The sequence below is a fragment of the Pipra filicauda genome, unplaced genomic scaffold (genome assembly GCF_003945595.2).
Source record: "Pipra filicauda isolate LSUMZ 115617 unplaced genomic scaffold, ASM394559v2 scaffold19_size4547281_pilon, whole genome shotgun sequence".
Lineage (NCBI taxonomy): Eukaryota > Metazoa > Chordata > Aves > Passeriformes > Pipridae > Pipra > Pipra filicauda.
In genome coordinates, this window is record NW_024104309.1 from 1,160,632 (window position 1) to 1,687,591 (window position 526,960).

Sequence of the window (526,960 nt, forward strand, 5' to 3'; positions counted from 1 at the left end):
GAGTCACAAATTGCGTGCTCTCCTCATTACTTCAGATCTCCCACTGAGGGATTTCATTATGGCCACACTGATGTGGTCATCTCCGCTTAATTGTATTAGAATGAGCGAAACAAGAATGAAGTATGCTAAAGGTGGGCACCTCCCTTCGCAGGAACCGTTCACCTTTTCTACTGCCTAAGCACCTGCGTCTGATCAGGAACTGCCAATGTTTTACAAGCTATCAGGGGCTGTGTTTGTCACTCCACTTGCACAGGGCTGTTGAGAAAGCAGTTCACCGTCTTTAATTAACACTGCAGCCTTGTTCATACAGTCAGGATTAACAGTATTTCAGTAATCATATTATGAAAAGTTTTTTTTCAGGAGTAACTTGAATCTAACATCACAGCATAATTAACGTGATTCTATGTGGAATGTTATTTAAAAAAAAAAACAACTTAAAAATCAAGCAGTAATTTTACATAAACCAATGTAATAGAGATTTTCAGTTTCAAAGCCTGAAATGCCATTGACTTCAGAAGTGGGCTGCCATTTAAAAATGCACCTGTGCCTTTAACAAAAATTTTGCAAGTCATTAGTCAGCAGTGTCACTAATGCGTTTGCATCATGTGAAGAGGAGAAGAGCTAATTATTGAGCTATTTCACCAGCAGCTTATAGAGTATTAACAATTTATTCAAGCCTTTTCAAACAATTTTTTAGCATGAGAAATGTAGTGCATGTTTGTGTTGGCTACATCAATGTGATAGATTACAATAATTGCTTAAAGCAATTGAGGTATTTATAATACATTAGGTCAAATTTCTCTTTCTTAAATGTGCCAAAACACAGATTCATAAAGCTGCTACAATTCCTGGCCTCATTCTTCTCTTTCCTAAATTAGTTTATTAGTTTAAATTGGACGTGGCTCCAAAGACAGTAATGAAGCTATTTGGTATGAAACAGGTGTGAGTGTGCAGAGCATCAGTCACAGCAATGATCTGTTATGATTCCTATCAGAATTTTGTTTCATTAAAAAACCCCAAACAAACAAGTATTTTGGCCTGACTGCCTCTCACGGGAAACAACACTAATGAGCTTTTTCTGAGTGAGCTGCTCTGGTGATACCTGACCAGCAGCAATTCCAACGGCCTTCACTGACCACCCATCCTAGGGGCTACTTGTAGCCTAGTACCATCTTGTGGACATATGTGTCTGCAAGGAATTGCAGAGGCAAGAAGGAAAAGAGACAGTAAATTAGGCAAGGTAAACCATTTGGTATGAAAGAGAAGTGAAATCTCATCCATTATGTTCCAATAGTTAAGGCAATTAATTTACCTCCCAAGGTACGTCTCTTCCAGGAGCTCACCCCTTGAGTGAGAAACTGGAACAGGAACTTATGCTCCTTTTATCCAGACTGGAAATCTGTAAAGCAACAGCACAGACAGGTTTTGGCTGAACAGTAAAATGGCCGAAAAGCTGTTTCTCCAACAGCTAAAATACTACAATTAGTAACCATCATAACAAAATACATTTTAATGTACTGCATTTGCTACTTGGCAACTGAGTTTGCTCACAGATTTGTCACACATAAACCAGGCTGTCTCCTGATGTCCAGGCTGGTTATGGTAGGTGAGACCAGGGGTCTCCAGCTCATTCTGACCCACACTGCAGCTGAGAGCAGGTTTCTTTGCTGACTGTTACAGATAGTTTTTATTAGGAATTAGGCTCAGGCTGCTGTGTCAACTGCTTTTACTCCTCGTCTGAGTGACTGGTATGTTCTACCTCTATCTATGAACTAAACATTCAAAGTGACCCTAAAAGTTCAGGCAAACCAACCATCCCTGGGGCAGCCTCAGCCCCAGGGCACAAAGAAGAGGAGAGCAGGAGGCTCTCAGGCCCAGTCAACGTGCTTTGAAGGAAGGGACAGTTCAATAACTGCTGTATGTGTAACCTGCTCATTGGTCACACCCTGCTGCACATTAAACAACACAAACTAACACAGATCAGCCACCCACTAATAGTGCAGGGAGTACATCTAAACAGTGACATGCTATTTCTACAGAGGTCTGTCAGCTAGCTCTGTGTTGTTTGTCATCCATACCATTTCTCTCATCTATTTCACAAAAGATTTTTAGAGATGGATCTTTTTTCCTAACACAGAACCCAGATCTTTTTTCCATACTTATGTTTTTCATCAGCTGGTCACTTAGATCTATATATATCTCATATAGCTACAGCTTATACATCAGAGAAGTCTCTCTAGTGTCAGGATGAATAACTGACACCCTGCACACAGGATTTTCTGCAGGCTTGTGTTAGTACACCAGGTTCTTCTGTTGGTTAGTCCCCTGGGTGTGCATATACACACCCTCCTAATCACAGATTGGGAACTGAATTAAGAAAATCATTCAGAAGCGTGTCAAAAGCAAGGCACCAAACTTATTTTAGTCAAAGTTCCTCTGCTGTTTCCAGCTTTTGTCCACTGTATGTATGCTTTCCTCTGTTTTCCAGAACACTCCTACACAGGTTCAGACCAGAAGCCCATCTTGAACACCATGCTCCAAGCATTTCCACCTGGTATGCAACGCCCAGGAGCATTTCAGAATTCACCACATCCCAGCTGAAGAGGCCACAGACCAGCTGTGCAAGACAAGGTGACCAACTCCATCCACACAGAGGCAGGCAACAGATTTCCCCTGGTTTACCAGTGAGAGCCCGGCTGTGATGGTGCCCTTAGAGCACTGTCAGACCTACCCGGCTTTTTTACTGCCACTCAGGAATGTCAAGAAGCTGAGCACCTCCCTGCCCTGTGACCCCTGCTGGAGAGCAGCCCCAGCCAGAGAGAGCTCTCTCAGGAATGGAAGAATGGTGGGTGCTTCGTACATTTGTCAATAAAATCTTTGCTAAATGTAAAAAATAGGATAATGGCAGACTGTCAGGGAAGAGAAACAACAGGACTGGTGTACGTAAGGCTTCCTCTGGGAAGTCTCCAGTCTACGTGATGAAACTCTTCCAGCCATGGAGACCAAATTTCCTGAGCTATTTGTACTAATGCCCCTCTTGTCACCATTCCCCCTCAAACAATTTAATGTCCTTCTACAATATATTTCTTTCTTTCAAATGGACATTTAAAAAACTATTCTCCTCTATTTGTATAATAACCTTTGAAAATATCCCCTGTCCATTAGGCTGACTTTTTCAGTCTTGTCTTTCAACTAGACAAATCTAATTCCTTCACTCCCGTCACGGCTTTTAGATATGCTAATGTAATATGTTTTGCAAAAGGATATTTAAATGAAACCTTTTAATTAAAGTTGGTTGAACCAATGCACTAGCAGCCACACCCCTTAAACTGCCGAATGATATGTCAATGCCTACAATATTATTTACATTTTAAAATAAAATTCTCTTGCCAAAACTACTGAGTTTCCAGCTATACATAGTATTGTATATTACACTGAAAAATAAAATTAATTTTCTGCTGCTTCTACTAAGTGAGGCACAAAACAAGCCACAAACCCAGCAAAGCATAAATACAGGTTCATTTCTGAACAGGACTTGTCCTTCAAATTCTTACATAGCTCCTGGTGTTTACCTGCTGTGTTCAAAATGACTAACTTTTCACAACCTTTCTTCCTACTTTTGGGATTACCAAACCTACTTTCTTTAATTCTCTGGTTTAGAATGTTTTACTTACTGTTTTTATCCGTTAAGATACTTTAATCTTTCAGTTTTGATAAATTTCTTCAAAATCTGCCCATTTTAAACTGCACAGAGAGTTTCTTCTACTTCCCCTCTTTTCATAGTTTCCCTAGACGAATTTCCAATTTTCCTGTACTAATTTCCTTAAATACTTTGACTCCTGCCCATGTGGCTGTAGAGTTTCCCTTAATTCATGTGTTTGGCTGCTGCTACTTTAGCATCAATGTTCATTAACATTTTACCCTCCAGCCCGCTGTCCATCCTCCTCTGTCCCTTTGTAAGGGCACTTTAATGACAGGTGATATAACTTTTCATTTGCACAAATCCTCTTTTTTTCTGTGAAAGCAAGTTAAGGCTCTAATTCTTTAGGGTTTTTTTTTCCCAATTCATATTTTTATTTGTATCTGACTAAATGCTGTCTCTTTGATCTCCTTTTTCTATGCTTTTATTTTTGGAACTTTTATTGTTTAAAAATGCTTTGTTCAATGTCTTCTATAATCTCTTTTGTTTCTTAGCTTAATTTTATTCTCTTTTAACTTCAACTTCTTTACAGAGAACTCCAATCCACTAAGTCAGCTGTTTGCTGTTTTGCTTTTCATATTTCTTATTACAATCCATGCTCTGTACTACTTTGCCTGTTGGATACACCTTTCCTTTTCACATATTGGGGACCTTTCACAGCCATCAGGACTTTCCTTTTGCTTGTTTCATGTCCAAAAGGCCAATTTAACCCTCTTAGCATGCTCCACATCTTCTAATGATGTCCTTATTTTTAGTTAGTTCATGGCCTAGTAAGGAAAGGAGGACATCACACAATCAGATTTAAATCAAAATGATTTAAATCAGAGGAAAGGTAAGAGATGCTTTGAAGTCCACTGGCAAAGTTTTTATTCAGCAGGGAGGAGTTAACACAGAAGGCTTCTGCCCGTCTTTCCCACCCCAGGGCTGAACACCCTGCCATGGCAGCACCCCTGGACAATGGAGCTCGGAGTGCAACCAAACCTACCATCACCATAGGGACCTTTGCCATTAATTTTAATGAGTATAAGAATGAAGGGACTGAGGAGGGAAAAAAGTGAGGATTAGGTGTCTGGCAAGATCTCTTGCATGCTAGAGGAGCAGGGCTCTAGACTGATCTGCTCTTTGCTGCTGTACAGTGACTAATCACTGTGAAAGCGAACAAAAATGCAGACTTGAGGCCACAGTTAGTAACAAGTACAGTGGGATTTTTCCAAGATGTTTCACTTCGAACTCTTCATCCTATTACTGCTAACAAAGGGATCATGAATTGGAGCAAAACTGAAGTTGACAGTGCCTCGTGTAGCTCTACAGTGACCATATACTGGTGCTGTACAGCAGCAGATTAGTACCACAGGCTGCTGTTTGCTCTATGGCTCCCAAAGGGCTTAGACACAAACAGGGAACCGAGGAGCAGCACCCAGCCTGCATTAGATTTTTTTCCTTTCTAAAAACCCTGTTAGCTAGATGCTTGCTCTGTTTTTCTCCCACACCTTATTTGTTTAGGCTCCAATGCTGCAAAGTGGTCTATTGTGTGTGGATGGCAGAAGCAGAGACAAGGTCTGCCTCTAGGAGGTGCAAAATTCCCTCAGCTCCCAGCAGCCCTCTGGAAAGCTCTAAGCATCTTGAAGGCTCACAGACAAATTATTTTAGCATTAATTACAACATCAATGAGAAAATAATACCCAAATGGGAATTTAGGATGATGCCTGCACGGAATGTTTCTCATTATTTTGGTATGGATTTCTTATGACAGCAGAACACTTTAAAACCCATCTTGCTTTCACGCTCGTGCTGGATCTATTGCTTCATGCTAAAGTGGCAGGCACAGCTGAAGTCATGCAATTTGTAAATTCTTATAGCTACTTGACAAGGACGTCTTTCTTTATGAAGGAATATGAACCCAACATTTCTTTTCCTTTTTAAAGTTAAAACTCATTAAAAACAAATTTTTCAAGGTCAGATTCGAAATGTTTTTTTCTTCCTTTCTCTTCCAGTCTGTCTTCAGTAATTTTTTATAGCTATCCCATTAGATATTGCCATCTCATCACTTTCAGTTCTTAAATGACAAGAGAATAAATGGAGTTTTGAGCATAATGAAAAGATTTGAGCTTGGTCAGAGTGGAATTACTTGTTTTTCAAAGCAGATACAAATGAAATTAGTTTCTAAAATCTCCCCCAAAAGAGGAAGGGGGAGGGGAAGAAAAGGGAAACACTGGGAGATCTTTTTTCCAGAACTGAAAACTAATTCAATTATCATCTTGCAAATGTAGGCCCAATGTTCAAATACCTCCTCACTTTGCACAGTGTTTTGGTTGGTCAATGATAAAATTCTTCTGGGTGTCTCAAAGTAGAGATACATTAGAGATACCTTAGAGTCACACAAATAAGTCCTCATTCAAATATGTTTGAGAAGAGTGTTCAGTGCAACTGAACTGTGAAAAATGAGTTTTGCTGAAGTTGAGAAACTTTTTCTCATGAATTTTAGGACAGAGCTCACACCATGTGTAGAATCCATACGTGTGCGAGTTATAGACATTCACACTCCAGAGCTACAGTTCTTTCAAAGTTTCAGAAAACATGTCCTTTCAGATATCCTGCCTGCTATACCATGTTGAAACAACAGCAGTTGATGGATCAGCCCCTGTGGCATTTTGTCATATCACATAAAGCATCTGGTGATAGATGCACTTCAGAATTACATGTCCTAGAGATACAGCTTCTAGAAGCACAAAACAGCTCTCCCCCACCCTTTCCTGTACACCCTTCAAAATATTGCCCCATCCCCAATTCTTTCTTCAAAAGCAAGGGTTTCTCTCAGGTCCACAGATGTTAAGTTCTAACCAAGATGGATCAAGACAGAGATGATACAAGTATGTAGAAACTTGCAGTCTAAACCAATCTAAACCAGCTCCTACTAATTCAGCTAGTTCTTGACTGCTGCACTTCTTGTGCTTCAGTCCTGCCTTCTCCTATGGCTCTGATAAAGCACAGAATCGATACATTTGTGTGTCTGCTCAGCATCTGCCAGACTTGTACAGTTTGAACTTTCACAAGCACTTTCCACAACACTTGGTCAAGCACTTTAGTGTTTCTTTACAAGGCTCCTGCTATTGCCTCAGAAAGACCTGGTCTACCTTTCATTCCTGCTTTAGAAAGCTTTAACATGTCCAAACTAATCTCAGAGCTTCTATTTTTTTTAAATAACTTTTCTATTCCAATACAACCTGTGCCTGTTGTAGGATTGCTGGATACTTGTTGCCCACTAGTCATGAAAGGCTTGAACTGGTACTTGTGAGGGAGCCCACGATGCCCAGGAGGATAGAAGGGCAACACCAGGCCAACACAAAATGCTCAAAGAGAGCACTGAAGGGCTGCAGGCAACAGGTCACAGCCCTGCACAGCTGGGAATTCCTTTCCCCTGGAAAATAATACATCCTGTGGCCAGAGTAGGTTAAGGCAGGTGGTTTAGAGGGCTGGTACACTCTCCTGCTGAGGGCACAGCCATCAAGGACTAACATGGGCTCCCAAAGATCACAACAAGTTCGTGTAGTTCACCCGAAACTTGATTTGGAAAGTGGATCGTTTCTCTTACCATTGCAAAGCAGGCATTGCAGAAATTCATATTCCCACCCAAATGGTTGGGATCTATTTTGATTTAATACAAGCCAACTCTGTGGGTCCCACAAATGTGGCATAGTGTTTGTATCTCATAATTCAGTGTAGAGTAACACCTGCTTTCAGTCCGAAAGTGAAGCTTCAATTCAGCAAATTACCCAGGCATCACAAAGGCACAGGGGGAAGTAGAGGCCACCTCCCTTTGTACAGGTTCACAGTCTTATCTTTGCCTTGCCAAAACAAAATCAATAGAACAAAACACCAAGGTTTGGGCCTTTTGTTAATCATTTGACACCCAAACTCTATAAATTCATTTCACCATTTCATTCCTTTATTTATCCTGCTGCTCTGAGAGTCCTGAAAGGACAATGAAAACTGGCCTGACTCTGGCTGTCTCAGTCAAATGGAGCTGGCATGGCCATGGAGTTACACTTTAGCCACCCACCCACACAATTTGAGCTTCCCAGCCATCAAAGCACAATCAAAACTGCATTTTCCTGACTGTCAGTTCTCTATGCGTTTTTTAGAGTGCAGATGTAATAGGTTTTACAGGGAGTCCCTTTGATTCGTGCCAGCCTTGCACATTCTCATTCTGCCCCTAATCTCTCCTTTGTGGCACACGGGCTCGGAGCGGTGGGCATGGATCCCAGCGGACACTGATTACCATCCAAATTCCCTTTTGGAAACGGGCCCATCTGGCAACTGCAGAACCCAAGGCTTCGACCCTCGGCCATTGTTCTTCTCCAAAATGAGCAGATTCAACTTTATTACAGATTAAACATTTGCTGTATTTTATGTTCAAAGCTAATTCCAAGTTCTGTGTCAAAACACAGGAGCTTTCTCTGCTGACCCTCCTGTAGGGTTTTTTATTTTAAGGTCGAATAAAAATTAAGCAGCCCAAGTAATTATTTTTTTTCAGAATACGTACAAAGAATTGTTCCCCAAGCTTAAATTTTACGTGTCAAGTTTCATCTGGGAGCAGATTCGTTTTTACAGCTCAGTTATCAGCTGTGCAAACAGGTTATTATTCATGTTCATCTAGGGTCTGACAGCATTATTGGCCTCTCAAAAATTTGCCAGGCCAGGAAAATTTATGCAGGAGAGAGGGAAGAAAAATGAGGCAGAGCCGACCAGGCCCACGGAAGACAACCAAGAGCCTTGTACCTCTTCCCCACAGAGCTGAGGGCACTGTGGGTATGTCCCATTGCACTCTCCCCACGGTGAGGTGCTGTCGGATCCACAGGCAGCTCTGCACTGTGACCTCTCTCCCCATCCATGCTCACGTGGGCAGGGTGCAGATGGTTACACAGCTCTGCGATCGACTGTGGAGGAGACACAGTTGGAATGCAGGCCATGGCACTGCCTTGCAACTAAGGAGTGTACAAGTAGGAGGGCCCTGCATGCCCAAACCCCCACCAAAAGCCCTATTCCCCATCAACTGAGCTGCTCTTCTTACCACCCAACCCTTCTAGCAGATCTGATGCATGGGTGATGGTAGGCCTCCATTCACAACTCAACTCCCCCCCAAAGTGCACAAACCTAACCTTGAGAGAAAGTGTCCATCATACTTCTTGCAGTACTTATACACATAAATGTTTCATGGATAACACAGCTTTTCTTAAGCAAGGATAATCTGTAAAGCTAGACTGTACAAATAAAACACATATTTCTGTACCTTATCTGCCAGTGTTATGATCTATTGATCCTATGGATCCTATATGTCTATTGATCATAACACATATCTTACAGCTGCAAATGAAATTTGTACTGATGGCAGCAGTAATCTTTTCATGTACATTATATTCGTAAGAGTTTAGTAACCTGAGGTTATTTATCTTTCTGAAACACTAAAAAAATTCTGGTAATATAAAATAAAATTCTTCCCTTAACAAACAGAAATCCAATAGAGTTAAGTTCTTTTTCTTTCTGGTTTTACCTGCAGTGAGAGGTGGTATTTTCATGGATTTTATTACATCAGGTTTCCAAAATATGAAAATTAAGTCCAAACCAATTTTAAGGACCTGAAAGCATTGTATAATGAGTCTGCAAATCAAAAGTAATCTTTTGACTTCTATGAAGAAACACTAATGAGTATTTCATGATGGTCTTTTAAGACCAGCTGTCCTGGTGTCTTTACCATTAACATCTGAATTGGCTGCAGTCCTGCTGTGAGAGTTTATCTTTCAAGGAAGCTTAAGTGACTCTTTTGTCAGTTGCTTTATTAAAAATGCAGAAATGTAGTATCATCCCTTATCAAAAATTAAACCAGCTTGGTTGGCACCCTTATAAAATTTTTAAATTGTCATTGTTCTCATGTTAAGTTAAATCTCCCTCATTTGCTTTAGACATCTCTGGAATTCATCCATCTCCAAAGGAAGCTCAAAGGGCAGGACAGTGTTCCTGTGATTAAATGCAAGAGTAAACAATTAACATAGTACAATAGGGTGGTTTGAGGTTTTTTTTAGCCAAGTGCACAAAGATGTAAAAGAAGAAGAGAATTTATCTTCAGGTGAGTCAGTGTCTGAGTCCTGCATGCCAGAATAGGAATTTGTCAGTGGATAAAAACTGATGATTACCCCTAAAAAAGACTGAAAAGCAAAATTTAAGTTGAATTGTAGCCTTTCTTCAGCTATTGCTGTGGGCAGAGGAGCTTATTACTCAAAGACCCAGAGGCTGCTCATGGCTTTCATCAAATCCCAAATTCTCTGTCTGCTGCCGTGTGGGAAGTCAGACTCCCCACCATCTGCTGACACCTTCCTGTGTCATCAACGGATGTCTGAGCTCCTGACCAGTACTTTCCATGATGGAATTCTGTTCCAACTTAAATATTAAAATTCATCATGTGAAATACCTGCACCAGGCTGACTCTTTATTTCTTTCTTAGTTTCAGACAAAATAGTTACATTTCAGAGAACTAAAGCAGGGAGAATGAATTGTTCCTCCACATGAAAGAACAGAAGAACTCTAGAACTATTTAACTGAAAAGGCTTCAGAGCCTTCACATCTTGAAATAGGGACTTCAAATGAGTTAAAAACCATGTAGCTTATTTATTGCACACAAAAACTATGCAATGCTTACGTTATAAAGGCTGCTAATCAAGCACATAAAATGGTGTGGTTGCCTGTGAAACAGTAATTCATGTGCTTCGTGCACAGGCACCACCATAGCACTGTAAATGACACTGTCACATGTGCTGCTTTCCATAAGGCCCCTGCCTCATTCAGTGTGCAGAATGAACAATGTTCAACTAATGTGTAGCTTTCAATAGTTTATTTTCCCTTCATTATTCACCCTCACCAGGCATTATTTATTGCCCACTATTCAGATTCTGCTTTGAAAACAGAATTATTCATTTCTTCATAGGCTTTTCTGTGGTGCTTATCAGAACAGTATGAATGCTCAGACATCAATGCTTTCATTTTTATAAACCTTCTGGGATGTCAAGGTTATAGTTCTTGCCATTTTTATGGAACATGAACTGAGTAAGAAGTACCAGCTAAAACTGGGTGCCTAACACAAGCTGCTTAAAACCTGAGTTTCAGACTATTATACAGTACTTCATAAATTCAAGATTAAGATCCCAGTGGCCTCAGCTGGAACTGTGATTGCTCAACAATTACATAGTTTACAACCCTGGAATCTTAGCTGTGTGCCACAAAACCAGACAAACTCACAAGTAGAAAACAGCCTTGAAAAATTCTGTTTGATGCGAGTAGATGCTCCAAATCAAGAGATGTGTCTGGTGCATATGGAGATAAAATCCATTTCTCTGCTATTCACTTGCCACAAGAAAAAGCCATCACAAAACCATCATTTTCCCTTCTCCAGATTCTTGCATCACTGGCTGTGTGCTTTTCACTTCCTGCAGCAGGAAAGGCTTTGGTGCTCGTTTCCTACAGGCTATTAATTCATCTCTAGAACACACCTCACTGCACCAGCTTTTCAATGAAGCAAAGGACCCAAAGTAAAAAATATAGTGTGGAATCCCATAATTAGAGATTAACGACATTCGAGTGTGTGAAATAGCAAAATAAATGCTGCAGAGGAAGCATAGGAAAGCTCAACTTTTGTGAATTTAACTCTGTCATTTTAACACTCCTTTGTCATAGGTTTTACAGACATAGGTATGTAAAGTCTGTGCCCTTTACTAGCACAAACCACACACCAGCTGTTGCCTCTGCAGACTCTCAGTCAGGCACCTTGCCTTTGCAGCTGTTGGGCTGTAAGAAGAGGGGGGATGAGTGTCCAGCCTGACTTAAACTACTGCATGATTGCCATGAAACCCTGCTCAGCCAGAGCAGACCCTGCTCACTGCACACACTCATGGGAGGTTTCAACAGTGATGCTCTGGCAAGACTTTCTGGACCCAATCCATAGGGACATTGGATTATCAGCCTGCAGATGGAAAAGTCAAACACATAAAAGTAACATTCTGGGCAGACTTTAAATGATGATAGCAATGTGCTGGTCCCTCAATGTCTTACAGCTCACAGCTATCTCCCATCCTCTCTGTTCCTGGGCTGAAAGCAGAAACAGAGTAGTTGAGTAACAAGATCGATGTGTTTTCTTATGTTGAGTTCTAAGATTGATTTTTTGTGTGTTTGTAAATCAAATCATTCTTCAGCATAACTGAGTTTTCTTATCCTACAGTCCCTCTTAATATCCAGCCACAGGGAAGTTTGTGGACCATATAAATGGCAGATGTGGCTTGGTTATGTTGGCTGAGAGCTCATTTTAATGAGGAGGAGATGAGACTGAGGCAACAAACAGCAAGATAAATCCTCATTGTGGGAGATTATCTGAGGAGCTGAATAACTGTTACAGAAAAGGTTCAGCTGGGTGCACAGAGAACTTGGATCTGCTCTTGTAAGCATTTGCAACTGTCTAACTCTGTCACAAACACGTATCTTGAGAAGTTCCCTACATTTCTGGAGAGAAAAGTTTCCAATTAAGCTTGTATTATACACCCACCACCAGCTCCTCAAACATGTTCATTGTAAAGTAGCACATGGGCAACCAAAAGAACAGCTCAGAAAAGCCAGATAATTTCCTCTTTGCACATACATTGGAGGGCTCCTGTTGTGAAACACAACAGCAGCTTTGAGCTTGCTCCAAATAACCCTTGTTGAGCGATATCAAAACAGAAGAAGAGGGTTAAGAAACCCAAACCCATCAATACCACTTCCCTATATGGCAAATGAGTCATTTAAACTAATCACACCAGCAAAGCTCAGACTTCAAAGCCTGGAGGATTCTCATCACTTCACTAGTTACTCTTTCTGAAATACCTTTCATGTTATATGAGCAAGAAAATGAATTCTGGATGCATCCTTCTGCACAGCACAGATACAGGCAGTGGTGTATATGAGCACAAGATAAAGGGATAGGGAGCACCAGGAAATCACACTTATATTAATGGAAGCATTTCTGTGCAGTGATGTGATATTCCTGGCTGGTAGCTGGCATGAAGCACAAACAGGGAACACTCAGCAGGGCACCTTATTAGACAGGTTGGTGTTGTTGCTTGAGAGCAGAGGAGTGGGTGTTCAGAGAACAAGGTGAGAGGCAGAAAACCTGCTCACTGTGCTCTGCCTGTGGAGTGAAGGCAAACAGGACCTGTGTCCCAGCAGCACAGAGCCCGTCATGGCCAAGGGGAACTTGGTCACATCTTCAGCCAAGGGCAGCCAGAGAAAAGGGGCTTTGAAGTACCACAGCACGAGCAGCAACATCCAGGTCTGGGCATCCTTAAGCTGCTGCTCATGCTCCTCCCAGTGAGTGTGATTTTGTCCTGACTGAGCTTACTCCAAAACAGCAATGATTTCAGGGGAGGCTGTGAACAATCAGACCCTGTACCCAAAACTCTGTGGAGTTTAACATACTCTGCCAAGTGGTATTTACAGTATGTGCTTCCCTGGGACAATATGTGACTGTACAGACGTTGACCTGCTTGTTCAAATAAGAACTCATTTAGATCCAATGATTTTTTTTTCCCACACAAGGATTAGTTTCTCTGGGTGTAGAATTAGTTAAAAATCAATTATGTGGTGTGAAAGTACTCAGTGATGCTTACTCCTTCTCCTAGCTGAATGGATTCAGTCATCTCTCTATTTCCTCACTTTTCACATATTGTATTTCTTATTATTGGCTCTGAAAAATCACCTTTTTTTCCCTATAATATTACTGCTTTCTTGCTGTAAAATGTTGATCTTTTCCACACATCTTCCACTCTCCAGGGGTATTTCCTTTTGCTACTCTTTTTACTGTTTTGACTGAACTGAATATAGTCATCATTAACACAACTAAAGAACTGTGTGTTACAGTCGTGGAACATGGAGCATTTAAAAAATAAATTGCTGGCTCAAATTAATTTAGGTCATTTGAAACAGCAAGTTACCCTGAGTAGGCAGCTGATTTGAGGACATCTCTTCTGCACTGGGCCACACAAGAATCCACAGAGCACAGAATCCTCCTTCCATCAGTGGTCAGCAGCAGATGTTTGGGGAAAGAGCATATTCCATGCAATCCACAGGCTTCAGAGAAACAGCACTTCAGGGAGTTCACGGTATATAGATTTTCTCTAGACCATTATAATTACTACACCAGTGGATTTACTTTCAAGTAGAACTGTTAATTTACATAGTGTTAGATACAAGGCCTTGTATGGCAGGATTGAATGTTCCCACCGATAGTAGAAAAGCACCCAAACTGTAGAAACTCTTTGGCCCCTGGTTGGTATTAACATTATTTTTGGAAGACTGTGGACTTCTGTGCACAAGGTTGTGAGGAATATCCATCATCACTGTCCACGCTATCTTTGTTTAATAAGGAAAGGATGTACAGCTTCCAAAACTACCCAGTACCATTCACGAACAGAACACATGCCTACAGAGAGATTTATCAAATCAAAAAAGATTTATTTATTTTGTTGTCATAAAAGTCCCCAGAAGTCACAGTGAAGGATAAAGTTGGGTGAATGCAGGAGGCTTAGAGCAAGAACTGAAACAGATGCTGCTGCTACACGACACATTTGATATGCTGTGCAGAAAGCATTGTGGCTGCTATGCAAAGCTTAGAGCTCAAGTGCAGGAAAATAAGGACACAACTAAAGCAGGATGGATTATTTAGATAGCAACAGAAAAGGGAAACATAACATCTCAGGTATTATTATTTCCTTTCAGGCTGCAGTGTTGACATCCCAGAAATTCAGTGTAAATTCATGCCACTGAAGCACATCTGACCTCCAAATAACTTGCTGTTCCAGACCTGCTAAGAAACAGCAGTGCACAATTTACTGGAGTTATTTCAGTTCAAGCCCACAGAGCTCTGTGTTGCACACATCAAGATTTAGCTGAGTTTGAATGATTCAACAGGTAGCAGGTACTTTCCCAAAATCACAACAGCGAAAACACCTTTCTCTACTTCCAAGTACATTATCTCCAGATGTTCATGTAGCACAACATTTGTCTGGCTTCAGATACTGCAGACACCAGCAGGGTGTGGGCACCCTCCTCGCTGGGTGCAGCGGGCCAGCCTTACTGAAGCTCTGAAAGAGATGCTCCTCCTCTGCCAGCTACACTGTGTAACCAAGCCAGTGGCTTCAGGTTAAAAAATGATGGGAGGTTTGTTTATTTGTTTGAACTAAAGTGGAGCACTGACTTGTAACCAGACATCTGAATGACAAATTAACACCTTAAAAACAATTATTTATGAAACTGAAAGTGTGGTTGTTCAGAAACACAGATGCTCCCTATCAGTACATCTCTGATAACACTGCAGCAAGCTGTTTCAGATTAGCCCTTCCTTCCCTGCTTTATCATCCTTTCTATTTAATAGTGGCCTAGATCTCATTTATATGGGGTGGGCATGCCTAGAGACTTTACTGCATTAAATTAGAATCTGTATTTCCATATTATCTGTGACATTCACATGCACCTCTATTGATATTTTTCCTTCGTTAATTAAGCACTGACTTGAGTATTAGCTCACATCCTGGCCTTCCTCTCAGAGGTGATAGTAAGCTCTCCATTCTCTCTGGAGCTAATATACATCATAATATACATCAGCTCTGATAATAAGCGTGCAAATTCTCTTTGTTACACCTTTTGCAGAGTCTGTCTTCTGTCCTGTATTCGCATACCTACATTTAATATTTCCATGACATCACATAATCTGCACCAAATATTTGTTCTCTGAGGAATCACAGAATAGCTGAGGTGGGAAGGAACCTCTGGACGTGTCTATTCAGCTGTGGGCTGTGTCCAGTCAGGTTCTGAGAACCTCAAGGGATGGAGACACTGTAGCCTCCCTGGGTGACCTGTTCCAGTGTTAAACCAACTCATAATGTAAAAGGTTTGACATTCATATGGAATTTCCTGCCTTTAAACTTGTGTTCATTGTCTCTTTCGATGTCACTGGGGACCAGTGAGACGAGTCTGCTTCTGCCCTCCTTACATAATATTTTCATTCTGTCATAAAAAGCATCTTTGATGATGTGACTCACTCCTGGGTACCTTTGCATCTAACTTTGAACTTCTGAGTATCACATGCATTTCTGTGCTTTAAAACACAAAGCCTGGTTGGGTATCAGGAGGTCAGGTAAAGTTCAATATGTCAGTACTCAGGGTTCTGACATTTCCTAGTGTTATACTACAGAGGAGAGCTGGAAATGCCTTTGTTTCATTAGTAAAATGACATAATCTCCAGAAAGTACCTTCCACAGAATTAGCAATATATTCTAGTGCTTTTTAAGGGGGAACCAACCCAGGAACATTGAGAGAAGAGCCACTGTGCATAAAATAATATGTTGTTTTCCTGAAGAGCTGAAGAAACAGATATCTGTCACCATTTCCCCAGGTGCCAGCTGGCATCAGAAGTTAACTAAAGCCACAGGCAGCAATACCAGCTCTTACATCTCCTGGGGGGATGCAAGTACACAGCTGCCCCTCAGACTTGCTGAGGTACCTGGCATTAGACTCATCTACCTGTCACGGTGTTTTGGAGGGTATTAAAGCAATTATGGAAATGGAGGGCAACTTTATGTACCAAACCTTGGCTGAGTCACTTTTCCTACGGCACCATTTAGCTGTGCTGGAATCACAGGACAGGACTGTTCAGCGATGGGTGTCTTTAACACTCATATTTATAGGACTAAAGCTGAAGTTCTTAGCAGTGTTTTGGGCAGATGGAAATGCTCAATATGTGTATGAGGAGGCCTGTGAGGGCAGGCAGTGTGCACTGGCTCAGGTCCCTAGACTTTGCTGTTCAGGCCAGCAGTAACAGGAAAAGTGGAATTTGGGAGTCCTTGTTTTTTCATCCAAGAACACTAAACAGAGTATGATCGACCCACCTGCCATTTAGTATCTCAACTTGCTCTTAAGAATTCCTATAAACAGGCATAAGGTGTTATTAATAATGTTTTCCTAATATAACAATGAGCAAAACCTGAACACATTACAGCATTAATGCTTTCTGATTTCCCTGGCACTCAGTGAGGCCATTACTGCACTGAGAAGCTGATCTCTGTTGGACCCTGGAGGGGGTTGTGTCGAGATGGCAGCAGTGGAATGACCATGCAAGTGGCCTGGCTGTACAAGTTTTGTTTTTTTCACGAGTCAGTGAAGCATAGAGTGACTGTCATCACCCTTTGTTGGAAAACAGCAGCAATGGAGCAGATTACATTTGCAGCTTCACAAGGCATTAAATAGTTGCTTGCACCATTTAATTAGTGCCTATTATTTAATGGTTTTGATGAAGTATTCAATGGAATTAAAGCCTGAGCATCACTTTCAACCATTGTTACCCAATTTGGCTTTAGCAAAATTGCATAAACAAGTACACAATCTCAACATACTTCAGCACAATTTATGGCTACAGGGATGTAAGTTCCAGGAACAATTTAATAGAAAATGAACATGATTATTAATAGAAGTGATAAAGGAGTGGGATGATAAAGCAATGTGACTATCACACAAAATACCTCATGGAATAATAAACTATCCATTCTTTTCACCCAGCTACTTGGTTTTAAAGTCTCTTTTTGTCTTCTGTATGAATAACCAGTTTGCCTGCATCCTCCTTTTGAATGGGACTTCAAAAAACATTGCTCATGTTTTTCCCTTTTACAAAAGGTTACAGAGGTTACACGGGAGGCTGTAGAACATAAATTTACAGTGATGATATAAGCAAAGGAAAGGAGGAGACAGAAAGAAAGGAGGTAGGAGCTACCATATAACATATTAAGGAGCAATAATGTAAAAGCAAACAGTCCAGAATAGAGCACCCACTGCTCCTACTGTCAAACCTACTGATAAACTGAAAAATTAAATTGTTCTGAAGGAGGAAAAGCATTAGATTGTATGACTGGTAAGCTCTTAACAGGGATTATAAATATGCAGCTCTCCCTGATGAGATATTCAGCAGTGAATGTGCTTGAAATTATGACTTTAATGGGACTGAACTGGAAAAAAAATAATAATGCTAATAAAACACACAAAGGAGAGTTGGAGATAATGTTTATCTGTCCTATGAAAAGTGATAGAAAAACTGCTCAATACATGAGGTTGTAGAGTTTAAAACTGCATGAAGTATGCACCATCATCAATCATGCACAAAATTGCTGTGGTCTATTTTTTATGACTTTATAGAAAGACATCTCAGAAAAGCTGACAAACTACAAAGAAATGACTACATCTGTCAGTCCAGTAAATTGGAAATTTATCCCTCCTCCTCCCTCTCCTCCCCATCACTTTCCCAAGCAAAAGAGAGAACTCATTTTTCCATTCAGAACCACCTGGCACAAACAGAAAAGTAGCTGGAGAATTGTTCCCTGCCATGACCTGGTCAATAAAATCTGAGGGAATCATCAGTGATGAAGACATGGCTTCAGCATGGGAGGCACAGAGGGCTGCAGAAGTAGCAGCACAGAAAACTGCACAGATTTAAGGTTGCCCTTCAAAATTCTTGGAAGGGTCTTTATCCTTTGAGCATGGGATGCATAGTCATTAGAACTGAGCACTACTAGCAGTTTGTTGCATTTATCCACCTATAGTTTTACCAAAATGGTATCTTTACCTCCCAGTGCTCCCATCTGTGTGTATAACCCATGGCCCAAGTGCAGGAGCCCCTGCCAGGGTGCAGCAACCCAGGTCTGCAAAGCAGTTCATCAACGTTTCCATGTCCTGCTCCTCACACAGCCCTAACTGGTAACCTCACACTGGGATGTCACTCTCCCATCTGCTGTCTCACTTTAAAAAACACAAATGCTGAGGTTTTCTGGGATTTCTTGGGGCTTTAGGTGCTAGTCCCACATTAGTACTGGTCAGTGCCCACCATCATCTGCCACAATTGCTCATTCCCAGCACAGGTTGGGTGAGAGCTGGTTATGTCCTGGAGATCACACAGTTTCCTTCACATTTGTCCTCAGAACCATGACTAAACTTTTCTTCTCTTTCTTCTTCCTTCTTCTTTCTTTTTTCTTCTTCCTTGTTTTTCCTCTTCCTTTTTTTTCCTCCTTTTTTTCTTCTTAGTGTGTAATGTACATTCTCTAGTTTTATTTGAATATCCTTAAAAGAACCACCATTCTTTTAAATATAATAATTTTAATTACAACTATGTGCTTTTGTTTAAGAGTCATCACAGCAGTAATTTTAAAGGAATTTAAGTCAGAAATAAACTAGTTACATTTTTCTGGCTTTGGCTGTTACCTGACAAGTGACACATCCCTTCCTCAGTCTTTTGCTGTCACTGACCATAATGACACACACTACACAAATTCTGTTTTAGTACTGCATCCTTCCACACCACCCTGCTGAGCTCTTCACACATATAGAGCAGGTATGGTTTCACTTGGTCCAGCTCTTCAGGTGGACACCAGCTATGGGTTTCAGCACAGCTCCTGGTTGCCAGGCATCTGCCCCTGCATATCCTTGGAAGCTTTTCAGGATTCAAACAGAGCTCTTGTTAGCCAGGCCCACTCTGAAATGGCATATGAATTGATGCTCCAACAGGGCATCAGGCCAGGGAATTCAAGATGCTTTTCCTTTTATACCAGTCTAGAAAATTAAGATTTCCTTAGTTCAAGCCACCAGACAGCCCTAACAGAAGGTAGGAGACAATACCAGGATCCTTTATGTCAATCTTCCATTTGGAATATGTTCAGAGGCAGAATTTTTCTTTTCCCTTTTGTCTTTTCCTTTAAAGACCATTTTTTTCCATCCTTTCATCTGTCCCTTTTTTCTTTGGTTCCCAGTACTTTGGGCTAATAAAGTAGGATATTAGTCTCCCACAGAAAATGCCACTAATTAGTTTATTTATGTGTTCACTGCCAGATTATTCTTGCAGGGTGCAACTCAGCTATCAGGCTATTTGGAAGAAATTCTGCTCACCTCCATTTCTGCAACATGTTGGTACCAATCTGTCTTGTATTTTCTTAAGGATTTGTAAAAATAAAATATGAAGGCAGACTTTTCTCCTCCTGTGATTTATCTAAAGATCAGATTTTGCCATCCTTCCTCTTACTGAATGGTCACTTATGACATATATTCTTTAATTGATTTCAGTGGGACTTCTCATGTGGTGTGCATGGTAAAATCTGGCTTCATAAGCATAAATAAATGCCCTTTCTCCCCCAAGCAAGGAAGGGCTTCAAAAGAAAGATTCTTTATGCTCAGAAAAAGACCCTTATTAATTCCAGAAAATTAATACAGCAGCACTAGCAGGACTGCAGCTTCTGACACACCGAACCAAGAGGTCAGTTCTATTTTCCAGTGTAAGAACTAGAAGGATTTAATGCCACTATTACATCTAGTTCAGTGCCTGCCATCCTCACTTGGCTCAATTCACTTGTGTGTTCTGATCCAGTTTACTTACACGGTTCTGCCACTTCCCTCTATTTTCATTAAAAGTTTAAATCCCTCTTCAATCTCATGGACATCTGAGCCTTTTGAAAGCAAAAGATTGCTTTAAAGTGTCATTGATGCTTAACCTACCCACCAAATATCAGGAAATATGGTAGGACCTACATTATAGTCTCACTGTCAGTTGATAGCTTTTGTGATCCAATAATAATACATACTTGCTACACAGATTCCTAAAAAATAGATATCTTCAAACAGAATCCAGGCCCAAAGAACCACAGGGAACCATTATCTGAACCTCAAACAGCAAAAAAAAAAAAAAATTCCTAATGGTTTTTGGCTTCTGTCCCTTTACCAGAAGCAGCCTGGGGTTATGAGAGCAGCTGGCCCTGTGGCCACCTTTTGCAGCAGCTTTGGCATTCTGGCCCCCTTTAGATCGAAGCTGAGATTGGAATTTATTGCCACCATGGCTTTGCCCAAATAAAAGCTCTTCAGGCAAGCAAGAGCTGCAGACTGTACACCTCCAGTAAAAAAGGGAAAGGCTTTCCTACTATAAAACCTCAGTTACTTTCACCAGTTTCCAGTTCTGTTTATCAGTTACACAAAAGATGTAAATCAGGCTGAGATGTGGCTGGAGAGACAATGAAAAATGTTGATGGCTGAAGCAGCAGGGTGACATTCTTATCTCCCTGCTTTGGCATGCTCCAGAATCCCACCTCTGAGCAACAGGAATGACGATGCCCAGTCCACAGGACACAGCATTACTTAGAGGTCAAACTGCTGCTTTAGTCAGCTGATGTACAGAGATAGGAACTGCTGCAGACTGGGGCCTCTCCAGCCCAAGGCTACAGATAAGCACATTTGTATTGACTGCAAACCAGTGCATTCGAGATTTCAGTTCTGAAAGAGTTTTCTTCCAAGGAAAACTAAAATCCAAGAAATCCCTTCAGTCCAAATGAGGGAGGAGGGAGCTGTTAGTGACACTGAATTGCACACAGGGTGGGTCAGACCGTGCCCACAGCACCCGTAGCAGCGCGCAGGTTCAGCTGAGGTTTGGTTTCACACGACCCTGCTCAGCACCACACCCTGAGCTCTCCTGCCAAAGCCCACCACAGAGGCAGCTGCACCAAGGCCTGGCAGCCAGGCAGGGAAGGCCACCTCTGGATCCTGAGCAGATGAGCAGCCCAGGGGCCTATGGGTGCTGGCATCTCCACGGGATGAAGGGAGTCAGGGGTTGGATGCATGGAGGTAAGTCTCTGGAAAAGCAGCTGCAGGTGCACTGGCACATCTGTGCTGTGCCCTCCTGAGCAAAGAGCTGCCCGGAGGCAACATCAGCCTAAATGCCAGCCTGGATTATCCTCTGCTCTTGGACTCACAAGACAGGATAAAGAAAAAAGCGCTGAGCTTGCTGTGGAATATCTGGATCCAGGTTCCTGCCAAATCCCAAACATCTTGCAGAAACACACGTAAGAGTTGGGGAAAGGACAATTCACTGTCAGTTGGGTTTCTGTATCTCCACAGTAAGGTGCCACAGAGAAGGCAGAAAGCAGCAACCGAAACAAAAAGGTAAATCTTATTCCCAGAGGTCAGTACAGTGTGTGTGCACCACCACTTGCACAGAGGCAGCCAGAGAGCACGTGCTGGCACAGGCACTTCTGAGACACTTTACAGCATATTGAGGCTCCCCAACAATGCAAAAATACTCCGTAAATTGTTTCCAATCATTCTGCCTTCCCATTCTCAACGGAAATAGAGGATTTGGCTCCAAAAATGTCAGTTACACAAAGGGGCTGAGATAAATACTAGGCTAACAAGCTCAGTTTTGTTAAAACCTGTGAAGTAGATGAAGAATAGTCATGTAAAGACTGTAACAGATTTAAAGAATTAGAAATTAATTAGGTCAAAGTAATGTCAGTCAAGATTTTGCATAAAATAGCAATAATTTTTAGAAGAGTTATGGTCATCATGTTAGAACAAAACTTAAAAAAAATAAAAATAAAAGACTAATTCATGACACCTCAAAAATTTTTTAAAGGATGGTCACTCAGTGTTTTGCTAAATCGTATGATTTTTGCAGACTTGCATTTCATGCACCCAGATTAATCTCACAAGGCATTTGGAAGACTTTTGGAGAGGTCTTTGGAACAATTCTGAATGAGCAGAGAGCTGAAAAATTTAACCAAAATGGAAAAAAAAAATAGTACAGACACATTTCAATAACCTTGATCAAGTTTAGCTCCTCTCTTCTTCTCAGCAGTGTTTTGTGTCTCCCCCATCACACTATACCAAAAAGAGAAGGGCCAATATGCAGCGAGTAGATAAATCATGGGGAAAAAAAATCAGGAAAAAATATTAAAATTTTCCCAAGAAGCTTCTTGAGACACTCCTGGACAAATTCTTCAAGACTTCAATGGTGTGCTAATTTTGCCTGGGATAGGGTTAATTTTCTCCATGGGAGCTGGTACAGGACTATAGTTTGGATTTGTGCTGGAGACAGTTGATAACACAGGGGTGTTTTTGTAATTACTGAGCAGGGCTTACACAGAGCAAAGGCCTTTTCTGCTCCTCACTCCACCCCACCAACAGGCTGGAGTGCACGAGGAGCTGGGAGGGGACACAGCTGGGACAGCTGACCCCAAGTGACCCGGGGATATCCCAGACAGATATTGTCATGCTCAGCATGTAAAGCTGGGGAACAAGAAGGAAGAGGGGATGTTTGGAGTGATGGCGTTGGACTTCCCAAGGCACCGTTAGGCTTTCCTGGCATGGCTGAACACCTGCCTGCCCGTGGGAAGTGCTGAATGAATTCCTTGCTTTGCTTTGTTTGTGTGCTTCTGCTTTGCCCATTAAACTGTCTTTATCTCAAGCCAGGAGTGTTCTCACTTTCACTCTTGGATTCTCTCCCCCATCCCACAGGCAGGGAGGGAGTGAGTGGCTGTGTGGGGCTGAGCTGCTGCTGAGGTTAAACCGTGACAGATGGTTATCTCCAAACTCAGAAAGGCTTCCCCAAACCTGCAGCTATGTCTTTTTACAAATGTGTATCATGAAAATACTTTCATTAGTATTTTTTATTATTTATTTCTTCACCACCACATACATAATTCATCCGATGCACAGAACAACGAACAAGGTAACACAAACTCTTGCTACTTGCTGGTGATAATAAGAGGTTTTTGTCTCTCTAGACTAATTTTTATTTCATGCTTCTGAGTTTTGAGCCTTACCATGAGGTTTGAGCTTCAAAGCAGCACAGCACGGAACAGGACATGTTTGCCACACCAGAGGCAGCTGCTTCTATTGTCTACTGGCTAGACCCCGTTATACAACACATGGTACAAAGAGCAAAATAGATTAAAACATTTCATATGGGAGACAGCATATAGTGATGGATGACAAAATATTAATTAGATATGGCAAGCTATCCAGGGGAATAAAAGACAAAGAACAGGCAAAACCTGTTCGTCCTTACTGGCTTTGAACTAATGACACATCAAGCAGGAGCTTATTGCATTCAGAGCCAAAGTCACGAATAATTTGACACTTCTCAGAGGACTGTTGATTTTACCAGACATTGAAGGGCAGTAAAAAGTTTTCCCTAGTGACAGAAGTGGCAAAACTGCCACTGATACTATAATTCAGGCTTGAAGTCCTGGAATCAAATGATTTGAAAGTCTTTTCATTTATAGCTTTTTTCTCCTGCCTAAGCAATTATTGAACACCCCCCGCCACAATATTTCTTTTATATTTTAAAAATATTTTATATTTATACTTCTTTTATGTATTTCTTCCCTGCCTACTCCTCCTTTGCAGAAAGTGGCAAAAGATGAGCCTTTCATGAAAAAAGCCTGCAAGTTACTAAGATTAGTATCATTATTTGTTGATCTTTTTTTCTCAGCAAATCTGCAAACTGCACAGTAAATATAACAAATTCAAACAAGCAAGAGAGGTGCATTAAAGAACTAAATAATTTTAATCAGTGTGACTAGATTAAACAGCTTCTTAAATATTTCAATGTGGCAATCCTTTAGGAAGTGTTTATGACAAGCTTATAACAGCGCCAGGCAAAAGACAAAGTGGAATCTATCCAGGCTCATCCATATTTAAATGTGTGTGCTCAGTGCAAACATGGCTTAGGGAACAGCGATGACATCTCCAAACTTACGATAGGTGGCAGCAGGAATGTTGGCAGAGCAACCAGGAGAGAGATACAGGAGAAAAATAGGGAAGCTGGCAGCAAGAAACGATTTGAAGGTGTAAATGAGCTCAGGCAAGAGAAATACGAAGAGAATGCAAGTCCTGCAGGCCAGGATAGGTTGCCAGACCATACCAAACTTTTTACTTTGAAATATTGTGAGAAGCTGAGTGAAGAAAAGACCCTAGCTATAAAACAATTTGCTTATCAAAATTGTGAACGAACTATTCAAGAAATAAGAAGGAGGAGGGGGATCTTAGATGCAAGAAGATGGTCAAATATTTCAGATACATAAAGACCTTTAAGCTGCCAGGAATGAGAAGAAAAGAGTGGGCATGGATCAAGCCCTCATGGACAGCAGCCTAAGTGAAAAAGAAATAGGTAAAGGAAACATTTCCAACATTTTTTTCTTTCTGAACTATTCCAGGTGCCATGGGTGCAGCCTGACTTTTCGAGGTGGAAACCTCTCCATCTGCAGTTCAGCATGCCCTGCCTGCATGGCACATATGACTTCAGCAGTTATTGCAGGGAAGGAGGTGTCCCCAAATCGCTGGAGGCTCGGGGATACACGTGCCAGCCCTCCCGCCTTTCATTTCAGCCCATGGAAAAAAAGTACAGCTCATATTTTCTGCCAACTCAATTTATTCTCTCCATCTGGAACATGGTCCAGCACTACAATACAGGATTAGCCTTTTCCAAGACACCCATCTGCGGAACATAAGCCATCCAAAGGTGAAGTTCCATTCTGTCTCCAGCTCCTTCCTCTTCTAAATACTGACAAAACCTCAAATTTTCCACTGTATCACTCTGGAACTAGACAGGAAAACACACATACTTTTCCTTCCCAATAAGACCACTGCTTAGTTTGAGTCTCAGAGGGTCCCTCTGGGATATCAAGAGATATCAAATGTCTGGAAGTAGATAGAGCAATGTAACAGAGTATGTCTGAATGTGGAATTAGCAGACTTTCTTTGGGGGAGAGAGTCACTGACAGTCCAAGATGAGGAAACAGTTGCCATCACAAGTTCTACTCCAAAAGCCACATCTGAAGTCACAGTGATATTCTACCGATAAATGGAATTAGCTTAAAGGAAATTTAAAATGCAGCCAAACACCGGGACAAAGGGATGAACCTCTCAGCAAAGCACTGTAACAGTGCGAGCACTAAGGAGGAGAACCACCACAAAAACACTGACCACACATGCCAGCAGCTGGCCTAAAACAGTGAGATCACACACACTACCATGATCCACCATGTGTTTTGATCAATGCCAAAGAAAAAACACCAGCTACTGCCCAGGTAAAGAAAATCCCTCTCCAAGTTAGTGGGTCCACTCTGTAAGTGCTACCTGTGTACCTGATGTGCAGCATGGAGTTTGCAACACACGCAACAGCACATGAGATGAAGATATGCCTCAAAAAACAAGGGAAGAGGCCAAGCAAACAGAACAGGAAAGGAGACCAAAAAAAAAAAAAAGAGGATTACCAAATCTGCCTGTATTTCTACTCCTGCATATTTCCTTACTGACAGTATCTTGCACAAATATTCTGCAATTATAACATAAAGCCAGAGGCCTCACAATCCAGAGAGAAAACTATAAATATGTCAACAGTGGTATTTTCCATAAACTTTTAGAAATTAAAAAAACCAACCAAAACAACCTTCTGAATTTCCCTGACCTCTAGTTTTTGGGTTTCTTTTTTTTTTAGTAAACACAATTAAGGTTTTAGGTCACCAATCTCAGAATGCTCAGTATTTAATTAGCATCAGGCACACGACCAGACACTGTTGTATCTAACTTGTGGTTTGGGACTTAGAATTGTAGGTTTTCCACTGGCAGCACATGGGGACAGTCACCCTCAGGAATTACATTTTCACTGGTATGAAAACCCTCTCTGTAAATTGTTGTGTAATCCTAATTCTGTTTTTAAAACATTGAATGCAATATTGTTCCTCACGGCACTGCTACCTTAAAAACAGATTAGTTTTAATATATGTAGACACTGATGCTTTCTTTTGTAACACCTTGTGCACAAAAAACTTTTCCTGTTCCTGCCAATATCCCAATTTGCATGCTTTCTGTCACATCAAATGAAACTGCTCATTGGAAATTGGGACATAAGCTACCACTTGCATTCATGAATATGTGCTGCCCACTTTCATTTAGCACTTGACATTCTAATGTGCTCTTGAGCAGTTCTGCAGGTGAAAAGGCCAGGCATTATCAGCAACCGAGGGAGATAAGAAATATATGGGAAAAGCTTATCTGAATCCAAAGGATTTCGGCTTTAGCAAGTTTTTCACACTATTCAGTCCTTAAAAATAAACATGGAGGAAGCTTTTCTCCCTCTCTGCTGCTGGAGAGGCATCTCTGCATATTCACAGCAACCTCCACAAAGGATTTCTGTGCTGCACATCCACTGTTCCCTGCAGTGCACTTCACAGGGTAAGCAGTGAGATGGTGACTCTCCCACAGCAACTGCAAGGGGCTGCAACCCCCCTCAGATGTCTCAGTGCAAAGAGACTCAGAGAAGCATGTGGGTGTCTCTTCTCAACTGCTCCACAACAGCATTAAATACTCTGAACTGTCAGTCTAACAATAAAAATAAAACCACTCAAGTGACCCATTGAAATAATTTGTGCAGTTTAACATCATAATTAATTCGTTCACTTTCCCCTTCCTGGTTGAAATGTATCTCCTCTCATAACTGCAGGTTTCAGGGAAACAGCCTCGTTACAAGTCAGTGGAAATGGAGAAGGTTCCCCAGAAGATGGGTCATGTCGGCTCTGCTCACAGGATGAACACAGAGCTGGGTTCTATCCACCACACTGCCTGTCACATGTGTCTGATCAACTGAGAGCTCTGCAGGGTCATATTGTATTTAGCTTGATCAATTGACTCAACCAACTGAAAGGACTCTGTACAGACTGAGAAGTTACCCGGCAAGAAACGCGTACCCATTTTCACATGAGATGCCGCTCCCATGGAAGACAGGCAAAACTCCCACTGACTTCAGAGAATTCAAAGTGAACCTACCAGCAATTTAGCCAAAGGGAATTTAATCTTATTTTTAAGTTAGGAGATTCAATTTTGCCTCCAATTTTTTAAGTTTTTCCTTTCTTCTCCTCAGCACTTTATTCTTTTGTCATTTTTCCTGCCTGGCATTGGTTTTCCAAGGAAACCCATTCATCTCAGTATTTGTGAGACTGACAGAGCTCATCACCAGCTCACAGAAACGATGGAGATAAACATGCAGTTTATTTAGATTAATGGGTGTGATGACACTGAGCTCATGGAGGAGCAAACAAAAGGCCTTTACACGGTAATGACTTTACAAGGCAATTGCTCTGGTGAGGTGTGAGCAATTTTTACACAGTGGAAACTGGCAAGAGAAAGATTCAGTACCTGCTAAAGGCATCTATCATTAATAAACCTTCCTAAAGAAAACAGGGGATTTTGAAGGCAAGTTGTCAGCCACAACTCCTTTATCTGGGGTGCTCAAGGAAGTGGTTCTGCCAACAGAGTAACTCAGTCTGCAGCAGAGGACAGCTTTCAAAAAAAGGAAAGCTGCTTGAGGAGTAAGACTTAGCCTGCAGCTTGCCAAAAAACCTCACCACAGTAGTGCACTTGCTAATCAGAATTCATTACGACAAAACCAAGCAACATAAGTTACTGTAATGATGACTGCCTGCTAAGGTAAAAGTTAGATGACATACTATCCCCAAAATGCCACCAATAACTAACATGGTGCTAGAAACTCCGGTATCTTCGGAAAAGCCAAGCATAAGATAATCCTGGAAGGAAAACTCATGCTCCAAGTCCTGCATAGCTGCGAAAAGCCCATGTACAAGGCAATGACAGAGTTATCAGCTCTGGTAAACACTTGTTGAGACACATTTGAAACCAGCTCCTGAGGAATGAGGAAGGCATGTTCTCTGCACTGAGACACAAAGGGTTCTGTCCTTCCATGGGTTAAATTCAGTGGAGTGGCCCATGGATCACTGGATCAATGGATGGGTGGATCTGAACTTACATCTGTTTATATCTGTCCAAATTGGCTTCAGCAAATGAACCCACAGCAAGATGGCTCATCATGCTGAATGTCTTTTCTTCTATGAGAGACACTTCAGCAAGCCATGGAATGTAAGAGATGGCAATTCTTTAATAAAATGTTCTTAGTCGTTCTCATCATTAATCACATATTTATCTCCTCCCACCAACCCAACAGTCCAAAGCATTTATTATGAGTGTCCTCACAGGTGCTTCTGGAGTTCTCCAGCCCAGGCAAACAAGCACAGCACACAGAATTTATCAGAGTAATCCAGGAATGCAGGACCAAACTCTGATGTTTTAAGATGCGACGCTCATTTCACCTGTTCATAAAATTGCAAGATAGGTAAACAATTTGGAGTCAAGTATTTGAAAGCTGAGCATTTCAGGATTTCATATTCTGATGGAGAGAATCTTATTTAAAATGCAATGGCACTTCAGGTTTGCTGTGAATAAATATAAATACATATGATATGAACAACTGAGAAGTGATTTTACACGGCCATAGCTCTACAATACATTGATGGTGGCTACTGTAAGGGCTGAGTTCAAGTAGATTGCTTTGGACTTGTATCACTGTATTCTACTCTGATTTGAACTGGTATAATTCTGGAGTACTTCGATTAACAATAGTGGGATTACTCCAGATTTGTGTTGAAGGCAGGTTGGCTTTGAACTGCATCATATGAGCAGTATGAATTAGGACACTGGCTACTCAAACACATGGCACTCAGATAGAAGCCTTTCTACAGTGTTCAGGTAAGGCAACAATGAGGACAAAGAAACCTACACAAATAACCAACACAAATAAAGACAAGATTAGGTTATTTACAGGAACTTTCCGGATTCACAAGAATTATAAATATGCCTATGAAAACTATACTTTTTCTTTTTGTTTCTGAAATCGTTGATCATGGTGCTGAGTATGAAAACAATCATTTAGACGCAGCTGGAAAAATAACTTATCCACAGCTGAACTGGAACTGACTCCTTAGAAATCAGTAAATGAGCAAATTTTTAATCATTACTAAGTGCAAAATTATGCAGAAGTGCTCAGGGTTCCCAGGCTGCACTCTCTCCAGCTGTCTTTAGCAAACAGGCTGGGAAAAGTAGGAACGCGTTTTCACTGCAGCTATTGCTGTCTGTGCATCTCTCTCTTATCCAGTACATCATGATCCTTTACTTCATCCAGAATATGGAAGGATACTCCAATACATCGTTTTCAACCGTCCAGGTGTAGAAGCAGACTGTGTGCCCATGTGGAGATGTTCTTCCCTATTGTGATGGGTTTGCATGGGAAGGTTTTGGGGGGAGGGGGATACAGGGGTGGCCTCTGTGAGAAGCTTTCCCTATGTCCAATAAAGCCAATGCCAGCTGGCTCCAAGACAGACACACTGCTGGCCAAGGCTGTGCCCATCAGCAAGGGTGGTGGTGGCTCTGGGATAATGAATTTGAGAAAGATGGGGGTAAAAAAGTAAAAAAAGAATAGCAGCAGAGAGAGGAGTGAGAATATGGGGGAGCAACAGCCCTGCAGAGCCCAAGGTCTGTGCAGAAGGAGGGGCAGGATGTGCTCCAGGCACTGGTGCAGAGACTCCCCTGCAGTCCATGGTGCAGCCTATGATGAGGCCGCTGTGCCCCTGCAGCCCAGGGAGATCCATGGCAGAGCAGGGACCCATCTGTAGCCCATGGAGGAGCCCACACTGGAGCAGAGGGATGCCTGACCTAGCCTGTGATCCTGTGGGAAGCCCACACTGGAGCAGGTTTGCTGGCAGGACTTGTGACCCTGTAGGGGACCCACACTGGAACAGTTCATGAGGAACTGAAGCCTGTGGCAAGGATCCATGCTGGAGAAGTTTGTGGAGCACTGTGTCCCATGGGAGGGACCCTATGCTGGAGCAGGGAAAGAGTGTGAGGAGTCTTCCCCCTGAGGAGGAAGGAGCAGCAGAGACAATGTGTGATGAACTGACCACAGCCCCCATACCCTGTCCCCCTGAGCCGCTGGTGGGAAGGAGGGAGAGAGATTTGGGAGTGAAGTTGGGCCCAGAAAGAAGGGAGGGGTGGGGGGAAGGTGTTTAAAGATTTGGTTTTCTTTCTTATTACCCTATTCTGATTTTGACTGGTAGTAAATTAATTTAATTTTCCCAGGTTGAGTCAGTTTTGCCCATGCCAGTAACTGATGAGTGATCTCTCCCTGTCCTTATCCCAACCCACCAGCTGAGCGGAGCGAGAGAGCAGCATCCATCCTCTAGTCAGGGTCAACCCACCTCATTTAGTATTCTCAAAAAAACCTTCAACACTTGTGTGCTTGACAGCAGCCAGCAAACTTGGAATGCCCAGTGGAGATCTCAGGCACTGGCTCAAACAAGCACACAGGTTTGACAAAAGCTGCAGCAGAGACTCTCTGTCCCCATTACAGAGGAGGGAGGAGATGTGATCAGTCCAGCCTGTTAGTACAGCAGGCAGCTCTTGCCCTGTGGCTGCTTGATCTTACTACACAAGCATCTAAGGGCTCCTTCCTGTGAATAAGACAGCAAGATTATATTTCATGATCAACCCAAATATAGTTTGAGAGGAATGTTGCTTTTATTCATAAAACACAGCCATGAATCAATGGTATAGTAAAACAACTCCTGAAAATGAAGATCATTTTCCTTTAAAATAACAAACCAAACTGAAGTATAATTCTATGATTCTAAATTTTCTTTGAAATGTAACTTACTTGTACCATGCCAAAGTATGTATTAGATATTAAGTTAGCAAAATACACTTCTAAAGTATTAACTTGAACTCTACAGTAGCCCACTGATGGAAAGCTTCATACTTTTAAGGACAGCAGCCTATCCATAAGACACAGCTAGCAGCAGATTTGTTTTGGATCTTTCACAAACACTGTTTGTTTGCTAAAGCACAACAAATTGATATGTTGCTCCCTGTGCTGTATACTCAGGATTTCACAAAGTGAATAACAAATCAGACCATGTTTAATGTCGGAGAGCACCATTAAAATACCTCGCAAATGTCCGTGTCACAGGTGTTTTGCTGCAGATTCTACCCCGATGAACACACAGCTGGTTATCTTCGTACAAGGTAGAGTTCAGATAAAAGGAAGATGCGACGTGTTGGTTAATCAGGGAGAAGAAAAAAAGAAAAAAATTATGCTTCTGTCTCTGTGTTTTCTGCATCAGTGAGCGCTGAGACACAATGTCATTTATTTCAGCCATATAAACCATGACCGCATATTTGCGGATGCAATTACTTCAACTTTATACTCACTAGCTTGGAAACGAGCCCCATTTGTCTCATTGCTCAAGGAAAATAGGAGCCATAATGCAGAAGTGGAGAATAGAGATGTCACATCCATTCAATTCACCCTCACAGCTCCCTTCCTGTACCGATCCCTGTTCCCGAGTTACAGGGGACAGGTTCGAATACACCTTAGGGGAACTGAGCTGCAGCAGGATTAGCTTTGTGGGATACAGATAGGAGGAAACAGGGAAAGATGAAAAGGTATCAGAGTGGACAAGCATCCTCAATCTGAATTCAGAGCTTCCTTAGGAGCATCTCAGAGGTGAGCAACACTATTCCTATGCTGTGGGATGGCTAAAAGCCTGTTGAAGGACATTTTACTTATTCAAACTTACCCATAATAGAAAGCAGCAGTTAACTACTTAGGAGTAGAATAATTCAAAACAGGTTTTTGTGCATCTTTTCAGTCCTTAGCAACAACACTATAAGGCTCTCTTTAGACAAATAGCAAATTTATGCAGCACTGAAGTCCCTAAAAATACCAGAGCATGTTCTCGAGGAAGAATAGAAGAATTAGCAATTGCTCATGTCCAATTTCCAGCCTCACTGAGCTACAGGGAGGCAAAGTCTGATGTCAAGATCTAGATTCATTTTGTGCTTGAAGATTAGTAAGTCAGTGAGTAAAATGAAAGACTAACACAGGGAAAGGTCAAACCAAAACACAAGAAAAGAAAAGAATAATTTTTCTGAGGAGAATGTCAGGGCAAAGACTCATTGTGTAAATGTGGCATGAAAGGTACCAAGGCAGAGCAGTGCAATGAAGCTGGATACCTGCAATCCATAATAGTCCTGGGACAGGGACAGGCATTTATTTTAGTATCTTTGCTGCACAGACACATTCTTAAGACATTCATACTTCAAGGGCTAAAATATTAATAAAAACACACACACAGGGCATTAGCATTGTATGTGTATGTTGAAATGCATTTTCACATGGTCATGCTGATAAAAGCAGATTATCCAATTAATGAGATAAATAATTACAGATGCACTTCATGGAAGAGCATGTTATTCCAGGAAAATTGCTGTAATTACTGGAGGTGCCCTGCAAAGTATTATCCATTCCTAGCTGGCTGAATCTTAAAACTTTGAGTCACCTCTAAATAAAATATCCTAACAAGACATGTTAGCTATGCCCCCAGTAAATAACCTTGAAAATAAATGACTGGTTTATCAATGAAGGGCACTGTCCATCTTTGTGTTAAGTCAACTCTATATACCCTGGACACAAATCCAGTGCCCATCAGACAAAGAGAAGGCAGCTAAATTAATTGCTGGAGGAATACCTGTAACATCAGTGACAAAAACAAGGAAAAGGAAAATCACTAATGCCCTAGTGGGTGTGGATTCCAGAATGATCTAAGCAGTACCATAAAATAAATGGTAAAAATAAATATGAAATGCTAAGAGGTCACATACTAACAACATTAATAATTTTCCTGTTCCTCCTGAGCTAGATACTTGAAAGTAAGTATGGGAAATCTGTTTTATTAGAGGCAGCTAAATACAAAGTCTAATTCCAACTTTGCTATTTCCATCACAGAGTCAGTAATTTTTACTGAATTTAAACTTTAAAGCCATACTGGGTAACAATAAACAGCAATATTTGAATTATTACTGTCAAACTGGCCTAGAAAAATGGGCCCTGTTTGACATCTCCTATCTATTTAGCTGAGAAAACTGATAGAAATATTTTTATACTGTAGATAAGCAAAAAAAGCTAAATGCTGCTGTCTAGAGATATTTCCTTAGAAGTCCAATGATAACAGAACATTACTGACAGAACACAGATATAAGAAAGAAGATTCTTTTTACTATATGGCAATTTGTTTTCTCTCTTCCCCACCCCCATCAGCCCTGACATCCTTGAACTATCCCAATTTATTCAGTCTTTCCTCAAAGCCATGATTTTTTAGACCTGTGATCCTTCTGGCTACCATCATCGAGGACTAGTTGGTCGAAATCTTTCTGAAGTGCAATGTGCCACACGGATCAAATCATTCCAGCAGAGGAGAGGGAAGCCTGGAGCATTTATGTGCCTCACCTGCTGGGCTTCAGTTTGGACAGCTCTGATGGTGTTTGTTATTTGCACAACAGTCAACACTGTTGACTGAGGTCCAATTCACGATCTGCTGAAGTTCTCCAGACTCTTCCTGCACAACTCTTTGGCCACTCCACTGTGCTGCTGCAGGGATCATTCCTACCTCTGTTGTCCTTGTCCTTATCAAGTTGTCTTCACATTTTTTCAGTTCATTTCCCTAATTACAAACGTTGCTTTGAATACTAATCCTATCCTCCAAAATGCTTGCAGCTCTTCAATCCTGGTGTTAATCTGCAAATTTAATCACCACATTCTCTAATACCTCACTGAACCAGTAATGGAGTTATTAAACATTTGCAGCTTGAGTAGCCCTGTCTGACATAGGGATGTGGCTCCACATATGGCAAATTTAAGCTTCCTGATAATAGGGTTTTAAACTACCTTTTCTGATCTCCCAAGTTGAAGCATATCCCACAGGAAATAGTGCAGGATTCCTAATTCAGAGCACTGTTATCAACCCATCTGTGCATCCATTTTTTTCTGATGAAGAGGCAGGTAATAGTGTCTTCTTTTCAGCCTCCAGAGTCTTCCTATAGTGGAACCACCAATGCAATTCCATGAATTTGTGATCAAATAGGCAGGGAATAGACAATGAAAGACTCAAAATATTTTTATGCCAGTTAGATAACTGATAAGAACACAAACATTTCTCTTGCCTTCTGTCTGGGAAGTTCTATGTTGAACTGGTGTGTCAGTTCCTTATGTTTTAATTGTTGGTGGTAAGTTGCACATACCTTGAGACTACAGTAAATATATTTTTTTGAACAGAAAATAAAATATCCAGAAATCACCAAGTTTTATACATCACATTAGTGAAAGAAGATAAAAGCAAAGGACCTACTATGCAGCAAAATGATGAATTGCACAGCTGGTTATTTCTGCTAATTACAGGATCTGTGATAGCCAAAAAAACAAGAAGCTGAAAATGTACAGTACACCCTCCAACTCTGTGTCTTTCTGTCCATGACTCCCTGCATTTTTATGGGTCCTGTAAGAAGGTTGTGCAAGTTCTTTCTGTTTCAAAAGATCTTTCCATTTTTTTGTCCAGTTGCCACTTCACATAAACTGAGCTATAAATGCCCTGATATGTGCATATGCACTTCCTGAATAAAGGGCCTTACGAATTTTATTTGCAAATTTTGGAGTTGCTCCATATCAATCCTTAAGTCCATGTCCACTCCCACTTGTCTCTTCAGAGACTGCTCATGTGAAGGTCTCTGTAAGGCTGGCACTGACAAGCACTGCCAATGGTGGGCAGATGACACGCTTCTCTTAAGGGAAGAACGGCTACAGTCTCAATTGATACATTTATTTTTCTCTTTCCAATATGCCACCTCTCAAGGACTAGCCATGACAAACCCTATTTTATAAGACTTTTACATTGGTATGCCTCTGGTGCAGCAGCATTTAGGGCATATCCACAACGTGCTGCATGCAAATGGCTCTCCCAGGAGATTTTCTAAGAAACCCTTATGCCAGCGGCACATGAAGACAAGTTCCAGTAGTTCTGTGACAGGTGAAAACCACTTTTGCTCTGTGGTGATAAAAGGATGAATAAATGCATATTATGGCAGGAAGTAAGACTCTGTCTTTGGGTCTGTATCAGCAGTGAAAAGGTTTCAGTGTAAGAACTGTGTTGTTTTGCCTGCATCTGCACCAGCAGAAGCTGGTCCTTTATTTACAAGTATGAATTACCTGCTGTTACAGCTCACTGCTACTATTAAGAATCACTTTGGCCAGCGTGATGAGGGGAGAAAGTCTATGAATGGAAAACTGTCTTGACTCCAAGCAGGTGTGAAGTCTGAAAGATGCAGATGACAGTTTTGATCAGGCATCTTCCTTCAGGCTGGGTGCTTCAGTGTAATGGAACAGACCTGCTCCATGGACAACTTCTAATGCTGCTAAAGGGTTATTTACAGCCACACAAATAGCTGGAGCTCTTGAAAATAATGAACATAAACATGAGAGTTCTTTTTATAGGACCCCCTATTCTATTCCTCATACATGGGCTACAATTAAGACTTTGTAATCACTGTATCTTATCCCTGAAAAAGTAGAGAAAAAAAAGGAAATCAGTCAGTGACACCAGTTAGCTGTAGCAAGAATTCACTTTGACTTCCAAAATGTGTCTGATGTTTTGGGATGCCTCTCTTTTTGAACATTCAGCTTGAAAGACAGGAGGGGGACTTAGCCCTCTGAAAGTGCTGAGCGTGCACTGTCTGTAAATCATACCCTCTCTGAGTTACTGCATGTCAGACAGAAGACAGCTGTATTTGAAAATTTGAGATCAAAGTTTTACTGACCTGCTTTAAAATATCACTTTGTGATAAGTTACTGCTGCAATAGAAAAGCAAAACCTGTAACTAAATTTTCCTAGAACTTCCAAATACGTCAATGTACAGATTCAAACAGAAATAAATCTAGGAACAAGGATGGCTAATTATCTTTTGCAAAGTCTCCCTCAGATGGCATTAATATATTGAATCTTGACTTGGCAGTTCACTGGGTGCTTTTTTTGCAAATGACTCAGTCCCTGCACCTTAAAGAATTACACTTTAAGGCCAACATACGACTCTAACCACACTAAAATAGGTATTTTGTAGGTAGAAATTTTGCGATGTATGAATTAGAGAAGGGAATATTTTTGGTGAATAAGACTATTTAAGAAAAACAAACAGAGAAATTAGAGAATAACTTTTGTCATTAACTGCGTTTGTTTCAATTTTTCTGTCTCTGTGAAGGGGGAAATAAGATTCCAATACTTGTAAAAAGCAGGGTGAAACCTCTGGAGAAAGGAGCTATACTACTGAAAAAAAAAAAAAAGCAACCAAAAAACAACAAAAAATTGAAGATATCAAGGCATTTTTGAGAATATAATTTAAAGAAAGGACTGATGCTTATTTGTTCATTCTCTTCCTCTTCCCTACCTGCTCTCTTCCTACACATTCTCACACATACTTGCATGAAGCCAACACTGGAGAAAGAAGAGCCCTAACCAGGCAAGACCTCAGTAACTGTACTCTTAGAGCAATGAAGAGACACATCAGATCTACTTCTCAAATATGGAATTGGAGTTCCACACGTGACTAAAGACAGAATTTACAGTGGAAGAAAATCTCATGAAAATATGTAAGACTTTTGAAGGTGCTGGCTGATAGGAAACCAATTGTGACCCAGAGTGGGCACAGAATGTTTCTTTGTCGTCCTTCACTGGCTGGGTGTGATCCATCCCCACACTCTTAAGTGATTCCACTCTGCCAGAAGGCATCTTTCCAGTTTGCTTTGAGGGATGGCATATTTGGTAGCAGTAGACTTTAGTGACATGGAAAACTCAATTTGTAAGCATTTCTTAAAGTGCTGTGTTTAAGGGGCATCCTCAGGGCAGTTTTCACGTTTGTACATGGCAGTGATCGTTGCTTTGTTCCACTGAGCTGTTTCTGCTTATGATTTTATGCATCACAAAGTTCATTCTTGTTTTGACATTCTCAAAAATAGGTGTGAGATATGATATGGTATTAAAGTACACAACATTAGTAACTAACTTTATCATTTATATGAATTAAAGAAAAAACAAAATATGCTTCTGTACATTTACCATTGTCAGTTTTGATTTAAAGAGATGGGGATACGAATACAAAAATCCACTGAGCAGTTTCATCAAGTTATCCATCACTGGCAGAAGTCTAGGTCCCCATTCCTAATTTTCCATTTTGTACCTCAAGTCAAACTTCTCTTTATGCCCACATCAAAAATACAAGCTATTTTCTACAAATATTGCAAAAAAGATTCAGTTAACAGGAGTGTCACAGGAGCAAGGAGTAGTTCTGATGCCCAGACAGAAACAAAAGATGGCTGTGATCAGTGAGTTGAGTTGGTGAATTATAAATTAGAATCAAAGTAAGTGAAGAACTCATTTATTCCCACTGGCAAGGCCAATACTGTACCCAAGGGATATGGAAATAGTGCACAGGTCTTTGCAGAGAAGGGAAGTTTGCTCTAAGTGAATAGATGCTGACTCACTGGAGAGAGTAAACCCACTATTTCACTGGTTTTCAGATTTCCATCCAAGCAACTTTGGAAAGAAGTGTGACTTTGCTCTGTGCATGAACATTTCTGTGACCTGTGTCGTTATTCAGTCTGCACCTTCACTCTTGCACTGCGGGGAAGAGAAGGGAAGGGGCTTGAAAACAGGATCAGGCATTTAGCCATCAACTTAATAATATGAGAGGTGACACTACTACAGTCTTATATTCTGAGAATGCCGCCTTAGACAGATGTAAGCCAAGAGAAAAATGTGAGCAATGGATTTCTTGTTGTCTGCAAATGAAATGAAGCAAAGGAAATGTGTGGTAGTCAGCAAGACCTGCATCTTATCAATAAAACATTAACTATGACAGCTGCAGGTGGAAATGCCATTCCACTGAAGTGTTGTTAGTTTTCTCCAAACCTTCTCTTCTTAAATATGCTTACTGATTGTATAGATATTATCATTATTAGAGAAAAATGCCCATAGAAATATATATCAGATCCTGTGCTAGGGCTAGAACAAAGTGTCTGCAATGCTTCCTCATTTTCAATAGGATTTGTGCTTTTAAGTACTTGTCTCTTCGAGGGATGATTTTCATCCACTCAAAATAATTTATCTATTGAAAGGCTGCTGATTTCACTTATAACCACACACTCCAACTAGAAAGAGGAAATATATTGTCATAAAATATTGGGAAATTAAATATCACAAAGACCAGATACTCAGCATCAGAACTCAGTCCCATTGGTTGTAGAACTCTTATAGAGAAAAAAAATGTGTTTAACTGCTGCTTGTTAAATCCTCAGGTTTAAGATCAATATTGGAAACTGTCTCTTTGGCCTGACATCATCTTCATTTTATCCCCACCACAGCAAGTGACAGACTGGGACCCTGACTGGGATCCAACCTTCTGCCCTGACTCCCAGTGCAAACTTGGCACCCGAGACTCCTCCTTATTTCATCAGTGTAAGTGGAGCAACTCCACTGGAACCGATGAAATTAGGTGATTGCAAAGGTTGTGGAGGATTAGAAGTGGTTTGAGAGCACTGCAAAAAACAAAAAGCAGGTCTTCCATAACCTGATACACCTGCCTAGCCTCATATCCTGCTGTATATTAATGTGTAGGTCTGCCTTTCAATCAAGACTGTTATGTGGAGGTAATTTCCAAGTCTTTTTTAAATGACCTGAAAGTGAACTTTCAAAGGTATTAATTCTGTTTCATGACAGAGAGTCTTACTACTGGCATGAACTGGACTTCAAATAAGACTTTACCTGAGACTCTGGGGATTTAACAAGCTGCAGTATTCTCTCAGGCTCCAAAAAGCATTGGCACAAGATGATCTGTGAAATAGAGCCACTATCTTTGTGGTCAAACTGTAAGTGTAGCTACTTCAAATATTTGTAGTGCAGCTTACCTGGAAGTGTAGTAGGCCTGGTGCACAGCTCTGACCTGCTGCTGTACAGTCTGGGGTGGGTACAAGCTGGGCTCCTCAGAAATCACTGTGGCTTTCTAATATTTTCCCATTTCAGAATCACAGAGGATGTTGAGCATCCACAGAAGTTCAGGATGGGAACACAAACACCAACAAACCAACAGCTTTAGTTATCATGACAGTGTTAGATACAGCCGTGGATCTGCTGAAGACAACCCTCTTTGTTTTCAGCTGTATTCCATATTCCACCCTGAGAGAAGGGGGAATGGATGCACTTTCATGCTCCATTGGTTCCACTTTCCTCTTACACTGCATGTTATTGTTGTCACCTACTTGTGTTCCCTCTGATTTCCTCCAGACTCCCTGGGGCCCCAGTATATTGTTTGGTGTTCCCATGTGGTGCCATATGTGCTGCCACAGGCTGGCACTGCACATGGAGCAAGTGTGGTTTGTATTTTGGTACCTCTAATGTGCTCCTGGTTTAGCATTTAACTGTGAAATTACAGCAAAAGAAAAGCTTCTCAGTTTGGTCGGCTCAGAAATTTAGTTGTATAGATATAATCAATAAAAACAATCAATCAATGCCTGACAACTGTCTATCCACAATTTTGACGAGACAAATATTTTTGACCTGTGTGGAGAAGAGTGAAATTAGTGTTCTTTTATGTACCTTTGACTGTTCTCCCAAATCATCTTTATCAGATTTCTGAATAGCTGTCCTTTCACAGATAGTGGCTCAATTTCACAGCTGCATCTTGTACCATTGTTATCTTAGAGACTGAGATAATACTCCACCAGTAATGCACCACCTTCTGAACTTCTGTTCCCCACTGATTTTGAATTTTAGACATGCTTTCCCATTATTTCTTTTACTACTCATTGTATTCTTTTTTTGCACAATTAAAGCAGAACTATTTGATGTGTTAAATATAGACTGGCTTAAGATGAACAGAAAGTTAATCAAATATTTACATCATGGTGATTTGAACATGTGCAGTACTAACACACTGTGTGCTTCTCACTGGTTGAATTAAAAGCTTCTGTTAGAGAGGTAGTTAATTAAAGAGGTTTGCTAGATGAGGATTGATAAAGCAAAACAAATAGATTACTGGTGTCTCCCTCTGTGAGGTTCTGTACTGACTGTATGAAGGGCTGCTCACAGGGTTACAGCTGACAACCCAAAGGGAAGGTGCATTTCAGCTCCTGTGCAAAGGCAATTGAGGAAAGAATTATGTTGGTTTTTCTGCATCTCTGATGACGGGAATTCTCTCTTCTTCTTTAATGTTGGGGGAAGATGAAAATGTCTGATGGTTTAATGGTTTTCACAGAGCTGCCATACCAAGCAAGTTGTAAAGACAAAGCCCTCACAAGTGGTAGCTGGAACAAGATACAGTGAATTCTTTCTTTGTTTAGGGGGTTTTGTTTGTTTGGGATAGTCAATTTATTTGAGAATTTATTCCCTGAGCAGAAAGGTATTGCACAGATAAGCATTTTTATATCCTATCTGCCATATCTCAACAAGATCTAAAGATTTAAAAGCTTCACATGCATGATAAAAGTCTTGCTTATGCCTAGGCAATTATTTTTCAAATTTAAATGTCTCTGTTAATAATGTGTTTTTTACATTCCCTAAAGGGCTTTAGCTAGCCTGAAGAACCAACTAACATCAGATTTCCCTTTTTAAAATGGAAGACAACTATAAATTTAAAATGCAGTATTTACTTGGCTTCATTTAACTGAAATTTGATGTATTTAGAAGCCTCCTAATTTATATTCAGGATCACCATTTCAATACCAATGATCAAAATTTCATACATATTTGTGCTCAGCAGCTACCGTGTGCATACTGATGAGCCCTTCCCAAGGCACTCCTGTGGCACTAACATTTGCAAATCATGTGCTGGCATGGTGGTCTTCCAGGTAAAGAACTGAACACAGACACACTGTCCCCAGACCATTCCAGTGATACTGTCAGTCCAAACCTAATATAAAGCAGTGAAAAGGGGATGCAAAATGAAGGAGGGGACACAGAAACCCTGGAAAATCCTGTGCTTGCAAGTCTGTATCAGTAAAAACAGCCTCTTCTCTTTTTCTGGAAACTGAAGTCCTGGCAGTTTTTGCAGCAGCTTGTTACACACATGATTGAGAAGTCTGTATTCTGTTAAACAGGCTTCTCCTGAGAAGGGAAAAATCAAGGCTTCTTCCCAAAGGGAAGTAAGTTCCTGTCACCACTTGCCTCTGATCTGTATCACGTACATTTAAGGAAAGTACTGAATGTCACCCCTGCCTTGGGATGAAACAAGGTCAGCCCATTCCCACAGACGCTCCCCAAAGCTGGTGGCTACAAATTTCATTCTGAGTGACACATCAAGCTCCTGCTGAGATCAGGGCCTGCCATGGGCAGTGAAGTGTGGAGACACCGTGACTGCTGCACCTCTGAGGACTCCTCAGGTGAGGCACAGAGGAGTAATTCCTCCAGCAGGAATTACTACAGCCAGGCAGAGAAGGGTTTCTCAGAACAACCTGCCATGGCTTTATGAAGTTCACACCCGAAATCAGCAGAGAAGGCCACTGAATTAAAAGCTGTATGATTGTAAGCCATTTGTGCCTTTGCCACATGAACTGTCTGTAAAATCTTTCTTCCCCAGGCCCCACACGACCAAAGGATCTCTTCCTTTCACAGGATACTGCTTGTTAGAATTCACATCAGAATGTTTAATGACTACCTAACACAGGTAATAGCCGTAGGTAAGTACACAAGTTTTTTGACTGTTTCAGGCTCTCCTGTGCAGAACACAACCAAATCTACTCTCTAATAATGTAATTTCAGCTGCACTGTAGCATTAACAGCTTTGCACATCTGTGGTTCTAGAAGCTCTTCGTGGACTGATTTATCAGTTTATCATTGTATCACAACTGGAACGTTTTTTCAATTATTCTCTCTCTTTCACTAGTGTCTATATTCTACACAAAGAACTTAATAAAGGACATTAAGCTGTTTAGGTGGCAAAAAAAAAATAGTCAAGATTCTGCCTTTTAATTTTGAGAAAACAGTATTTCCTCAGCCACACAAATTTGTAATATAGAGTTAGGCTGACTACCTGTCATTTTTATTTTCTTTAAAAGAAAGGTTGGTGAAAAGAGGCCAGTACTAGGAACTGCAATCCCACGAGTTCACCCTTACAGTAAGAGTGCATATTTCCCAGGGGATGACCGGCTAAGAAACCCATGCTGGGGATTTCTGCAGCGACTGCCTCCCTGTCACTCACTGTCTCTTCTCATAGGCAGGGCCACGGATGCCCTGAGATGGCTCTGCCCCAGGACTGCTGCTGTGCCAGAGCAGAGCAACATTAAATGTGCAAGTGGAGCTCCAGGTGTTCTGCAATCCCACCTGGCTGACTATAACCACAGTGACAGGACCCTTTAGGAGCTGCTGTACAACATTGCAATTTTTTGGTTTGTATTTGTTGCTCTGTTTTGCAGAGGACTGCCCTGGTGCAGTCCTTTACTTGCACACTTGCTGCTAAAAACTATTTATTACTTTCATGAGACACCTAAAAATTGACTACTAACATTGCCTGTGAACTATATGCCCTCCTTAATAAAAGTATTTCTCCATTTGAAAAAACTCAGGCATCATGTTTGTCTTTAACAGCTCCCTCTAACAGGAACTGTCCTGGGCCGGAGCAAGAAAGCGTGTTCTGGTTTTACTAAAGGTCTTCGACCAATGACAAAGCCTCTCCATGCAAGCTCATGAGTCCTTTCTTGGCAAAGATTCTGGATCTGTGGATTTGTTCACTGTGGATCTTTTACAGGAAAATAGAATGATCTGTATGTGGGATAAGATAGAGGATATGGGGACCCATAGTGCTCATCAAAAAAAATCCTTATTTTAGCAATGTATTGGTATTCTTCCAGATTTTCTTTCAGTCCTGTGTAACTGCCAGTATGTACCAGTACTGTTTATAAACTGGGAAACCGGTAAAAAGAAGCTCTATTGATGCTAACCCAAGAAATGGAGTTTTAAAAGACCACTAAACACAAGGGAGAAGTACAAATTAATAAGCTCTGGATTGCAGCCTTAACAAGAGTCATGCTTGCATTTCCTTATATACCTCACATCACTATCACCCCACTCAGCTTTATTTTCACTAACTCTGCCTTTTCCTAGCATTTTGTACAGTCCCTTCTCTTTTTCCCATTGTACAGCTGTTCTGAATTCTGCAGGAGCCCTAAATCATGTCCCAGAGGAAATAACAATATTCCTGTTAGATTCAGCAGAGGAACCCTATCAGGTAGAGGAGGGTTTGTGAGTACAAATCAACACAAATTCAGTTTTTCCCTCACAGCTGCTGTACCTGCAGTGGTAGGGATGATCATACACCTGCCTGCCTGCTTCAGCCCTTTTGACAGGCTGAGATAGGAAAAGTCAGCCCTCAAAACACCTGATCATTCAGTCCTGGGTTTAGAGGTGCTATTCTGAATCTAAATCCAATTATTCTGCATCTGCATGTTAGCCAGGCAAAATATCTTATTGTCTTTGTTTCATATTTCTCCTCTCATATGAAGTTCTGCCCTTGTCCTTCTGAGCTTTTGCTTCACTGGGAGATGCCAATGTAATAGAGAGATTTTGTGATGGGATATGAATCCAGCTGTCAAATACAAGGATCAAAGCCTGGACACCTGCTTTCATCCTCCAGTTCCATGAAATGAGCACTCAATCTCTCCCCATGGCACTTAGCCAATAAGATCATCCATGGGTCATTCCAATGCCAGCACCTGAGTGTGCAGAGCTGTGTATTAGCACAGCTCAGCAGGTCTCTCCTTTGCAATATTAGATTTTGGGGGAAATGCAGCTTTGAGAGGACATCAGTGCAAAGCTATCAACGTGCAAATGCATCAATGCAAACACTAATGTAGTTTGGAGTGCTGGGAAATAGCAATTACTAGCATGTGCTGGGAATGATACTCCACTGGCTGAAACGTGCAGAGATGTGGGGGCATGTTTTCCCTCTCTGATTTCCCTGGCTGCTTTTTCAGTGGCAGTGCCTTAGTTTTTTAGCACTGCATAGGGAAAACTGTCTAGTAACAGTTGTATTCCTCACCCTTGGTTCCATTCATATGTTAGTTTTGTATGGCATGGTTTTGCTGCAAAATCTTTGCATTTCCTTTGATTGATACCTGGAGGATCTGCAAAATCATCCACATGCTCTTCCCTGAGCACCAGAACTCCTGTTCTCTCCCTTGCATTCTGTCTAAGCCTGCTACCATATAACAAACTGAAGAAGAAACCACATGGAACAGATTTTCCTTTGCAATACAAAGCAGCCTCATCAGAGACAGGAACCTACTCATGCCAAGAAATCTCTAGATGCTTCAGGAAAGATGAACAGTTCTTTAATAAGGAGTTGCAGTGCTGAGCTCACAGCCGAAAAAGCTCAAATATGCTACACCTTATAGGGCATAATAAGGAAGCAAAATCCCAGACATCTCCACTTCCTTTGGCCACTTTACTAATCAACTTGTATTAACTTATATTTCATGAGTCCAGCCTGGGAGCTGCAGTGTTTAGAACAGTGTGAGCTAAACAAAACAAGGATGAGACCTTCAAAACCATTTCACAACACAGAGATATGCATCTAGTGCCATGCTTTTCCAAGTAGGAAAGACCTAGAATCACAGAATCACAGAATGGGTCAGGCTGGAAGGGACCACAGTGGGTCATCTGGTCCAACCTCCTTGCTCAAGCAGGGCCATCCCAGAGCAGAGGGCACAGAATTCTGTCCAGACCATTCTTAAATATCTCCAGTGAGGGAGACTCCACCACCTGTCTGGGCAATTTGTTCCAGGGTCCTGCCTGACTTCCATTGGACCTAAGTATCTCCTTTCCCTACGCCTGGAAATATTTTTAAATCTACCTAGTAGCAGCTTCCAGTATCTGAATCCCACTGCAGATCTTGCCCATTCTACAGATGATTCAGACCAATGCTTACCTGGACTGACACTTCCCTCAAGAATGGATAGATCAGGGAACTGGAATCTGTCAGGATTTTCTGTCCAGCACTGTGCATTTCCTAGTTGTCTTTTCTTTTGCTGGAAAGCACTGACTGACTTACCTCTACCTGGAGGCTCAGTGTGCCCCTCTCACACAAGCTTGTCTGGATTGCCAAGCACATTTTCCACTCAAAAAGATAAAGCCTGTGGGGATGAGTGGGTTGTTACAGCAGAACTGTGCTGCAGGGTCTCCTGTGTTCTTCCAAGTGTTCTGTGGTGGGTGTTTGTTTTTACTTCTTTCAGAATCCATAATGACTCCATCCTTTCTGCTTTTCCCCAGCGCTACCCGCTGCACATGAAAGCAAAGTCAACAAGATCAGTGGAACTAATATCATACTGACTTCCTGGGGATAAGTAATCAGAATTCAAGCCATCAGGAAACAGCCTAGAAAATAAGATGCTCCAAAATATCTGGCAACAAAAAGCCTTCACATGCATAAACAAATAGCTTTTTTTTCCCTTCTGTTTTGCACACATTCTTTTTAATCTTTAGAGGATCAAGATATAAACCCAGTTATCTTTGGGGAGAAACCTGGACTGATTAATGGTCTGATGTCAATTAAGTCCTAATATTAAGATGCTGCTAGGATGACTCTTCTCTAACTGAAGTGAAATGGCTTCCCTGCTTATATCAGGAGAGAACCATTGTGAAAGATTTTTACTGATTTTCCTGAAAAATGCTATTTATTAAAATAGTAGTTCACTGTTTGAAGTCTGATGCAGAGGTTGGACTTTATCCTGATTCTGAACTATTTGAATACTTTTGCTTTAGGATTTCCTCTGTATTTTCTCTTTGCCAGGATGGAGAGGATTTAATTTAAACTCAGGCAGTGAAGATTTTAATGCAGAGTTCAGCCCTGGTAAAAAAAGCTGCCTGGAGTAGACCCATGTGGCTGTGATGAAAGAAGAGGGTTACAAAGCCTTGTCTTCTATTAGTGGATGAGTTTATGTTTCCCAGCCATTTTCAGATTTTACTGATAGGACTTCACCCTTTCCAGACCTTCCAGCTGAATTAAGTTGGCCAAATCTCTCTCTGGTGGAGGGCCATTAAAATCTGTGGTATCAGCATTCTGTGACTGACATGCTGCAAAATCAGATTAGGCACCAATTTCTCCAATAGTCCATCTCACTAACTCTCATGCTGCCATCCAGACTTAAAATTCCCTGCTCTCTTCCCTGCAGGATTCCATTTTAGAGAGGTCCCATGAATCAGATAGTTTGGCTTTTTACTGGAATGAGCAGAACATAAGCTATTTTTCTCTTCAAAATTGATTTAATTTGTACAGTACATTCATTATCTATAGCATAGCTGCATACAAAATGCTTAATTGGTCTTTGGGACGTAGGCAGCAAAACACTGCCCAGTTAGAATACAGCTTGAAAGACATTTTCCTGATTAGGAATGTAACTGAATCATGGTTAATTACCAGATCTCTATCTGGACAGGGAATCTGGAGAGGTAGTTTCTAAATTACGGGGTTTCTATTAATGATGTCTAGCCAAACAGCCTGGCTGTATCTCTGTACACGTTATCTCAATCTCTGACAGAACAAACCTATTGACAAGGTATCTCTTAGTAATTACTCTGCAGAGCGAGAGCTGAGGTCTTCTGCTTTTTTCTCCCTACAATTTTCTAGTGAAAATGGTATCATTTTACTTAATCTCTTGTACTGCAAAGTGGGATGGAGTTTTTGATCAGCCTTTTTATGACACTTTCTTGAAAATGAACAGCTATGTTGCTTTTTTTTTATTGTTCCAAACTGTTTTGAATCTTTGACAGATGAATTTATTTCCCATTCACTATGCCTCTCCTGTAGATTAGTACTTGTCACAGTTTCTGTCCTCTTCGCCACAAGAACTGGGTCTGTCCTTACCTCTCCCCAAGAAATGGAGTGGAGGGATACATTACCCAATTATGCTTTCACAGGATTCAATCAGTCGAACTATGCTGATTTACACTCGTTGAGGTCTTGGATGACTATCTCTGAAATAAGCTGTCTCCCTGGTCAGAGAGATTTCAGGCATATTATTTTACATGGGTGGTTTCTCCAGTAAATGAGCCCAGCCTGTCTATCTTTGAAGTTTTAGTCTGAAGTGGATCATTTCCTGAATCATTCACTGTATTATCAATGCTATTTCCATTAAAAAAAACCTTCCTATGACTCTAACTCTTATCAGACCATTAACACTTGCCTTGAAATTCCAGCTAAAGCTTAGACCAGCATGCAGTTTATGAGAGGAGCTGGAATTCTGTTGCTAGATTTGTTTCCTTATTACTTTGCTCTTCCCTAATTCCTTTTGAAACCTTTCCAGGGAAAGATTGCAGTCCTAAAGGATGACAAATGAAGGCTCCAGGATTCCCAGGCAGAGGCTGCAGAAAGGCAAAGCATTAGAGGGAGTGACAGTTCTTTTTTGTGCTTCAGCCCTTCCCCTCTCTTGCCCCCTGGCCAGAGAGCATTCCATGCCTGGGGATCCTGCTGAAAGGGTGTAAAATAAAGGATATGGTATATAGTGTCATTTTTCCTTCTATCAGTAGCATGTGGGTCCCTCCCCTAAGCCTTTCCCTCCTGGTGCTGCTAGACTTTGGCTCAGTACTAGATTTTTTACTCATGTTAACAAACATATGAGAGCAAGCTCCCTGAAACTTCAGTGTCTGCAAGCAAACTGTTCCTACTCAAGAAAAACTAAATAAGCTGTAGCTGGTTTTAACACTTTTGCCTGGGACTGCATGTTTAAAATTCTGGACGGGTTTGGCCTTGGGGCAGGTGGTGCAATGAAAAAAATGAACACTCAGTGTCTCTCCAGGGGAACTTCTCCTAAAGCACTGCTTACAATGAGTGCTTGCTACTCTGCTGGTTTACACCGAGTGGAAAGGGAAATGTCAGAGACTCCTGATTTATTCTATATTTCCTTTTTACCTGTGAAACTCCTTGATATCATTCTTATTCAGCTTACTTCTCCACTTCATGCAACCAGAGACAACTTGAAGGAGCTAAATGTTTTCATCATGGCTGGGCTTCACGAATGAAGATTTGGGAAAGGCTCTATCCACAGTTGTTACAAGCACGCTGGTGGCTAATAAGGCCAATAAATGTTTTAAATAGAAAGCATTTCACTATCTAGTTTTCTCCCTGCAGGTGCTGTTCAGCAGGTACGGGGAGACCGAACTGGCTCTGATCATGGGAGTTCACAGTCAAATTCACCTGTGCTGGCTTAAGAATTCAAGTTGTGTTCCATAGCCCTTTCTTACCAAAATCATAAAACTTCTCTGCTTAAACTTCATCATATATGTGTCTGTCCTTTCTTTCAAAAAATCCCAAAGGATTTAAAAAGATGGACATTTCACCGTTAATGCATTTCAGATATCAGTTTAACTGACAAGCTATACTTCTTTGCTCTCATCTTACAATGTTTACCTTAATAATTAAAAATAACAATCATCACTGACAGTATTTCCAAGGGTTGACAACCACCTGTGAGACTGGATCACTGAAGGCAAGACCGAGAGCTATTTGCTTCTGCAAGCTTCTCCCCAGCCAGTGCTCTCTGATGAGGTTTCTATTGCTATTTTAACCTCTTTTTTAAAAAAAAAAAAAGAAATCCAATATACATGCTTTGTGTTATTCCCAACAGAGCCATCTCTCCTCCAAGGCATAATGGAAGAATGGGTTTTAATAGCAAAGCTGGACTGCAGCAGAAAACATTGCTAAAAAAATCAGCCACAGTTCTGATTAAAGTTGCTGCTCTGAGTACCAAGGGTTACAGTTATATGGAATTGAATTTTCAAACAGTAGAAGGTGTTTTGCTTTTTCTGCCCAATTAATTTCCTTTTTTTAAAAGGCTTCCCCTTTGAGGTCTTTTTATTTTTGGATTCTCAAGAATTTTGGTGGAAGTTAACTGTGAGTGGCATCAATGGAAATTCTGCGTGCAGATCTCTTGGGAATTTACAAAGCCTCGCAAGCTCAGCCAAACATTTTCATGAATATTGCAGGGAGGTTGCAGCAGGTGAGCTCTGCAGAACCTCAGAGAAAATTTCCACTGCAAAACTCCAGCAAGCACAGCTTATGCTCAGCTCGTTATAGGCACCAGCTCTGCAGCATCCCAAGATCAGTGGAAGTGGGGAGCTGGTCCCCTAAACCACAGCCATTTTGCAGCAGAGACTCATAGGATGACACACATCTGCATTTTCCTGCTGGCCTGCAGCAGGGCCTGCAGCATGGTGGGGCAGGGAGTGAAGTAAGGGGTTCTGTCCTCCACATCTCTGCACTGTTCCCACAGGATGAAACATTATCTCAACTTTCACTGACAGCTGTGCACTCTAATGAATGACCTTTCCAAGAAATATTCACAATAAATCAGTGTCCGAACGTTTTCACTGTCAATCTGCTCTTCTCACAACACTGGGTTTCATTCCTTCAAAGGTACAGGGAAGGTAAACTGCAGTGTGAGGTGCAGCCTTGGGAATACCACCAGAAGGAATCTAAGTGAAGATGGAAACAGGTCCCCAAGGTGTGTGATTCATCATCTCAACAATTAGTGTTGCTAGGATTCACAATGCTGGATTCCTGCCTGGAGTTTACTATCCCTCTATCTGAGTGGAGGGAACAAGCAGGAAATCTTCCCTGTTGCTGCCAAAGTTCAAAGCACAGCCTATTAGCTCACATCACCATAAATTTCATTTTACATTAATATATAATATTGCTAATGCTTCTCTGTGGATTTCTCACATGTCAGAAGAAGCAAATACATGTTTAGTTAACTAACAGGATTCAGACAGAATCTAAAGAAATTATTACAGAGGAACCTTGGCTTCACTGGTACCTCGTGAAGTTATCAGGGAGTCAAGACAAAACCAGCAGCACTTCCCATCTCACGTTGTGAACAACAGGACATTAATTCAGACTTAATCCAGGGTTCCTATAAGAGTCAATCCTTATCTTGTCTTTCATCTCCAAAACACCAGGCCTATTCTCACAACCTCCTAATTCTCCCCAATTTCACCTACCTGAAAAGAAGCTACATGGAGATCTTCTTGCTCTGTTCTAATTAGTTTATATCTCTCTGACAATTATTTTACCAAAGCTTAAATTATCATAAAACAAATTGTCATTCCTGTCATATCCTCAATTTATTAATAACTTTAAGGCCAATATTTTTGTGCTGTGACAGTTTATCTTCTACTGCTGTCACAATAAAAATATTGTTGGAAAACAATTAGCAAATACGTGAATGGTAGAGGTCAAAGACAATTTGAATAACAATGAAAAGTACACCAAAGTAGAGGGTCAGATTTTTGAACAATTATTATAGCACTAAATATAGACCATAATTTGGGAGACCAAGGACCAAAATGGTAAAGTGGGAAAACCACTTGTTCATATTATATCGGAAAAATGCAGTGAATTTAAGAGGGCAAAAAACAAAGCACATTATCATATACAGGTTTCTATAAACTGGATTTCTACAGGCAGCTGAAGAAAAAGCACTGAAGCCATGAGTACATGCATGACTTAGGCTATCATTCAGTCTCCTGAACACTTGGAAGGACACCAGAGAGATCTGGCAGAGAGGCACAGAATTAATTTTATTTTTCTCTCTAAAAAACCTCTATATACGTGTGATAAGATTTTAGGAATAAGAAGTATAAATCCCAAGTGATTATTTCAGGATATCATTTAGCCTTGTAATTACTGTCGTCTCTTAACAGCTGCATGTTTAATTGGTTGCAATGCTTCAGGGGTGGAACGGTTTATCTTGGAGCTCCATCTACTGATGGGAAGGCGGCACGACTTTATTGAGAACCATCCCACAGCCTTCAGACAGAGCTGAGGAAAGCGCTGCACAGGCTGAGCACATTGGAACTGAATTAATATCTGTCACATACTTTCAGGCTTCTCTAGACAACAAATACAAATAGATCTTCTCTCTGGAGAAAGCCAAGATTGCATAAGATTTTACTCACAGAGCTCCACCTTCACTTCAGTAGGACTAAATGGGATGTATCAGAGTAAAGTAATTGTTCTTCAGTCCATTATCGTTTTTATAAAAGATATTCAGCACTCTGTCTTAGAAAATAGAAATCACTCAAGCCTTTGTCTTTGGTATTCAGCGCGAAAAACACTCAAAATAGGTTTAATGCCAGCTCTCTTTAAAAAGAACTAAATTGTTTTGTCAAATAAGCTATACCAGATTGTTACAGAGAGATCAAGGAAAATCAGACCTGTCTGAAGAATGACAGGGCACTTGGAAACAGACCACATCTGAAAATCCAAACACTGGAAACAAGGCAGAAAGAACAAACGCTTTCTCTGAAATTAACTGTGCAGAGACAAAGCAGTGACTGCATAGAGAGATTTAGAGATAATTTTTGCCTACTGTCTCCCTATTCTTGGGAAAGGATGGATGTGATGTGACTTGTACCTCCCTGATGGGGCATCTTGCATTGATTAGAGAAGTTCTAAGAGCTGCTTCATTTTGCAATTCAGTTGCTTGCACCCCTATAAGTTTACACGAAGCAAAGCGCCCAAATGAACTGCGTTATTTGCAGTCTTGAACACAGCTCACGATGTGAAGAGTGGTTCCCAGAAAGGAATATGTATCACTGCAGAACACAACGAGGAGACAGCAGCACCACATCTCTCCATAGCCTGGGGTGCCCTGCTGGACTGAGTTTTAGGAGGGATTCACTGCAGGAAAATCTCTGGAAATGCTCTGGCTGTGCTAGCGCTGCACACAGCCTGCTGGCAACAGAGAGAAAAGGGGATGTGTGGGATCAAAAATGTAACATTTTTCTAACAAAGAGGAAGAATGCTACAGGCAAGTGCAGTTACACCTGACAGCAAAATGACCCAGCCAGTCATCATGTGCACCAACCTCTGTCCAGATTGGATTCTACTCAGAGGAATAAGAATATTCAAAGAGAAAAACTAGGACATTAAAATTCTCCTTTGGAGATTTGTTCATATAATGAAGCACAACAGAGATCTTTTTGTAGGATTCTATTTCTATCCTGAGGTCTTTACTGGCTATTAATTAAAATTGTATTGTCTGTTTATATAGACAAAGAGATTCAGAGGCTCAAGTAAAAGATAAAAAGTAGACTCCATATAATTAAAAAGAATTCTGAAAAATGTTTAATTATGTGTTTTATCCCCTCTGAAAAGCAATTTAAGTACATCTCCTTCGCTATCAATAATGACATTAACTAGACGATTTTCGGCCGTCTCAAGGACCCAGTAAACCAAGGGCCCCTCGGGCACATGTGCTGTGCTCTGAAATCCAGGGCCATGTACACGGACTGTGCATGCACAAAGCAGCAACTTCTTTTGGACATGGCTGTGCTTCCTGAAACAGTGCTTTCAGCTCCATTCTTTCCAAATGTATTGTACATTTACATCTTTCTTTATTACTATGCCCAACGCACCATAAACATTAAAAGCTCTGTTGATTTTACAGGTCACTAAGAACTCAACCAGCAATACAGCAAAGTCATCACTGCAGCCTTTTCTTTCTCCTCATGAGTTTTGCTTTGGTTCTACCCTTGCACAGGGAACACCTACCTAATCCATAATATTCTGCTAATTATTCTTTGTGAAGAATGCTTTTATCCATATGAAACTTCCACCTGCCACTGTGACAAAGCATAAACGCCTGGCATAAAGGAATAAGATCTAGCAGAAGCCCGTAACATTTTCTTGACAGAGCTGTCTAGTTTAGTTTGAATTTCTAGAAACAGCACTCTGTCGAGAAAGCACACCCCTCCTCCCAACCCCATTCCATGAATTCTTTATCCAGATCCATCAGCAACACAGCAAAATTTTGTCACGAGTTTTCAGAGACAGCAAGTGGCAGCACATCAGCTCCCACTGGGGCGGGCCCTGGCTGGCAAACAAAAGCTGGCAATGCCATGGATGAAGCTGTGGGTGTGGGGCTCCTGAGCAGGGCTGATGATGCCAGGACTGTTAGTCCTTGCTGCCCTCCTGCCCCTGCCCTTCCACCCTCACAGAGTGTATAACCACAGCACAGAACAACTCTGCAGTGCTGAGGAGGCTAAAGCACCCTCCTGGCCAAAGAAAGGGCTGCAGAGCAGAGGGCTTCGGGATGCATATATTTTGAGAGACTGTAACCCCCCAGCTTTAACCCACCCCTCTCATTTTTGCCCCTGAGTTGTGGTCAAATGAGCCACAGCAGCCACCAGCTGCTGCCTCAACCCCAGGTAGTACAAAACCAGCAGGTGCCATGACAGTGCCAGGTTCTTTGCTGTAGCCAAGACCTTCTCAATGGCAGAAAAGCCTCAGACAACCCCTCCTTAGTTAAAAAAACTAACCTTTTCCTCAGCGGCTTCTTCCCCTGAGGGTTGGGATCCTCCCAGCCTGTGCCAGCTCCTCCTGGGCACTGCTGCCTTTCACCATCTGCCAGGCTGGTGAGAGCGCTTCTCTCGCTGGGGTGGCCATGTTGTGCTCCCCCTGAGGCAGCACCTCCAGGAAGGATGGGTTCATGTCCTGTGTGGAAGGAATGCAACGCCCACTTTAGCCACTGCATATTCTGTGTCTGTTTTCTACTTCTTCCTCTCTTCCTGGGCACTTTTCACTTCCAGGGATGCCACACAGCTATTCTCTCCAGCTGCAGCACTGGGCTCCATGTTCCCTCTGAGGTGACCCTGTTCTTCTTCCCACCTCAGCCTCTTCTCTGAGGTGCAGGGAGGGTCCTGCCAAAGCACCTGGGCTGGCAGGTCTGCAGGGACCCCCCAGCACCCCCAACCTGCCCATGAGCAAGAAAGCTTCATGAAAACATCCCTCGCCTTGCCCTGAGACACAGACTAGCCCTTAGACACCAGAGAGACTCAGCTGAGGGCCATGAGGGGAGTGCTCTGTCATCACACCTCCTCCTGCACAGCAAAATGGCTGCAGGGCAGGAAGGAGCACCATGAGGGAGACCGAGGGCACGGGCAGCAGGCAGAGCTTTCTGCTGCTACAGCACTGTTGTCTTTAAATGGAAATACTACAATTGTTTAATCTGTGCTTTCATAGATCGGACACAGAGAGCAGTGAATAGTGCGGGCACCCAGGCAGCAAAGCTGCAACATGAACAGCAGGAGCTCTGCTTGCCCCAGGTAATTTTGAGGGGCTGAATTTGAGGAGACAACTACCCTTGTGGTTTCCTCCACAGCATTTTGACTAAAATTTCCAGATAATCTGTGCCGCCGTTCCATGTTTCCATAGAAAGAGGCTTGTCTTTCAGAAACTGCCACAGTCCAGGATGTTTCCTGTCTTTAGAGTCAGGTCACTCTCATACCTGAAAAGATTTAGTGGAGCACCAAAGTTCGGAAAAAAATAACTGAGTATATACTGAAACTCTCCTTTTCAGTGTTCTCGGAAATCCAATTATGGTTTTAACAGTCACTATTTATGCCTGAGTATCTGTCTGTACATATATTATATGTATTACATGCCATCTGCCTGCACAGGAACATCTGTGAGACAGATTCTGCCCTGCTGGAAATACACACTTGTATGATTATTTCATGAGTTTTTCTTTGCTCTTGACAGTACTGATACCAATGTAGTGCCATTTCTTTAAAATAAGAAGAGCCTTTTTTTTTTTTACACTATTGGAAAGTCAGAGCAGAGTCTTCTGCATTATGTCAGTCTAAAATGATCACACATAAGGTCAGATCCTGTCTTTAATAATTTTTCTTTCTAAGAGTCTTCACTGAAAAGAGATGGATATCAACCAGTTTCTCCTTGCTTCTGCTTGGTTTAACACTGCCCAAATTGTATGTATAAGTATCAACAGCACCAGGACTGTTAAAAAGCATTCCAATGCTGATTGCCAGCTGTAGAGGGGAGTTCTTTGTGAGCAACAAGTCTATTGTTTCCATTTTTTACTTACTTTTATGTATTTCATTAACAATGCATTCCTATAATCTGGAAGTCTTACTATAAGCATAAAGAAATTGAAAATATAAATTCGCTCCTCCTTCAGGTCTTCACATAAATTTTATTTTTCTATTAATCATCTACTGTAGAACTGATCTAAATCAGGCTGAAAACCCTGAGCACAATATCTCTCATTTTCACTTAATTCTGTATATCTAACCTCCATTCTTTTTTCTCCTCCTACATATACTCATTCCCTCTCTTTCATTTTTTCCCAGATGCATACTTTCTTTCTAAATTATTCCTCATTTACTCCATGTCTGTCTTTCTTCACCACATGCTCTGTTCTTCACCTTTTTGTTCTCATCCTTTTCTCCCTGTGAACCTCACTGTCATAATGGAACCCAGTGTAAAAGGGAGACTTTGTTTCATCATTTTTTATAAACAAGTGCACAGAGTTCAAACTGAGGAAATTATTAAGAACTTTTCTCTTTAATATAATTTCTTTAAATGTTACTTTGAGACTTACGTGTAATTTTCTGCAATGTACACAGTCTTGCAGTTTTTCCTTTTTTCCTCTTTGCTAGTTACAAAAATTTTGTGCATTCCATTAAAGCTACTCAATAATTTGCACCCAGAAAATCACATACAGGCACAATTTGAGAAAAAGCAAATCAAGATCTCCTTATAAGGTCTGTATTTAATCTTTTCTCTATGTAAGGTTCTTTACAGCAGGTTCTCTGATAACCCAAGGCTGGTGGAGCAGCCTTTTGCCCTCACCCACTTTGGAGGTATCCAGAGCTAGTGCACAGGTAGCTCAAGGTGGAAGCCAATCATCATATGACAAATACAGAAGAAACAGGCTGTTTGTCAATTCTGTTTTACAGGACAAATTGCTGCCCTCATCACAGCAATAGTCCAGTGACTATTAAGAATCTTACCCTACCCTGGGAAATGCCTCACTTTAGCCCAGGAGAAGCTGCCCACAATCCCAAAACTCTAGTCTGTGAAGTTTTATAACTCCCAAAAATCCTAACTCTGTCCTGTGGAGCTCAGAGGGATGCAATGGAAGCTCCTGAATTAAATACTCTTATACCAGACTGAAATCCCTAGTTATGCAAGTCATCTAATTGCAGTTTTCAGTTCTGCCATTTGCTCTTCATAAATCTGGTTATTTTCAGCTCTGTTTGTATTCTCAACAGTGTATGGTGTAACTGGTTCTTTCCTTTACTGTGAAGTTTATATGTAGAATTGGTTGTAAAAACCTCCACAGACCCCAAAATTATGGGTTTTTTACTTATTGTGGCAAAGCCTAATAATTCACATAGAACTGTGACTTATCAAAGGACCTTTATTATGAAAATAAATCCTAATAAGAATTGCTTTGTCAGGCACTTTGCAATTAAGATAAAACTACCCAGAAAAAAAAATGTAACATGTAAACGGAATGAGGATATAGAAATGGAAATTATCATATGTGAGGTAGGAAAAAAAACTCAAAGAGCTTAAAGCACTGAAATTGGAAGGACAGGATAATCTCTGTCCCTGGGTTCTGAAAGAACTGGCACATGAAATTGCATGTCCAGCAGCAAGGATTTTTAATAAAGCTGCTGACTGGTAGCAAAGCACTACTGACAAGCAAACCTCTTGCCAGGATTTCAGAAAGGGGAAAAAAGGATAACCAGAAAACATTAGAGTGACCTCAACAATATTCAAGGCTTTAGGAGTTGTTTTTTTTAAGAAAAACATCTATGTAAGTAGAAAAATGTGGAAAAGGGGACAAAATGCAAGCTAACTTTACCAAAGGTGAAGCGGGTTGAGTGAATCTATTTCTGTTGATTAATACCACTGTTTTAATCAGTAGAAAGTGATGCAGATAATATCTAGTAGGCTTCTGTAAAGGAAGTTGTGAATAAAATGCTAAAGCAGGAAAAACCTTTGGCTGTGCTGGAAGAGGAAGGCTGCCTGAAGGGAGGGTATTATTATAATTCTTAAAGAATCAATATTGGAATCACTCTTATTTAATGCTTGCAGTAATGTGACACAAAAAGAGTATGCTAATGAAATTTTGCTGAAAGCAAACACTGAGATATGTTACTAACACAGGAGAGGATTAAAGGCTCATACAGGAAATAGATACTGTGACAACTGGAATAACAGAAATGGAATGAAATTTAACAGCATATAATGTATGTATGAAAAACCAACATCAGGAGCTCAGCACCTGGAAAACAAACATGGAAGAGAGACATTAGCTGAACATAAGCTACCTATGAGTCACTCCTGTGAAGACATCTGTGGGAAAGCTGAACACAATCCTAAAATGTTCTAGGTTTGGTATTGCTAATAGACATGAAAATATTCATACAATTGTACAAGGCATTCCTGAAATCTCATGTCAAATATTTATTTTCCTTCTCCATGTGTGAGTACCAGGACAGGTGGAAGAGCACTATAAAAGCAGGAAAGCTTATCTTACTGAGATAATGAAGATAGTTCATCTTCTTTCCCCAGGCTTATTATCAAGTCACTAGCAATCCATAATATTCACCAGTTCACCATTTTGAACCACAAGACTGCAGGATGGATCAATGTCACGATAATGTGGCCAATAAATCAAGACTAAAATGTGTAATTTTGCAAGGATGGTTGCCTAATTATTGGCCCTGTGTAATCACCCATAAATCACACTTTATTTATGACCTCAAGACAAATATTCATGATAATCTCTAATTTTTTACAGTAATGGAAACCCATTTAGATAAGATTTCCTACAGATAACTGTAACACTTAACAAATAACACTTCAGAAAAGAGATTAAGATCTGTTTACTGACTGAGACTTGTCTGATTTAAGAATATACACAAATATTTGAGTTATGATGTTATCTTGTTCCTTTATCAAAGAAAATTAATTACATTGTTTATAACTTGTACTTTTTGTAAGAGACAGATATTGTGTCTAATTGGTGAATATGTTATATCTACTCTTCTATCCCAGCTTAATAATTTAAAATACGGTCCAGATTTGTACAGTACAGACATGTACAGATTTTCTATTAAAGACCAGGAAACCTTTGGATGCCTGCCAGTAAATATTCTGTGAACGTTTCTGCCAACTGCAAATAACAGTAACTATCATTAACGCTTCTACCTTAAGAACACAGTGTGCTCAAAAATATCAAACTTGTTTGGTTTTGTATGAGTTATGAGGTAAAGAATGCTAAAATCAAATATAAATATCGTAAATGTGCAATTTCATTAAACTTTGTAGACACACACTTTAGTCAGGAATGCTTATCATTATGTGAATGTGTTAATTCATTTCAGTATGTGTAGTCATGTTAGTGTTTTCATTCATCAAATGTTAGAAGATAGATCTTATATTAAATATATGAGAATTTACTATAGTATTGGAATACAGCATGTTCCAGGTCAATATTAGCAGAGTCACTGCCCATGGAAAACACGAATAGTATCTTAAGGGACTGGAATCCTAATAAACCTCAAGACAACAGTCCTGTTGTGTGTGAACTGATTACAGTGTGAAATCTGTGGGCTCAATCTACTTAGAAAGCAAACTCTTTTTCAGGTATAAAGACATTTCTGGGAGTAAGGGCCAAGGTTGGCCAAGGCAGAGCTCAGCTGACAGCACGTTATGCCCAGAGGGGCCCCTGTGCCTGAAACAGCCTCCTCGTGCTGGGGTTATGGCACTGAAATGCCAGAGCTGGTGTACTGCACCTCCTGCCAGAAATACAACTCCTGCCCTCAGTCTAGACATGCAATTTCTGTGAGACTTCAACTCTCCAGTATTCATTTTAAATAAAAATGTGTGTGTTTGCTGGTGCTGTTATTTTAAAGATGATCATACACATGTAGAAAGACAGAGGACTGCTGTTGTCCAGCCACTACTAGGGATCATTCCCAGGGATCAGTGCTCATCATAGCCATCAGGTTGCAATGACCCCCCACCACTGCTGACCTTGTATTTCCTTTTATTCCATATGTGTGTAACAGGCACGGGAAGCACAAGTCCGGAAGGTTCCAAGCAGCTTCCTCACAGCGGTGTGTGGATGGGTGAAGGCTGCCTGCCCTGCTCCTGGGCATGTGGCTGCCCTTTCCTTCCGTCCTGCTGCTGTTGGGAGTTGATGGTGCCTCGGAGAGGCGGCTCTCGGAGCAGAGCAGCCACCCAGAGAAACAGCCAGCTGAGGAAAGAGCTAAAGAAGGGACTGCCCCGAGCAGCCGCTGCTGTGTAGGTCAATCTTTCCAAGAGCACAACCCTGCAGCTAAAGGCAACCTTTTGTGACAGTTGGGTCCCACAGCTGCAGGGAAATTGAAGAGATGATTTGGTGTCTTTTTCTATTTGTTTTCTGGAGTTGATCAAACTAAACTTTCCTGACTTAAAATCAGTTTTGGTTTAGATTCAAAGGAAATACTGCTAACGACCTATTGTCTGATTTTGTTATTTCTTTGCTTCATAATAACTTATCTTGCAAATATTTCTATTTATTGTGATGAAAGACAATCTGATGACAAAGTGTGTAATGTCAAGAAAACGTGCCTCTTTGGCTTCCCTCTTGCTTCCGCAGGGAAAAACTTTACTATAGATTCACACCAGCATCCTCTTCTCGTTGTACTTGTCAAAGCTGCTGGCCAGTTGTCTGCTACTTTCATGTCTTCTTTGTCCATAATCCCTGCTGCCACAGGTGATTTGCCATCCACTGTTGAATAAGTGGACTCCTTTTCTAATTTGTTGCATCAAGGATGTAAAAGAGAACGACGTCCTATCAATGCATTAATTTTATTTTGTATTCCACTTTTTACTTTCTACATTGTGCTGGTGGACTTTGAAGTTCCAGGAGCCAGCTGAGGTAGCTCATCAACATGTTTCATGTTGGACAGAGAGAAATGCAACTTGTCTTAACACAGTAAGAAAGTCTGTCAGGGCAGGAGAGCTTTATTTTCTCAGTTTGGAGACAGGCAGGCATTATTTCAACTTGTCTTTTTATGTTCATATTTGCAGAAGTCCTCTCCTGTGAAAATATACCTCAAATATATGTACATTTACATATACTATATATATAATGTAGAAGGTTCAACTAAATTGGAAATATTCTGTTGTCATTGTTCACAGAGAAATTTTATGGAAATAACATAGAAGAGAAGGAATGTTTCTGAACAGCGTCCCTCAGTACACCTGGCTGGAATCAACTAAAGCAAATTCATCACTGCTGGTGCTTGTATTCTCTCCCCCACTACAAACCACAGTTTGTCTCTGACATATGGGATTAAGGAGCCAGCAAGAAGCTTTATCATCTCACTGGGAGTCTATCAATTCCCAGAATCATCCTCAAAAAGCAGATGATGTTCTCTTGGTGTGAATACCAGAAACCAATTCTATCGTGCATGCCAGAGGTTAATCATCACTATTCTTGTCTGTTCTCTCTCCAAGGTAAACATTCATGCTATGCTGATAAGTAACTACTATTTGGTCATTTAATTTTTATTTGCTTCACTGAAGTATCTGTGAAGGGTCCAGCCCAAAGAAGAAGAAATTATGGCAAACAGCTGGTTTTATTTATTTTGCATTGTTTAAGTGACTTCAGATATTCTGAAATCTAATTCAGATGTGAGGTGGAGAAATGCAGTTACAAAATGTGGGATATGTACCCGTGTTGACAATCACAAATGGAATCCTGCCCACAGCAAGTACACTTGATGTTTGTAGTGGTCTTTCAGCTGTCTGCTGCCTTATCCATCTATTAGCATTGCTTTAGGCTTGCTGACAAGGTAATGTGACAATTTCAGCACTAAATAGGTGCTAAGCAAAGATGACTCTAAACGGGCCACCTACTTACTGTGGGGAGCGTGACTGTTTCTGCATGAAATCCTTTTTTTGCTGTTTGGGAGAATTCAAATGTGATTTTCTGTTCTTTGTGTCTAAGATAATATGACAAGAACTATAGCTGAGGGGAAGGAGAATGAGGACTCTGGATTAGAAATGTGTTTATTTCTCTAGGCAGAGGAGTGATTGACAAGCCTGGTGGTATCCAGGATAAAACCCGCTAAATTTGGGAGCCTACTGAAGTAAAATGGTGCTGTAACTAAGGCACCCCTGCAGCTGCCATAGCACTACCACAGTGGACTGTTCTTTGGGTTTTCAGTTCCTCTTTTTTCTGTTAATGCCCACAAAGGTGACCTTCTAAAGAAACAAATGATTTCTTTTGAAGGGATAATTATTAAGTTTCTTAGACATGGAAATATAAGCAAATTGTCAGACTTTGATGATACAGTGATCTTTATTTATTGCAAGCTGACCAAACAACTCCCACAGGAGGTTGGGACCATGGATCTATTTTTTCCAGATAGGGACCTTTAAACACTCTATCTCTTATTTGAGGAAAGGATCTCTGTGTGTGTATATTTATGTCTGTCTCATTCTTTTCCCCTTAATGCATTTTATTTCCTGCTTATATGAGAGGTATGTTAATACAGAATAAAAACTGGTACATGGTTTATTTCCTTGCTGGAGCTGATTTCTCTCCTGGTCCACCTTACCCTCCTGGTACTCGTAAAATAACCAGATCACAGAGTTTCCAGTTTAATGACTATTGCTTTGCTCTTAAAGAAAGATCTTGTTACAATGAACGAACAGCAGTGTTACTAATAAAGTCTCTGCTGTTCATATTTAAGAACTGATTTCCTGTTATATATTAAAAAGATCCTCATTTTAAGTATATTTTAAGTACTTGAGCTTTTAGTTGTGTTTGTTAAAAAAAGAGAAGTGCTTTATATAACTTTTGTAAATTCTTAAGACTTTAAATATGCATAAACTCCATCCAGTTTTCTCTGATCACAGCATAGAGTTTCACCTTTTTGATATATCAGATGAAAGTCAACATCTAATTGTGCTCTTTTTAAAACTTGTGTAAAAACAACAACAAAAAAACACTAGTGGAATTCCTGTTTGGATTACTGAAGACAACATTTTAAAATAAAGGAATTGATGACGAAAGAGAATTGAAGAGGTAAATCTGTTTATATCAATTAAAACAACTTAACTGCAACCGGGTTTAAAATTTGTGTAACCCAAACACATTTCAGCCATTTCAAATTTTAAGGTAGATACAGTCTAATCATATTGAATTGCTTCTATGCTGCACTTTTCCTCACATTTTAAGAAAAATGTTTACTACAGTACAATTTCACACTGATTAGAAGGGTGGAAAATACAGTCTCCAGAAGTGACTCAAAGAAGTTTATTCATTGTCATGTGGGCTTGCTTTGGGCAGATCAGACAAGCTCATAGGCATGTCAGCAGAGCTGAGCCCTGCACTTCTGTGACAGCACTGATGGATGGGTGCTGGTGTCAGCTCAACAGCAAAAGGGGGATTTTCTAATGCAGGTCAGTCAGGGGATGTTTGAAATACTTTAATATTTTTAATAAGGAGCTTCTAAATATGCTACTTATGCTAAACAGGCTACTTATTAAAATGATATTCTGGGCCAGGTGAAGGTGAGAGTCCTCCTTGGGCAGTTCTGCTTCTGCAGGTAAATCTTTTGTCAATTCTACCCTCACTGATGGCCATAAACAACCTACCAAGCAGTTATAATGCAGAAGAGCTGATAATGCTATCACTATATTAATTTTTATATAATGACTTATGGCAGTACATAATGGACACTTCCAAACTACAAAGATCATTTTTGAACAGAGGATTTCATCTTCATATAGAATGCCTTAAAAATTCAAAAGATACTCTTGATTTCTATGCATAAGAAAACATGTATTTTGAATCAAGTTTGGAAATATTTCTAATGGAGATCTCAGACTGAACAAATTTCTTGATTATGTCACTGTTGCTCTGTGAAATGTCAGATCTAAGCAGAACAATTTCCTTGCCAAAAAACATTTACTGTATAAAATGTTAGCTGGAAAATCTGAGAAGAAGGAAAAAACAAAACCCAATTTTCTGCTATTCATTTTTAAGGCCATCTTTTGATCTGTTCCCTTTTAGCTAAGTCATTGTTTTTCCTCGCTGTTTCATGTACAAAGCAAACTGCATACCAAAACCACACACTTTATGAGTCAGAAATTGGAAATGAGTAGAGATGTTATTGCTATTGCTTTTAGTAACATGAAGTAAACAGGTTGCCTTCCTTTCATTTTGGCAGGATGATAATTTTTATAAATGCTATTTTAATACACAACTCTGTACACACTTTATGTTACACTCCCACCATATGTTACATAAATTGCTAAACTAAGTTTTAAAGAAAAGAGTCTTTATTGTGCCTCATTTTCTTTCAAATACGAGCAAAGAAGAAAATTATAATAGACACGAAGCTGTATCCATGTGCAAGTCTACATCTCACTCCAAAAATGTATTTTGAAATTGTTCTGTCTTCTCTTTGTGATGGTCTTGCTTATGGTGTGTGATTAAGCTAATTCAAATATATATACAAACACATAACGGGATTGGAAGAGCAGAGTTCTTTGAACTGTTTGCAGAAATAAGTCTCCAGAAATAAGGATTTACCTCACAAACAAAGTAAAATGTTCACTTTTCTATAAAAAGCAAGTCTAGTTACGTTTGAAACAAACTATATGTAGAGTATAATAAATCCCGAATGTTTGGGTGAAAGATGGTCAAAAGAAAAATGCACATGAGTTTGAAAGTTGTGGTTTAATTGATAAACTGTTACAGCCCATGGCTGGTATACCTTTTTAAAGAGAGAAGAGATAAATTTCAGTATATTTGAGTAAATGTATCAAATAATAGTAGTATGTGACTCAGAATAGAAAATTACTGGGGAAGATGTACCTTTCTCCCCCACTGCTCAAGTATCCAAATGAACACAGATTGGGTATCTATGAAAAGATATAATTACAGTTTTTTAAATCATGTCATCCATCCTCTTTCATTCTACAGCTAAATTATCACATTCTCAGGATAGAGTAAAAATATGGAGCATAAAATTAGGACTATTTTATCTGTCTATATTTAATACAGAGTCAATGTTTAGAATGAGCACGGGAACATCAAGGCCCTGGCACAAGCGAGCAGCATTTCAAGACTGCATTTAAGAGGAGCTTCTATTGAAGGCACATCAACCAAGTGCCTTTCTGAAGGAGGAATAAATGGTAAGGGACACATGGCCGTGCACATGAAGGTTTTTAGACTGCCTGCAAGTGAGGGCAGGGAGCTGATTCCACTGACACGTATGCCTTGCTGCCTCCTGCTCCCAGAAGAAGCTGCTGTGCCTGCAATCCCTCGCCCATCTCCTACAGAACACGAACGTGACCTGCCCTGTGCTCGGGCAGGTTTGGCCCTGCTGTTGCACAGGATCCCTGACTGCCTGGCTGCAAAGGCATGGCTGAGAGCCCCCTCAAAGAAGCAGCTACCTAAGACTCATCTGCAACTGGGATAGTAAAATCTGCAGGCTGGGACTGGAGCTGTGCCAAGTGGTCCAGGGATTGTGTGCATTTAGGATTTGGGTATGAATTGCTTTCAAGAGCAAGTCCAGGCTTGTCTGCCGGTATTACACTTACAAAAACATCTCCCCGGGAGGCAAAATCCTACTGGAAACCTGCAGGGTTTAGGTGCAAAGTCCTACTGGGTCTTTTGCAAAGTGAGAAGTCTGAGCTTTGGTGGCTTGCAAGGGCACAGGGGCTTGGCTGCTCTCTGCAAACGAGACTGTTGCCAACCCAGACTGTTGCCAAATCTGTAAAGGGCCTGCTACTGCAGGGGCCTTATGCCCCAAGGTGTTGAAGGGTGCACCCAGCTCTTGCAGGATTATTTGCTCCAAGGGAAGGACTTCTGCTCGACTTCGAAACACACTCCTTTGCATGTTAGAATTGTTTCAGAGCAAGCAGATGTTACCTGGTTCTCTTGAAACTTAGTAGAAAGCTTCACAACTGCTTGGTGGTTAATTGTTGTGGTGTTCTTTTTAAGGTAGAAGCAGCTAGGATTTTAAAACACAGCTATTGTATAGGCGAGAAAAATCAGCAGTGTTTACATTGCAAAGTGAGACGTTTTCTTCTGAAATGGGTTACTGTGTAAACCATGGGTTTGCAGCTACCAGGGGGAACAAATAACAAGTGCTTTCTAAGCAATACTAGAACTGGAGCATTCCTGTATTTCTAATTGTAAGACTGCCTTTGTTTCCAGAGAATAAGGAATTCTGAGAAAAGGAGACGGGTCTTTCAAATGACATATGCTTTCCACCTTCATGTTAGTACCTTCTTTTGAAAAACAGAATGATGAAAGTGGTTCTTTTCTGCTGAGGCAGCCACTCCTCCTGATCAAGAGAAGCACGCTGCAAATTGGAAACAAAACGGGACTGAAAACCTGTGCACATTAAAAGTGAACGCATGAGGGGTATGAAAGTGGCTGCAGATTGTTAAAGTGCCAAAAGTGAAAACTATCTCTTAGGGCAATAAGGGACACTGCATTTCTCTCCATGCTCACCCAAAACTCCCCCTCCCTGCATGCACCAGCACAGGACATGTACCCCAGCACAGGATATGTACTCAAACGTGCCGCATGCCCCCCGCTCCTGCAGGCTCGGCCCCCCAAGCTGAGCTTTGGCTCCAGGCTGCACCAATGGGCCTCAGGGGGACCCCAGGGGAGCCCTGCCTGGCCGAGGGACGGGAGGCCGGGGGGCCAAGGGCGTTCACCACCCGCTGCCCCACGGGCCCGGGTTGCTACATGTGGGGGCAGCACCCCTATAAGAGCCCTGCGGCCCTGCCCCCGGCCCGAGGGCGGGAAAATTGGCAGTCTGGGCCATGGAGGCTGCCGAGGCCACGGCGAAGGCGGCCCTGCGAGCACCCAAATGCTCCCGCTGCCGCAACCACGGCTTCGTGGTGCCGGTGAAGGGCCACGCCGGGCACTGCCGCTGGAAGCTGTGCCTGTGCGACAAGTGCTCGCTCATCACCGAGCGGCAGAAGATCATGGCAGCGCAGAAGGCGCTCAGGCAGCAGGAGCCCGACCCGCCGGCCCGGGCGGGCGCGGACCCCGCTCCCTCGGGCGAGGCTTCGGCGGCGGCGGCCGAGGACGGTGCCCCCGAGCACTGCGGCCTCGAGGGGAAGAAGGGCGCTCAGCCCGACGGCGGCAGCTGCAAAGGCGCGGTGTCCTGGGGGCCACCGCCACCTCCCTTCAGGGACCTCGGTAAGGACCTGGCCCCAGAGCCGCTTCTCCTGTCCAGCATCTTGTGTGTTCACCTCCTCTTTCCCTTTATCAAACCCTGCCGCTTGTGCAGTTCGCACCTGCTGATTCCTCACGCTCTACCCCCTCCCCGAGAGCCATTCCTGCTGTCTGTCCCGCTTTCCTTCCCCAGTGGGCTCAGCCGGCATGTGGAATGCCCGGCCCGCACTGACGTTCCCTTCGCAGCGCGGGGCAGGAGCAGCGTGCTCGGCCTCGCCGCTCCTTGCGAGGCTGAAGCCTGAGCAAGTGGCTTTCCTCTTGAGAGGGAAGTTAGTGTGGGAGGGCGAACAAACTGGGATCTGCTTTACATATTTCTCCCAGTACTTGGTTCCCTGTTTATAAATTCACAGGCACAAGCCTCCAGCAGCAAAAAACTCAGCGATGGCAGGTGAATGGGGAAGGTGCTGCTGCAGTGTCTGAAGCAAGCATTTTATGATAGCCCTGTAAAATAAAGAGACCTTTTGGCCTTAATTCCTGTAGCAAAAACTAAACTTGGCTGGCGTCACTTGGTGTAAAAGTGCCTTTAGTATTTTAGAGGAGGGCCTAGATTTTGCAGGTGGAGCAGTTGTGTGGTCTGTCACCTCTTAAATTGCTTCCTTTAATAGAGTCTTTCATGTGACTTATTATTTATTATAGTAATTGCATTCTATTACTATTTAATAATTTTACAGAAATCGTTGCTGACTGCAATAGTCATTAGTCTGAGCTCCAGAGAGCTAGCAGACTGCAAGACAAAATGTTGTTCTGAGAAGCCCAGAGGAAAGACTTGTTTCAGACGTCTCTGATCTCCACAGATTACTGTCAATAACTTCCTTTTTTTAGTTTTGTTTCCAAAGAAAATTATGTTTATGGATGATGCCAGCTGTACAGTTGCTTGTCAGTCCTTCCCTTAATAACATTTTTAACAGCCTGACCAACTTCAAAAAAGGTTAGGCACAAATAATGTAATTGTACTACTCCAGAAGTCATCCTACTCTGATGTAAATTCTTCACCTTATCCACAAACAGGAGGATGGGCAGACAAGAGAGACCCTTTTCATATTCAAATAACCACTCTCTTTTTTTTTTAAGACTTCAGAGAGGTCATGTAAGATTGAAGATGCAAGATAAAAACTGAAATAACTGATTTCTGCATCTGAAGTTGCCTATGTGTGACCCTAAAACTGAGCCCGTCTGTAAATTAACTTAAGAAGTGACAGATAGGAGTCTATCATTAGAACTCTAAAGTTAGAGCTCGTGTTATTTCTGTGGAATTTTGTTTTAAGTACTGCTAGAGTAGTTAAAAGTCCTAAGGTAGGTTGTTTGGCTGTTGCTGATGTTCTGAAAGAGATTTACAGCTAGTGCATCACTGAGGACAAGCTTCACAGTGCCCAAGGCAGAAAAGAATGCAAAATAACTGCGTTACAGGTGTCACCTGCTGTACCTTTCCTTAGTTCCAAAAAAATCACAAAATAAATTCACGCGGAGCTAAGCAGGAAACCAATTCTCCTGTCTGAGAGTGGAATTTGTCCCTGCAGCTACTTTTACAGAACTCCACAGAATTACATGGATATTTTTATTTGTTCTTTTCTCATTGTTTCCTAGTTCACCGGGCTTTTCCTCCAGAATACACTGTCAACCCAGAATACCTGGAGAGAGAGGCCTCGAAAGTGTACCCTGGGTGTTCTGGGGTGTATCCTTATCACCCATTTCCCATGGGATTTGCCATCAGTGAGTCAAGCAGTGGGGAAGCACCACCTCCAGGGATACCACTTCAGAGAGGCTTCCGACACATTCCTAGCAACTATGGGCCAGGGAATGCAGCTTCTGTATCAGTATGTAGCTGGCTTTTAATTATCTCTGTTAATACTGCTGCCTTTCCTTTTAGCTGCCTTTCTGTTGAAGTACCCATGAAAAGTCATCAAGTTTACCAGTTACTTCACAGCATTTTGATATATTACGTTGAAGAAAACAACAGCAAAGGGTGATGTTAATAGTCTGACCTGAACCCACAACAGCAAACCCATACACTTCCAAGTGGACAGAATTTGTGAAGCGTTTTGGGGCATTTATATCCTGCTAAATTCTGCAGCAGCCTTTTGGAATGATGGCAGTTGGACACTTGCACCTGGTCATGTTGTGCCAGTGTAGATGGCACAGATATGCATTGGGAGATTTCTCTTTTTCCGTGCAGGACAAATCTAATGGTAGGAAAAGCATCAGGGCTTAGCCAGGGTACCACAACCACAGAGAAAGAGCGTGGCTGCTCCTGGTTTAAACCAGCTGCTCCAATGAGATCCAGAACAGGTGATGAGCACTTAGGCCAGTTTTGCTGAAACATGGTCTGAGAAGCTGCTGCTTCCCAGTTCCAGCATGTTACACTGTGCACAGGTTTTGCACCTGTCAATACGTGCGTGGACGTGGCACCATACGGATAAAAAAATGTAATACAGATAAAAATTGAAACATATTTGTTTGATACTGGAGATGTATCTGGAGAGAGTCTTTAGATGGAAGATGATTTGCTTCATGTGTTTCCACAGGTTCCAGATGGAGGTGGAGATTTCCATCAAGGATACTACACTCCTCTGCCTCCGTTCATCCCACCAAGTTTTCTGACAGGGATTCATTACATTCCAACTGCCGTTTCACTGAACATCTTGGCTGAAACATCCAAGGAAGCACATGGTAAGGAAGTATGAGATGGGTCCTGGGAGATCCACCATTAACCTGGTTTCAGTATCTAACCACAGAGATGGAAACCCCAAGAGACCCTGATCCCAACTAGTTGTGAGGGGTTCCCAGAGTCCTGAGCTGGAGCCAGGACTGAAGTCCTGAAGTCCTGGGACAGATTGCCAGCTGGCACAGCTCTGGGAGGGGCTGACCTAAGGGAAGCAGCCTGGCATGCTTGGGCTTTCTAGCTGATAAAGCATGTCAGTCTTAGGCAGACATTGAAGGCTGCAAGACTCAGCTATTCAGAAAATGATCTGCTGATGTTCTCAAAATGAAAATATTTTCTACATAGCTAGTTTGCAGGGCATATTTTAGAAATTATTTGGCTCTGTTGCAATTTAGATAAGTTGTTAAAAAATAATGTGGACTAACCCTTATCATGAATAATATGAAATTTCTTGCTCATCTGAAAATCCTACTTTTTAATTGCTGCAAAAGAAAGATTTAATCTTCAAAATCTTGAGTTGATTCTCTCAAGAATTTTAATTTCTGGCATAGATTAAGTCTTTGTGCCCCTCTACTTTGTGTCTGTTTCATGTATTGTGCCTACATGTGAACGTATTTGTGATTATATTCACAAGTTTTTCATTTGGCTGCAGCAAGCTGTGACCACAAGAGGGTAGAGCTGCTCAGAGAATTAGCACTAGTACTGGATGAGCAAATATCCAGTTTTATTTTAAATTTATTTTTTATTTTATTTTTTTTTAATTTAAATTTTTGAAAATACAGATAAATAAATACAACTTTATTTCTCTCCTGAGTTAGAGGGGAAGAGAGGAAAACAAGTGCTAGCACATAAACCAGAAAGTGTATGTAGGGATTAATGGGTTTGGTGATTGGAGATCTGGGGAATGCTGCAGTGGCAGAGAATGTGTAGGGAGCTGCAGCTTTTCTGTTGGACTCCATGGGAATGGGAAGGAACTGGGAGTAGCACACAAACATGGCAGACATGGAGTGAGTCATAGTATTGCGTGAGGGGAACAAGAGATCCAGTCCTGTACTGGTAGAGTGAAATTGTACTGGCCAAAAATGATGAAAACAGGATAGAGACACCAAGAGAGCAGCCTCCCCTTGAGAGCAAAATGCCATCTGATGACCTCAGCCTAGGCACAAAGCCATAGGAAACAATGCATCATGGACTGTGCTGCTCAGAGAACAATTCAATTTTCTTAGTACTATGGAGAAAGTAGAAATTAATTCTACTGCATTGCATCTGTGCTCCAGGGTATGTAGGAATTTGCAGTTGTAACCCAGTGAGGGGGATAATTCTGCATGAGGTCATACAAAACAGCCTGGCAGCAGAAAATGCAGATGCAGAGGGAAGAGTAAAACTAATAAATCCTTTGATACTGGAATTCAAGATGCTTGAAAAAGAGAAAAGCTGTAACATGTAGTGCATAGAGATGTGTTAGGATTGCATAATGTCTTTTTTTCTTCCAAAACCAAACTGACTCCAACCTGCAGTTAGACTTGGGAATATCCTTCCCCCAGAGACCTCCAGAACTGAGGTGAAATGGGCTTCCTGGTAAAACTGTTGCAGGAAAATGGATATAAAAACTCTAGCAGGGTTTTTATATGGTGAGGAAAGGTATTTGTGATCTCTGCCCCAAAGGAAATCTGAGATGAAGACAAATAAACCCAAGTCCTACGTGAGAAAGGTGTTCTTAGACTAGTATCTGTTACCAGAAAGATTTGAGTCAGTATGAGGCCAGTTTGGTTTACAGTGGTGATGTGAAGTAGGCCATGTTGTTACTTAATTTCATGCAGTATGAACTAGTAGTGTTATGGAGATTTGACAAATTAAACACAAGGTATGTCCAGTAGAACAGACAGTACAGCTTTTGAGGGTAGACTCTGCTTGCAGATTGTTGCCTTTCTAAAGGAGCAAGCCACAGAAAAAAAAAAACCACCTTGCCTGTGAGGAAATGAGGAAGCTTTTCATGCAAATTGGCAAGGAAATACTTCATAAAATGAAAATCCCTTGTTGGATTTGAAGAAGGGTTTGTTAATTGGTCGGTCCAGGTCTTTGAGAATTCACAGGAGTGTTAAAAAGGCAGGGCATAGGTTCACTGTGGGTATGTGGGTAAAAGCATCTACCTCATACTTCTATTCCAGTGCAGCTTCAAATGTGGAAATGTGATTGGTACCAGGTGTAAAGAGAACTGAAACACAGGGTTTGGGGGTTTGGCTTGTCTGTGTTTAACTCTGACATTTTTCTGTTCTTCATTTTAGCTACTGAAGTTGACAATGAGGATTCAAGGGTGGTTCATGAACCTGGACAACCACCTTCTTCCCCAGAAGAAACAAGCAGAGACCAACTTGTACACTCTAAACAGTAAATGGGCTGGAGAAGAGCTGAGAGCAGGCAGCACTATTTTCCTTTCTGAGGAGAGTGTTAGTTAATGAGGGCTGAGTGACACTTAGTCACCGAGCAGCTGAACACAACACTAGATGCTAGAAGGGGCTTAGTCCCCTGCCTCTCTTTATGATCATGTTAGAGCTACCAGGCTCACAGCTCTGCCTCCCGAGCACTGTAAAGCCCACGTTCCTAGAATAGGTTTTCCAGTGGAAGCAGCAAATGATTATGACTCTGAATTTGTTCCTTTGCTGAGGTTACATGGCTCCCTGACCTTGGAGTGAGGTCTCTGAGCTGTGTGCATTCTGCAGCATTTTCATGTTCATGACAGAAGTCAAAAAGGTGTTGTTTGTATCTCTTTGCTTTAAAGGAAATCTGGTTATGAATGTTATGGAAGAGTTAAGTGATGTGGAGCCTGAGGACTGAGGGAAAGAGGATGGGAAGACAGCCTGCCTTGCTGATGAACTTGGCTGCCTAAGAAGATGATTGACTGGATTCAGCAGGGTAAGGGAACAGTAGGTGCTGGTCCAGAAAGGCACGGCAAGAACGTGTGGAAAGGCCTGGTGCCCCCACACTGTTTTATGGGTGAACTGCCTTTAAGGTGTTCAGGCTGGGGACAAACTCGATTTGGAATCACCTCTTGTCACACAGGCTTCACATCTGACATTTGGAATGTCCTTGATGATTTATACATGATTTCAATGTTGTTGAACTTGTGACAGCTGAAACTAAACAGTGCTGTTTGTTTCTGAGGGGCTCCTGTAGACAGCTTTATCCATGTGTATTGGGAGAGCACTGTGGCGTATCAAAGGTGTGGAGAGATTGCCCAGGAAACTGGGACAGAACACCATTTAGAATAATAATTACTCAAATCCATACATACTATGATTTTCAGCGATGACCTTTAATTAAAAATGAATTAATTAAACATTCCTCTGCTGTTTTGCCTAGAGGAGTTGGTTTTGTACTAAGTGCATCAGTTGTTAATGTTTGAATAATTAGGGTGGGACTTTTGTATAATTAAAATGATACATTAAATTGTTGTTACAGTTTGATGTGTGTGTGCATGTATTTTTTCCTAGTCAAATGTCAGATGTTGCCCTGAACAGCTCTGTGTAAAAAACTTGTCTGGAGAGAGATTTAGGCCTCAGTATTTTTCTTCTATAATGTCTGTCTGCTGCTGTAGAGGTGAGCACAGTAAAATAAACAGACTTTTCTGCTACTTGTATTAATAATCCCTTGCTCAATGCAAGAAGTAAAGAAACTATACTAAGCTGAACATTTATCTTTTTGTTTAATGTAGTAGATGATCTGCTGGAATGCTTTGCAGCACACAGTGTTTTGGGGCTGAAGTGAAAGTGGCAAATTTAGAACTGCCCAGAGGAAAACCAGAAAAATGAATATATCCATAGCAAAGAATCTAATGTACAGCTTGTTATGTAGTAGATTTACAACAGGATCTTTGCTCCCAGCAGTGTCCCAAACCTGCTCTTAAAACTGCTGTCTGCTTGGGAAAATCTGGATACTTTTCAAAATAAAATAATCTGCAAATAGAAATACCAGCAGCGCCCACAAAGCAGGTTCCTCTGCAGATGGTTTGTTTTTTATAATATAATGATTTAAGAAAATAATAATGTACAGTATGAATAGTTGAACAGTCTCCTTCCCAGATATTTTTCTAAAGTCATATTCAGTGTTGTATTACTCCTTAAATCTCAAAGCAAGGTGGAGTCCAGCCCATTCCACCGACTGTTGCACAGTGATTGTAGATACGCTGCATATACAGCACTGTTTGCTCTCTGTTTTACTGGGCCAGTGACTGCTTCCAGATTGCCAACCCAAACTCCTTATTTTCCTTGTCCTCCATCTTTCTGAACTGTTGGGGATGAACCAGAAGGCTCTACTTTGCCTGTTGGAAGGATGGGATGGCACTCCAGGAGGGTCTCTCTCACTGCACTGCTGCAAAATGAGTGGGAATCTCCAGAGGGATGTAGCAAGTTTAAGGAAGAGCCAGTGAAACTGGCAACTAAACTGAACAAGGAGATGGAGGAGTTGATTACCAGGGGAGTCTAAAAACAGAGTCTTCAGTTTGGGGAAGAGAAAGTTGAGGGGGGATATGACTTGGTTTTAGAACATCATGTTGGCTGTGGCAAAGTAGCTGTAAAACCAGTGCCAAACCTTGGTACTCCCCTACAGCTGAAGGACGAGGGGAAGCAGGGGCACAGGGGGGAAGGATGTCTGAGCAGCCTGGTTGTCTTCTGCAAGGAAAGGATGGACTTCTAGCCCAGACTAAAGTCTTAACAGTTACAGCTGGTTTTCCTACAGCATTGAAGTGAGGCCAATCCTGTTTAATATGCATAATCATATCATCAGTCAAATTTTGGTGTAATTTCAGACTTCCACATTTTAGGAAATTAGTCCCTGAGTTCTTGCACCTATCCCTGCGTGGGAAAGTAAAGGATTTGGTAAGAGAATTAAAGTGGGTAACTCTGCAGCTGACAGGATGAATTATCTTATGTGGATTATTCAAGGTTTCATTCTTCCATTTTGTGCTCAGATTGTCCTTTTTAACCAAGGAAAAAGTGTTCCTTGACAACTGGTATTGTCATACTGTGCATTTAAGGACTTCAAAGTGAATAATTTTAATTCCAAACTTAGTGCCAACCAGTGTTTCCAATAATTAAACTCTCTGATCTCTTCTGACTCCATTTATTTAAATAAATGACTTAAGGGTAATGAAATCAATTTGGATTGAAATGGAATGATTTGGATTAGTCAAGTCACTCAGAGGTTGTTCCAGCCTAAATCATCCCAGAATTTTATTGGTTTTTGTTAAGGCTGAAGCCACATAGTCTTTGGTCAAATTAATAAAACTTGGGAAGGAAAAGGAAAGGATGCCCGCTTCTGAAATCTTTCTGCATGCAAACTGCTACTGGTTGCAGTAGGAAATCTACATCTAGCACTTGTCACCATTATAATTTTCAGATTTCTGAGGACTCACTCCCTTGCTGCACAGGTCAGAACTTCTGTAGATGTGAGTCCTAACACCTGACATTTCTGGCAATCCTCTGTCCTCACTGCAAGTCCCTGGGTCATCGTAGAGCCAGAAGCTCTTGTTTGTTCCCTGAAGGGGAAAACGTGGAATTAGGAGCCAGCTCCTTAATGTCTACTCACACCACTAATTTCATTTCTTCAGTGGAATTACTTGTGAGGGTGCAGAGTGGACAGCGTTAGTTAAGTATGCAAGTTTTCATCCGAATTTATCCAGAGGTGTCTGTGACACTGTCCAAAACCTTATTGTGGATTTGCATTTTCTGTAGGAGCTTTGGAAAAACGAAAACAAACCCAAGAGATTCTAGAAGGATCATGTAATATGTCCTTTTTGCAAACATATGTAGGATTCATCTGTCATTCCCCTGCAGCAGACTGCTCTATGTTAACACTTGTGGTATCGGCTTCTACATCTGGACTGAAGCAGGTTTTCATATGACAGTAATTATAATACTCTTTCTAGGTTTTTTTTTTCTTATTGGAATTAGATGCACCCGGTTGGAAACCTCTGAATCCACAGCAAGACTATAGCTGCTTTTTCCACATTAATGAGTAATTAATTTTGAACAGCAATCCAAAGAAATATTTAATTGCTTACCAATAAAGTCAGCTTGCTGCAAAGAAAAATTTCCCTCCCCTTAAAAAAATAGTTTTTATGACAGAAGAATTCTTTATGATGTGAAACATACCTATTTTGGAACAGTGAAAACTTCAATTAAATCATTCTTTCGGGCAAGTGGGTCTGGTTTTCCCATCTTTTGCCTAATATTTTACTACTGCAACATTAGCATTAGTCACAGAGTTATGTCTCTGCTTAGCTTGCCAGAACGTAAGGGTGAAATTCAAATGCAAAGAAAGACTTTGTGGAAACTATTCCTGAAATCAGAGAGGGACTGCGTGTTTTATTGTAGCCCAGGCCACTGAGAGAGCTCCAGATGCCACACGGATGCCCAGGCAGTGATGTGTCCATACACACACCTTTGAGTTTTACTTTCCTGTATCCTTATGGGTACAACGAGTAGGCTTGGCTTGGACAGTTCTGAAAGAGCCCTCACCCAAACCAGAAGACTTACTTTGGCTTTACTTTGGTATTACTTTTTTTTACAGTGGGTAACATTTTCCTCTTGTTTCTTCTTGCTGGCCTTTCCCACTGGCTGTTGGATATTGTCCTCAGCCAGGCAACGTTAGTGGGAAACTTGCTCCTTATCCCATGGGGTGATCCCCTATGCATCTATTTGTGATCTCACGCTGTTTTCGCTTTATTTTATGCAACCACCTTTAGTGGAAGCATTTCTGGTTTTATTTACTAATTACTGTCAGGGTTTTATAGTCTTACTGGTACAATCTACTCGAAAGAGCCCATAAGCTACAGCAAATACAAAACATTTCTTTTTACAAAACATTTTTTTTTTTCACAAAATGTGGTTTAAATAACAGTCGTAGGCATAGTTCCCTGGGAGAACCTTCCAATTTTTTCATGACAGGCTCTGTTTCCTATTAAGAAACGTGTTCTTTTGATCAAGGTGCAAATCGACTGTTTCTCATGCTCTTCCAACACTAAATATACACTTATTTCAAGACATTCAGAAGCTTCATGTACCTGCAGATGGCTGATTTTTTACATCCCCTTCCTCATGGACTACCTCACGTTGTGAAATGGCTTCTTTAGTTCTTGATGTTCCTCAGTCCTGGGAATACAAATTCTTCCTGCCCATCTCCAAAGGCACACACAAAAGGCTGGTGATCTCATATCCCAGAGCTGCCCCGATTTGTGGGAGCCCACACCTGCTTGGTTCACCTTCCTTATTGTCTGTCCCAGGCTGCAGCTGTGCTTTGTTTTCCCTCATAACACTTGGCAGTGGTTTTTTATGGCCAGTGTGCAACGATGGCATACAAATGAATCAGAGAGCCAAACCTCCAAAGAAAATTAAGAGAAACAACAAATCGCACCTAAAGAAGCAAAGCACCTGGGGTACTCAAAAGAGAATACTATGGAGGAAGATGAGCTCTTGTTTCCTTGGAGCGTCGGGAGGGATTTACAGAGGAGAAGGAGCGGGGAGGAGAAGGAGCGGGGCCGGCCCTGCACTGGGGGCGCTGCTGAGGCCGCGGTGATGGCGGCGCTCCCGCCTCGTGAGGCACCGGACCCTCAGCTCTGGCGGGTCCTGTCCAGGCTCCTTGTGGGCGCCGGTCCCCCCCCCTTTCCATGGGGAAAGGAAATGTTCGTTCACGCCACAGATCAAACAGGTAAAGGCTCTGGTTTTGAGGGAGTGATTCCCTTGAAATTCCCCAGCGTGTCGCGCGGGCGGAGGTTCGAGCAGAGCGCATTATATGGGGCTGCTGGATTGCCCCATATAATGCACCTGCCTTACTGCAGCCCTGGCGGTGCTGAGGGGAAAACCTGCATGGAGAAGGTCATCCTGTATTACGCTGGTGTTTGTTCACCGGTGCAGAGCAAAACCTCACCCACAACGCTCCCAAGAAAGGGGTTCGCCTGTGCCAGGAGGGGGGTGGTGGCAGGAGGGGAGTTCGCCACAGCTCTTGTACAGCAGGGCTTGGGAGTTCCCGGAACGCTTCGATCTGCTTGTGCCCGGAGAGGCCGAGGGAGCTTTGTGTGTGTTGGCTCAGTCATGTTGCACATTTCTGTGTAGTAGCTTAACTTAAACGTGTAACTTTCATCAGTGGCTATATCTAAGTCCTTACTGAAAAGGCCAAGTTCAGGCTAAAGGCTTACATAGTAAGTAATAACTACAATTTAAAATCAAGTTTTGGAAGGCATATATGGCACTGGCTTTCACAGTATAAACCAGGCCTGTAAACATGTTACCCATACTTAATGCACCTTTATACTTGATATCCATTTTAAAAGTTCTTGCTTTCAGACTATTTTTACCATTTGAGAAGTCAAAAAGAAAAAAAAACCACCAAAACCCAAACCCAACAAAAAACCCATGTAACTTAAAAACAGGAAACATTTAAGACTTAAGCCAAAATACCTTTATTTTTTTAAGTAATTGAACACAGTTATTCGTGGCTTTGGGTTCCTTGGACCTAAATTTAGCTATGATGGATTTTTGGCCCTAATGTCAGCCCTGTGAGACTTGTGCTTATTCATGCTGAACTTCTTCAGTCTGAGACGATGCAAGGTCAAATGAAATCTGACTCTTTCGGACCAATTTATGTCTTTACCGTGCTTCTTACTGGCTAAACTAATTTGGTTTGTTTACACCAGCTTCCAAGTTCAAAAGTGAAACTTTAGAAGAAGACAGTTAACCAGTGGAACAGATTGCCAGCAGTGTGGTGTGAATTTTCCATTACTCTCAGTCTAAAACAAGCAAGTTTCTCTAGAAAAAATGCAGGTGGGTTGTGTTGAAGAAATTCCAGTGAAATGTCTGTTTGTGCAATAGATAGTCCAAATTGCTCTCGGAGCCACAGAATAGACTGGAGCTCAGGAAGGCACTTGCCTTCTAGGGTAACCAACTCTCAATCTGTCTGGTGAAAGGACCTAATATTGTAAGAAAGGTCACTGTAGGCAAGAGATCGTTGTGCTGTGAGGACTGTCCATTTGTTTCAGTATGATTGTGTTACCTTCAGTTTAAGGCTCTGTTTTTGAGGACCTCTCTGCATGAGAGTTACAGGTATTTATATAGTAATATAAAGAAATTAACTTCTTTGTGTAACTGTAGGAAAAGGATCGGTCAAAGATATTTTTATACCAAGTTTCTAGATTTCCCCTTCTAATCTCAAGCTTGTCAAATTGATTAGTGAGTATTACAGTGTTTAAATCATGCAGATTCTAAGTAGACATTAAATAAGCTAGCTCTTAGTGGGTGATTCATGGGACAGGGTGCTGTAGCAGTTGAAGCTGAGTCAGGAAGGCTTTGTTCAATACCTGACCTTGGGCCCACTGAGTAAACTCAAGCAGTTAATTCTCTTCTTGCCCCGGTTTTGTCAAATCAGTGGTTTTACAGACCTTTTTTGGACTTGAAATGTTTGCAAAATGATGTCTGAGAGCTGTTTGAATTATAATCCCGTGGAAGTACAGCCTGTGTACAGATCTGGTTTGCATGATGTCTCCAGTGCTAGTGTTCTAGAGCAGCATGTTATAACTACGGCAGTTCTAAAGTGTGGGGTTTTTTCTCTTGAAGGTATAAACCTCCTTGCTAGAAAAAGGGCGTTTTGTTTTCAGACTTCAGTGAGAGAATGAAGACATGAAGAACCTTTGCAGAAAAAGAGCTAGAATGTATCACAGTGGAGTGGGATCTCCAGCATGGAGACCTAGAGGAAATGGCAGTAGCTCAGAGCTTAGGAAGACCCAGTGGGGAACTTGTAGCAGACACACAGACTTACTTAGGATTGGTCATAATTCAGTTTTCACTTAATGTATTTCAAATGTGATTTCCTACATTTTGTCTTCTGATACATTCAAGCACAGCAGTTCTACAAGATTCACTTTGTCCATACCAGACTTTGTACCCTTAAATATAAATCTTCTACATCTGACTAATAGAGAGCCTCAGTTGAGAGAAATAAATTTGATGGAAAAACTAGAAAGTTGCAAAGAAAATGACTGTGGTTGGAAGGCTAGTGTTTCACCCAGTTGATTTAGTTCCTTTTGGAAAGATGTGCAGTGAGAGGCAACAAAAACACAGGCTAGCTCCCAAAAATGCAGTGAAATTGTACATTGAACTGTGATTGGAATTCAGAGTCAGAACCTTGCAGGATGTTCATTCCGTGGAAGAAAAGCAACATGTGATCCCAAAAGCAAAACCGTGAGTATCTCTGGCAAAGGACAGTGTGTGATGTTTAGCTAGAATATCCCAGCAGTGCCACTCTGGAATGAAAATTCAAAAAAACTTATCATTTTCAATAGGATCCTTGTTAAAAGCATAAAACACTCATGATGATGTTGAAGGAGCAGTTTCTCAGTAGGAGCAGGAATGAGTCACTGTTTGGAAAACACATGCAGAACTGATGCAGTCAGAAGTACCTGACTTGGGTATAAGTGAGCTACATCTTGTCACAGAATCACGAAATAGTTCAAGTTGGAAGGGATCCTTTAAAGGTCATGTAGTCCAACCCTCCTGCCATGGGCAGGGGCATCTTCCACTAGAGCAGGTTGCTCAGCAAGTAGAATAATCAAACTGTGTTGAGAGGGGATAATCTGTAGGTTTTGAGTGACTGGTGATAAAATTGTTCAGCCTGAGCAGTGACTGAAATGAAGAGGTCAGACTGACATCTTTCTCTAGGGATAATTTCTGGATCATCAGAAGTTAATTTTTAATTCTCCACAAAGTGCTGTACCCTCAGGTAATACTACCTGTGTGAATAGGTACTGCGTGTATTAACATAACCAAGCTCATGTTTGAGAGGCTGGTTTTAGTATCCTGATTGGGAAAATAAGATCTTTTCCGATAGCATTTTTCATGGATGTGTGAGCAAGATCAAATAGCAAACAACCTGCTAAAGGAAGTAAATTCAAAGCTGTAATTTGTAGTTTATAGATACATTTTTTTTTAGCCTGTCCCTTCTACTTACCCCTTTGTAATAAGTGAGGCTACAAGGGAGGATGCAGGAAAATGCATTCAGAAGTTTGGAGTTTAACCTGTTTGGGATTGCTAACAGATTCACATTTGACTGCAGAGAAGCCAAACCTTTAATTTTGCCTTTTTTTTGTTTGTTTGTTTTGCTTGAATGTGATGAAACCTGAAAACCCATATGGAAAATATGGGTTCCTCTGAAGGGAATGTACAGAAATATTACTGATGTGTCCCTCAGCACTCTTTCTCTGCCCTCCACTCCTCTTACACGTGCATGTTGCTTATTCTCTTAAACAGGTGAGGACTTGGCAGTTTCACGAGCCTGACAAAAATTCCACAGTTAAATTAATAATAAAAGCCAATTTCTTCAATAATTAATCACAAGAAACACTGGCATTTCTCTGAGAAGACTTTTTCTCAGCTAAAGAGAAATGTGTAACGCAGATTTCCCAAATGCAGAACGAATTTTCATTGCAATGTGCTTCTATTTTAAATTTTGGACATTTGTCCATGACCCTCTTGTCAATTGAACACTCTGGAATATTTTGTCAGGTTTTCCAGCATTGTTGAACTGAGTTAAAATGTAATTGACTAAAAACAAATAGAACAAGCCCCTCATCTAATAAATGTCAGTTCATGCTGACTGGAAAGAAAACACCTTGTTCCTGCCCTGTGACCCCGGTGCTTGTGTTAAAGCACAAAGTCTCCAATCATACAAGTGGAACATAAAACCTTTCACTGTTCACTTTCTCCGTGTAACCAAGCAGGTATGTGGGAGTGTGGGCAATATAAGAGGCTGGCTTTCTGTTTATGTAGGAATTTGATAGTGCATCTCACAGAGTAGCCTGGTAAAGGCTCAGCCAAAGATAAGGCTCGTTACTGATGAGCACATGGATCAGATCCTATAGAGTACCTGAAGTTAAAGACTGGTCTGGACTTGGGCATTCTGTGTGGAGCACAGGGCAGACATCCCTCTGCTGATGGTGGCCAGCGCTGTGGCTCCTGAGCTGGCAGAATTCTGCCTGACTCGGTGTGCAGCCCTGCCCTGCTTGTCAGCCCTGCTCAGAGACCTGCACCTTCCTGCAGAGCACTCCTGAACTCCTCGTGCAGCACTGGAGTGGTCCTGTTCTTCAGGAGACATCCTGGAAGATGATGGCCATGATAACGATATGGTGATAGATGAGCCGTGACTGGCATTGCTGTGGAGACCCTCTCCCTTCCAGGGAACTTTGTGCTCTGCCATACATTGGCACAGCAGTGCCTGTTCCTGCCTCTTGTCTCTTCTTCTTTGGAAGTCTATGTAAGTAAGTGTTCACGCCCTCTTTTAGTTTATAGTCGGTCTTTGGAGACCAAGTGGTTGCAAAGAAATCCAGAAAGAGGGGCTGGTTACAGCTGTATTGAAGCACTTCAGGAGCATACTGATGAGCAGAGGATGAAACCCCAGATTTGTAAGTGAGGATTAAACAAATTAAACTTTCACTGTGAGTATCTTCTGTTCTTGGGTTCAGCGTCCCTCTCCAGAATCCTTGGTGTCGCAGCGTAGTGGCAGGCAGGTTAGTTTGCCCTCTTGCTGGCAGCAGGGGATGTGTCAGTCCCGTAGGTATCCTGCTGCTTGCTTTTCCAGTTTCCCTCTCAGTGTAACTCACTGCTTCCAAGCACAAGCTCCCGACCTTCCCTTGTGCACCCTGCCTTGTTGCGCGCTTTCTCCTGTGCTTTGCACTTTCTGTTTAGACAATAAAAGGACCGAAGGGAAAACAATGTTTCTTTATGTTAGAAGTGCGGCAGCCTCACATGTCAATATTTCTTTTCCCCCTATGCACTCTGACTTCGTTTATTTTTTTAAACACTTTGGCTTCTTTTGAGGAGATTCGAGTTCCAGAGCAAACCAGTTTGCACAATGTGCTCAGCTTCGTGTTACACTGAACTGATCGCATTTGTTATGTCTACCAGCTGATAGAGTTTTCTGAAAATATTTAGCCTGTAATGTAACCCTCCCTGGTCTTCTGTTTTTATTGCAAACATGCAATTAATCACCCTAATTGTTCCAATTACCCAGAGGCCCAAGTGATTATGATTAAAAAAAAATAAATAAATAAAGATAATGATGGCATGGTGTGGCTGTAGGACCGAGATGAACACTCAGCACAGCCCAGGAATCTTCTGCTGGTTCTTTTATGTCTGGGGCGATGTCCTGGATGTGGCTTGATGCACGTGCTGGCTGTCACATAATCCAGCCTGGATAATCCATGCCTTTCTCCCTCCAAAACATTTCCCCATTTGGCACTACCAAAAAGTGTAAACTGACAAATGACTGCATGGGAAAAAGCTGAGGAAATAAGTGCACATTGGCCAAGAAAATTATGTTTAAGAAACATTAGAGCTGTCACTTGCATCAAAAAGAACCAGCATCATTTAGAGGTCACATATATATATATATATGAATAATTCTAATTCCTGAATATATCTGCAACCAAAATAAAAACCAAAATGCTGTTTCTGTTTTTTGTAAATTAAAACCAGTGCAGATTTTCTCCCCTCCAAATAATTCTCATGCTAGGAGTTTGAGTCTGTAATAAGTTTCGCTTGTTTGGCATATCCTCTGGCCCACTTAGAAAATCCTTGGAAATGGTTCTAAAAGTAATGTCCAAACACAAACCTATGAGCAGTGATCCTGGTTGGTGTGCCAGGGATTGCTCTGTGCTTCCAAGACTTCTGGAAATCTCCACAACTACTCTGACCAGCTCTGGGGAAAATAAAGCCAGCCATGGTCTGAACTTCTTCTCTTTAGAAGGAAATGGTGTTTTAATGTTCCAGAAAAGTGCAAACTGTGTGCTCTGATTTTGCTACCGAGAGGCTGTTTGAGGAGTTTGCAGTGTTCTCTAAGAAATGTATATGTTTTATTTTTTTATATCTATAAATTGATGTATGTATATATAGATAGGAGGATGTAATTCTTATTTCATATTAGCATTACATCACTGTTTTATCTATTGTAAATCTGGGTCACTCCTGAACTGCATTGCTGTGGATGCAGATGGAGCTGGGACTACAACACTGGTCTGAAATGCTGTTTTCTAATAGGATTAGTGAGTCATTTGTGTCCAGATGTGGATTTGTTTGGGGGAAGGGAACCAGGGTGGGGCAGGGAGATGGTATCCTGAATTCAGATCCCTGCAGCATCCTTGGGAATTTTCAGCACTTTGTTGCCCATCTTTGCAACTCTTCCTCAAGCACAGGGAGCTGCAGCTGGAGCTGGAGAGAGCCAGGGCAACTCCTGGGAATGAGCCACTCTTCCTCTCTGTGGCTTGAGGCCGACCCAGAGGTAGCCGATGTTAAGAGAGGTGTTTCCATGCTTGGAGAGATGAGGCTGGTTAGGATTTGGGTCCTCAGAGATGTGGGAATGGAGGTGACAGAGGTTCACAGAACCCTGATCACCAGGGAGCCAGCAAATGCAAAATAAACTCAGTCGAAAAAAAGTAAGGAGACCCCAGGGTACAGGTGGCAGAATGCTACCAAGACCAAAAAGACTAAGTTATTCCACTAGGAATTGGACAAAACCATGAGGAGAGGCCCACAAGAGCTGTTACACGCCACTATCCAGGGCATGAGAACAGGGCATTGAATAGGAGGTTTAATTGGTGTGAACCCAGACTTCCTGCTGACAGTACTTCTCCCTGGAGCAGTAGTGCCTTGGAAGTCTTTCAGCTGGGCAACTATGGGCTGGCTATTAAGCTCTGTAATTTCAATAGTTTCAATGAGGTTGGCAGAAGTCAAAGGGTACAATAATCTTTATATATAGGTTTGTCTTTGCTTGCACTCTAAAGGCATCCCTTGCAATCCGCTCTGGCTGTACACAGCTAGCCCATCATCTGACAGAAAAAAAGTAATTATAGCATTACAAATGTGGATGTGTATATTTTATGGGAAAAATTAGTATGCCACCCTGGTTAGTAAATATTTAGAAAGATCTGTAGCCTAGACAATGCTGAGGGACAAAACAAATGCCAGTTAATTCTGTATACTTTGCATCAGATTTCAGCTACAGTCAATGCCAATTATAAAACTGAATGAAGTGACACAGTGTATTAAGGAACATATAATTTGTCATACAGTGTCAACATTGCTGGCATTTTATATTTCTTGAGGTAGGACTTTTTAGCCAAGTCTTGTTAAGTGTCCCCGAATCTTATTTAGCATGTCAAAAAGTATATTCATTGTTAATTCTCTGAGTAGTGGAGAAGCAGACCTTGTGATAGACAGGTTTTGACAATCATAGCTGGGCTAAACCTCTTCAATGGTGGGATTTATCCTGTTACAAGTGTGCCGTGTTTGAAACCAGCCCTGCTAGAAAAAGCTGTTCACTGCAGCTGAGTGAGTGAAATAGCATTTACTTGGAATAGTGTGTGGGTATCTTCAGACTCTGACCTGCTGTATTCATCACTTCATCTTTAAAAAAACCAAACAAAACAGAACAAATCACATCCAAACGGGCAGAAATTCATCTTTTCTAAGAACAGATGCAAAACCATAAACTAAAATTATTCTTTATTCAGTGGCTACTAGACTTGGAGTCTGACAGTCCCAAACACATCCTGTTTATTTTATGCCACTTCTCTGCCCCGTGTCACAAATAGCTGGGACACTTTTAGCACGAAGTGTAAGAAGGCAAAGCAGTTTGACAGCTGAGGTGGCTTTGTCACCTAAAGCTGGGCAGTTCTGGGGGTTGTGAGAGTACAGACCGGCTGAGGCCCCTCTTTTTGGGCTGCAGGTGGTGCAGAAAGGCCCAAGTCAGCTCCCCAGCTCCAGCAGTGCTCAGCAGTGGGAGGGGATGGCAGACATGAGGACGCTGCACGCTCCTCCAGGCACTCTGGGAGTGTGGAATGCTGTTTGTTTTCCGGGAAAATTTGAGATTTTATATTTTTGAGATGATGATTTATTTTGAGACTTTGTGACGTGTGAGACAGCATCAGTTGGCACCAGTGAGCATCAGGGCTGTCCCTTCCATACGCTTTCGCTCCTGCCTCTTTTAATTCACTGCTGCTGCAACATGATTTCAAGAACTCAGAATATATTTGTCCTACACAAGCGTAGTGAAATCAGAAACCTTTTTTTTAATTAAAAAGATGAAGTTGTTTTGGCTGCAGTAAAATCTAAGAACAGTGTTTTACAATGAGGGAGAGATGTATGACATGCAGGCCTTTTTGCAGTACACTGTTCTTACACAACTCATTAGAGGGCCTAAAAGCCCTTTATTTTCTGGGCTGAGCCTGATTGCTATGTTTCTCCTATATAATATTTTATAAATTCCCATAAAAGAAAGAAACACTAGACTAAATTAACGTTTTGAAGTATTAGGACTTTGCAAATGAGGAATAGGACTTTGATTACTGCCTAAAAATTGCAGTCTAAAATGTTATTTTACATGCTATCCTGAGTCAAGGCTTATTTTAAAAACAATCTTTTGACAGCAAAAGTAAATTCACAAGACTATCTGCATAAGGCTGGATACATTTTGTGATGATGGTTTAAATTACCATCATCTTTTCAGCACCTCCTGATGCCATGAAAGGAAGCTTTCTTCACTGCTTTTCAATGCAGTGAGTCTGGCATGCTGAAATATCAGCCACACTTCCTAGGAAGATTTTCCTGCAAAGCAGATACCTGTAAGTGTAACCAATATCTGAAAGCTTTGGGTCTGATTCTGTCACCTACATGTTCTGGCTGTGCAAATTCTTCCATTGACGCCAGCATGGTTTTTTGCATAAAATAACTTTGTAAGCCACAGGATGAAGTTCTCTAAGTTACTACTCTGACTGTGTTTTGTGCTCTCTACTTGTGCTTCAAATAGGAAAGATAGTTAAAAATTAACACAAAAGAATAGACCTCATGACTTGCATTAACTTTTATTTCATTTTTGAAACTTTTTAACAACCTGCTGAATGACAGTGAGCAGGAGTCTTCCTTGACATATGCTCTTTGAAATCACAACTGAATGTGGTCCCTGGTTTAAGGAATTTTTACTGAGTTTTCATTACTTTTTTAATTACTCTGTTACTTTTCTGCTTGGCTGAAAGGAAAAAGCTGGTTCTAGTCAAAACACTGTAATTAAATGTACTGTGATGCAAACTCTTGCACAGTGGGAAGACCTGGCAAGTGGTGAGACACTTCACAGCTCAGTGTTTGCACTTGACTGTCTGCTCGTGTAACAGCTGTACCCAGGCACTGAACGAGCCCAGGCTCGGATACTGAATGTGCTGAAGCTTCTTTGAGCTTCTGACTTCACTTATGTTACTGTGCAGCCCAGCCTTTGTGCACGTCCTGCTTAGTGCCCAGCTCTCCATCAGGTACAGTAAAAACTCTACAAAACAGAAAACAAAACCCCTTTCACATGGTCAAAAGTGGAGTTAGTTGTGGGCTTGCTGGAGATTGCCCCTCTGGGATATTGAAAGCAAGGCAATTGCATCACTCACTGTTATCAGATGCTATTTAGAAATCTGGAAGCCTGAAAATGGAGGTTTGCACCTCATCTTTGGCCAGAGATGGATCATCCATAAGACACTTGTATATCATTATCACAAATAATTTTTTGTGTTACAGCAGTGTGTGGGGAGTGCAAATTCCAGACAGTTAAGCCACAGCTGCAACACCACCATCCTTTTGCTCTGAAAAATATGTAGGCAAAATGAACAAAACCAGCAGAAGACTGAAGAAAGGAACTGGAACTAGACTCAAATGAGAGCAGGTTGGTGAGAGCCAAGGCAGCTCATTGCCAGCCTGGATATCACCTCGAGGTTTGTTCTGCATCTGGTTCTGTGGAGTCTTGTTTGGGAAGAAGGAGCTAAGGCTTCCTGAGTGTTGTTCATCACTTTATTGTTTTTAATGAAAAATAGTTCATTTGCTCCTTTTGGCAGCATGCACACAGTAACCTGTTGCCAGCCTTGGTAGAGAACTGACACTGCATTTCCTTGTGTTTTGGATTCATCCCTTTGGATTTTCCCTCTGTGAGGCTGCTCTGTCTCTTTTCCCACCTTTCCCCCCGAGCTTTTGCACAGCATTGCAGCCATCTCTGGGGCTTCTGTTTGTGTTCCTGCTTTTCCCTGGCTCCAAACACCAATGCTGCTGTTCCAGCAAGGAAGCTACCCTGCTGAGAGTTTTCTCTTTGGCTTTCAGATACATCCCTTTTTCTTCTGTCCTTCTCAGTTCTCAGCCTGTTACCAGCATTGTCATCACCCAGTGCCTCTGCTGGAGCTGCTGGTGTCTGTGCAGCCTTAAGCCTGGTTTATCCAGTTTGTTAAACCAGTTTTGCAGCTGATTCATTTCACTTTAGAGGCCCAAAACTGCTGAGCATGGGGCAAATTGCTGCCAGCCGTGGGGAGGGGAGCATCCCTGCCAGCCAGGGTCTGGCTGCTCTCCCCTCCTGACACATCCAACAGCCCAGGAGAAATCACTTCTGCTGAAACTTTTGGTGAGGCAGAACGCAAGCTGGCCAAGACCTTGGGGTTAAAAGTCTTGTTTCTTTCTTTCTTTTAAAGTATCATGATGTAATCGCTTAAAAATAAATTTTAAGATTTTGGTTGTATTTCTTAAAAGAAAGATTGCCTTTCCAGCAGCTCAATTTCCCCAGCACCAAACTGGGAGTTAGTTCAACACAAACACAGGAGGAGAGTGTCATGTTCTGAAAAACTGTCTGCAGAACCTGCCTTTTCTTTTCTGGAGGGTTCTGGTGTTGGGTGCATTTTGTGCACGTACTGAACAAACTTCAGGAAACTTGTGTCTAAAGAAACTTTGAAAAACCCCAGTCTTAGATCACAGCCCTCTGTTGCAGGCTGCCTGGGAAGCAATGATCAGTCATTCTGGATGGCTCTTCAGATGCCCACTTTGTAGGAGTATCTTTCTTGCTGCTAAGCTGGCTCTTGCACTTACAATAATGCACAGTACGGTTCAGTGTCAGTTCTGTTACCTTCAGGTTTTGGACAATTCCCACTCAGACCCTGCATTTCTGCTTGTTCTGGCTACTTCCAATTGCTACAATTTATTTTACAGCTCACCTTCCTGCATCAGGAAGGCCACTTTCCCTGCCTTTGATGAGCAGCTCCTCGCTAGGACGACTCCTCTGGCATGTCCCGCTCCTTCCAGCCCCTCTATGTCCTGCACTGTCTGTTCCTTTCCCAATAAATCACTGGTGCTCAGCAGCCTCTGCAGTTTTATCTCAGCCAAATCTGCCCACTGGGTTTTCAGGGAGGAGCTTTGCTTTTCTGTTTTGGTCTTTAAAAACTATTTACCTTCAGGGGCAGCAGAGCGCCAGTTAAAATAATAAAGGCACTAATTAATTGACAAGATGTTTTCACTCCAATTTAATCTGCCAGAATTTAACTCTGCCTGGAAGCCATAAACTGTCTTCCCTTTCCTTTTGGTTTCCATACCTTTCAGCTTTAGCACTTGTAAGGCTTTACTTAATCTAGTGCTTATTGCTGAGGTAGTTTGAGAAGCCAGTGTGAAAACAGACACAAGTATCAAATGCATCTGTCACCTTCTTCAGGTTGTGTCTTTTTTTTTCCTGTTTGAAGGAGCATTTCTAAGCTGCCATATTGTACTGCTGACTGTTTCAAAGACTCTCCACTGAGGAGAAACTTAGAAGAGTATCACGGCACTAAAACATTTTCAGCAATGTTGTTAATCTTTCCCATCGTCTCTGGAAACTTTCTTGAATCATTGCTTTGGCCTTAAATTAATATTAACTTGCTAGACTGGAAGCAATTCATTTTAGGATAATTTTGACATACAGCTATTATTAAGTTGTGTTTAAATGTTGTCTAGTAATATATTCATCAAAGAAAACTGTTAGTAGACATCACAAACTCCCACATATCAGTTCCTGGCTTCCTTCCACATGTCCGTAATCCTTTTTCCTCCATCTCTCTTGCATTACCTGTAATTGCCTCTTGTATTACCCCCAGTGCCAATCTTGTCTCTTCTCAGATGAGCATTCAAAATTTGCTGGTTTTGATATTTTGAATAGTTAGTGACTTTAACTGTTATTTTTAAGTAGTTGTTTGAAGACGTGACCAGGTAATCTGAAGTAATGGGTAAAGTGATGCTTGAGAGTGTTTGTACATATGAAGAGAAATAATTATAATCAGGTAAATATTACAGCTCTGCTCCAGCAGTGTTTTAATGCATTACTGTGTCTTTCCCTTGCTGAATGTGTAGTGAGTGAGAAAGGTGGGATACCAGAAGCTCATGCAGCTGCACAACCCTGGGGAACACCTTATAAATTGGCTTCTGACCCCCAGCCAGCAAAGTGGGAATTGCCCAGTGTTCGTGGGACCACTGACCTGCAGCTCCTGCCCGTGGCATCAGGAGAGTGCCAAAATCCCTACAGGGCCAATGGCAAAGAACTGCAGAGGTACTTTTTTAATTTTCAAAGTATTCATTATGGTAATAATTATTGTCTGTACTACTACTACTAATTTGCATGTGGAAAAACAATCTGTGCAAGTGTTACCCATTTTTCACTAAACCCCACACAAATCTGCTGCTGTAGAGGAGGAGGTTTATTCACATTACGAGTGTTTAGCCTTCCAAAAGGTCACCTCTGCTTCAGGTATGGGCCACATGAATATTAAATGCAATGAAAGTGAAGTAAATGTAGTATATTGTACGGGATAAGCAAAGGCTGTAGTGTACACCATGAATGTAATGTGGTTTTCATTAGCAAAATATCTAAAAGGGAATTGGAAAATAACATTTAACAACTATTGCCCTGAAATCAGTCATCAGTTTAATTAAATAAACATAAGCAGGAAGTTGAAAATGAGGTCTGAAATCTTTAGTAAGGAGCACCATAACCGGTAAGATGCCACATCAGTGTTGGTAATTCATTAACGATGCTGGGAGAGATCACATAAAAATGACAGTTTCTGTTTCAGAAAGAAGTTGACGAAATGTTGGAAAATATGTGCTGCTGAAAGAGGGGGGATGTGGCCCCCTGTGACAGCACAGTGACTTGAGAGGAAGCTTTTTCAGAGACCCAGATTAAAACTGAATCCCTGCTTGGGGCTGTGCCTTGGGCGCTCTATCCAAACCCCTGTCCCCCATACGCTTGTCCTGGTATGCTGAGCCCTGGATTTGGGAACCAGCCCTCCTCTGGCCCCTGGTCTGCTGTTCTTTGCCCCCAGGCAAGGCAGATGTCTCACTGACTGCATTCATGACAAGATCCAGTAGGGAGAACAAACCCTCCCAAAAATTCAAATGAGTTTTTTTTGGTTGTTAATTAGTGTCCCTAAGTAGGACATCCAGGTATCTCCAGGTGACAGGTACCCTTCACTCTGGCAGAGATGGGCTGTGAGCATTTTGGTTTCTGTTCACTGTGACACTGTCCCTCTGGCACAGTGAACCTTACAAGTGCTAATGAGAAAACTCATGCTCCTACTAAAAGGCATTTTTAGACTCTCTGAACTCTTCAGAGAGCAACACTTGCTGCTGACCTAGAGCTTAAACCACCAGCACGTTGAGAGCAGAAAATGCCCAGAAGGTGAAGCAATATTAGGAACCTGAAGGGGAAAGGCAAAAAAAAAAATGCAAGGAAAAGAGGAGATAAAAGACAGAATAACTGTAGGAAGCCATCTGACTGTGTACAGCATACAAAAATGCCAAAAATGCCAGGGGAAGTACCTGCAGTTTATAAATTTAACTATCTCTTGCTTTTTAAAGAAGAGAAAAGCTTAGGGCTGAAGTAAAGTACATGTGAAAGTGAAACCTTATTTAGTTGGCATTGAACAGTGTCCTGGTGCCCTACTCCTCCATCAGACTGTGAGTGGGATTTTGTGCCAGGAGCTCATTCGGTGCCTTGAACTGTTCAGCCTGGGATGTCCTGGGAAAGGGGAAGATTATCACACTGTCCCCCAGATTGCAGAGCCAGTGCAGGATGGTGCCCAGCAGGACTGACTTCCAAACAGCTCACAGACACTTTGGGAGCAAATCCCCAGAGCTGAGAAATGCTTTTGTCCGGGCACGTTGTCCTTGCTCTCCTGGGACATGATCCCTAAAGGATCAGCGAGGAGGTCTGGGGAAGCACTGGGAGATCTGCTAAACTGCATTAGCTGGAAAATCCCATAGATAGAGGGAAAGAGGTTTAATTTTGTGTGTGTTTCCCTCAGTTTAGCCAGTGCAGAACAGCAGGCTCTCCTGATTAACCCGTTTCCCCTGACACAAACCAAATGGCTTACAGCTTGAGTAACTGTCTGTTGAGTCCCACGTTTATTATAAATTCAGTAGATGAAAAAATTATTTCAGTTTCTATGTTCTTTACAGCATTTCCCACCAGAGAACGCTCACACTTGTAAAACAATAAATGCTATAGTATAACATAGCAAAACTAGTAAAATGCTCAACAGTAGATAAAATTATTTACAAAGGACCATTATGGTTTCTTTTGGAGAAATAATGCAGCATTTAATTTTAAGGTACATGTGCCAGGCATAACTTTTAGATGGTACAAAAAGGAACATAAATATAGAAGTGCACGTGTGCAGTAAGGTACATTCATGATCTTAATTACTTCTCTCACTAAAAATAATTTGCCTCTGTGTTTCGTTTCATCTCTGCACCACCAGTTTCTGAAAAGCAAATTACTTTGCTGAGCAGTTCAAGGGAAAAACTTCAGCATCAAAACTCCTGTGTCCCACTTGGGCTGGTTTTAAAACAAGGTTTCATGGGAGGACTGGGTATGCAAAGGATCAGAGAGAAAGTTGTGTTGTTTTGGGGCAGTGAATGGATCAGGGACATTTCTTCAGTTAAACTAATTTGTTCCCTGATGAGGTTTTTTCCATTCTTGCTGTAATACTGAATTCCAGTGCAAATGTTGCCTGCTGCTGTCACAGGATGGTGGTTGGAAGGGAAATGCTTGGCACTGCCTCCCGTTACTCATTGTGCAGTCAAGTCAGAGCCAGCTTACAAGATGGGAAACTGCACATTAGCATAAAGAAATTTAGTCCTGGCAGCAAAAGATGCAAATCCATCACCTACCTGACCATTTCAGCCTCTTCTCCTTCTTAATGGAATAATGAAGGCCAGTGGCTTTAATGGCAGAGTGGTCGCTGTGTTTCAAGGGGCACTTGAACTCCTCAACCAGCTTTTTCTATTGATGTTCCCCACAGATGAATTTCCACCTCTGGAAAAGCAAAAAACGGAGACCCAGCACAGGAGGCTCTGCCACGTACAAAGTCCACAGGGGTGGCCAGGCAGGTTTGTGTGTTTGCTGTTTGCTCCTGGGGAGCAGTTGTTTTCTCCACTGTGATCCTTAAGTAAAGATTGTTCGAGGGACTTTCAGCCATACTAGAAAATCATTTCCCTAAAATTTAAAATTGGGAGGGGAATAAAGTGACTCAGTAAGAGCTGCAGAACTCAGAACTTTTTTTTTTTTTTTCTTTTCCCCAAAGGGAGCTCTACCCTTGTTTATATACTTTGATTTTCTATAACTGCTAGAACCACTTTGGCAAAAAGTTCAGTATTTTTTATTTAGATGTTGACATGTGTTTTTTATATTCTTAAGTTTAGGGAAATGGTGAATTCCTTCTTTTGGATTTTTTCAAATGTTTAAGTTGTAACTGTTGGAATCTGCTGGGTGTTTAAAATGGATCTGAGAAAGGAAGTAAGGCATTAGTTTTATTGGGAAAAAAAGAAAAAATATTTTGGAAGTTTCTTTAAACCAATGTTTTCCTGACATAATATAGAAGAATGTAGTTATATTGATTATAGTGTTTGAAACTGTCTAATATAAATGCCAATTCAGCAATAATTGCTGCAGTGAAATATTTTGTATTTATTGTATAATAAATGTTTCATAGAAATAACATAAAATATTTAGAGAAAATAAAATAGGATTAGAGGGAATCTATTGCATGGCTAAAGGTTTTATGTGGTGCTAATAGTATTTAAAAAAACATTTTGTATTAAATAGACTGTACTTCATTTGTATTTGCCATAGACTGTGAACAAAATGGATATTTCTAAAGGCAGACTTTTATCATTGTCTGAGGAAACCTTTAGCTAGCACCAGTCATATTCCCTCTTGCAGTTAATCAGAGTCTTAATTAAACAAAGCTGAGCTGAATAGGGAAGTCAGTGAGATAATTTTAGACCCTTAATCCGTGGATATAAAATCCTTAATCCACGGATATAAAATCATTTTCTAAAATTGGGAGCGAGCATGTTAACATGCTTTACGTGGAGGGGAACTGAGGCAGAGCAAGACTGCACATTGCTTGGGGCTGTGCTGAGAAGGGAAGGCAGGGAGGTGCCCAGGAACCCGGACACAGCCTGGGTGACTCCGGGTGCCTGGGACCGGCACTGCTGCCCTGCCCAGCCTGCAAACCTGCTGGAGCCTCTGTGCCAGCAGGCGAGCAGCAGCCTTTGAGCAACTTGTTTTAATTATGTGAGGAGCATGCTAGCTTTCCACAGTCGCCTTTTAATCTTTTTTATATTCCTGTTCACACTCTGTCACAGATCTGTGCTGCATTTAATTACTCCGGCTCAGCTCCGAGTGCAGGGGATGAACACGGGGCTGGGAGGTGGCTCCTCGATGCTGTGCAGACCCCACGCAGCCTTCAGGCCTTCTTTACCTCAGGCTTAGACAAATACAAAGGTCTTTGGGTTGCTGATCATGGAAGATCCTTGCAGATCTATATTTTTGAGACAGAGCTGTCGTTTACAGTAAATCAGACGGATTTTCAGCCTGGACCCACTTTGCCCAGTTGTTGGGGCCTCATCCAGTGAGATTCCGGGGCTCCAGGCCTTGAGCTGCACGACCCTTTTCCTGTCACTGCTGCCTGAGGTTTGTGAGTGGCACTTGCTCCTGTCTGGGTCACATGTGGGGCCCATCATGGTTTGGTTTCCCTAAAAAACAGGAGTCTCCAGCACATTCCTCTGCCCCTGCCCCAGAGGAGCCCTGTCCACCTGGTACCAGCCCGGGAATACGTCTGGATTACTGGAAATACTACAGACAGCATTGTGATAGCAGAGCTTCATGCTTCATCCAAAACCTCGTGGGTTTGGATCTGTAAATAATCCTGGGGTCAGCAGAGGGAGCCCAAGGACACACAGTCTCGGTGTTGGATTTTGGACCAGCTCAGTTTTCTGGGTGCTGAAGTGTTCTTGACATAAACTCTCTGCCTTTGAGTGTTGCAATAACTTATTTTGAAGCCCCCAAACTGTGCAGCGGCTGTGTGGGGCCACCTGGGTTGTGCTGGAAGGAGGAGAGCTGAGAGGGAGAGCTGTTACTAGTAGAAAACCCTTCAGGAGGGGACTTTTTTCTTAATATTTTGAATAATGAGATCAGCACAGAAATCCAAGGTGTGCCCACACGATCCTCTGGTGACGCCAGTTTGGCCAAGAGTCTGGGTAGGAGGCAGGATTGGACTTGGATAGAGAGAGGGGTTAAACAAAAGTCTGTGCAAAATACTACTTTAGCTGGGATTTGCTGTGGGGTCTTTGCATCAGAAAGATACTGATAATGGACATTACAAAGATTATTGGTATTCTTGTTGTCTAATTCCATTTTATTACTTCTGAATGATCAGATGTCGTTGCTCAGCCATAATGCCCATCTGATTTTTGAGGGGACAAAAGTTATGAGACAATCACTATTCTCCCTGGCACTGCTCAAAACCATTGAATTCGCCGGGAAAATTCTGGGAAATTGATAACAACGGCAACTTTTTTGATCATTGAAATTCACGTTGATTTTCAAGGTCTTGTTGATGTGTTTGGTTTTTTTTAACTGCAAACGGAGCCCTGTAAGCCTGACCTCGAACAAGAGATGGGCGTTTTCAGAGGCAGCAGAGAAGCAGGGTCCGGGCAGGACGTTTCCATACCGTTATTCCAGAGCCGGAGCTCCCTCTTGTGAGAAAGAGAAATAGCAGAAAAGTCCAGGACTGTCAGCGTGCAGGGAAGGTGGTGTTCAATAGGCAAGCGATTTCCAGTAGCTTTTCCTGTAAATCTGCACACACCTCCGTCTACTGGGACAAGAAAACATGGGATTTGAAGCTACGGTCTTGCAAAATTTGGAAGTGGCACCGTAATTTGTAACAGGTCACTGTAACTGTGATCTGTCGCAGTTCTGATGCTTGATAAAAATACAGAAGTGTTTCTCAATGGAAATAATTCCCCTGTTCCCCCCTCCACCCCTCAGCCCAGTGATTTTTGTCTCTGGCAAAAAGAGCCTGGCTTTGTCAGCTAATAAAAAGCAGAAAATAGAGGAATCTGTCAGAAGTGATAAATACTGTTTGCATTTTTGTGCTTGCTGTGCTCAGTGTCAGCCGTGATGAATTGGTGACTCTTCTGCCATCCTCAGCAAGGAGCACCAGAGCTGGGCTTTCTCATGTCTGTGCCAAGACCATCTCCCTTTGGCAAGGGGGGTCTCCAGCCATGCACTGGGTGCTCAGGGTGTAATGGGATACGTTATCCCCTCGCCAGACGTGTGGAGGTGACTTCAGGTGTATTTTAGCTTGGGAACATTTATGGAAAATACTTGGTATTTTGTGAGATCTGGTGCACTTCAAAAGGAAAAAAAAAAGTGTTTCAGAAGTATTTTTATGAGCCCTGGGATTAAGTTCTTTCTGGCAAGTGTGGCTTAGTGGCAGCCAAAGGGGTGACTGTCACCAGCAGCAGCACTGCCCCGACCCTGTGCGAGTTCAGCTGTGGGGCTGTGGCAGGGCCTGGGCATTTGGGGGTCCTCCACCTACTGGGGTCAGACCCTGTCCAGTGCCTGCTGCCAAGCACAAGCTGCTCCTTGCAGAGAGGAAACAAGTGTCTCAGGAGTCTTGTGGCTGGGTTTATTTTGCTGTTGGTAAATAACCAGAGCTCCCAGGTTTGCCATCGGTGCAGCTGCCATGGCAGTAACACCAAAGGCAGAGTATCTGGGTTGCTTCCCCCCAACCCATCCCCACCAGGACCTGTCACCTCTGTCCCTTTTTCACCAGGGAAAGGACAACTCTTGCATCTTGTTGACCATCCCCCAAAACCAGGGTGCACCCAGGTGGTGGTGGCATCTCCAGGGACTGACACTTTTTGGATGTAGTTTATTAAATCAACCTCTTTCCCCTCTGCATGGCAAGAGTTAATTGTGCTGGTATAAGAATATTATTCCAAGGGATTATTATTTAAAAAAAAAAATAGCGTTTTTCTTACAGCAGGGAACGTGTCCAATAATTGATGTGGGAATATTAATGCAATATGTATGTTATCAATTTAGAAAAGCAGAAGACATATTTCCTTAAGCTTCTAATCATTTGTACATATGACCTTCATTTATATAGCAGAAGGGCTCTTCCAGAGAGCTACAATTTGCTTCAGATGTTTAGCTTGGGTATTTTGCTTTACCTTCCAACTGCCAAGTTTGGGATTATTTAGCAGTAAAATTAGAAATGTGGATTTGAGTATGTACCAAAGTCCTGACAGGTGTTAATGGAACTCAAGTTGAATATTTTATTCTTTAAATAGTAAAATGTAAACCTGCATTTGTTTAGCTTTGCCTTCCTGCCAACTATATCAGGTATCTTGTGTGACTAGAATCACTGTTTTCTGTTCATGGTCTTCATGGCAGTTTCCAGTGCCTGTTCCCAGCTCAGCCTGTATTTATAATCCTAACAGATTTCAGCTCCACAGAGAATTCCTTAGGCAAATGTGTGGTTCTCAACTGAAAGAGATAGGAGAGAAAACTCATTATGCAATATAGCCCAGATTTGCAGAATGTGCCTGAAGATGCAAATAGGCACCTAAGAGGATTTCTCAGAAGGAAATGAAACCCTGGAGTTGAAATTAAAGCAATTTAAGGCAGTTGTGAAACAAACAAACAAACAAAACCCACTTAATGCCCTTTTTCATTTTTGTGTGTTCAGACGCCTTTAAAAATCTCTCTCTCAGCCCATTGCAATTCAGCAGTTTGGGTTATATTCAGGGCAAACGGTTCAGAGGGATTTCTTTGGTACCAGGTTTGCTCAGGTTGCTGGGGGAGGTCATGCCCTGTTTCAGAAAAGAGCCCTGGCTGTTTAGGAACGATGTAAGACACTGGCACAGCGCAGGCTCAGCCTTCCTTGTCCCAGGAGATGTCCTGGGAGGGATTTACGTTGTCTGAATTTTGATGTCCATTTGTGCCTCCTCAGTTCCATCCTGGGACATGCTGCCTCCTCCTTCGGAGGCATCTTTCCCTTCCCAGTGCCAGAGAGGAAGCTGACAACTCATGGGCACCTGGAATACGGTGAAAGGAAGCCTTTCCTTAGTTATTGAAGAGGAAGACCCAGAATCTGCTGTCTGAACACGCTGAGCTCAGATGCTGGGAGGAGAAGAGCTGCTCTGGGACTCTCTTGTTGCCATTGCCCCAGGGAGGGGGGGATTTCCTTCCAGAATGAAGGAAACCTTAAAGCATGGAAAAACAGGTCTAATCCTACAATAAACCATTTAATGCACTCCCTTCCTAGCCTAGTCCCTGGCCAGTGTCTCCACATGCCCTCCCATGTCTCTGTATCATCCAGCAGCTCATTCTAGCCCAGTGCCTGCCCCATGGGCTCACTTTGGGGGTTCAGAGTCACAGCCTCTCAGAAAGGAGGGTGAAACTCTTTGGAAAAATCAAAAAGGCTGAAACTTGCTAAAGTTTTGAAAACTAACACCATGCTTTTCTTGGTGTTTTTAATTAATTGAGGAGAACTTCTATATAACACAGGTCCAGAAATGCACTTTTAAAATTGAGTCACTTGGTTTTGAATGAGAGTTACTGGCTCTGGCCAGAAAATCTGTGTTTGCACAGAAGAATTATTTCATTTTCTTCTGGCTTCACCACCACTACAAAAATCTTTTTTGCCAAAGGAATGGGCAAATTTCATCTCAGTAGGAATCCAGTAGAAAGCTTGGTCTTGTAAGGGCTGTGACTGGATTGGGACTTTCTATAGTTGAGATGGTTTAAAGAAAAATGTCTGTCATGGCTTGACAGGTTTTGCAGCTCTGAGAGGCTGACACATGGCCTTGCAAGGCTTTGACAGTCTAGATGGCTACAGCTCTCCTGCTGACTCTGGGCTGTGGACTCCAAATCACTTTGGGATTTTGCAGTTTGCTTTGAAATTTAAGCAGAGAGGAGCTTTTAGTGTAACTCTGCAGATCTCAGAAGGGCTTATCTCAGGAGGGAATATTCCAATGGCTTTGTGCTGTCAATGAATTAAATGATACAGGCTGGCTATTTTTTCATCTTCTGTTGCACTGATCTAATTTAATACAAATACATTACTGGAGAGCTGAACTAAAATCATGTACCTTTTAATAAGATCATAACACAAACCCCATTGAAATATTTGACTCTTATGCAATTTAAATTCAATTTACAGTCACTGTTTATTTTCACATACTTGGTGGTTGTTTTAAGCACTGGGGTTTTTTTGCACTGCTTGCATAACAGCTATTGCAGTATCCAACCGGTGCTCTTGATGTGCTCTGGAATTTGGTTTTTTGGGCTTCACCATTTAGAAAATGTATCCAGTTGAAAGGACAATCTGAGGAGCAGGGAAGCCTTTCCACGAGCAGCAACTGTTCCTGCTGTTTGGTGTGAACATAAGTAGAAAGTACAGTCTGAGAACGTACTCACCGCCTGTATTCCTTCCGTGGGAGCACATCCCATCCCTGCCACAGGCTACAGCCATTCCTGCAGCACACCTGAGCCTCTGGGCTTGCACATTCCTGGGCCGTGGTGCCACATTGGAATGAGGTCATTAAAAGTGTTGTCCACATGCTGGACTTGATGGTCTTGGTGGTCTTTCCCAGCCTAAACAATTCTGTGACTGTGTGCACATCTCAGCTCACCTGCAAAGGCACCTCTGATGGTCACTTCTGTAGCTTGTGAGGTGCTGCAGCACTGAACAGGAACAGAACAAGCATTTTGGTTTTCCATTAAATGAAAAGCTCGGGCTTGATCACATTAAAAGCTCCGAAGTCCTGCTGAAAGTTTGGCTCACAGCCCGGCTGGTGGAGAGCCCAAAGAACGGCCTTAGTGCTTCACTGTCAACTTCAAATTCATTTTCTCTCTCCCAGCTGGATCAGCCACTGAAGGTCATCTTATTTCAGTCGTCCCTACAGCGTCCTGCGTGCACACAGAGTACATACACGGGGTAAATGGGGTTTTCAGTCACTGGGGAAATGATTTGTAGCTATTTATAAAGCAGTGTTGTAATTTATTAGTTGAATTCTGTTGCTTAGATTGAAAAAGTATCTGACAGTCAACTGGAACCAGCAGTTCCATTTTAATTCCACAGGGTAATAATTTTCTACATTATATATAAAGCCTTACCCCAGTTATTATAAGTATTAGTTGGTGGGGTTTTTACAGCACCACAATGAGAAACTTGCCAAGCAATAAATTCCATTGAAAGGTTTCTTTGTGTCTTTAGGAAAAGCTTACATGAGATACTTCCCTACTTACATGTAATAAAAGGCAATAATGAAGTACACAGCACACAAGTAACCATTAACTTGGGCTATTGTGTATTTTAATGGTTTTATTATGGATAACTTTCCAAACCATACAGACTCAAACGAGTGCCTTTGCATTTCTCTGAATCTATCCTTTTAATTTACAGAAAACCTGATTCACACAGATTGTGGAATTAAATCATCACTCCAGCTGCTACGCTTTAAGTTTCCCAAACCTTTGTGAATCATTGTGTGGTTTTGAACAGCCTGGTTGTTGTGACATAAATATTTTTGTAATTGATCAAATATGTTTAGGTTTGGTTGGTTTATATTTTTAACTAAAAAAAAAATGTCATTTTTAGAAGAATTTATTTAATTTTTAGGAAATTGAATTAATCTTGTTTTTAAGACACGATTTCCTTTTTGTGTTTCCAACTAACTGAAGCACAGGAATTATTTAGATTTTTGTCTCAGACATTACAGCGTTGTTGGGCTTTGGATATGTTTTTTCTAAGTCTTCCTTCAAAAGCTCTAGAGTTTTTCCTGCTTGGCAGTTGTTAAGCTACCTGCCTCCTCCTTGTTTAATGTCCTAGGAATGAGTTCTGCCCACTTATGTTTGAGACCGAAAAAAACTCAAACTCTGATGCATCAGAATAAACAAACAACAGGACAGAAAGCCAAATGTGGCAGTGATCAGAAGCAAAGCCACGTGTGTAGGCTTAAGGCACAATTTGGAGCCTTTATGGATTTTAATTCTGGGAGAGGAGTGATGAGTCAGTGCTGCCAGGGGCTGCTGGGGCCAGGCCAGGCTGCCACAATTAACGGGTTTGCAGCTGGGCCTGGGTGTCCTTGAGAGCCAGAGATCTTGAGGAACCCTGTATGGAAGAGGGGGGGGTCACATAACCCCATGAACCTTGTTCTGCAGTGACTAACTGTAAAACTTCCTGGATGCCTGAGTTTCATTCAAAGTTCTTGAGGACAGAAAGCTAAATTGGATACAGAGGCCCCTTCACGTGCACTGACAAGGTGCAACCAGGCCCTGGAGAAACAAGCGCATCCATGTCGGCTTTGTGGTCAGCCTGGATCAGCCTCAGTGCAGGGCTGCTGTGGTGGAACAGCATCCAGGGGGTTTCCCACGTTTGCAGAGGCTGCAGGAGCGGCGCAGTGGCACTGGGGATGGGGATGGTCTTGCAGGAGCAGATCCTGGGCTGCAGAGTTCTGGGACTGGGACACAGGTGTCATGTTGGACCCGAGCTGTTTCCCATTTCTGGAGGGATGAAAAAAGGGGAACTCCCACCCTCAGTCACTGACTGGTTTCAACCCAGTTCAGCTTTTCAGTGGTGCCCTGTGGCAGCCTGGGTAACTCTGGGCTGTAAATGAACAGGCACGGATTGATGCTCAGCCTGGACATCCCTTATTAGGCCCAACTTACGGGGGGTTTGGAAATGGGAACAATTTTTTACATTTTTAAGTTAGTTTTTCCTTACTGTTCTCACAGACCTCCATGGGACACTTTCAGAAGCTCAGGTCTAACGTGCCTGCTCGGCACAGCTTGGGAGCCCCTGGAGGATACCCGGAATCCCAGGGATCACCACTAGGCTGGGAAATGCAGCCACAGTGACAGGGAGCCAAACTGCCGCAGGTGACGCCTGTGCTGCTGGAAGCCCTTGGTTTTCATCGTGTTCACTTGGGCTGCTTTAATGTCACAGTGACTGAAATGTCACTGCTTTGTTAAAATCATTCAGGAATTTAAATAATGTAATATCAGGATTTATCAGGGAGACAGACTGTGTTAAGGAACGACAGTACACTTGTTTCCAGTTTTTAATGCTTTCTTGTAAAACTGAAAATACAAAACCAGCCGAGCAAATGTAGATCTTTATATACATGAGGTCTGTGATTAAAAAAAGTCCTTTTAGTAAAAAAAAAAAGAAAAAAAGAGAAGAACTGACCAACAAGTTAAATGAAAACTGATTAAAGGGAACAACATTCTCAAATGGAAACATACTTTCCAAGATGAAAAAGCTCTTCTTTACAAGTTTATTATATAATTTACATTTACACTTTACTGAGAGAACTTACAAAACAAGCTGCTTAAAATGCTCCTCATTCCCTTAAAGCATGAATTTCAAAGTGCCACAGCAAAGGAACAGGTTTCCAATATTATCTTATACAGACTATTCATGTATAAAATGGTTTGGTAAATGTGAGGTGTTCATTTAAATGAGCACATACAAGGATACAGACTAAATAAAAGTACTTGAACAAACCCTTTGTTATTACATACACAGTTATAGGTATAATAAAGGAAACAAGGCCAGCACTGCTTTAGGTATCTGTGTAGATGGAAGGAATGTGATTCAAGCAGTGATCAAAGGCGCCGTTTTGGAAGAACCCATTTTCATCCGTTCCGCTGGAGACCAAGTCTTCGGACACACACTGTGCTTCAGGGATTGTGTCATAGCCTGGAATGGGACAAGGGGGATGGACACGAGTTAGTGCCACAGTACAGGTGAGGAAGGCCTGGGATCACACAGGACAGCACAGCATTAATGACGAGACCGGGGTTTACCATTACAGCCTCCCCCAGAGATGCACACACGGACTGATCTCCAGGGTTTGTGTTCACAGCTGAAGTGCCCATCCTGTGGAGAGCCAGGCACTTGCCAGTGAAGGGCAAGGACCAGAGTGTGGCTCCCTGGGGACTGCACAGTCATCATCATCTGAATAGGGTGTCAAAACAATGATTGGGAAAGATCCTACGGAGTGTGCACCCAAAGTGATGCACTCCTCTTGTTTTGTGATTTTCCTTTTTTAATAGCACTTGGGAAAAATGCTCCATGTGTCTCCCAGCTGCTCTTAAGACCCAGAAGAAATCCGGATCCTACATTTAGTGGCTCCCTACATAGTGCAAGTCTGAGGAAGAGTGGCTGGGGCAGGTCTGGCTCACAGAAGGAGTGGAAGGAGCTGAGCACCTCAGCCCACCAAAGCCCACTGGCTCCTCCCCGGGTTGGGCTGGCTGCTGCTTGCCAGGCTGACACTGGGGAGGGGGAGAATTTCTCTGTCCTCCTCCTTTTATAATGCCAAACTTTCACAGCTGTGGGAAACCTCCTGTGCAAACCTCCTGAGCTGCACATCCCTGTGGGAAGGAGCAGGTTTGTCTCCTACCCTTTCTCTTGTCTTTCCCACCTGCCCACACCTGTGCAGGCACCACCCGCCAGGGACAGATCCTGCATCTTACACAGCCAGTCCTGGATACACAGAGACCTGTCAGCTTAATTATGGGTATTTTCCCAGTAGGTACATTTTTATTTTTTGAGACCAACTCTCTACTTATTTACATTTCTGCATTTTCCTATGACGTATGAATTTCCTGCTAGTTCTCCGGTCAGATTGTGCTGTCTGCAGAGATCTGGCACACAGTGAATGTCCAAAGGTTCTGGAGGATGAACTCGGCCTGTTGATCTGCCCCGTGCTCTGTCAGCCAAGCAGAGTGACCAGTATTTTGGTAAGTTTTGCAACTGTTTATGTTATGCTAATTTCTGTTTGATGGGCCTGTATACAGGGTGGATACACAACCACAGATGGACAAAACCCAAGATAAGCATACACCCCAGAAATCATTATTAGATTGCAGATAGAGTAAACTATCCAACGTCCTGAACAGAAAATAAAAATTTATTGACTGTTAATGTGATTCATGGAACAGCTGTTTGCCAGTCACATTTGGCATTCCTGCGAGATGAGATCTCATTTAATATTAATGGTGCTATAAAAGCCTGAAAAAAGTTAATGTGTAGCCTTGATGAATCTTGCAAACCTGAATGGTTCTATTTTACACGCTAAAAGATGAGATGAGATTTATATGTTTCATATATGTTTATGTTTCAGCCTTTTAAGTATTTGCATGCCTCAATAACCACTCTAAAAACAAAAATATTAAACAGAAACATTTCATGATAGTTTAGGCCCAGACAGAAAAATCAACTGTTGTTGAAGTTGGTGTCTTGCCACAGTATTATTCTTTGCTGCTACAATTTCTTTTGGAAAGTTTATTTAGTCTGTTCTTTAAATATTGCAGGCTGTCAATCTATACTTGAAATTTGATGTTAACATGGAAAAAAAAAGCTATGTTTCAGCAACATCAAACTTATGAATAACACCAAAGAATTCAAAGTTGAAGCTGAAACATCATCTTAAATGTTTCCCTTGTGTTGGTTACTGATCACACACTTTCCAGAATGGAGCAGCAGACAAATGCGTGCACGCTCCCTCTGAACAGTCTCCTTTAATACAAAACAAACAGGAAAGTCAACTCTAATTTTGTGGTCTGACTCAGGCCCATTTCAAAAAGCATTTAAACATATGTTTCCAGTATCGTCCTTAACCGAGATGCCCTTTTGAGTACAGACATGGAGAAAACTTCCTTGGAGATACATCAGTAAAGACTGTGGCAAATGGTTGTGTTTCATGGCAATACTCACTTTTTGTGAGTAATTCTGTCAGTAATTCTGACCATTCTTAATTGTGGTTTTAAAAGTAGAAAAAGAAAAGGATATTAAAATATTGAAGCATTATAGTAATCTAGCAATTATAACTTTGACCTGATTATAAAAACCTGCCTGAGCACACCTGAGATGTGCAGTGAACAGCCCACACAATAAATGGGAGAAGTGCCTTGTTTGCCAAGCTCTCCTGAAGGTGTGTGTTGCCTATGACATCCATCAGAAGAAGACTTTGTCCATCAGTCAAATAGAGCAGGATTAAAATAAAAAAAAAACTGCTTTCCTTCTGGGATATTTACAGATGCAAATGAATTTCAAGTTTTTTATACAAACATATTTTTGTAATAACACTGACTGTAAAAATGTCTTCTTTCCCCTTCCTGCTGAAAATATCATATGGATAATTCTTTACTGGTGGAATAAATTACCTGTTGAAGCTAAAGGTGCATTGAGTATGTGATAGCCATTCTGCCTCAGAGGGTTGAAGCAATGGGATTCCCCTGTGAGCACATCACTGGTGACAGACTGGTCCATTGTTCTGTAGCAGTCTCCATAGTGGAAACAGTTTTGTATGGAGTGAAAGCTGCCTTGGTAACCTGAAAGCAGATATTGCACACACATTTTAACCCTGCTGCAGTGGTACTGGCTCCATTTCTGTCACAGTATTCCATTACTGTTGGGGGAGGTTTAGTTCCTCAGTTTTAACTGTGGAAAGATGATTGTGCTGCTCTATAAAGTGTAATAACAGAAGAGCTGCATCAGACTCAGTCCCACAAGGTGCTGTGGACTGTGATCCCCATCAAGCAGAAATCTCAAGGATGTGCTTCATTTCAAGCAACAGATCAGCTGAACACAGTCAACAGCCCACTTGGTTCAAAGCAAAGTAAGTGCTCCCCTGGATCAGATCCAGGATAATCAGATCCTAAGGAACTGTCTCTGTAACGAGTTACTGTTAATTTAAATGCAATAATGCAATATTTAAATGAATAGCACTGCTTTGTTTTCAGTTGGTGAAGTCTTTTCCCATCCAGTGTGTGTTCTGCACTGCTGGAGACACACTGTTATCTGAAATACCTTTATGGGTACCTTAAACCTCTCTCAGATGCTCTTGATTCAAATGAAACCCTTTTCACTGAACACAGGGGCCACAGTCTGTGGGTAAAATTGAACCAGAGGTGCGGGACTGACTCCAGATGGATGTCAGGTGAAGACTGAGTTCAGCCAGAGGCTGTTCTGCTTCTGGAAGTGTTGAGACAGATCTGCCTTGGTCTTTCTGCTTTTGGGGCACGTTTGAACTTCTGTTCCCCACACACCCAACATTTCTGATATCCTGCTTTGTTTTAAAAGTGTTGCATTACCAAAACCCAGCAGTTTGGGCTTTGCCATCAGAAGCTGTGAATGAGTTTTAGACAACAAAAGAAGATATTTAACAGTAAAGGACAAATGAATTGCTGAGGCAAGAATTTTACAACTTACAAGTTGTGCCACATCCTAAAAAGAAGTTCTTATTTGCTCCCATAAGGATGATCCCAGTGCATGCCACAAGATTCATACAAGCCATGGCCTGATTTAATTCTCTTCCTTCCTCCTGCCTCAATAACCCCTTCCTGATTCCAGGTGCATCACACACACTCGTATTAACTACCAGGCAAAGCTCAGGGTCTGTTCACTCTGGTCATGCTTCTTAAGGTGTAATAAATAAGGCCAAGTGAGGCAATTCTTGAGTAGAAATGCAATGAACTCACTGAGTGGTGAAAGATTTGTATTTAAGTTTCACAGTTTAATATGTGCTTTGGCAGAATCTGCAAGGATTAGATGATTAATTTTTTGAGAGCGTGAGATCCCCCACAAAATACCTGAAATGTTGATTCCATGATTGGTGAAGTACTAGTGGATGACTTTATTAGATAAAGACTCTACACACACTGTACCAAGGCTGGTCCTATTTGCTGCTATGTTGGAGAAGGCCCAGAAATTTGGAAAGCTGAGTATTAAATGATGCATGTCCTTCCCTGGAATAAATAGACAGCCACCTCTGTTTACAGCCTGGAGAGTCTGGTTCAAAGAACCAAAGAGCTCTTATGAGAGGGAGCAAAGCCATTTTTGATGTGGGTTTAGGTACAGTGCTTTATTGATTGGCTTTGATAATTATCCTGACCTTTCTGTTTACAAGGCACAAACTCCTTGCTGTAAGCCTTCTAAAAATACATCTTTTCAAGATGAGCAGTGAAAAAAAAAAGAGACACTTGGCTTCAGAGGAGGTACAACTGGTTGCAGAGAGCACTCAGATGTATTTCTAGAAAAAAAAATGAACTTTTCCCAGAACATCTGCTATTGACATCACTCCTAGGGAAGGCATGATGTGTATTTTCTCTGTCCTATCCGATGAGGAGACACGGTGTAGGAAAATGCCAGTGTTATTGCACTGCTGTGTTCACCAGGACTGGATTCCTGCTAAGTGCTTCCCAAACAAAATAGAGAGAAGTGCACCTTCCCTGCTTTAACATGCCTAGCAGGTGTGATAAATGCAGGAGGCAAACTCAAAAAAAACATGGAATGAGGAAAGTTGCAGCAGGAACAGGGGTCAGATAAAACAAACCACGACACTATGAATGGAACTTCTAACCCTTTGGGTTTGTGCCATTAGTTGTGGTTCCTTTAGATTTCTTGAAATGCTTCACACAGAAAATACTAATAATTAAGATATGATTCAAATCCCATAGCCAAAGGTCGAATTAACAACCACATATGGTTGATTAGAGTAAACTAAGCAGGGAGCATTTTTTATAAGTTCTTAAAAAAGACTCCCTCTGGGGGTTAAAATACAAAGTAGGCAAGAAGGCTGGTCTGGTGCAGACATCCCTGCTCCTTCTAGGAGAGCAAATCTGGAGTACCAACTCGGCAGTAAGTGTTTCAGCAATATTTTTTTTGCCACATGGATTTCAGGTTTTCCTTCAGTTTTGATTTAAATCAAGAATTTTCTGAGGTTAATTTTCAAGTGAATAATTTACTAAATGCCCTGTCAGTTTAAAGGATCACTATTAAATGTTTTATGTACAGTAGATGTAGAAATATAACAGTTCATAAAGGAATAAACTGAGTTCCAAACATAACATTTAGTTAAAATTTTGCTCTGAAATAATTTGTGACAGAAAAGCTGCATTTAGCCACTTCACACGGTGCACTGGCTGCCTCTGCTTCTCTAAGGCACAGCCTAGAAAACTTCAAGCAGCTTTAAAAGGAATGATGTAATGAGCAAATAATTGGAATATGGCTATTAAATGCCATCTTGTTATGTCATGTCATTTACACGTATTTGCAAATAAATCTCAGCTTTTCAAATTCCATAAAATTTCTGACAAGAAATCATGTCAGGTATAAATAACTACAGGATTCCATTGCCTGCCAAATTCTTTCAGCATGTAATAATTTCCATGTGATCTTACTACATCTAGGTTTGAACATATAAATAATGTCAGCTTATTCTTTCATTATCAATATTTCTGCTGCCAGCCTGACGAAACTTGCCATCCCCTAAAAACTCCACAGCCACAATGTTTATGTGCTTCTGTACAGATGCCTCGTTCTACACTAGGCTTATATGGTGCTCCTTTTTTTGGCAAAAGCTCAAAACTCCCGAATTATTACAGATTCCATTAGAAAAATGTGCTATTAATGAACTGAGATGCAAAAGAAAAAACCCAAGATGTAGAGCGAGTACAGCTAAGTACAGGTTACAGATAATTGGTTTCAAAGGCTGCTAATCAAAATTGATTTTGGAATGACCACTTCCATAATGAATTTATAATAATACTTCAACATTTGGCCAAAGTGGAAAATTATTGCTTTTTCAAAACCACATGACACAACACTTAGAAAGCAACAATTCATTCAAAAGGAAATGTGGTTTTCTTAAGGAATAAAGTCAATTTATTTAAGTGGTTCAAAACTTGTTCTGTCTATGCATTTGTTTCTGCCGTAGTAATGAGCTGCTAAACTTTCCTCTTGTGGCTTGTAGTTATTTAGCTCATTATAGCAACATAATCATATATCATTACGTGCTATCATAAATCTGCCACTTTTCCCTTACAGAGTTAATCCTTTTAAATTGAATAATCTGTTGAGCATCAGGTTGAGTTAGTTTTTCCTTCAGCGCAAATCATTAAATATAATACACTTTAACTTCTCAGACTAAGCCTGTCCAACCAAGGAGCAAAAACACTCCTCAGAGAACGAGGGGCAGAGGGAACTGCTGGGATACCCAACCCCACCACAGCTGGGAGCTGCCCATGGCTTTGTGTTCAGGATCTGGGCTTCAGCTCCACCCAGAGCACGTGAGAGAAAGCAAAACCTCCTATTTTACTCACTTGGTAAACTGATCACATGTGATACTTCAGCAGCCAAAAATGACCTTATAGAAATGACAATACAGCTGTGAAACAAGTCCTGAAGAGCTGCTTATCTGCCTGGATAAACCTATCTGCTAGGTTATCCCTGCAGCCAGACAGATGTCCGGCACGCTTCTTTATTGGGAATATTTACCACACTTAAGCAGCTCACCCCATCTGGATTGTATAACATGTTTCTTAAATATGCAAGCTCCTGTGACTGGAAGAATCTGTGATAATAACATCTCTTGCTAATTTATGCCTCAAAAATTGCAGGAACATTAATTAGTTCCCTCAGCAGAACTCCAGAATAGGTATATAAGCTCCCAATTAAAAAGGCTGAGTAATTCAGAACAAAAAATGTTTTAAATTAAGCAGTGGGACAGCTGCTGAGCTGCTCCCATTCCTGTCCTCAAATCCCACAGGCACTCTACAGTTGTTCAGAGTGCATTTGCATATTACTATATAAAATAATACACATGATAAACTTCCAAGTAGTAAATGGGAAAATATTTTTTCTTGGTCCAGTCTCATGTCTAGTGCTTCACTGTGAGTGGGCTGAACAGGACACTGCCAAGGTGTGCCTCAGCCCATGTCCTTTGGGACTATGTGGTTCTTGCAGGGTCACTCTCCAGGCTGGATGACCAGTCAGGAGAAGGGCATGGCCATCACCATCTACTGCAAAACCTGAATAAATGCAATAAATCTGCTGTTGTGACAGTTTTCCCCTTGATGATGACATGTTGCAGCATGAACCTGCCTGAAAAATTTGATCTGTATGTACATCAATCCAGTTTAAAAACTGGAGTTCCCACTGAAATGCCGACGGTCCCTTAATAAGACAGTATTGGCCGAGCATGAAAAAGTGAAATAAATCCTTTCTCCCCAGGTAGGAATTAGAAGAGTTGAAAGAAAAAAAAAGAAAAACAAAGAGGGAAGAGTTACCTTGAGCTCCCTGCTGTACTGACTGGTTTTGAAACGGAGCGTAAGGTGTATTTGGAATTCCAGAAAACTGCTGCCCGTTTGGTGACTGGCTGTGGGACGATGGAGAGCCGTGTTTCTGCAGGAGGGACGGTGGAACTAACGCTTTCAGGGGGCTGACAAGTGGAGAGATTATGTTGGGAGCAAGCCTAGAAAAAGAAAATACAGGAAAACTTCCTATATCACATCACAGTATGGGGAAAGGAATACTCCAATGGCATTATCTCCATAATGGTCACATGACAGGTACAAATTATATTGTAAAAAAAAAGGACAACAATGCAATGCTACTTCCAGGTATTCGCTAGGAGGAAAAGGGACTTAGAAAAGGAATTCTGTTCCTTTACACTGATTTCCTGTACCAGCCATAATGGCAGGCTCAAAATGACACCACTCCTCAGTAAGCAACTTAAACACAGCTCAGGTTGAATTTAAAATTTCATGAACTGAGATACACATCCAGAAAAGGAAGTGGAAGATGTAGGTAAAAAAAAAAGGCATTTCTTTGAGCAGCTCCAGAACCTTCAGATGCTGGAAAAATCCACCTCCCCAAGAGCCACCCTGTGGAAACTTCACAGCTACAGGTCCCAAGGCATAGAAATAAAACAACCTCTGGAGGTTATAATACGTGTCACCAAGCTGGAAAAAAGAATTACTGAGCACAAACCATTGCAGGCATACAAATAATCAACTAAAACAAAACTACCTCTCTCACTGGTGTCTTCCTCTGCCATTGCACAGGCCACTCAAACACCATCAACCATCATCTCACACGACTGCTTCTTGGAGCAGCTGGGAATGGCCCTGGGGAGGGAGTGAGGCTGTGCCTGACTTAGGGTTAAGCACTACACGGGAGTGTGCAAGAGGTAAATAGAGGGGAACTGTGAATTAATGGTGACAACAGCTTAATCAAATTTACCATGAGAGGCAGAGGAACACTGCCAAAAGCTGTCACAGCAACACTCTATTAAAAGGAGCTTAAATAAATCAACCAGTCCAAGCCCATCTGATGCTGAAATAATTCCATCTCCCGAAGCAGGAAAACAAGACATATAATATAAACCATGGAGAGTCTGAATATCCCCAAACTGAACTGAAGAATTAAATTAGGATTGTTAAATGAGTGAATGCAAGGATATTTTCGAGTCAAATATGTAAGAACTGGAAAACAGGGGGTTTTGTGAGGAAGACACCCCCACTCCCAATAAGCACTGACCAGCAATATGTAAAATAAAGAGGAGTTAAGTCCAATTTTAAGAGGCAACATGCAATTAAAAAGGATTATCTTATTTGTTCTCTGCTTTGGTAAAGGCCTGGGGCTGCAGAGGTGCCAAAAAGGGACCAGGGGGTGCAGGGGCCACCTGTGCCCTCCTCGGGGCAGAGACCAAACGCTGTCCGGAGCCGGGGCTGGCTCGCAGCGGATGCTCCGGGGGAAATGCCGAGTTCATCGCTGAGCAGCCGCCGGACGCCAAGGGCAGGTCCCGCGGCCGCAGCTTCTCCTCCAGGGTCTCGGCGGCGCAGCAGTTCAGCCCCAGCGAGCTGCGAGTCGGGTCCCGAGCAAAGGCCCTGCACTGCTGCCTGTGCTGAACTGCTGCTCCCCGGCAGGGCTGACACGATCTGCTGGCACCCACACACAGCCTTTGCTCCGGTCTCTTCCCGAGCGCCGGCACAGGAGCATGGGGAATTACAGCCCGGTCACCAGCCCCCTCCTACGGCGCTCATGGAGACATTGTGCTCCACGCGCCAGGAATGCCGCGAGAAGCCTGGAAATGCTTCTATCTGAAAGGAGATTAAAAAGACTGCAGTTGTTTTCATTGGAAAGATAATAGCTAAGAGAGCTCATGATAGTGACATTTATATGGATAATGACCACACACACATTTGAAAGAGAAACAAAAGATGTACTAAAAACTCCAAGGCCGGGATGAGCCAGAAACCACTCTGAATAGGGGAGGGAAATGCTTCTGGGGAGAGTCCGCTGCAACTGCCTGTGTTGGGTTTCCTCTGCCTGCTCTTGAAATGTCTTGTCCTGGCTACTGCTGGGAAATGCAGCACCCCGTGGAGACCTGCTGGGCTGCTCCGAGAGCTTTGCTGGGATGGGGGAGCCATTGTGGTTTTAAATTCTATGCAATCATGATGCCTGTCGAACAAAAATGGTACACTTAGGTATCCAGCTGTGGGAATACTGAAAATCCCAGCTTCCCTACCCATTTTAACTACTCCCACAGGCTACTTAAATCTTAAACCATGGGAGAAGAATTTAACAGTTTTTATTGTTATTTTTAAAGCAGCGCTTGTCCCCACTCACTCTCCTGCATTCCTGTTTTTCCCGTGTGTGAGCTCGACAGTTGTGACAGAGCTTGTGCTTTTCAGTGGGCTGGTTGAGGGAGGTGAGATCCCCCTGCGAGGCCGGAGGGGTGCAGGCCCTGCTCCAGCTGGGAATGCTGAGCGGAGTGCGGAGCTGCCAGCTCGCTGCTCCCACTGGGCACGGCTGCCCTGGAGCTGGAGCTCAGCAAACATAGCTGGCTGTGGGCAGCAGTATCCTAGGAGCAGGAACCTGAGCTGAAACCCTGAAAGCTCCGTGGAACACTTGACCATGGCTGCCTCCTCTGCAGCAAGGGTTTCACAGCATCAGCAGGTCACAGCAAAAATCCACCACGTTCTGCTCGCTCTCTCCCAAACAGGGAATTTAACGTGTTTCCTGTAAGTTAAGGCACAGTTTTTAACTAGGAAAGGGCTTTGCTCAGCAGGAAAATCTGCCTATATTAGAAAAAGCGGTCAGCATGGGGATTTGTCTCCTTAAAATATTCATCACAACCCCTGCAGCTCAAGCTGGTCCCTAAAATGTTGCTGTGTGTGTGTGTGCTGTGTGAATGTGCTCTGGCACGCTTGAAGGGAGTTTTTCATCAGCTAAACTGTCCAGCTCCCAGTGCTGTGGTTTTAGTTCTCTACTGAATATCTGCCTACTAATTAGGTTGCTGTGATACTCAGACTGTTAAAAGAGAGGAGGAATCATTCCTGATAGAAATTAAACAGATAATGCACTAGCAACAAAAAAGAGCCTAAAAGGAGATGTTTTCTGTGTGGAAGATGAAACACTGAACGACTTACACCAGGAACTCAGCTGGATGCACTAAAAATTCCCAGGCAGTAGCTCAGGCATGTATGTTTCAATAACTAATAGCCTGCACATTTCCTGTTAATACTGTACTACAACCACAGTTTGCTTTGCTTTGGATAGTAATAATAAATATATACCATATATTTTACCTTAATTGTAATTTGTATAATTCTGTAAATTTGCAGGTCCTTTGGGGGCTTTTTAATATATATCTGTGCCTATATATAGCTATATAGAGAGACATATAAATACTCTCACAGGCATGTAAAAAAATCCTTAACCTTCCTTAATTCATTACATTTGAGGGCTCCTGGCTATATGGAATATTTCTGTTCAGGACCATACCAGGGTGAGTGGAGGACCAGCCTCCTCTCTCCACCCTGCCCAAAACATGGGAGCACCATGGAGAGAAGCAGGTTGCTGAGAACAAAAGGAACATTTTGCTCACACAGCATGCCCTGGCCTGTGCCATTCATAGCCACAGGAGCCACAGAGTCAAACAAAATACCTAGTTTTTTAAAAAGGGACTGAATAATTTAATGGCCAAAACCAACATTTCCATGCTAAGCGAGGGGTAATCAAATCTTGTGGTTCAGGATGTAAAGTGATCGCCCAAGGAGGCCCAACTTTGGATGAGTGACCAGGTATTGTGGGTTTTTTCAAATTCCCTTTGAAGCCTCACATGTAGGATGGTGCTGAAGACACAACACCCATCCTGAGGGACCTGTGATTTCAGGCAGGCTTGCACAGCTCATGTGTCCCTCTCTGAGGATGCATCAGCAGGCACTCGAGTAAAAGGACTAATCAGAAAAATCCTGTTTATGTGATACCTTCATCCACACAATGCAGAAAACTATGGGAAGAACTGCCCCTGACTCCTTAACACACCCAGTCTGTGGTCCTGGGCACGTTCCTGCACCGTGCTCAGCACTGCCTGAAAATAACTGGCTCCACGGCCCTTCCAGTGAGAGCTCCTGCAGTCAGGTGGGATTCTACCCACAAGGGGTCAATAAAACAAGTGTCAGACACAGACAATGAGGCAGTTCCTCAGCTCTGCTGCAAAGCATTTACCACATCAATGAGGACACTCAGAAATCTTGGTCTAAACAGGAAGATTTAAAAAAAAAAAAGAAAATTAGAAGTCATAATAGAGAAGATACTCATCTGGCCTCCTCTCACTTTATAAGTGCATAACTTTAGGAATGTCAAACAGAAATCCCAATAAGACTTCTATATAAATTTTCTTAGGATCATGTTTTAACAATTTATTTTGGATGGTGAAAGTTTATATTAACTTGCAAGTAAGGCCTATGTGAGGGAACTACTAAGGTATATCACGAGCTAGCAGTGATCTATAGAAAAGACACCTAAAGGCTACAAGTATCATTACTTTGCTTTAGAATTATTTATCCTCTCTCCACTCTCAGCCTCCCCAAGCAGGCACTGGTGTTAAGGATTTGTGTATTTTCACAATGCAGACCAAATGTCCTGTTCCAGTATCAGAACCAAAAATTAAATACATATCAATATTGACTGTTCTTTCTTTCTATCACAGTGTCTGGATGTATGTTTTCTATATTCACCCACAGTGCTTAGTCTGAGTAAGAAACAGATTTACACTTTGCTTTAGCCAGTCCTTGTTCAATACCAGTTCCAGGACAAATTAACACAGAGTAAGAAATTGCAAAGCTATTTTAAGGTAAGAGAATCTGACTAGACCTTGACTGCCAAAAGCTACACGCAGTATATACTTGGTAAATACTGAGTGGAATTGAAAATTTAAAAATAATGAAAATAAATTCAAACTAGAATTTTGGAATCATAAATAGGAACGAATTGTAACTGCAAATGGAAATATCTAAGGGATGTTTCCAATATGAAAACTGTCTGGGTTTGTTTTTTTTTACTGACGTGATGGCTTGATTGGCAGATTCCTCAGCTAAACAAAGAACCTCAACCCATATCCCATTGAGTTCAGTGGAAACTGGACCAAATCCAGGCTGAAAAACATCTGTCCTTTATCTCACCATTTTTTGTGTATTTGGGTTATAAGACCGTTCTGTAACAAAGTTTCATGCACAGCATATCACCATATCGAACAATCTTGACTTTGAGGATTATGTTTAACTCATATTAATATGAAGAAAAGTACCCAGTAGAGCACCAGAGTAAGAAGCACAAAGCAAAGCAGTTCCATGTTTTACCTGAAGTGACTTGTGCAGTACTGGAGCCAGTCACAGGACTGAGAGTTTCCATGAGACGAGGTCCTACCATAAAATCCAGCACACCAACCAGCTCATTCATGAAACCTCTCCCCCAAGCATTACAGTTACTGATACTGTGAGAAAGCCCAATTCAGTTCCAGGACCAGGAGATTTTTTTTTTTAATGGAAAAAAAAAAGTTAACACCGATTTTCATCTCTTCCTTTAATATTAAAAATGATGTGTAAAGCTCTGCTAATCAGGTCTCTGGATAGTGCCCAATCTCTTGCCACGTGTTTCTGTTCTGGGTCCTGCCCTACGGGAATTTCTGTCAGCACATGCTCAGGAAACAGTTACACCGTTCACTCTTTCTGGACTTTTTTTTTAAGACAGACTCTATCTGAAGTTTGGTGAACCTTTGCACTAATCACTGCCAGGTGCCTCTGGCTACATTTCTGGAATGCAAGGAATCTTTTCCTTCTTTCCCTCTTTCTTCCTTTCTGCTCTTCCCCCCCTCTCCCTGCTATGTAATAAATCCTTCAATGCACATCACCTTGCTGGGCATCACTGCATTTCTCACCCTTCTCCATGAGCAGTAAGCACCCCAGTGCCAGGGCTGTGACCAGGGTTGTGACTGCAGGACAGGACCCTGTGCTCCTGGTTCTCCCTTCTCGGGCTGTGCCCCTGCCCAGCGTGGGGAGGCGGCTGCCAGGGGAGACTCAGGCTCTATCCCTGGCTCTGCTGCTGGTGACACACCTGTGTGTGACATCTTTAAAGCAGAGCTGAGGCAATGTCAGCCTTTTTCTGGATTTTAGATAAACACAAGATACTATTTTTCAGTCAGAATGTTGCCTTGGATTATTTGGATCCAGTTCTGCACCATCACTCACCCACGCTCTGAGCAGGGTCCACACGTGCCTGCAATGAGTGCAGGAGCTTCTCAGCTGTGAGGAGGAAGAGGGGCTTCATAATCATCATGGAGGACACTATCCACGGGGTCTTTAATGTGACTGAAGAGTCTTGGGTCATTTAATTGCTTTAGAGTATTTTTAATAATACCAACAACAGTGATGCTAAACCAATTTAATGTTCAAAATTACAGAGGAGCCAAAGGAGTCCTCTCCTGGTGCACTCAGAGGATTTCTGTGTGGGCCTTCTCTTTGGCTACAGAGGGACTTCCCGAAACACTGTCTTTTCTAACAAATACACGTCTGAGTTGGGTGTAAAACATAACTCGGTATCTGTCACGCACTTCATCATCCACACAAACTCACACAGACACACAAACATGTTTTTTCTATGTTAAGTGAGTATCTCTATAATTGTTCTGACCTGAGACGAGCAATTTCTGCAGAGCAATTAATCACAGTGACCATAATGGGAACTGTGCCAATCTAAAAGATGTTTTTATTTGTAAGGGTTTGTTCAAAAACCTTTGAAATGAAGTTGAGGAACTGCTACAGTGGAAGCTGCTACACTGACTTGTGTATTCTGTTGTAAATGAAGAGTATGGAAGGGAAATTTGAAAACTTATTCTTGCTAACAATCCAGCAGGAAAATGTATTTCAAAGTGAAAGAAAATCCTTATTAATGTGGTCAAAGAAACATCCAAATGTATTTAAATAAAAAGTGCTGCCTTAGGTTTAAGTGATTGCCAGGAAGTCAATTACCAAGACATGTAATCAAACACAGAGACTGTGTGCTCAGTGTTACCCAGCATGTGCTGCATGCTTGACTGACCTATCTGATTTCAGTCATTTAAGGTCATTATTCTCTGGCAAGAACGCAGCAAGATGCTTCCAAGGTGCAGGTAGATTCTGTACAGGTAGCTGATGTCTGCTTTCTTCAAGTTTGCCATCTGAAAAGTGCTGCCCCTATAGTAGGAGGTGTTCGAGTAACTCCATCACTTGTTACACCACTCTACACTATTGTGTTTGGTGTGTAAGGTTTACAGAAGTTTCGCTTCAAAAGCAAAACAAAGTTTGAAAAAAAAAAATCAGCTTTAAAGGTGTTAAGTATAAACTTAAATACAAGTAAGACCAGTAATGGCTAAAATCATTAAGTAATGCAGAAGACCTCTGGTTGAATGCAGCTTAAATACCTTCTGAGTTAGACCAACTCCTTTAACTCCCCACCTTCTCCTGTAACTCTCTTATTTCTGACTCTAAGACAGTTTTCTACAGTGTCTCCTCTGGGCAGGCAATGTGGCCCTTCCTTTGAGATGCACTACTGAAGGCCCTCTCACGAGTGTCATTCCAGCCCTCTCAGAAACACAAATTAAATACATGCCCACCTCTTTCTGCCGATGGACAAACAGTATTTACCCCTGATCTGGCACTGAGTGCTCCTTAACCACGTAATCACTGAAATGAGCCTGTGCTAAGGCTAATTTTGCTTTAAGGTGGGGAGGGGGGAAACCTGTATAAGCCTGTCTGGACATGATTATAAATGAATTCTGATCACATTTTCTACAGTGAGATAAATGACTTGGGATTGGAAAGCAGATGCTTTTAATCACTGCTGTTCTTTGTTACACGAGCCCAGTGCCCACCTGTACATTGTTCCTTCTCTGGACAGATGTACTGATGCCCCTTTTGCGTGCTCAGATCCATAACACCGAGATAAATTATGATGGGTTCTTGGCTTCCTCCACTGAAAATGTTTTCAGCTGTCAGAGATATCTGTTTCTTGTTATTGGTTTTAGTGCTTTTGAAAGAAAGACTAAAACACTGACTTGTGTATGCTGTTATAAATGAAGAGTATTCTCCAGTGGAATGAAGTGAATGAGGGATGTATCTCCCTGCTCTGTTACAAAGTCTGGGTAGGTATTTAGTTCTCTGAAGTACTTCTAGAGAGCAAAGATTTGTTTCTTACGAAGGCTCTAACAACATGCTAGTTCCTAGTCAATTGATTTATATGAACTCACAAACTTAATTAACGTGATTAATAAATAAACAAGATTAATAAAAATTAGACAGAAGTAGCTAAGACACCTAATTGTCGCTTAAAGTAATGAGAATTAGGAACACAGATGTATTTTCCTACCTGGTCTGAACCCTGGCAGCTCAAGGGGACAGCACAGCATATTGAAAAAAATCTCCCCATGTAACACACAAGATTTTATCCTTTGTGTTTCAATCTTAAAGATATCAGGGATTTCAAATCTGGTTTTCCTGGGTTGGGCAGAAGGAAGGCTCTGTGTACCTTGTGTTACTTTATGTAAGAAGAAACGAAGGACTAAATTTTTAACAGAGAACTCTTTACATTTCAATATTTCTGTGATATTTGAAATAACAGGTGCTAAGAAGCAAGCAAACAAAAATTCTGATGTTTAAGCTGCCTGATTAAAATGTCTCTTTTCACTTCATAGTTCTAGAGTCCCGTTTCTTGTGATTATTTGTATGGGTCAGTGTCACTTCAGGGGGGTCTGGCCTGTGGTCTGGGCTGGTTGCAGTCGGCTGGTGAGAAGCGCAGGCAACAGAGAGTTGTGTGAGCACCTTCCTCTAACCTTGGCTTACTTAGTCCTTTATGTTAAAGGCTCACGAGTTTGGGTTCAGAGTCCTCATTAATCACCACCTACGGACATCACAGATGCCTTAATCCCACTAGTTCTTTGTTTACTGTTGTGTTTACAGAGCAGAAATGAACTAATTTACCACAGGAATATAAAAAAATAGTTTCCCTTTCCTTTCCCTTGGAGACTCATCACTTCCCCAATACAGTCATTATTTGCCAGTGCCCAGGTTCTGTTGGGAGCAGAAGTGCTGCTTGTCAGGGGCAGCACAAGTGACAGAGAGCCCCAGTCACACACACAGAGACTGTGTTCGGGGCCTACAAAGTGACTTTGTTGGGTCATGACACCAAATTGGTGCAAATCCCAAACCTGGTGCCACCACTCGAACTCACTTAACTTCACTCATATCAGTTTCACTTAAGCTGATAATTTATCTCACTGAATATTCTAAACTGGAATATACAGGGATAGTCTACAAACGAAACTAAGTACACTTTTAGATGGCTTGGATAACAACAGCTAAAAAAACAGCAGAAAGGAAGCCAAGTGCAACATTCTCCCAAGATTTAATACTAAAAGCTGTTTTTCTGTCTTCATTCTGCTACAAATCAAAATAGACTATTTCTGCAATGGGCAAAATGAAACCCAGTCAGACATGGTAAATGCTACAAGAAATACTGAAATAAACCTTTGCTACCTGAAATAAAAAATAAAGATATATTTAAGCCCGAATCATGCCAAGCCCACTTTCTGCATGCCAAAGTATTTCTCAGTCACCCACTTTCAGCTTAATTAATATCAGTGTAAGTAAATTTTTTTTGGTGTAGCATACACTTCATACCAGAATTTGAAAAAATGCCCTCCATATTGAATAAAGCCAGAATAAATACATTTGGTAATGAAGTCAGATTTTGTTAAAACGTTTTCAAGTGAATTAGATAATTTCGTCAAACTATTTAAATGTCTCAGCAAACCATCTGGGAAAATTGACTGCTGCACTTGGTATTGACTTTGGCAAAGGATGGTCTAACATGGGGCTTTTTTGTAAAAAAAAAAATGAAAAAGCCTTTAAATCAAACTCTGAATCTCATGTCAAACTCGAGCAGACTATTTGTACTCCGCCTCGTGTCGTTTTTGGCGTCTTGCATATTTGATGACTCAGTAATTAGATTTTTTGATAGTAATCACTTGGTTCATTCCAGAGCCTCAGACTCTGCGATCCAGCCTTGTCATCGTTTGATTCAGAGGGCAGGAATCCTCTGCATTGACTGGAACAGGAACGCTGAGACAGCTGACAAATGAGGCCAAACATTCCGTGTGTGCCAGAAAGCTGGAGCAGTTCACATGGAGAAAGGCAGTGTTGGGTGTTTCTTTCCCGTTGTGAACCATATGTATGTTATATGAGTAACAGCAAAGGGGGAACAGTCCTGGAACCCAGTGGCTCCAAGCACTGGATTATTAAGTGATTTTACCCAGTTAAATGGATGAATGCTTTGAACAAAACTGTGCTAAATGAAACTCGAGGACTATTAGTTCACACCAAGTTTCTGTACTTGCAATTAAGATGTCATGCACGGGCTGTATTTCAGCAGTCATTAATAATGTAGGCATAAACCATTAAATACAGTACAAGGATCTTGGACTGGGTATGACAACACTGAATGCAGACTGAGTTTAGAAAATGGTGTTTGAGATCCTGAAAAATTCCAAGTAATTATGTCATGAAACCAGATGCCCTGTTTTAAAATCACTGCTCAGAAATACATTCCACTCTCCGTTCCCTGATGTTTGGCTCACAATTAGAAACCTGTTACAATCTCATTCCCATATTTTGTCACAGAATATTAACTACAGTGTTGGGCAAAGACTTTACTTAGGTCTATGAGCACCGAAACAATAAATCAGCCCTGTTGTCTCCTCCAAGAACTGCACTAGAACTGAGATCAGCAGAGACAATTCTGATGTAAACTTTAGCCTATGCTAATGATCAAAATGTCTGCAGCAGGAGCTCAGTGAGGCTCAGCTCACTCGGCGTGGTGTTCCTGCTGAAAGGGAAGTGCTGTGCTCTGGAATGGAGACACGAGAGGCAGGAATGAGAATTCACCTGGGAGCTTCCGACCCCTCAATCTGGAGAACTGTCTGCTGCCCTCACTCTGGTCAAGTCTTTGCTTTCCTTTCCTATTAGCAGTTACAGAACACAAAGTGCTTTAGAAACAAATCCACCTTCCTGACAGCCCATTAAATCCTTCCCATAGCATATCCTTACTTTATTTCACTCTTGGTTGGGATTTTTTGCATTAACTCCCCTAGGAACCAACTCAAAGAGGAAACAGCAGCACACTGGGGAGCAGTCAGAGGGAGGGATCCCACCCCCCAGGCTCAAGCAGTCCCATTCTCCATGGATGACTAGGTCATGGATGACCTTCCCTGTGGACTGTCTGTCTCCATTCCTCCTATTTGCATCACTGTTTTCTCTGCTACAGAAAACTTCCTATTATCTGGTGTAACTTCCAATGCCTCCTGTTGGCCACAGGAGGCTCTGCCATGGGCATGAAGTCTGCCAACACAGGAAATACAAGGTCAGGAATGTGGCAGGGCAGGGAAGGAGAAGGGTTTGGCACAGGTATTTTATAGGACAGGGACAGGATAAGTCTGTTCCTATGATGGGCAGATGCATCACATGATGGGAGGGGACACTGGTACCTGCCACTGGCCAAGGTCAGAAGAGGTGGCTGAAGGAGGAGCAGGGTATAGAAGCTCAGCTTGCTGCAGTATTCATTTCCCAATTAGGAAAAATAAAAGCAGTAACTGGTTCCTAATTGAATTTCCTCAATGAGATTGTTCTCCAACTACTCCAGGTGTAATTTTCCTTCCTGTGCCCCTTCCATGCCACACACACTCTGCCTTCTGCCCCTTGCTTAAAAACCTTCTGGGCTTTCCTTCCCCCACATAAAAGATGACAAAGGTCAGTCACTGGACTAGGATGGGAAAACTCTACATTCAATTGCTGTATTTGCTAAAGAACCCAAACATGTTCTTAGGGAAAAAGAATCCCTTAAATCTCTCTGTATCCCAAGTTCCCATCAGTAAAGCAAAATCAGAGTTCCCTCCCCATCCAAAGTGCTAAGTTTGATGTTTAATTTGTATGAGGTCAAGCACAAAAAAAAAAATCTGAGTAAAAAGATTAGAGCAGAATTTTGTGGCTTACAGAGATTCTTTACTGTTGAGAAGATGTTATGAGATCCTTGAGCAAATGGTGCTTTAGAAATATCCCAGACTGTAGCCATGCAATGCAATCTGTACTGTAGCAGTGCAATCCATACAATCAATGGGATTAAACACTTCCCTGATTAGGATCTCAGTGGTTCAAGCCTGCTGCTGAGAGATGGATTACAGAAAACCTTATCGGAGAGCAAGGAAGTGAGAAAGCCTGTGGCTCTGACACTGAGTCTTACTAAAGCAAACACTGCCTGATTCCGAGTGACTCATAGTTTTTACCCTTTGAGAGATTTCTCATTTTAGCTGAGAAAAGTTCTCTGTGCTTACCCAAACCTACAAGAATTCATCCAGGAAGAATTAAAAAACAAAATCTAAATGTGATTGCATGCTATGGAGAAAAAAATCCCAGTGTGTTCTGTTGAAGACAAGGACAAGGCCCTGAACAACCTGATATTAAGTCTGCCTTGCTTTGCACAGGGGATGGATGAGATGACCTTCTGAGGTCTCTTCAAAACTAAATTATTCTGTGACTCTAAACCAAACAAAATCGCTTAGTTTGGACCAGTGTTTTCTTCTGAACAGCATCCACACAAAATAAAATAGTTAATCATTCTTTATCATGCCAGACAGAGGCCAGGAGTGTTTGACATACCCTTCCCTGGCACTGTCCAACGGCGACTGCTGGTGATGTGGGCTGGGAAGGGCAGAGTCGAGCGGAAGGTGCCTTGAAGGGATGTCATGAGGGGACGGCAGCACACCTGGGGAGGGGCCGTTGTGGCTGCTGCTGGAACCACTGTACATGCCTGGGAACACACAGCACATGGCAAAATAAAATTAACAGGGCAGCACCCAAGTAAATCCTGTAGAGTCCCCAACTCCCTCCCCATTCCCCCAGCCGTCCCTGAGACACAAGCCCTCAGCAGAGTGTCCTGTCAGCAGATGCAGCTGTGCCTGAACAGCACCCAGAGCTGGGCTGTGGTATTTTGACACGTGTCCTCTTTCCAACCCTCTTCAGGAGCCCACCTTTTCCTTGCTGTGACTGCAGAGCTGTAGGACTCCTCCTGACAGCCAGCAGGGCTTGGCAGGACTCTCATCCTGCCTTTCCCACAGTTGTGAGTGGGAACCCCCAGTGGTGAGGTGTTTGCAGCACGATGGAGCTCACACAGAGAGCAGAGTGGGCTGTGGTACCTTGTCAGCACCACATTGGACACTGAACTGTGTGTGCACAAGGGGAACCAGGACCTGGGGATTTGTTCTTGTTCATTTCAAACTTTGTAATTTGGCTTTCCATTAGTATGCTGATGGACACCCCAGACCATTTAAAAATATCACATATTAATACAAATGAAACCCCAATAAATTAAGCGCAGAGAGGAGCGAAGAGACATTTTTAATGAGACCATGAGAAGGTTTACTAGTTCACAGAGGCACTGAAGGGGTGTGGATGTGCCATTTTCTAGGGACTCTGACCACTCTCCTGGACCACGCCAGTCAGGCACCATCTGCCCTCTCCCACTCTGTGTGTGCAGAGCAGCACGTTCAGGATGACAGAGCCGTGTGCCAGCCGTGCTTGGTCGTGTCCCGTGTCACTGACAGGGCTCTGGACTGCCCTCCTCCCAAACCCTCCCAGGGACATGGAACAAGCAGAAGGCAACATGAAAATCTGGAGAGTGGAGAATGTGTGACACCCTCGGGGCGGAGAAGCCACGGTTGAATGTCAGCATCTGTTTCTGTGTGAGACTGAAGAGCAGAACCACTAAGGCAAGATTCCAGCCACCTTTGTCAGGGACTTCAGATGAGTCAAAAACCCCTGTTAAACAATGAGTCCTCAGCTGCTGACAGATCTAAAGCAACAAAAATGAACCACATCATCTCTGTCTCCCACTAGACAGAACATTTGTCAACCAGCCAGTGAAACCAACTTGCTTTCTGCACTGCACGCCAGACAGAAGGGCTTTAAGAAGTCAGATGTTCCCAGGTGATGTGAGGATTTATTTGTCAAAGCTTCTTCTGATAACAGTAAGTCAGTAGCTGGGATGCTGCATTGTGAAAATGTTGTTTTTCTACTGGTGGCTTCAGTCCATTTCATAATGCAACACTTTCCACTTCCCCCACATCCTCACTGGTCATACGTTCATTATCGGGCTCAGAAGATGAGCCAAATACCAATTTGACCTTGACTGTTCAGTGTCATTTCACACTTCAGCTGTATTTCCTACACCACCAGTTCAGGTATATTGGCAGCACAGCCTGGAGGAAACTGCTGAACCTAAAACGAGCTGTTCATGCTCTCCGAGTCTCCCAGAGTGCTGCTGGGCTGTCAGTAATTCACACAAAAAGCTCAAAAGCCCTCAAAAAGTAGTTTTAGCAGTGTGGTGGCCAGAAACATATTCAACATTTTATCTTTCAATCCCACCCCTGAACAGTTCACGAATGTTTAAGATGTCTCTCTTGGTCTGTTCCTTACTGTCCCAGCTACTGAGGATAGTTCAGTTCTTTGCTTGAGGTGATGAGAAAGACAGAGTAGCTGAGTATCTACCAGCAGCATAACCCTCTAGAGAAGCAAGACAATGTAAAAAACCCACCCCACAACTCTGTATGTCCAGCAACCGAGCCCTGCATGTGTCCCAGCTGAGCCCTGCCCGCCTCTCCTGCAGTGGGAACACTAATTTTGGGTGTCACTCTCTGGTATCCAGCTGCCAGGATTCCCAGAATGTGTCAGAACACAATTATCTTTGAGGTGTTTGTCAAATGTGTTTGAGCTTGGCCAATGGATTAAAAAAATACTGTGGGGAAGGGGACTGACACATGTGGACAGAGAGGCCAGAGAAAGGATTATGTAAGCCTTGCTTCCAGAGGAAATGGGCCTAAACCCAGATCCTGCTTTGCACAGTGCACATCCCATGGACACGGGGCTGGTGTGGCATGGTGGAGCTGCAAGGCTGCTCCGGCATCAGACACAGCCATGGTGCTCCTGGGGCTTGGAGTGAGGCTGAGCTGCACAGCCTGCCCTGGGGATGGGGGCTGCATCCACCCCTGAAGCTCCTGGATAGGGGGGAAGCCAAAACATGAGCCAGCACAGTCAAAGAATCAACCCAACTGTTCACTTACTGAACTTGCATGAGGTGTCTGCCTGTCATTCCGGAGCACTTCCAGGGCCATGTGGCACACACAGTGGAAGATGGGATTTACTGTGGATTCTGCGAGTGTCTGCAAGGACACATTACTCACTTCTGTTGGGTCATGGAGAACTAAAGTGGTACTTATTTAAAGTTCAAAGTTACTTATCTTACACAGTGCAGAACAAGGGCACTCCAACAGAATATTCACTTTACTGCCTTCAAGGGACAGACTTTCCTCTGGCCATGGGCCCTGTGAATCCATCAGCTATCAGCCAGTTATGCTGCTACTGGAATCCAGTTTGACATGTTTCTATTCTAGACTTAATGCACTCAAAGTTTGGAGCTGCTGTCACTTTGATCCCATGACTCCTTAATGGTATGTTCATGGCTGTTAAGCCCAAAGATGGTGCTTTTGAAGAAAATATTGGCAGTGATGTTTATCAGAAAAGAGAGTGAACTGTCTTGTTCAGGGAAGCAGGAGGCATCTGCTGATATGGGGTGTACAAAGTCCTTCCCACTGCCAAACCTAAGAGAAATGAAGAGTTGTTTGAGTGGAGAGAAATGCTGTTTTTATTGCCTGGATCCCCCTTTCCAGGAAACCAGGTGCCCCTACAATGGAAGAAGTCAAGGGGAGAAGTGCAATTGCTAATCCAGTCTCAGTATTATTATCAAGACTTCCAAAATTTCATTTCTTTTACAGTTTTTCTTCCTTTTTTTTTCAGTGCTGAGTTCTAATATTCTGAGTCCCTGCAGTCACATAGAAGCCTTTGGAAGCTCTTATGAGGGACTCCTGCAAGTGCAGCCCACGCCAGGCCTGTGCACCTTGGGCCTCTTCACACATTGACCACCTCAGCTTGTAAATATATGTCATCAATCAGTATTTTAAATGGCTTGGCCTTTAACCTCAACATCTGTGGCCAGAACAGAACTCTGAGCATCTGTGACTAGCAGCCTTTTCCCCCCCCCTTAATTTTATAATAATAAAACACGCCCAAGGAAAATGCCTACGCAGAGACACTTCCTTTGCAGGGAGAGTGATATGAGGATTCAGGCACAGCCAGAGTTCAATGTGTGCAGCCATGAAGCATCTTAGTTATGGGGAGAGAAAAGGTGGAAGATCTCAGCAAACAATGGGTTTCTCTGACTGCAGAAACATTCTTCTGCTCACTGTCTTACCCAGTCCTAAGCACAAACCTGCTTTGAAGTCGGACACGAGGGATGGGAGCTTTTTCAATATTTCATTTTTTTCTGTGATGGGCTTTCATCCCTGACATATTTAAAATGTGCTTTAACTTGGAGAAAGGCAAAACTGAAATTCTCCAGGAATCCAAATGATCCCTAAAGCCCAGAGCTCTGCACGTTAATAATGTGGTTTCTTCGAAAAAAACCAACACCACAAAAACCAAACTCAAAACAAAAACCCAAACCACGAACGTTTTCATGGTGGAATCACGGGGACATCATATACTGTATTTATCCATATCGACCCTATATACAGTATTACAGCTGATTTCTCCAAAGTCTCTCTGCTTATTTGAAAGAGCACATGTGCAATCACTGCAGACTATAGGTGGCAGCAGGAATGTCCTTATGCTTTAATTCTGTAAGGATCAGCACTTTGGCTTATGTGCCCTAAATAATGACAGATGAACAGTTTTGCCTGTGGAACTGTGCTACACATACTATGAAGCAACTTCTGTTCCACCATAAAACAGCCTTTCAAATCTTGATTTATTTTCCCTGGCACTTCTTCATAGTGTGCACGTGATGGGGTCTTATATGCAGTGACCCAGTGAAGTATCAGGGAAGATTTACAGGTTTTTTAAAACATCCTGGTGATGGATTGATATAATCAGCACAGAAATCATATCAGAGAAAGCCAGAGTTACGGATAGATAAAATCCTTAATTTCACAAGAGGTTCTTAGAAATGACACTGGTCTGTTTATCTGTAAGCTAATAACTTTTTTCCTGTTTTATTGTTGTCACTTGGAAACTGAGGTTATTTCTGAGGATCCTAAAGTGCAGGCTGTTCTCAGGGAAATGTCACTGTTCTCTCCTGCCCTGCCTGGAATCCAGAGGCCAAGTCATGATTCAGCTACACCGGACTCTCAAGGGGAGAGCAGAGGTCAGTGCTGCCCTCACAAACCTTCACAGTGCAGGTGACACAGGCAGAGAATGGAAATAATCCCCCTACGTCCCTGCAGCTTTCTCCCACTTTTTGAGGAGCCACTGTGAGTGCAGACTCCCAGGGGAACCATGTCAGAATCAGGGGGTATTTCCCTTTCTACTCCATTCTGTTCAGCAGTTATATTCCAACATTTTAGTGCAACCTGAGGAGATGTCAATCAGGATGCATTTTTTATTTTTAAGATTTGGAGTAAGAAACAAAAAAAAAGGCAGGAGATTCTTGCCTAAGTAAGGCAGGTTACAATTACAGTGCTGGTTAAACACAGAACCTGAGATGGCACATCCCTGATCCTCTGCTGGGGTTCAAATATTGTGAATCTAGACCTTGTTTTCCACAGAAGGGAATGGAAGCATCCTTTTCTCTTCCTATAAAAAGTATAGAGCAGTCTGAAGTCCCTGAAAGGGGCCGGCTCTTGTTCAAACCACAACAAAGAGAGGAGGACTGAAAGAAAGATTGAAAACTAGGAAAGATAATTAAAACAAGGTTTGACATTTCCAATTCAAGTTTTCTCTCCATTCACACATCACCATATCATCTGTTACAATCACACAGTGCATGGTAACACACAGCCTCATCAACCTTCCTGCAGCTCCCGAAGAAAACCCTCCTGCTGTGTGGAGCACTCGCTTGGCATTAGCACAGCTCGTGCACCTGCACTCTGCCAAGGCCAAGGCCAACTTTCAGAAGAGCACAAATGGATGGAGACACCCTTTCAGCAGGGCTGCTGCCCCCTTCACGTGACATTAATAGGAGCTACTTGGCTGCTTATGCTGAAAAAAAAAAGTCAGGCCTTAGTAAACAACTCACAACATTATTTCATCTTATTTGTTGGTCTGGGGTTTTTTTCATCTTCCACAGTGACAAATCAGACCCATAAGCTTTTCTTTAAGTCCTCTGTTATATGACATATTAAGCACCACGCTTATTACGAGTATTCTTACCTGTAATTAAATCATGAGGACCTACAGTTCTACCACACTTCCCATCCAGAATGTGCTGTGAAGATGTGTGGAGTTGTTGCATAGCTAAGCATTCACTCAGTACGTCTTGTTCGATATCAGTACAGGACTTTAGCTATGAGAGGAGGATAAAAGAAACATTTTATTTCAAAGTAAAATCAAATTATTTCTAATTAAATCCATATGTCTCCTTAAAGATTATATATAGACGGGATTAATGTCATTCTTAGAAACTCAGTGTAATTAAGGATGTATCTAGTACTTGGTATTTTTAATTAGAGATAACTTTGGTTTTCTGAAGTGCAGAAGCTAAGTGTGCTAATCTTAAATCAACAACACTTTGCTTCATAAAATAATGTACCCTGTGTTTCTTCAAACCTTCCCGAGTAATTGAACTGCACATTTTCAGGCTTTCTGTAGTTTCCTGGGTTCTGTGGCAAAAGGACTGCATCACCTTCTAACTGTGACACTTGGGAAGACATTTGATAGGGAAGGAAAAGCGTCTGTTCTTATCAGATTAGAACTGGTGGAATAAGGGGCTGTCAGTGATGTGTGAGAGGTACCACCGATGTCTCAGCTGCGCTCCCTGTAAATTAAAGCTCTGGCAAAAGTGTCTGAAGCAAACTCTTGAAAACCACAATGTCGATCATATTAAAAACAGCAGGAGAGGAGAATTAAGAAAGAAAAGCATTTCTAATTCTCTTTCAAACATGCTGATGCTGCCAAGCTTTTGTCATAACACAGTGCTCGCATTACACAAACAGCCATCATGTTCTACAGCCATTAATAAATAGTTATTGTCCTTACGGGTACAGCCTCACATACCGATCTCCCCTGGGCTTGGTTATTCTAAATAAAGGGCCCAGGCAAACCTATTTACAATTCTGCTCTACAGCCATTTGTGGGTTCGAGATAAACATCTGACATTTGGATCACAAAGTGCATCTGCAGCCAATTAAACTACTACTAAATTAACAGCTAACTTTCTCCTGTTTTGTTCTTGTAAAGCCTTTCAGAACAACCAAATATCACCACTGCAGTAATCCCCTCAGCTATGAACCAAATACTCAGGATTCCTTTGATACAACTCTAAGCTCAGGCATTTTGTTTTATATCAGAGATGGCACATTTTGGTAGCATATCTCAACCAAGACATGCTGGCAGAACAGCCTGTTAAGTTTTCTTTCTTGGCTAAGTGATGTCCACTCAGAACTCCTGGGAAGGTGATACCAACAGACAACTGCCTTTGCTGAGGTACAACCAAAAACGAGCAAGTGAACATAAACAGTCTTTCCACCATTTTTCCTAAATCCAAAATCCAAAGCAGACTGTCACCATTTCAGTAACACTGACATTTGCTTAGTTGTGGAAGGTGGTGGGGTTTTTTCCCATAATACATTTAAGTGAAATATTTTGGGTGTTCTTATTTCTTTATGAGCCAGATTTGCTTTGATCCCTTTTAAGAGAGCCTGACCAAAAGGCAGTTTAAATCTGCTGCTTTTTCAGGTGCTTTTTAATTTTGAGGACAAAAGACATGGGATCAAGTATTCATAAAGTTATCATGGATAAATGAGACAGGAAATCTGAAGATGATTTCAAGCCACTGGCGGAGTGCAGACTTAGACTGGTCTACTAAATAAGGTGTGGGAGGCAAGGGAGTAATGTAATTTTAAGATAGATTTGATAAGTCTATAGGAGGGTATGTGTATGCACACAGGAAAATTCCTCAAGACAGGAGATTAAGTGATAAGAATCCCTAGATATTCTGACGTCTTGGTACATCCAACCAGCCTAAGTCTGCAGTTGATGTGCACCAAATTTGTCCTGTATTGATTCTGTGCTTAAGAGCTCCTGCTGCTGATGCAGGAAGTACTTTGTGCCCCTCAATGCAAAGTCTGGATTTAGGTTTATTTTTTTCCACCTTCCTCCACAGAACTGGAACAAGGCCTCAGCAGGTGGCAGGGTGTGACAGTGGGGACTGTCCCTTTGACCAGGTGTAAAGGGTGGTAACACATTAATGCATTCAGCCCAGTACACAGAGCCGAACAAATGATATCCAGGTTTGCTATCAGGAAATATTCCTCCTTGTCCCCCTGGAAGTATGCCAGCAACCACAGGAAGGAAAAATGAGAAGTTCTCTTCTTTGAAATAGGGAGCACAGTTGCTTTCCACAATCTGATGAGAATTTCATGTATCAAAATCTTCCTGTCACAAAGATCTTGCTATTGCAAAAGACTCTGGTGCCAGAGTCAACTTCCTTCTGTGGCCAATTACTGCTATGGCTTTCTGACTTTTACTCTCATTACGTGGACTTAATTACATAGAATTAATCAATTACTGCCATGGCATTCTGACTCTTACTCTCATTATGACCTAAAGGTTAATCTAGGGAAGTGTTGGGAATTTTGTGACCTGTGGTGTGGGATGTATGTGCACAGCACACCCTGTGGAACCTTCTGATAATACAAAATTGGGATGGAAAACTAAGCAGTTTTTCCAGTCCTGCCAGGCTAAATAAAAGTTCTGACTGGAGCAGAGACAAGACTTGGTTCCACCTGGATGGTGCTGGGATGAACAGTGTTACTCCCAGGCACAAAGCTCAGCATGCAAGGAGTGTTTCTTTAGTATCTGAGAGAGTGTGCACAGCTCCGGACACTGATCCCCAGGAACTGTTACTCAGCTGCACACATCTGACAAAGAGGAGGGTTACAGGGAGAATTAGGGCACAAACAGCTGTCCTGGGAAAGGGGACCCTAAGTTCCAACTGGTGGAAACTGTAAGAGGAGCAGCAGAAGGAAGGGGCATAACGTAGGGGCACGGTGGAAACAAGGACAGATCTGTATGATCTCACCACAGTTGTATTCAAGCAGGTGAATTAGGGCTTTTTCAGATCCTTCTCCCTCCTCCATGGCTCACTCCAGATTCTTAAGCTCACGTCACCTGTGTTCTCCTATTGTCTCTTCTCTCCACATTCCTCTTTTTGCTCTCCAGTACTTCCACTTCTTCCCTCTGGCATTTTTCTAAACTAGCTGCTCCCTGGCTCTATCCTGCCAGGTTATCTTTCTGCTCTGCCCTCCCTCCTTTAACCATGCCTTGCTGTGATGCTCTTGGCAGTGCTGAGGCAGCTGGGGGAAGACATCAGTGCTGCTTATTGAACTAATTGTAGTTGCTCTCCAAGGCCAGCGTTCCCTTCCACTCCTGGGCCTGGAGTGTACCCGCGGTCTGCGCTGCCATGGACCAGCTCCGTGGGGTCCCAGACATCATTTTACAAACTGTGTATACAAATGTGTAATAAACCAGTCTCTGAACCTTGGCTGGTGCCCACAAGCATCCCCATTTAATAATGAGTTCGGGATTTAGCCCACAAAAACACTTATTTGAATCCAACAGTACTGAAAACATAACTAGCAGTTTGGGTTTGGAGTGATTTATAAATGCATTTAAAATATAGATGTGGTGGGAAAAGTGTGGGGTTTTCATCCTCATCTATTACAAGTGTTTCTTTTCTACATTTCCACTGTATCCTGGCTTAGTTTCATTTCTGCTTTAGGATGATCAGCCAACATGTATTTTAGTAAATACAACCAGCTAGTGCTGATTGCAGAGACTCAATGCGTGGACATTTTATGTGAATGACAGCAGAATTTGTGTATGAAACACGAACAGGAAAGAAATTTTTGGAGAGAAAGCATGGGGTAAACTGAAAATGCAAAAATGTAAGGTGGTCTGGTTAACAACAGTGATTAAAAACCAACAGGAAAATTAACTCCGCTAAAGTTTTCTTCTAGCGATACCGTAGGAAAACTCTGATCTGAAAATATGTAAGTTTAAGGTAAATTAAAAATAACTCTATGGAGGAGGTCTGGAGATGTGTCCCTTGTTGCCTGGCAGGTCTTACCTTCTTACGCACCTGTTGCTCTTTGGCCGAGTGAGCCTTCACGTGCTTGCGCAGGGAGCTGGGGTCGGTGTAGCGCTTGGAGCAGCCGGGGATCTGGCAGGCGTAGGGTTTCTGTGCATGGGAGGGAAGAGGAGAGAGGTCATGTCCCTTTGCATGCCCACAGCCAGCTCAGGGTGCTCAAGGACGGCCGGTTCGGGGACACAGAGTGTTTGCCAGCCCTGACGCTGCACCCCCTGCAAGCACCGAGAGCACCTGACACACCTGGAGTGTTGGATGTACATCACTGGGCTGAGGTAAATGCTAGTGAGGTGTAACTGGATAGGTTTTGAGAGCATTATTTTTTTTCCCCTAGCCTTTATAGTACACAAAATTATGAGATCACCCAGTATAATTATAGAGATGGAAGCTCAGGGTTTGAGTTCTGATTTACACAGTTTTTACAACTGCTGGGCACTGGTGAGACACCGTGAATCCCAAGCTCAGTTCTGGGCCCCTGTGAGAACCCACCCTTATATGCCTCCTTAAGGTAAAGAAGCCCTTAAGGGTGGGTCGTCACAGCCCTCACTGCAAGAATGACATTGAGGTGCTAGGGCCAGTCCAGAGAAGGGCAGTGGAGCTGGGGAAGGGTCTGGAGCACAAGTGGGATGAGGAGCGGCTGAGGGAGCTGGGGGGGCTCAGCCTGGAGAAAAGGAGGCTCTGGGGGACTGTCTCACTCCTTACAACTCCCTGACAGGAGGGTGGAGCCAGGTGGGGATCGGGCTCTGCTCCTTTGTTACAAGCCAACAGGAAACTTTCTCAAGTTGCACCAGAGGAGGTTTAGATTGGAGATAAGGAACAATTTCTTCATCAAAAGGGTGGTCAGGCACTGGAACAGGCTGCTCAGGGAAATGGTGGCATCACCATCCCTGGAGTGTTCAAAAGCTGCGTGGATGTGGCACTAGGGGACATGGTTTAGTGGTGGACACAGTGGTGCTGGGGTAACCACTTGACTCAAAGATCTTAGAGGCCTTTTCCAATCTCAGTGATTCTGTGGTTATATGATATGCAGCAGAACAAAACTTGGGGCACAGCACATGTTTGGTTTCATTCATACTTTGTTTCTCTTTTGAATAACAACAGAAATGTCTTTCCTTTTGTAACTCCTAACCAAACAACCTGCATCAAACATTAACATGTGAGCAAATCAATACAGAAAGAAAAATCCACTCTTGCTGATTTTGTTGGGAGGACCTTTCCATCTTGTTTTGGTATGTGGCAGAGCTTGTCACTTTTATGTGGCACAGTATCAGCACTATCTCCTGGGAAAACCACCTGAGTCTGAACAGGCAGTTCCAGTCCTCTCTTCTCGTAGGAAAATAAAATAAAATAAATAAATGAGGATGCTCTAATTTAGCTGCTGATTCTGGAGTCCCAGTGACTGAAATCCTCAAAAAATTCTTCTCTTAGCTCTGCCTACTCCCAACAAAGGGAACACTATCTCTGGGTTACAAACTCCAAATGAAGGTGCAATTGTCAAGGTGAGCAAAGGTACTTCAGCACTTTTTATTAAGTACCCACTGACTTAGGTGCCAGTGCTGCATGGCACAGCTCATGGAGCTTTAAAGTCGAATGGAACATTCTTTTTTCCTCTGTTTTCTTGCCTCACCTATCAACACTACCTCAGCCTTCTCACTAGGACTAGTAAATCCTGCTGGTGTCTTCTCAAAGGCAGAAAACTGGTTTGCCATGACCTCAGTGTCACATTCTTTAATTCCCCTGGTTTCAGAAAGAGGATGCACAGAAGAGAAAAAAAACAACTGGATTTGGGAGAAGTGGCTGTGAGGTCCTTTAAACCAGTCGCTCTGCTCCTGGAGGAGTGCTGACATGCCCTTTCTACCAACAAGGACAGACAGGTCCCCTTTGTTCTTCTCCTGCCCAGGAGAAGGATCTACTCCAGATGATTTAGTAGAGATTCAATCAAACTAGGGTACACCAGTAAGTAAAATGATTTACAGATCCTCCTTTTGGAGAAGATAAATGATGGAGTGACCTACACTGGGAAGCTTTAAAACCAATTCCAAATGCACTCAATAAGGAATAAGCAGCCTATATAAACCCCCTTTCTTTATAAGTACCTCCAGAGAATAAGTATTGCTGCTCTGTCCAGCCAGCAGGAAATTTCTGAAGGAATAATAGAATCATTCACCAACTCATGACCTTACAGGCTAACACAGCACCTACCCAGAAAGTTACAGGGCAAAGGAGATTTATTGAGAGTGTCTGGAACACAGAGAACTGACACCTGAGGAAAAACTATGGAAAACTTTAACAAATCCCTTAGCAGAAAACCCAGCAGAGTATTTTTCAAATCACTGATGTCATTCAAATTAGTGATAAAATCATTCAACTCAGTGATAGGAAAACTAGGTGAAAATCTGACTGCCCTTCCAAAGGTTCATGGCTGTTTGCTCTGACATTCCAGGCAGTTGTTTTGTGCGGCCCTTGAAGCAGCACCATCCTGTAGCTCTGCTATTTTTCACATTCACGTAAGCACAAAATACACTGAGCTAAACCACAGGGCTTAATTAAAGCAGGTAAGTGGAAGTTAGTTACTGTGTGCAGGACTACAGAAACAGTTTTAAAGAACCTGCAATGGAATAGCATGGAAGATATTTTTAGATATTTAAGAAAGTTAGTAGAAAATGATTACTGTACCTTTTTCCTGATTTATGAGCATTTCAGATAATAAGGACAGAGATAAAGGGAGAAGAAAAGAAAATAGAAAGTTAAGACATTTGTCTTCAATATTACACAGATAACACATACAAAGAATTTTTGCTCACTTTAGTAACCACTTAAGTTCTCTCTCAAAGCTAATAAATGGTATTCCATTTGTGACTTTGGCTATTAAAATGATATCTATTAGGTTCAAGCAGCTATATTTAAAAACTGCACTCAGTTTACTATATCCACTTTCAAAAGAGATGCATTTTAGAACTAATTACAAATTCAAATCTCTCAGGTTGACTTTCAAATAAATAAAACATTGTTATTGTAAGTGTGCTTTGGTTTGGAAAATGTGACTGACTCGCTTCTCTTACTTGTTTGTTTTTGCAAGGCATAATGTACATTAGACATTCCTTAATGCTGCACTGTCTGAAATGTGTAACTGCTTAAAAAGTAAATATCAATTAAACTCAAAAGTTCTGCCCCATAAACACTTGGCCAAACGTTAAACCATATATTCACTTCTTTGAAAAAGACAAAGGAACAACTCTGTTTTTCTTTACAAGCTTTATGCTGAGGATTTGACTCATCTGCAAAGCTGCCTCATTACTTTCTTTCCCTATAATAGGATGATTTCATTTTAGTTGAAGCCCAAGACACTGTACAGAATAAAAGAATTTTTTTCTCACAGTTAATTCTGATGGTGGGTACTTAACAAATTTCATATAGTTATAAGACAGATGTATTTTCACTTTTACAAAATTACTGTCCAAAACTGAGGTGCATGCATGTACCTTCCACTGAGAGGTCTGACTTGCTTTTGCATTCATTCAGAACATTCACTGAAGCAACACGGGACAGGAAGCGAGACAATGACACACATTTGGTGCAGAAGCAGTGACTCAGCTTTCACTCACGTTATACCTTATTGTGCTGCTGCCCCTCTTACTGGAACAGGAACAATGGGAGAGCTTGCTGAGTAACTTAGTCCTGCGTAACTTACTCCTCAGCATGAGCAACACACACGAATTTGCCTGTGATCAAGGCTTTTTCATTTCTCAAAGCACATGCAGTTCAAAACAAAATACTATTGCTTATAGCTGAATTTTCTAAGACTCTCCTCATGAAAAGGCACAGTCCCCCTCCCAGTTGCAGAACCAACTGTGCACAAGGACCACTGGAAAGCTCTGTGCAAGTCCCAGTATGAAATCATGCTTACGGTATCCAGGTGTGTTCGCTGATGCTTTGCCCGGTCGCTGGAGTTGCTGAAAGCTTTCTGGCAGCCAGGATGCTGACACAGGTATGGCTTCTCCCCAGTATGACTCCGGAGGTGAATCTTGAGGTTCTCAAGCCTAGAAAATGCCTTGTTGCACCCTTCAAACTAAAAAACATCATAAAAAAAATTGCTGTAAAGTACTATTAAATAAACCATGTGCAGCCACAATAAGAACAGTGTAAGATCCAAGTTGGGCGTGCAATAAATCAACCAACATTCAAACATCTGTTGAAATTTATGGATGAAACACAACATATTGTGCTGCTCATTTAATCTGTCACCGAAGACATGGTGTGTAGCTCGGTAATAATACAAGGGTTATAAATATCTCACATGTTCTGTCTGAAGTACCGAACGCTTAAAGACACAGTGTCAGAACAGAAAATTTAAAGAAAAGGACAAGTATTCTGATGAGTCCTCGAGATGTTAATTGGCACAGGAGCCACTGTGGGCAATAACAATTAGCTGCTACAGACAGAGAGCAAGAGAAGCTATTTGTGGTGGGTTAGAACCTGGTTTCCGGTGTCTGAAATACAATACACTGGAGTTGATGAGCACAGACGATTACAGGAAGGCCTGATCTATTTGAAGATCAGTCCAAAGGAACTCTGCTGTTATTCTGCACCCTTTTCTTTACTAGCTCTATCATTCAGAGCTGTTCTCTGCATTTATACAACCAGTAACCTGAGCAATTCTGACTTCTTAAGCACCCGTTTCATTAGGGAGCTCAGTAATGAAACACTGCATAGCGCTCATAACAAAAGTCACTGTTTCAAATTAAATCTGAATAAATAAATAAGTAAAATTTCCAGCTACTAGCAGGCCAAGGGAAGGGTGTTTTGCCTTGCTCACTGCAAAGTTTCAGCATTACAGACAACAGGCAATTGCAGTGGAGGCACTGTCCCTAGGATGGGCTTTGGGAACTCCCTCAGGTGAGCACAAATACTTGTGTGTGCACATTCACACACCTGCAAACCCATAAAATGCACTCAGATACTTACACACAGGGAACAAATACATGCACAAGACTCGTGTGATGGGATGCATCACTTTGCCCACTCTAATGCAGTTTCAAGGCACTGCAGATCTTCTAGTGTCTTATGCAGATAAAAACCTTCATATCAACGCTAACATTCTGAAAGAAGGTAGGTGTATCTTCATAGAGCAGTTTGGGTTGGAAAGGACCTTAAAGATCACCCAGTTCCACCCCTGCCATGGGCAGGGACACTTTCCACTAGACCAGGTTGCTCCGATTCATGTCCAACCTGGCCTTGAATGCTTCTAGGGATGGGGCAGCCACAACCTCTCTGGGCAGCCCGTTCTAACCACTATTTCTGGAAGCCATAGTTTTTTATACGATTCTTGCTCAAGAAGAGTAAAATCCAGACTCTCACAAAATTAGCAAGTGCTTTGTCACTTCCCTCTGCTGAGTCAAGATTTTGTTCAGCAGTTTTCCAGGAACCCATGGTTCCTCAGATGGCGCCACAGAAATCACCACTTTGCCAGTCCTATTTGTCACACACACACCTCTTACACACATCAGTGCATGCAGCCTCCTGACTGTTGTGTATCCAGCACTGCAGGCAGAGGGCTGGATGCAGATGGAGCCTCGAAGACACTGTAACGTGGAGGTGCCTCATCTCCCTGTGCCTGCCAAAGGCAATTTAAACTACTGGTGGAAAAAGGTCCACCACAGCCTGCTCAGACCAGTGTGTTTTTTAAGTACCTCAACACAGTGACCAAAGTGATCCAGATTCCCTAGCCAGCACTTCATTTTTCAGGCTGTGTCCTGCCATGGGATGCAGATCAGCTCTGCACACTACAAACTGAACACACCAATGCGCTCCAACACACAGGCACGCCCACAGAGGGGTTCCTGGAAAATCTCTGCCTTTCCCAGCCACTCACACATGACAGGATCACTATGGCTTTTACTGCCCTACATGTTTTACTGCCCTGGCCAGATATTTAATCAGTCTGAATGGCATATTGGGTCTGTGTGTCCAGACAACTATCTGATATGTATATATTATGTCTTTCCCCATCACAGCTATCGAGATAGATCCACAGAGTCACCTGGAGACGTGCAGTCTACGTCTTCAAAAGTTTTGTTTGGCCACAACTCCCTCCCTGAACACTTGAGCTGGTGCACCGAGGTGGGGGAGTTTGGAAGTGACCAAGCCCCAAGGCTTCAAAAGAAACAAGCTTTCTTCTTAATCATCACTAAAAATCTGACAAGGATTCAGAACGGAGCAATCTGAAATGCTCAAATATGCTGAAGTCTATGACAAATAAAGCAGAGTTTAGCAAATTCATAGCACTCAGATTTTCAAGGAGTCAGGGTTGGCAAAGGTTAGGTTGGAGAAACAGGAAGAAAATCAATGGAAAAGGAGTGGGGGCAAGAACCTTGCTGGGAAGTGATGAGAAGAGGGGAAGGTGAAGATGAAAGGCCTGAAAAGGGGGAGAAAAGCAGCTGGTGCAAAGAGCTGAGAAGGGTGGGGCTGAGAGAATCCACTCAGAGTTGCAGGAAGGTCTCAATTTCAAAGGACTCCAGGAAATACTATTTCACCTCCTTTATTTCCTGCTGGATCTGCTGACTGTATCCCTTGCAGTTTTTCCCTGAAGGGCACAGCTTCCCTGAAGTGGAGGTGTCTCAACTGTACACTTGCACAGAACAAGATAACTTCAACTGGGCTGCTGTTGTTAGGATGACTTCGTAAGGTAATTCTTGGGTTTCACTGCTTTTCACCAACTCTTTTAACCCTTCCACCTATTGTTGCTACTTGGAGTGTAGTGTATATTTATATATACACTAAATAAAACTACTCCTGGAGAAATTGGTGCTTATTCCTTTTTTCAAATAACCCCCAGGAACATTCAGCCATCCCACAAGTGCCTCAGCTTCAACTACAAAGAACAAATGTTCAGTTCTGAAAGGGCTTTAGGATGGTAAGAGCTATTTTATCAACTGAGAAGGCCACTTATGGTATCTCCCAGACATCTGGCCCCAATCTGTCACTGCTTAATCCTACAATCTTAAACATTTTGTGGACATTTGATGCCTGGGATAACTGTAACAAACACTGCATGATCCTCAAAAGTCTGTAAATGTCAACAGAGCTTTTAAATAAGTTCATCAATAAAAATAATTATATTGCAATTACTACATTTGTCTTTACTGTGAATCATTCATGTGTTTCAGACACTGCTATGCTGCACACATCCGAGCACAGACACAAAACAATGCCACATGATTACAGGAAGAGCACGATGCATTACTGGATTTTATAACTACTGCTGCTTTCAGAATAGGGCTTCTACTAGGGAAAAATACCTTGTAGAAATTTATGGGACTAAATTAGTTCCCTACCACATGGAAATATATGTTATCTTTATTTTACAGTAAAATATGACTGCTGCAGTCTCATGCATTTAAAAGACATAGTTATGAAAACGCTGAACTATCTCACAGTGATCTAAACACATCACAATCTTCCTAACAAAACAATTTAATCTAATAACTGTAATTGCTTAAAATGTTTTTTCTTTGCTTCCAGATTATACTTTGAATGCACCTGAGAATGCTGCCATGCAGAAATAACAGTGTGTTCCCAAGAGGGTTTATATTATCAAATGTTTACCACTTTTATAAGCATATTTAATCACGGTCATGTCTAGAATATCTGTCAGTGGTACAGATCAGAAGAAATAAACTATAAACTAACCAGCTCAGACCATGGGGTGAAGCAATAACTGACATTTTCTTAGGAAATGAGTTATGACTGAAAAAGAGAAGCCTTCACAGTTGTAGTGCTAAATAGGTCCAGTGTGCCATTAGAGCAAGCTCATTAATATACACCTCTGCTCTCCACTGCAAGATCAGTTAAACAAGCTGCCTTTTATTTATAGACCTAAAAGGGAAAGAGTAGGTCATATTGGCTGCTGACATCTCAGACAGCCTACAGATGGAAAACCCAAAACATTTCATTCCAAAGCATTCCATGCTATCAATAGGAAATCTGATGTCTGGTCAAAACATCCCCAAGCCTTACGAACATTGTGAAATGTTCTTTCTTCCCAACTGATTACAAAATTGGGAAAATTTTATTGAAAAACATGTTATGAGAAAAAGGATCCTGTGAGGCTGAGCATCCCTTCTGGAGGGGAGGAAACAGTCAGACCACTCTTTAAATAGCATCACGGTTTCAGAGCACACTGAGGCCAATGTCGGGGCCTTGTGGGGCTCCAAACTGTAACTAAGGTCAGGAACTTAAACACTTGAGTTGTTCCACCCAACACCAGCACCTAAATATCTGTTTTGGTGCTTTGTCTTTTCTAGCTAACTCCTTATTAGATTAATGTTTAATTTGCTGTTGTAGCTACAATGTAAAGCCCTCATCCTGCAAACAGTTGAGCACGAGTAACATGACTCATTTATTAGACTCAACAGAACTAGTTGTGTATGTTAAAAGCAACCCATAGGAATGAGCTCTCCACATCCTAAAGAATCCCAATTCATTTAGCCAGATTCAAATTTACAATTTAAATTGTCAGAACCTGCTTTTTTCCCCTTTGTGGTAAGAATAAAATGGATGATACCTGTAACAGAAAAGGACCTGCCAATTTCTGGGTTTGGTTTTATTTTTAAAGCCTGAACAATTTATGTTTGCAAAGTGACACTTCCACATGCTATTTCATTTGAATCCCGGGGAAAATTGCTTGTACTTTTTATTATTTGTCTTTTAAAAAAGCATTTAGGGCTTTTGCCAGACTGTTGTACAGTTGCTGGTGTGTAAGAGAAGAAAAGGTAAAAAGGTTCAGAACAGGAAAAAGAAGAACTTAGAAAAGTAAGCCACAGTATAAATGCAACACATCCTTCACATTGTGGGAGTTTAGGGCAATTACAGCCAACCATTTGACATCAACACACAGTACACCGGTAGCCTGGGTTTTTTTGTGCTGTTAGACATGTTGTACACTTCCCAATTAACATGAAACTGGGAAATAGGAATACACTGAAAACCCTGGAGGAGGATTTGATCAGCACGCGCCACCGAATTAAACAAGACTTTATAAAGGCTGTCTCTTTAATTTCAATTCTATGGATTTTATGAGCCCCCAAGTCCATACTCCTGAACCCCTCTGGCAGTATCAGGAATTAGGGGTGCACAAGGAATGCAGACCTGGCCCACACAGGACATAACAACAGGCTTATTTAAGTCATGAGTCACCAGCTCTGATCCTACACACGAGGTGATTTCCACACACAGAGTTCTCTGACTGCAGAACCAACCACCTGCCTGCCAACATCCCCTGAATGGGGTGAACGTAGGTTGAAGCACTGAAATATTCAGAGATTTATTTCTTCTAGTGCCAGTCAGGCCCTTCAGGGAGCAAGCTGAGCTTTTCCATACGTTTTCCAGCAAAACACAAAATATCTGGGAAACTGTCAGAGCATCCTATCCTTTTCACAAGACCCCATTGCTACTATTAAAACCCTTTTTAGTAATCCTTCTTTAATCAAGCAGAAGGATAAACATTTGTCAAAACAGAGGTACTTGCATTTATTTGCTGCAACATATGAGAATGAACGAGGAAAGTCGGGGATATCTTATTATCAGCAGCATGACAGCCACAGATTTTGCCATAAGGTTTTGCTAAATATGTCATTTGGAAAGCAAACAATTTTCTGAAACCTCATTACAGTTGGACTGAATGCAGCATTATGGCTTGCAGGCAAAAATAACATTACATGAGGCAACATTTTAAGGAGCAAAATGCAAAATTCATAGGGTCATGTAATGAGCAAAGAAGACACCCCATGTCAGCCCCTTTAGTTCCTCAGATGTAACTGGGAAACTATTCTTTATTTGGGATTTTTTGAATAGCTTACAAGCTATTTGAAATTAAAGGACAACACACAATCCAAGATTTTCTGCTCTAATATCTGAAGCCAGATCTGCTTGTTTGGGGGACAAAATTAAGACTGAACAAAATCAATTAAAAACCCTCTCCAGCTGTGCCAGAAAAGAACCACAAATAAATTAAAAATGCTTCCCTCCAGTACTATTAGATTATTTAAACAAAAAATATAGTTTCCTACATGTACTTCAAAAATGTGTTCCTCTGGATCAGCAAGTCATTGCCTTTCTTCACTTTCCAAGGAAACATTTCCATTCCAGTTTGCATCTAACATCACCTATTTACACCTATTTCAGCTGAAACCTAAATGAAATTCTGTCCTACACCCCTGACTACATCTTTGTATTCTGGTCCCTATTTTAGCCACATTAATTTAAAAATTAATCTATAGTAGATATTGATTAGTTTATAAATTAATGAATAATAAAGAAAGAATGCAGCCTCAGAACAAAGGCAGAATACATTATGGTTGATGTGGACTAACCAGTTGGGGTAAAAAAAATAAAAATTAAAAAAAAAAGAGGAAAAAAAGAAGAAAAATATAAAGAGACAGCAACAGCAAGAAGGAAAAAAAAGTAATTACAAAAAGAAAAAACATCTACCTCAAAACTTATGGCTGATTAGCATAGCGTAGCATCTTAAAAGGCCAAAATACCACATGTGTGGCATGTTACAAAAGAAGATTAAAATAAAGGAAAAAATAATTCAGAGAACCATGAAGTCTCAAAACATCTGGAGTTTTATAGTAACAAGGAGGAAAAAATCAAAAACATAATTGAAAAAAGTCCACTGCGATATATTATTGTACAATGAAGCTTAATGGAATTGAAAGGAGGAGAGATGAAAAGGCAAAATAAGGGGGGGGAAGAAATAAAAGAAACAAGAAAAAGCATTTATATTTTAAAGATGTCACTGAGGGTTTTTATCCCAGTTATTAAAAATTACACACCCTGCTTCTGTGGGCTGTCCCTGTAATGTGCTGAGCGCTCTCTTTCAGCAGAGGACATTCATCCATGCTGGGGAGCTCAGCAACCCTTTTGTGCCCAGTGCAGGGCACTTTCCTGATTCTGGGAGAGACATCTGCACAGAGGATGGCAGAGAAGCTGCCTGCCCTGGTATACATTCTGAATCCAATGGGAGATTTGAAGAGGCAGGACAAACATGTAAATTAAAAATGGTTGCTAAAAACAATGCACACATTCAGGAATTAAGCAAACAATCTTTAGCTGTTCTACTGGCATCAGACACTAAAATCAACTGTAATTGAAATATTCTGAATCTATTCACTAACAAACATTTATATGGAAAAGCAAAATGAAAAACTTCCCTCTTTGTTTCATATTTTTCATGAACCAGTAAAGGACAAAAAAGATCCACACATAGTCCAGGCTGCCTTTTGTAACAGGCCAACAGCATGTCTAGGAACAGGATGGGTTTGCAACACACCACAGGCAGGGCATTCCGGGATAGGTCTGTGCTCTGTCTGTCCCCAGACACAGGAAGATTTGGGACCAGAGTGAGCCAAACCCTGTGTGTCACAAATACGGTGTCATCTGGCAACAGTGAGTGTCCATCCTAACTTCCCACTCATCCCCCTGACTACTAGCTTTTTTTAATCCTGGAAAACCCAGCTCCCAACTTTGTCAAGACCAATAAATAAATAAGTTTTACAGTCAGAGCTCGTCACATGTCATCACAGCTTACAGAGTGGCTCCTGTCCTTGGCAGATCAAACAGAGGAGGATCCTGTGGATGAAATCTGATCTACAGTTGGAAATCACTGTCTACAGCTGACTAAACTAGTCCCCCACATCCAAGTTCTCTCTTAGGAGATGAAAAATAGCACCAAGGTAACTCTCCACCCATCTGTGTGCGGGGTTTTTGTTGCAAATACAACTTTTTGTAGGTGGTTCAACACAAATCATTAGTTTTTCTCACTGAATGTGTTTCATGGAGCATGTAGCTTTATTGCTGGGGTTTTCTCCCATTTTAGATGGGGGGATTTTTTTTGTCTTAAGACCTACTGTCCTTCTCATACTCTACCTGTGCTCATTTCCACAAGCACATAATGGAGCTTTTATCTCCAGGTGTAACTTCTAAAGATCAGATCCCTGCAAATTGACAAGCTGCATGAAATTGTCAACACTGGATTAATCTTCACACTTGATAAGAAGATACATATTTTTCCAAGGTTCTTCTTGGCAAGGGAGTAGACAACTCAGTGGGATTTTCCATGCTCAGACAGGCTCCTGCTCTTTTCTGCCATGCTGGGCCAATCTGATTATCCGTAAGTGAAGACTGGGGTTCAACCTGTAATTCAAAGCTAAAATGATTATGCCTGACACTTCCTCATGTGTAAAGCTGAGCTCTGGCAAAGAGCCCCTCAAGAGCTGCTGGTGAACCACTGGGAAAGAGAGACTGTGATGTGGTGGGAGCTTGTTGTCACTGCAGGGTTGGTGACGTTATCCTGCTTTCCCTCGTGCCCTGGTTGTGGAGCAGAATCCCAAGGGACGTGGCTCCCTCCTTCACCCACAGACCCGCTCCAGGCACCGTATAACAGAATCCTACAGGGTGACTTGACACAGAGCTAGAGGGTAACAATATGGAGAGGGATAATCTCTTTCTGATAGAACACTCTCTCTCTTCCTACAAATAAGGAACTTTTATCCTCACTTTACCCCATGTCATTACTTTTAGCCTTGCAGTGTTTGCATTTCGTCTTGCTTGGCCACGTTCACTACATGAAGGAAAATCTGAGAGATTTATTCCTAGAAAAATGTTCCTAGAAAAAGACATCACCTGTTTTAAAGGAAGTTAGTTTTCTGGCCTTGCCTAAATCAAATCAGTGTCTAGGCTTGGTCAGGTACTGCACTGTCGGAAGGGCCGTGTTTCAGACACAGGGAACACAGTTCTGTTGCTGCCCTTTGTAAATGACTGCTGTGCTCCACCTGAGCTCTAGCAATGGTCCATATCTAAGCTCCTTCCCTCAGATAAATCCAGTACAATGGGATGCCCTCTGTTAGAGGCTGAGGTGCTCCTGTCACCTCACACTTCCATGCACCAAGTGCTTCAACAGGTACAGTGGCTGATGCACTCCACCCTGGGAAGTGATTATATTGGATGTTAAATCAAGATTTTGCTAACAAACACCCCCAAGTCTATTGCTGCTCTTCACCCATGGGGATTTACACCCCAGCACGCTGGACTGGTGTGGGTGGTTCTGCTCTCCACCAAACCCTGCTCTAGGTTTAAGTGCTGGAGCTCCTTCTAAAGCCTGTGGTGAAGACGAAGATGAGCTCTGCTGAAGAGCAGCCGGCGTGGCAGCAGTGCCAGGTCCCTCCATTCTCTACAGCACTGTGGGATCCTTTGGATAAAAGGCAGTATAGCAATGTTCTTTTCTGAATAGCACTTAATGTTTTCCCACAGTCTTATTGTTTACAGGGAGTTTAGCAAGTCGCTTCACTAATTTAAAATAGATTGTATCCCACATGGGTGGATAACAATAACACATATTGGTGAATCATATGGCTTTCAAATGATATATATGAAAAAGAAGTGCTACACATATTGTCTGAAATTTTACTGTGTGAAACCACAGCACTTAGCTCCCTACCAGCTGTGTCAACAATTCAGTGTAATAAACTAATACAATTGTAGAATAACAGCAAGGTTAGTTCTGAAAAAGCTAAGCTTGAAAAAGAGGTGCAAAAAGAAGATGTAAATGAATACAGATGAACATTATTTCAGGTGGGAATAACCTGCCTTGAAAATGATGTGACCTCCTGAAATTTAGATTCCATTGTATAGGTTGCAGTCTAAAAGCGTAAGGGGAAAAGGGATTATATGGATAAGAATGATTTTTAAAAGGGAAGAACAATAGGTTTAGGTATCTGAGGAATCTGGTGTATTACACTTAGACTGTACAACCACTGCAAATCACCCCACCTTTCTACAAATTACCTACGCTGGGACAGCTTTAAAATGAAAGAAGAATAAGAATCTTCCCTGGACTTTGTTCCAAGGTCCAGACCAGCCTCCCATCCACGCCGACTCCGCTTTACACACATGACGTAGTTCCAAGGACGCTGCCAAAGGACATTCCTGACATACTTGACCAACAGCAGCCCATGGACAGGAATGGCTGAATGAGCCAGGCTCAAACAACAAAGGTTTCGTATTGAGCTGTCTCACAAAATTTTTAATATGCTGCTAAATAAATATGAAAATAACTGAATAAAAGAAATTTTCTAAGATAATATTTTTGAGGGGAAACTGGAAAGGGAACTCAACGGAAATAGGTTTTAAATTGAAATGTTGAACTGCAGCCCAGAAATGACAAGAAAATTAAATCTCTTTTCTTCCTGAACCCCAATAAAAACAGTCTTAAACACTCTCGGTAGACCACAGTTTTGGAAGAAATGAAATTATGTTATTGTCATGCATGATTATCCAACATTTAGAAGGTACCTGCAAGATTTTCCTGAGAGTTATACCTCCATCCCAGAACCTAGCAGGAAACCACAATCACTTCTGTACCTTACGTGAAGGACTTTGAAATGAAAGTGCCTCAAAATCAAATATAAGCAGCTTTCAACATGTGCATTTAATCTGCCTAGGTTAAGAAACACCCTGTGGCCACCACACTAAAGAACTGAAAACGTAAATTGAAGAAATTATATCCATATGATTAAGTAAGATTCTTAAAGAGAAACATGTTGTTAAGTACTTCATTCAGAATAAAATGAAATGCAGTAAAATAGAAGCTATTTGGAATAAATCACTGACGCACATGCTTTCTATGCAAAATGGCAACGTTCAGCTCGGAGTGGACATCTGGAGCAAATTAGCATTATGTTGAGAATAATATAAAATTAAAACATTTCGTTTCAGCTTCTAAAATTAAATATAAAATCAGAGACCAATGTTGTGTTGGACAGCTCGCCTTGTGACTGATAGCAAGAGTTTATTTTGTTTTTCAAGTTGTTTATGCCTCCTATCACTGTTCTTGGAGCTCTGACACTCCCAGATCCCATCTCAGCAGAAAGCACCAGGCACAAGAGTTGTGTCCTGAAATGTGCTGCTGAGTCCTGTGCTAAGGGTTCAGAATGAGGAGTCTGAGGCAAGTGTGGGCCAGAGCAGATTGGGTAAATCAAGCAGAGATGACCCAAAACTACAGGCAGAACTCAGGCCACACCCCAACCAAACCTCCCCGGGTTTCATTTTTACATCTGCATGCTGAATCCACACCTTCTGGCTCTGGAGAGCATCGAGGGATGATGAGCTGAAGGTGCTGGGTGACTTCAAGCCCTTGTGCAGCCCCTCTTAAAATGTGCTGGGCTCTTTCCAGATGCTGGAGCTTCTTAGTTCATGTGAGCTCTGGTATGGCCAACCCATAGCCGCTCTCCCAGCTCCCACTGAGGTGAGGGAAAGAAGCCTCTGTTCCTGGTGGGACCTGCCCTATTTGCTTCCAGGACAGAGGCTATGCAGGAGGCTATTGCAAACCTATTTCCAAACCCAAAGAAAGCTTCTGTCTCCATTCCTGTATCTTCCATGTGTAAACTCCAAGCATTTAAGACAACGGGGCATTTGTACTCCTCTGACTAACTTGAGAGATTAACTGGGATAAAGGAGGTGTATAGGGCTGTTACTCCCTATAATCACTCTCCTCCATAACTGGGTCCTGTGTGCCACTTGAGGTTTAGAAATCCTTGGACTTGCTATGCCTGAATACCTGGCCTGTCCACTTTGGTTCTGAAGCAGGACGAAGGAATGCTTCTGCTTCCTTGGCGTGCCAGGCTTGGCATTTGTCAGGATCACAAACTTCAGGGGAAGAACACTGGAGAGAATGCTGGACACACACATCTTCAGGCAGTTTGCTAATGCACCGCTAGGTTTGAAATGTTCTCCTAGATGCTTGAAAAGAAATAATGTCAAACAAGCAACCAGAATATACTTTATACGGCATAAAAATGGGGTCCTTATAGTATGGCTTATCTCCTTTCTGATATAGCTGGGAACATGCCAACCTTGCCACCTGGTCCGGGACTTCCTTTAAGGTAGCCATGTCTTTCAACATGAAACCTAAATTGGATGTGCACGGACTTGCTCCTGCACTTTGCAATGTAAACACCTGCACATATGTTTTAAATAGTCTCACACCTCTATATGTAAAGTTTCAGACACCTGTGAATTGGCTTTAAATAGGCCCACTGGGTTTTGTGGGTGGAGAACAACTTCCAGGTGCAGAGGAATAAGGTTATTTCAAGGGCACAAGCAATGTACAGCCTCTGGTCTGAGTATGTACAATACTTCATTTCCAAACTTTGAGCAAGACTCTAAACACGTGTCCCCTCTGTCACTCATTAATCATCTACAAAACGTGGAAGTAAGTGCATTTGTGTCTCTCTGGCTTGTATTCGAGTCTCTCTGGCCCCAATTCTTTGGCCTTAATTCTCTAAAGCACCTTGAGATCTTTGCACTGAGCGAGCACTCCACAGGTAAGAACAGTCCCAGCCTGGCTCTTCACACAGCTGGACAGGAAAGGCTCATTTTCGTTGGTCTCAGGCCACACTGCTTTGTGATTCTTCTGGAGAGAACTTTCTTTCCATGACTCTACTTTCAAACACTAAGAAGATCTTGTTGCTTTTACCAATTCTACCGGCACCTTCACATCAGAACATGACATCTTATTTCTTATCCCAAAATTCTGGCCTGGTTTGGCCCATCATTTACTCATACAGAATTCTGATAAAGACTTCCATCACACTTTTTCAAATGATACTCTGTGTGAATACAGGCTGGGAATTCTGAATTAATCTACATTTCTTCTCTCATCACTCATAATTGGCAAAAAAAGAGTCAGTTTATTTTTCTGTGCAAGAGATGAGCTCTGCAGCAAACTTGCTTTGATTTCACGGTAATCTATGTGACCACAATGAGTTCTTTAAAAAGGAGAATGAACATTTTCATTTAATGAATGATTAGAACTTTCCAAAAAGCTACCATCACTTTTTTAAAAGCCGTGTCCTTTTCTCCTTTCTCAGAAGAATTCCAAAACATCCTCAACTTTCCATTGCAAATAAAAACACGTATTCCAATGGCAGTAAGGAAAGGTTCGTTGGGAGAAACAGTACCTTCTATTAGACCAGCTAATGCAGCTGAAAAGATAGAGAGGCTCTCAGCATGAAAACCCTTCTTTGGAGATGATCTTTAAGGTCCCTTCCAACTCAAATCATTCTATGATTCTGTGACAAAGAAGAGAATTACAGCCTCTGGGAGAACAAGGCCAAAGCCTGACTGGGTTGGAGGGCGGGGAAACACAGGGTGTGGGGAGATTGCAGGTAAGCAAATAGAGCAGTTTGGTTCTCAACAGGGTCAACTGCAATCACCATCTTGCTTTCACTGTGGGGTCATGAAGAAAAACAGAGCAGCACAGAAAAGCAAGACAAAAGAAGCAGAACAAACGCTGAGCAACCCGTGTGGCAGACTGTGCCCACTGAACAGAAAAGATTTTAAAATCAGAACCTGGGATGGTGACAAAAGAAATTATAAAGAGGGTACAGAATAATCCTTCTGCCTCTGAATCCTGTGTAGTACAATGAGTAACATGATACTGATTTTGATGCGTGAACCTAGTTCTGCTTAAGATCAACCAAGTCCGTGCACCTAAATACCCCGTGTCAGGCAGCACAAAACATACCCCATTTTTTTGTTACTTTGTTTGGTTCTCCATTGACATTCTCCACCATAACTAACACATGATTTTCCATCAAGACTTACCATGACAAAATCACAGCTCTTAAACATAAGAGTACAGCCCGCAGGCTCTAGTTAAAGCATGCCCTGGCACAGCAACAACGTGCAGGACATACTCAGCCACAAAGGATTACGCCAACGGATTACCACAGACACATTTGTGCACTCACCATTAAAAGCCACACGCAGCCATCTTTGGCAAACAATGTCAGTGACAATAGGAAATGACCCTCCATCAGGGCACAGAAAAGATCTGGCCAACAGAGGAGACCCTCTGGGTAAAATCTTCTTCTCCCCTAGGCTGGCCTTCCTTGCACGTCAGTTGAATCCACACACTGCAAGGCAATTAATCAGATCACTGGGTTCAGGCCTTAATTAAGCTTGCAAACATTTCTTAGAGTCCTCTCCCCCTGCATCAATATCAGTTTTCTCACCATATAAAACATTCTTGGCATCGGACAGAAAAAAGGAAGGGAAAAGTATGTTCCTGCAGTCATGGCTGAAAGGGTATTTTCCCACAGCAGCATCTGTGAGGAGTATTTTGTATTATCTCTAGTTGCCTCAGAGACACTGTGCCAACCTGATGGGCCAGTCCTGACCTCAGCTGTGACCTCAAACTGAGCCACAAAAATGCACCTGGGCATTACAGGCTCTTCACCTGGCCTGCTATGACACTGTCCTGCCCTCTGCTCTCTTCACAGCATTGCTGCATCCATCTGATCCATCCTGGCAATTTGGATCCTATCTTTCTTTCCTTTCTTTGGATCCTATCTTTCATTCAATGGCATGGTCCCACAGCATTTAAAAAATTGACCAGAGTGCACAGAACAAGTCTTTGGTAGAGAGACTCGCCTCTCCAGAGAAGAAAAAAACCCAAAAACCACTCCAGGGGAAAATGAGAACTTTCTTCACAGTGTAATGGAACAGCTCAAAGCCAGTGTGCTGTTGGGCTTAATAGCAGGAAGAAATTATTTTGCTTTTACCAAAAGCATGTGATTATTGTGTCCATTTTCACGTTGTTCTGAAAAGTTAAGTTTGTTTTTTAGCAAAACAAGTTCTGTGAATCTCTTCTTGTTCAAACAGTCAAGTTACTCAGCTCTCCCACCTCCAACAGACAGGAATGAATTGGGTGCTAACTCACAGGACTGGCCTTTTCTCTTCTGCCTGTAAACCCACTGAAAAACAGCCCAGTATATAAAAAATGCCACGTCCACTGGTCCACACACAGTGTACTTAAAGCCACACACTCACCAGTTCACCTGGGATTTTCTGCCTTTCTCCCCTTAAGTTGTGGTGTTGGACTACAAGTAAAAAGTTGACACAGCTGTCCCAGATACAAACCCACTGGCACTTCATCTGATACCTTAAAGTGACAAGAAACAAACAAAACCCAAACATTTTAATGCCAAACATAACAGTCCAGCTCCAAACGCATGCTAACTGATGTCAGGACAGAGGAGATCTGGAGGCAGGGACCACAGTAAATAAATCCTTGATTTTTTTTGCTGCTTTTAATGCCAGTTGAAAAGTTGTGAAAAACTGGGGAATTCTAAACTCCAGGCACAGCATAACGCTGGCCAAATTTCATGCCCTTTCAGAGCTGGGTAGGTGATTTAGCATGTAAGTGGCAATATAACAACGGTGAGGATAAACAGGATAAAAACATGTAATGCTGCATAGAAACGAGAAGCCATTATGACCCACTTCTTTACTGCTGGCCACTGTTCAATAACTGGCAATTTAGCCACGAAGGAGCCTATTGCCATGGATCTGTGATCTGTCAGGAACAGTTCTCAGCTGAAACACACAGTTACTGCTATTCTTTGATCTGCTTTTGTGTATGGGACTTTATACTCTGATTGTGTGCACAGGAATCCTAACTGGAAAACTGTGTGCTTTTGAACGCCCTGTGATGTAGTTTATAAACAAACTGGTTTTATAAACAAACTGGTTTATAATATTAACTGGGTTTTTATTTTACTTTAATCCTTCAAATTGACACTACCAGCATGCAACATACGTGACACACATTTCATCTGATATCAACATTTCCTCCCCCAAAAAACCCCTAAACTCTAAGTAATTTTAATGTCTTTCTACTAGAATTTTCAGGTGATAGAACCTCAAAAAAATCCCTTTGAATTTAGACCAAAATTTGGACAATGATTTTATCATTATTAAAAATAATCAGGTTTTTTAAAAATGTCCTTATTACAGTTCCTCATATGTTCACTTTACCACACAAGCTCATTTGAGAAATAAACTGAACTGGTTGTAGAGAGTACAAGCAATTCTTCAATCAAATCCTCTTCCAGATTAACCTAAAACCACACCACACTTCTTTTTTAGTATCTTTGAGTGGGCTTAAGAAAATCTAAGCTTTTCTTTTTGGAAAAAAAAGAATTGTCTTGTTCACGTTTTCCAAATTATCTTTGTGGACCTAAAAGCTCAAAACCAAAAATTTGTTTTGTTTTGCTTTTAATGAAAATGTAGATTCTGGCAATCATATCTGTGCCAAAGGATCTGGGCACAGGAATTTGGTTTGTTGTATGAATACCTCTTAAGTGCCTGTCTCTGGTTTATTTACCTCACTTCCCTCTGACCTAGCAGTTCCTATTTCAACACATGTATTTAATGGATTTATGTGCAAAAGAGAGAAAGAGAGATGTACATATTTTTGAATCCAGCCCAGTATGAAGCAATCATTTTCAATTAGCGTGTTCTTAGATGAATACAATAAGCCAGTGTTTTTCATTTCCAATTTGTTTTGTTCTGTGCAAAAGAAATTAAAGAGATAAAGGACATACAAAAGACTGGTCCCAGATGCAGCGGTAAAACAAGATTTATCAATTAGTATGTCAGAACTATCAGGCTGGCCACCATTCCTGGGGCTTCAGATTCCTGTCTTTTAGTTGTACCAAGCTTTCTGCTTTTAATTAAATATTGAACATCAGGCTGGTTATTTGAGATAGCATCGAAATAGCAGTTGCACCCCAACACTGTTTTACAATCACCACATTCAATGGACAGTGATTTATGTTGACCATCACGATTAAAGAACAAGAAGATGTACTAATAAAGGCCTATTTCTGTTTCACTTTTAGAGGGAGGAACTTTGGGGTACTAAGTACACACTACTGCGTGTTTTCAAAGAATGCTGTTCTTACTTCAGCAATGAGCAAAGCCATCCTATCACTGCCCTCTCTGCCATGTCCCCCAGTCACGCTCAGCACTGGTGCTGAATGTACAGTTTTCTCTTAGAGCAAATGTAACTTGGGTGGGCTGCACTGAAAAAAATCTCTCTGTCAAATATACAAAGTATGACCAAAATCCACTGTAGGTGTATTCAGCAGGTGCCATCTAACCTAATCTCAGGGCCCAGTGTCACAAAGCAGGCATTTTGCTACCACCGCTGACTTAAGAAATCCCTGCCACTGTTTTTTGCCCTTTTTTGCTCACTCCTCCTTTGTTTTGCATGCCTTCACTTCAGCCACAAGTGCTTGCAGAGCCATGCTGTGCACCAGACCAGTGACTTTACCAGAGTCCAAAAACTGAGAACATCAATTTTAATCAGGGTCTGTTCAGTTCTAGCTGTGGATCCTGTCAGACAAATAACAGAAGAAAGGGACAGCAACATTTAAACCCCAATGCATGAATGAATAGTCAGGGGGAAATTTTTTAAACCATGTTTGCTGCTGAAAGCCAGCACACTGTGAAACTGTGTTTGGAGTAGCAATGGACCAGCGCAGCCAAGGTTGCAGGGTGCTAATAGACAGCATAGGGAATCACTTCCCAATCTCTAAAGTAAACACCAATTATACAGTAAAACTGCAGCCTGCTTAATGCTCTTATCCTTGCTTAGCTCTATATGATCTCCCTCCTCATCCCCTAAACTGCCACAAGTCTCCATGCCCTCCAGTGTTCCACAGACAGGCAGCTTGACCTGTGCCTTGGTGAATCTCAGACTTGTTAAAATAAAAGACTCGATATAAATATAAGTGATTATTACTATTTCCATTCATTTTCAAAAGCTTACATTTTCTCAGGTACACAGACATTAGGCTTCACATAGTCTAGTAGCTGTAGATGAGAAAAGACTGCCAAAATTTTAGAAAAATATGTCCTGATCATATTTATCATTGCATACAGTAACACAGAGGGAGAGAAAGCATCTGATTATCCAGACATAAATCTTTGCAGATAAATAGCATTCTGTGTGGCCCTAGTATTTGCTGACAAAATCTTTTGGTGCTTTCTTCTCAGCACCACCTAAAGAGCAAAGCCAAGAAGAAAAAAAATTTAAAGAGGGCCCTAATTCATACTCTGAAAACCAGAGAAAAAGTGCTCAGCAAAGCAAAGCCATCCAACCTCTGCCCTTGCCGGGCAACGGCCCCTAACACTGCACTCAGCACCAGTGTAGAATGTCCTTTTCTGTTGGAGAAAATATAAATTAGATGAACTGCAATGAACTAAAGTCAGCTGTACCTGTCAGGTACACAAAGGCTGAGCTTTGCCCATGAAAACGAACCCCAGCACCTCACCATAATTTCTCAAACCTGTGCCTATACTGACCAGGCTGTTTTAAGCAGCTGCTTTATATGTGCAGCACAATGTCCACACATTTCCCACCCGATGCCCATCCCAGGTATGAAGAGGCCAGGACATTCCTGCTCACGCTGCAGGAAGTACTGAAAGAAAGCCAGCCCTGTGCACATCTGCAGCTGCTGCCTTCTTTCCCCTGTTGCACTAGGTGGGGAGGAGATGAGAGGTTGGCAAAGGTAACTTCTAACATGTCCCTTGACTGTGGGAACGGACCTTCTCAGCTTGTCAGCGATGCTGAGGGTGGTAAAGGCCGAGAGAATGCAGGCAGACAATACCCAGTGGCTTTTGCCAGCTCCTGTGGGACAGCTGAGGCTCTGCTGGAGTCTCTGTGAGCCGTCCACTTACATTAACATCTCAGTCCACTTACTTTAACTCTTGCTTCCATGACTTCCAGAAGCTTGTGCTTACCTGAACTGGATATTCCAGAAGAGAACAGACAAGTTGTCAGTTGGTAACTGTAGCTCCAGGTTAACCGAGCTTCATGTTGGCAAGTTTGGTGTTGAACAGCTGAGACTCACAGGTAAATCTGCAGTGAAGTCCTCCTGTGGCTACATAGAGGTCAAAACTGCCAAGTTAACTTCACATCCCTGTCCTCTCTTGTGTTATCTTAAAAGAGTGAACTAGGGATAGATAATTGGCACCAGAATTTCTCACGTCTTCAATCTCAAAGGTGTAAGTTTAGCCACTGGGCAATCTCAACTCTGTGTAAGCAGAACTGTGTGCCATTTAATTTCTTTGATTGTAAAACAATAATTTCTCATCACTCTCATTCACTCTACACTCTACACTCCCTCAACCCCTGGGCAATGACAGCCCCAGCCACACAATACACATTCTCTGTCTCTTTTCTCTGCTTTTCTCTGCCTCTCCAGTGCTGCCTGACCCTCACTCTTGGAGCAGATCCCTACCTAAGAGACCCAAGGAGCTGGGAGACAGCACAGGAATGGCACAGATGTGGTGTGATTTTTCATTTCACCTCCCACGGTGCTGAGTTGTACCAACTTCCATGTTCTCCCAGTGCATCAGTGCCAAGGGCTCAGTCCATATAATCTCTCTGCAGTAGCACCCCCTGAGTGGAAGAAACAGCAAATGCACAGATCATTCCCCAACACATCTACAGAGACAACTCCATCTGTACTTTATTACCTTTCAAGAAAAGTCTCTCTAATGTTTGCTAAGCACATTAGGATGGTGAATCCTTACACACACACAATCTGCAGAGTGAATCTGATCCCAAACAGCGGAGGACAGTTGCAGGGGATGCCAGAAGACTGTCAGAACTCTGCCAAGAGAAACAGATATGGCAGCACAGTAATTTGTCCACTTGATTTGCTGAAGTACTGTGACCACACACAGTCTGAAAATTCCTTTGCTTGGTCTTTCTGGTCTGTACCTAAATAGCCAAACTTTTCCTATTAAAAGTATTCAAAGTTGTATCCTGAAGACTGCAACAGCAGTCCTCAATTAGCCATGACAAATCTCAAAGGGTGAGATCAGTCCGGGTGGGAGGTACAAGAAGTACAGTTTTAAGCTTCATGACAATACGAATACCCTGTGATAGCAAAAGCACCTTTTCGATTGTAAAATTAATTTTTCTGGGTGCAAGGAGGAAGAGTTAGATCTGACAACTTGCTACAGCACTTCAATTTTGTGACATTCCACACAAAAAAATTCTAGTCTGAAACAGAACTTATCCAGCAAGCCCAAGCCCAGCATCTCCACTACAACAGGTAAAGATGCAACCAGCTTTTCAACAAGTCCAGTGAAACACCCAGGAGGTCCCAGCTGTTGAATTCATACAATGCCAATCTTCCCTCCTCCCATGTTACCATGGTATGGATGCAAGATATTACAGAAACGTTTTCTCTAAATATGTTTTCAGAAGTGTATTTTGTCAAGAAAGATACTGCTTCACATTGGCTTAGATACTGAAAAACAAATCAACCAGCCCAAAACACTTAAGGGTTTGCTTAGATCCAACAGCTCTGTTCACACGGGGCAGGAAAGTTTTCTCCTGTGTGCAAAACATCAACTTGCTCAGGGCCAAGTTCTCAAACATTAGCAAGGATCATCTGCAAACTCTGACACATATTGAGTATATTTTTAAGTAAAGCTGGTTAAAAAATCTGAATTGGTTTACTCAGAACAAATACAGGTATTCTATGTGGCACTTTCACTATAAAACTAGAATTCAGAAGTTCAGTGCATGTAATTCCCACCTGCAGACTTACACACAGATAGGAGTGTGTGATAGAGCTTGTACTGAGATACTTTTCTGTTTCTGAGTGATTTGCTTTGCAAATTTCAGCATTTCTTCCATGGCATCTGGAAGGCTGGGTTAAGAACTGTGCAAGGGCTGTCAGCCTGTGAGCAGAAGGGTGACAGGGAAGGGTGGGATGTTGGCAGGTGGGCAGGGGCTGGAGAACTGATCCCAGTTAGTGCTCACAGATACCCAAACACCACGATCATGACCTGCAAAGCCTGAACTCCGCATTGTAGCACTAAAGCTGAACAGAATAAACTCTATATCCATGACTGGGATTGCAAATCAGAAGCTTTAATATAGCAATGGCTTAAGGTGCAACTGCAAAATCGCTTTCATTCCTCCCTGTGTTCTCCAGAAGACAAAGGCAGTGCTGGAAAATCCGGCCCACAAGATCTCTGGTGTCTTTTGCAAGAGCAGATGGATTAAATTGAATGGCCTGGCCCAAATCACAATCAGCCCTGCTTATACAGGTTCCACATTAACTGCTTCCCTTTATCCTGCCTGATATCTCTCAGCTGTGTTTCTGTATCTAGAAAGCTGGAAAGCTTCACTGGGATTATTCAGGCTGAAAGACACTATACGCTGTAGGCATAATTCCTCAATATGCACAGTAGCCACTATTTAAACACGAATTTCTCAACTACTTTTAATTCCTTGTAATACTCAAAGGCACCAGTAGATGTTTAAAGCTGTTTGGGGGTTGGAGAGTCTTAAAAAAGGGGAAAAAAGTTTCTGAAACAATTAGATTTCTATTTCACTCGTCACTCTTTTGCAATCTGAAAACAGGCCTGTCAATAAACCAAATGCAGTTTCAATAAGAAAAGCAGTATGCTCTCAGGCTGGAACCCTGTGTGCCAAATTATAGCTTGCAGTAAATTTTTATGAGCAAGTTATAAACCCCTGAAAAATGGAGCTTACAGCAGAAACACTGGAAGAGCCATCACTGCAGCAGCTCTAACACAGGCTGTTTACTCTTGCCTGGTGAAATCCATTTTCAGAGCAAAGCTCTGTGAAGAAAAGTGAAGGTTCAGAAGTGAAAGAGAAGTCTAGAAAGAAGAAAATCATAAGAGTATAACCAAATAACAGGTCAAGTGTTCATTATGTGGTTAAACTGGCCATTCCATGGACTCGTTAATATAAAAGCTATAATGGGAATACACTAACTTTGCCCAATAGGATTTTCACCTGAGGTGAATGGAGAACCTTGTCATTGTGGATTTTCTCTGAAAACCAGGAAAGGGTTCCTAGCCACAGACCACAAATAATGCAATTACTTCATCTGGATAATCCCTACTTACATGGCATGTCTGAAATCACACCTCTGAACTGATCAAAATCAACGATGGGCAGAAGGGCAACAACACAGGCTGATGAGGAGAAAATGTACAGGTTTAAAGGCAGCTGGAACTCACGTGATTCACAAGTACAGTGAGGTTTATTAGTTGATGTATTGACACAGAGATGGGTGGAAAATACGTCAGACAAAGCAATGTACTATTAACCTAGACACCTTCAAAGTCTGGAAAAAAACTATTTAATGGGAAAAAAAGAAGCACTGGTCACATAAATAATTCTCCCCAGTGACATCCTGCATTTGTTGTGAGAACTGAGATTTTTAGTTTTTGGAGTGGTGTGCTTTATCTTTTCCATCTCTGCTTAAAATGTCATTTTCCCAAATCTGAAAATGTTTACACATTTTAGATTTTTCTAAATGTTTGTAAAAGGATTTCCACAAACTTTTAGGTATTTTGTTCTGTTTTCCTTTCCCATTTTCCTCTTCCATATTTATCTTCTTATGATCTGCTCCTCCTCCTTCTTTTTTCATTACTGAAAAGGGACTGAGGGGAGACAACATGAAAAAAGCTGTATTTTGCATTGGGTATTAAGGGCATGTTTTAGTCAGGAAATGCTGAAGTTTTTAATGAAGGATAAGTTGACTCTTTTGCCAACTCCATTCTGTGACCTCCTTTTTGCAGAACAGAGATTTCTATAACAGTGCCTTGTTCTCATCAGGTTCAACAGCAAGTTGGGAGCATCTTCCACAACCACTTCTTACTTTTCCAATTACATCGCCACAATGAGCTGGTTTTATTCCCTCATATAGCAAGGAATATTTAGCTTAAGTGAAAACCAAACACAATTAATGGATTAATAACAACTGTCATGACTGTACTTGCAAACCTGTTTGACAAAAGCACAGTCACTGTCATGAAAAACTCCCTCTTCCCAGACTTCTGTGGTCTCTCTCCCAACACACACAGTGACAGTTGTGCAGCCTGTGAGAGCACTCCCGATTTTCTCATTGTCTCAGAACATCCTCCATGATTTAATTACAGATTTTGGCTCTGCTTTGATTTCAGTTTATACTAATGATATTTGATTGACAGTAACTTAAGAAAAATCACAAACTTATGTTAAATTACTAGATTATTTATGTATTTTCTGCTGTACTGGTAACAATGACTTCAGTGAAACATATGGAACAAATAATGAGATATTTAGAAATCAGGAGTTTATAAGAAACTGGAAACAATTTGATATAAACCGTTTAAAAACTATATTGTGCTTCATTAAAAAAGATATATATTTACCTAGTCTGTCTGGTATTACAGGAAACAAATAAGAGAGAGGTACTTGCAACTGTAATTGAAGTGACAACATATTTCATGGTAGCTGGAGATTTCAACTATCTCTGAAGACTGGATTCACTTTAAAACTACACAGTCCCCCCACATCACTGTCTAACTTCAAAACACACCTAACATTGAGAAGAGTTGGCAATATATTCCTCAAGCCAGAAAAGTACTTTACAGTATTAAGGCACAGTTGATTCTGATTATCCTGTTGTTAACTGTCACCCTTCAGGCACAGCTGAACAGCTCCAGGCCATCATTCCTCTGGGGAGTGAGGGAATATGGAGCTTCCACAGGAATATGGAGTTTCCACAGGAATACAGAGCTTCCTCGTGCCTGGATCAGGTTGATCCAGATTAGTGCTCACAGTGCTGCCGAGGCAGTTCTGGTGCAGGTAAGGATGTGACGTGTCTCTACTCTCACCCTCTTTGGTGATCTTGGCATTTGTTGTACCAGCACAGAGCTTCCCACAAATGCTGAGACTGTCCACAAAACAAATCATCTCAACCTCCTCAACAATGTCCTGTCCCCGGGGTCCCAAAACCAAAGAGATCACCAAGCACACGCTAATAGCAAACATGGTACAAAGCCAAAGGCAATTAAAGAGAGCCCTGAAGTGGTGTGGCAGAGCAGTGATTAACACACTGCCGGCCACCAATTAAGGTGAAGTAATAATATGTTGGCAAGTCACATAATTAATAACTAGCTTGTTATAAATACAAAGTATTAAAAGGCAGTTTATGTGCACTGTCATTTTTAATCACCAGATTTATGAACAATTATAAATAACGATGCCTCACAACACTATGAAGCAACAAGAGAGCCGTGGTACAGGCAAAGCAAATACAGCCCATTGTTACTCCTGGCTCCTACAGATGTCCATAGCTCCTACAAACTGGGTTTCCTCAAGTGCCATCTCCTACTCACGCTGCAATCCAACTGCAAAACGCACCTCAAATTGGTTTTCCACACCAGAGCAGTTTCTGTGCCACTTAAAACCTCACCAGCAAAGCTGGTCTAGAACTAGTGACTGTAATTCTCTGGTCCCTTTACCAGCCAGTAGGCAAATCCCTCCACTTTTTTCTTAAATCTGACTTTTATTTATAACAGTTCTTCTTTTAGAAAGGCTGGGAGGAACAGTATTTACAGAAAGGCTTCTTACCATGTGTTCTCGTGAGAAGATCAATCTTGCTCCTGGGTAGCTGGTAGGAAATAATTGATATCGCTCCACAAACTACTCAATAATATGGAAAAACTAAATTGCAAATAAACAGCCTTGGAGTGGGGTTGCAATGCATAGCTCAAGATGCCAACCTGCATTTGTGCCTCCAGCACCATTTCCAGCCCCACCTGTACCCCAGTACTGTGTGCTGGCCCTACAGACTCCGTGTCCTGCCCTGCCGAGTCTGACCAGAAATAAACGCAGTGTTTATGACATGGGCCTAGTTCCTGGCTCTGTGAATACCAGGTACATTCCACTGTAATTATTCCTAATTGCTGTGACCTAATGTGTAAATATCTGCAGTGCACGAATATAAAAGTGCTTCCATACTGTTTGTATGGACACGTTCCCAGCTGTAGGAGCCTCTGCCGTTTCTCCAGGCACAGGACACGGAGTGTGGCTCCTCAGCTGACCTAAGTCCTTGGAAGTGAGGGGCTGTTTTGTGCTGTTGAGGTTTCCCACAGATAATTGAGTGGGAACCAGTGCAGTTCTGATGCCCCAAATTGCACACACCATCTTCCATAAATCTTGCTTTTATTCATTTGTCATTGTTTTCCACAGCTGTTGGACATCTATCATTGTGCAGCCTGGACCCCCACTTACCCTAAATCTGCCTTAGCCCTGTCCCGACTGCTACTCTGGAACTTAATATTCTGTCTCTCCTCCATCCTGCTTGCGCTGTTCTGATTCCAGGATATTGGAGAACTTATTTTGGCACAATGAGGCCAGCTGACAGTAGAGCAGACATGACCCAATGTGTTCTTCCCAATTTAGTCCCTTTTCTTGGTAAAGCCAAACCTGCAGAGAGAGTCAGAGACAAATTCCAGGGTGGTCAGGGAGGGGGCTGAGCAGTGGGTGGCACTGGGAACAACCAAGGCTTTGGCTGCCAATTCCAGAAATTTCACAGAATGGTTCTGGAGTCAGCCTTCCAAGGACCTAAAAAACCAGACAAATGTTAAGGTTACCCTGAAATGCTACAATCAAGTTTTCCATGTCCATCATCCCTACACCTCAGGTGGGTGTGCCAGGGTAGTCTGGCAGCAGGAATCCCTGTCTGCACAGGTCGGATTTACTGACTGCACTGGCTGCCATCAGCCATCCAGCCCTCCTGACGCTGGAATGATTCTCAGCCTCTTCCACTTGGACCAGTAAATTGGAGCAGCTGAGACACTGTATGCAGGCACAGTGCTGTAACTCACTACCAACTCCCCTGAGGCATCTTGGGCCATAATTTATACAGCTTTGAGTGATTTTATATTATATAGAACTGAGAGCGCGAATGAAAACCAAACCAAATGAAACAAAGCAAATGCAGACAATGAATAGCCTGAGAAATTAAAATAGCCTCGAAACTTGAAGAACCCAAACTGTCCCCCTAAATGAGTCACACTAAAGATGATGCCTCATTTACTGTTAGAAGAATTGTAAAAATAAGGGCAGACCTAAAGAAAGAGCAAACTCTCAGGAGATTCATAGGTTACATAGTTTTTCTGTTGATTCTAATCTCTTAATCCATATTACACTGTAAAGCCATGTAGTTGCCCTAAGGGAGGGCCTTTCACTCTGGTGGTGACAGGGCAGCCTTTTCTTCCTTCCTTTCTTTGGGGATAGGGAAGGTACCATATAGGGATTGGCACTGTCACCACCTAATAATCCACTTTTTCTTTTCCATCCTCCAGGAATAGAAACTTCTTCCCCAAGATCTGACAGAGAGAATGTCCCATTTGTACCTGGCTCTGCTAAGTGGTTGGGGAAGAGGAGGATGAGACAGGACAGGTCACCAGGTAACTGAGGATGACAACAGCCTGAGTCATCCTCATTGAATCCTCTCCTTCTCCACCCTCATCATACAGAGCTTACAAGGTTTGGCAAAGCTGAAATAATTTTTAATGAACAGTAACAGAAAACCTGAATTAGTCTAATAATGCAAGATTATACACATACAGTCATACTTCTCACAGAGAATACAATGCACACACTCTCCTCTCAGTCTCTGTCCATTTTCCCCAGCATTTTTTTGCAAGTTGAATGGGAGTTTCCTTCTGGGACTAGCAGTCCTCAGCAAACTCTGAGTAATAAATAATAATAATAAATAAATTGCAAAAGCCCTGGAGCAGCCTGCTTAGTCATCTCATTAAGTGTTACCAACACTTTCACAGTGTTGGACAGGCCTTAGTCATTCCCCCATTCCTGTAAAAGACACGGTTTCCTCACCAATAACCCTCTGCAAAAGGCCCAGAATGTCACGGCTGGAAAGGGATTGATCCTCTCTGCCCTCTCCCACTGGCCCGACAGTACTTAAAGGTTGTTCTGCACTTTGGAAGCCTGTTCTCTTACTGTTGATTTTAACTATATGACAACATTTAATCATTTCTGATTATCGGTCTGCTCCTGCACCAGCAAAAATAACTGCAGCTCTGTCTTTGGCTACAAGAAAAGCAAGAGTTAGATGCTGGATATGAGCTGGTGAGGCACTGCAATTCATTTTTATACGGATTTGCTTTAAAAATGAGCAAAAGCTTTTCTCATTTTATACAAGACAAAGGGCATATCATAATGACAAGGTACAAAAGAAAGCAAATAGTAATCCTGAAGGGTTTAAATTTCCAGGTGCTTTGAAGAGAAGTTTCTAAACTGTTACTTGAATTTTAGAGATTGGGTCACACGATCATACTGTATCAGACCAGAAGTGTTAATCAGAATGACCACTAACAGCCTATCACAATGGTAGCAAGTACATAAATATTATTTGACATACTTTTTCAATAATCTTATACGTGCTTTTTAACAAGCCTCCATAACACAGAGAACATATGAGCCCTGCTAGTATATACTGTACAGCAAGGTAGTTAAGAATATATTGCGTTTATAAACTATGCACAACTTTATGAGTCTCCAGCTATAATTTCATCATAGCACAGTAATTGGAAAGTCTGCATAATTCTGGAAGGATATGTGTTTTAGTTAAAAGAACACTATTATTGCTAATTGGATACCAAGCTTACATTGTAAATCAGAGCAAAGTATGGGCTCCTAATTACAAACTTTTTTGAAACAAGCACTGTATGTCTTTACATTATTTTTGGCTAACAAGTGACTTAAATAATCTTAGTGTTACAAAGTCTATAAATCTTTTCTTTAGCTGTGGCTGATGATATGTTACAGGATAAGAATGTGTGTTCCCAAGGTAAATATCAGGCTTGGCAGCCTCATCTCCTACAGTGAATCAAGGTAAAGAGGTATGTAAGTGACTGGCACTGGCACAGCCCCAAGCAGAAAAGGTAAAAAGTAGAAAGCTGGTATTAACTTATGTAGCATGTTGCAGCTTAACACATTTTAAACAGGCTGGGATCACTCTTTGGCATCTGGAGCTAAAAACTTACAGCCGTGTTCTTATGTGGAATGAACTTGTGTATTAGAGTTTTACAACACCAGCAACAAGCTTTTATGAAGTTGTTAAGGTCCTGAATCCAGAGCTGTTATGCAAAGCTATTTTTCCCAAACAGCTTTTCCCCCATATGCCTTGATCCACTCTCACCACACCTGTGGCAGCAGAGACGGCACTGACCACTGAGCAGGGAGTGGGTGACAAACACCAGTGGAAATCAGTACTGGACACAACACTCCAGGAATTCTGCTGGGTTGATGGGAAGTGCCCAAAGCCTCAGCTTCCTATGAGAATCCATGGGAATGGAGAACACTGCACGGAAGTTATGATCCGCATGGGATCTGCCGGCAGAGCATGCAGGGGGCAGGGCCTATACCCCAGCTAAGGCACAGAGAAGGTGGTTCACTATTTGGGTGAGGATGTAACACTGATTGTTCCCCACAGCCTTAAAGATGTGCTGCTTTTATCAGTGATGGACAGAGTAAAAAGTCTTGTGCACTAAAAGGCATGGAAAGGAAGCAATTCAAAAAACAGGGCCTCCTGGAACACATAATATGGCCCAGGAAGATCAAGAATTCCAACTCTGACATCTATCTCCCAATTTCTTCCCAGTGAAAAGAAAATTCATGGCTATTTTTAAAGTCTGTCGTGAAGACAATAATGTACTACAAATCTCTGGAAATCATTTTGATTTTTCCTTTTGATTTTCTACCTATTTATTAAAGAAAAATGTAGTGTAGACTTATGCATAGTGATGCTGTTCAAATGTCAGCCTGCACAGCGTCAAGACAGAGGCCATGTGTTCCAGATTTAAAAGCTGTATTCACTTTGTGATACACCATGCAGCAAAGACTCGCTGTCAGACAAGCCTTCTAATCTGTTCAGCATGTTTCCACCTCTTCTTCTTCAGGGAATGGTGGTGGTGCATTTCACCAGGTTACCCAGTAATGCCGGTGTCTTTACAGCCAGCTGGAGCAGAAGAGGTCTGCAATAGTCTTGGATAGTCTATGGATCCCATCTAGGCTGAAAAAGTCCCCAAGGTCTTGAAGTTCAGCAGCTCTACAGGGTATATGTATTTAACCTTTCATCCTGGCCAGGTTATTAAAGTGAGTTCACTGAACTTGATTCCAGAAGAAAAAACAGAAGCAGCATGCTTGCACTGTTACAGATGAATAAGTACGGCTAAGTCCTGTTTTATGACCACCGTAATTCCTTTTCCATAAATTCCCTAACCTCAAATCACAACTGTGAATGCCTCTGACAAACAAGACTTGTCTGCATGGGAGCAGAACACTGCAGGGTCCACTTGGCTTGTGCCTATTTGTTGATGCAGGACCCGAAAATTATTTCCGTCACAAGTTCAACTACAATCTTCTCCATCCAGGGTTAAGCCAGGCTCAGTCTTGCAGTGTAGATGACTCAAAATGTGTGATTAAAAACACAGTGCTGCAGGCACACTGGCCATGGAAGCTTGTAGCCTTCTTGCCACCACCGAACCACAGCACAGCTTTATCCAAATCCTATATATCCGGGATGATCAGAGATGAACAACAAACAAAAATCAAACTGCACTGCCAGGCAGAGAGACTCTGTGTTGATTTAATCCCCTTGTTCAGGTTTAAGCCTTTAATATGTAAAATCAGTCTTTTAGGATCCTCCCAATGATACCTGAGGATAGCATGACAATACAAATGGCTTAAGTACTACAGAGTGGGAAAAGGACCTTTGTCCAGCTTTTCCTCAGTGTCAGGCAGGTGTTTCCCATTGACCAGAAGAACTGGGAATTGTTCTGGAACAGTAAACACATCCTTCGATGTCAACTGGAAACTTTTAACAAGGAAGGTACAGCAAGCCTTAGACTGAATCATTAGAGTGTGATTGTAAAAGAGAAAAAAAGGGACAAAGTCAGATGTGGACATGCAGAACAGACAGGAGGACGTGACTCATTGTCTTCTGGACAACTTTAGTTCTTAATCAGAGTCTCTACTAGAGAATTCACCAACTTCAAGAACACATTCCTGTGAAGCTGAGCACAACATGTGCTCTTCATAATCTACAGAAACTCAGGAGGGACCAGGCACACTGAAATGAGAGGCAAGTACAGACAGTTCAAACCTCGCTGGAAGGTGATCTGTAGCCACCTCACATCAGGTGGGCAGCTGGAAAAGAGAGCTTCTCATCTCAGCAGCTGAGGGAAGATTTACTATACCTTGCAAATAACCTTTCTACACAGAGCAGAATTTGTTATACTAAAAAACATGCTCAGACAGCCACAGACTGCACCATCCAAACTTCAACTTCACCTGCAATGAATTTTTTGAAACTTGCAGGTAACTGAATTTCATGTTTTTACTTTTGTTCTGCTATTCTGAAAACTCTCATAGTTTTCTTAAAGACTGCTTGAAGTGAATAATTAATTTCAACTGAAATGAAGCCACATTCTTCACCTAAATCCTTATTTAAACACCTTTAAAAGTAGTCTGTTTTTAAAGGTGCTGAGTACTTTGCACCTCTGAAAAAAATCGGTGTTCTTCCTCAAACACCACTTCTCTCTTTAATTGAGCTGAGCGTGTATTTCAAACACCTTGAAATGCTTTGCTTTCAAGTAAAAATTTGTCCTCTTTATCCCTAGTGCTGACACTTGGTTCACTGGTTGTTTCTTAACAGCTTTTTGGGGGCACAGAAATTACAATGTCCTTCCTGTCAAGATAAACACGTTCCCCTTCTTAGGGACCACCTGAGTACAGCAGCGAGGAGAAGTCAAATTATGAAAAGAATTGCTTCAAGACTGGGTCAGGTGAAATCAGGGAGCATCCCTGCATGTGAAAGAGCAGAGAAGCAGCAGGAATGTAGCAGAATCTCTGTTTTGTGCAGAATATCCCGAGAGCACTGACCACTAACTCTGCTTTCGAAACAAAGTGAAACCATTTGCCAAAAGGGATTTAAAGCCAACTGTTAGATGTGCCATGTGCACACTGTATGTGCATGTTCTAGGCCATCCACAAGTAACACATGACATTCCCATTAGCTTTTGGTAACTTTTACACTGGAGTAAGCCAAAATCTTAAGAATATTAACCTCTGTTCCTTCTAAGTGTTCCTTAATTTGTATTAGAACAATTTTTAGGGTAGTTTTGCAGGCTTTTTTTTTTCTCCTTTGGACGGATACAGAAATTTCTCTGATGAAAGCTTCAGGCTTTTTTAATTAAAACCAAACCAAAACAAAAAAGCCAACAAACCCCAACCCTGTAACATTATTTTCCTTAAAGAAACTGCCAAAACTCTAGGAATCAAATTACAGAACAGAAGCAGACGTCACAATTCCAGCTTTACTCTACCTACTCAGGGAACCTGAATGCCTCTCTGAGGTGATGAGTTGATGGGAAACAGCACAATTTGGTACTGAAGAGGGAATTTCTATTTGTATTTAATGAGCTTAGTGAAAGTGAAGTTTATGACCATATGTAATGGATTTCTGTGTTCTTAAAAGATGGAAAATAATTATTTTTGCCCACTGCTGGATAAATCCTATGCACAAACCTACAGCCATCTAAGAAAGAAAAAGACAGGGGTTTCCATCTGTAGTCTGCAAAGTGTTAAGGTTAACTCTCTGCAAGACTGTCACAAAACATCATTAAAAAAATCTGATTACTAGTGGACATGCATTTGCTATCCAAGAGTCTGCAATTCCACTCAACCATTTTTTAGAAATCTGAAAACAAAACCTGCAGGGTCAGAGGGCCTGATTTTGGCCTTCTTCACCCAAGGTACTGTTTCTCTTAATTGACAGACATTCTTCATTCATAAGGCTCACTGTTTAAATGGCCATTGACTTCAGGAAAATGAGTCTCTGTTATGTTCAATAACTGCTAACCTTGTTTATCCAACCAATAAATAATCTCTCTCCTTCTCCTCCCTCCTCCTCAACTCCCAGGTTATTATACTGCAATGTCTTGGCTCTACGCCTATTTAATCTTGGTAATAATGATCAAAAGCAGAGTGCACAGATCTCAGTACCCTGATTAGGATCACCAGCCAACTAAACATAATGCACAGACTTCATTAGAAAAAGAAGGTTCTGCCAGAGGTTGCCATATTCGATGGGAACTTTTACATTTCTCAGGATTTAATGTTATCATCAGCAGTTTAGATCCCACTGGACTTTAGATGGCAATGTTTATTAGGTTTTTTCTATTGTTAGAGGCAAATGAGAAAGTGGGTTTTTTTCCTTTTCGCATCAACTTCTGTCAAGAACGATGATTCTAAAAAGTCATTAGAGAGCAGGAAATGCTCAGTGGTTACAGTATAATACCTTACAACTAACGAGATTCTGTTCCTGCTCCAACAAATGAGAAGATGTCACATGTCAAATGCAAAGATGTCACAGGAGACATGTCACATGTACCAAGAAAAGGGACAGTCCAAATATAATGTCTGGGTGATGTCTCTCTAGAGCTCTTTGTGGTAGCATTAAAGAGTCCATTCACAGAGGACATGACTCAATGGCTTTCTGTGACAGTGGCCAAACATCTACTGACCAAAATTGTACAGTCTAAAGGTTTAATTTGCCAGTCTCATGCTGCAAATAACCAGGCTCCAGGTGTACAGTCCAGTTTACCTTGGCAAGGAGAAGATGGCAAAGTGATGTTCAACAGTTACCATTTAAACAATAATCCTCACTGTTTGGTCCTGAAACAGTGGATAAACAAGAGATTCACTGTAGTTATGCTGCTTACATTTTAAAGTGATCTATCTCCCAATATATGTGGGAAAGCCAGGGATTAATCTGGTTTCGCTGCACACTGACAGGCTAATTCCTCTGCAGATGGTGATTTTGTTGGCTAGCAGCGACTTTTCTTCCACTGATGTGCTGCTACATAAAAAATGTAAGGCCTGAGGGGTTAAATGCACTTGTTTAAAGGGAAAAATGCAAAGATATGCTTTTAAATAATGCTTTGCTACGGTCTTGCCTGAAGTAGATTAAAATCAGGTTAGAAGCTTATTCTTTTTTGCAGAGCCTGTGTCAGCGAGGCTCGGGGCGCTGACAGAAACTCCAAACCACCAGCCTTGGCTGTAGATGGCTTGAGATACCCCAGTTTGTGCTGACATGTCCCTGATTCATGGCCACTTTGTAAGAAGAATCATTTATCCTATCAATAGGTTATCTTAATGAAAGCAATCTGGCTTTCCTGAAACACTTAGGTGTGCAAGAGAGACAGACTTTTCCATACACAGAGGAAATTCCAGGTAAAATGACAGAGGATTGCTGGTTGCAAAGACATTAAGTTCCTACTCTTTTTTATGAAAATCGGCAGCTAAGTAGAGGAGAGACTGAAGAAAAGTCCTCAGTAGGAGACTGTCTTTTCCTAGACATCAGAGAATCCTCACAGGCACTCAGCCTTGAGACAACCGAAGGAAAATGGGATGAATTAGCTCTGCTGGCCACAGATTTGTTTTTAGGTTAACTAATTTATCTCCTCTACAGAATACTAAAGAATTCCTTACTGTAAAAATGTCTATGGTATGGGATAATAATGTACAAAGTGTTTCTGTCTATCTACTGTCTCTGCCCACAGCAGAAATTAGGTCCCTTTGTCCAGCACGGACATAGGGGGGAAGAGGGGCTGGACAGGAATTCGGGGAGGAGGGATTTGCCTGTGCACATGGGTTAAAGACACTTAATGAATCACAGAAAATAATAGCTTTACACAGCAAAAGCATTCCCTCTCCCTGCTTCTCTCCCCCTGCTTTTCCACATAAATTATGTGAACATATCATCAAAACATGATGATTTTTATTTTCATAAATGGGGCCATATGTCAGCTAAAACAGAAAATGTGTGCTGAACTGTGATGTGGGTTACATGATACACTTTAATTGGATGTCACTTTAATGTAAACAGCTTTACATAAAACTCAGCCTAAAAGAAAACTTCTTTAAATTGTCAAATATTAGTTGCTAAACCAACTTGATGCTGCATGTTTCTTTTGCATTGTCTAGTCAATCGAAGGATACCAGGCACAAAGGGTCTGGATTCTCATCCCACTTGCACCAAAGCAGCCACAGAGACTTTGCTAGAGGTACTCAAAATAAGGAGCCAGGGACAAAAGACTTTTTTTGCACAAACATTTTTGCCTAAATTTTCCATGTAAGAAGATTATCTTTTTTTTTACTGAAAATGTTATTTGTTCATCTAAACATTTAACAAGTGCAGTTCGCTTGTGGTCAAGTCTGTATGATAACATTCCTTTTAGCAGTGGGAGAGATCTTACTCTGAAAAAAAGAAACACAAAACCAAAACCAAGTCCTATATACACACTTATATAGGCAAAACAGCCAACTTTCCCTCACGCAACACACAATTCCAGCTACCCATATGGAAATAACCTCCATAAACAACATACTGCCATAATAATGAACAGCTGAAAATAACAGGATTAAGCAAAATTTTAAAATGCAGCTTTGGTAATGCTGATAAAATATCAACCACTTACTGTGGCAAACATTAACAAATCAGTATTTGCTAGCAGATACCACAGGGTTACCACAGTCATTTTCTATGTATAAACACAGGAGAAAGCAGTCACGTCTCACCTGCTGCTCTGTGGCAGATGCTGGCAAAGGCTCATTCTTTGATGCCACTGCCTCTACTATCACAGCAAAGCTCTGAAAGGCACCTTTGGAATGATACTGTCAAGTTCGATTTCAAGTGACAACCCATTCTTACTACCTTGCAATAACAAACATAATTTAATATGAGATATGCAGCTGAACAGCACTCGTGACCTTTTCAAAGTACTTATACATGTCAAACAGAGCTCTGGCATCAACACATATTCACCATAAACCACTGATGGGTTGATCAAATACCTTTGGTTTCTTGTAGCAATCCATCAGACTGCAGGCACCTCCTGCTGTGTATACACTCTCTGATCTTCACCGTTATTCCTAGCACTTAAAGCAGAATCCCATAGCATGGGTAGAAGCATCCCCTACCAGAATCCAAGGTCTGCTTTGTAGGAAAATAACAGCTACCATTTCTTCACCTGCAGGTTCCTGCACCTCAGAGCCATGGTAGGAGCCTACATGATGGCATCCTAGGCCTGGACTTCTCCTAAACCAAAAGAAACTGTATATTTCTCTCTAAAAACCATCTAACACATTTTGGAATTATGTGTGGACCACCAACAAAGCTGCTGGAGAAAAAGGGGAGCAGCACTGTACTACAAAGCTTCTCCTTCCAGTTCCTGTTACTACTTATTGGACATCATTATGGCTTTTGTAACAACAGCAGCATAAATCAGCAGGCAAAGGCTGAATAGAATGTTCTATCCTTGTCTCCCAATGAAAATTCCTGTCCAAAGAAGGGATAAAATAATATATTTGTTTTAAAGAATCACTTTTTTCCTCGGGTTTATTTTGGTTTAATTTAGCAGAATGCATAAAAGAGGGATAAAAGAAATTCATAAAGCCAAGAAAACCACAAAATCCCCTTAAAAATGAGATTTATGTTCAAGTTTGAAATGGCTTAAACAGACATTACAAAAATCATCTCTGTCCCAATCAGAGTAACAAAAATTGTCTTGCAAATTACAAGACTATGAAAATTGAAGACGACTGGTTCTGCAGCCCAGTTGGCTTGTGCTAACACACTGTTTGGTGTTCAAATGTAAATGTCAGGGGGCAGCACGTCTCTGTGGCTGCTCCCCCAAACTGCACAGCATTCGAGCTGACCCTTTGTGACAGGACACAGAAGGGATGACAAAGCCACCTCCAAAGCAACGTGCCTTGTGCGCTGGCTGGTGCTTAAGGGAAACTTACCCTCATCATAAAGAAAATTAGGGGATTCGTAGTGCTTTAGAGCATCATTTTGCACATTACTCTCTGCTGAGATGGACATTGTCTTTAATCACATATTGAGAAATGAAAGAATGTTTAAGAATCTTATTTTTCTGGCTACATTGAAGTGAACATCCACTGTCTCAGCCCATAACCTAAAAAAAAAAGGCAAATCTTTCATAATCAAGCTGCTGCAACAACACAAATAGAAAAATCCAAGCCAGAATGGCTTTTATCCCTTGTATCAGGAAGACTTTGGACCTGGGCAGGGCAACGACAGCCACCATTTTTCCATGTAAGCATGTCCTGGTACACTCCTGCAGTACTGCCTGCCTGCCTGCCTGGGTCTGCCCCGTCATACACCTCCCCTCCTGTCCATTAGTCAGACGGATGGTTTTAACAAAAGCTTATTTACACCAGCAGAATATAAATCCCATGCATGGGGGTGGGCAGTGCCCTGAGCAAAGTCTCACCAGGGATGGCTGTTGGACACAATATTTATCCCAGACACCCAGAGCCTGCAGTGCTCATCCCCACATGAGTCTGTCCCAGTGGTGGTGCCAAGGCTTGTAATGGGAGAGGCACTTTGTCCCTCTGGCACAGCCTTGGCAGCCCTGCAGCCCTGCTCTGCTTTTATGTACCTTTACAGCTATGCAGTAGGATCCAACACTCCATTGTCACAGAATCCATCTCAAAATGAAGGCCCAGTTCTGCAGGAGTTTGCGTGGATGATTAATTCAGACACTGCAGAATCATCACCTTTCAGTTATTTTGGAAGTACGGGAGAAAACAACACATACTGGACCTGTGGAGACTCACTCCCTGGCTCCATCACCACCTGCAGTGTACAGAAGGGAATGAGCACGTGAAGATGTCAGATGTGCCTGGCAGCAGGTGAATGATTTAACTGTGACTTGGTAACATGTTTTGCACAGGTGGTGGGATTTGGCATGTAAAGCATGACCCTTAATCAGGGAATATAAATCCCCTCCCTTTCTCAAGAACCAGGCTGGCTGAGAGGGGAGTTTGTGTACATACAGACATACATGTTATACTTACATATATACACACATGCATATATATATCTATATCTATATATATATATACACACACACATTAAGATATGCCCAGAATAAAATAAGTTGTCTAACAAAATTACCAAATTTTGTCTCCATTATAACAGCGCTGTCAATCCACTACCAGGCATTCCATCTTTCATACAGAATTCAGTAAACATATCAATCCAAATTCAAGAGCTACAGCCAAGGTATCAATAACAGTGACATATTATGAAACTTTCATTCCCTTTCCCCCTCCCCTTCCACCCCAGTAATAACTGTCAGGCGATCCTGGCAACTCCACAAGCATAGCAATGATTCAGCTGGCAGATTTCAGTGGATTATTGTGGCCAATTTGGAAAAACACTCTAATAAGCATTACTTTCCAGAAACCAATATAAATCTGGAAGAGGGGATTATTAAACCCAGGGAAACTATAACAAAAGACATTAATTGCATTTTTGGAAGGAGCTTTTGAATTAAATTATTACCTGCTAGTTTATAAGAAAAATATATAGATAAAACCCACTACCGTGACAAGAATTTATTTATACTGGCCATATATATCATAGGAAATCTACACACAAACACTGTGCTCATTTATGGCATTATATAAGCATATGTATATCTTCAGACAATTAGGATTACGTTGTTTACTCTCACATACACACATATGCACACAAGTAAAGGAAAAGATCAAAGGTAGGAAATGATCACAATGAATTCTAAGCCATGTGTTTCTGTATTTCTAAGTATATTTTAAGGTTTCTAGATAGTCTTACAACAGAATTTATCAATTTCTTAAACTACAGGACTTGGAAAGATTTTCCTAATTTACTTCTCATTTGCCGCTTATGTCTGGTTTTTAAAAATCACCATCCTGCTCCAAAGTCTGTTAGAGTACATAAGGAGCTTTCTCTTGACATCAGTAAATGCTGGTTCAGGCCATTAATACAGAAAGATTAATCACTGCCTCTAACTTTTGTGTCTTTGGGGATTGCGTGAGAAGAACGACGGAACAACCACAAGCCATTTTCGAAGTTCCAGCACTAAATAACTAAAGGATTCATCCCACTGTTGAATAACAGTTTTGAAAACAAAATAATGTATTCTTACAATAATATGATGTAACCTCTGATTTTCTTATTTTCCCAGTTGTGAGACCATTAGCTCGTATACGTGTTCTTCACATTTCATCTGTGTTCTCTTGCTATTTGTCTTTCCAAACATGTCATGAGTAACTCTGGAAGTAAAGGAGAAACTATTTCCCTTCTCAGTGAACTCAATTCCTCAAAGGCAGCAAAAAGGTACTGCGATGAGCAAATATTTAAATAACACAGATCATATAGCCACAAATGAATAAAACTGGTCACAAAGACTGCATTTATTTTGATAACTCACAAAAAAAAAAAAGAGTTAGGATTTCACACTCCATTATTATTAATGAACAGACTCAGAACAAACACAAGAAGCCAAGCTCCAAAATAAATACTGCATAGGACAGTACTGCTAAAACCCAAAGTACCAACCAAGGAGGTAACGAGATCAGAAATATCCAAACAAAACACACACAGGGACTGCAGCTGAACCACAGGACTCCCACACAGATGCCTTTTGCCTTCCTGAAGGGGAAACAGAGCTTGTGTCCTGAACCCAAATGTTCACAACCTCTCCTTGTGCCAAATACCAGCCTCGTCTACCCCATCTCTGGTACTTCCAAGTTCTGCATCTTACACTGGGTCTGAAGAATGTTCAGGCTCCTATAAATGTTGTGCTCTTCACAGCTCCTTTCCTGTTCTCAATCAGCTCCTTCCACAGAGGGACTATTACAAAAGATGGGTGAAAAAAAGAGTATTTGAGCCTTCTGCTGACCTTGGCAGTTGCCAAGGTCTCCCCCACATCAGCACAGGGGTTAGACTGCCCCTCGTGGACATTCACTTGCCCATGGTGCTGGGGCTCCTTTTAGGCCTAACCTTGATACCACCAAAAGGGTGCTAAAGGGGATACAACTAACACATGGGCCTAAGCACCACTGTCAGCTGTCAGTTTTATTAATTACTGAATTAACTGATACACTGGGCTAATATGGAATGAACCATCCTTTGGCCAGTTATTCTTACCTCAATTTTTTGTTTCCTGGCTACCTCAAGACCAAAAATTGAAGTGATCACCATGTGCTAAAGCTGGAATTCTGCATCCACCATGAAACAGAGAGGGCCGGGTTTACAAAGGAAGAAAGGATAAAGGAGTTGCTTCCTTTCTTGTCCTTTTAGTACTGCTCATTGATACTTTCAAACAAGACATGCTCCCTCCTCTTGCCCTCCCTCCCAGCCCCCAAATGACTGCCAGGCATGTGTTGTCTGCTGAATTTGAGGAACACTGGCTGCAACAAAAGGCTCCAATGTCTTACACTGTTTTGCCCTAAACATTGCCGTAATGTGCAATAACCACAGAACTCACTGAGAAAACAAAGTTCCTGGATGATTCATGGTGCATATTTTCCCTAAACCTGAGCTAAAAACTTCAAAGCCTCCCAAACTGAATCACCAAACTGAATCACCCTGTTTTCAAACATGTGGAGCAGCTTAAGGAGGACAGCGTTCAGAGGGGCTGTACACTGGGGCTGAGTACAGCAAAGCCCAGGGAAAGCTGTCCACCTCTGCAGCAGAAGCTCTCAGCATCTTGTGAACGGGGGATTGATTATTAAGCTTGTATCATTCTGGCCTTGGCCATGTTCCTGCTTGTTCCCGGTCAATGGGAATTTTGCCCCTGCTTTCAGCGCTGCTGAAATTTGCCTTCAGGAATTGGCAGAGGCTTAAAGTTTGCAGCTGGGAAGGCTCCACACAGGTGCACAAAGGATGGAGACTCTGCTCCGCCTGGAGAAACCACAGGTGTGAGACACTGTGGGGAAGCAGAGGTGTCTCCTCCACCGGCTGCTCGAGTAGATGGCCAAATCCAAGTGCAGGTGGGAGGGTAGGAGAGCAGCTTTAGCCACAATTCCATCTGGGAGTGCAATGGCCACCCTACAGTTGCTCCAGCTTACCCAGCAGCAGAGAGCTGCCTTCTCATCAGCAAAGATTTCTACATATTTAGCAGAATAATCAGCCCTTTTGCTCTCAGCCCTTCCCATCAACATCTCTTGCCCTCACATAAGCACAGCGACTACATAGCTAAATGATGTGTCTATAATTTCTACAATAACATTATGAAACAGTTCTCAAAATTTATCAGAACCAGACTCAGGTCATGAATAAAGCCACTGTACACTGATAAATGTTGTGAAGAACTAGGAATCAGGATTTAAAGGCTCTCTGCTCTTCATCCTTCATAATCTAAGTGAAAATGGGCTGCAACCAGTCCTGGAAAGACAGTCCAGCTTTCTGTTTACCAGTATTTAAGCTACTTTTGCCAGTATTCTATATTTACCATTTTCCTAAGTATACACGGGTGTGTTTGACTGCATGGAGGGACAGAATTAAAACGACGACATTTTCAGTGCAGCTTGCAATCAAAAGCACTTAGTTTAATATATAGGTTTGATAGTTTGTTTTGTCTAAGGTAGCTACTTTGCACAAGTTGTTTTTTTTTCTTGAAATGGTTCCTGGGCAAAGCACCACAGATTCAGAATGATACACTGCCATGTTTTTAAGGAAAATATGGTTTTGTTTAGGCTACAATTAGACTCTTTCACAATTTGTCTCTGGCAAACTGAGACTGAAAACTCCAGAGTCAATCTGTTTAGTGTGAACTGAAGTAACATCTATCTTCTTAGTAAAGAAACTTTTACAACAAAAGAGCCTTCATCATAGTAAGACCTAAGAGCTCTCCTTCTAAAAATGCAAGGCTGCCATGCAATTCTTAACACACACCAATCCACGAGGCTATGAGCCACGTATTGTTTGGAAGCCATGGGGGTAAATCAAATTATCATGAATGACACTAATGATCCCATACTTGCCTGAACATAATGCACATTATATAGTCTTGCCTTTAGGGATTATTTTTTATATATATAATTAGTATGAACGGCTCACTCCCCCTCTTTTGTTGACTTTACAAAGAAATGCACTCAGGTACAGAGTCTGCCTTTCCCAGGTTAATTATGTGAGCCAAGTCAGCCGTGCTTATCGTGTGAGAAGTCCTAAGGTAATACCTGGGAAAGACCTGAGTGCAATAAATGAAGGAGTGCATCATAAAATGCATATGACTACCCTCTACTGGATGGACCCAGAGCAGCTGAGCTGTGTCAGTGCATCCTCAAAGCCATGATTTAATACAAGTCCTTTCACACTGACTGGGATGGGCTTCGGTTTTCACAGGAGCGCATCTAAGAGCAGCTGTCAAAGGGAATTCCTGGGTGATCAGGGTGTGCTGTCCTTGGACAAAGAGAGCATTTCTGCTAAGTACAGGTCAATTGTAAATGCAACATACCGAAAAAGTGAAGGCTCTGTAAATGAGAGAAGACAACCATCACAAACTTTCAAAAATCCAAATGGTTTCTTTGCCTTGCACTTTTATTTCCCAGCAAAATCAGGCCAGATCCCAGCTGGTAAAAACTGGCAAATTTCCATTAGCCTGTGGGTCATTAACTCTGAAAAAAAGGGTAGTTTCAAAACCAGTTTTGTGTATAGTGTTAGTTTTTGTCAGCGTTGCTATAAACAATCGAAATAGAAAGTATCTGGGATGACTACAATACCCATTTCTTTCTCTTGCCATTCAGAGTTGTGTTCCAACCCTGATTTTCCAAGAACAATTGACACATATCAGAAGCTATATCTGAAAAGCTGAAATATTCACACCAAACTTAATCTACCTTCTAAATTCTCACTGCTGGGGTTACACAAAGACAATCCTTTCTCATTCCCAGGGCTTTGGGACACCCATCACTGCAAACCAAACAAGGTGGATCCAACACTGGAATTTCACTGCCTGGATTTGGAGGAAGTTGGACCAGGAATCTGCAGGTGGAGCTGCTGTGCTCAACAGTCTTTCTCTGCCCAGTTTCACAGCAGAAATAAAACATTCACATGTCACAGCACAGTCATTTCTGGCACAATGGTCTGTCTGAGTGGTACGTTAGCATTCATTGGAATTAGTAGCAAAGCTTTCACCCATGGTGAGGAGAAACGTTTTGTTCTCTAAAGGTCAAATCTGGTAAGGGCAAAGCAAAACAAAAGGTATCACTCTTGACAAACTGACTGTTCTAGACAGTCATCCCTGATTTCATACTTGCCAGTGTGCAATGACAGCATCTGTTTGTGAAATGGTCTGAGAGTCTGGCCTGGAAGGATGGTGGGGTCCCTGGCTTCAGGGGATGCTGAGCACCCCATGCTCTGCATGGTGACTATCTCCAGCTACCTCATAGCAATGCTAGGGGGACAAAAACATACAAATAATATCTTGAGTGCAGACACCTGAAGGCTTAAGCTGTATTCCTGTGCCTGCCAATGCACCTCCTTCTCTTCCACCTATTAATGCAATAATCTATCCTCCCAGAATGGCAGAAATGAGGAGAAAGTTTGCATTCAAAATTATTCTCTACAATTTAATTTTCAGTTTTTCAGATAGTCTAGCTTATATTATTCATACAGTTGGGCATCTTCCATCTCCACTACGAAATTATTCCACTCTAAAATACAGCTCCGTTTTGGGAAACTTTTAGTGAAAGATTAGCTTTAAATTCTCTTCTGCTTGATTTTGCCTCATTGCTCCTATTTATTTTCTATGCTCTTCTAAACAAACCCTCCCTTTCCTTGTTCTCCCCACCCGAGCCCAAGTTTAATTCCTTTAATCTTTCCTTAAAAGACTGTCTCACTGTCCCCTTAATCATTTTTTAATTTCCCATCCTTTAGGCGAGTGCCAAAGATGTTAAAATGAGAAATGGATGCTTGCCATAAAGGAACAGAACTCCTGTAACTCCAAAACAGTTGAAATCATGAGAACTTGCAGGCCATTACCCCATTATGAGAATGGTATTTTTACAGCACTAGAAATGAAGTAATGCAGCAACAAATATTCATGTTTTAAACGTGCTGTCATTCTAGTGGCCCAGCTACAAGTTGCCTGAGAGGTACTGAGGAAGGCTGAGGGTATCACAGTCCCCAGGGAAGAACACCCAAGCTTCACAAAGGTTCCTTCCACTCTGATCCCTTCAACTTTGCTCAGTGTTAAAAAGTCTTTTCTTCACGAAGTCCTAAATTTGCTGCTTTTCAATATCCATCTGTGAGGAGAGACGATACAGAAACCCTCACATGGCCTTTTTCTGTCATCTTCACTGTGTACCTCCAATACCTCTCCCTCTAAATTCAGCAAAGTCTCTTCACACCTGAAAGTATTTCTGATTGCCTCCTTTCAAAATCTAAACAGAAATGGTCAGTGATCATCTGAGATAACTTTGGCATATAATTTCAGCCCAGAATTAAGGTTTAAACAAGAGAAGGTCTGCCAGTCTGATATGGAAAACACGCTATTTAGCATCTACCTGGCTAAAAGACACTGACTAAGCTGGTGTGCTCTGTGCATCTGATGCATGACTGGTTCCTGGGTGCTTGTTGTCATCTTTTCACTCCTTGGCCTTGAAGACAAAGGACAAGCTAAAAATGTTTAGTTAGACCAAAGCACTGTAAACAGTGAACCCTGAGATCACCACAATCATGCAATTAAAAATATCATTATGTTTGAGGATATGCAGGAAGATAAAAGTCTGTGAATAAGTGTGATACTTTAAAATATTTTCACATAGTCTGCTTTTTTTCTGATCTCCCATGTCTCTTCTGAGGAGACACTTTATTACACAGAGGCAAATGGGCAACGTGTCAAGCAACAGATGTGGTTTTGTTGAGAGCACCCCACACTGAGTCAGGTCTACTGCTGTTCTGTGAGTGCAAGGAAGTACCACAAGGTAGATCTCTTGCCAGATCCCTTCTCCCTTCTCTAGAATGTGTTTTCAGGCATCATGACTCGTGCCATTTAAGGAAAAGCCCCCTGGGCCTTGTTTTATGTGGAGACAGTTTGCTTGAGGTCTACAGGGAACTGGGCTGAGACTGTGTCTCTTTGGAAGGGAAAGCAAAGCAATTCCTAGAGCTGGGCAGTTCCTGTGCAAAGGCAGACAAATGTAGTGGTGCCCATTTTGAAAACAGGGGGCAAAAGGGCAAGATTTGTTTCACGTGACTGAAAGGACCTGACTTGCAGTGTTGATGACACACCTTCTGGAAGGTGCAGACATGAAGGTGCCCTGTGCCTTTGGGTATCCTGAAGGGATTACCCTGTGATACCTGGGATCACGGAGGCTAGGACTGGTGACTCAGATGGCCCTACCAGCTTTACCTTGTGTTTTCCTTTTTGTAATACTCCATCTTCCTCACTCCCTCACTGAAACAGAGTGAAATCATATCAACATGGATACAGCAGATTAGTTTTACAAGGTTCCCACCAGTCTGACATTCATCAGCTTTCTAATCTCGTGGTAACACAATCCCCTTTACAAGCACTGGCTGAAGCAGCGCTCGCTCAGGCCGAGGCTGAGGGCTGCAGGTTAAACTGATATCCAGGTTCTGCATTCCACCAGCTCATTGTAGCACTACTCCTGACATTCCCAGGGCCTGGCAGCCCTCCATTCAAGGGTTAAAGGGAAGTTGTAAGCAACGGTTCTAAAACACTTGGAAGAATCTCCTTGAATCAAAACCATTTCATAAAAGGCTCTCTGCCAGGCAATAAAATATTTTTGATGGACTCTTATTTTATCATTACCCATGTAAGAAAAATGTATTGCAAGAATCCCAACACAATTCAGGGAAGTAATCATTTGCAGATTTAGTAGGCATTCTCAATTGGCAAAAATGAAAGATTTATTGTAGGCATGATGAAACAAAGAGCAGTTGTGCAAACTTTACTGAGCTGGATTATGAGAACATGCTTTTTCCATTTCCCACTTTTAAATGCCTTGGATGCAGTTTCAAAAGGCAGATCAATATCAATTATTTAACACTGGAGCTACACTGTACCTGAGTGTAGGATCTCTTCACACATATGTTATCTGTACACAACAATAAAAGAAGGAGATCTGGGGAAGACACTGCTATAGACAACTAAAGCAGACTTTGAAATAAAACTCCTATTGTTCCTTGACTCCACAAGCAGCCCAGGGATGTAAATAGAAAAGTCAGGCACTGACAAATGTCTGTGATGTAAATGCACAGCTATTTGAAATGAAGCCACTTCTGACTTAGCCAAACACAGAAAATACAGGTGTCCTTGAGACAGAATACAGGGCACTGAATTCTCTGTAACAGCAACATTTTCTTTGAAAGCCACAGTACATAAAATAGCTGTTTTGCACACACTTACTCCTGTGAATAATGCTCTGAAGTAGAGGAGACTTTCTGGTCAGCAAAGGTGCACAACTTCGCACTGGCTTTACGAAATAGGTGGAAGAGAAAACACTTTGGGAAGGAAGAAGTCTTTTCTTTCTGGCCTTTTCTGCCAGGCACTCAGTGTGTGACTTCTGGCGCTTTTTGGCTGAGCCACTCTGGGCTCACATTCCCTGGTTAAAATTCAGGGGTTCTTTACAACTACATCAATTTAAATAGGGACAGAAAGTGGCAGCGTAATTTGACTTAGTTCAACTTTATCTAGGATCTGGGCACAAGAGTTTTCACACAGGAAATGCTGTAGGCAGGCAAAAGCTTGAGAGAGCTTTGAGATTCTCAGCAGAGGGAATGATTAGAGATGCAAAATAGCATTATGGATGTGTTATGTTACTGGCTTCGGTACCTTACTGTGATTATTCATCCTGACTGTTCTCCAGAGAAATTTGTTTCATTGCACTTGTAAGGGAAAGGAGATCCAAGATCAAAATTTCCAGAAGTGTTCACAAAGTTTCAGTAACTCAGTTCCACACTTCTGGTTTAAGAGGAAGAAAACTTCAGAGGCGCCCTATTAGAGCAGGGCACCTCCAAAACAAAGCTACCCAAAACCAGCCTGCTTTTGACAGTCTTGCTCGATGTCAGCTGTCAGATGCCAGAAGGTTACATTATGATGTATTTAGCTTAAACAGCATGTTATTTTTCTACTAGGCCCACTCGCTGAATGAGCAAGTGAAGGTTTCAGAATCTGGCCCTCCGTGCAGCCCAAGATAAACACCCTGTGCTTTTCATTTCTCATCCCATGTCAAAGGCCAACTGCTGCTGGTTTGCCCCAAAGTAACAAATGCATCACACTGAGCACTGAGCTCCAACTGCATAAAAGACTGTATAAAGTTTTTAATGTGCACTAAATTCCTTTTTCTCCCCTGAGAGTATACTATATGGCCTCTGTGCTGCCCACAAATGCAGATTAACATTTTTATTAAATGACATAGGCTTCACTAATACAGAGTATTAAAACGTATGGGCCTAATAAGAAACATTAATAAGTATATCATTGGTACAGTTTTATAACAATATTTAATTTTACTGCTTTTTAATTTGACCAAGCCTTCTGCCAGGTGATACAAACTATTTTTCCTTCTCGAGGTTAATCACTGTTCAGAGAGACTAAATCACTGAGAGTTCCGAACAATTCCATACCATTTTTAATAATCCCCACAGAACACATACAAAGAAAATAAAATAAAGCTGAGCACTTAACCTCAAGAACACTATCACAAATACTTTGTTTTAAATTTTAGAACTCACAAATTTTCCACCCTCTAAATCTCAGAATATTCTGAGTTGGAAGGGATCCAAAAGGATCATCAAGTCCAATGACAGGATTAATAATATTCAGAAGCAAATTTTTTTTAATGAAATTTCAGGGGGAAAAAAACCTTCCCTCACTGCTCCTAGATATTAGATAACTGCAGACTGCCTTCAAATCACTGAATACAACCTGCTTTCCCAGAGCTTCCAGAGACACCCCACCCTCCCAAAATGATGCTGGACCCTGCAGAATCATAGTTTTAGGACCCAACTGCTGGACACATCTTTGAGATACTCCTGAGGTGTATTAAGACATTCGTACAGGAAGCAGGCAGTTCACAATTGTATTTCCTGCTCTGTAAAACTTATGACTAAGGTGGAGAATGCATCTGACTGGTTGAGGGTGTATCACTTGATCTTTACTACTGTGCAGATTCACACCGTGAAACCGATGGATGATTCACTCCCAGCCAGGAGGCTCAGTGAGAAAGAAACCTTGTCACACTTTTGCTACACGGGAAATGGTGAGCTACAGAAACCCGGAACAGTTACTGCAAACCCAGCACTTTGAGGACGTAAAGCCTTTCCCTTTTTGCTCTTCAGATGTGATTATTTGATAAAATCCATTGATCTGCACGGCTGAGAAAGTGATCTTGTGGTGCAGCTGGAATAAATTGGGAGTTAGGAGGCTGTTTGCAAGATATCTTCAAAAGGTGATGCCCCATGAGAGGTTTATAGGTCTGTGCTGAGACTGAAGTTTGAATAAATCTACACGTGGAGATTCATCCAGAGCCAGGCCACAGCAGAGCTGGAAATAATTGAGTGTCTTAAAATGAGAAAGAAACTTGTTGAGTTTTGTGGGATAAGAGAATAAAGATAAAAACATGGTATCGAGATGTTTTTGTGTGCAAACTGGGCAAAGGGAAGGGAAAGGAGCCTAGAAGAAATTTTCCAAAAAAAGACCTGGGAGACATGCCTAGAACTTTGTCTGGCAGCCAGGCATTGTAGGTCACAACTAATAAATTTCACTTTTTGAAGCTGGGCATACTGCAGCCTATATTGTTTGACAAAGAACATGAATGACTTTGCTTGGCTTGGAGGAGTTCTGGTACAACTGCCTCTTCTGTGTTCCACAACAGGGCCAAGCAGCACAGTCCCCACTTCTAATACAGAAGTGTTCCCTCCCTTTATGAAGTTCTCTGTCAATCAGATCACTGCCAGGTACTTTTCAAAAGCTCAATGTTTAGGATTCTGACAAATATCTGCGGCTTTGTGGGAAAATGGATCATTTTCTTTGTATTTAAATCAGGTCACAGTTGAAATTGTGGTAAAAAAATATGTATTTCAGTAGCCAAATCAAAACACTGAAGAATGAAGAGAAGATAAATCAGTCTAGGATGAGCTGAAATATAATTGTTTGGAGGACTGCACTAACAAAATAAACCACTGAATAAATCAAATGAGGAAAGCTTTTAAACAACCAAAAAAAAGTGTCTTTTTAACACTTTTTCATTCTGAAATGGAAAGTAGTACACTGTTTAGAAAATGCCAACAGTAATAAAATCATCCAGTCCTGCTCACCGTCCCTCCATCATTCTGTTTTCCAAATTGAAGGTGACCCCCATTCACTAAGTTTTCTTCTCAAAGCTCTACTGTGATACTACTGGTTTGAAAAAACTGGTGGAATACCTTGCAGAATTTTTAACACAAAGCATGGAAATGAATATCCATCCTTTTGTCACAAAGCTATCTGTTCCCTAAACCACTGCCTGCTTAGTCCTATCACCTTACCTTCAGTAGATACCACGTATTGTTAGTGGAAATTATCCAACACTGTGACAACCATAATAGTGGCAATTAATTACATTATATCCTACGGCAGGGAGTTTCATAGGGTGAGTGCTCACTAGTTTGTGGTGATAATATTGTTTATATCTCACTTTTTTTCTTATTTAAAAGACTGAATGAACAGCAATACCTAACACTGTCACCAGATCTGTATAAATATATCAGGAAATCTTCAGGAATAGTATGCTTTAACCAGGTCCCAAATTACTTATTAATTTATCAAGTCAAATAAAATAAAATCTTGTGGAACTAAATGTTCTTGTAGGATAAAGGAAGTGTGTATCTGAAAGCCCCCTCCATGAAATTTTCATGTTATACCTGTGACTACCATATTCCATTTATCAGATCTCTTCAGTGTCCTGCATAACATTTTTAAGGCACAAAACTGAACTTGAAAACCATTCTGGGTGCTGGCAGCAACAACTGGAATTTACTTGATTTTAATTTATTTAGATTTATGCAAACAAAGAAACCTGAAAGCCTGCCAGCCACACCTAATTCATATCAAACTGCTGGACAGTAACAAAAAAGGCAGCCAGCCCAGCTTGGTCAGAGCACAATTTCATCTGGGCCAGCATCCTACACCATTTTTCTATTAGCCTGATAAAGCAGATGCATCTCACAAAATGTGCTGAAGGATCAGCAATCCTGGGACTGAACTGGGAGGTTGATAATCCCTCAGGAAAAACCCTGGCAGCTCCCCCCTCTGCAGCTCAGCTCCAGAAGGCAGGTCCCAAGCCCCTAAAGGTTGTGTCGGACCACTGCACTGTACTTCTCATTTGCATATCTGTCCTAATGCACTGAAACGTGGGACAGTCACACTCACAACAGAATCTGGGCCCAATAATTTCTACTGCTTTTGCTCTGCAAGATCTGCCAGTGTGGAGTTCTTTGTGGACAGACAAGAGTTCAAATTCACCAGGTGGTTGAGCATGAGGTGACATGGAGCCAGGCCTAAAGCCCGCTGCCAGCCAGCCCTCCAGGGCTGGGGCAGGTTTAAACCCATTTGTACTGTCCTGGAATCTGCAGTGGGCTTTGTAAACAAACAAACATTGTACTTCCACAAAACCACTGCTGTCTACTCCTCTAATCAGAGTGTTTTTAATGCTGCGGTTCCTTGACAGTATCGGGAAATGCCATCAGAGACCTAATAAAAAGAGAGATCTCTGGTGAGGCAGCTTTGATAAAATGGATGTTTCCTACTATTGACTTCAAAGGAAAGAAAGTGAGCCTAATATTATTGTTGTTTTTTTAAAGCACTCCTTTGGCATCAGTGCATGACACCCTCCATTCCAAAAGCCAAAAATACTTTCCAGACTTCAACAACATTCCCTCGACTCAGGCATGGAAACTCATTGTTTAGGTGAAGTAACTCAAAAGCGTGTAAGCTGGTGCATGCAGACCTATTTTCCTCACAGATGCAGAGCTGTCCTTCAGATTCATCTGTGGCTCTAGCCCGTAGAGATCTCATTTCTCACCATGCATTGCCAGACACTCACTCCCTGTGGATCATAGACAGCATCATACTCACTATCTACTGAGAACAGAGATTCCGTGCTGGTTTCCTTAGGAACAGCAGCAATAATACTAATCTGCTCAACAGGCCCCTTCCTCCTGTACTGCCAATAACCAGGTTGCTGCCCGTGAAGTGTTACGGATGCAGCTGAGCCTTCTGATGAAAGCTTGCACATGTCCATGACATGTCCAACCACCTGCCTCGTGCAGTAAAAATAACAGGGAGTTCAGCCCCAGCACTATCGTTTGTGTAATCTGTACAAAAATCTGCTTCATAGGTAAATTGCAAATGGTTAGTTTGTGTGATGTAGTGATTTGAACACAAGATCTGCACTGGAATGCTGGAATTACCTCAGGATGCCTTTAGGCAAGTTACTTATCTCCTCTGTCTCAATTTTCCCATGTTTAATGCAGTACCTATAGTGTCTCACCCTTAGGGATTCAAAAGAACTGAGTACAAACAGCACAGGTGCTGAATTTCACTTTGCACAATAGAGCACCCAAATCAATCCACTGAGACTCCTCCCAAACTGAGTATTTAGCATATATACATGAAAAAAAAAATTCTGCTTTGAAGTCTTACCCATCCAGACAAGCATGTAATGTGACAGACAAGTCTAGAACATTTTCCTTGAAATACATGAAGTAGAGACATTAATATTATCCCTATCCAGCTCCTTTCATGGGTATCACACACATTAGGATTCCCGATTTCTATAAAGACTAATTGCATATGTAGAAATTACGTAAAGACAAATACACCTACCTTGATCCTCTCTGTGGAGGCCCCAGAGCACATACACACGCAATGATGGGAACATAATTTTCTACTCTTTATGGAGCCACAAGAGTGCAAAAGGGTAAACTAATAAGCCAAGAACAGATTTGTCCAAATCAAACAACTCTAGACAACTAAATGAGCAGCTCTATATTTACATTTGCAAGCAGCGGCTTAAACCAAGGATGCAATATCTGGAGATCAGCACAGTTCTACTCACCAAAGTACTCAAAGAACTGAAAGGCAGCAAAAGATGCAGCTATGAGAAACTTTTTCTTTTCTTTCATTTTTTTTTTTTTTTTTAAACAAAAACCATTTAAGCTTGCTAATTTTTGCTGTCTCAGACAATCAAAATTCCAATTGTCTGGGACATCAAATCTAAAAAAGCATGAAATTAATCTTCAGAAGTTAAAGTTTTAAAGGCATTGCATCATTATTTTTGTTGGATATATTTTTGATTATAATGCAGATGAACCCCAAATTTAATAAAACTAAAATAACATGAGTTAAGTATGAAACATAACAGGATATTGCAAAGAGATTAGGTAGTTTCCTTTAGACTACTTGCAGAGCCCAAGGAAAAACCAAACTGAGGGACACAATGACGAGAAGGCACTGCTTAATTAGAATATTTAACAGAATATGAAAACAGAATACTCATAGTACCGGTTTTGGCAATGAAACGCAGTGAGCAGAATATGGACCCAAAACATCAGTAGTGCTTTGCACCAGACCCTGTTTAGCCTGTCGACTGTCTGTAGTAGAGAAAGAAGCAGGCTCACTAAATTCAAACCAGCTGCAACGATGAGAGTGTTACAGTTGGACTGAAGGAAGCTTACCTCATGAAAGTATTGTGGAAACTGCTGTTGGAAAGATAATAAAAGGATTAACTGCAGTTTTAGTGAACCATTTACTTTTCAATCAAAATGTCTCATGTATTTCCTGTTCTCAAGTAGCTTGAATTCCAAAATTCCTTTGTCTATTACAGTACATAGTAGCAAAGCCTGTCATAAGAAATTAATAATTTTACATGGAGAAGTACTTTTATGTATGAGGGAGGGGTGCTGCTCGCTGTTAGCTTCTCCTGAGCAGTCAATACCTAGTCAGGCAGTAATCTTACAGAGAGGAACAAAATCAAGGGCTTAAAAAGGAAGTACAATGGGTAATTGTGAACAGCGAAAGAAAATCTCCACTACAAATACCAAGAGATGTAAAGTTACTTTAACAGAGCTACAGCAAAAACGAAACAAAATCTCAGACCTCTATAGACAGCGAATGAATTGCCTTCTTAATTTGCAGGAATAACAGCACAATTATTACCACATCAAAAGAAAAGCCATCATTTAAAATGACATGACATCACTGCACAATGCAACACTGCACAGCAACCCTTGTTTAAAGCGGAATGGAATTCGCTGGGCAAATAATCCCCACTTGATATTAATAACTATAGGGAGCTGTGCTGCAGCTCTGGATCTTGCCCCTGCTAGATCAACGTCTTTCCAGGGTAGAAAACTGAATTTGCAAAGAAGACACGTTTTTCGTGTGCTCTGTTGGATCCACTTTACTCCACGCAGGATTCCAGACTGTAACATTCAACATATCATACCTCTGCTGACAGTGGAAGGCTCTTATTCTGGGAATAGGAGAGTTAACTCCAAGTTGGGCCAATGGAAAACTCCTGCTTGTGATTGGGCCATTCCATGTATGGGAACAACTACAGTATCTGCTCCAATAAAACAGATCTTTATACACTTACATGCCAAGGCTAAATACACATGCCATAAAGGCTGTTTGCAACATCAGATGCAAAGGTTTTTCCAACTTATTCACAATGTTAAACCTTGAGATGTTATCAAAAGCTGGTACTTTAATGCAGATGAAAATGATGAAAAGTAAGAAATTTTTAGCATTTGCTAAGATATCACATGATTTAATGTCTCTGATTTACTGAGTCTTCAGTAGGAATGGGAATGTAACATTAGAATTCTGCTATACAATACCTGCCAAATACGCATTTTGCAGGAAAAGAGAAAGGTTTCCTCACCCACAGAGTCTACTAAATCTTTCAGCATCACAGGAAAGCTAATCAGCGCTTCACATTTTAAGTATTTCGTCTTAAAAGTGTGAAATAAAAGTAGGAAGAAGACTGATCTTGCTCCAGATAAAAAAAAAAAAAAACCAAAGTAGGCTAAAATAAAATGTCTAAGTATGCTTTCACATCTTACTTACCTATACTTTTCTGTTTACAAAGAAGAAACTTGTATTATCCTTTGATGATTTATCACTTAATAAAAGCTATGCGTGGGAAGTTAAATTCATTCCTACATTTACAAAATGTGAGTGAGCTACTTCTGGAAACAAACAAGTTGATTCTTCCTCTCGAAGGAAAAAGAAACAAGGAAATCTTAGAGTGTTTCTGTTTTATCTTGGACAACTTGAAGGTATTCGCTAAGTATCTGCACTGTTGCCAGTATTATTTTAGGAATACCCACTCAACAGTGCAGACATTAAGATAATGTTTTTCATTTATCCAATGGAAATAAAGAGATAATCAGGACGATCATGTACAGAGAAAAGTTTTCTCTGCAAAACAATACTGTTGTTTTCTTCCTTCTCCCTTCCATAACTGTCGCAGGCCTGCAAGCTTTTTTCTTGGACAAACGAAAAAAAAGTAAGCTTTTTCTATAAACATTCTTTCCTATTCCTCCATAGAAAGTTACAGCTTGCCATGGAAAAGTCTGTCATGATCTAACTTTCTTACATGCATTTTCCATTCTATCATGCTCTGATCAAAACAATAAAATAGACATATAGCCGAAAATTCTGCCTATCAGGAACCACAACCTGCTGCCATAATAGTTCCCTTTGTCTGTACTTATTTGTGTGTGTGTGTATGTGTGTGTATAACACCCACACGCATGTGGGTGTTACAAATAAGACTTTCCAAATTTCATGGCCCAATTTGGAAGCTTATGTCAAACTTGTTTTGCTTCATCTGTTTCAGTCAGGGTCTTATATCATTGTTGTTTCAAACATGTGGAAAGCTTAATGGAAGTCATTAACTTTTATTTTAGTTTGGCCATATTGTCATCATGGTGGGCAGATGCAGAGATGGTGTTATTCCCAAGATCCTCTTTTTGGAACACTGCTGTTGTTTACATCTTCTTGATCAGAAGAGAACAATGGTTTTTACTTATTTTTAAAGCTCTGTTTTGTAAATTAAAAAAGCCCCTAACAACCTTTGAAAACGTAATTAAACATATTCTTTTTATTTTTTTAGCTGTTTAAAATCCTTTAACAAGTTTCTTTTTTTTCTAAACTACCATTTGAAACTTTTGCACTCACAACTCTATGGGTTATTGTTCAGCTGAAGGAATGAAAAGAATTTCATTAGATGTGTTTTATGTTTCTTGATTAAAAATGTCACCCGAGGCTCAGTGACTTTGTTTTACGTTAAATGACGGCTGCGTGCTTTGATCATCACTTTATTAGTGCTTTAATGAATATTAAAAAAACAAAGCACTGTATTAAACTTTAAGCTCTCATATAAGGAAACTGAATCCCTTTTCCAAGAACTACAGTATTTCTTACTCAATCATTTCCTTCTAGATTAAGGGTTTCTCCAATTCCCCTTTAGCCTGCTGCAGACTAAGTTACAGGAAAGCACAACAATTATATTGGAATAAGATCGAAGAGAGAGCAAGAATGAGAGCAGAGCAGTTATGTTTCTATTCAAACAAATATAATCCAGACTTACCATGCACTTGTTTGGTTTTTCTCCAGAATGAACCCTCATATGAATCAGCAGTTTGTAACGAGCATTGAAGGGTTTATAGCGGCGGACACAGCCTGCCCAGAAGCAAGTGAAGTCCTCTCCCTTCCGCTGGTCAATGTGAGTCTTTTCTATGTGTCTGACCAGTTCGTCTTGTTGGTCATAAGTGGCACTGCAGTCAATCCACTGACAGACCTGTTTGCCACTGCTCAGGTCCTGTTCATCCCCGTCACTGGGCTGCAGGGACTTTGGAGACATGGAGGCGTTTAAGTGAGGCAGAGTCCCTTGGGTCTGGCTTAGCTGCTGGTGGAGGTGGTAAGGGGGAGGCAGCCCCTGGTGATGGCGAAAAAGATCAGCACTGGAGGAATAATCGTCAGCTGGTTCTTGTTTTAAGAAACTCACCTTCTGGGTGCTGTGCGAGGTGTTCTGGTGAGCAATGCCAGTACCATTCATCATAAGGCTGAGGCTTCCATTCTCCTCCACTTGCTGCATTTGTATCTGCTCACAGTCACCTCTGTCACAGTCAGCGGAAAGAGGTACAAGACATGCTGGAGGGGAGGGAATACTGCAAGGGTTTCCAGGCTGAGAGCAAGATTGGGGCTGAGAGGATTTTTGAGCACTGTGATGACTGATCTCCACAGGATGAGAGGAAATGCCAGCTGCATTAGTTCGCAGCCCATTCACACAGGTGACCAGTGACGTCTGCGATGTGCGGATGATCGCGGTAATATCGATTCCTTCGGCTGAAGACGGCACAACAGAGATGCATCTCTTCTTCAGGTTGCTTGTTTGTAGCCTAGCTGAGTGCTGAGGGGTGCCAAGTGACAAAGGACTCAGGGAGGAGCTGTGTTCATTATTAAACAAGTAGGATGAAAGTGAATTTGTAAAGCTATTATTCATTAGGTCTAGTTCAGGATGCAGACTACCGGAGGCTCTCAGCTCCATCCCCTCCGTAATCCTCCTATGTGTGGAAGCCTCAGACAGAACCTTATAATCACTCGGGCATTCTTGTTTAATGTGCTGAGCCGGGTGACTTCCATTCAGGCATGGAGCAGCAGAATCTACTGAGTCTTGAAACCTGGGTGACCTGTAATACAGTTTTCATTAAGCATCGCTAACTACCACAGGATTTATGATTTTTGTACAAGATACAACACTTGTTAAGCCCTGGAGAATGGAAGCGTTTGCTCTCTGCTGAATGTTGCCTGTCTAATGCAGCAATTACACCAAAAAAAATCTGCAATGCTTCCCCTACAACCTGTGTAAAGTCAGCATCATTTTACACGGGATTAATTTTACGCAATGGGTTACACACGGAACAGACAATCTCCCCTCCACTGCTACAGGCAGTTCATCAATCACAATCTAGGCTTTCAATGCATAATAGATCGGGCAAAACAATAGCTGAGAATGAAGTTTGAGAGCTTTGGGCATTTTTGAATTATTCAAATATCAGCATTTTCCTCAGAGCACACTGGGAAAATGCCTTGGCATTCTTGTTCACACGAATCAAAAAAGGCTGGCTGAGCTACGCTTACATGTCCGAGACAGGCTTTCCTTCACTAGACTAAAACAGGAACAAGATCAGTGGGGAAAAAAGGAATACAAAGAAAGAACTGCTCAATTTCAACCAGCGGTTCAGAATCAATGAGATATCAGCTGAGTATTTACATTCACAAAATACAAAGTACACAGTTGGTAGATTTAAACTGGCAGCCTGTGCACTCCCATTTCTATTTTTCATAATAAAGTGTGCATGGGTCTGTAAGTCAAAGTAAGATTGTTCTGCAAAAGCGATTTTTCATCTTTCCTGATGTGTGCTGAATCCATTCATTCAGGAAGCAGAATCTTGAGAAATGCCACATAGACTTTTCAAAGAAACAGTGCATCAGGAAACAGCTCCTCCTAACATTTTCTTCCAAGCAGTTAGCAACTGGTTTATGGCTTAAAATAAAACATTTTATCTCAGCTATAAACATTTACTGTGGATGATCCAACTGTGTGATTTTTCTTAGGACCAGAGGGTGTTCCTTACATATCCCTAAAGCACGGGAGGGTTTAACCTATGGCTTCACTGTGCAGCGATGTGCCAGACTCAGAAGAGGAAGCAGTACATCTGTGTGCAGGAAAGCTGTACCTGAGCTAATAAACCCTCCAGAGAAGTGCCCCATGGCTCTTAGGCTGACATGTTCCACTTAAATAAATTTCATGCTTTTCTGATGTTAGCACCACAAAAGCTGGAAAAAACCCAACCATTTGGCAACTTGTGTGTGACACCACAGCTAAGGCAGATCTGACACATTTTAAAGCATGAAACACATATGCATAAGGTATTTTGGACATAAACATATATTAAACTGTGAAGCTGCTGAATAAACTGCATTTATTTTATACCTTAGATGATTTTATCACTATTATCCACCACTAACATTAAAATGGGAAGCTGTGACAACTTCTACAACTTCCCTGGTAACAGCTCTCAGAGAATGAGCAATTAGAAAAAAACATAACAACAATATAAAGCTTCAAAAATACTTCCTTCCCATGAAATTAAGGTTGTCAAAATGACACCTGTTCGAGGCACACAACTGGCAACACTGCATTCACTAGTGACAGGTTTCTAAGCTCCAACAGTTTGCAGGCAATAGGGCTTAATATTAAAAAACCCTTTAAGATCGTGAGAGAAGTGAAATTCCCCACCATTCACTGATATAGAACAATCAGATCTTGCATTTGCCACCAGAAATTTCAAACGAGTATATTTAAACATTTTAGAGGTTTCCATAAACCATTACTTATAATTTCTCCCTTTAGGTTTGCACAGTTGGTCTCAGGGTAAACTTAAAGCACCTGTTTTTGCAGATGGTAAATTTATACTAAAAAAACCCAAGCCCAACTGTATTCATACATTATTTTTTAACATTTACAGAACCATATGTCTGTAAAATATGTGGCATAAGTATACTTTTATGGCACATGTTTGGGAAACCCTGCTCTGCTTGCTCAGTAAAAAGCATGGTGTTTTAAACTCATTCTGAGAAAGGCTTTACACATGCCATGCCAGGCACAGTATTTCCTATTACTTAGTTTCTGCTGTACAAAAACTCTTCTAAATAATTCAGTTTGTATCATAGTTTAGTGGTCCCAAAGCCTCAGGCTAAAGTAAACACAACACATTTCCTACATCACATAAAGCTAACCCAAGCCTTACATTTCAGCCTGTGATAATTGGTGTCATATTATTAAGCTTTATGTAAAGCTCCCATCTTGCCAAAAATCCCCATGAGGAGTTTGGCTTTTGCCTAAGCTGGAGTCAGTGCAGAGTACCTGCAGGATGGATACAAACATCCCTATCCTGAGAAATACTAGCTTCCCAAAACTCTCAGGAACATCCATCTGCATTTCCAGCAGAGGAGTTTACTCAGAGTCAGGACTGTATTGCTGTGATGCTGCCATGTAGAATATGAGACACACAAGAGAGGAGTTTTGAACCAAAAGGCAAGCTGGAACACCTTATTTCAAAAGCAATGATGGCACTGAATTCATACTTCCCATTGCCACAGCCATGTCTTATCCATTGCTCTGCCTACAAAATGATAAGCACAGGTTGCTTGTGCAGATCAGAAGCAAGTCCTTTCCAGGGACTGCAGTTTTCTCTGTAGCACTGTATACTTATATACACTACATATCCCATGTGAGTTAGCTCTGCTGGGAGGATCTAACATTTCTTCAATCTCCTGATGTTTTGAGCGCTGGGCTACTTAATGCTGAGGTTGCATTAATGCACAGTTCCTGTATTACTGGCAGAATTTTGCCATCACTATTCTAGGGAAAGCCCTGTTCGTTCCTCCCAGTCCTGAAAGGGTTGGAGGAAGAAGGTGCAAAGAAACAAAACTAATGCAGGAGCAACATAAGGTGTCTGGCATCCAACTTGCTGGGTGGGTCCTCTTTTACCCATTGACTATTTGCTCCTGCAAAGGCATCTTGCTGTCACAGCCAGGGATCAGATTCCAGGCCTGGTACCCACAGGCTGTGCTGGCCCCTAAGGATTTCATGATCTCTGGGCAGCAGCCAAATATAAATGTCTACGAAATAAAACAGCCAAGATGAGGGGACGAAGTAGAGCAGGACAGCGTAAGGAGCACCGTGTGGACACATGGATCAGCACGAGCAGCTTTGGGGGGCTTCCAAATGGGCAATCCTGGAAGGGAGTGGAGTCAGCAGGAGAATACACCCCACAAGCCTCTCTTCATGGGGAGCATCCATGCACCAGGGATGGACAGTCCGAGGGAGCAGAATTGCTGCTGAAGCACAGGAAAGCTGAGTGTAAGGCCTTTGAAGAGTAACAGCAGCCTCTCAGAGGATACTAAGACAGTGTTTCCAAAGAGACTCCCTTACGTGGTAATTGGAGCCAGAGCACGAGGCCAGTAGCACCACGCCAGAAGCGCTGCAGTTCCCAACTGTCCTCAGAGGAAAAGATGACTGTATCTGAAATCTCCGGATTATTTACAAAACATACATGCCTTCCATTGCCACTGTAAATGTGTGCTCGGTGATAACTGACAGTTTTAAGAAGCTGGAGGGGATTGTTCTGCTGCACATCCAGGGACCCCGTGCAACACTATCCGAGTGCTCTGATGTCTTCCCTGGGTTTTACATCTGAGCACTGAGCACCGTGTGGGAGGGTTTGCCGCGTCTGATAATGGATTATTTGACAAAGGGCCAACATTAGCTGTGTGCTGACTCCAGTTGTGGTGAGGAAGGTATTGGGACTTTTCCAGTCCCACACGCATTGCATTCACAGATAGAATGTAGCAGCAATTAGGCTGCAGAACTTAGAAGATATTAACTGAGTGGGGAAAAGGGGCCAGGAAGAAGAAGGATCATGATTCTTGGACTACGGCAGTCATCCCTAGAATACAGTTTTCAAGAGAAAGCAATTCAGGGAGAAGCTGAAGGGGATAACAAGTTTCAGTGCACTGAGGGGAAAAAAGGACAATCACAACTCCAAATCCTGAGGGAGACTTTTGATTTCTAGGGGAGGTGCTCTCTGGTTTGTTTGGCTTTTCCCTGACATTCCATACCCTAGAAACACAAAGCTGTTCAAAGCTCAACCCAGAGAGACTGTTTGAATTTGTATCTCCGTTTATTTCTGTGCTGGTCACTAGAACTGGGAAGAACAACCAAAGAGAGTTTGCCCTGACTTCTGTGTGCTCCAATATCTGACAACTCCAGCCCTACTTCTCTATTTTCTAATGAAGGTTGAGATGGGGGGCGGGGGGGTGCAGAGCACTCCTGGCTCCCACTAATTTCACTGCTGGGCATTTACCCCCACCTCAGTTATGTTCTCCTGTTTTCAGATCTTCAGGAAAGATCATCTTTTCTGTTACTTGTTTGTAAAGAACCTTCAGTGTCACAAACACCACGAACAGAAATCATCCCAAATGCTTCTCTCAAATGCCAAAGTTCTGGCTCTGAACCACGTGTCTCACGAGCAGCACAGTGATACAATGAGACACTGTGTCTAGGAGGTCCACAGAGCAGAGCTGGGCACTGGCTTCACCTTGCTAATCCCATGCTGACAAAATCAGTACTAGCCAGGTGGACACACAAGCAAAAGCATGATCAGTGGGACACAAAACCAAACCTGTAATGGAGAAGAAGGGTCCTTCAAGATACTCTCCATACATTTCCAAACTTAGAAGCAGTAGAGCTTCAAGGCTTTAGACCATGCCACAAGGCAAAGGAGAGGGAATCAGGCCTATAACCCGCTGCTTTCTCATGTTATGCAACAGACAATCCTTTATGTTGCTCTGGGAATCCTCTTCCAAATGGGGGCTGGAAGGGGTTCATATTTCTGAGGGTGGGTACTGTGATGCCAGGTATGCAGGTATCTGTCATTTCCTCATTATAAATTTTACAAAAAGGTTCAGAAAGATCTAAGCAGAGCACTCTCTTCCTCCTTTTGTTTGCTCCTGCCCTAATTATCTTTGTTTTATAATTGTCCTCACTGACAGAATTAAAAAAAGGTTGATAATTGCCAGTCCCACATTGAGCCATAAAGAAGCCAGGAGGGAGCAGATTTACATCCAGCTGCAAATGCATCTACAAATCTTTGTAGCAATACTGGAATATTTTGTTATGTGGCATGGATATTATTTGTCCTTTTTAAACAAACAAACATACAAAAAACTCTTTCCACTTGCTTGTCATGTTACTTTGCCTCCTTCTCCTGAAAACACAGATGTTCCTACCCCACCAGTAAATGGAAAAGGGGAAACAAGACATAAATATGTATAATAAAATCAGAAACAGTTGGATTTTCAAGACCGAGCTGTAGGCTGTATTTCCTCTTGCTGTGGCTATGGAAATTTGGGCTTGATAGTTCCATGCACATAGTGCCAGTTATTCCAAGTACCTAAGATAAAGGCTGCAACTTTACTGAGGTTTCTCTTTTCTACAGCTCTTCAAAAAGGTCAAGATTATTCCATATTATATCCCCTGCCAAAAAGCAGCGTAATTAAAATAGATGGACAGATTTTAATTTGTAGCAGGCTTCTATTCACAATGGATGTCTGTTTAGGGTACTTGTTTAAAATCTGGTAATGTTAAATTTGTTACAACAACAAAAAAATAATGGAGTTCTGTGTTTTCATATAATTAATTTATAGCAAATGTTTAAATAGAGATTCTGTTCATAGCATATCCAACTACAGTGTATATATCAAAACCAGAGACCAAATTTTCACATTACGGCCTTAAAAGCAAATACCAAGGATGTGGCTGTATGGGAACACTGAAAATACTGAACACTGAAAAGGAGATGCAGTAGAAATTAAAGTGGCATTGGCTTCCTGTACGTTTGATGGTGGCATGCCAAACTGTCACATGGGAGACACTGGGTTGGGACCGAGTATCATCCCTGCCCTCCAGGCTGCAATTTGGAAACACCATGGCAGTGGGGCAGAGGTACAGGGGAGGTAAGTCTGACCCTACTGAACCCTCTGAGGCAAAGTTCTCATCTACTTTTGAGCACCCTGGAAGAGCCCCCACAGAGAAGCTGTATTTAAACTTCAGTTCAGGGGCTGTGGCTGCACACGCAGTGACTCCTCTGGCACTGAAGGACTTCCGAAACAAAGGGGAAGCCAATAATACACTTTCAAATGTAGCACCCGCAGATGCTACTGGGAAACAGTTCCAACAAAGCAACTCTCCAGAAGAGCAAAGTGCACGAACTGATAAAAGTTGCAGCTTTGGTACCTCATATCCGAGTGCGCCAGGTTGAGCTGACCCACGTGCAGCAGCCTCTCCCGGGACAGGGGGTGCTCTCGCATGAGGGAGTTCCCCGTGTGGATGAACAGCCCTTGCCTGCAGACAGGCACTGAACTACTCGTCATCTCCATGTCCATCATGGTCTTCTTCTCGGAGATCAAACTGCAATGATTGTAGCCACCGTTCACTGTCAAAAAAATAAGTAAAATAAAAAACAATAAGCCTTTGACTAAGAACTCACTACTACTTTGTACACTCGTTTTGGATTTCCCTGCAGAATTCTCATCAATGACACGGCAGTGGAAATGAAGGGTTTCACAAGGAAGACAAAATTAATTGCAAAGGAATCTGGATCTGTGAACTATTGTTTATTTCTCATTTTAAGTTTTGTGGCTATTTCTACCTCAAAAAAGGTAACTTCCTTTCCTTCTTTGCATTTTTAGGGTAAAGCCTTGCCTGCTACATTTTGGAGAGGGATGTTTCAGAGTCCCTTTATTTCCAGGGAGAGGGACTCTCTGAAAACAGTGACGTAAGTCGAGTTTTTCTTTGCAGATAATTATCTCTCTGATTATGACTTTAGATGGGCATGTTTCTACTTTACTGTCAGGTCAACAGTGTGAAAAAATTTAAGTGGTTTTGTTTTAATTTATACATTTAACTGTATTTTCCAAGTAAGCTATTATTATAAATGCTAATGCTAATAATCATAAATTCTGCTCTGGTAAATACTCCATTTTACAGACTAGAAAAACAGCCTAGAGCTATAGCAGTATTACTCAGAAATATATATATAACCATTTTCACTATGGTAGATAAATCATGTTCTTAAAATACTAGATCTTCCTCAAATCTGATTTTTCATGCAGACAAAATGTAATGGTGTCAGATACTAAGGCAAGCGTAGTTCTGTAGTTTCCATACAGAGCTCAGAAGTGGCTCCTTCACCCTTGTACCCAGCTCTGATGGTGAGGGGAACTGCATTGTAGTCAGCCCACTCTCCAAGGAGGCACTGAGTGTCACACACTGAGGAAGAAAACAAATTCTGCAAAGGGACAGAAAAGATAAAACTTGTGCTCAGTTTCCTGCAAATCATTGATTTTCACAAGCATCCAGGTGTGTTACAAGGCACAATTCATCCCACTATAGTTTTGTTGTCTCTCGAGTTTTACCCAGACAATGTCTACATCATTCAGCCATCCCAAAATAGGCTCATGCAGCTCCAAGACATGTTTTCCTCTTCTCACTGACTATACAAGGTGCCTAAACAAGTAACTTAAACTAAGTACCTGACTTAGTAATTGTGTGAAATTAATTGTGTGAAATCAATCTCTATGAGCAGCCACAGACTTACAAACATCCCCATCACCAATAACCTGCTCTACACTGCTCTCAGGTCTGCTCCTGCTTCTACTGAAACCCTCACTGGACCCACCACAGACAACACAACTTCTACCATTTCAGCAGTATAATTTGTGGTATTATCCAGGGCAGGTATATATCAGTATTGAATCATAGAATGGCTTGGGTTGGAAGGGACCTTCAAAGATCATCTAGTCCAAACCCCCTGTCATGGCCAGGCATGTCTTCCACTAGACCAGGTTGCTCAAAGTCCCATCCAACCTGGCCTTGAACTGTTCCAGGGATGGGGCATCCACAGTTCCTCTGGGCAAACTGTGCCAGTGCCTCACCACTCTTCATGAAAAATTTCCTTCCTTATATCCTAACTAAATCTATCTTCCTTCAGTTTAAAACCACTGCCCCTTGTCCTATTACTACAATCCCTAGTAAAAAGTTTTTCTGTTTTTCTTACAAGTTCTGCTTTACATATTGAAAGGCCACAATACGGTCTCCCCAGAGCCTTCTCTTCTCCAGGCTGAACAAGTCCAGTCTCCAGAGCAGAGGTGTTCCACCCCTCTGATCATATTCTAACCCTGTAGCAAACTGAAGGTGAGTGGGAGAGCCTGGGCTGCCATGGTCCTCTATAATTACAGTCAATGAAAGCTTTGAAAATTATGAGAATCACATTCAGGGGTTTGGTGAGTATAAATGAAAAGAAAGAGGTGACTGGGGAAGGCAAAAAAAGTCTCTGGTAACTTAGAATTCGTGAAAGGCCTCGCAGCACAAAAGTCCATTCTCCTCTACTGGCTGGGCTCCACAGCATCCCCATCATGCTCCATGGAGCCATTGTAATGGGAAGACCATGTCAGATGAAGATGTAGTCCAGAGCCACAGAAAAGAGCGGGCACATATGACACCCAAATTACAACTTGCATGAGGCGCTATTGTGACATTTCCAGAAGAGAATTCCCTGTTTCCAGCGAAAAGTTTTCAGTGTTTGGCTGATACATTACATTTCTTGACCATTTATTTGATTTTTACTTTTTCAGAAGTCAGAATCTTTCAAATTGGAAAACTAATACTGAGTTTTTCCTACCCAGCTCCATCACGACACCAAGGCATGTGAAAAGTCCTAGGAAGTGTAGGTCAGCATCATTTTATATAAACATTTATAAAAAGCCCATGTAAGATTTTTCAGGAAAGAGATTTTAAAGAGAAACTGGTTTGCATTTAAACTATACAAAATGGGCCATTAGCCTTCTTCATGGTAATTAATATATATGTTCTAGTTATTTCAGATCTATATTCAGAGACCTGAATTCACTGACACTGTGTGACTGTTTTGAATGACTCTGAAGAGATACAGAAGCTGTACAGAAATTCAGCATCTTCTGGCCTGTACAAGGCAGTCACCCAACCTTTTAAGATCACTTTGGAGGCCTTTCAGCTTATAGTGGGTCTTTCTGATTATTAGCTCTGCCCTGCTTGTAATCATGACATAAATTATCATGATTCTCTGGAGTCCACAGCTTCATTGGGCTTTATCCCATTCCTATTCTGGCTTCATTCAATCATAATTTAACTCACTTCAGGGATAATACCTACCTTAGCAAGACTGTATAATGAGACTTTGGATTCTTAATTGGTTTAGGAGAATCACATTTAAAGGGTATCTAAATACACTGTTGAACACTAGTGAATCAGCTCTCCACACTTCCAAAGGCCACACGACCAAGAAAAGATGGTAAATCAATCAGACTTACAATACCCAATTCACCCAATACCCAGTTCCTCTATTTCCATCAGCAGTGTTACTTGGAATATAGTCAAGATGTATCTTCCCTCCAAAATATTGTGGAGTCGCTTAAAATGTTTAAGGTTTATACTGGACTCATAATAAAACACTTTCTTTCATTCCCCAAATGATACAAGTCTGAAATTCATTAGGGCTTTCTAAATATGTACTTTACCAATTTTATCATATTATCAAAACAAAGAAACTTGAAGCTTTCACCAAAGCTCAGCAATACCAACTGTAGCACACAGTGATACCTATTTGTGTGAAGATGGAGATTTCCTAGAATAACATGAACACTATCCCTGTGCTGTCAAAAATAATTATCTTCTCTTGTAGCTGTCAAATCAGAAAACACATTTGTTCCCTGCAAAAGAACAGAGCACTTATGCTAAATCTGTGTGAAATTCTGTTTTCAGCTAATCCACTGTACATTTGCCTTCACAAAGTACCTTACAGATTCATTAATGAGAGCTAAAAATGTCTTGCACAACAGTGCCCTGAGTGAAGTCACACTTGTACCAAAGCCTCCGAAATGTGCCTACCATATGGAAGTTGGAACAATGACAGACAAGGGACACCACCACCAGCTCACGTTTTTTTATCTCCCCCAGCAGCCGAAAAAGCAGCAGCTCAGAGATTCTCTCTGAACACGGACAACCTGAGTCTATCTTTAACTCTTCAAGCACTTGTGAAGGTGAATTCATTGCCTCTGAAAAAAGTCTGCTTTACACCGCTGTAACTGAGAACAGAATCTGGCCCTCTGACAACTGGCTGTTCTATACAATATTAATATCACTGGCTGGCACACACAGAATTTAAGCACTTTCCATGTCTGGAACTCTTCTTTCACTGGTATCGAGGGGCCTTTAACCCACATACTGTAACTTTCCAATAACAGATGAAAAGAGCACACACTCCCTCGCCTTAGACCAGAGGGTTCACCCCACTTGCACTACACCATAGCCATTCCATAAATCCATATAAAAAAGTAATCCTAATTTACAGAGAGTAAATCTAATAAAAGCAGAATGGTTTCCAGAAGGATCTCATGGAAGTGGAATCCATCAAGGTAACTTCTGTCTTTCTCTCTTTCTGTCCTGAGCTTTTGATTTATATCTTTACATTTAAATGTTCGCGAAGGGAACGGAAGCAGCTGATGCAGTAGTGTGCAAAGGCTGCAATCAGGCAATTCCTTCCATATGAGTAATCAAGTTAGTTTCATTTTGGATACCTTGCTCCTTTCATTCTGGGGGAACTGACTTTGGGGAAGTTTTTTCTTGATTTATGCCAGATTAAGTCTTGTGAGAATTGGCCCCATTGACTGTGTCCACACCTCAGGAATGACACTGGAACTGGTTGGGATATGCAGGGTCAGCCCTACATTTCTTGCTGGGGGTAAATTCTGCTGGAACAAAGCAGGACATATGCTCACACCAAAGGAAACCTGTCTGTGCAAGAATGACATCCACATTCAAAACAGCCCTAACTAAAGGGCAATATCTCTCTTTCTTCCCCAGAAAACACCTTGTTTACCATGCAGGAAGGCTTGTTACTGATCAAATTAGCTATTAAGGCTAAGAAGGTAAGAGCAAGAAGACTTACCAAAAGGGTAATTATTCAACAATAAACACATGTTGCAGGGCTTTGGAGTTTACCTAATTAAGACCAGTGGACAAATAACTGAAAGATGTCTAACTGAAATGACTCACATTCAAAATAGAGATAGATTTGAAATATTTGCTTAACATACTTAGATATCCCCAGAGAACTGTGGGTTTTGCGGCGAAGACCAAACTAGGTCATTTGCCTTTTTTTTTCTTACTGTTCATTCTCTTTAATTACTTCTTGTTAAAAAAAAAAAAATTGCCATTCTTGGTTTTGTTTGGATGTGATGTCCAAAATGTACCACGACAACACTGAGAAATGGAACGCTGTTACTGGCAGCAGGATGAGTCACGTGAGACGAGTGAAAGACCAAACATTACCAGATTTTCTCAAACAAGTGAAAATCATCCACACTGAAGAGGCCATTAAACCCCTCCACTGAGAGGGAATTATTAACTCAAAAAGTGCCAACACAGTAAAGCCATGGGGGGAAGGTGCTGTACCCACACTCAGCGTGTCACGAGTGCTGAACAATCTCCATCACTGTATGGCAGGACTGACTGACACAACTACACAGTCGGTAATTTAAGAGCATCCAGAGAGATGCACAGCACTCTGCTGCCTGCTTGAAGGCTCTAATGAATGAACTGAATGCTTCAAAACACAAAATCTTCAAAAATCATTCATGCACATAGAGCATTTTTGACATTTTCAATAACAACAAAATCAACACTTTCATAAAGTTTTTTATGCCTGTCATGCCATTGAATGGGAGGGATTGTCTTAATCCTACACCACCAAGCCTGAGGGACAGAAAAGTAGCTAAGGAAAGGAAAGCAAAGGCTGGAAAATAGATACTAGAGTTGTTCTTACACTCCCTGGAAGGCAGCCTCGACTGTGGAGACAGATTTTCTATGCCTTGTGAAAAAACACGGCTTCTCCTTTGTTTCACTGAACAACTATTAGCAGGGATATGAGTTTGGGTCTAAATTTTTCTATTATGGACACATTTAAGGAGAAACACTTTAGAAAAAGGCTGGACTGATTAGCCATGGATGCCACTACAGCCTTAGCAGACTTTACCCAAATGTAACACTAGTGTTTTCAGTCAGATCTTAGAACAAGACATCCTAAATATAGACTTACAGATCTTGGCCTGGAGACCCAAAAGAGGGGGTGTTCAGATCTTTTCTTGGCCTCTCTGCAGTCATTTGCACAATCTGGTACATAACAAATCTCAAGACATTTGGGCTTCTCACCACTTCAAAGAGGAAAGTTCTCCACTTTAAAAGACCTTTGCAATAGTTTTTAATAGTAGACTTCCAATAGTAGACTTTAATAGTAGAGTTCCAGTAGTAGACTTCCAGTAACATTTGACTACATTTCTTAAACCACTCAGTGTGGTCCCAGATTGTCCAACAGTGACTCTTCAGGTAGGTAAATGTAAACTCTCACAAAGGATTGAAAACTCTACCTTTTTATTACAAGCTAAGTTTTACCCTGTGAAGTTTTGGAAGTTCTCTCACTGTTCTGATTTCATCTCTGCGTAATATCAATACTGTGCATCACTAAGGTGTCTTCCCTGGTGGCAAGAAGGTGGCAAGAAATGTTTTAGAGCTAAACAGCCCCAGAGCAGTGCATTTAAGTGCAGAATTCCTTCCTTGTTTCATTAATTATCTGAGTCCTCTGTAATACACAGATAGAAAATGCAAGATCTGAAAATCACGCTGAGGAAACAACTACTTGGGTATTGACTATCGAAAAAAAGTCACTGTTATACCGAAAAGTTACTAAAAACGTTCAAACATTACTGTGCAGTTCTTTAAGCCCCTGGGGACAAACATACGGACTTTCAATACGAGCATTTGTCACACACAGCTCCTTTGGCTCACTTAGACTGGCAAAAGAGGGTAGTAGTCTCTTTCCTTGCTGTTTGCCCTTACCCTTACAATAACAGCATTAAATTTTCGCTGCTGCACTCAAGAGTTCACATGTCAAAGAGGAACAAAGCAGCTCACACCACACTCCAGGTTCACCCTGGATCTCTGTATCAGTTACAACCTGTCCACATTTTAAGGTCTGTTTCATACAGCTGGTAGAGACATGGCTTCATTTATTTATAATGCTTGTGCACTATCTTAATAAAAACACAGTGAGAGCCAAAAGATTCTTTATCACAGAGCAGGCCACACTGTATAGTGAAAGTCAAGTGAAGACCAAAATTATTCTACACTGGTGTATCAAAACAGAGGTGGCAGATCCTCTGCCTATTTGCAAACAGATACAGATTATATCAGTCTATAAAAGATTAGGATTAAAACCAACAGTATTGAATAAGGTTAGAATAAAAAAGAAAGACCTCTTTCCTCCAAGTTTTTATGAACCATGCTATAAAATGTTACAACAGAAATACTTATTTCTTTACTTTCACATTGATGTATGAGTGAAGACAGAAGGGCTAAGAAAAATCTTGTAAACTAAAACAACCCAGATAGTGAAATAATTTGTTGAGTATCAATCTTAAAAACTCGTGGAAGATAAATACAACCCATGTGTGTCTTTCTAGTGAATTATGGACCCTAACTGTTGGCTACATCCATATTTGTTATTTCATGTTCAATTTATTTTTAAAACTAGTTATTTGGATTGCATTATATTTCTGTTCTGGGTAATTTATTTTTGCAGGCTACACACAGTATTTTAAGGGAGTGAATGTGTAGGGTTGGCACTGCAGAAGAAAGAAGCGTGGTTAATTTTATATCAGTCCAACTTAATACAATTTGAAAACATTTCAGTAGTTTAGAGATCTGTAACCTTTTCACTTTCGAGCATGTGGATAGAGTTGGCTCCCATATTTGACTTTTCCATGATATTTTAAAGGTTATCTTGGAGTGCAACAGGAAGCAAAGAACACATAACAATCTACTACCTCTTTCACTGCTAACATGGCTTTCGGGATTACGTAGTTCGGATTTCCAGCTGAGACCGGCACAACACTTTTTGAACTTAGCAAGTATGGCCAAGATTCAGGAAAACACATGCCATGAGCTTTGGTTCCAGTGACTTCACAGCCTCAGCTGATGTTCTGAGTTAGGCTCTAGATGTGCAAGGACAGAACCATTTTAGGCAATAGTGAATAGATTCTCGGAGAAATACACTGTCTTTCCCTACAGGCAGGTTTGAAACTCAACATTCTTGGCTTCTATTTGGATTTCAGACCTCTAAATTATGCCCCTAAACAGAGCTGAGAGCAGACTGAAAATGACCATTGGCCTCTTTTGTGGCAATCAAGACAAAACCTTTTGCAACTTGATGAAACACAGGTCTTGTCATTCATTGTTACAGAGGCTCTTTGGCTTGGAATCACCTTTAGCCTGTTACCAGGCAATCTGAAAAATATTGTTCTCAGCACATCTGGTCTTTTTTTGTGGTCAGTTATCCTTCCTCACTACTTGGATTCTAGGAACAGCGGGAAAAGACATTAAAATAAATGTTTTAGGAAAATGTTAAGCTCAACAAACATTATTTTAATTAAAAGGAAATCCTAAAAACCTCCTAATGGGCACTTGGAGAATATAAGCTCAATGTAATGAAATTTGATGTGTTTCCTTTTTTTTTTTAAGATGACCATTTTTGGAATCAGTTTAATTCTCAATATGTCTGATAGGTAGGATATATTATGTGTTTGCCTTGTCAAACACAGGAGAATCAGGATGTCTTGCCACCTTGTGAGTAAACATTTTCAAAGGAGGCACATATACAGCCTTTGGCCCCATTCTCCTTTCCCAGTTCTCTACTCACTCAATTCCCCTTTCATTCCTGAGCTCGTTTGAAACTTTCTCTTCCACTTCCATCTTCAGTCCTCTCCAACCTGTCCCTCACCTTCCAGCACACACTCCAGGATGCCACAGATGCAAGACTGCTGCCATGCTGTGCAAAGCTGGCTCTACCAAATCCATTGCACAAGTTTTAACCCTGGCAGGAGCTGGACACACTATCTGAGTACCAAACAACTGCATTTTCCACTGTGAGCAACACAGACAGGCTGCTGTCAGTCTGTCTGGTTTAAACTCCCTGCTCTCACACGAGATGGATCCACAACCTGTGCTCCCGGAGACAGCTGAGTCAGGCTGAAGCAATTCACCTCCCCAGATAAATGCCACTGTGCATCTGGTGTAAACTATAAGGCAACCATACACCCTTTAGGGTTATGTACACACTCCCCTGCCCTTAGTCCCTTTGGTTTGTCTTTTTTTGTTGCTCTAAATGGACACCACCAGGGTTTTCACAGCAGCCTGTCATTAGGTGGGGTCTTTAGGTTAAAAGAGCTCCAGAGTGACTCTTTCAAGACAGAAGTTCACACATTTTGTGATGAGGTACTTGAACTGTTCCCGTTGCACACATGCTTTCATCATCGATTATGTGACTCCTTTGGGAATCAGGATCTTTCCATACATGCACAGACTGCGAAAATCTGTTTCTTTTGTTTTTTCCTCTAAGTCATTTAATTCCCTAATAGCCAGAGCATGCCTACTACGAACTGCATGTGCGTTATTCTTTCCCATTTACTTATGAAACCCTGAACTTTTAAACTCCCAGATCTCCACTCCCCTATATTTTCCTTAGCCCATTTAGTCTCTCTTTTCCATGGAAGTTTTAGCCAGCAGACCATGTAAAGACTCCGCAGGGGTATGTGCTCTCCTAAACATCTGAAACACAAGGATGTGCAGGGAATGAAAGCTGGGGTTTTGCCATATGGCACCTTGCATATGTCTTATGTAAACATATATGTCTATGTCCCAAGAAGGAATTTTATGTCTGCCTGGCTCAGCAGTATATTATATACTTTAAAAAGGAAAAAACCACAACACAACAAAAAATATTTCCATCAAAATGTTGGGCTCGAAGTTTTAGGAGCCTGGAAGTGTCACCAAGTCAGTAACAGCCACAGAAGCCAACCACCACAAAGACAGAATCACTGCAGATCACACAGGGGAGAAACAGCACACTTTAAACAATAGGGGAAATTGGTAACTAAACATATTTTGTTCCTTTCAATGCAGGCTGGACAGAGGAAAAGGTCTGGTGGGATGTGGATGCACAACATCTACTCTTCTGGACCTAGTTCTGGTGCACACATTTGGAAAACAGCCTACTCATAGGCAAAGGAGACAGAAAATGACTCATAATAGGAATCAAAATGCACCGGGAGTCTGCAAAAAACTTTCCATGTTGCAATGTGATTGGAATGCTCCAACATGTAAAGGGAATACTGTGGAGGGGAGCTGGTAAACCTGCACTGCACATCAGCCTCAGCTATGGGTTGTCTTCCATTTATAGGTCCTCCAAAAAGTGCCAATTAGGCTCCTTTCCTATGAGAGGCTTCATAACTCTCTCCTCTCTATTGGTATCTTTGCTTCAAGCTCACTTGTTGCAGGAGCTTCTTCCACACATTTTTTCTGGTTCTTTATATATCAGAGGGATGAAAAGCTACAGTGAAAAGGCATCTGGTTGGTGAAGACCACCTGTTCTCCTAATACACTTGCACTGGTTCCTTGATTCTCTTAATAAAAGAGAGACATCCCCACACACACAATCTCCACCTAGACTCACTGCACATCTCTCATACTTACCCAGTAACCCACATCCCCATCAACCTCTTTGTGCTCTTGCAAAAATAATTTTTTACAATGAGAACTCAAATTGCTACCACAAAAAGGCAACCACTTCACCTACACAGTCTACTTGGTCATTTAACACCTGATACCTAATACAGTAATGGCTTCTTTACAGCTCAGAATTAACACTGCCAGAAAGAAAATTCAAGACAAACAGCTTCCCCAATATATGCTGAAAAGAGCAACAGCTTACCCCTGCTACTTTTCATTTGCTGTTTTCATTATTTGACATTTCTTTCTGCCAGGATTTTGGCATTATTTCAAGGCTTGATTTGAAATATATTTAACATCAAGTGATTTGCAATGTCATTTTCTATTTTACCATAACCATGCTTGGGACTAATTCTACTCAAATTGAATTTACCCTTCTGCACTCAGTGCCAGTGAATGGGCCTCTTGCAGGCTCTCCAGCACAGAACATACTTCTCCCCAGTTTTACACAAGTCTGAGAACAGCAGAGTTATCTATAGCTGCAGACTTAGGGCTGTAGATACATCCAGTCCATGTTAAACATACACCTTAATGTGTCACTAGTAAGAATAGTTTACTGAAGGGCAGCATCAAACATGACAGTCGTTGGTGCAATAAATATCTACATGCCACATAACACAGAAGAAAAACTCTTCTCTATGACTTAAATGTAACTAGTTCAGGTGTTTGTCCAACACGGGGCAGTGTCAGACAACAACTAGGAGGACTGAACAACTTGACTGTATCCCTTTCTTCAGAAGTCAGATTCTGGGGATAACCAAGGCACCCTCACCACCACCTGGTCTGCTGTGGGGTTTTTTAGCAAACTGTGGGACAGGGTAAGAATGAGGCTATTGTAGAATTTGCTGTGTAGAGGTAAAGCCATGGGGGAAAATAAAACCAGAGACAGGATGATGCAGAAAGATTAAAGAGTACAAGGAATGCTGTAAAAAGGGAAAATATTCTCACTGAATGGTGCTGGCTTACATGAACACTGAATAAACAACAATTAGAAAGTTTAGCTCCTGCAAAAAACCCTCTGTAAATCTTCCAGTGATGACAGTGGGCAGTTGCTATGAGTTAGGAGGTATATGGAGTGTGCTCTACTTTTATTCAGCAACGCTGTCTTCTGTAAAGGGGGTCTGCACTTTCCACACAAGTCATGAGAACAAGGTATCTCAGGGATTTCATGAAAATGGGTATGCCAGTGAAGAAACAAATACAGAAGTGTCACTGTAATCATGAGAACCTCTGACAAACACAGTATGCAATCACACAAAACAGGGCTGAAAGAGTCTTCAGAACATGATTTATCCCATCTTGTGTCCCTACAGCATAATCCAATCTCACAAACTTAAGGGGGTGTTTGGCCAATCTCCTTTACAGGCTACAACAATTCCCCAGCATTTCCAGCAAACTATTCAGTTGTTTCACCTAACATTTTTTTTCTTCATGTCTAACTTAATACCCCCTTAGCATAACTTAGTCCACTACATATTGTCCTGTCCAAACTGGACATGGAGAGGAGTCCATTCTCCTGCCTTCCATAAAAACCTCATGTTTTTGCAGACTGTCTCCATTCAACTCTTCTCTTGCCAGTGTTACGCAGCTCTCATTATTTAAGTTTTTTTCTCATAAATCATGTTTTCCAGAGCTCTGATCTCTTTCCTCCATCTCTCTTCTGAACTGTCTCCAGCAAAGCTTTTTCTGTACCTTTTTTCTCCACGTATTACACTATCAGATCCCATTCTTTGCAGGTGGGAGCAGGTACACTCTTCCTTCACCGCGAGCCAGCAAGGAGGCAGCACAATGGCAGTCAGATTTAGCAGATAAATCTTACCTTTAGGATTAGTTTACCTTTGTTCTTGGGTAAGACAGAGAATAATGAGGTTAATGAACCTTTGGCATGATTCAGTTTTCCTGTTGGTTCTTAGTGTTGCATTAAATTGCCCTCTTGAAACAGGCCTAGAAAGCTCAGCATAGAACTAACCAAAACACATGCAGAGGTAAAGGCCGACTCCACCCAGGTTCCCTCATGACAAAATACAACTTAGCAGCATCAAACACTAAATAAAAACTCTCAGGAAAGCGCACATACTTACACCCTGTCCAGACTCCAGTGTTATGACACTCTCAAAACTTTAATTAGGGCTGACTCTTCAGATCTACTGCACTTTTTCTGCTGACCATCCCCACCATCAAGAATACGTGAAGGGCATGAAATCATTCCAACATGCTGATCCAATCCATCCCGTGAAACACAGTAATTCATTAATCACATTGTCTCTGAGCCCAGTTCTGTTCTTGCCTGGTTATCAGTCAGGAGTCACTGCCACAGCAGTGAAATAATTACAAAAACTAGAAGGTGTAAGATCAGAGTTAGGAAGTCTTCTAGAACTGAATACCTAAAGATGCACACTGAGGGATGAATTCTGACAACTCTGTTTTAATAACAGCTTCCAGTGCTCAATTAGAGAAAGTGCAGCCAGCAACTCAGTAAATATTGTGGACTAACCAAACTGAGCAAAGACCCACGGACTAGATTTGAGGGTCTCAGACTGAGAAAGTCTAGCTTGTTACAACTCTGGGCAGACATTCTCTTCCTTTGCTCTTTCCCATCATCTTGGCACACTGCTAACCCTGATAATGAGGGATGAAGATTTATATCTGGAATATGCATTTTTATGTGACTTTAGTACTGGACAAAAAGCCAGGTCAAGAGCTATGTATATGGAAATGTTCCCGCAGCAGGTAAAATACGGTCAAAATGTGTGCAAGGTTCCCTAAATGTCAGGACCAAAGAGTCAGAAACTACTTCTAAGTTGGAAACGGAGCCCTACAGTGAAGTGACCGAGTTTGTGAATAGCAGGCATAGCAGAGGAATTGAGTGCAACTTCCAAAGACCACACAGTTTACAGGCTGAGCCCAGAAAGAATGCCAGTGTGCTTGGTGCATTGTATTTCCTCTGGGATATCTCCATCTAGTTTAACCACACACTGTTGGATTTTGAGTGCATCTTTTAGCAAGACACCAAAACTCCAAGTGGAATCTTTAAATGATGGAGAATTGCTTTTGCAGCAGTTTGTTCCATGGTTCTCAGCATGAATTTTATATAGTTTGAACTTGTTTGACTTCAGGCACTGGGTCTCACATCATGCCTTTGTGTGCTAGATAAAAACACAGACTACCTGGTATTTTTTCTCTCTCTCTCTGCAGACAACTTTAGACTTTGTTCCTACCTTTTCAGTGATTAACTGGCTGCCTTCTTCCTTTTCTCACACTACAGTACATTCTCCAGATCATGAATCGTTTGAGTGAATCTTCCTCTTAAACACAGCCAGTTTTTCCAAGGAACCTTGTTAAATTGTCAACACTTAGAACAGCACAGCACTAGAATCATTAATAACATAAGACAGCAGCATTGTTTTGCTACTTCTGCCTGATATGTGCCTAAACACAACTCTGCGAACTTTAATGGTCTTTAATAGGACCTTTAAATGGTCTTTAACAGGTCCTTTAATGCTCTCAGTGTCTGGGGGAAGAAGGATGGTTATTCTGGTTTCATGTGTGTGACTTTAATACAAGTCTCTGCTAGGAAACAGAATAAAGTCACCAAATTATACTACTGTGCCTCCAAAGTTAATGACCCAGAATGAGTTCTGCTGTCGATGGGCCTAACTCAATAGGCACCACTGAAAACAATGGAGTCCCCCAGTGTGTGACCAAAAAAGAAATAACAACTTTTTAAGGAATGCAGCAACTGCAGAAGCTCAGTAACCACTTATGAAACTGAAGGGGGAAACCAGCCATTTGAATTTTTTGTTTACAGGCAAAAAGAGCTCCAGCAATAGTCAGTGAGTGTGAGATTTCTGTGATTTTAATTAAGCCTTTCTTAGGTTTGCCTTGTTTGGTTTAGCATAAGTTCTACAAAATACATCTAAACCCTGTGGCTGGTTTGCAAAAGACAGCAGAGAGGGAGTAACTGAAGCCATTTAAAAAATAAAGGAGCTGGAAGCTGAACGTGTGTGTCATCCGAGCCCCATGCTAAGCCATGGCCTTTTACAGCTAAAATGATTGCCGACAGAACAGACTACAGCTCTCAAAAATCCCTACTTACCTGGCAGAAATCCATCTGATCCTGAGCACGCTGACTAAGAAATTAGCTGAGATTAAGGGGGAGGAATGCAACCCCTGGAAGTTCCCAAAAAGTGAAAACCAAGAAATTTTTCCTTTTCATTGTCAGCAGGTCAGCAAGAGGGAAAACATGAGAGCAGCACAGCTCCAAAATCACTCCTTGTGATACGACAGCAGCAAGTCTTAATGCATTATTTGCACTGCAAATCATTAGCAGTAGTTTTCCAGCAAGAGAAATAAGGAAAGAAGACATGAGCAACAGCCAAGCTGGGGCACCACAGAGCTGCAGGGATCTCTGAGCCAGGGTGAGCCGGGGGGTTCCCACCCCGCAGGAAGAAAGCCTGTCTCCAGTGGCTGTATTAGCCTGGGTTAGGCTGGCACAACTGCTCAGAGTGTGTTTCAAAGCCCAGACGTCAGGCGCTGTGCTGTCAGCCACGTGCTGTCAGCCACTCAGTGGGTATGCTTAGAAAGCACCAAGCTCTACAGAAACATCAGTATCTGTGCTGCAGCCACCAGTCCCACACAAGCAAGAGTGGCTTCCCAAAGCTCAAGTCTACATGCCCTGTACGTCAGTGCATTTTCCTCTTCTCAGTCAGTGTGGAAAAAGCAAAGTATCTTGTTTCCGTGTAACCGAACCCCAGCCATGTGTATACAGCTAATGACTGGTTACACCACACATAATGAGGAGTCACGTTTTGCTAACTGCATAGAAAATAAACAAGCTAAAAAAGAAAACAATTACTGGCTTTGGTAGGACTCTCTCTTGACCTTCCTTGTGGACTCAGACTCTTGATGCTCTGCGTGCTATACACTACAGTCACTGTCAGGCACAGGTACCACCTGCTTTGGGTTTGCTTTCCCTTTAATGCCATAGATATTTCATCACTCTTTTTGCTGCAGAACATCCATCCAGCAGAGGCCAGAGCATTAGAATTACTGCAGTCTGCTCAGCCTCATTCCTCACACTCACCTGACTGAAGTGCAGCCACATCAAAGGACCTATGCCCAGCTTTTGCTTCTGAGACACAGGCAGTATTTGTCCAAAGCACAGACATGCCATGGCAGAGCTGTGAGGGCACTTTGTGCTCTTCTTCCCCTCAGCACCTGAGAGGGGACTGTTCTTTGCACATTCAGAGAGAACCGTGCAGTTCTACAGCATGTCCTGTTACTTGCTTTTTAACATTGTGAAAGTACATAAGATTATAATGCCATTGCAGTTTATTCTGCATGGGAATGACCAAAAGTGCGACTCCTGCCTCAGAAAGTTCACAGCCGAAGAGACTGACAGATACAAGCAGCAGAGCACAAAGGAATGACGAGCCAGTGCCACTCAGCACAGCAGCAGTGGCCTTGGCACAACTGTAGCGAAAGGTTTCTACATCTTTTGTCTGCATCATGGGCCAAACACGGTATGTCAAACCTCTCCACATGCAGGAGAGAACTGGGGTGGCAGGGAAGACCAGCAGTTAATGGTTGGCAGGAGACAAAGCAGGGAAGGGGTGGGACCACGAGAGGAGGCAGCGAGAGATGATAGACACACACACCACGTTCTGCCCCTGCAACAGGGAACCCCTCACACTTCTCATCAGTGCTTTCAGTAAAGAAGGAAAACCATTCCTGCCTAAAGATCTGATCTGTCTCTCCTCATGCTCTCCTACAGTCTAAGGCAAGCCCTGTGTCAGAGCAATTCTCCAGAGGTGGCAATGGTGACCTGCACAACCCTGTCTGGGTAGGCATTAGGGTCCTTTCTTCCAGGGAAGCAGTAGCTAATCAGTTGTTTCAGTCACAGCTGGACAGGGACATTTTATAGGGAGGAGTGGAGAAAAACTGAAAAAAAAAAAAAAAGGAAAAAAACCCGAGAAAGAGGGACTTACACTGACAAGTGGCTGGTGGGGATAATGACCCCAGTCAGAGTCCTTGTGTTCTTATAAAAAAACTCTCGACAAACCCCAGCATCTGGTAGTTCAGCTGTGGGTTTCCGCTGTTTATTTTTCTATTCCAGCGCTCTCATCCCTATGCACTGCCTGTGCCTGGCTCTGTTAAGCATTCCAAGCTACAGAGCATAATTGAAAGAATAAAAACCTCAGGCTCAGCATCAGGCGCATATAGAAACAAATGCAACTGCTTAAATCCTTCCTTACACTGATGAGAACACAGGCAATAATCTCCCAATGCCATACCAGGCTGGCCTGAGGCAAATGCAAGCCAGGAGTTTCAGCCCCAGCAGACTCCTCAGAAGTGGTGGTTGCACACACCACCAACACCAGGTTATTCTGTTCTAACCAGGTGATGCACAGGGAGAAGCAGTTACTCCCGTGAACTGTCCAGGGAATGGGTCCTGTTTGTGTTCTCCTAATTTAAAGGAACTTAGTCCTTTCTCTGTGTCTCTTCTCCCTCTTCCCCTTCACACCGATAATCTCAATTACAAAACCAAACATAGCCTACCTGCGTCTGCTTAAAACTGTCCACCTACCACCCCTTACAAACTCAGTCTCTGGCACTGCTTAATGGATGATGTCATCACAGGCAGCTCCAGACAGCTGCACCTTCAGTTTGCCTTTCTTTTACTCTTACTTTGAACAGTCCCTACCAGGAGGTCTTCATGACATAGGCTTCTTCTCTGACTTGGAACTTTCAGCCCTCACTTCACCTCCAGGTCTTTCTGCAGAATAATCTGAAGGCAGAGCCTTTCTGATCCACCTGCGCTGCCAGCATGTCCATCCAGCTTCCCCTTACTTTGTGCTTCTTTTGCTAATACATCCTCTCCTTTGTCATTACCCTACTGATAATCATCCAGGCTAGTGCAGGAAAAAATGAATACACAGTGACAGTAGGGATGAAAAAATGCAAGATGGGGAAAGGCTGATGAAGGCTGTCCTCCTGAGTGAATGAAGCCTATGCAGCTGTGATTAAGAAACGAGCTGTGTGCACTTGGCCAAGATTTCTCTCCTGCACCTCTGTCAATGCTGCCCCACTGCTGACGGTCTCGTTACCTTGTACCTTCGTGCTGTACCAACCCTCTGCCTGCAATCCATTATTTTCCCACTATTCCAACTCAGGTTAGCATAAGGAAAGGAGCAGTGGTCAGTGCCTGAAAGGTAAAGCCTGGAGGGAAGCCTGAAGCTGAGGCTCTGCTCCTTTAGGTCGAAGGGAGAGAAGGAATTTTTATCAGTCCCGAGGATGCCGCTCTCCTCCTGGAGGAGTGTCCTGCACTGAGAGGTGTCTGTGCCAGGCCTGAGGGGGCTGCCATTGCCCCATCTGCAGGAATCCAATCTCTGAAAGTAATTTTTAAGAAAATCTTTCGAGAAATGGTCCATTTTTCAGTTTGGGGAAACCATGTTCTGCATCTCATCAGAAAGGCCTCTGGAGCTGTTAACTCTAATTGGTGATAATCACAGGAGAATGTTATTCAATGACAATTCATTTTCTGTAATTATTACTCTATTCTTCTAAGTTACCTAAATGCTGTGCTTACAGCTACAACAAGAACATTCTCAATGCCAACTCTCAAATTGTTTTCACTTTAAGAGATGCATAATATTGAAAGCAGATGTACCAACTTGAACCTCTTTTTTTTTTTTTTTTTTTTTTGCAACATACTGTAAATGTTTTTAAAATGTGACTCTGGTACAATGCATGTCAAACAGTCTAATTCAAGGTAAAAAGTGCTGCCAAAAACCGAAGACAAATGAAGTTTAAAATCAGTTTTGACAGATTAAATGGAGACACTTTGAAACTATAAATCAGATGTCCAGTCTCTAGGAAGTCAATAATGTATCTTTTCCCTGTACTTATTATACTGAAAATATAGAAAAAAACAAGCAACAGCAAAAATAAGTTTGTACCTCAGTGTCTAATATACTTTACTCAAGTGGCAATGAAAGTATGAGCAAGTTCATCGCCCAATATTTGCTTGTTCTGAAGACAGATGAAAGACTAATATTTGTAAGTCCCAGTGTTCAGAATCATTGTCTAAAACAAACATTTGAGTCTGGTGCATATTCAATAACGTGGGACTCCACATCACAAACCAGTAAATAATCTGGATTATATCTTTTAGCATTCATTAAGAGCAAATTAGTGACTGTTTCAAACAGTTTTGGGTTTTTTTGTAGGATTATGTTCCAGAAGAGAAAGGACACAAGGTAACAAATTTTGCTTGTAAAACATTACTCTAAAATCTGTGCAATCTGGTTGGTTATATTGGGTGAATTTCTTCGCATGTAAAATGATGCATGCAAATAAAATCAAACCAAAACAAAGAAGGCAAAGCAAAATGTTTTCCAAGCTCTGCAATCGAGTGCTTAACAGTGTTTACACAAATAGTAAAGTCTGGCTAAAACAAGCATCTGACAGCTCTGTGCTGCTTTCAGACACATGACTCCTATTTGCCATTTATTCCATGGAGGCAGAACGGGGTGCCCAGGCAGAGCCCCAGTGAGATCCCTGGGGCAATGCATGAATACAAAGTTTTGCTTGCACACATGCCATTGCTAGATTAGATCTTGTGCGTTGTGTGCTCCATTCCACGCTCACTCAACATGCTCCCTCTGAAGCCAGACAAATCTAGATATAAACTGTCCTGGAGGAATTAGTTACTACAGAATATATAATAAACAAAAGCCTAAGACATTGGTGCACTAAAAATAACTTTCACCTCTTGGCTTTTTTTTTTTTTTAATTACAAATTTTATTCTCAGTCTGCTGCCATGCATTCTGCTTGGACATTAATGAACTCCATAACAAGATTAAGATTCAGCTGGTGCTGGGCCATCTTGTCAGTACTGGATATTAGGAAAAATTTCTTCTCTGAAAGGACTGTCAAGCTTTGGAACAGGCTGACCAGGAAAGCGGTGGAGTCACCATCCCTGGAGATATTTAAACACCACAAAGATGTGGTGCTCAAGGACATGGGTTAATGGTGGACTTGGCAGTGCTGGGTTTGCAGTTGGACTCTGTGATCTGAGAGGTCTTTTCCAACCTAAACAATCCTATGATTCTATGCACATGCTTTTGCCAAGAAAGGTTGGACCAGATGATCCATGATGTTCCTTCCAACACGGTATTCAATGATCCAAAATACAGCACCTGACAGTGAACTCCGCAAGGATTAGTGAGGATGTCTCTGAAGGCTGCAAGAGAAATAGCTGTCACAACAGCCTCCTAAACTGTCAGATCAGGAGGGAAAAGACTGGATTTGCACATACATCTGTCACTATGTAAGTGCCAATACAAACATTAGCATGTGGGAATGCTGCGTGGATTCAGGACACTCCAAAGAGATTAATACTATTACAATAATGTAGACATATGGGGAAATAAAATTCTCATCAATTAAATCTGATACTGATTCTGGTTCTGCTATTTGTCTCAAATCACTACTCCAAATTTTACAGCATCTGTGAAACAAAATCAGGAATAATCATTAAATCTCACCAGACTATCTTTGAAATTCCAATTCTGAATTAAAAAGGCCACATTTTCTTTCATCTGCTTAAGATCGCAGCACTCCTCTTAAGTGATCTCATACATTAGTTACTCTAAACTGGTTTTTATAAACACCCTGCTGTAACCTCATAATGTGCTCAGTCACACACAGCAGTGAAGAGCCTTTCACCAACATCTGGGTCTAACAAAGCCATCCGATACGAAGTCATCCATAGCCAACATCCAGTACATGTAACTCTTTGCTTTGACCCTGACATAAGATGGTGTTATTGCTTCTCTGAGCACAAGGCAATCGACATCACCCATTACCTCAAATCAGTATGCACCATCACTGGCTCTGGTAATTACTGCCAAATTCTCCTAATCCAGAGATATTAGCATTTAAATCACAGATGCTTGAGTTTTAATCCTATCACACACATCTCTATGTAAGTAAAGTTCCTCTGGAATTCAACAAAATGCCATGAGGCTTGTGAAAGTCACTACATAAATCATGTGGAGGAAGGGGGAAAACACACAACACAGAGACAAGCAGAACTTGTTTTCTTAGTAAAACAGCATTTTCCCTAGTTTGTGGTACCACATTCTTCTGTTCTTTAGAATATTATATTTGAGTTAAAGCTAAGATTTTAGTCAATGCAAGGTCTTCCTCTGCAAGTTCTTACCTTACAATTTATGTTATTTTATGGATCACTGAACTACTGTTCACAAAAACAGCCCTAAACAATATGCTTTGTAAGATGCAGAGAACACTTAAAGCAACGTATTGATTGCAAGATCCTGCACCTTGCCTACAACCAGTGGGAGTACATGGGAGCACAAGGAAGGCAGCAGGGCCCCGTTTCATCAGAATCAAAATTAATCACTTCGCGACACAGAAACCTCCTCAATATTGTTGGTTTAGGCTATTTTATAGATAGAGTAGGCAAAGGCAAAAGTGAGAACAAGAAGTGTTCCTTCTATAAACAGTGTTGCTTAGAAACCTTGTATTTTTAATAACCTAGCACTCTAAATTCAGCATGGCCTGTCAGGATGGGATTTCAGCACAAGACACGAAGGTATTTCGAGGCCAGTTTCCTAATTCGCACTGCACCATATACAGAGTTCTTCTTCATAGCAACACAGTGACATGATCAATTGGGATAAGGAGACAGAAAACTGAGTCCTTGTTCATTACTCATATTGCCACCACGCCTGAAATCTCAGCCCTAAAGTAAATTTCCTTTTGTAAACACAAAACAAGACAAGCCTTGCCCCCTCACAATATACAGAAAAGATACCAAAGGAAAATGCATTTGAAAAATAACATATATTCTACACAAAACTTAAAAGGTAAATAATAAAATAACCCCAAAATTCACTGCAGTTATTTGTTTTCACTAGAATAACTTGCTTGCAGTTACATTCTCTGCTAAGTGCTACCTGACAGCTTACAGGATGCTGCTGAAGCACTGACACTTCTTAGTATCTTCGTTTTGTTTTTTTATCTCCTGCTGCACTGCTTCCTTGAGTTCTCTTATTTAGAAGAGTCACTTCAGTTCAAGCAGTTTGGGTTGTACTAATGGAAAAGCAATTTTTATAAAATTAAACATGATTTCCCCACATCATCTGCATTTTTCAGAGATATGCAAACATCTGGGGATGAGATTTACATCGGTAACGAATTTTTATAAGTGAGGAACACTGGACAGAGTTCCCTCTGAAAGACAAGAACGTGAGGCAGAATCAAGAACTGAATTCTGAGCCCTCCCAGACTTATCTCCATGTTTTCATTAGAAACTAATTAGGAACAATCATTTAAAATATTTAGTGAATCAAATCCTGACCTTGCAGCCGAAACCTTCTTTGAAGTCTATGAACTTTTTATCTAAGAAACAATCAAATCAGAAAGGACTGTGGGAACTGGGATTTCACTCTTGAGTTTTACCTTGACAATTTTAATTGTCACTACTCTGGCACTACAACCCACCACAGACCTTCACGCCCCTGTAATCTCTCTATGCCGCTGGCCAACAGGTTGTGCTCTGCAGAAGACACCCCTCCCAGCCCTACAAGATGCACTGTTCTCGCAAGGGTAAGCTCAGCTCTACCTATAAATGTCCTTTCTCCCCCTAATCCAAAGGGATGGCAAGTCTTGCTGTTTTGCCAGGAAAACATTACGTCTAAAAGCTGACACTGCCTATGACCCTGACCCTCTAAGGCATGTTACATCTTGTTCTCCAGCCATCAAGTTTTAACGTCTCTTGTGTAATTCCCTAACAGTGATGCTTTCAGAAGATACCGAAGGCCACAGTTTTATTGCAAAATGACGTACCCTGAAATCAACGGTGGGGCCTCGGTTTAAACAAAACAATACACTTTTACATATAGTTTATAGGGCTTAGCAGAGGGGCTCTAACTTTCCATGAGTGAACATTTCTGAGCATTTCACTGCTAAAAGTTTCCAAACGATTCTCCACTAAAGCGTTGGTGTTTACACAAACAGAACAATGCAAAAAAACCCTGCAAGACAAAGTCTGTATTAATTCTACAGCAACAACAGTCATCACCATTGGGGGGGGGAGGTTAATTCACTCTCTCTCTTGGTGTAGTGCTTGAGATTGCTCTATTGATTCTTTAACAAGGATACTGGAAGAAAAGTTTACAGTCAGTCAAGGCAGCCCTTAAACATTATCAGGTTATTCTTCTGAGAAAGGTCAATTTGAGCTATCAGAATCTAATCTTATCGTTAAAATTGCAGATTGGCTCAGTGATCAGAGTAAGGCTTGTGTAACTATTGCCTTTTACTGAAAGCAAGTAGCAACAATGGACTCATATCTAAATGTAACAAAATGAAAAATAAACAGAATGCATCGTGCCAGAAATTACTTCTTTTTCCTTAGGTTTTCATCCTGACAACATTTAGTAACTTGGATAAGTTTGAAGATTTATTTTTTATTAACTCAGTTGAAGTTCAGCAGAGGCCAAGATTTTTTTAACACACTCAAAATTTTCTTGAAAAGATACTTTATGTGGAGAGAAAGGATGGCTAATTCCCAAGATGTTGTTAAAATCTTCAAAATCGTTCATAATTCTTTGCCAAGGTCAATGGAGCCAGAATTTCCATGGATGCATCAGTACTGTTGCTGTCCTAAGTCATGCTTTGAACTGGACAAGACTTGTGAGCACAACACTGAACAGTCAGGCTTTGGAAGGAAATGTCCATGAAAGCCTCAGGCACTACAAAAGTGCTCCTGACACCCAGCAAGATGCTTGTTCCACTGCAATCAGTGCCTTCTGGATGCTCCAGGATACAATTACTTACTAGATGGTAGGATACCAATTCTTAATCTAAATAGCAACCAGAGGCCCTGATTACACAAAGTACATGCACATGAATGCACAGTGAAGTCCTATTTTCACAAATTAGCTTTTTGACCACTACCTGCAATGCAGGAAAACTGCACTCCTTTATAAAAATAAACACCTTACGATCACTTTAATTCATGACAGATTACAGGAGCAAGAAACAACCTCTGTACTGGTGGATCACACACAACAGAACAAGGAAAGCAAGTAGCAATACAGGTTTTCCAAATTGCAGATTCTGTAAATGTGACTTGTCCAGTACAAACTCCAGCTCAGACAGATTTCAGCAACATGAAATAAACCTTACAAATTACTCTAAATTTTACTAGATTACCTCAATGCAGAAAACACCAGTATGGCCAGCTAACAAAAATGACTGATAGGACTGATATGCTTTCAGGGATTAATGGAAGATCTTCCATATAGTCCATATATTTTACTATTCATTTGAAAATGACCCTTTACTGGCCTGAATCTTTCAGGTCTCCCTATCAAGTTCAACACTTCCATCACAGTTGATGTTAAGGCACTTTTAGGCTTTCCTCCAACAGCATATGATTTATCTTCAAAGACTGTGTTGCCTATGTCCATTTGAAGGCCTGGAAGGAAGGACAGTCCTTGGATCTGAGCAAAGACTGAAACATTGGAGCTGATAATTCATATTTTCTATGGCCCTCAGGCAAGTCACTGAATTCAGCTTGCACTTTATGGCTCTCTGGTAAAATGGGAGTAACAGCACTTCGTATCTCACAGGGATACTAACAAAATAAATATATTAAAGGCTGAGAGACACCCAAGTTCTGCAGGACCATACAATCACTCTATGTAGAGAAGTTACTGTCAAAGTGTTGCTGTCTGGCCACCCTCATCTCAATGCTTTATGTATTTGCTGGCAAGATCTAATATAAAGCCTCCAAAAAAGTATCTTAAAATACGGCCAGAGAGCACACAAGGGATTGCATGATCTTTGTCAGGAAAAAGTCTGGATAATTCAAACAGGCTCCAGAATTGCAGAGACATATATATTTTGAGATAATCACTGGAGCTAAGCCTAAAACCCTAAGCCTCTGCTGTCACTGCCAGACAGGAGGAACCTTTACGGTAAATTTTAGAGGACAGGGAAGGATCTTCAGAAGCATCTCAAGGAATCATAAAGGCAAGTGTCCCCCATAGACATGCCTCCTATAATAAGCAGAGGCAAAAGAAAAAAGAGAAAGTAAGCTCTTTAGAGAAGGCTGCTTTATCTTTTACAATTTGTCTTCATTTCTGGCAAATTAGCTCAGTCTGTACTGAGGACCATTCTCCACAAGATCACCCATAAGAGAAAGGACAGGTAGTCAGAGCCTTGCCAGAGGACAGTTCAGTGAGGCTTTCGGGGGCAAAAGAGTTGGATTTAGTACTCAGAGGATAGAAAGATGGAGAAATGCTTTCTGGGAATTATGGTTTTTATGGGAGTAAAATAATAGTTCAAGCCAAGAAGCATTCAGAAATGGGGCACAGTGCAGTCAGCCCAAGGCTCAGTCAAATCTGACATCTGAGCCTAGTGAAAGTCCAGCTTAAGACAATAATTTAGCACAATTTCTTGTAGTACCAGATTGCAGTCATTTCCCATTCACCTTAAATGTTGGCCTAGTCACATTTTTGTCATGGCATCCACAGGGAAAAACAATAGGAAGAGGCTAAAGGAAGGGAAAGAAGAGGAGCCCTGGAGTCCCTGTCATCACTTTCTCCCTCCCTTTCCCCAGCTTGTTCACTGTTGGGTCACCACAGCCCTTCCATCCCATCCCTCACAGCCTTCCTTGCAAGGCCTCGAGGCCTGTCATCACCAGGGAGGCAAACTGGCACATCCCTCCCTCCAGCCTGCCTTGGGAATACGGTATGTTTGCAGTTTCCACGTCCATCCAAATGACTGCTGCTAGCAGACCTTCACAGGAAGGAGGAATGGCTGCAGGACATGTCCTGCTCCACAACTTTTCAGAGACTAAGGATATGCCCAGGCCAGGGCCTTTCATCACAAAGCTCCCATTGATCATTTGCTGTTCTGGATTTTAGGTCAGCAGAAAGTCAAACATCTCAGCCTCACCCAGCCTTTGACCAGGGCTGGAGCTCTTCAAAACTGCTGACACTAAGGTAGGTGGGAAAAGAGCTTTCTCCAGATGTCCTGCTGGATTGATTGGTAATTCTCATGGAACAAAAACAGCTGAGAGAGGACACCTCTCTTCCAACCTCATTCCCTTCCTTCCATTTTATCCAGTTTAGAGGACCTGTGTGATTCTTGGATCAACACGGAGTTTCTACATTCTTCTGGAGAAAGACCATAAGTAGCCAACGGAGTCAATAAAGCCCCAACCTAAGGAAAACTAATTTTTTTCTTCTTCTTTTTGAGAACTCAGGGAAAGAAAAGAAGGATGGTTTTTCTGAGGGGAATGCTGTGGTTCAAGAGTGGAAATTAAATTGCCAAATTTTTATTTTATCGGAAATCTCTAACAAAGGGTATTTCTTCAGTGGAGCAGTAAGAGGATTTTTGAACTTCCAAGGAAAGTAACAGGGAGATACTAACATGTTCTGAAGTCAGAAACAGATGAAGAAATTAACTGGTTTTGATTTCTTTTTGAACCAGTAAAAAAATTGCTGTATTTAAAGGAAATTCAGGAGACCAAGAATTCTGCCACACAGATAAATATCTGCAAGGTGGCAAGTTTCTGCCTATCAACCACTTCACATGGTTTTGTACAGGCACTTTCCTTAAGTGTAACCTAATTTAAAGTAACCTTCCTTTTGGAAAAGGGAATTTAAGTACCTTTCACTGACAAGGTGCTGCTGCAGGGAAAGAGTGTGCATGTAGTTACTCACAACTGAGCCACTGACACGGGGTGATTTCTTACTCTCTAGTAATTTATCCTGATGCCAAAGCCCTGAGGCCCAGCGCCTTCATGAACACATCTGCTCCTATCCATGGGCTCTTTGAAAGAGCCAAAACATCAACACAATAGTAATCTGTCTCCTAGTAGAACCAGAGACATTTATGCACCTCAGGAGCAATGACTGTACACATGGAAAGGATATTCCTGGAAAACCTGTATAGTTTAGAAAACATCTTGGGAAGGGAATACTGTCTGTTCAGCCATTCTCATGCCATGCTGTGTGAACGACTGCCTAACCTGCCCAGGATGGTTCTGTTAATCCATCCAGCTGACGGGAACACAGGTCCCAGGATTGCTGCTGGCACCCAACTTGTCCTCCATTTACAGACACACATGCACAGCACAGTCAAATCTTACTGCAGAGAGCCCATGGGGCAGGTTCTCAGCTCACACAAATCACCAAAACTCCCTGTACTCCAGTATTGACTCAATTTTAGGGCCAACAAGTAGTTCAGCTCACACTTCCTATCTGCCTGTCACAGTCCCCTGTGGCTCCTGACTGCTCCAGTCCTGTGATTTCACTGGAATCTCCATTAGACACAGACTGACGTGAAGGGTCATATACTACCAATCGGCCAAAACCAAAGCCCTAAATCAAATAAAACAACCATTTTTAAAGGCAAGGACAGGTTTGCTTACCCAAGTTCAGGCAGAAATATAAGCTCTTCACATTCCAGGACAGCCTCTCAGTATTTTCCATTTTCATTTACATACCTTATAAAAATAGCCAATGTTTCAGGATATATACTCATAGAAGTTAGTCCCTGAGGACAGATGCAATTTTTGTTTACATGGAAAACCTGTCATAGGCATTAGGGGATATATGAGCATTACTGTTAGCTGTTTGAATTGTGTCCAAAGCAAAAAATTAACTTTGTAATTAAAAAAACAAATCCTGCCTCAGGCTAGGCAAGGAAACCAAAGAACAGTGGAATAGATGCTCTGTACTGGGGAAAGCAGCACACTGTTCAGTGTGGCATCTGGCAGAGCCATGATAAGCACAAAATGGAACTGCCTAGAGAAAACAGCAAAGTGGAAAAAAAAATTCTCCAGGGAAAGCAGTAAAACATGCAAAGAACAAAATGTGCCCTTGAACTCAGCACAGTTTAAGTGTACCAGGAGTCCCTTCACACATTCAACCTTCACTAAGTCCCACAGAGACAAACTCACTCCAGAGCCCAACTCAGTCTTCCCACTTCTCCAGATAGTTCCATCACCGGTGTAACAGGACGGTGCTTTTCTTCCTGCACAGTATCAACAACCCACAGCACTTACAAATGACAATATAAAAATTAGGAGCGATTTCTGGCAGATGCTGATCAGTACTGCAGCTCTACTGGAGCAGGTGCTGTAGGGCATACCACACAATCTGAGATACAAAACAAACACCGCTCTGGAGATATAACACAAGCAAATGTCCTGCCCTGCACTTCTGGGATCATTTTAATATAAATGAAAACAAGTTCAAAGAGTTCTTTACAACAGCAAAATATTCCAGATGCATGGTAGCTTCTGGATGAATCTGAAACCTGGGATGCAGAGAAATGCAAACCATTTTCCCTTCCCAGTAGGTAATCTATTTAGTATCTTATAAAACAGTCTTGATATGTCACTCACCATACTCCTGACTTCATTACAGGTCATAAAATACGTCTCCTGGCAAAACAGGACTGTACCAACCAAAATACTTTCTCAAGCAAAATGTGACAGTATGACACCTCTAAATACAAAAAGCTATTCCAGCAGTGTCTGCTAATGTACAGAAATATCAGTGTTCTGCACTGCTTTATATGGAACTCCTTGACAGACCCTCTGTAACTCAAAAACCAGAATAAAATAATTTATGTTCCTTATGTATCTATTGGCAATAATACTTACACAATTTTAATGAATTTGCTGGTAAATCAATAGCTCTGTTTCTGTTCTGCATTACAAGTATTACTGCATGTCAAATAAATCATTGTAATGAAGTTTGATGAGCAAAGGGTTTGATGGTGGTGTTCCATAATTATAAACATCAGCAGCAAGACTTTTTCAAATCATGAAAGGAAAAGTACTTTGATGACGGCAAGTAAATTCCCTGATTAAAATTACTTTAGACGTTTCAGGCAATGGAAGTCTTCAAATCTGGCCCTGACCTTTGCTCTTCAGAATACATCTCTTCATTAGTAAACTGCATTACGTCTAATCATCAAATAATAAAAAGACACTGAACATCACAAAAGCCACAGTACACAGTTGATTTATTTATGCAAATTTTAGAGATGCAGTTCCTTGAACCATTTTGAAGGTATCCAACTTCTAAGGAAAGAAAGAGCCATATCAACCTGATGGAAGTATTTGCTCCCTTCATATGGAAAGAATCAAAGGACTGAAGAAATAAAGTATCAGCTGGTACAGACACCACATTATCGAGACTATAAAACATGCTTTATTTCAAGTTTCTCCTTGACATAAGCATTATAAATTTAAAACTCTAGCTAATGTTGGATCAAGTGCAAGACTCAATGGAAGTAAAAACCACCTTCTCCATTAATACCGTATTTCACCAGATTCCTCCCATCTGCATATCAAACAAACCCCTGAATGTCTTACATGCTTGAGGAAAACAACTGACCCAACTAAATAGGTCTTGCTGTGAACTGTAAATAATTTAGGTGTTCCCATCAAAGAATAACAGCAAACAAACCTGGACAGTAACATCAGAACAGATGTGCAAATTGCCTGGTTGGAAATAAACAGGGTTTAGGTCATTATCCAACAGAAAGAAAGGGGCTTTCACAGAACAAATAATTTTATATTTTTGTCACTTCTTAACATCCTGAAATACTTCTATGTATTCTCAGTTATGTTTATTATTCTTGGTTACAACAATACATTCCAACTATACACCAAAGGCATTTTCCTGAACTCACAATAACATGAAACATTCCCACTGTCCCTCCCTCCCTATATTTGTACATGCCTCTAACCTTGCAGGGTGTAACTCTGAGGACACCTTGGAAATGGCATAGCAAAAGAGCTGCTATTTCCAACCTTTCCCCAAGACTGACCTGTGTTCAGGATTGTCTTCTCCTTCACCCTTCTGATCCAGAAAGGGAACAAGGAACCCAGAGCTCCTCTGGCTTTGTACCTTTCTTACAGGTCCCACTGGGATCTGGGCAAGGACAAGAGCAAGTCTCTCCTGAAAGCAGCAGCACTATAAACACAGTGATGACAGAGGAACGTACATGAAGCAAAGTCTGAAAGAGAATGCAGCATTCCTGACAAACAGCGAGAAAGTGATCCGGGGATCTTTTTTTCACAACCATCCACTGGAGGTAAAAAACCAACCTATCAGAGAATGCAGTTGCACATGAAGGGCAATATCTATCTTCTACCATACGTGCATATCTCCACTCTGATCTTCAGCTGTATTTCAAAGATGCAAAAAGGAATTTAATGTTTATTCTGAGATTTGCTCCACAAGCTGGATGTCCAGAAGGCTTCTTTCCAGAACAGCTGCAGGGCCAGCCCACCACCAGCCTTAAAGATGGTGCTACAGCTGGAAAAGCGTACACAATCTTCATCCCTGAACCCAATTCAGGTGCCATTCTACACATTGGACATAACTCAAACACAGCAAAACCAGAAGTAGTTTCCTATTATAAAACAGAATATACCATCACAGAAGACGTTTCCCTCACAGATGAAACATCAGTGACAGACACTTCAGAGGTCAGAAATTACGCTGAACTGCATCAGCTCTATCAAGACAATAAAGGATGTGATGCACAATGGGTTTGTGGCATAAATTCCCTACCATTGACTGCAGACATGATTCAAACAACCAAACAGAAAACAGCACTCAGAAACGGGACCAGATAGATGGAGAAAGGCAGACATTCAGGGACCAGTTGAGATGCTGTCCCTAAATGCTCATCCCTGGGAAGGTCAAATAAATGAGAGAGAGGTTTTTCTGGAGACAGGACTGGCCCTGCAACTGGATGTAAAGGCATGGCAGGCAGTTCATTCTAAATGGTGAGGGCAGCAGATTGGAAAGGATAAAGAGAAAAGAGTCTGGTGCTTTGGCTGCCAGAAAACATTGAAAATATATTTTCAAATACCTTTAGCTAAAACTTGGCTCTTTTTTTTCTCCAATCAGTAATACCAGTACCACGAGAGGCTAGTTAAACCAGCTGCCCCTGCTGCCACGGCCAAAAGCCCTCAGGCCAAATCCAGAGGTGAGCATAACCCAGGTTACAGGAATTCTATGGTGGTGTGACTGATGTCACCTCCAAGAGCCCTTGGCCTGTATGTCATCCCCACTCAGACTCCCTCCAGTCTGGTGTCTGCTTTTCTGGCTGTGGCTAATCCACACAGCCTCATCTCCTCATGACCCCACATGAATTTGGCTCTCTGCATACAGACCCATGTGAAGGATGTTTTGGGGAGCCCAAACTCTGGGTTCTGACAAGACAGCTGAATATTAAGCACGTACTGAATCCCAGAGGGGGAAGAGTGCAACTCTGGGAGCAATTAACTGGAATGAAAAAGAAAGTGCAACTCACAGAAGGGAAGGGACCACTTCAGCCTACAGCAAACAGGACTGTTGTGTGTGTGCATTAGTACATTATAGCAGCCACCCGTAAATCACCCTAAAAGCAACTACATTAGTGAGAGGTACTTGTGACATGTCACCTCTGGGTTAGTCCCAACTTCTGTCCAATACCAGAGAAATCTTAAAAGTTTTTCTGAGGTGGTTCCCAAGGACATTTTAGTGTCTACCCCAGTGGTACCCAGCTGCTGCCCAGTGCAGCTTCCCAGGGAGTACAGGGGTGGCCAGTGTCCATGTGCCCAACCCAAACCTTTCCGTTCACCTTCATGAAAGTTGTGCAATTCTAAATGAAATTCATCACAGCCCCTTACACACTACTTCCAACATCCAGAATCGTTTTAAGTAGCACCCAAAAGTTAGCCAAGTGAGCTAACATTTTCCTTTGAACCCGTGAGCCTTTAGAAAGGTCAGTAAATTTTTATACAGTATAGGAGCGTGGTGTGCTTGCTACTTAACAATCCAGTTCTGTGCTGGATCTGTCACCACTACAGTAAAAAGTTTAAGTGTATCGTGTGCTTATAATAAATACTTTGCACAAAATTATTCATTCCACAGATGGGCAAAAGGGACTTTAATGCTTACTTTGTTTGCAGAATGCTATATAAACCCTGCTAGTAACAGGCAAGAATATGGAAGTCGTTTTGTTCTATTAAATAAAGGAAACAAGGTTCACATTTTAAAATTAATTCAATGAAAACTATTAAGTGGCTGGCTGTGAATGCTTTGGGAATTTATATATACACACACACATATACATTTTTATCTGATACTAATTTCCCTCCCCCCCTTACCTCTTAAACAAATGCACTGTTAACCACATCATTTCCAAGGAGCTCTACATGGGAAGAGCCTGCAAGTCAAGACAGTACGATAACATTCCCCACCCAAATCTTGCAGCCCTACACTGTCTCTTCCAGCGGGCACAAAGGGAGTCTAAGCCAGAGGGTTTTCTCCCAGCAGATGCAATTTGATCTCTCCCATAGTCATGCTGGTTTAATACTAATAGCCGAAGAGGAACAGCCACAGCCCTCTTGTCTCTTGGTAATATCAGTGTCACTTGGGGGATTAGTCCAGAGCAGACTTTTGGCCAAAGTATGATTTCTGAGAGCTTGTTCTGTGCCGGGTGTTTGCCTTGACTTCAGCTCCCTTCACGGGTCTCAGGGCAACTGAGTTTTCATCATAAGGAGGACCTGACAGCCCCACACTTTCTGCATCCTGTTGTGAGCTTAGACACAAACCTAAGCATTTCAACTGCTCTTCCTCCAAGGTTCTCGACTTCACAAGAGCAAAGGTGCTGGCTTGAACTTATAATTTTCTTCTGTGAATACAGGCTCTCTCTTTTTATTCTCAACTGCTTCTTTAGTTTCCTACTTAACACCAAGCAAGATGTGTGATAACATTATTCCTGAACATCCCCATAGTGACTGTGTGAGGTCACAAATGATGGGTTGTGTATCCAACTCACAAGGAGGTTGAGGGTTTGAGAGGAACAGAGCTTCAGTTTAAATAAAACCAATTGTTTATCAAGAACCACAAAACTAAGCAATAGCCAAAAAAATTAGAAGAAATTAATGCATATAATTAGGAACTGTCACTCGTTTTTAAACACTTTCATAGAACTTTATGTATCTACGACTCTCTGAGCTTCCAAAAACATATTTCTAATCTGTCACAGCACAAGTCACACATCATAAAAAATAATAATAACATGGCTGGAGTCAGAGATCCCTGCATCAGTCACAGATACCCTACTGTGGAGCTTTTCACTCTCTGCAATGGTGCTTCCCATGTCTCCTCTATCTCCCAGGGCTGCATACTAACTTCAGAGACACACTCTGATTTAAATTATAAGATGGTTGTATGAGGATGAAATGTGCATGTCTTTGAAAACTATAAGGATAATGTATCAAATCTTTTAGCTGGCATGTTTTTCTTCTACATTTTTATTGCTGATTTACACTATCTAATTATCTGTTTATTCTCTGGATTGTGTATAGTCCACAATGGTTTAAATTACTCATCTGCTTACACTTAAGCATTTGGCCTCTATAAAAGGCATGATAGGTAAGTGCAATGCAAAAGTATTTTCCAATGATCAGTACCACCCGTGTCAAAATTTCAGATGGGCAAAAGAAGTTCAAGCACACAGATTTACGCCACCTTTAAGAGAACCCTCTGGTGAAGATCTGTGGAAACCTCTAATAGGAATATTAGTTTTTACTCTTGCTTTTATCTATAAGAGGTTTTAGCATAGCAATCTCCAACGACTTAATTTGAAACTCAGTCTACTACGCCACGTGGGTATTTCAATGACAACACAGCAACCTCTCTACAGTCACATTAAAAGAAGCAGGATATATATCCAATCAGCTTGAGCACATGCAAATTTGGGTAACCGCAAACTTGTATTCAGCTCATCTGATTTCACCGAGTGGCTCACGAGTATTTCATGGGGATATCAACACCTGCAATTCCAAGGTTTACAATGGGAGATTAAAGGCAAGGCTCCAGGTTATTTTGCTCCGTGTTGCTGGGGCACCTTGCCCTTGACATCAGAAAGGTCTCCCCAGAGAATCCCCAAGAGTCATATATATGCACACTCACACAATACCTCAGCAGAGACTGTCTATGTTCTTAATGAGATATAGCTCAGGATCCAAATGAAATTGAATTAGCGCATCCAGGGAAGCTTCCCAGCAACAATAATTTACTTACTGAAATCACAACAAAACCCCGGCATTTGGAAGCCAGACTGGATCATTAAGACCATTAGGAATCTTTCACTATCCATAGGATAAGCATCCTGTTCTTATCAAAATCATAGAGTCTTAAAGTGATGCTCTTTTTTTCTGCATAACCACATGTGGGAAGCCTGACAGATGCCCTTCAGTATACAAGATATATCAGTAGTTTAACTTCATGATACAAAATGGCAGGGAGGACCAAATAAAGGAGAAAGAACAAGAGAACTATTGTTAAGATCATTTAGCTATTCAGAGAAAGAAAAAGAAAATGCAAGCATGTTTTCTTAGGAAACAACAATAACAACTGGCTTTGTCGCTAATTCCCTATAGGTTTTATTGGTCTCCAGTAGAGCCTCAGATGAAGAGCATTGTGCAGATAAAGTCAGTGAGGGCCTGGTATGTTTGGGAAATCCAAGAGAAGAAAGGGACACAGTTGTTTGAAACTGTAGGAAAATAACCCAATGTGTGAAGAGGGAACACAAGGATAGCAGGATTACGGATAAAGACAGATGATCAGGGACAAAGCAAATTATCAACTTTCCCGAAGACAAAGCAAGAAATATTATACCCAAAGCAGAGGGACATTGGAACAAACAACAGGATTCATTCAGGACATGATGTGATCTAATCACTGGAACAAAATGCTGAAGATTTATCCCATCCATCATTTATCCACTCAAATTAAAAAATTCCCTAAAAAATAAAGGGTTCAGTTCTTCCTGACTATACGAGAACCCAGATTTGCCTCAGCATAATCAGGGACAAAACCTGCACAGAGGGGACCGTGTAAGTGAATAGAAGACAGGTTTGTCAAACATGAAAAACTTTATTAGTAGGGTCAGTCAACAAAATTAATTTGTACAAGACTGACATGATAATAAAAGTATTACTTTAGTGCTTATGCTTTGGAAATAATAAGGGACAAAGCCCATGGAAATCTTCAATGCCGTTTTTAGAGCTGCTTTTCAGGGAGGAGCTGCCCTTTAAATTTGAATGACTAATGGCAACGAATGTAATCTGTTTTTCATTTGCAGTGCCAGGCTCATTTGGCTTGTGTAAAATGCAACCCTTTGTTTGGTAAACAAGCAAATTAAACTGGTGATCCAGAGAATCTTGGAAACTTTACTTAAATAAAGGAGCCTCTCTTTCTCAGAGTCATGCCTTAAAGCTGGAAGGTGTGTTTCCAGATGTTGATCCATGGCTTTGCTGTCAAGACCAAATAGGTAATTTTTGCTAATATAGTAATCCCATATTAAAAATAGAAGTAGTGAATAAACATCTATTTATTCATAAAGTAACAACCTCATTTTCTTAGTCAAGGCAGAAAACTGCTGCTCAATGTATTATAAATTAATTAAAATGCAGTTACATCATGGGAAATAGCCTCAAAAATGACAAATATCTATACCAGTGTTATGATAGGAAGACTAATATAAAAAAATAAGGTAACAGGGAAAGAGGAAAGAAAAATATGCACAGTAAGAACTGGATAAACCCTCCAAAATATCAGTAAGATCTGAAATCTTTAGAAAGATGAACTAAAATATAGGTGAACCATGGGGGAATATTCCATGTTCCTCCCAGGCAATGAACAGGTCCACGCCAGGGTGACACACTGGCATCCCAAAAGGCACATGGCAGAACCACACAAGACCGGCCTGCTTCAGCTGAATTATGCCCATTTACTCACAGTCAGCCTGCCCACAGCAGGAGTGCAAATATTCCCCAGGATTCACATGAGGCAGCAATTTTCCTGTGTATCTGGGGTGAACACCATTCCTGGCTCGTCAAACTGCCTGTCCCAAAAGCACCCAGAGATGTAAATGCAAGTGCAGCTGCTCGTGCCAGTAAGAGTAAACTGCTTTATTCCCACTGGATCTCACCATCCCTGGGCAGAGCAGAGGCTGCAGGAACAAAGCCTGTGAGTTTTAAGTGTGTCCACAGCAACTGCAAGAAGCAAGTCGGTGCCTGACTATTTCCAGACCATGGAAAATGCAATACTGAAAACACCTCGATTCTTATTCTGCAGTTCTTCTAAAAGATAAATTATGCAAAAATGACACCCTCTACTCCCTGGGCTGAGTTGTTGTTTAACATCTTAAGACAGGACTGCTTTCAGGAGCTGACAGAATTTGGAAAATCCTTGCTACAGAAACCAAAGGCTGAACAACACTGAGACATTCCAAGGGCATCCCTGGCCAAAACACTTATTTCTCCCCTTGCTGCAAAACTAAGGGAGCAGAAGCAGGATTCCCTCTGCTGCATTACCAACAGATCACTGTCCTGAACTCCAGGCAGTTGCACGATTCGAGTTTAAAGGAACTGGGGAAGATCTAATCTTGGCCCAGTGACATACTGGATGAAATAACCCGCTCTTGAAGACCGAAGTTAGTTTGAGAAACTGGCAATCAGAAAACACATCTTTCCATCTACAAATGGAATAAACTGTTAAGCAACCAGAGACATGACAGATCTAGAAGCCCTTGCTATCATTTTTACAGGCCTACATTTCACAGCAAGGGTGGAACTGCCCTTGATTTATGCCCAAAGAACACGAAGTCTGACAAACTGAAATATGCAAAACGAGATAAATTGAAGCAGGTTCCTTCTGAGCTGGGACATCTCTTCCATGTCTAGTGAGTAACACAGTTGAGTACACACGTAAATCCATTTTATCTGTTATTTCTCCTTGTGAGGTTGAGCTCAAGACGGCAATAAACTCCATTCTGAATTGTTTTGATTTTGTTGGTTTAAACTTGATCCTCAATGCTTGGATTTTTTTTTTATTTGATTATACACACTCTTCTCAGAAGGAATGCAGAAGGCTCGCTCTGCAGCTTTCGGCTGAGATTACCTTGAATTTTGTAACACTGCAGCTGATATGTTAAAGTGAGGATGGAGCAGCCCCTTTGCCCCGAGGTACATGTGATTTCTAAGAATCTACATATGCTAATGTCACTGTTTGGGTATTAACTCGCAATGCAAAACCAGCAGCCAAAACACAAATTAGAGCTGATGCTAAATTGATTCCCAATCTGTTTGGGACTGTGCAATGAAACACCCTAGGAATTTGCTGTAATATTTCAGCTACTCAGCTTGCTGCCTGTGTACGTGGTCACAAGCAGACAGAAAGATCAACACCCTAATAACAAGCAAAATATTAAATACCCTGATAGCTCAGGATAAAACTCTGCCACAAACGTATGCACTCGTTGCTCTTTTTCCTACCTAGATAAATCATCAGCTGTTAGGGGAGGGAGGAATTTATACCTTTTTTATCTCCTGGATCTTCCCTAACCCAGCACATTGCCAACACCATGTTAACGGTTTTCGAATATGCCCCTGAAGAACAAAGATACTCCTTTTGCCAGATCCCAGTATTTACAAGCAAGCCCAAATCTGTGAGAAAATTCAATTGAACGCAGATGGCAGGAAATTCCTCTAAAATGACAGTGGCCAAATTCAAACCACAAGACATGAAAATAACCCAACGTACTAGACATGAAGAACATATCTTATAGATTTTTCCTCATGCAATTCACAATCTGTGATTGATTACTGGGAAGACAGACTGCAGATTTATTGGACTTCTGTAGAACAAGTATTCCATTTGCAACAATTAAATCTTATGTGGTTGAAAAATAGGTTGGAGGAACCAGTGGATGGCTCTGACATTGAGGAATGCATTTCTAGGTTGTCCATAAGACTGTAGCTCGTTTAATTTTGCACTGGATCCCACTGTGCACTGATTTGTTTAGTATAATTACCAGGACTGACTTGAAATTTCTGTCATTTTATCAAAAAACTAGATTAGAAAAATACTATTTGCACTACTATAATTTAATTTTTTCAACAACACAAGTTGTTGGTCTTTTCTGTGATTTAACAGTTAACTTGATCTTCTTGCATCCTTCGAAAAAAAAAAAAAAGGTGCAACATGCATGGCACCATGCAGATGGAGCCTGGACAAACTACAGCGATGCTTCAAACTCAGATGAGGAGGAAGATGAAGCAGTTTCCACGCCAAAGGGACCAACTACATGTTAGTGAATGGACTATGCTAAATCCTGATTCACTAAACAGCAGGATAAACAGCAGGAATTTATACTCTGTGTGTCTGCTGTAAAACTCAAGTGACGACCCAAGGACAGAAAAGCAGAGTCTGATATCAGACACATCCCAACACCTGCATCACAGGGAACAAAACAGCTGCCTTCTTTCCTTTTGCTTTGCCTCAAATGCAGGTGACCACAGAATTCTGAATTCTGAAGGGCAACATTCACACAACATTTCTGCTACCACTTGGTTTTGTTTAGTTCTAGTAAAATTTCAGGATTATTATGGTGTGGGTCAATACTGAAGTGAACTGCTTGCCTCCAGTTGTGGGCACTCTGGATAGCCAACAAGAGACAGAAATGTTATCAAGCAACTTTCCAACACCAGGAGACAGAAATGTTATCAAGTAGCTTTCCAATACCAGGAAATATGGGAAGACCTTGCTGAAGAAAGGGTGTAGAGAGTAAATCCTGTATATTAAATATGATTGCACAGGATGTATGGGAAATTCTTGACAAATTCTAGTCCCAGATAGTTCAGACACACATAGAGGGTTAACTGACCAATGCAATCATTCACCTGAAATGATCCACCCAGCCCTGTTGTGCTTCCCTGAGCCCATGGAGTCCGAAACAACTTTCCTGGTATTCTGTTACAGTGACAGCTTCTCTCTCGTCCTTCTCTATTCTCATGCCTAACCCCCTTCCTTTCCATCAGCCTGCCGGCACCTCTCAGTTCAGAGAACTGAGGCAGACGAACTCCAAGTCTGGGGTGAATGTGGCGCCTCCTGGGGGAACAGGAGTATAAAGAGAAACCAACAGTAAATGACTCCCTCTCTCACAGAGCTCTAACAAGCCATGAGGGAATTACACTGCATCCCCTCTCACAGAGCACTCCAGCCACCAGTGCAGGCCACGGGATCCTTTCCAAGGCTGTGAGGCTCAGGTGTACTGTCCCCATTAGGTACCACTCCTCTCATTGCCCCTACTCCTGCTATTTTCTCACCACCCAGAGGAGCACAGCTCCTTCCCCTCAATTCCCAATACACGCCCCTCCTGCTCAGACAGGATAGGGCAGCTGAGACTTCCCGCTGGCCCTCGTGGCAGCTCTGTCTGTGTCCTGGCTGCAGCGTGTGCTGTGCACACAGCAACAGACAGAAACTTGGCAGCCCCTTCGCCCACTGCACCGACCCACAAAGCTCTCCCTGGCCTCTTCCACTGCGTATCCATCAGCTTTCATGGGAATCGTGCACGCGCATCCAACAGAAGACAGATTCTTGCTGAGGCCGGCAGAGACTACTTGTCTAACAGCACGCAAAACAAACACAACCTATCCTTAAATTAAATACCATCTCTTCTCACGGTCACTGGGACACAGGTAGTAAAAGGCAGTAAAAGTAAAAGTTTGGACACCGATCAGGAATCGGCATAAGGAGACAGCACAGATAATCTGTTCCACAATAACGTGGTGAAATGCTCGAGCAAGAGCTGCCCAAGTCTGTTGTTAGGCACCACCAGCTACACTGGTTTTATAACCAAGAGTGAGTTCTGTGCTGGGACCAGGAATATCTCTTTTTTTTAACTCGTCTCCAGGTACTTTTTAATAAAGCTGTGAGAGCCTGGAAAACAATCTGCCTTGCAGACAAGCTTTCTCTCTCTCTGCCTCTATCCTCCCCCTTCTCCCTGAACTCCGCTTTTCAAAATAATTCTTCAAACTCAAAAGCCCAAGGAGAACTCCATGGAAAGAGCAGTGAAGACACGAAAGCAATTACAACTGAATCATGTAAATATAAACAACTCTGATTCTGATCTTTCGGTGAATTTGGATGGGTAGGAATACATCAAATTTATTGCAATTGTTACCAAATGACACTGGAAAATGCAATATCCAAATTCTAATTTCAATGTTAGCTCTTGCAAAGATAATCAGTCAAATAACTACATTCTAGTGATTTAATACATCCTGCAAAAGGGTTGCCTGTATAAGAACATGTTAGTGAACCCCTCACACTTGATATCTGAAGGAAACACCATCAAACCAGAGTGCTATCTGGGACTAAAAGTAATGTTATTTTGACCCACCCTTTTTCAGTGAAGCCAATGAAAACCCTCCCACTGAGCTAAATCAGACCCTTTTAAGGATGACAAAGAAAATCTGGTGAAGGTTAGCAGGAATGTGATATGATTAACATCTGCCTTTACCATCCACGAGAGAAAACTGGCTCTGTGCCTGACCCTGTGCTTTAGGGTGATACGATTTTTCAAGGCTTTTGTTTTTTAAAAGACTGCTGGACCTGCTGAATCCCACTGCCTGACCCTGAATTTCTCTCTGCTACCTCTGATCCTGTAAACTCATGCTTTAGCTGAACACAACTGCCAAAAAAGCATCTAGTCTTGATTTCAGGAGGCCAAGAGCCTTCACTTGGTTCCAGGGATTCTTTACATCTTTTATTAAGAATTTATTACTTTTTTCATTTTATTTGTCTGATCTCAGTTTCCAGCCCCCAGTTTTTCCTGGGGGGGATGCTTGTCTCTGCTGCATTAAGAATCCTTTAATGTAGTTTTATTGTCATTGAGTCACTTTTCTGATAAGCTAGAAGGTAAAGCACTCAGGTCCAGGAAGGTTTCTTCCTCTTTAATGCACTGTCTCCAATTTGTAATTTTCTACTGGGAGAAGCATAACATCTGCAACACCTCACTGCATGTAATGCCACTGCTCCCCACAACTGCAAAACCACCTAGAGAGTTCAGGCTTTCCAGGACAAGGTGTCCCTCCTCCTGAAGATGCTGCCTGTCTGCCCCACCGGCTGTGGCACCCAATGCCAGGCTGTGCTAAAATCATTTTCTCTCAGCGGGTTCCAATTTGATGAGTGACTGACAAGGTACCTGTTGCACTGCTCTGCTCTTGTCATTACTTGGCACTGGATCCACCTTCACATCACGCAGAAAGTTCTGTTTAAAAGCTCCAGCCTCAAGTATTAAAAGGCCTAACCGCTCCATACGCAAACCCACTGGATCCACCTACTTTCTACTTGCTACTGTCACTACTCTGAGCCAGCATTTTATCTCTTTAGCAAATGTTTCAGCAATATCACATAATGTGTGCTGGGGGTTTTATGGTTTTTGATTGTTTGAGGTTTTTTTAAGAAAACCTCAATCCATTAACCTCATAACCTCAAGGAAATCTGACGTCAGATTTCTTGGACAAGATGCACTTTCCTTACAACCACGCTAAACTAACTGCATGCCTCTTCTTCAGTACTTCATCAGACCATGGTATTGCCAAATATTAAGTCCCACTAACTGGCCCAACACCACCCTATTTGTTCATTTTTTTATACGTTTTGATCCAACATCCATTTCACGCTACTTTTCACAGTGATGCCGTCAGTAAAACATTGAGGAATAAGGGAAAGAGCCACACTAGGGAAGCAACACATTAGCAGCTGTGTCCAATAGCAATCAGAGAAGTCCAGGCTCCTCTGTGCCAGAAACGGGACCTACACCCTCTGATTTTGTACACACTGATGAAACAGAAAGAGAGGTGAAATGGGGTGCAGGAGTGGAAAGGAAAAGGAGTGGAGTGTGTGCCTTGCCTTCCTCTGAAGCACCATTTCACAGTGAGCCTTCTCCCATGCTCTGCTCTGAGCACAGGGTAGCAATCTTAACTGCTGCCAGCACTGCACCCAGAGACAGGATTCAGACATCTCCCAGCTGCGTGCATCAATAGGATGAACTCACTGCAGACCTCTGAGGTCAGCCTGGGCTTCATTCAAACTTGTGCAGGAGTCAGCAAAGCCAACTGAGTCATTTGCAATCTGCTTCCCACAGAGCCATCAGCTTTTGAGGATGAAGCAGTTGCTACTGCTGCAACACCAATTTGTGTCACACTTCTGATCCCATGTGAGTCATCCCCACGTTCCTCCATGAACCCAGTTATCTTACCCCTGCTATTTCTTTGTCCCAGTCTCCCTGTCTCCTGGCCATGCTGAGGGCAGCACAAGACAAGCTATGTGGCAATGTTTGTCCAGTCACTCACCTTCCACTGCTGAAGCAGAGAAAGCACCAGAATAGCTCCTGCCTTCAGAGCAGACACCAAGAGAAGAGAGAGATCGCTCCAGCTAGTCGGAGAAAAAGTAAGGGGAGGAAAGGCCTGGAAAGTAAAAAACTGACATTTGATCTGGAAAAGCAAAGTTTCATTAATCTGGGGAGAAAGAATGGGAGATGCATTCTAGAATGGTGGTTGGAAGGAGGAAGGCAAGTAGACAGCAATGATCCTGCAGAACACACTGTTATTTGTTGTTTAAGAAGGGAAGCACAGGTAAATGCACGGGATGAAATTAAGGACAGAAAGCAGGAAAATACAGCCTGATGAGGGGGATCTATTCAGCTACACAGAAGTTTCTCCAGAAAATACATTCCTTGGGCCATATGGAGAAATCACTAGTAAATCTGCAGTATAGAGAAACCCCACAGTGGCAGGAGAAAGAGCATTTAGCCAAACAACTCTTCTCTGACAGAAGTTAGGAGAGGGTATATCGTACAACAACTCTGTATATAAGGTACACCAAGGAGGGCCAAGAGGTCTGTGGATTCAGTGCCTGTTTCCCCACTTGAAAACAGTGGTAACTTCGTGTCACAAGGCTAATGTAAAGTTTAAAATGAACCAGGAGAGCCTGTAACACAAGATCCTGTAAAAAGTAGAGAATGCTATTGTTAAAATGGGTGAAAATCTAGAGGAGCAAAGACAAGGAGTATCACCCAGGAGCAGAAAGAAGATGAAAGGATGAGGAGCTAAAAATCATATGACAAGCCCTACAAGAGCAATGTCTGCAAAATTGCCCGAGTAAGCTCTTTAAGGGAAACACACTTACAGTAAGCGATGTCTAACTCGTGAGTGAATCACCCCTCTTCCTATTCCCTACTCTTCATAGGAAAAAAAAAAAAAAGAAAAAGGTACATACTTGTGCCTTGCTCTTCGCACAAATTACTCACTCAGAGCTGTGCTGGCTGGACAGTCACAACACAAATACTTTCCACTAATGTTGTTCATGGTGACAACTTCTCCTCCAGCACCTAGCTGGAAGCCCTGTTGGGCAACTATTTTACCAGGAAAGGTGAAGGTAAATCTTCTTTACACTCAGTATTTTTTATTTTGTCAATTTTTTCCCTTCTCTTGTCTTGAGCTGCCTCCTGCCCAGGTACTGTCAGCATACCCACAGATCTTCGTTAACACTGGCAAAAACACTCAGCTATTACTGGAAAAAGAAAGGTACAAATATGTAATTCTGATTGACTGCATAGGCAATACTCAAACACCTTCCATGCCCAGGTGAGCAGAGACAGTGGCCTGTGCCCACTGTGGGTAGGATCTCCAGGATCTCAAGCCTGAAGCCAAAAGACAATTCCAGTGCATGAATTACAAATTACTCTTTAGAGAAAACAAAACAAAGCAAAAGAAACAAAAGAAACCCCACCTTTAACAAGTACTGATGATGCATATCTATCAGAGGTAAAAAAATTCAGAAGCAATTACAGATCCCTGGAGGGGAGCAGATAAAAGCGAAGAGGAAATACCCAAAGGAATTCCAAAATCCTGTAACTGGGAGCAAGATTTCTACAATGTGCTATAAGAGGGTCAGCACAGCACAAGCAGCACAGCTGCATGTAAACCTTCACACATTGCTGGTGATTTCAATCCAGGGCACGTGCTGAAGCACTGAACTAGTTAGGTGAGCTTGATCCATCAGCATGAGAAGACGAGAGTGGAAGTGCTGCCGAGGTGGGTGACGTTCTGAGCAGGGTTTGCTGTCGTTCAGCAGTGAGTCACTTTCCCTGGGGTGACTGGGCAGCGTTAAGTCCAGCCTACAGCCGTGTGTTTAGATGACAATGCCTCCCTCTGTGCCACAGATCAACTCTTTGATGGGGCACTTGCCCAGCAGCTCCTGGAACGGTCTCAAGGTCATGGAAATCCTGCCCAGTCACACTGCAGTGCTGGTTCAGTCGCAATTCAAAAGCAAGATTCTCTCTAGAAGTACTCCTGACGCCATTCTCCTTTTCACGAGTAAACAACAAAGAAGTCATTTCAGTTTCTGTAAACATGTTTTTCTTCATGAGTTAGCCTGCTTGGTGTGCATTACATGCCGTGCTGGCATGGGCTGAGATGTCTTACAAAAACGCTTTCCACTAATACTGGAATCTTTCTAGTCTGAAGGAATGCTGGGTTGCACAAGAGAGGCATCAAGAATCAGTTCTGCCTTTTCCCCCACAATTTCAGATACGAAGAATTGGTTTTATGTTAATTGCGCATTCCAGTTTTACAAAACCCTTGGGTGTGAGTCAAAATTTCAAAAGAACTTCTTTCTTCTCCATTTTTTCAGAGGAGGAGAAAAAATGATAATATTTAAATAAAGCTAAATGAGTACTTACTAGGCTGAAGTAGAGAACACTAACTTAAACAACGAGGCAGCCAGGTTCTGTTCTAACTGAATAAATAGAAAAAATACAGTTCATACTACAAGAGTGAATGAAAAGAGATTTTTACATCTAAAATTTTAGTAGGTAATGTAAGATAACTGGAATGGGAACTTGAAAATAAGCAAAGCAGGAAAATATTTTGTTTAGCAAATGGGATGCTTTTTTGCATTCATGAACTGGGATTGTGACTGACTCCACTCAAATATTTTGTTCTCTGGGTCTTCTCTGGGCCTGATTCTTACAAATCCTCCAACGGAACTGGCAGAGGATGATGTCCCTGACATGGTTTAGATGAAAACTCGTTAAAATAATTGAGTAATTTTTGTTTTAATTTATCTATTAATGAATACACCAAAGCTTCCATTGGGGATGTCCTGTTAGACTGTTCTGACAAAATTTCCTGTTCTTCCTAACGTTCTGTGCAGTACTTACTTCAGACATGTAAGTCTGTTATGATCTGAAAACTGAAATATAGTCAGCACTGCATCTAGTCTGGGAACCTCCAAATGATGCCACTTCCCAAGATAAATGTAGCATCCTCTGAGCTGTCATTCACCTGCCTTGTACAGACTCTTACCAAGTCAGCAGGGCTCTCCCAGACCTCAGTAACAGACAGATCAAGAGGACATTTCACAAAACACAAGTACAGGAACTGTGGTGTACTGTGGGCAATGCATCACAGAGTAAATTGCAATATAAGGTCCACTGAAAGTCAGCAGGATTCGTACTGTTCCATTGGAGAAAAATAATTTTTGAAGAAGTTTTGATTGATGTGACTTATTGTCAGCCTTTATCGAGGTTCTTTATCTGGCCTTTTGTGCCAAAAAGTACCACGCTGACTCCACTCTCTTTTGAAAGTTTGTCAAAATCTGCGCCTCAGTTCACCAAAACTTTACACTTAAATTCAGTCCTGCACTCGTTCTGTCTAATATGAGAGCATCAGAGCCTTTTTCAAGAGTCAGGAGAGACATACACAACTTCAGATCTTAGGTGGCTGAATCAACCTTTGGGAAGTATCTTTGTCTTTCCACTAACTCAAGAACATGCCTACAGATTTGGCCTCTCAGCAGAAATGGTTTTAATTTGAAAGTCTAAATTTAGCTGAGATGCCACTAGTAAGATGTCTTAGTCCGGAGGGACTTTATGGTACATTTGATTATTCAACTGGAATATTTTTATCTCCAGAATCACTGTTTTGTTTGCTTTAAATTAATAAATAGCAGGCTACAGTTTTCAAATGTGCATTTTGTAACAGGCATCTACACGTGAAAGACTTGCTTTCCAAGAAGCTGGCCTTTCACATAAGTGCGTGAATGAAGGCAAAGAGTGTAAATTCGGCGCATTTCGGTTTCTAAGTGTCATTTCTCACTGCTGAGGCTGCTTTAGACAAGCCGGGAAGAGGCGGGTGGTGCAGCGCCGTGCCGTGGTCACCGGGCTGGCCCCGCATCCCACAACCACTGACAGGGGAGGCACAGAAAGGGGGTTTTCTTACTAAATTCTGCCACGGGGAACGAGCGTCCCTGCTGCTGCTGCTCACACTGTCCTCGCTATCCGAACTGTCAGGATCAAATCATTAGGTTGCTGCTCTACTTGTATCTGATAACTGGATGCGTTACAGCCCAAAGCATTTCGTGCTGCTCTGAGTTGTCACAGGTACTGAAACTCAACTCAGCTGCCGGTATCACCTTTCCAGCAGCCATTATCTTATCTATTATCTTTGCTCTTTAGTCTTAAATGGAGTTAATTCCAGTCAGACCGCAGCATTTACTACAAAAGCATCTGATTTCTTGCTGAGCACATTCTTTGGGCCACCAGAGTGCTTTGTGCCAGATGTGCAGCTCTGTACATGGTAATGGGCTTCGTGAATTATAAACCTTTATGAAGGAGCAAAACAGTCTCTCAACTGCCCCTTGAAACAGTGAATGAAAACGCAGCAGAAGAAATATCCTCCCACTGGGCTCATGTCCATGCTCTGCTAGAACATCTCACCAAGATCAGCTTGGCACTGCATACGAGAAACAGCTGTAAAATGCTGAAGGAGAAATCCTTGTTTAGAGTGCAATTAGAATGTGCTTTTCTTTCTTAAACAGATTGTGACGTGAAAATAAATATACACAGGAAAGCTCAGATTTACTGCTCTGTTAACTAGACAGGTCTCCTATGGCTTGGATCATTCAGTGACAGCCCTGCCCTCCCCCTAAACTCCTCTCTGTTCTCAGCATTAGTCTATAGATGTGCATCACCCTGTTTCAAAACATCATTTTCTGTTTTTTTGTCCTGTAGCATGATGCAGCTCCCTCCCTGCAGTTGAATTTCTTTGCTTCCCAACCTGCACACCACTTGTATCTCCCCTCAGGAAGGCCACTGAATTCCCTTGATGCAGACTACGTTATCCATGAAGCAAAGTCTTATGCGTGGAACACAAATAACCCACAACAAAGGTCCCTGGGCAGCTGAGTACACCTATAGAAGAATTATTGGCTCCTCTTTCCTTTATTCAGAAAAAGACCATCTGTGATTATCCCCACTGTGCCTACACACTGGACAGTCATCATCATGGCTGGGCTTTGCGAACAAAGATTTGGGAAGGGCTCTACCCACATTTGCTACAAGAGTGCTGGTGGCTAAAAAGGCCAATACGAGATAGACAAGTCCGGTTGCAAAAGGCACAGCAGAAAGACTCCTTAGATGGTATATTCTGCAAGACACAATTCTTTCTGCGTTCCCTCTTCTCCTCGAGAGTGACCCTCTATGTGTTCTCAGAGGAACCAGCAGCGTTATAGATGGCGTGTCTCCAGACCTCCTGACTGGAGGCCAGAGTAGACCAGTTATGTTGATCAACATGACCAAGGCTGAGATGTTGTTTCAGGGAGTCCTTGTATCTTCTCTTCGGGGCTCCTCTCTTGCAGCAGCCAGTGGCAAGTTCACCATAAAGCAAGATCTTAGGAGGGCGGTGGTCCTTCATCCTGGATACGTGCCCTGCCCAACGAGCGCACGGCCTCCAATACTCGTAACGCTTGCTTCTCGAGAACATGTATCGGGTCACACAATCTGACCAGTTGGATGTTTTGAGAATTGTAAGGAGGCAGTTGCTTGGAAGCGTTCTAGGAGGTCGCAGGTGGTGGTGGTGAATGACCCATGATTCGGATCCATATAAAAGAGTAGACAGCACGATGGCTTTGTAAACACTGATCTTTGTACTTTTCTTCAGGTGTTTATTTCACCAAACTCTTTTATGGAGTTTTCCAAAAGCACTATATGCCTTTGCCAACCTGTTGTCTATCTCTCCATCAATCTTACCACCCGAGGAGATGAGGCTGCCTAGGTAATTAAACTGCTGGACTGATTTGAGCTCTGATTCGCCAATGGTGATATGGGGATGATGGAAGACTTCCTGAGGTGCAGGTTGATAGAGAACTTCTGTCTTCTTTAAGCTGACTTTCAGCCCAAACAGCTCAGCAGCCCCTGCAAAGCAGGATGTTAAACGCTGCAGAGCTGCTTCTGTTTAGGCAACAAGGGCGGCATCATCAGCATAAAGCAGCTCATGGACAAGATGATTTAAGGTCTTAGTGTGGGCCTTCAGTCGCCTTAGATTGAATAGGTTTCCATCAGTACGGTATTGAATGTAGATGCCATCTTCATCGTTGAGGTCTGCTGTGCCCCTTGGAGCATCATGCTGAAGAGGATTGTGAATAGGGTTGGTGCAAGAACGCAGCCTTGTTGTGTGAACATAAACTCACACACAGAGTCTGATATGCCCAGAGCGTGACAAACTGACCACATGCCCTGTTACTACTTCTCTGAGCATGCTTGGATACCTAAATAGCCAACAGCATTTTAGAAAGCCTCTGACATGCCTACACTCTTTCCATTTCTGGGCAAAATGTCCCAGAAAGGAACACGGAAAAAGTGGGGTTAAAAGCCTGATCTGGAGAAGCCCGAGAAGTAAACTATCTGTGCTGTCACAGGAATGGGACTTCACCACCACCACCACTGCCAAAGGCTCTGCTTCTGAAACTGAGGAAAGAGCTGCCCACTTTCCCTCTTTTCTCACCATCCATGATGGGAAACACTTTGGTGAGTGGACACTGCTGTATGTTAGAGCATTACATCTCAACCTCTTTAATGAGGGTAGGAAGCTACAGCTTCATCACAGCGCAAGTACAGTGAAACAAGCTCGCTTGGATTTTCATTTGAATCTCCTGCTCAGTACGGAGAGGGATCTTACAGGCCCACAAATATTGACACAGAGTAGCCCATTAGTGTTTCAAATAATTAACTAATGAACTAGCCCCAGTTCTTCAACACAGAGATGCCAATACTGCCACTCCTTGGCTTTTAATCTGAGGCCTCCCTCCATGGTGCTGAGAGGTGACATTTCCTCCTGCACAGCAGAGTTAGAGCAGAGCCAAGCAACCACATCTATCCACACTGCAGCAGCCTGCTCAGCCCCATCTCAGCACCCCAGTCCAAACTGGTAACTGCTCTGCCTTACCAGCAACTGCAGCTTTACTAAACCAGAGAGGAAATCCCCTGACAGCACCCTGCACAGTGTGCTCTACATGAGTTTGGCTCAAACTGCTTTCATACTAAACAGACCTAAAGAAAAAAAGGCAAGTAAGAAGGTGTGCTAAGATCAGACACTCAGGTAATTATTCTGTTGGTTCAAGTTAATCAGAAAAGGCTTTTGGAGAGAAGGTGATCATCTCATAAGCAAATAGAGCTTACAGCTCATTAATAACTGGAAGATCACTCTTTTTTCATTGGGCTAATCTTCTAAGAAACTTACCTCTTTCCAAAACAAAGTCCAGTCATATCTGAACAACAAAGAGCAGCCAAAGAGCAGCTGTTTTTGTGTGATTTTAGAAGTCTCCAGTCTATTCTACTTTCCTTCAGCACTTGACACCATATACAGTAATTCACAGCTTAGCTGCAGCTACCTTATGTCTCAATTATTTAAAATATTTCCTCTCTTCCCATGTAGTTTCAACATGAAACAATCTAGTTCCTCACTCAGACCAAAAGAAAATACAAGGATTGGGGTGGATGAGGTATGAATGGAATAAGCACACAAAAGCATGCTTAACTGAGTGAAGTACCTATTCAGATGAGTACCTGCTCATCCAAGGTCCAATTTTCCCATATACTTTGCCGGTGCCACGAGCTGCACCCACGATTTTCTAACATCTGTGGCTGATGACCAGGTTCCCCTTCCAGTCAGGAAAAATCTGTGACCTCCCCAAACCATTCCTTTGTCAAGTGCCTAAAAGTAATCTTATTGGTAAATACAAGAAACCTCAGATGGCACACCCCCATGCTACAAAGTCAATGGAAGAGCACTCAAGGGCAGTGAACAAATGGAAATAGCAAAAACCTGTTTAATATATCAATGGCTACCTTTTATCAGTATTACAGTTAACACTCCAGCCAAAGGGGACACTGTACAAATGAGGGGATATCAGACATAGGTGGTAGAGATGAGCAAAGGCAGAGAAAGTACTTCAGATTAAGAGATCCCACAGAGATCTGGAACTTTATCTCAAAACCAGAGACAAATAGGTGACCAAGCTACATTATGAATGGTATAAAGCTAACCAGGGAATAATTAATTCTCAACACCTTGTAGCACAGGAAGAGGATGGTCAACAAAACTTCAGTAGAAGGAAACCACCCCATAACCACACTACTGCAGTATCTCCTCTGAAGCATCCAGGACCAACACTGCCTGAGACAGGACTCTCAACTAGACGGACCGATGGTCCAAAACACTTTGGCAAGGTCTCTGTTTCTGCTATCCTAAGTTATCACTCCTGCAGGGAAAGGGCTTTTCTTTTTGATTTTCTGAGTTGTTTTATAATTGTTTTAAGAAAGCAACTGCAGAGCTAAGAGGGGTAGAGCACAGAGGGCTCCTGTCACCTAGGGAACAGACAATATCCTCCCAGGAGCTGGTGTATAATCACAGCTGTATTAACTGGCATCAGCTAACAGTTACCTTAAGCAATAAAACAGTCTCAAAGCTGGAAGAGTCCATTAGAGAGCAATTACTCAGAATAACAGGGAAGGTAATAATTTTCCATATCATACCTTCAAACTTTCAGACACATGGCACTGAAATCCAGTACAGCTCAGCTGTAAATCAACTGTGCATCACAGGACTATTAAATGCTTTCAAACTGTTCAAACAGTGTTTTCCCACTGCTTGGTACAAATTGAATCAAGATGTATTCACAGCTGTATGAATATCAGAAGGAATAATAATTTTTTTTTCTCCATTTCAAAATCAATTCCTATTGGCGTATCTAATTTAATAGATTTTTTGGTCCAATTTCACAGAATATGGCTGAAATGCAGGAACGAAAAATGGTTGTTGACATGTCAAGCAGGCATCTTTAGTCATGAATGGAAGCTTATTGTGCAATAAAAATAAAAGATCCAAAAAGATCTTTAAAATAACTTGTAAAGCTTTTTGGAAAGCTCGCAGTGATGAATTTGCTGCTTGTTTACTAAGAAAATCCAGCTTAGATTTAAGATGAAAGTGGTAGAAAAACTAGATGTTAGGACAAATATGTGAACCTAACACAGTGCAAAAACAATTTAATACTCACGTTTTTAATGATTCCCCCCCCATTTCCCATTCCATTTTGGCTTCCCTGGGGCACGATGGCCTCTTAAAATTATCTCATTCTACCGTAAAGGTCATGCTGTAAAACTCAAGTTTGAGTTTTATACCGGCGAGCTCAGTTCAGTCCTGTGACAAGTTTCCTTAAGGACAAGAAATGACAAATTTCCTTCCCTAACATGTCGTTTAATGTTGTGGAACCCAAGCAGTAAAATTCTACTGAGCAGCACGTGGACTGTGGACCACGCCACTCACACTCCTGCAAGGTGCAACCCAGCGGAGGTGACAAAGGCAAACATCACGTGGCAGTTTCTGCATAATCAGAATGGGCCAGCTTTTAGTGGGGAGCTTAGCTAAAATACAATTAGGTTATGAAATACCATAAGAGGATATTGTGAATACTGTGAATGCATGTGTTCAAAAATTGATTAGAAAAAACTGTGATAGCAAGATAGGCCAAGGTCTATAAAACACGAGTACTACTTCAAGAAGCTCCCAACCTGCACACTATTAGTGGCAGGAAGTTTGAGTACATGCTCGCCTCCTTCTGCTCTTCCTCCAGCATTTGCTCCCAGCTCCAGTAAGACAGAGAATACTGGACTTTAATCCAATATGAGGGTTTATATGTCAGAGTGCACCAAGTAAATTTATCTGTCTTGCGGAAGAGAGGTTAGAAGGATCCCTGAGATGCTATCTATACAACTCTGCCTCAAATCAGAATAAAATGTACCCAAATCTTCCCCAACAGAAGTCTAAGTTGTTCCTAACTAGTAGTAAAGGTGAGTGCTTCACAATCTCTCTGCCCTTCAATAGGTTGAGGTCTCACTTTGATTTAACAAGGGCTGATCTAACTGTGTCTGTGGGACGGACACAACCATGTCACCTCACAGTGCTATGAGCCAGACTTTCTACTGTCTTCCCTCCCTAAGTAAATCCATGCCTATCATCTCTTGCTACATAGCTAGGCACTGCCTCCAAACGAGTCAAGTCTTGTGCCTTGTTACACAGAAATCAGGAAAAATCCCCCTCGACAATTTATTTTCAAATTATTATTATTAAAAGAAATTTTGAGTGGCAGTCGTATTTACCGCCAGAGACATCCTTGAGTTCACCCTGCATATCTGGGGGAAATACCGTGGCACTAAATGGCTGTGTTGGTATGTCAATCAGGCTGTGGGTTTCCAAAACCCCACCTCATTCTGTGCTGTACCATAGGCAGAACAGGCACACAGTCATGGACTGACTGTCACACCACGGAAACATGAAGTCCTAAACCACAATTACACGATCCCAAGCCGTTATCTTGAAGCAAAGCATTACTAATCACTCAGGGTTGTGGAGGACTAACAAGAGGATTTGGTTTGCATCAGCCTCAAATCAATATGGGATATAACCTCAACTCTCTGGAAGCTTGAAAGCATCTGAACAATTTTAGGTAAGGCTTATCTTCGCCTTTTAGTACAGCAAGAAAAACAAAATTCTAAACCCAGACTCCAGAGTTTTTCTTAAAGATATATTCCTGAGACATACATCTTGAAGCAAAAAAGAACACGACTTCCATACGAGCATCCTTACAGTCTCCTCTTAAACAAAAGCCTAAACCACTCTGTTACATAGATGTAACACAAATATAGATCTGAAGCCTCTTTATCATGGAATGATGGAATGCAAAAAGAAAATGCCAAGTTGAAATTTTCTGCCGGAAAATAATGCTATTAAGTACAGCTGGGAAAAACATATTACTTTTTGTAATCAAAAGGGTCTATTTTGGACTTCAACAATATCTCCATATGATCAGTCACTGTTAGGACCAGGGGTCTTATGGAAGTCGTGACACATGTATCAGCTAAAACTCATTACTCTTATAATTATTCACAATTTTATACTTTTACTTGGTTTTGATCATACCTTTGAAAAGATACCTCGATTTTTTAAAAACCTTTTCCCCCCGAATCTGTATTTTCAAAAGATACTTAAAATGCAGATCAGGTTTTGCCTTTTGATACTAAGTTTTCTAGTTGTCACATTGCTTTGATTATTTCTAACATCTGGGATCAGCATGTGACATTTCAAGGCATGAAAAAGTTTCTACAACAGAACAGTCAGTTCTGAGCAAGAATTCTGCAGCTTGCACTATTGATACTATGCACCTCAAGAGAGTCAAAGTGCATTGAAAGCACTCCAAAAGCACATTTCTTCCTGGCTTTTCTCTAGTTCCAAGCTCTGAACACTTGAGCAGTCAGCCAACAAAGCCTTCTAGCATCAGCTCCTAAATTCCACGAAAAGGCATGTTAGATGCCTAGGCATTTTTCTTACAGCTGGACTCGGGATCTGCTTTGAGAGAGCAGTGCTGCAAGAGGTCCTGACAAGATTCGCTTGAGGCTTGTGATTGCCATGAGTGTAGACACTTGTTTTCTGTGTGAAATAGTGGGGGAGTGGGGAGAGACAGCTTGAGTAGAAAAGCTGATAAACCATTTTCTCTATGAATTACAGTTATAAGATCAGCCCCCTGAATACGCAGTTTGCTGTTTTCTTTCGTTCAGATGTAGAGATCTTCAGTGGTCTCTGCTGCTTCTTCTTCCACTTAGCCAAAAGGCCCATGAAAAACTCTTGGGAATGGATGGTCCTTTTCTGCAACTATGTGTAGATTCCTCTTTTTGTCTGGCTGGAAGAATAATCCAACATGGCCTTCCCATTTGAGCCTGTTTCTTCCATTTCTTCTAAACTGTTGTCTTGTTTCTCTCAAAATTGGCTTATATTTCTGTGTTCCCAAGGATACCAACTGTCTCAGGAGGCACAGTAAATTGGCCAACTTCCTCCGCTCTGACCACCTCTGCTCTGACCACTTCTTCTCTTTCTCCTGTCTCCAAGTTTCAAGAATTATCTTTGCATGAGGAGTGGCCAACTAATCGACAGTGAGATCGTGATTTTTCAGTGACTTTCTGCAGCTTGAAACCCTACATCCATGAAGTTAAAGGTGTAACTTCCAGGTGCCAAAATTAAATGCACCTAGGCTTTCTGACTGCTGGGGAAAAAAGAGGGGGAAAAAAAACCCCACCAGATTTTCAGCAATGTGATTCAACTTTTGCTGGTTAAAGCTCTATCCGATGTGTGCAGCAAAATCCAAGTACATCTCATCAAGAAAAATATAGCACTTTTATGTGACTGTGTGCTCAGATCCCTAATTTCACGATTTTTAATGGTTCTCTGATTTGCAAGGTGGTCATAGCTTGCACCAAAGAACTGTATTTTTGATGAACTGCACAGATGAAGCTGCTATGCCATCCATGTTTTCCAGCTGGGAGAAAAAACAATCTTAAAATCCATCTGAGATCACTGCAAAGCAGCTGATACTGTTCAAAAGACCACAAACATGTGGGTGAAATGCTAAATTTTCAATGCTCTCTAAAGAAAAAAGAAAACAGGAAGATCCTTATGAAAACACTAAGTGGAAGATATTATCTTGCCTGACAAAGGCTTGCACTTCAAGACCACTAAACTAAAGAAACTGAAAATATACCCTTTAGCAAAGAATAAAGTTGAAATCAATCTTAGCTGTCTTGTTTGCAAACGGAATCTGATCCTCATATTTCAAAGTAGCTGAAAATGACTCAAGACAAATTCACAAATCCAGTTACTCAACATGAGATAATGGAAATTATGGCTCTATAACTCATAAGGGATGCTTCTGAGAAAATTTCTGGAAAGTGCTGTACAATTATACATGATGAAACAATGGATTTCTCCAAAAGACAGCTAGTGGTTTTATGTCTGCAGTATGTGGATGACAACATGAGCATTCATACAGAGTTCACCAGATCCTGCAATCCATTCTGTACTTGTGATGAATTCTGTACTCGTGATGAAATCACATCAATAATTAGAATATTGTGTGCAGATAGGGACATCCAATGGTATGGATAATGCTGCAACAGTGCTGTTAAAATGGCAAGCTTTGCATCAGCCTGACCACAGAAGGAAGAATCAGAAGTCATTAATACTCACTCCTGAGGATTCTCCTTTATCTAAACAGGCATTCTGGAAAATGTTTAACTTTTTTGGTAATATCTGAAGCACATTAACAAAGATACGTTGCCTACACCACCTCGCCTCTGTGTCCTCTATCTTACAAGAAGAATCCCACTGTGAGAACCTGGCACATGTGAAACTTGGGACGATGTAAAGGGTGCAATGAAAGATCCTGCATTAACAGCACTGCAGCTCAGATGGGAAAGACTCACACCCCTTCTGGTACTGAATTAAGGGAGTCCTAACTACAGTAAACAAGCAATCTTTACACAGCCCTGCAAGGCCTGGGTATATCATATAGAGAGAAGGCCACTTTCTTACACTAAGACATTAATTTCCTTCACTCATCCAAATGGGATAAAAGTTACAACTTGTTTGTATCCAATGGCTTTTCACCAAAGATTACTGGAGTGCCTGAATGCAGTTACTGAAAATTAGAAGGGAGTTGTCTAAGTGTATCTGTGCTGAAGTAATGTTTTTATAGCATCCAGTATTCAATCAACTTGAATGCAGAGGCTTAGAAAATGATTCAAGATCTTTGAACTGACATAACAACTCCAAACATAGCCGAAATGCAAAAACAAAAAGGGCTTCAAGTGGCTGATTCTGATTTCAGCTGTAATTGCCTGATTACTCAGTCTTCTGTCGCAAGCCAACTGTAAGCTCACAGGAAGGTCCTTGTAGTCAGTTCAGCAGTACCTAAGCTGGCTCAGCCAAGCCTGGCCTCCAGAACAGCACAGTGGATAATTCTGATGTTACCAGCCATCAGTGCTGTAAGCAAGAGCAGTTTTAACACTATCACATTAAAAATCAAGCTTCAATCCAGGATGAGACACTCATTTCTCCAGGGCTGCGTGATTTTAAAAACGAGAACAGAACCGACAACTTACAGCTTATAGATGTTTTGGAAGAACTCATATCAAGGAATAGGGGGCAAATATGGCTGACTACAACTTTTGGGGGCCTGCATATAATTTCTTTTACTCACAATTTGAAAACGGCCTTCTGTCCTCAGGAAGCTATGCTGATGTGCCTCCTCACAGGCTCAGGTGGCCCCATGAGCAGTCGCTTCATCTTTTCCTCCAGCTTTCAAAAATAACCTATTCCACAAATGTATCTGTAAGACAAGGCTCCTCTTCTTCCAGAAGCCTCATACACTCAAAACAACCACCAGGCCCTAACAGTTACTTGTTTACAAAAAAGCTGCCTTTCCTCTGAACACCTCCTAGCGGCATGAGAGCCTTGCCTCATCCCAGGGCCTTACAGGAAGAGGCCTGAGTTCCTCACGCCTTCCCTTCTTCCAACAATGGCTTCAAGTATTTTCTTCACCTTCTTCTGTTTATTCTCCGGATAATCAGGACAGGAAAAGTCAGCACCTCAAGTTATTTGTGGCTGTGGTGGTTCTAGAGCTAAAGCCTTTAAAGTTCACACACACTGTGACAGGGACATTGCTTAAATTCTTACAAAACCTGCAGTTATTAACAGCCTAAATTTTGCACTAAGATGTTCAACTTGGTCTATAGGCCATGCATTACTATTTTTAGAGCCCAACTAAAAACTGAGATCAGAATGTCTTTCAAGGTATTTTTGTTTAAAAATATTGGTCTTGAGTCCCTCATTCCTTGCTCAGCCTGACACCAGAGGAAACCCTGAGGACCAGCCAGTCTTTTAGAAATAAGACTGTCCATTACATACCCAGGATTTCTCTCCCTGTAGGACATCCTGCTGATGCCTTGACTTTGTTTGCCAAATAGTAAATGCTTAAGATATATAATGCTTGATCCCTCTGTGTCCCCTAGGAACTACTTCAACATTAACAACTCAAGGAACTGACTTGCATTCCCTCCTCCTTTTCAGTACAGAAAACAACAAATAAGAAAAATCCTCATGAAGTAGTTTGTTAAAAATCTTTGGCTTTATCGCCAGCACATGTATTTCTATGATTTGCAAGTCTTCCTTCCTTATAAGAAGTCTGACTTCACAGTTCAGCAGTTTGATCCAGAGATAGCTGGCATCTTTACAGTGAGTAGATAAGTAATGTTTTCATGCAATGTGACAGTAGTTACTGTGCATATAGCAGAGTAAAGTAATTGACTCTCCTGATTTATTACAAATGCTATCAACACAAAATTCACAGTAAGACTTTCATTATACTGTGTTTTCTGTATAAACATCTCCATGGGTTCTGTCGATCCATTTTACATCCAAAAAACCGTAACAGCAGGGATGCATAAAATATAAATATGTCTGAGTCTGTATTTTGACTATTTCTAAGAAATATGCTTTAAGCAATTAAAATGATAAATAGAATAGGAAAGGAAGCTACTTCATTGTTTAAATCCAACATTTCATGCTGAAATGATTTCGCAGGATCTCTCTTCTTCAAACTGTCCTTCCATCTACCTGGATTTCCGCCTTCCCCCAATCCTAAAGGAAATGAACTACAGACAGTTTGGGGGGAGATCAGATTTATGTGTCTTAAACACTATAAAGACTAATTATATATTGCAGACAGAAGTTTGACAATTTCTGCCAAAACCCCAGTCTATACATCCCTAGCTGCAGACTGAGAGTTGGTGCCATAACCTGCAGTTTGGAATGCGTTTAAATCAAGCATCACCCAAGGTACAGATCAGGTGCTTCCAAGCACCCCAAAAACGTCTGTAGTTGGTGTAACTGTGTGGATACTGCTGGATTTACAGGACTAGGGCACAATGGAAATATTTTGTATCATCTGGTTCGTGACACCTGACCCCTCTGTAACATCCAACCCTCCAGGGCTTTCCGGAGAGGTAGAACCACTCCTCTCCTAAAAGGCATCTTCAATTCTAAAAGCTTCATCTTGAGTCTCTCTCATACAAAGTCAGATTCAAAGCTGGGCTTTCAAAGGACAAAACTGGGGGCCACGCACAAAATGTGTCACTATATTCACACACCTGTCCATGTGTTAGATGTAGATAAAAACTCAATACCTGGGGATGGAGGAGTCTAGTTGGGTATTTACATGAGCAAACTGGCTACAGTCCTCCCTCGCACTTGGCCTCCAAGGTGAGAAGATTCAGTCCTCAATGAGATAATGCTTTTCCTCTAATTGTGAAAAACATTACACAGCATTTGGGTTAGATTTTCAAATATTACTCCTCTGGATGGCTGACATGAGACATTCATTAACTGAAGTGTCAAACAAGAGCAGATGAAAGTTCTATCATTGAGTATTTTTTCCAATTCTACAATTCTTTCAACAGCTATAAGCAAACAGTAGCACTCTTGTCCATCAGAAAGAGTCTGTAGGCCAGACAGATCCTACTGGCTGGAAATCAAGATAACTCCCATAGAGATGAAAAAAAAGTAAATTGACTCTTTTCTAAAATCTTACAGACATTTGTCAGCAAAAATGAATACATACATAAAAAGCAGATTCTGAGTCTGGATCTGAAAAAAAAGATCTTGTAAATGTTTACCTTGCAAAACATCTATTCCCACCCTTAAATCTCCTGTATGTCAGTTATAATTTAAAGTATTTATTTGCAAGTTATTATTTTTAAATACAGGTAGCAGGTTGCTTGCATTACTGTGGCTGCTGATACAACAAGCCCTTCTAGAAAAGTAGGGCTTCTATAATCGCCACAGACTCTCCCTTTCGAAAGCACTCCTAGGGTACCTTGAAGTCTCACTCCTTTTTAATCAGGCTTGTATATTTACTTTTTTATACATCTGAATAAAATACGAAGATGATAGCTAGGAATTCCTGTGATTATCAAGCAGTAAAAGTCCAACAAAATACTGCTCTCCATACCTTTCCTTCTTTGTGCTATTCCCTGCCTTCTGTGGGGGAAAATTTCATTTAACTCTACTATGAAAAGCAGGAGGGAGAACAAACATTTAGTGGGTCTAGCCAGGAGATTTCTTTATGCTCCAGAGACAAGAGCTGAGCTGATACTCTATAGTAAAAAGTCCATCACTAGAGCAGAAAGGTTCTCCATGTGGTAGGTCAATAAAGCTCATTCCAGCATGGTATGATTTGTTTACACAACAGGTCTGGTTTAAGACTGTTGGGTTATTTTTTAAATACTTTCACACAATCTTCATGAATGGTCACTGTTGTGCTAGTCACTCAGATCTCCAGAAACAGGAGTCACAACAAGAGATCTTATTACCCATTGTTGAAAACAAAACAAAACAAAACAAAACTCTCTCTTCTGTGGTGAAGGTAACCATAGGCAGTCTGATCTCCTGAGCTCCACAGGTGTCTGCCCATGTGATCATACATGGCTTTCTTCCAAACACATTCACTCAGTCCAGACCCCAGCAGCCAAATCTTTCCGTAAAAACCAGATCTGTAGGAACTGTCAAACTCCTCTGCAGATGCGTGGCACGGAGTATGGATATGACCAGCAATGCATTCCCAACCTTGTACATAAACAGCTCTCCTGTCATTGCCTTGTTTAGGCCTGGGTCCAATGACAAAACATTCTGCTAATGAAAACAAAACATGACACTCAATTCTGCCTTCCCACTGGCTGAGAGTGAAATACTGCCTTGCAAAGAAGTAGTTATTTGCCACCATTTTAGTGATGACGAAATGATGGTTTGATTCCAAAAGCTAATCCCTTGGCTTGAATGAAGTTAGCTAATCTGTTTGTTGTGTCACTTGTGTTCAGAGAGGAGGTTTGTCTTTATTAGGCTGTAATGCTGAATCAGATACTCATTGCAAACAGCTTCCTTATCTATTCCATCAGCCAAAATTAGCATAGATGCAGAATTGGTGCTCTCATACTGGGTAATGTTATAGGGCTCACTCTCAGCAGCAACTATTACAGGATTACAGAACATTTTCTACTTTTAAATGCATGTAAGGTGGCTGGAAGGGCATTCGTCCTCTTTCTGTCAGGCCAATACAGCTCTGCTCCATACCAATGTCCCCAAACCAAAACCTTTCAAGAAGCAGAGCAAGACAGGGCCCCTGTGAGCTCCCTCCCAGGCTCTGAGCTTTGCTGAGGAACCCTTGCCCTGGCCTGCTGTCCTTGGGCTGGAGTAACTTCTGCAACTGCCCTCCAGTACTGACCCATCCAGTGGTCTTTATTATTCAAGCTCTCAACTTACACTGAACACAACAGCAAATATTAAGTCAGACTTCAAGGCAAATGCCATCTCCAAAGTTCTCTACAGACACCAATAAATCAGCACAGTCTAGGGAAGTATCAGTCACAGTAGCTACAACTTCCTTTCTTACAGGTGGTGAAATGGAAGCCAGGAGACTTACTAAATCCATCCAGGACAGGTTGCAGGACTGTGCTCAGAATACTGCTCTCCCTCAACTTCACAGTCCTCTCCAGCTGTCTGTCCTTGTGCTATGCCTCAGAATGTACAGAAGAAAGGATAACTTTGTTCTTAAGGAAGTCACCTTCATCCCAAATCATGGAGAGTGGAATGGTTCTGGAAGGGCCCAGGATGGGGATGGGAGCAGCTGCTCTGTACACTCACATAATCAAGATGTCCAAATGAAAACGTGCCGTTGTAAGGGTTGCCATTTCTCCTTGCTGATTTTCCCCGTTACCGCACATGTAACTCAGCCTGCCTGGCACGTGTGTGTACACGACAGTGCTGTATTTGCCAGAACACTTACAAATCTTCCTATAGTCAAAGTATCCGCAGGCCCCTACTGAGATGCAGTACCCTTTGTTTAGACAACATACACAAGCTTCAAGACAGTTCCTCCCAAAGGAATTTCAAAAAGAAGTGGGTGAGGGAGGGAAAGAAGAGAACTGAGGCACAGAGAGTTCAAGTAATGTGTTCGTAGTTGTAGAGCAAGCCTGAAGGGAGCTGGGAATTAAAGCCAGACCTCCCAGGGCCCAGCTCAGTGCATTAACCACTAGACCCTCTCTCATGAAAGCCTACTCCCACTTTCAATAGCACAGCAAATTGAAGCATTGAACTAAATCCTTGGCACCAAGCATCAATACTGATGGATCACTTAATTTCCCAATACCTCAAATCATCACTACACACATCGTGGTCTCTTGCTTTGCAATATATACAATATATACTCTATTTTCACAAAGCCACAAGTAATTGTTGCTTCATCCGTTAAAGAGTATTTTGGCTGAATAGAGGGGTTTTGTTTTGTTTTTGTTTGGAAATCCTGCCAAGAAACCCTCTTTGGTGGATAGTAACACATTTAGGGACTTATAACATTACAAGTTAAAAGGAAAGCTTGATTAAAAATTATATCAAACTGAACGAAGTTGGCTGAAGAATCAGAGCATCAAAGAATGGGAATCTTTCCCAGTAAGGCCAAAGTTACTGCCCAGAGTCCATGGCAAACAATGGAAGTATTCATCAGACATAGTGCACCTTCCCTGCTGAATGTTTGCAAGAGCACAGGAAAGCAGAGCTGGCCCTGGTATCAACAGGCCAACTCTGTCTTAGAAAAAAACTACACTCGAGTCAGTCACAATGTCCACAACGTATTTCAAATTTCAACTGTCCTTCACGAGATCAGACAGATCATGCTTCCTGAACAGCTTGGAGAGTCATCTCACAGGCTTCCACAGCAGCTCTTTCAGAAGCAAACACCTGAGAGTCCCATATATCCATGTCTATACACACAGACATACCTAGTGCAAATTTCCAAGGCTTTCAGGAGAGCTGCACACATACGATGGGCTGCCAACATGAGCCAAAGCCCACAAAACCCAACTCTAGGAAAGAGCACATACCACAGCCCTGCGTCACTGCTTGGGCAGTAACAGCAGCTTATCACAACTGACCTACTGCCCTGGGGACCTACAGGGCACTCCAACCTCTTGAGATGGTCTTGTCTTTCTCTGTAATAACAAGGGAATGATGTATGTTTGAGTACATACAAGAACCTCTTGAATTGGAAGATTCCCTTGCTTTATAACGGAATCCAAGCCAGCTGTAGGTAATATCAGCAGTCCCCAGCACTGAACAGCAACAGCTCCATCATCCCAGTAATGTAGCCAACTCCTTTCACATTGTGGTTTAACCACAGATGTTAAAAATACTACTCAGTGGAGGTGAATTTAACAGTGAAAGGGAAGAAAGACAGCCATCATTTTCTGATTTACAGGAAGGCAGAACACTTCTGCAGATACTCCTGCAAGTGTGTTATCTGCAGGTAGGGAAGTCATCAGAAGAGCTAAGCCCACCTCAGAGACAGAGCTGACCCTGAAGAGGAATCAGTTGGTGAAATACTATGGGCCCTTCCCAGCTGGAGACCTCTGTGGAAGGATCCAGTTCCCTGCATCATACGAAGCTGCTCTTGGGAGCTGCAGCAAAGGATCAAGGGTTGAGAGATTCTTGGGGAAAAAAAAATAAGTGCTCTCCTGCTTAAGAGGGAAGCAAATCCTCTGAGTCCCTGCAAAAATGGATTCCTGTGCTGATCTGTCAAATCTTCCACGTGGATACACGCAAGACTGAACTGCTGTGCTGCCATTGCCAATCTGCTTTGTGCATTACAGTCATGTCTCAGCTTTGCTCATCTGTCCATGTGGTCAAATCACCACAGCTCAACAGCTGAGCCATTCTGGCTGTTCACGGAGAAAGCATTTTTAGCCTGAAGCAGGTGTGAGATCATTCCTCCAAATATTTTTCCCATGGTGAACCAAACTAAGTTATATTGTCTCCCCTTTCCTAAAGGCCAAAAACACAGTAGGGGACAGTCATCACAGTGTAGCTGTGAATTTTTATTCTACAAAAATGAACAACAGTTACAAAAACAGAAGACTTTAATTGTCCACTGTCCCTGAAAAAAACCCCAAACTCAAACCTGTCTAAAAATCTAACTTGTATATTAAACAGGGATGTCAAAGAAAGTTACAATTTTAACCTGTGGTTAAAATAAAAAAAAAGAACAATTTAACTGACCGAACCTAGTACATTATACAGAAATTTCCATCCAACATGAGGACGAGAAAACAAGAAATGATCAGCACAAGCTGCTCCCAGCAGCTCAACTCAATGAAAACTGTGGGCGTATATGTGAACACTTCTTCAGTGAAAGATCAGGACCACTTCTTCACAGCTCTGCTGTAAATGGAAGAACCAAACAGCTCTTAGATGTGTCTAACAGCTGAACAGCCACTGGTCCAGTTCCAGTTCTCCATCTTTTCTTTTTCTTTTTTTTTTCCCCCCACAAAGCTGATTTAATAGCAACTGAAAATTTTCTTAGCCCTGACTGCATGCTGCAAACATTGCTGCTACAGCATAGACATTACGACTTTAATAAAACTAGAAGCAGCTAATGATTAACAATAAAAAATAATATTTTTTCTTCAAGCAATTAAATTGTAATATAGGGCTCTCTAATTCCTTCCTGTCCGGTCCCATGGGCCTAAGAATAAGGCAAGACGAGAAATAAATAATGTGTTGCTGTTACACTGTTTGAACCAAAACTTAAAGTCGCTACAGAAGAAATATTGTCTCCCTCGTTAATTCTGAAGTCTCTTTTATGGTTTCGTATATCAAGTTACCTTTCTGCTAACCTTTTATTTATATGCTAGTTTACTGCATTATATTCCCCATTCAGCATTATTTTAATGAGTAATTTGGCTTTGATAAGTCTATGACACATCACAGACAAATTCATGCTACGTTTAGCCCAGCAAACACTCCAAAATAAGCAGGCACCCAACATTCAAAGGGCCTGCAATGTTTTGCAACCACTCCTTGATGTTAGTTTATTTATTCCCTTCCAAATGTAAGTAACTTCCCAGCTCACTTTAACAACAAAAGTACTAGCAGCAGACAAGAAAGGGATTATGTTAGAAGGAGGGCTCAGTAAGCATTTAGACTTAAGTGTGTGATTTCTAAATCAGACCCTGAATAACCTACATGGAATGAAAGAAACCTGCAACTTCAACATAACCTGGAATTCCACTTAATCTACTACTAAGGAAGCTGCAGGTCTGGTCAAGATCAGCCTTTCAGTGCTGGATGCTGTATGAACAGATGCAGCCCTCTTCAATGTTCTTTATACAATCCGGATGGGAGTTACAAACAGGTATCAGAAGGTTCTATGAGCAAAACAGCAGCTTCTGAAGTCTACAAAGTAATTTGTAAGCAACTGCAGGACCTCACTTACGTGAATAAATAATGCAGAGAGAACAAAAGAGAAATCTCAAAACATGCAGTGGAAATGCAACCATCACACCAAGAAGTTTTGCACAGGGATTTCAGGCAAGAGAAGGAATCTGTATCTTGAGGTGAAATCAAGGAGACACTAAGAGAATAAGATGGGGAAAAGCTTCAAAGTGTCTGCTGGGCTAAATAGAGATGAGAAACCTTCCAATTCAGTTGGCTAGGTTTTTTTAAGAGCTGTAAGACTTACCTCAGAACCCTAGGCTGAACCCAAAGAGTGCAGGCTGGGGGTACTGCTTTCACCACACCACTCTTCAGGGCTCTTCTACCAGTCACTATGGCTCGTCCATCCTGAGCCCTGGACTTGCAGCTGTTTGTCCTGGGCAGGAGACACAGCTGATCTCATTTACTGTGCCCACCAGGGACACACATGTCAATGAGAAATGTCCCCCTCATGCCACCTGGGCTGCAGATGTCCTACGTAATGTAACCCTGACGTTACAGAACCTGCATCATGAAGACTGACGGAAGCTGCTTAATGTATCACCCCTCTTCCAAAAATATGCTAAAGCAACTATCAGAAAGTAAGCTTTAATTCCTAAATACTGTAAAAAGACTATTATCCCAGGTCAAGGTGGGATGGGAAAAAAAGAGGTTTGGCTCTGTTTCTTTTTTAAACCTGACGCAGCACCCTTGCTGGAGCATGTGAAGATCACACACTTATGAAAGCACAAAGAGCACTGAGGAGAGACAGTCTACCTTCACATTTCAGAGGAACTGCATTAGGGTACAGATCCTAAGGCACCAACTTAATGAAAAATGAAGTTTTTCAGTGTTGGCAGACGTTTAAATAACCAGCTTAGTTTTGCTCCAGACCTCCTCCATCTGGTAAAACTCCCTGGTATTTCACAATGACACACGTGCCCCCACTCCCACACACACCACTATCATCTTCAGTGATGACGTGTGCCCTGGAAATACTAGTTATTGTAGCTCCAAGCCCTGCGTTTTATGAGCTTTGAATAATTCTTAGCATTCAGAAACCTCATTCCAAAGGAAAAGAATAACAAGGTTTAAAAAAACAAAAGGACGGATGGGTAGCTGTGGGCATGAGCAGAAAAGGGCACCAGAAGTTTCTTTCTCCCTGCACATAGTTGTAGTTGCACTTACAGGCTGCTGCATTCAAAAGCTTCCAGTTCCACATTAAGTCAAATTCTATTTTTGATCACTCGCCTAGAAAGTGGAGCTCTCAGGATTTCTGGGTTACAATAGTTACTTATATGCAGTGCTCTTGACCACATATTGTCCCCTCAGTCCCCTCACAAAGCAGGTTAAGTATCACCAGCCTCACTCTGCAAGCAGCAAGTCCAAGGCAGGGAGAAGGTGTCTGACTCATTCAGGATTGTAAGGATGAGCCACAGCAGAGTCAGGCCCCAAACTGAGATGACACACATCCACATCACTGCAGCACAGTAACCAGGGACAGAGGTCACTCAGCTGGGTTAGACACCACACACTCAATAAATCTTATTGGACTAGGAGGCGAAGGATATCACCTTTGTTGGCAAAATAAAAATGCTCAATTAAGGATTCAGTCTTGCAGACACTGGCTGTGAGGCATTCCCAGGGATGTCCCTGATCCACCTCCGAAGCGGCAGTGATGCTGTCAACTGGTGCAGTTCTCACTTACAAGAGTTCGCTTAAGAATGCAGAGAAGACATGAAAAATATAATGAAGCTGCTTTTTAAGAGAGAATCATTTGCTGCTGCTTTTCAAAATTGCTCTTGTTGCAGTAACACGCATACACTTCAGTATCTTTGATTCATAACAGAAAGTTATTTATATTATACGTAATTTGTATTTAGCACATATTCATATATAAGTATATAAACATAAGCACTACACTAAACTATTTAGATAAAACATTTGTCAGAAAGGACAATGTCTTAAACCACACAGATCAAAACAGAATTGTTTCTGTTTCATGGAGTATTTCCACTCCATGAAACTTTTACTTCTGTTGTTGTCAACAGCGAGTGGTATCAGAGTGGTATCACTCTCACCACCAAAACTCTATCAACAAAATGCCCTGTAAAAGCCTGAGTTATAATATCAGGGTTTAATCAGCCCTAACCCAACTGGCTTAATGAGGAACAATCGTATAAGTGGGAAAATGATTTATCTTGGGACTATGGAGCAGATAATTTTGGTTAAATTTTTCCAGATGGCTTCGAAACCTGAAAACTAGCCAAACCCTTCACCTACCCACTGAAAGAGCTTGGATGCCTTCCCTAGCTGATTCATAAAAAGAACATGTTGCATATAGTCTGTATGGAATGATACCCCCATTCTTGGCCACCAGGACAGGGATATAATTAATCAGTATTAGCTAACACATGTTTTTCTTTCCATTTATGTTAGAAATGGAGATTAAACACAAACTTCTTACAACCTTTGGATTTGATATTCTCCCGGTAAGCGCTAATGGTGGGAGATCAGGAATTGCTGCCTCCCTGCAGCACAGAGCTGCCTTTACAAGGACCCAGTACCACGGCCAGTAGGTCACCCTTGCTTCCTAAGCACCAAAGAGGGAGATCCTGATTTATGATTTTGTTATTACAGGCATCTTCTAAAGGCCTTCTGTCCAGCCCGTTCAGCTTGCCTCAGCAATGTCCCAGCACCATCAGTCTGCATCCTCCACAGCAAGGAGCTGCAGAAACACAAACCAGCAGTAACCAAAAAAAAACACGCAAAGAAAAAGCAACATGTCAGAGAGGAACAACCACTCTGGCAAAGCATGGCATTACAGAGCAGAGGAGGCAGAGAACCTTTTCAGTAGAAATCATGTTTAGAGGAAAGTTGTAACTTCTAGGCTTCCTCCCTGGTAGCCTGGTACCAACACTTTGACTCCAAAGACAATTCCTTTATGAGACAGGAAGTCATTAACAGCACAACTACTTTCCTAGTGAAGCAGTATCTGTTCAGTTTTCCTTCAACTTACACAGACTTAGAAAAATCCAAGTCAAGAGGCAGATTTCTGGAGCCAGTCCTATCACAAGCACCACTAGATAAAACTCCGAATGAATTCTGCTGAGAAAGGTTGAACTTAGCAAATGAGACGTGGTTTGAACATCAAGGAGAGGGCTGTGAAAGACAGCTGAGCTTGAGGACAGAATGGACACAGAATCTCTGTTCTTGGTGGTGTGGGAAACGTTTCCTGGCTGGGGAAAGATTCATAGAAACTTGGAATGTCTTGGGTTGGAAAGGACCTTAAAGATCATCCAGTTCCAACCCCCTGCCATGGGCAGGGACACCTTCCGCTAGCCCAGGTTGCTCAGAGCCCCGTCCAGCCTGGCCTTGAACATTTCCAGGGATGGGGCAGCCACAGCTTCTCTGGGCAACCTGTGCCAGGGCCTCACTATGCTCAGAGGGAAGAATTTCTTCTTATCTCTCTCTATCACCTCCTGAGTGAGATGACCATCATCACCAGCAATGCTCATTGATGACTAAAAGTGTTATTTTTCCAAGAGAACCTGACAACCCAGAATTCCATCTTTCTCAAAGTGGTATTTTTTTACGTTTAATGTCAGATTGAGTGACTAAGCTGCATTTTCTTCAATATCATGCATTTTGTCCCCCCTTTTTATTTGCACAAACATTGTGCATCTCTGATCTACATCAGTTCTCAACAAAATCATTCCCCTTCTTTCCAGCCTCAATATATCCACTTTTTTTTTAAAGTCTTTGATCTATTATTCAATCCATCTTTGAAGCCTTTTAAATTCTGCTAAATCCTTTAGGAGGCAAAATATTAATGTAACAACATTATATTACCTCCAGGGCTATTTTCTATTCTCTTCTTTTTATTCTTTAACATCTGTTGTTTTGGTTTTTGCCATATGTTTGGGGAAGGAGGGCTGAAATCTCTACAGGGAAACATCTGCATTATGAAGATTTTTAATTTCTAATGGGAGAGAATGCTTATCCTAAAATCTCAGGTAAGTAGGGATGTTTTAGTGAGCAAGCTGGGGGAAACAAAATGAAAAAGAATTTCCACTGGATTTGCTGAAAGCAGGAGTGTACTTTAGCTAACAGCTTTTCAAACACAACTTGCTCTGATGATACGAGGTGCAACGTCATGCTTGAACTCAAAAATTAATTTACACAACACTTGATACAAACATCTCTATTCACAGAAGACCGTATTTCTTACAGTATGTATGTATTTCTTGTATATAGTTTTATCATTTTGCAAGTATTTTGAGTTTCTACCCTGAAATGTTCAAACAAAAGCAAACTATAAATATGCCTGTAATTTGCATTCCTTCCCTGTGGAAGATACTGAAGCAGTTTATTCATTTAAATATTGAAACTTATCATTTTAACACATTTTTACTGTATCTCATGCAGTTAAGACAATGTTTTCAGAATAAAATTAAAAAGCTATTAATTTGGTACAAACCTTTCAATGAAGATGATGAAGAGGTTACAGGAAGGAGGTAAATATTTCACCACAGCATGAAATTACTTTGTTGTAATAAAAACTTATAAAACTTAAAACTTTCTTACATTTGCAGTGGACATTACTTCTACAAGTCTAAGCTGATATGACATTTAAAAACCCAAGGCTATCTTCTCATGCAGCAGTTTGTCTGTTCTGGAGGAAATGTAGCTTTGAGGATCCAGGTTAGCACAAATTCAGCCACAGAAGGTTAAAACACAGGAGTGAAAATGCTGCCTCAAGCCAGAATGTGTCCTCAGATACATCTGTGTCGCTGAAATCAGTGCAAATATTCCATGTTTGCACCTGTGTAACTGAAAGCAGAATGCAGGTATCTGCTTCCCCTTTAGTCTCAATATTCAGTTAAGAAAACAAATTCAAGCTGTTCCCACTTCTTATGTTTACCAAATTTCTCTAATTGCTCTCCACAGGAAATACTTAGAGGATACTCTTATGCTGACATGCAAAATACTACACAGGGTGATTCCCCACTAACCTATTACTCGGAACTCTGTGCAAAGCCCCAGATATCAAGGTGGGACAAGCAGCTCTGACTTGCTGATTTACCCAATTTGCACCCACGTAAGCAGAATTTAGAACATGTTTACAGAGCAGTTTTTAGCAGCAGCACAGGCTGCCTGCACAGATCTGCTGACTGGGAATCCTGAAGAACACAGGACACATGTAGAGCCAGCAGTACAAGCAGTAGGCCATAAAGGGCCACAAGTTCTTAAGCAGAACTGAACAAATTCACTCGAAAGACCTGAAATATGAGGTGGCCAGTGGTTCACAAAGGGAGAAAACCAAAAACCTCAAACTTTCCAAAGAGCAAAAGCTTATTAATCTTTTTCTGTTCAGCTTCTAAAGTTTTATAACCACATATCTCACCTATACGCAGTCTAAGACTAACGTGTCTTGTTCCGTGTAAACTCCCCAATCAATGCTGCCTCCTTTTCTATTAATCCACCCTTTAAAATACGTTCTTTTATCAGGTTTTAATGTCTAACATGATTTAATCAAGAACACATGCCTCATAAATATCATCTGTCATGTTCCATTAGTTTCATGTGGAAAAGTACAAGTCAATAAACAAAGGTTGTGCCATAAATCTGCCTTGAACACATTATACCTCAAATAAGAAAATAAAAACATGTGTGTCCTTTGACCTGGATATTCTTAACATGGAACTTCAGGTATTGTCTTATGTCTTTAAAAACGTCTAAAGCATTCACAATTAACTGCGTACCTAAGCAATTTCAATTTACATAATGTTGATATGGAGACGATGATTAAATAAGCACTATGCCTTTAAGGCACCTGTTAAATAACATCACTGCCTCTGGGTTAAAACTGATATCCCGCCCTACACAATGAAAACCAGGTCCCTCCACCATGCAACTCTGCAGTAAAACCCCCTCATAACTCAGAGGAGCCACTGGGTTCAGTTATTAATAGAGAGAGGAGAAGAAAGGAGAAAAAAGGGGGAAAAAGAAAAAAAGCAGCACCTTCTCTTGAGCGCTGCATGGAAATGTGGTTGCTGTAAGCACCAGTGAGTCCAACGGATCCCTAGGAGCTCTCCTTGGCCCCTCCACTCCAGCACGGGTGGGCACCAGTTTGTCACCAGTTCTCTTGTTGTCCAAGGACACAAATAACATCAGGTACTCAGTTTTGGTACTTACACCAATGACCAAACTTGATGCTTGGGTCATCTGGGAATTTTTATTTAAGGAAATTCCCAGCCTTTCCAGAGTTGCAGGCCACAGTCAGAGCTTTCCATCTCTTCTGCTCTTTACAACACAGCAGTCTGTGGCTTTTGGTGTTTTCCACTAATGATCTCAGTTTGTTACACACTTTGAGGAGTGTGTTGTGGCTTGTGGGTGGTGTGGGACAGATGCTCCCTGCACTGAGTGCTGATTGCCTGCAACAGCAACAAACTGGTTATCATCCATGTGGTCTTTCCCAGTCCCTTGCTCCAGTGGGCTTTGGACTGGACATCCTCCCTGCCTGGCCTTCTGCCCTACAGCAGCACAGACAAGGGCCAGAGATTTCACTGGGGTCCCTGTCCATGCCCTAGAACCTTTCTGTGCAGCTGCCCATTGTGTCCCAGATGGCTTCCCAGGTGACTCACTCAAATTTAGCTCTGCAATAATCTTTTCCTGAGGTCCCACTGACTTCTGTCGGATCTGGAAAGTGTGGGACAGTTCTGATTCCTGTCTAAAACCAGGGAAATTGGACTGACAACAGCTCTAGAGTCCATGGGAAAGTCAAATCTTTTCCTTTCATGCATTGTGAAATCTGAGAAACAAGAAACTCTTAACTCACTAGTTCAATTTTGAAGCTTTAAAAAGAAAATAAAGAATATCTGGGTTTTTTTTCTTAATGACTACTGTGATCACATACACACACACTTACTTCCAGCAGGTCCAGTTTTATCTCTTGATGCAGATGGGCCTACACTCATGTCCAAAGTGGTTGTAAATCTCTGTGAATGCAAGGAAGAGGCTGACAAGGGGATTCCTGTCACCAGAGGAGTGTCCTCGCTCTCACACCTCTCAGCTGGCCGTACCACCAGACCTGTGGGCCCAGAGTGAAACTGCCGACTGCACAGGACCGACAGCACCCAGAAGAGTGACCATCATCACAGCACCCTGGTGCTGCCCTTCACAAGTCAGGGTTTAGAGAACCAGCCCAAAAGGTTGGGCAGCGACTCAGCCCTCCAGAGAGTTTCCCAGGACATGCTGGGAGTACACAAAGTATTTTATTTTGTATGTTAAGTGAGAGGACACTTCGTGTTCTCAGTGCCAGACACAGAATCAGTGTATGGTACACAGGTTCCAAGTGCTTACTCCAAGGCTACATCTAACCTGGCTGAACACCAGGCCCTTTGCTGGCAGAGCAACAAGTCTCTTCCAAAAACCAGCACTAATTACAGCTGCTCCCAAGGCCCTTATAAACATCAGGTCTCACTTCCCAGCTCTTGCATTTCTTTTTCTTTCAATAACAGGATTTTTAAAAGAAAGAAGTCAGAAGAGTCTGCACATTAGAACAGTCTGATAGGAAAATCGTAATACTTGTAATTCCTTGAGATTTTTTATCTCGCACATCTCAGACAGACTCCAATGGTATCACCTGGCAAGGAGCCAAAGGAGCTCTGCTACTAAACCAGCACGATAAGATCAGTGCTGAGTGGAGGAAACGCCAACAAAAATCTCCCACTTTTCCCTGGATTTTCATCCAAACAAACGAGTATGTCACTCTAGTTCCCCACTCAACAAAGTCTCAGTGCCTGAAGGCTGGCCCCATCCTCCTCCAGTAACAAAATGATTAAAAGTGCAGTGTATTTTCTCTGAGTCACTCCCCACCCCACTACTCGTCTATGAGGCCTCAACCACTTGGTGGAACAATAGATTTTCACATGGCACAGCTTTCTAGGCAACTGTCTGCATCACGTGCTGGAACTAACGATGGGAAGAATCAAAATTAATACTATTGCACCACTCACAGAAGATGCCTTTAAAAGGAGACCCACAGAAAGCATGAACTGAGAATATTCAATGCCAGAAGACTAAGCACCAGATCCAGAGAGCTGTTTAGGCACTGAATTTCCACGGACGTCAATGGGAATTAGGTGTCTGAATACCTCTCTGGATCAGATCTTTAGTAAAGCAAACTTTGAGGCTTGATTTTTCAGTAGTTCTACAGTTCCTATAAATTCTTCATCACCTCCTTTCAGGAGCAGGTCCTTCAAAGGAATGTCTAGGAGAGTCATCACACAGTCATCTTGCTTGAAAATAACCATCCAGTTCTCAAAGCAAACAGGCCGGATCTGATAAGTACATGAAAAAAAACACCCAAAACAAAATACCACCTTTTATGGCATTGTTCAGGTGTCACTGTTTGGCTTCCTAGGAGCCATTTAGCTCTATGAATCTCTAAAGCAAGATCCTGTCTCTACTTATACCTTATGGAGTGGTAAGATGGTAAGAGGCATCTGACAGCTACTGCATTGTGGAAGAATACCTGATGGACACTGGTTGCTCCTTAAAACTTACAGATTGTTTTCAATTAACACAGGCATCATGGAATTTCACTGGCTCTTAAAACAACAAAAAACAAAAAACCCCAAGCAAATTCAAGAAACATGTCCACAATAACATAAACCAACAAACTGACAGGGTTCTGTAACTGAACATCTTTAAAAGAGACTGAACTTAGTGGGCACCAAAGGGAAATCACTTGCCTCATACTGAAATATAAATCAAAGATACCACCCAAAGGAAAGGGGAAGGAAAAAAAGGCCCTTGTGATGACAGTTCAGATTGAAACTAATTTGCCCACTTGCAGAAATTCAGAAAGTGTTTGCTCTTGATTTTTCATCCCCACCATATGGCAGCTACTTTCTCCCAAAGCACACACTCACACTGTTGTGGGCTGTTGGAGCAAGACAGCCAACACTGGGAATAGCCACGTCCCGCGGTGGCACAGCAAGGAACGGGCACAGCGGCCACTCCACAGGGTGTGCAGAGCCCTAAGTACACACACAGACACAGACTTGTGTCTGGCCCAGGGACTGACAGAAGGAGAAGGTGTCACAAATATAAATCTCGGGCTGAGGAGCCAAAGAACTCAACTGAATTTTAGTCACATGGGTATCTCTCAGTTTCCCTTGGCTGCCTCGATCAACTGTAGCCCAGAGTTGTAAAACCTGCCCACAGCTGCTCTGCTCACCCCCAACCTGACGTTTCACACTGTGACTTTATGCAGGCTTGTTTGGATCTAACAAGGTCCTTATTTTTCTACAATGCAGGAAATAAGGAAACCAGCCATCAATTATTAGAAGCGCTGCAGATCTGAGCCGTGTGGCTGTAAAACAGATTTTTCTTTAATGAAACTGAGCTGGCATTTGCCAGAAATAACAAGTGCCCAAGACCAAAATGTAAATCAAAACTAAAGGAGAGTTTTCAAAACTTTGAATCATTGGTAGCAACAGACAAGCTCAGAAGGAGGTTGGTATGATTTTGGAATGTCTTAAAAATGTGTGACTAATATGACTTCTAAAGACATTATTTGTGAGTTAGTATTTCAGTCTCCCCACAGAAAGAAAACATCATGACCAGAGAGGGCCACAATGTTTGCTGTAATAACTGTGTTAGTATGTCACTATTGCCGGGCTAGGAAGAAGGCTGAGCCTTTGTTTTCACTTCAGAAAACAAAGAAAGGGAAGACATTAATGTTGAAAAGCATCAGTGCCTGGTAAGAGACGATTACAACCATCATGCTTTCCCTGCATGTCCCGGTTTTAAACACAGCACTTGGTTTTAGTTGGTCTCAGCCCAGGTCCTGGGAGACAGCAGGTTCCATCACACACCTCTGAACAGACTTGTCTAGTCAAGGAGGAGTGGTGCTGTTTGCTGAAGAGAGAGACATAACAAGAGGAAAGAAAGGGCGGGTTTGGAGGAAACATTAGTTGCTAGTGATTCCCTCACCATAACTACTGTCAAAACTGTGTCACTGTGGCTCTTCCTTCCCAGCCTGTCTCCCACTCTTTGTCATGAAACCCAGACTGAGGGCTTCAGTTCGGCCTCAACTGGATGCCAGGCTCACAGACTGCAATGCACAGGGTACATGAAGGAACAGCAGCACCAAGTCTGGCAGTAGGAGATGGCCTGGAATCCAATTTTTACAGATTGCAAGTGGAAGCCCTTGGAATGGTCCAGCTTGTTCATCTGCCATTGACTGCTGCTTGTTCAATTCTGCCATTGAACACAATTGTCCATGGTTGAAATGAATCATTTCTTCCACAGGAACATTCAAACCTCCCTCAGCCACTCCAAATACCAGAGCTTTTATCACATCCTTTGCTAAGCTGTGCCAGGGTTAATTATTCTTGCAGTCAAAATCATCTATCTTTCCTTCTTGCTTGACTTTTCTCTGTTTCCAGCCATGGGATACCGTTCTGCATTTACCTGCACTCAAAAGAACCCTTGAGTACCCCACTGTTCTGCATTTACCTGCACTCAAAAGAACCCTTGAGTACCCCACATTTTCTCCTCTGGTGCATCTCCAGATTGCCTCTAATCTTCCATTAGTCCATCAGTACCACATACAGGTCAGCATCTTCCAGTTTTTTCAGTTCTTCTCCAAGTTCTTTGATTTTTCAAAGCCATTTAAGAAAGTCTGAGCATTAATCTATCTTCCTGCAGCTAGAGTGATAATTAACAGAAGGATAACATCACTTCTCTATGCTTTTTAAAAATGTATCATATCACCTTGTACCTCATTAGATATTTATTTTCTCATACTAATGGAATGTGACATCCCGATCCTTTTCAGTGTCACTGCTTTCCAAGACATACAGCTTCCCACCTATAAAAACAGTTTATATCCTCCATGCCAAGGTACTGCCTCATATGTCTGATGGCATGAAAATACCTGTTGTCCAGTTCCTAATCACTGCTTAAGAAATCCACGTTGCATGCCAGTCACTTCCTAACTTTTATTAAATAAAAATTACTAAATAAAAACATTCCCTTAATTTGAAGGAACAAACTTTACTGGCAGTGGATTTCTATATTCTGTGAGGATTTCAGCAGAAACTATTAGATAACACTGGGAACAAAACTCAAACTTTCAGAGTTGTATACAAAATAGTCACTGTACAAAATACTTCTATATGGTGTGCATCTCAATTTCTATCAGTAACTCACTTTTTACTCCTTTCAAAAGGCAACATTATTGTTTTCTATACCACTATTTTTCTGCCATCATTGAATGTGACTGTTCAAAATGTATCCCAGCAATTTAAGTTTACTCTACCAACATATTCACCTCTGTCAGACTCTCTCTCAGGTTTGTTATAAAACAAGAACTAGTTTGATAACTCTTAAGAAGCAGAACAGCTTCCTTTAGCTGCTCTCTTAATGCAAATTTCTGCCACAATATATCCCTAGTTATAAACAGCCTAAACTCCACCTGGACCATAAGGATGTAGATATGACCAACAACTAAAGGCTGCAGGACTTCTGCATGGTCAGTTAATTTTCATATTTGGAAAACAGGATGCACTGCAAACGAATAATAATTCAATGTGAGCCTAATTCAGTATCAATAAGGCTATTTCCTTCTTCAGAACAATGGTTGGCATTTTCTATCCCCAACAGGCAATCATTTGTTAGCAATGGCATGTCCCCAGAATGCCACAGAACATTTCACAACTACTCTGCACATAAAATCAATCATTTTCCATGCCCAGTTGTCCCACCACTGGCTCTCCCAACTGCTGCTTGAGAGCCCTTCACTCAGTCTGGTTTTTATTGTGTGCCTTCTCAGTGTTTTCTTGACAAACAAATGAGTGGACAGAAACACCAACCTTAGACAAGGAGAGATCTGAACTTCGCTAAGCAAGTCAAAGAGCATAGAAGCCTTGAATATTACAGTTTGAGAGATCTCTTCTAATTCTCTGGTGCCTAAGCAGTTGATTGTGGGAATTCAAAATATCACAGGAAAGACAGTCGCACCCGAAGTTACATTCCACAGTCAGCCTTCCATCCAGCCTGTGTTTAAAAACTCCAGTGATGAATAACTCACAGCCTGTTTGGGCACCAGATATCAAAAGCTCAGTGTACTCCTAGATAGTACCCTTCCTAGTGTTGAGCCCACACAATCCCTGTGGAAGAACAGACCAATCTAGAAGAGATAGAAGGTGCTGAAGATCAGGTGCATTTCGGACAGTATTTAGTTACCAACAGGGAAAACCTACAGCCACACTCAGCTTCAGAAAGGATGCAACAGGAGATTTTCTCCTGTACCAGCAGAACAAGACCAGTGCCTCTGAAGGGTGTGTGGGCACCGTGCACACAAATGACAACTCTGATCCATAAACTGGTCAATCCCACGTTTAGAAGGTCTTTCTCATATATAATTTATACTCTGAATCAGGGTTGCTCATCAAACTAACAAATGCTGCAGTCAGTTGCCTTCACACTGGAACTTACATCCAGTCTCCCATATTGTTTTCTCTAGTGGTAGTTAGTGTCATAATTCACTTTATCTAAACGCTAGCTGGTTATGAGGCTATTTTTCACCGAGTTTTCTCTCATTTTACATTATCTAGGCTCCAAAACAGCCTCCCTGTCTCTTCAGAGGGACTGCCTGCTGCCGAAACATCTACCCCACGCATAAAACTTTTTTATCACCTCTAATGTTTACTGTTCTTAATTTTCAAGTCTCCCAGCAACTTCTCCAGCAACTGATAAAAACTCTATTGTTGGCATTAACGCTAACCCTTCGCAAGGAAAGTTCCCCAAGCACGTTAGTCTCATTTTGGGAAACTTAACCTGGGTACCACTGAAACAGCAAGTCTCTGTAAAACACTAGTTTTTCACTCAAACTTGCCAAATAAGCTGCACTTGTAGCCAGTGCCATCATACACTCAGGCTCAAAACACTACTGATGATTAGTCATTCCAGTGGTTTGCTCTCACTTTCTAGATTTTGGTCTCTTTTATATTAGCTTTCTATGACTAAACTTGCAAAACATACGCACTTGTTAAAGTATTCGTGGAACTGGCAAATGTATAGGTATAAAAGTGAATTTTGACAAAGCAGTTCAAGTACTCATGCCAGCAATCTCTGCCTAACAGCTTCTGACAGGATGCAGTAAGAGAAAGATCTGGTATGTATAATGGTTCCAATAAAAGCCAGCCAAATCACCCTGACAGATATGGAGTGTTTATACGTTCAGCAGACCAAAAGCTATTTACACCAATTGCCACACTTCCACATATTTAGCCCACAACTCAAACAAGTTACAATCCTTTCTATATATTTAAAAATAAATGAACAGCGCAGTGGCACAAGGTAAAGGACATGCCAGGAAGCGAAGAGAGTAGAAAGGAAAAGTCCCTGAGACTCAAGGACAGAGAAAGAGCAAGTGCATTCTAGGGGTAAACATCCCCTTCGATTTCCTGCATACCCACTCAAATCAGAGAGATGCTGACATGGGTGGGTACCTTTGTTCTGAAAGGAGAACCACTCACATACATTGGCTGTAGCTCATCCCCACAAAAATATGACGAGTCAGCAGACCCTCTCAAATAGCTCAAGAACTTAAATGAAAGGAATACAGGCCAATTTGTGGTGACTTGGCAAGAGGAAAAATAAGAAGCAAACTGTTCAGATTAAAAACGTGAGACATCTTTTTCTTTTGCCAAGTGAACTTAGCCCATACTTACAGGACAAACTTTTATGCGTTAGCCCTCCAGCCCTCAAGTCTGCCTCCTTTTCATCCACTCTTGGATTTAAAATGGCGTCATTCAGATTTGCACCAGAGTTAGGGACAATGGAATCGGGCCAGCTCAGTTTCAGTTGAACATAAACCAGCTCCGACGACTTCAAGGAAACTGAACATTACGAGAATCAGATATCTAGAAAGGAGGAATTTACTGCTGCTTTTTCTTCTTCAAGTCCTGGGAGACGGTCTCAGCTGCGTGCAAAATCTGTTCTGTCAGAGTGATGAGGATCTTGGGAACCTTGTAGTAGCCACCTGCACCTCAAGCCCACGGGCACACAGTTCATGGGGTGATCTCTACCTCAAGAGCAACAAACCATAAGAGACTTTTCCATCTGCTGGAAGGCAAGAGCAACCCAGCAAATTTTAATACAACAAAACAAACCGGGGGGGAAATTTTCCTCCAAATAGGTACTTACTGGCTATTTCCAACACAGCTTCTTTAATGTAGCCTCCTTTCCCTCCCCTCAGCATGTCAGATGCTAAAATAAATGGGAGAATTTGTTCCTCTGCAGCAATTCTGCAATTGGCAGCGTAAACCTGATGCCAAGGAGTAAGAAGCCCAACTAAAATGTTCTGTTAAAATCCTTGCTCTCCCAAAGATAACAAAGATGTATTTTGCACTTTTCACCACTCACACTCGGGGAGACACACCACCAAGGGCAAGCACCACGTACTTCGCATAGCCAAGAGAGAAATGCACTCCATGCACATGCTGTGTAGAAGGGGTGCAGTGCCACCCCAAGCTGATATAGCCACATGTTGCATGAACATCCTGCACCACCACCAGATCAGATCTCAAACAGAGCACAGCCACATCACCCCAACACTGCACCTGAACTAACAAACTGTCTCTCAGCATAGAAATTTAAGCTGGCCCTGACGGTGTGCAAAACAACTGCCCTGTTTCTGGCTCCAGCTTGTCTTTCTCTACACCATACTCTGATATGCTCTCACAGCAAGAACATCATGAACAGTACAGATGTGCCCCAAAACAATACAAGTGGCACAATCTAGTTGAAGCACCCTTGTTCTTTTCACCCAAAACATTTATATGCTTGGCCGTGTTGGTTGCTGGCACAATCCTCCACCCTTTTTGCCTGTTTGACATACAGTGGTTGATCACACTAGCTTTAAACCCAGGCATGGCCTTGAACAGAAAGAAAAATTAAAGGTGAACATGCTTTGTGCTACCAGATCTTGGCATCTGAGCTACTGGGCAAAAAGTGCTCGCACACTTTTCCCTCCTGGAGAGAATTTAACACTTGGATCTTCTCTTCTGGGTCTCAAAGAAGCATGGATGGAATTTTCAAAAACATTCAGTACTGGCCTTCTCCTGAAGTCAAGTTCCTGCAATTTCAGCAGGAGCAGCAGGGCAAAGCAAGAGTTATGAAACCTCACATTAAATCTTTTCTGGGATTTTCCCAGAAAATACTGGGTAATAAAAAAGAAATTTCCTCTTTTATCTGTTCTCACTTTAACTCTCTCTTCTCTGTCCAGCACAGATGGGGGTTGGGAGGTAGGCAGGACTTAAACAAGGCAAATAAATGCTCTTTTAAGAGTGAAGTAAGTCCTTCTGAATGCAAAGTGCTGCTTTCCTCGAGCACCCTGTCCCGTCCTGTTTAGTCTTCTCTCTTAAGGAACTGCAACTCCAGAGATGTTCCATCAAAGAGCACAACTCATGGTCATTGTGACTGATCGCTCCCTCCCAGTGAAGGATTCAGGTTAAATCAAAGCCAGCTGCTTCAGAGAGGGAAAGGCAGCTAAAAAGAAGTTAAACAAAATAATAACAAAAAATGCAATCTAGAACCTACATGGATAGGAAATCTACTCTTGTATTTCAAATAAATAACTCTTAAGGTATTTAAGCCTCATGCACAGAAAACAATTTTGTAACTTTTTTTAAGTCATCCTCTTGCATTGTTGTTCTGCCCTAATAACTCTGAAATGTGCTACTCATCTCTCCCAGTTAAATATCCTGTTTCACAAGCCCACTCCTAGATATCTGAAACTGCACAGCATTTCTATCTAGCTTTAGGCATCTAGCATTCCAAAGAATTAATATTTAAACTTATTATAAAGGAATGGGGATTGCATTAAGCATGTAGCATTTAGCAAAACATTCATATTAATAAACTGCTGTGTTGCTTGTTTGAAGCACATTTATCATTCTTTAAACTCAAAAAAAAGATAATGCTCCAAAACTGACACATGTATCTATTTTTCTTCTAATACAATTAAGACTTAGATAGGATTATAGAGTGGAAACTATTAAATTTCAATTTTTACAATATGCTTAAAATTATATTATCTTTCTTTGCCTAGGGGATTGTTGACTTCAGTATTTAAGTGAATTAATCACAGCAAATTGTGAAAAAGCAGCGAATCACAGCACTTATTTTAAATAATCCTACACCCTCTACCTCTTCTTGGGAAGCGCCTCATGTTAACATTTTTATACATATTATTGCTCTTATATCTCTTGATTATAGATAAATGAATAAAAAACTGCTAATCTGTTCCAAGACATCACTAATTGGTATTTTTCCTCTTATATTAGCCTTTGATTTACACCTCAGATATGTTCTCCCAAGCCAGCACGTGTAATTTATTTACAGCACTGGAAGGCAGGCAAAATACATCATCTACTGTTATACAACCTTCTACAAGGTATTAAAATACCAGGCCCCTGGAGACACACTTCATATAGTTCAGCAAGTTCCAAAATAAACCAAACCACCAACCCCTTAAGCACTTAAAACAACAATGGACATCTGTATTAAAAAGTTAGTTTTACTGTATTTGATGATGTCGCCTTCGTGTCATTTTTCCCTTTGGCCGATATGCAAACAAGAATTAAGATTGTATTTGCTTTCCCCTCGTTCTAAAACAATTAACAACTCTATAGCTCTCACAAAACCCTCTTATCACATAGGTAAATGCCAGAATTAAATGCAGTTTAAGACGTTTTGCATTCATTTAACCCTTAGAATAAATTTGATCCTGTAGGCTCAATCACAGTGCTCTTTGCCAACCCACTGTGCAAAATAATCACACGTTAGATACACTCAAACATAAGAAGGGTCAGACATAATTATGAGATTTGAAGCAAAACAGTTGCTTAAAAAAAAAAAAAGGAAAAAAAAAAGGAACAAAAACAAAAGAGAGAGAGCTCAAGCGCTTTGCATTGATTTGACTGAGATCAACCTTGTAATTCCTAAATGTTCCAAACCGTAACAGAACCAAAAATACAAAATTTGCATCTATTTCCTGTTGCAGCTCTGGCAACGTCTCATCTGTTTTACAAGTAGTCCCCTGTCTACAAATAACCTTAATCATTAACAATCATTTCATAAAGTCAAACTAATGACCGTAATAAAAAAAAAAAAAAAAAAAGAAGTCCTTGTTCCAGGTAACTAGTGAAGCACAGATTCTGAGAACAGAAAGTTCAGGTTCCAACTGAGATTTCACATACAGGGTGCCAGAAATGTAATAGGAGGGGAAGGAAAAAGGGGAATTCTTTGCCTCTATTCTTCAAAGCCCGTGCAGAAAGGTAGGCCCGCGGTAGCCTGCTCTGATAGTTATCTCAATGGAGGAACCGGCCCTTGCTTTTCTTTACACGCCCCATTTAAACGCAATAAAACGGCCTGAGTGGTTTTAACTGGTCGTTCCATGTCACTGTAACGCTCCCTGCTCCCGGGAGAAGATAACAGCTGTGCCATATTCCCAAACACATACTTTTGCTATTGTTTGCACATTTGTAGGCCGAGATTACGCTGTACCACAGCCAGTGAGCTGCCCTTGCTTTGGAACCCTCTATTCTCCGAGTTACATCAGTGTGCTGGGAAACGACGTTTGGTGGCTGAGGGAAAAAAGGCAAACAAACCCCAGCCTATTAAAAGCCATTTCATGCACTGTGAAATGATTACTAGATTGCATGCCTGTTCAGGCCTGTTGACATACACTGATAGAAACCTGGAGTGCAAAATGGAGTGGTTTACATCTATATTCCCCCTCCAATTACCCTGCCATCGACATCTTCAACAGTTCTAAAATCACTAAATAGAAGAACTTCTAGAATAATGGTAATTATGGCACTGAACATGAAAATTATATTCACAGTACTACAAATTTCTGTTCATAGGCCATACATTATTCCACTTCCTAGCTTACAGATGGATTTAATACAAGCTTGTTAGTTACTCTACAAGCTTTTCCCTGTACGCAGAATAAAGAACTTCTGTAATATCAGGATTGAAATACTGACCCAGCTAAAGTTAGTGGCAAGACTCCTACTGATGTTAATTGTTTAGAGTAAAATTTTGTCCCTCTTATTCAACAAAAAAACCAAACCACTCCATCGCAGTGAAGTACAGTCTCCCAGAAGACACTCACTTTACATTTGGCAGTTTCACTTAACAGAATCTTGAAGCACTTCCAGAATATAATCTCAAATACGCTCAAAATCCTCAGTATACACTTAAGAGTTTACGTGTATACAGGATTGATCTCTAACATGCAAATAATCATTTAGATACATAATTCAGATCCTCTAAGTCTAAAGTATTTGCAGTTGAAGAGACTGCTGACAGGAATACAGTAATGTACAGACTTCAGAACTTCCAAGATGTAGATTTTTCAACTTTTCCTTACCATAAAAGAAGAAAGGATATTTTTCTTCTCACCCCACTTAGCCCAGTATATAACAACTTCCATTAATGAAACATTTTAAAGACAGAACAAGCAATTTCTTATTTTTACTCTATTTCTTCAAGCAAAATCCATATTACAAAATCTCTCCCAATTATTAGACTTATCTGACATTATCTGTTATTCCATATGTCTGCACAATATCACAATGTTAAGATAGACACATTATTTTTTCTCTTCAGTTTTTTCCAACAGCTGTTGTTTTCTCATGAAGCAGAATGAGGATTTTTTGCTTTTATTTTACAAGTACTGAATGCCTTTATATGACAGGCTGATCATTAGATCTCCTGATTTGTATTTACTAAATATTCTCTACTACGAATTCCTAAATTACAATGGATTTAATTATTAGATACAATTAAACCTCTTTTAAATTAAATCCATGAAAGGCTCATCTTCAATTCAGTGACTCTGATTTTGCAACAGAAATCATTAGAAGAAATTCCTTCAGCAGCAAGTAACTGGAAGTTATTTTCCTATTCAAGACAAGTAAGCATTATAGCCAGTTTAAGGGAGAAGACAGCTACAATTTATTTCAAATTACTTGATGCACACATTCTCCAATTTGCAGTTTCTTCTCTTTTCTACTCTTACAAAATAAAATTAAGCAAAAAAAAAAGACCATGCAATAAAAATGTAGCTCTGTAACTGCGTGTTCTGCTCAAATAAACCTTTAAATTCCTTTTTGTAGCAGAGAGTTCAAATGCAGCAAGCAAGAGAACTAGAGCGAAAATAAGAAAAATTTATTACTACAGCTCTATAAAAAAATTGAGAGAGTTTAGAGATCACCATACCAGTGAGCCCATTCCGTGTCTTCCTTATCAGTTCATATTGTATTTAGCAGCTCTAGGCAGTCCCACTTGCTCCAGTGGGATAACTCAGGTGAACACAGACAAGGTGTCTGAGAGAAAGTGGCAGGATCAGGCCCAAGACCACTCAATACACCCAATAAGTCACACAAGCAAAGCACATGCTTTTGCTTAAGGTCCCAACAGCATAAGCTGTTACTTTCACAAGGACTGTCCCGATAGTCAAGGAAATGGTCACAGGGGGTTTAAATGACAAGATTTAACCTTCCTTCTCAACAGCAGAAGGAAATGAATACATTTCAATACATTGGTCGTATGTTTGCTGAAAGCAGCTACAGTTAACAACAAACACAAAAAAAATCCAACCCATTTTCCCCTTGTCTGAACAAAAAATACTCTCAACAAGGAAATATCCAACTACTGCAACCCGAAGAGCTTATTGTTTTGCCCACTGTAAGTTAATATCTGAAGTGGTTACTGCAAAGGTCCAGGCCATTTGGATGGTTTCCCAGTGGCACAGCTAACAGGATAAATCTCGTCATTTCTACTGAGTCATGAATTAGGTACACTGAACAAAACTGAAAAAGAATGAAAAGGAGAAGTGTTTCCTGGTAACAACCATAATCAATGCCATTTAAAAACTGAGATATTTCACATCTTTATAGATTACTCTTTTGTCACTACTCAAGTAAGCTTCCTTTCCCAAAAGCTGCTTTCCTAGAGACAATAATTATTTTGCCCTGTGTTACTTTCAAAACGGTCATACTGTAGCATGAAATTCAGCAAAACAGAACCAAAACCACAGAATCTCAGGAAAACATTGTAAAATGGACTTCATACCTTATGGTACAGTTGTTCTATGCCCAGCAGATCACAAAAGCCTCTAAAAAGCAGTGGCTGTGTGCAAATACTCTGCCCTGTAAATCGATGACCAAGAAAAGCGTGGCACATATCACAGCCCGTCACACCACAAGGGGTAGGATGGGTGAAAACTGGGTGTTTATTTTAAACAGCTCCCAGACAGAACAAAGCATGAAGCACAGTTCCAAAATACTAATGTTTCTGGTGAACAATCAACAGCTCCATCCTGCAAACTTTAAACCCAAATGATCTAATTCCCAGAAGTAATCCTCACCACCACCCCTCAAGTTCTTGTTTGGCTGTTCATGTAAAAGGACTTGCTCAGGCACGGAAGCATTTTGCAGGATCATAACTTAAACACTGTGAAGCAGTGGAGTAACACCACAAGAGACATTACAACAGCAGGATGCTTCTTCCCCATTGTGATTACTTCAAAGCTGCCCTTTTTATTAGTGGGGCAGTGTATCATTTTGATTCATTCTTTTTTGAAAAAAAAATTAAAAAGTGAGGCTTGTTTAGAAAAAAAAATTTTACAGGCAACTATAAAAAGCGGGTTTGCTCTTGTTAAAGAGTGTCTTTTACCTGCCCTACTTGCAATTTTCAACTGTGGATAAACCAAAACCAGGAGGCACATTCCGTAATCTAACCCAGATTGCAGAGGGAATTACTGGGTACATGGTACTCTGGGGCTGGAGAACAGGAGACGCACGGCGCGATGGTCTGAAATCAAGCTGTCATCAGTTTCCTACCCAAAACCCTTCACTGGGTAAATCTGAGTATTTCCCTCATTCCCACTTCTTAGCTCTAGCCTGTTATATCACATCCACATGCAGCTGTCCCCAGTCCTTTATCTTCCTGAGAGAACCAGGTTTCTTGGGAGATGGTTTACACTGCTCCTTGAAAGATGCTCTTCTGCACATACACTCTGATTTTTCAGTTAGATCACAGTGAGCAACGGAGTGATTTCTATTATTTCTGTGGAACTGACTCAGAAGCACAGAGTGCAGAGCAGGGGCTGGCAGCTTGCAGTGTTCAGCAGGAGAACTCCAAAATGCCCAAGTGGACATTAAAGCACTTGCCAACACCATATAGGTCAAAAGGAGCAGCACAGCCCACATATTTTAAATTATCTGGCCCAAAATGTTACTTTTTAATTTTCCTAACTCCTCCTGACAATGTCTTCTGGGGGGAGGGGGGGCGGGGGGAGGGCAAAAACTAAATAAACAAAACAAACACAAAAAAACAACCAAACAAAAAACCCCCACCCAAAAAACTCAGCGTTGCCTGTCTTTGGAAAAATCCAACATTACCCATCAAATCACCCTGCTGCTCAGTAGATGAACCCTATCCTGCTCATGGATACCTCCTACTTACTCCCATGACTCAAGTCACCCATATGCTGAAGCAACCACAAGGTAACACCCTGGACAGAAAACACACTAAACAAAAACAGCAACAAAACTTGAAACACTTTTTTTTCTTCCCCCAGTGGCGAAAATGAGAAACTGATCAGTCGGGAAAGATGAATTAGCAACCTTCTCCCATGCCCACCTACATCTACTGTAAGAGCCCCAAGTGTATGGAAATTACACTTTTCCTCTTTCCCTCTCTATGCTCTTGCCCTCTGCAACAGCAAGAGGAATATGCATGAAAAGAGGGGTAAGTAGCTCAAAGGGAAAAAGAAAGAAGAAAAAAAAAGTGCTTCAACAGTTTGCTCGTTCAGGGCAACGCACAGGCAGGATTTTAAGCTGGTATGAACCCTGTCAAGTGGCACCAACCTCACTCGTGGCACCACGAGGGACTCGCATGAGTCCCTTCCACAGGCAGCAGTGGCAGCAGCACGGCGGTACTAGAGCTTGTAGCTCTCCTTCATACCCTGTGAATCCTCCTTCTCCCCTCTCCAAACCCGGCTCTGTGTAACAGACCTTCATTTCATTCCTGCCAAACATTAACAACGCCTTTTTTTTTTCATCAGGAGAGAAGAATTGCAGCATTAACAAACAGAAAAATAAAAAAGGTAATTTATAACCTGCTGCTACACTCTGTCTGTATTCACTGGTGATGAACAAACATATCCTACAGTCTGCAGGACAGACCTAGCACAGATTGAGGTGTTCATTAACATAACTTCATGGCAATGAAAGGTGCCATCACCCTAGGTAACAAGCTCACAAAAGAAAACGTCACTAGTCCAAGGGCATGCAGCCTACTTTTAGTTTTCAGAAGAATGGACAGAACGGGATGCACTGAAAAAATCCCAGTGGGAACTGTCTTAAGATAACTGCATGTACATATCTAAAATAGAGAATGGGAATGAACTGAGAATTAAAAAAGAGAATTACCTTTTAACATTACAGAAATCATTGCTTTAATGCTAATAACCTTAGGTGCACATACGTCTCTGCAAGCGGCTTTGTAGCATAGAGGAATGCTTCAATTCCCTCACATCCCAGCCAGTGATACCTCAAAGTGATTATTTCAAAACTAGATTTTGATTAACAAATTCCAGCTCAATTAACAAGTTCTAGCTCAAAAAGGTAATTAATAGATTTTTAGTGGGCAATTCCTAACCTAACTTCAGTGCCGCTTAGCAATGAATAAATGAAAAATCAGGCATTTGTTAAGTAGCAGAATTTGACCTTTCAGGCACCAGGAATTCACAAGTCTGAGGATTCACTGCCTGAATCCAGCATTTGTAACACCTCCTTGAAATACAAACTATAAATCCAAGCAACCGTGGTGAAACTGCTGAATAAGAACCAGGCATTTATTGTCAGCCAGGCGTGCTCACAAACAAACACCCCACACTCACACTCTGGCACAGGACAGACCAGCCCAGTCTTCAGCACCATCCCCAAAACAACCACCTTTGAGACGCGACCGAACCAGCAGCACTCGCTCAGGAGAACTAAAAAAGATGCTTGTCTCGAGATTTCTTAAAGAATATTGAGAAACAATCAGCTTCACACGATCAAAGAACACTCTGGTTTATCCTGCGCCTCCAAGGTGCACAGAAAAACAAAACTTTCAAAGCCTGAAGTGAAATTAACAAGTTAGAAAACACCCTGAAGACCAAAAAGAAGGGGGGAGCTTGTTACGCGTTTTATTTGTTTGGGGAATAGTTTTTTGGTGGTGGTAGTGTTCAGTTCACGTATTTTTAAACTCACCCTTCACGCTCTGATGTTTCTGCTGCTGGAAATAATCTTTAGAGCCTCTAGCGCATCGCAGCTCCTGCGCCCTCGGCAGAATCGGGATCCTCTCGAATATGCTGGGTCGCTTGGGGATGAAATCTAGCAGAGGTGCTGACATTTCAGGGGGGCTCTGCTGAGGCTCTGCGTGGTCACCGCCGTTGCTGACAGATACTTTAAAGGACATCTGAGGACTCAAGTGGGATTTAGCAGCGCTGGGACGAGTCGCCCGCGGCAGATCCTTCTGGGGCGCTCCCTGGCATTTGTCGGTCAGCTCGAAGCGGGCGCTGCTGCCTTTCTGCCCCGCGGCGAGCTCACAGTGCATGTCCGCGGGCTGCCGGGCCCCGCGCCGCTGTCCTGCACCGAGCGGCACACGGGCTGTCAGCGCGGGCTGCCCCAGCCCTCAGCCCTCACCCCTCGCCGCCTCCCGCCTCAGCCCCGCGCCGCCAACGGCCGGTAACCGCCGCTCGTGCGGCGACAGGCTCAGCCCGCACCCCGCAGCCCTCAGCCCCGCAGCCCGCCCGCCTCAGCCCCCGCCCGCTCTCTCTCTCACGCACACCGGCCGGACGGTGAAGACCCGGCGCGCTCCGACCCCGGCGGCGGCTCGTCTGTGAGGGACGGGGCGGCCGGCGCCGTGCGTCGGCTTCGCTCCCTCTCTAGGCAACACCGCCGGGCTGCTCGGAGCCGCTCCCGGGAAGGCGAGCGCGGCCGGAGGGGCGGGGAGGGGGTCCGGCACACGGGCGAGCTGTGCGGAAGCCGGTGCCTTTCAGCTGAGGCATCCGAACAGCGGCCGCCCCGGCAACGGCGGACGCGGCGGCGGCAGGGCGGGTTCGCCACCGCCGGGCTCGCCGCGGCCCCCGGGTCACCGGCCCCGCAGGGAGGGAGGGGGAGAGCCCGGGCGGGCGCGGTGACAGCCGCGCCCCCGCGCTCCTACCTGGGAGGGGCCGCCCGGGGGGACGCGCTGCCCGCCGGGTTCCGCCGCCGCGCCGGGCGCATGGGCTCAGCCCCGCTCCCCCGCCGCAGGGCCGGCTGCCAGAGCGCAGGCGGCCCGGGCCATTACCCTGGCGCGGCGGCGGGGCCAGCCGGGGCGGGCAGGGGGAGGGCTGTGCCGCCGGGGCCGCCCCTCGGGGCTTTGACAGCGGGGTCCGCCCGCGGGCCCGGCCCGGTCGCCCCTCACGGAGCAGGGAAGGGGGTGCACGGGCACACCGTGCTTGGCCCGGCCGGTGGCAGAGGGTGAGCGCTCCCTGCGCACCGGGCCCCGCACCTTCCCAGTGCCCGCCCCGGCGGGGAGAGCTCCCTGTGCTCGTACACTTGCCTCCCGAGAGGTCCGTGATTTCCCTTCCCGCTGCCCTGCTGCCACAGGCCTGGTCCTTTCCCCTCTGCCCACGAGTGTGGGGTTGCTGACCCCAGACACCCTGCTCACGGGTCCGGCGGCCCCGGCCCCGGGCACAACCGCGTGGGCACCACCAGCCTCCCCGCCGCGGAGCCGCCGGCAGCGCCCTATAAACAGCTCGTGTGCGAAAGCCACAGCCGCTGCAGCGTGTCATGGAGAAGCAGCGGGAGAGAGCAAAGCCTTGCCAAGGGACTGGGCCCGGGAAGCATGAGATGGGTCAGAGGTGGGTACAACCTGGCCAAGACATCTCCCCGATGACGCAGTTCCAGGTGCACTCAGTGCTTCTGTAAAAAGTGGCCATGCATCACTCCCTTCCTGCCCTACAGGTGCAGGAGCTGGCCCGTGCCAGCAGAGACAATTAAACTAGCTCAGAGCAAGCACCACAGCGCTGTGACATTTGCGCTGGCTCCTCCTGGGCCAGCTCGGGTCTGGAAGCAATCTAGTTGGGTTTATTAGCTTGGGCCTGGTTCCAAGCAAATGCAGGCTGAGCCGCGATGTGCAGCTTTGCACCAGCAAGCTTTACCAGCCCACACTTTTCTGGCTCAGGGTGTCTGCACCCTGCTGCCCTGCATGCTGCTGTCAGCACAGGTGCAGCACAGCAGGTCTGTAACACACCAGGACAGCTCAAGGATAGCAGTGACTCGGAGTCAGCCCTGATTTACATGGGTGTAAATCAGACAGACGGCTGGCTAGAAATCCTGCTTGTTCAGAGCAAACCTAAAGGAGAGGCTTGGGAGATTTAGCACAAGGAGGAGGGACAGCTACTGAACTGGCATCTTGCTACACCCCTCCTGAGGAGCATCCCGCAGGGAGACAAAAGATCTTCATCATCTTGTAGCACAGATGCTGCACAGAATGCTTCACTCACAGTATTATCCAGACCCTTAATAACATCTTTCACCCTGCAGAGTACAGGAATGGTCAGGACAGGAAGGCATGACTTTTTCTTGGCAAACGCTATGAGTGTTGTGGATTTAGTGGGAGGGAAGCAACTCTCCATAAAAGACACAAGATCTTGAGATGGAACAAGCAGTTCTGGGAGCACCAGTACTAATGACTCTCATTTGCAGTGCCTCTCCTCATTCCTGCCCAGTGTGGATGCCCTGAGGTCTACCAAAGAAGGAGCTTGCCAGCCTTTCTCTTCAACAGTGACAGTAATAGGGTCTTTTTTTTCTATAAGGTCATATCTTAAACTGTTAATAGCTCTCTGTCAAATGTGGTTAAAAATGGATAAATCCCTTCAGAATATCTCAGTGAGAACAAGAAGCTGCAAAAAGGGAGAAATCCTCACTTTAAGTCTATAGGAAACTAAATATCAACTAGGCGGCACAAATACTGAATTTGAATGTTTTTATAGATCTCCAGGATATCACCAATGTAAAAATTTTCAGTGTATGTTGTCACTCTGTGCGGTTGTACTCTACAGCCACCTCTCAGTGCTCTGCTAACCTACATCCCCTATTCCCCAGTCCCATCTGTCCCTGGGGCTCTCAGGACCGAGCTGTTCTTTCTCTTCAATTTGGAAATGCCAAAGGCACCTGGCAGTGCTACCAGAAGCAGTAATTATTTAAGACACAAAACCACTGTGGCAACAGTCTAAACTTCAGTTGACGTGAAGAGGCAGTAAAATTTACTGAAGGAAATATTATTCCAGAACACAGTGTAACCAAGGTAATCCTGCTGCTTCCAGTGCAGGAGGAAAATAGTGTTGAGATGGATTTTGAACACGGGCTCATCTTGTTCAAATTATTACAACTATATTGATACACACTGCCCAAATATCTGAACTGGAGGGGTTTTCCTAGAAAACGGGTAGTTTTGAATATATTGGGTACCTTCCTAGAGGGATTTTCTTTTGTGGTTAGGGAGCTTCCCACAGCAGGCAGGAAAAAGGACAGCTCGTTAACCCACATCACTCTGCATTTTCTACCTGAGGCCGTCTGAACCACTGCTTATTTCTTTTTTTCACCATTACCAATATCCAGAATATTCCGCAAAATACCGGCAGGTGCCGCCACTGGCTCAGCAATCGCCCAGGGCTGGGCTGCTCCGCGGGCAGGAACGGGCACGGAGCCTCCTCGGTGCTCTGGGCACCCTCTAAAAGCCAGGAAGGCTTTGGACTGAAGCACATCAGAGCTCCAATCTCCAACAGCATATAGGGTGAAGGCCCTTCACAGCGAGATGAATTTCCCCGTGGCAGGTCATCTCCCAGAGTTGGAGACCTCATGGCTCAGGCTGCAGGTACCTACATTGCTCCCATAGGAAATGAGGCCCCACAGATTCTCACCACCGTTTCCTCAGGTTCGAGTGAGGCATTTGGCAGCTGCCCTGTCTTTGCTGGGACTGTGCAGCTGGGGATGCCCATCCCTGGGTCTGAGCAAGAGAAACTGGTGGTGGATGGAGATTTTCCTCCAGACCGGGATGTGTCTGATAGAGACTTGACTCCTACAGCTGTTCCAAAGCAGTGACTTGGCTCCTCTGGCAAATCCGCAGAGGTGGAAGGAACAAGTGCTGGGAGAAGCAAGTGCTTCTTGAATAACTGTACTAATGGGAGAATTAAGCAGTCCCCTTTCTTTCTCTGCTGAATCAGAAGACACTTCATATGTTTTGGTTCTGGAACAAAGGCCAAGCAAGTGCAATCGTGGCTGCTAAGACTGTTTTATGCCCTGGGTCACCATGACTTTGCTGAATGCACGAGCTGTACAGCAAACACTGATTCACCCAATGTTGTCACTACATCCATGAAATAAATAGATGGGTGTCTCCACTCTGTGTCCTTGTGAAAACCAGTCACTGGAGAGCAATACTCTCCCTTTAGGAGAATGAGGGAAAGATTTCCCCATATTAGCCTTCTTATTCAACATTCTTGGTTGTCAAGGGCTGTGATCATGGGTCATAACATGGCCCACAGTTAGCCCAGTTTTCTCCTTCCTTTGTTAGTGAAGTCACCATCACCAAAGCAGACCTTCCAGCTGAGGCAGACAGGCCATCTTCAGTCCCTGAAGCTAGTCCCTGGGGCTTGCTTCATTTCAAATCAATTATGAAAAGTGAGGTTGCAATTTGGTATAAAGAACATCCAGAGGAATGCAACTGCTTGCCTGAATATCCTCTGACTAGGTCACGAGGGTAGGACACCCACTTGATAAGTAACCAGAGACTTGCCCATCTGCCCATTCACCCCTAGTTGGTGACCAAAGAAAGAGAAAACAGGTAGTAGAGTAAGGTGAGCTCAGGCTGGGGTGAAATTGTACCGGTAAGGAGAACAAGTTTAAAAAAGTTTGATGCATCAGTTTTTCCCTGATGACACCAGCCACGATCAGGTCAGTGCCACACCAGTGTTCACAGGGTCTACAGGTGCTTTGGCAGACAGGCAGCCTCTTGGCTCTGTGTTCACAGCTGCACAGGCAGAGGCACAGCTGTCTCGCCCGGAGAGCTGAACACACAGGAGGGGGGAAAGGACATTGCATGAAGGGAACTCCAGTTCACCAAATCCAGCCTTCCCAGTGTGCTCTTTACCTTTGCCAGGAACCCATGGCTGTAACTGGCCGCTGCGCTGTGTGTCGTCACAAACCGGATCTTCGAGAAACTTGGAGCAGCTGAAACCTCCAGTTCCCCCAGCAGTTCTGTGGGAGGAGAGGAATGAAGCAGAACAGATACAGGTAAGGTGAGCTGTGCAGAGCAAACAAGCAGAAGTGAAGTGTTAATCTCTAATTCATATATTGAAATCTTTTACTCCAGCAGGCAACAAAATTAAATTTTAAAGGGACACAATTGAAATCATAAGAATTTTGTCTAACTGCTGCAGTGCAGACAGAGGTGGGAGGTGTTACCATAAGTATTCTCTTAATATAGGGCAAAACAGGTTCTCTGGTAGGAGAATAACAAACTTTCTTATAAATAGCCTGGTCACACACTAGCTGTCAATTCATACAAAACATTTTTTTACAAAGGCATGCCAAGTCCAGACTTGTTTTTGTTTTAATTTACTGCACTACAGATTGTAAAAGAGAAGCAACCAAACAAAAACTGAGCCAAAGGGATTGTGTCTGTGAGTATGCCCGTTTCTTAGATATTGCCTATATCCCTTTAAGGCAGCACAAAGCCCTTCTTTATAGTGGTTTGAAAATGACCTAAATTGAGGCAGCAGGGTCAAACTGACCACACATTATCTAGCAACGTACTCAACTATTGCCTCATAACTTACAGATTTGTTTATGGCTCTTATAGTTAGAAAAAAGAAATTCCTCAGATCACTTTGACTTATCTTTTATAAACAAGCCTCTTTTCAATAGTATATTTTGGGAAAACCATACAGTAATCTTGAATCCCCCTTTGTCTTGCAGAGACTGCAAGAAATTACCAGCATCTCCCAAAGCCACTGTAACACTACAGATCCCTCCTGCCTCCCCAGTTAACTGACAGATCATTCTAGCCAACTTTGAGGAAAAATACATCTAGAAAAGGGTCCAACCAGCCTCCATTCAGGATGTGGTTGTTACACCTGCAGTTACCTTTCTCAGATATTCATCTCTACTATTTCTCTGCATCAATCTATAAATAAATCCCTTCTCACACCATGTTTACACAACACAGGTAGTAAACTTCAGTCATAAAAAAGCAAACAAACAACACCCCCCCCCAAAAAAAAAAAAAACAGCACAACTGAGGCATATTCAGTTTGTAAAATCTAATCCTTGGCACTGGGACATGCCAGGACTAGAATTGCTGGTACAAACTCATCTCATGCCTACTCTACATGAGTTACAGAACTGGTGCTATAACATGGCCCCCAGTTATTTTGCCTGGGGCTCCATATATGCAATGCACTGGAGACAGCGATTGCTGAATGAGCAGCTAGCCACTCTTCTTTCTGTTTTCTCTTCATAGGCAGAGTGTCTGGGCCACACATGGAATGTATTTACTGCACATCAGCCAAGCCCTGCGCAGAATACAGTTCATTTACTCCAGGGCATTTCTTTAGTGTCCATCACTGCAGCAGCCTACTGATTTTGGACACAAATGTTTTGTTATCATCACTGGAGGTGAGAGAGGGTGGGGTTAGGCTAAGCTTCATTTTACAACAGAGGCCCAGAAGCCAAAATCTTCAGTTTGAGAGCTAAACTTGTGACAAAGACTAACTGCTTCCCTTACCCCTCACTCCCTTTAGCATTTCCCATCCTTGTCTGTGGTAAAACACATTTCCGGTTCCATCAAACTCAACCCTTGGTGTTCCAAACAGAACATGTGAAATCTGGGAGACTTGTAAAGTAGCCACCTGTGAAGAGCTCAAGAGCAGCACAGGATCCCTGTGCAAGGCACAGTAAGGACAAACCAATTTACCTGGCAGTGTTCAGCTTGCACTAACCACAAGAGTGGACTTTCTCTTCCTACAACACTCTATGGTTGCTGACAAAGCCTTCTCAGAACTGACTACCAACATCTGTAAAGACAGCCCCTCACTACCCAGCTTTGAGCTGCAGCCCTGTGCTCAACCCAAAACTTTGTACCACCACTGACAAGGTTCACAGCCCAGTGCTTCCCCAGACCTGCTCTGAGCAGTGACCTCTGCCCATGAATAGACAGAGAACCAGTGGTTTACAAAGCTGCTGCCCCATCTCCCTGGTCCTCAAAGCTTGCCCTGGAGACAGGCACCCAGCCTGTCTCTTGAGCTGAAACTTCTAACATTAGTAAGCCTACAACTGGAACTTGCTGAGCTGAGAGGAGAATGATGCTTACACATAACTCCCAACAATCTTTGATTCACAGAAAACTACACAATCCCACTCCCAATACCTTTAAAATTCCCTCCAGGGCTCTTGTCATACCTTTTCAGACAAGATGCAGTTAAATACAACAGCCCACCCCAACCCTGTGTTTTAGTAGTCAGATTTAAAAGTTGAGTTATTCAAGAAGTGAAAGGCAAAGCCTGGAATTTTTTGTGCATTTTGGGCAGGAGTGGGAGAGGAACCTACAGTGCACTCAGCGCTGGTTCTTTGCTGGTTGCATGAGTACATACATGTGCTTAGGCCATAGTTTTCTCTGAAATTCTGACTGTAGGAACTGACTCTTTAGGGGCATAAAAAATAGAAAAAGAAAAAAAGAGGGAACTCCTGTACCACCACCACCACTTATTCAAAGAATCAGCTAGAGGATCCAGCAGGCCACCCAGGGAACTATTCCTACGTGAATTTGTGTTTTGTTCTCATGGCAGGCTCCAGAAATACTATGTTCATCTGTCTCCTGCATGACTAGTTCTATTGTAGCCCCGAGATTTTTGCAAGGACAGGAAGGTGAGGTCTTCTCTAGATTACTTTTTGTTTTCTGAAATCAGAGCATGATGCAGGTGTTGTTCTTTCTCAGGTTGTTTCTCAGGCACGAGGGACCTGCACCATTTGTTTATACAACAGGTTTGTCCAAAGCCAGTCTGCCCGATGCAAATCTCCACCAGTCTGCAGCAAGAGAAAGCAACATTCTAATTCGAGAACATCCCCTTACAACACCAGAGCCTGGCAAACCACATTCCAGCTGTCTACAGCACCCAAATGCATTTGATCCACACAGCAAATACATGAACACCATACTGGTGATGGAAAATATCAAAGACCACAGGGTGGAAGGTATGTGGGTATTGAGGAGGGTCCTCAGTTTGCAGTGTCTGTGATGATTCCACACAGACCTTTATGTTTTTTATTGCATCTTTGTAGGTGGTGATGGGAGAAGTGGGAGCATGGCTGCCATGGGCAGGTGAAGCCCTGCAGCTGCAATACACCTGTTTGTACAGGGAAAGCACTGCAAGCTGCCACTATTCATCCCCTGGGGAAAGGGGACAACACTGCACATGGCAAGAAGCTCCTCCACAGCCAAGGGTGCTCCCGGAGCCACCTCATATGCAGTGACGTACACCCAACCCCTCAGAGCATCAGGCACTCCCCCAGGCAGAGCTCCCATCCCAGAGGTGGCCACTGGCAGGAGGTGGGGGAGATCTGGCATGCACACAGCCCACAGGCTGCACCACTTGCCTGTGACTGAACAGGTACCAGAAAATTCATCAGCAAGAGGCTGGTACTTCCACGGCTGCAGCTGGATGCCCTCAGAGCCGTAGGTCTGTGGCAGGTGGGAAGATGGCTGCTCCAGGCCCAAGGACACCGAGCACAGCACACACAATGCAGCCTCTGTTCACTGCACAAGCAACAGAATCGAAAACACTTCATTTCAAGGGGGCATTCAGGCCTGGAGCCACCACTGGCACAGGGACAGCTCTCCAAAGTGGCAGAGTGCTCCTATTGAGGGAGCAAGTCTGGCCTGGCTCCTGTGGATACAGCAGCGTGCAACAGCTCCAAGGATCAGGGCCACTGCATTTGTCCACCCACAGGCTGAATTCCAAAGCTCTACCTCAGAAAACTAAGCAGGATATACGGGGTTTTTTTCAGACATAACAGGTTGCTTAAGAGCTAAAGCCTCTATTTCATTATTCCATTGTAGCAGGAACACAGGTCTGAACCATCAACCTTGTACCTCTCCACAGCTGCAGTGGAAATAATTTCAGGTCCTCTTGAATACAGCTGACCTGTGGGAGAGGCAGGTTGCTCACAAGGTTGCCAGAATGCTGTTTCACTTGTGCATGCAGCAGGCAATCCAGCAACAAGGTGCAGTTCAGCTTTGAGATGATTAAACAGATGAGAAACATTATCAGGCTTGAGGGATTCAGTTTAACTGCAGTTCCATAGAAACCAGCAGTAAAAAGGCTGTATTTTTTTCCTCATTACCCGGAATGCAGAACTGAACTCAAGAGACTCTTCCCTTACCTCACAGAGGCTTCACAGGCTGATTCTTTTCATATTAAGACAAAAGTATACAAAAGGATTTGAAACACCAGCAGTTTGCCAGGGGATTATGATTATTCCCCAAATCAAAATTAGAATGTTATCCCTGTTTGTGTTGTGTGAGCCAGTTACTGCATCTTCAGAGGCACCACCTAACATACATTTTATATTCCCATACACTTAACAGTAGCTCATGCTGATGAATTGAAAGATGCACTTTTAAGTAAAGGCTTAAAAAAAAAAAAGTCTTCAGCTCTTTAAGAATTGGAGCTTTTAAAGAAACCACAAAGCAATCAGCTTTTGAAAGCTCTTCTGCCATTCAGAGAATGCCATGAATCACACACACATTAGCAGATGTCATGTGCAAATCTCTGTTGCAACACTAGGAGGACAGACCTCAACCACTTTGGCATCCAAGAAGTCATCTCCATTTTAAGCTTGCTGCTGACAACTCTCAACACTGTTAATTACACCTTGCAGCTTATAGTTGTGAGAGTGTTGCAGAAGATACCACAGCAATAATACTGAACCTGTTTAAAAGTGTGATAAAATTTTGTGGAAACTTTCAGCTGCAGTATTTGAGTCAAGTTACACCTGAGGTATCAGCTAAAGCACCATTTAACTCCAGGTGCACATTGTAATGCCAGAAAATAAGCAAATTAAATTATTTATTAAGTCAGGCAGGCAAAAGGCTTTGAAATAATAATCAAACCTGTGATAGAAGTTGAGCTTGGCAAAGCTTTAAGAGACTTTGTGCTTAATCTTTAAACATAGTGGAAGGCTGCCCATCACCTTGTGTGTTTGCTGTGAGCCATCTCAATGCAAAAAGAACAATACAGTTCTCATTTCCACTATCAAACCTAACACCTGCAGTGTCTGCATTACAAGCAAATTACCTGTCTCTACTGAAGAAAGCACTATGCAGGTCTCATTGGAGATTTGGGGTTTTCTCTTTTACCCTAAAGGGTTATTACTACACAGCCACTCACTATGAGCTGATCATTTTATCACATCATCATAACTGACACCAGGGCCATCTTCGGATCTTGGGTCCTCTATAAAAAAACACCACCACAACAAAACCCATAAGACTAACAGCACTGAAGAGAATGGAAAGAAAATTATAATATTGTTTCCCCTTATCACACTAAATTCATTTGCAAGACCATTTAGCTTACTGTTCTCACCTTCATACTCCACATTCACATTTTCTAGTGTAGCTATAACAGGAACTGGAGTCTGTTTAAAAACCGAGTAGTTAATTTTCAAATTATTTGGGACAGGTTTTCAGATAAAAAGCTTTTAAAAATGCTTTAAAAAAGGAATATTTTTCACCAGAATCTACCAGTAATATATGCTATTTTAAAAAATTTGGATATGCTGCAAACATCCTTCCTACCCCCCTGAACAGAAAGCTGTTGATCTAAACTTTAATTCACAGTATCGTTGCTTGGGAGTTTTACTAAATGCAGTAATGGTTCCTGTACGTTTCAGCATAGATCAGAACTTAGTTTCCTAGGTCACCTTAAAGATAAAATCTTTAAGTTTTCAAGCAGTATTTGTGTGTTAAGAATGCCTTTCTGCACACTGTTCTACTCTGAAGGGGTATTTCCAGCTTACAGAAGAGCAGCATGTTTTATTCCTGGGCACATCTGTTTCCTACTCCAAAACTACACACTTGATCTGCACTAAAAGTGTTATCAACTAAATTTATGAAGCACTTAAGCACACTAAGTATCTATGTAAATCTCTGCTCAGCCCTTTAACAGAAAAGGGTAGGGAAAGAACATAGTGTGAAAAATAATGAAGGATCTGAGTGTCAAAGTAACTCTGGTAATCTCAAATGTCATAGCCTTACCTAAAAGAAGAACTGGCACTTTCTCATTTGTGACATTAAAAGAAGGCGCAAGATGAATTTTACAAGTTTTATTATACAAAAGATGATCCAAACCCCTAAGAGCTCTTCTACAGTTCTAAAAGTTTTGTTCTGCAACTTGTACTTCCATATGCTTTTCCAAAAAGCCAAAATAAAAAGACTCATTAGTCTCACTTTCTTCTTAGCAAGAGTCTTGAAAAAACCCAACCGTAGCTGCATCAAAATCTGTTATTTACTCTTTGTATTCCAAGAATTGCTGAAGTCTTTTCTTATGTTCTGTAGACACTTGCACTGCACTAAAAACAAAAGCAGAACATTTTACATTAAGTGTAATACACCACAAAAATAAAGTCTCATGCCAAAATTGAGTATACATTGAAATCAATTACACTGAAGCTAAATTTTAGAAAACCCAGCTGTATGAAAAACCTATGTTCCAAGGCAAAGAAACATATTAACCCTTAAAACTGTCAATTCTCATCCTACTACTAAGACACTTGTCCCAGGAAACCTTGTCCATTTACTTACCTTTAAATACACAGAGCAACTGATTAACTTGCAAGGATGACTTAGGTGAGAATCTCTTAACATGATCTCTCCTGTATATTGAGCACTTCCAAACTGAGGGACATTTCATGCCCACAGGGAGAGATGGGCAGATGCTGCAGGAAGTTTCAGTCCCACATATTCAGAGGCCAAGTATGAAAGTCTGCCTGCTGTGACAGTAGCTGAGAAAGAGCCTTTGGGTGACCAGGCAGCAATGGAATTCCATTATTTGGACCCTTCATAGGATTCTCTCCCTACAGAACAATTGTTTCTACTTGATTTATTTTCTTTTCAGCAGCTCAGATTTATTAAATGAGTGGTATTCACGAACTGCTTCTAAAGAGTTCATGAAAAGTCACTAAGAAAAATTACCCAGAAATCTATGAATAATAAATTTCTAAGCGGGACCATATATCTACACAAGAACTTTTTAAGGTTCCACAAATCAAAAAAGTACTAAAATACCATGTTAGAATAATGACCTGAAGAGATTTTTTTCCCCCGAACTTCCATTCTCACAGGTTCTACAATAACATTATTTAAACTAAATTTAACAAGCAAGCAATCATGAGGAATTTCTTACTTTAAGTGTTCTCCAAAGACAGTAGTTATCCGGTACAGTGCTGTCTTCAGAGATGCTCTAAGTGCAAACCGTAGTGTTTTGTAGGATGTGTCCACCAGACTCCCTGAGACCCGGGAGGGCTTGCTAGAAACATGTGGCAGTTTGAAATGTCTGTCTACAACCTGATTGAGAAAAACATAAATGAAATCAGGTTATCTGTTCAATTATTTCATAATGTAACCATTTGACACGTTTGTGTCAAATAAAGCAAAAAAAGTGCACATTCGGAAATTCCACCAAGACACACAAGAATGTTTTGGAGATTGATCATTTCCCAGCCATCAACAGGAACACAGAACCAAGATTCTGTTACTAGTCTTAACTGCCAAGCACAGCACATGCTGCAGTAGAAACACAATTCTGTCCTATATTATGACTTCTTTCTTTTAGAAACAAGGGTATTGGCTTTTTTTTCCCCTTGTGCCTGTTCTTGGAATAGATGACTTGCACTGAAAAACTTTAATAACCTTCAAATTCTTTCCAAGAATGTCCATTAGGGCAGTGTAAAATGATTATGTCAATAGGACATGCACAGCCTTGGAAATAAATCTGGATTTTTTTAAAATACACATTGAACAAACATCAGTGACTTGAGGGTAATGTCTTAGTATTTTGAAAGAGAACATCATACAGATCTTATCTCCTGTGATTTGCAATGTCTCCAAGTGCTCCATGTTGCACGAGGAATTGTGTACAGCCAAATACAGTCCTAACTCTGCATAAAATATAGTAGTGTAATTGCTGCATCCCTGAAATAAGCACACAGTACCATTTTTTATTTTGAAACATTCCATGCTTTCTCCTTCTACATTTTAAAAAACAAACAGGGTTTTTATTCAGCTGTTTCATAGTGCACACAGTGACAACCAGCTGTTTTGTTCAGATTAATTGCAAAAGAGCTGTTTCAGTGGCAACAACTTGAATGTTATGACTAGTCAGCAAGGTCATAATGTAAAATTAACAAGACTCCTCCTAAACTTGTCTTGCAGTAAGGAAAAGTTAACAGTTTTACCTCCTGAAGAGTCAGTAAAGTATTCAGGATAGCTGGCAGTGTAGTTTGGACAACTCCAAACTGGTCTTCAGTAAAGGAGGCTGCTACCAAGTGAGACAGGCCTTTAAAAAAAAACCAACAAAAGAATTTTGCTCTAATTAATGCTTCAAAAGTTGAGAATTCAGTAACAAAGATCATGGCATTGCCTAAAGAATCTACTAGTGTGGTAGAGCTCTTCAGGACTTACTGCAGCCAGCTGACAGTTACCTCAGCTTTGGCTCAAGGACTAAATCACTCACTGGTTTTACAAGTGTATTATAGCTTGAGGTTGATAAAGCAAGAGAGATTATATATTAAATAAATTTTTAAAAACACATTGGCTCCCTTTTTCCAAAAGAAAATCCCAAAGTGCAACCACATACTGTCATTTTTCTGATTCTCTGCAGATCATCTTTTTCTGTTTATTTGCTAAGTTACGACCTGAGCGCCTCCCTCAATTCCCTGATTAACAGAGAAACACTCAGAGCCTTTAGTCAGAAAAGCTGCTGTAAAAAGAAGTCATAAATCTATTGGTGGGAAAATGTAAACGTGGTACATGGCTTCACATCAGCGAGAAGCAAAAGAAATAAGTTTAGGGATCTCTACAGAACATAAAGTAAGAGAACTCAGATGGGATCTCAAAACTAACAAGTGAATTAGACTTTAGCCTAATGGTGTCTGGTGTCTGAAATGCAGTTGGGATTTTGTCAAAAGTGTTTCAAAGACTTTTATTCTGTTATATTTATAAAGCACAGAGGCCCAGAAAAGTTTTCCATGAATCATCAGAGTGGATCACCTGGAAACTGCTTACCTTCCAAAGCCCAGATATGCATTTGGGCATCAGAGAAGACAGCCTGGATGGAGGCTTCCGGGTGCTGAGAAGAAACCAAAATGTTGTGAGTGCACTTTATAAATAATAACACAAAACCTGCAGGTTTCACTAAGGTATTACACATTCCATAGGGTCCTGTCCCTCCCCTCAGAACAGACAGGTATGGGATAATCCTGCTATGAAACTCACAGTAAGTACAAAATTGTACTTATAGAAAACCTTAGATAAAAATACAGGTTTTAGAACCCTTACTCTATGACAAGGTACAAAAGGCTACAGCAGAGCCCATGTGCTCCTGCATTTCCAGTCCCTGCTGCTCAGTCTCAAACCCAGGATCGCCCTTACCTTGCTGAAGAAATACATTATCAGCGCCCGTCTGGACAAGAAGTTTTTTATCTGAAAAGAAACAAAAGATTAAACTTATGATCTGTATTTATGTAAGGTATGCACAGTTGGCCCTCCTCAACCCTACCAGCTTCACACAGTATAGAGGCATTGAGGGGAAGGGGGAGGGAAGGATCTGTGTTATGTAAGCTAAGCGGAGAAGGAAGTATTCATTCCATAAAATGGGAAATTCTTCCAAAGAATACCCAAGGTGCACCCTGTATATACTGCAGTTTTACTCTACCTGTTCTTGCTTGTTCTGAAGCCATGTGTAAATAAATTTGGGCTGTACTGCCTCGCTACCAGCTTTTGCAGCAGAGAGCACTGGGAAGGACTCATGGTGGGAACCATTCATTTGATGATCTACAAGAAAAAAAATACAGTATCTTCAGAAAAACTGGTTGCTGTCACTTTAGTCCTCACAATACAGCTCTCCATCGACATGGCTACTACACTTATGGCTACAGGACAGTGCTGTGGAAAAATCTCTACCTGAGACTGATGTCCACAGCTTTGGTCCCCTTCTCATAACAAGGGGACTTTGGAGCGGTCCATGCCAAGAGGAGTTTACATCCACAACTCCCTTCTTGCAATTTAAAGCGGGTGAGGTGAAGGGTGAACCAATGTCAGACCCAGGAGATGTCTTCAGAGGCATTAGGGAGGGTTTAACCAGTGGAGACATGGTGGCTCTGAGAACAACATTAGACCTCTGTGACTGGAAAGACATGTCTTCTGTCCCAACAGCTCCTAATGACACAGAACACACTGCATGGAGACAACAGGCTGGCACAGATGAAATAAGAGACAGGTTTGTTATTTCATTGCTATTTCAACAACTTCTGGATCATCAGAGCTTTTATTATAGGACACTGTTACCGCTGTGGTCTTGCAAAGAAGTACATCAGCATAAGCATGGAGTGTTTTCCAAGTTCAACAGTTTAAGAACAGCAAGTAATGAGAAGGATCCTTGTGAATTTATTTTTCTCCTTTTGCTAGCCATCATTACTACACCCTGATACAGATCCACATAAAGTGGGCTATTAGGATTAAGTACTAGAGAAAAGGCTACATATAGAAGAGTGACAAGTCTTTGGCAAGTTTGGTATGTAAAAAAAGGCATGTCTGTCTCAAAATCTAAGGAATAGCAACATCAGAAGAAATTCACCTCTGACATACCAACAGTCCCTGCTGTTCCCAAAGCACTGCCTGCTAAGGGATTTCATTACCTGGCAGCCTTGTGCTAACACAGCTCTGCTGCCAGGAGTGATGCCCAAGTCTGGCAGGTAAAACATCCAAAATGCTTGGAGGCTGCACACAGCTCAGGAGTCAGACTGGGCTTTTCTTATTCTACAGTGATATTAGTGAATCACACAAACATAAAAAACCCCCTAATTTTACCATTTTAAACTAATCATAAGAGCAGTTATGCAAATTAAAAAGCATCTCTCGGCAAGTTTGTAAACAAACTGAGTAAACATATTCTTTCCAAGCTTTCTAGTTATTTTGAGATTATCTCAACAAGAATACCTAAAATTATATTGGGAGAGAATCTTTTTTGTTTGCATTTATTTCCAGAAATTCCTGTGACTCATTTGCCTCATAGAGCTTAACTAAAACTAATGTACCCATGTATCTATCTGTACTGTCATGCTTTACAAACCTTTATGAGCATTTCCTCACATACCTGGAGTCTGTGGAGGTACTTTCAGCTCCGCCACTGGCTGCTTTGCTCTCCCGTTTGCTGCTGCAGCTTCCTGCTGTGCAATCAGCCTCTGGGTCAGATCACTCAGAAGACTCAAACACTCCCTTGATATTGCAGTCCAGTTGTGTGGGTGCCCACCTGACATATGCACACAAAAAGGAATGTTTAGCCCAGCTGCTCCTCTTGTATCTGTTCTGACAGTGCCCATGTGCTCTCAGCAGGAGCTTCACAGTGACAGTACTACTCCATTTGTAAAACGCCACAGGGCATTTCCACTGTGACAGCTTGTTCGTACTGAGAGGAAGATGAAAACATGGACAGATTCCATCCTCCTATCAATGGATAACTCTAAAAAGACTTCAGTGGAACCTGCTAAGCAAGCAGGAAACACAGGCAGTTCAGCCTATCTGACCTGAAATCACCGAACAGTTAAAATGAACAAAGTAATATCAATGGGGATGGCAAACAGGTCTGAAGCAGTACAAACACTAGAATTCCTGATAAGGTGTTACAAAAAGTTCCTGAAGGCTTCTAAACAGTTTTAATTGACCTTCTCTGCCATATCTTTGAATATAGCAAAGGGCCTGTGTACTAATTGAAATTACAGGCAGTGTTTGCTCTCATGGCTCCAGGGGTGACTCACTATTTGTGCCTGATTTCCCCTCACTCACACCTCAACATTCAGCTTTCATACACATCTGCTGGAATATCCAATCTGGACTATTTGATTGGTGGTGTGAAGAGGGCTCTGCTTTCAATATCCTAAACCTGTATGTCCTCATGGCTGTCATTTAAATCAGACACCAGAATGGTTTGAGTTTAGTGGATGAAACAATACGAATATAGATAATTAAGCGTTCTTTTGGAAAAGGCACCACAAGGGATGAGGCCTCACAAAATTGCATAACTTGTATTACATAACTTGTATAACAATTTTTGAAAAAGGAAAAGAATCAACACAAAATAGTTTTTGTAATTACCTGGCTGACTAAGGCTAAAGACTTCCTGTCGTCGAACAGGGGAGTACTGGGAAAGTAACATCAAGTCTTGTAAGGCTAAAAACTAACAACAGAGGAAAACGTTTTAGTGCATGCAAAGTCCAGCGTATTTCCTTAAAAAAATATGGAGTTATCCATACAAAATCAATCCCTACCAAAGAATGAGTTCACACAGACTAAAACCAGCCATGAAACAGAAAAAGAAGGGAGGCAAATCCCTAGGACCACTCTGGATATGGCTGCCAAGTTGGTAAGAGCTTCAGAGAACTTTACTGATATGTCAATTCTTTGGAGTTCAAGTAGATCTAACACTATTTTTTATCTGAGCAGCTCAGGCAGAAGGAGCCCAAGACACAAAAAAGTCTAAGGAAAGAACTGTTTTTGCAAACCAGAGCTCACCTACAGCTTTAGGGTCAGTGCCTTACGGGACCAACCTAACATTCTTTTTCATGTGATAATTAACGTGCACAATATGCAAGACCCTATCATAAATTAGACATTTTTAGTAACATCTGAGATTATAAATTGTGCTGTGCTCAACTCTTCTTCACACATCCTCTGATAAGGCAGCTAAGCTTAAAAAGGCATTGCAACCTATTGTATCTCCAGCCTTACCAGAAATCTGTACAATCAGTAAATGTGGATTTTGCGTGTGCAGGAGAATAATCTTATCTTTATTTACATAATACTTCTTATATGAGGCCTTTGATTTTTAAGTATTATAATCAGTAAGTCCTATTAATGATTACCATAGACCAAAATTCCTCTTCTTTACTCACAGTACACACCAATACACTTATGTTGCAAACAGATCTTTCCCTCTAACTAAATGAATCCTTACAGTAACAGCGTGGTGAGCACCAGCAGATGTCACTACTAAACAAATTTTCACCATTAAGTGTAACAGCCTTTGTGAATGTTCTGAGGCAGCTTTTGAAGGAACTGGCACCTCAGTTAACAGAACTGGTACCAGGAAGATGTGACTGAGTGCTCTGACAAACACCTCAGCACACAGCCAGCAGGGAAGATGGTGGGAGTTCAATTACCTTTATAAGGAGGGGAGGATTGCTGTTTAAGATTTTAGGCAGGCACTGGTCTGTCTCCTCAGCAAATGTTGGCTGGACAGGAAAATGATGAGTCTAAATATAAATATCAGAAGTTATGTTATACAGAGGAAATCACAAGAAAACCTTATGAAAAACCCACCTGAGCTGTTACTTGTCAGGTGAACGATGAGCTACAAAAGCACATAATCCACTGCTTCAACTCACTGTAAACTGACCTGGAATTTCTAACACGTAATAAAAAGACTTTACTCCTTATGTTTAAAATTGAAAAATCTCAGAAAAAATTCAGATATTTTTATCTTAAAGTACGTTCCATGCACCCATAGAATACATAGCTAGGTGCATCATATCGTTATGAAAGAAATTCCTCTAACCACATACCTGTGAAAAACTAGTGATACCATCTTCCAAAACAAGACTGAAACCTGAACTGCAAAGTCTGTCTTGACGTGGGTAACCACTCTGGTGAAGAACTAATAGCTCTTTTAGCAAATAAGAAAAGATTTTTTAAATTTTTCTTTTGCGCTGTTCCACTGATAAGCTAAAAAATTCTTATTTTTATCATCATAATTTTCATGTCCTGTGTTTTAATAGAATTCCTGTGGCTATAACATTTAAAATGTGAATAGCGGTGCTTGAATTGTATCAAACATCACAACTTTTTAACCCTATTTAACATGGTTCAATTTGGGCACAGATTAACTGTTAGTTTTATGTTACTGCACTCATCTTAGACACCATAGCTTTATTCTCCTCTGTTTCCAACCACAAAATTTAAATTTGAGGTAGCAATTGCTTTCAAAGTGTTAATAAATGGACTTTAAGTAGACTAAATTTCTTTCATGACTTCAGTTAACACTATGCAAATACTAATAAACAACTCTGGAATTTTTTTAGCTCATTAAAAAAAATAAAATCATGTGAATAAACAAATGTTTTGTTCAACAGTCAAAAGGGTAAGGTCCATTTTATACCTTCCAGATGGTTATTTTTGTCTTCCACAGTTCTATAAGCAATAGAACAACTACAGACAGCAACAGTGTTCACTGGTGCTTCAGTTATTATCCTTTGAAACACCTCAGAACTGTTCTTATGCTTAGACCTTTTTAAAGCTAACATCCCAACAGCACTGTATGCCATTTCATTCCATGAGTGCTTTGCACTAATACACTGATGCAGGACTTAAACCTCACTTTTTTCCCCCCTATTTATCTGCAGTCTAGTCAAGCTTTCACTGAAAAAAAAAAAAAAGTTGGTTTTTCCTCTGTATTTGTAAACAAAGATCAGTCAACTCTTTGTTGACAAGACTTTTCCTTTCTCCCCCCCTTCAATCGGGGTCTCATATATTTAAATGGTCTTTTTTTAGCCCATTTAATTTGTAACTTTATGGTTGAATGAAAAAGCACAAGTGTCTTAATTCCCACGGTTGCTTGAAGTCTATTTTAATACTGCAGACCTAATTAGATTAACATGTTTCTGCTTTGGAGAACTCTGTACTTTGAGGGTTTGCTTAAATTTGAGCTTTCTAGAGCTTAGCTTGCAGGAAACAGTTTATTGTTTTCTTAGCTTGTCTTGCTCTAAGGAGAAGGAAAGTCAGTTAATGCCCAGGTCTGTCTTGACTGTTGGGTTATCAGTTACTGCCTGCAGTGCATGCTGTGAAAATTCAACCCACAATAAGTTAATTCCTAGTAAAACTGCTTTTGAAAGAAAGTATTATCTGTGCAACACTGATGTTCTACCTTTAGCACTGTCACAAGTACTAACCTCTGTAGCATAGATTTTGAAGAGCAGCCATGCAATGTACCAGGTCATCAGAAGAAACACACCACACAACCAGGTATGGTAAAACAAGGAGAGATCCAATAAGCCACTCAGAGTGTCGAGAGGATGCAATTTACTGGAGATAAAACCAAGAAGATACAAGTATTTTAGTAGTTTTATTTTGGGAGATGTTTGCAGTAAGCTGTTACAGCAGCAACAACAATTACAGGAATAAAGTTGGTTTGTTTGGGTTTTTTTGCAAAAACAATTTCTTAAATATATTTGAGATACCAGTTCTTTGATTTTTCAGTAACTGATGAAATAAAGTTCACACAAATGAATGAAATTAGGGAAAAGAAATATGAAATAAGTAATAATGATTACAGTTTTAGTCAATTAAGGTGTTAAGACTCCAGCTTCCCTATTTTAAAAACAAACAAGAGCCATATAAAAATAAAGATGCCCCACCAAAAAAAACCACACAAAAGCAGGTACAACACATACATGCAATTCGGAGAGATTAGCCTTTCTGATACTTTAGAGACTTACAGAGATGACATAAACAGAGGATTTCTTAATTACTATCTTAATGACAAGATGGTTCCCACAAAGGGTTGTTGGTTCCTTTTGGATCCATTTCAGAAGCACCCAACGCTCCCCACGTTTCATGTGGGAAGGCAAGGAACCCAGTCCTGCTACCAAGAGGCAGCTGCTAAGCTGCACCTCCTCAGCAAAGGGAGCTGTCAGCAATATTCCAAGCTTCCAGCACGATGTCCTACCTACCTGTCTATATGAAGATCCATTGTGGTACATATCCATACCTTTGGGATATAACCTACGGAATCAAAAAGAAACACCGAAACAAATGTGACGCTGCAACACACACACACACGACAGGCCAAAAAGAAGACAAACACAGAATTAAGGCAGAGACAAGAGACTGGTCTTGTAACACACGTGGACAAGGAAACAATCTGCCTTTGGGGTTTTTGGTTTTTTTCAAGAAATAGAAACAGGAGAATGAAAAAAAGGCTTCAGGCCAGCAACTGTACACAGAGATGTAGACCTTCTCTTTTATTGCCAGCTTCTCAGCACTGAGTTAATTGTGTTTTCTCACTCACAAAAGAGGGTTAATAGTAGTTTAATACTAATTTTCACTAAATCTCTGGCAGCAGCAAAGTGCTTTTAAAGACTTAATGGAAACTGACATAGAACCACCATACTTCTAATTTATCTCCTGATGTAAATAAAGTGGAAATAATTCTTGCATATTTTGACATCATTTAGGAGGATAATTACAACCATAACATAAAGAATTCCTTATTTTAGAAGTCCGATGCAAACATCTTTATCAGCAGAGATTTTTTTTAAAGACAACATGCCATTTTCATATGGGAGGGAACCACACTGCCTTTGTCTCCCCAGCTCCCTCCAAAAAATATATAGGGCACGTGAGAATAAAGCCAAAGTGTTATTTTTTACCTAAAAAAAATAGGGAAAACATAGCAACATTACATGTGGTGAAGTCACGCCCACTGCTGGTGTGTCACATTCAGCTCTGTGACACTACACTTCCAATGCCAAGCAATGAAGGGAGCAGACCCAAGGCATGGAGATGTTTATTAATTTATATATATTTCAGGATATTTAAAGAAAAAAGGGAATATAATTTACAGACAAAAACATTTTTTCAACTGCACTGTTTTCAGATTTATAACCTCTTTGCACAAATCAGGACAGGTATGTACAGAGTGGCCCAAAGCATCAGGTTTTGATGTAAATTGTAAACCACCAGCTGATCAGAATTTGGTTGCTCCATTTACAAGCTATTACAGGTTATTTCACTGCTGCCTACAATGAGATTTCCTGCACAGAAGAGATCACCAGAGGCAGTAAGACAGTGATCAAACAGACTTCAGGGTAGAAACATATTATTCCCCACTCCCTTCTCCCTAGAACACTGTCACCTCCTTATCACGTATCAGCCAGACAATAAATTCTTATAGAAGGTGTTCATCTCTTTGGAAAGAGACATTTCTCTTATGCTAAACAGACTTCTGTGAGGCTGTAAGAACTGCCATCCTACAAATATTGCTGTACAACCCTGTGCCTTTTCCTCCTGTCTTACAGAGGTGTTAGATCTCTCTTTTTGTTTAAACAAGTCTAAGTGTCTTCAGCAAGTTACCTGAAAGGCTGAAAAATAGCATAACAGGCCTGACTGATTAAAGTTTTCAAAATACAGGAATAAAAAAAGAAAAAAAAAGAGAGAGAACTTCAGGAACACATACCAAAAAAGTAATACGCAACAAAGAAGTTTCTAACAAAATATACTGATTCCACACAACTGTGTTTGATCAGGAGAGGCAAAGATCTTCTGAAACGTAGATACTTGTATTGCTAAAAACAAACAAATGAAAGTTTAGTATTGAAGTCTAGAGGAGTTAAAAAATTAGTTTAAGGCAATTCCAAGTGTTACACATACTATTTATTCTCCCAATCTTTCCTGCCATTTTATAAGCATCTCTAGTTCTCATCCTTTTTCCTACTTGTGGCAGTAGAAAATGGAGGATGGAGTAAATTGACTCTATACACAAGGGAAGACACTATAAACTCTAATGCAAAATAAAGGAAAAAAACCCGAAGAATACATATTTCATCTACTAGATTTCTAAATGTTCAATTAAATTCTAGGGGAAATTTAGACAAGCATGAGTTTCAGAGTCAGTAATCCTCCAAGGAGAGAAACCAACTTAATGCCTTCCTCCATACAATAAATTATATTTCTTTCCAAATGACTAAAGCAACTCAGCTGACAAACGAAACCTTCAAAATGAAACCATGCAAATTAAACCAAAGTGATTTCATTCTTTACTTGGCTAAGTTACATTAAAAAGAAGAAGGAGAATTAACAATATTCAAATAATAAATTTTTTCAAAAATACTACAGCTACAGCATTGCCAAAATGATGTCTGGTTTGCTGATAAACTCAATGCTCAGCATAATGCAGTATAAATGTTTTTCACTAATACAAGCAACCTTGTTTAAAGACACCTCTTGCCAAGTTGGCTGGACTGTGTAAATCTGCCAATGAGGCAAAGTTAATGGCTGCTGTGAGGCTACAGCAACAGAATAAGTATTTTTAAGATGATGTTTCACAGTGGTACAGGTTTCTTCTGTGGGACTGTCCCCTCCAAAGGAATTGTTGGAATTTTAGTTTCCATAGCACTACAAACATGGAACAGCTTTAGACACTGAGCTTTAAGCAAGATTAAATATGTTATTTAGACTTGAACCGAGTCGGTACCCAGTTACAACTGATAATATGCCTTTCTTTATTTTTAAATCTCAAGATTCTCAGCTTTTAGGTGACCCTTGTTGTCAGTTCAAGGAGTTGACATCCAGTTGCCTCCAGTTGATATCCAGTGTACATTGTCTCTTTCCTGTAGTTCACCTGCCACCTCAGCCAGCTTTTAACATGCATCAGGTTAGTCTAAGTCTAAATATTCCAGTCACAGCATCCCAATTTTTGTGTTCATTTGAAGGGAGCTGAGCAGGAAGGAGGAAGATGAGCACTGCTGGCATTTAAAGCGGAGTGCACACTTCGTCTATCAGTGAAAGCCTGCCCACAGACCACTCCTACTGCCACAGTCAGATATACAAACTGTCCAGGCTTTTTTCTGATCACTGTTTTACTCAGACATGTCCTTCTACAAAGGTGTTTAAACCTCTTACCTGAATGATTGGAAATGGCAAATAATTCATATTGTTGATAAGATAGAAAAGGCTGTAACTGTATCCCAAGAAAGTTCCAGAAAGCAGAAAGAAGAGGTGATACTCATTTAGGCACGTCTGAGGAATAGCATCATCTAGGCTAAAACAGAAAACAGAATTAATTCTGAGTTCAAAACAAACTCATTCAAGCCTTAGGAAGTTCAAAGGAAAAGTCTGATTTTGCTTTCCTAATCAGTACATGTGATGGTATCTCAGTAAGTTTTTGCTAAAGTAGGAATCCACCACCTGTTTTTGTATTTTATGCATTTAGGATGCTTCCAGTATTTATGAAGTATGTCCCATTAACTGTAAGACCAAGACTTAATTCAAGTGACAACCAATTTGTCACCATTCAACTTTCCACTAAGAATCCTGGCAATTTAGTTTTTCTGGTCCAGTTATTTCTCTATGCACTGTAGCATCTAAAAAAGGTGGTATTTGCTGTCCTTTAATAAAGAAAATCAACATAGAATTACTTATTTTTGAGAGTACCCAAATTCTAGGGATTTTTGAAAGAAATTGTCAGTAAATACATTTTATAACAAAAATGCTTTGTTTATCTTTAACATACACACAGAATTACCTTTCTGAAGGCGTGCAGGACACGGCAAGAAACTGGAACCTGCCTTTTGTCATAACTGTAGCACACCAAGCCACCAGCATTCCCATTACAGCATGAACAAAAGAATGGATGACTTGCTGAGGGTGAATAATTTTTCCTATCAGTGCTAATCGAGAGCATGGTATCGATGGCACAACTGTAAATAAAGCAGAAAATGAATTTTCACTTCTTACTAATAAACCTTTCATAAAAAAACAAAAAAAAAACCCCAACCAACCAAAAAACAAAACAAAAACAAACAAACAAAAAAAACAAACAAACAAAAAAAAAACAAACCACAAAACTAAAAACCCCACCATTGTCACCAAAGAACTTTTCACAGTTGGGATCAGTCACTAAATTATAAAGAAATCAATGAGATGGCTCAGCTAAGTGTCTCAGCCATGAGGTAAGTGGGAATTTGGGATGATTTACTCAAAAATAAGCTTTGCATATTCTCTATATTAGTTTAAAAGGAAATCTAATCCACTAACATTAAATACATTGAATGTAAACCCCAATGTCTTTAAATTGTCATCCTATTTAATTAGAGTATAAAAGACAGTTCTGCAGTTTACACAACCCACCTGCATAAAATTCAACGTTGAAGATGCTTATTACAATTAGCACCACAGACATGAGGAGGATACAAAAGATGACGTAGGAAGTATACAAATCATTGAAAGAATCTAAAAAAAGTAGAAAATATTATAGTTCAGGAGACTGCAGTAACACAGCAGTGGCACATTAAGTAACAGAAAAGAGCACATAAATCAGCAACAATCCAGTGAGAGTTTAAGGGGGGGTAATGGTCAACGGACTCTAATCCCACTAGATCTGCCCAGATGCACATTTCTACATAAAACCATATCTAAACTTCACAGAAAATATTTTACACCCTTATAACTGGTTTTCTCATAACTGAACACTCAGAGTTTATTTTAAAAAGCAAGCCTTCTAAGTGAATTAAACTATGGCTTATATAAAGCAGATTCCCTTAATTCCATAAAAGCTGCAGCCATCCAGTGATGCTAAAAAGGGAAGAAATTCCTTACAGATTGAAAATACAAAAGCAGCAAGGGGAAAAGAAATCAAGTCTCTGCCTAGAGCAGCTCAGTGATCACAGGTATCAAGCTCCCAGCTAAACATCTCTCAATTTTTGGTGTGTGTACTCAAGTGAAAGTTATTCTCATCATGTGGAGTAGCTGCCTCAGGAATTTCACTTGTGATTCCATGTACCACAGAGGAAACTGAAGCTCTGTATGGAAACAGCAGCTACACAGAGTGGAAGGGGAAGTGTGTCCGAATACTCGGAACAGACAAATAAGCCACTTACCCCGGGTTTTTTTCTGTGAGGGACGTGAACTTGCAACACTTATTCCTGCCTAGGGAGGACTATGGGCGGTGTGGTTTTAAGCAACGCAGAAACACTTCAAAGTCTAAAGACCATTCAGGACACAAAGCGCAAGTGTAACACGGTATCACTGTCAGCTCCCGTTATCTGGGACCGAGCCCAAGACAACAGAGAGTGGAGAAAAAGACACAAATACAAATACGCGAGTGTAAAATCAGGAAAACACGGACGGGCACGTACTCGAGATCCAGCGCACCGGGTGGAGGAGGTCGAGCCCGCTGAGGACGATGAAGGCCGCGGTGCACACGGGCAGCAGCACCAAGGACCAGGTGACGGCGGCGGCCACTCGCCAGCCCAGCACCTGTGGGGAGACAGCATGAGGGGAGCGAGGGGGCGGGGGGGTCCAGAACCCGGCCGCCCAGCGCCTGAGGGGAGCGCAGCGTGAGGGGACCGGCACCTCCCGCCAACCCAGCGCCTGAGGAAAGACAGCTATAAGGGGGGACCGGGACACGCCGCCACCCGCCAGCTCAGCGCCTGAAAGGAGCGCAGCGCTAGAGGAGCGGTCCCGGGGCACTGCCCTTGTCCCCGACCTGCCGCAGCAGCGCCCGCTGCCCGCCCGCCGCCGCCTCCATGGCCCGGCCCGGCCCCGCCGCCCGTTCAAAGCCGCCGCCCAACGGCCCCACGTGCCGGGACCGCGACACTTCCGCCGCGCGCCCGCGCGCGGGCAGCGGCCAATGGGAGGGCGCGCACGCCCCGTCACGTCCGATGGATGGACTACAAGTCCCGGCGTGCCCCGCGCGGCCATGGCGGCCTGAGGGGTGTGCCTCTTCCCGTCCCTGAGGGTCCTCCCGGGTTGGAAATTGTAAAATTAGTCCACACTGAGTCGGTTTAGTAACACTTCGAAAGCCTCAGTGGCGGCACGGGCTCGCCTCAAGGGCGTTCAATCCTGTCACAGCTCTGCCACACCCCTTCTAAACCCTTCCCACAGTTTTAGAACCTCATGGACAAAATACAAATCTCAAATCGCCTTCAAAACGCTTTATTGAGAGGCAAACAGCATGGCGAATGTAGACCGAATTAAAAAACAAAAACAAAACACAAAACAAACAAAAATACCCAAACAAACAAAAAAATCCCTTGTGTTATAGATTGCGATCAATGGTTTGCTCTGCTCATGGAACCAGTGTCTCCAGTGAGCATGGGGATGTCCGTATGTCCATGGGACATCGCTGTCTGTTCTGCTACAGAAAACATCCCCCATTCTTGCAGTTTCCATTGTCTTCAGCAAAAAATAAATCTAAAATAAAATTACTGTACAGATGGAGAAACCGGCATTGTAATCTGAAAGAGACAAATAACTCCCATGAATATTTCAGCTCGTCACCAGAGGACACAATAAGGCACACATTTAGATCTAAATACTAAAATTCATTACTGTCGCATTGATTCTTATTAGGCATCTGGGATGAGAAACTGATCTTGCAGGAGGAAAAGCCACTAAAATTGACCTGCGTGATTGGATTGTGTCATTTTTTTATTACCACTTTTGCTAGGCATATTTAGCCATTATTTATTTTTATTTTTATTTATTTTAAATCTAATACAGCTTCTATTCAGAAAATAAGTCTAATTTCCACATACACACTTGTGGCTTGCAGAGCCCTGGCCTCTGCATGTTTATTAGCCTTTTCCTGGACTTGCTCCACAGAATTATCCAACAGAATTCAAATGTCATCTGCTGCTGGCAGCACTCCCAGCTACCAGGAAGCAAACCCTCAAACTATCCCACACAAGGAATGCAGTCCATAGGGATGGCTCAGGCTCTGAGTCCACCCTGCCCAGAGCCTACATAGATGTCCCCATGCTCACAGCTGCTGCTCTGAAACACTGTTGCATCAAGGGGAAAAAAAATCCAGCTTGCTTTTCACATTAAAATTAAAGAAAACCAGGAATATAACTATTTATTGCTTAAGTTTTATTTGTGCAGAATAAATTCAAATAAATGCTTTGGGGGTTTTGTAAGTGATTGGGGGGGGGAAATCCTTAACATGACCTCTGGGACTGATTATTTATTTAAATGTGTGTTTCTTCGCCAAGAAGAAAAGAAACATAACACTCTGTTCCTCAGAGCCTTTTCAGTTTTTGTGTCTATACTTAAAACTTACAACTGAAACACAGTTCATAAATGGTATTTATATATACACCCCATTTGGCAAAATTGGTCTGTTAAACCCTTTTTCACTCAACCATAGTGATGGGGAAAAGTTTCAAGATGTCTGTGGTGATTACAGAAAAAAAAAAGTTTGGATTGGATTCTTACCTTACTTAGTGACTCTTTGTTGTTACTGTTGTTCCATTGTGAGCAGGGATAATAGGTGCAGGAAAATCAAGTTCGGGGGCATCAAAAAAGTATGCCTACAGTATTATTACAGAAGAGAAAAAGACTGTTTAGAGAGAAACAAATAGTGCTGTGTCATCCCAGCCCTTTCTTTCCACACCCACTGTTCACGAGGTACAAACACAGCACTGAAATGACACATTTGGATCTTTTTTTGTTTTTATCAAAGTAGAAAGTCAATTAAAATGGTGCTCTAAACTGTACTTTTAAATATAACCATTAGCAGCCAAGGCCTTTGAAAAAGACCTGTACTGGAAAGGATTTGATTGCACATCGATCAAAACACAGATGTGTTTTGCTGTCATCCCCCTGCACACTGTGGGGAATCAAATCTATATAATCTGAAAGGTAGGGGAAACAGAAACGAAGCCTGGATGATACCTTTCTACCCACTGCACTGAAGAGACAAATAATTTAAGTATTGTGAATACAATTGTGTATTTCAGTGGCATCAGGGTCTTCTGTTTTGTAAAACTTTACTAAGGTTTGTGTATGAAAACATAAACCTGCTAAAAAACTCATAAGCACACACTTTATACTGAACATTTAATCATTTTAAAGGACTAAGCATAGTATTCTTTGAAATAAACTGCAACTGGATAGTATAGAGATTAATGCTTTGCATTAAATTGTGATGAATCCCAGGTAAATTCAAAACTGTTTTGTGAGAGTTGGACTTGATTATCCTGATGGGTCCCTTCCCACTTGAGATATTCTAGCATTCTGTAATTGATTATTGAATTTATTACCAGCACTGTCAGGGTCAGATTGGCATCACTTTTTGCTACGTTTAAAATAATTGGAATTTTTACTTTGGAGGTTTTTCACAAGTACTATAATCAAAGGTTTTCCACCAGCCAGCCAACCCCTCCTTCCCTGTACCAGAACATGTCACCAGTCCCAGGAAATAACAATTTAGGGAAAAGGAAGGCAATGTCCTACCAAACAGCCAACAGCCAGCAGGGCATGGAGCAGAAGGATGGTGCCCACGGTGGCCAGTGCAATCCTCCGGTTGTCATCTCGGACAGCGGGCCAGAAGGTCATCACCAAAACAGACCCTGACAGGCACAGGGAGAACACCACCAGCACCCAGCGCACCACCTTCTGTGGAATGATCCACAAAATCTGCAAAAGGGAGGAAAAGGATTGTCGAAGAGGCTGTGTGAAATAGGGATTCGTTTATTTAAAGCATTGTTCTGTGACATTTCATCGCTTTCAGCCATTTTGTGCACAAATTAACTCACGCCTTATCTGACATTTCTTTATTTGAGGAAAGAATAACAGCAGTGATGAGCTTTACTCCCAGACATGACAAGAGTGTGTCCCCTGAGTTAAGGCACTCCCACCAAGGTTTTCCCTTGCCAGAGTGGCCCAGAACAGTCCCTGCCAGGGAAACTTGTCCTTGTAGCCATCCTGCACACTGATGTCTGTTCCCTGGGGACACACACATCCCAATTCCTGAGGCTGCCTCGGGCTGTCTGCCGGGCTCACCAGCAGCATCTTACTTGAATTTGTTGCCTCTGGGGCAATGACCTGTTCTGGGCTTTTCCAGCACGCACAAGACATCTTTACACTAAATAAACTTCAACAAAAAGAGCAAATGACTTGCCCAGTCCCCAAGATTTTGACTAATATCAACAATATAATAAAAACCAACAAATTTTCTCAACCAGGACATGTAAGGGAGCACTCTAGCCATACTTACCGCTGTGGGAATGTAAATGAAGAGGGAGTAGCCATATACACACACTATCTCCAGGAACGAGTAGGAGACAATGTTCATAACCTTGCTGTTCCTCCACATCAGGAATCCCCAGAGAGCAAGGGGAACAAGCCAAGCATATGCATAAATCGTTGTTGCTGCTATGGACACTGGAAATACAACAAAAGGTTTAATGTCCTGCTTAGAATCCAGACAGAATCAAAGATGTAGAAGCATTCAGCCTGAAAACTAGAAACATACCTGTGAAGTTACTTTCAAAACAAAGTCTGAATTATTAATAAACAAAGAACTTGGCATTTACATCTAGTTTACACCCACTACTTTGCCAGCACTTGAACTTAGTTTAAAAGTAAAACTTGAGAAAGTATTCCCTTTGTATTTTCAATTTATTACCCCTGTGTACAAAATGCTGTCAGTTACAGTGTGAAAGGAAGAGCTATGGAGGAAAGAAAAGCTTAGTTAAAAACAGAAATTCAGCTACTAACAGCTAGTGTCAAATCTGAAATTATTCAAGTGACTGCATTCCCTAGTGGCAATGTTCTTCCAAGTACACTATGGATTTTGGAAACAAACAGAAGCTCTGTTCCTTTTCAGGGACAGCAGCCTTTTTTGTAATACAAAGACAGATACAGACAAACTGCCTCCTCACTCTTGAGTTCTTTGGGGCACAGATCAGTTGAGCATCTTTAGCTTATTTTTGAGTCTACCAGACAGTAACAATTTCCAGCCTTCAGTAGGTGATACGGGTAATTAATTTAGTAATTTTCTGCCTGAGGTCTGCAGGTTCCTAGGAGGCCACAGATCCAGAGAGGCACCTACAAAAGCACCACTGTAGCCACTGCTGGGCTTTCACTCTGTACGAGGGGACATTCACTAAGGCTAGAAAATAACTGCTCTAATTACTCCTGCTTGCTCTACTAAAACCCTGTACCAATTTATGCCAGTCACAGCCCACTTAAGGACTTGTTTCACATCTCTAAAAATTTAAAGACAACAATAAATCAAGACTCTGCTAAATCAAAGTTGTGACCTGTTTACCTCATTAGCACATAAAAAAACAAAACCAAACAAACATCCCAAACCAAAAATCCAAACCCACAAACGACCACTTACAAACCTTTTCTGAACTCGGGCACATAGTGGTATGTGGGTTTGCCCAGATGGATGAAGAAATTCGAGAGATTGCCACTAACAGCAATGGTGAAGACGAGTGTGGCACATATCCAAAACGGACCTGAAAAGGGAACAAGTTCAACAATACCTCTTCTGCCCTCTTGCTTTTCAAGGCTAGCAAGTAAAAAGAAATACGAACTCGAAATATTTAGTACAGAAAATAACACCTCATACGTACCATAAAGGTCAGGATTGCTGCGGATGTACAGCCTTACAAAGTTCTTCCCTGGCACTGGGAACACTGAACCTTTGATTCTGTCCAGGACCTAAAAAACATACAGACTTGTCTGACTAAAAATACAAGAAAGAAAAAAACCTCAATGGCTAAGGCATAGTTCAGACAAGTTCTCCTCTGGAACAGTGTATTAACCTGGTACGTGTCCACATCGAAGAAGGTCTGGTAGTACTCAAATGTCCAGAAAGGGGCACTTTTTTTCTGTCCTGCAAGCAGCTGTATGGTGGGAAAGGCAACATGGAAAATGTTACAAGCAAGCAATTTATGCATTACTAGCTCATTTACACAGTAGTTACGTGATTTCTGTACCCAAACAAAAACCAAATTTAACAGGGTGGTGCTTCCTAGGAATTATTTAATGGTTTCCCTTTCCCTATTTAATACTTGTCAGCAACTAGTCTCTTATCTCCCTGCAAGCAGAATCTGGCCTGGGGTTCTAAAGAACAGCCTGATGCCACCTCCTGCTACATCATTTGTAACACATGCCCTAATCAGCATCACAAAGGACCTTAAAGCTCATTTCATTTCAACCCCCTGCATGGGCAGGGACATCTTCCACTAGACCAGGTTGCTCCAAGCCCCATCCAACCTGGCTTTGAACACTTCCAGGGATGGGGCAGCCACAGCTTCTCTGAGCAACCTGTGCCAAGAACTCACCACCCTCCCAGGGAAAAATTTCTTTCTAATATCTAATCTAAACCTATTGCCAGTTTGAATCCATTCTCCCTTGTCCTGTCACTACGTGTTCTTGTATAAAGTCCCTCTCCATCCCTCTTGCAGGACTGAGTATTACCTCTGTTTTATCGGAGTCGTCGGTCCCCAGTAACTCGTCATCCTCTTCCCTCCCTGGCTCCTGCTGGCGGCTGTGCTGGTTCTTGGGGATTTCAACTGGCTCATCAATGCTTATGGTGGTGGCATCAGGATTTGCTGCAAGCAAATTAGCTGCATCGTCAAATTCTGCAAACAAGTACATTACAAGACAAGCGATGATCGATCAAGATACTAAAATTTCTGTTCTCGTGGCTCAAAACCCCACATTAGGACCCTGAGACAGGATAATCACTAGCTCAGGCATGTCTGTTTCTCAGAGCCCAAACTGATACAGATCAAGCTGAACATTTACTTAGTCAATGAAGTGTGAGGCTGCCTTTCCTGCCAATCTGCCTGCAGGATGACACACTGGCACCACCGGAGCCTTCCTTCCCTCCCTGCCATCAGCTCCCTGCAAGGGCAGGGGGAAGCTGCGTGATTTTAATATTCTCCAAAAACTGACATGAATTTTTCTATCAACAGTTAAGGGAGTCCAAAACCACGGCCCTTCCCAGGTTACAGAGTGCTCTACCCGTTTCCAGCTTTCACTTTTTACCACAAAGGATATCGATCAGTCAGTGATTCCAGTCAACCCAGTTACAATTTTTAGCTCGCCAGCAGCACAATTCCACCCCGGAAAATTCACCACCTGCAAAACTCCCAAGGGCGCTTCTACTCAGAGAACGCCCAGAATCGCTCCCAAAGCCTCCAGTGCCAGGCGGCTCCCCCAGCCGGGCCCCAACCCCGCGCCCGCACCTGCGACACCGCCTTTACCTTGGAATTTGAGGTCGTCCGCCGCCGCCATTCATCCGCCTGCGTGGGGATCCACTCCCCGGGGCTCGACCCTCCTGCAAGGGCACAGGGGCAGCGCTGGGCCGGGCGAGTCCCGCGCCCTGCCCTGTGCCAGCGCCGTTGTCACCGCGGCCGCGCCCCCACGCTGCCCCCGCCCGCCCATGTCCCCCGCGCCCCCCGGCCCGGGGCACCCCCACACCGGGTCACCCCCGCAGCTCCACACCGGGGCAGCCCTGGCATCCCCCACGCCCCCCGGCCGGGACACCCCGCACCTCCGCCAGACCCCGCACCAGCCCCGCTCCGCGCCCTTAAAGGCGCCGCGGCCGCCGCGCCGCGCCGGCCAATCAGCGGCCCCGCCGGGCCCTTCCGCGCCCCCGCCCCTCGGAGCGCAACCGACCCGTCGCGGCCGCGCCCGGCGCCGGCCAATCAGAGCCCGCGCGGCGCTTCCGGGTGCGCCTCCGGCCGCCCCCTTAAAGGGCCCGTGCGTGGCGGCGTCTGCTGAGTCCGTGAGCTTGTACACGGGCTGCGTGTAATCAGATGTTTGTTCAGTCTGTTACAAGTGGACGTCACATACTGGGATAATTTACATTTTTATCATAGAATCACAGAGTGGTTTGCATGGGAAGGGACCTTAAAACTCATCCAGTTGCAAATCCTCTGCCATGGGCAGGGACACCTTCCACTAGACCAAGTTGCTCCAAGCCCCGTCCAGCCTGGCCTTGAACACTTCCAGGGATGGGGCAGCCACAGCTGCTCGGGGCAACCTGTGCCAGGGCCTCACCACCCTCACAGGGAAGAATTTTTTCCTAATATCTAATCTAAACCTACTGTCAGGGGGAAGCCATTCACCCTTGTCCTGTCACTCCAGGCAGTAAACAGTCTCTCTCCATCTTTCTTGTAGGCTCCTTCAGATACTGGAAGGCCTCAATTATGTCACCCCGAAGCCTTCTCTTCTCCAGGCTAAACAATCCCAGTTCTCTCAGCCTTTCCTTATAGCAGAGGTGCACCATCCCTCTCATCACCTTGGTGGCTTCTTCTGGACTCACTACAACAGCTCCGTGTCTTTCCTGAGCTGGGGACCCCAGAACTGGATATTATATATATGGGGGTATATCTACTTTTTTTTATCCTTCAAGCCCCAAAGTGTCAAACCCTGGTGTGTGGCAGAGCCCCAGAGCAGGCAGAGCAGGGGGAACTGTTTGCACAGCACCTGCATCACCTCAAGGCCATGAGCATCAGCATCTTGGTCTTTAGTCCGGGATTCAGGGAGAACATCGTGATTCAACGCCTTTCAGTAGTGAAATACACTACATATTTGTGAATAAACCTCACAGCTCTGCAGTGAGCACAACACATCCACCCTTTGCTGCAAATCATGCCTTTGGTGCAGCTGGAGGGAGCACTGCTGGCGGGCTCCTCCCTCATGCAGAGGCTGAAGTGCAGTGTGTGTGCAAGGGAAGGCAGAAATTCAACTAAACACGTGAACATTTTCCTCCCCCTCCACCTTTGCCCCTGTCTCTGCTGTGTTCCCATCGGGAGCAGCCAGATCTTCTCCAACACAATGTTCAGCATCAAGGTGTTCCTACAGAAAACGCTGATTCTTCTGCAGGTTACTCTGTCTGTTGTTGTTGGCAAAACACTGATGATACTGTTTCCCAATGCCATGAAAAGATATATCCTAAAACTGGGCGAAAAGAGCAGAATGAACAAGAATCCAAAGTTCAGCTATGAAAACTGGGGTCCGACTTTTTTCAGCTTCAAGTATTTGCTCTTTGTGCTGAAGGTGAAGTGGAAGAGGCTGGAAGATGAAGCCTTCGAGGGACAGCCTGCTCCCAACACGCCGGTGGTGACCCTCAATGGAGAAGTTCGTCACCTCTTGGATTTCATGGGAGGTCAGTAATTGAGCCACGTCAGATGGGTTTGCTATGCTGAGACCATAAATGAGGGATGCTGAGGGAACAGGGACAGGCATCTGGCACCAGAACCTTTTGGTATTTGTGAACCTTTTGCAAGAGCTGGCTTTGCCTGGAAACCCTTTTATTGAAAACCAAGATAATAATTTGTTTTAGGGAGAGAAGGCCCAGAACTGAACCATGTGCGGTGATTCAGGAGTGCTGGCTGTTGTTCCCTGTTGGTACAGAAGATCCCACACCAGCTCCCTCAGCCAGTCTAAACCCTAGAAAGCACAGGGTGGGTTTTTCCAGATCCAAGGTGGCTGGAAATAAAAGCAGAAGTAGCTGCTTTGTACTTTGTCCGCTGCCCCCCACTGAGATCTCTGTAGAATGTGGAATTAATCATTAAGCTGCAGCCTCCATCCCCATGGGAGGGATTACATCCTTCTCTCTCTGCTTTTCTAATTATATACAGATATTTATGTAGAAAATGAGATGCAAGTTTGGAAAGGAATACACAGCATCTACAGGAAGGTACACTTCTATTAAATTCTTCAGGATGTGAATCTATGTTAGCAGCCACTTTTGAAGTTAAACCCAGCCAGAAGGAAGGTCTTGAACAAATTTCAGTTGAACTCGTTGCGGGATGCAGCACAAGTCAGAGCCAAGGAAAAGAAAGCATCTTTATGCCTGTTTTATGTAGATGCAGACATTGTGTTGCTGATTTTAATGACCAAAGGTTATGGGATAAGTGTTGTCCGGGAATCTCTGTGTATGCATTTAATTCTGCCCTTCCTCCCTTCCTGATTTAACCACAAAATGTCCTTTTTTTTTTTTCCCCCCCAGATAACCGTCCTTTAATCCTGAATTTTGGAAGTTGCACCTGACCATCATTTATGCTAAAATTTGATGAGTTCAACAAACTCATCAAAGATTTTGGCTCAGTAGCAGATTTCCTTATCATCTACATTGAGGAAGCTCATGCAGCAGGTACAGCACAAACAGCACAGCTGATGCCAAAAGCAGCTTCATACGTGTCATTCCCTTTAGGAAGAAAATGTGTTAGAGCAAAGGAGGGAGCTTCAAATGGGAAAAACACTTTCCTCAAATCAAAAGTGGCAACACCACATCTCAGGCACGAGTTTGTGTCTGTAATTCTCCAAAGATTCTACTCACACACTTTACAGAGTTACTCCTGCTGAACACTCAGCTCTGTGAAGGTGAAGGACATAGTTAACACCTTTACAAAACTTCCTCTCAGTGTTAGTACAGCTCCTTTTAGAAAGTGGAAGAAAAGACATTTCATAGAATGAAGGTTAGGTGTGCAATGCCAGCATGTTATATGTTTTAAAAAAAAGAAGATTCATTTTTAACATGTCTCAAGAACAGGATGCAGACTCCAACAGGATATATGTTCCCCACTTTGTATCTTTCTAGGGTCGATTTATGTGGGAAAATTTCAGCTAAAAATATAAAAAATATTTCTGAATCCAGGGCAAGGGTAAAATAGAGTTTGCTGAAATTAAAGAAAAAAAAATAAATCTTAGGACCACTTATTTGAAAAGCTCTAGTGATCCCATACTCTGAGGTGGGCTTTCATTTCATGGCAAGCTTTCGTGTTAGAAGTAAACTGCAGGATTTTTTAACCCAGTTTTGGGATATGACACACACGCAGTACATCTCTGCCTTGCACCCATTCAAAGTGCTCTTTGCTAAATCCCTTTCTCATTTGTTTTAGATGGATGGGCTTTTAAAAACAACGTTGTTATTAAAAATCACAGAAGCCTTGAAGATCGAAAAATTGCAGCACAATTTCTTCAGAAAAATAATCCTTTATGTCCAGTAGTTTTAGACACTATGGAAAACCTGAGCAGCTCAAAATACGCTGCGCTGCCAGAACGACTGTATCTGCTTCAAGGAGGAAAAGTTATCTACAAGGTAAAAAGTATCAGTAATAATGAGCACAATATGCTAAGATTTTTAAATTCCAAAATAATTTGAGACCGCCTGACATTTATTTAATTCAGTTTGAGAGCTAAAAATTTCACGATTCACTGTAACTATGGAGAGAAATAAAGATCCATCAAAACCAGCCTGGGCCTTTAAAATGTACATATTTGATGTACACCTCAGTCTTGCTCAAATATTTATCTTTTGGGTCACTAGTAACCCTAGGTACATCTAAGCTGTGAGATCCAGGAACACTTTCCAGCTCCAGGATGCAGACATTGGCACCGTCCCAGTGACACAGCAGGGTGCAACCTGTGCATACACCATCTCCCAGCGATGGCTGCAGTGCAAAGGGAGCCCAGGCACACCTGCCCACAGTTCTGGTGCAGCTGCTGTGCTCCAAAGGACTTCTGCTCTGCCTGCTTGAATATCACTGTGTCACTTTATTGCCTTTGCAGGGAGGATTTGGGCCTTGGAATTACCACCCCCAGGAAATACGTGCCATCCTGGAAAAGCTGAAATAGAAAAAGAAGAGGATTCAGAGTAAAGACTGGATAAAGAAGCTCAAGAACAATTTCTCACAGACATAACTGTAAAGAAAAAAAAGAATTTAAAAATAACAAGAGACAACAAGAAAAGGAATATTTTATGTACATCTAAAGAGCATCCGTAATGGGGTTCATTATGTGTTTGTCCAGAGGCTTTCAAGTGTCATCATTACAACCCCAACTACTGCTCTGTAGTATCTTACTCCACTTATACCACAAGCAGTAATGTGGTAGCTGGGTCCATTGAGCTCTCATACCAACACTTATATTTGTAAGGACTGGAAACCAACATTTACATGTGTAAGGACTATCCTGCAGGATGAACTTCAGGGGTGCTGACTCCTGCAAGAGTCTTCTGGCATGCAAAGCAACTGATTCAACATTACTAAGGTTCTCTTTCTCCTGTATACATACAACTCTTCCTAAACACACACTTTTACTGACTTCAGGAGGCTTCTGAGCAAGGCAATCTCCATCTCCACTTGTTTCCATGAATATTTGTTATGGCGGCCACAGCATAAAGCACTGACAGCTGTGACCTGATTCTAGAAAATATTTATAGAAACAAGGGATTGATCTACAATTATTAAAAGTCTATCAGAGCACTTCATATGTCTTCACATTATTTCCTTCCCCACCCTGCCCCTCTCCCCCCCCCAGTTATTTCTCAGCATTAGCAGTTTATATTCATCCTTGAGCTGATGAGAAAGTTACCAGTTCATGGACTTTTGAAGGATTTGCTACACAATAGGAAGTAGTACCTCCCATTTAAGTACTTAATGCTTTCTTTTCTATTCATAGTGTAAGGGAAACATTTTACAGGAAATTGAGTTTTAATTCATATATATTAGGAAAGCCTGATATAAATATACTAATTTAAATGGACTCAGGTATGCTCAAGTGTTCTAAACTGACAGTTTAGGTTATAAAATAAGAAAGCTGTTATTACAATTAACAAGAGCATGGCATTGTGGTTGGACTCGATCTTAACAGTCTTTTTCAACCTAAATGGTTTTATTCTATCCTATTCCATACATGACACCAGCAGGGAATACATACTACATCCATACCTTCAAAAAAACACTTTAATACAAGGTTCTAATAATAAACATTCTCTGCAATACAGCTATCAAGATGTCACTTCAGTACAAAAGAATGGAGGTCCAAATTTAAGCTGGACTTAAGCATTTTCTGCTGTGCCCTCTGCCATCACCCGGTGCACTGACACAAAATGATCAAAGGCAGATTTGATGATGAAACGCAAGTAAGTGGCCTGGAATTCAGGAAGCTGCAGAAGGAATAAAAAAATGTTATTTCATTCTCTGTGGTGACAAAACTACCAAACATTTGCAGAAGTTTGTTAGACAGAAGGATCTAGACACTTCCATGCCTGTCTTCTAATTGCACATAAATCAAGCTCTTTAACAACATCTAGCCAGCTTCAGAGTTTCTTCAGATGACAGCAATTCAAAAAAGCCTCATCACTCCTGAATTCTACAGCCTTTTAAAGGCAACAATTGAAGGAGGGAAGATTGCCACACTTCTGGAAAGGGCCCTCCACATAGTTAGGAGCACTAGGCAGGTGCAATTTCATACCATAATCTACAAAGGAGCAGCTGGGAAATGCAATTTCATACCTTGATCTACAAATTCCTCTCTCTAACACCAACTGAGCAAATAATTGTGAATAAAGACGTTTGGTTTTTTTATAGATTCTCCCCACTTAGTCCAGACATCCCATTTCATGAACCACTACTGATGTACACCATAAATACTCACTGGAAATTCTTCCATTTGGAGCTGTCCTTCTGTGTGTTGCAAATCTAGAAAACATATTTTAAAGCAGATAATGAAGAATAATGTGAAATGCTGTGAAAAGTTTTCACTGGACTCAGAGTTCAAGTGAATTTAAGGACTTTGAATTTACACTGCGTATAGAAATAGTTATTTTTTATTTTTACAAGGTGATTTAAGAGAATAAATACTTTTTTGCAATATCCCAGTGTGTATATATATGCTACTCATTATGCTGGGTTATAAAATGTCACTCAAGAGGCACTAAAAACCCCAAACAATGCAGGAAATGGCACTCTATTATACTATGTAAGCCTGTTTTTAATTTTTGGAACATAAAGTGCACAAGTAGTGCTTTTAGCCCTTATACAGCATTTTATTTTCCAAACAGCTACAGACACCAGCAGTGTTCATAAAATTCACTTAAACATGACTATTACATTAATGTCGAATAAAATAATCATCAAGCTACACTTTACTCAGCAAATAGATGTGGGGTTAAAATAATTGAAAAAGACAAACATTCCCACAAAATCCGTTTCTTCAGAGCCCTACCTTTTTCAATGCACGGTTCAAAACCCACAGGGTCTTTAGATACACTTCTTTCAATCCTTAAGGTCCGCACTAAAACACATATAAATTTGAGATATCAAAACAAGTTCTGATTCCTTATTGATAATGATATTTATTCCATCGCTTTTCATCCACAAAGCACTTCAAAAGCACTAACTAATCCATTCTTCCTCTAACCTATGGAGGGTTTGGACGTGACAGACGATTCCTTTGTGAAGTTAAATCTTAATGGATCTGTTAAAAAGTGGCTACTTACAGATCATGACACTACTGTGATAATTTTCATAAAGGCACAGAAACATTTTAATATAGCACATATTACCTACTGCAAGACACAAAGTCTTACCCAAATAACACTGGATTGCGACTTTGCTGATTTTCACACATTTGGGAAAACCAATAATGAATTCCTGTGGGAACATGCCTGTCGTCGTCCAAAACGTTTCAGAATTCCTGTGGAGACAGCGGGACAAAACCCTCACCTGCACCTTTCCATCTCTAACCATCTTGAAAAAAATTAATCACAGAAAAATATGGAGGGAAAAGAAAGGGGGAAAGAGGAAAAGCAAGGGGGAAAAGCAAAAGGAAAGGGGGGAAAACAAAGCAAAAGCAAGGGGGGGGGAAGCAAAAGGAAGGAGGGGGGAAAAGCAAAAGGAAGGAGGGGGGAAAAGCAAAGGAGGGAGAAGCAAGGGGAGAAAAGGAAGGGGGCAATGAGGGGAGGGCAACAGAGGGGGTGCATTTTTATTTAGTGTGTTTTCAGCAATGCCCTGAATGACGATGGGGCAGCTCTCGGGAGGTATTTACACCTCAGTGTTCAAGGCTCTGTCCCCGGGCGGTACCACAGAACCAGGACTGACAGAACAGTTGAATTCTGTGGCGAAGGCGCGGGGCAGAGCCCGGCCCGCGGTGCTGGCAGCCCCTCAGTGCGGGGGGAGCCGCTCCCGCCGCCCGCGCCCCCGCCCGGCCCTCACCCGTCCGCCACGCTCTCGGCGGGGTGCTCGGCGTCGCTGGAGGTGGCCAGAACGAGCGCGGCCCCGGCCGAGCTCCGGCACCAGTCGGTGGCTCTCATCGCGGCTCGGCCGGGGAACCGCGGCTGCCGCTGCCGGGCAACGGCGGCTCCGCGCCCCCCGCACGGACGGTCCCGCCGGGGGCGGTGCGGGAGCGCGGGTTCGCCCCTCGCAGGGCGGGGGGGGCCGGGCGGGACCTCCCGCTCCCACCGTGCCCCGCTCCGCTCCGCCCCGGCCCCCGCCCGCTGCCCGCCCCCGGCGCGGCCCCGCCCGCCGCCCGCGGGCGCTGCGGGACGGGCGGCGGGAGCGCCGAGCCCCGGCCCGGCTGGCGGGGCGGCCCCTCCCGGGGCAGGTAGGTGCGGGCCGGGCGGGCGGCCCCGGCGGGAGGGGGGGCGAGCGGGGGGGCGAGCGGGGGGGCGAGCGGGGCTCTCGCCTCGCTGCCCGGGTGGGGACCCCTCCCCTTACGCCCCTAAGGGCTGCCCCCGCTCACGGTGCGCTCGTCCCCGGGCAGAGCCCGATCCCTTCACAGTCCCTTCCCAGCGCAGCCCTCGATCCCCCTCCGGGTTGGACCCGATCTCCTCTCCCTCCTCCCCCAGCTCCCCCATGTCTTCAGCAGCCCCGTCCCCCCTCGGGCAGTGCCCGATCGCCCCCGGCCCCGCAGGACCCGAGCCCCAGTCCCGCAGGGCAGGAGCTGAGGGGATCCCGTCCCTCCCCTACCCCCGCCATGGCAGCTCTGAGCCCTCCTGCCCCCGCCAGGACCCCCCTCACAAACCAGACCCCCGGCCCCGGCCGGGGAAGGGGCACCAGGAGATGCCCACCCTCCCAGGGAGGGAGGTTCCAGCAGGCTCCATTGCCCAGCTGCAGTCAGACATGTGCCCTCCTCCTCATCCTCCTCCTCCCCCTCCTGCAGCAGAGCCAGGCCTGGCTGTGGGGGCCGCTTCCTACACAGCCACAGCCCCTCTGCCCCTGCCCCTCCCTGTGCGGGGCTGGGATCCATCCCCGGGTGTCTCAGCCAGCCCGGGGTTCAGTTCCCACTTGGCTGGGGTTTGTGGTTTGATGGCATCCAGCTCACACCCCTGCTCCACACAGCCTGCCCTCCTGCCACTGCAGGGCTACGTGGCTGTCCTCAGGGCTCTAAGGGGAGCTGCCAGGTTTGGGGTCTTCCCCTGGTCGTGTTTTCCTCTGTGGCTATTCTTCACCTGTCTGTGGTTTGTTTTTGCAGAGCTGGTCGAGGGGAATGTCTTACTGTCTCCACTCAGAAAGCCATTTGGATACTGGGCCGATATACGTGCGTGAAAATGGGAAGCTGCATGTGGTAAATCAGGGTGCAGGCGGCATACAGGATGTCACTCCCAAAACAAGACCTTTTAGGCTGTTTTCCAGAAGTTTTTCAGTGGAGCTTTGCATGAACAGGGAGGACGATAGGGCAAGGAGGCAGAGGACCGATCATTTCATCTTCACGTACACTAAGGAGGGGAACCTCCGCTACTCGGCCAAGTCTCTCTTCAGCCTAGTGCTGGGTTACATTTCTGACAATGTTGATCACATTGACTCGTTGATTGGTTTCCCAGAGCAGATTGCTGAAAAGCTCTTTTCAGCAGCAGAGGCAAGACAAAAGTTCACAGAGCCAGTGACGGGACTGAGAGCTCTACAGAAGTTTACTGAAGCCTATGGCAGTTTGGTGCTATGTTCATTGTGCTTGCGGAATAGGTAAGTCTGTTCACTGACAAATATTGTCATATGCCAGGGCTTTTTGCTAGCACACTTCAAGTTTCCCCTAAATTAAATTAAAAATATCTCTTGGGCTTGTAACACCACCCAATTTTAATTAAATGCCCTGAGCCTTATCTGATTCTTCTGCTTGCTTTTTTGTGCCATCCCTTTCCTACAAGTGCAGCTGCTGGTTTCATTCTGAGGTACAAATCTTAGAATGTACAGAGAATTACAAAGGTAACAGACAGCAGACTACATCTGTGTTAACTAAGAGGGGATCTTAGTGGAGGATTAAATCTGCAACATTTTTTAACAATAATAATCGGCACTTCCATAGCAATCCATGTGGTTTATGCCTTCTCAGGCATTTCATGGGATGTTTTTGTAATTGCTGTTTAAAAGCATTTCAACGTCCTTAGCTGACTGTACAAATAAAATACACCCTTGCAAACTCTCTGGGTTTATTTACTATAGTAAATAAAGCTTTCGCCCTGTCTCATTCTGGGGGCTCAGAAAAAGACAATCTGTAGTTAAGTAACAGGCTTTGAAGTCAGGCAGGTTTTACCTTAGTTTATTGTGGTTCCCATCCCCATACTGAATGTGCTTTGACAAGGTCCTGTTTAGAGTCCAGCATTAGTTTTTCTGTCTTCTCAATGTCCACCTCTTTAACTGAAAGTCTTGCCAAGCTTTAAACTGGATTATGTTTTTAAAGCCTTGCTCCTACTGAAGTCTTTCCCAGTAATATAACTAGTCTCTTCCATCTCTACACTTGAAAAAGGGATGGTTTATCCAGTTTAAAATCAAAGTACAGGCATATTCATCTGAAGTGCCAAGGGTGTTCTGAGCACAGTAGGAATGTTTGAGTAGAAGTCAATTATCCTTTGTTTCATCCTTTAAACCTACTTCCTTTTTATCTCTAGCACAGATAATTTTATGGGCTTAATTCAGAAATTAAGCTACTTCTGGCATCTTCTGCCATTACAGAAAGCTGAGTTAAGTATCAAGTCTTTGAAATCCAGGGAGTAAGGCACTAAGGCATTTTCTGATGAATTTTATTTCTAAAAGAGGCCACTCTTCTTTCTCAAGAACTGGCTTGTTCTCTGACTGCTTTCTGCATAGCCAAATTGCACAGCAGAGGGATTTAGGGGGTATTTTGGTAGGTAAACTTACACTGGGAGGATATTAAGATCCCTTTATTTGCATGGACAGAGAGGTGTTCTTCGAGGGATCAAATTAGTCAGCACCCCTCAGTTAAGCAGTGAAGATGCTGACCTCGGGGTCTGTCTTGCCATGGGGAATATAAGGTAAATTCAGGAGAGATTAGTGAATTTGGAGCTTGTCTTGCCACAGGGGCAGTAAGAGGTAACTGCAGGGGAGGTATTGACGGCTACGTGCTTATTACTGCATACTCATGCCTGCCATTCTTTAGTGGTTTGTTCCCATCTCTAAACCTCCTACTGAATAGCTCCAGCACAGATGTTTGCGTGGCTGCGGAGTGAATCAGATCAGGGAACCAGCACAGCTAAAAAAATAACCCGCTGAGTAACTGCTGCCTGGGCTGTAGGCACAGCTCTGGGTAGTCCTGGACTTTATCTAGTCAAGTATTTTATTGACACATATAAAAAGTAAAATTTTGCCATTTGCCAAGCTATCCTGAGACATTTGCAGTGGATTTTAAACCTGGGTGAATGTGGGTTGGTCTACACCCCTCCAAGATACAGAGGAACAGCAGTTTGTGAAGTTATTTATGAAAAACTGGGATATCATTTTGCATTATTCTGAAATAATGCCACAGTGATCTGTAGAGAAGTTCCTAACTGCGATGTTTGCAAGTTGAAGTCTTGTTAGTCCAATATTTTGGATCAAAGCAAAACCATGACACTGATTTAAGGAGAAGACTGGGAATTCAGACATGTTGTGTGCCAACTGCACATAAAAAGGTACTTAATGCAGCTGGCTAATTTCTGTCAGTTCTCACATAGATACTTACCAGAAACAACCGCATTATGCTTGTGACATATGAGGATATGCCTTCTTACATGCCTGAGCACTGATAGCTTTTTTTTCCCTCTTTGCAGATACCTGGTTCTCTCTGAAAAGCTAGAAGAAATTAAATCTTTCCGGGAGCTGACATGTTTGGATCTCTCCTCCTGTAAACTGGGAGATGAACATGAGCTGCTGGAACACCTCACCAAAGAGGCCCTGTCCAGGTACCAATTTCTTGACACAACTAAAAATGACACTTTCTTTCCTCTCACTAAGCAGTTCAAAGAATCAGGCTGTGACCTTAAAGGGAAGTTTCACAGGCTGCAGTGTGTAAGGTCGAAGATTTTGGTTGTTCATAAAACCTTTTCTTGACGTAAACAAAATGCAGAATGTATTGTAAACAAAACACATGGTTGAAAGCACATACTGAATTGTAAAAAGGCCTAAAAATATGCAAGATAATTTACTGTTTCGTGTTTTTAAATCAGCTTTTTATAATTTTCATTGGCCAAGTGGAAACAGTACCTTGGAACAGTTTTACACTTTCATTTCCTTTTTTAAGAGAGAACTTTATCAGGCAAATTTTTAACAAAACCGGTGTTCCAGAGAAAAGATTTCTGCAAGTAGGAGATTGAATATTTTGTTAATTAACATCTAAATACAATAACACTTTAAATTTTGTTTGATACTGAAGATTGAAAAGTAGGAAAATTTGGAAATCAATAGGCAGAATGACTGCTAATTAGGGAGTATTACTCTAAGATTTTCGTGTATTTTGCATCAAGGTTTTGTCTTGAAATGCTCTGGAGAATGTTTTAGTGTGATGTTTTTCCCTGAGTTTTGTTAATCTGTTACAATACCTCATTATTTTCTTTAAATCATTGCTGTATCTCTTATCAAATCCGCCCTCTCTCATTTTGCCAAGCATTTTTCTTAGTTTTGAGTGCATTTGAGTTTGGAAGCCTTGGTTTAAAGAATTTCAGGGTATAAAGAACCTTATTGTCTCTGTTAGCAAATATTTGGCTCTAGGATCAGTTTGTCACTGGAGCTCTGGGAATAGCTGCTCAAGTAGTGCTTCTGTTGAGCCAGCAGGGGCAATAGAGGGACATTTGTTAGTCCCACTAACCCAGGCTCCTTTCTTACTGCTCTTTACTAACGTTAACAAAGCAGACCGAAGGGTTGGCACAGGATGACACAGAGTTTTAGGACATTTTGCAAATTTATCTAAAATATTGACCATAAACCAAATGTTTGCATCTCCCCTGCCAGTGTAAAACAGCTTCTCCTGAAAGACAACTCCCTGTCAGACGCCGGCCTTCGCAGGATGACGGCGCCCATCCGTGTGCTGAAAAAGGGGCTGGAGAATCTGCTGGTGTTAGACCTGTCTTGTAAGTGCCTCGTGGTTTCACATTAGAAGCGACCTGTATCCCTTCTGATACAGAATTTACCTTCCTCAGTATTGAAGGAACAAAATTCATTTATTGGTTCCCATGAGCCAAGTACTCAGCCCCAGATTTCACTAACAGCTTTCCAGAAGGCACAGGCCATACCTGGAGTCTCAGCCACTTGCTACTTGCATAAATATTTTTGATAGGTTGAGACTTGGTATTGTAAATATTTGTATTGCAATCACTGGAGGGGAAAAGTCAGTCTTTGACTTGAAACATACTGAAAAAAAAAAAGGCCAACCCCCTTTGTTTCAGTATTAGCTTTTGGAACAAATACTTTTCTTGGCATCCTGATCGTCTGTTTCCACATCATGTAACTTAGTTAACTTTACTTGACCTTACAGGTAACCCTAAAATCACAGATGTGGGAATTGGATATCTTCTTTCTTTCAAGAAATTGAATTGTTTGGACATTTCTGGCACAGGTCTCAAGGTAAAAAAGCATCTACCTTAGTTTACTGGACAAGTGTAATAAATGTTCTTGCCCTCTGACTGCTTTATTTCCCTTTTCCCCAGGATGTTGATGCTGTTATTAAGCGGATCCAAATGCAGATAGGCCTCGTCCACTCAAAAGTGCCTCTGAAAGAATTTGATCATAGTAACTGCAAAACAGAGGGATGGGCAGAACAGGTAAGGGAGGGTCTTCTAAGTCTGTTTTACTCTCTAGAAATTTGCCTTACAGAGCACAAAATCGCTGAATAGGAAAGAATAGAGAATGGAGTCGTTTCCAATGGTATTTCTGTAAAATTTACAAGAAACATTTTAACTCCTTCCAATGTTATTTCAGACAGTTCTGCAATGGGAGCAGGCAGTTATGGAAGCCATCAAGCCACAGGACAACCTGAGATCCAGAACAGCAGCTCTGCGCTTCTGTAAGTCACTGCATGGGAACCACAGAGTGGATTTGTTTCCTTTTCTACAAGGAATATTTCCATATTTTCTTTTTTTTTTTTTAATTCAAATAGCATCTTGGGTGTGCAATTTCAGCCATTTCCATTTGTGTAACTGCATTACAACCTGCTTGAGTTTTTTCATTTGTTAGACTGCTGGGTAATTCAAGTACAGCATGCTTAGGGCAACATATCACAACTGAGTTTTCTCCTTAAAATCCTGAGTCCAAAATATGTTATTTTTCCCTCTGCACATTTCAGCAGTCAATATTCCAGGTTGGCTTGGCCAAAACTCTTTGCATCAAAACGTGCATTTTACAGCATAATTCTGTTTTTCCCCAAAATCTAAATTTGATTGTTTTTTTTTCCTTGTAGATGGCAAGACACGCAGAATAGAGGAAGTAGTCAAATGCACAGTGGTGGAAGCAGAAACAAAAGCATCTGGAAACTTGCAGTTTTATAAGGAAAAAGTTCAAAATTACCATTTACCTTTGAAAAAGGAGGTTGCGGGAAGCCACGAATTAAAGAACAATAGAAAAAGAGCTTTGGCTGAACAAGAGAGAGAAAGGACTTCCAAACAGAAGCATCTGTGCCTCACTGTGGAGGACTGGGATTTGTTAAATACCTACTGAGTCAGAGAGAAGTGGGTCTTTTGTTTGTTGTTTTCTTGCTGATGACAGGATTTAGACATATTGAGAGGGAGTAACAAAGAAGACCAGTACTGTTAAATCTGGTTGCTGTGCCATGCTTGTGGGTTAACCTGTGCTTGGGGAGGGGTAGAGACAAGAAGGTTGGTGATACTACTGTATATTTTCAATACATAATAATTTTTTCAAATAAAGGTTTTGTTGTCATCCTTAACCAATTCTTCTGACATAGGTATTATTCATGAAAACAGCTGGTCCTATCCCTGCTCCTCTCCTGCCTCCCAAGGGACAGGAGACAGATCACTGCAGCTCATCTATGCTTGTCAGGAGCCCTGGGGAATTAATACTGCTTCTAGAACAGAAACCTCAGCCTGAAAGCACCAGGCTGTGCTGGTGGAGCTGTGACAGAGGGAGGGAGCAGAGAGGGTAAGCACAGGCCTCTGCAGAGGGGTCAGAGGCTGTAACCCCTTGATAACAGTTACTGCAGAAGCCCAAAATACAACAGAAGTCCTCTTCCTTTCTCATTTTAGCCCAGGAAATGAAAGCTGGAACTGTAGAGATTAGGCCTTGAAGTTGTAATATATTCTCTCTTACAACCAAATTCACTACATTTAAACCATTCTGCGGTTTAAAACACATGCAGCGTGCCTGCAATACACTAACCATACTTCTCCATCTGAAAACATTCAGGGACATTTGTAATTCCAATATGAATTATACATATTAGCTGTAAACCCCCTAGATACTTAGACCCATTCTGTGTTGGTCTGCCACAGGTGACTGTGTTTATCATTAAATTCCTGCCCTGAGTGTTTCTGTCAAAACCGGATGAGGTGCACAGTTCCCATGAGTTGGGCACTGCAACCATCATTGTGCTCTTAGGCCTTACAAGGCCAAGAACTTACTCCAGGTTTCCTCTACTAGTGCCTATTTAGAGGATATCTTACTTGTACACTGTTGTTTACCATAATTCAACAACAAAAAATCAGCACATCCTTGGAAATCATGAAGAGGCCAAGAAAAGGAACTTCGCCTCAAAAATACGTAAAGAGCAAAACCCCTTTCTCTCTTTGTTCTTATTGCTGAATTTTCCTCAAAAAGTGATTATATACAAAAAAAGGACTACACACAAATGAAACAGGCATACTTGCATTCAAACCCTACTTTTTTCTTCACAGAAATTCAAGGCTATTAATAGCTCCCACTGACGGCTACATCAGCGCTCTGCTGAGACAAGCAATGGCACAGACTGTGACTCAAAGCAGGAGGGAGGAAGATGGCTGTGGTGCTCAAGTGCAATCCTCCTCCTGAAGCTGCCTCCAGTACAATGGCCACCAGGGAATTTTTGGCCAGCCCTCTCACCACTGGAGATCTGCTAATCTGACCATGGAGAGAGGCACAATTGCTTTTACCAGCTGAGCATAAGGGTTCCTGTAATTTTTTTTAACAGCTGGTTAGTTTAATCCTTATTAATAACTACAGTTGTTCCGCTATCCATATACAGTTCCCATCATTAGGGGTGAGATTTTTCCTCTCCCTCCTGGGAAAGAAGCTCCTCTTCCCTGGGAAGAAGAGGCTGTCCCTGTAGTGCTGCCTCTGAATCGCCCCTCCTTGAGCTCTCCTTAACAGATGCTGCAAGGCTTCCCCAGTGGTTGCTTCAGAACATACTTGGGGGTAACAAGGAACAACAGCAACTACAATAAGCCCAACTTTATTTACCAACCCCAACCCAGGCTTCTTGAGGCATTAGGTGTTTGTGACTCTCCAGTAAATATGTGCACCTCCATTGCAGGCTTTGATTGAGGCTGGAAGCTCCAAACCTCTCTTCGGAGCCACAGCACTGAATGCACTGGGGTAACGTTTTACAGGCACAGAGAAAACAAGCCACCCACCCTGGCCAGGCCTGGAGAGGGACAGGTTAGTAAATGCAGCTTTAAAATCTCCCCATGCAGAGTTTTGCCATCTCATTCCAGGTTAAGTATGAGTCACAATACTGTAAAGCTATTTATAAATAAGATCTCTCAGATCTCCAGCTTTATCCCAGTGACAAATGAGAAGCAACTTTCACCATTGATCCGAGTTATGGTGACATGCAGAGTTGCAGATCACAGGACAGAGAGGAAATGAGTGAACAGGGTTTTATTTTTAAATATCTGTGACCTAGGGTGGTGACGGGCCTAAGAAAGTAAGTGCACTCACTGTAAATGTGGGTTTTTCTCAGAGATGATGTTTTAGAGACAGATGAGATTTTCAAAGGAGCAGAGAAGACCACATTTTTCTTAAATTTCAGTGTCATGCCCATACCTATATCCTGAGGCCTGCTGTGAAGGCTTGGCTGCCTGATCCTGCAGCGCTGGCAGAGGAACAAAACAAGCAGCAGTCGGATCCGGTGTCATCCCACACCGCCCTGGGAGCAGCACTTGGTTTTCTGCCACTCTCTGCTCTGAGGCTGTGACTTCTTTTTCCTCCCTTCTTTGTCAATTTTGGTGAAACATATCCCAGCTCCATGGCTGTTCTCAACCTGCTACGCTGCTGCTCCAAAACTGCACAGCCCTGAGAGAAGTAAAGTTTATCCACATGCCGGTTCCCTTTCCTGGCTTGCAGGGACAGCTACATGGGCACAGGGACAGTGATTTATCCCCACAAACCCTGAAACCTCTTCACCTCAGTTTTCCCTGCCATTATGCTCTCCACATTGGCTTTCATGGTTTGAGAAGAGAGCAGGAGGTGGCCTGAGCAGCAGCTCCCCAGGGTGTCATCCTCAGCACAGCATTCCCAAGGAAGTGTCCCAGGAGCACCTGAGCATGGACCTCAAAGCCACTGCTGAAACCATCTGCAGATGTGTTTTGAATGCAAATAGAAGCTTCTCCTCCTGCCTGTGCCTGCAGAGGCAGCAGCATGTCCATACAGGAGAAACCCCTGGCCCAGGGCTGCCCAGACACCGTGTCTGTGCTGGCAGCAGCCGATGAAGAGTCCCAGGAGCTGCACAGCATCGAGTGCAAGGCAGCAGAAGCCCATGTAGAAAGTACTCATCTTCACATGACAGGAGAATCCTTGGAGGTGTCCCACAGTCAGTACCCAGCCTGCAGCATGGGCTGCCGTGTGCCCTTGGTCCCTGTTCAGTGTCACTGCGCTGCTCCTGAGGATTTGCTTGGATTGGAGCTTCCCAAGTGGGTGGCAGAGCAGGAGGACAGCAAGGCTCAGAGGTGACAGTGTGGGAAGCACCCTGCTGTCTCCAGCACTGAGGGGTGCCAGGACTTCATGGCCTGCAGACGTACTCGTCCGACCAGCCAAGGCAGTCCTGGACACCATCCCGGCACAGCCTCCTGGGGATGCAGGAGCAGTACTCGTAGCGCACAGGGATGCAGCTCCACCACTCCCACCCACATGGGGGACAGGAGGCCACTGGGAAAGATGGAAAACAGGCAAATGAAATGCTGAATTGCTTCTGCTGCACTGACCCCTTCCCTCCTTTCTTACACAGGTAAAACCCTTTCACCCCCCAGCAGAAAAGGCACTGGTGATGACCCTGTGACTGTGAACCCACCAAAGAAGACACCAGCTTTGTGCTACTTGTGGGGGACAACCATGGAGTGTGACATTGTGATGACCTTCACGGCAGACAGGCCATGCTGGGAGGAACAATGAGCTGTAATTCTTTTTTTTTTGTTGTTGTTCGAAACAAGGGAGGTGACTTAGGAACAAACCTGCTGCTCAGGTTTGTTTCAGCAAGAGGGGGATCTAGATGGCTTTGAAGCTGCTGAGGCTCAGCCCTTCCCAGCTCAGAGATGTGCCCATCTCCTGACCAACTACCAAAAGCCAGCTGGAATGGTCACTGCCTATGCATCACAGTGAAACTGCTCCACATCAGCAAGCCATGAAGGAGGAGCAACTTTTGGGTCTGGGAGCAAATCATGGAGCCTTTGCCACCTTGGCTGCCACCAGGCTTTGATACAGAACCCTTGGCAGCTGGTAGGATGCAACCTGCCGGGTTCATACTCACATCTTATCCCAGCTATTTTGTGTTTTAGTGGAGGATGCCAGCCTCCAGGCATTTTCAGCAGCATCCATGAGCACCACGCCTATACAACCTACTGCAATCCATCAGCAGAATAGACCTGTTGCCCAAGAAGAGAGACTTACAGCTCCCCGACTCGTCAGAGCAGTCTCCGCAGTCGTTCATCCCGTTACACCTCTGATCGGCATAGATCCAGGATCTGGGGTTACTGCAGAGGAAAACCAGGTATCCTGGGAGGCTGTGGGGCAAGTCACCTGCCAGGGTGGACACACAGGACATGCATAACTCCACTGGGCACAGACACTGGCTAAAAGGGAGATGGCAGCCACCAAAGGCTGCTGTCATGGGGGGGTCAGTCAGTCCTTCCCTATGCAGTGTCAGGGCAGGAATGATGCCATAGATAGGGAAGCTGTGGTTGGAGAGGAGAAGGGATGCTTGTGGCTGAGCCAGAAGCAGAGTCTGAGTGCCCCAGGCTTCTGCTTTAATCAGTTTTTTCCCAGGGTGACAGGACAATAAATTACCCATGTAGGCATAAAGCTTTACCAGTGGTAAAGCTGCATCATGGTTTTAAAAAAACCCTAGGAAGATCAGAGGAGCTTGGAGTCTTTGATTCCTGGCACGCCCACTGGGTTTTGGGCAGTGCCATCTCTCAGTATCTGCCCTACAAAGGATCTACCAGGCTTATCTGCTCAGAAGCACAGAACAGGATTAGAGGAACACCAGCTGCTCTGTCTCACAACGGGACAACTAGTGCAGGGGGGATGGTCACAACAAAACCACTCACCACAGAGCTTCTCCTGCTCATCCTCTCCATTCCTGCAGTTGCTGACTCTGTCACAGACCCAACTGGATGGGATGCAGGTCACTCTGTCATCACACAAGAAGCCTGTCCGGTTACTGGGGGCTGTGCAGAAGCGGTTCACTGAGGGGAAAGCAAGAAATCCTTTACTTTCCAGCATTTTTAAGATACGAGGAACAGATCAGGGGGAATAAAGGGGGATTTCTGAAACTCATTTGTTGTTCTGGAAATAGCCAGGGGCCAGGATTAATCTCTGGCAGGTTCATGGAAGAGTGTGAAGACCATACCAATCAATAGTCTGAAGGATGATGGTGCCACCCAGAGTTATCCCAGCCCTGCGGAGCAGGACAGTGGAGCTGAGGAATGGCTGGGGGCTGCTGGGGCTGTGCAAGGCTGACACAGCCCCAAACCACCCTGCTCATCCCTTTCCTTCCTCCTGGTCTGCGCTGGAAAGCATCACTTTCGCACATGGTGACGGACATGAGGGCTGTTCTCATGCAGCATCACTTCTGCCTCCCTTACCAAGAAAATAACAACTCTTGGAATACAACCTGGTGCCCGTGGCAGGAGTCCCAGTGCCACCCCCAAGCCCACAGCAGCCACCACGACGAGCAGTGCCATGGCAGAGATGCAGACACGTCTCCGTGTGCAGCCAGTGCAAGCACCACATGGATGGCAGGGCTCTGTTGGGAGGCAAGAGCAAGAGGTGAGGGGCTGGGAAAGGATCCAGCAGGGCTGAGAGTGGGTTTGGGGTGTTTCAGAGGGGAACAGTGCAGAGACATGAGGCTGATGTTTAGGGGGCTTTGCATGTGGGACTAGTGCGGGCTGCTGGGGTTTAGAGGTTGATAGTTGAGTTTAAGCAGCCCAACTCCAACAGTAAACACCTCCTCACAGAGAATTTTGCTGCTTGCAGTATGGAAGAACCCGTGCTGCTGTTACAGAGCACCGAGATCAAATGGTACAAACACCACATCTCTGTTGGAGCTCATCTAGTGGATTTGGATGCACAAGGGTGGAGAAAGTTGGACATTTGAGATGCCCAACTCTGTGGGACAGCAGTGCCCCTGAAACACAGGGCAGGCCACTGAAAGGCTGGGGAAGGTGCCTTCCCAGAGCCCACAGCAAAACTCCTCAGGAGGTAAAATTTGATTTTACAGCACTTTGGGCTTTCTGCCCCAACAAATGCCGTAGGCTTTCTCCCACAGTATGAGGCTGGATTATCAACTCAAAATGTTGGGAAGGGGCCAAAGAGCTGCCCTTTCCGTCCCCAAAGACATCTCCAGGGCACAGCAACCTTCCAGGGACTCCAGCTTTCAGAAAGTCACGTACATAAATCAAATCAAATGCACAAGCTGAAGGCCAAACCCACAGGCATTGCAACACAATGGCAGCACAAGGAAGAGAGACGTCAGTCACCCACCCTCACCTCAGCAACCTGCTCTGCCTCTAAACCAACACGGTATTTTCCTGTGTTCCTTTGTATTTCCAGACCAACAGCAAAAAATGTTAATGTGGTCATCTCAGAAACATGAAACCAGTCACTTAAGACAATCCTGCCTGTTTAATTGATTTTGGTATAACTGAACTTAAAGAGCTTTAACTAGAATTTAAAAAAACAACTTTTAAAAATTTAAAGAACTTTTAAGTTAGAATTTGTCTTGGCTGTGCTTTGTGTTTACTTGGTTGGTGTGTCATTCAAACTCAAGTGAAGGCATAGCCTTTCCTCAGTACAGCTAAGGGATCCTGGCTACAGCAACCTCTCCCTCTGTCACACTCAAGCGGAAACCAAACAGAACATTTCAGCTCAGAAAAGAAGTGGTGAATTACAGCATGGGTGTGTCTACAAAAAACTCTGACCAGGAAGCACAACAGTTTACACGAGTATAAAATAAAGGCAGTGATGAAATGTTGCAACCTGATCTACAGGTTTGCTATTGATTCTGTTTGATCTCACCTTCTCCTTCTAAATATGGACAATATTTGCTGAAGTTTGACTATTAAGATACATAGAAACCCCTCAGCAACCTCATTATGAGCCTTTCTGTGACAGACAAGGATCACCTATCATGCTACTGTACCATATGACTGCCAACTTCAAGATAACACAGAACAGCTAAAGTTCATTACTTTTATAGTATGGAAGTTTTACTACACAGAAAGAGTGGAAAATCAGTCCCAAGAAACCATAAATACTGGTTGTATTTTACATTTTAATTGGTTTATACTATTATTAAAGTTAAGCTCTGCATTTTATTAATTACCTCTTTTTCCAGAGAAGGATTTTGTTGAACCACAAGTAGGTACATCACCATTCCTCTAGAAGGAAGGGGATAAAAGACTGTTTACAGAAGCAGCACGCAGCAGCCACACAAGCTTTGCCTTTTTTAAGTCTCACACCATCTTACCCAGGAACAGGTAATGTACTCCTTTATTGTCACGTACAAGTAAAAATTGCCTTGGTGGAAACATGGCCCAGATTTAATTCCCAAAGCAATCAATCAGATCACCTTTTAAACCTTAAGTACCCATTTGTAAAACAAACACTAACTAGGTCCAGCACTTTATATCAACACTTTTCTTTTGTATCAAATTAAGTAGAAACTACTTGAAATCTCACAAAAGCAGCGATAAAGAAGTCAAGACAAACAACATTATCAAGAAAACATGTGCTCCAGGGAACAGCTGCATATAAGGTTTTTCTGACATAGAACTGTACCTGGGGGTGAGTTTTGTTCATAATTTCCAGAGCTACAGCCCTCAAAGGACTGCAGGGAGTTTTCTGCACCTCACCACGAGCGATGTTACCAGGATACAATCCCAACAGAGGTAGGAGACCAAGGAGAGCGCTGCTGCCCGGGCACACAAACAGGAGGGGATGGGAAGGGCAGTGCTGAACCTGTGCTGCAGCTCCAGTTGAAAGCACAGGTTGTGGTTGGCTTCTCATTCCTCCTGGCTCCACCTTGGTTTCACAACAGGGCATTAGACAATTCACAAAGGACAGGGACATTTGAGATGCCAAGAACCCCACTGCCACTCCTGACACCAGCTTGGAAGGTGAACACTCACCTCTAGCTGATGCCAACTGCATTTACCCTGGTGCCAGTCAGGGAGAACCCCCTTCATGATGAAAGCTTGAGGGAGGAGAGTCTGATCATCCTCATGCAAGCCTCCTTGCCCCCCCGCCTCCTTCCCAATTTGACACACTGACCTCACGGCAGCATCAGCCACATGATCGGATCTCAGGAGAGCTGTGCAAGATACAACCATCTGGAACAGCTTCTCTGCTTGGGCAACAAGCACAGGCACAGAAAATCCTCCAGGGTACTCTTTTACTTCTGTACTTGAACTTCCAGGCCTGCAATAAGTCTTAGCAGCTCAGCCTGCAGCAAACACAAACTTACAAAAAGGTTGCAGCCTTCTAAACTGGCTGCAGGCTTTGGCTCAGCACACACGAAGGGGAATTTTGCAGGATAAAACATCACCACCAGGCAGCTTTGCCATGGGGGCAATGGGGAGAAAAAGCACCAGCATGAAGTGTTTGAGGAGCCCATGTCCTTCTTGCTTGCAGGTGGACCTATGGGGCTCAAGTGCTTCCAAACTGTGCCATCCCACAGACCACGATTCCTTCCCAAGCACTAGCAAAACCAGCTCACCAGACCTTCAGAGGAAGCTGGGGGGTAGATTGTCTTTAAGGTGGTCTCAAGACAGTTGCCTTGAATTGATTCAAAACACTAAATAGTGCCTGATGCGGAGGAACAACTACAGCTACTTCCCTCTCCATCCCCACACATACAACCCATCCTCAACTACAGTGAGTTAATATGCTCTTCACGATCAGGGCATCTGTCAGCCCTGCACTCACAGAACAGCCAGAATTAAATACAATCTTTCAGGAGCTCCTCCTTCAGCACAGCAGCACCAATTTGTCCAAAGCATCTTCTCACAGGAAAGTTGGTGCTTCGAAGTTCTCCTTTTCCATGGGGAATTTGGGGTGAAAACGCCAAACGCCACATAGCAAACAGCCTGCAAGTCTGGGCATCTGCTACAACGTGGAAGAATGCCAGACTAAGGGTTAAACCCCCACATCTTATATTCTGGATCTCTCTTTAAAGAGGTTTAGTTTTCGAGCCTTTATTAGGTGACTGTGAGTTTGCTAAAACTCCTGTGTAAGACAATGGATATGTTTAAAATGCAAGAGGCATTTGCAAGAGGCAAATGTCCATAAGACATGTCCAAAGGGGCATGGTTTAGTGGTGGATTTGGCAGTGCTGGGGGAACAGTGGAACTCAATCTTGGAGATCTTTTCCAACCTAAGCAATTCTATGATTCTACAAACTGACACCTACCCCCACCTATTTCCTACACCAAGATCATCAAGCTCAGCTGCAGCCAACCAGACAGTTGGATTTTAGAGCAGTTACCTCACATCAAACACTACTTATAGTTCAGAAAAATGAGTTCATGACAGTGAGGTAAGAAACACAACCAAGCCCTTCTGAAGTTAAATTAAAAAAAAAAATTGTCAAAGATCAGAGCAGCTAAAGAGGCAACACAGATCAAGATATTCAGTATGACAGAAGATTATTAATTCTAGCACCTAAAAAAACCCCAATTCTCCCCAAATGTGCCGTGGCTATTTCTGCCAGCAGTGAAAAACACACACTCGAGAGGGTCACCTCATTTGTGTCAAGATGATTCCATTTTAAATCTGATATAGGTTCAGTTGAACACATGCCTAAAGAGAATATAAAATGCTTTCCTCCCACAATTTCAATAATTTAAGGCCCTTCATTTAAACAGTGGTTTTGAGCAGAGATCAAACCCAAATTGCAGCCTCTGAAAACGGAGATTTCAGGAAGTCAAACAAAAAACGAGTAGAACATGACATTTTGCAAAGTCAAATGCCAAGAGCACTTAAGGAGTCCATTTAGATTAGAAATCTTGAGAAACAGTTCAATTACTTGATAGTATCTGATTTTACTGAGGGAAGATCCTTTGACAAGAGCTTACAAGTACAACACTTGAATTCCTCAGACTCTGGCTGGCTCTGGATCCAGCAGTGCCAAGTGCCAGAGTGCCACAGGCACAGAGCTCTCTGTGACCCAACAGCACATTGCTGAATTGCTGGCTGCACTGCACAGATCCCTCGGCTGAAATGTCATTAAACAGCAAACAAAAGACAAAACACCCAATGAAAGCACAAGTTGTTTGCTTAACTTAAGCCCAGGGCTGTAAGCAATAAAGTTTTGAAGAGAAAGTTTTGTGAAATCATCAGCCTAACAGAGGTTGTACTGTCCACGTTGGAACAGGCAAACAGCCACATCTGCTTGGAGCTGTAACACTCCCTCTGCAACTACGTGTAATAGTAAAGGAAACATTTTAACAGACCTTACAAACATTTCCACCAGCTATTCAGTTAGAAAACCTTCGAGGGAGTGCTGTAGAATCAACAGAAAACGACATTGAGTCGGGCACCATGCATTCTAGCCAGCATTCAAACACTCAGAGACCCTACAATAAATCCCACACCCCCAACTTGCCAACACTGGGAACCAGCATTTAACAATCTCCTCAAAGAAAAGAACTGCAAAAAACAGATTAGAAACATGAGGGACATTGTTGGTTGTTATTGCTGTCCTAGTGAATCACACAGCAAAATCAGGTCACGTTGCCCAGGAGAGGAAGGCTATGGACAGGCTTCTCATACCGAGCCTGCTGCGGTCAATAATTAACCATAGCAAAAAGTTATATAGTCAACATTTTCTATACAGTCAATTTTATTTGTCTGCTCTCATTTCTCAGGAATCAACTTGTTTCTGTAAATGAAGTTACAAGACCAGAACAGTTAATCAAGAACAGAAAGTAGAATTTTTCAGAAAACACAGGCGCTAACTTTACAAGCAATTTAAGACTTAAAGGCTAAAGTTTGACAAAATAATTGACCATGTTATGCTCTGCATGTGAAGGGATATGTCCATAAGTTTTAATGAAGTTTCCATTTTTCACAAGCTGAGTTCTAGCCTACAGTACCTCACAAATGCTTTCCACCTCAAATATTGCCACACTGTAGAAAAAATATATTTCTGTTTTTGGAGACAGGGTTGTTTGTGCATGGACATTAACAAGTACAAAAAATTCAGCAGATAATTTTATAATATTTTCTCTTAACTACAACAGAAAGTGCAACACTAAAAAGGCATCTCCTGCCTACTTAAAATTTCTTATACCTTTACAAAGCTAACTCTGAATGTACACATTACATCCTAGAACACACAAGTAAGTTTGAAAGTGTCCTGGCAGAAGTATGGAAAGCATGCTTACAGCTTTTGTAAGCAAAAAGACACATAGCAAACACCAGCAAAAAGTGATTATGCCTGGAAACAAACACAAATTCATGTCTGAATCTTTACTACTAGTTGAAAACAAAATCCCATGACCTTTGTTGATTCTGCAACTTTATTTGCATTTAAAGACTGGCTGCTAAGCTTCTCATCTGAAGAACCACCACAATCAATCAGGAGTTGCTATCTCTGTTAAAATTAGTCTATCGGATCCAATGGAGACTTATTTAAATTGCAGATTGATCCAGATTGACTTTTGTAGGAAGAGGTCCTGCTTCTTCATGTTCCTCAGTCTTGCATCTAACCACAACAAGTGCAGAGGGTGGGTATCTGCTCAGTTTTTGCTCATTCATGTATTCCAAATCTCCATAGATGCTCAGCTTCTGAAATATTTAAACAAGGAACTTTAAGACAAAGACTCTCCATACTGTGAATAAAAGGAATTTCATTATGCAACTGCATTCCAGGTTCTGATAGGTGCAGCCCTGCCACACAAGCTAACCCAGGCTTTCTGTAACATCTGAAATTCATGGCTGGAACTAGACTTGCATCCAAAAGAAGTATATTAAATCTGCCAGAAAAATAGCAGACACAGTGCTTATGTAACAGCTCCTTTGATTTGCAAATACTGTGAGCCAGGACTCTCTGGGCACCAGGAAAGTGCCCCCTCTGATCAGACACTCTGCACTCACCAACACTACGCTGTCACTGTTCTCACTATTGATCCTCCTGGATTCAACCCATACTGGTTTTTACCTATACCACCCAAACCTCAGAATAGCTTTATTCCCAGAGAAATTAGAATCAGCCTCCACTTGTTAAGAGTAATTTGAAAGTTGTCAAGAGGAGAGCACTACAAACCAGAAGACACCCTCTCTGGGCTGCCTGAGTAAGGCTCAGAGCTCCTATGGGCCTCAGGAATGAGCAAGAATTGCTCAGCTATAAAATCATACTTTAAATAAACAAAAATGGTTTGCTAACCACATCCTCAAAAATAAAACCCCCTTTCCAGATGAACTTCCCCCAAATGTTTCTTAGTCCCTAGACAGCTGTAGCATAAAAGCAATATAAAGAATAAATTCAGAATATTGTAAGTTATAAAATGCAGTACCTCAGATGGAACATACTGCTCCACAGCTGTAGCTACGGTCGCACAACAAATCCAGAGCAGCACCAACACTGACAGGACAAGTGTAGTGGTTAAAATCCAACTGGAATTTCTGAAATGAGAAGGATGTTGCTACATTTCATATACTGAATACAAGACAATAGACCTCTAAAAAGCTTGGCTCAATTTTGACTGTCTTTCCTGCCAATTCATTAGTCTCTTGCTTTTACAGCTACACAGCCCACTGCAGACTCCTGGGTACTCTAATGCCTTTTTAGGATCACAAAAGAGTTGCTGGATTCTGTTATTGGGCCCTAAGCATCCTCTTGTTTACAGAATTAAAACCAGTTTTTTGTGACACATTTGGGGTCCAACTCACTGATCCTTCATGTATAAACTTTTAAAGAGAAAGTAGCCAGAAAAAAGGAAAGAAGGATCGACATGCTGATCTTCAGAAAAGCTCTAATAAATATACATTGTGTATTTTCAGCCTGGAAATGAGACATGTCAGTGGGCTTTGTATCAAACAATCCCAAAACAAAATACAAAAGAAGTGCTTTGCCCTGAAACACATCCAGAGCTAATGAACAGGCAAAACACAGTATTGATTAAACAGTTCAGAGAACATACTCAAAAAACAGTGCAGGAAATTATCAATACGTTGTTCACTTGAAATGGAAAGGAAAAATCAAAGTTGGCAGAACACTGTGCAAAAAACACGGGGCCAGTACAGCAAAGTCACACTAACAGTGAGATACAGAATTGTAACTGCTGTGCATCCTGAACCTACAGACTTGTAGCACTTTGAGACCTTGCCACAGTGCTCCACACACACAGGGGAAAGGCCATTATCCTCCTAGTGGGTACAGACATCCAGAACATACGTACACGGAAAGACACTTGAAAAAGCTGTCGTTTGCTCGCTCTTCAAAGAGCCCTCGGAATGTCTGTGAGCCCCCTGGACGTCTGTCTGCTGAGGGACAACAGCACAAACACTGGTCAGGAGAGCCAGGAAAGGGAAGACCCAAAGCCCACACAGTTGGTCTACACAAAGCCTAAAAAGAAGCTTTTAAAAACAACCCCAGCTTGCAGGTTTCCATTTCCAGCAGAGCTTTGTTTCTAGCACAGGCTATGCCAAGTGTACATAGTGCACTCTACACAGTAAATAATTACATTTCAGCTTTCTAAAAATTTGCTTTCATATGCCACCTGTAACTTTATTTTTTTCTTTGCGTGACAGGGAACATTTGCATTTACTCTTGCAAAGCACAAAGAACAACTTACAGGCTGTTTTACTCAGTGACAAGGATCCTCTTGTATCTCCAGTTTCCTGATCAAGCTGTGGAACATACTGTACTTCTGGCTTTGACTAAAACAAAATAAGGAGTTAGGAGATCATGCTAGAAAGCTTCCACTGATCTTGATAATTTATATTTTCCAAACTAATACAGAAATTAACCTGAAGACATGCTCCATTCTCCTAACTTTGAATTTTTTCCCCCATTAAACTGGCTCTAAAGGCAGTGAAATACCAGCAAAAACTGAGCACTTCTGATAGTTCTCTACAGCCTTTTCTGTGACTGGAAGAAGCAGACCTAAAGCAAGCAGCCAGGACACCTCAATCTCAGTGAAAAAGGTAAGCACCTGGAATATGACAATTTTGCCATCATCTGCTTGAAGGTAGAAGGTCCATGAGGATGTTATGAAGCTCTGAGCTGAATCCATCATGTCACTCCAGAATGATCTCACCAGTGTCAGAGGAAAGAGGAGATGAATTCTTGGCATCAGGGACATTAACTGCAAAACATTAACATGTTTTCCATTTCTTTTTATATAAAAAGGACAGAAGTCATGTTCTTGCTCAGCCCTCACCCCAAGGGTACATTTCAGTCCTTGGGTTTATTTTCCATTTGAAGAAACTTAAAAAAAAAGAGAATACACATACTGAACAGAAACAAGTAGGTGGTATTTGAAAAACATGTCACCTACTTACTTGCTCTTGCCTTAACTCAGCAAATGGTAACTGGTTCTGGCATCCAAGATGGCAAGCATATTGTTCATCAGATTGGGAGTATGCTTCAGTACAGGCTGCAAGGGAGAAGTTCCCCAAATGAGATGATAAATTCTGCATTTTAGTTAAGAAAACATTCTCAGTATAAGTTGGATCAGAAACAAAGCAGCAGTTAAAAGACTGACAATCCCATTTGCAGGGAAAGATATGGCAATCACTCCCAGGGTAGCATTTGCTCTGAGGTCTAATGACAGAATCAGAGCTTTAACAGATAAGGGAGATGAAATCTGACTGCAATCAGAGCAACTGGGCAGCAACGTTACCCTGGCCGAGCTCAGGGATGCAAGTTTTCATTGATCCTCCCACTACCACTACAGCTTTTCCTCTACATATCATATAAACCATCAAATTTTACCTCAGAGAACAGAGATGGAATCCTAATAATCCCAGAGGGACCATCAGTCCATTAAACCCCTGTGAGGTAACAGCACAAGTCATGGTATCACACTAAAATCAAATGAGCATCCCCTGTTAGCACAGAAACTGCACTGAAAGTACTATAGAATAATTTCTTATGAAAAATGAAGCCAACTCTTTGTTTAATAGATAGCTTCTATTCACTGTTGACTAGAGATCATAAAGATCAATAAATCTAATTCAGAGAGAATAATTTAGATTGCTCTGCCATAGAGAAATCAGGGAGAGCTCTCCCACAAAACTCTAAAGCTCAGGTGGACAATGTTGCAGTAGCACCTGAACTAAAGAATCAAACCGAGTAGCAACAGAGAGGACAGTAGCTCTCCCAATTTTCCAGAGGAACAAATGGACCATCAGAAAGACTAAGAAGCTGGCAGGAAGCATGGCACCAGCAGCTAAGCACTTGAGAGTTCAGCTCATGGCACCTGAGCAGCAATTCCATGCTGCAACTGCCACCAAGGCAGTGTTTGTAGGAGGCATCAGGAGACAGAACTGAGCAGATCAGCCAAGATGTATCTGCCAAGCACAGAATACTCAGTCAGGGCACCCACCAGCAGGTTATAGAACATAAGCCAGCAAAACAACAGCTCCATTAAGGAGAGTCAAACCAGAAATAAGCAACTGTTCCATTACTCTACATGTGCTCTATTGGTACATTACCCTGTTTCATGGCACTCTTTCGTGTGTGGTTTGACAACTAGACTGACATGCTGGATCACAGCTACACACAGTGTGTGACAGACTAGAGCATTAGCCCATTTCTGGAGCAGTTAATGAAGTTTTGTGTCACATTAGCATCTTTGCAAGTCAGGCTTTCTACTTCCCTACCTGCCATCAGCTCCTTGAGCTGGCCATGAGCTCTCCTGTTTCTATGAGCTACTAAGAGGATAAATGCCTCCCTTGAGCACTGGCCTGGTGCGTAACTGTATCGGCAATAAAGATGGAGAGCTCCCACCTTTCCTGCTCTGCATAAAACTGTGACTCAGCTGCCTCAATATTACTGGAAGAAAGTTCTATACAATTCCAAACCCACTATTAATTGACCCATAGTACACACCATACCCAGAGGTATTTAAAAGACATGGTTTAGTGGGTGCCTTGGCAGTCCTGGGGAACAGTTGGACTCGAGGTCTTTTCCAACTTCAATGATTCTACATTTCATCTTCACTGTGAAACTTTTGCTCTAAACAGATAACCCCGAGAGAATTAGTTCACCAGTATTTAAAGGCTTATTCCAAACAAAATGTACCTAATTCCCAAGGGTTTAGCTGTAAGGAAAGCTCAGGATGTAGCCTAAACCATGATTTACAAGGCACAAGATCTGTGTTCTTATTCCATCTGAACAATTCACTTCTATACTTAAGTTTGTCAGGAATGGTAAATGGGACTGATTGTCACATAAAAGGAAAACTATTTGACTGGATTTTTTTCCCAGTCATTTTGTGTTTTGTAGGACAAACTGCTTATAGTAAAATGAAGTATTTTGAATTTATTTCCTGATGACACTTAAGACATTCAACAACACTAAGGATCAGGTAAGGAGAAATCAACAGAGAACAGAGATTCCCGCTCTCCTCCCTCCTTTATGCCTTCAGATTACAGGATGTTGAAGGAGTTCTGAGGTCTTACCAGAGTCACATTCCTGTTTGGTCCGATTCAAATCGGCGCCATCGTCCACGAACTGGCAAATGGAGAACAGCCTGCAGCCCCTCTGGCAGGCGTACAGCTCCTCTTCCTGGGGAGGCACAACAACAGGTTTGCATCCCTCCAGTCCAGAACAAATTGCCAGAAAACATTTTTTTGTTGTTTGGTTGGGGTTTTTTTTGTCCTCCTCCTCTCCACCAGACCTACGACCCAGCTAAACATGACCTGAAGTAAACCCAAGCCACAGCTCTGTAACACTGACATCCCTATGGATTTAATTCAAACAGAGCTCTCCATTCTGTGGTGGGCAAACCTGGAACAGCAAACTGTGTTTTGTAATTCCAATCCTACAATCCACAAAGTGAACTTTTTACCAAATGCTGTGTTTAAAACTAAGAGACAGTGCTCTTAGAAAGGAAAAGATTTACTCATGCTTAACCCTACAAAGAGCAGAAAATCTCTGGTATCACTTAAATAGTAGAACCCAGAAGGAAAGGACAAAAAAATCCCCGATTTTGACAGTGATTACAATGTATCTACCAGACTCTAGTCAGAATCACCACAGAACTGTCAAAACAAGAGATTATCTTCTGAAGTACTACACCAGTACCCTGGTTAATTGTTTGCTGACAAACCAGCTCCAGAAACATAATTTTTTTTTATAATGAACTGAAGGGAAAAAGTGCTTTCTCACTGCAACCATTAAAATTAAGCAAATACAGAAATCCTACACCTGGTATGTCTTCTGTCCACAAAGGCAAGGGCACGGATGTGCACAGACTGGGTTCTCCACCTTGCAGAACTAAAGCCTCTGTCACGTGAGTGTCCTACCTCTGACCACACCCTGTCACTGACCCGTGAACCAGACCAACGAAACCATCACCCACTCAAATGACTGCACAGGTGGCAAACAAGACTCTGAATTAATTTAACAACCACCAAACACACCACACCTCATGTACAACCTGCTGTAAATGACCTGGCCACTGCTGAGAGCACCGGTTCGCACACTTTAAAAGGCACAAGAGCAGAAAACTGTGAATATAAATTAAAACTCAACTCTAACACTGACAAGGTGGGTGATGCTGTTGCAGAAAATGTGTTCTGTAATTTAATATCCATAGAAATCAGCTCCAGCAGACAGGTTTCTATGGCAGTCTCGATGAAGTTTGTCTTACTTTCCAGTGACAACTAAAATGATTTCCTTCAATTCCACCAGTAGTTTTGTGACAAACAGAACAAACACTAAATGTAAAGAAAGGGGTGAGTGTATTAGTCCACAGCTCCAACAACACGCACCAAAATTCAAATTCAAAAAGTAACAAAATTCAAAAGTACAATAAAACCCAAAGAAATATCAGCCTTCCTTGAACTTGACAGAGTCCTGCAAGGGAAGTAAACCAATGCACCAAAACAATGGAAATATATTAGGGTAATGTTTAGCCTTAATTTCTCGGGTTTAGTTCTTCCTCTTCATGTAGGTACCAAAACATGCCATAAGTACACATGTAAGTTTACTAATATTCCAAACAACTCCCTGTTACCTGTTTCCGTGGGGATACCAATATCAGCTGCAAAATCCACCTGAATTCCACAGGAAAGCAGGCAAAGCCCTGTTACCCAACCCTGGCACTGCTCTACTTCCCTGCTACCCTCCTGTGAAATCCCAAACATGGGGTAAGAGTTCCACTTGCTACAGAGCCACAGCTGATAATGAAGTTTATTGCTAACAGAGAACCAGGAAGGATAAGATTTTGGGTCCTGGATTTTCCAAATTCAGGCCTGCAGTTCAAAGCTGTGCAAAGCCTGAACCAACAGCAAACCCTGCGGTACGAAATTCAATTCCCATCAGACACTATTCCAGTACTTTCTCATGAGATGAAAAAAACTCCATGAAGGCTCTGATGAGCCACTTGTTTGTGTCACCATTTATGCTTCATCCTTCACCACCCAAGTGCACCGCTGGCGCCCTGACTCAGGATCTCTGCCCTGCCACCAACGCAGCTCTGTTTTAGTGCCCAAGATATGCAGCAGCCCAAGCCAAATTACAGCTGCCTCTTTAGGAACAGGAGGAAAAAAAGCAGCAACCACACCTCCCCCCCCAAACCCACAAAAGCACCCGGGACTGACAAAACCGTGCTTTGAAAACAGCGCTTCACTGGCAAGCTGCAGCCTAACCATCTATTTCTATAAGGAAATATATTTCTTCTGTATTTCTTTTTAGGGAAGAGACGGAGCTGCAGGGGGAGAGGGAAAAAAGAAGGGCCGCGCAGGGTCCGGGGGAGACGGTGGGGCCGGGAAGGGCCCGCCCGTACCTTGGGGTAGGTGTGCAGGGGGTAGGTCAGCTGGCAGGCGCGGTGACACGACGCCGTGTTGCCCAGCACGGAGTCGAAGGCCTCGGAGGACGAGGCGGCGGGGAGCGGCCCCGCGGCGACGGCTCCCGTCGGGAGCGCCAGGAAGAGCGGCAGGAACAGCGGCAGCACCGGGAGCAGGACGGGGAGGCCGCCCCGCAGCGCCGCCATCTTCGTCCCTCCGCCCCGGCACCGGCCGTCCACCACCCCTCGCGAGATGTGACCCTCGCCCCGCGCGGGGTGTTCTGGGAGGTGTAGTCCGCGCGCGGGGCACCCCCGCCCATCCCATAGGGCGTCACCGCAGGGGGGAACTACCGGACGAAAATGGCGGAATGGCCGTACTACCCACCGCGCGAGGCTTGCTGGGAGGTGTAGTCCTCGTTGCGGGACAACCTCGGCCATCCTATAGGGTCTCGCACCCGGCGGAACTACCGTGCGGAAATGGCGGGACGGCGGCGGGTTCCGTGGGGGAGGGCGGCCAGGGCAGCATGGAGCGGTTCCTGGTGCGCAGTGCCCGCGGCCCGCGCAGCCCCCGCCCGGCCGCGGCCGAGCCCCGCAGCTGCCGGCAGGTCACCCTCGAGTCCCTCAAGGCAGGTCACCGGCGGGGGGAGCGGTCACTGGGCAGCGCGGGGTGGCGGTGGGAGGAGCGGTGTGTGGACGCCTGCGGTGCCAGCTCTGCACCGAAGTCTTGGCAGCCGTGAGATGGGATCCTCATAGGGAATAGGGAAGTGGAGCTATACAGATGCAGAGGGCTCTACTGATGAGTAAGATGCATCACATCCAAAATATGAGACTCGCACTCTTTGCAGTCTGTTCTGTCAAGGTCCACGGTAAAAACAGCGAAAAACCGTGGATGTGCAGTGTACTTGGGTCTGCATTCGTGTTCCCTAATGCTTTGTTTCTCACCTTGCTGTCTTTATTTTAAATTTGAAGCAAATCTGAGCAGGATTCAGATTCTGCCAGCCTACTAAAGATAATTACTTGCCTCCCTCTTAATCCATTTTCCTATTTAGAGACATTTATACAATGGATTCCTTAAATTCAAAACACTTCTTTTCTAGCAGACATTTGCTGTTACATGGCCAGAGTTTGGCAGATCAAGGTGAAGCCTCTTACTTTGCTTTCTGGTTACTTCAGTCTTGATTTGCAGAAGGTTTCTAATCCCAAGCAAGTACCCATGCTCCCAGGCCATCGTGTATTCTATGCTCTGGTCCATGCCATGATCAATAATTCACGTGTTGATAACAGCCCCATTAGCTGAGATCACTGTCCTTATTTATCATAAGAATATCCCGCTTTCCTAATGGCTTTTCTCTTTCCCAGAGAGTTGTGGTTGTGGAAGACATAAAACGATGGAAGTCTATACTTGAGCTTCCTGGGCAGCCAAAAGAGAACCTGATGGAGGCTTTGGAGGAGCTGAAGAAAAAAATACCATCCAAGGAAGTGTTACTTTCCACTAAAATAGGTATATCTTGTCTATCTAGACTGTGAATATTAGGTTGTCTTGTGTCTGCTTGGCTTGTCAGTACAAAAGAGACTAGTTTGGAAGCTTTTAAAGAAATTAGTGTCACTGCCAATGAAATATTGATATCCAGCCTGCAGTTTTCAGAGCTGGTACTGAAAAAGTCCAGCTGGTACTGAAAAAGCTGTCCTCTAATTCCTCCCAGGCAATACTGCATCACCCCTTTTTGTGGTCAGATTTTTGAAGAGCTCTTCTTGGTCCCTGTGTGTTTTATTCCTTCTCCTGCTGTCTGTCAGAGTGCTCTCTTGCCATCCAAGGCGTGGTTCATTTATATAATTTGGCTGAATCCACTGGACGTGTGAGAAATTCTCCTCAGATCACTCAGAACTGCTTCTTGCATCCCTGCCCTAAGGAATCCCCAGCAGATGGGCAGCTCCCGTTAGAGCCATTAGAGCAGCCGCATCTCTAATCACAGAGCCCTTGAAAAGGAGAAGCGACCCGCCCTTTTCTCCGTCTTCTGAGCTGTGGTTTCATTTGCCATGTTCAGGCTTTATTCAGGCTTTTCTCGAGGTTTTTCCCAGTGCCTGCCTGCAGTCGGCTGGGCTGGAAGAGCCATCGAAGCCTAACAGTGACATCTCCTGGCCAAGAGCGCTTCTGGTCAGGGAAAAACACCCCTCTGAAAGCAGGAAGCTCTCTTTTGTCTCCTCGCGGAGAAAAGCCTCTTCTGCACTGGCCCCGTCGTCGATGGGAAAGATTCTGCTTGGAGTCACCGTGGTGTTAAAATGCTACAGCCATCATGAGCAACATCTGCTTCCTTAAGGGGGTTTCCAGGTGAAAACCAGCATTTTTTGTAGGCCAAGCTCACAAGCTTTCACCAGATCCAGGATCTGTGTAAAAAAATCAGCATAGCCTTGTGTTACATAAGTGTCACTCCACACCTTGTTGACTTGGGAAGGGAATTTTCACAATTCCTAATTGCTAATTGCTCAGGCAAAAATCACAGCAGAAGCCAAAGAGCGAGAACTCCATGCTCAATGGCTAATAAATTTATATCTGTGTTTGTGTCAGTGCTCTGGTTGTTTTGCTGACCCTGCCTCAGTTAAAAATGTGTGGCTGCTTTAGCCCTGATATGATTTGGCCAGTGTCCATTGTATTTTGCCCACCTGCCAATCCCAAGGGAGCTGTTCCTGTTTTCCAGGTCACACAGTGAACAAGATGCGCAAACACTCCGATCCTGACGTGTCTGGCCTTGCCAAGGATATTTACACAGAGTGGAGAACCTTCATCAGGGACCACTCCAACAGGCCCTCAATCGAGGTCAGGAGCGATCCCAAGTCCGAGGCTTTCAGGAAGAACGCACGGAAACTGCTCTGTGAAGCCCTGGATTTGGAGGTAACGTTCAGAGCCATTTGCCTTTAGCTCAAGGAATTACTTCTTGTAGGAACAAGTTAAACCTTTCCCAGCCACAGCTACTGCCAAGCTGGTCCTGCCTGCAGAGTGGGGACAAGACCAGGTGACCTGTTCCTACTTTTAGTGATTCACAGCACATCCCTATTTATGAGCAGCTTTGTTTTCAAGGCAGATAATTTTATTTTGGTTGTTAACCAAGTCAGCGTGCTAATTGTAAGCAAGGTGTATTTGCTCTCATTTACATAACCAGTCAACAGATCAGTTGTGCATCTACTGCAGTTGGGCTATACAAGAGAAGGAAGTTAATAGAACATGAAGTTTTTCCTACTACTCAACAGCTGTGAAAGCAACAGTGGGACCTTTTGGGTGTTTTCTAATTAAACATTTGTAAATTTAAATCTATTGCAAAAACAGAGACAAGGTTGAAAGTATATAAAGTGGTGATAAATACCAGATCCCTCAGGTATCTTTAAGTAAATGAACAGAGCTTTGCTGTAAGGCTTAATGACTAGTTTGCCTGGTCTATGAAATGCCATAATAATTATCCTTTTTAACTTATCCATTAATTATCCTTTAAATGGCAAGTCAAGTGATAAGCACTCAAGAGTTTCAAAGCTATGTGTTTTCTAGCTGTGAGAACAACCTCTCCAGCTTCCAGTGCATCTGGATTGGGGCAGCACAGAAGGATGGTTTGCTGTAGGAATGCCTCAGGAAGGTGGGAGCTCACTTTTGCTGGGTCAAACCTAGTACTCAGAAATCACATCTATGCATGGTGATAAGACTGGAAGTAAAGTCTAAATCTGTGGAACATCAAGACTATGGTACCACTCTAAAATGAGTAGAATTGGGTAAAGCAGAGCTGCCTCTGGATAGGACTCACCTGAAAGCACAGCAAGGAAGAATAACCTGTGGGTACCACCACATGTGCAAGCAGAGCTCACAGCAGGACTTAAACTGCTCATAAAGGCAGAGGAACCACAGAGGTCCAGCAAATGGGGAGCAGGGACACCTGAGAGGCTGACAAAAAGGAGAAGGGAAGGTGGGGCTGAGTGAATCCGAGGGACTTTTAAGTGATGGGTAGCAAAACCGGCATGGGCAAAGGACTCAGAGGAATACCACCTGGCTAACTGGAATCTCCTGCATGCAAAGCATGGGAGATTCCCCCTCACAAAAGGGAAATGAAACTAAAAGCATTTCTTTATGGGTGGGGGATTTTTTTTTCCTTAACTGTGCTAAATTACAGGTTTTGGCACATGTTGAAGCAATAACTACATAATTAACATTTAGCAAATCCCTTTCTGTGTTCTTAATTACACCTCCTTCTACACACAGAGGGCCCACATTTCCCTTTATAGCACAAGGCAGAGTTGCCAAGTGTTTGGCACATCTTAGAGTTGCTGTTGGAATTAAGTTTAAAATAGTATCCAAGGTACTTTCTATCAGCAAGACCAAAAGTGAGCTTTATGGAGACACTACAGCGTAGTCTATAATTGCAGTTGAGCTTGATATCCAAAGCTTGTCACAGATTAGTTTCCTGTTGTGATGGCAAAGTACTGCCACCCAGCTGGAGATGGGGACATGTTCCTTGCTGCTGACCATGTCGCCTTGTTCCTTAATTGCTGGGGTGGAATTAAATTGCTCTTCCTGTTACACTTGTGATGGGAAGTAGATTTCCTTGAATCTAAGCTGATTAATGAAGAAACACTGAAAAGCACCAAAGTCCAATTTCAATCAGTTGGTCTCCTTATTAAATGTAAAGATCTAATTTTATACTTTGCTGTTTTCAGATTGATCACCCACTGGCTGAAAATATTGAGCGAGAAGCTTTTCATCTCTCTTCCCGCCTCATTAACGCGCCGTATCGCAGGACAGTGCGAGCTCTTGTCTTCTCATTAAAGCACAAACCTGAGATCCGAGCTGAAGTCAAGGCTGGCACACTCACTGTCCCTGCCTTTGTACAGAACCATAAAAAGTGATCCCGAGTCAGAACTTCCTGTACCTACAGCTCCGTAGAACAGGGAGCCCCTTCTGTGGTGAGGGGAGCGCAGGAGTGCTGACAGTGTGACTTGACTCTCCAGCACCACTCCATGAACAGGGCTGCTGGAGGGGAAAACTAATGATTGAAGTGGTGCTGTAAATCTGACTTGGTAGAAATCCATGTGGGTTTGTTGCAGGAAAAGTTTCTTCTGCTCTGCTGTATATTTTCCATCCTTGCTGATTCACTTGGTTCTTCTTTCTGCCCCTTTGTCACGGCTCAGTTTAGCTGCATCCCTGATGTGGGTCCTCAGGTGGAATCAGCTGAATAACATCAAGGAGCAACTCTGTGCTGTGCTGTTGGGAAATACTGGGAATTCAGGATAATTGGTCCACGGGAGGAGATTCCTAGTGGATAACTGCAAATTCTAGTTAGCCCTAAATCATCCACATCTGCTGCAGCTGGGCCCTGCCTGTGGCAAGAGCTGTTTTGCCAAGCCAGGTGATTTTCCTTTGCAACATTCCAGAATTGGATGCAAAATGGGTTTCAGTAACTTGCTCTCTATTATTCCATCAGCTCAGTCATCCTGCAATTTGGGGCATTTTCTAAAGCTCTGGAGTGAAAATCAAAATGCCCCAGAGTATAGGTGCTATCTGATGCCTCTGCTGTTCAATGAGCAGCTCACTCAGCCTTCCATACCTCACTCATGATTTAAATGTGGTGCTTGTTCCTACTGTAACGTGAAAAAACTTGTAATGAATTTTCTAAATAAAACTGGGATATAAGAAAATTATTCCTTTTAAAGGCTTTTTTTTCTTCCAAAAGGAACATGGTTCAGAATGATAACGTGAACAGATCTAAGCAACTAACTATTGTTTAAATTCCTTCCAGTTATTAAAAACTGGAAATCTTGCCTCATACTTGGTCTGATTACTTTAGTGCCACAAGTCATCTTGTTCTTCATAATCTGTGACAGACATGGTGTTTGTATCTTCACCCTAAAACGTGACTGTCTTTACTTGGATCTGCTAATTACTTTTTTCCATTGCAGACACTGGAAGAAACACCTAAAACTTACCTGAGGTGTTGAACTCCATAAATTTAATTAGGTAATTGCAGGTTCTCCTAAAAATATCTAAACCCTGTTTTGTTTGCCTGGGCCAGTGCAAGACCATTTTTTCCTGTACATATTGCAAAGCTATCCTCAAACAGCTGACTTTTCTGAAAACAAACATTTCATTTGTAGAAAACTGATGTTAGGTGTGTTGGAGGCAGAAGCTGGCAGTATGGATAATATGTCAGTGAAGACCTAACACTTGTTGACCAGGCTGTAGCAAGAGATGTGAAACCCCTCAATTTACTTCTTACAAGTAATCAGCTCCATTTCCCACTTAAATAGCTTTGAGCTGCACAGCTGTAATTGAATTCATGTATCCTGGACTGTCACAGAGGAGGTTCAGGATCAATGAGCGACCCAGCTTTTGCATCAGAGCTGCAACACCAAGACCTGCAGTATTTATTTATTTTCAGCTTTCTGTTCCTGGTGCTGGGCTGTTGTTTTCTCTAGTTAGGTAGCATGCGAGAAGCAAAAGTCCTGAAAATTAGGAACTTCTGGTCTAATGAAAGCCAGGCCAGAGAAGTTTCCCACACGGTCTGACCGTGCCAATATTTTTCACTTAAGAATTAACTTCAGGGATGCAGAGTTACTGTACACAAGCAGAAAACTCCCCTATAAATTTCCTCTATTTAATGGCTAATGTTTTTGCCCCACTTGTTTTCAAAGGGACTCAATTGTATATAGCTCCGGGTCCAGCTCTTCTATCTTGATGTTAAAGCTGGCAGTAACATTTGGGCCGAGGATTCACAGACTCACCTTTGCATAAAACTGACTGTCTGGAGGAACTGGAAAAGAGTCTGGAGGGTTGGACTCAAGACCCGCAGGACAGGAGGAATGCAGAGAACTAGGAACCACTTTAAGGACAAAAACGAAGGTGGAGAAAGAAGACAAAAACAGAGATGGAAAAGCAATAGGCCAAAAAGGGCTTCATTTTCCCAAAGGGTGCTGCTGAATGTGACAACAGGATACTTGATATCTGGCAGTAATTAAGTTTTTAATTAGACTTTAAAAAACAGAGTCCCCCCTTGGACCAACCTCACCTGCACAACTGCATTTGTTTATGCCTTGGGTTACCTGCTAAATAGGTTTGCTGGGGAAACCCTTCTAGATTAAAAGGGAGGATGAAAGGGCTGAGTGGGGGCTCCCTTGTGCTTAGTTTCTCTGGCACACCCACTTCCCTTTTTACAGGGGAAACATTAAATGAGGGCGGCACCCAATTGGGAGAAAAGTTGTACTTTTTCCCTTTTTTTCCCCTGATTAAGCCTAGCCTACAGATTTCTTTCAGCAAATGGGTACTTAAAGCTGACAGACCTCTAGAGACCTGCTGTACCTGGCAAAGAGAGGAAGGAAGCATCTTCAGTAGGTATCTTCTCCTGATCCCCCTCCCCATGCTGCTGGTGCTTGAGGAATACAGGATGGGCTCAGGGCAGCACCAGGAGGGATGGAGGAGGGAATTCACCCCTGCCAGAGCTGACTTCTGACCCTGGCTTCTGAAGAGAAAAATTTGGGAAGGCATCAGGTGACAGCTTGCTCCATTCCCCACCAGCAGGCACAGCTCAGGAGAGCTTTGTCCTGCTGCAAATTACTTGGGCAAAACAGGATGGGAGTAGACAAGACCCTCCCTGTCCTTTGGAAAGAGAGTGCGCAGCAGCTCACCTTTTTTCATCTTTCAAGAGGCTCTTCAAAGGTTTCTGCACAAAGAACCCAAGCTTTTAGATCTCATTTGCTTCTCTGGCAGCCCTGCGATATGAAGGGTTGGCCAGGCAGGAACTTTCCTCCCAAGGAAGTTAGCACACCAGGAGGGCAGGATCATAGGATGGAGCAGAAATTGGGAACTGAAGCAGAGGAGGGATAGAAGGAAGCAGAAAAGAAGAGGTAGAGGGAGGGAATTCCCCAGCCCAACTGGCCACAGCCACCAAAGCCTTGTTCCTCCATACAGGGCCCAGCACCATTCAGGAGGATGAACTGGCATCTCACAGGATGAGACACTGAGGCACGAAGGGTCTGTGATATGCCATAGGATCCAAAAAAAGGGAAGCCTATGCCAGAGTTACACTGCAATTAATGATGCCCTAATTGTGCTGGCAGCCCCTGAACCACATCCATGGTCTCTGTCAATTAAACTAGATTATGGAATGATCCTTGCTAATTATATATTATTATCTAGCAAGCAGTTATCTCCCTATAAAGGGTGCTCCTATAATGGACAAACACTGTTCCTCTAGCACAGCCAGCCCCAATGGCAAATAAAAAAAGAAAAAGCCAAAACCATTTCTGCTGTGGCAAATATTTTGCCTCAGCTCAACTTTTCGCATTGCAAACACTGCACTCCTGTCCCAGATGGAGGGAGGAAGAAGAGGAGGAGGAGGGCTGCAACATGCAGAACCAGCTGGAGACAGGAGGCAGGATCAAATCTGCACCCCCCAAACCTCCTGCAGAGGCATGATTGCAAGCTCAAAATCCAGCTGTGAACACTCCCTTCCATCATGGAGCAAATGCCCCACTCAGCCTCCACACCAAAATCCCCATGAGCGGGGGGGAGGACCTTGCTGTCCCTGGGGCTGTGATGACCGGGAAACAGGGTTTAAAATAGGCTGGGAAAACCGCTCCCGGTAAACGCCATCATTGCATTTTTAATTGTCCATATGCTTGATCCATTATGTTTTCCCAGATGGCTGGGCTGCTTGACTAGTGCCTCTTCAACTGTGCCACCACGGCCAGGATCTCCAGTGATTACCTCAGTCCCCAAGGTAGAGACACCTCCACCGTAGGATCTGTGTCACTATGACCAGGGTCTCCAGTGGGGACCAGGGTCTCCAGTGGGTACCTGGATCCCCAAGGTAGACACACCCCTGGAGCAGGCTGGCATTGCCCACCTTAGCAGGCAGGATTAGCTGCAGTTTCCCCCAGGTTGTGATGGACCGAGGACTGTTGTGTCCACCACTGTGCTGGGAGGGAAGAGGGGGAGGAGGTGGTACCTAATGGTGGTCTCCTCCCCAACACCAACCTGTCCTCAATCCATCACCAGCAGCTCAGGGGAAGCTGCCAAGCAGCCTCTTGCTGCCCCTGTGGTTTTGTTCCCCCAAACAGAGCCACCTGCCAGGGCACCTACCTGTAGATGGGCTGGCAGTACCCACCAGGCATGACCCCCTCCAACTTCCCACTGCTGTTCCAGCTGCAGTACCCGGTGCACGGGCAGTGAGCTCTGTCCTTCTCAGCACAGACCCCCTCTCAGTGTAACACCCACCAACCCATCCATGCCAAGGTCCTGGGGGGCCGTGACTGGCTTGGTGGAAAAGTTGCTGGTGGCCTCCTGGCCTTAAACACCAATCCTCAAGAAAACCACCCCAAGGAGCAGCAAACCCACTCCTGCTCCAGCCAACAAACTGCCCTTGTGCTTGCCCCAGGGCCAGTCCCTGCTAAATTAACCATAAATGTTTGAGGAGAGGATGCAGGATTAGGGAAACCTGGCCAGCTTCATTCCTGGCATTCCTGGGGAAAGGGAAAAATCTCCAGAGCAATCCCTGCTGTGGTGCTGCTCAGCCTCATACCAGGTGACTCCAGGGGGACAGCAGAGCATCGATACCAGCTCAGGCAAGGTTGGCACCCATCCTGCACCCCACTCCTTCCAAGCCTCACAGCTCTGGGGCCATCAGGGACACTCTGAGCCAGACTGGGTTCAGCTGCAGGGTTGGATTCAGCTGTGCTGAATTTGCAGCCTTAGCAGAGCCCTCCCACCGTGAGGCTCCTCACGGCTGCTCAGTTGCACCTGAATGGAGTTGCTCCAGGTGCCATGGGATTTTCCAAGGCTGCCAGGTTCTCGTGGTGTGGATCATGACATCATCTGCTTGCTGGGCTCCCCAGTGGGATGGCCAGTCCTGCCCAGTGCCCCAGGGCAGGGGGAGCAGGGTCTTATTCCAGCAGCAGTGCCCATTTTGGGGCACTTCCACCCTTGCTGCATTTGTCCAACTCAGAAGTGCAAAAGCACAGCCCCCTTCAGCACACCCCACCAGGGTGACACATCAGGAAAACCTTCTGGTAAATAGAGAAAAAATGGAAAGCATGGCTGGGATTTTTCGGATATTTTAGCTCAGCTTCTCTCCGGTGGGAGCAATTCCCCCAGGGAAGGAGACGAATAAACCAGTTGATCTCCTGGGGGCTCTTCCAGTCCTGTTTTCTATGATCTACAATTTTCCAACAGTTCTTCACTTGATTTGCACTCAGACATTTGCAGAGGGATAATGGAGGCTCTCCCTCCTGCACAACAGCAAAGCCTTTGTCTGCTCCAGAGAGACGCGACTCCATGTCCATAAGCAAAGCCAGGAAATGGGGTGGCTGCATCCAGCCCGGCACAGTCGAGTCATCGTGCTCTAAATAAATAATCAGATGAGTAACAGGAGCACTGCCTGTGCCTGCTGCTCTCCTGCTTGCTCGGGAAGCACCAAGCAAACGCTAAAGAGGGAAACTGAGGCCTGATGTGTGAGGACCACAGTCATGGTTGAGGGAAGGACCACTGGTGATGGATTCCTGATATCTCTGCCCCTCATCTGAGCGGCTTTTACATGAGAAGAAGGATTTGTTTCACAAAGTGACCAGGGCAGTCCCTCTCTCTGGGCTGTGTGCTTGCACTGTCCCCCTCCCCAGCTGGTGTGTCAGGGAAGAGGTGGTTTAACAGGGAATGTCAATGAGCAAATTCCTGCAGAGCAGGGAGAGACTGGATGCCTAAACCTAATGGAGAAAGTCAGAGTCTGAGACACGGTAGAGGATGACTGGAGGCTGAGAGGGCCGTTGTTCAGCCAGCACCAGAGGCTTTCCTTGCTCAGAGCAGGATGATCGGTTTGAGTGGTTCGCTGCTGGTGGCAGCTGCAGCTGCAAATGCAGGCAGAAACAAGCTGGGAAAAGTCTTTTGTAAACATTCAAGTCGCATTAATCACCCCATCCATGAGCCCCTGGATAACACCCTGCAAGGCTGGGGGTGCTGGGGATCCCCTTGGCTCAGGGAGCAGAGCTGCTCCCACAGTACCAGTCCTGCATCCACAGGGGTGTGCAGGTGAATGCTGCACCCAGGGATGCTCAGGCAGCTTTGAACCGGAGCCAGAGCTGGAAACCTTCCCTGAGGTGAGTGCAGCAGTGGTCCCTTCTGCTGTTGGACCCTGGGACCTGGTCCAACTCCTTATTTGAGTGCAATACCAACAGCTACCCAGAAAAGCATTTTTCCGTGCAAATTGCGAGGTGCTGGAGGCTCCAGATGGGCAAGGAGGTGCCTGTCCTGCAGGCAAGGGCTGGATGCTGCTGGGTGCTGAGAGCTCCCCACCAGGCACGAGCGGCTGCAACATTCACCTGTTTCAGCAAAATCTGGGCCACCAAGAAGGTTAATTATGTCTTTAAGTTTCTTTCAGTTGTCAAATCTTGTAACTGTGGTCTCAAGCTGACAGTTCTATACCCAGCAATTAACCGGCAGCGAAGCTCCGCAGGCAGAGTGGGGGGGTCTGTCCTTGTTTCCCATCTACATACACAACAGGCTCTCAAAACATTGCCTTAATGGAGCTTAACAGGACTGGCAAATATTTCCTTCAGAAATCTTGCATTTGGTGATGTGTTGCACCAACAAACACCAAATCAATCCTAAGGAAGGCTCCTCGTTAGGAGGCATGCGCAGATTTGTGCCTTCTTCCCTCCCCAGACACCCTCTCAGGCATCCGCCGGCTGGTGCAATCCGGGAGGAAAAGCTGCTCAAGCATCATCCTTTTCCTTTGCTGCTGCTTCCCCTGATGCCCTGATGTACAGAACTGTCCCAGAGGGAAGCAGGACATCAGTCAGGGTAGCCTTTCACTGATGGGACTATCCTGTCAGTCCCTGCTAAATGCTGGATTCAGCAGCAAGAGGGGTTTACTGTGCTGTGCAATGCTTTTCAGAGATACCCAGTCCCCTCCCTAGGATTCATTCACATTTAGAGACAGCACCAAAAAAATGGCTCCTGGATTTCCCACTGCCCTCAAGCTCCATTTTTTGCCCCTGATCAACTATGCTGGGACATTTTAAGATCTCTCCCTGCACCGCAGTCTGTTTTACACAGGCTGGAGTGGGGGTGGCCCCTACACAGGCTCCCAGGGCTGTGTGCACCCTGCTTCCGAGATTTCCTGTGGCTTTGCCATATGCTGGCTCTGACCCACACTAGGATGAACACAGGCTGTTCTGTGACAGCCACCCCCTCTGTGATGCTGAAGGGGAATGTCCTTTGTGTTGGGATGGCACAAGAGGCAGGCAGGGGCTATTCAGCCATCCAGCAGGGCTCATGGTGAGGATCCCCAGTTTTCTGGAAGGGCAGGTGACCACAGGACTCCTATTTTCGTGCTCTTGTGTTGCTGAGCTCACCGTCTGCAGGGACTAGGGGTGGAGGTCTGGTGTCATTGAGGTCCTAGAGAAGCCAGCCCCTCCTGCCAAGGCCATCTTTACAGGATTACAAAAACCTCCACACTCCAGCATCTCAGGCTCCATGGCACCACAGCCTGCCAAGCCACAACAGGATTTTCTCATGTTTTCAGACCTCAGGAGTGAGACTGGTACAGAGTTCACAGCAGTGGGCACCTCAATATGCTGGAAAGGAGGAAAACACAGAGGAGAGGAGGGGAAGATTGTTCTCTTCCCCTCCAGCTGCTGGCGGCTGAGGCAGTCATAGTGAGTCCTGAGAGAAGGTGAGACAACATGTGAAGATCAAATGAGGAGCTCCAGGGCATGGCAAATTCATCTCATCACATCACCCAAAGACATCCAGAAACACCACCTGGGAGCATCTACGTGAGCTACATCTGTTTGTGCCAGGTGGAGATACCTACAACACAGCTCCATGGTCCCCCCCCCAAGCATGGGTGGGAGCATGGAGAACATTTGTTGGGCATACAGCAATATTTGGGGATGGTTTGTACCTTCAAGAATTCAGCAAGAAATAATTGACAGGATGATTTGCAGCCATCGGCAAACAACGCTACTTTCCTGAAAGCAGCAGCACTAGAGGGAAAACAAATTGAAGCAGGTGCAGGAAGAGTTAGGGAGCGCAAGAATTGCATTCCCGAGCCAAATGGACAGATTGAGACAGAGGAAAACAAATTGGGAAGGGAAACGGCTGCCTATTGCCTGGATTTTTCAGGCACTGGAAGGAGGTGGAGGTTGGGTTCAGGCTCAGTTTTGGGCCTGCGAGCTGTGACTCTGTTCAGGCAGCTGTGTTTGTGCTCAGCCTGGCCTGAGGGCTAATTTTGGGGTATGTGTTCACCCTGGGCAGGACTGGGATTGCAAGCCCTGGAAATCTGGAAAGCAGCATCCTACAAAAGCACCAGCCCCACCACTGCGATGACCATGAGGAGCCCGGCCAGGATGCAGATGCTGATGAAGATGATGTCACTGGTGTCCTGGCTCTTGATTTCATGGGCATCCATTGCTTCCCCCTCCCACTGCTGGGCATCCACCAGGTTTTCTGCCTGGCTGAGCCTGGATGGGTCAGGCCCAGCAATGAGGGTCACCGAGGCTTCCTTCCTCTTTGGCTCACACTGCACCTCGTACTGGTGGATGTCCTCCTGGTCACCCACTGAAAAATCGATGTAGAGGGTGCTGACGATGACGGACGTGTTGTTGCGCCTCTGCAAGACAAGGGTCACAGCTCATTAGAGCTTTGTGCAGTTCCTTATCACAGGGGTTTGGAGGGGTTGGCCATGAATCAGACGGGTATCTACTGGGAAGATGTGAGAGGGACTGAGAATGCCTCTGTGCAGCCAGTACACCAGCACAGGGTTAACCATCTACCCAGCTTGCTTTAAAGGAGGGTTTGCCGACTGCTTACCTGGGATTCGGTGCCGCAGGTGTCAAACCTGGTGTGTATTTTAAAGTTCCTTCCAACCACCCGGGCTGCACAGGAGGGGGTCCCCAAATAAATCCTATTCCTCTCCAGCTGGGCCAGAGACTGCACAGGGATCTGGATGTGGAAGTCTGTCCGGGTGCAGCTGATGTTCATGGGCACAACTATTGGGACAGAAAACACATGTAGAACTCATGATGAGTTTTCAGGAAAAAGGAGCAACGCCAGAAATGCAGAAAACAATATCAATGTTTTAGTCCTGTCCCATGCCAAGGGCAGACACGGATGGCTCCCAGGCACTGCCCTGCTTTCTGCCCCAGGGAGAGACCTCACCATCAACCAACCCCCTTGAAACTCATCCTCCTTCCCAGGTCTCTGAGTGACACAAAAGTGCCACTACAGGCAACATCATCATGCTGTCACTGCCACTCTCCATCATTGCAAATCCAGTGAGACATTTGAGTTGGTGCCCAGGACTAGACCACGAGAGCTTTGTGGATGGCTTGCTGTGGGCACAGGGCTCCCCTGCATCCTACAACACCCCTGTAAAGATGCTCTACAGGGATGAAATGGAGGGGATGTCTCTCAGAGGGACCCCACGCCCGCATGGAGCGATGCAGCTGCTTGGCTGCCCCTGGGAAAGGGTGAGCTAGATCCACGGCCCCAGGGCATCCTCCCAGTGGATGGCCCAGCCCAGATCCTCCTGTTGCAAGTATCATCAGCCCTCCACTGCCCTCAGAATGCTGTTTTTGATGGGAAGCTGGTGAAGAGAGTGCACAGAGGGAGCTGCTGTTGAGCTGTCCAGGATGCCGAGAAAAAGAGCAAGGCAATGGTGATCCCAGCCTCTCTCCACTACTATCCCTCTGGCATCATATTTGGCCCCTCTGGATGCAGAAAGCATCCACACAGGGAAAGAAGCAGGGACGAAAAACACCCCCCTCTTTAAAGTGAATTCATGCTCGGCTTGAACCAACCACTTGGGCACTATGAATTATTGAATTATTCCAGCTCCTCCTGAATCTGGGAAGATGCAATAAAATCATTACGAAAAAATAGTGTGACTTTGCTTCGCTTAGTGCATTATAAAGCCATTAGAATATTTACCAAATAACTAAAGTGCATTAGATCAAGAAGAGGAGAAAGTGGATTCTCTCCCCTGCTGTGAAGGCTTTCATTCAAATGGCCATAAATCACACATGCCCAGCCCAAGCCATGCCCTTCGGTGGGCCCAAATGGAAAATATCTGCATGGCTGAAGGGTTGTGGATGTGGAGGCTGAAAGGAAAATATCTGTATGGCTGAAGGGCTGTGGATGTGGAGGCTGAGGTGCCCTTTTGCCTCTGGGGGCTCCCGAGGAAGCCGGTGGTGGGGAGAGGCCAGCATGTCTGGTGGAAGCAGCCACTCTCCTGGCAGTGCTGGCAGCTGGATGTGCCACACAGGAACCTAATCACAAGCAGATGCTGGAATCCCTGGGCAAACACAGCTAGCAGCCTCAGCTTTAGGAAGGGAGGCTCAGTTTCACGTCCAAGCTTTTGTCCTCCCCTAACATGCATCTGAACAATGTGTGTACCAGGGGATGCAGGAACCTTGGGCAACTGGGAGAAGTCACATCCCTCTTTGTGATGGGACACACCCCACTCTTCACTAGCACCTCATCTATGTGTCTGCAACCTCCTCCGTTGGGAGCAGGGTTTCTCCATGACCAGACACAGTGAGGCCAAGATTCTCTCCCTGCACACTGCTGTAAAACAGTGGGAAATAAGGACAAGGACAGGGACAGACCTGCTGTGCACACTACTGCCCTACTCGATGTTCAGTACGTCTCTCCCTCCAGAGGCTGCAGAGGCTCAGGACAAAACTCCATCCCATTTCTTACTCCCACAGCCACACACCCCGATCCTTTCTGCTGCACTGGAAATGAAGAATGATTTTGCAACTGAGGGATAAAAGCTAATAAACCCAGGGGCAGCCTCCCCAGCCCCTGTGCTGCCAGTCCAGAAGTGCTGCTCTGGCTCCAGCCCTCTGTCGAGGCTGCCCCTGGTTGAATCATCCCTGACCTGCAGGTCAGCTTGGATGTAATTATCTTGAAATACAACAAACGCCATAAATTTGCTGGTGTTTGAGGTGCAAAGGTTGGCAAATGGAGGAGGAAGGTTACACACCGCTCCGCCCACCAGCTGTGGATGTGCCGGCTGGGACACGGGGCACGCCGGCAGCAGGGATGTGCCAGGCAGGGCTGGCTGGGTGGATTTGGGAATGCTGTGCCCCGGGGGTCCTGTCCTCCCGTGCTGCTGCCAGTGGAGGAGGGGGCGAGGTCTATGTCTGCCTGCTCAGCCGGGTGCTGATGGGACCGGAGCATCCTGAGGAACAGGAAAAAGGTTGTGATACTTGAGCTGGTCACCTGCCCTGGGGTTTTGGTTCCCTAAAAAAAACCCTGGTTTTCTCCTCTGAGGGAGGAACAGGAGCATGACAGTGGCAGAGACACAGGAATCTGAAGCTGGAAAGCATCTCCTGAATACTAAACACAACATGGAGCATGTGCATTCTGCACTCTGCAGGAGCTGGAGCTCACTCACCATGTCTTCCTCCACCCCAACCCTAAGGAGCCACGGGCTCTACTCCTGCAGACAGGAACCATCACTGCGTGGTCCTTCCAGAAATTGCATGGTCTGGGGCATGTTCTGATGTAACTAAAGCACTGAGGAGCACCCAAGTGAGACCTCACCTCCCACGTAGGCGATGGAGAAGCCCCTCTTGGCTGTGTTGCGGTCGGTGTGGAGGATCAGGAGCAGTTGGTTGCTGCGGGAGATGACGGGTGCCAGGCTCTCCCGCCCACACCACCGGCCCAGCAGGGATCCGTTCTCGGTGCCACCATCGAAGGCAGACAGGTGATCATAGTCACAGCCACCCGTCAGGCTGCTCCGGCCCTCCAGCTCCATGTCCAGGAAGAACACCTTGACCCGGTAGCCCGTGGGCATATGGATGCTCCACTGGCACTTGAGGTTGTTGGGGTAGAAGCTGGGGTACTGTGGGCTAGAGAAATTCCCTTTGATGGCAGTGAACACCTCCTGGCACTCTCCTGCTCAGGGAAAAAGGGGAAGAGAAAATCAAAAGCAGACTTGAACTCTGCTGTGTGTGGATAAGCTGGTGGAGGAGCAATCACTTGTTTCATCGCCCTTCACCTCACTGCTCCCCAGCCTTGTGTTTGGCTGATGGACAGCCAGCAGTTTTGGGGTATGGAAACTCCCAAAGTGGCCAAAGTCCTGCAGGACCACATGGGAAAACCCATATTCCCAGGAAATGGCATGAGCAAAGGAGAAAGGTGACTCTTGCTCAAGAGAAGGACAGCCCGGGGCCCAGGAAAGCAGCAATGCTGCTTTTTACATAGCGTGGTGGTTTGCACTTCACACCATCATCTCACAGGTTCTCACCACAGTGATCTCCTCCACTATCCTCTCCCTGCCGCAGGAGGGAGAGAATCACCACCCCAACCCTGGACCCGTCCCTACGTTCTTCCCACTGCCCCACCACACAGACACCGCCGCACCTGAGTAGAAATGGGCCTTGAAGCCCCTGCCACCGATGTTGAAGTCCGACTTGAAGATGATGAGGAGGTGTGGGGTGGAGGAGACAGTGCGGGGTGGGCGGGTGCTGCCACAGTAGCGTCCCAGGCGGGGGGCAGTGACAGTGGGGCCGTCGAAAAGGGCCACGTAGTCAAAGCTGCAGCCCTGGCCTCCCTCCATCTGGAAGTCAGCAAACACCAGGGTGAGGGGGCCACCGCCACTGGCCCCCCCGATGTTCCAGCGGCACTCGGCATCGTTGGGGTAGCTCTCGGGGTAGCGGGGGCTGGTGATCTCCCCAGACAGCCCCGTCAGCTGCCCGCCACAGGCATCTGCAAGGAGGCACAGGTGATGAAGACAGTGGGAGAGGGTGGATGGACAGATGCTCCACCACCACCATCTCTCCCTGATACCTTTCCAGTAGGCAGCGGCGAAGCCGTGCTTGGCCACGTGTCGGTCGGAGCGGAAGACGACAGCCATGACGTGCCAGGCGGAGGAGAAGGGTGGCGGGGGGCTGTGGCCACAGAAGGTGCCCAGGAGGTTGCCCCGGTCCCGGGCAGCCCCGTTGTAGACCTGGAGGTAGTCGTAGGCACAGGCGTCGTGGTACTCCAGCTCGAAGTGGCTGAAGGAAAGCAGGACAGAGGAGCCCTCGGCCACCACAATGAGCCACGTGCACTCCGTCTCATAGGGATATAGCCCCGGGAAGTTGGGACTGGAGAAATTGCCAGAGGGTGCTGAAAGCACTCCCCCACATTTGATGCCTGTGGGACACAGAGGTGGATGTGATGTTCCCTTTCCAGGGGAAGACTAAAAGAACGGAGGTGGGATGCACAACACTGGCTCCATCCTACCATCAGCACTACTAAAACTTCAGCACCCTGCAGACCTTAGCTGGGCTTGGCTACCCCCTCTCATTGGAGGACATGTGCCCTCCATCACCCTTCATCCCTCCACATGATCCCTTTTCCCTGCACTGCCCCATTGTGTGGCTGCAGCAGGGCTGCCCTTAAGCTTATCCTGCCAGTGACAGCATGGTGTCCCCACCTATTTATGGCTGGGAAAAAGGAAGTAGAGAGTGAGTTTTAAAGGCTCAGAGGTTCCAGGTTCTCTGATGCCCCAGCTGCCCAGCCCTTCAGCTTTGTGCTTCTCACTGACCATCCTCCCTCCATATAATGGTGGTATCAGTGAATTTGAGCTGGGAGAAACAGGGGTGAAGGGCTCGATGCACTGAACAATGAGTTATGCATGTAGGGATCGATTTCCTAATGAAATCTTTATACTGAGACATGGTTATTATAAAATAAGGCTGGGAAGGGGGCAACTGTCACCTGCCCCTGGGTCTGATTAGGGCTGGGGTGAAGAGGCTGATATAGTGGGCACATACATCATGTCTGGGAGGGATGCAGACCCTATGTAGCCCTCGGGAGACATGTGTGGGTTCCCAAACAAGGCTGGGCACTCACTGCCATCAATCTGGGCCAAGTATATTGCAAATCAATAGTCAGCCAGTGCACTTTACTTTTCATCATGCTTGCTGGCACGGTGACCTCCCAGCAAGGGGGGGTCCTGCGGATGTGTGGGATGCAGCACCACATGAGTGTGTGTGTGTGTGTGTGTGTGTGTGTGTGTGTGGCCAGATCTAAAATCAACTTGCTAATTACTGGGGATAGGCAATGAAGTAATACAGGGGTGGTACTAAAGAAATAATATTGTGGAAATAAATACCCAAGAGGGGAGCCTGCGGGAGAGGCAAATAGCCATGATGCACACAGATGGATGGATTAAGGGTTGGGAGCCTTGGGGTGCTCTGGGAAGCCCAGGTGGGATGTGGGGTGGCCACTCAGGAGCACATGCACCAGAACCAGGGATGGGGTTGGTTTCTGATGCAGTCCTTCTGTGAGAAAGGCCCTGCTGTTTTTGGGGAGAAGGATTGCTCTGCCCACCCCACCCCTCAAATTACTGTGTAATCTGCTAACCCTGTCCTGCAATCTGGGGGGCATTTTATACAGGTAGGGTGAGAGGTTTATTACATGCCTGTTACATATGCACACATACATACATTCACATAAATGTACACGTATATGTGTGTGTGTATATAAATACATGTATTTATATAGGCAAGTGAACTCCAGAAGTTAACAAACCCTTCACCAAAACACCTGTACATCACAACAGGACAATCCCTACCTGCAATCCTCAGTAAGATAAGTGTGAGGCAGAATACCAAGCACAGAGCAGTGTCCCACACTTGCTGCTGCACACAGTGACTCCAGATCCCAGATCCCAGATCCCAGCTCCCTGCCCCTGGCCTGAGCCAGCCCACTCCCTGAGAGAGAGCTGGAACCCACTCGCTCCCCAGAGCCACTGTGGCACCCGCAAACAGCCCTCTTCTGCTCCTCGGGGACCATGAATGCCCATCTAGCCCCAAGGTTCCCACTGGGAGCTGGGACCAGGTTCTTACCTCTGCTGGGAGCATCCCCGAGAGCCCCGCAAAGCACGGCCACTGCTGCCAGGTATCCCACCCCCGTGCTCCCCATCCTCCAGCAGGAAAATCTCCCCTCACTGGCACCCGAGCATCCTTTTGGAGCTGTCTATTTGGAAGGAAAAAAATAAATAAAGAGAGAAATAAATAAAAAGCAGGAGGACTGTAGAATTAATAGCAGAATGAATAATTCATCACTTGTTTGAATTAAGAGCGGCAAAGTAACTTGATCTATTCCTCCCTTCCTTCACTCAGTTTTAATGATCTGGATCAAATGTCCCAAGGATTTACACTATACCAGATACCTTGTCAATACACTATATTTAGAAGAGATATTAATGTTTCAGATATGGTGTATAACGGCAATAAGTCTGGGCTGACAATATGCCCTTAAGGGGCCATGAAAATAATTTAGTTCGCCAGGCAAGCCAGTGAACCAAAATGGGAATTTCAGACTTACCGCGGAAAAGCACCTCAGGAATTATCATGATTTATACTGCGGCACCCACTGCACAAAGCCAGCTGGTGGTAAAGGCTAGAGAAACAGGGAATGGGATTTAAACACGGCCACGTCTCTGCGCCGGCTGCCAGGTCAGCATCCCTGCAGCAGGAGTCCAGGCTCAGCGGGATGCTCAGCCCGGGAAAGCAGCAGTCGTGAGCACTAAAGATAGCAAATCCCACCTCCCCCGAGGAAGATTAGAGATGAATTGTGACTCATGGGCAAAAAAACATCGATTATTATAGAACCTGCTAAGGCCTTGGAGAATTGCCGCGTTCTTCCATGCCGGCTCACACTCCTTCTCGCCCAGGCTTTTGGATGCACTCGGCTGAAGGTAATCAAGGTTTTGGATTTGGTGGGAAAGATGTGCTCCTTGTGCTGTGCCACATTAGCTGGAGAAACCCCAAACCCAGCAGTGGCTCAGTTCCTTCCCTCCCACCCTGGAAAAAGGACTTTCCTGCTGCCACAGCCCACACCCAGATGAATACCAGGAAACAAAATCCCACAAGGACCTCCCAGCATGAGGGACCTGTGCTAAAAAAGTCACCTTCAAAGCAACAGGGAAAGAAGTAGTGAGTATCTCTAAATCTCAGGCAGGAGACAAGTTGCATTTATTAATTAAGCAATGAGGATCGATGCTGAGACATTTCCTGTGGATTAATGATGGGCTGGGAGGAGCTGATGGCCTGAGGTGCAGCTAAGGACCATTAACACCAACTGGTCATGAATCCCCGGGAAATGTTCCATGCCAAGGTCATTAAGTGCCTGCATATATTTATGGGGAATAATAACAACAGTAATATTTGTACAGGCTCTCTCTCCACTGCCCGGTCTCGCTGGAGTCATGCCAAGGGCTGCTGCGAGCATTGGGGCATCCCAGCCAGAAGCCCTCTGTCCTAAGCCCAGCTGAGGTGGAGAATGTCCTGGGGTGTCTGTCCTGGGGCACTGGGCACCACTTCACCCCACCAGGACTAAGGGTACATTGGACCGAGGAGGTGCAGGGCAGCCCTCCCTGTTCCCAGGTACCGTGTGAAGCTCTTGCTCCAGTGCAGGTTCTGGGAGATGCTGTGATACTGTCGCGTATCCCGCTGACCTCCTACGGACACTGCAGAGCTTAATTAGCTGCTTCCCTAATGGCTTGGAGAGGAGGTCTGTCCCTGTGCCTTGTGAAACAAGGGGCCATTGTGTGGGGCCATGCAGCAAAGAGGCAGGAGAGATCTGGCACGACGGCCCCTCCTCGATATTTCCATTGCCACAACCCTGGCTCAGTCAGGAGGAGTGCTCAGCCCTCCCAGCCCTGATCCCCTGGGCTCGGGGATAATGTGCTCCCCGACTTCTCCATTGCTGCACTATAGAGCAAGACATTCATCCTGACTTCTCCACCACTGCACTACAGAGCAACATGTTCATCCTGCCTGCATTCATCTCCAGCAACACCCACTGCCCTCCAGCCTTTCCACCACTGGCCTCAGCACCAAGGCACATCCCAGCATGGAGCCAGCGTCCAGGACACCAGTACCTACAGAGCAACTTCTCTCCATCCCTCCAGCTGGCCATAACCCCAGGAAATGGTATCACTGAAAATTGGTGACAATGAGGGGTCAGGGCTGCGCAGCATAGCAGCTGTGCCCCTCCTCCCAGGAGACAGCATCCATCAACCACCGGCACATTCACCCTTCTCCTGACCTGGAGATGGCCATTCCCAGGCTGGGCCTGAGCCCAGGCAACCTGCTTGTCAGCTGCAGAGCCAGGCAGGAGTGGGAGGCAGGGGGAGAGTGAGAGGCAGCAGGGAAACAGAGGAGCCAGGACTGGAGGTCAGGCTGGAGGTGCTCTGGGTCAGCTCAGGGTACTTTTCTCCAACCAGAGACATGGTGGGTGATTTCGAGGTGTGCCATGTTGGGGCTGCCTTTGTTCCTCTGTGGGCAAATTTATAAATCATGAGTCAAAAAGGCATTTGATTCATTTAAACAGAAAGGACGTGATCAGGACTGTGAGACTTCAGAGAAGATCAAAGGTTTAAAAATGGTCCCCAGGAGAAATAAGAATTATTTAGGCAGGAAATAATGAGATGAAATTAAGAGGGTATTTAGGCTGCACATGAGGAAGAAGAAAGGAAGCAAAGTGAAGCCCCTCTTCCCAGCACAGCACTGCATGGGCAGCAGGGGCTTCCTGGAGCGCAGCCAAAGACCAGGGGCATCCCACCAGCATCCCCCTGCCTGGCAGGAGAGGCAGGATGTGAGCCCCTGCCCTGACCATGCATCGGCCACCCACCACTGCGGGCAGCTCACGCACCTTAAGCTCCACAGATCCCCCAGTCACAGATCAACACTCTTTCCCCATGAAACTGCCACCACGGGATGGTTCCAGGCCTCCAAAGGAAAGGAAACCTGTCATCTTCCCTTGGCAGGGAAAATCCTGCCCAACAGCCTTTCCACTCCGTGTCCCTGCCTTTGCAGGGGTCCATGCCAAGGTCTGAAAGGGGCTGTCCCTGTGGGAGATGGTTGGGACAGGGGACTCCCAGCCTGAGAAACAACAAAAGGCAGGAGGGGGAAGGGAGAAAAGGGCAGAAAATAGAGAACAAAGTGCCTAGGGGCAGTGTAAAGGCTCCTTCAAGTCCCTACTTCCAAGGACATCGTGTCCCCCATGGAGAATGTCTCGCAAAGACCCCTGTCCCCTCCGGCACAGGCAGCACCTCCTCCCGCTCGGCCGCAGCCGCCGTTGCAGGATCGCATCCCGCAGCACTCACAGCTTGCTCCGTCTCTCACCACCCTCCCTTGGAGCCACGAACAAAGACGGGAGCGGCGCGGCAGAACGGCCGGACCAGCTGGGGAGGGTTTAACCATCGTGGCCCATATGTGCTGAAATACCCAGACATATTGGGGTTGTGTTTAAAGGAACAGTCCCAGCTTTCTCGCAGAAAGCCGTTGCTTTTCCAAAGCGAGCGTCAAGTTTTACCTTGGGCCTTTGCAAAAAAGGCTGGGTGGGCTTTTAGCAAAATCTCAAAAAGATAAAACATTTAAAGCAAGAAGTATATAAGCAAGGTTTTTGAATACTTAATATCTGACAAAAATATTTTTTCCATTTTCCCAGCCAAGCCCAAAGTAGGGAAATCGACTGGAGAAAGCATCTCCTTATTTTATCAGCCCCATGCTGTGCAGAGGCATCTCCACTATGCAGTAACTTACAGTGGCTGAAGCACAGCTTGGATTGGAGCTGAGAGCTTGTCTTGGACCGACCATGGACAACTTCTCTGGCTCAGCCCTTCCTCCAAGGAAGTTCACATAAAAGCTGCAGCTACACTTGATTAATTCCAGGCATTTGGTAACTGGAGACAAACCTCTGCAATGCAAGAGGAACTTATGTTCCCTCCCAATGTGTGAATCAGAGCCACCACTTCAGTGCACGCTGCTTATTTTGTGTAACAAACGCAGCTCCTTTGTGTAAGGTGTAGTATTAGACACAGGTACAAAATGAGGCATGAATGATAATGCAACATCACCTGGCACAACCACAACACAGCACGGACTGGGAATGAACAGAAAAACACAAAGGTGTGCAGAAAGGTTGTATTTCCCGGTGTTAATAGTAAATGCAGTGGTCTAAGAAGGTAAAAGAGTGGACAGCAGATAGCTTGGAGGAAAAGCAGAAGTATTTTGGACTGAAAGAGGAGAGGGGGACCAGGTGCATAGGCTGGGGGCTGTGCCAGGCTGCCATCCCCCAGGCAGCTCCTTGGCTCTGCTCTCTACCCCACAGGGGAGCACCCCAGCAGAGCCCCTGAAGCTTTCACTCCTCAACGGGTGTTCCTGTGTGCTTAGGGAACCCCCTTGGGCACCTGTGAGAGTCCTGTGACAAAAACAAACAGCTGTTTATTTGAAAAGAGGTTCAATTTAATGAGCCAGGGCTATGATACAACACTTAGGGGACATGGAAAGCAAACACCAGCAAACACCCATCCTCCTTGACAAATAGCAGCCACAACCCAGTTACGTTCTCTCAGTTTTAGGACATACTCTTTGTCTTCCCAGGCAGCATTTCAAGGGTTAAGGACAGGGTAGGTAATGCAGGCTGTGTCAGGGCAGGAGCTCAGCCTGCTAAGTCCTCACTAGGCATCACTATCCACCCTTATGGACAGTTTTTCCATATATGGTTGGAAAGGTTGTTTTCAGAGAAAATCAGTGCCACCTTCTCTGTATTAGTGTATAATGGGGCAACTGAGGCACAGAGAGGTTGAAGTGACTTGCCTGACATCACCCAGCACATGACAGAACCAAAATGAAGCCCACAGACTCCAGACTGCCAGGCCAGTGCTCTGCTGTTCCCTTGGCCAGGCAGTCTTCTCCCTGAGGATTAAATCTCTCCTCTGGACACTTAAGAGGGCACAATACCACTGCAGAATAACATGGATTGCAAAGCAAGTCCCTGGTCCCCATTTTAGAGCAGACCTGCATGTAGATGGTTTTAGTACCCCCTTAGGAGATCTCTCTCTTAAAACTGCGCTTGAAGATTTCCATTAAAATTACCACACTGTTCCCTCAGGTGTGGGTGACACACCTTGTAGCAGCCACTCTGGAATGGCACGCAGTCCTTAAAACACTCCATAGTGAGACTCATACTGGAGACAAATAGTTGATTGAAAGGCCTATGAAGATGTATGTCCAAGGAACTCAGTGTACAGAGCTGACCCATTTTGTGCAATGTCTGCAGAGAAACAAGGACGTCCAAGGCTTGGGCTAAGGTTCCTCAGGTCAGGAATATCCAGCTAAAAGACAAAACAGGAATTTTCTTCAATTCCTGCAGCTTTCAAGTATCTAGTCATATCTTCATTGAATGCAGAAGAGCCACAGATTAATACAAATGGCCTTCTTCGACAGGAATTTATTATTGTCTTCATCAAGTCTTCATTGAGACGACCAGTATATGTGTTTTCTTGATAGCTCCAAGGAAGTTTTTCCAGTGAAGTTTCCTGAAAAGGCAAAAGGGTTGCCGTGTGTCATGTTAAAAAGGACAGCTGATTGCTTACAGCCAAATCTCTCTCCTCCCCTCAGAGTATTGCACAGGATGCTTTCACCCTTGTGACACCATGTGGGTAGCACTGACCCTTCCTGAGAGCTGCATTCATCTTCCAAAGCCCAGATGAAATCTCTCCCTGCCATGGGACCTGGCCACTTGCTCAGGTTGGACTGAACAAAACCAGAGTGTAACTATCACTAATAAATGCTACAGAACCTTCTCCCTAGAGAACCACCTCCCAGTGCACCTTTCTTATTCCCAAATCCTAGATCCCAAGTCTATTTCTCTCTATTGCCTCTCCCATTCCCAAGTCTCTTTCAGTCCCATCCCCCTTGACCAAAACTGAAAGAATCTAGCTCTGCTCCAAACACAGCTCTGATCCCATGAGAAGTGTTTAGGTCCCGTGGCATTAGAGCCAGTGGGGACTCCCCCACTGCTATTAATCAGGAGGTGCTCAGATGTGGTGGTGACAGGCAGCAGAGTGAAATACAGACACAGACAGATATATAATCCCAAGAGGGAGGATGCACGAGCCAGTCTTGGACTACCACAAGCCTGCTAAGAGAAGAGGAGAAAGGGAGAGATGCATACACAGTGCAGACAGTGTTGACAGGGGTCAGGTGGGTTTCTTGCCCTTTGCTGATTGAATTTCAAGACCTCCACATGCTCGAGACAGCACTCAAGAGTTTAAATACCCTGAAAAGGGTATTTAAGCCGTGTCACCACAGACAATTATGGTTATGCTCCTACAGAGCAGCTGAGGGGGTGTCCAAGTCACCAGTACTTTTCCCTCTACCAAATCTCAACTTGCCGAGGCCACATGTGGAACAGAATGTAAGAGGCAGTTCCACTGTGAGAGATACAAAAAAATGATTCATCCGAGAAACTAAAAATGCACTGGGATTCATTCCCTTAGCATAAATAATTCTTTCTATAACCTCCCTGCAATGAATCCTTATTTCTGACAGAAATAATTTTTAACCATCAAATCCATGCAGAACACAGGCAACTTTGGGACCAAATGGAAATGAAAAGACTGCTCAAAACGTAAGACCACTGAGAGGTATGCCCTCATCCCATGAACGTGGCAGAAAAGTAATTTTACAGAGGGGTAAACAACTTTTAGAAGTTTAAAAATGGGTCAGCAAGAAAAAATAATTGCTGGGAAGTTGGTGGTAGCATACCAGAAAAAGAGAGCTCTGGTCATAAGCAATGAATGGAGGATAAGGACGGATTAAGGCACTGGTATTAGGAAAGAAAAAAATAGTTCATTTGCTGTTTAGATGCAGTAACAACTGTTTGAAGTGGGGGGAATAATCAATAGTGACTATAAAACAGCAAAACAACAGAATAGCTCCCAAGAGAGGGACAAGCAGCGATGGCCACCTCCCTGAAATTCTCCAGACTAGTAACACTGTAAACACACGTAGCAGGTTTAACCACAGCAGCCACCAGATCACAAAGTAGCCTGGATGACTTAGAAAGAATTAAGATCGTGCTCACAGAGAAGTGGAGGAGGCAGAGGCTCACCCAGCACACAGAACCCTTGAAGGAATGTGCTTCATGCCCATTTATTTACCTGGCTTAGGATATAAAATATTCTGATGTTCCAGTACCGAGCCAAATCCTGCAGAAGAGGTTTCAAATAAATTTTGTCAAAAGTAGGGAAGCAGCCAACAAGAGTTACAAAGGTTTCATCCTCTTCATTATCTGTTATGGACTGGAGGATGGGAAGCATTGGTGCAAGGCCGGTGCCAGAAGCCAGCATGAGGAGTTCTCCATACTAACAACAGAACAGAGAATTTGGAATGAGCTCTGGTGGCTGGAAATCGATGTGCTTATGGTCAGGTCCTCCTTGCTGCCACGCTGGTAAAGGGTCCCTTGAGAGACAACACATCAGAAGGTCATGCACTGGTAAATTCAAATCTCAGAATGTATTTTTCTGCAAAGGATTACAGATAGCACTTCCAGGGTTTATATCTCAAATTTAGTGAAGCTGGATTTTACCCAAATATAATAATTTATCCTAACTCTAGCCTTGATTTCAAACAACTTCTGTTTCAGTTTCAATTCTGCAGTACACTCTGCCGACCCACTGTGTGTTTTCTCCCACTGGAAATGCTCCCTGTGTTTGTCTTGGATGCTGCAAAGTACAATCTGAAGTACCTCTGGAAGAAACAGGTTCTTCTCCATCCTGATCCACATGTCTTCCTGGTGCATTATCTCAATTTTCTCAGAGCTACCAGCAGCACATAGAGTTTTCCATCTCCAAGGGGGAACATTCACTCTACTTGGAATAGGGATGTTCAGGCAGTAAGGTGTTGTGTATAGCAGGACAGAAGGTTCCCAGCACTTTCCCAAGCTGCCAGCCAGTGTGCACCAGTGCTAGAACTGGGACCTAAACCCCTCAGAGGCTGCTTGTGCTCTGTTTTGACTTGGCATTTTATTGTGAATTAATCTGATCTGCCTGAATTGGAGTCCTGGAGTTCTACTGACAGCAAGTACAGATAAACAAAAATTTTACTATAAAACTAATACTCAGAACCTGTGTTATAATTCCTAAATAATAAACAGTTTTTCACAGCAAGTTGTTTTAAAGATTGCTCAGGTGCTTTGCAAACTGCATGTACACAGATCACACACCACAGCATCACAGAATATGCTGAGTTGGAAGGGACCCACCAGGATCCTCAAAGTCCAACTCCTGGTCCTGCACAGAAGACCACTTCTAGGCAAGATTGCTATGTTCTGTCCCAAATGATTATCTGGAAGCTTTTAAAAAGAGAAAGGAACAGTGACCTAAACCAGCAAGGAGAGTATTTCAGGAAGCAGGACACAATTGATATGCATAGAGCTCAGCTACTCAGATTTTACAGCCTTACTTTTGTTGGGGGGGGTGGGGGGGGTGGGGAAAGGAAGCCAAAAAACCCATAAAGCTTCGGGATCTTAATGACCAGTGTTTCAGTTTTGCTCCTCATTTGAAAGGTCAGAATTAAGTAACCACATTAGTATGTGTGAGAAGTCTCCCCCTGAAACAGGATCTGCCTTTCTTTGCAGCCAGCCTGGTATCGGCAGGTGGGATCAGCGTTTGTGGAGTGGCTGAGTGACCTGACACCTCACTGGAGCTGCTGCAGTTCAGGGAATACCCGAGAGAGAGAAGAAGATAAACACCTCCCCTTTGCTCACCCAAGAGAGAAGAAGATTAACACCTTCCCTTCTCTTGTGCTCAGTGACAAAATAGCGATGTGGGTCAAACCAGGCAAAAACAGATCCACAGTCATTGCTGGTGGAAAGTAAGTTCCCTTTGTCAAGCACGTCAGGAACTTCTAATGCAAATGATGAACACAGAGGCTTGATAATATTTTCCAGCCTCCCATCTACCTCCCTCTCCTCTTCCTCCTTAAATATTCTGCAGTTCAATAAGGTGTACGTGCTCCAACTGACTACTAATGCTGTAGCACTGTACAGTAACCCAGGAAGTCCCTAAAATAATAATGAAAACAGCAATCAAATTGATGTCTTCCCTTTAGAGTATTGAACAAAGCTGGCTGCCACAAGGTGAAGCATCCTATGTCTCTTAGGGAACTAACCTTATTAGGTTGATATGGGAACCCTCCGAACGGCCCACGCCAAAAGACCATGTCTCCTTTTTTCCACGTTTTTATGTATTGTGACATCAGCCCAGCTTCATAGCACTAATAAAAAACATTGCACAAAAGAAAAGAATAATTATACTCAGTTGGAAAGTTTCCCAGCTTAAAGTCAATTATAAAGTTATCTACATTTAAACAAAAAGGGGACAAAAAAACATTTTGTGTGTTTAAAAAGAAAGATTTTTCTGTTTAAAAAATAACTCAGAGTTATACCCAAAACAAAGACATTTAAATTAAATCATATTGGACCCACTCCAGCCTGACTATAATGTAAACACAACCCCCTCTCATGCAATCTGAATTTCCAAAACTGGAAAAAGCTTATCAGAGTTCTTGCTTACAAAGCACACAGAGAAAAGTGTCTTGAATGCAAAGCACAGTCCAGGCCTTCAAGTGTTCTCCAAATCCCAGGGTTTGGGGTCTGGAAATGCCCTCTGGGTACTGTTAGTTATATAAACACTGCATAGCTCTTGCTTTATTTCAGTCTCTCAGATGCTGTGCTGATATAATTAGTGACCCAAAGCCAGGTTTCTAATTTGTAAAACCCTTGTTTTCAGAACAGATCATCTGGATGCTAAGGGATGCCTCCACATTTTCAAAAGAATATGTTAATGTTGGCCTCATGGAAGAAAAATATTAGCAAAATAACCTGCCTTACTTTCTACCAGGCACAAACAATATTATCCAGGCTGTTGCCTGCAGGAATGCTGATCTCAATCCTGACTGATGAGAAAGGGTTGGTGCTTGCTAGAAACAGAGCAGGGAGGAGAGGCTGGAAAATAAAGGGCTCATCCAAGGCAACTTGCTGCTATTTGCCAGATGTACATCCATGCCCTGTATGTATGACCCCTTTATGATTAAATAGAACAAATGTGAGCAAAAGAGCGGCCATGGTCCGGGATGTGGCCGGAAAACAAGGACTGGTCCAAACAGCAAGAGCAGGAAAGCCCAAGAGCTGCGGCTCACAAGCGGTCTGGTGCAGAGGTGATGCCACAGATAAGCCTGGGGAAGGGCAACACAACCGAAGGTCAAAAGATGGGATTTGCTATAAGCAGCGTATTTTGGGGTATTTTCTGCACACAAACTGGAGAGAAGCCCAGCTCCACACCCCAGTGCCTTGGCTGGCCACCAAGCTGCACTGCAGGCAAACAAAATTGGTGAACCACAAAGCAGCTCAGAAAGAGTGAGCATGTGCTTGTGCTTGCAAGCAGTGTTAGGTAATAAAGAACAGAGACGCTCCTCCCCTCCTAACACCTCACTTAAACCTGAAGAACTATTAGCACCAGTTGCTACAGTCAAAAGGTAAATCAAATACACATCCAGGCTCTGAGTTACTGTCAGAAACATTTTATGTTCAGAGGGCTCTGGGCAGGCGCTAAGTCTCACACAAGGAGCGTGCAGTTGCATCAAAGGAGCATGTTTTATACCTCCCTTCTTCAAATACATATGGAAACTCAAGGCAAGGGTAGAAAAGTCAGTCCCAGTTACTGCCTATTCCCAAAGGACCGGGGTAATGGAAACTAAAACAATCCTCCTTTCACCAAAATTATTTCCAAAAAAATTGAAGTGAGAAGTGATTGAGTGGGTTTAAAACCCAATTTTTCTAAATAAAAAGAAAAAAAATAATTATCTCCTGGGGGAAAACTTCTACACCCAGTTTTACATGGAGAAAAACCCTAACATTATAAAATCACTCAAAAAGAGGGTTATGCTCTGTAAATGGCAACTCCCTCACTCTTAACTGTAGTATCACAAATGCAATGCTATAATAACAGGAGAGAGAAGTGTTTGAACAGTGCTTGGATTGCATAGTAATAATAATATAGTACTTTCCAAAATTGCCTGAATAGTGTGAAATATACCACAACCTACAGAGTGAGTTATAAAAATGGCTGCTTTACACTGGGTGTTACCAACCTCTTTTGTCACTGCCCGAGAATAACTATAGCTCCTTTTGGGATGAAAGGTTCTATATAAAGGAAAGGTATCATTACAATCATTACTATTATTATTGAAATGCAAAACCTGTGAGTAATGAGCCGCTATACATGAAATTTCACAGTCATCCTGTGAATGTATCCTATTAATGCAACTCAAATGTAATACTTCTCTCCCCTACCACTCACCAATTGCCACAAGAATGGGGAAATGACCCTCCCATAGGTGTCCTACAGAAGCTGTTCACTTCTCTAAAGGCCAAGGTTTGTATTTCAATGTACAATGCATAATAAACCCCAAAAACATGAAATCCTGGAAGACAGGCAGAGGGCAAGTGGTCATCCTCTGCAAGCCACCTGGGATACCCAGCTCTCTGAATTTCACACCTGTACTGAAGTCTGGGTCTGCCCTGAGGAATCACTAGTGACATACAAATGCAGTATTGGAAAAATGTTCTTCCAGTCGATATTTGCCACACAAAGTAGTAATATATGAGGACCCTGCAGGCTTTATTCAAACCTCCTATAAAATAATTTTGAACTCAAGCAACACTTTGTGGTAACCTCCAGAAGGGCCAAGACACTTGTCCCAGTCAGGGCTCTGCCATCCCATCCACCCTGATAGATGGAGCCTGTGTCCATGGGACACCTTTCTGCCCATGGAGACCCTCTCACGCTGCAGCTCTAGAGCCCTGCCCACACACCAGGAACAGCTGCTCCCTGTTCCACTGTCTGTCTACATTTTTAACCAAACTGACATTTTTTATTGTGGGGTGTTCTTGGAGTCAAATACAGTGGGAAGGATAAGGGCTGGGCAAACACTTCCCAAAGTCAGTGGTTCAACTGGGCTGACAACTGGGTGCGATTTCAAAGACAGACTGAAAAGGCAAAATTATACGAGAGAAGCAGAATGGGCACCTCTTTCCACCTTGTTGACTGCTAGGCACCCAAGAGGTTCTCCCAAGTGCTTAACAGGGCTTCTGCTGCAAAGCCCTTGTTTGTGTGTCACCTTTCTCTGCTTTCAGTTTTGGGGGAAAAACTGCAATTTTTATCAACAAAGCAGAACCATTTCAAAACAAGACAGAAACAGTGCATGAGGGATTTGAGAGTCTCACTCCAAGTGCTGCCAGCGTGCTTGGTTCCTAAAGAAAACACAGTCCCCAGCACCTTAGACTCTACTCCATATTGTCTGGGCTTACTTACTTTAATTAGAACTTCAAAATAACCTTCTGCATTCCCAGGGCTGATTGGAGTATAGGCTCGCTGGACCTCCAAACCATTCACCACTCCCCTGAGAAGATAAAGAGGAACCCACTGTGACTTGGGCCATTGGGGATTACCAAACTCCTGCAGCTCCCTGGGGAGACAGGGCAGGCAGCAGGTCCTCTTCCCAGTGGCCCAGCCTGTGCACAGATGCAAAACACTTCCCTTCCACAGGTAAAAATCCAGGGGGAACATAGTGGCTTAAAGGCACCTTTTGTTTTCCCGGTGGTGGCCCCAACTGTACCACATCCAGCTCTGGGACACACCCCTGGAAGGGTGTTTGAGCTGCTTTGTGAGAAATGGCTGAATGTGCAAGAGCGGCAAAGGGGGGAGAAAACACTTCCATGCTTGAGTCTGCTGTTCCTTTTGAGCTGGGGTCACTTTCTGTGTCCAGTCAGCATCTGGTAATTAAATAACAAAAACCAGGGCACAGCCTTGACCTGAGGTCTTGTCAATATAGACTATATTTTCCTGTAAGTCTTATAGAATATATCCACCCTGCTCTTTACTACTGACCACGAGAATTGATTGAAGTGATCAAACCTTTTTCTCTGCTGCCTGATGAGACAGGGCTGGAAGGAGGAGCATGTGCTGGCAGCAGAAACCAGCTGCACACATCAGCTCTTAACCTACTAGTAACGTCAAGAGAGGCAGATCAATGGCATCATAACAGGACTTTTCCTATCTGGCAATGATCACCACAGATGGCTGAGAAACAGAAACTTTCCCCAAGTGGCCCCTTTCCGGCAAGCAATAAACTACACGGGAGGGTTGTTTTGCTCAAAGTCAGTCAGGCAATGCCTGGGCACTGGGATTACACCCTGGGTGCTGAAGTGCAGAGCTCTTGGGAAAGTGCAGCTCATTGTCTTCATTCCAACACGCTAGAGTAAATCATCTGTTGTAACATCTATTCTTTGAGTCTTTCTTTCTGCAAATGGATTTTCTTAATCACACCTAGTTCTTTCTGACCCACCGATGCAAGGATAATGCTGAAGAAAACTACAGCTTTGGAATGGCTTTTACCATGGAATTAGTGCAGCCAGTGAGCTCACGAGCTCTTTTCATCTGTGTCGTTGTGGAGGTACAGAAATCACGATTTGCCTGCTATGAAGCCTTTGTCTATTGACAAACCCCTACATATTAGGTTACATAATGCAGACTGTTTAACTAGCACAGAGAACAATACCTTAACACGATATGTTGTCCTAAACTCAATTGCAAGCTGCTGTTTCCCGGTAATTCAAATTTGTACTGGTAGGTGTCCTCTGTCAGCTGCTCCACCGAGCTCACGCTGAATGCAGTGAATGTATCTGGATTCAGCACTGAATTACTGCTCTGCAAGAACAACAATAAATAATTACTTGGTTAGATGGTGTCTTTTATGATTTCATTCTTCTCTGGAAGCAAACGTGCATGCTAATTTAGCAGCCGAGATACTCAGGACATGTATTAAACGCTGGGGCCCAGCGCAAATTCCAGCTCTCTGCTGATTCATTATCATGTTCTGCAGTGTGCACTTTGGGATCTTGCATTTCCCCACCACCACCACCACCTTCTTTTTAAATTATATATTTTTTTTTACACCTTACAGCAAGGTCATCCTATTATGACTCACTGCAATCATTTTCCCATGTCTAAAAACAAACAGAAATAATTCTGCTAAAAGCGCCAAGCACCGCTTTGGGGGCAACTTTGCAACCTACTGATGGCCACAGCAAACAGGAAATACTATCAGTTGTTTCAGCTGATCTTTTTTGCTTGACCCAGCATAGTTAATCTTATGTAAAAGGGCACTGACAAGCTTCAAATTACACTCTGAAGACAACTGCTCCGCCACACACAATACAGCTTTTTTCAGCCTCAAAATATGAGCCTAAAAATCAGGAGAAGATGAAAAAGGTGGGGAAAACAGAGCTTCTCCGAGGAAACTCTGAGAGGAGAGCTGCAGATTCAGGGCTGTAATGCGACACCAGGGAGAACATGACACTTGGAAAATCACATTACAGCAGGGAGAGAGCAGCCAAGGGGGAGGGTGAAGCAGAGTTTGGGGAATTGCATTTACAGCCATCTCTTAAGGCACCACTTGAACCTACTGCTGCATCCCTCGCCCATCACCACAACCTCAGACCCTAACAAGTACCATCAAAGCACAGGCTCCAGGATGTGATGGAGGTAAATTGACCTGCTCCCTCTTTTCTGTGAGAAGGCTTTTGTCTTGCTTTGCCTTGGCCCTCTCCCATTGTGCAAGCTCCTTCTCGTACACGTCATAGATGCAGGGTTTGCAGCCGCCGCCGCAGCACTGGGATGGAGAAGGTTCCCGGGGTCTGAGAGCCAGCCAGTCCTGCTCACTGCCACTCATTGCCTGCAAAACACAAGTCCTGTACCAAAAACAGCATGACAAAGAGCGGCATGTGCTCACCAGCCGGGCATTTTTGGAGAAGGACTGACAAAATCCCTCTTGAGTATTGTGCATCTGTATCTCAGGGAAAACTGAAAACCTGGAGCTGATCTGTGCCTGAAACACCCCATTGTTTTTTGAGTGCTCACTGCTTTTGCACTGTCCAGTGCAGGAATGCCAGACATCACAGCCCAGACCCTTAGTCCAGCCTCAGGCCCACCTCCCCAGCCTGGCTGCCCAGCCAAAGCCACGCTCTTTAATCCTGCTTGCTCTGCCGGGGTGATTTCCTACAAAAGAGCAGCTTGGTCACCTGGAACAGAAACATCTTAAAAATCTGCAGCTGAGTCCAGGAAAACGGGTGACAAACCCAACCACCAGATGTGGCCTGAGTTGTGCAGCTTTGGAAGAGGGGGAAGGGCAGTGAGCTGAAAGTCGTGTTTAGAGCCAAGGGACTTGAGGCAAATGGGGCAAAGTCTCAGGAAAACAAACTCTTTGGTTATGGGCATTGAGTCTGCCTTTAAATGTAGACATAGGGAAGGGCAGGAAGCACAAGAAGGGAGATTTTATCCCTTGCTCCCAGTGCTTCCAAGCGAGCTGTACACATCAAACACTCCTCAAGCCAAAATCGCACTGCAGACCTCGCAGGGACCCTGCTATTTTTACACACTGGCTGGGTTAACGCTGCTCCCAATGCATTTGTGTCCGTATCCTTTGAACGCAAGGGGGTCCACAGGAAATTATGAAGCCACGGGTGACCAAGCCGAAGCACGGGAACATTTAGCGCTTCGAGCAGCTTCACTGTCAAGGTCAATTAATTAACCTTCACCCCCGCAACACGAATACACTTATTTTAAGGATACGGAGGGAGAAGAGAGAACCAAAGGCGACTGGTCCGGCTGCCCACAGCGCCCGCTGGGAACCCCGAGCACACGTGGGCTGTGAACGAGGGGTAACCCCGACCCGGCCGTGGGTGAACCCGGAACCCTCAGGGCTGGGCAGATTTACAGAGTTTCGAGCACTTACTGTGCGGACCCGGGGCCTGGGACACACCGCCCCGGGGGGCTCGCACACACCGCCCCGGGGGCACAGCGGCCCCAGCACCTCCCACCCAGGGACGGTCTCTCAAGTGCCCCCCCGCCCCGCGGGCGAGGAGCCGCCTCTCCTCTCCCCGCCCGCCTCCCCAGTTACCCACACGGCTCCTACCCTCCGCCCGCCAGGCAATTTGCCGACTCTCCCTTACGGCGGGGCGCGCCCGCCCGCCATTGGCCGCCGCCGCCGTCAGTCACCGGGGGAGGCGATGGGGGACAGTCCCTCTCCAAGATGGCGGCGGGCGGGCGCTGAGGCGGCGGAGGGAGGAGGAGGAGGAGGAGGATGGCAGTGGCGATGGCGGCGGGGCCGGTGGCGCTGAGGCGGGCGGGGGCGGCAGCGCGGGGCCTCACCCGCGGCATCCTCACCCGCGCGGGGCGGCCCCGCCACCGCGGGCCGCTGCCGCGCACGCCCTGGACCACGCGCGGGCCTCCGCCGGAGGTGCTGGCGCGGGTGGTGGAGCGGCGGCCGGTTCGGAAGCAGGTGGAGCTGGACACCATCACGTGCGCGGGACGGCTGCACCACATACCCGGCCTGGCCTGGCCGCGCTTCCCGCCCTGGGACCGCGGCTGGCACGACCCCTGGCACTCGCCGGGGCCGCGCTACGAGGAGATGCCGCTGTACAAGGAGCGGGGGTGCTACATCTGCCACCAGGGTGTCCGAATGCTGGAAGGTACCACACACCCGCTCTGCCCCCAGCGCTGCCCCCTCCACCAGCACTCACCCTGCTCTGCCTGCCAAGGCTTCTCCTCACACAGAGTGTAAACAGAACACGGGCTGTGAAGAGCCTGCCCAGCCTCATGAGCTGCCTGGCAGCCTCGGTAACATAGTGCAGAATCACAGAATGGTTTGGGTTGGATCATCCCTGTCACCTGTGACATACCGCGTTGGGTTGTGTTTGCAGGGGTGCGGCAGGCGCAGTGGCTCACCAAGACGAAGCTGGTGGAAGGTTTACCTCTATCCGTGCAGAGCATCCTGGACAACCCAGCCCACGGGCTGCAGGAGCATGAGGAGCGGGTGAAGGATGCGATCTCACACGCGCGGTTCTGGGACACCAGAGAGGTTGCTCCCAAGAGGGAACGTTTCTGGTGAGTCTGCAGTTGTAGGGACAGTTTTTAACACTACAAGGAAAATTCGAACCGAACACAAATCTACTGTTGAGAGACTCGCTTGCTGTGTGAAGTTGTCATCTTTAAAACAAGGCAACAACCAAAACGACCAATAAAACACAATTTTGATGTTGACAGTAGCACTGACATAAACGCTCTGCTACATTAAAGCTGCTTTCAAGCCGAGGTCTCTATTTCACCTTGAGATCTACTCCTAGCTGATGCAGAATATCAGTTTTTAAAATAATAATTGTAAGCATTACCTCTGCCAACTTGGAACAGGATTGGTGTGTGTGATATTAATCTGCAATCTCTGTTAACTGCTTGGAAATGTTATGCTGTGATATGTTTTACATACAGTAATTTTACATCATTTGTGCCCCAGAAACGTTTGCCTGCCCTTATGATCCCATTTTTAGATAACAGTTTTTTTCTCCTTTTAAAGCCCAGTGCTGTTTGAAGACTTGATACATTTATGCCGGTTAATGTCTAGGAAGTATCCTGCTCTGAGTAAAAGGATGTTGGCTAGAAACTACAGGATAGCAGCAACATGGGAAAGAGGTTAGTTGCTGCCATGGTGAAAGCATTTAGCTCTTTAAGATAAGAGGGGTAACCATGCTGCTGGCTTTAAGGATGAGGACTTGGAGCAAGTTAAACAATTTCTGGAACCCTGCAGGTAATTCTTCCCGTTTTGAAAAGTGCTGTCAGCATGGGCAGCCTTGGATGATGGCAGGATATTCTCCCTGAGGACATTACTATGTGTTAGACAATACTGACAGTATGGTGGGAGAAGAGAACCAGGGCCTTGGACCTGATTGTGTGTTTGTGTCTCTCTCTGTTGTTTTTCTAAGTATGTTTAGTTAAGAACTTAATACCAGCAATTAGCATTGGTATATTAGGAGAAGAACCTACAGCTGGACTACTATTTAAGATGGGTTTGGAGGTGAGGGGGAGAGGGTGAGCCTTGCAGAACAGACTTGTAAAAGGAAATGTACGTGTTTCCCTAATCTGATTTCACCAGTGTTTGAATGCAGTCTAATTTCCCTCCCCAGAATCCGTTCTCCTTCAGGTCCGTGGCCTGAATGGAATACTCATGAACTCTATGGCCCCAATACCACCAGTAGCCTCCAAGGAGGAGATCCTAGCCACCAAAGAACATGTTCTGGAGACCTTCCATCCCATCTTGCCTACAATTGATCTTCAGGAGGTGAATGTCTACAAAGAGCTCAATGACACAGGTAAATCCAGCTGTTGATAATAATATTGTCAGTGTTTGGGTTAACCTAGAGCCCTTGTCCTTCTGTGAGGCAGCTGAGAGGGGGAATGTGTGGGAATGAGGGGACAGAGGAGCTGGGTAAAGGAGTGCAGTGCAAGCGCTCCAGACCTGTGGACTAAGCAGGACAATGGAGAAGAACTTAAACCCCAGCAAATTGCTTTAACAGTTCCTGAAGAGAAAGGGAGAGAACATCGGTTGTGTAGTGTCTTACTGAGTGATTTCTGACATGACTATCTGCTGTTTAGGTTTCAGAGATGGTTATCCCTACTCTCATCCTCACACTCTGTTCTTCCTGGAGTCAGCCATCATTTGCCCTGACAGGTTCAGACCAGAACAGCTCCGTGCTAAAATGCTGATGTTTGCTTTTGGCAACGCGCTGGCCAAGGCCAAGGCGCTGTATGGGGTATGTATGGCAGGCTGCTGCTGGGCCTTTGTTCTCCCTCTAGTGCTGCAGCAAGTGGAGAGAGTCCTGAAATTCCCTTGCCGTGGCATGCTACAGTACTTCTCACATCCAAACTTCCCCATCCAAAGGTCTAACCCCAACCTTCAGGTTACTGATGTCTCCTGATCCAGAAATCCTCCGCTCAGCAACAAGTGTGTTCGTGATGTAACACGCACTGGGGTGGTAATGGGCAGGAACTGGGGAGTAAGTTCAGCTGTAAAACTCTGACCCATCCCACAGCTCAGTATTTAAATTGACACTTCATTGCTGGCTGAAGGAGGAATTTTAATTAAAATACAAAATCTACATTCAAAACTTGTTTGACTAGAGTAATTTTCTGGGCAAGGTAACAATACATTTATTAAAATCTTGGCTTTAAACCAACTCTAAGATGCAGAATCAGCAAGTACTCATACAATTTCTGTAGTAACTGGTTTTTAAAACGTTCTCCCCCACCCCCTCTTCTTTTCCTAGAATGATCCCAAGGTTTTGGAGCAGCCAATAGTGGTGCAAAGCATTGGCACAGATGGCCAGCTCTTCCAGTTCATGGTGTTCCAGTTAAATACAACAGACCTTGTCTCTAACGATGGCATAAAAAATCTAGTGTGGATCGACTCCGATCAGAAACTGTATGAAACAGCCCAGTGTGTTCCAAAAATCAAGAAGAGAGTTGTAGTGGTAAGCAAACCTTTGGAAATGGTCCTGGAAATCCTGCCCTTTCACCTTGCAGGAGGTTTGAGAGCTGGTGCAGAGCTGCAGCAGGTTTTAAACCAGCTGAAGGGACCTGACATGGGCACTGGCCTAGTTGTTCCCTAAGCAGGTGTTCCTGAGGGGAACGGTTCCTGAGTGTTTGTAGTGCTGATGTGCCACATGCCAAGCTTAATATGAACTCCTGTGTACAGATATCCCTGTCTGTAATCCACCATCTCATAATATGCTTGTTTAAAACCAGCTCTGATGAAGGAAGTGCTTACATGCTACTGTCAGCCTTGCTGTAAACAGAGCACGGGGCTGTCAGCACTGGTTATACTGGGAGGGCATCTCACTGATGGTCAGAGGGATTCGGCTCTCTGAGATTGACACCAGTGGAAGTACCCCCACACAAACCCCTCTGGGGAAGAGAGCACAATTTAGAAGCTACCACGCCTGAAAGTCTTATTCAAGCATGTTTAAAGCCGTTGTTTGTCTACATTAATCACTTCACTGCAAACTGAGCATCCGTGTCTTTTTCTCTGCAGAAGCCCGTTGGAATTCATGGCTTTCAGCCAGACACATTCAAGAAGTTTCTGGCACTGTATCTGCATGGAACTGTGTGAAATTCAGCTCAAATGAAAATACTTCACCAACTGTACCTGCTGCTTCTCTTTGCCAGAACCATCACATAATTAAAGAAAGGTGGATTAATTTACTTTTAAAAATAAATTATATCGTTACTGAAAGTAAAATATTTTTTTTTAAACTAAATAGTGCATGAAGAAACTCTTTCATTTTAGGGGCTCACCTCTGAATTTGGGTTAGAGAAGCCATCAAATGCATCTTCCTGCACTCTTCCTCCATTGCCTGGAAAGAACATAAGCCAGTCATTATTCCTCTGCGCAGGCTCTGCTCTCAGTGAGCTTCTGCACAGAGCCAGACTCAAACCTATTCCTGAGGTTGCTTTGAGTCCCTCTGAATGCAGAAGAGACTTACAAAGCTTCAAGGGGGGAGCCTAAGACATGAGCCTTTTTCATTCTGCCTGGCTTTGACTTTGTTTTACTCCTGGCTGCTGCGGGATGCGTCGTGCTGCCCTGTGCTTAGTTCCCAAAGCACTTAATCGGAGAGATTGCTTTGTTGGATCTGTAGAACCGCAGTTCTTTTATCCCCCCAGTCCTGGATGAAGAGACCTCTGCATTTGGAGGGAAAGTGGTGTAGAATGTAGCATGAAACTTTGGTGCCTGTAGCTGGTATTTGCTGCTAAAAATACAAAGGAAGAATTTCTTCCTGCCACACAGAGTTAACTGAGCAGGAAGCGTATTCTTTTTAACATGGGGGGATTAGTGTGGGTTTTGTAAAATGAAAGCTAAATTAGCTGCAGCCAAATGTAGAATGTTTTGCAGTTCTGATACCCTCCAGCACATGGGAAAGAAGAGGACAGCCTGTGCTATTTTAAGGTGTGGAAGAGCATATTTCCAAGAAATTCATTTCTCTTCAGTGTCTCGTGTCAGAGGCTGGTCTTGCTTTGTGGTCTCTGACCACCTGGATGAACACCCCAGTTGTGTGTTCCAGTCCATCAGGCAGCTCCACTCTGCAGGTTTCAGCCAACATCCACCAGTCACATTTGAGAACAACAGTTGCACCCCGTAAATTGGGTTGCGGGAGCTGTACATTAAATTAACAAATCCCTCAATAGTTAGGAGAAATGCTTGAAAGAGAAATAATCTAGTAAGAGTTGCACTGATCTGAATCATGTTAATCCTGCCTGCTCAAGGGATGCCTAGTTCAGCTCATCAGTGTATATCTACTGAGGTCTGTGGTTTGCATCCTGGTATTTGGGAATATATTTTAGTACACCCGTGGTCTGTGGAGCCTGTAGGTGTTTGTTTCTCGGGCTGTTGGTTCCCTGCTGTGTCACATGGACCCTGCTTGACATCCCTTTGCTCTTCTGGCTTCGGATCATTACCCGTCCTAGGGAGGAAGCCCTGTAGGGCAGCCAGCTGCCTGTTCGCATTCCTGAGCAGAGAGGTTCCCTGAGGAAGCCTGCTGGAAAAACATCTGTGGCGGGGAGGGGGCTTGGAGAGGTGAAACACCTCCCTTGCTCCTAGTAGATGTGGGAACCTGTGTGTAGATGGTCTGTGAGGGAAAGAGGAAAAGTCCCTACAGATGCTTTTACCTCTCAACAAAGACATCTCTGTCAGGGCAGGCAGCAGAAGAGGAGGGAGCGGGGGAAGCTGGAATCCTGTCTCCAAACTGAACAGAGACAAAGCATGAGCACAGGGAGGGATGGATAAAGGCAGAGCAAAGGAAGTTTTAAAAAATGGTGGAAGCAGTGAGACGGGAAGATCTGTGGGAAAACAAAGCTTCAGAGGTTTTGTGAGGCATCAGGAAGCTGCTGGAGGTGAGGGGATCACACGCAAGCATGGAGGCCGTGTCTCTGGTGTGCTCAGGGCAGAGCTGGTCTCACCCGAGGCCAGGGCGAAGCAGCACTCACGTGTGAGCAGCTGATCCTCATGCAGGGTTTGCTCCTCTGAGGTCCTGCAGGGGAGCTCAAGGGAGGCAGAGTGGGGCTTCCAGCTTGGCACCTGGCACGGATGCTCAGGTTGATCTGTTGTGGTCCATGGACCAGGCAGCCCCTACCACATGTCTGTGGTATCCCTGAGCGCGCTGAGCATGGTTCAGCTCTCCCAGTTCCTCCAGTGTGACCTGCTGGAATCGGCCCAGCTGAGGGAGGTGGGACCGGGAGTCCAACAATGGGTCACAGAGCCTCATCTGAGTTGGCATCAATAAGTTATAAAGGCTCGTCAGCAGACAAATGGTGTTACCTCAGCATGGACCAAGGGCCAAGCATTAACTTTTAATGAATGGCAGCCAGGGAAGCAGAACATGCAAGAACGGGGTGACGGGAGCCTGAGACGAGGACCTGGCAGAGCCTGGCTGCCCAGAGCAGAGCTCTGCAGCCACCGTCCCCAGCCTGGGGATGATGCACACAGTGCCATCCCAGCTCCACCACTCCACACTCTCTTCCTCTGAACCACTCCCGGTGCAAAATCCAGCTCCATGGGCTGCACTCATCATGCCAGCAAGTACACCCCGTGCTCAGCCTGGAGCCCCTGGCTGTTCAGATCCTCCTCCTGCATTTAATTTAATGAAAACTAATGGGGAAGACAATTATCCCTGAGGTTGGGCCCAGGAGACGTTTAGAGGAGGGAACTTGGCAGTTTCATGGCGATATTTAATAAAATTAGCCTGTAACCCTTAAGAACCAGTGGGAAGGACTTTTCTATGCCCTGCAATAGAAACAGGCAGCAGTGCAGGAGCCTGGTGCTTAGGGCAGCTGAGCAGGGCCTGGATGGGCAGTGCAGGCAGGGATGGCCCCAGGGAGCTGGGATGGCCCCAGGGAGCTGGGAGGGCAGGATTTCCTCATCAGCATCAACTTAACCCTTGGGGGTTGCTTGACTCCAAGTGATGGACAATGCTCACACTCTACTTCCTGCAAAGCACAGGGGATGTGATTGCCTGGACCAAAATCCATGCTGGGACACGGCTGCGGACCCTGTACATGGACATCTGTGGCATTAACCTGGAAGCAAACCTGCACAGGTAGCAAAGGGTGAAAACACACCCCTCTCCTCAGCCACACCATTAATGACATGCTGATGGGCTCTGCAGGCTGTCATTTCTCTGGCTGGTTCCCAAACCCAGCAGCCATCCAAAGCATTGTCCTTTCAGCCTTCTGCTCCACAAGCATCCATGACCAAACATGACTGCACAGTGCTCGCTGCTGGAATTGCAGCAGTGATGTGACTGTGGGTGCTGGTGCCAGGTGGGAGCATTCCCCAGGACAGGTAGAGCTCCGGGATGGCTCACAGCCCCCTGAGCCCACAGTTCCCCAAGCCCACAGTTCCCTGAGTCTACTGCCCACGCTTGAACATTCCTGCAAGGAGCAAGAGCTGCACACTCGCAGCCAACCATGGCCTGCCTGAACTAGTCAAAGGCAGAGAACAAGTCTCAGACAGAAGCTCCCAGGAGCGTTTCAGGCACCCAGCAGTTGCAACCACCCACGTAAAGGCCTAAAAAGTCTCAATCTCTCCCCCAGCAGCCTCTGATGCTGCTCGTTAGGGAACCAGGTCAGCCTCGCCTGCACTTCTCCACCCCCAGCAGCTCCTTCAGAGCCTCAAGCTGAGTTTGATCCTGCAATGGTGCACACCCCCACCCAGCACTGCAGCCAGCCCTTGCCTGAGGAGGGCAGACCCCATTGCAAGCAGATCCCATTGCAAGCCCCATACATACATACATATATATATATATATATTTGAAGCTAACACTCGAGTCTTCCTCTCCCTTGCTTACCTCCCAGCAGCGCAGGACTCCAGCAACAGGAGGTGGCCAGACCCAGCTCCTCTCCCAGGGAGCTGCTGCATGGGATTGCTTCCACTGCCACACTGGCACTTTGTCTCCTCCAGCCACTAATGAGGAAAGCCTGGGGGTCAGTGTACAAAAAAAATATTCCCCTTTTAGCTCCTGAAAGTCCCCCTCTGCCTGCAGCATGGTGGGCTGGGTGCAGGGAGGCCAAGAGTCCAGCGAGCAAAAGCTCAGTCCAGTCCAGATAACACCAACCATTTTTCTAGGCTAAAAGCTAAATTTTCAAAATGCTTAAAAAAAAAATAACCCAAGAAACAAGTGGGCGTTGTTAAACCAAACCTCTCCCAGCCCCCCAGGTCCTGCACCGCAGCCAAATCCCTCTGGGATCCCTTTTGGGGCCAACTTCCAGCCCCCTCCCTCAGCTCTGCATCACCTCTGCTCCCACATCCCAAACCTGGGGTTTGGTCCTTGATAAAGGTTGGAAAAAAATACCCAACTCCCGCCCTGGGTCTGGCAGCAAACACCAGGAACAAACAGCAGAGCACTGAAATCAAATGTTTATGTTGATATTTATTACAGCATGGGGAGGGGGGAAGAAGGGGGGAGAACCGTTTCATTCAAAAAACCATCCGATACCAATGAAGACAATAATTTAGCTATTCATTTTAAAATACATTAAAACCGGTCCTTTCATTTCCTCACGTGAGAAAAAAAAAAAAAAAAAAGAGAAAAAAAAAAAGGTAAAAAACCCCCCAAACCTGAACAAGATGTGAAGCAGAAAAGGGGAGCCCCTGGGTTTTGCTGACGCAAGAAATCTGTGTTTGGTTATTACCTGGAAAATATTAACCTGACTGTAACTATGAGACTGACTCCCTCAGAACCCCCATCCCACCCGCCCCTCCCTCCCCACCAACTTTCTACAGGTAAAGCACAATGAAAATGCCTAGGAAAAGGAAGGCAAACATTAAAAAAAAAAGAAACTCATATTACACACTAAAAAAAAAGAAGTTTTGTCATCTCATGTCTTGCAGTCAGAATAATAAAAACAAGCCAAATGTCCCCCAAAAACATTTCAATGAAGGGGTGCGGAAAAAAGACATCCCTTTAATAAAACATTATCAACAAATATCGTACACAAACTACAATGTATAATAATTATTTTTTTTTTCCCCTCTCGGTAATTTTCGAACCAGACTACAAGGTAAGAAAAAACACTGAAACAAGATACAATGCTTTCAATAATCCGCACAAAGGTCAAATCCAAGGGAGAGAATATTTTACAGAATATGATATACATGGAGCAGAAATGGGAGCTGCAGAAAAACAAAGACCAAACTACAGGGTAGTGTCATGTACAGAGATCCCAACCCGCCGCCTTGGCTCATCCCTTCCTCTCCCACCAGAAGGAAGGGCCTTCGATGCTTGCCATTAATTTTTATTTTCTTATTACAGAGCGAGCCTACAGAATAGCAAGGTTACATTTTAACAACAAGAATTCCTTAAAAAATATCTCCATCCAGTTCCAAATCATAGATAAGTGAAATCCTGACAAGAGCACATCTCTAAAGAAAAGACCCCCCCCCCAAAATACCCCTAAAGCAAATAAAACCCCCAGAAAATCCCAAAGTTAGCTGGAGATCACAGTTTCAAAGTCCCAGGTCAGAGTTACTCTTTCTTTCGGTGGATTAAAAAAAAATATTTAAAAAATCAATTTTTGCAGTGAACCAGCTGAAGGATTCTGGGGAAAGGAGGGACAAGAGATTTCTTCTTGTATTCAGAGAGGGGGGGAAAGACTAACACAGTGCATGCCACAGTCACAGAGAGCAAGATCACGATTCATTCGAGGATGTGATCCTAGAAGGGGTCACCTGCGTTAACAAGTTTATAACGAGGTGGTGGAGTCTCTTCCCCAAAGCAGATCTTGTTAACTGGAGGAGGAAGCGTTGTGCTGCAAACAAACAAAAAAACCCCCAAAAATAGAAGGGAAAAAAACCCCAAAACCAAAAAAAAAAAAAAAAAAAAAAAAAAAAAAAAAAAAGAAAAAAAAGAAAAACAGGCCTTCTGAACGAAAACCACCATTGTAAACTGTCCAGTTTATTTAAAAAAATGACTACAACAGAGACAACATGATTTCATATCTAGACTAGCTTCCTGGTGTCGCACGGCACAAACATACAACAGGTTCGGTTTCTGTCTTTATTTAAAAGAACAAAGCAAAGAGATCGGAGTTGGGTGCTAGAGGCTTCCGTTTGTTTCCAAAAAGAAGTGTCATGTACATATATAAACCCTTCTGCACAAAGAAGGGTCTTGTCATGTCTTGAAATATTTTAAGTTTTGTCCTTCATGTTTTATGGAATAAAAAGTTCAGCCTTTTTATTGCATGAAACTAAACCTGGGGTTTTGGCCCCCGCCACGCGTGTCCCTGCCCATACACCTAGATTCTTCTTCTTCTTGCATAATTCGTTGAGATCCTCCGAACGGCAGCTGACTCTCTTGATCCTGGAGAGGAGGAGGGGGAGGGAAATCACACACTCATCGTCATGCTGGGGGAATACTGGAAGAGAGACAGAGCCAGGGTGAGAAACCAGGCAGGTCAGATCCCCGGCCGCTGAAGGGGGATGCAAAAGGAGGCTGATGACAACTACACAGCAACCTAATTGGATCTAATAAACCAGGAGGAGAGGATATGCTGGAGACTCAAATTTATCAGGGCATAATGTGCACTGTAACTTGCTTTTCCGGGAAGAAAATCAGCAGAACAGTATGGGGTGAGATGCAATTTAAAACAAGTAATTAACATGCACACGTGTATATGCTGCTAATAGAGGAAGAAGCAGAGGGATGTCTGTAGCCACCCACAGAGCCTCGACTCGGCCAGGTCGGCACAGCTGGCTGCATCTGCACCAGCTCCTCTCCATTCCTGTAGATCCTCTCCCCTCCATCAATACACACTCATCCCACCAAGGACCCCAAGCTTCCACCCACCAGCATATTTCTTCCTGCCCACTTTTCTGTCCCAGAGCAGCTCACACACAGAACAATCCAGGTCCAAAAGGCACCCACCGCTCTCCCCAAGGACTGTCTCCCCATCCCCAGGCAGGCACTCACTCACATTGTCATTTTGGAAGGAATGGAGAAAGTTGCCTCCCAGCTCCCCGTCGTCTCTTGGAGTGCCCGGGGGATTGCTAATGCCACTTATGTTGTTTGGAGAATTCTGTGAGAGATGGGAGGGAAGGTGGTGAGCAGGTCCCCATGCTCCATGAAACACCATGGGGGCAGGGCTATCCCTGCCCACCCCAGTCACATTTCCCAACATGTCCCCATCCATCAGGGTCACACTGCTACCCCAGTGCTGGGAAAAGGGGAGCCCACGCACCCACCCTGCAACCCACTTACTTTTGGAAGTCCATCTATGTCTCCTGACCCTGCACAGAGGGGAGAGAAAGGACAAGAGCCTTACTGAGCGTGCAGCCATGGCCTCGTGCCCCCCGCTCGGCTGCCCCCACACCCCGTTCTGATTTCCAGCTCTGCTTTGAGCCACTGGTGTGAACTGTGGGTTGACCCTGGGACGGGAGCAGGCACTGGGATGCTCAGCCAGTGTCCCCAGGGAGTGAAGGCCCATCGTGGCTCCCTGAGCCGCAGCCCCCTGCCCATTGCTCACCTAACGATCCGTTCATGTGATGGGGCTCCATGCCGCCCATGCCGCCCATGGGGCCGTCAGAGCCGGGGCCCATCGGGAACTGAGGAACAGAAAGGTGACAAAACCAAAATCAGTCACAAAACTACCCCAAATACCTGCCACGGTGGCTCCTTGGGGAACATTCTCCCCCCCACAAGACATCCCCCATGGAATGGGACACATCATGGAATCACAGAATTGTTAAGGTTGGAAAAGACCTTTGAGATCACGAAGTCCCAGTTGTCAACCCAGCACCACCACTAAACCATGTCCTCAGTGCCATATCCACATGTTTCCTGAACACTTCCAGGGATGGTGACTCCACCACTGCCCTGGGCAGCACGTTCCAGTGCTTGACACCCCCTTCCATGAAAAAATTTTCCTAATATCCAGCCTAGACCTCCCCTGTGCAACTTGGGGCCGTATCACTCCCTGAGGCTGTGAGGCCTCAGGGGTCCTGTGGATTCACCTATAAAATTCGGCTGAGTGGCAGACTCAGAGCCATGGCAACACAGAGGGCTCCATCCAACCAGCATCTAATGAGATTTAAGGCTGCCTGCATCCTACAAACCCCAGCACCTCTCTGGGCACGCAGCTGCCACCACCTCGGCCGGAGCAGCAGGACCGCTGCTCTCTTAGTAAGCATAAAAAATTAACAAAGTTGCCCAAGAGTTAATCGCTTTTTGATGGTTTGTTTTATTTCTGTTTTGTAACAAATGGCTGAAATCAATTAAACTGCTTTACTCTCAACTGATGAAGTTAATTATGATTTGTTATGGTATCTGATATGTAAATTATTAGAAAGCAGACTTACATTCGATCGACTGCCTGCGGGCGGTACTGGATTAATCATTGTGTAGATGTTGTCACTTGAATTTGTTGAATCTGTGGAACAGTGAAGCCCAGTAAGTCGGGTGATTAATTCATTTCTTAATTAAAACAAACTCATGCCACTTGAACTCATTCTTTTGTATTTTATCACCTAAAATTCCCTCTAACTACCACCATTTTCTGGCTAATTTGTATTTAATGAAGATCCACAAAGTTTTTAATCACAGAAATTCAACTGTGAAAAATAATTCAGCTCCTGGCTGGGAAGTGTGGGGAGGCAATTCCTCACCTTCCTGAGCCCCCCAGATACCAGATTCATAGGGGGATGTAGGAACATCCCCAAATGCCATCCCAAAGCCAAGCAGCCCATGCCACTCGCTCCCCAGAAAGTCAAAATCTGTTGTTTGCCTGTGGGCACAGCCCAAGGGATGGGGGTCTCCTGGCAGGGGAAGGGGCAGAGCCTGAAGGGCTGGCCTGGGAGAAGGGGGTCTTGGAGGGCTCATACCTGCAGGACTGGGCATGATGGGTGTCCCTGGGGGACCACCGCCGCCGGGCGGACCCTGCAGAGAGACAAAGCAGGCATCAGATGTGCAAATATGAGCATTGCCCACCTCTCCACGTTTTCAACCACCAGCTGGACCTCACACCCCCAAAGCCAGCCTGGTCACTTCCCACAGCACCAATTGCATCCCAAACCGTATGAACTCTATAACATCTCTGCGCCCCGATGACAGGATGGACAGATGGAGCAGGAGGACTCACCACGTATGTACCAGGCGATGAAGAAGAGTATGGAATCTGTAGGGAGAAGAGAGCCAAGTTCAGCCATGGGGTGCACAGGGGCTCCCACAGGCTGGCTCCCAGCAGGACACAACTGAGAGCCCCCACTGTCATCTCAGCCTGGCCAGGATGGGAGTCCCAGGGCCCAGCAGTCTAAGCAAGAGGCTGGGAACTTCCTCTCATTAGCAGGATTCAGCTAACAGGGAATGGCCCCATTTTGCAGGAAACTTCCCAACCAACCCTGCTCTTGCTCCAAGGACCGTGGGATACTCACTGAGTTAGCACTGCTGGGGTTCGGCCACGGTCTACCAGCACCCGGCCCCCTGGGGTCAAAATTAAACAAGAAAAAAATGAATGTTGTCTTTTAATCTGTACAGTCCTGCAGTCTTGAGTCAGCAGTCAAACATCCCAGTGCGGGGGTTTGCCTTACATGTTAATTCCAGGCATGCCAGGGCCTAGGGAGTTGGGTGGAGGTCTCATGCCGCTGCCGTAGTTCTGCAACAATAACCAAGGGTCAGTCTACTGCAATGGGAAGGGACACCAGACAAGAGAAGGGAAAAAATCCCCAATAAACAAACAAAAAACCAAGCAGGTCTGTTTGCAAAAATGAGATTAATAAAAAAAAATATTAATGATGATGAATGTAGAGGCAGTTGGTATATATATTTATATACTGGTATATATTTATAAAAAAACAGGCAGCTCAATATGGATGGGTGCCAGGCTGAGCCCCAAAGTTCCCCCTCCCTGCTCTCTGAGGCCACATGGCTGAAGGGAAAACAACCTCCTCCCAACTCTGGGAGACAAATCCACTCCCAGCCCCTGGTGCCAACAACAGCCTTTTAGATTTGTCCTTTTGTGCAGGAGAAAACAAGGGCAGGAGGAGAAAACAAGGGCAGGAGGAGAAAAGGCACCGCTTGGAAGGTTCCTGCTGCATTTTAAGGATGGGGAAAGGCTGCATGAGCTTCCCCTGCAATGGAGCATCCCCTGCTCTCAGGATGACGACTGGAGCAGGGAAAACCAAGCCAAGCTTGTTTTCCTGGTGCTCTCAAGCTCTCTGCTCTATCCCCTGGAGCGGGTCTGAAGCCATGGGGAGCAGGCAAGGGCAGGCAGCCCCTTGAGGCTCCTCTCCTGGCTTATTCCACCCTGGCTTAGCCTCCAGCTGGGACTGGGAGCCTCAGATCTGCATCCCCCATCTCCTAAAACCAGCTCTAGTACAAAGCCAAGCCCAGGGCAGCGAAGGAAGAGGAATCCCTCGAATGCCGCGCTCCATTTGGTCTCAGCTTTGCTCCCTGTGCCCTCCAGGCGACGTGCAGCCAGATTTAGGTCGCGCTGGCACTCTTCCCCTTCCACCTCCCTCCCTGTACTGAATCTTTTTGGGCTGTATTTCTGCCATTTAAAGAAAAAACTGCTACAGCAGAAGGAGTGATGGCTGGCCACTTCCCCTTCCACAGCCCCTCAGAGTGCTTCAAGCTGGATTTTAAGTACAATACTTCAGTGCTGTCGATTTTTCACTGGATTTATGGATACATCAGAACATGGTGCTCTGCTGAGGGCATCACCAAAGTTTGTTTTGAAGAGGAAGAAAAGGGTTTTCCCCAAACAAATTACCGGCAAGTCCTTAATTGATTGAAATTTCAGCCATTTACACTGAATAGCAGCATCAAACCCCTTGTTTAAAAAAAAGAAAAAGGGCTCAGCGTTTTTAATTGGAGCTGAAAGGCTGGAAAACGAAGCCAGCTGAAAGATGCTCAGGGAGGGTGGGGAGGGAACGCAGCTGTGCTGAGCGACCTGGATGTCGGGCTCTGGCAAGACACTGCCAAAACCCAGGGAGCTACAAATCCTCTTCGTAGAGGCGCTGGCAAACCCCGTCCTGGCTTCTGCAGAGAAAACAACTGGGACTATTAAAGGGAAAAGGCAGCAGCAACCAGCTGAAAGGGATGATTCATCACTGGTGTGTAATAAGGAGCTGCTGTCAGGACGCCGGGATGTCCTGGCTGGATGCTCTGCAGCCCTCTGGAATACTGTGGGGAGTATTTAGGAGTGTCCTGATGCAAAGCTTAAAGAAAAACAAGCCTTGAGCACACAAGGTGTGAGGGGCTGCTGGGCTAGGGCTGGTATTTTTGGTGGCTGCCTGTGCAGGCGTCGATTCCTGGATGTCTGGGGGAAGGCAGCGCCCGCGGGTGCCAGATTGGGAAGCCCAGCGCTTCTCCAGGGAAAGGCTGCCTCTTAAAAAACCTCTCCCTAATGTACGTACACAGGGAATGGTGGAGTCAAAAATAAAGCTCTGAACATTTCACAACTCCTGCCGGCTCCCGGAGCCGCCGCCATCCCACGCAGCGCTCACAGCGCCCTCGCCACTTCCAAGTTTCTCGGCGAGCTTTGGAAGTGGGAAGCGAGCAACCTCCCCCGGGCAAGCCGCCGCCGCTCGCCTTGGCGCAGGCCACGCTGGCGAATGCCGGGGTTTTTTTGGGTGCAATCCTTCAGGGAAAGGAGGATTTTAAGCACAGCAGCAGTGCTATTGGAGGGCCTGTCCATGAAACGATGCTCGTGCAGGTTTTTTATCCCCTGCCCTCGGATGGATCTGGGTGTCCGTGGAGGCGGCCGAGCATCCCTGAGCAGCAGCATCAGGTTGGTGTTAAAGAGATGACACAACTCTCTCTTTACACAACATTCACTTATCTCAACAGTCTCTGGGGGAAAAACAAAACAAAACTCCAGCGCACCCGCCCGCCTCTTGACAGACTCTGATCCTCGCGCTACAAACTCCACGTAGGCGACAATGCAGAGAGGATAAACCTCCAACCAAAATATGGTAATCTGGTTTTGAAGTCTTGTAGAAGGAACAAACAGGAGTGAGTCAACAATAAGCCACTCCGTAAGCGCATGAACAGAATGACAGCATATATTAACCCAGATCTGCTTAATTTCAAGGGTTTACTCCCCTTTCCTGAAATAGAGAGCTCAAGCAGGCAGCAGGAGGGGCAGGTGGAGGGGAACCTCACAGGGGAAAGCCTTATTCCCTTGCTAAAGGGATCTTTGCCATTTCTTTTTATTTATTTATTTTAAATGCAAGCCTCCTTTCCCTTTCCTGCTGTTAGGGTCGTAACTATTTCCCAGGCAGGCAGTGTAATGCACTCAAAGGCTGCTCTGGCGCAGAGCTAAGTGCCATCCCCTCTGACAGAAGGGCAAGAGGGAGGCTGCAATACCCTTAATGAGCTCTGAAGACCTCACTCATGTTAAAAGGAGGGATTTCCAGATGCAAGACTAATGTAAAATGCATTAACACTAATGTGGGGACAGGGCGTGGGGGGGGTAACTCCCAGCCCTCCAAGCCCCAGGAGGTTGTTCCAATGGTGTGCAGTGTTTGTATGATGCTCTCTGGAGCTGGGCTTACCTGCGGACCGGGACCCATGGGGCCCATCCCTCGCGGAGGATTCATCCTTTGCATGGGGCCGCCCATGTTGGGGTGCCCTGTTGGGAGCAAAAGTAGGGGTGTTACACGGCACTGCAGCCACTTTAGGTGGTCCCAAACTGACAGCTGAGGAGAAACGTTAATGTTCACCCCTCCTCTGCTGGGTTTACCTTGCTGTCGCGTGGGATCCATTGAATTGGGCAGCAATGGCTGTGTACCGGGAACGGCACCTGGGGGCTGTGAAAACAAGGCAGGAAGATTAAAAAAAGAGTAAATCCTGCATCCCGCCACATCCTACACCCCACTTTTACAGCCTCCAGATGTTTGCCTCCCTCATCCTTTCGCAAACACCCTCTAAAACCCAAACAAGGCGCCAGAGTTTTCTCCTCCCCGCAGGCCACGCACTGTCAGGCTGTCATATTTTAGGGCAGCGGGGGAAAGCCTGAGGCTGAGCAGGGCAGAGGTGTGAAACCCAGCAGGGAAAGGTGACCAGCGGGATGGCAACCCGGTACTACACAGCAACAGGGCCAAACAGGTCACAGTGATTCCATGGGCTGTGGAGGGGAGATGCTCCACGTGCAGCAGAGCAGCATTGGGACCCCTCCCCACACAGGCAGAGGGGAAGGCAGATGCTCCCCCTCCCCAAACCCATGCTCTGCTTGGGCAACACTGCTATTTAAAGTTCAAAGGCTGCTCTGAACAGATAAAGGGAAAGAAAAACGCAGATATCATCTGCCTAGGGGAAGCAAACTGTAAACAGTTTTGCTACAGTGCTGCCTTTTATTTGGATGCCGACACCGAGGATCCCACTGCTGGAGCACAGCGCGAGCATCGGGTTCACTTGGCTGCACCACGGCAGAATCTGCCCAATCTCAAGTTTTTTGCAGCCTGGAAGCTGGCAGCAGGAGGAAGATAAACTAGAGGGGTTGTAGAGGTGGATATTTACACTTCTGCTGCCTGACCTTCCTGCCTGCCTATTTATTCCTCTTGTCCCTCAGGATGTGACCACAACCTTGCCGAGCTCTGCGCAGGTAACAAACGTGTGCTTTATATGTGGTGTTTGGGGGGAAAACATGAAATCCTTCTAATTAACTTCACCCACTCCTGGATGCTTGATCCTTCTGTGGGAGCAGCCTCCCCAGGCTAGTCCTCTGCCTCTCCTGCCTGCCCAGCTCACTGTGCTCACCTCCAGCAGAGCTTGGGATGAGCCCTAGACCACAGCAGGATGGGGTTCTGTTAAAACTGATCCATGATGAGGTGCAGTGAATTAATATCTCACTAAAACAGCCACCAGTGCTCTGGGAGGGAGGCTCAGCCCCCACTGCGTTTTTCTCAGCCACATCTCAAGCTGTCTTACCATCATTTAGCAAGTTCCAGCTATTCAAGTCTCAAATCCAGCAAGCACAAACACAGAGCAAGCTGCTACATCCTATTTCCTGACTATCCTGCTCTTTCTGCTAATTACACCTATACAAAAATAGCACTGATAACCAAAAAATAAGCTCCCAATTTTTGCAGTCACCTCTGCTGCTCAAGGGAATTGCAGGTTTCTTTGAATTTCCCTTTAGTGACAAATAACCTCTGGTTTGGTCATTACTCTATGGATCTGCATGGCATCGTTGGGAAGGACATGAATTCCTCAACCAAAGCTACGCACACATGCCGGGCAGGGCGTGGGGTGGAAGCCTCCATCCGTAAGGCCAGAAACAAACTGCCCTCATTTAAGCCGGGATAAGAGGATAAACCCAGCCCAAAAAATTCAGCATTGACCTGCCCCGCTTGACCCCGCCGCTGATCTAAGCGCTCGGTTAGCCCAGCAGCAGGATTATCTCCATCACTTTAATTTTCTGCGATTGCAGGGAAAATCCAGCCGGGCAGCAAGCACATGGCATGGCACAACCCTGCTGGAAACATCACAGATAGAAAGTGGCACATTCCCCACCGCTGTTTCCACCCTGGATACGCCTGAACCTCAAAACAACATTAAAATATAACAGTTAAGTGACACTAGATGGTCCGGCACCGAGCAAACAGAGGATGCCCAAGGGAGGTAATGCTTGCCACCCAAACCCAAGGAGCATCTCCAGAACACCTGGCCACTGTCTCCCTCCCCAAATAACAGCAATCTCTAGGAAATGTGGAATCCCGGGAGCGCAGTACCTGGTTGCCCATCCTGATGGGGGGCCGGGGACCTCCGGCGTAGCGCGGTGACATGAACGGCTGCGGGGACACAAAAGGGGGTCAGGGCTGAGCTGTGGGGAGGCAGCACGCTCCCCACGCACGCTGGTTAGCCTGCACACAGTTTTTGGTATTTCTGATTTTTTTTTCTGGAGACATCCTTTTTAAAAAAGTTATGTTTCAAAAGAAAAAAAAAAGAAAGGTGTCTGGAGTCCGTTTTCTTAAACATTTTCTCTGTAGATTTATTGTTTGAGAGCGTTTGACATCGGCAATACTAGGTGAGGCTGTTAAAATTAGTGCATGGGAAACCCTGAGTGTTAGACACTGTTCAAGTTTAAATATATAGAGATATATTAAAAAAAGTGGCAAATAAGCACATACAGACACGCACACACAAAAAACCCCGGTGCTAAGTACTGAAGAAAAAAAAAAAAAGAAGAAAGGCTTAATGTTACTTTTTGTACAACTGCTGCTACTAACAGATTAAAAACCCACATCAAGCTAAATTTTTCAGGCTACCTTGGGAAGGTAAAAGAGTCTGATAACCCACTATTGACTTCTCAGTCCATTGACAACTGCATATCCAAAAAAAAAAAAAAATTAAAAAAACGAAAAAACAAAGCAAAAAAAGGGGAAAAAACAACATTTTGCTTCGGAGCTGGGGTGCCCGGGGGGATGCTCCCCGGGGAGCGGGTACCGCTGCCCAGCATGCTTAGAGAGGGGAAAAAAAAGAAGTAAATCGAGCGCACGTCCCGGTTCACAGCCCTACCCATCGCTAGTGTCTTTACCTGACTGTGGGGTCCCATCATGCTGTTAGGATTGTGGGGTGGAGGCTGTGCGTGTGGCGAGGGCTGTGACCCAGGCGGTCCCTGTGAGGTCAGACAGTAGAAGGAGGTTATAGATTAGCACATGAAAGCGCAGAAAGAGCTAAAAAAAGGATTCACGGGTGGACCTGTTTAGTTGGGGAGTCAGTTCTCCCGGTTTTAAATTTTTTTTTCCTTTTTTTTCCCTCTTTTTAATTGAGTTTCTATTCATTTGTAGCTGAACAATGAATAATGAGATATGCAAAAAAATATATATATTCAAAATCAGAACATCTGTCAAAATACAGTGGCCACATTGAGGCTAAATGGTCCAGTGGTTCAACCAAGTCTGCAATGATAAACACACAGGGAAACACTTTGCAGGGGCGTGCAACGAGGAAAAAAATATGCAGGAGAGGACCAGAGAGGTTGGGGGAAGTACAAAAAACACCCCCAAACCAAAAAAGAAAAAATATTTTTTCCTCTCTCATCCCAAAGGTTGGAAACACCTCTGGGTTTATGTTTTGACCGTGGTTCACTGGAGGTGCTGGAGCAAGCGCAGAGGACAAGGAGCATGTCCCAGCTCACGCTTGGGCAGCGTTTGGCCGGCACAACCGGGGCTGCACCGCCACACTGAAGGGATGCAACATCCTTCCTCGAGGTGGATTCCCTAAGGATGCGAGTAAAATGGCTTGCCAGCAAAGAAAGGATGTCTAGGGGAAAAAAGGAGAGATTAGTTGGTGCAGGTTTAAGGCTGCAATGCAGCAGCCGCTGACATTTTGGGCTTGAACGCCCACTTTAATTTTTTTTTAAATTTCTCTTAAAAGCATGAAATGAAAATTTGCTTGGAAAAACCGTGAGCTCGGTGCAAGAATATACCGGTGCGTGTTAATGTAAGGAAAGAAAAAAAATAGTATTTTTTGAGTCAAAGGAGGTGTAATTGGTAGAGAAAGCAAAGGAGCTCTGTCAGTAGGTGATGGGAAGCGACGGCAGGCTCCAGGACTGGCGCCGGAGCAGATGTTCTCTACCTGCCTCGTTACTAATTTCAACAAGTGTTCGCCTTCTAGCTGCTGCCAGCAATGGCATGGTTTGTTACCATGAGCAATTTTCTTAATTAACAGACATTAATTAGCCATTTAGCAATTTTGCAAGCATTTGTTTAGCAGCTTTCCTAAACATGAATACCACTGTGATAATGGTACTGATTAGAGGGTCCCCTAATTAACAGTACAGGGAAGGAAAATTGAAATCACATAAATTAAAAAGGGAGGGGAAGTTAATGAAGGCAGGACATATTTGCACCTGCAAATCTTTTGTACAGCGGAAACTTGAGTGCAATGTAAATAAAGTAAGAGGGTGGGTTTTTTTCTTCTTTTTTTTTTTTTAATTTTTTATTTGAACGGTTTGGCAGCGAGATGGAGCCAAGCGGATTTAAACCAACAGCCTCCTGCCAGCCTCTTTGCTCCAGACTCTGAAATCCCACCACTTACACCACCATTTATTCTCCAGGAGCCAAAAGGAACCAACCCCTGCCCTTAGTGTTTGGCCAACCTCATCTGGATGAGGTCACAGCACTTTAGGACAACCCTCTTCCTGCCTTCTCCATCCACGTCCCGCAGAGAGAAGACAAACCTCTGTGGTCTAACTGTGGCATCAATCTCCTTTAGCAGAAGTCCTTTCCAGGCATGAAAGTTGACTTAGTTTTGCTTCTGAGGTGGCTAAATGCAAAGTGCAGCAGGGGCAGCAGCCACCTCCCACCACCTGTAGGTGGAGGACAACATCCCCCAATGAGCTCTGGCCACCCCCAAAGCCCTTCCTACACACCTCAGCTGCAGGATTTGGGGTAGGAAGATCAGAAGGTGAATGAGTGATGAAACCACATAGAAGGTAAAACCCAGGGTTGGAAAAGACCAGTCAATCCTTGAGCCACATCAATGCAAGAGTCAATGCCACAATGCCTGCCTTTGCTGCAAGGAGGGGGTCATTGGTGTCCAGCTACTGACTGCACAGGCACCCATACCCCATCCTCAAGTTATTAAATCCCTGATGTCCTCCCTCTCGTATCTCCCAGTATGTGAGGGTGTGGAGTGAACAGGTATCTCATGTGTGGGGTACACGGCCACCAACGCACACCCCGACTGGGCCCAAGAGGTGGTGCTTTGGGTCTGCATTTTGAGCTTCAGCGCAAACAGTATCTGGTTATTGGAGAAAAAGCATCTATGAGACATGGCAGCGTTTCCACCAGAGAAAAATCCCCGGTGGCAACTAGATCCGGAGAGCATCAGTTGTTTGTGCTGCTGAATGCATCCTCTGGAGCGCGGTCCTGCCCCAATGCCAAGGCTGCTCCCTGGGATGCTCCAGGCTCAGCGCCGCAGCATCTTCACCCCTGCATTATCCCATGTGGTACCATTCCCAGTGGAGACTTCTGGATAAGGTGGCTGCAGAAACCCAGATTGTGCAAACATTTTGGCATGCAGGGAGGAGCTGAAAGCAGCTTTTTTCCTTTTTCTTTCTTTTCTCGCTTTTTCCAAACAGCAACAAGCAGCAGCATCCCAAGCGCTCACTCTGGGCTGCAACTGCTGCGGCCCCCTCGGCACGGCTGCTCTGCTCCATCAGAAATGCAGACCCTCTGGATAGTGTTATCTCCATAAATACTTGCAGATGTTTCAAGGCTGGGACCCGTGTTCAGCCCGGAACGCCTGCTGGATCAGTTGCTCTTTCGCATGGGATTGCCTGGCTGCAGAGGAAGCAGCAGATGATCCCGATGGATCGTGGCAGTTGAGACAAGTGTTTAGCAGAGACGACATGTGGGCTCCAACCACCAGAACAACCCTTTTTTCTTAAAAAATGTGTATTTAGCAGTTATTAACTACTGCTGTTAAAAGAGGAGGCTGAACTCACACTGTCCTGCTTCCTCCACATACCAGATGCCCCAGAGTTGCATCCCTGCAGCACAGCTCCATCTGACATGCCATGCTGGGTGAGCAGGACCTGCTCTGCAGTTACCTCACTCTCATCTCTAAACCAGCACTCTTTCCAACCAGAGAAACCCCATCATCTCTCAAGTTTTCCCTTTTTTCCCCCCTTTGAACTGGACAACTTGCACTGGGGGTTATTCTTCACCTTCCTGTAGCCACCTCAAAAAAACCCCAACAACCAACCCCAAACAGCTAAAATGGCATTAGAGGAAACTGTTTCCAACAGCTGTTAGTGCCTCAACCTCCCCTTTGCTTCATTTTTTTCTCCCCTCTATACTCCAGGGACTTCAGAATCCCAACCTGGCCCTTCGGATGGCTGAAGTTCGCTGCTGCAGCTGCTTCCTACAGGGAGTTTCCAGGCGATCAGATTATTTCCACTCTCTTTCATGAGCTCAACTCCTCAAACTTCTTGTAAAATATTAAAGATGGAAAATGGCACGAGCGATCATAGCTCTGCGTGTGTCAATTTATGTTTCCAGTGTAATTCACCACAAATGGATCATGTTTTATGGGCTACATACTTTCAGCTAATGGGGGAGTTTTGCTATTTAGAAACATTTTCGAGCACCTCTGGGGGTGGCAGAACAAGGCAGGATGGTACGAGAAGGCATAGCATCACTGCCATGAGATGGTTTCAAGTTAGCAACAGGGAGGCATCTTGTGTTTAAAATACCTGCCCCTGCCTGCCGGTTTTGATGTTAGAAAACACTAAAATAAATTAGATGGATATTAATTAAAGCCATGCCTGGGTTTATTGGAGAGGAGCTTTATTTCTACTGAAGGAGAGAGATGTTTTGCAAGTTGTCAAGAAAAAAATAAGGTATCTCTGAAGGAGCCTTTAGGAGAGATGCTCCAGGTGTCTCCAAAGAGGAAGACCATGGTCGCCTTCCAGCACGTGGTGCTGGGTGAGGACCTTCCTGAGAGAGGGCAAGGCAAGGCAAGGCGAGGCGAGGCAAAGCAAGGCAAGGCAAGGCAAATCAAGGCAAGGCAAGGCAAGGCAAGGCAAGGCTAGACAAGGCAAAGCAAGGCAAGGCAAAGCAAGGCAAGGCGGGCCAAGTTCCCCCGCAGACAGCGAAAGGCAGCCGTGGGCAGGAGCTCTGCCTCGCCTGCAGCTGGGGCTCCCAACTGCAGAAGCCTGGTTTTAAGGAATATGTTTAACACAAGCTCTTCAGGAAACAAACCCGTGTCAGCCGGAGCCAAGAACAGTCACCTCCATCTGGCTGGAGCACCCGAGAGAAAGTTGACTGCAAATCCCACCATATGCTCCAGACGCTTGGTACAAAAGCCTCGGGCATCCTACTAAACTTCCAGAAAAAAAACTTTCTCTGATGCTTGCTTTTCCTTTCCTCCAGCTTGTAAGACACCTTCCTTCAAATCCTGACTGGTGTAGGCTGATACTGACTTCTGCCCCACGATTTTGGGAAGGGCAGCCTGGTTTTGTGGTTCTCGTGCCACCTCGGTGGAGCTGGCTGACCATCGCCAGCAGCATCCATGGAGCACTGGCAAATCCCACTGAGGGTGGGACAGGACAGCTGGGCAGGGAGAAAATGGTGGCACATCCAAGGAGGGAGCAGGACAACATGGATCTCTTCCTATTGTCCCTGGCTTCACCATCCTCACCTCCATGGGCGACCTCACCCAAAGAGACAAGCTCCAGGACAGAGGGAGGAGAGGCAGGGAGCAGATGTGGGGGGAGCCCCCTGGGCTCTGTAGCCCCCTGTCCTCCCCAGCTCCCGAGGTCTGTCTGCATTAGGGGGCAGTGTGGGAACACGGAGCAGCCGGTGCTTTGTTTTGGTGCATCTCGGCGCCGAGCTGCTGATGCATAGCTAACGCAGCCGCCGACATTGATTTATGGTCAACTTTCCATTTCATCAGCACGCAGGGTACGGGGCGGCGCGGGGACTGCGCTGGGGAGAGCAGGCATGGCTGGGGGGGGGCTGCTGACTGGGCCCCCTCCATTTATTAAGTGTTATAAAGGTGTGGTATTAACGGATTTCAATTTCTAATTTTTCTTCCTACATTTCCCTGATACCCCCCTGCCCCTCCTTTGAGGGATCTGCACCCCGGCATCAATCTAGCTTTCAAAACAAAGCAGGAACACCTCTGATGACCTTTAGGAGGATGAGCAGAGGGTTTGTTTGCTCATCTAAACGGGACAAAGAGAGAGGCTGTAATAAAAGCATCTACCCACGCTGGTCATCAACCCAGCCACCTTTTGTCCTGAGTGCAGCCTGATGCTGCGCTGCTGGCTGGCACCAAAAAATGCCCCAGCAACCCAAGAGTGCCATGAGCCTCTCCTTTCCCATCATTTCAGGAAGGTTTTGGGAGACTCTGGAGGCTGCACTTCCCTTGGCCCCTGGCCTGATGGTCACTGCTGAGCCCCAGCATGGGGAAGGGACTCTCACTGCAAGACAGTGGCTGTGGATGGGCACTGCAGCCTGGAGTCCTCCTCGCTTCTCCCCCTCCTTGCTTCTCCCCCTCCTTGCTTCTCCTCCAAGCTCACTCCCATGGGTTTTTAGGCTGTTAAGTCCCAGGAGCAGTACATATAATTTTTTCTCTTTGCCAAAGACCTCCAAATGTGCAAGGCTGGGGGGGTTCATGTATTTCCAGGGTGGTTAGTGCAACCTGAGGATTTCTACAACCTGAGCTTTGCTGGAGACTCCCTTCTCAGCTCCCCGTGTCACATCCTACCATGCCAGGACAGGATCAGGCCCTCTAAACCCCCTCAAAAACTATCTGCTCATGCCTGCTACTCTCAGGAATATCCCTTGCAGGTCCCTGGCGCAGAAGAGCAAGGTGCTGAAAGCCCCTGAGCACGCTCCAGCAGTCTCCTGGCATGAGGACAGCACTGGCTGAGGTGGTACCACCAGGAACCTCATTCACTCCCAGGGCTGGCACACCAACGGGTGGAGAGAAGTCAGTCCTTTGCATCTTCTGTGACCTTTTTGTTTTTGCCCTCTAAATTTCAGCACTATAATCTCCAGACAGGAAATTACCCCCAAGCTGCGACCTGCTTGCCATCGAGCCTCCAGCCCATGTCTGCAAGTGCTGCTCTCCAGCATCTCCTGAAGCTGGAATGAGCTCCAGCACCCGCAATAAATCAGGCTTTCATGGAGGCGATGTTCAGACTATGTTAAAAGGTGGGATTTTTCTTCTCCCTTCCATCCCCAGGGCTGGGAGGAGAAACCAGATGTTGGAGGGCTTTCAGGAAAGGCAGGCTCTTGAGATGTCACATGTGAGCCATATGCACCAGCACCCGTTCTCTCTTCCCTCCGGCAGTGCTGGGGATGGGCAGCATCCCCCACACGACACCTGTACCAGTGTTATTACATTTCCTGGGTTTTCAGGATCCACCCCTGCTTTTGAGTCTCGCCTCCCCAGTGGCTCCTGGGCCAGCTGCATGGGAGGCAGGGAGCTAGGACAGGTTGTTTGCTTCTGAATCAGATCCTCAGTGCAAAAGTGCTACGGGAGGGCAGAAAGGAAAGTGGGGGGACAGCTTGGAGGCTGTCAACGGGAAGAGTCAAGATGGGAGCATGAGCAGCAAGTCTGGAGATGTGACTCCTCTTCCTCACCTTTCCCGCTCTGGGAAATCCAACCCATACTGTTGATGCCTTGCCCTAACTTCATGCCAGTTTTGCAGCCCTCGCATCTCAGTGTGAAGCAGAAGCCCCAAAGGACAGTCAGCTTCACCGTGGGGCGAGATCAGGACGTTTGGAGACACATTTGTTGGAAGCAGCAGCTTGGCACTCGGATTGCTGGCAGCAGCTATGACCTGCGAGATACCATCTCCGCTGTTGGCTTCACCCTGCGCCGCCGAGCGCTGCTACAAGATTCGCCTGTTTTAGGGTTCCCGATCAATATCGGATATTCTTACTTTGTCAGAAGCATGTTCAGGAAACAGGATCTCTCTCTCTCTCTCTCTCTCTCTCTCTCTCTCTCTCTCTCTCTCTCAAAAAAAAAAAGACAGGGCCCTCCTTCCCCCTTTCCACATGAGTGCAATCGCCGATATTGGGCTCAGATATCGCCACAATAAATCACAAGCTCCTTATCGAGCCTGCCTGTCTACTGCCCGAGAAGCTCTCCCATATACAAATCACAAGCCCACATTATAAAAACCCCAGCTTGCCAAAACAAATACTCCTTTCAACTTTTATCCCATTTTTTACACGAACAAGTGTTTCGTCCTCAAGAAGGAAGATTGTAAAGCACCGAAAGCTTGTGTCGCTGCAAACTGGTGCAGCTCACACCGTGCAAAGAGACCGCAGAGAAAACCTCCAAGGTTCAAGTTTTGAGAACTCCTTTTCTGTGTGTTTGTTGATATCCTTTCAGTTAGCATCGCTCCAAACATACATCACCCCCTCCTCTGTCAGTGCTCGGCATGGGATAAGGAGGGATTGAGGGGACTTTGGGGACTTTGCTGGGTATTTGCTTACAAGGTACCTCCACAGCATTCGGGGATTTGGCTGGAGCCTGATCCCACTTGCAGCCACAGCCAGGGTTTGTTAATGCTTTCAGTGATTGCATTTGGAAAAAATCAAGTGGTTAACCAGAGGAGGGGAAAAAAGTTTCAGGAATCAAAATCCAGAATGTTTTCAATTACGCACGTCTGTTAAGACTGAAGAACAAATACAATCCCAACCCAAACACAAACCAAGCAGCTTTGGGAAAAAAGCTCTGAAGTATTTACTGGTTGTAAATACACAGTAACCTCTTCGAGCAAGAAAGAAATTTGCTTTAAGGCCACAAAAGATAGAAAGCAAACTGGAAGGACAGCAGGAACACAAGTTCTTCCTAGACAGGTCAGCTATGCAGGCATGCTGCTTCCCCAGCATCCCCTTGGAAAAAAAACACAGGCATGACAGCGCTGACACCCAGAGCGTAAGCGAACACGTGCGCGGTGTGGAGCCGAGCACCAGGAGGAGTGGCAGCCTACCTGGAAGAAACCGGGCGGGATGGGGCCCCCAGGCATCCCGTCGTTCGGGGGAATGTTTCCAAGCACAGGACTTGGGGCGGCAGCTGCGCTCTGTGGGGAACAAAACCAGGACAAACACGGTCAGAGTTGTGGCAAAAACACGTTAAAAAAACACCCCCTCTCCTGCCACATCGTGGGTCAATCCACCTGGTCCCTCTGGAGCCCTGAGCATCGCTCCATGCTTCCTGAGCATCTTTCCCCTGTGGAGGAACCAGCTGAGGATGCTCACAGCTGGAGGGGCACCAGCCTTTGAGACACCCATGAAGGAGATGGCCACACAAAACCTGGGGATAATTCTGGGATTTGTTTATTCATTTACCCAAGCACTGAGCCTTGTTAATTCACCAAGGAGCCTCATCCAACATGTCATTTCAGGCAGAAGCTATTCTAAGGCTTTTTAAATGCTTCTTTTACCTCCCCCCTCCCGCTTGCTGATTCAGTCCTGTCCTCCAAAAATGATGTTTCCCTGACCTCACCAACATGCCAAGGTTTTATTACGCATTTCCAAATTCATCGCACTCGACCTGTGAGGTCACGTTCCCCCTCGTGCCTCCCCAGGATGAGCCACCAGAGTGGCTCCAGCCCCAAAAAAGAGGGACAAGGGCAGACATGGGTTACCCAGACACCTTGCTTGCTCCTACTCAGGATCCCTCTTTGTATTTAACTCCTTGTGGCTCTGGGAGAGCACCAGTGTGATGGGAGGCTCCTACCCTGAAGGAAAATATAAGAAAAAGAGCCTTCCCTAAAAGCCACTGCTGGTGACACATCCCTGCAGGGTTAGGAGCAGTACCTGTGCCTGTGCACTCCAAGTGACCCCCCTGTTCCCAGGTCAGCTACAAAGGTGCCTCAGTGACGTTAATTGTATTTGGATCACTGAACTCCTCCCTCCATGAATTTTTATGATGGATGTACCCACCTAAAACCATGGTGAAAAAATTTTCCACTGAGGAAATCCCATGAACAGCTGGGGCACAGCCTGCTCAGGTTTGGTTTTACCCAACAAACCCCGGGTCCTGACAGCAGCTGAGCCAGTCCCAGCTTCTGACCACATCCGATGCAGTGACAACCACAAGATGTGAGCAAAGGGGGGAAGCCGGGCTGTCAGGACTTGGGCAGTCTGGAAAACTAAGGATTATTACTAAGTACTAAGGATTGCCAAGGCGGGTTGGTTGGGAATCTCACTATTCCACACCAGAAAGCCTTGCAGAGGCAGGAGAGCATCAGACTAACCACTGCCTTGTGCCTTCCTGGGGCATCCCTTGTGCCCCCTCCGTCATGCTTTTCGGCAGGATGAGGGATAAAGACCAGGACCAGGCTGGATAAGCAGTTGCTTTTCCCACCCCAGCATCTGAGAGCTGTAAGTGGAAGGTGATTCCCCACTAAGAGCTCCCCTTCATGAAATAACCTGTATCATTACGGGGCCCTGCACCCCAAGGCACAGCCCATACCACACCCTCCCCATGCCCCTGAACAAGGCATCCTGAGCAGCCTTCCTCCCATCAGCAGCAAAGGCCAGATCTGAGTGTTTTTACAGTTAATAAAAAAAAGTCCTGGCAGGAAAAATAAGCCTGCCCATTCCAGGCTCTTTTTATACATCAGACGGCAGCAAAAATAGATGGGAGAGGGAGTGAACCCACTTCTCCCCCTCCCTCCATCCCCCCAAGTGGGTCAGCTATAAAAGTAAAACCAAATCTTAATCCAAGGCCATGAACATATTGCAGTTTCTCTGCAAAGCAGATGACGGTTCTTAATGCAAAAATATATAAGACCGAGCCCCAAACTGCAGCGAGCCCATTTGGAATTTCCTTTATTAAACCCTCTATCACGCAAAACACTTCTCTCCCAAGGCGGCGAGCGCTGCAATAAAGCTGCCAAGGTGATATTTTATGGTTTCAAGAGATTTCCAGCACACCATAATCCTTTGCTGGGGGAATCTCCCAAAGCAAAATGGATCCCAAAGTAGTGGGGAGTGAGGAGGGACATGGATTTGGGGATCCAGGGAGAGAGGACGCTGCCCTCCTCCTCCCCTCTGCAACAGGGAGCAGAGGGAGGAGGGCAGAGCAGCCAAAGAAAATCTTGAAGCGAATGCCCATTTTTCCACAAAACCACAGAGTATTTTCCGCGTTAAACACCCTGAAACCTCACCTATGCCTTTGCGGCGTAAACGGGGATTTAAAGTTCCTCGCACATGTGGCGCTTGGCAGAACTCGGTAATTAAAAACCCGCAAGTGCCCTGAGCATATTGCAGGATGGGAGCCAAATTGGTCAGCCCTTGATGAATGATTTACAAGGCTGCGAAGTGACATTATATTTCTTTTTTTTATTCCCCTCCCCATCACCGCTGCTAAGGTAAACACCAAGGCACCTTTAGCCCCATGAAGCGATGGGAGCACAGCCACAGCTGCAGCAGTGCTATAAAACCTTTGGGGTATGCCAGAAAGAAAAAAGGGAAAAAAGATAGTAGGAATGAACTTCCCAAACCTCAAGGGTGAGCACAGAAACCCAAGGGCTTTCCAGCACCCATTTCCAGGACTTTTTTAGCCACACAGCTCCTCCCACATGGTTTATTTTCACCATTTTGGCTCAGAAACTCTTATTAGGGACTTCTGGTTGCAGTTTGCCTTCCAAGCCTCTTTCCTCAGGTGAATATCTAAAACCCACTAGGTCCCTGTACAGCAGGTACAGACAAGGTGGAGATGCCGTGGAAGCCAGCAGGAGACAGGCATGGAACTGCTGTGCCACAACATCCAAGCTGGTGCTGAACTGAAAGCACGTCCAGCCACATGAAGGGTCCCCATTTGCATGAGATGCCCCAAATTTCCTTCCACCAAAATACATGGAAACCACTGCCAGAAATGAGCCAGGACAGCTCTGGCACTGCTGGCATGCCAGCTCGTTTGCCTTTTATTAGATGGGAAATCTTTTCCATGTTAGAAATAAATATATATGCATTCCCAGGACATGCATGCACAGCTATATACACAAACATACATATGGGGTTTTCTTTTCTTCTGCCACATACGTTGGTATTTTTCCTCTTTTTTGGTGGAAGCCAGCGGAATGATGACAATCTGTATCACCACATTTCGCTTCCAAACCAAAGCTCTCAGTTAACACACCGGCTCGGTACGCCAGCAGATGCCGTGTAAGCCTTTAAATCGCACACTAATTGCACTAATTGAGCTAACAGTCTCTGTTTCGTCTCCCTACCCTGAGTCAACCAGCGTCTTCTGGTACTGCTGTAGAGATCCAAGCTGTTGACTGTAGTGTTATTTTGTCAGCCATTAAACGATTCATCAGAGTCATTAATTGATTTATTACCGCTGCCTGCGAGTATAGCTTTGCAAATAAAGAAGGATGGAGGTCAGGAGGCAATGGAAATCGGACAAAACAGCACAGCCAGGAGCTGGGCACTTGAATTCATCGATAGGAGCCTGCTCACGCAGGACCACTGGCATCAGGTTATGGGGGAAAAATGGGGAAAAAAGGAAAAGATGTGCTGTTTGGCTGTGCTGCAAAGCTGGGTAGGTTCTTCAGCTACAATATATGCAGGATGCCAAAGGGCTATTAAAACCATCTTGTTTTCTTAACCTAATCCTTAAGGAGAAACCAGGTTATCCTGCTGTATTAATTGTGTTGAAGAGCAGCAGGGAAGAGGCACTGGCTGCACAGAGCAGCTCCCTAGCCCTTGGTGCATCCCTGCCAGCATTTTGGTGTCACCCAAATTTGCTTTCCCAGGCCAGCTGAGCCAGGAACATAACTCACCTCTGCTGCCCCACAGCCCTGGGAGGATCTGTGGGCTGGTGCTTTTATTTATTTACTTTCTTTAATGCAGGGTTTAGGTCTTTGCTGGGCGTGAGGGTTTGCTGCGAGCAGGGTGCGGCGAGCCGTTTCCTGCCCCCCGCCCTGCGGCACGCTCGGCCCAAGAGGAGCTGGGAGGCACTGCCGAGGCCCCGAGAGGGTTGTGGGGGCTGAATTTAGAAACCAGAGCAGGTGGGTTGAAATCGCTGTCACCGCCAGAACGTTGCTGCTCCCAGCCCCAGGGTACCCATGTAATAAAAGGCAGCACCCAACAAGAGAGGGCTTGGGAAGCTGAGGAGCTTTCCAGATATGCTGTCCAAACAGTAGCCCTTGGGATGCTGCAAGGGACTCCTCCTCGTCATCCCCATTGCTGGACCTTGAAAAGCACCATGAAGGTGGGCTAAAGCACTGCACCCCTCCTGCACTGCACCCAAACCCGCCACACTTCACCAACACGAGCAATGGTTTCTATTAATCATCTGTGAAAACCAGGTTCTCACTGACAGTAGTTACTCTGCCATTAAACACAAGCCGGTGTCCCCATCACACACTCCAGGGGACCAACTCCAGTTCACACGGGCAGCTGTGCAGCTCACCCCAGCATCCCACGGTTGCCTTTCACCCAACACTTATTTTTAATAAAAATAACCTCCCAACAGTGGTACAAGGAGCTGGCAGGTAGCAGTGAGGATCCTCCTTTTGTGGGAAGCACCACTAGCATTGGCTGCTCAGCCAGCCCCAGTCTCCATTATCCCGGCAGCGAGATGGGGAGAGCAAAAATATCTTCACAGCACAGGCCTAAAACTGAGCTAAGGATGACTGAAGCTTTTTGGCCTCCAGCTGTTTTCCCTAGCTCTCCTCTCCAAAAGAGTGGACTGGAGGATTTTGGCTGCATCTCACCATGCAGCCACTGCGGGAGCTGCACAAGACTTGAGGGTAGCTGCCTCTGGTAGGAGTACATGGGGATGCTCAGGACATGCTGGTGATCTGGTACCTATCTGTCTCCTTTGATTTTATTTTTTTGCCTAGAGCACAGGCTTTGGAGCCTAAAGAAGAAATCAGCGTGCAGGTCAGGACTTAAGCAGGCTGCGTAAACAGGTAATACGGAATTTAATTGGACTCCAGTTAAGCCTTTTCATCTCATTAAAGCTGCCTTCATCTTATATAGCCAGGTTTTAAATTTAATAATAGAACCCTCCCACACCTCACAGTAACCCGATTAACGCCGGGGAGGACGACACGCTGACCGCTTCCTCGGGACCAAGCCCTCAGATCCTCTCCCACATCAGTCCCCTCTGTGAGTTGGTGCCAGCATCTGTGTTGCATCAACATGCATCAAATAAATATAACAACAGCCCACTGCAGATTCTGTGAGTGTGATCACCAGCCCACATGCCGGCAGCAGGCACCTACTGGGCACCTACTTCAAAACCACAGTGCCCGCAGAGCCTCTCAGGTGGGCTCAGGATGTTTTTGGGGCACGCTGTGCTCCCCACATGGGATACACTGAAGTCCATCCTACTTCTTCCAGTGGAAGCCACTTGGCTGGATGCTCCAGGAGACAAAACAAACCAGTTTTGGTTTATTTTAGGGTAAGAGAAGGTAAAAGGAGACTGGGATGAAGCTTTGTGTATTGGCGAGATATAAAAAAACCCAGATTAAATGGGCTCGTAACAGTATCACCACACCACTCAAACGCCATCACTGTGCTCCTGTGGGACAACATGCTGTGCATACAAGTTCAGCTTAATTATACTTCTACGACAGCACAAGCTTTTTGTGCTTATTTTAAATACATCACCTGCGAGCTGCCCGGCACACAAAGCTCCAGCGTACACCCTGGCCAGGAACAGCCACGCTCGGTCACTTTTCCCCCTTCTTTATGCAGAAAGAAACAACCCCCAGCCCTGCATTCTCATTGAGCTTTAAAAAAAAAACCATAAAAAAGGCACAACAGTTGAATAGTGTTTCAAGCTAATACGGAGTTTTTTGCTGGTTTTTTTTTTTCTCCTCCCCCCCTTGTAAAGGATAATCTGAGACAGCAGCTCCGGCCACGAAACAATAGGATTTTAATCTCTTAAGTCGGCGTCCCCCTTATCCCCGGGAAGGAAACCCCTTCAGTCATTTACAAGTTTGTAAATAAGGCTCTTGGTAGCATCTCGCGGACATCTGCTCCGCCAGCCCGCCAGAGTTCCTGCTAACATTTACAAACATCCTTCCACAAACACCCAGCGCGTTCTGCTGAGCTGGCTTTCTCTAAATATATCCCAAGGAAATAACTTGGCAGGGCTGCAAAAATTTCACAGCGACCGAATTAAAGGGGGGGCGGAGAGCGGGGGGATAAGGACGGGAGGTGTAAAACAGACTAAATGCAATTAGGCTCCCTTTTGCACGCACGTGTGTATGAAAGGTTTACAAAGGGAAACTTGTGGGAAGTTAAGCTGGGCTTGCTGGAAGTGCTTCCCCCGACTTAGGAAGGGCTTTGCAGAGGAGAGCACTCCAATGCTTCCCGTAGTGTGTTGGGTGGATGGATGCACCCGTCCCTGGTATTTAGAGATGTTTTGCTGTGGGCAGCCTGGAGTCCTCCCTGTCCCCAACTTGGAGCAAAGGTGAAACTGAGGGTCCCGGCTTTCCCACTGCCAGCAACTTCCTCAGCACAAGACCCACGTCCAGCCTACACCCTAAAACCAATGTGTGAACCCTCCCCACTACCAAACAGCTTAAATGGATCCTGTGCAATTAGCAGCCTGGAAAATGCTGTAAATACACAGGTATTAATTACTATCAATTCCCCTCTAATAATTCCAGCAACAGACAGGCCAGGCTCTTTTCCAGCAATCAATACCATCCATTTCAGGGTCTACCTGCCAAAAAAGTTATATAAAATAATTATATAAAATTTTCATTAGATAATGCAATTGCTTAGGACTATTAATCTACCGCTCATCTATCAGTGCAGGATGCTCGGCTCTGCTAAGGGCCACCCGGGCACTGCTGTGGCGCAGCTCCTTGCACTGACAACCTGGATTTCCTCCTGCACTGGACACTTGGTGGTTCCACCTGCTCCTGATGTACCCACACAAACTTTATACAAAGCTTACGGATTAATTTCAGATTTTTTAAAAAGTATTATTATTTTTAAAACCCATATGGAAACGGCCCCAGCACACAAAGCTGCCAGGAGCAGTTTGCTGGAGTTTTCCGCAAATCTGTGATGGTTAAATTACACGGGACTTTACTCCCAGCGATGTCCCTTGCTCCACCCACACTGCTGCTGTTGAGTTGTGACTATGTGGAGTTGCATGACTCTGTTACCAGCCTTTGAAAAGATCAGATTAAGGAAAAATACTGCTTCTCTCTCAAAAAAGTAGTAATAATTTGGTGATGAGGTGCAAAGGGAGGCTGCTGGCATTGGCAGCCGGACTTCTGCTTCCCAGTGCCTGCACAAATCACCACTCCTCTGCCTTCTGCCTTCTTCCAGATTGAAACTGCCAAGCAAATTTTGGAAGGGGTTGTAAGAAAAGCTAGATTTAAATTGGCAATCTAAGTTAAAAAGGAAAAATAATAATAATAATAACCTGTGACTTTAGAAAAACACCACACCACGTGCATTTGAAGAAAACTAGTTCTAACTTGTCCAAAGGATTAACTGACAACTAATGAGGATATTACCAATCCCATTGGCTAAACACCTCAGAGGCATACAATGTCCAGCAGAGATTTCCCTATTAAAGATGGGCACAGATTACAAATATATTTTTAAATTTTTGCCACCTTGTGTTTCAGCCAGTTGATCTCATTGGTTGCTCTTTGCAATCAAAAGTAATACAAAATAAGCTGCCAGTTTGCATGGAGAGTCAGTGATGTCTGATACCTAACCCTCATCCGGATCCAGGGAAGGGGATGAGACTCCCTTTCCCGGCACCTGCCTTTGCAGTGCAGCAGGAAAAACTGAGACATCCCTGGAAAAACATCCATTTCCATTGTTTGGGCAGTGGGATGCTGTGAGATGAAGCACTGACACTCCAGCACAGCTTCCAGCACTTCCCACCCCCAACCCAGGCAGAGAAGACCAGGCCCCAGATTTACCCCACGGGAAAACATCACGGTTTTCTCCATCCTCTCCCGCCGCGGGGAAAGAGAGGAGAGAATTAATGCAAATACTCCCATTCTTGTCATGCACTTGAATGCCAAAATATCCCATTTGCTTAAGCCTATTTTACTGCGAGCAGCTGCCCTGGTATTATTCCCCGACACCAAAGGCAAAGGGCAAAAGAAGTTGGTCCGGAGCAGGTGAACACCATCTGCCCGTCCCTGACAAGATGCTGATGGCCACCATCTTCGTGTAATAACACAAAGCCCATCTGAACGCCTGCGAAAGGTTACGGCGGTGCTTTTTAAGCGCTTTTTAAGCGCCGCCGTAACCTTTTGCAGGCGTTCAAACGGGTTTTGTGTACCTACGGAGGCGGCCAAGCATCCATCCCCGCTCGCAGCGGCCCCTGATGGATTTGCCTGCTGATCTGTGAAGAGTGAAGTTTTTTCCACAACGAGCTTTTTTTTTTTAAAAAAAAAAAAAAAAAAAGAATAAAAAATCCCCTTCTCTAACAAAGCTGCAGGTTAACAAAAAAGAAATCATCATTTCTAACAAAAGTGGCTCTGTTGATATTTGATGATGCTTTGTAGCACCTTCTCTGCACAGCATCTTACATGAAAATATGCTGTTGCAGGGTTGGAAATGCTTTAAATCGAGGAGGAGATGGCAGGTGACTTAACTAAGGGCTGTGAGTTGCTGCACGGGTACAAAGTCCAGCACGCCCTATAAACCCTGGAGAGGTGGATGGGGAGGAAGGTGGTGGACTTTGCACAGGAGCAGCCGGCACTGCTGTGGCCAGACACAGGGCAGCCTGTCAGAGCCCTAAATTAACTGGGATGAATGGACTTACTGTGAATTTGAGGGCTGTTGTATTTGGCAGCAATGACAGCAATGGGCTTTTGTTCTCCCCATCACCCCAACAGCATCCTTCCTATAGGACTCATCCTAAAGGACCCATCCTCCTGGGAGCATTGCCATGACTAACCCACCACGTTTCTGCACCCTTGACTCATCCCAAGAAGCCAGCATGGACTTAACGTCCTCCATGAGGCTGTAGCTGTGCTCCAAGGGCCAACTCAGTCCTCAATGAGCCATTGTTGGGACAGCAACACCATGGCATCATGAGGAAAGCTGCTGGCAAACCCCAATCCCAAGAAGGCTGGGTTTTGTGACTGAGTGATGATGTAGAACAGCCATCATGCCCTCAGCATGACTCCTACCATTTCCAGGGCGATGTTTCAAAAATGGTCAAACTATTCTGCCCTCCATGCAGCTCTTTCCACGGACATCCTGCCCAGGAAAGGAGCCACAAAGCATCCTGCATCCTGGCATCCATGCAGTGTTCTGCTGTGGAGTTGTAGAGCATCCTGCACCCCTGCATCAGTAGTGCCAACTCTCCCCAAGCACTGGACGGCCACCGACGAGGTCACAACACATGCAGCCTCTCAAGTGCTGTATCCCAGGCTCACCCATCCCTGGTGAGTGGGGTTGTCCAAGCAGCGTGGACTGAGCACCACTGATACTCTTTCCAGGCAAGCTGAAAGCTTGAGCAAACAGCTTGGGCTTGAAATGCATCAAGCTCAAGGGGAAGGTGCAACATGTGGGTGTGAGGCGGTGGCAGGAGGAAAATCCCAGCTCTCCTCATGACCTGCCAGCACAGGATCTCAGCCCAGGCTGTGGCCACTGCTTTACCCCAGCAGCACCAAGACCGAGCTGTGACTCCAGGGGCACAGACAAAACCAAAGCAGTGCTAATCATCCCCAGAAATCATCCGTGTGCATCTGCCAAGGATCAGAGATGAGGATTTTTGGGGAGGGGGGATTGCAGCAACTTTCCCCTCCTCTCCACTCATCTAATCCTCCAGGCTAATCCCTTCCAGCCATATGGAGCCCTCACATCCCAAATCTGCTCCCAGGCTGCCCCCTCCCACCCTATATGCCCCTGAGAGCAATGCTTTGGACCTCAAAAGTGGTGTATGGGTGGGGAAAGGGTGCAATGCCCCTGCTCCAGATGCTGGAGAGATCCTACGACCACTGCACACACAGAGTTTCTAATGAAAATTCACATTAAAATACCCTAAACCCATGCAAGCACAGCCCCATGTCTGGTGTTCCCCCACTCTTTTTAAAAGTACAGTTTATTGCAGTTATTTGTGGGTGCTGCCCCCCAAAAAGACTGTTTTCCATGTCTGATAATTTCTTGAGGCGTTTGCGAATTAATAGAGCAGCTAGAGCAAAGGACAGGAGGAGTAAATCTGATGTAAGCCAGCGTGTAATTCAGTGTTGTTCCCAAGAACTGGTGGCTTTCTCCACAGTCAAAAAAGCCAGGGGCTAAGCTAACTTGGAGGGGGAGCAGACCTTCCCTGGTAGGATGGGATTTCTTGGGAGGGGGAGGGTGAATGGGAAGAGTTTAATTTCCAGGGCATTTTAACCATTTTAGCGTGTTCTGGGGGAGAAGAGGTGCACATCCATGGGATGAGAGGGAATTCACCATAACACCTTGCCTCACGCCCTGCTTTCTCTTGTCTGCCCTTACCCAGGGCTTGGAAACACTGCTCCAAAGTGGCCCCATATTTTATTTACCTAATGTCAGCTCTCTGCATTGCTTTGCCATTGCTGGCAGCAGCAGTCCAGGCACAGCTGAGCTGCAGGACTTCCCTGTGGAAAAGTCCCTCTGGGGTTGCACAACTGACAAGTTGCACATTGGGCTAGGGGAGAATTCCTGGTAAAAATACGGGTTTTAAAATAGTCACTGTTTTTTGCACAGAGCAGTTTGGGTAGATGCAACTCCAAGCCTCATTACTCTTAAAGCTTACAAAACGTTAATTATTTCTCTTCTAAGAGCACCTCTCCCTGTCAAAACATGGTGGTTAATACAAACCCCCCATTTATGAACTGGATGCTTTTTGAAGCTGGCTCTGGAGAAACCCTATAAAACCAGCGTGCAAACCCCTACCCCCTGCCCCAGCAATAAACTGGTACATGAGGCAGGAAAACTTAAAAGTCTGGAGAGCAAGGAAAAAAAATAAAAAGAGTCCCAGGCTTTCAGACAGTAGAGAGGGGGAGGGAGCACAGTGAGAGCGCTGAGCATCACTGCAAGGTCTTGTTTAGACTGGCAGCGTTGGGAAAAACCCGGTTACAGAGCCAATAAGTGGAGTTCAAGGGATGGACCAGGCCAATGAGTGGAGGGAGCACGGGCATGGTGGTCATGGCCATGGACTGCTGATGGAAACTTTCTGATGGGCTTTTTCTCTCTGTTTTTTCACACTCGTGACTGAACAGCTCCTTCGCTCCCCAAGTCAGAACTGCTCTTGCAACACCCGGATGCAAAGCCCAGGCACACGCCAGCAGGTCGACACCGGTAGCATGGCCCCCACAGCACCCTCCTCTCCATGGGCACCAGGTTGTGGCCCCATCTCTGATGTGGACCCTCCCTGGTCCCCAAAGCTGAGAATTCCACCCCATAACCTCCTGGCTCTGAAGGCCCTGGGAACAGAAAACCTCCAAACCCCACAGGGAGCGGCAGGCAGATCCTGAGCTCCTCAAAAGGCAGAGGATGGCCCATGGCACTCCAGTTAGGTTTTTTATGTCTTGGTACAGGCTAGAGAGAAGACCCTCCGACTGCCCAGGCACCTCAGGCACCCTGCAGGTAGCTCTGATGGTCTTAGGGGTTTCCCCTTCCCCTTGTCCTGGGACAGGGCACTCATCGCAGCAGCCCCCAGCACCCATCAGAATTTTGGTGGGCAATGGCCTCTCCCGGGAAAACTCTTTCCAGCTGCAGCATGGAAATGACACGAGGGACGAGGGGCCTTTGTGCAGGCAGCACCCTGCTAAGCTGCACAAAGCTGGGAGCAGGGGGGTTCAAAGGCTCCTGGTGCAGGGAAGGGGCCCCTCCATCTTCCCCCCTCCAGGGCACCGGCTTTTGTATCGCCTTGGCCGGATTCGCTAACTCCCCTCCCAGAGCTGGCTGGGGCCTCCTCCGCCTGCAATCCCTGCGGATTTTACCTCCGGGCAAGAGCAAGGGGGGGAAGAAAGGGGGGGCAGCCCAGTGCCTTAAAAGAGCCTGGTAAAAACAACAGACTGCAGTTGGGGGATAGAGACACGATGGCTTTAAAAAAGCACACCGACGAGGAGAGTTTGATGGCTCTGCCAAAAGGAAAGAAGTGTCTTCCCACTTGCAAACAAGAGTTAATTATAGAAAAAAAGGCCCAGGAAAGTGTTAAAACCATCTGTGCCATGAGGAAGAGGCTGGGGCTGGGCGGGCAAAGGCAGCAGCGCTGACAGCTGCTGTGTACAGGCAGCCTGGACCGCTCCCCCTGCGCTCCCCCGGCACCGCACCGTGCCCTGCTATCCTCCTGCCCTGCCATCCTTGCTGTGACATCCTCCCACCCTGCCATCCTTGTCATGCCATCCTCCTGCCCTGCTGTTCTTGCCTGTGCCATCCTTGTCGTACCACCCTCCCACTCTGCCATCCTTGATGTGCCACCCTTGCCCTGCCATCCCCCTGCCCTGCCACCCTTGTCATCCCTGCCACACCAGCCTTGCTGTGCCATCCTCCTGAGCCAACGGTGTTAGCAAGCACAGGTCCTATCTGCCCTAGGACGTACTGTGGGTCCCCAGCGGGATCCCCCCAGCAGCCTCCATCCTGCAGGGATGCACAGGGCAGGAGATACGGGTTCATCAGAGAAAGCCACCACCAAAACCCCCAGGCTCTTTTAAGCCCCTAAAGTGGCCTGGGTGGCACAGAAGGGACATTCCCAGGATGCACAGGTTTGCCAGGAGACCCAACCTAAAAATACGTCCCACTGAAGCATCACACAAGTACATTCCAAGAGAAAGACTTCTAGGCACCCGTTTTTACCCCAAACCCTAGTGAAACAAGGCCCCAAGCAATGATGCCAAGTGCCCTGCATTGCCTCCACCATCTCCTCATCAGGGATGAGGACAGACGTGCCTCTTGCTGTGGGAAGGAGAGGATCCACGGGAGGCCAGAGACCCGCCCGCAGGGCTGCACACACCGCCTGACCCCGCAGCCGGATCCCAACCGCTTCACAAATATTTACCTAGCTGGTTTTTAAACAAACCCCAAATGCCAGAGAGTTTAAAGTCCATGCCCTAAACAGCTCCTGTCTTGCTCTTGCCTGCCCTCAGGTCTCCAGCCGCCTGCCCAGGGAGCCTCCAGGCTCCTGCACCCTGCCCCGACCCTCAGGTTTAAGGAAACTGCAGGCAGCAGCAGACAGGCTCCTGCCTGGTCCAGTAGCCAGGCCAGAGGCAACACTTCTGCCTCTGATTTTATTAGGGACGTTCAGGCTGGATGATGCCTGAACACGCAACTGGTGCATTTCAAAGAAGCCCTCATGCTGATGAGCTTGCATATAGATTCCTCGCAGAAAATAATTAGCCATAATTAAGGGCTTCTGGTTTATGGCTCCAACAATTGTTTAAACAGCAGAGCCCTGTTCAAATTAAGTTCAGGACTCACCAATAAATATTTCTTTACCATGCTATGGTTTAGTTTCAAACTCCTGCTTGGAGCAGCCAGCCTGGGCTGCTTAGATTGGGGTCAGAGCTGCTTCTCCTATGAGCAGGCAAAGGAGCTGCGTGGTTGGACTCAGCACCAAAATCACTCTCTTTCGAAGCAAAAAAATACTGTGGGGAAGAGAAGAGAAGAAGGAATGATAGGAAACTGATGGGAGCTGGAGAACACGAAAGTGGATGAAGAGCAAGCAGGTGCTGCCAGTGGGCAGATGGCTCTGAGACATGACATGGCACCAATGCTCATGGCATGGCTGGATCAGCTGGCATTTCATCTCACCAAGTCTGAGTTTGAGGCAGTTCGAGGTTCTTCCATGTAGCATCTACCCACTGGGCTGGCCCCGGCCCCACCTGCAGCGCTCCCTCCCTATGGACAACATATGGCACGTCTCACCTCATTAGAGACATAACTAGCAGAAATAATAAGCAAGTCTTAACATAAAATCTAAACTACTGCGCTAGAACAAGCTCTTCAGCACTGAGGTTTTCTAGTGTCTCACACCAAACCCTGTTCCAACATCCAGCTGTGGTCCTGCAGGCTGCTCATCCTCCACAAAACCAGCCTGGGCAGTTATCAACTGGGCAAAGCAGAGTTAAATATGGAGATCAATATTTATATCAAGGCAGCTTCTGAGAGGTTTCAGTTGGTTAAGTAGCCTTGAGATTTTGGTTGGGGAAGGCAGTGCTGCTGACGTGGCCGTAGGTGACTCGGGGGTCATCTATACAATTGTGATCTCCGGAGGAAGTTGCTGACGAGAGGGAATCATAGAATCATTTATGCTGGAAAAGACCTTTAAGAACATCGAGTCCAACCACTCCCCCAGCACTGTCAAGCCCACTGCTAAACCATGTCTCTAAGGGCCACATCTACACGACTTTTAAATCCCTCCAGGGATGGTGAATCCATCACTGCCCAGGGAAGCCTGTTCCAATGCTTGACAACCCTTTCGGTAGAGAAATTTTTCCTAATATCGAATCTAAACCTTCCCTGATGCAACCTGAGGCCATTTCCTCTCATCCTGCTTGTTCCAGCAGTCCCAGGCTGCAGGAACCACTCATGGGTGGAAACCTGAAAGCAGCTCCCCAACACATATGCTGAAAGTTTACTTTTTTTCCACTTTTTAATTAATACCAGCCCTCTGTTAGCACTGGCAAAGAGGTGTGCCACTGTCTACCAAAAGGCACCATGCTGTGATGCAGTTCCACCACACTGGGATTCAGTCTCATCACACTGGACCAGGTAAAGGACAAGAAAAGAGGATTCCACACAATGGCCTACGTAGGAGTTCTGTCCCCAGCATGGTGGGGACATCACTTGAGGCTGCTGGCCCTCAGCCTGGATAGCTTCTCCTCTCCAAGGCAGGCCCCGAAGCCACCCCAGGGCCACTGAAGAAAGGCCAGATGTTGCTGCAAACCAATAAAAGTCTTTCCACTGTTTTCTTTGAGGAAAATGGATTATTTCCCTTGTGTCTGCTTCCTCCAGAAGAAATAAGCTCAAAAAGTCGAGGTAGCAAAACCCCAATGCTGCTCTGCCACCCAAAAGGGCATCTTCGTACACATTTGGTGCCTCCCCAGAGGCACAAGCCGGGAGCACTGCTGGCTCCTGCCAACTGCAGGGTTTTTCCAAGTATGATCTAGGAGCATCGTGGGAAGCACGCAGGGAAAACAGCCATATCATAAACCAACTCCACTTCATGACCTGAACGTTTTAAGACGTAGCAGGAGTCTTTGTACTGTGGCCATAACTGCAATATATCAGTTAGCCATCGCTTCCACCAAGATCTAGCGCTCTAGATCTTGCAGCAAACGCTGACTTAAAGACCCATATCAAATACATTATGATACCACTGTTTCCCGTTACCCACGCTGATGATTCAATTAATTTAAAAACAGCAGTGAAATTTCATTTCACCATTAACCCTGCAATCCCCGGCAAACGTCAGCTGGGAAGGCAGCAGCCACCTGCCCAAGCTTGGATGGACCAGAGGGGTGGAGGAGAGCAAAGGGGTCAAAGATGAGGAAATACAGATGTGAGAGGAGAAATGGGGCAAGCCCTTTGAAAGGGCAGAAAGCACAGGAAAGTTTGCAGGAGAGACGGGACAGGGAGCAGATGAGGGGTTGCAGAGCAGCGCCTGCAAAGGCTTTTATTTGAAACAGGCTCTTGCGGGAAAGGCTCACTGTCCTCCTTGCATCAGGCACTGCTTGAATTCACGGGGTCCTGCACAACTCCAAAGGCAAACATGATGCAGAGCACAAAACACACTGGCAGACACCCTCCAAAAGGGTAACCGCTGGAGCCTGCCCAGGTCTTGCCTTGGATCCATCAGTAGGGCCAAGGGTTAACAAGAACCATCAAATGGAGCGCAAGCAGTTCTTTCAGGAGGGTAAAAGGTTGCACTTTTAGAAACCTGCAGTGATGGTTTGCACATAGGCTCAGGTCTCAGGTCAAGTGGGGTTCACCCATGGCTTCATCAGGCAGCCCAGCTCACCACGGAGGAACAGCACAGAAGGGACACGGCCACCCGACGAGCTTTCTTCCCTGACACGTGGCCGGAGAAGAATAGTTAGCCCAAGCAGAGCTCTCCCATCTGCTTTTGTTTTCCACTCTTCAGTCCCGGGCTCCGCTAAAGCCCCTGAAGTCACCGGGCATCTGTTCTCCTCCACCCATCGCAATCTGCCAGGCACCGCCGCTCTGACAGCCATCCATCACGCCGTAATACGCTGACCACGAGACCCAGTGGGACATCATTTTCAAGTCAAATGCAGCAGTTAGCATAAAATAAAGCATTGCCCTGGTTTGTTGTTTCTTTTTCTTTCCTGACGATCCCGCAGCTGCAGCTAGGGACTCGGTATGCAACAAAAGTGAGGGGGGAAAAAAGGCACAGGAAAATGGCAATTCTACTCTTCTGAGTCATAACAATTATGACGTTGTGATAAGAAACGTTTTCTATGAATTTTTAAGTACCAGTAATCCTGTTTTGCAATTGTCCCCCGGGAACAAGGCGACAGATTGAATGGGGTTGACAGTTATTTCCATCCTGACGAACACGGCTCCGACACGCCGTCTCCTCCCTCCAAACTTCCCGGCCCCGCATTCAGCCCACCACTCCAGTTTGCTTGGTGGAAGCAAGGCGGAGCTGGCTTGTCCACTGGTGTGACTGAGGACATCCCCAATAACCCTGTGAAACCACCCCACTGGCCCCAAACCCTAAGCATATACTTATTTGTGCACCCATAAAGCAGAGCTGCCCTCCAACAGCACACGTGGGGAAGAGACACATCCCATGAAGCCCCTTTTCCTTGTACACACAGCTGTGCCCTCAAGAAACCTTCAGCTGTGAGCTATGAGGTGAGTCGAGCATCTTGGTCCCCCTGTGGTCCTGCCATAGCAAACACCCTTGCGAGGGGTCCAGAGAAGATGAGGATCAACAGGGAAAAGCATCACTTGACGGTTCACTATTTGAGACTCCAAAATTTCCAGCACCACTCTAAAACCCTGCAGATGTATCTCACTGATATAGGAGAGAAGGCGGCAGGCAAACACACCTTTTTGTTCAAGTCTTTCAGACCGGGAACAAAACCAGTTCCTTTTACCTCTTTTGTAAAATGAGCACCGTCATCAGAATCAGTGCTGAGGAGCGAATTTGTTTTGCAGAGGATCAAATAAATAATGGATGACGAAGGAAAGCTGCCACGGCGAGACTGCTCGAGAGATGCTCTGCTCTAGGCAGCCTTTCCCAATATGCTCCTTCTTACAGCTCCTCACGCTGTCTCCAGCTCCAGCCCCAGCGATGCTCCACAAACCTGGGTACCAAGGGGTGCACCGGCCAAAGCAACACACTCCAGGACATCAGTGCCTTAGGGCTGTTGACTTTGGCAGCCCATACATACGATAGGGATGTGTTTTAATTGCTGGCAGGCAAGGAGAGAGATGTGGGATGTGCTCCTGCAAACCCAGGGCCCTGGAGCTTGAGCAGCCTGGCACAGAACAGCATCCCCAGAGGGAAGGCCCGCTTGCTGTCTTCCAGTGCTGGCCATTCTCAGTCACTAGCCTGTAAGTCCCAGTCCTTTCAATAATCTGTTATTTTTAAAAAGGAAATACTACATTTCTGCTTCCCTGCAAGCAGTCACCCTATGCCTCTCCCACCTCTGCCCTGGGATGGCTCTGTGCCACCATGCCAGTGCCCAGCAAGAGCAGGGATGATGCCCCACGCCCACCTATGAGGGAAGCCTGGGCCTTCAGTGCTCTATAGCCAGAAGACATTAAAATCAGCCTGTCAATTTAGATGCAAATTTATTTTAGACGCGACAGAGGGCTTACAGAAGAAGGTGTACTAGATGCTGTTTGCTCCTGCTGAGGCTGTTGTGATTTGGCTTCTAAGGGGGTTGGATGAGTGTTGGGATGGGTGAGCTTGAGAGATGGGTGCTGTGAAACAGAGGTTTGCACCTCTGGATCAGTCCCTGGCTGAAACCTGGCTCCATAATGACCAAAATCCCTTCGTCTGAAGGTTGTGCAAGCTGCTGCTGTCGGAGAGGTGCAAACACAGAAGCCTACCACCACAGCCCCTTCGCACCTCTTCCCAGCAAGTCCTCCTTGGTAAGATGCCTCCAAGACCGGTATCCTTTGTTTTCTGCTTTGCTTTCCTTCTCTGAGCCTGGGCAGCCTTCCCCCTGTCCTCCTCCCTGTCCCCACCACTACCGCCCCAGGGCCAGGCTGCAGCCCGGCAGGTCCCGGAGGCGGTTTCTCAGAAAGCTTAACCGTTTCTGCAAAAACTTTGGGAGTTTGGGCCAATGGCAGGAGTTTCTTTAATCAACTCAAATGGCATTTTCTGCAGATAAGTATCCCACTCTCGGCCGCCAAGAAAAAGCCAGTCGGCCAGCAGCAAAAAAAAAAAAACAACACAAAAACTCCAACACAACCCCCCCCACGGAGTCTGCAAAGTCACCGCACAAGCTCGCGGGGTGATTATTTATAGCCTTTCCCTCTGCAAAAGCCAAAAATAATTGTTCCAGCCCAATTAATGAATTTCTGAACGCTGGGCTCAGGGGTAGCCACCAAAGTGCCGCACTCCAAGCTACTTGCAATGTACTGGGCTCTGGGATAATGTATTTAAGTAGGGGGGAAACTTATTGTGCAGGAGTAACTGCAGCCAAAGAAGAGAGGAGTAAGAATATGAAAGCAACAGCCCTGCAGACTCCAAGGTCAGTGCAGAAGGAAGGGGAGGAGGTGCTCCCTGGCACTGGAGCAGAAATTCCCCTGAAGCCTGTGGGGAAGACCATGGTTAGGAAGCTGTCCCCTGCAGCCCATGGAGGTCCATGGTGGAGCTGAGATCCACCTACAGCCCGTGGTGGAGCCCACACTGGAGCAGGGGGATGCCTGAAGGAGCCTGTGGCCTGCAGGGGACCCAAACTGGAGCAGTTCCTGAAGGACTGCAGCCCTGTGGCAAGGATCCACACTGAAGTGTGTGGAGGACTGTCTCCCATGGCAGGGATCCCACACTGGAGCAGGGGAAGGGTGTGAGGAATCCTCTCCATGAAGAGGAAGGAGCAGCAGAGAAAACTGTGATGAATTGACTGCAGTCCCCATTTCCTGTCCCCCCTGCGCTGCCGGTGGGAAGGAGGAAGAGAAAATCGGGAGTGAAGTTGAGCCTGGGAAGAAGGGAAGGGTGAGGGGAAGGTGCTTTAAGATTTAGTTTACATTTCTCATTACCCAATTCTGATGTGACTGGCAATAAATTCAATTAAATTTCTCTCAAGTCAAGTCTGTTTTGCCCATGATGGCAACTGGTGCGTGATCTTTCCCTGTTCTTACCCTGCCCCACAAGTCTTTTGTTGTATTTTCTCTCCCCTGTCCAGTTGACAAGTGACAGAGCAGCTTTGGGGGGGCACCTGGCATCCAGCCAGGGTCAACCCACCACCTGCAAGCAGCACCTGGTCAGGTGGGATGGCTAAAGGCAGTGGGTATCTCTGGAAAGCCGACACACTGCTGGCACAGTGGCGCTTCCTGGATGCCAGGTTTAGGAGAGGAGGACGTGTCTTACAAACTACTCTCCTCTATGGAGTTGAGTTGGGGCTCCTAAGAGGTTCCCCAATAAAAGGCTAGGCTCTAACAAGCTTTCACTGCAGCCAGTGCTGAACCTCAGAAACCCCTCTGAAGGTCTGACTGTGGTCACTGACTGGGAATAAGTGCGGGAAACACTGAATTGGGTTCCTTCTACCCTGTCCCAAAGTCCAGCATGATCAAAAGCCTTCTGCAGCCCCCTCAGACACCTTCTCCAGCCACTTCTGTGCTCCCTCAGCTTCCGGTTTCTCCTTACAAGCCCTCTGGTTTTGTTTGCAGAGCGTTTTTCCTTCTCTGCTGGCTCAACCCACTCACGAGGCTGCTGCTCCTTCTATCAGCAAGTGAAGAGGAGTGACTGCATTTGCATGGGAAGAGGTGGGGGGGAAGCATCAGGCATCCTCTCCAAGTTCCCAACCTCTGCAAACCTTTTCTAATAGAAAAAAAAATACTACATTGTCCTGGTTTTGGCTGGGATAGAGTTAATTTTCTTCCTAGTAGCTGGTACAGCACTGTATTATGGATTCAGTACGAGAACAACGTTGATAACACACTGGTGTTTTGGCTGTTGCTAAGTAGTACTTACTCTCAGTCAAGGACTTTTCAGCTTCCTATGTTCTGCCAGCAAGGAGCTGCACAAGAAACCAAGAGGCAGCATGGCTTGCACAGCTGACCCAAACTAGCCAAAGGGATATTCCATACCATGGACTGTCACGTCCAGTATATAAACTGGGGGGAAGTTGGTCAGAAAGCAAAATCACTGCTCAGGGACAGGCTGGGCATCAGTGGGTGGTAAGGAACTATGCAGTGCACCAGTTATCTTTCCTAGGCTTTATTTCTCTCTTTTTGTCATCTCCCTTTTCATTCCTATTATCGTATTTTATTTCAATTATTAAATTGTTCTTATCTCAACCCATTCTGTTTTACTGTTTTCCCCATTCTCCTACCCATCCCACTGGGGCAGAGGTGTGAGCAAGCAGGTGAGTGGTACTTAGTTGCTGGCTGGGATTAAACCATATACATGTACATACATATACAGCCCATACACAGGACACATGTGACATACATCCACACACCAAAAACGCTGGCAGTGGAGCCAAGCCAAGGGGTAGTTCAGGGCTCTACAGCTGCTGTCCTTGCAGTCAAAACTGATGTCCCAGGTTGGGTATCACACATTCTGGGGATTGTCATCTCTTGACAACCCCTAAACAACAAGCCGACCACCTACAACCCAGCACAACCTCATGGCACAGCTGCCAAGGACATGCAGCACACAGATGCCTTCAGAGGGAGAATGTCCAGGTTCCCTCTGCACTCCACCTGTGTGTCTGCTGGCTTGACCCACTGGGAAGTCTCAAAAAAATACCAGTTTTGTAAAAACAGGTAAGGAGAGGGAAACCCAGCTGCTCTGGTGGCCCCAGCTAAAGAGCCAGCAGGAGCCTGGCTACAGAGGAAGTCGTGTGGGAACCCAGAGGTGCTCCCATAGCAAACCCACAAATAAACATGTTTCTTTGTTTTTAAAGACGGTATATAATTTTTCCTTACTGGGGAAGGATTTTTCCTTTGATATCCCCTCTGGGAGGACCAGATGTATCATGCTGAGCTGCTCTTGGGACAGTGATCACCTGAGGTCCCCATGAGATGCACCCTACGTTACAGAGTACCCTGTTGCCAGCACGTGCTTCCAACTCAGGCAGCCAGCGAAGCTGCAGATGCCTAAAACACTCCAAAAACTGGCCATTCCCTTCCACATGACTCATCCTACCCCACGACCATCTTCATGCTGGGGATGACCTGCAGAGGAAGGGGCTGCATATCCTCCTGATGATATGCATGGGACACCTCCAAGCATCACCAGCTGGGGCTCAAGCAACCCAGCCTGGACTTCAAATCAACCTAGAGGACCCCAAGGCCCCAAGTGGGAGGAATATGGGGTGGGGGGGAACCCTATCTTTACCCCAGCAAACATTGCCCCCCCGTTCCCGCAAGGCTGTGCCGGCTCCAGCCGCTCCCGCGATCCAAGCGGAGCAGATGGCACACGCAACACTTACGGCTTCGCTTTCCAGCCGCCATCGCAGAGCTGCTTCTCAGCAGGGCGGAGGCGGGGGGGGGAGATTTTTTTTTTTAATATATTTTCCCTGGGAATTTTGATTTTCTTTAAAAAAAAAAAAAAACAAACAACAAAAACGTATAATCCTGTACTCAAGACCCAGGAGCCTCTGTGTCTCTGCAGAAGGATAGTGCGTGCCGGCTGATTGGCAGCCTGTCCGTCTGTCCATGCCTGGGGAACCGGCTGACCGTCTGAAATCCCCGCCGAGAGGGACAAATCCTGGAAAACCTCACAAAGCAGAGATTGGGGGGAATAAAAAAAAAGAAAGGATGAAGCGATCAAAAACAGGGCTTTCTAGGGATTCTGCTGGCTCGCCTGGATTTCCTCTACCTATTTATGGCTCACTGAGGGGCAACTTTTGCCTCTGCTACCCTGACAGGGTAGGCAGGAAATTCAGAGAAGCATGACCTGAGTAGAAGAGACCCAGAGGGAAAGCTGAGCCATTCCAGCTCCCTGGGACTTTGGTCTTCCTCTCTCTGCTAGATAAGATGGAGCAAGGGAGATGCTGTCCAACCCAGGGTGATGACAGGCTCAAGGGGCATTCACCAGCTTGGGGACCAGACCTGAGGTCCAATGTGACTACAAGGAATGGTCTTCTCATCCTGCACTGATGGTTCAAACCAGGTTTTCTGCTTCCCAGTGGAAGCCAACACCTTGAATGAGGCTGGGAAACCATAAATCTGGGCATCGCAGACACCAGATTGCTTTCAGCAGCCGCGCTCTGCACAGAGCTCGGCGATAAGTAACAAAAAAGTCTGCGCTTTGCACCTCTGATTTCTTGTCTGGGGATGCATAAAACCTGGAGATGACAGATCAGCACCTCGATCCAAGAGCATCCTCTTGTGCTCGCTCTGCCGGAGAGGCGGATAAACAAAGGCAGCTCTCCCCGGCGTCCACAGGCAGCTGCCACCACCGCCGTGCAATAGTGGGAGGGGGAAAAAACAAAAGAGGTCTGCACGCTGGGATCTGCGGGAATGGGATGCCTCTGGCGCTATCCGAGCCCTTTTATTCCACTGGTACCCAGAGGGAGCTTGGCCCCAGCCCCTTGGACACCTCCCTTCCCCCGGAGTCTCCTTGCCCAGCCACCCTGGCTGGATGCCAAGGGCAGTGCCATACGCTGTAACCACTCAGCATCCAGCAAGAAGGAAAACATCCTGGTTTTGGGCACAGAGAGTGGTTTGACCATCGTGGCAAAGAGCTCAGTGATGATTTGGACCAGGATGCTGACGGGTGTTGATGGGTGTGACCAACATCCATGCAAATCCCACATGGGACTGTGCAGGCAGAAGAGTTTCAGTGCCCATCCAACAGTGCACAGAGATTTAGGGAGGTCAAATATTTGGCAGGGAAGTTTTCTGATGCAGCTTCTTAATTTAGACAGCCCCACCGCTGGCAAGGACTAGCGGGTGGTCACTACAGCAAGGGAAAAGGGAGAGAGCTGAGAAATGCCAACTTGAGGATGTTCCCAAGAAAAAAAGAAAAGAGAAGGTGGCCATGGCTACAGCACCAAAACACCCAGATCTTGGTCCATCCATCCATGGGCATATGCTTATCGTGCTCAGCTGGCCCAGTGAGCTCAGAGCAGCCTAAAGCAGCTGGGATAACACTGCCATGCTCCTCCCAAACCCACCAATCTTCCCCAAAATGCTGGCTGGATGCTGCATCTCAGCTCCATCACCTTTTCCAACTACTGTGAACTCGTGCTACCCTGTTCATGACCCATCAGTTTGTTTGAGCCTCACTGATGAGCTTCACCCCAACAGTGCAGCACAGACTCCGAAATCTAGGTTTTCCAAGTGCCAACTAGTGCAACTCTAGCTCTTGGGGCCACACAGATTATTTTACCAGGTCACCACGGCAAATCCTTTGGAAAGAGGGAAGGCAAGGCAGGAAACCATCTTGACAACCCCGAAGTCGAATAATTATCACCTGGGCTGCGGGAAGCCCTCTCCCCCTCCCTGGGCAAGAGGTCCAGGACCCACCAGCACCCAGGGAGGGGAATATGGTGCTGGCCCCCACCCCCCCAGGCTTTGCCAAGGAATGCCGGGGGCGGCAGTGGGGGGAGCAGCAGCGGTGGCGGCGCTGGGAAGGGAACCAGCTGGAGAGCCGCAGCCTCATGAAATAATGAAATGCCAAACCAACCCCTGCATCTTCCACAGTCTCTCAGGTCACCTACCAGATTAGGAGGCCTGTTGCTAAGGCAACCATATCTTGCAAGTGCTAGCTGAACTTCCCCATCGGTTTTAACCCTTTAAGGAGCAAAAGAAACCCCTAAGAAATATATATAAAAATAAAATAAAAGGGTAATGCTGATGATGCAACCGGCAGGAGACCAGCGGAGGCAAAGGGGGGGCAGCTGGGAAAGGGAAAGCAAAGGGAAGGAGCCCCAGCAGCCACCTCCTGTGCGATGCACGCCGTGCTGGCTCCCTTCCAGGTGGGTAATAAAATTATTCGGCATCCGCACACGCACGCAAGACCCAGCAAACTTTCGATGTGCCTGGCACAGCAGCAGGGGGATGGACAAAAAAAAAAAAAAAAAGGCAAAAAAAAAAAAAGGCAACAAAAAGTGAGGTTATGCATATGAAATGAGGGCAAACAAAGCAAAAATGGAACTTTTTTTTTTCCCCTTTCCTTTTTTTCTCGTGGCCTCGCAGACGCCGGGCAAGCCCTGATGCCTCGGCAAGCAGCCGGCAGCCCGGCGCCGCACGGGAGGGGACAGATGGCCGGCGCTACGCCCGGCAGCGACGCTGGGACGGAGGCGATGGGCACCCGTGGCCACCCCGCCAGTTTTGCTGCAATCCATGGCCAGGAGCAGCCAGAACGGGGATATAAGACTTGTGCTCTGCGATCGTAAAATAAAATAATAAAAACAGCCCTTTCACCGCCCAGGGATCATGTCCCAGCGGGGTGATGGAGACCACGGTCCCCTCCTCTGGGAGGATAAAACCCCATTCTGAATGCACACAAGCAGGGAGCCCTAAATCTTGCAGCTTGCTGGGATAATGGGGAAGCCTGCGAGCAATAAGGGAATTAAAAAAAAAACACCAAAAAACAACAAAAACCAAGGCAGTTCACAGGCAGCACAAGGGAAAAAAAAAAAAAAAAAAAAGGAGAGAGAGGAGAAAGAGGCATGGAAAGGAGGAGAAAATGTGGAGCGGCATAAATCAGGCGCACGGGGGGAGCCGGGGAGCACGTGCTGCGTTCCAAGCGCACAGGCAGCACACGCGGCCGGTTCCTGCCTGGCAGGGTGAGCACGGGGAAGCAACTGGCCTCATGCCCCAGGGAAAGGGGCTCCCAACCCCTCGTGGTGCTAATTCGGTATGAGGTATTGGCTCTGCTACCCAGCATACCATCGTTCCCATGTTAAAATCTCTTTGGGAAAGAAAAAGCCTCTGCTGGCACTGCTGCAAAAGATACCCAATGGCAAAAATTATGGGGATCCGTCTTTTTGCATCCTTCTTCCCACCCTCGGGTCAGGGTGGGGACAGCAGGTATGACAATTCCTGCTAAATTCCCCTCAAAGGAAGACAGCAAAATGGAAACTCCCAAAGCTGCCTTCTTCCCACCAGCCTGCTCCAAATGCATAATAAAGAGAGGGGCAAGGGTCTCAAGGGTCTGTGCAAACACAGCCCCACTTTGCTGTGGGGCTGAGACCACCATGCCGAGGGGCTGCTGGCATTACTGTCCAGCTCCGGTCCTGCCCTCCGACCTCACCCCCATGCCAGCACTCCTACACCTTGCCAACTGGCTGGCAAGAGAAACTTAATTAGCCATGTCCATCAACCCCAAACATCTGTAACAAGCAATATTTACAACCAGAAATAAAGAGGAGTGACCTTCGCAGTGTTGAAAGACAGTTGGGTTCTTGTATTACAACGGCGGGGACAGGCAAAATTCATTATCTCTAATAGCCGTCCTTATAACCAGATTAAACACAAAGGCAGCAATTCCATATTCCCTGACCTGCCACTGTCCCCATCCCGGGGAAGAGGGGAACTTCCCTCTGCCACAGCACTGCACATTCAGCTGATGTTTATGCATGTGGTCATCTCCATCCCTCCTACCGGGGAAGGACAATACTCTGGCTCGTCCCACCCCAAGGGCTGAGACACCCAGCTGGAGTCACATTCCTCCTGGTCCTTCTCCAGGCAGCTCTGGGGAGATGCTCAGCTCCTCTCTGAACATCCTGGGGGTAGCAAGGTTAAGCTCCCTGCTACACCAAGGATGCTGTGCTGGTACTCGGAGCCAGTGCTGGAGACGTTTGCTCACAGGATGCAAAGGAAAGGCACCCAGTTTCCAGCACACAACCAAACAGAGCCCAACGCTCCAGAAATAACCATCATCACATCCCCATGCATAGACATTCCTGAGTACGAGGGTTTTTGTCCTGAAGACACAGCCAAGGCTTTCCCCTCTGGCTGTGAGATACTCGCGGTGCCAATCACCAGCCGGGGAGCAAGAGCCTGTTATTTTCATCAGAGGATGTTCTCTGTGGAGACCTTCAGCTTCCAGCCAAGAGAAACAAGCCACTGGAGAGAACCTGAGCCTCCTAATGGCTTTTCCTTCACTAGCCCTGGCTCCAGCAGCAGTGTGAGGGCAGTTCCTTCTCCAGAAGATGAGCACCAGCGGGGCCAGCTGATTTCTCCAGTGTTCAGCAGCAACAAGTCAAACTGCTTGGAAAACACTTAAGGTGGGGGAGAAGCTTCAAATGGACCACGCGGACGATGCATCATGCTGGAGCAACAGTAAAAGTTAAAATTAATTAGCTGGCAGGATGACAAAGAAGCCATTGTGCAGCACGGTGGAGCAATCCAAGTACAAAGGCTTTATATAAGTCATGTTGAAAACTCCTTGATGACTGCAGGTAAGGACAGACAAGCTGTCAGGATGTGCCACGACACCCTGAAGGGCTCTAGGACAAGCAAGTACATCTGCTTTTAACGATGAAACGAGCCCTGGGATCCTCAGCCTGAAGTTTCTCTCCAGTGGAGACGGACAAAGGTGTGAAGCACTTGGGTGTTACTGTCACTGCGATGCCCAGGATAAAACAAAACCATCTGGTTTGGGGTTTCCATGGGGGCTTGAGCTGGGCTGAAAGCACCCATGTGCAACACAGAGCAGTTGCTTGCTTGTGAGTGCCCACCTTCATCCCCAGCCATATCCCACAGAGCACACCCCCACCAAAAGCCCCCCTGATGAGACCAAGAGTTTCAAAGCGTGGCTCTCCCTGCTCCAAACCAACACCGACAGGGTGTGCTCTGGAGGAGGACCTACCTCCTTGTTCAACATTTTGCAGAGAAAGACCCCAACAGCCAAAGGATTTCCAGCACCAACAGGCAGAGCCAGGTTCTGCTCCTCAGGGATGAGTGGGCACTCTCCCAGAGCCACAGGGACACAGGAGCACAGCTGAAGCTGCAATGGAGAGTCACCCCAAGCTGCTACCAGCCATGACCCCCCCCACACCATCCCACAGGCAGCTGGGCAGGGGGAGGCTGGGTGTGATTTACACCCCACCAGCTGCACAGCTCTCCAGCAGAAAGGAGCTAGGGGGGAGAGAAGCACCTCTCCCTCCTCCTCGCTGCACACATCACTCCCGGGCAGGGGGACGTGGAGGCTCAAGCAGCTCCTGCACCACAGGCTGCCCTTAATCCAATGGGACTCCCTCCAAATATAGGAATGAGCACCCAGTGAGTGCCAGAAGAGCAGGAGGGCAAGGAGGATGCTCTGCTGGACTTTGGCAGGGAGGGGAGCCCAGCGTGACACAGCACCCTTATCTGCTCACCCCAAACCAGGGCGCTTCAAGGAAGCGCCCTGCCCCCTTCCTCAGCCTGCCCTGCCTTTCACTTTAAAAAAAGAGGCAAAAAACACAACCTGAAACAACCAGGCTCCCAACTGCTCCCCAGCCCAGAGGCTGAGCTGCAAAGCACTGCTTGAGGCAGGAAGCAGCTCCCCACCTGTCTGGGGACAAAGCTGAGCACTGCCAGCTGCCCATAGGCTGACACAGGGCCATTTCCCATCTGACATTTGCCAGAAATAAAAAAGCCAAGTCAAGGCTTGGGACACCCTCACAGCAAGGCTGTTTTGGAAGAAAGGGGATGCCAGCTTGCCACTTGCCTTGGTGGGCACCAGTTGGTGCTGGACCAGGTGCCCTGGCTGTGATGGGAGCTGCACAGGTGAGAGCTGGGGCTGGAGGCAGGCACAGAAGAAAATCCAGGTAGGAGGGACTGCCTGTGGACTGTTGTGCCTGCTGGGAATACCATGGGATGCCAGCATCTCAGCTGTGTCGGGCAGGTTGTGCTCACCAGCAAGTTAGAGTCACTGCAGTGCATCCCCTGCTTTGGTTTGTAGCCAAAAAATTCCAATTATAGGTGCTAGCTCAGCCCTGTGAGATTGTAAAAAGCCAGCCCAAATCCAGGGAAAACAGAAAGGAAACTCCCCCACCTCAGACCCTGTTTGAGGCAGGCAGGAGGGGAGGCGGGAGCTCATTTTCACTACAGAAAGCCGCCGCACCCCAGGAGGAGAGGCACCAGATCAAATGTTCAAGGGTTGATGCAGAAACATTAAGAAAAAAAAATTAAAAAGAAAATGTTAGCTTAAGACACAGCCAGAGGTCTTCCTTTGGACTTTATCTTAAGGCAGCAGGCTGCAGCCTCACACACGGACAGACGGATGGACCCCACAGCCTCCCACCCGGCCCGGGGAATGCAGAGGTGGAAATCACCTTGTTAAAAAACACTAGTTGTGGTGGCACTGGCCATGAAGGGGGAAGAATAAAAGCACTGCTCTGTCCCATCACCCCAAATACAGTCACATGCACCTCTATATACATATGTATATCCTAATTCTGCATATTGTGTAGATATAATTGCATATATATACAAACACTTTTTTTTTCTCCTTAATTCTGATATTAACAGCCACCATGCATGCAGCATTACACTCGTGCAGGAGTTGTTTCTCCTATTATCCAAAAAGAGATACAAATTAAACGTACAAATCTAAGACAAAAGAAAAGCTGGCTTTACCACATGGAGCTGTGCCCTATCCATTTCCAAACCTTACTCAAGTCCCCCAGGTGCCCCTCTCACCCTGGCCAGCACAGTAGATTGGTGACACTGCTATGGGGATAGGAGAAGGGATGTGGCAGTGGGAAGATGGGCAGCCGGGTGGTCCCACGACCCACGGGAAGTGGCACCCACAAGCAGCCACCCCATATTTTGGAAATTCCCCCCTTGACTGCACAGCTGTAGCTTTGAACTCAGCTCCTGGCACCTGTGTGGCCATGAGCAGGAGTTTCGAGAGAAGAAAAAACCTAAACCCCAAACCAAGGCGGAGGTGAGGTATTTGTTTACTTCCAAAGAGACATTTTCGCTCCCTGCCAGCCTGGAGGAAAGCACTGCCCTGCCGAGACCCCAGCCCTGGGGTGACCCCCCAGGGATCTGCAGGGTGAGGACTCGGAAGGAAAAGATGATGGGAAATAAGGGGGAAAGTGCTCAGGGCTGAGTAGAAGCTTCAGTGGGACTCAGTAAGCCTCCCCGACCCATGAGTGGGATGCTGGTAAGGTGGGCATGTGATGCTCATGAGGATACAGCCCGCTCCGTGGTTCCCGTGCGCAGGGCAGGCCAGATCCCCAGTACGAGCCGGGCTGGACGTGAGCTGCTCCGGGTGCTGCACCGCTCTCCCTCTGTTCATAAGGAAAACCAGGAGAAAACGTGGCTGCAGCAGCTCCCCCCTAAAGCATCCCCCCACCAGCGAGAGCTTCGCACAGCCGGGTGCCATTTCGGTGGTGCCAGCTCTGCCACGGGGGCGTGAGCGGTGAGAGAGGAGGAACAGCCAGAGCCCCCCGCCCGCTCCCCGGACCAGCTCTGGCAGCTGTTTCCAATAGAACCAGGGACAGCTTTACAAAAGAAAAATAGGGAACAAAAGGTAGGAGAAAATCCAAGTTTCCAAGGTAAGGAAGGAAATGATCAGGAGAACAGGAAAGTCTCACTTGTACCCAACACACGGCGTCCTGACCTAACACCTCCCCGCTGCCCGCTGCTGCTGGACAGGAGAACCTCCCCCCCCCCGTGCCGGCCAACCTCCCAGGCCAACCTCCCAGGCCCAGCACAGCTTGGCACGGCAGACCCTCGTCCTCTTTGTTCCTCCGAAGGGACCCCAGAACACCGGGGAGGGCAGGGCTGTGAGCTTTGTGCTCTCCCGGAGCCCAGCAGCTGCCGGAGGCGGCCGCCCCCCCCGCAGCCCCCCGCGCCGGCAGCGGGTCCCCTCGCCGGCCTCACCGCGCTCGCCCACGTGGCCGCCGGGGCAAACAATGGGATGGCGCGGGCTGCTGCGCTCGCCAGCAAGGCCTTCCTCCTCCTCCTCCTCCTCCTCCCGGCTTTGCCTGCCACTGGAAGCTGGCCCCTCTCAAGCACCAGGCGGGCGGGGGGGGGGGGGAGGGGGGAAGGGAATTAAAAAAATAATACAAAAACCGCACAGAAAATAAAAAATACTCAAATCTGCCTCTCTGCTGCAAATGGACTTGTGCAAGGTGAGGACGCGCTGACACACACACACGGAGATGGGCGATGGGGTGGCAGAGCAGAACCTCCATGGGCAGCACCCAGACACTCACCCCAGCACCCATCTGTACAGGGAGTCCCCACCCGTGACACAAATCCCCACCTGTCCTCCCATCCACGGGCAGGATTGAGGAAATCCTTTCTCTCCTCTCATCTCACTCCCAGCTTTTTTTGGAGAAGCCCCTCCCGGATTGGAGCCAGAGAAACTTTGCATCTTTGCACCATTTGTTGATATAAAATCCATCCCCTGCCTTACTTTTGCAGAGGCACTCAGGGTGGGGTGTGGGGGGGAACGTCTGTTTCCATTTGAAACCGTCAAAATTAGCATTCAGTAATTAAAAATCACACCCTTTCTCTTAATAACCTAACCAGCATGATACAATCAGGTTGTGCCAACTCTTTAATCTAATTGACTAATTACAGATTTTAATTTAGTCAGTTACTGAACAACTGTTGACAATTTGTTTTCATTAGGGACAGAACAGGATAAATATTTAGGCTCCCCAGTCAAAGACTAAGACATAAGCTCTGGGCTCTGACCTCCAGTTTCACAACGGCAGCTTCTCCATCAGCATCACCCATGGAAAGGTGCTGCTCTGAAATGCCCTGGTCCTGCCAGTGGGCAGCAGGAAGTGGCAGAGGAGGCTGGTCTGTTGTGACAGCCAAAATTGTGTAAAATATAAAATTAAGCTAATCCAGCTTTGCATGGTACTCCAGCAAGAGCAGGGTTTAAGGGACACCCAGGCTCACTGGTACCCTGAACTGGGAGGGAAGCCTGAGCCCAGCCATACCAGGAGACAGAATATCTGGATTTATTTATTTTTGTTGTAATTTTTTTTTAAAGTGATGTGGAGTTTTGCAGCTGTTCCTGGCAGCCTGCCACTCCTGAAGGAAACTCCTCTCCTCTGGTTACCTACCAGGGAGCCCTGTCTCTGCAGAGCAGAGCTGGATGGAGCCCAGACAGAGCTGGAAACAGGACAGACCTGTGTGTGCTGCTGGCTGAGCCATGTGCCCAAGGCTCAGGCAATGCCTCTGGGGGCTCATGGGGACCACATAAAGCTGTTCCCAACCCCTGTCCCTGCATTGTGCCAAACCTGCCCCAAAAACATCTGCTCTCCTAGGCAACATGTTTTCACTACACTGGCTGCACACCGCAGAAGGAGCTCTCATGGACCACCACCACCACAGATGTACTCGTGGATCCCAACACTAACACTTGCTGGTCCCGCTCCACACAGCCATGGGTGCCTCGAGCCAGGGTCTCACAGCCTTCACTGGTCCTGAAGCAAAAAGAGAACCTCACAAGGGAGGTCCACCAAACCCCTCATCCATGAAGAGCATCTCCTCCCACACAGCCATCTCACCTGCCAAGGTGTCACACCATGAGATGGCCACACAGACCCTGGAGAGCAGAAGTTGATGTGACAATAAAGTGCTGCCACATAAACACCGTATTTTGGGCAAACACCAAGCTGGGCACACAGAGTTTGCCCACTGTCGGCCAAATGTAGATACAATGCTCTACCAACCTCAGGCAAGACTCACATTGGGATATTTTTAACCACAACCACCACATGAAAGCTCCCTGGCAGCCCAGGTACACCCAGGCAGTGATGCTGGGACAGGGTGCCCGTCCCACAGCCGGCTGAGGTGTGATGAGCAGATCCAGCAGAAAAGGACCATCTCCCATGCTCCCAAAGCGTGGCTGGAAGGGCACCTACATCAGGGGAAACAACTGGGTTTAGGGTTCAAACTCTAGTGCTTGGGGGACATCCCCCAGTCTGTACTGCCAGCAGGCCAAAACCCTTCCAGATCCCTTGGGTTTTATCTCATTCCCCACTGAGCAGTTTTGCACGCTAACACCAGCAAGCCTGGATACTCCATCCATCCATCCATCTCCAAGCGGTTCAGAAACCTCTCACTGAGATCTCAATCCAAGGAGAGCTGTTTCAGGTGGGGGAAAAAGGGAGGAGCCCTGGTTGTGCTCAACCAGGATGGGAGGACATGAGCCCCACACACATCATCTTTTCCCATATCAACTACCACCTTTCCAGCAGCATCTCCCCCCACTACTGCAGAGAATCCTTCCAGACCTTAGTTAGAAAGAACTGCAGCAGCTTTCCAAAGTTAAAAACAAAAATAAATAAATCAATGCTTCGCATTAATGGCAAGTTGAAGCCACAGCTCCGCAGATCTTGTGCTGCAAAGTAAACAGCATTTCAAATGCTCCCAAGTGCAGGTTCTTCTCAGGAGAAAACAGGGGGGAACAGAGGAAGGGAAAGATGAAGTCAAAGTCTTTGTCAGCCAAAGCCTACCCTGATTTTTCTCTCCTGCGCGTTGACACTCTGAGCTGGCCGTGCAGGCAGAGCAATACCACAAAAAGTATGTAGCAACAGTCAACTAGATTTAAGTTCATTTTCTGTAGCTCGAGGCCAAAATCGACTGAAGTGGTTCTGGTGATCAAGTTTTCTGCAATTCCCCTTTCTATGTATTAGCTCTTTGACAGAAATTCACTGCGGTATTTAAACTGGCAGTCATCACCGCTAACTCAAATTGTATTGGCTTTCACGGTGTTGAAATGCTCAACTGCGACCAGCCATCGGCCAATTCCCAGATAAGGCGGCGGCTGAAATCCCCTGTCATGCCGAGCGATCCTGTTGCAAGCTCGCCGGCTCCGGGAGTGTGCCATAACGCTGGCATGCTCTCCATGGGGCTTTGCCCAGTGGAGGAGCCTAAAATCAATGGCTACAGGTTGAGTTTTAGGAGTTGATGGGTGTTTGTGGTGCTGTTAACTCGGATCAGCTCTTTTGATAGAGGTGGGGCAGGCTGACTAACAACCCTCCAATCAACACAACTCAATAGTTGTGTTAACAGACGCACAATCCTGCCAGACATCGAAGGATAGACAATCACAGGATTCCTCTCGCCTGTGCCAGGTGAATCCCCGCTCCCATCACTCTTCCCCCAACAAGCACCTTTCCACCGACTTCCAGCAGGCTTTTGTCCCAGCTTGGGAGAAAAACCTCAGGGGAAACGTAAAAACCAATATTCCTAAGAGATCACAAGAGCCCACGCCTTTCAAAGGTCCTCTCAAAAAAAGAGTGGTGGGATTTCTCCTTATTTTATTTTCTTGCTAAAGATTTAAATATTCAAAACTGGAGGGGGAAATTAGCAATTTGTCCTGCTGCTCCTAATAGTTTTCATACGGTTATGCTGGAAGATGAAGTGGAAATGATGCAGCATGCAAATCCCATCATTAGCACCCTGCTAACGAGGCCTGCCGATGCATCTCCCAGGCAAGTACCCCTACGCAGTGCTGGCTCTGGGACGGTGACATACCAAGACCCAACTGGCTCCCAGAGCATCCCCTCCTTCTGTCCTTAAGAGCACCATGGTAAATACACCATCTTTGCGTACATAGAACACCGTACTTTGTGCAAACACCAAGCTGGGCACACAGAGTTTGCCCATCCTTGGCCAAGTGTAGATACAACGCTCCACCAATCTGCGGCAAGACTTATATTGGGATATTTTTAAACACAACTACCACGTGAAGTGATTCATGACTCGCTGATCCAGCTCCATTTGGGGCTCATATCCCATTTCAGCTGCCATGCACCACTGATGGGTCGCTGGGTTTGGTGCTTGATAAAGACCAGCATTCCAGCCCCAGCAACCATCGGCAAGGCCGGCCACTATGCTCACCGGGACCAGCAGCCTGCCCTGGAAGCTGAAGGGAAACAAGGTTCTATTCACGCTCCCATGGTTATCGTTTGGTTCTTTGGTCAATATTTAAGTTTTGGCCAGGTAGGTCCCTCGCCCTGTAAAGTACACGCTGTGCCGGGAAAACACCGCTCCTCGGAGAGGGACTGTGCCGTGAGCATCCGCCACCGGCCACGCCAGGGAGGAGAAGCACAATCCCCGCCCTGTGGTCAAAACACGCCTGGGGAAACCAACCCAGTGCCGCCAAGCCAAGGCACAGGAGAGTGAAAATCTTCTTAGAAGTCTTTGCCGTAAAGCCCAAAAGGTAAAGCACTTGGGACTGTTACAAAACTGCATTACACCGAGAATTAAAAACAATCAGGATTGTGTCTATTTACTGTAAGCTTAAAGCAACGTGTATTAAAGAAGTTTATGCGAATCATCTAATGCACTCAGGCCTATTGTTAGAATTATTACCAAGCTAAAAAAAGATTAATTTCTCTAAATACACTAAATCCTCAGACATGATGAGGAGGCTGCTGTGAATGGAGCATTACCATGACTTGCTTGCTAATGTCATCTTCACCTGTGGCTTTGCTGCCCAAAGATCTACCTTTGCTTTGCTCCTGATGAGCCCGCAGTCCCATCCAGGCTCCCCAAACCCCCACAATTTGGCCCAAAACACCTAGAAAGAGAGCAGCTACTCACACAGAGCAAAGCACTGCTAGATCTGCTGCCGGTTGTCAGCTCTGACCCTCAGTTCAGAAGTTCACCATCTTAATCCGACCCAGTAAAAACAAGCAATGCAAAGAATGGCCATGGGGAGGGACGGACAGACGGACAAACCCCACCTAGCAAATACCCAGACCCACGTCCCCCATGACCCAGCAGGATGGGCAGAGAGGAAAGGCACCTCAGCAGCCAGCCAAGGCCCTCCAGCAGCCTGGCACTGCCTGCCCCAGGGCAACCAGGGCACCAGCCCGCAGGAATGCTGTGGAGGTCCCCGAGACACTCGCCTGGTGCTGCTCGCCAGCAAACTCTCACACATCCCAACCCAGGCATGTTGAGGCAACGAGAAACTTGGGAAGGGAGGAAAAATGGTTTCCATACCATAGTCTCCCTGGAGCAGACAAAACCAGCTCCTGCTACAAGGTTTAAACTCACTTGACTGGGGTCCAAGCCCACAGCCAGGTGACTAATCCTTTGATGCACATTCTTCCCGACGCTGCAGATGTGGGCGATGTGTGCAGGACGGGAGGAGGCAGCCCACCCATCGCCCCCTGGAGCAGACATGCCATGCACTCTTGCCAAGGAGTGTCTTTCTGGGAGACACCTCAGTTCCAGCATCCCACCCCAGAAGCATCATCCATCCCTGGTTCAGGCTATCACCTCTGCAGAGAACAACCCAAACCACAGAGAGCCAACACGCACAACAATCAACCAAGGGGGTCTGCAACCCCACCTACAACCAAGCCAACACCTCTACCTTGCTGGGATCAAAGGAGGACTCAGACAACCAAGAAGCCCCTAGCCTTGCCAAAGGCAGGGAGATATTAACTGGGGCATTCAACAGCAGTGTGGGGAATCCCCCTGCTCCTCCCCACCAAAATCCAACCCCCGCCCACCCTCTGAGGTGACCTCAGCATGAAACATCTCACCACTGAGGTGTCCTCAGCATGAATCCCACCATCGACCCCCTATAAACGCTTTGTTGTCCATTGCTAGGCAAAACTTCTTAATTCTACCACTACCCAAATGCCTTTAAGTGCTTAAGATAAGTATCTGAGCTCATTTACATAATTGCAACATTATGAAATACTGTTCAGTCAAATCAGAGCACTGCTGGTTAAAAAAACCCCATGGTTTTTGCCAGTCAGTTACGTTAGGTTGGCTCTCAGTGAGCCGGAGCTCCCCAACGCCATAATTACCGTGAGGATTAGAAACTTGTTACTCACGTAGTCATGAAAGGCTTTGGCTTCACTCGAATGTTCACAAGTGTCTCGCCTTTCGGGAGCTGCGCAGTACAGGTCCCAAAACACACTGCGTGGTGGAGAGAGCCAGGAGAGGAGCAGTTACTCATCAGAGACTGGGCACCCGGGTGGGGGGGTCAGAAGAGGTGAGCGGCTTCCCACCCCAAGGGACCCACGGCTGGGATGGGACCTCAGCCGGACCCAGCTGTGCATCTGAGTTCCACACCGCTCAGACCTGACCGTCAGCAAGTGGGATGATGGGTGTTCTAAGAGGCAAAAGCAGCCCGTAAGAGGTAACACCTTGAAGGGGTAACTCCTCGATGGGCAAACTCCCGTGGGACTTCAGGGACTTCTCCCACGCTCTCAGCAGTGCTGCCGCCCAGCCCTGCTCCCCCGGGCGCCCCAGCGGCACCGGCACAGCGCGGTCCCTGCGGCTGGCCCGGCAGCTCTCCGGCGGGAGCCCTGCCCGCCGCTCCCGCGGGGCCGGGGGTGGCTCCGCCGCGCCTCGACGCCCCGCGGGGAGCGGGAGCCGGGGCGGTTCGGGGCTCGCCGAGCCGCCGCTGTGCTGCTGACTCACGCCATCGCCGGGGCTGCACCCCGCGGGGCCCCGCGCCCCCGGCGAGCAGCCCCCCGCCCCCGCGGGCCGCTCCCACCCGCGACGGGGCACCCGCACCGGCCCCCCCGCACTTACCACCACCAGGAGTGCAGGAAGCCGGGGGGCTCGCCCAGCGTGATGTTCTTCTCCCACCGGATCTGCGGGAGAGAGGAAGGCGGGGGGGGGGGAAAGGTGGGTGGGTGGGTTGAGGGGGGTGGTGTGGGTGGGGGGTGGTCGCGGGTGGGCGTGGGCCCCCCACGCGCGGCGACCCCCCGGCGCCGCCGCCGCCCCGCGCAAGATGGAGGGCGGGCGTGCGGCGGCGCACAAAGGGCGCGGGGGGCGGCGGGGCTCACCTCGGACAGGAAGGTCTGCGCAGACTTCTGGGCGCCGACGTGCAGCAGGTACTCGTAGACGTACAGCGCCAGCCTGCAACAGCCGAGCGGCGGGTCGGGGGAGGAGGAGGAGGCGCCCCGCTCCCGCCCCGCACAAAGCCACCCCGCCGCCGCCCCGCTCCCCCCGCCGCCACCGCCGCCGCGCTTACTTCTCCCGCGCCTGCCCGTCCGAGGGCACCGCCGAGCCCTTCCCTTTGGCGAACATGGTCCGCGCCGAGCAGGATAGGGGCGGCCGCCGCGAGCCGCCGCCGCTACTGCTGCCGCCGCCGCCGGAGCCGCTGCGCCCGCCACCGAGGGAGCGCCGGGGGCTGTCAGAGCGCCGGCCGCCGCCGCGCCCCCATCGCCCCGCGCCCGCCGCCGCTCGCTGCGCCCAACGCGCCGCTGGCCGCGCACCCGAACGTGGCCGCACCGGGCGCCGCCCCCGCCGCCGACGGGCGCTCGCGCCCGCCAATCGCCTCCCGGCCGGGGCGGAGCCGCGCCGCGACACTCCCCGCTCCGGAGGCGGTGGGCGGCCTCCCGCGGCGGGGAGGGCGGGCGGCGCCGCGGTCCTAAAGTCCTCCTGGCTCGGCCCGCGGGCGGCACCGCTGCCCCAGCGCGGAGCGGCGCCGGGGCGCTTTAAGGCGGCGGGACGCGGCGCGCAGCGCGTGCTGATTGGTTGGGCGCCGCGGAGACCTCGGAAGGGGGGACTTGAAACCGCCCGTCGGGGGGCGAGGGGGGGAAGCGCCGGTGCGGCCGGGCGGGCGCTGCCGCTCCGCGGCGCCGGGCGGGACCCGCCGGGGCCGGGCGGGCCCGACCCGCCGGGAGGGGGCCGGGGGTTGGGCACGTCGCCTCGTCCCTCTCCGGCCCGGCCCCGGCGGGTCCCGCCCGGCGCCGCGCACCCCCAACCTCGCGCTGCGGGCGGTCACCTCGGGGCAGGCGCGCCCGGAGCCCTGAGCGGAGCCTCGGCTGCCAGGTCCGGTCACGGCTCCTGTCTGGTTCGCTGCCCTTAAAAGCCACCTCGGGACTGGGTGGTGCCCTGATTTGGGCGGGGGTTCCGCAGGGTGGGCTGTGGGGAGCCCTTCTGCCTCTGGCCGGGGGCTTGGCAAAGCCACGCTGTTGTCCTGAGGTACCCCTAATTTAGGAGTCAGAGCTTGGTGCCCCTCGCCCCACCAACATGTTTCTCCAGGAGCCCACCGAACCAACCGGTCTCGGGTGGCAGTGCCCACGGGAACAGATGTTGGAGCAGCACAAAAATAAAGGCTGCAAACATCTCTTTTCCCCCTGCCCCGGCCTCACCTCCGCCTCCAAAACGACTGCTGAATAAAATCCAGCAGGGACGGTGGCTGTGTGCTGGGTAGGGGTTGTGTGATGAATTACCCACTGCTAAAATCACGAGTTTACACTCAAAACATCGGAGATCTTGAGTCTGAGCAGGTCCATGTACTCCCTGCAAGGCTTGGGGCGGCGGCATGGGGAGCCGTGGGGCGTGGGGAGCCGTGGGGCGTGGGAGTGACTCCTGCGGTGGCGGCAGCGCTGTGGCGCCCGTGGGAATGTTCACGGCCACTGGGACCTGCCTGAGCAGGGCCAAACTCGCTCCACAGCCAGGTTTAAATTGAACGAAGGGTAAAAAAAAAAAAAACAGTCTTGCAATGCGGTAGGTCGAAAGGGATCAGAACTTCCAGGCGTCCAAGATCCTCTCAGTGGAAAGGGAGAACCTGGGGCTTCACATGGGTTCTGGTTTGCAGGGTGGGGGGTGATGACAAAGCAGGAGCGTTCTGTTCCATGCACGGACCAGAGGGACAGGCCAGACAAACCCCAGACTTTGTGTCTCTCAAGCCTTCTCATCCCTCTGCTCCTCTGCTGCTCTGATGGGTTCAAAAATAACTAGGAGCGTCCCATGGGATTGAGGCTATGGGATAAATCTGACCCTCCAACAGCACGTGAGAGGTCCACTAAATATCCCTGGTTAAAAATAATACCCTGATATCCTGTACCTCTTGCATGGAGGTGGAAAGCACTAATGCCACTGGAACGATGGGCGCCGTGCCCTTGGCAGAAAAAGACTCTCTGTGCCCAGAATATTGCCCTGCCCTGTTCCTGTTCATTGGGAGCTTGTTTTCTTCTAACTCATTGATGTTCTGGGATAGGTGAGTAGACAAAACTCAGCCACTGCCTTGGGATAGTTTGGGACATGAAGCAGCGGGAGACGGGATCCCTGCCTTCAACAGTCTGATTGCAGGTCTCCAGCCAGAAGGGGAGGATGTCTCCAAGATGTTCAGAGAGAGTAGCCCAGGGTATAGGAAGCCACCTCGGCTCTCCCTCCTTTCCCGTGGTCCAGCAATAGTTCTTGGCTGCTGCTAAAGGAAGTGGCCAAGAGAAGTTGATGAAAAACTTCCCTTAGTGGCACAAAAAGAAAGTATCAATATTGCCATCCCAGGGTGCCAGAGCCTGACCTGCCAGCTGCCAAATGTTGACATGGCAAGGACAGAAACTCCTGGCCCGTGTGAATTCACCGGGTACCAGCCCTGCCTTCGCATCTTCCACGACCTGATGATTAGAGCAAATTATGAGCCGGTGCTTTGGACCAACTTAGCTAAAGATCAGAAGGGAGACTAATTTCATATCATCACCACCACAGAACGCAATTAAATGGCTCTGCAAAGTTTTAACGCAAGTTATGACAGGAAATTTAGGAAAAAAATAAATCCCCACACCCAAAGCCAGCAGCTCCATCTAGCCAAGTTGCAGGAGGATGTACCAAGGCTACTGAGCACTCCCAAGGCTTGGAGGGCAATTTGTGAGCTACCTTACTTGGCCAGACTTTCTCTTCGTCAGGAATTTTTCCTGGGTTGCACCAATTAAGGCACCAGAAGTCATTAAAAACCCCAAACCAAATGCCCAGCTGGTTGTTTTAACCACCCGCCTGTGGATTTCTCCCAGCTGCCAGGGTGTCTCCCATGCCAGGGCCACATTGCACAGCACCCACCCGCAGCCAGGTACCCAAGAGACCCCGCTCTGCTGAGCCTGAAGGCAGAAGAAGGTGCCGGGTGCCAGGGGAAAAAGGCAGCATCCCCTGGGCACAGTGAGGGGAAGGCTTAAATTCACTGTGTGCTGCCAGCGGCTCCGCTGGGACTACTGTGGGATCCCCGTGGGCAGGCTCCCACTGGGCAGGGATGTGCAGCAGGAAGGACAGGTTTGGGAGGGAGTAGCTGTGGGAAGAGTGGCCTCTCCACGTTGCATATTAATGCTCTGTGAGCTTTAATTGCGGTGGGACCTATCGTGCAGAGCCATTAGCATGCAATGCAGAGGAACACGTATTTTTGGGATGCCTGCCTGGCTCACAGACTCTCAGCCGTGGGGAGGGGGTGGGCTGTGGGATGCAGGGAGAGGTGTCTCGTCCCCCCCCAGGGATGCCACTGGAGTCACAGCTCCTTCCTCAAGCCCCTGAATCATCCCCGCTGCCATCTGCTGCACCCTCGCTCTTCCCCGCAGATGTCCTTCTTCCTTCCCCAGAAGGAGATGAGAACCGAGGATGAGGTGCCAAACGCGACTTCAAACAGCATCTAATAAAACATGGGATTAATTTCTTCTGACTGGTGCTCAATGGCTCTGATTAAGCAGAGCAGGATTTAATTAGCTTGTTTGGACTGCCTCGATACCCGTGCCAAAGTCTTGGTGGCTGGGTCCCCCAGGCCCTGACCATGAGCTGATAGGGACCTGCAAGACCTTTCCCCTGTGGAGCAGAGCCCACTGCCTGCCCTGCCAGGCTGGCAGCTCCTTCAGGATTCTCTGACTACTCTTTACCACCCAGAATGGGTGCTCCTGGCTGTGCTTAATCCCAGTGATTTAATCCCACACCCATGGGGAGATGAGGAGGAGCAAGATAGGGAGAGATGAGGAAGAGCAAGATAAGGGGTGATGGGGGACACAGGTTGGTGGCCCCACCAAGGAGACACTTCTGTCTTCCCCAACTGTGTCTCATCCTCTAAACCTCATGCCTCTCGGCATAAACCAAACTCGCCCTGCCACCAAGACCTTGAATTTAAAGTAACCCTGTTCTCTCCCTGATTTACTACCAGTTGCTGGCTCCTCTCCTCTCCCTCCGCCTGTCTCCTTTAACCCATTTCATTATCTATGCTAGCTTAGGCTTGTCTACGTGGGAACATCATGGTGAAGTTATTGCAAAATAGATGGGCTGTGAATGTAAAGCATGGCAGCTATTCCCCAGCAGCTCCCTGCGTGGCAGCTCCAATTCCTCACTAGCAATTCCTGCACCAACCTTAGCTGGGGGCAGGCACTGCAAAGCGCCAAGCAGGAGCACCCATGTGGGACATGGCTCCTGGGCTTTCCCTGGGGAAGGCTAGGACACCATGCTGTATTCCCAGAGCTGGTAGTCCTGGGACTTTAACTCTGTGGGTTCCTGTCATTGCAGAGGAGACAAATAGAGGTTGAAGGCTCAAAGGGAGAAAGCACCAGAGATAAAATCCAAGGAGCAGGACTTCCCTGTCTGAGGAGCACAGACAACTCGCAAGCCCCAAACTTGCACTCCAAGGTGCGATTGGACTTCTGAGGAAGGCGGCAAAGGTAAAACCCAGAATGTCAGACCCTGGTCACCAAGTCGCCCTGGAAAAGTGTCACCTCTGCCCATCTCCTGTCATTGCCAGCCACTTTGGGTGAGTCTGGTCCTCCTGGTTCTCACCTCCCTTGCAGCTAGTCCACATCTCCCTGCAAGGGACATTTTGCTATGAAATATCCCCTCCCCAGGCAAACCAGCACACAGGAGCTGCGGTCCTGCACAGTGATAACACCCAGCCTGGCTCCTAGCAATGCTGCTGACATTGCCATGTGGTGTTGTCCATGTCTGACCCTGCTCCTTCCACGTGGCTGAACTCTGTCTGCCACTACCTGGCCAAGCAGAGCACTGGCATGAGGTGAGAGTGCTGCAGGGGTTTACATAAAAGTGCTGCCCGTAGGTCTCCCATGGCAGTGGAGTAGCAGGGACTCTCCCAGGAGTCCCAGCATAGCTGTGCATGCTGCAGACCCTACAGACAATAGGATGGTGCCTATCTTGGGGTTTTCTCATCATCCTACAGGGGTGGCTGTTCCCCCTGTCAGCCATTCTCAAACGAAGGGTCGCAGCCTCACCGGGATGGCAGCAGTTGTCAGCTGTCTCTAGAGCCAGACAGAAACCCCACCGCACCACCTAAGTATCTGCAGTTCAACATTAGAGGTTGCCTTACCCCCTGCCCTCGGCAAGGAGGGGTTTATGTGGGAAGCAGGCACCCAGTTGGCATTATGGGATCTAAATCCAGCTCTGCTGGGTGTGGTTTTGAGCCTCCTTGCTCTGCGGGGCAGTGCCTTTGGGTCTTATCTCTCCTGTTTCTTCTCTGGGCTGAGTCCTTTATCTGTCACCTCTTCCATCTGTCTCCGCCTGATATGTGCCGCCAGCAGTGCCCTGGGACAGCCACCCTCGCCAGCGCCCTGCAATGGGCCAGAGCGCCTCTGAAGAGGGTGACCTTGGGTTTTGGAGCAGACCTTCCCTCCTTGCTGCCACTGGCCCCACGGGTGCTCCCACACTGGGGTGGATGGGTGCCAGGTGCATGTGAACTGCAAATCTGCTGTAAGCAAGGTGGCAGTTCGGGTACTTATTTTAGCAGCTTTATTTTAGGCAAAAAGCTGCTGCAGGGTGAGCTGTGGTCCAACTGGCTCTGCTGCCCATGAGGGTTTCCTTCGCGTCTCCCAGGAGCTTTGTGGGAGGAAGAGGGACCTCAGGGCTGGAGGAGAGGCTTCCCAGGCAGCAGCCTGCCATTGGATCCAGCCTCCTCTGCAACATCCTCTGAGGTTTCAAACCCAGCTCTTGCTGCTTGGAGGCCTTGCCCTGGCTCTGCTCACATATCCCGCCATGAGCGGCCACCTCACTTCCCGGCAGGCAGCAAGGGGACCTAGCTGGTGCTCATCCATGCTGTTGACTGTAGGATGCTGCACTAAACAGACTCACCCCCAGGCCATGGAACACACACCCTTCCCTGCTCCCTACACTGCACTGAGCACCCCTTCTCGTAACTCAACAACCCCCCCCCCAAACCCGCAACCCAACCCATTTTATCCAGCCCATGTTTTCCTGACTTGCACCTTCACTTTGTGGTATGGAAATGCTGTGACAAGCTCCCCCCACTGACCTTCGGGCAGGGAGCCACTTCCCCCTCCACCCCCCCTCCGGCTTTTACCTTTACTGTTTTAAGCGCGGTCCCTTCCTTCTCCCTCTGAGCACTCACTGCTCGCGTTTAGCCTGCACAACTTGCTGACCCAGCACTCCTGCCCGCTCCTCCATCCGTTTTGCCTCCATCCGTAATGCACTTCCATAATCTTCCCTAGGAAGGTCATGCAGAGCAGGTCACGGTGCTGCATCGGGGGCTGTGACTGCGCGGGGATCTCTGTACCCCGGTTTCCCTTGCCATCCACCCCAGTACTTGGCCCAGACTTCTCCAGGGATGTGGAAACCCCCAAAATACCTAATTAGTGGGCAGTGCAGGACAGTGATGCTCCTCTGAGATGACCCTGCTGTGCGGGCTGGCTCACTGATCCCGGGGAGTTTTGCAGTAAGCCAGGCTCAGTGCTCAGCCTCCCGGAATCCTGGCCCTGGCTACTGCCAGATGAGTGGGGAGGGGGCAGGGGGTGGTGACTGCGTGCAACAACAACCCAGGGGGAACAACGGCCCAGATGTGAACCACAGCCCAGATGTGTACAACAGCCCAGATGGGAACTGCAGCCCAGATGGGAACTGTAGCCCAACTCTGCCTATGCCACAAACTAAGGAATGCTTTGTGCCAAGGCCACTGCCCCAGTGCCTCCCTCTGCTCCCAAATCTCTTCTGGGGGCTTTGCTGTGCCCACAGTGTACCCATGGCCGCTGCCATCATTGCACCCAGAGAGAAACACAAGAGCCATCACACAAGACCCATCTGGAGCCTCTCTTGTTCCGATCAGCAGAGTCGTGAGCTGCTCACCACAGGACCTCATTAGCTTAATGAATGAATTTCAAAGCTGGGCTTTCAGATGACATTTGGGCATACAGCAGTCTTTTGGAGTGCCAGGCTAGTACACAGTCTCCATGTCTCTGAAAATTCTCATTTTCTGGCTTCTGAGCGAAATAATAACCAAACCAGGAGACTCTCATAAAGGAAATCAGCAAAGACAACTACTTTTATATGTGCGCTTAAGTATTTAGGTCAGTATTTTTAGAATAAATAGCCGTGGGTTGGTTCCTATCTTTTCACTTTCATTTTTCACACTTCAGCTTCATTTTCCCGAATCTGGTTATACTGAAGCAGCAATTGGGTTTTTCAAAGCACTCACACCTACCAGTGCACTGACCTCGCTGCCTCCCACTTCTCCTTCTTCTGGCCTTTCCTTCTCCCCTGAGCTATTACCACAATTAGGGGCTGAACTCGGCCCCTCTGCCATAAAGATTTCCCCAAGAGCTGGTGAGGGAAAGGAGGAATGGGCTATGGTGGGATCAGCTCTGCAAGGAGGTGAGAATCTTTGCTGGTCTGAACTGGGAAGAGGATGCCTGTGTGCATGGCCGTGGCCCATGAAGGATGTGTTTGGCTCCCTGCACGTCCCCAATCCTGCTTCCAGTGCCACCCAGTCTCTTGCTCCAAGAAGAGCCCTGGCCACGAGCTGGGCGTTGCACCCTGCAGCCTGCTATTAAAAGCAAACCATCTAGAAGAGTCCTTAGGAGTGAAAGCAGCTTTTAAAGGAAACATTGGCAGCCTCCTTTGGCTGCAACAGCGCCTGCTTTGCTAACGGCCTCCAAAATTAGAAGAGGCTCAGAAACTTAGGATGGATGTTACTGCAGCAGAGTGGGGAGGGGGGATGAGGGGGAGTCTCCAGCCCGCTCAGCCTCATCTGTGCTTCCTCAGGAATCAGGGTGCTGCTCCACAGCCTATTGATACAACCCATTTTTGGAGAGGGAATAAAGATTGGCATGGGAATAGAGCACGGGGCGCAGTGCCTGGCCAGCATGGAAATCCCGGGCATGCACGTGCTGTTGGAAGAAGCGGCGATCTCTGCTGTGCTAAACATGCTCCATGGGAGCGGCTGAAATGTGCCAAAGCCTCTTCATGACTTAGCTCCTAATAAACACGCTGCGGATGGGAAACAAGCCTTCAGCTTCCCCTGGTGTGGGCAAGCAGGGAGCTCACCCCGGCAATGCTCCATCCCTGTGAGCTGTGGGGGCTGGGGGGCACAGGGCACATCCCTGCTGGTCCCTGGGACTGAGTCTGGGGTCCTGCCTGCCCTGCATTGCTCCTGGGAGAGTTTATCCAGAAGTAAAGCCTTCCTCCTCCCTGGCTCAATGGCCGCTTCACCTCCAAGAGTTATTCACAGATAAACTCCATAAATTTGGGGGACAGCCATTTTATCACTCCTGGCAGCTCTATGCACTGCCTGCCACAAGGTGAAGCCGCAGGAGCTGGGAAGGGATGGAAAAACCAGCTCCTGGGAGAGCTGGAGCTCTGGGGCGCCCAGCCAGGACTGGCTCTGCTCTGGGGCAGCTGGAGCCATGGCCGGCCAGATCCTGCCCCAGCTCCCACTGCCTGCCTAGGGTTTCTGAGGCTTTGTTAGATACAAGGAGGCGCAAGAGCAGAAAACCTCCTCCTCCTCCTCCCTGCCTTGCTTCCATGGATGATTTATTTTGACACGCGACTCCATCCTGTTTTGCTGCATCACTCCAGGCACTTTATTGCCTCTGGCCTGGGCTGGCGACATCCCTGCACTGAGCCCTGGCTTCCTGGGAGCGGAAAGGAGCCCTCAAGCCCCTGTCGACAGGGCTTGGCATGATACCAAAATGCTCCCAAGCTTGTGTGGTTAGTTGGCCTTTCCTGACCTCCTAGAGCAGCTCCCCTTCTCCTGGCCCCTTTCCTGAACTGTTGGTCCATCGCTGCCTGGCAGCTCCCACTCGGGGCCATTTACAGTGCCCATTGCCAGGAAGGATGCCTGTGCTTGTCAATGCACTGGGAACATTCTGCTGAAACACCACCTGTAAAACTAAATACATTTTTAAAAAATCCCTCGTTTTTGCCCTGCACTCACAAAGGTGTTTGGGTCTATTCAACAGCTGATGTTAAGCTCTAACAGCCCCATGAGCTCCAGAAGGGATGTGTCCCTTATCCCCAGCCAGTGTGTGGGCAGCATGCTGCTACAGACAGGCACTGCTGCCATCCAGGCTGGATACAGACCTGAGCAGGTTGCATTCCTGCCTGGCACACTGTGCCCCAGCCTGCTGCAGGACTGTCCTCCCATCAGGCACCACTGCTGGCATTCTGAATTTTAATTTTGACCAAACTATAGACTTTTTTATTTCTAGGTTGGTGCCAGCCCCACCATTCCTTTTTCTCATGAGAAAGCCAAACCCTGGAGCATGATGACTGCTGGAGATACTGATGGGGAGGATGGGAGAGGGGCTTCCAGCCAACTGGGTCACCAGAAACTCCCTGTTACCCACCCCAAACCCAACCCCTCCATTTCACAGCCTTCCCAGAGTGCAGAGAAGCCACTGACAGGGGCTGGATTTGGTGTCCAAAATTTCCTTATCTTCTAAAAATGTTTCACCCCCCCAAACCTTTGAGCAGGAAGAACCCCTTTCTTGTCTGGGCGAGATTTCCACACCTCAGTGGCGGTGGTGAGCGCTCTGCATGGCTCGCATTCAAATGAACCACCGCAGGCGGGTGGGCAGTGGTGGTGGGTGCTGCCACCCACCTCCTCTCCCACCCCGGCCCCGCGCCCGCGGAGCCGCTGACGTTTTTGGGAAGGAGTCATTTGCCTGCCTTGGGGTTGGGGTTTCTGGGTCTGGCAGGAGCTGCGGTATTCGGGTTTCCTGTTTACCCGCGCAGCTGTGCCGGCGGTTGGAGGGAGGTCGGCTTTGGAGGGAGGTCGGCTTTGGCTGCGATGCCAAAACATCACCGGTGCCGAAACACCACCAGTGCCGTAACTAGCTCTGGAATCCAAGGCCTTCCCCAACAGCAGCTCCTGGGCTGCGGGCATGCAGAATCCCAACCGGCAAAATGCACTTTAGGAAGCCATGCAGGCAGCAACAGCAGCGATCAGCTAGTACATGGTACATGCGCATAATTAATTAATTGCATAATTAATAACATTGCATATTGATAAGGGGCTGGGGGTGTGTGCCCCCACCATAATCAGGGGGCGAGTGCCACCCTGGCCGGGCAGCTCAGCCCGGTGTTTCCAGGAGGTCGCAGAGGCGAAGCACCCGCACCCCGCTGGCACGGCCACGCGTGGGAGCGATGCATCCCCCTCCCTCCTCTCCCCCTCACGCGGGGCTGGCGCCGGGGCCTGCTGGCGCGGGCAGGAGGGCGGGCGGGCAGCGGGGCCGTATCCCGGTCCCAGATCCCGGTCCGCGTTGCCCCCCCGGGTTCGCGTCCCCCCCCCCGGGGCCGCGGGCGCCGCGCGGGCGGGGCGGGGCGCGGAAGGGGCTTCTTGAAACCGCCGCGCGCCCATTGGCGGAGCCTCGCCCCGCCCACTCCTCCTCTCACCCCCCTCCTCTCCGCACCGCCCCTCCCCGCTCCGCGGGGGCCCGGCGGGGCCGGAGGGCGCCGTCCCCTCACGCCTGCCCCCGGCCCCCGGCCGCGGGGACAGGCGGGGACAGGGAGGGACAGGCGGGGACAGGCGGGGCGGGACGCGGGGCTGGGCCGGGGCGACCGCGGGCACCGCGGGGGGGGCGAGGGGGGAGCAGCGCGGCCGTTCGGAGCAACGGCGCCCCCTGGCGGCGTGACGGCGCCGGTAGCGCGCGGACCCGCCGGGGTCCTGTGTCCGTGTGTCCTGTGTCCGTGTGTCCCCCGGGGGTCCCCGTGTAACCCCTGTGTCCTGTGTCCGTGTGTTTCCCGGGGATCCCCGTGTAACCCCTATGTCCGTGTGTCCTGTGTCCGTGTATCCCCAGGGGTCCCCGTGTAACCCCTGTGTCCTGCGTCCGTGTGTCCCCCGGGGATCCCCGTGTAACCCCTGTGTCTTGTGTCCCCCAGGGGTCCCCGTGTAACCCCTGTGTCCTGCGTACGTGTGTCCCCTGGGAGGTCCCTGTGTCCGTGTGTCCCTGGGGTCCTGTCTCCCTGTGTCCCCCGGCAGATCCCTGTTGCTGTGTAACCCGTGTGTCCGTGTGTCCCCCGGCAGGTCCCTGTTGCTGTGTAACCCGTGTGTCCTCCGGGGGGGTCTCTGTCCCCGTGTACTCCCGGGGTGCTGAGTTCGTGTGTCCACACCTATCTTGTGCCTCCCCGTGGTTGTCCCTATTCCCATGTACCCCCGGTGTCCTGTGCCCATGTGCCTATGGGTGTCCTGTGCCTGTGTAACCACTCGGGATGTCCCAGTGTTCATGGAGCCTCCTGGGATATCCCTGTTCTCATGTACCCCCTGGGTGCTCCTGTCCTCACAGACCCTGCAGGACTCTCCCTGCTCTTGTGGACCCCCAAAGCTGTCCCTGTCCCCATGGACCCCCCCTTGGCAGTCCCTGCCCATACGGGCCACCAGCATCTCCCAAACCTTCTCCAGAAGGTCCCGCTTCCCGCTGGCCTTTCCGTGCAGCCCTGAAAGCACCGAGGAGCCCCTGGTGCTCCTCATCCCATCACAGCCACACACCACATGGGTACCCCGTGTCCCATGCTGTCCCATTCAAACAAACTCCTTTACCCTGGGCTTTGGTTTTTGAATTAAACCCAAACTAAACCCCAGAGCAAGCCAGAGCCTGGCTCAGCCCAGCGGCACACAACCTCCTTCCTCCTCTCCGTTGCAGGGCAGGCATGCTGGCCTTAGGAAAATTAAGTAAATACCAATGGAGGAGTTGAAAAATGGGTTACCTTGTAATTGATTTTTTTTTTCTGCCTGCAGCTAAAGAATAATTAGCCTCCCTGCTATCTTGTGCAGCCCGATTGTTTGAGAACGTACTGGGGTGTGTAGTAGCTGAAGGGTTGGTGTGACAGCTCCTTTCCCACAGCCTCACTTCTGAGATCGGCTTTTTTTTTAGTGCCTTTCCCCAGCCTTTAAACTCTGGGTGCTGCCAGGGAAAACTAAAGCTTTGATAGCTTGGAGGAGCCAAGAACAGGACTCCTGGCAGAGTGATGCAGCCCTGATCCTGTGCCAGGAGTCTGGGGAGAGCCCCTCTCTGAGGAAGACCCTGGCTCGTGGGGTGCCAGTTCATCACTGTGTCTAATCACCCCATCACATCATTTCATTGTGCCAGTTCGAGCTGCTGCTGCCACCGTGGGATAGCAGAGCCAGTCTGGATGGGAGGGTGGTTCAGGGCAGAGTACCCCAGTGCTGGTCTCTGAGCGGTTGGAGGGTTCATCCTCCCCTGTTCGGAGGTATGCAGGACCCCCAGCCCGGTCTCTCCTCCCTGGTGATGCAGAGCTCCTGATGCAGAGAGACAACATGAGGGTTTGATTTATGAAGTGCATCAGAATCACTTTTTTCCTCTTTTCCATAACAAGCTGTTTGCACAGTGGTGCCTGTGTGCTGCCCTCCCTTCTTGCCATCAACACCCAGGTTTTGGGGGCCATTTTCCAGGGGGAAGAGACCTTCAGCTCAACCTTGAGTACTGTACTGTCATCAGACACGGGGAGAGATGCTTGGTTGCCCCCAGAGACCAGCCTCCCACCCCTGCTTCATGCTGAGGGCGTGGGGTCCTGCACAGACCCTTTCAGGGGCTGTGCCTCCAGATGCTCTGGGTGCTGAGTGTGGGTGACTGCGTGGCTGGGGGCTCGTGAGTGATTAATGAATCCCATAGTTGGGAGTGGGGTCCCTGCTAAGGGCAGTTCGGGGCACCCTGAAAGCCTGTCCAAGCCCCCGGCATCGTGGTCTCCCCAGCAGCAAGTGGAGGGCTGAGGTCTCAGTCTCCAGTAGCCCCATCCCTGGTGTGGGTCCCACTCCTGGCCTCTCACAGTGCTGGGACCAGCAAGTACCATGCTGGTACTTGCCAGCATCCCCTTAAAATCTGAGAAAATCTACATTTCAGCAAAAATCTGCCTCATGCTGCAGCCCCTTTCGCCCGCTGCTGAGCCCCTGAGCAATTCATTCTCCCAACTACTCCAGAAGCGATAAAACCAATAGGTCACTTTTTTTTTTCCTCAGCAGTAATTAATGGTTTAATTAACACTCACGACATCCAATTCCCATTGCTTTGCATGAGCAGCCTCCACTGCTGGGGCCTCACTGTGAACTCTCCGATAACTGGGGGTGGAAAGGGTTAGTCGGGAGCTGGTGGGAGCTGCCGGCTGGAGGCCGCCCATCTGGCCCGGATTTCTTCCGAAGCTGGAAAGTTCTCCTCCTCCTGAGCAGCAGCGGCATATCCAACACGTTCCACAGCCTGCTCTGCTTTTGCACGGGCTTATTTACTGTGTGGTGGCTTTTACAGCCGAGGAAGAACACGGGCGCCATGAGCACAGCCCTTTTTATTTACCCTGAACGATTTTCCAGTGTTTTAACACCAATCCCCGAGAAATTTTAGTTGTCCCAAGGAGAATAGCTGCTTGTAACTGGTTCTAATTACAAGTATGAATGTCAATTAATTCATTTAGCTAATTATCCACTCTCTGAGCATCACGCACCAAAGAACTGTAAAAGACGGGCATATGGTGATGGATCAGAAGGAAGGAGCTGGTGCTGGTGTGCGCTCGCTGGGCAGCCAGGGCTGGGTGTGCCAGGGTGAAGGGATGCAGGCAGTGTGAGAGCTGGGGGAATTACAACATTATGCTAATTGGGCCTGGAAAACATCAACTCTCTCCCTGCAACTTTTGTTTGGAGGCTCGAGAGCGGGTCAAGCATCTGAAGTGTTTCTGATTGTGCTGTTCCCTCTGACTTGGAGGAGTGGGAAGAATCATTTTCCCTTCCTGGAGCAAACCTTTTGATCCTAATCTGTAGCTGCAGAAACAAACAGTCCTAAGGAGGGAGGGAGAGATCCCTGAAGAGCTTCCTGGCCAGGAGCCTCCATGCTAAAGGTGGGGAGATCTTCTAGAGGATGCTTGCTGCAATCTGGTTTGCAGGGCACCTGGGCTGCTGCGAGTGCGTAGAAAACCATCTTGGTGAGAAATATCTTATTTGCTGTCCCAAAAGAGAATGCTTTAAAGGAAATGTTATTTTCTGAAATAATGAGAGTTAATTGCATCTGGGTGTGCAGAGTTACCTGCAAGATATGAAAGGGGTTGTGCTGTCTTGTCCCTACTCTGAGAATGAAGAATTACAGATTTTATACAAGCAGCTGAGCAGGAAATGCTCAGTGGGGTTAAAGTTCCAAGGCAACAATCTTCTTCCAGAGGGAATCTCCATCACCATAATTGGATCAATCTTCTGGTGCAGTGTGGTGCTGCTTCTTCCATCTCCCAAAGGCTCCAACCACCAGTGGGCAAGCACTGCCTTGAGCTGGGCCACCAGTTCCATCCCAGCCTGGCCCAGCCTTCGCAGAGGTATCCAGGTGTCCCACCTCACCTGCACCCAGGGCTAGGGTTCTGATGAATCCATATCCAGCCTAAAACTGAGGTTGCTGAGGCAGGAGCTTTTGCTCTGTTTCAGTGCTTGGTTATTCTCATTTGCCAAAAAAAGTGACACCTTATTTCCTATTGAATTTGCCTAATTATTTCTCTGCTGGCTTTCCAGAGGCAACACTTGTGCTGCCAGTGCCTGCCAGAAGCTTTGATCAAACTCTTGTAGGTCGATTACCAAGATTCACTTATAAAAGTTGTACATCAAATACAAATAGAACAACATCTCCCCCAAACCCAGTAGTCATTATTGTGGTGACATGGTAATTTGCATTTTATTTCCTTGTTTAAAAAAAGAGAAAAAGTTTTCGTGATAAGCCCTGTTAAAGGTACTTCAAAGGCAGCAGAGCCAGGGAGCAGCTGTGTGGGTTGGAGTAGCTCTGGAGAAGTTTGCTGAGGCTCTCCCAGCATGGTGTCCATGCCCGCGGCTCTGGGGAAAATACGGATATTTTCCGACAAGTTTAACTGAGTGCCTCTCACTGGGGTGGTGGGAGGAGAAGAGAGGGTGACGAGTGGCCTGGGGAGGGGACCCAGGACCTCATTCCAGGGGCTGCTCCCTGGGGAGAGATGAAGGAAGCCGGCAGGACCCTGCTCCGCAGAGCTGTTGGCAGCGTTCCGGTGCCTCCCGCCACGCTCCCTGGCTCTGCAGCCAGCCAGACACATTCCCTCCTGCATCCAGAGCCAGCGTTCATTTTCCAGGGAAGAGCAGATCTGCCAAGCGCTACCTTAAGAAAAGTTATGCATGACCATATTTAAGGAAGCGGGAGGGGGTGTGCGCTGGCCCCGTCCCAGGGCTCCGCGCCAGCCCGGCCTCGACGCCCGCGCCCGGTGCCGGCCGAGCGCGCAGGTGTCCGGACGCTTCTCCTCCGAGCCAGCCATCGCCTCGACACCTCCCGCAAATGCTTAGCTTCTTCTGGCTGAGGTGAGGGCTGTGGGGAGCCGGGGACAAGGGGGGGAACCCCACAGCTGAGTGAGCGTGAGCCAGTGTCTGGCGCTGCTGCAGAGTTCCACTCCCAGCAGTGGAGCGGTGGCTTGTCCTGGCTTGCATCGGTGCTGGGCAGCTCTGCCAGGGGGAAGGTATGGAGTGAAAGCCCTTTGTGCCCCTCTGGTCGCCCGGGTGATGCTTTGTTGCCTGTGGGGTTTGCAATGAGGTGTGCTGGTGCTCCACTGCGGTCGGCACTGGCGACTTGTCAGCGGGGACGTGGCACCCTCCGGCTGCAACAGGGACAGTGGGGGGAGAGTTGGCTTGAATCAGCTTTTTTTTTCGCTTAAAAGCAGGGACAGATATTTGGGAAGCATGGGCACAGGGCTGTGGGGAATGGTGGTGCCAGGATGGCAGAGGGGTGTACTGGGGCTGGCTGGGGCAGTGTGGGTGGCTGGGTGGCACAATGTTGCACTGGTCTTCACCCCCGTGGTCTCAACTGAGGTGGTCTTGGCCATGGTAACTACCATGGTGGAGGCCACCACGGTAGAGACTACTGCACCACCTGGGTAGTTTTCGCCCCAGGGGTCTCAACCACGGTGACCCCCACAGTGGAGACCCCCACAGTGGAGACCTCCAAGGTGTAAACCATCTTGGTCTCCACTATGGTGGTTTCCAGCTTGGTGAGCTTGACTGTGGTGGTCTTAACCCCGGTTGTATTGATGTTATGGCAATCTCCACCCTGGGAGTGCCATGGGTGGCAGGGCAAAGGTGCATGGGCTGGGTGATGCTGTTGGATGTGCCCATGCATGTGAATTTTGGCCCTCTTAGGGTTTGCAGTTGTGCCAGGGTGACACGTGTCTCTGCTCTCCCCCTGGGCCAGAGCCAGACCTTTGTCCCCTGGGACACTCCCTGAGGGACTTCACCCCTGTGCTGGCAAACCAGCACCAGCCTTCCTGGGAGCCTCACGGGAGCTGCAGAGAGCATCTGGGCAGGGGTATGGATGGGGCTGCGAACATGGCCGGGGCTGGGGATGCTTCACTCAGTGATGGAGAGGGATGTGAGGGGACTGGAGAGGTCCCTGCTGTGCTCACCCTGAATTAAGCTTTCCCATGGGTGATGGTTGTAAAGCCCTGACCCCTCATAAGAGGAGTCATTCTGCATCTTCCCATTGCCTTTAACCCTTGGTTTGTACTTTCCTGGCCTCATGCCTGGCTTTGCTCCGTGAACTCTAGGGAAACATGATGTATGGTGCCAAAAATACCACTTGCAGGGTGCCCTGGCCTTTCTCCTGGGCTGGCTGCCCTCCTGGGGTCCCACTGAGACCAACTGCAGGGAACCGCTGTGTTTCCTCACTTATGTTTCCTCAACTGTGCTGTGACCCAGCAATTCAGTCCATTTTGTCCCACTGGGTCTCATCCTGGGGACCCAACACCATCCTGATGGGCATGGGGTGATGGAGTTGAGCTGTACTGGGTGTCTCTGTTGCCACTTACCAGTGGGGGTCCCACGGGAAGGGACATCTCCCCTTGCACAAAACCTGCCTGTCTCATCCCTGGGGGCACCAGAGCTTTGCCCCTGCTGGCACTGGGACTGTCAGGCCGGGTCTTGGGGGATGGAGAGCCCTCACTGCCCTGTGGAGATGGCAGAATTTCCCAAAGTAGGTCAGGTTAATTTTTTAACACGTGCAGATTTGCTTGTTACCATGGATATTGCTCAATTATACACCAATAATCCCCCATGAGAACTTCATTGTTGCCGCTTTCCTCCCCCCCATCTCCCCCCTTTTTTTTTCTTCAAATATTTCCAGGGAGGGGTAAGGTTGAGGGGCTGGGGTGGGAGTAGGAGGCAGAGCCAGGCCAGGAAAAATGGGGATTAGGTGTTTGGGAGGCAGCAGCGGGATGATGGGAGAGCTCTGAGGGCAGGCAGGGGTGGCTTGAGGTGTGAGGCTGCCCCACTCTGCCCAAAGCCCCCCACAGCCCAGCACCGGTGACCCTGGTTTCACCCTTGTCCATCCCTCTCATCCACTGCTTGGGGGTGGCTAAAGCAAACCCCCTTCTTCCACTGGGCTCAAGGATTTGAGATACAATCACTCTTCTGCATCCTTGCCTGGCATCATCCCAGGGGCTGTGGAACCCAACAGGGTTTACAATGAAGACTTTCAAGCTGGTGGTCCCCATACAATTCCCAAAAAGGCTGGCACCCAGTTCAGCAGCAGAGACCTTCCCTAGAGCTTGTGGGTGTTTTGCTGCTGTGGGACACAGGAATAGGAGAGCTGTGGGATCCCTCTCCCCTGGTATTTGCAGATTCCTCGGAATGTCTCCCCCACTGTGCCCTCTCTGGTTTGCTCTGTGGGCTCCTTATGCCTTCGGCACCGCAGAAACCGAGCATGGCAGGAAGCAAGAAAAATATTATACTGGAAGAGGTTTTTTCCTAATGCAAACTTTTTTTTTTTTTTTTGGATAGAAGTGGGTCACTCAAGGGGTGACAGAGTAAGAGCATCATCGCCTGGGTACTGCATCCCGTTGCCATGGTGACCGGAGGGCTGCATCAGTCAACAGCTTTAAAAATGTGACAGTTGAGTGAGGCTGAAGATTTTAATGAGGACAGACACTTCCTCGCTTAGTTTCGATAACAAATACTCCATAAATACTCACTGACTGGATGGTTCCACATCTCTGGAGCGTGGCTGGGGTGCTCCCCTTCCCCAGGGTGGGAGTGTGGGCTGGGGCTGCCTGGGAAATAGCAGGGGAATGATGCAAAGCAGACAGCTCTGTTTTTTTCCTCCTCCTGCTAACGCAACCCAGGGGACAAGCTGACACGATTGCCGAGCCAGGAGCAGGTTTGGGTTTCCAAGGAATGTCCCTCAGGTGCTGTCTGCTGTGGCTATGGGGTGTAACAGGACCGCCCCTAGCCACCGCTTGTGCCTGCAATTAGGGAGCAACCCCATTTTGCTAAACAGGACAGTAACCCTTGCACTGGGCTCTTGTAAGGGTGGGTGAGCCATAAGGAAGCTCCCAGGCCTCCATAACAAGGCTGGAGAGGTCACGGGGCTGGGAAAACAAAACACGGTGCCACTGGGGCAAGGGTGGGAGGCTGTGAGAGGCTCAGTGGTGCCATTTACATCTGTAGGTGACCTGAGAACCCTTGTTTTATACCAGTGCTGTGTGATGCCCCAACCTCAGCCCCTGCAAAGGGCTGAGGGTGCAGGAGGCAAACCTGCAGCTTCCACTTTTTTAACTCTGTGCTAAAGTCAGTCAATCTCACACCTTGGGAAAGGAGCTGCTGCCTCCAGCAGCCTGGTTGTACCTGTGTGGGAGAGGGATGTGTGCTGGGAAGCTGAAGGCATGCCAAGGGCCCGGCGGTGTTGTGTTTAAAAGCAAACTGTAAATATAAAGCCCCTTCCACTTGTGTTTTGCTGCAGCTCCCACTCTGCCTTTCCTTGCAATGCCACCATGATGTCCAACTGGGACCCAGTCACCATGCATGTGGCCTGGGAGCCTGAGGGCACCAAAGGACACACAGTGCCCTTGTGGAATGCCAGGGCTTCAGAGACAGAGGGGCTGGAGCACAGCACAGCGGCGTTGCTGGCATTGTGTGCTTCCCATTTGCTGCCCCTGGTACCACCCGTGAACAGCCTGAGCCCTGCCCACTGCCAAAAATATGCTCCCGGCTGTCTTGTGACTGCGGCGGTGTCACCACTCTGGCCAGGGGAGCTTCAAGGCACAGTCCTCTCTCACGTGTACCAACACGGGGAAGCACTGACACAGCATCACTGACGGAGGGATGGGCCATGACCCTGTGCCCTGGGCTCGGTCCAGCACCCTAAAATAGCTGGACTCTTTCATCGCAGCCAGTGAGCATGGGTCCTGACCCCCAAGGAATGGCAGGCACCAGCCCCGGTTCTGCCCTTCTGTTTCGGCTCGGGCAGCTCCCTAATAGGTGCTGGTGAGGGGTAAGTGGTGCGGCAAGGGACGTCAGCTTGGGATGTGGGGACAGGGTGTGACAACCCGACACACACACTTTGTCCCTGCTGGGAAACAGCCACTCCCGATCTGCCAGTCCTGCTGTAACCAGAGCCACTCTTCTGCTTTCCAGGTGTCTCTTAAAAATGGTCAAGGGGAATATTGTAGTCCCTGAAGAGATCTTGAACTTCTGTTGCAATGGCCTCCAGGTACCCCCCATGCCGTGCAACTAACCCAGGGCTCCCCAGTTGTGCCAGTGGCTACTAACCAAGGCAAATGCCATCCTGTGCCAGGAGCTGCTCCCAGACCTGCACCGGCCCCAGTTGCATCTGCTCCCCATCAGCATCCCTGCCCGTGTGCTAGCTACCTCAGGGTCAGAGCTTTTCCCATGGGTAGCAGCTTTTCCCCTAAAATTCAGGAATGTCAAACACCAGGAAAATGACCGTTGGGATCTCCAGCCAGGCTGTCTGCTCGCTCTGCAGCAGGCGGCTTTGGAGCTCTTTGCATTGCTGGCTCAAACCCCAGAGCCTGCTGGCTTCCTGAAATAGCTCTGTGGTACTCGTGTAGGCGCCTCCGCACACTGGGAAGCAGCTTGGGAGGTTCACAGAGGGGTTTGGAGCCCACTGGAGGGGCTCTGGTGGCCGAGGGTCCATCTCACTGTGGGATGGGGGGCCCTTTACCGTAGGCTTGGCTTGACGCGCTTGCCACCGTCTCCTCTGAGGCGAGGTTTGTGCTGTTCCTGGGATGTCGTGTATCAGTAGCTATGGAAACAGAGGTTTGACCCGCTGGAGAAAAATGCTATTCTGAGAGGCGGTGAGCTCAGGGTAGTCGGGAAAGCTTCATTTTCAGCCTAAACCGGTCTTTGAAAGAATCCAGGCAAAGCAAAGGGCAGAGAAGCTGCTGCAGTGGGACTCTTGCAACAAGTGCTGTGAGCAGGAGCCGCAGTGGGAGCAGAAAGCGGAAGGAAGGGCTGTGACGAAGCCCAGACAACTCTTCGTGTCTCCTTAATTACTCACTGGGCTAACTGAGTTCACCCCTTGTGTAACACGACTCACTTGACATCTCATCAGCTATTTTCCTTGCCAGCACCGCCACAGTAGCAGCTTCTCTCTCCCATCCTGCCTCGCACCAGGGTGCCAGGGGAGCTGCTCTGTGCCCAGCAAATGGCCAAGCCAACAGGGAACATATTTTACTGCCCTGGATACTTCTTCTCTGCTGCTTGTACCACATAGCTTTCAGTGTTTTCTTTGGCAAAGGGGGGTGTTGGTGGAAGGTGTGGAACACTGCTACATACCCAACTGCAGGAGAGTGAACCCAGCCTGTGCTGCAGCACAGCTGCTAGGGGAGAAAAATTTCTTCACAGAGAACTGATTGACTTTGGGAGGGGTTTTGCATAGGTTTTGGGAGGAAGCAGTGGGGTTTGGTGATAAATGGCCTGGAAACCACGGAGCTTTTTTAGAGGGATTTTTTTCCTTTTGGCTGTGGTAACTATGTATTTGGCAAGGACTGGGTGGATTTTGGTGGTGTCCAGGGATATGCAGGGCTGGGGTTCTTCTGGGTCAGTGAGGGGAGTGGGCTTCATGGTCACTGTTGTCTTGGGGGTTTGGTTAAAATGGAGCTCTTGTCCCACCAGGGCTCAACCTCTCCACCACGTTCCCAGGAGCCAGGGGAGCGGGAGGAGGCACCAGGGGCCATGGCGAGCCCCTTGCCTGCCCGCAACCCCACCGAGGTGCAGATGAGCCAGCTGGTGCTGCCCTGCCACACCAATCACCGCAATGAGCTCAGCACTGGCCAGCTGCTCAAGTGGATCGACACGGCCGCCTGCCTCTCCGGTAAGCCATCCTCTCCCTCTGGAGCCATTGTCCTGCTGGGCTGGGAGGGAATGACCAGGCAGTGTCCCCAGGAGCCAGCTTATCAGCAGCATGCCTGGCAGTCCAGCACTGTCCCTCAGAGTGACGCCAGCTGGGGACCCCACATCGTGCCATTTTGCTGAGTAATTAGAGAGCAAACAAGAGGGGGAGGAGATGTGCACTGCAGCATGCATGCTGGCTTAGAAATGGATCAAAATCCACGCCAGCTTCTTTCAAAATGCTGCCCTTTTCCTTGCCTGGTGTGCAGGGCATGGCGAGACCAGGCCAGTGACATCCCCAGCATCCTAGCAGCAGCCAGAAGGGAATGAGCTCCTCTACTCAGCGGGAAGTGATGGAGCTCACCAGCTTGGCTGCCCCACCAAGCACAGGGAGGTTATGACAGGAAACAGGTTCAATTCTGCAGTTTGATGAGGTTCCCACAGCAGTTTTGCAGTTTGAGGTTCCTGGAGTCCCAAGGGAAAGTGAGACTGGCAGAGCGGCTTTAAAATATTTGCTGTGTATGGGGAGATGGTATCGGCTGCTGGTGCATCCCCACAGCTGCGAACACATGAAGGGAAGGCAAACAGCAGGACAACGTGCCTCCCAGTTATACTTGCAGCACACCCTCCAAACCTTTAAACATCTGCAAATCCATGCTGCTGTGGGAGGAGAAACCCCAAATCCCACTCTTGTCCCCCACAAATGCAGCAGTGGACATGAGCAGGGAAGGGATGCTGGCTGGGGTGTCACCGGTGTAACCAGCCATGGGGCAAAGGAGCGCACTTGCCCCTCTAACCCTCGACGTGTTGCTGCAGGTTGCTGATGCAGTTTGTTTTTCCCTTCCAGCCGAGAGACACGCTGGCTGCCCGTGCGTCACAGCTTCTATGGATGATATCTATTTTGAGCATACCATTAGGTAAATACTTGGTGCTCCAACAGGGCATGTGCAAGGAAACGGAGGGGTTTTTCCCATCTACCGGGTGCAATGTGGACAGTGGGGCTGGAGCTGGAACAGGCAGCAGCATGCTTGGGAGAGGAGGAGATGTGGTGGCAGTGCCAGGCTCACAGGCCAGCCAGGGATTGAGGCTCCATCTCCACCGCAGGGCTGAGGACTGACTGTCTGCTCTGATTTATCCTCTGTCTGGGTGCCTGGAGAGCTCCTGCTGGGTTGGCTTCCCGGTATTTCCCCCAACGCCAGCTCCTCCCTGGCTTTGTTTAAGAAGCAACTCTGATTTAGTGCTCTGGAAAACTCAAATCTTGCAAATCGTGCCTCTCTAGTGGCCGTGTGGGTGGCTGGGGCGTGGTGGGGCTCCCCCACCCACCGGGTGCTGGGGGAGGTGGGACCTCCCTGCACATCACTTTGTGAGATGCATCAGGCTGGGTTTTGCTTGGCCAAACTCCCCTCCCAGGCTTGTCCTGGCAGCCTCTGGGTACTGTCCCTGCACCCTGACATAGGCAGCCCCAGGGCTGCCGTGTGGTAGGGGACAACATTTCTCTACATCCCTGCCATGTAGTATAGGATCTGTGCAGTATAGGATCCGTGCAGTATAGGATCCGTGCAGTATAGGATCCATGCAGTATAGGATCCCTTGCAGTACAGGATCCACACTGTCCAGCCATTCCCTGCTGTGCAGCTCTGCCTGCTGGTGCAGGGACCAATGTGGGCACCCAGGGCTGGCACTGGGGTCCCCAGCTGTCAGCTGATTTATTTCACCCTGGGAAGTCCGACTCACTCTTGGGTTTCACCATCATTCCCACGAAATGCTGAACTCCCACTTTTGCCCTCTCATATTGGATGCTGGTGGGTTGGTGGAGATGAGCTGCCCGTTTCCCTGGCCTCAGCTCCATGACAAATCCACAGTGGTGCAGCCCTGATGCCACCTCCCACTGGCAGAAGTGGCACCACTGGGGTTGATACCCTGCCACATGGCTCCAGCTCCCAGGGCAGCTTTGCCTGGGAAGCTTTTCCCCATGGGTTTCGGGAGCAGGATGACAGACGCAAGCCCTGCTCCGCAGCATTACATCAAGCCCTGAAAAGCATTTGTCTCTCCTCAGGGAAGAGTTGGGCACTACTCCAAGGGGTCAGGGAATTTGTGCTGCTCCTGGCTCAGATCCCATTTGCTGTGGTCCAGCTTAAGGCTCCAAGCAAGGGGCCTGGCAGGGATTTCCCGCAGAGCTGTTGGAGGGCGGAGGAGCTTTATGTGGTGTTTGTTGTTGGCTCTCCTCCTCATCCAGCTGTTTGTGCTTTCTGCTTCCCTCCCGCTGTGGGGGAGAGGCAGGGAGGAGCTGTAGATGCTTGGGGGCACGGAGGAGACCCCAAAACATCACTGGCTTAAAACTCATCAGCTGTGCAGCAGATCGTCCCCGTCCCTCTGCCCTGCCATGTGGAAGTGCGGCCTCCCGGGATGATTGCACGTACCTTTGAGCCAGGCTTTGTGTGGCTTTTATGGCACTGGCTTGTACTGTTTGATAAGGAGAGAGAAGATAAAGTATTTTTGGGGCTATGTATCAACATCTGGGGCTGCCAACGTGCCTTCCTGGCCCCCTGCCCTTGCATGCCCCTCACCTCAAATCCATCCGGAGCATCCGTGTGGCCGCTTCCATTGCCTCTAACCCTCTCCCCCCATCTTGCTTTCTCTTTTTGCACCAGCCAGCTGTATCTAAGCCCTGCTGGGCAGCAGGACGGGAGGAGCGGTGTCTGGTACGGATGTTTGCAGCCCTAGAGCAGCCAGCCTAACGCAGCTCTGCCGTGAGTTGGGAGCATTAACCCCACTGACATGGCATGGCATGGCATGGTGAATGGAGGCTGCTCATGTAACCTTGCTAATGTTTTGGCTTGTCATTGGGCCCAGAGTCTGTGCTGGGGGATGGCTGGAGGCACCATCCCAGCCTCAGGCTGCCCCTGCTCCAGCCAGAGCCAACGTGCACAGTGTGTGGAGTAGCAGAGATCATTTGAAGCCAGAAGTCATACGAGGGGGGGATAAGGGGAAAGTTACAGTGCTGAAGCACATGCTGACTCTTCCTTGCTTCTGGTTTTGAGCCCTCTATGGAGCAAACCTGCAGTGATGGTGGCAGCGTTTATTTTTCCAGGGTTTCCTAGCATTGGCCTCTTTTAGGGAATGAGGAATATTCCTGATTTAATAATGCATTTGATAAGACTGTTTGCTGTGGGTCTCACTAATAAGCTTCATTTGCTCATTTTGTGAGTACCAGTTTGGAGTAGGTTAGGCTGCAGAGCCAAAGTTGTCTGTGTGTTTGCTCTGAAGCCTGCTGAGGGCACAGAGGAGAGCTCCTGGACTCTGCGAGCTGCAGTTTGCTGCCAGCAGATGTTAAATTTAAGAGATGGTGCAAAATGCCCCTGGCTGGATCCTGCATCCTGCAATCTCCCAGTATCCCAAGGTTTCCATTGCTCTAGGGGAGGCCCTGGAGAGGAGGAGGGACAGGAGCAGTCAAGGTACCTGCAGCTTTGGGGCTGTGGCTGAGGGCCCGTGGGGAGGCCCCACAGCTGCTCCCGTTGTGCAGGACAGTGGATGCAAGGCTGGAGGAGCCGTTTGCTCTGGCAGGAGTGTGTATGTCTATATGGGCAGTGGGTGCCAAGCAAGTCTTCGGCATCTCCTCTGCTCAAGCACCCCAGATCTGGGGACCTACTTGCACACAGCTGCTCAGGGTGACATCTCACCCAGCTGGGCTGGAAAGGTGTGGGATCTCATGTCTCAAAGGTGGCTGTCCCTATGTCCTGCTGGCCATCCAGCATGTCCCACAGTCCCAGGAAGCCTTACCACAGTGGACAGTGGGCTGTAATGCTGTGGCACCTCAGTGGGAGCTGCTCGGTGGCCGTTTTCCCCCAGTAACCCCATGCACTTTCTCCTGTTCCTGTTTTTCAGTGTCGGGCAAGTTGTCAACATCAAAGCCAAAGTGAACCGAGCCTTTAACTCCAGCATGGAGGTTGGTGTGTGCCCTTCACCTTCACCCCCTGCCCCTGTCCCCCCTTGCTGTGCACACACCCCCACCAGCCACACAGCCAAATGCCAAATCCCCAAATCCTCCTGCAGTTCCCAGCTTTGATCCCATGTGTGTATCCTCTCTGGCTGGCTCTGTCCAGGGGTGCTTGGTGGGATGTGGGTCCCTGGGGAGCAGAGCTGGCTCTCAGGGGTGCTGTGCCCTCTCCCAGGTGGGCATCCAAGTGAGCTATGAAGATCTGTGCAGCGGGAAGCACTGCAGTATCTGCAAGGCGTACGCCACCTTCGTGGCACAGGGCCCCTCTGGCAGCAAGGTGAGCATGGTGTCTTGGGGGGCTCAGTTGTCATCTGCACAGAGGCAGTAAGGAAATGGCCTCTCTGGGGCTGAGCTGGGCCCAGATTTCCATCAGGACACTTTCTGCACACAGTAGGGTTGATGATCCCTTGTCCCGTGCTTGTGGGATGCAGCGTGGGGGCTCTGCCCACGTACAGTGGGACACACGGTGCTGTAGGAGCCTGAAGGAGCCCTGCCTCCTCCAGCACCAGGACTGCACTGCCCCATCCCCTTTGCAGGTGAGGCTGAAGCCACTGACCCCACAGACGGAGGAGGAGAAGATCGAGTACAGCATCGCCGCTGAGCGCCGCCGCATGCGGCTGGCGCACAAGGACACCCTCAAGGACCTCCTCACCCGCAGCCCCCCTGACACCGGTACCGTGTCTCACAGCCTGGGTTTCCATCCCCAAAATAGCCCTGATGCCCACTGGTGACAATCCCCTTCCTCAGCAGGATGCTGATGGGGAACAGTGATGATCACCACGTGGAGGTTTGGGAAGGCCCTGGTCATGGCAGAGTGGGGATCAGCCCCACTATCCCAGACAGTGTGTGTGAGGTTGATGCAGTGGGAGGGCAGCTGTGAGGAGAGGGGGAAAGGGCTGATGGGATGCTGGTAGTGGGATCCCTCTGGCCATCCAACACGCTGAACCCTGTTCTCTCGATGTGGCAGAGCTGGAGACACGGGATGGCAGCGGGGCAGTGCCGGCGGAGAAGACGCGTGTGGAGAGTGTGGAGCTGGTACTGCCTCCACACGCCAACCATCAGGGCAACACCTTCGGTGGGCAGATCATGGCCTGGATGGAGAATGTGGCCACTATTGCAGCCAGGTGATCAAGAGAGATTCAGTGTAGGGGATAGTGTGCCTGGAGGGGACACATAGCCAGGGCAGAGTCTGGCTGGGTGTGACCACAGTTGGGTTGTAGGGACCTTCCAAAGGGATGGTCCCCAGCACGTCACCCTTGAGCGATGCCATATAGGGAGTCCCACAGATGTGTAGAGCTGGGGGACCCAAGGGAAGGGTTGGCTCATTGTCCTTTCTCATGGCTGGCTTTGACAGTTGAAATCCAGGGGTGACATTTTTTGGGGTCCTCTTGGTTCTGACAGGGTTGGGGAGGGTGTGCCATGGGGCCATGGCTGGGGAGTAACACCTGACCCTGCAGCCGGCTGTGCCATGCCCACCCCACACTGAGGGCCATCGAGATGTTCCACTTTCGGGGACCTTCGCAAGTTGGGGACCGCCTGGTGCTCAAAGCCATCGTCAACAATGCCTTCAAAAACAGGTGGGTGCTGGCAGCAGGAGGTCCCCATCCCACCTGGGGGCTCCCCATCCCACCCTCCTGACAGCTCTCCGCACCCTCACCCCTTCTTCTCCGGCAGCATGGAGGTGGGGGTCAGCGCCGAGGCCTACGGCCGGGAGATGTCCGTCAGCCCGCGGCACATCAACAGTGCCTTCATGACCTTCGAGGTGCTGGACCAGGAGGGCCGGCCCCGCGTGCTGCCCATGGTGGCTCCCGAGCCAGGGGTAAGGATGGGCAGGGATGGCTTCTCTGGAATTCCCTGGACCCCTGGGAATCCCACTCAGCCCTGAGGGGCTCTCAGATTCACAGCAAAACAAATGCAGTTTTATGATGATGGAAATGAAATTGCTCAGTCGCAAGTGAATTAAATGGATTGCTCGGTATAACTAATAAAATAAACCACTTGCCTGTGCGAGGATGGAGATGTATTAGCCATGCAAGGCTTAACAGAGCATTGCCTGCAAATTCCAGTTCATTTTTTCTATAATTTAGGGGAAGGAATGCAAACCTCTGAGGTTGTTTTTACTTTTCAAAGCATCCTAATCAATAATTTGCTCAGATCCAAATATTTAAGGAAATCTGTCACGTGAGCATAGCAACAAAGCAAACTCAATCTCAGCTTCCCCTGGGCTGATCCTTGCCTACCTGCCTGATTTTTTGGATGCCTTAAAACTAGGATCTCCCTAGGATGATCCCTAGGAAGATCATCTCATGGCCAGAGTCAGGCTCCCTGAAACCTCATATCTGCCTGCTTTAAAACACTGCACTAGCACTTTCTTCAAAACAGGCTGACTTCTTTGGGGTTTTATTCCCCCAAGAGAGGACATCGGCAGGTGTAAGGGGACATGATTTGTGTTTCGGGGGCTGTTTGCAGCTTTGCAGCCACAATAAGGGTTTTCCCTAATGTGCCAGTGCCCATCATTGATCACACCGTGGTGGCAGTGCCCAAATAGCTCACAATTAATCACTAACCAGCACTGCAGTGTAGCTGGGGTGACAGCCAGTGAGTGCAGGGGCTTTACCTTCCAGCCCTTCCTGCTGCATATTTTTCCCACTCCCAAAAAGACAAATGATTGAGTTTTTTCCTCCTTTTCCTATTAACCTAATTGGCTTTTCCCATTTATCAGGATGGAGAAAGGAGGTACAGAGAAGCCAGTGCTAGGAAAAAAATTCGGCTGGACCGGTGAGCAGAAAAGCAAGTGGGATGTGGGCATGGAGGAGGGAGGAGAGAGGGGCTTGGCACTTGGGTGCAGGGACAGTCTGTGGGTTCTTTGTGTCCCCTCATAAGGGAAACTGTTCCTTTCCCGCAGAAAATACGTCGTCTCCTGCAAACAGACCGAGGTACCACTCTCTGTGCCCTGGGATCAAAGCAACAAGGTAGGATGCTTCCCTGCAGGAGCCTCTGCCTCCTGCCCAACCTCCTGCCCCTGCTCTTGCCCCTGACATGCTGCCCTTGCCCCAGGTTTATCTGAGCTACAACAACGTCTCTGCGCTGAAGACACTCGTAGCCAAAACAAACTGGGCACTCGCCAGAGAAAAGGAAAAGGTACTAAACCCTGCCCCTTCCCCCTGAGCTGCCCCTTGCCCCCAAAGCATGGGCAACCTGGGGGCTTAATGATGGGGAACACATCCCAACTGTGCCCTGTGCTCCCCAAGGTGAGGATGTACACGCTGGAGGAGGATAAATTCCTGTCCTTCCGCATCGAGATGTCCGTCTGCATCATGGCCAGACAAGCCTTCTCCCTGCTCTCCAACCTGCGGCGCCGGCACGAGTGGGACAGTCACTATGCGTGAGTGCTGTAGGGCTCCTGGGCACCCAGCCCTTCCCAAAAATCACACCCCTAAATTTAGGGCTTGTGGTTGAGCATCCGTTTGGGCTTTCCTGGGAGCAAGTGCGTTGCCCTGGAGCCATGATTGCTCCTAGAGACCCTCCACTGCATGTCTCCATCCTGACTCTACCTGGGCTAATGGCTGCAGAAAACATTTATTTTGGGTCCCCCCAAATATTTTGGATCTGGTGGTGGGCTGTAAATCTGTAAGCCCCCAGATTTGGGGGGCACAGTGGGGTTTCTGTGACCGGTTGCCTCCCCTTGCAGGAGTGCTGAGCTTGTCCAGAAGGTAGATGACGATGACATGATCTACCACGTGGTGAGCCGGATGCACAGACAGGAGAGCAAGCTGCAGGACTTTGTCATCCTGGCATCCCGGCGGAAACCCTGCAGCAAGGGGTAACTGTCCCTAGCCCGACTCCCTGCTTCCTGCCAGCTGGGCTGTGCCAGCTCACCTGGCCTCTCTCCTTCCCAGGGACCCCTATGTGGTGGCCTTTCGATCGGTGACACTGCCCACCCACCCCCCCCGAGCTGAATACACACGTGGGGAGACGCTCTGCTCTGGTTTCTGCATTTGGCCGGAGTCAGAGGAGATGAGCAAGGTGGGATGCTGTGACCATGCTGTGGGGCCATGCTGCCCACACCCTGTTGGGGAGGCTCCTTCTTTCACACGTGCCCCTACTGACCATCTCCTGTGCCTCGCAGGTGGCTTACTACAACCAGGCTATGCCAGGGTACCTCAACTATGTCACCACCAACGTGGCAGGACTGTCCTCTGACATCTGTGCCACCTTTGAAGCCTGCGAGAAGTTCCTGCTGAAGAACAAAGAGGACCTGATCTCACGGCTGCGGGACTTCTAGAGCCACAGCACCCTGCTGACAGATGACACAGATGAAGGGGCACCTCCATGGTGGAAGGGGATGTGGATGGTGGCACCCAGACCCTGCCTCCCTGGGGCTTGGGGTGGAGGGGCATTACTGTACCACCTCATCCCTTTGCACTGACGTGTCATATCTTTTCTTCTTTCTTTTTTTTTTAATTTTATTTAGAAATTTTATAAGCTGATGTACAGGACTTGGTTTTCTTGTTTACTTAACGCTACTTGAATCTTTATATGATCCAAAATCTCACTAAACCAGATTTTTTTTTTTACTGGTTCTTTGTGGGGGATTACTGGTTCCCTTTGAGGTAGTAAAGGAAGAGAGGGGGCAGTGATATGGAGAGAGTGCTCTACCCCTCCCCAGTGCAGGGGTGGCTGGCAGTGCATCCTGCTCTCCCAAGTGCTGCTTCTCTTCCCAGGCAGGGCTGACAAACAGCCCATGCTCCTGCCAGGCTGAAATCCTACCCCATGGGGCTGTGGAAGGAATAGCAATAAAAGTGCATTGAAAGGAAAAATATCCGTATGTGCTCTGGGTGAGTGTCTGCTGTGGGGATTTGCTGTTTCGCTGCCTGGATGGCAAGAATGGAGCAGGGATTGTCCACCCACAGCACGCCCCAGGCAGGTGCCATTTCCCTGGGCGAGGAGAGGGACAGTGCCCCAACAGCTGCTGCCTGGGGCTCAGGTGGATGAGGGGGATCCTTTGAGGCAGGACTTCATGCTGTAGGAATGGGGTGTCAGCCGGTGCTCCATGAGAGTGGTTTTTGGGTACTGCCCGGAGGCATTGCTACCATGCCTGGGGCAGAGCTGTGGAGCTGCCCCTTTATCCCTGTCTGCTGGGTGCACCAACACCTTTAGATGTAACCCCCAAACTGCCTCAGGGGCACTGAAAAAGCAAAAAAACAGACAAAGCCAAACTTTGTTTCCCAAAGTCTGAGATGCTCTGAGAAAGCCACTGGAATGCAGCAGGGATGTGGAAGTGCTACTCATCAGTCACAGCCCAGGGGACATCTGCCCTCAGCCACAGCCCTGTGGAGAGCCCCTTCCCAGGCCTTCCTGGGTCACACAGCCAGAGGTTTTCTGATGGAACTGATGTTCTGAAGAGCTTGCTGCCTGCTGGGAGGGGGACAAGCCCCAGGAGCCCTTGGGCATATAGAACTTTGCTTCCAGAGCCCCATGAACTTAAACCCAAGGATGGGTTTTGCAGAGCTTAACCATGAGCAAGTGATGATGATGCTGCGCTCAGGGTAAGATGAGGCCATGGGGTACCAAAAACATGCACAGGGTCTTTTCCAGGCATCCCTGGGTGTTTTTCCTTTCTGCAGCATCCAGTCCTTAAAAAGGCGCTTTGCCACCCAAATTCCCCACCTAGTTTATAAGCAGGAGCTCCTGCCTCTCTTGTGGCCACTGGCCAGTGGCTCCTAACCCTGGGCTGGCTGTGGCCATAAACCCCTAATCTCTCTCGTATTTCCCATCATAAACATCTCAGCTCAAGGCCTGGCATGGCTCTGCCCCAACCTCCACAAGATAAAGCCATCTCAGGCTGATCATAGTACAGAACATTCAATTTTTATAGAGCCCTCTTATCTCCCAAAACTCAGAGCGATCCTGCCTTTTTATCACCAGGACCTGAGACATCCTTTCTACTTACCGTTAGGAATTGCTGCTGCTTGATTAAGCGGAGGGGATGATGCATTTGCCTGAACATTAAACTTTAGCTGACCTCTCCTTCTCCTTAAGTATTGTGCTTTTTACCTCTGCGAGGCCATGGTCAGCCCTGGCTCTGGCCTGGCTGGGTCCCTGGGGATGCAGGGTGATAGAGCAGGAGCGACCTGAGGGTGTGACAGAGCACTACAATGGTGTGAAATGTCTCATGGTTTATGTACATTTGGAAAAAAATTGCAGTCCTGCAGCACCTGCTGGCCCTCAGGCATAGGGGAGCATGGACAGCAGGACTGTGTGGCTTGGAGCATCCCTGGAGCACCCAGCTCCACTGCCTAATCCCACAGCCAGTTCCCAAGGGAGGAGAGACCTGCTGGTGGGTGCATTCAGAGCAACCTGCCCTTACCAGCCGTTCCCAGAGCCCTCCCCACCAAATCCACCACTCCAGGACCAAATCAGCAATCAATCACCATTTTTTTTTATTCGCTTAAAAAAAGGGGAGTTACTCCCCTGCTCTGAACAACCTTCCCAGATGTGGCTTCTTTGCACAAAAACACCCAGCTGCTTTGGTGCCCTCAGCTGCTAATTCCTGCATGGAGACAAATGATTTGGGGAGGCAGACCTGGGACCTCGGGAGCATCAGGGCTCCATGGCAGCTGCCCAATGCAGCGCCCATCACTGCCTTCCTGTCCAGGATGATGCAATGAAAAAAGCCTCACCAGACTGCCTTCCCTGGGCCCCTGCAGTGGACAGGGCTGCTGAAGGATGGAGCAGGAAAGCATCCCAAAAATTCCAAGAAGCTTTTGGAAAAGAAAAGACCATGAAGACAGATGGGAATTTACAGGCCAGCACTCCAGGTGGCATTGAAGTGCCTTCTCCAGTATGCTGCCATCATGAGAAGGTTTAAGGACCTGATTTTTTAGATGCCTAAATAAATACATGGAATTAATATATCATAATACAGTGTATATTTATCCATTTTGCAGGGGGAGTGGGATGGAATTAGAAGGCAGCGTCTCTTTTAAGGCCATCCCCGCTGTAATTCATGCCCCGAGGTGATCAGACGAGGGGAGGAGAGAGAATTCTGCAGGCAGCAGTATTGATGGGCTACTCCTAGCAGCTTTGTTTTAATTAATTTCCAAAGTGCTCCTTGTAGTGGATCAGGCAGCTCCTTCAAAGCCTCCCTCCACCCGCTGCTGCCTGTGCTCTCGTGCTGTGCCAGCGCGGGGTCTGGGGCAGTGGGGTGCACCTGGGAGCGTCCCTGCTCCTTCAAGCCCCCAGGCTTTTTTGGTTAAAAAGTGCAGAAGCTGTTGCCGCTTTTAAGCAGGGGGGGCTTCCCCCTGACCAAAGGGCCTCTTTGATGCTCACAGCATGGGCAGGCATATTTGTCAGGGCTTTTCTCTTCCCCTTTTTATTGACTTTCTGCTTGTTCCTGCTGCCAGGGGTCAGCTGGGGCGTTGGCTGGACTTTGCCAAAAGTCCACCCAAACCAGCCGGTTCCCAGGTGCTGACGCAGGGCCCTGCCCCTAACATACGAGGCGTTTGAGCTCTGGGTTTGCAGCCCTTTTGGGTGTGTGGTGGGGGAGCTGGGAAGGGCTGTGCCAGCTCCAAAGCTATTCCTGAGTAAGCGGGTTTGTGAACCTGAACTGCATTTGCCCTGCGTCCAGTAAGGTTAGAGCAGTAACTGCAGCTCAGCACTGAATTTGGAGGTGTCTTGGCTGACATGGAGGGACCTGTCCCCATCCAGGACACCATGCCGACCGACATGGAGCCCTCCAACACCATCAAACTGCTGCACCTGCTTTTCCTCTCCACCTCCTGGGGAATGCAGATCTGGGTGACCTTCGTGGCCGGTAGGTTGGGGTCTGTGTGCACTGCTGTGGCTCTCTGCCCAGGTGGGAGGCCCAGGGGAGGGGGCTTTGCCCCAGGACCTACCAGCTCTCCCCCCTTGTAGGGTTTGTGATGAGCAGACACCTCCCTCGCCACACCTTCGGCTCCATCCAGCGTGAGCTCTTCCCCTACTACTTCCACATCAGCTCCACTTGTGCCTTCCTCAACCTGACTCTGTTTGCCATGTGCCACCCCAGCAAGCGGCTCAGCGAGGAACACACGACCCAGGTAGCTGCCTCCCCCTCTCAAACACGAGCTGGCTGAGCTCAAACCCCTTCCTCTGCAGGGTCCCGCCCTGCTCTGCTCCACTGAGGCTGGTTTGCACACGATGTGAGCTCCACATGTGGCTCTGGTTAAAGAAGCCAGTTAGCACCCAGATTGCAGCAAGCCTTGTGTGCGAGAGGGGCTGGGGGAGAAATTTAACCCACAACACGTGCGGGATGTTCACGGTGGGCTTTGCTCCCCCGCAGATCATCCTCTTCTTCATTTGCATCGCTGCTTCTGTGCTGAACACACAGTGGTTCGGGCACGTCACCTCCGACATTGTGGCAGACCTGCACCTCGTGGAGCGCAGCCACGGCCTCGGGCAGGAGGTCGGGCTGGTGGCCAGCGAGTCCCGCAGAAACCTGCGAGCCTCCAACCCCAGCTACAGGCGGCTGTGTCGGCAGTTCGCCCTCTACCATGCTCTGTCCTCCCTCTGCAACCTCTGCTGCGTTGTGTGCAATGGCCTGAGCCTGTACCACCTCGCTGTCAAACTCTCTGCCCTGTGAGGGCAGGACACTGCGAGGCGATCGATGGCTGCCTGGCCAGAACCAACATACTGTGAAAAGGGAGCCATCCTGCTGCCTTGCTGTGTAGTAACCCTGAGGTTTGGAGATTAAATTGCAGCATCCTCAGGTGGAGATACTCTTACTGTATTTGTGCATGGTGCAGAAATTCAGGAATAGTGAAATGAAAATGCTTTCTCTGAATCTGTCTGAAGGCAGCCTCTATGATCTAAGCAGGAGTGTTTATGGCTGAACAGCTTTCTAATGCCCTCTGCATTAGCTGTGTCTAAAGCTGCAGTGTATTTCTGCAGTCACAGAGAGACTGCAGAAGAGAAAGAAATGAGAGATTTAGAATTACTTTTAATTAAAAGCTGAAAGCTAATACACAAGCCCTGTATGTTGGCTGTATCAGTTAGTGTAATGGATAAGGCTGTTACCTTGGTGTTTACAATTACTGTTTGCCATTCTCTTCCAGTATTTCATGAGGTGAGAAAAAATATTATCTCATTCATTAGGCAAAAGTCAATCTAGTTAAAATAGCCATGTTTATTCCAGGTTCTGTAGGACAATCAGTACAGTAGCAAAAGGGTCAATAAAACACCGCTCCAAATCAGGAACTCTGCTGTACCTTGGCCAGCAGGAGAGCCAAGCAGTGACAAAACAGCAGCTGCTGGATCCCAGGCAGGGACTTGATTGCATCCACCCCGCTGCAACAGGCAGGTATTGCCCTAGCCCACTGCTGTTAAACCCCAGCAACTACAGCCCACCTCCGAGGAGATCTGTGATTCTTCACAGGTAAGGAACTACATTCCCAGCTGCTGTTGCTGAAACCACAGCCAGTGTCTGGCACTGCATCAGGTTTATTTCAAAACCACATGCAGCCTATCATAGAGGAGACCTTCTGCAAGCCAGCTGGGTTTCTTTTTAAACAAATAATCCCCTCATGTAAGCCCTTTATTCTCCTATGCTGCTTTCCTGGAAGTTTCCCCATGTGCTGAGATTATTTCTCTTCCCTGAAGTGTGCAAGGTATTTTTGTTCAAGCAGAAGTTTGCAGCCTGTAGCTGGGCTAATGAACAGCAACCTCTTGCACAGGATTCCTCGTTTCACTCTTGCTCATTACAGTCGATGCACCTTCTTACCAGAGAAGTATTTCTTAGAGAAAGGAGAACACTTCGCAAATACCAAAACTGTTGGAGTCCCGGCCTTTACAAAATACCTGCAAAGATTAAAAGGAGTCCTTTGCTTCCTTGTAGCTGGCCAAGTGTCCTGCAAAGCGAGTGACTTCCACCCTGCTCCATAAAGACTGACCCTCCCAAAGGCCAGTGATGAGCTTTTGTGCTGATTAGCAGAGCCTCTTGGAGTTGGGGCTAAGCACATCTGAGGAGGAGTGTTTTATGAGTCAACTCCTCTTCCAACAGCTACTTTTAATTAAAGCAGCTGTTATTCTCCCTCTGGAAGGAGGTTTCTCTTGCAACTGCCCTTACAGCCTGAAATCTGAGGGCTTGTGTACGCTGCTGAATTTTATGGAGTGACAGCTTGGCCAGAGCCTGTGGCAGTGACCGAGATCCCGCTCCCACTGCGACAGCCCGCACCGTGGGGCAGCTTCCTCCAGCTACGAGACGGTGCAACTCAACAGCACAGGCTCCACAATAACTTTTTGGCTTTACAAACAGCAAATTCTTCTCTCTCAGTGACTGCACAACACTTTAAAGCCAGTTTCACTGGGGAACAGTGCTGCACACTGTGTCGGGGGCTGCTCACACAGCATTATGAACAGTGAGAGCATTGTTAACCTTCAACATGCTCTTTATAGGCTGCTGCCTTTTTTTTTTTTTAAGTAGTACTGTGTAGATGGGATCTGGAACACCCCTTTTGTGCTACTCATCTGTGCCCAGCTCCCGTTCCCATCTCCATCCAGACCTGGAAAGAGTTGTTCATTTTTTTGGGGGCGAAAACATATGTAAGTCACTAAAGCCAGGCATAAAATCCATGCAGCCTTACTGCTTTATACCTTTAAGACCAAGAACTATCAAATCAGAGAAGACTTAGAACTAATAAAGAACAAACTGGACTTAAAACCCAAAGTTCACACTTTTTGCCTTTTTTTCTTTGGACATGGACTGGTACAGCCTCACCTTTCGTGCTGCAGCACTTGTAGTAATGTGTGTTCTGGGTTCACCTCATACATTTCATTTCTTTCTTCATCTTCAAAATAGAGCTGAAAAAGGTTTTGGAGGATAATTAAATGCCTAAGGTACATGAGGGAAAGTACTGGGCTTTCAACAGTTTAGTAACAGCACACCATTATCAACCGGAGGTTTATCAAACCTCTGTAGCTTGAGCCCACTGTGTCAGGTGCTAAATTCAGTGATGAAGAAACTGATTTGTGCAAATTCCAAGTCTTTCCTGTATAAACCAGCTTAGCTTCTGGCACTAGCAGCAGGAAGGCAAAATACACTGGCTGCTCCTGTGCTTTACAGAGAAGCAATCTAAACCTAAGGGCTGCTTTCTAACAGGTGAAATGCAGCAATGTTATGAAATAAATCACATAGTTTTAAAGGTATTTGAACAAAATAGAGTCGATTTAAGAGATTCAAATCCAGCAACGGTATCTTAGACTGTAAATACACATGGATTTTAATCTGGAAAAGTACACAGTCACTGTCCTTTTGGGCCTGTCTGCTCACTGTACAAAGGGTTGTGCTGCTGCCTGGCACAGATGACAGTGAAGTGAAAAATGAATAATAAACATCTGTATCCTTCCATGAACCATTTCAGAAAAATTCTCAAAACCTACTGCAGCCACAACCAACTCACAACCTACCTTTGCTAAAGTGTTAATAGAGATATATTACCTTGATGCGATTACATACTTAGGTACCTCGAGTTAGTTCTGAAAATAAACTATTTTTTAAATAATATTTTCTCATTTGTATTCAGCAGCTCCACAATGCAGTTAAAAAACCAGGCAGCCTATCAGCTTGATGGTCTAAATCTTGATTATCATTACAGAGATGGAATCTAGCAACATCTCTAAACACCTTCTATCAAATACAATGTAAGCGGAAGACAAAAGAACTTTAATTTGCATTAGTGAATTCTGTCAGCACACCTGGTAAATATTTGTGTTTATAAGTGAATGTAGCTCTCCAGATCTTTGTTTCACATCTGTGAATGGTAAACAAGTAAACAAATCATACCCTCAAAGCTGTGTATTTTCCCACTCCAGAAAAAAACCCCAAACAAACCCACAACACAACAACCCTGAAATTGAAGGAAAATCAAACTTTTCACCTCAAGGTTGCTGGGAAGGTATTTTCTTTCTAAATCCCAAGGAGGTAACTCAGCAAACATCACCATTAAATGATCAATAAACCTAAAAGCCAAAATACACTTGGTGAGCTTAGACAGACTGTTCAGCTTCAATCATTTGTGCACTTGCATTTGAATGATGGTAAAAATACATTAGCAAATTAGACATCAGACCTGAAAGTAAGTTTAGATCACTAACAGTTTCTTCCCTTCAAACTCACCACTTTCCCAATGAATCCAAGGCCATATTGTGACTCAGGCTATTGGTTTCAAATTTGAGCAGTGCAACAACAAATTATTTTTAACTTTACATTTTCACACTGAAAAAGATGTCAAAATAAACACCTTGCATTTTGTCTAAAATGGATTTCCCTTCTACTTGGTTCCATCAGAGTGATGAGAATCTGTTTCTGTGTCAGAGGCTTGTTTATTTTGGTACTTGAGGAGTGTTGGAGGCCAATTTGTTCTAAAAATCCATTTCCACTTCCTTTGGTCATGAAAAGGCATAGTGAACACTATCATGTAAGTACTATAATTTTACTGACCTGCTTGCACTGTATTTTAAGTTCCAAACTTAGTAAGAGATCTGAGGAATATGTATTCCAGAAAAAAAAAGAAGTTACAAATTCCAAGTTTGTTTAACATTGTAAGATCGGAAATGGAAATTAATATCAAGAAAAGTAGAATTCCCACCTTGCCAGTCACTTGTTTATAGTCTGAAAGGTCTGCAGCAGTTCAGACAGGCCTGCTGAAAACCCTAAGGAGAACTGTGGGGTCACTGGTGGTTATGAGAGGTCCCTTTTGGAAGCTTTTAATGATTTTTGAGCTTTTAATGATTTTAATAATTTTTAATTTGTTGTTCTGAGATCCCATATTTGATGGGCTTTGAAACAGCACCTTAATGAACCTCTAGAATCCACACGTGTGGATGGGTCACAGATATTACTGGCCACTAATTAATTATAGGTCTAAGCTTGCACTGCAAGCCCCTTTAATCACCCTGGCAAAATGTGTTTGTCTGGGTTATAAATTTATATAAATCATAGAATAGTTCAGGTTGGAGAGGACCTCAGGAGGTCATCTAGTGCAACCTCCTGCTGAACAAAAGGGTCAGCTCTGCAATTAGAAATCCAGAACAACTTCATCAGCATGGCAGTGTTTCACTTGCTGTCTGTTCTGATCTGCTCAAACACCTCCCTTATGCAAGAGTTCTGCTGACAGTGCATTTACCTGGAGTTCTCATGAAAAGCCACAGTGAAATCTGTCTGCTCGTGCTCAGGGTACAGAAAGAGGACAGGCCAATGCAGGTTGCCATCAGCATCTAAGTGCACCTTTGCCCCTGTGGCACTGTCAGAGTGGAACCCATCTAAGGATATCTCAGCCAGGCCATCTGATATTTCCTCTTCTTCATTTGAAGGCTCAAGAACAAGCTTGATATTTCTTTCCTGCAGGAGAGGGAGGGAAAAAACTAAAAAAAACAACCAAAAGCCAAACAGATATGGCAGGGAGAATAAGAGCAAAAAATTAGCAGTCGGTAAAAGGTCAAATTGTGTTGTTCTTATTAATGAGTCAGCTCTTAAACATGCCATCAAAAGCTTTCCTGTAGTATCAGACTCAGGGGACTGATCTTCCCAATAGAATCCAGAATCTCAGCCAGGTATCCAGACACCTCACGAAATGGATGAGGAGAGGTGGCAATCAAGAGGAGCCCACACACTGAGAGAAGAGCCTGAGAAAATGTGTGGAAAGGGATGCATCTAAAATCCTTTTCTTTGGGACCTTGCAGGCATCACTTCAGGGTGCAACTACACACACCAGCTCCTGAGAGCATCCACTGTTTCAGAAAACTGAAATAAGCTCAGCCTTTTCCTTGGAAATCTGACTTTATATAATAGCCCAAAATGTTTTAATGTAGCCCAAACATTCAATGAGGTAGGAAAGGATCCTGGATTGATTCCCTCCTCCACCCTATTGAATGGTTATTTTCTATCCTTCCACTGAAGTAACGCCAATGGGCAGCAAAGAAAGCAAGGTTCAGGCATTGGGCTAGTGTGAACTACACACACCAGCTCCTGAGAGCATCCACTGTTTCAGAAAACTGAAATAAGCTCAGCCTTTTCCTTGGAAATCTGACTTTATATAATAGCCCAAAATGTTTTAATGTAGCCCAAACATTCAATGAGGTAGGAAAGGATCCTGGATTGATTCCCTCCTCCACCCTATTGAATGGTTATTTTCTATCCTTCCACTGAAGTAACGCCAATGGGCAGCAAAGAAAGCAAGGTTCCTTGGGCTAGTGTGATGCTACAGCCCAGCAGCCAGAGCACTCACAAAGCTCAGTCCATCTCCTAACACTGGGTTTGTATTTTGCATTAGTTGTTACCTGAAATATGGAAAACTGGAAGCTGCAGTCACAGAGATAAGGAGAATTATGGTTTTAACTCATTTTTTTTGGCTCTAGCCCTCAAAAGCCCCTCAAAAGCAAAAGAACAAACTTTTAGAGACAAACGAGAGCTCTTAAAAAAAAATCCCAAAGCACACAAAGCCAGCCCCTCTCACTGACCCACCTTTATTGCTGCAAGCAAGATTTCCCTTTGACACTTCTCCTTCTTCTCCATCACCTTTGCTTTCCTTGCATCCCGCTCCTCAGCTCGCTACATGTAAGAAAAGGTTGCACCATGGTCACACACAGCAAGTCAATGCTCATCACTGCTCTACCCTGTCAAGGGGTGGAGAAATCAGTTTGGGTCTCCAGAAGGATCCTCTCCAGCTCCTTCTCCTACACAGCTCAACACACACCACATAGAACCACCACTCAATTCTCTGTGTGGATATTACACTACACAGAAACCTGTGTGGAGCACTCTTCAACTAAGGACCCCAAAGTGATTCCTGACACAAAGCAGAAGACAAGCACTGCAGATGCCAGACTGCCTTCATATTTACCTTTAACTTGTCAGCTTTAACTCTGGTTTCCAGGAGCTTTTTCTCTGTTGAATCTATTTGCAAGCCCTCCTCACACCATGCTATTGCTTCAGAGAAATTCTTCAGCTCCATGTGACAGAGAGCTCCTGGAAGGATTAAGATTTTAAGTCTGGAGTCAGTGTAAAACTACTACACAAAGTGATGGTTATAAAGACAGCATTAGGTCTGGTGCTTTTGCACTAGTCTTTTTTGTCTTGCATGGTCATGTTCAATCACAGATTTCCAGCAGGTCAGCTGAGAAGAAAATCTAAAATATTTCATCAGTTCTTGTATTATTTGCTCATCTGGTCACAGAAATTATAAGAATTATTCTAGAAGTGTCTGTTACAAGCAAAATGTTATCATAATTAATGTTTCAGTATTTGTCTTGTAAGGGAAAATTAAAAGGGAGATTTCCATGGAGTGAGAAATGCTGGGGAAAAAGCACAACCAAACCCCAAAAACTAGTATTATGTCTGTGCTCTACAGAAACAGATTCAGTACCTCTTTGACAGAGAGAGAAACTGAAGAGCAAAGGATACTATTTTGACTGAAAATCCAAAGCAAAACCCAGAGCTCTGTTTCATGGAGAAACACCAATAACAAAACAAGCGAAGAGATCTCTTACAGTAACTCTAAGACTTTACCTTTCTGAAATGAATTCTGTCCAGAAACAAAGCATGATCCCCACTCACAGTAATATAAGGTTTATAAACACAATTATTAAACACACAGAAATGTGCAAGGAAACAAAGCAACATCTAACAACAGTTTGTTTCTTGTAACATTAACAGTACAATAAGTAAAGCTAACATGTGCCAAGTGTTTTGGAACCATGTTTCTTACACTCCATGAAGCAACAGGGCCTTTAACTCTTACCTCTTATGATTGCTTTGAGATGGGTGGGCTTTAGCTTTTTGGCTTGTGTGGCGTCATTGAGAGCAGAACGGTAGTTACCTACAAAGCAAGTAAAACTGCTCAGAACCTTGCATTTATATTTAAAATCCAACCAGACACCAAGGTGACAAAACAGTTTATGCAGAGACCCTATAAATTCACTGTTTCTACAATCGCTGTGAGGTGAGAGGAGGATAAAAAGGAGTAACCTGAGGGCAAGAAGTGAAAGGACAGGGATCAAACACAGGTGAGGGATAAGTAACATTGCCCTACTGCAACACACAACAGCATTAAAAAGCCAAGAACACCTTCCCTGCTGTGCAGACGCTGTTGGAAGAATGGGTGGTAGCTGTAAGAGATCAGCTTTGTGACCACCTGAGGAACCTGGACATATATAGGTCCATGGGACCTGACAAGATGCATCTCAGGATCCTGAGGGAATTGGTTGATGTAGTTGCCAAGTCACTCTCCATGATATTTGAAAAGTCATGGCAGTCAGGTAAAGTCCCAGGTGCAAAGGGAAACTTTGCACCAATTTTTAAAAGGGATAGAAAGAAGGACTCTGGGAACTACCAAACTCTTAGCATCACCTCTGTACCTGGGAAGATTATAGAATAGATCCTCCTAAAAGTTGTGCTAAAGCATACGGAGTCCAGAAAGCCAACCATGTCCTGGGCTGCATCAAAAGCAGCATTGGCAGCAGGTGGAGGGAGGGGATTCTGCCCCTCTGCTCTCATGAGATTCCACCTGGAGTACTGCATCCAGCTCTGGGGTTCTCAGCACAGGAAAGACATGGACATGTTGGGTCCAGAGTAGGCCACAAAAATGATCAGAGGGCTGGAGCACCTCTCCTATAAAATGAGGCTGAGAGTTGGGGTTGTTCAGCCTAGAGAAGAGAAGGCTCTGGGTAGACCTTAGTGCACCCTTTCAGTACTTAAAGGGGGCCTACAAGAAAGATGAGGACAAACTTTTTAGCATAGCCTGTTGTTTAGGAAAAAGAGTAATGGTTTTAAACTAAATGAGGGTAGATTTAGACTAGATATAAGGAAGAATGACATTTTTTACAGTGAGGGTGGTCAGGCACTGGTACAGGTTGCCCAGAGATGTGGTAGAAACCACATCCCTGGATCCCTGGAAACATTCAAGGCCAGGTTGGAGGGGGCTCTGAGCAACCTGATGCAGTTGAAGATGTTGCTGCTCATTGCAGAGGGATTGGACTAGATGTTCTTAAAAGGTCTCTTCCAACTCAAACCATTCTATGATTCTAAAACCCACTGGCTTAACTCTTTCCTGGAGCCAAGGCTCAAGCAGCAGGTTATAGTTGCAACGAACAGAGCACAAATCCTACACGCAGCCATGCTCTGAAGTGAGCCAGGTCTTCAGGTGCCTTTTTCTCATGAATAAGCTACTTAGTCTGCTGTATCACACACCAAAAAAAAAAAAAAAAAAGGAAAATGGAGAGGAAAAGCAGCTCTGGAGCGCAGAGCCCCATTCCCATCCCAGTCGGAGCTGGCACAGGTCCCTCACCCAGGTGGAAGTGTGCGGCCCCCCGGTTCGTGAGCAGCACCGCGTTCAGCTCGGGGTCCTCGCACTTCTTCCGCAGCCCCTCGGAGTAGGCGGCGACCGCTCTCCCGTAGTCCTTCTCCTTGAAGTACTCGTTCCCTTCGTTCTTGTACATCCTGGCCAGCTCTGCGGGGATGGAGGGGTGTCAGGGTCTGAGTGGGGGCACCCCCAGGACACGTCCAGCACCCCCAGGACACGTCCAGCACCCCCGCGCGGTGCCCACCTGCGGGGCTCTGCTCCTCGTCGAAGAGCAGCGACTGCAGGCAGGCGAGCTCGGGCTGCCGCGACGCGTCGATGTCGGCCGGGCAGCGCTTCATGAACATGGGGATGGCCTCCAGCTCCTGCGGATGGATCGGCACGGACACACACACACAGGCCGCCCTTAGCTCAGCTCAGCTCAGCTCGGCTCGGCTCAGCTCAGCTCGGTCCCCCCGGCCCCGCCGCCTCACCTGCTCCCACGTGTCGGGGTGCAGCGCGCCCCGGTACCGCGGCGGCCCCGACACGCCGGACCCGTCACCCGGCCCGTCCTCCGCCATCGTGCAGCCGCTTGGCCCGCCTGCGACCGCCCCCGACGCCTCAGGCCCGGCCCCGCCGCTTCCGACCGCCCCGGCATCCGACCGCCCCCTGCTCCATCCGACCGCCCCCTGCTCCATCCGACCGCCCCCGTTCCACCCGACCGCCCCCTGCTCCATCCGACCACCCCCTGCTCCATCCGACCGCCCCCTGCTCCATCCGACCGCCCCCTGCTCCATCCGACCGCCCCCTGCTCCTTCCGACCGCCCCCGTTCCATCCGACCGTCCCCTGTTCCATCCGATCGCCCCCCACTTTAGCCCCGCTCTCCCCTGCACCTTTAGGTGGCACCTGCCTTGGGCATGGATGGCAGGAGGAGCTGATCCCGCCTGGAACAACTGGGAGGAGGCCGAGGTGATCGTCCCGGCCGGCAGCACGTGGAGAGCTGGGGAAGTGTCTGGAGCACCAGGAGTGGCTGAGGGAGCTGGGGGGCTCAGCCTGGAGAAAAGGAGGCTCAGGGGGGAACTTCTTGCTCTCTGCAACTCCCTGAAAGGAGGTTGTAGCCAAGTGGGAGTCGGTCTCTTCTCCCTCGTAACAAGTGACAGGACAAGAGGAAACGGCCTGAAGCTGCACCAGAGGAGGTCTAGATTGGATATCGGAAATTTTCTTCACTTAAAGGGTTGTCGGGCATTGGAACAGGCTGCTCAGGGCAGTGATGGAATCACCATCCCTGAAGGGACTTAATGGACGTGTGGATGTGGTACTTGGGGACATGGGTTAGTGGTGGGCTTGGCAATGCTGGATTACTGGTTGAACTCAATGATCTTAAAGGTCTTTTCCAACCTAACTAATTCCATGATTTTATGACAGGGGCATCGCTGTTGCTCGTGGGGTGATGGCACCAGTCAGAGCCACTGGGATGGTAGCATGCTGTTCCTCATGGGACCCCCCGGGCCTGGCATGTGCAACCTCCACCCTCATGGATCCTGTGTATCTGCAAAGAGAATATGCAGAAGAAAGGGTTTCCTTTCTCTCCCTCTTAAAATCCCTTGTGCTGAGAACTTGGCACATAAAAAGGGTGAAGGAAGGTCTCCCATCCCCCTCTGCAGCCCCAGCCTTGTGTGTGCTCAAGAGGCCCGGGCAGCCTGTCAGCCCCAGCTGGGCAGCGAGGGGATGACCCTGCCAGTGCTCCCACAGCCACGCAAGGCTACGTGTGCTGGTAAAAGCAGCTTGCAGGGACCTGTACCCAGAGGGAGGAACATCCCCAGCCCTGTGGGGGTAATGGGGGCTGACTGCTGTTCAATCTCAGCACCCAGCACAGTTGCAAGACACCACGGCTGGCTCTAACATGAGCTGGATTTGTCTCTGCTCACCCAGAGCCATTGCCAACATCCTGCACGTCCTTGAAAAGGAACCAGGGCTGTTCAGATAAACCTAGTGCAGCAAAGATGAGATATTCAGAGACAAGGAATTTAAGGGACTTGCACTTTACTCAGCAACTCAATGACACCCTCCTTGGTGAGGAACAAAACCTCGCCAGCATTCTGATTCCAAACCTCAAAGACTGGGGGGTCCTCACAAGCCCTCTTCCCTGCTATGACCACGTAGGGATAGCCCAGCTTGTTGGCATCCTTCAGCCTTTTGCCAATGGTCAGCTGTGTCCTGTCATCCAGCACTGAGTCACCGGCAAGGTGGGGCAGCGCATTGGCCAGGTGGTCATACACCTGCTCCAGCCGCGCCGCTCCCTCCTCCTCCTCCTTGCTGCCCCTCTTGGGAGGAATGAAGCAGAGCTGGTAGGGCGCGATGAGGCTTGGCCAGCGGATGCTGTCCTCTGAGGAGAGCACCTCGATGGAGGCCGCCAGGATACGTGTGACACCCAGGCCGTAGCACCCCATCTGTGCCAGCTGGGGTTTGTTCTCAGGGGAGGAGAAGACGGCGTTGGAGACCGAGGAGTACTTGGTGCCCAGAAAAAATGTGTGCCCCACTTCAATCCCTTTGGTCTCGGTGAGCCTCTTCCTGCATGTGGGGCAAGAGGTTTGCTCCCCGTTTAACGTCTCCACGTTGGCCGCAAAATGTCCCTCTGGGCACAGCACCAGCCTGTCCTCGCCAATGTCTGCCGGGAGCTGGAACTCGTGGGATGTGGTGCCGCCGATGCTGCCTGTGGCTGCCTGCACCTTGACGAAGGGCAGGCCCAGGCGGCTGAGGAGGCGGCAGTAGGCATCACACACCTGGTCGTAGGTGTGCCGAGCCGCCTCCTCGGAGGCGTCAAAGGTGTACATGTCCTTCATGTAGAACTCCCGGCTGCGCAGCAACCCAAAGCGGGGCTTGGGCTCGTCCCGGAACTTCCTGGTGACCTGGTAGAGGCGCAGCGGGAGCTGCTTGTAGGAGAGGTTGCTCTGAGAGGCCACCAACTCCGTCACCGCCTCCTCGTGTGTGGGGCCCAGGCAGTAGCTGTGGTTGTGCCGGTCCAAGAGCCGGAACAGCTCCGGCCCCATCTGGTCCCAGCGGCCGCTGGCGCGCCACGGCTCTGCCGAGCTCAGGCTGGGCAGGTTCAGCTTCTGCCCGCCCAGGGCCTGCATCTCCTCGTCCATCACCCTGACAAGCTTCTCCATGGCGCGCACGGTGGGCGGCAGGTAGCAGTAGCAGCCGGGGCTGGCGGGGTGGATGAGCCCCCCTTGCAGCATCAGGCGCTGGCTGCGGCAGGTGGGCTCCCCGGGCCGTCCCTCCCACCCCCCCTCGCTGCCCACCGGCAGTGACAGGGGCTGGAAGAGCTGCGAGAGCAGCAGCCACCTGGGCCTGCCCAGGGCACTGCTGTGCCGGGGCCTGATGGGTTGGTGGGCGCCCAGCACCGGGAGACAGCATCTTCTGACCAAGGCCTCCATGGTGGTGCTGGAGAGGGCCTGGAGCCTGCAGACAGAGAGCAGGACAGAGCAGGGTCAGCACTGACCGTGCCCACCCACGGGCAGCACTGCTGGGACACACTGCAGGATGTGCTGCTGTCTGCAGCCACCCTGAGCACAGAGGTAACCACACACAGCTGCACACACATCCAGGTGCACACACCCGCACACCTTCCGGGATATACGGGTACCCTTACACAGACATGTGAATGCATCATGGGCACACTTGCACACCTACATACACGTGCACATGCACCCAGGTGTACACACGTGCACGGCCTCCAGGCGTACAGGTACCCCCTCATGGATACGAGTGCTGCACAGGCACACCTACATGCATTCACACCACCCCCCCACGCACACCTTCTGGGATATGCAGATACTCCTACATGAATATGTGGGAACGCTGCAAGGGCACACCTGCACACATGTGCACATGCACGCACACACACAAAAGCATCCCCCCCCCCACATGCCTTCCAGGTGTACAGGTACACCTACATGGACATGGACACATGTGAACGCCTCATGGGCACACCTACACACCTGTGCGTGCACACACCCACACCCACACCCACACCCACACCCCTGCACACACATCCGGGTGCACACTCTTGCATGCCTTCCGGGATGTGCAGGTACCCCTACACAGGCATGCGTGAGTGCTGCACGGGCACACCGACCCGTGTTCTCACACACACCCGTGTTCTCACACACACCCGTGTTCTCACACACCTGTGTTCTCACACACACCCGTGTTCTCACACACCCGTGTTCTCACACACACACCCCTGTTCACACACACACCCGTGTTCTCACACACCTGTGTTCTCACACACACACCCGTGTTCTCACACACACACCCGTGTTCTCACACACACACCCCTGTTCACACACACACCCGTGTTCTCACACACCTGTGTTCTCACACACACCCGTGTTCTCACACACACACACCGTGTTCTCACACACACCCGTGTTCTCACACACACCCGTGTTCTCACACACACACCCGTGTTCACACACACACCCGTGTTCTCACACACCCGCGTGTTCACACTTACACCCGCGGGCGCGCGCGCCCGGCCCCGCCGGCGCAGCCAATGGGAGCCCCTCCCTCTCACGTGGGGGATACTCACGCGCCCCCGGACGTGGGCGGGGCGCCCCGCACTCTATGGTTCCGTCGGCGGGGCGCGGGCGCCCCCTGCCGGCCGGGAGGCGCGGCTGCAGCGGCGGGCGGTGGGCGGGACGGGGACAGGGGCTGGCACCGCCGGGATTCCTAATTAAACCCGTCTTAATTAACAAGGGCTTGGGAAACTGAGACGATCCTGACGGCTCATGGGAGAGACAGCCACTGCTGGCTGAGAGGGATAGGGGCCGCTCGTCCATCCTGCCCTCGGGAGAATCGACCTCCATCATCTCAAACAGGATCTTCACCAGCTCTGTCCTCTCCCGGAGGTGAAGGCTCTGGAGGGCTTGGTCACCTCCAGAGTATGGCTGTGGAAGACCGACCTCAGCTCCAGCTGCAGGTGCCGGCTGGGAATGTCTCATCTTTCCTAACTCACGGAGCCACATTGCCCACTTGGATGGCCCACCTGCAGCACTCAATGGCGAGTGTTTTCTGGGTTGTGAGCCCTTTGTCCCTGAAGAGCTGCAGTTCGGGAACGGCATCACCCACGTCAAACTCCATGGCTTGATCCAGGAGTTCCATCCACCGGGAAGAGTTGTTACACAGCAACCACTCTCATGTAATAGTGAAAAATAATAAATAGAGGCAGGGCAGGACAAAATGGATCCTTGAAAGCAACAAGCCCATCTGCTCCCCCTTCCAGGCTCAGTCTTCGGGGCAGCATGTCCCAGTGTGTTTAGAGACAACCACTTGGAGTGTGCCCGAAGGAGGGCTGAGAATCAAAAGCCTTTTTCTTATCTCATTTCAGCTTTCTGCTGTCCAGTCTGGCAGACAGACATTGCCTAGCACCCGGTGACCTCGACACTGCACTTTTCAGCCTCTTCCCTCAGCTCAGCGGGAGTTAAACACCTCTGAGAGCAGCTGTAAGCACATAATAAAGTACTCCACTAGAGGAAGAGATTTCACAGGAGTTAAATTATCCTGTTTAAGTATAGACAAGTAAGAATGAATCCTTATTTTATTTAAAGATGTGATTTGAAGAAATCTTCACGATTCTTCTATGATGGGAAATCCTCATGTGCACTCCTGTTTATAGGGGGCTGGAAGTGGGCACGTTTTTGATGCTCTTGCATGATTTAGGAGTATTAAAGTCATTAAAGAGTTGAGCCAGTTCTGTGAGGTGACTCAGCATCTTGTGTGCCTGGAGGGACCTGTGGAAGTCCCTCACCAGCTCAGTGCCAGAGCTGGGATCTGGCCCAGGTTTCCTGGCTGCCAGGTAGCAACTTCCCTCCCAGAACAGCCTTCACTGGTTTTGTCAGGCAATTACTTCTTCCTACGTGTTTCCCACCACAATTAGACAGGCAATGCAAATGCTGTCTAGGAGAAGCACTGTGGCTGCCTGGGAGGAACAGGATGGATCCCTGCAGGATCTGCTCACACCTCTGGACACTCAGCACACTGTGCTGGCCTCAATCAGGACTTACCTGCACCTGCCAGCTGAGCTGTGTCCCCCACAGGACCTCCAGTGCTACATTGCATATCCCTTTGGCCACCTCCTGCTTGCCCAGGAATTGGGAGATTTTCACTAGGCAGTTCAGGATGGGAGGGTTGTCTCCATTTCTATTGCCTGTTGGAGCCAGAGAGGTGAAACATTTTCATCAGTGACTTATTGCCTGCTGTGCTGATCAAAGGGACAAAACCATCTTGGATTGATTTGCTGGGGCAGCATTTTAACCAGGAGGGTTTAAGGCTATTCAGGAGATGTGGGGAAAGCTGATCTCTTATTAAATCAGCAGACAGGACTGAATGCAGGGCTCAGCTTGGGGGTTATGTGCCTGAAAGCCTCTCTGTGATCCTTATTTTTTCCAGCTGTGCTGGGGGAACCTAATAAACGTACTGCTGCCCCTGCAGCCTTTCACCAAACTGCTCACCCGCTGCTCTGCCAGGGCTGATTTATGCCATTGGGGCCAAACAACAGTGGCCTAAGGGGGGTGTGCCATGCACATGTCTGTCTGGAGCCTCCCCTCTTTGCCCTGGGGGATTTCCGGGAGGAAAATTGCTGAGGATGGGGGGAAGATGAAGGAAAGACTGAGCAGGCAATGGAAGCTGCCTGAGATCAGTCCCTGGCACAGTTCCTCGCCAAAGTGATCGGGGGGTCTGTGTGAGAGAAGCCACAGTCCTGGAACCCCACTGAGTGGTGGAAAAACCCCTTCCCTTTCCAGTAGCATCCCCAGGGAGCACCAGGCCAGGTCTAGGGAGGAGAAGTCAGGGAAGGCAAGAGGCCAAGTCATTCAGTGGCTGAACCTCTCTGCATCCTGCAGAGGATTTGCAGTCTGGGCTTTGGGTTGGCACAGAGAGGTGGCACATCCCATCCGGCCCTGGATGTGCTCTTACACAACCTGTAGGGTCTGTGAGCCCTGCGCTGGCTCACACACCTGGCTCACTAATGTCACTCCCTCCAGTGGTGTTACTGTAATTGCACAACTGCAGGACAACGTTTTTATGCCCACTGGAGTGGTGGTTACAGGTCCTGTCTTTTATTTGCCCCTGGTGAAGTTACTGGGGGATACGAAATTACTGCACAACCTCTGCATCCTGGCAGCTATCCAAGGTAACCTTTGGGTGCTTTCAGACAGCTCCCCCTGAGCAGACAACAGTTTCCATTACAACCAGGATCCCTGCCTTGACCCTGCTGTTTTCCAGCCCTGTCTCCACATAGGAAGGGACGTTTCCTGGGGAACCACGGTGCTGGGTGCCACAGTGATGGCTGCCATGGCAAGGGCTGCCACCATTCCCGCAGTCCTTGGGGATTAGAGCTGCCAGGATGTGGCTGCAGGCAGTCCTGGGGACATGGGCAGTCAGGGACATGGGCTGCACGTGTGGGGAGAGCTGAACTTAGCGATGTAGCTCCCCTCATCTCCCACACTGTCTGTGCCTGCTGAGAAGCAGCTTCTTGCACAGGGACCTTTTGCACATGATGGTCTGGGACACCCAGCTCAAGCTGGGAGCACCCTGGGGTGGAAGCCTGGGAGGTGGGCTGCTCACACTGAGCACCCAGTGCTGAGCACCCATTGCAGAGCACAGGCTGCCCTTAGGCAGGGAAGCTTGGCAGGAGCTCAGCAATGACCACGTTACCTCTGCCTGCATCCTCAGGCCTTTGCCCTTTTCAAGGGATGCTTGGACAGCCCTTCCCATTAGTTTTGTTCTGCTTCAGCTGCAAGCAAGCAGATGCACTTCATGGATGAGAGCAGCTGAGTTTGAGTCCTTTTAGGTGCCAGGAGCTCCTTGTATCCTCAAAAGTCACATTCTGCTGCTTGAAAGCCAGTTTTTCCTCTAGCAGCATCAGCAGCACATTGCAGAGCCTGTTCAGGTAGGAGCCTTTGCCTTAGTACCCATTCCTGGAGCTGTATTCATCTTGGCAGCTTCCCCATGGAGAACCAGAACAAAGCCTAAAGGGCTCAAAGCCGACAGGGAAAGCTTTAGTCTGAAATAGTCCACCTTGGCTAGGGAGGAGCAGTAGGAAGCCACGTGGATTTTCTCCTTTATCCAGAGGAGTGAGGAACAGGCAACTTGAAAGAGGTCAAGGATGAAAACACCTTCGTAATTGGTGGGGATCACATTTGAGTGGGGAGGTTGTGACATGGCCGCCCTTCACTGCAGCTGGTAGTAGGTGACTGGTGAATGTGCTCAAGCCCACAGAGATAATCGACTCTTTATGGCCCACTGTGGCCAGAACTGCTGGTGGAGGGGACTGGCTGGGCTATGACTGGTTACTGTGTCCTCTCCTCCCTCCCCAACAGTACAGGCTTGGTTTGGTCAAGATGTGGCACATGTTGTTGTATTAGTCGCCAAGGTGAGTGGCTCTGGTGCTGGCACAATTGTCAGGAGAACACTTTGGGGAGGTGCATGGGGGATTTCCCAGCCTGGGGGAACCTCAGTGGGAACTGAGAGCTGCCAGGAGCCCCCAGCTCGCGAGACAGTGGCTAGGAGGACCTGGGCAGGGCCAGGAGCAAGGGCAAGAGAGAGAGACTGCTGGAATTGCACCACACCTTCCCTGGGGTAGGGCTGACAGGCAGACAGGATGCATGACACAGAGAATTCCCTGTCCTCTGAACACAGTGACTTAAAGGACAGGGGGCAATGACACTGCAACTCATTGCCAGATGGGACAACTGTGTAATTGAAGCACTGGATTAGGACTGAGAAAGACTCAGCACCCCCACTGCAGGTTCCCTCTGTGGACAGGGAGGTTGGCATTGCCACACCTCTCCCCTCCCAGGAAAGTGAGAAGACCTTGGTGCTTCCCCACTCGGCAGGGGTAGTGGGAGAGTTAAAGAACAACCGGCTCTCAAGGCACTTCACAGATGCTGAGGTGGAGGCTGCACCTTGTGAAATGCAATTTTCCTGCAGTGGAGGTGTAGGCAGGTAGTTTCCACTGAGTTAGAGGAGGTACCTTGGGAAAGAACTGGAAGGTGGATGGATAATCAGGCTGTCTGGACTCATTCCCAGTGCCAGTACTGGAGTGCTCAATGGCCCTGAACAAAAATCACCTTCTCAGGCTGTGTCTTGGTTTCCCTGTCTGAGGAAGGAAGGTAACAAGGCTCTCTGACTGTAGAGGGTTTGAAACCACCAGCATGAAAATCCTGTGCAGCAGCTGGGAATTAGGCTAATGAGAGACCTCGGGACAGCCCTGCGCCCTCACCTTTGCTTGTGGGCAGGATTAGTGAACTGCTGTGGTGGCAGGATGGGTCGACAGCTCTGCAAGGGCTGTCTGCATCTCCAGCAGGTAGGCAGAAATCGGTCTTGGCAAAATATACCTTGGCAGCTTTGAGTGGGGCAGCCAGAAGTTACCTGTCCCATGATGGAAAGGGCATGATGAAATCAGCTTTCAGTACTGCCCAGCTTTGTTAATCTGAATTCCCATAGGAATAAAAACCCAATCTGAACAGTAAGTGGCATCTGCAATTAAAACACATCTCCCTGATCAAATAGCACCAGCTCCCAAATCGCTTTTCACATTACAGCTGTGCTTTTTAGGGAACACCCAGGCTTTTAAGAGCTCTGTTCACCTCCATGCTTTTTACGACTAATGAGATTAATCCAGCCAATAATTTCAGCCCACTGAATCACATCCTCTTTCCACAGTGAGTGGCTCAAGCCCGTTGCTAAGAACAGCTGGAGTGATTTGATTTCTGCTCCATGTTGTTCAGATACCTCTGAAGAAATCAGTTTTCCAAACAGAAGATGGTGCTGGAAAACCCCAATCAGTGAATAAATGGCAGAGATGCCAGCAGATGAGGGGGTAGATGAAAATACTTACAGCATGCTGGCATGCAAGTTGAGAGATGGGAAACAACTCACGTCTTGTTCTGTGCTAATTTAATTTTTCTTTAGGCAATCAGCAGTCTAACTTTTATGTTCAAGTAGTTTACACCTTGGACTTTATAGCAGTGACATACTTGAGATGATGATGCCAGGTGCTGCACATCCTCCCATGGAACGTCTGCTGCCACACAACAGTTCAATCAGGGTTAAACATGTCCTCTCAAACACTACTATTACTTAAAGGAGTTGCACATACCTGTTGTGGGTGGTGTTACCACACCTGAGTAGCCCCAGGTCCACCAATGCAACTCCATGGGGAACTGGATCTGAAAAGTGCAACTACAGCAAAGCAGAGCAGGGAATTAAAATCTGGAGGCAATGGAGAAAATGAGATGAGCAGAGCTGTCCGTAGTAACAAAGGCAGGCCATAAAAATGTATTAGGAGTATGCTGGTTCTCTCAGAGTTAAGCTTTATCAAGTCCTGTACAAGTGTTTAGACCAGACCGGAATAATTAAATTTAGGTGTAATTACGTGTTAGTTGTGGCTGATTAAGTATGCTAACTAATCTGCAATTATCATTTGGTGGGGGGAGATAATGAAACACAGGTAAAATCGCAGTGATTTAAGGAAATCCTGACTATTGTTCCAGAGGCAAGCAAAGGAGGAAGGAGGTCTGAAGGGAAATGCCTGAGCAGTGATGTGGGTGAGGGAGGGTACAGAAACACTGCTGGGGCAACAAAGGAATATTGTGAAATTCAGCTGTAAGCCAGGGACAACACAGAATGTGATTAAAGCAACGAAGGGCTTTGGCACCTGAACTGCGGTTTCAGCAGGGCTGAGCCACTTGGCAGCCTGGATTTCAGGAGACAGCCTGGAAGCTTCTCTCTAGGAAGAGAACACTGGGAGAAGGTGTACCAGCTATGACCAGGGGAGGGGCAGGAACACCTCCCACTGAGCCTACAGAGCTGCCACAAAGGCATTTATCAGGGAAACAGAAGAGGTGGGTGTGAAACTCCTCAGGCTGAAGAGCACACTGAATCTTCATCCTCCCTTCTGTGGCTGCTCTTTCAAAACGGGGATTAGATTTGTTAGCGTGAAGTGAGATGAATGAAGTAACTATCCATGTCAATAGGTAGCACCTAAATGCAAAATGGGGGCCTGTCCTCCTTGGACAAAACATCGAAGGGACAGAATGAGGAAAGGGGAGGGAAAAGTCAGGATAACTGGCATCATGAGGCTGTGGAGCTAGCTGGGCGTAACTGAAGCGTTAAGCCTCAGCTATGGGGTGTTTGTTTGGTGCAGGTGTGTCTCGGGGCAGAGATAAGTGAAGGCTCACAGACTTCAAAGACATTCCTTCAAAGCAGTTTGTAGCACCAGGGTCCTCATTTCCCACCCATCTCCCAGTGCCTCGGGTCTCTCACCCAGAGAGCAGCTTTCCTCAGTAATTGCTGACCATGTGTAACGACACAATAAGCACGAGAGAAATGATAAACAGCTGTTGAAAAGCACGTAACACTCATTAAAAGACACCACTTTGAACAGTACGCTGGCCAGAGCTTTATTTCCAACAGCCAGTACAACCAAAAATCAAGAGCAACAGCAATTATGTGTGTGCATGTGTGTGACTGATACAGTTGCAGTACTCAATCACGGCATACAAAGTTTGCCAATAAATTAAGAAGTGAAAAAACAAACACAGTGCATACCTAAAGATCATCAGTACATAAGTGAAACACAGCCTAAGTAGAAGTATTTGCATATCCTCTAGCTGTTTTAACATTGCCCTTTCAAAGCTAACCAAACCACTCTTGCTCTGTGCAGACTATCATACAAGCACTGGGCTAAGTCGTAGCTTTGCCCCAGGGGCAGGAAGGCAGGTCACACCCTGAGAATCAACACTTGCCTTCCTGTGTACCCCTGGTGCAGCCTGGAATGGCGTGGCAGACACTCCTGGATCACTGACACAGTTCCATGGCTTGGGCAGCACTGCAGACACTCTGCACTGGCTGTGTCTCCCCATGGAACGCTGTCCCTGCCACCATTCCACTGCACAGGATTTTGGGGGGTACTTTACTTGCACATGATATGCATCACTGAGTTACAGCCCAAAGTTATTCCTGCTACTGCTTTATCATTGGTTTCATCTGGACCATAAACATCCATCTATCAATAAATAAAATCATTGGTTTAGCACGCATAATAAAATTACACCTCCCACTGGTAACTGTTCAGGAAGTTCTCCATGTTACCCCTACAAAAGCCTCAAGAGAAGGACTTTCTTTTCCCTCGAGCTCAGTAAGGTTTCAAGTAACAATTTTCAGTACTGCTTGGACAAGACACAGGCTTGGTTTGGAACCCTGTTTCTAGCTACAGGGTCAAAACATTTCCACACTTCTACACTCAATTGCATCAAGTCCATGACTGTGCCATTTTCACCTGTGAGCAGCAGAAGAGGGAACTAACAGCACTTGCTGTTGATTTCCTCTCCAGGTGACTGAAACAGTCCTTTTACAAAGCCTATCAACCTAACCCAACTAAAATGAAAAGCAAAACTGTCACTCGAGTCAGAACCAAAGCCTGTGTGTATCAAGATTCACATCAAGAGTTCTTATCCACAGCCACTTGCTTTAATAAACCTCGTATAAAGGAAGCCTTGACTTCCTTTTCCTATTGGGCCAGGACAGAACCGTCTGAAATAACCCACATCTTCCTCCAACTGAGTACTTTTAAGGCACTAAAATTAAGCCACAACCAAAAAGCCCCCAAAAAACCAAACCAATCAAACAAAAAAATCCAAATAAACCAACCCACAAGGAAATTAAAATTTGGCTATATGAAATAGCAGCAATTCTTTTCAGTGATCTACAAAGCCAGAACATTGATACTTTGGGGCAAAAAAACCAATGCACTGTTGGCCAACTACGAAATACCTAAAACCTACACATCCATTCGCACTTCATAATCAAAATCAGTACAAATCTGATAGGCACAAGTAAAAAGCATCTTCTTCACACCTCAGTGCTCAGTTTTGAAACAGAAGCCACTGTCAGGGAGCTCAGCTGCCGTGCAGGACACCCCAGGTAGTGCAGCACCACCACCACCAGCGCTGGGCAGCCAGCTGGAGGATGATGGAACCACTGCGGAGCTGCTCTGCAGGATACTGACTGAAGGCAAATGTTTTTAACAACAGGATTAATTACACAATGCTTTGGCACCTATTTCTCAGCCCTCCCCTCCCATTTTCAAAAGTAATGTTTAATAGAGCTATGGTACACAGCTGGTGTAACTCCAGTATCTTCATCCATTCCCATTATTTTTCTTCTGCTTGGAAATAGGTGAATTCACCTATGTCACGACATTAGATACAAAGGCTAGCACTTCAGATTTCTTCAAAACAATCACTCTGAGTTTGGAAAACTGATTTTAAAAGATACGAAGAAATACTAAACATAAATGTATAAAGCAGGAATTCATACCTTTAAACATCAACAAGAATGAGCTTATTTGGAGAGCAATAAAGCTTTTTTTTTTAAAGGATATACTGACTAGCTATAGGTAAATTCCTCTTTCCCTGATTGCTTGTTTAGCTAAGCCAGGCTCAGTGCCTTGCAGATTTGCAGATTTTGTCATACACTTCTGGAAAGGCATCCTTGCAATTCATCTGCTCCCTCAGCTTGTGGTACAACGAACCATCAAACATATCCCAGAACTCCTCACGGGTCATATAGCAATCTGCATACAGCATCTGGAAACTGGAGAGCAGGGGAAAAAAAGGGACAGTGATTCAACATTAATTGTGCCACAAGATTTGATATAGAATATTAAATAAAAAATTCAGGGCAAGATACGAATAGCAAATATTCAACAACAAACCCCATCAAAAGTGCTTTTTAAAAACAAGCAAGTACAATTGCTCTCATGGATTATGTTGGGACGCTCAGCCAACAATATTTTGTGGATTTAACATTACTATGATCTCTTTTCCAAGAGGAAATAATACATAAAGGTGAAAACAGCAGTATACTGCTACAGTCACTTTGGTGAAGGGCAAGATGGGAAAAGAAAGTAATTAATTATTGCTTTTAAAATATAGCTCTTTAGTCATCAGTGTATTGATACTTTCATACGTTTTGCTACTACAAGGATTAAAAAAATGTGTATAAAAGGTGGGTCATGTTTAGCCATCCTAACCACGTGAAGCCAACTCCTCTGACAACTTGTATTCTATCAGCTTGTATTCACAGAAACACAAGTCTGGAGAGAACTTCTAAAGTTCAGCCAAACCCAGAGTCTGGCTCCTTGCATCGAAAACCATACATAACCTACATTCTCCCTGACAAATACTTTTTAACTGCTCTTGAAAGACAGATTTTCTTCCATTCAAAAGATTTTAATTTCAGCTTAAAAAAAACAAAGGTGTATTCTGTGTGTTTTCTTATGATCCACGGAGATATAGTCATGGTGTGTGGTATCAGCTGTGTTATGAAATCCATTCAAGGCAGATATAGCAATACATCCTTTGACTTTTTAGTTTCTTAGGACTGGGTACTGAGAATAGAACTTGGAAGGGAAAACACCACCAAATCAGACCAGGCTGAGAAACTGAATTCATAGTGTAAATGAAGCACAGTGTAACAAAGGTCCATTTACAAATTAAATCCTTATTTAGTTGTGGACTCTTCCTCACTTTCATCCTGTGCTTTCTAAACTGCAGCTAGCATCAGAGTACAGCAGCAAAACACAAACTTACTTACATAAAAGCTCTATTGTTGTGTGCAATTACACAACTATAAGATTAAGCATTTATCTGTTGTTTATTTCCCAGTGGCAGGTAGAAAACAGACAAAATTTTTTAGTAAAGGTCTTTAAATTAAAAGCTCAATTTCAAGTTAATAAAAATAAAAAGCTTAAAATTAACTTTGGGTTTCTTTGTTCTCTGGCAGATCCCTTATTGCCGCTCGAAGTCATTTACAGTCCCCAAATCATCTTGAAGCAGCCTCACCATTGTTGCTCAGCCACATGGGACATGATCACTGTTAGACTGAGAAGTAGGTCAAAATAGAAATGTGGATAAATTATACTGATGGTGTAAAAATACCGTGTAGTTGCTTTTTGTTCCTGAGAAACCAGCCTGTGGCTGCTTCTCCACTGACACCACTACAGCAAATTAGGCTGGCATGAGTCCGTGACAGATGGTGGGCACATGCCTCACGCCTACTGTGGTCCTGTGTAATAAGAACTGAGGCAGGGAAAAGGAAGCTCTGGAGTACAAGTTTTGTGGGAGGAAAGGCTCCCACCACCACACAGGGACTGCAGGGAGAGCCAAGGCCGAGATCCCTGGGCAAGGACACCCTGGCACAAGGACAGGGCAGAGCCTCAGCAAGGACTGCAGGAAGAACAGTCCCAAGGGCAGGCAGGAAAGCTGTCCAAACTTTTAACAGCCTGCAGGATTCCTGAGGGATGTATTCCAAGGAGGTGTTTTGTTACAGCAGACTCCACTCCCAGAGCAGCCTGGAAGTGAAAGGTGACCCAAAGCCATCCACCTCACAAATACACTGCAAGAACTTCAGCCAGAGTGCCCATTTGGTTGGTTGGATTTGCAATCAAACTATAAAGTGAAACCATATTCAAAAATCATACCATCAAAATTAGAAATTTATATTAGTTTTCAATTATTGTAGTTGCTAAATTATTGCAATATTAAAGTTCTGTGGGATTAAATAACTGTGATTAAATGACATGGGAATGAGTTATAGGCATTATTACTGCTCTGAGGAGTTGTATCCTTACCCATGCACACTTCTTACAAACTTTTCCATTTGCCTCATTGAAGCCCTGGCTTCAAATTGTTTCCTTTTGGGCTCTCCATAAGCTCCTATATCCACATACAGTTCGGCTTCATCTCCTTTGGGGTGGACCATACCAGGATTGTTGGGCAATATGAAAGGACATAACCAAAGAGGGTACACCTGCAGAGGTAGGAAAACACTGTATCACTTATTTTGTAACAAAACAGTCCTTTAAGCTTGTTAATAAATGTGACAAAATAAAGAGTTTCTTCCCAATCTGGGATTGAAACTCTTCCTTTCAGCTCTTCCTTTCCAGTTGTCCTGGTGTTGTTCTTAGCTGTACTTTCTAATGACTGTAACACAAACAGACTGAGTGTCCTAGAATTACATCTCCTCCCCCTTAAATATTTGAAATGAAAAGGAAACAAACCAAACAAATAAACCATCCCTGATCCCAAAGCAACAACTGAATAAACATTCTGAGTAAAAAAGAGAACAAAGAGTTTCTTTTCCAGGTTACTCTAAAATTGAAATTGCCAAGTTTGTACTTCTACACTGACTGAAATAAACTCAGAAATAAAAGCAAGAAAGGGAAATGAATCTCCACAGTTGGTGTTTAGCGAGACCACCAATCATTTTAGATGAAAGAAAAATCATTTCAACTTTTACTAAGTGATAAAATCTTTTAGAAGTGTTGGCTTCTACTAAAGTTTGAATCTTTTTTTTTAATTATTTTTTTTTAAATTGTTTTGGAAAGCTGTGTGCATTTCTGCTGCAGCCTTGAATCATGGACTCACAAAGCACAGTACTCCCCAGGACACAATAATGACCTTTCACACAAACAGAATATTATGTCTCAAGATCAACAGTCACAGTTCTTATCACAAACATTCCAAGATTCACTGCATCCTAAAAACACGTGTTCTTACATTAAGGTCAATGTGGAAGGTCTGGATGGATTTTTCAAGGCTCTTCATTGGCACCAACATGTCCTGTACAACGTGGTGCTGCTCGTACAGCTTTCGAATGGTTTCTCCTTGGGTGAGTTTTAACAAGGAGATTTTTGGAGGAACCATCCAGCCAAACAGGTAACGGAAGATGGGGTTATTGCCAAATGGAATGATATCCTTTAAAGAGGGAAAAAAAAAGAGTTTGACAGAAGAATGTGTAAGTGAACCAAAAGAACACTTCAGAATCCTCAGAACAATATTAAGCCAGATTTTCAATAAATTTAACTGCTGATACTTTTGCTAAGCTACTGTAATACAAATATGAGGAAATAAGAGATTGAACTTGGCTACAGAGCCCTGCCCTAAAGCCTCCTCTAGTTACCACTAATTTTCAGTGCTACAAATCACAAGACAAACAGCCTCAAACACTTTCAGAGAACGAAATTCAGAGAACAACAGGCTATTATCTTACAACTGCCAAGGGAGGAGTGCACAAGAAGCTAAACTTACAGAACTCTTGCAAGAATAAACACATACAGGATCAGTTCTTAAAAGCATTTTAAATCTGTAAAATTTGTATTACTTCCTGCACAGCCAACTCCTATCTAACTTCTCCAGGAGCTGAAAAGATCTGGTATCTCACTCCAGAGATTCAAAATGTAACAACAGGAATACTTAAGAATGTCAAATAAAGTTTTGCAGAACTGCACATCGCAACAAACATATTTATGAAATTCAAAGTAATAACCTTACTGCATAATTACTGCTCTGAGTTTAGGCAGGGCAAATTTTCAGCCATAATTTCACATTAATGTTTTTTCCATCATCTGAATTTGAAAATCACTGAGCAGGTATAAAAGCTTCGTGCTGAAATATGTACTTAAGGTGTAAATTCAGAAAAGCACTAAATCAGAAATCAGGAGTTTATGGTACAATGCCTTATGTAAAAGAAGTGCCCTTGGGTTTGTTTTACTCAAATGTGAACTTGTAAATTTGCCCTAAGTTTCACTGGGTTTTTCTGCCATGAAAGACAGAAGTTGTTGCCAAGGGGAAGAAGATACAGTGTACCTACACTGGGAAAGAGCAGAGTACCCTCCTGCATATGTATCTTAATTTTGGAACTGGTCTTACTTGGAGCTCCCAGAAGATACTGCGTGTATGTCTGTGATAATAATGTCTGGAAGGAATGTATTCTATTCCAGTCCTGTCAGCTTTCAAATACTTCTCCACATGCTTAAAGAACCATGGCTTGTAGTAGTTGCCAATTCTGTTTATCTGCAAGAAAACATTCATTCATTAGATAAGTTACACCTTCCTAGCCAACATGGAGTATGTCCCCAAATTCCTTTACTGTGAGGAATCTATGTTATACTCTCTGTGACAGAACCTTCATTTCTCCACCTGCATGGCTCCTTCTTACCTTTCTTGCATTAACATTTAATTTAAGTGAGGCTTGCTAAGGCTTGCCACTTACAAGCTATTTAAGAGACTATGAATGTGACAGAACTGGATTCCTAAAATACTAGTCTCTAAATCCACCATCAACCCAAAGTCTCACATGGCAAAGGAGAAACATCCAGGTGGAGGGCTGCATGAACAGTTAGCATGTCCCTCCTGTACTTATCCCTGATGTGTTTTACCAATATTAACAGAATTCAAAGCTTGCTGGGAAGAGAGTTACTCTGAATAACTGCAGTTCAAAGCAGCATTGTTCAGTGTAGGAGAAAAGATCCTTCTCTTCCCCCTCAGGTACTGAAATGAAGAGTCTGTAGACTGAATTATTTGCTAGAATAATGAAATCAGTGGGTCATTTCTCATCAGTTGAAGAGATTTAGAGAACAGACTCTGTCACAGTAGCAAAGAACAGTAATTTAAAATATTCTGATGGACAGATCTAACTTTTAATCCCATGTTAAGAGATTGTTCCAATTTTATAATAGTTTTATACTGGCATCTAGTACAGTTTCATTAGACTTTGGGAGTATTTTTTTTCTTTGTGAATAACTTCCCTTTAGTTACCTTGCTTTGCTCAGCTTCATCAGTCAAGACTCCTGTCATGATAACCGCTTCATCCAAAGAATACAGAAGTCCTTCCACAAAACTATTCTCCTTTTTCTTAGACTCTTCAGTGAACTTCTCACAAATCTTCTGCAGTCCTCTCACGGGCTCATAATGTATTTTGACATATTTCTTGGCAGGAATCATTTTTATTTCTGCTGCAACCAGGAAACCCAAAGTACCACAAGACCAAGGCACTGCATAAAATAGGTCTGAGTTTTCAGTCTGCAAAAAGTATGTCATACTAAATCATATATCCACACTGATAACTGTCAACGACATTGTAAATGATAGCAAAGTAACATTTTGTCTTACTGGTGAACATCTCACAAGGCTTCCATCAGCAAGAACAAGTTCATAGGCCACACAGGTGTGTTGAAAAAGTCCATAGATATGGGATGATGACTCAATGCCAGTTCCCATGATCAGGCCACCTTATCAAGAGAGCACATAACAAACCAAATGAAACACACTCCAAAACGAAGGTGGTTTATGAGAGCAAAACCCAACTTCTAAGCTCTGGGCATGACTTTTAAGACTATTTGAAAAAAAAAAAAAAAGGCAGTGTTTATAGCATATATACCACAAGGAACATAAGGTTCAGCAGAGTATTTATAGAACCTTTAATGCAATGTTACTGCATAAAAAAAACAGTGAAAGTGCAGCAAAATCAATGAGTCTCTTGTCATCACAACGACCCTTACCTACTGTGAGATCATCCAGCTCTGGTACCACAGGAATAGTCCAGCCCATGGGATTCAGGTGTGCAGTCAGCTGGCCCATGGACACCAAAGGTTCCACACGAACAATCTAAAAAGCAACAAAAAAACCCAGTTCCCCCAACAAACATAAATTAAGTGTTTAGCATTAATGGAGACAAAATATGGCTAACTGGATACACTTCCATCTGTTGTCAGAACTCAGAGACTCACTTTCCTGAGAGCGCTACTAAAAATAGTTGAAACTGTTTAGTGATTCCTCCTCTGCCTCAACATCTTGTTGCTCAGTACCCAAAACCATAAATCAATCTGGTCTTTTAGACTTCAGCACATAAAAGCCAAGCAAGTCCATATGCTGGGGTTTTTTTTGACAAAATGGTCCAAGCACACATTGTAAAACCTAAAATTTGGTGGGTCTGTTGCTACAGAAATCCTTTCCTCTGTATGGAATCTAACCTTTTCAGCTACAGATATTGTAAAGAAAGCTGTAAACTTTACTATTATAAAAGCTTTGTGATGGAATTTGTTACCTGTCTTTCACTGTCCACTTCCAGGACATCCATTAAGTTGATCATGATGTTCTTATGGGTCTTCTTATACTTCCCAACACGAAGTGACACAGTCAGCCAGCCTGGCCGGCCTGTGCACATGTATCTCTTGCTGCCTTCGTTTTTCCATTCCCGAACCTGCAAGAAGTAACAACTGAAACATTCTTCTCTCACTGTGAAAAGATGTTCATAAATACTGTTACTCCTCTACATCAAGTAACAAATCCTGGATATCTTCACGTTAGAGTAGGGATGCTTTGGAACTCTGACCTCCGAACTTCTAAATAAAGTACCACCAGAGTGGTCTAGCTATGTAGAGGAAGCCTTTCTAATATCCTGTACCTTTGGGGTTTTTTGGGTAGGGATTCAGAAAACTAGCAAGAAACTAACACAGTTTAAAAAACCCACAGAAAAACCTATACTGTAAGGGAAGTATTATCACTGTCATAATCTAAGTTCTACTCCAAAACACACAAAAAGTAGTCTGAGCCTGCAACTAAATGGGCAAAGAGAGAAAACCTGGTCTGGAGGAAGCAACCTTGGGTAATCTGGTCTAGAGAAAGGTGTCCCTGCCCATGGCAGGGGGGTTGGAATGAGGTGGTTTTTAAGGTCCCTTCCAATTCAAAACCTTCTAGGACACTATGAAAAGTTGAAAAGGAAAATGTGTAAGCCATACATATGATCCAGGAATTCTGCAAAGCCACAGTGGTTAACAGCTGGTGAACAAACATCAATTGTAGCGTTTTCTTCAAAGCTCAACTGCTGCTACAGATGGTAAAAAAACCCAAACAACCCCAAACCCTCAGAGAATCTGTGCACATTAATATCTGCGACGAACGTGAGAGGCAAGGACTAAAACAGAAGACGTGACAGAATTACCATAAATACCGGAGAGCACCGAAACATTACAGACATCTGCATTTCTGGGTGGAGGAAAAGTTTCATTTCCCCCTCAACCATCTCCTGGAACTGGCAGTGCCGAGAAGCAGGATGTTAAGTGGCATTAAAACACAGTATTGAGCCTGCCATTCCCAGGCTGCTGTTCCCACGTTCCACACACGTGTGTCCCTGAGCCAGGTGAGCGTCCAGCGCGGCTCACGGCACGTCCCTGAGGATGCCGCAGCGCCAGGAGCCGCAGGGGGGAAGTTCCAGAAGAGTTTCAGAGCGGGACAAAACACCCACAGGGGCTGAAACACCCGCTGGCGTTTATTCCTTTGTTTTTTCCCGCTCCGGCTGGACTTTGCCCCGGGTGCGGGATGGGGGGGAAGGAGCAGCAGGGTGGGCACGGGCTGGCAGGTCGTGGGACAGGGACAGGTTCTCCCCGCTCAGAGCCATCCCCCAGCCCGGGGCGGGGGTCCTGGGGTCCGGGCGAGTCTCACCTGCGCCTGGATGTGCCGGACGCGCTGGGCGTGCTGCCGCGGGGCGCTGTGGAGGCGCCAGACGGCCCATGCGCGCAGCTGGTAGTAGATATCGAAGAGGATGGAGAGCGGCAGGAGGAAGAGGCAGACGAAGACCCAGCGGTGGTGCACCAGCACGGCCTCCAGTCCGCGGTGGCGCACCCAGAGCAGCAGCAGCAGGAGCCCCGCGCCCACCGACCACAGCGCCGACATGGCGCCCGCCACCCGCCCGCGCTCCCTCACGGCCGCGGGGACCCCGCCATGCCGCGCCCGCCGCTCGCGCGCTCGCCGCCCGCGCCACGCCCCCCCCGCGCCATTGGCCCGGGAGTGAGGCGAGGGGAGGGCAGCGGCCAATCCGAGAGCTCCGCGGAGATCGGACCAGGCGCTGCGGGAGCCGATTGGCTGCGCGCGGCCGGCCCCGCGCTCCTCATCGCCCCGGCCGGCGGGGCCCCCCCGGGGCGGGGGAGTCACCGACAGGGGACGGAGCGGGGGAGCCGGGTCGGACCCCCGGGCAGGGCTGGGGAACGGGCCTGGGACACGGGGTGAGGGGGAGCAGGGCAGGGGGGACCCCCCCAGTTAGGGTTACGGAGTTAGGACCGGCCCTTGGCAGAGCAGTGGTGGAGGTGCTGTGGTGGCCAGTGCCCCTCGGGCACGGAGCTCGCCCTGATGTCTTTTGATTGGGGGTCTGGAGCAAAACACCTCCAACATCCTTCACTTGCGTCATTCCTTCTGGCGTTGTACCAGAGAACCCGCAGTGCAGGCATCTCCCACAAAGTCGGAAATGCCGTGGGGTACACTTTATAGAGGGAAGAAGGAGATACCCACCTCCAAAACGCGGCTTTCTCTCTAAAATCCTAGCAGAAAATTCCTCTCCGTGATGGAACTGTGGGAGGGAAGATACACAAAGTCTATGAGATAAAGCTTTTGGTTTTAAGCTAAAATGCATTCTGTCCCTCAAGAGATATTTGAGAGTGGCAGAGGTCCACTGATCGCCCCAGGAGGTGCTGGCACAGCCAGTGCTGTCAGGGACTCTGGGAATGTCAGAGACCTTGCCATGGCACCACTAGGTTCAGAGAGGAACACGGAATCAAAGTGTTCTGTAAGGACGCTGCCATGGTGGTGTAGGACATTAATGTGTCAGATGGTGCCTCTTCCTCTTTGTCAGCAGGACAAATGCTCACCTTGGCCTTTGGCTGCCACAGGAAATACCTGGGAGCTCCAGGCTGGGAGGGATCAGTGCATCAAGGTTCAGAGCTCAGCTGTGGCTATGGCAGGCAGCCACGCTTTATAGCCTCCTCCAGACAGCTCAGAGGCTTTGTTTTGAACCCTGTTCATGTTTTCATAGAATCACATAATGGTTTGGGTTGGAAGGACCTTAAAGGTCATCTAGTTCCAACCCTCTGTTGTGGACAGGGACACCTTCCACTAGACCGTGTTGCTCGGGGCCCCATCCAACCTGGCCTCCTTCCATCACTTCCAGGGATGGAAGTTTTGGCATACTGCTTTTATTGGTTTTCTCCCACTGCTTTTATTGAAAGACTGATCTGAAACTTCACAGCTCTCATATTTGGAAACAGTCTCCCAGTTTCCAGCTTGAATTTATTTACAGCCAAATTTATATTTGTTGCACTTGATCCTAGTCTGCCCACTAGCTTTTCTTACATCTGACATGATATCTGCTTTTATTTACCAATTTGTCTGCTGACTGAAATTATTCAGGGAAAAGAAGGTTCCTATGCCCTAGGAGAGGTTATTTTAACCTCTCAGAACAAGCTAAATAATTATTCCTGATCTGAGTGTGATCAAGTGCTGGGCTTATCGAATAACAGCATCATTTATTCATAAGGGGATATTTATGCTTTCGGTGTAAATACTGTTTTGAAATTGTTTTTACGAAGAACCGTTAGAAGTGTTTATAATGTTTGCCATGTTTTGCTCTTGTTTTTGTAAGGCCCTAGGCAGAAAGAAGGGAGTAGGATGTGATGTGAAACTGCTTTAAAGCAGAGGGGTGAAACACCATTCAGATTATGGTCAAATGGCTTGTGTACTTAGCAGTGTCAAGCATAGAAAGCACAGGAATGAGAAGGGGATGAGGGAAGGGGGGACAGATATTATAAATGCTTCTGTTTGTCAATTTTAGTTATTTTAGGTGTGAATAACACATCATCCAACAATCTATGTAGGCTTAGGAAAACAACATCTGCAAATCTGGTTTGCTAAGGTTCTCTTGGTATCTTGGTGAGACTGAAATCCCTGGTTTCTTCAATTAAATTATCATTTTAAGTGTGTTTAAGCTGTTAGTGCTTCTTAAAAAAGCAGTCCTTTTCCCTTCCTCTCCTCCCTCCCTCCCTCCCTCTGCTGCCATCCTATCCGCCCACTCGTGCTGTTCTGGGCACACTGTGCAGTACAAGTGCTTCTGCTGTCACTCAGTAAAACAGGTTGGAGAACGGATATGACTACAGAATTAAACATCTTTTCTAAATCAGTTTTTTTTTCTGCCTGGACCAGCTCTCCAGTGGAGTTCACCCCACACACCCTTGTGCTGAGAGCAGAGCAGAGGCCTCTCACTGACTGTGCTGGAGCACCCCATCCATCTGGGGAGAGCTCCTCCCAGATAGCCCTGCCAGCCCTGCTCAGGGCTCTGTTCCTTACCCAGCAGGGCTTGGTGATAACCACACAAAAGCTTTTGGACAAAAGAGGCAGCTGTTTGTCTAAGGAGACAGACAAAAGGGACATAGAATCATGGAATTGTTTAGGTTGGAAAAGCCCTCTAAGATCATCAAGTCCAACTGTTCCCTCAGCACTGCCAAGGCCATCACTAAATCATGTCCCCAAGTGCCACACCTACACGGCTTTTAAATTCCACCAGGGATGGTGGTTCCACCACTGCCTTGAGCAACCTGTTCCAGTGTTTGATGACTATTTCCACGAATAAATTTTTCCTAATATCCAATCCAAACCTCCCCTGGCACAACTTGAGGCTATTTCCTTTCCTTCTGTCACTATTTACCTGGGAAAAGAGATTGACCCCCACCTCGCTGCAACCTCTTTTCAGGGAGTTGTAGAAAGTGATAAGGTTCCCCCTGGGCCTCCTTTTCTTCAGACTGAGCCCCCTCAGCTCTCTCAGCTCTTCCTCATCAGACTCCAGCCCCTTTCCCAGCTCTGTTGCCCTTTCCTGGACACCATCCAGCCCCTCAATGTCTTTCTTGTTGTGAGGGGCCCAGAACTGAACACAGGACTTGAGACACGGTTTCATCAGCACTGGGCATGGAGTTCTGATCTTGCCCTTATCCTGCTGGCCTCACTACATTTTAATAGCATAGAGAGCATTTGAGCTGCAGACAAAAGTGGGCTGAAGACTTCTGTCTCCATTAGAAAAATATCAAGAGGCATTTAGGGGTACCAAAGGAAGGCATTGAAAAGCAATGCCTTTTCAATGCCTTTTTCATGCAAGCTCTCATAGCCCTGGTACTGACTGCCACGGAGCTGCTCAGTGGTGTCAGGGCACCAAAAGAACGGGTGTTTAAGAGGAATAGTTATGAAACTAGTAAAGAATTTTGGGAAAGCTGCAAGCCTGCTTAACTCAATAAAGAAACTAGCTGATGGTTGGTAGGGGTGAGGAGTCACCTGCCTTCAGTTTTCCTGCACGTTGATTTGGCGCAGAGACGGTGCTGTCACAAACGGGAGCGTTTCTGAGGGTTGGAGAGAGGTGGTGCTCAAACTGCTTGTGAGAAGCTCCCTCTACTGAGAAATCTTAAGTATTTTCGGTCGCCTTGAAAGAAAAGCCTGCCGGGGGATGTAGGCTGGAGCAGGGCTTTCTGTGTTTATCTGATATTGCTTAATTGCCCGGCTTATGGATGGTGGTTTTTGAAAGGTATTTATCAATAGGATATCCATTGTCCAGGACCTGCTTCTCATGTTCCACAAATGTTTCATGTGAGGGAGAAGGTTTGTGTGGTGGCTTGAGGAGGAGGAGGGCAGAGGGTTTGGTGCAGCAGCTGTAGCTGGGGTGGTCCTTGGAAAATCGATGAAAGAGGGAAAATGGGATTTTAGTTACTTTAGAAACTTCCAGATGGCTCTCAGGGAGAGTGAAACACTACCTGAAGGCTTAGACAAGGATCTTTAGGATGATTAGTCTGTTTTAGGTGTAGGTGGACCTACTGTGGAAGGACTTATTTAATATTTGTGATGGGGAAGGCTCTCCAGGTGGATTAGCCCACCCTGCCCAGCACACTGAGTCCTCAGGGTGAGTTTGCTCTTTCTTCCTTGCCTTTGCCTTGTCCTGTTGCCAACCTGTTTGCACTGGGAATGGCTTCACCAAGAAAAGGAATAACTGGTGCTGCAGGAACCAAGGATGTCTGGGCTGTGCCCTATGTGCTCTCATACTGGCCATGTTGCATGGCCCCACTCTGTCAGTGAGCTATTGTAGATGGCTGGTGGGACCCATCGTCATCTTGGGAGGAAGCAGATGTAGGGTGTGAACTGAAATCTGGAATATTAATGATGGCAGAGTGTGACCCATCCTTTGGTGGCCATGCTCTGCATCAGGAGGCAAGGTCAGCTGCTGGTCAGCACATTTGCAGAGCCACTGAAAAAAACAGTGCAGCAGAACATACGAGAGCTTTTGTGTATCCTCTGTGACATGTATTAAATCCAGCTTTACAACTGCCTGTGAAAAGACACCCTGTCTGGGATTTATAAAAAGAATCACTTGTCAAAACAGAGAGCCAGACTGGGAAAGGAATTCAGCCCTCCCTTCGTTGTCACCGGGGCCAGTGTCCTCTGCTGCAGAAATGAAATGGCTGTGACATGGTAGCAGGCATGGAGAGCTGGTTCCTGAAGAATTTGGGGTTCCAGCACTCAAACTGCACACTGGGGGAGGCCACACTCCTCTGGATGAGGACTGGGGGACAGTGAGCTCATGGGCCACCACCAGTTGCCTTCATAGACAGCCCTTCTGGGCACGAGGCTGGCCGAGAGTGAGGAGGGGCAGTGGGTGGAGAAGCAGTGGTGCTCCCCATCTCCTTCCATTGGTGAGATCCCGGGGATGCTGGCTGTGCTGGGCATAGCAAAGTGGATACAGCCAGTGGAAGGCAATAAATAGATTATTTCATACTCATGATACAGTGAACAAATGTACCAGCGGCCTCCAAGATGCTCAGGGTGAAGCATCACTTTGTTGTGAAGGCAACTGTGAACCACAGCTGGTGGGGAGCAACTGCAGGGTACCCTCTCCCATCACTTGCCTCTGGCCTCCTCTTGCCTGAAGTGGCAAATGCTGTGGGAACATGAAGAAGCATTTGGGGTTAACATGACGGTGAAGGCTTGTCACCGGAGGAAAACACTACAAGTTATTTTTCTGTACAGGCCAAATTTTTGTCCCATTTTCAGCTCCCAGCAAATCTACCAGTGTGTTTAGCCTCCTGGTACCAGATGTACTTGTGGGCCCTTTTTCCTCCAAATAAAGCTAAGACTTTCGCTGCCTTGGCTGTGGCCATTCTCTCCGTCTGGTGCTGTCACTCCATCACCTGTCTGCTTTCATTTATTTCAACATTTTAAAAATTTCATGGGCCCACTCCCAGATGGTGTAAACCGATAAAACTCCAGGCCATGCTCCAAAAACATCAGTGTAACTGTAGGATCTGGCTCTTTGGGTTTACTTACCTATGCCAAAGAAAAATAGGAAAGCTGTAAGCAAAGCAAAAAAAGGAAAAGAATGTCTGGAAAAAAAAAAAGTTTAAGATGTTGATTATATAAGAATTGTATAGCTGTTAAAGTCACCTAGAATATCCTTTTAATAAGTGAAGAAATTGCAGCCAGATAAGTTAATAATTAAGGATGACAAAAATATACCATTGTTCCAATAATAAGGAACTGTATTGGTCTTATTGAAGATAAATGGAGGCGTATTTAACATGATTCAGTGCTATGCTGATAGACTACAAATGTCCTTTTTTCGCTAGAAAACTCAGTATAAAATCAGGTCAAAAGCTGATTGCCAGTACTTGTTCCCTCCAAGTTGCTCAGCTCCTTTTGACAGCAGATGTGCCTTGGAAGCAACTCCCATGTGTATGGAGCTGAGCAGAAGGGAGCTGGAAGCTTTCAGAAAAGGCTTCTGCCCCTTTCTGTGGAGAGCAACAAGACGTACTCCTGTGTGTGGGTCATCCCATGCAGATACAGCACGATTTCAGACTGAGGACTGGATAAATCAACTGCTTCTCAGCTCTGCAAATCAATGACTGGCAAAGGTATCTGCAAGGAAGATGATGAAGGTGTGATTGCTCAGTTTCCTTTAATACAAGAGATTCCTGTAAAATCCAGTTGGACAGATTTGGTTATATCCATACCTAGTAAAATAAGACAGCAATTTCACTATCACCTGACACAATCAACACCCAAATTTCTTGTACCTCTAGCAAGCACCAAAATATGATGGCTGCAACCCCGTGCTGATGGGAAGCAGTGGGCTTTTGATACTCACACACAGAAACCCTGTGACTCTGAAATCCGAGAATGAGTAAATGCACAGATCCTGTCTCCAGCTCGTGTTAAACTCTAGGTATACTTCTCAAGCCTTGAATTTGAGCTGCAGACTCACACAACTGCTTTCTGTCTCCTCCTGCCCTCTCCATCTTTGGCAAGGCCCATTTTTTTACAGATTGCTTAAGGGAAGCGTTGAGATATCAGCCAGCAATAAACCATTGTCATCCCAGAGCTATTAATTACCATTATCTCTGATATCAGCCAAGAGCCTGTAATAAGCTCTGAACTTTTATTGCATTGAGGTGTCTGCTGACATCCAGACTAATGCAGATTATAGGGCTGGGATAAGCTCTCCCTCATACTGGAATTGGCACAGCGAATCATGGAGGAGGAGAGTTTTATCCCTCTGTGAGGCAAGGAGTTGCCTGCCAACAAGAGTTGACACTTCTCTGGCACAGGAGAAGTGTCAGGAAAGTGAAACTACACCTTTTCAAATAAGATGAGTAGCCAAAGGAAAGGAGAGGATACATTTTGTGGAGAAAGATTAGCTCTCTGGATCCTGGGTGACTTCCCAGGGAGGTCGAGTAGGGAAGCCTATGTTCTCCATGAGGGATGGCAGGTCTATATCTCAGGGATGCTACTTATGGGTACATACTGTGAGGTCCTGTCTCAGTCTGAGGTGCTGATGGTAAGGCATCTGCATATTGTAGATGGAGACCTTTCTTTTCAGTCAAAAGGTAATGTCTTCCAGCTGTTTCTCTGTTTCTTCACATACATCTTTTTATATGCCTGTTACATCCTCTTTCTCCTAAATCAGTATAGGGTTTGTTTTTCTCTGACAAATCAAGGGAAGAGATCGGAGGTCCTACATCTTCTGCTACTGCTGTTTCTTTCAGGCATAAATCAGGAGAACATTAGGAGTGGGGTCTCCTCAAAGCCTCAGACTACAGAGCTAACCAGAGTGCAAGCCACTGAGGTTGCTGCAGCACTGGACATGAGTGCTGATATTGTCCAACAGCCTGACTGTGACACTTTTAATGCCATTACAGAGAAGTTGCTGCCCATTATTTCCCAAACTCACCTGTCATTTCTTGCAGAATTTCAAATTTCAGTTACCTAGAAACTCAGGGAAGAAGATGTAAATGCTCCAGGTTAAAGAAAGGCAAGGTATGCAGCCAGAAATAACAGCTCCTACTAGGTCAGCAGACGATGTTGCAGATGAGCTTTGAAGAAAGCAGACAAGCTTTTGGGCACAGTTGTGCAGCCAGAGCAACATCACTGCTGCCAGAAGGGAGAGAGTGACATTTGGTGTTTGAAACAGAGACAAATAGCAAGAAGAAAAGAGAAGCAAGCTAAACATCACCTATGTCCCAAGCTGGGGTAAGCACACAGCACCTTTTCCACCACCTATAACCCTCAGACACCAGATCTTGCCCCAAATACTCTGACCTGCAGAAGGACTTTTGTGCCTGAAAGTGTGTTTGGGTTTTTTTTCCAACTATATATCTCTCAGACTAGTAAAAGGTTCTCTCCCTTGTGGTGGTGCATTTCCCCTGCCACCAAGGCCGCACTATGACCTGAGAAATGCTCAATAGACCTCGGCCTTGACAAACTGTACCTGGGCCAAACTCCTCTTGAGTGTCTCATAAACACTATCTGCTCCCTGGAACCAGTGTTGTCTAAGGAGCTCCTGGTTTTTTTAATGAACAGCCTTGGAAACTTATTTTTCCTGCCTGAATAACAACCCAAGTGGAATCATATTTTTGTTATCAAACTTTCAAAGATATTTACCGACTGGAACTGTAGCCAGGATGGAAAACCCAACTGTCTTGTGACCCTATAAACAACAGTCCAAAGTGAGACCCTCTGAGCTCTCCTAGACTTCAGCAGCTGTGACCAGCATCTCCTTCTGAGTGGGGCCTCCCAGAGCCAGCAAATTCCCAACTTTGCTATACACGGATCACCAAATGACAACGACAGAGTCTGAGCTGTTACCCTACACTTCTTGAGGCTCAACCCTTTGCCCACTGAGAAGATGCAACGGCATCCAAAGTGAATGGCATCCATTTCACTGAATTTGAGGGGAATTTTTCGCAGGTACCTTGTACAGACTCTTCATGTCTGTATGCGTGCAAATGTGCATATGCTGTTTCAAATGTACTAGGAATGCTGCTCTCCTAGATTCTTAAGTACTTTAGATTTGTAAGTAAGTTACTGTTGTGGTAGAGTAAATTCCATATGAATTCTTTGCTAAGTTGTTAAACTTTGATTATTGGTTAAGTTAAATGCTGTTAAATTTAAGTGCTGTTAAGTTTAAATGCTGTTAAGTTAAATGCTATTAAGTGCTATTAACTTTAAGTTAAGTGATGTTGGGCCTTTAGGCTGTATTCCTTTTTATCCTTACCTCTTCCAGCCTTTTGTCTCTCCCTCGCCCCCCAGTCCAGCTTCCACATAGATAATTTTGGGTTTATTTTGGTTTGAGTTGACTGACTCTGGATTATTTGTTTGCTTTTTCTAGGTGTGCTTTAACCATATAGTAAGTAGTAGAGTGAACCTTGCCAATGAACTTTGTTGTGCTTTCTTTTTTCATAATAAATCTGCTTTTGCTGATACCTTTGCAGTTGATTCTTTAAGCGACCTTAAAACGCTCATTCATGGCACTCCTTCCTCTCAGCCATACCTTGTATGTCTCCCCAGACTGTCATGCTTCCAGCAGAAGCTTTTCAAGGTTTGCAGGTCTTCCATAGGTCTCTCTGCTCAGGTGTGATAGATTCACTCACATCAAGCTTGACTGAGGAGCTTACAGGGCTGGAAATGGATGTTTCTTCACCACGAGCCAAATGGCAGCTCACTCTAGCAGAGCTGCAGCAGCTGCAGCATGTAAAACAGGCTGGGTGGTGGGTTATACACATTAGCACAACTCCGGTGCCTCTTCTCTAAAAAAGAAGTTCAGACATGGGGCTTCCCTTAGGCAAAAATCTCTATGAGTTCAGGAAAAATTTTGTCTGACTGAAGATTGAGCCAAGGCATCAGGATTTAACTCCTTCCTTCCCTAACCCCTTGTTAGGTGAATTTCAAATCCTTTGCAGGTTTTGTTGGAAAGCTCATAGGAAGCTCTTTCTGTCCCCATTTGCAACACAGAAATTCCCTTTACAGGAGACCCAAAGCTTTATCATACCCATTTATCTACATAACAACCCCAACAGGAGGTGGCGCCTTACCCTCGTGCTCCTGTACTAACACAAGTTCCGGATGAAGAACAGAAGGAATTTGAGGACATTGCTCGTCCATAAAGCCCTTGGTGGATGATGCTGCTGGTACTTTCCAAGTCCCTTTCCAAGACTTTCCACCACAGTTCTGTTCCTCATCACAGTGCAGATTTACAGACTGCTGGCTGGGATATTGTTACAGTCAGGTTAGTAAATATTTAAGCTTTAAAACACCCAGAGGTTTTGGGTCCAGGGGTTTGATAGACAATGGACATAGCTAGTGCAAAAAACACTTCAGAAACTGATATTAAGACACTTTATACATCTGTTGTTCTTCTGTTATAATTCAAACCCAGTAAAAACCATTGAAACTAAATAAGAAGAAATATTATATACAAAAAGGGTTTCTGCAGTCGATAAAGTCTCAGGGCAAAAGCATAGCTGTATGGAGAAGGAGTACTTCTAGGTGAATCAGCCAAAAAACCCCACACCACTTTGTGGTCAGAGGCATGATCCCCTTTCACATCCAACTTCTCAGCTTTTCCTGCTGGAGAGCACAGTCTCAAACCCTCCTTCTGTCCATATAGCAGAACTACCAAAGAGACATCTATAGCCAGTTGCAGGTTCAACCCCAAACAAGCCAAAGGACATTACTGAACATTGCATCATGTGAAGATGCAGGACAAATATGTTCAAAGCCTAGATTTGCTGACTGGATTAGGTAGGAGTGCCTGAGCCAGTATATCAAATAGCACAACTAATTAGGCATTTTAAGAAGATGCAAATTAAGGCAAAGATAAACAGCAGGAGTTTTCTCCCTTGCTTTACATGTGCCGGGTGTAGGAACTCCTTCCCATCTGCACATCCTCATGGCTATATGTGCTGCAGCCCCTATTCAGCATGACTGCTGCTCCCCACTGTGCCCTATGGCCCGTGCTAAGGGAAATATGAGATGTGCTAGTCCCTGGGAATGGCTTCTCTCTGGATCTGGACAACATGGGCACCTTATACCTGCAGAGGCATGTCCCATAAAGCCTCATCAGTGACTCTTTAATGACCCTGTCACAGGGGGCATGATGAGAGGTGCTTGCTGGAGGCAGCTGGGCACAAGGAGAGTGGCCTGTGTACCAGGTCACTGATGGAGACCTTCAGCCTGACCCAGGTCCCAGGTATAAGGGCTCTGGCAGGGACTCTGAGCTCCTCTTCTTTGGACTTGTTGCATCCAAATTCACTCTTGACTCGGTGTTCTTGGTATCAACCACCTTGTAGTGACAGGTCAGACAGTGCATGCACACACACACACACACACACACACACAGACAGAGGTATTGAAGAATCTGACTTATTTATCCTGATTATACATTGAAATACACTATTTTACATGCGATTTGCTGCAGCAGCAAAATTAGGTGAACAATGAATCAAAAAGCAGCACTTTTTTTTGTGCCAGCAGTGTTGCTCAAGCTCAGCATCCTTACCTGGGGGAGGCAATTACTGGAACAATCTCTTTCCCTGTTCCTCCTTTGTTCCTGTTCTTGCAGAGGCTGTAACTGTCTTTTATATCTCCCTGTTTTCCCCACTGCGGTTTCACTGTGCATGGGATGTTTTACATATTTTGCACTTAGATATTCTGCCTTTATTCTGGAGAAGCCCTTTGACTGTGCCCTGTGATGTTTTGCAGCACCTCGTCCACCAGCAGGAAAGTTCTCGGAGAGGGAAAATGCAGTTTGGCCAAGGTGTTGCTAAGCAGACAGACATGCTGGCGCCACTCAGCACTTCCAACCTCTACCTTGTGGTGAAATATTTGTCGTGGGTTTGTGGCTGCCTGTAAGCCAGATCTCTGGGGAAGGCAGAAGGTTGCAGATGGTTGTGGGGCTGTAGGACCAGCGTGTTTGCAGAGAGCCACCTTCTTCTCTGCAGCCCTGTGCTGGGAATAGAACAGTTGTGCACAAACAGCACCTTGAAGTGCTTCAGAAGCTTTTTGACAATCAAATTTCAGTTAAATATAATATCTGAGCAGGTAATGAGCAGAAGAAGGTGCCTCATTGTCCTTCAGCAGGGGAACTGGTGATTCACAGTGCCCACGTCATTCGTGAATGGTGATGTGAGCTCTCAGCAATGACATGTCTGCAACAGAAAAACCAAGATATTAATTTTTGGGATCCTGGGGCCAAACTCCATCCTGTCAAGGAGCAAAAAACCATGGTATTTGGAGGACATCTAGGATTTACTGTCAGGGATTGCACTATGAGGCTCGAGAACCTTGCTGCATCCAGCCCGAGGGCTGAGGCCACACTGGGGTGCTGACCTTGGGGGTCCCTGCCCCGTGTTCCTCTGTGATGGAGACCCAACCTGCTGCAGGACCAGCCCCGTGTGAACCAGCCCTCCTCGTGCCTCAGTTTACCATTTGTATAACTCCACAGTGTCTTCAGGTAAATGGGGCTGTACAGCCACATTTTCTCAGCTGGGTTGAATGGCTTCTAAGCATGTATGAAGCTGATATGAATTCCACAATAGGGCTTTGCACCAGTCCCTGCAGCCTGTGTGGGTAAACCCTGAGCTGGTTTTGAGCCAGTGAGGTGAGGAGCTACAAGCAGCCAAGGGTATCCATAGAAATGGCTTTGCCTGTCAGCAGTGCTCAGCTGCAGCCCAAGAGCAGCGTGATGGATCTGTGAGATGCACATTCATTGCACAGCATGGCATGGCAGCTCTTGATCAAATCTCCCTCCAGCTCTGTGATGAGGAATTGTGTGTGAAACCAGATGCCATCATACCAACCATCCTGAAACTCAGATCAGAGCACCCTCAGCTTGTTTAATATCCAGGTG

At 45.0% G+C, this 526,960-nt stretch overlaps 19 protein-coding genes and 3 long non-coding RNA genes across 41 annotated transcripts; 9 read left to right on the plus strand and 13 right to left on the minus strand.

Moving 5' to 3' along the window:
* The first annotated feature begins 65,881 nt into the window (after window positions 1-65,881).
* Window positions 65,882-72,542, plus strand: DMRTB1 (DMRT like family B with proline rich C-terminal 1). Its single transcript, XM_027748660.2, is given in 5 exon segments — window positions 65,882-65,991; window positions 65,994-66,383; window positions 68,004-68,233; window positions 68,942-69,086; window positions 71,364-72,542. Coding segments are annotated over 5 exon segments (939 nt in total). The 5' UTR covers window positions 65,882-65,924; the 3' UTR covers window positions 71,471-72,542.
* Window positions 72,543-74,182: 1,640 nt separating this feature from the next.
* LOC114002616 lies at window positions 74,183-77,055 on the minus strand. Its single transcript, XR_003545927.2, has 2 exons — window positions 76,139-77,055; window positions 74,183-74,611 (listed from the first exon to the last, which is right to left on the minus strand). It is a non-coding gene; the product is annotated as an uncharacterized LOC114002616 (long non-coding RNA).
* LOC120323127 lies at window positions 76,687-99,803 on the plus strand. Of its 3 annotated transcripts, XR_005563309.1 has the most exons (5): window positions 76,687-76,782; window positions 77,768-77,894; window positions 89,286-89,481; window positions 92,234-92,321; window positions 97,238-99,803. It is a non-coding gene; the product is annotated as an uncharacterized LOC120323127 (long non-coding RNA). The 3 variants fall into 3 exon arrangements; XR_005563308.1 differs by lacking the exon at window positions 97,238-99,803 and having other exon boundaries at window positions 92,234-95,852; XR_005563310.1 differs by lacking the exons at window positions 77,768-77,894; window positions 97,238-99,803 and having other exon boundaries at window positions 92,234-95,852.
* A 1,534-nt stretch (window positions 99,804-101,337) lies between these two features.
* On the minus strand, window positions 101,338-290,383 carry GLIS1 (GLIS family zinc finger 1). Of its 3 annotated transcripts, none has more exons than XM_039380569.1 (11): window positions 284,937-285,359; window positions 284,359-284,736; window positions 197,145-197,343; window positions 189,870-190,971; window positions 135,552-135,713; window positions 131,639-131,737; window positions 127,711-127,843; window positions 122,110-122,260; window positions 109,366-109,550; window positions 104,461-104,628; window positions 101,338-101,992 (listed from the first exon to the last, which is right to left on the minus strand). In XM_039380569.1, the coding sequence occupies exons 2-11, from the start codon at window positions 284,702-284,704 to the stop codon at window positions 101,856-101,858; spliced, it is 2,682 nt and encodes an 893-aa protein (XP_039236503.1). In that variant the 5' UTR covers window positions 284,705-284,736; window positions 284,937-285,359; the 3' UTR covers window positions 101,338-101,855. The 3 variants fall into 3 exon arrangements, with proteins under 3 accessions (XP_039236503.1, XP_027604458.1, XP_039236504.1); XM_027748657.2 differs by having other exon boundaries at window positions 131,627-131,737; window positions 284,937-285,358; XM_039380570.1 differs by lacking the exons at window positions 284,359-284,736; window positions 284,937-285,359 and adding an exon at window positions 289,289-290,383 and having other exon boundaries at window positions 131,627-131,737.
* LOC114002613 lies at window positions 284,858-299,840 on the plus strand. 2 transcript variants are annotated; one of them, XR_005563283.1, is made up of 5 exons: window positions 284,858-288,013; window positions 289,298-289,431; window positions 290,660-290,814; window positions 292,133-292,389; window positions 292,477-299,840. It is a non-coding gene; the product is annotated as an uncharacterized LOC114002613 (long non-coding RNA). The 2 variants fall into 2 exon arrangements; XR_005563284.1 differs by having other exon boundaries at window positions 284,858-285,995.
* NDC1 (NDC1 transmembrane nucleoporin) lies at window positions 295,507-310,784 on the minus strand. Its single transcript, XM_027748679.2, has 18 exons — window positions 310,731-310,784; window positions 310,381-310,501; window positions 309,374-309,475; window positions 308,769-308,943; window positions 308,147-308,285; window positions 306,702-306,810; window positions 305,197-305,248; window positions 304,417-304,549; window positions 302,632-302,724; window positions 301,568-301,649; window positions 300,570-300,725; window positions 299,378-299,632; window positions 299,130-299,248; window positions 298,847-298,897; window positions 298,481-298,544; window positions 297,652-297,752; window positions 296,601-296,761; window positions 295,507-295,767 (listed from the first exon to the last, which is right to left on the minus strand). The coding sequence occupies exons 1-18, from the start codon at window positions 310,770-310,772 to the stop codon at window positions 295,704-295,706; spliced, it is 2,019 nt and encodes a 672-aa protein (XP_027604480.2). The 5' UTR covers window positions 310,773-310,784; the 3' UTR covers window positions 295,507-295,703.
* A 379-nt stretch (window positions 310,785-311,163) lies between these two features.
* On the minus strand, window positions 311,164-317,585 carry YIPF1 (Yip1 domain family member 1). 3 transcript variants are annotated; one of them, XM_027748832.2, is made up of 10 exons: window positions 317,544-317,585; window positions 317,254-317,327; window positions 316,463-316,626; window positions 315,805-315,885; window positions 315,613-315,700; window positions 315,379-315,495; window positions 314,244-314,410; window positions 313,481-313,663; window positions 312,461-312,555; window positions 311,164-311,481 (listed from the first exon to the last, which is right to left on the minus strand). In XM_027748832.2, the coding sequence occupies exons 2-9, from the start codon at window positions 317,282-317,284 to the stop codon at window positions 312,466-312,468; spliced, it is 921 nt and encodes a 306-aa protein (XP_027604633.1). In that variant the 5' UTR covers window positions 317,285-317,327; window positions 317,544-317,585; the 3' UTR covers window positions 311,164-311,481; window positions 312,461-312,465. The 3 variants fall into 3 exon arrangements, with proteins under 3 accessions (XP_027604633.1, XP_027604634.1, XP_039236556.1); XM_027748833.2 differs by having other exon boundaries at window positions 316,463-316,596; window positions 317,544-317,584; XM_039380622.1 differs by lacking the exon at window positions 317,544-317,585 and having other exon boundaries at window positions 316,463-316,596; window positions 317,254-317,373.
* Window positions 317,586-318,832: 1,247 nt separating this feature from the next.
* On the plus strand, window positions 318,833-322,266 carry DIO1 (iodothyronine deiodinase 1). The gene is made up of 4 exons (XM_027748805.1): window positions 318,833-319,163; window positions 320,010-320,153; window positions 320,902-321,101; window positions 321,572-322,266. Exons 1-4 carry the CDS (start codon window positions 318,833-318,835, stop codon window positions 321,635-321,637), a joined length of 741 nt encoding a protein of 246 aa, XP_027604606.1. The 3' UTR covers window positions 321,638-322,266.
* HSPB11 (heat shock protein family B (small) member 11) lies at window positions 320,480-325,218 on the minus strand. Of its 2 annotated transcripts, XR_003545946.2 has the most exons (6): window positions 325,000-325,218; window positions 324,375-324,481; window positions 324,011-324,079; window positions 323,441-323,484; window positions 322,732-322,949; window positions 320,480-321,628 (listed from the first exon to the last, which is right to left on the minus strand). XR_003545946.2 is itself a non-coding variant. In XM_027748807.2 (5 exons), exons 1-5 carry the CDS (start codon window positions 325,095-325,097, stop codon window positions 322,842-322,844), a joined length of 426 nt encoding a protein of 141 aa, XP_027604608.1. In that variant the 5' UTR covers window positions 325,098-325,218; the 3' UTR covers window positions 321,160-322,841. The 2 variants fall into 2 exon arrangements, 1 of the variants encoding a protein (XP_027604608.1); XM_027748807.2 differs by having other exon boundaries at window positions 321,160-322,949.
* Window positions 325,219-325,320: 102 nt separating this feature from the next.
* LRRC42 (leucine rich repeat containing 42) lies at window positions 325,321-331,937 on the plus strand. Its single transcript, XM_027748681.2, has 8 exons — window positions 325,321-325,387; window positions 326,258-326,745; window positions 328,827-328,958; window positions 330,004-330,122; window positions 330,527-330,615; window positions 330,699-330,812; window positions 330,970-331,054; window positions 331,448-331,937. The coding sequence occupies exons 2-8, from the start codon at window positions 326,273-326,275 to the stop codon at window positions 331,702-331,704; spliced, it is 1,269 nt and encodes a 422-aa protein (XP_027604482.1). The 5' UTR covers window positions 325,321-325,387; window positions 326,258-326,272; the 3' UTR covers window positions 331,705-331,937.
* A 1,906-nt stretch (window positions 331,938-333,843) lies between these two features.
* Window positions 333,844-337,764, minus strand: LDLRAD1 (low density lipoprotein receptor class A domain containing 1). Its single transcript, XM_027748680.2, has 4 exons — window positions 337,088-337,764; window positions 336,522-336,659; window positions 335,863-335,991; window positions 333,844-335,124 (listed from the first exon to the last, which is right to left on the minus strand). The coding sequence occupies exons 1-4, from the start codon at window positions 337,155-337,157 to the stop codon at window positions 334,979-334,981; spliced, it is 483 nt and encodes a 160-aa protein (XP_027604481.2). The 5' UTR covers window positions 337,158-337,764; the 3' UTR covers window positions 333,844-334,978.
* Window positions 337,765-342,284: 4,520 nt separating this feature from the next.
* TMEM59 (transmembrane protein 59) lies at window positions 342,285-350,661 on the minus strand. 2 transcript variants are annotated; one of them, XM_027748683.2, is made up of 8 exons: window positions 350,433-350,661; window positions 348,103-348,208; window positions 345,979-346,073; window positions 345,630-345,782; window positions 345,270-345,354; window positions 344,874-344,958; window positions 343,989-344,097; window positions 342,285-343,260 (listed from the first exon to the last, which is right to left on the minus strand). In XM_027748683.2, the coding sequence occupies exons 1-8, from the start codon at window positions 350,637-350,639 to the stop codon at window positions 343,105-343,107; spliced, it is 996 nt and encodes a 331-aa protein (XP_027604484.1). In that variant the 5' UTR covers window positions 350,640-350,661; the 3' UTR covers window positions 342,285-343,104. The 2 variants fall into 2 exon arrangements, with proteins under 2 accessions (XP_027604484.1, XP_027604485.1); XM_027748684.2 differs by having other exon boundaries at window positions 344,874-344,955; window positions 350,433-350,657.
* A 195-nt stretch (window positions 350,662-350,856) lies between these two features.
* On the plus strand, window positions 350,857-356,108 carry TCEANC2 (transcription elongation factor A N-terminal and central domain containing 2). The gene is made up of 4 exons (XM_027748685.2): window positions 350,857-351,058; window positions 351,792-351,933; window positions 353,129-353,322; window positions 355,128-356,108. The coding sequence occupies exons 1-4, from the start codon at window positions 350,957-350,959 to the stop codon at window positions 355,314-355,316; spliced, it is 627 nt and encodes a 208-aa protein (XP_027604486.1). The 5' UTR covers window positions 350,857-350,956; the 3' UTR covers window positions 355,317-356,108.
* A 7,284-nt stretch (window positions 356,109-363,392) lies between these two features.
* CDCP2 (CUB domain containing protein 2) lies at window positions 363,393-370,419 on the minus strand. The gene is made up of 6 exons (XM_027748786.2): window positions 370,302-370,419; window positions 368,254-368,601; window positions 367,828-368,172; window positions 367,006-367,359; window positions 364,267-364,445; window positions 363,393-364,066 (listed from the first exon to the last, which is right to left on the minus strand). Exons 1-6 carry the CDS (start codon window positions 370,375-370,377, stop codon window positions 363,752-363,754), a joined length of 1,617 nt encoding a protein of 538 aa, XP_027604587.1. The 5' UTR covers window positions 370,378-370,419; the 3' UTR covers window positions 363,393-363,751.
* Window positions 370,420-374,686: 4,267 nt separating this feature from the next.
* On the minus strand, window positions 374,687-386,475 carry LOC114002663 (NADH-cytochrome b5 reductase-like). 6 transcript variants are annotated; one of them, XM_027748797.2, is made up of 7 exons: window positions 386,286-386,475; window positions 384,867-385,046; window positions 383,871-384,019; window positions 382,625-382,712; window positions 379,422-379,526; window positions 377,411-377,614; window positions 375,448-375,784 (listed from the first exon to the last, which is right to left on the minus strand). In XM_027748797.2, the coding sequence occupies exons 2-7, from the start codon at window positions 385,041-385,043 to the stop codon at window positions 375,581-375,583; spliced, it is 927 nt and encodes a 308-aa protein (XP_027604598.2). In that variant the 5' UTR covers window positions 385,044-385,046; window positions 386,286-386,475; the 3' UTR covers window positions 375,448-375,580. The 6 variants fall into 6 exon arrangements, with proteins under 6 accessions (XP_039236553.1, XP_027604591.1, XP_027604601.1 ...); XM_039380617.1 differs by having other exon boundaries at window positions 384,825-385,046; XM_039380618.1 differs by lacking the exon at window positions 386,286-386,475 and adding an exon at window positions 386,106-386,143 and having other exon boundaries at window positions 384,825-385,046.
* MRPL37 (mitochondrial ribosomal protein L37) lies at window positions 386,443-390,459 on the plus strand. Its single transcript, XM_027748787.2, has 7 exons — window positions 386,443-386,841; window positions 387,073-387,256; window positions 387,723-387,838; window positions 388,330-388,515; window positions 388,799-388,956; window positions 389,470-389,673; window positions 390,234-390,459. The coding sequence occupies exons 1-7, from the start codon at window positions 386,454-386,456 to the stop codon at window positions 390,309-390,311; spliced, it is 1,314 nt and encodes a 437-aa protein (XP_027604588.1). The 5' UTR covers window positions 386,443-386,453; the 3' UTR covers window positions 390,312-390,459.
* Window positions 390,460-395,137: 4,678 nt separating this feature from the next.
* On the minus strand, window positions 395,138-450,842 carry SSBP3 (single stranded DNA binding protein 3). 2 transcript variants are annotated; one of them, XM_027748751.2, is made up of 18 exons: window positions 450,655-450,842; window positions 450,467-450,539; window positions 450,210-450,271; window positions 449,504-449,588; window positions 413,651-413,740; window positions 405,725-405,805; window positions 404,919-404,978; window positions 402,929-402,995; window positions 402,741-402,817; window positions 399,774-399,838; window positions 399,618-399,666; window positions 399,326-399,361; window positions 399,069-399,123; window positions 398,547-398,617; window positions 397,715-397,793; window positions 397,450-397,478; window positions 397,166-397,267; window positions 395,138-396,607 (listed from the first exon to the last, which is right to left on the minus strand). In XM_027748751.2, exons 1-18 carry the CDS (start codon window positions 450,708-450,710, stop codon window positions 396,578-396,580), a joined length of 1,167 nt encoding a protein of 388 aa, XP_027604552.1. In that variant the 5' UTR covers window positions 450,711-450,842; the 3' UTR covers window positions 395,138-396,577. The 2 variants fall into 2 exon arrangements, with proteins under 2 accessions (XP_027604552.1, XP_027604553.1); XM_027748752.2 differs by lacking the exon at window positions 405,725-405,805 and having other exon boundaries at window positions 450,655-450,841.
* Window positions 450,843-465,734: 14,892 nt separating this feature from the next.
* ACOT11 (acyl-CoA thioesterase 11) lies at window positions 465,735-480,578 on the plus strand. 4 transcript variants are annotated; one of them, XM_027748828.2, is made up of 18 exons: window positions 465,735-465,945; window positions 470,044-470,119; window positions 471,544-471,742; window positions 472,607-472,676; window positions 474,411-474,461; window positions 475,645-475,705; window positions 475,932-476,033; window positions 476,293-476,428; window positions 476,724-476,880; window positions 477,214-477,333; window positions 477,431-477,575; window positions 478,479-478,534; window positions 478,662-478,728; window positions 478,814-478,897; window positions 479,008-479,141; window positions 479,448-479,579; window positions 479,656-479,782; window positions 479,886-480,578. In XM_027748828.2, the coding sequence occupies exons 1-18, from the start codon at window positions 465,923-465,925 to the stop codon at window positions 480,039-480,041; spliced, it is 1,896 nt and encodes a 631-aa protein (XP_027604629.1). In that variant the 5' UTR covers window positions 465,735-465,922; the 3' UTR covers window positions 480,042-480,578. The 4 variants fall into 4 exon arrangements, with proteins under 4 accessions (XP_027604629.1, XP_027604630.1, XP_027604631.1 ...); XM_027748829.2 differs by lacking the exon at window positions 474,411-474,461 and having other exon boundaries at window positions 465,737-465,945; XM_027748830.2 differs by lacking the exon at window positions 470,044-470,119 and having other exon boundaries at window positions 465,738-465,945.
* A 2,846-nt stretch (window positions 480,579-483,424) lies between these two features.
* TMEM205 (transmembrane protein 205) lies at window positions 483,425-484,456 on the plus strand. The gene is made up of 3 exons (XM_027748803.2): window positions 483,425-483,572; window positions 483,674-483,837; window positions 484,080-484,456. Exons 1-3 carry the CDS (start codon window positions 483,443-483,445, stop codon window positions 484,377-484,379), a joined length of 594 nt encoding a protein of 197 aa, XP_027604604.1. The 5' UTR covers window positions 483,425-483,442; the 3' UTR covers window positions 484,380-484,456.
* A 446-nt stretch (window positions 484,457-484,902) lies between these two features.
* TTC4 (tetratricopeptide repeat domain 4) lies at window positions 484,903-493,684 on the minus strand. Its single transcript, XM_027748801.2, has 10 exons — window positions 493,563-493,684; window positions 493,337-493,454; window positions 493,078-493,239; window positions 491,533-491,610; window positions 490,636-490,760; window positions 490,257-490,343; window positions 488,920-489,134; window positions 487,672-487,753; window positions 486,513-486,595; window positions 484,903-485,593 (listed from the first exon to the last, which is right to left on the minus strand). The coding sequence occupies exons 1-10, from the start codon at window positions 493,647-493,649 to the stop codon at window positions 485,494-485,496; spliced, it is 1,137 nt and encodes a 378-aa protein (XP_027604602.1). The 5' UTR covers window positions 493,650-493,684; the 3' UTR covers window positions 484,903-485,493.
* Window positions 493,685-495,095: 1,411 nt separating this feature from the next.
* PARS2 (prolyl-tRNA synthetase 2, mitochondrial) lies at window positions 495,096-497,696 on the minus strand. 2 transcript variants are annotated; one of them, XM_039380610.1, is made up of 2 exons: window positions 497,664-497,696; window positions 495,096-496,531 (listed from the first exon to the last, which is right to left on the minus strand). In XM_039380610.1, exon 2 carries the CDS (start codon window positions 496,504-496,506, stop codon window positions 495,097-495,099), a length of 1,410 nt encoding a protein of 469 aa, XP_039236544.1. In that variant the 5' UTR covers window positions 496,507-496,531; window positions 497,664-497,696; the 3' UTR covers window position 495,096. The 2 variants fall into 2 exon arrangements, with proteins under 2 accessions (XP_039236544.1, XP_027604556.1); XM_027748755.2 differs by lacking the exon at window positions 497,664-497,696 and adding an exon at window positions 497,589-497,613.
* A 6,816-nt stretch (window positions 497,697-504,512) lies between these two features.
* Window positions 504,513-514,717, minus strand: DHCR24 (24-dehydrocholesterol reductase). Its single transcript, XM_027748754.2, has 9 exons — window positions 514,423-514,717; window positions 513,026-513,181; window positions 512,481-512,586; window positions 512,092-512,210; window positions 511,738-512,001; window positions 510,850-510,993; window positions 509,698-509,895; window positions 508,770-508,948; window positions 504,513-506,731 (listed from the first exon to the last, which is right to left on the minus strand). The coding sequence occupies exons 1-9, from the start codon at window positions 514,651-514,653 to the stop codon at window positions 506,578-506,580; spliced, it is 1,551 nt and encodes a 516-aa protein (XP_027604555.1). The 5' UTR covers window positions 514,654-514,717; the 3' UTR covers window positions 504,513-506,577.
* Between the last annotated feature and the right edge of the window lie 12,243 nt (window positions 514,718-526,960).

Excerpts from the sequence above, each read along its gene's own strand:
- GLIS1 (XM_027748657.2), bottom strand. The coding sequence starts at position 284,704 with ATGCACTGTGAGCTCGCCGCGGGGCAGAAAGGCAGCAGCGCCCGCTTC. Across the intron at positions 135,714-189,869 it reads AAAAACCAAACAAGTGCATG|TTTGAAGGGTGCAACAAGGC; the intron begins GTAAGTCTGGAT and ends GATGTTTTTTAG. Across the intron at positions 109,551-122,109 it reads TTGGACAGTGCCAGGGAAGG|GCTTGCTCCCAACATAATCT; the intron begins GTATGTCAAACA and ends TTCTTTTTCTAG.
- NDC1 (XM_027748679.2), bottom strand. The coding sequence starts at position 310,772 with ATGGAGGCGGCGGCGGGCGGGCAGCGGGCGCTGCTGCGGCAG. Across the intron at positions 305,249-306,701 it reads TGTTGCGTATTACTTTTTTG|GTTATATCCCAAAGGTATGG; the intron begins GTATGTGTTCCT and ends TTGATTCCGTAG. Across the intron at positions 304,550-305,196 it reads ATGGATCTTCATATAGACAG|TAAATTGCATCCTCTCGACA; the intron begins GTAGGTAGGACA and ends TTTTATCTCCAG.
- YIPF1 (XM_027748832.2), bottom strand. The coding sequence starts at position 317,284 with ATGGCGGCGGCGGACGACCTCAAATTCCAAG. Across the intron at positions 315,701-315,804 it reads TCGATGTGGACACGTACCAG|GTCCTGGACAGAATCAAAGG; the intron begins GTTAATACACTG and ends TATGTTTTTTAG. Across the intron at positions 315,496-315,612 it reads CAGCAATCCTGACCTTTATG|GTCCGTTTTGGATATGTGCC; the intron begins GTACGTATGAGG and ends TTCCCTTTTCAG.
- HSPB11 (XM_027748807.2), bottom strand. The coding sequence starts at position 325,097 with ATGAGAGCCACCGACTGGTGCCGGAGCTCGGCCGGGGCCGCGCTCGTT. Across the intron at positions 324,482-324,999 it reads GCCGAGAGCGTGGCGGACGG|GAATTCTGAAACGTTTTGGA; the intron begins GTGAGGGCCGGG and ends CTGTCTCCACAG. Across the intron at positions 324,080-324,374 it reads CGCAATCCAGTGTTATTTGG|TGCGGACCTTAAGGATTGAA; the intron begins GTAAGACTTTGT and ends TATGTGTTTTAG.
- LRRC42 (XM_027748681.2), top strand. The coding sequence starts at position 326,273 with ATGTCTTACTGTCTCCACTCAGAAAGCCATTTGGATACTGGGCCGATA. Across the intron at positions 326,746-328,826 it reads TCATTGTGCTTGCGGAATAG|ATACCTGGTTCTCTCTGAAA; the intron begins GTAAGTCTGTTC and ends CCCTCTTTGCAG. Across the intron at positions 328,959-330,003 it reads ACCAAAGAGGCCCTGTCCAG|TGTAAAACAGCTTCTCCTGA; the intron begins GTACCAATTTCT and ends CTCCCCTGCCAG.
- LDLRAD1 (XM_027748680.2), bottom strand. The coding sequence starts at position 337,157 with ATGGCACTGCTCGTCGTGGTGGCTGCTGTGGGCTTGGGGGTGGCACTG. Across the intron at positions 335,992-336,521 it reads TGAGCAGGAGAAGCTCTGTG|GTGACTTGCCCCACAGCCTC; the intron begins GTGAGTGGTTTT and ends CCACCCTGGCAG. Across the intron at positions 335,125-335,862 it reads CTCTGACGAGTCGGGGAGCT|TGGCCTCCTGTCCCCCATGT; the intron begins GTAAGTCTCTCT and ends CATCTTTCCCAG.
- TMEM59 (XM_027748683.2), bottom strand. The coding sequence starts at position 350,639 with ATGGCGGCGCTGCGGGGCGGCCTCCCCGTCCTGCTCCCGGTGCTGCCG. Across the intron at positions 348,209-350,432 it reads CCCTGCACACCTACCCCAAG|GAAGAGGAGCTGTACGCCTG; the intron begins GTACGGGCGGGC and ends GTGCCTCCCCAG. Across the intron at positions 345,355-345,629 it reads GCAAAATTGTCATATTCCAG|TCAAAGCCAGAAGTACAGTA; the intron begins GTGCTTACCTTT and ends ATTTTGTTTTAG.
- TCEANC2 (XM_027748685.2), top strand. The coding sequence starts at position 350,957 with ATGGAGCGGTTCCTGGTGCGCAGTGCCCGCGGCCCGCGCAGCCCCCGC. Across the intron at positions 351,059-351,791 it reads TCACCCTCGAGTCCCTCAAG|AGAGTTGTGGTTGTGGAAGA; the intron begins GCAGGTCACCGG and ends TCTCTTTCCCAG. Across the intron at positions 351,934-353,128 it reads GTTACTTTCCACTAAAATAG|GTCACACAGTGAACAAGATG; the intron begins GTATATCTTGTC and ends CCTGTTTTCCAG.
- CDCP2 (XM_027748786.2), bottom strand. The coding sequence starts at position 370,377 with ATGGGGAGCACGGGGGTGGGATACCTGGCAGCAGTGGCCGTGCTTTGC. Across the intron at positions 368,173-368,253 it reads CGCCGCTGCCTACTGGAAAG|ATGCCTGTGGCGGGCAGCTG; the intron begins GTATCAGGGAGA and ends GCCTCCTTGCAG. Across the intron at positions 364,067-364,266 it reads CCTGCGGCACCGAATCCCAG|AGGCGCAACAACACGTCCGT; the intron begins GTAAGCAGTCGG and ends CTTGTCTTGCAG.
- LOC114002663 (XM_027748790.2), bottom strand. The coding sequence starts at position 385,157 with ATGCACAATACTCAAGAGGGATTTTGTCAGTCCTTCTCCAAAAATGCC. Across the intron at positions 384,020-384,824 it reads CTGGAGCCTGTGCTTTGATG|AGCAGTAATTCAGTGCTGAA; the intron begins GTACTTGTTAGG and ends TTGTTCTTGCAG. Across the intron at positions 377,615-379,421 it reads TCCCATATCAACCTAATAAG|TATGGAGAACTCCTCATGCT; the intron begins GTTAGTTCCCTA and ends TTCTGTTGTTAG.
- MRPL37 (XM_027748787.2), top strand. The coding sequence starts at position 386,454 with ATGGCAGTGGCGATGGCGGCGGGGCCGGTGGCGCTGAGGCGGGCGGGG. Across the intron at positions 387,257-387,722 it reads CCCAAGAGGGAACGTTTCTG|CCCAGTGCTGTTTGAAGACT; the intron begins GTGAGTCTGCAG and ends CTCCTTTTAAAG. Across the intron at positions 387,839-388,329 it reads AGCAGCAACATGGGAAAGAG|AATCCGTTCTCCTTCAGGTC; the intron begins GTTAGTTGCTGC and ends TTCCCTCCCCAG.
- SSBP3 (XM_027748751.2), bottom strand. The coding sequence starts at position 450,710 with ATGTTCGCCAAAGGGAAGGGCTCGGCGGTGCCCTCGGACGGGCAGGCG. Across the intron at positions 398,618-399,068 it reads CATCATGCCCAGTCCTGCAG|ATTCAACAAATTCAAGTGAC; the intron begins GTATGAGCCCTC and ends ACTGTTCCACAG. Across the intron at positions 397,479-397,714 it reads TCACATGAACGGATCGTTAG|GGTCAGGAGACATAGATGGA; the intron begins GTGAGCAATGGG and ends CCCTCTGTGCAG.
- ACOT11 (XM_027748828.2), top strand. The coding sequence starts at position 465,923 with ATGCTTAGCTTCTTCTGGCTGAG. Across the intron at positions 476,034-476,292 it reads AGGGCCCCTCTGGCAGCAAG|GTGAGGCTGAAGCCACTGAC; the intron begins GTGAGCATGGTG and ends TCCCCTTTGCAG. Across the intron at positions 476,429-476,723 it reads CCGCAGCCCCCCTGACACCG|AGCTGGAGACACGGGATGGC; the intron begins GTACCGTGTCTC and ends TCGATGTGGCAG.
- TMEM205 (XM_027748803.2), top strand. The coding sequence starts at position 483,443 with ATGGAGGGACCTGTCCCCATCCAGGACACCATGCCGACCGACATGGAG. Across the intron at positions 483,573-483,673 it reads CTGGGTGACCTTCGTGGCCG|GGTTTGTGATGAGCAGACAC; the intron begins GTAGGTTGGGGT and ends CCCCCCTTGTAG. Across the intron at positions 483,838-484,079 it reads GCGAGGAACACACGACCCAG|ATCATCCTCTTCTTCATTTG; the intron begins GTAGCTGCCTCC and ends GCTCCCCCGCAG.
- TTC4 (XM_027748801.2), bottom strand. The coding sequence starts at position 493,649 with ATGGCGGAGGACGGGCCGGGTGACGGGTCCGGCGTGTCGGGGCCGCCG. Across the intron at positions 490,761-491,532 it reads TCTCAAAGCAATCATAAGAG|GAGCTCTCTGTCACATGGAG; the intron begins GTAAGAGTTAAA and ends TAATCCTTCCAG. Across the intron at positions 490,344-490,635 it reads TTAAAGCTGACAAGTTAAAG|CGAGCTGAGGAGCGGGATGC; the intron begins GTAAATATGAAG and ends TCTTACATGTAG.
- PARS2 (XM_039380610.1), bottom strand. The coding sequence starts at position 496,506 with ATGGAGGCCTTGGTCAGAAGATGCTGTCTCCCGGTGCTGGGCGCCCAC.
- DHCR24 (XM_027748754.2), bottom strand. The coding sequence starts at position 514,653 with ATGTCGGCGCTGTGGTCGGTGGGCGCGGGGCTCCTGCTGCTGCTGCTC. Across the intron at positions 512,211-512,480 it reads GCTGGATGATCTCACAGTAG|GTGGCCTGATCATGGGAACT; the intron begins GTAAGGGTCGTT and ends TCTCTTGATAAG. Across the intron at positions 508,949-509,697 it reads CCTTCCACATTGACCTTAAT|GTGTACCCTCTTTGGTTATG; the intron begins GTAAGAACACGT and ends CTACCTCTGCAG.